The sequence below is a fragment of the Caretta caretta genome, chromosome 7 (genome assembly GCF_965140235.1).
Source record: "Caretta caretta isolate rCarCar2 chromosome 7, rCarCar1.hap1, whole genome shotgun sequence".
Taxonomy (NCBI): domain Eukaryota; kingdom Metazoa; phylum Chordata; order Testudines; family Cheloniidae; genus Caretta; species Caretta caretta.
Genome location: NC_134212.1, coordinates 73,032,021 through 73,530,712, shown reverse-complemented (window position 1 = coordinate 73,530,712; position 498,692 = coordinate 73,032,021). Strand labels below are relative to the sequence as shown.

Here is a 498,692-nt window from a genome sequence, read left to right as displayed (position 1 = left end):
ACCCACACTTTTAATTTAACAAGAAACCAAGTGGGGAGGGATTTATCTAAATATCACCCTCTTCTCCCTTTCTCTGCACGTGTCTCCTCAAAGCCTTGCACAATAGGTCATGCCGGTCAGCAGTGGCCGCAGTGCACCAGCCGCAGGGGGAGATGGACTTTGGGAGGACATGTGAGCACCAGAAGTAAAACTGCCTTTTGATTGGGAGGTTGCATTCACTAGGGGCTACATCTTGCAGCATTCGAGTCCATGGGAGGTTTCCCATTGACTTGAATGGGAGCAGGACTAAGCCCTTTCTGAGCTATGTTGTTTCTCATCTCCCACCGCCATTTGCTCCTCCATTAATTTAGGATGAGGAATTCTGCCCAGGACTCTTATGAGAACCGATAATCTTACTGAGCCTGTGTAATGGATGGCTGTAGAATAAAGTCTCCCAAATTGGGTGGGTTGTGGTGGGCGGCCACTGTGAGGTTATTGGGAGGGGGCACGAGGCCCTGATGGGAATGCGATGAGGGGCCGGGATTAATAGGGGGCTCTGTCCAGGAGAGGAAGTGGCCAGTTCTCTGAGAAGGCGCTCTCAGCTGCTGAGACCAGGCTCCCTACATGTCTTGCTCCCCTACTGGCACAGTTACTAACTGGCAGTTACCCTCCTCTGCTGAGGAGGCTGGCAGGGACTCTGCGCGCTGTGAGTATTGATGCCCCTGTCAAATAAAAGCCCCTCCTGACTCCAGTCCCTGGCCGTTCTGCATGGCCCCAATGCACAGAGCCCCATCTGCTTCCCCTGCCAGACAGAGTCTGCATAGGGGAAGTGGATGGGGCTATGCTGATGGGTCAGGGCAAGGAGGGGTCTGTGTCTGACAGGGGGCCAGAACTTACGGGTGTAGCCTTCTGCTCCCGACCCTTCACCATGACCCTTCACCACAGCACTGCTTACTTCCCCTACACAGCGGGGAGCGAGACAGGCGGGGAACCAGGTCCTGGCAGTCAAGACCACACAACCGCTGCAGACTGCAAAAGATTTCCTCATCTGCTGCATAGTGAGTACCCACCCCCATGGTTAGCAGGCACTGGTCCTGCTACCAGCCACTGTGGGTACTGGGCACCCTCTTCCCTTAGAAAGCCCTGCAAAAGCTTGTATTATTGAAGCCTCCAGTAAACCTGTGTAATAAATTCACGTTACTTTCTTTTAGCTACTGTGATAGAACTGAGGCAGTTGAGAGACTTTTCCTTACATGGTGTTCCTTTCACTTTGTCCTTTATTCCGCTCTCCGCACAAAAACATTGCGAAGTGCAAATTACACAGGCAATTTGTTAATTCCTGTTTGCTCTTATGTGATTTATACATTTCTCAATGTAAGCAGAGTCAGGATGAGCTCCACCCTGACATCTGGTGGTGAGTTGTGGCAAGTTGTGGAAAAGACCTTCAGGGGCTGATCTCATTTGCCTAGCATGAACCCATAGCTGCCCAAATGGTCACTTTGGCTGCTGTGGGATCCCCAGTTTCTCTGTTATTGGGGCAGGAAGAATAAATTGTTATTATCCTGATTATGTGAATCAAGGACAGTGGAACTGTACTTGGCCTTTTGTTATGATGGAGGGACTCGCCATCAACTAAGTAACACTCGCTAGGCAAGGGACATGGGTTCCAAAACTCAGTGAATTGAGAGAGGTTGGGGGTGGGTATGGGTTTCCTGGTGAGGGTCCTACATGTCAATTACATCTCCTCTCTCCACTGTGGAATATCAGAGCTAATTTTGATTCCATTAGGAGTCCAGTTACAGGCTGCTGAGCTGAATTCACTTTGGGCCAGTGGTGCACCAGCACTGCGGCTCCCCTACTACAAACTGAAATCATAAAAGAGCTAAAATTACTAAGAGCTGAAATCACTGAGTGTTGTGGTAAGTAGTGGCGGGGGGGGGGCCTGAAGATATATTGCGGGACAGCTGGAGTGGCTCATGGGACGGCTGGCAGAGCAGAGTGGCTGGTGGAGCCGAGCAGTTTGTGGGGTGGCTGGCAGAGCAGAGCGATTCATGGGACAGCTGGTGGAGTGGAGCGGAGCAGAGCCCCACGGAGAGGTGGGGCAATCTGCTTCGGACCACGTAAGGTGTCCCTTAACCTCCAATCTCCACCCAGGTTGGGAGGTAAAATTCTGCAGATAAACTTTCGAACTCTGGGGCTGCACTGACCAGGGACATAGACTTTTGGGACTTTGGGTGACTTTTGGGTTGCTGGACTCAAGAACCAAACGGAAAGGACACAGCCCAATTTGCTTGGGGTGGGTTTTTTGCTCATGGGGTTGTGTTATAAATCCTTTTGGTGGTGTTTCCCCAACATAATGACACATTGTTTCTCTCTGTTATTAAAAGACTTTTGCTACACTCAGACTCTGTGCTTGCGAGAGGGGAGGTATTGCCTCTTAGAGGCGCCCAGCGGGGGTGGTATATAATTGTCCCAGGTCACTGGGTGGGGGCTCAAGCCAGTTTTGCATTGTGTTATTGGAATGGAACCCCTAGATACTGAACCCGGCCCTTGTTGCTGCCAACTCTGATGGGCAGAAGGGTTACATCATCTAAGCAGTAATATATTGCTGATCTTCTTTCCTCTCTGCTGCAGAGAAGGAAAAACAATGTTTCTGCGTACCTTTTGAATTGGAAAAGTTTACTACTTGGAAGAACAAAGCTAACTGAAGTGTTAAAGATGTCAATATTTTAGGCGTCAAGGGCTGGAGAAAATTGTATGGTTCCTGTATTTGATGGGCCAGAGGTTTTAGTCACTTAAGTTTGTCTCACCTGAGCTATAGGACTTTTTTTCTCCCTTTTATATAGTGATGGGGCTGAGCCACAAAACTTGGACCAGATTTTGAATATCCTAAAATTGAGATTGGGTTTTGAGCTGGGATTTTGCTTTTGTTCCATGGCATAGAAAGGATAAGTGATATGCCCAGTTACACAGTATGTTAGCATCTCATCCAGGATTAACATGCTGACTCAAAAGTCCACATCTTACCTAGGAGGCACATTGCCATAATGGATTAGTTACTCAACTCTGAGCCTCAATTTCCCCCAGAGTTGTCTGATTTAAATAAAAAACAATTTAAATAACTGATTTTAATCTTGATTTAAAGCAGCAAGCATGAAATCTTGATTTAAATAATTGATTTTAATCTTGTTTTGCATTTGTACTTTTTAGTTATTTACCTAACGAAAAGTTTAGTCTTGTTGGTTGGTAACCATTAAAACATATTGATTTGCAACTTAAGTATAAAGAAAAGGAGTACTTGTGGCACCTTAGAGACTAACCAATTTATTTGAGCATGAGCTTTCGTGCGCTACAGCTCACTTCATCGGATGCATACTGTGGAAACTGCAGAAGACGTTATATACACAGAGACCATGAAACAATACCTCCTTCCACCCCACTCTCCTGCTGGTAATAGCTTATCTAAAGTGATCATCAAGTTGGGCCATTTCCAGCACAAATCCAGGTTTTCTTACCCTTCCCCCCCCCCCCCCCCCACAAACTCACTCTCCTGCTGGTAATAGCCCATCCAATTTTAAATCCTATTTTACATTTGGGGACAATGTATACCTTCAGATCAGCGGCAGTGCTATGGGTACTCGCATGGCCCCACAGTATGCCAACATTTTTATGGCTGACTTAGAACAACGCTTCCTCAGCTCTCGTCCCCTAATGCCCCTACTCTATTTGCGCTATATTGATGACATCTTCATCATCTGGACCCATGGAAAAGAAGCCCTTGAGGAATTCCACCATGATTTCAACAATTTCCATCCCACCATCAACCTCAGCCTGGTCCAGTCCACACAAGAAATCCGCTTCCTGGACACTACAGTGCTAATAAACAATGGTCACATAAACACCACCCTATACCGGAAACCTACTGACCGCTATTCCTACCTACATGCCTCCAGCTTTCACCGTGACCACACCACACGATCCATCATGTACAGCCAAGCTCTGCGATACAACCGCATTTGCTCCAACCCCTCAGACAGAGACAAACACCTACAAGATCTCTATCAAGCATTCTTACAACTACAATACCCACCTGCGGAAGTGAAGAATCAGATTGATAGAGCCAGAAGAGTTCCCAGAAGTCACCTACTACAGGACAGGCCTAACAAAGAAAATAACAGAACGCCACTAGCCATCACCTTCAGCCCCCAACTAAAACCCCTCCAACGCATTGTTAAGGATCTACAACCTATCCTGAAGGATGACCCAACACTCTCACAAATCTTGGGAGACAGGCCAGTCCTTGCCTACAGACAGCCCCCCAACCTGAAGCAAATACTCACCAACAACCACATACCACATAACAGAACCACTAACCCAGGAACGTATCCTTGCAACAAAGCCCGTTGCCAACTGTGCCCACATATCTATTCAGGGGACACCATCAAAGGGCCTAATAACATCAGCCACACTATCAGAGGTTCGTTCACCTGCACATCCACCAATGTGATATATGCCATCATGTGCCAGCAATGCCCCTCTGCCGTGTACATTGGTCAAACTGGACAATCTCTACGTAAAAGAATAAATGGACACAAATCAGATGTCAAGAATTATAACATTCATAAACCAGTCGGAGAACACTTCAATCTCTCTGGTCACGCAATCACAGACATGAAGGTCGCTATCTTACAACAAAAAAACTTCAAATCCAGACTCCAGCGAGAAACTGCTGAATTGGAATTCATTTGCAAATTGGATACTATTAATTTAGGCTTAAATAGAGACTGGGAGTGGCTAAGTCATTATGCAAGGTAGCCTATTTCCTCTTGTTTTTTTCTACCCCCCCCCCCCCGACTTTCTGGTTAAACTTGGATTTATGCTGGAAATGGCCCACCTTGATTATCATGCACATTGTAAGGAGAGTGGTCAGTTTGGATGAGCTATTGCCAGCAGGAGAGTGAGTTTGGGGGGGGGGGGAGGGTGAGAAAACCTGGATTTGTGCTGGAAATGGCCCAACTTGATGATCACTTTAGATAAGCTATTACCAGCAGGAGAGTGGGGTGGGGGGAGGTATTGTTTCATGGTCTCTGTGTATATAATGTCTTCTGCAGTTTCCACAGTATGCATCCGATGAAGTGAGCTGTAGCTCACGAAAGCTCCTGCTCAAATAAATTGGTTAGTCTCTAAGGTGCCACAAGTACTCCTCTTCTTCTTTTTGTGAATAGACTAACACGGCTGTTACTCTGAAACTTAAGTATAGTTTTTACACTCTATTTGAAACATATTTTGCTAACTAGGAAGATATAACATATTTATGTATTTATTTAAGCAGTTATGTAGCTTAAATATTCACGTTCTTAGTTTTTAGATTTTGTATTATGTTAGAAAATGGTTCATGATACATTTCTTATTTGCTAGATTAATTTTTTATTTATGATTTGGGTCATGCAATGTATGAATGGAAATTGGAATTCAATTAAAAAAGCACTAAAACATAAATTAATAATGTTTCATTTGTTAATTAAAACTACCTTAAAACATAAGGAAAAAAAAGATCAAACACAGTTTTGCATTTAAAACTAACTGCAAAGCAAAGGAACTATTTTATGTAGTCACTGAATTGACGTGATTGTTTCTGATCACCACGCCCTTCAGGGTTTTAGAACTGGTAGATCTCATCCTCTCAGACCTACTTTTTATTCATAGAATTAAAAAGGAAAAGAAGCTTTCCTTCTTTTCCAACTCCCAATTAGTTTCTTAACTTTAAATGAACTAGACATTGAACTGAACTTGTTGAATAAACAGAAATGAAGAAATATTCTCTCTGCACTGGCAGAAGAGACTACTGCCATCAAAAGCTGCTTTAGCACTTAAACAATCTTTGGTTCCAGGTGCTAAGCGAGTGATTGACACCAGTCCAGTGGTTTAACTTTCTTTAAAAGTTTTGCAGCAAACATGTACTGCTTAATTATTTTATTTTATTTTGGTATTTAATTTAAATGATTTTAATAGATTATAAAAATTTAGGCCTTAACACAGGTTTTCATAATTTCAAATTTAATTGGTTTATTTTTAAAAAGAAAAATGTCTTTAATTTAAATTAAAAAAATGATTTAAATAAATCTGATTTTTAATTTTTTTTTTTACATCAATTTTTATCCACCATGGTCTCCCCATATGTAAAATGGAGCTAATGATAGCTATGTAGTAGACGGGAGTTACGTGAGACATAATTGGATAATGTTTGGAAAATACTGTACAAACTTGGGAGCAGATTTTAGGACGCTAGGCTACTGGCCTGCACTCATTCTTTACCACATACTTGTATGTTTAGATCAGCTCAGTTGAATAGGCAGTTAAATACCATGTACGCGTGTTTCACAGTACACACTTTTGCTTGAAAGTTAATGCTGTTTCTTACTACATGTTGCCATGGCATGCTTTCAAAGTTCATAGATTTCATATTTCAAAACCATTCCCCCCCCCCCCCCGCCCCAACTTCTGTGAGCATATATAGGTCAGGGACTATGCATGTGTGACATTTAAAGTTTGAAGGTTCTGCTGTTTTTTGACTTGGGAAGAATTAATAATTTAGTTTTTATATTGGTGAAAATTGGTTGCTTGGCGTTTTCTTATTATTTTGCTCTTTCTCATAACTAAACACTCTAGTTGAAGCAGTTTATCATGAAATGTGACGGATTGTATGTCACTGAAGGTTTAAAATCAAGACTGGGTGCCTTTCTAATAGATATACTATAGTTTATGGACAAGTTATTGGGCTAAATTGGGCAGGAATTACTGAGTGAAATCCAATGGCTTGTATTATGCAGGAGGTCAGACTAGCTGATCACAATGGTCCCTTCTAGTCTTTAAATGAATGAAAAATGGAAGATTTTTGCCAAATTATAATAGAAATCAGCAGCAGGCAGAGACATATCATGGAAAATTTCAGTACCAAAGATAAAGGTTTTAGAAAGTGATGAAGCCGTGAAAATGGTTAACAATGGAAACTGTTCTGCAACATTAACTGAAGTGGGCACAATCAGCAAGTCCTATCATACACTCACATTTCTATTAGCCCTTCTTTGACAAATCAGTGTCATGTCACCATTATTTCAAACCTCTGTGAATTATTTCAGTTTGATTTGTCATATTGTTCATAAAAATCAGTTTGCAGCATGTTCATTAGGGCTCATGCTAGATTGTGACAGTCTGCCTGTACACTGTACTGTGACCTTTAATCTAGCTGTAAGCATCCAGGAACCGTTCCAAAAGGATTTATTACAACACATCTCCTCTATCTATAAATTGTTCAGGCAGCTCTATCTCAAACTGTTGGATTGCCCTCGGGTTTAATTCAGTGCCACATTCTGAGGCTTAAATTCCCATAGCTAGAGCTGAGGAGCCTATATGAACTATAAAGATTTGAACCACAGCTAAAAATTGTTCCCAGTACTGTATAGTCATATGCCAAAGTTAAGAATACAAAGAGGGTAGGGAACATTGGCTCACAGTGCTTACAGATTCATCCCTGGTGTATAATATAACTCCACTGAAGTGATGGTGAGATTAGCCCTTTGTCTAGAACTGGGTGAAGTATTTAGACTGAAATTTTTTCAACAAAAATGCAGATTCAGTGACTGAAATTAATGTGTGTCAATTTTTACTGAATTGTTTTGGTCGAAAAAAAACTTTTTAAAAATCAAAAAATGTTTGGTTTAGACAATTTTTAAAAACTAGACCCATCTGATTTTTCAATTAAAAACAACTTTTTGTTTCAAAATTTCCTTACATTTATTAAAAAATGTAAGACATTAAGAAACCTCAGAATTTAAATGCAACATTTTGTTTGCCCTGAAACTTTTTCTTTTCTTTTTTTTACTTTTACTGAAAACTTTGAAAAATATCATTTTTGGTTTGACACAAAGTGATTTTTTCAGAATTACTAGCAAACCAAAAAAGCTGTGATCCATCCAGCTCTATTTCTGTCTATTGCACTGTAGCTAGTTGATGGTAGGTTAATTTCTGTCCTCTGCCACAGCACAGTAGGTATAATAAAAACAGAATGAAAGAATCCGTCCAAGTGATGAGGAGAGTGAGAGAATTAGGCTGAATCATCATTAAGTGGCTCAGTCTTATCCTGAAAGCACCTTACTCACTGAACGTCTCTGCTAGAGTCTTCTAACTGATGCTGGGTGCCAAATGTTACCTTGTATATATTCTCTGCTCAATTCTGGTTGATGAGGCACATTAAGACCACAGCTGTATTAGATCTAAATTGTCAGGCATATATTTTGGTCTAATCATGAAAATCTGTCCCCTGCCCTATTTAATAGTAAAATTAATCAAAATATAACAGACTTGCAGTTATTGGCCCATCTGGTGGCAATAAGAGGGAGAGGGACAGGATGCTATCCTACAAATATCCAATGAGAGGTAGCACATGGCAGTGGCCATTTTCCAGAGTTTGCCATTATTATTTTTAAATCATTATCTCCATCCCTGACTATCGCATACCAAAAGTGTTACTTTGCAGGCACTGTGAGAAAGGCAGTTTATGTGTCACATCTAAAATAAGAGATCCAAAATTCTTGGAAAAGTCTGGGTAATTCTTCCCATCCCTGGAAAATGTTTTCTGCAGATTATCGCACTGGTGAAAGAGCAAAATATTTCTCAGCTCTGGATTCTTAAAGTAAGGGCCTGTCTATACAGAGACTTAGTGTGTGGCAAGCGGGGGTATAAATCTACAGCACACTAGCTTGCAGTGCACTAAGTGGTCTCATGGATCGTGCTGCCACACAGTTAAAGTTCCATTGTGTGCTTTGATATACAGCTGTTTAAGCTAGTGCACTGTAGATTCACACTTGACTTGCCACATGCCGCACTCTGTATAGATGAGCCTTCAATGTGCTGAGTGTTATGGTCCTTTAAGGTATTATATAGAGGTCACATCCAGTTTGTAATGCATGTTTTAAAAAGCCTTGGGTATTGTTTTTAATGATCACATGATTTTAGTGTTCATGAAAAGTGCTCGTGTCTGAGGTCCTTTCTCCACAGAAGAGGTACGGCATGGGCAGCAGTAATGCAATACTGTCAACATTATATTATACTTGGTCCCTCCAGCTCAGGGCCAAAAGAACAGGAGTACCTGTGGCACCTTAGAGACTAACAAATTTATTAGAGAATAAGCTTTCGTGGACTGTAGCCCACTTCATCGGCTGCATAGAATGGAACAAATAGTAGGAAGAGAGATATATAAAGTTGGAAGTTGCAATACTAATTTGTTAAGATGAGCTATTATCAGCAGGAGAAAAAAACTTTTGTAGTGATAATCAAGATGGCCCATTTAGACAGTTGATAAGGTGTGAGGATACTTAACTTTAGGGAAATAGATTCAATATGTGTAATGACCCAGCCACTCCCAGTCCAATTCAAGCTCAGCAGTTTCTCGTTGGAGTCTGTTTTTGAAGCTTTTCTGTTGCAAAATTGCCACCCTGAAATCTTTTACTGAGTGGCCAGAGAGGTTGAAGTGTTCTCCTACCGGTTTTTGAATGTTGTGATTCCTGATGTCAGTTTTGTGTCCACGAAAGCTTATACTCTAATAAATTTGTTAGTCTCTAAGGTGCCACAAGTACTCCTGTTCTTTTTGCGGATACAGACTAACACGGCTGCTACTCTGAAACAGCTCAGGGCCGACCTCTTGGAACTAGAGGATAGTTTACACTTCAGGCCATTCAGTCATTCACCTCCCTGCTGAGTCTGTCAACAAGAGGGGGAGGGGCAATTAGTGCCAGTTGTGATGTGGTTTGCTTGGTAAGTGCTCCTGTCTACAGAGAGCCAGGCTGAGTCCAAGTCATTGCACGGAGGCCACCAAACTATCCCTTGTTAAAACTACAGATGTCTGTCTATTAATATTTGTGCATATATGTTTGGTTACTTTCCTGCACTGAGATAGCACTTGTGAGACAACAGGACACCAGAGAATTTTCTTATGGCTTTTGGGGTGTAATCTAGTGGGATTAGTGTAATCTAGGGCAGTTGTTAAAGCCAGAAATTTCCAGATAGGAAACATGCTCTAGAAAGGAAGGATGATCCACAGGGTAGGGTGCTAATCTCAGACATGGGCGCTTCTGGTTCAGTTCCTTCCTCCACCACAGGCTTCTTGGTGTCCTTAAAAAAGTCACTTAGTCTTTCTGTGCTCCAGTTCCCTATCTATAAAATGGGAATAATAGTATTTGCCTACCTCATCTGAGGATAGATACCTTAAAGATTATGAGGCCCAAAATAGATAAAAAGTTCTAATCCCAGCTCTGACACTGACTCCCTCTGCGACCTTGGGCAGATCACTTCACCTCTCTGTCCAAGTTTCCTCATCTATAAACAGGCATACTATTGTTTATCTCACAGAGGTATTGTAAGGCTTAATTAGTTATGAAAATGCTAAATATAATTTATATTATGGGTACTGATTTCTGGAAAAGGTAAAAATTTAGATGTTTCTTTCCCCTATCCTGACACACATGAATCAGTCTTTGTCTTAATAAAGATAAATGTACAGATTAATCAGCCATGAACTATGATGTGAGAATTGAAAGGTCTCTAGAGAGAGATGAAATGGAAGGGATGGACAATGCCTGTCACTGCATAGATGGCAGACGTATACCACTGATTATTTACTGCCTCTATTTATTGGAAAAGCTGGATATCTAATTTAAACTTCAGTGAATTCCTGTTTTCTGTTTACATCTGCAATTGGAGCATCAGAATTTATTTTGTAGACAACACACTGACATTTAGAGACTGGCCTGAACCCAGGGGGAGTTTGGGTTGTAAACTGCACTTCTGTGCTTGGGTTCATTTCCACTGAGACTCCACCTTGACTTGCACTTAAATAATGGTGTTTTGTCATACCAGGTCTTAGGATGTTATGTGAATGGTGCAGCTCAGTGAATTGACAGAGATTTCCAATGGAGACTACAATATATGACTTCCTCGTTTTTCATTTGTGAGGAAAACTCTAAGGCAGAAGTCAGTAGGTAATAATGTTTTACTTGATTTCTGTATAACAGCTAAGTTGTCATATGGGTAATATTACAAATGCACCTTTTAAAAAAGTGTATGCTGAGCAAAGATTGTTGGTAAAACTGATGAAATCCTATGGTAAAAATGTATAAAGTAATTAATGTAGATGTCCTGGAGTTCTTCATCTCATTTACAGCAAATCTGAATATCCTCTGAGTTTCACTTTGACTTGTTTTGCAAAATAAAATCACTTGTAAAACTCTAAAATATTAGATTCCTTCTTTTATGGGTCAGTTTGGCATTATTCAATAACTATGCCATATCACCTTTGAGCCAGCCTTTGTATTGGACACTTCTGTGGTCCTGTTTTTAAAGAAATTCCTTGCATTCTTTAATCAATAGGGAAGTGAAGATTGCAGGTTGGTTTGAGTCAGTTTATTCATCATTCACAAAGGGAAGAGCAGATCATTGAACCTTATACTTCTGCACTTAGCACTGGGTAGAAGATACTAGGAATCAATGTTGTTATTAAAGTGCTAAGCACTGTACATGATCACATAGTAAAAGCCAAGCTTTTCTGTCCTTTCTAAAAACTGGTCACATTTCAGAATAAGCATTGCATTCAATTGATAGCATTGGAGACTGAAATGCTTCATTTATTAGAACTGGTATAGTATGTGCAAAGTATAGGCAGTGCAAGTTTCACTTGTGCTTCTCTGCCACTGTACCTGATACCTGATCACCGCTGAGAGTGAGTCTAGATCACTATCAGTGCTGCCCATTCAGTCCTTGTTCTTTTAGGCTGCCAGCTGATGCAATTTGTGATCCAAACACCTGACCACTAGGAAGTGGACCAAGTCATTTCACATATTTTAGAATTTTTCAACTTGTCTTTAGTTGAATCAGTGAGCAAGAACTGAAAGACTCCTATGCCATTAAACTAATCCCATGAGCCATCCAAAACATATACACGTGAGCATTTTCTACAGTCTCAGAGATGAGTTATGGGTAAAGAATATTCAGATGGGTAAGACAGTCCAACCACTTCTCAAAAACGTCTACCTCAAGACTGGCTACCGGGGCAAATTTGCAGCCACCTGTCCTTGCAGAGTGACCAATGACCTCTGCCACAGAACTGCATGTTGCTAAAAGTCTGTTGTAGAATTTTATATTTGGGATCCTACATTTAATCTTTAATACACTCATTGCAAAGGGTCTGCCAGTGAGAATGTCTGGCTGCTGACAGTTGCATCCTCTGCTTCATCAGCCATTACATTCCTGTGGTTACAACTGCTTTGGTGGATCACACAGAGCAAGAGAGAGCTCCACCAACTGAGGACTTTAAAGATTTGGCACCAGTATACCACTGCAGTTGAAGCCAGTGCAGAGCACCAGGGTTATGTGCAACTCATACAGTTGTCAGGATCAGACCCAAATGAAGGGTCAGATTCTGCCCTCATTACTCCCACGCAATCCTACTGAAGGAAATAGAATTGGAATGGCATGGGTGCAAATGAGGATCTAATCTTGCCCAGACTATTTTCACTTCTTCTCTTGGCCAGTGTTGGGAAGCTTGGTGGCACACAAAAGAAATGGGTTAACGTTAACCGAACCTTCTTGAACTCCAAATATAGGTTCATTTGACAGATGTGCAAAAATTTGGATCTATTTTTATTTTATTTCTTGTCCCTCAAAAAAAGAGAAGCAAATCTAAACTAAAACAGTGGAATTTTCAAAAGCACTCAAAAATGGCCTCCCTCTGCTCCCATTAAAGTTAAAATTTTCTATTGACTTCAGTGGGAACAAAATCAGGCCAATGCTGAGCTCTTCTGAAAATCTCACTTAACATGTTCCTAATCATTCAAGTGGTGATGCCAAAATTGTTATAACTTTCCTCTGACAAAGATCTCTGAGAATGACACACTCAAAAATCTTAGTGGAAATTGAAGGATGCCGTCAATAAGATTAACAATGAAAATTAAAGTTAATTTAATAATTGGATTGTGTACGTAGGATACATGTTTGCTTACAGCTGGCATGCATTTTCCTCTCAGCCAAAACTGTTGGAGTGTCAGTCCTGCTCCATTTCTGCATGTGGGAGAGAATGCCTTCTGCTTGTACTTCCCCTTTTCCCCTGAATCTCAAACTCACAGAAGTTTCATAGAGTTGGTACATTTTATTTCATCAGCTGGAAGCAACCACTGTTGCAGGTATATGTCTATTCAGCGTCCACACATGACAATTCTTACTCATGTGAGTCGTTACATTTAAGCCAGTGTGGCTACTCACATGAATAACAGTTGCAGTTTGGGTCTAAGGGTAACATGATCAGCACCTGCTGACTATTCAACTGTCCCTATTTATTTTAGGGTTAAATATTTGTTTTGTTCCCCAAAAAGTTCTCCCAATGAAATGGAGTGGAATATGTGTTCCAGTTCCCCCACCCCAAACTGTAGATTCTGAATGTTGGCCAGTATGTGGCCAAAAGGTAAAAACTAACCAAGTTTAAAGCAAACTCTAAAAATATTTTAAAAGAAATGTGGCACTGTGGCTTTAAGAGATCCACCTTAAGCAAGCTCCCCCCCCTTTTGGCCTGAGTTGACTACGTCACTGGGGATGCAGGGATCAGATAAATCTGCAGCTGGAGCAACAGGAGAGCCACAAGAGTACCAGAGGACATCTGCAGAGCTACTCTCAGGTAGAAGTGACCAGCACGACTCTATCTAAGCATTGTCAACTGTCTAGCTACACTAATTCTTTTCCTAGTAACCAGGGGCTTTTCCTTACTACTTTGCACTTACTGCATGTTGTTTCTATCTCTTGCTGATAGTTTTCTTCCCTTTCCTCTCAGAATGGAGCATGCTAATTTTATTTACTGAAGTGGCTGTCATGTTGTTTGCATTTCATGCTTGTGCCTGTTGGGGTATTTAATGAGTCTGATGTGCTAGCTGGGATTTACTTCAGACCATTTGTTCACTAATCACATAGGATCAGCTGTTTTTTTGTTTGTTTTGTTTTTTTTTCGCCCCTCTCCAAAGCACACAGGTCACCCAGTATTCAACAGAGGCTGTTAGCAGCCAGCATATCATTCCTCTCTCCCTCCCTCCCCCGCAACAAACCAAAAACTACTTTTAAGCCTCCTTCTACAATTATCATTTTATTTTTCTAATTAGTTGTATGCTAGGGGATGTGTTTGTGATACACTTGGAATAATCCATTTGTATTTGCCAAACTATCTTATTTTTAAAATTTTGAGCCAAAAATTGCTTCTGAGCTAGTCTCAAAAATGTTTTTAAACCTATATTCTACAGCTAACTAGCAAAATATATTCTATTATTTGTTAATATGACCCATCATCAGATTTTGTTCATGAAAGCAATAAGCTGATGAACTTTAATTTTAATTGTATTAACAAAAATCTGTAGTCTTTTTTTTGTCCCCTTTTTTGGGGTGCCAATCCTAGTTTAAAAGTCAATTTGTTTTAAAGCATCTCTCCAGCAGCAGCATAATTTCTATACATCCCTCTGTGAAGACCTACACTATTTAAATGGTGCAACTTCTATATTGCATGATATTCATAGGTTAAATGCTATACGTATGTGAATTAAAGCTGGATGTACATACTGAGAACCCATGATCCAAACTGAGAATACTATTTCAAACCTTTTTCTAATGCTAAAGGATGCAATAATATAAACAGACATGCTGATTATGCATACGTAGTTTCTCTGTGATACACATCTGCTCTTTTCATGTTATTTGAGGCATTAGATCTAACAAAGCTTGTAGCTCCAATTAATAAAGGATTTATGCTGGCATCAAGTAGAAATGCATTACAATGTCATAACACTAACAAAGCTGAAGTTAACAATCCCAAACTGCTGACCATTTAAGCAACAGTGCTGGACATTATTATGAGGAAAGACTTACAGTATCTAACTGCTTTCCTTCTTCTGCAAAAAACCCCCCTCAGAAATAACTCTGGAATTGGAACAGCATAGAAAAACATAAGGTGACAACTCCAGTTCTGCCCAGAGATTGGGTATGGTACACCCTAGCCAATGGAAGGACGTTGCCATATGCACAAGTAGCATATATAATTTGTAAATGAGCTGTGTATAAAGTGGGTTGCTGTGTATTTTTATAAAATATTCTTAGACATTAACATTTTTCTTTATTGGTAGACATTACCAAAAAAGAAAAAGCCTTTGGTGTTGGGCATGTAAAAGCTGTTGAGCAAGTTGTTTGAATGTTGGTCTGACTTGATCATTTTGGGATCCGACCATCAAAATAAAATTCTTTCAGTTTATCCGCCTCTGAAGGTGAAATAGTTTACAGGCCTCATATCACCAAATCATAGAGGACTACATTATGAATGATATATTCATTTGCAATCAACGGATTATACTCGTCCTACATATAAGACCAATCTTGTTATGGCTCAGGTGCCCTTGACTCTTTGTTTTGAAAACCATGGGAGTAGACGGTGCTCTAACTCAGGATTTGGTCCCATATTCTCATTTTATTAGAGTGTTTAGAGTAAATCCTAGTAAAACATTTTATAAAAGACAATTTTTTCTTAGTACTGTAGCATTTGGTAGAGTGAAGATTTTACTGCTTTCTGGTTTTGGACGGAAGGCCAGGTAGTTAGCTCTTCATGTAGCATTTCCACTTCCAGAGTCTCCCAAAATAAGGAAGTATCCAGAGGCATAGAAATTAAAACTAAGAACCATCCAAGGTGTGTTTGAATATGAAGTAAGCTTTGTGTCCTGGGTCTATTAGTGCATTGCAGTTCACATCACATCACAAATGGCCATCACAGCTGGCACAAATTGTCAAGCTTGATGGCAGTCTCAATACAGAAGTCGAGTGACTTAACTAACCACTCTCACCTATAATAGTGGGTCATCTGGGTAAGGAACAAGGCATATTGGTGGGGCCATGTGGGTAGAATCACATGGCTGCTGCCCACATGGTACACATTTGCTGGATAAGTAAGGGACCCCAGGACTGTCAGTCTGACACGTCTCATGAAATGTATGTTTGTTTTGTTTGTTTATTTTTAAAACTCCTCTGGATCTCCAAGGAGGTTCAGATTTTTATCATTGTTCTTCTGATGAAGTTTGAATCAGTTATTTTATCTGGACCAGTTTTCACTTCCCTTAATTTTGAGGCCCCGGTTATAAACACTTTAATCTTGCACATTTGATTATCTAGCATTATGTAGGCAAACATCAGCATTATAGAAGTTCAGGGGACTTTAAGGGTGTCTGAACTCCATAGGCCTAATGCTAAGCTCTATTGAGGTTCCTGAACCCCACATAGGAGCTTAGCCTGAAATACCATTCCTATAGGAGCTTAGCCTGAAATACCATTCCTACAGGATCTGATTTGAACTAACTGCAGCCGCGGGAAACATAACTAACCTTTGCTTAAACCAAAGATTTGGAATATCTGGGATTACTGTAACAGAACATCATACTTAAAATAGGCATATTAGTATATTGGATTGATTTCCCCCAAACAGATGTGTTGGTGAGTGCAACTAACCTAATCACTTGCTTTAATGATTGGATGTGTTAAATATTATTGGCACCTTATTGGCTGTAGCTCATGAAAGCTTATGCTCAAATAAATTTGTTAGTCTCTCTAAGGTGCCACGAGTACTCCTTTTCTTTTTGCGGATACAGACTAACATGGCTGCTACTCTGAAACCTGTTAAATATTATTGTCCTCATTTGACAGATTATACTGAGGCAAAGAGATATTGAAGATTTAATTTGAAGAAGGAAATTTCATTCAGTTTACCAAGGGGATTGTTATCAAAATAGTCCTTCAGAGAAGCTACTGTTTCTATCTTCTGCATATGCATAGAGCTCATTGCAGGATCAGAGCCTAAGTCAAGTGTCAACCAACCTACCTCTGATGTAAATATCTTTGAGATTCTTAATCTTATAGATCAGTGGTTTTCAAACTTGTTTCTGGCGACCCAGTTGAAGAAAATTGATGCCCGCAACCGAACGGAACTGGGGAGGAGGGACTCGGGGTGTGGGAGTGGCTTTGGGGTGGAGCAGGGGGTTGGGATGTGGGAGGAGGTCAGGGCTTGGGGTGGGGGTGAAGGCTCTGGGGTGGGGCCAGGGATGAGGGGTTTGGGATGCAGGAGGGGGCTCTGGGTTGGGGGGCTCAGGACTGGGGCAGGGGACTGGGAGACGGAGCTGGGACGTGGGCTTACCTTGCATGGCTCCTGGTCAGCAGTGCAGTAGGGCTGCTAAGCCAGGCTTCCTGCCTGTCCTCGCACCGCGGACAAATGGTCAGCAGCAGGTCTGGCTCCTAGGCCGAGGCATGCAAGTGGCTCCGCGTGGCTCTTGCCCATAGGCGCCACCCCCCAGCTCCCACTGGCCAGGAACCAGCCAATGGGAGTGTAGAGCCAGTACTTGGGGAGGGGGCAGTGCATGGAGCCCTGTGGCTCCCCGCCTAGGAGCCGGACCTGATGTTGGCCGCTTCTGGGGTGCAGCACGGTGTCGGAACAGGTAGGGACTAGCCTGCCTTAGCCAGGCAGCATTGCAGACGTGACTTTTAACGGCCTGGTCGGCAGTGCTGACCAGAGCTGCCACGACCCAGTGCCTTAGATTCCACGACCCAGTACTGGGTTGCGACCAACAGTTTGAAAACCACTGTTATAGGTGTTACAATTTTGTTATCAGTAATGTTCAGGGTACTAATTCACTGCTGCAAATAAAATATACAGGATAAGCAATGTGACAAAATTAATGTAGTCAAAGAAACCTTGTCACTTGGAATTTCTGTGACTTGATTAGTGCTTATTTCCTCAGTCTTAACTCTGCATTGATGCTAGGTTTTTGTCTTTCCATTCAGTTGATAGTAATGTACTTCCAAGCATTCAGTCGTAACTTTCCTCAAGCTCTTTCTTTATAGTACACCAATGTAGTATCCTAGCATTTACGAATTGTTTCCACTACTCTAATGAATCTGCCATTAGTTGTCAAACCATGACCTGGTTCTATTCTGAGACATTACTTTGAGGTAACCATTCTCCCCCTTGCGCACGAGATACATTAGTGTCCATGTTAGAGTATCATTGTTACCTTTACAGTTGCATCTCCTTTGTGACATGAATTCACGGCTGTTTCTATTAATTAACTGCTGGGCAACACTGGTGGGACTTGCTGAACTCTGGATAATCCTTCATTTTGATATTGGAAGAGAAAATTTCATCCTGTTCCCTGAATTTTTTTTTTAAATGTTGTTAGTCAAGTCTGTGACCTTCTCGTCTGATTAAACATAATTACTATATACGTACGTCTCTTGTTTTAAGGGGAAGTCTAAGCTGAAGAATGTGGGGGAGGAGGTCACCATTAAAGATAGTAAATGCCACCTGCTTGGGCAAACTAAAAGACTTTGAGAAAGATGCTCTTTAAAGTGCTATAAAGGCATATTAAGAAACTAAAACAAGCTGTAATTAAAAGTCATCAGAAGTTTTTTTTGACAAAAACAAGGGTGTTATGTAGAATAGTTTATTACATCATCAGGTTTCCTAAAGTGCTTTACTAAGCTCTGAGTTAATGTGATGGGGTATAAAAACCCCACACTAGGATGGAAGGGGTTCAAGAACAGTACTGGGCTCAGCTAGCCCCGCCCCTCCAACCCTGCAGAGCATGCTCCAATTCATAGGCAGGAGTTGTAGACCAACCTGGATGAGCAAGCATCTCAGAGAGGTGATTAAGAAAAAGCAGAAAGCCTACAAGGAGTGGAAGATGGGAGGGATTAACAAGGAAAACTGCCTTACTGAGGTCAGAACATCTAGGGTTAAAATGAGAGAGGCCAAAAACCATGTAGAGTTGGACCTTGCAAAGGGAATTAAAAGCAATAGTAAAACGTTCTATAGCCATATAAATAAGAAGAAAACAAAGAAAGAAGTGGGACAACTTAACACTGAGGATGGAGTGGAGGTTAAGGATAATGTAGGCATGGCCCAATATCTTAACAAATACTTTGCCTCAGTCTTTAACAAGGTTAATGATGAGCTTAGGGATAATGGTAGGACCACAAATGGGAATGAGGATATGGAGGTAGATATTACCACATCAGAGGTAGAAGCCAAACTCGAACAGCTTAATGGGACTAAATCGGGGGGCCCAGATAATCTTCATCCAAGAATATTAAAGGAACTGACACATGAAATTGCAAGCCCGTTAGCAAGAATTTTTAATGAATCTGTAAACTCAGGGGTTGTACCGTATGACTGGAGAATTGCTAACATAGTTCCTATTTTTAAGAAAGATTAAAAAAAAGCGATCCGGGTAACTACAGGCCTGTTAGTTTGACATCTGTAGTATGCAAGGTCTTGGAAAAATTTTTGAAGGAGAAAGTAGTTAAGGACATTGAGGTCAATGGTAATTGGGACAAAATACAACATGGCTTTACAAAAGGTAGATCTTGTCAAACCAACCCGATCTCCTTCTTTGAGAAGGTAACAGATTTTTTAGACAAAGGGAACACAGTAGATCTAATTTACCTCGATTTCAGAAAGGCATTTGATACGGTTCCACATGGAGAATTATTAGCTAAATTGGAAAAGATGGGGGTCAATATGAAAATTGAAAGGTGGATAAGGAACTGGTTAAAGGGGAGACTACAGCGGGAAAAGGTGAACTGTCGGGCTGGAGGGAGGTTACTAGTGGAGTTCCTCAGGGATTGGTTTTTGGGACCAATCTTATTTAATCTTTTTATTACTGACCTTGGCACAAAAGTGGGAATGTGCTAATAAAGTTTGTGGATGACACAAAGCTGGGAGGTATTGCCAATACAGAGAAGGCCTGGGATATCATTACAGGCAGATCTGGATGACCTTGTAAGCTGGAGTAATAGTAATAGGATGAAATTTAATAGTGAAAAGTGCAAGGTTATGTATTTAGGGATTAATAACAAGAATTTCTGTTATAAACTGGGGACACATCATTTAGAAGTAACAGAGGAGGAGAAGGACCTTGGAGTATTCGTCGATCAGAGGATGACTATGAGCTGCCACTGTGATGTGGCCATTAAAAAAGCTAATGCGGTCTTGGGGTGCATCAGGTGAGGTATTTCCAGTAGAGATAAGGAGGTGTTAGTACCGTTATACAAGGCACTGGTGAGACCTCATCTGGAATACTGTGTGCAGTTCTGGTGTCCCATGTTTAAGAAGGATGAATTAAAACTGGAACAGGTGCAGAAAAGGGCTACTAGGATGATCCGAGGAATGGAAAACCTGTCTTATGAAAGGAGACTCAAGGAGCTTGGCTTGTTTAGCCTAACCAAAAGAAGTCTGAGAGGAGATATGATTGCTCTCTATAAATATATCAGAGGGATAAATACCATGGAGGGAGAAGAATTATTTAAGCTCAGTACCAATGTGGACACCAGAACAAATGGATATAAACTGGCCACCAGGAAGTTTAGACTTGAAATTAGGCTAAGGTTTCTAACCATCAGAGGAGTGAAGTTCTGTCACAGCCTTCCAAGGGAAGCAGTGGGGTCAAACGACATATCTGGCTTCAAGACAAAGCTTGATAAGTTTATGGAGGAGATGGCCTAATTTTGGCAATTAATTGATCTTTGACTACTAGTGGTAGGTATGCCCAATGGCTCGTGATGGATGTTAGATGGGGTGGAATCTGAGTTATTACAGAGAATTCTTTCCTGGGTATCTGGCTGGGGAGTCTTGCCCACATGCTCAGGGTTTAGCTGATCGCCATATTTGGGGTAGGGAAGGAATTTTCCCCCAGGGCAGATTGGCAGAGGCCCTGGGGGTTTTTCGCCTTCCTCTGCAGTGTGGGGCATGGGTCACTTGCTGGAGGATTTTCTGCACCTTGAAGTCTTTAAATCACGATTTGAGGACTTCAATAGCTCAGACATAAGTTAGGGGTTTGTTACAGGAGTTGGTGGGTGAGATTCTGTGACCTGCGTTGTGCAGGAGGTCCGACTAGATGATCATAATGGTCCCTTCTGACCTTAAAGTCTATAAATTGGTGACAGGGTTGAAAAGGGAGCAACCAAGCTCTGGAGGCTGCAGAGGAGTACAGACCTATCCTAAAGGCTCTTCCCAAAAGGGGCTAGAGATGCCTCCCTGACATGCCAGGACTATGCAATGAGCCTGGTTGGGGTTGATGGTTTGGTTACCTTTTAATTTGTCTTTTGCCTTATCTGGGACCAGAAGTGGAGGGAAGTAGTGGTAGGAAGTGACCCAGGGAGGGTAACTCAGAGGGTGCCCCCACCCCCCCCCCCCAGAGGTCAAATGCTGCTGACCTTCTTAGGACCTTGGGTAAGAGCCTGGTGAGTAGTGGGCCTGGGCTCCCTTATCATTTCCCCATTGAGTGGATGCTAACCACTAGGCCTCACAGCCCACTGAGGACCCTATTACAGTTACATACTAGTGGCAATGACTTGCTGCTGGATGGTACTACACACTGCAGTAACCTATTTGTCTCTCTTTGCCCCAGATTCCCCCTATGGTCTTAGGGCCTGATTCCCCCACCGATGTGTTGAGCACCTGCATTTCCCATTGACTCCGACGGTCGCTGGGTCTTTGAAAATCAGACACCATATGATCAGCACAGAGGGTGGTGGACTTTATTTCATTTGGAGTGACACTCTTGACTGCATATAACTGACTGTCACACCACCAGTCCTCTGCTCCAGATGCATGAATATGCACAAAACTAGCACCGTCTGTGCTGCAGGACTTCACAGCAAACTTGGTGGTATGACAATAGCATGAAGAGCTCTGGATGCCATAACAGCTCACTATGTGGCACAAGGCTTAAATGGAGGAGTGGCAAGGAGAAGGGAACAAGAAAGAGGTAGGTGAGGCAGAGTTAGTGGGGAGGGAAAGGGACACAGTAAAGGGAGAGCAGGGAAATGAGCATTCTAGAATCCCTTCTCTACAAGGGTTGGTAGAGACTGCTGCTGTTGATACAGTGACTGTGTGGGAAAACATGGAAACATAGTTCACACTGCCTTTGGCATTAGATCCTGTTGTACTGAAAGGGAATGTTGGCCAGGACAGAAGAATGTGTTCCCTACATTCTACCTGAAAATGCCAAGCTATCTTGAACTTTCACATGGATATGGAGAACCACCAAAAAAATAGGCACAAGTGACCTCAGTTTAACAGTGTCTGAATAAGTGGTGTCTTTTATTTCTCAAACAGTAAACTGAACAGAGGTAGCCATTCAGGGATTTTACTCAGGTATTTTCCTGTCCCCTACTGCTTTTTAAGCCTTTTTTGTAAACATCTTTTGCTTTCCTTTATCTGATTAAATCGTACAGACTTTACAGCTGTCCTCAGAGTTCTGTTTCATAAACTGTAACATTGATTTAATGATTTTAATTCCTTTTCCACAGCAGTATCTATTGTAGTGAGTCAGTGACTCTGTGGTCCATGAGAGGATCTCTCTCATATAGTGGTCCACAGAATGGAAAATGTTGAAGAACCATAGTAGTGAGACACTAAGTTACTGTGTACTTGGTCTAGTGCTACATTAACATTACTTAGATCTCGTTCACACAAGTAGAATTGTAATAGCTAGAGATGGAAGAGACCTAGTATGTTATCTGCTTCAGGCATGGGTGCCAAGTTTGTATAATTTTTGCTGGTACCCAGAATGGGTCCAAGAAGAGCCGGGACTGACCGGGGCAATTGCCCCGGGCCGCTCACTTTGGGGGGCCCTGCGCTTCAGGGGGATGCAGGGTCTAGGGTGGCCTGAGGGGTCAGTGGGGGGCCTGGCACAGGCAGCAGCAAGTGACCCGGCCCCAGCCCGCCCCTCTCCACTGGCTTCTGGCATCGCTCAGTGGAGGGTGTGGAAGCTGGAAAGAGCTAAGGTGGGGGTAGAGGCTTGGTGGAATGGGGGCAGAGTGGGGTTGGGGCAGGGCAGGTCAGCACCAGGCCGCCCACTGCTGCTGATGCCAGGACCCCTGCTAACCCCCCAGGCTGCCCTGGACCCCATGTACCCTGAAGCATGGGGCCCCCCAAAGCTCGGAGCCTGGGGCGGTTGGCCCAGTCCATCTTATGGACGGAACGGCTCTGATTAAATATAACCTCAAACATTGGTGGAGCCATGCACCACGGGCCCATATAACTTGCCACCTATGGCTTCAGACCTCTCCACATTACATGAAACACACTGCAGCTGATCTTTCTTTGATGCTCTTCCGCTACATGTTCTGAAACTTGCCACAAATTCACAGGAGGGGAAGGAGGAGAAGACCATAAAGTCTCACTCTTCTTTGTCACTATTCTAATAAATTAGGGCTTTAAAGTATTTGATCATTTTTTCCATAATTTGACAATATTTGGTCAACTGACCAGCCCGGAGTGGAAAACAGGGTTGGATTATTCCATAATTGCCCTAATCTGTACACCTACATGAAACTTTGGTACAGACCACTGTTGGAGAAAGGATACTGGCGAAGATGGACCATAGTCTGACCCAGTATGCAGCTTTTATGATCATATATTACACACAGCAATATATTTTGGGCCCTTTGCAGCATGTTTTGGAGGTATCTATCTTGCATTTGGGTTGGAGTAAATTCTATTATTGGAGTATTATCTATTATCAGTGGTAACCCAGGGCAGCATTTGGACCTTTGGTAGGAAATACAGAGGTGTGATTTAAGCCAACTCCTTGCCAGTACACGATTGTTGTACAAGTTGCTCTTCTGACAAACTGCCAAAATAAGCCTAAACATGAATACTTTCCTTCTTTATTTCCTCCTGGCTTTAAATCTTTACCCAAGAAATACTAAATAGGGCAGTGGTGGTGTTTTGCTCTCTCTAACCTCTCTACTGCATTTAGGATTTCAGTTATAGCAATAGTGCCACTTACAGACTGACCTCCCATCAACACTTTTAACTGATTCTGGGTCATTATGTACCTTTGATTGTCTCAGGTTTATCTGAGGAAATCTGCTTTTTTGTTTTTCACCAAAACACAAATAGGGATTACTTCATCCATTGATCTGGGATGACAAGAAGGAACTATGTAGCTTCTTAGGAGGTGCAGCAAATGAAGAACATATTGTGCTTATTTGAAATTAAAGGGGAATATAGATAAACAGAATGCAGTTACTCAAGTTGGAATGCAGCCAGAATTTTGGAAATAACAACCTTATTCCTGTAGAAAGTGCTATGGGATCTCTCTTCTTCAATGAGCTGGACTAATTAAGTTCTCGATTTTTATGTTTCATTTGAAAGACAGTACCTGTGGCTGCATGGGTTCAGTAGTTTCTCCAAGGGAACACTGCCCCCTCTAACGCCATAGTCCCCTATACAGTATTACACTATATTGTCAACACTGAGTAATTAGCCCAAGTGAGAGAGTAGCTGTTTAAACTTTATGACCTTCTCATCCATAACTGATGGTGTTAACAAATGAATTGTTTTAGCATCAACAAGTGAGCCCTGCAGTGAGGTGGGGCTTAAATAAGCTGATGTCGCATTTTACAGATACTTTGGGCATGTCTACACTGCACAGTAAGCCCGAGTCTGTGGGACCTGGGCTTGTAGACAGTGTCTCCAAGCCTGTGCTGGAGTGTCCACACAGCATTGTAAACCTGAGTTTACAGTTGGTGGACCCAGGTCTCACAGCCATGCTAACATGTCCATACTGGACTATGCAAACCTTCTGACTCTGGTCTGCTGCTTGACCTGCATCCCCACTGCAAAATGACAGTGCTTGGACCCAAGTCACAGTGGGATCTACTTCCCCCAGCAGGGTCCTAGGATCTGAGTTCTGGCTGACCCATGTTAGACTGATTTGTGTGTGGATGGAAGTGGGGCATGGGCTCAAACCTGAGTCAGAACTTGGGTTTCATGTGCAGTGCAGACATACCCTTGGAGTCTAGCCATAGTAATGAATAGGCAGGTACAAACTGTGAGTCTCTCATAAATCTGATCTTCCCTTTGAAGCCATGTCCACTTTGGTGCTGTGTTGATTTTAATTACATGGGTATTGTGAGTTGGTTGTTTTGGGCAACCAACCCAAAAACAGTCCTTCAAAAACAGACTCCAACGATAAACAGCAGAACTGGAATTAATCTGCAAACTGGACACCATTAAATTAGGCTTGAATAAATACTGGGAGTGGATGAGTCACTACACTAACTAAAAACTATTTCCCCATGCTAATTTTCCCCCTACTGTTACTCACACGTTCTTGTCAACTGTTTGAAATGGGCCATCCTGATTATCACTACAAAAGTTTTTTTTTCTCCTGCTTATAAAAGCCCACCTTAATCGGCTGGTCTCATTTAGAGTTGGTATGGCAACCCGCATTTTTTCATGTTATCTATCAATCTATCTATCTACTGTATTTTCTACTGCATGCATCTGATGAAGTCGGCTTTAGCCCACAAAAGCTTATGCTCAAATAAATTTGTTAGTCTCTAAGGTGCCACAAGTACTCCTCATTCTTTCTGCTGATACAGACTAACACGGCTACCACTCTGAAACCTACACGACATAGTGGTTGAGAGGTGTAGTTTAATAATGTTTGCATAGTGTCTTAATATCTTCTGACTTGCTAGAGAGCAAAATTTTTTTTCTTTAAAATGTTCAGTTTACTAAGAAATGGAGACAAATTATCAAACCTTCCAAAAATAAACTAGAAAACACACTTGGACACAGCACTATTGTCTTTAGATACTCTTTTCTTAATTGACAATTCTTAAATGTCACCTGACAGTAACATGATCAAAATGCTTTAGCTGCAGAGATCTTTTTTAAATCAAAGGTGACTTTATGAAAAACAATAAAAAGCCACTTCTGTTGCATGATAACAGAATAAATTATATTTTTCCCTAGAAGAAGTAAAGGCTGTAGAAACAAGGGGCAAACATCTTTTCATGAATTGGTGGGTGCATGGGGCAGATATTTTTCCAGTACTGCAGCAAATTTTCCAGTTTACCAGGTCAATGCAGAGAGAGGAGCAAATGATTCCCAATTCATATACTTGGGATATAAGGAAAGGGTCAGTATAAAAAGAACTTGATTTGTAGTGCATGAAATCTCAGAATGAAGTAAATATGAATGTATGCTCTGTGGAGCAACAGTTATAAGTGGCTTTGGAAAGCAAAAGTCTTGCAGTTGTTACCAGGGTATTAATGTTCGGACTTCTAGTGAATCCTAAATTGGGTACTGGGTTTGCTGTTGGCAGTGGTTTTTTGTTTTTATTTAATATCCCCCCTAAAGTAGTTCTGAGCATGAAGACTGACTTGGGGAGCCTAGAAAGATCTGCTAACCTCCCAGGGGGCTATATTAGATCTGTGAGTCATGGAGTCCTTGCATAGTAAGTGTTTGGTTACAAGCCTTTTATGGGCCACAGCTCAGCTGGGATATCAGTATCTGTATTATAGCTCCTATCTATTCTTAGGTGGCACTTCAGCAGGACTGAGCAGGCAAGGCAAAAAAGAAGCAATTATTGTATTCTCAATATTTGTAAATGTTGTCTTTTTTTCTTTATTTTTAAAACTATTTTCTTTTATCCCTCCACCCCCACCCCTTTTCTGTAGAGCCTTTTTGGTGACCTGTGTAAAAGAGTTACAAAATGTCTTACAACGTGACTCTCAATGGACCTGGACCATGGGGTTTCCGACTGCAAGGGGGAAAGGACTTCAACATGCCCTTGACCATATCCAGAGTAAGTGAACAAAAAGCCTTCTTGCATTTGCTTAGGTTAGAAAGTAGCAGCAAAGGAGTTGCTAAATGCACGCTCTAACCTGGACAAAATTAAGAGATTGATCAGTCTGTTGAAATAGAGGCAGAAGGGACTGAAAAAAACAGAGCATTTTAGAAGAACGAAAAATAATAGCATGTTTTCTTTTAGCACATTTAAACTTCCTGATTCAAGGCATAGCTGATAATGCCAAGAAGCGACATCTTAGATGGACTGTATAAGAAAGATGAAACTGCATCTTTACTCAACAAGAGCAAAAACCTACTTTTAAATTAATGTTTCTGTCATGCTATAAAACAATTTTATTTTCCGTAATGTTGCTTCTTTTCTGTGGCCAAGGGGCCTTATTTACTTTGTAATGGGGTTTGTTGATGGAGGGAAGGAAAAAGAAGTGATCATAATAAATCAAATGAAGTTTCCAAAAAACGAGCATGTAGCTCCCTATAAATGTGTATAGTTTGGGTTTTGTCAGACTTTTTTGTTTTGACATTTTTCCCCCCCAAGGCTTTTCATCTGTAGTCCATCAAGCTTTCGGACCTGTGACTATTTCTTTTTCTTACTTGGCACAGAATAGTGTAGCCACATCAGCTAATAAGACCAATGTCAAAGATGATTTCATCTGTTTTTGAGAAGAACATGGTGGTAGGTTTGGGGATTTTGTTGCCTTTTTTTTTTTTAAATCTTAGATTTAAATAAAACTTGCTGAGGTTTGTAATGGGCTTAAAAGTACACAGAATGAAGCAGAAGGCTCAATAGTGCTGAAAATATTTTCTTAAATTGTACAGGGACCTTCTATTTGCTGATGAAAAACAGTGAATGATGTAATAATTAATTACTCAGTGCAGTTATTAAGTATAAATCAGTCCATTGCTTGCAGTTCCACCTCTTTATTTCCTCTAAGAGTAATTTTTAAAGGCAATCCAGGGGCATGCTCTAGTTATTACCCAACCTATTTTACTAGTTTCCTAAAAGGAGAGAGGTGTTACAAAACCTCTCAACACTGAATGCTTTTGAATTTGTAGATGGGAAAGATTTTCTCTCTAATCGGCAACTAAGCAGTTATTTAACAGTTCTAATTTGGCACCTGGAAATTTCGCTCCCTATATGCTTTTTGTTAAGTCAGTTTCAAGTATTATTTCAGACTATTTAGACATAGACACAGAAATGTACAGTCCAAAATGTGTTCTGATTCCTTCACAAAATTAGCTGCAGCAGGAGTTCCAGTTTTTGTGGTGGAGGCAAGAGAGGTTACTTAGTTAACTAAGTGTAAAAAGAATAACAAACTGATCTGCTCAGATAAACAGGTAGATGGCAAATAAAAGAACTGTTTTGGATGCTACATACTATCGACACTCATTTGGAAAGCTAAACTTTATCTGATCCTCCAGCATTTGAAGCTTTTAATACATTTATTATGTTGACTTTTGGAAACAAAACTGATTATCTTTGCGCCAGTCATGAGTCAAAGACTTCAGCAAGCTTTTGAAATCCTGGGAAGCTATCCATTTTAACCTTTACGCTATAAAGCTCTGTCTTATTTGATCTCTCTTGTGTATAGGTATAGTGTGTGTCTCTCTCCGTTCAAGGCTGAGTCTGCATTAATTTCAGGTTGCTAAATTTATATGCTCCTACTCTGATAGGAGGAACCCTTTCTTTATCCTCTCTGCAAAGGTGTCATTGTTCTGTACTGTTATTATAGAAGGCTGCCCTGTTGTCAGCATTACAAAAATATTGTCAGAAAAATAAAAATTACTTTTCCAGTTTTAAGCTAATTTTAGTACCGTAGATAGTGCAGGTCTCCCCTTATCCCGCACAAGGTAAGGAAGTAGACTGCTTATGGTAGATTTGCTAATATCATGTAGACATACTTGTGACATTTTAGTGCCCTTTATTGTGAGGTCCTAGTTATTTGTAGTGCCTAGAGGCAACCGATCAAGGGCCCCATTTTGCTGACTGTGTACACACACAAATGAAAAGACAGTTGTTGCCCTAAAGAACTTAAAATGTCAGGCCCGGATCACTGTGAGAGTCCCATTGACTTCAGTGGGACTGCTGAAAGCATATAATTTAAGCATGAGTGTAAATCTTTGCTGGATCAAGGCCCAAAAAACTGCTTCAGCTCCCTCTGAACGCCCTCAACTGCCAGTGATCTCAACAACTTTGAGCCCTTCATGAGGCTGACTTTCGGTTGCAGTGATAATGTCAAATACGATGTGAGACTGTTTGAAATCTTGCCCAGTGAAACATTGTTCTTAGTTGGGAATATTACTCTGGAACTGTGTTTTGTATCTAATATAAAATAACAGCGGATCATGGTCTGTTTGTGTACATGAAAATGTACACAGACTTTTCCCTTCTCAGAGAGGGGGATTGGTGGGAATAGGAATGTTTGGAAACTGTGTTATTTTTTAATTGAAACATTGTGTCCTGTACCTTTTGGTGATAATAGTTTAATAAACCCTGTTTTTTATATAAATATCCCAAAACAGATCAAGAGACCCCCCCCATTGTCAGCAATTAATTTGCAGTCATAAGCGAGGCAAGTGGTGAACTCAGTCATATAACACACACACAAATGTTTTCACAGGAATAATATTATACTTTAAAATTATGAGCCAAGTTCTGTTCTGAGGGAACACAATGCTCCATGAATCTCCAAGTGCTGTCAATGGAGATTACACATCCTTATCTGAAAACAGAATTTGACCCATAGAAGCATGTGATGGGACCGGAACCTCCAATTCTTCCCAAAGCAGCATATGCGAGTAGGTAGAGCGCTGGACTGAGACTCGGGAGTCCTGAGTTGTATTCCCAGCTCTGCTGCTGGATGACGTTGGGCGAGTTACTTCACTTGTTTTGTGCCTCCATCTCCCTTCTGTAAAATGGGAGAAACAAAAACCTTTGTTAAAGCCCTTGGAGATCTCACTGATAAAAAATACTATATAAGAGCTTTTATTATGATTTCTCTTCCTACGACTATCATTACATTTTAAATCATGGGCAATGAAGGAGAATTGCGCCTTGCCAAAAATAAATGGTCAGATGGCTGGTTTGTTTTTTAATGCGCTCTGAGGCACTATCATTTGTTCTCTTCTGGGAGGTCCAGGTGATCAAATCCGTGCCAAGTCTTCAACAGTTTGAGACACAGGAGTCCCAGTCAATCAGCTGAATGACAGGTGAAAACATATCTTGGTGTTCCTATGAAATGGAGCATTGTGCCTAATACCCTGTTCTTCATCTAAAAATAAGTGTCTCTGTGGTGTCAGCTTTGGGGTAGGGGGAGAAAGCAAGCGTGGAAGATTTAAGGTAACCCTGCAGCGTCGTACTCCTTGAACTATGGAATGGAGTATTCATTAGCAAATAAAAGAGCAACCTTTGTAGTTTCACGTTTTTTTTCCGTCCCCACCTCACAGCTCCTCACACCCTCTAGGGCTAACCTTGCCATGCAGCAGGATAGGCAAATGTCTATTCTATGTCTATGCTCTATTCTAGATTTCAGTAGATCTGAGTACCTGTCACTCCTGTTGAAATGAATGGGAGTTACAGGTGCTCAGCCAATGGCCTGATTGTGTGAGCGACTCTGGTCCTTTCTAAATTGACGAGGCCAGCAAAAATCCTAGTGCTGATGTAATCCATTTTCTTCTAAGCCTGCATGTGCTCTTCATTGACTGGTGGTGAGGAGGATGCTCTGAGACAACAATTGCATTGACACATCTAATTCTCTATTCTTCCCTGTGTAAGAAGGGGGCTGTGTAAATTTAAACCTTTTGCTGCTGGTCTGCCATGTTACCTAATAGGCTATCATCATTCCAGTGCTTAGATACCATGGTTGGTGAACGTTATATTAAAAATCTAAGATAGGTAGATTCTCTTCGTGTTCCAGTGAAATGTAGAATGCCATCAACAGTCCAGAGAGAAACAAGAAGCATGTGAATTGGCTTATATTGAAACCATAGTTTAAATTTGAGTGGAGAGATTTAATCATACTCTGAGATGACCCTAGTGATATACGTACAGTGTCATTACATATGGTTGATCAATCTACAATATGGTATTTCTAATTCATCCACCACTGTATTGGCTGGGCACTATTTATATAATATATAATTTTACTGTTGCCTTCAGTGCCAACTCAGAAGCCAAAACTCTGGGGCTGGAAAAATGGCAAAAGACATATGTGGTTTTTGGTTTTGTTTTTTTTAAATTAATACAATAGAAGGTGTAACAGGATGGTGAGCATTATGGGTGAACAGTGGGAAGAAGGAAACTGAAGAAATGGAACCTCCTCACCAATTCATATACTTACGCTGGTAATAAACAAAACACTATGGGGCTGCTTATATAAACCATTTTATATGGCACTGGAAGAACACGAAAGTTTATTTTTATCATACTTGCTAGGCTGACTTTTTTTTTTTAACCAAAATCCTTCCCTCCTTACTACCTCTTCCACCCCTACCACCACATACACAGAGGTATACACCATCCTTCATGAGGAGATATTAATGTGACAGCACTTCCCCTTTGAGGGACTATAATGTATATGAGAGAATTCCCCTGTCACTTTTGTTTAACTTGCTGTACATGGAGACTCCTCACCTTGCGTGGTGTACTAGTGATGAATGATGGGAGCCCCCCTTAGTTTTCTTCACGACTGAAGGAGGTGAAGCCTGGAACATCGTTTGAAGCAACATTCCTTCCCCACCATCAAAGTGATTTGTCATTTCATCATCTGGACAGCTGAGTGCTACTGCATGTGAACTGCCTTCAAAAGGGCAAAATGTACCTGAGTAAATTGATAACATAGAAGCTCTGTAGAGGAGCACAGAACTCACTGGAGGCATTAAATGGGGAAAGAATAGCATAAATGATGAATTTGCCATGGTGCCTTAGCATAAAAACAAAGCATCTTTTGGACAGCAGATATCTGACTTCCTGTTTAGTACACTGACTTCATGCTCTATCTCTGCCTGGTCTAGTGCAGAGATATAACCTTTGAAAGGGTAAGGGTACCATGGCCTTTTTTGGTATGGAATATGTTAATCCCATTCCAGCAGTTCCTGTACTGATTCCATGACACATCAATCTGTTCTTTTCTCCCTCTTCAAAGATGAAGCAATCAAAAATTTCCTCTACTCCTGCTCTTACTTACTCTAGCTAGACCAAGAAACTTTGCTTAAATAGTAATAAATATTTACAAAGTTTAAGAGCATTAAGCTTTGTATGCTAGGCTCTTCCCATCTCCCGCACAGATCATTCTAGCTACCACTCACTGCATAGATATCAGGATGATTTTTTATTGGCAGGTGTACCAGATTTTCCTGTTGTTTAACTGTGGCAGTAGGCAAGCAGGTTTGCGGAAGTGTGTTTGAGTAGTAGCTGTGCATATAACTTTGTAACCTTGGGTTACACTGACTAATGTCCCAAATTCATTAAAAATTGTATAATCCTATATGAAGCAGCACATCATATGTAAGTGTGCTGTGTATGCATCCCATATGTGGAGCTGATATTAGTATGACAAATGGATAGAGTGCATTTATTATACACCTTTGACCATCTCTGACCACCTCCCCGGATCTTTACTCATTGATCCATCTCTGCCAAGATTATTTCTAACCTTCTAAAGTCATATTTAAAAATCAGACTTTCAGAGAAAAGATTCCATGCTTCTCCCCCAAATGTGGAATCCTCTGCAATACCTAAACCTACAGCTCAGGAAAGATAATAGCTCGCGCTAGACCACAGAGAAGCTAAAGGTCTGATATCTAGCTATCTGCCAATATTGGAAATGGGACCTTTTTACCACTGGTAAGCAGAGATTTCTCTTTTTTTTTTCCCAATTAGACACAAGCAGCCCTTGCTTTAAGCTCTGGAAGGTCCAAGCTATTGGACTTTAATGTCATGTTACTTTCATAGCTAGAAACGCTATTTTAGGTTCTTTTCTATAGAGTTTTAAATTGGTATCTCTCTCTCCTGGCCCTCCACTGTTGAACTCTCAGTTAACAGCTAGTGGAGGAATAAGGGGCATCAGACAGTCCCAGTGCAATTTTTAAGAACACTCAAAGCACGTCTAGTTATATAACAACAACTGTATGTGTTTCTGGTTCATGCTATCGGTGGCATGTAATGTGGTGTATACAGGGTTTATCAGCATTCCTTTGGGATGACCTGCTTAACTCACAGATGACTTAGTGAGTAACAAAGCCATCCCAAACCACTAAAAACCTTTATGCCACACAATCATGTATTTATATGCTGTTTATGTATCATTATTGTGGTCAGCTGGAAACAAAGGTACCATCTAGGATCTCTCAGTACATAAGGACTCATCTTTTTCCACCTTAGCCTTCTCCAATAATTATTCATGCAATGCTGTATGTTCCTCCTCTTAGATCATTAGTTTCCCTACACTGTTCCCTTCTTTGTCTTTTTAATTGTAAGTGATTTTCAACTGCATAATGAACCTAGTATTTGAATCACTGATTTCTTCTCCCCCACCCCCACTCCCCAACCGCATGCTGCAACACCATGGTGTACAAAGGAAATCTTCTGGTTTTCTCCCTTGGGGAAAGCATCCTAAAAAAGGACACGTGCATATTATTTGGTCTTAGACTAGGGCTTTTGGAATCCATGTTGTGCTTTGAATTTCAATCCTTCCAGCATCATTGTGTAATGTACTGGTTTTGTGTGTGGTTTGCATGTGAGCAATGTTGCCCTCTGCTGACTGGCCCACAGAGAGGATATGGGACCAACTACAAAGGTTGGCTAAATGGACTCTCCTTGAGATCAGGTTGACTGTGTGTATTTGGAGCCAAAGTACAAGGTATATATTCATTGTAATTCACTTCTATGCTTGTTGCCATAAACTAGCAGTATGTAAAAGATGTAGCAACTGTGAATATACAATAGATATCTTGCATCCATCCTTTGTGTGGATCATAGTTTTGTTTTGTTTTTTATTGAACACCCAATTTCTCGGGTCTGGACATGTTTTTAATTTCAGGTGACATATTTAGTATTGTTAAAATATAGGCCAAAGCAAATGGCATTCTTTCCAGCACCTGTCACAATAGCTGAGGCCCTGGGCTAACTGATGGTTGTATGGCTGTATATAACAAAACCCTCCATAGCATAGCCCATTTTGGCACAATCATACCAGTTTATGTCCCAGCAGTCTTTCCTTTCTGTTTCAGCTGCAGAATGCAGCTATTCTATTTGTGTACTGAACGAGATGGGCTATTTATTCATTAATACCTATTCTTGCCTTCTGTTGGATCATCAATCTGTGTGTGACATCATCTGATACCACAATAAAAACATTGAAATCACAGATCCAACATTATGAAAATGTTTTTCCTGTCCAGTGAGAATTTTTCTAAAAACTTCCATTACTATATCAGATGAAAAGCCAAAATTGCAAAAAAATTCATAAACCAGCAACACACAAAATAATTCAGTTCGGGTCAATCAAAATATTTTGTTTTGCAATTTTCAAAACATTTCATTTCAATTTGTCTTTTTTAAAAACTTGTTTAAATCTGAATTTATTAACAGTTATTTTTACTCAAACTGAAACTTTCTGGTTGTTTGGGTTTTTTTTCAAAAATTTTTTGTGTCTGGAGATTAATTGAAACTGACCCCATTTCACAAACTGTTTCAGTTTTTGATAGGCATTTTGGGGCAGACAAATGGTTCATTGAAAAATTTCCAGCCAGCTGTAATTATGATCTCAATGTAGGAGATTGTAAGAAGATAAAATAGAAAGAAATAAACACTGGATTAAATCATTATACTCAAATGGAATTTTGTACAGGGATGTTGTACAGTTACTCACCAAAAATACAAACTTATTCTCATGCATTTTCCTATACCAGGCTAGTAATGCATCCAAGGCTCAGTGTTCGGTTGCAGCCTTTGACTCCCATTAAAAGATGCGCAAAGATGATGAGGAAATTGTGTGGGGGAAACCTGGCCTAACATGCTGAAAATAGACTCCTGCAAGTCTTGAGGCACTGAAAAGCTTAATTTGTGACAAAATGTTTGAGATGCCACCTTTTATATCAATTAAAGGAATAATGCTAACTGAAAATGGATGATTTGTACATAAGGAGAGGACAGCGTGTGACAAGACAATTTCTCCTTATTGGATTATAATTAAAGTCTGTATATTAAAAAGGTTACCCTAGGAAATAAGAATTAGATCTTGTACAATCTTTTAAATTCTTCAGTTAGAATTTAATGTGGAAAACCTTGGTAATCTTCAATAAAAAGCATTTAGTAAGAAACTGAATTAATGCCTATACACAGATTGTTCGTGGTATGCTATTCAATCACACTATTTGTATTTAAATACATTGAATGATGTAAAGCTCAAGTCAACACAAACACAGTGATATATTCTTCAAAATGTGTTAAAACATGGCTAGCAGATGATAAAACAAAAAAAAATGTATTCTTCATTGTCACTGTCACAACTTAACAGTCCAAATCAAACGAGAACTTCTTGCAAAACAATAATAGCAAGGTCATATATCCGCTAAACATGGCCCCAAACTCAGTCCACTGTTAGAGACAGGTATTCTTTAGGAACAGCATTCAAACATTATCCAATTTTAAGGCCCTAGAAGAGATCTTTTAGCCTTGTCATAGATTCTGAGTCTTGTGGGAAAAGGAAAAACCACTTCTGTGTTCTGTTGGGAGGTTTTTTTTCAGCAGCATAAATAGTCAGCACTTCATCTGTGTTAGTTTCTATAACTGAAAAAAAATCCCCCCCCCCCCGTCCCCAAATTCCTTCCATACATGCAACTCTAAAAAAATTTCCATCTTTGTGTCTGGGATTGAGTACCATGGAAATAAGTACCCACCAGCATATTAACTAATAGCTCTAAATGGGATCTTGAATTGTTCCATATGAAATTATTCCAGTTTTTTAATGATGGGGTAGTTGGCAGTAATTTTTTCCAGGGCAGCAATGAGATCTTGCCCTTCTTCTCCCTTCAGGAAAACCTGACAGGCCAAACGTTGCTGCTGTCATAACTGTAAATCCATCAGCAAGGATGGAGTTACCTTCTGCACCTCCCACGCACATAGCCGAGACAGGTAGCATCTGCATTAGCGGATGCCTATACTTGAATACTGTGAATAAATAGGTTTTGTTCTTTGTTCAGAATCATTCCAAACACACTGATTTGTAGCAATGGCAGCTGATGGATTAGGAAGAATTCTGCCTTTCATGATACTGGAACTACGTCATCCAGTCTGCCTTGCTAAGAGTCCAAATGCCAGTTGCTGAGCTATTTTGGCTCCCTCGCTGCTGCTGTTGGTTGGCCATCCTTGCTGTTAATACTGACCTAAGCCTTTTCTCTTAAAAGATCATCAGCTCAAGGCTGTAAATTAATTATGAGCTAACTTTTGCTCATTGATGTACAGCCAGTGTTAGTCAGAATTACTATGCAGCGTGAAGAGAAATAATAACTGTAAGGCACTATATAACTGGTACCTGGACCAGGACACAAGTACATCCCTCTAAGTCCACTATGGGGACTGACATTCTATATTTAAAGCATCCTGTAACATAGGAAGCTATTTTGAACTGGAGCTAATGCTCCATTTACTTCACACCTCTGGAATGCTTGCTTGGGACAGGGCATCCAGAACTCCCAAAATACATCTTGTAACCCCAGATTCTTGCACATCATGCCAAATCCAGAATGCTATGGTGTTAGGGTGCATTTGGGCTGCCTTCCCTTCATTCTGGGGGGTGGGGGGGAGCAGTTGAAGCTGTCCTCTAACTGAGAATGTCAGCATTCCCTTCTAGCCTAGTCACAGCTGGTTCCAGAATGATAGAGAGCAGGTGGTACTGAAGGGGATGATTTTAACCCCCTTCTTTAGAGTATTCCTTAGACTCGTCCTCCAGCATTTGTTATAATGGTACCGTGTCCTACAGAGTTGCAAAGCTGGGTCAAATCATGCATCTAAATAAAAAGTCTATCAGTCTAACGTGAAAGTTGCCTCAGTGAAGTTTTAGAACTTGCTTTTCGTTAGGGGAAAGTTCCATTTGCAGCTCCGGCCCCTCAGCACGTAGGAGTAACTGTAAGATTTTTGCTGTACAACAGGATATTTTAAATGGCCTCCTGTTGGGCGGAGAATTTAAAAATGAGAAAATCCTAAGTAGATAATCGAGCTCATCTCCTGGCTAGCACTGGATTTCTCCCTGTGCTTTATCTGACTAGCATTTCAGAGCTGAGGGAAAAGAGGCTGCTCACTTCTTAAAAGGAAACCACTTAAGACAGGGTGGGATCTGAGTTACCCAGGAAAGAATTTTCTGTAGTATCTGGCTGGTGAATCTTGCCCATATGCTCAGGGTTTAGCTGATCGCCATATTTGGGGTCGGGAAGGAATTTTCCTCCGGGGCAGATTGGAAGAGGCCCTGGAGGTTTTTCGCCTTCCTCTGTAGCATGGGGCACGGGTCACTTGCTGGAGGATTCTCTGCTCCTTGAAGTCTTTAAACCACGATTTGAGGACTTCAATAGCTCAGACATAGGTGAGAGGTTTTTCGCAGGAGTGGGTGGGTGAAATTCGGTGGCCTGCGTTGTGCAGGAGGTCAGACTCAATGATCATAATGGTCCCTTCTGACCTTAGTATCTATGAATCTATGAATCTAAAAAAAAGACAGCTAACCCAAGGGAGGATCTTTAATCAGAGCTGGCTGAACTTGGTTGGACTAAGAAACAAACTTAATGTGCTTCTTGCTGAACTTTAGTTAGAAGTTGCAAGAGACAAATACCTTTCTGCTCCCTTGTCCAGTTGCCTTTGTTACAAAAGCCTTTTTGTGAGGTGATTGTTTTGTCAGTGTTTGAATGTAGTGGCCCTCTCTGGAAGTATTAATCGGATTTCTCCAGGTCCCTTCTAGTATAAAGAATTATTTGGGATAAAGTCTCTTACCTAACTAAATGTGCTGTTCACAGGGGAGATGGAGGTAGAATATGATCATGTTTATCCTTTTTGTATTCTGATGACAATGTAGGTCTGATGTGGCTTCCATAAATTTCACTCTATGTATTCCTTTATCTTTTGTATTGGTGTGATTTAGAAAGTGAGGACTTCATATCAGACTGAAAATAGTGGCATCAAGAAGATATGTTTTCCTAAACATTAAAGAAACCATGTGAATGGTGATCTGTTTTCATTGATCGATTGTTCTAAAGTTAACATTTAATTTTTGCATACCACTTACAGAATTAAAATGTATGCCTTGTCAGTGTATTGTATTTATGGCCATAGTTAAAGCTGTGTGTTGATAGCTCAGGGTTAGAGTGAAGACATGTAGGTGGTGGGAAGGAAGTAGTTGATGTTGAGAAGGAGAACTAATGAATGGAGTTAAGAGGGGCATTCGAATGAGTCCGGTGTTTATTTCCTGATGTTTACTTTGTGTCTGGTGAAATACACAGTCTAGCCCCCTTAGCTCAAATGTAACAACTTAAGTTTGTGCAGCTTGTTTTTCTGGGTGGGAATATCTCATTTTTTAATTGTGTGTATCGATTATTGACAGCCAGCTACATGGATAGATATCAATGTTACTGTGTTTGTTTTTTTTAGGGGAACTCTGGTGTCTCCTATTGCCTCCTTTCCCACCCCAGCACCCTCCTCCTGGCCCCATGCATAGCTTCACCCCTCTCTTTCGTATACTTTCAGACCTCCACCTATAGAAAACTATTTTTCCACCTGATCCTCACCCCCATCCCTATTCCCCAGCACATGCAGACAAGGACACACACACACACACACACCGGCACTGTTCTGTTAATTTAGATGGAATGTATGAGCCCCAAGAGTTAAAGGGGTTAATATAACGCAGCCACTGTCCAATATTTAAACAGTGTTAAAGAAGGTTCAGGGTTGCGTATACAGCGACCTCACCCTGCTTACAAACACTATAAAATTCATGCCAAAAGTTAGAAAATTATTGATTGATTGACACACACACAAGGAAAAGAATCAAAACAACGTAAAGAGCATTGGAACTACAATTAATTATTCAAAATAAACTTTATCAAAACCCTATGAAAGTCCCTTTTTTGGAGTCAATGAATATTGATTAAATTCTCTCGTCAGCCAAACAGTCTTTTTGGGTGGGTAAGAAAGGATTTAGTTCTGTAGTTCAGTTCTATGTTGGAATGATAGTCACTTTCCTACTTAAGATAAAACAGACAGACCCAGAAGGGAGGGGGAAAAAAAGAGGACAGTAAAGATGAGGGAAATGCAGCTTTTTATTAATAGTCTGAGGATACGGGGAGGCTCATCAGTCAAGGACAGGTGCTTTGGTCTGGCATATAAGCTAGGACAGTTGTTGCTCTAGACCACGTCTTACCTCTCAGGTCAGGGACATCATCTAGTTGGTCTGGTCAGGTTCCTCTCCTTCACTGCTCCTCAGGTCGGGCAGAGCTGTGTGGGCCATCTCATCTCACTGTATTGGTGCTGTGCAGTACTGTTGATTTCAGGATCAGGTGAAAAGTTTTGAGAGCGAGGACAAGAGGAAGATGGGGGAGGAGGCAGCCACTACACAAACAGTGGGTTAATGGTTGTGGGTGGGTAGTGTGTATATATAAATTTTATTGGAAATATATTAAAAGGGTGATTTTCATATTCATTTATGAATCAATACAGGCCTGATCCAACCCCCAATGAAGAGACTCCCACTGACTTAAATGAACATTGGATTGGGCCCTAGATGATCATGAATAAATCTAGTGTGTCAAATGTATTTTGCTTTATATAGCTTGCACAAAGAAGCGTTCCATGTTATGGGAAGCACAGTAACATGTAAAAATATCAAGGAAGCAAAAGTTAAGCATGCTTTTGAGAGCCTTTAAATTTGGAACTGTTCTTACTCTTTCTGGTCTGGTTCTCACCCCTTTTTTCATACCTGAAACAGGAAGGCATTGGGAATTAGTAGTACACTTTCTTCAGTGCATGGGACTACTTTGTGATGACCCCATCAAATTGTGTGCAGTGCATGGGACTACTTTGTGATGACCCCATCAAATTGTGTGGAAGAACATTATGTTAGGATTTGTTATAATGTTTGTATAGTTTTGGGGAAGCAGTGGTTGTTTCTGCTTGAGAGTATTCATAGGGCAGAGCAAAAAGTGATCATTGTTCCCACGGTATTGAATACATATTTCCAATTTGATTGACAGACTGAGATGGTGGGATATCTTCCCTCCACATATCAAGGGGCTGCATTGAATGAAACCAAAACTAGAACTGAGATGCTTTATTTAGCCACTGAACAGGTGCAATGCAGGCAACTGCAGTGTGAGCTTTCATCCCCTCCACCCATAATTCCCTACAGTTAGTGTGTCCAAAAGACTTACTCCGGAAAGGGGCAGGACACTCCCTTGTACAGTATTACATTTTTACGTATAATAATACACACACACAGACACACACACAGAGTCTGAGATTATAGTGAGGAAAACCAAAGTCATAACAGAGTCTCATGTTATTTTTTGAGATTTGTGGGTATCTTCTCTCTCCACTGACCTGAACTTTTGGTTAAAATACTTAATTTTAGTTTTCTATATTTGTCTGCTTAATAAAACCCTTAAATGTTTGGGCAAATGAGGAATCTGAGGCAAAGAAACCATTTTAAAAATCATTCAGTAGAAAAACCACCTATATGTTGTGTCTGTCTCTTATTAAACAGACAGTCCAATTCGTTTTAATCTGAGGTTATTTAGGCAAGAGAAATTTCAAGAAAAGAATTACTTTTGCCAAAATGAGGCCTGATCCAGCTCTCATTGTCCTCGGCAGGAAGTTGGATTGGGGCCCCAAAATAGGCATTTTTGAACTTAAACATCTACATACATGTTTAGGCACTCAAATTTGGAGATTTTGGCCCTAGGTCTAAAACTTGTCACATGAGAAAGTTATATTAGTGGGCTATAAACCTTCACACATTAGGATACAAACCAATTTATAAATTAAGGGATAGGAAGAAACTTTCTTTGTGGCCAGGCTATTCTAAATCATCTACTCTGTTTGTGAGACGCAGGGGCAGTTCTTTGTTTTTTACCCTCCTCTGAAGCATCTGGTTCTGGCTATTATCAGAAACAGGAAACTGGAGTAGATAGACCATGGGTCTCACCAAGGTTGTCTTATCTTTAAATGCGCCAAGAATGATAAAGTTCCCTTCAGCACAATTTTTTCCATGTAAACCGCTTTTTTTTTTTTTTATACAAATCAGGGACTGGAATAGAAAGCGCTGAATTTGTAGGAATGTATCTGGGCACTTTTAGACAAAAGGCACAACAGCAGGATATGTGTTCTCTTGTGAAATTGTTACTGTTCCCTTGTCTTGACACACTTGCATACTAAAATGAAATTCAAAAGAAGTTAATTTTTTCATGCTTTCATTACTTATTTGTATCTTTCTGACTGCCTGTGGCTTTAAGGGGTTAGGGTGACCACCTTGAAAATGTGAAAGTTGAAATGTATTTGTTTGATAAATTACAACACTGAACCCTCCAAAGCCCCCAGGTTTATTATTTTAGAGGAAAGTGAGGAAATAGGAGCTCAAATAAAAGCACATCTGTTTGGAAAGACTGCAAACCATGAGAATAAATGGATGATGCAGAGGGTGATGTTGACTTTTGGTGTCTTTGGTATATTTTTGTTTTGGTTTTAGTTTCACATTTTTGGTTGGCACCCAAGAAGTGTCCCCTCTCCCCACAAAAAATGAAATGTAAATCATACAGTAACTGCATTTTATCTTGTGATTTATGTGGGTCATAGAAACTTCTCCAGCTTTGCTCTTGTATATCTAGATGAGTCAAGAGAGCCCCTTGATTTAAAATATACATCCTTCTCTCTTATGTCGGGCCACATTGTACGTTACTCTTCATTGCTACTTTCTTTTCTTTCAGTACAAGAATAAGTAAAACATTTGGCCTGCTCCAGTGGGATAGTTTTAGTTAGATAACAGTTCATCTATCCTGTCAACTGATGGGCTAGTGGATAGGGTGCTTGGCTGGGAGACTAGAGATCTGGGTGCTGATCTCAGCTCTACGACTGACCTACTCTGATCTTGAGCAAGTTGCTTCATCTCTGTGTCTCTTTCCTCATCTCCTGTTTCTTTCTTGTCTGTTTAGATTGTATGTTCTTCAGGGCAGCGATAGTCTCTCACTGCATGCGTACAATGCCTAGTACAATGGGGTCTCAATCTCAGCTGGGACTTTTAGACACTACTATAATGCAAATAATAAATAACTACTAATTTGACTCTCTTGACAGTTTCACGTGTTTTGTGAGAATTCTTCTAGTACGTTGCATGTATTCCAAATGGCTTACACCATGACTTTTCTCAATTTAATGAGACATTTAAAAAAAGTATGCCAGTGCCCCTCTGTTTATGGAGAGCTGTGTATTAACTGCACTTAAAATTTCCTGTATGAGTCTTAACCTCCATTTAGCCTTCTATAATCTCTGATTTATTGAAAATTATCCTCTCTTCCTTTCCCCCATGTCTTCAAACCCCTATGTTCACCCTTTTACAGCCAATTTAATTACAGACTGTGACAAAGTCAAAGCAGACAGCTGTAAGGGAGTAGTGGAAGGCAGGTATATCAGCCCTAGAATGGTAAAGGTCCTTTTTCATATGAGCTGAAAAGAGTTTAACTCAGGTAAGCTAGGGACCCCTGAGTCCAATTAAAGGCTGCCCCGACCTTTAACTATCCCTATTCTCCTTCCAGTGAGCAACAGGGAGGAGAGAAGGGAGAAAAGCTGCAGCAGGGAGAAAAGACTTCTCCTGGGTGGAAGGCTGCTCTCCTCTCCATAGAGGAAGCAACCAAACTAACTGCCTGTTTAAGGAAGGACTGGCCCTCAGAAACCAGCATAACAAGACAACAGCCCAGAGAGGGGGCAGGGAAAGGTATTCCCTTTTTGTATTATGAATTTGTTTCTTTGGTTTGGCTGAAGAGAACTCCTTGGGCCTACCCTTACGCCCACCTTGTAAAATACTGAAAAATAAAACCTGAGTGAGGAATAAAAATTCTCCAAAGGGGGACTGGTTTGCTCCAGCTCCCCACCACTGGAGGGGGAGGTGAAGGAGGTGCCCTACCACAAGATTGAATAATCTCTTCCACAAGAAGAGATCTTCTTTCCTTGGGCTAAAGTACATGTTGCCAAATGTATCAAAGGAGTCCATTGTGGATCCATAGGACTGGAAGGGACCTTGAAAGGTCTTCTAGTCCGGTCCCCTGGACTAATACATAGTCTAGACCATCCCAAATATCTGATAGATATTTGTCAAAACTGCTCTTAAAAATCTCAATGATGGAGATTCTACAACTTCCCTAGTCAATTTATTCAAGTGCTTAATCACCCTGACAGTTAGGAAGTTTTTCCTAATGTTCAATCTAAACCATCCTTGTTGCAATTTAAACCCATTGCTTCTTGTCCTATCCTCAGAGGTTAAAGAGAACAAATTTTCTCCCCCCTCCTTGTAACAACCTTTTATGTACTTGAAAACTGTTATCCTGTCCCGTCTCAGTCTTCTCTTCTCCAGACTAAACAAATCCAGTTTTTTCAATCTTCCCTTGTAGGTCATGTTTTCTAAATCTTTAATAATTTTTGTTGCTCTTCTTTGAACTTTCTCCATAGTTAACTTTCTCATCATAGTTAAGATTACACTGGAACTTTCACTGAAACATTCTGCCAGCCTCCTTCCATTTTCACAAGCTTTTTGAAATTTCTGACTTCTATCAAGTACTGACACACCTAGGGAGTGTGATCAAGACTAGGCAAATAACACTAACATTTGAAGTAGAATAGGCATTTAGGGAGGGGGGTGGTGTTAGCAAGCAAGTTGTCTGCTGCTGGAGACTAGATTTCAGATCCTAGCTTAGATTGTAAATGGAAATGACCTTGATAATTCTTATCCTACATCCTGATGTTCATAAAACTATCAACATTTGGCACAGTCAAAGCATACATTTTCTATTCGGAATGGAATATTTTGTGGAGGCTTAGGTTGGGATTGAGGTATGTTAATAGACATGTGGGAACCCAGGTCTGAAATAGCAGAGAGTACTGCAAGTCAGGATATGTGGCAATAATAGAACCATATGGAGGCCGTTTAAATTCTGCTTTGTTCTAGCTACTAGTAAACATCCCTTTTTAACAGCAAATTCACCTGCTATTTTATTTTAAACAAAGAAGTAGAAAAAGTGAAGAAAAAATAGCCTTCTCTTCCTGTTTACTGCTCACTCACATCATCTGCATAATGACAGAGAGTGAAGTTGATTTTTAAGCACAGCACCAAATATCATTTTAAATAGTTAAATAAAAATGAGTAACAGGGAAGGAACACTTTCACATTTTACTCAGGTAAATTGTATATCCATTGAGACTGAGACCAAATTAATCCCTTGTCTTAGGGGTTGCAAAACAATTGGCTTCAGTGAAATTGAATCTGCTTATGGTCCTCTAAGGGCCTGTCCAAAGTGCACCGAAGTCATATGAGTTAAGAACACAATACAAGTGGAACACTCCCATTGGCTTTATAGGGTTTTGGATTGGGCCCTAAATTTTCCTGACACGCCATGTCACAAAAGTCACAGCCCTCGCACAGAACTTGATATACTCTCCTCTTTTTCTTTTATCAAGGTACAAAAATATTGACTCCAGTAAGTTAGAGGATGCTGCTATTGTTGGCAAGCCTTCGATGGGGCACTCCTGGAATTTCATTGCAGGAGCTGTGACTTCTGTTTTATTTAACATCTCACTGGCTCTTGATGACAGACAAGATCTGTTTTTAGCATTGCACTGAAGGTCAGGCAAATGTTTCCCAAATAGAGAGCGGTTGAAGATATAGGGCCAAATTCATTCCTGCCATAACTCTACTGGCTCTGTGAAGGTAGCCAAAGAATAAAATTGGTCCATGGAGTTTCGTGAACGGGGAGACATCTTAACTGTTCACAGTCACTTCGGAAGAAAGGTAGGGGATGAAGAAAGTCGTATTTCATATAAAGTAAAAATTCCTTTTGTGAAAGGAGGATTACATTATCCAGGAGTAGAGGGCCATATCTTCAGCTGATTCACTCTGCGTAACACCACTGAAGAGGTTTGTACCATTGAACACAGTGGAGCTATGCTGACTTAAACCATCTGAGTATCATACTTTAGAAGCAAGAGATGGGAAGGATAGGGCTAGAACTATTAAATGCTATTTTCAACTTTATGTATCCCTTATGGATTACCTCGGGGAATATACCCTGAACTTTGCTCTTTAGGTTGACCACCCCCCCCCCCACAGATGTTCTGGGTTAACTTCACCTTTCACAAATCATTAATTTTCCCCTGACATAAGGTAAATGATAAGCTTTTAAATTGCCTATCAAGTTGGCTGGATGGATGTATCCTTTTACTTCCGCTAGTTACTGATGACCCTTAAATTCATATGCACGGTAGTAAAGTGATCTGGCAAATGACTTACAAAAGGTCATGAGTAATTCTGTAGAAATGAAAAAATTATGTAGAATTGTATACGCATTTGGAGAGGAACTACAAAGACCACTGAAAAGGCAGGATATTATGAAGGTCTATGAGTTGAGAAGATTAATTGGCTCTTCAGAGGAGTTTGTTAGAGGCAGAAATAATCTTCCTCGTTATTTGCACAGGTCAAGACCTTGATAGCCAATGATCATGTTGGTTTGGGGTTTTGTGTGTATTTTCATGTGTGGCCAAGAAGGAGGGTCATCTCCTCTTACTTTTCATGATGGTGGCATCAAGTCATAGGAGATGCTCTGTTCACTCCAGGTTCACAGTAGTAAAGAGGCAGTGCTTTCTGGACAATGACAGCTAAGTTTCTGGCTGCAAGAAATATTTATGCAGGGGAAGAATGTGAAGACCCTGGTCTCAGGCTCCTGACTCAAACCCAGGCTTGCTGGGCTTTTGGGATGCAGTCTTGGCTGTCATGCCACATGGACTTACTGAATTACCAGGGAATGCAGACTTGGGTAGGTCAGCCTCAAGGATTCCATGATGTGCTTCCTGATTGGCCACATGATCTTGACCCTGATTGGCTGGTGACCATATTTAAACTTTCTGCTTCTTTTCTGGATATGTCTGATTAACAACTTGATAGTTGCTACTCGGACCCTTCGTGACCGTGCCTTGCCACCTTGCCTGATTCTGTCTTGCCACCTCACCCTGCCTTGCTGCCTCCCCCAACCCTGCCAGCTGCCTTGCTGTAACCTTCCCCTTGAGTTGGATCTCCAGGCTATCAGATCTCTTGCATAAACGCTGACCACTTATCTGGACTGCCCTTCAACTTGTCTGACCACTGGACATTACTAAGTACTAATGATATGTGAAGTCACGTACTCTGATACTACAGTAATAGGCACAGCAGAAGGCTCTAAATAGATAAAGTGGGTCCATATGCTACCCATCTTGGTATCCCAATTCTTTGGATATGAAATGCCAGATTCAGTTTTGATTACCAGCTTATGGGAAGGCTGGACTTGGCACAAAGATACAAGGTGGATTTCTTATAAAGAGGTGTCAAGGTTCCTCCCCCACTCCGAACTCTAGGGTACAGATGTGGGGACCTGCATGAAAAAAAACCTCCTAAGCTTATCTTTACCAGCTTAGGTCAAAACTTCCCCAAGGTACAAAATATTCCCCCCGTTGTCCTCGGACTGGCCGCTACCACCACCAAACTAATACTGGTTACTGGGGAAGAGCTGTTTGGACGCGTCTTTCCCCCCAAAATACTTCCCAAAACCCTGCACCCCACTTCCTGGACAAGGTTTGGTAAAAAGCCTCACCAATTTGCCTAGGTGACTACAGACCCAGACCCTTGGATCTTAAGAACAATGAACAATCCTCCCAACACTTGCACCCCCCCTTTCCTGGGAAATGTTGGATAAAAAGCCTCACCAATTTGCATAGGTGACCACAGACCCAAACCCTTAGATCTGAGAACAATGAAAAAGCATTCAGTTTTTTACAAGAAGACTTTTAATAAAAAATAGAAGTAAATCGAAATAAAGAAATCCCCCCTGTAAAATCAGGATGGTAGATATCTTACAGGGTAATTAGATTCAAAAACATAGAGAACCCCTCTAGGCAAAACCTTAAGTTACAAAAAAGATACACAGACAGAAATAGTTATTCTATTCAGCACAATGCTTTTCTCAGCCATTTAAAGAAATCATAATCTAACACATACCTAGCTAGATTACTTACTAAAAGTTCTAAGACTCCATTCCTGTTCTGTCCCTGGCAAGAGCAGCATACAGACAGACACAGACCCTTTGTTTCTCTCCCTCCTCCCAGCTTTTGAAAGTATCTTGTCTCCTCATTGGTCATTTTGGTCAGGTGCCAGCGAGGTTACCTTTAGCTTCTTAACCCTTTACAGGTGAGAGGAGCTTTCCCCTGGCCAGGAGGGATTTAAAAGGGGTTTACCCTTCCCTTTATATTTATGACAAGAGGGTATTTATAAATCAATGTGGAATAAACACATAGCACACCTCTGGATGTTGAAAAAATAGGCTCAGTTATTCTTTATTTACAGCTCTGTATTTATTTTAGAGAATTTATTTTTACCACAATCTGTTATGTCAATGTTTTACTCTCATTCCCACCTGAAGCTCATACTGGGTGAGTTTTTAGCTAACAGGTGACCCAAATTTTCTTAGCATAAAAGTACTCATGGTGAACATAAGTAATAAACAGCTGTTGCTGTGGCTGATTCAGGATTTCTTCAAACTCCTTCAGATAGGATTCTGTCACACCCATGGCTCTACTCTTTCTGATTATTCAGGACATATGTCCTTTTTAAACCCGTGCAGAACACCACCAACAGTGTGCTTGCTCCATATCCTACATTACAATATCAAGGCAAATTTATGCACTACGATATGGTGCCTCCCAGGACACATTGTTCAAATACCTTACAGTAGCACTAAGCACAGCCCTGTACTTAAGGGCCTTTCAGCGGATCTGTGACAAACCCCACTTTGGAAAAACGTATAGCTTTTCCCAGAATGAATCTAGCGGCAAAACTTGTCATAATTCATATGGGAAATTTGGCTGCCATTTGCTGCTTGGAGTGACTTGGACTGATGCCATTTGAGGGAGAGGGGTGTGTGTAAGTGTATTATTTTTAACCAGGCAAGTTGCAAATGATCCAGTATTTTTTAAAGTGCCTAAGAGAATTAGGCTCCCAAATCCCATGTCACTGTAGTGCCCTTGAGCCCCTTTGAAAATCCAAGACTATATTTTTAAATTTTGAGTACAAACCATTGTACCATCACAGTTTAGGTTATACTGTATGGTTATAGCAAGGAAGTAATCCCAAAATAATGGGAAGAGACATGAATACCCATCTTGCTTTGTCAAATATTTTTGTGCTTCAGATTTCTCCTCAAAATATACCTTGCTAACATCAAGTCACTCCAGATTATGTATAGTATGACTTCTACCATCTAGTTATTGATACCTTCATACTGCATACTCTCAAATGCTTTGCCCGTAATTCACACCAAACTACATAGGAACTGCATCATATGGTGTGCTGTATGGCATTATGCTTGGATCTGAGATCCTGCAATGCCTTAGTAAATAGGGACTGAAGCTTTTTTCCCGAATGGAGTTGCTTTTGTATATTACATAAAGCGGAAAAAGGAAACAAACTTCGGGGGGGGGGGAGGGGGGAGTGATTGCTTCGAATACATTCTCATTTACCTTGGAAGCTTCTGTAATCTTCCTTGCTCTGTTGTAATCTGCTGTTGAATGCGCCCTCCTAATCTGCAATGCAAGTGAAACAGAATCTCTCTTGAATTTCATTGCACACATTTAGTATTTTTATGGATATCAATTACTCCATAGTTTCAAGCTGATAAAACCTGCTTGTTTAAGGGGTTTCTGAACAGAAGTTTAGGGAAGTCTCTTCCCCTGATTCTATGAACCATTCTCCTGACTTGCTGCTGGCAGCATACTTGCTAGCTAACTCATCTGTGTCTTTCTGAAAACATGCTTCTGAATATATTCCAAACTCTTTACTGCTCAGAGTTTGCCACTGCCCTTTTCTACACCCCATCCCTCCAAGTTCATCATTCTACATTGTTGGTCACTGTTTTGTTTTTGTTTTGTTTACAGCAATCCCTTGTTAGTATTTACCTTTCATACTGTACATCAACTGGTACTGGAGAGCAAGGACAGTAGAAACCCTCTCTGCAGTTCAGCTAGTGTGGGGGATTTACATTTGACATTTGTAATGTTTGTGTAACTGGTTTAATAAAAAACATACTGTACTGCTTATAGCCAAACTGGTTGTCCATATGCTTGCTCCGCTGAATCAGTGCATGATCTCGGGCAGTCTAAATCTAGGAAATAAAATGTAGGAATAAAGTTAAATGTATATTAACTTGAAATTTTTAAATTGAGTTTTGCCCTTAATATTTCATTTCTTGACACTAGGTTTTGAAGGTGATTAAATCAAAAGAGAAATAAGAAAGAAACTGGCCCAGCCTAGGTGCTCTAATGCCACAGGAATATACACAGTAGAAGTAACTAGATAGTGTGGCTGATGCAATGAGGGCCAGGTCTATATGTGGTGCCGTGTGTTTGTAGCATAGCATATAACCCAGCCAGTTCTTCCAAGAGAAATGAGTTTTCTGTGGCCTCAGCCTTAGTGTACATTTCTTCATGTTTCAAAACAATGGCAAAATATGGCAGAGCTGCCAGTTGTTAATTTGGGATTAGAATACCTGGGGTGTTGCCATACAGGACTCAGGTGTATGGGAACACTCTGCCATGGCTGTCCACCCTCCTTGACTTTAGTCAGAGATATGAGTCCCACATTTCCACATGCACTAATGTTCACCAGACAAGGTCCAACATTTCAAAAGGGGAAACTGGAGCCTTTACAATCCAGGATAACGCTAACATGTAAATCCAAGGCACACTTTCCAAATATTATTTGAGAAGGAACCGTTGATATATTGGTAGAGACTGGAGATATGGAAATTGATTCTCCACAGCCCTGCAGCTTGTGCAGTTATTTATATATGGAATTTTTGCTAAAGTAAAGTTTTAATTCTGAAGCTTACACTCAAAACAACTATACCCTTCCTACTGAGATGGGAAAAGTCAGATTTGGGGTACGGGGGAAGTCCCACAAGGAATTTATTTCCTGCACTGAGCGAATTTTTTGGCCTTCTCGAGTGTCTATATTCCTGGGAATCTTCACTCAAAACCTAGTTGATAATGTATTTTCAACCATGCTGTTTCAAAGTCCCCTAAATCCATAGCTCAGAATTACCCTATGTTTTGTCTTCTCTGGAAGGATTTAACCACTTTTGACATTTAACATTTAGTTCTCCATTTTGGTCTTTTGTGATGACTGATTATCAGATACCTGCTAGCATAAGCACAAGACCTAATTACATGCTGATATAATACAAACAGCGAATTAACTTCTTATCGCCCTTTACATAATACAGGCATGGCTCTCTATCATTTCTGAATGGCAGCCAGGAAAAGCCCAGCTTGACAGCCCAGTGCCTTTTCTCTTTGGACTATCACATTGCACATTCTTACAGGGTCATGCCTGATAAAAAGGGATAAGGAGCCTCCCAAGGGACATGACCAATATCTCATTGTCTGCAAAGCTTTGACCTCTAATTTTCTCTGGTTCCCTCACTGCAAATTCACCTAAACCAACAAGTCTTTATAAAGTGGTGAAAGTGAGGAGACGCAATATGGTTATAGCTTATACGACCAGCCAGGGGATCATAGTGGGTCCTGAAATTGATGCCTTAGTCTTTGAGGCTGTTGGCTTTGAGATCAACACTGTCAACTGAGGCATATTAGCATCTCAAAGTGGACATCAGAGCTAGTATCCTGATCTCCATCATATTTAGAATCTTGTCTTAAAACAACTTTTTTCTCTTTTGCTTAAGTCTCTTAATTTCTTCTTTCCCTTTACTGTTGGACTATAGTCATTTAACTTATTACCCATGTGGCTTCTTTATACCACTGTTTTCGATTTCTTATCTGGATATATTGTCTTGTATTTCACTCTCTAAAGCAGTGGGATTCCCTATTTATGTTTTTTAATTAATTATTTGTATTACAGAAATGCCTGGAGGCCCAACATGAGATCAGGTTGCCCGTGGGTTAGGCCCTGTACATAGACAATTTCTGCCTTAGAGAATTTACAGTACAAATATTCAAGACAAAAAATTATCCCCATTTTACATGTTAAAAACTTAAACACAGAGATTAAGTGACCTGCCCCAAGAAGTCTGTAGCAGAATAGGAAGATGAACTCAGGGCTCCTCTCAGGTCCCAAATTAATGACCTGATCACTGGCAAATCATTCCTCTCTTTCCCTTTATTAGCTCCTTTCTAATGTACATTGGAAGTCTCTTTCTAGTTCTGATTTTGGATAGCTTTCAAATAACAGCATTGCTATGATATCTGACTTACTTGCTGCTTTCTGGTACAGAGTGATGAGATCGTACATTTGTGTGGGGCAGTGGGGATTTCTGTTGAAGTTATGTTGGGTAGGATTTGACCAGATGTGTTGAGACTACCTGGAATCATGAGGGAGCTCCTTCTTGTGGAATTTGTGTTTGGGAAGTGGAGAATCTGGCAGTGCTGTGTATGAATTCCACTTAATCATGGGCTACAGTGTCAAGATGGACAGAGGGAAAGGATTTTTTTTGGAGTGCCTGTAATCAGCTGAGAGGACCAGATGGGACACTTCTTTGTATTGTTACTTAACTAATATTTAGGAAAAGCTGTGGGAGTGTCCCTAGATTTCATTATGCAGTAACATGCAAAGTCCATATGCTGCTCAAATGCGGGACGCTATTGTAATTTTACTGTCCTTGGGAGAGCTGTATAACTCATAAATAGGAGTCCAATGATAGGGTTTAAGCAGGTTGTTGATATTACTCCATTTGTGGAGCACATGTGTCTCTTTCTCAGGAATCTCCCCAGCTGCATTCTTGATTTTGTTTCTTTCCTCCCTTTGGGACATGAAGTTGTTAAATGGGTTCATGTTGACTGGTGAGAAATACAGTTCTCATGCTGCCCCTGGGCTTGCCAAATTCTCAGAATGCTGCATATCAAGGCCCTTTTGCTGAAGATTATTGAACATTTTTCCTGCAAATACGATTCATCAGACTGAGCAAATTTCCCTCTGCTATGTGTGCCTGAAAAAGAGAGTAGAGAAGAGAGAGAGGAGTTGGGAGGATTCCAGCCAATCATTCATTGGGTAACCCCCTGAAATATGGGGACTTGAGAAAATGGGACCTTGACATGGCCAAACTTGACTGATGTTTTGCAGTACCAAAACCATCAGTTTTATCCACATGTAGACCTACCGCTGTAGAAAAATATTTCGTAAATATTTCTGTGCCAAAAGATGGATGCTGTGACAGGGCAAGGCCAGATGGCTATAGAAAAGTAGTGGGAGATAGATATATTAGCTCCAGGCTAAACAAATCCCTGGTACCAGGATAACTGAAATGGCACCTGGGGCCAATTAAGAACTTTCCAGAAGGCAGGGAGAATTCTAGGTTGATTGGGACACCTGAAGCCAATCAGGGGCTGGCTGAAACTAGTTAAAAGCCTCCCAGTTAATCAGGTGGGTGTACATATCAGGAGCTGTGGGAGGAAGTTGTGCTGTTGGAGAGACTGAGTAGTACACACCATATCAGGCACAAGGAAGGAGGCCCTGAGGTAAGGGTGAAGTGGCGCTTGAGGAAGTGAGGGCTGCTGTGGGGGAAGTAGCCCAGGGAATTGTACATGTCATGTTTCTAAAAGGTCAGCTACTATAGCTGATACTATTAGGGTCCCTGGGCTGGAGCCCAGAGTAGAGGGTGGGCCCGGGCTCCCCCCTCTTTGCCCCCTGATTAATCACTGAGACTGGGAGACAACAGAGACTGTGCAAGGAAGAACAGCTTCTCCTTACCTCCCTCGCTGGCTTATGATGAAAATGGCTCAGTAGACTGTGACCCTTGTCTCTAGAGAGAGAACGGTTACGTGGAGGGTCACAGTGAGCCTCTGAGGCTAGCGAAATCCTCCGGGAAACACGGGATCCACGGAGGCAAGGACAGAGCTTTGTCACAATGAGTATAGGAAAATAACACTGCAGGTATTGTTGCTCAAATATAATGGACTGGCATGTCTGCTGTTGTTGCAGTATGATGAGTTAATCACATTAAGGCAAATAATTAAGAGTAATAATAAGCTGAACAGCACTTGTAAAGCTCTGTGCAACACTAAGTATGGGATAGTGGTTCTGCTGGTTTTGAGGCACATCTTTGATTATTACTTTTTAAATGTAAGGTTTTTAAATTGAAAATTGTAAAACTTCCACGGTTGCTTGAGACTATCAGGTGTAGCTAAGTTAGATCTCTGTCCCTTTTTGGAGTACCATTGATTCAGTTTGTATGAGACCAAAGTGCTTACATCTTGCTTTGCACTTACGGTATTTTATTCTCTCCCAAACAGCAGCATGAATTGATAAATCTGCACTCTGATGTGGAAAAGAAGACTTTGGGTGCATGTATTAATGTTGTTTCCAGAGCTGGCCAGAAAAAAACACTTCCATTCCGTGAAACATTTTGGTTTTGATTAAATGGCTTTTTTATTGAAAAAAGTTTAGGCTAACATTTGTTGACCAGCCCTAGATGTACGTGCTCAAAGCTCCAGGGTTTTCTGACTTTTTTTCCAGATAAAAGAAATCAATTAATTTTAATAAATGGTATCTTTTCCATGATGTGTTTTCACTGGTAGTAAAAGCCAATTGAGGTGATGTAAACAATCTAATGGATAAATGTAGGAGTGTAAGGTCATTTTCAAAAGTAATGTAAGCACTAAAGAAATCTAATGGAGTGCCTAGGTCACTTCTGAAAATAGGATCTGTTCACCTCTCTTATCCTCTCCCTTTGATTGCAAAAGCAGGCGTCTCAGTGTGTGACAGTTCAGTGAACACAGGGCAGACTTCTCTGCTTTTCTGAGTCTCTTTCTGATCCACCAGTTGTGCAGAGCCTTTGCTACCTGCGTATGGAGAAATTTCCCTTTTTCCTGATGGAATGTAAAACCTATTGTCAGAGGTGACTGTGTAGCATAGCAGGGAGAGAATTGTGCTCTGACTCCTTAGACAAGCAGAGGACAAATGCTGGCTAAGTAGCATTACAGTTGCTTGAAATTTGAGCAGAGCTACGAAAATAACCTAGCTCCTCCATCAACAGCATCAGTACAACTCTCCTGTTTTAACTCTTGCACATAGCAATATTTCTTTCCCACAATGAACTACAGTTATATGCAGCTAACTAAGCAAGCTGGTTAGCTGCACATGCTTTGTAGTTACAGGTGAATCTCCAAAGGTTTGGAGTTTGAATGTATCCTCTCCCATCAAAAAATGGCTCTTTATCCAAAGATTACTGGGCCTGCTTGAGCCCCTTGGTTCTGAGCTAGGATGGATATCTTGTGCATTCAGGCTCCTCTCTTTGGGATGGAATGCCACCAGAACAGCTTCTCTTGTTATATTTTGGAATATGTGAATCTAGTCCCAGTCAAAAACCTGGATTTAGTGAGGTGCCTCAAAAGTAAGTGGCATGATGACAAAGGTAAACAATGCTTTTTGGAGCCTCACAAAGAGGTCTCTTCATGTGAAGATCCATTTGTGAGGTGGGAGGTTTATTTTATCTCTAGATTAGTTTAAATCTTAGTGCTAAAGTGCTTTCTAAATGTCCTGTTTCAACACCAGGTTATGGCTTATCAGAAGTATGAAACATTCATATTAAAACCTAATTTCAATGGCTCCCTTTCCTTTTTCCTTGACCTTTATCTTGAAGAGTTGTGCTTGCAGTGTGTTTGTTCTCTCTCTTTCTCTCACCCACACTCACCCCTGCCCTCATGAGTTATTAGAGGTAGTTTAGTGGATGCTTTGTACATACTAAGCCATGGGGACAGTCAGCTGGGAATAGCTTTTTCTCCTCTCTAAAGTTCTAAGAGAGTTTGTATGTTGTGTCCTCCCTGGTGCTTACCAGACAGGAGCCATGGGTGGGGGATCTGGTTGAAGAATTTCTCAATCCTGTCAATCCAGGTTATCTTTCTTTGTACTGGCACAGAAAGAAAAAATGTTGATTGTGTAGCCTTGTCTCTTCTGGGGGAAATTCTGTCAGAGCTCACTTGGCTTTTTCCTTTGGCACATCAGAAAGTTGCTAGGTGGGGTATAATGGGTATGAGAGGTTGCATGCAAACAGAATTGCTGCATCTTTTCTGTGTCCTTTTATAATTCAAGTGGTGTATGAATGAATTAGTGGTGTAACTTAGTGACATTCCTCCTTTACCCCCAGCTTACTCACTGGACTTTTATCCTTGAATCATCAAAACCCTTGGACAGAGAAATGCTAAAATTCTTTGTCTTTACAGATCTTTAAAATATCTGATTTCAGAGTATTTTGTTTGGAAAGCCTCAAACTCTTCCTAAATCATATTAAGAATGGATACTGTACAGCATACACTAGTACAGTGAGGTCTGCTGGGCCCAAAACACATAGCATTTTGGGGAGACTTGGAGCTTAATACTGCAAGGTCCTAGAGCCCTCAACTCCCACTGAAATCATTGTGGAACAGGTGAGGGCACTCAGCATTTCACAGGAAGTGGTTAGCTACTTGCAGGATTAGGCTCATTATCTGTGTGATATGGAATTGAACTGGAATTGATAAATGATATGTAATAACCTCACACAGACAGCATTTTTACCCTGAGAAAACTGTGTATGTTGTTTGCTTGTACTTCGTCAAACAAACATTACCTGTTGTGGTAAATCAGTCCATGAGACTCAGCAAATTTTAAATGAGAAAATTCAAAGTTATTGTCAAGGCAGATTTGTAATGGATGTATTTAAAACGAAGAAGAGCTCTGTGTGACCTCAAAGGTTTAAGTGAGCTGTAGCTCATGAAAGCTTATGCTCAAATAAATTGGTTAGTCTCTAAGGTGCCACAAGTCCTCCTTTTCTTTTTGCGAATACAGACTAACACGGCTGTTACTCTGAAACCTTTCTCACAACAAAAGTTTTTCTTATCAACGATATTACCTCACCCACCTTGTCTCTGATACTTTCTGTGATAGTGTCTCTTTCTCTCTCTCTCTGTCTTTCATACTGTAGCCAAAAACAACAACAGCAACACTCTAAAAAGTGAATTGTAGCCTCAGCAATATCTACACTTCTCGTTATTCAAGACTAAGGGAACAGATAAAGCAACATCATTTTTTGGCTAGACAGTTTTCTTTAAGTTTAAATTGTTTTGCTTTTCATTTTCTTTTGTCTGCCTTTTCTGTCCAGAATAAAGACAAATTCAAGTATCACTGAGACCAGTTACCTCTCTTCTGTTTTCTGAGGTCCTGCATTCTTCTCTTTTACACAGATATACTTCTCAGTGGCTTCCCACTACATCACTGTTACAAGGGGAGGGGCACCTATACACCTGAGAGCAGAATTAAAATAGCGTTTTTAAACCACGAGATTTTTCATTTTAAATGACAGACATTTTCATTTACCACCATCTGGTGGTATATATATCTGTTGTGACATTGGTGTTTATGTGATACATCTTTAAATTTCCAGGGACCCCGCCTGCATGCAGGGTTATGTGCCATTTTGTGAGGCAAAGATGATGCAGCATATTATAGAGATGACTCATACTGTGCTTTCTCATAGGAACTTCACTTTTATTCTTTCTTGTTTCTCTTAATTATAAAATAAATCATGCAGCCTCTAAGTATGGGAAAATAGCGAGGCGACAGCAAAATCTGCATCTTTCTTCTCAGAGAGGGCATGGAGGAGCTAGCCAGTATAATACAGAGGAAGTGCTTTGCACTATCCTAAGGGATATTGGGAATATTCATGCTCCCCTGGTGCACTGGTAGCTCCAGGAGGTGCAATCCTACATGGGGCTCTCTCTGGGTTAATGTGGCTCATACACAGCCTTGAACATGAGAATAATGGCCAGTATGCTGAGGTTCTCTCTTGGGCTTCCCAAAAAGTGCTTTGGAACCTTTAGATTTCCACCTATACAGTGAAACAATGAAATCTTAGTTCTGTGGCTTTTTTGGATAATGTTGATCACTAATTTGGCTCCTGAGCCACTGAGGTCTGAGTATCACTGGTTTAATGTCTCCAGCCACAGACGCCAGCTTTCTCCTTGCCTCCGGGGGGTGGGGATGGGGATGCTCAACCCGCACTTCTCCTAAGGCCCTGCCCCACTCCATTCCTTCCCCCGCTCCACCCCAGGCCCGCCCCCACTCTGCCTCTTCCCGCCACTCCCGCCCTGCCTCTTCCCACCACATTCTGTCCCCTCCCCCAAGTGTGCCCCATCCCTGCTCGTCCTTCTCCCCTAGCGCCACCTGCATGCCTTGGAACAGCTGATTGCAGCGGACAGGAGGTGCGGGGAGAGAGCGGGAGGAGCTGGCTAATTTTTTTCCGTGGGTGCTCCAGACCTAGAGCACCCATGGAGTCAGCACCTATGTCTCCATCTGCAGGGCAGCACCTCTGAAAGTACTGCTCCTGTCATACATCTCTAACCTCCCTATTAGCAGTACACTACCACGTCAGCTGCGGGCAAGGTGTGGGAGTGAAAGCTACCCACTTACGGTTCAGAAATGAGACTGCAACCTGCTGCATCAGACTGACAGCCAGCATCATGCCGGTTATTGCAGGGGGTTCCTGGTAGATGGTGATGAAAAGAGCCTGCTGAATTAAAAGAAATATAAAGAATAGCTTGAGATTAAAATGATCTTAAAAAATGTAACACCCTGCAACTCTGCATATGTATAATAAAAATTCTAGTTAATTGACTAATAGGACAAGACCAATCATTTATATGGGAGCAAAATTTGTGTCTAGAACTTTTGAACATATTCAAAGTCAAAGCTGTTTTGAGTTGCTGAATATCAAAAGTGGCTTCAGGCCACTGAATCAGTGAGTACCAAATTAAATCTCTTCCTATTATCTGGAGTGCCCTTTTAGGACATGAGTTCAGGCCTCATTTTTGTTGAATGGGTCACTATTCAGTTCTCCACTTTAACTTAAACTGGACTTCATCTCTGCAAGATATTCTATAGCACATACCAGTAAAGAAAACAGCTAACCTGTTTTATACCAGAGAAGAGCATGTTGAACTAATTTGTCTGCCACTATTATTTATTTTTTGGGGAGGGTTTGGGAGAGGATAGGTTACCAGTAGTTATGCCATGCTAAATTCAAATGGCCAAAATCTCTTTTCCATTCCCCCACCGCATGGGGATCCCTCAACCATGCTGTGGCTATCAATTGCGTACTCCACACTGATTAACAGGAGTTCTGTGTGCTGAACATGCAGAAGAGAGATTCACAGAGCACCCTGGAGAGAAGAATTTGTACTCAAGTCCATACAGTGACAACTGCCCAGGGGACCACCTCTAAGAGATCACTTCAAAGCACCTCTGATACTTTTTAACTCAACTCTGTTTAAACTTTATTATAGGAAATAGCTATGTGAGGTCCAATAGAGTATTTTGCTGATCCCTTTAATGTTGGTTGAAGGAAGGTTTTGTTGTCTTCAAAAGCCAGACTTCTGTTTTTTTACAAACAAAACTGGCAACAAATTGAAAATATTGAAGCCATTTATCCAGCAAAGGCAGAGCAGTGACTGCACAAAGGAAATCCTTTGGGATTTGTTATTGATGCTTAGGGGAAAGTGATGAATTTCAGCCTGACAGTTTACTCCAGAGGTATTCCTCTTTCTCTCCTTCACTGACCCCTGCTGATACAGCGGTCTCTCTTTTAAACTACTGATGCCACTTTGGGGATATTAAATCTACCAGTTTTGTGGGGGATGGGGGCAAGAGGAAATGTAACATGTTTGGGAGATAAAGCTGCTTCCTCTCCTTCATCTGTGGACCCTTGCCTAAACTGTAGAAAGAAGATGTGCTGTCTGCAATCTAGAGCAGAAAACTTGGAGTCACATGGGACTGCTTCTATTCCCGGCTCTTGCACTGACATGCTGTGTGACCTTGGTGCGTCACACTTTCAGCAGCTCAATTTCCCACCTATGAAATGGGGATAATGTTTACCTACCTCACCCAAGTGTTGTGAGGCTTAGTGTATGGAAAGAATGTCTCTGCTGACTATAAAGGCATAGTCGCACAATTTTCTTCTGTGTTGTCATGCAGAAATTAAATCAAAAGACACTAAAATGCTCAGTTCTTCATGGACAAGATGTATTTTATTTTCTAGCTGTCCTCAGTATCTATCCTTCCATTCATTTTCTTTTAACAGAAACCATAATGGTTTCTGACATCAGATCACATAAATCATATTTCCAAGACCTTTGCTGCAATCCCAATTTCATAGTATTTCTGACTATAGATAGGATCTTTTTTCTTTTTTCTTTTTTTTTTTTTAATCCCAGATATTTTGGGAAGAATTGCTCCTTGAACAGGAACTGTATCTATTAGATTTCTTATTCACAGGTACCTCAGCTCATCTATAATGCTAATACTTCTTTGCTTCATAAAGCTTTATCCAACATAGTGCCAGTTAGTGCTTGGCCTCCGCCTCTGCACAAGTGGAGGAGTCTGAAAAAATCCTTTCATCTATGGAGTAATTGATATCCATAAAAATCCTTTCATCCCATTGGCCCAGCTGTCATCCTGGAGTTAGAACTGCTCTTTGCTGGCTACCCCAATAACATCCTAAATCCTGTGTGTAATTTTCTGTCTTTTGGACTGGGAATTCCTTGAGGATTCCTTGGGGAAGGGTGTATATCTCTGACTAGCTGCTTATATGGGCATTCTCATTAATATTGTAACATTAATCTCCTGTGCAATATGACTGGTCCCACCTGCAGCCCCAAAGTCTAGCCTCTTGCCTCAGGGCAAGCCACAGTCTGTATCGGGTCATGCTCCTCCACGGCCAGGTACAGTGTAAGGGGCGGGAGGGTGGGAGAGACTCAGGTCTGCCCACTACTCTGGGTCCTCTCTGGCTGCAGCCATGTCATGCCCTCCTTCTCTGCTCTCTACTGCTCGCGCTCCCTGGGCCACTTCCCCTTTGGCCATTGCACCTTCTCGGCCCTTTCTTTCAGGGGCCTCAGCCTGGCAGGTATCAGGCTGGAGCTTTCCCTCCACTCCCCTGAGCCTGCCCAGCACTGCTCTATCTAAGGTGCTCTCCCTGAGAGCCAGTCCTCCTCCCTTGCTTGTCAGGGGAGACTGATGTCTCTCTTCTGCGTTGCAGCCTTTATATAGGGCCATGCCTGGCCCTGATTGGCTGCCTTTCTGCTCTTCTCTGATTGTCTGGGTTCTGCGCAGCTGCACCAAGGGCTGCTATTAACCCTTTGTCTGCCAAAGCGGGGCAACTGCCCCACTACACTGGGTCTTATTTACCTTTTATAGAAGCGTGGACCTAGATTTGAATCCAAACTTTCAAGTTTGTTTGGGGACCATCTCTCACTGGTGGCCTCCAAACTTAAATAGAAGTGATAAATTAATACACATCCACTGTACTGTCCTAAAAATATTGGAGGGCTTGTAGAGAAGATGAATATTATAATCTTGCAGCGGACTCTGCATGGGTGGATCCCCTGTGTCTGTGTGGAGCTCCAATGACTTCAGTGGGGCACTGCATGGCTGTAGGGGGTCTACCTGAGCAGAGTCCATTGCAGGACAAGGGCCTAAATGAGGACATTTATACAAGTGACTATACAGACAAAAATTAACTCCCTTCCTGAGGCACTCACAATTTAACACCGCCTGGACCAGAATACACTGAGAGAGCCATAGAATGGTGATAACTTAAAACATTTTGACTAATATAGATGGCTGTGGTGATGGTGTTATATTGACAAAGGTTGTCAAGAAAGTTTTAATTGGATGCAGTTGGACTGGCACACTGGGATATGGGACATTGTTCTAGGCCTAGTGAGAGAGGCAGGGAAGAGGACACAGATTAATGGGAGAAGGAAATTAAGGGAAAGGTGAGGTTGGCATTATTTGTGGCATGAAGAGACAAAATGAGATAAAATAAGAAACAGGAGCAGAGATTTAGACAGTGTCAAATTTTGCAGAGTTTTAAGGGTCAGAACAAGATCCTTAAACTATATTTGGTTGGTCAGCAGGAGCCAGTGGCTGAACTCAAAGCCTGGCATTTTAAGAACCAGAGTTATAATTAAGGCTACGATTCTTTCATGGAGGTTGTGGAAGTCACGGATTCCGTGACCTCCATGACTTCTGCAGCAGCTGGTGCAGCTGACTTCAGGGCTGCTGCTGGAGTGAACCGGGGCCAGCTGGTCCGGCGGTCCTCAGGGCCAGCAGCACTGGCCGCTGCTCAGGAGACCCCAGGCAGCTGGCTTCAGGGACTGCCCAAGCAGCAGACTGTGCGGATGGTCCTATGGACCGTTTGAGCAGCATTCCTGGGGGTGGCCCCAGGGAGCGCCCGAGCAGCGATCCTGGGAGCCATCCCGGATCAAGCTGCACCAGCTGCTGTTCGGGCAGCTCATGTGACTGGTCCCAGGGACCACCCAAGCAGTAGTCCTGGGGGTGACCCAAGGGAGTGTCTGAGCAACGGTCTTGGGGGCTGCCCCGGGGCTAGCCGCACCGGCCGCTTCTCGGGCGGCCCTGGGCAGCTGGCTCCTGGGACTGCTGGAACAGTGGCCAGTGTGACTGGCTCCAGGAAGCACCCAAGCAGCAGTCCTGGGAGTGCCCTGGGGACTGCCCGAGCACAGCAGTCCCGGGATGGCTGGAGCAGCAGCCTCGGGGCACCCGGAGAATGGTCCCTGGGAGCAGCAGCTTGGGGGCAGTCAACCTCCAGCACTGGAGCAGGAGGGCCCCAGAAGTAGAGATTTAGTTAGGGGTATTTTTGGTAAAAGTCATAGACAGGACACAGGCTTTTTATTGACCTGTTCATGACTTTTACCAAAAATACCTGTGACTAAATCTTAGCCTTAGTTATAATTAAGCCCCATTGTAAAGACAGGGTCCATTTGCAGCATTAGGATCTAAGTTCAGATCTGAAACACCTGTGGAGTCTAGAGGAGATGGGAGTTTTTATTCAGGTCTCTCTCTCTACTCTAGGTGAACTCTTTTTAAAAAATCAGCAAAATTTTAATATTTTTTTTATCTGGAAAAATAGTACTTAGAACTTCTGGCTTTGTCTTCCTGATTTTTGTTTTGTTTTGTTTATTAATTTAATGAATTAACAGGAGACCGGAACTGAATTTTCAGAACAAGAGAAGGCATCAGTAGAGAAAGGGCCATGCTTTCCATTTCTTTTTGCTGGATTTTTAAAAGTAGGAACAGAATAGTCCCAAATGTACCTTGACACTTCAGTCCTGGCTCCACTTTGTATCCATCAGTATGCTGGAACTTTGCCCCACAGTGATTACTAAATGTTCTCCATGCTGGCCCTAGTTGCATATTGTTGGTTCACTTGGAAGTCTATCAGGGAAGCCAGTTAGCTTCTAATTATAGTGATTTTAAGTTTTTACTTCAAGATAAGTCTTTTATTTAAGTTATAGACCCTGACCTTTAGGATCTCATATAGTTCAGCTCCACTGAGCTATACAGTTTTCATAGCAAAGTTGCTAGTCCAGTTGTCTTTTGTTTGTAATTGGTGTTTCTTCTTTGAGTTCTTGCTCAAGTTGATTCCATTCTAGGTGTGTGTGCGCCCACATGCGCGGCCGTCGGAAATTTTTGCCTTAGCGGTATCTATAGGGTTGGCTGTGGCACCCTCTTGAGTGCCGCACTCATGCATCAGGGTATCAGGCGCTGCTGGCCCTATGCCCTCTCAGTTCTTTCTTACCGCCCGTGGTGGTTAGTCAGAGCGCCTTTTCCTTGCCTAGCAAGGGCTAGCAGTTTTCATCTCTTCTGATTTCGAGCCTTAGGGCTTGTAAATAGTTTGTTTACAGTAGTTAGTGTTTAAGTAGTTCTTAAATGAAGTTAGAGTCCCAACGGGGATCTCACCCCAGGCAGGGCATGCCACGGTTTCTGTGGTTTAAGCCCTGCTCAGACTGCAACAGGCCTATGCCTCTTAGTGACCCCATAGCACCTGCCTGAAGTGCTTGGGGGAGTCACATGTGAAGGACAAGTATTGCATTTGCAAAAACTTGCAACCCAGGTCTCAGAAAGAGTGTGACATCTGTCTGAGGTCCCTCCTTATGGAGGCTGCTCTTTGCCCAGCTTCCAAGCCTTCCCAGCTGGACTCTACCACTAGTACCTCTGCCTCGGTATGTAGCATGCCCCGGCACCGGGCTCCGCCTGGCACTGCTCTCCATCGCCAGTGCCCAAAAAGAAGGCCAAGAAGAATGTCTCCTCAGCACCGGGCAAGAAAGGCCATGGAGTATTGGGTAAAGGACCCAATTTGGGCCGCCCACCCACACCAAAGCCACATAGGCGTGCCTCCCCAATTGGGACCACTAGGGATCTGCCTCTGACTCCCAGGAGTGGTAGGGGATCCAGACTTGTGGTGGGGCCGACTCCTTCCCAGGCATTCCTGGCGTCTAGAGAGCAGAAGCCTCTACCAGTGCGGACGGTACTGCGTATGCCTCAGGAAGCAGCAAAGGCTGCCTATGAGGGCAAGCCAGCTGTCCAGACCCCCCTAAGGGCAGTTGAGTGCCGTCAATCCCCAGAGCCGAGGCAGCGCTCTCAGACTCCGTGCCGCAGATCTCCAGCTTCACAGCCCAAGTCCTCTGTGGCTCGCCCAAGATCACTGGCACTGTGATCATGGTCTCCGCCCTCTTGATGTGGATTTCCTAGGGGGAGGCGCCAGTCACCGTATCGCTGGCACTGTTCACCCTCCCTCTGGTCATCTTCTCAGAGCAGATCCCCATCCCCCGCACTGTGGGAATGATTTCCGTCACGGTACTGGTCCCCCCGGCCCAGGCACCAGTCCTCCTATTTGAAGCACCAGTCAGCCGACAAACGCAGGCATTGACAGCCCCACCGTGGTCACCAGAAGGGGATTCCTCTGGCATGGAGAGGGAGTTCAGCCCCTCACCAAGGCATCATGGCATGATTGGGCACCTGAGGCTGTGTTGACCTTTGCGATGCTGCTTTAGCAACATAGCCAGTGACCAGCGCAGTGACCCTATTGGAGTGCATGGAACACACTTGTGATGCCGATGCCACCTTTGCACCATTCGTCGGCTGCTGCCTTGGAGCAACAGTTGGTGGCACTGGGCTTGGTGTGCGACGCGCACTCAGAGATCGGGGTAGAGGAGCAGGTGCCCACCCTGAAACGCCCTTCCCCCATGGGAGATGATGCCCCAGGGCCTCCCCCGGTGGTACAGTTGTCGTCGTCATCCTCATCCCCGGACAAGGCGGTGGTGGGGTCCTTGAGTGCTAGCCCGCCGGACGATTTTAAAGAGTACCAGGCCCTGCTTCAATGGATGGCCGAGAACTTGGGCCTAGAGGTAGAGGAGATGGCCAAGCAGGAGGATACCCTGTTCAGTGTGCTCTTGGTGTCTACCCCTGCCTGTATTGCATTACCAGAGCATGATGAGATCTTGAAAATTGCTGAGGCCCTCTGGCAAACCACATCGTCCATCCCTCCCACCTCCAGGAGGGCTGAGAAAAAGTACTTCATCCCAGCGAAAGGGGTTCAAGTACTTATATACCCACCTATCTCCAGACTTGCTGGACATCTCTGCAGCCAACAGAAAGGACAAGCAGGGGCACACCAGTTCAACCCCAAAAAATAAAGAGGCCAAGAGGCTGTACCTTTTGGGGAGGAAAATTTATTCAACAGCCAGCCTTCAGTTCCGGGTGGCGAACCACCAGGCTCTCTTGGGCAGATACAATTGTAACTTATTGGACTCCCTCCGTAAGTTCAAGGAACTACCCCAGGACTTGGCTCAGGAGTTTGGCACCCTGGTGGAGGAGGGTACTGTGGCAGCAAGATGCTCCTTTCAAATGGCGTGGAACGCAGCTGACTCGGCAGTTAGGGTGGTCCCGTCGGCAGTGGTCATGAGGCACAGCTCCTGGCTTCAGACTGCTGGCCTGTCCCAAGAAATGCAGGCCTCAATTCAAGACCTCCCATTTGATGGGAATGGTCTCTTCGTGGAGCAGACGGATGCCCGGCTGCATAGTTTAAAGGACGCTTGGGCCACCCTTCGCTCCCTGCGTCTGCATATGTGGCAATCAGTGAGGGAGCAGTTCCGGCCGCTGCCGCCAAGGCCTTGGCAGTCTCAACAGGGGTCTGTGAGGAGAAGGGATAGGACCAGGGGTGCAAATAGGCCGGTATGGGCTGGTATGGCGCACCAGTAAGAAGTGGCCGCTGGTGCCAGTCCGTATGCAGCTGCAGTTAAAGCGCTGCCATGGCAGTGTTTTAACATCGCTGCTCCTTTGGCCTCCCGCCAGTCGGCGGCCCTGCCAGTAGGGACCCTACCAGCAGGACCGCTGACGGGGGGTGGTAAAAGGGGCAGCTGCCCCGAGGCCTGGAGGTTTAAAAGGCACGGCAGCGGCCAGAGCCCTGGACCCTTTTAAATCGGTGCCAGAGCCAGGCAGCGCAGGCCAGGCAGTGTGGATGGGCTGGCTGGGGGAGGCTGACCCTAACTCCACCCCTTCCGCCCGAGGCCCCGTCACTGCCACCCGAGGCCCCGGACCGGTAAGTATTCTATACTACTTTCACCCCTGGATAGGACGGCGACGACAAAAGCTCATGTCTCTTTCTCCTCCCACTCACCCACGTAGCCTGGACTGGCAAAACATCCCAGGGGCCAGAAGCCCTCATTTTGATGGTGCGCTCAAAAGCGATGCCCCAGTCAGCTCCCCGGATCCACCGTGTTCTTTCCTCGACTGTCTTTGTCCCTACCATTCAGGTTGGTCACAGGTCATCTCGGACCGTTGAGTGCTAGAGATACCCTGCAGTTACATCTTTGGCAGGATGTGCTGTCCCAGAACCATGGCAGCCTTCTACACACGAACCTGGCGGCATTGGACTTAACAGCCTGGCTACTGCATGGCTGAATGGCCCAGGCAGGCCCGTGTCCAACAGGTCTTGTTGGGTAGCACAAAGCGCTCCACCAGAGTGACCTACCTGGCCAAGTGGAAGAGGTTCACGTGCTGGACCTTAGACCAGAGTATCTGGGCCAAGCAGGCTTCTCTGCAGGTCATCTTGGACTATCTTCTGCACCTCAAGCTCCAAGGGTTGTCCTTGACGTCGATCATAGTCCACTTGGCCGCTATTTTGGCCTTCCATCTCTGCTCCAAGGGAGGTTGGTCTTTGCTCACAACAATGGTCCAGATTTTGAAAGGTCTGGAATATCTCTATCCACATATCAGGGATCCCGTCCCTCCCTGGGACCTGAACCTCGTGCTGTTGTGGCTCATGTGTCTTCCCTTCGAGCCTCTAGCTTCCTGCTCCCTTATGCTCCTGTCCTGGAAAGTTTCTTTCCTGGTTGCAATAATGGCCGCCCACAGAGTCTCTGAGATCAGGGCACTTATTTCAGAGCCGCCTATACGGTGTTCTACAAGGGCAAGATCCAGCTGCAGCCATACCCAGCCTTCCCGCCCAACGTAGTTTCACAGTTTTATACCAGTGACATATACTTACTGGTTTTCTTTCCGAAGCCTCATAAATCGGAAGAGGAGCACAGATTGCACATCCTGGACTTCAGGAAGGCGCTTTCCTTCTACATCAACAGGATTAAGCCATTTCGCAAGTCAACGCAGTTGTTTGTTGCGGTGGCGGACAGGATGAAAAGTAACCCAGTGTCTGCTCAGAGGATTGGATTATGGCCTGCATCCATTACTGCTATGACCTGGCAAAGGTGCCTCCACCAGCGACCATGACTGCCCACTCGACTAGGGCACAGGTGTCATCAGCAGCCTTCCTAGCACAGGTACCGATCCAAGAAATCTGTCGGGCCACTGCCTGGTCGTCCGTCTACAAGTTTACGTCTCATTATGCTCTTACCCAGCAAGCCCGAGACGATGCTGGCTTTGGCAGAACAGTGTTGCAAGCCACTTGGCCCTGAACTTGGAGCCCACCTCCAGGGATACTGCTTGTGAGTCACCTAGAATGGAATCAACATGAGCAAGCACTTGAAGAAGAACAAACAGTTACCTACCTTTTGTAACTGTTGCTCTTCGAGATGTGTTGCTCGTGTCCATTCCATTACCCACCCTCCTGCCCCTCTGTCGGAGTTGTCAGCAAGAAGGAACTGAGAGGGCATAGGGCTGGTGGCGCCTGATACACCGATGCATGAGCGCAGCACTCAAGAGGGCGCCACGTGCATGTGGGCTCATGAACACTAAAATAGAATGGACATGTGCAACACATTTCGAAGAACAACTGTTACGAAAGGTAGGTAACCATTTTTGGGGTGGGGGGCAGCTATGCTGGTTCTGAGTTACAGATCTAATACATTCGTTTGAATTACATTTTTATATTTATAGGTTTAGTGGGTGTTTGATTCAGTAAGTGCTGTAAGTGCTGTGCAATCCCTTAAATGGACTTTAGTCCATTTAAAGAACAGTGATTATATATGGATGGGACAAACTGATTAGAAAAAGTAAAAGTCTCTCTGAACATCATGCAGTTTTACCTCTGCTGCCTCATGACTTGGGAGAATGCAACATGATTGGCAGACTCTGCTCAGAAGAGTCAAAGGGCTAGAATAACTGGGATATTGAAGGCCAAGTGAAGAGTGCATTAGCGAAGCTGTGCAGGGCCTCAAGACTGGAACACAAAAGTCTACTGCAGAGTTGTATGGAGAAATCTTGCACAGAGCCTGACCTCGCTATCCTCGGCTCAGGACATGGCTACTAATCCCTTCACTTTTGTAAACATGCGGTAAACTTTCAAATGAAATGGAGGCTGTCAAGACTGACAGGCCACAACTTTGACCCCTTCCCCAAAGAGCAATCTTACCTTTAAAATATGGTCCTACTATAGCTTGTGGCCTCACAGATGACTGTGATGGTCATAATTAGAGGTTTGTACAGAGCAGGAATCTTTAGTATTACGAATGCCTATCATGTGGATGGGGTTGAGTTAGTTAGTGAGTCAGACATTCTCTGCTTGTGTAAATGAGTGCAGGTCCATTGAAATAAACAGTGTTTAATCCATTTACTCTAACAGAGAATTTGGTCCTTTAATTTTAAGACCGTTATAGCCCTCATCTATACCAGGGCTTATTTAAAAAGGTAAGCCTTTATTTGGGGCAGGGTGAAAGGAAGATGTGGCCCGTCAGTCCTGTTTCAGTCCTCTTTATTGAGGTGTTTAGCTCTTTTTGTCCATACTATTTAAGTTCTTGTTCCCTAGGTTTATTTAGTTCATAGGATGGGTGGGAGGGCAGGGTGGAGAGGTTTATGTGTTGAGTAGGAATTCCACAGTTAGGCTAGCTTTTTCAGTGAGAGGCTTAATGTTCAGCAGTGAATCTTTTTTCTTGATAAGCACAAACAGGTGTGCAGATCACTAGGAGTCACCTGGTTGAAGTGTGGAGGTGTCAGCAGCACAGCACAGTTAACAGTTTTTATGACAAGGGCATGCACGTTTTCTGTGGCAAGGGAGAGTGGTGTCTTACAGATGGCTAGAGGTTTTTTTAATAGCCTTTATCAGCCAAGCTCATATCTTGGTGTCTGACTGCTTGGAAAGTACTTTCCTTTCAGTGAAGAAAGAAGTTAAAGGGATCACTCAAGACACGGTGTTCAATCTGGTATTTAAAAGGAGTTCTGCTAGATTATTTGACTCTGATTGAACTGGCTGTTTGTTTGATCTCCTTTCCATTCTAATTTATTCTCCCCACCTTCTATTTTATGTCTTATTATATTTGATGACATATTTTGGGAATGTGAGAGGGGAAAGGGTCCCCTATTCAGTGAAAACAGAAAAGTACAAGAGGGAATGGATCTATATTATTAATGAAACCTTTAAATCACATGAAGGGAGCTTTAATACATCTTTGGCTATTATTTTTTCATTCAGAGTACACAGAGCTATTCTTGTAATGCCATCAAGGCTAGCTCTGATAAGGAGCTAAAAAATGTTCCCTATTCTGGTGTAAGGTTGTCAACCACAGTCTTCATGCTGGAGTTCGAGGTGATTTTTTTTTTAAAGATATGCTGTGCCCAGATCATTGATTACCTAGAACACAGGGAGTAAGGAACAGATTTTTAAAGTCATTTAGGTTCCTAAAAATGAAGAAAGGTGCCTATTGAGATTTTCAAAAGCACCTGGTGGCCTGACATTGAAATCAATGGGAGTCAGGTGCCTAGGTGCTTTTGAAATTCCCACTGGGTACACTGGTCTGCATCTTTAGGCACTTAATTACCTTTAAACAGCTGGCTCTAAGACCTTGAACTTGATTCAGTAGTCTATGGGAAGCCAGAGTAGAGAGCAGAGGACAGGTTTGATGTGCAGTTGGTAGCCTGTGTTGCTGAGGAATTGTGTTGCAGCATTCTGTAGTAGTTGGAGTTTCCTAAGGGCTGATGGCCTCATGCCTAGCAATATTACATTGCTGTAGTCCAGATGGAAGGTACAAAGGTGTGTCTAACTGAGGCCAGGATATTTTCTGCCTTGATGAGATGGCATCTCCTAGCCAACTGAAGATGGTAGAAATCTTTATTTGTGGATGCTGCTATAGGAGAGCTAAGTGTCTGTGAGGAACCCAAGAGTGTTCCTAAACTATGGATGGAATTGACCACTTGTGGGTGTGTACCTTCATCCAAAGGGCACTGCTCCACCGCTCCCATTTCAAACCAATAAAATTTATTTTGGGAAAATTCAGTGGTAAGGGAAAGAGTGACAACAAATTTATTAATATGTTCTGCACCAGGCAGAGTGGAGCTTGATCCTGATTGGGGCCTGTAGGCACTCAATAATAAATAACCATAAAATTTAAAGCAACTTCGGATGTGAAAATAAATGCACTTTCGAGCAACATGTAGAAACAAATCCAATTCTGATGTTTATTACACAATAGGTGAACTTCCTGCACTCTCTCCATGCAAGGGAGATGGTAGAACATGTCTTTCAGCAGTGAGAAATACTTTTGAATCTAACTGTGTATTTATAATGGACTAGATCTGCAGCTGGTGTAAACCAGTGTAGTTCGCTTGGGCAAAATCCAGGCTGATGTTAAAAAATATTTTAATTGCTTTAGACAACTTTTTATAAATAAACTGACAGTTATCTGAACCTGATGAGTAACATCCATCTTGGGTTAAATGAGAATTTTCAATATATACAGAAAATGCAGGGGGATCTACTCTCCCTTAATTGAGGGTGAAGTTTGTCCCTGTTTAGAGGGGCCAACACAAGTTATATGAACCACTTAAGCCCAAAATAGGGCTTAAGTGAAATAAAGACCTTGTGTTGGACCTCTGAAGAAGATGAATTTCACCCTGTTTGTCTAGCTTCCATTAGTGTCATTTTTTGCAGGGATTGAGGAGGGTGAGGAATAAACCCTTCCCATAATAACTCTGGACTGGACTTGTTCTCTGAAACCAATTCACACAAAGAATAAAGTCTGTTTTTCTTTTCTCCCTCACAGATCACCCCTGGCAGCAAAGCAGCCCAGTCACACATGAACCAGGGGGACCTTGTGGTAACCATTGATGGAGTCAACACAGATGGCATGACCCACTTAGAGGCCCAGAACAAGATCAAATCAGCCAGCTACAACCTGAGCCTTACCCTTCAAAAGTATGTTGAGATAAGTTAATACCTGCATGAGCCGCAGAATTGTTCTGGGAAAGTGACAGACCGAGGGAGTGATAAACATCAGAGTTTTGTCTGTTAGGTTTTCTTCAAGAATCTGTGAAGATCTGGACATAAGATTGAGATGAAGGGTCAAATTCTGCTCTGATTTACACCATGTACAACCTTACTGAAATCAGTGGGGTTTCACAGTGTGCTAGCCTGGGTGGAATTTATCCCATTCAATATAAAGGTATGCTAATGCTTCCTTAGCCCCCTGGGAAATTTTTAAAAGCATCCTGTTCCAAAGCAATTCTGCTTATAATTGATTTAGTTCTTTCTTATTACCTGGCTGGTGTTAAACTATTTTGTTTGTTACATCATGAATGTCTGCTGTGGAAATGATCCCCTCAAATGGAGGATTATGACTTCAGATGAAGAACAAGGTGAAAAATCCCACCAGACATTTGCTTCAGGTCCCTTGACTGATGGATACTAGTGGCCTGATCCTTCTTTCTTCTGGTAGCAGCAGGATTGTGGGTGAGGGTGGAGCCTAGCTTCATCTGAGAAAGGTGTGGTCTGAGCACAGGACTGGGAGCCAGTACAATTGTGGGGAGGAGAATCTTACTCACAGAGATGGGGAAGAAGCTTCCTTACCCTGGAGAGCACAGAATCACTCCACATGAAAGACTCCTGATTCCTCCTGGCTGGCATTGCTTCCTTGCACAGCATAAGAGATATTTCATTTTTGAGAGCCTTGTTCTAAAATTCAGAAACCTTCTTTGACAGTGTGATTAGATTTAATTAGAAAGCTTTCATAATACCTGTGTTAATATTTAAAGCTGTGTAATGATAGGAGGCAAAGTAACTGCTACTTACATTGTATTGCATGTTGGAGGGAATACTTTGTATAAAGCAGAGGAAGCAATCCTTGGGCAGGTTACAATGTGTAAATCGTAAATGTGTACAATGTGTTATGTGCTGAGAACATAACAAAGGCTCTGTTGTGCCATTTCGTAGTTGAGCCAGTTATCACCAGGAGCAGACTAACTGCTAAGGGTCACAGATCCTGGGTTGAAGTTTTCAAAGCAGTGCAGGGGATTCTAATAGATGACAAGTGGCTAAATTCCCTGAAACTTCCACTTTTTTAAGCAGATATTCCTATTAATGCATAAAATAAGTAAATGAAAAGAAAAGGCACTAGGAGAGAGTTCCTAATGTATAGAATATGTCTTAGGTTTTCATGTGGTGTCAGTTGCTCTTTACAAGGTACATTGTATCAAATGTGGACTGGAAAAGAGAGAGTTACATTTAATTGTAATATTAAAAATGAAAATAGCCTAAGGAAGTCTGAAAAAGGTTACAGTCCATTTGTCTTATTAATTTCTCTTCACTCCAAATCTCAATACATCAGGTACAGGGGCATTCAGAGTTATTTCCATCACTACATGTAATGTGGATGTGTGTCTCTAAGGTCCGTAGGAAGCTGACTCAGCCAAAGTTAATAAAGGGCCAGACCAAAGGCCTGATACAAAGCCCACTGAAATTCATGGATTTCCATTGACGTCAGTGGGCTTTGGGTCAAGCCCCAAGCCAATAAATTGATAAGACTAATTTTATTTCATCCACATCCCCCTGGGCTCCCAAACTAATGCTACCCCCTTGTAGACTAGATCCAGGAGGGTCTAGGTATTTGTACAAGTGAATTCCCACCTGGTCTTCTCCAATGCTATACATGTGCAAGCGTACAACTTCTAGCCCTTGCCCACTAAGGGTTTCATTGTGCTGCTGTAGTGGATGTGAATGGATTTCACACAGATTTGTTTTGTGCTTTTTAGAATAGGATTTTGGAGTATTCTTTGCCTTTTGTGGGAAATCCTTCCAATAAAAAAGTCTCTCTTCTACTGGATTCTCATGTTTCTTGCTGAGGGTTTAAATCTCTTGAATAGTAGTCACCTTTTTAGGCCTCAAGTTCATTCAGGAAAAGCAATGTTTCCTTTTCTTTTTCTTGGCATTATTGTGTACATGTATTTTTTTTTCCAACCATCTGCAGTACATTTTACCCTACTTTTTAATAGCCTTGAAAAGTACAATAAATATTAACCTTTTTTTAAAATGTATTTCACTAGTGTGGAAATGTAACCATATTTTGATTTCTGCGAAAGGAGTAGATGGTCTCAGATTGCTTCAAAGAGTATCCATATCACAAACCCACCAACACAGCTGGCACCTTTGTTGGAAGTCTTAGCAGAAAAAGGATAGAATAGACATCGAAACAATGCTAACTTCTTACAAAAACTGGCCGATTTAATGAATTTGTTATGAAGGACATAAATGCATCTTATTTTCATGAGTAATAAAACAATAATTTTATACAAAAACCTCAGAAAATGGTTGTTAAACATGAATGTTAGCAGTATGTGATGTCCCCACTTAGTGTTCTCCATGTATCTTGGATGTGTTTAATGCAAAACTATTAATTTGTTGAAAACAGATAGTGACTAAAGAGTCTTGTGTTCATATATGTGAGTTTGCTCTGCTGTTATTCATGTGGCCATCTTGTTCCTTGTTTGACAGGTCAAGCAGCTGCCAGTGTTTGTTAAAATATTTGTAAAATCCTGAAAACTTCAGATGTTTTAGTATAAAATAGATTTGTCTGAAAACTCTTAATAGAACTGTGATGTTCTCAAATCAATAGTACTTTATTGCTATTTGTTCTATTATTTTTTTAAAAAAATTATGTATCCATTCACAGCTAAAAAACCCCCATATCATGTGACTCAGATGACCCGTCTCTCACTGTGAGTAGTCAGAGCAAACAGTTTCAGAGTACATATAGGCTGAAATGTATTTGCATAGATTAATGTATTCATGTTAATCAAGATCAGTTTGTGAACAGGAAAGAGCTAACATTGCAGTGAGCATTTATTAATCACAAAAAATTCTAGCAGCTTCTGTATTCACAAAATTTTACCTTTTACAGATGCTCTCGCTCTGAATGATTTTTTCACTACATTTCCTTTTGTTCTGTTGCCTCTTGATGTTGGCCATCAGTGAGAGGTGGTGGCTCCTTCTGCCTTGTTAGACCCTTCAGAGAAAAAGAAATGATGAACAAAGAGTGTGAAACCAATGCAGACCTTTTATAGTAGAGTCTGGTACCTAAGCAGATTTACGGACACATATGAATTTAGTGTCAACTGGATGTCTAACATAGTGAATGCCAGTGAAAATGAGGTATGGTCTGAGGCTAAAATAGGGAAAGAATAAGATAAACATTACACCTCTACCCCGATATAACGCAGTCCCCTACCCAACCCCTCTGCTCCCTGTTCCCTACTGCTCCCCACCCCTATCCACACACCCCTCCCCCGACAGGCACTCACCAGCAGCGGCAGGAAGTGGAACAACACTGCCCCAGCCACCGTGCTCCACTTCTCGCTGTCGGTGAGTGCGGGGAGGTTGGGAGATGGATGCCCCCTGTACTCACCGGTGGTGGGAAGCGCAGTGCCGTGGCTGGGAGCTGGTAGAGTGGAGCAGACCGGGCTGAGGCCGGGCTGCTCCGCTTCCCGCGACCGGTGAATGCGGGGAGGTTGGGGAAAGGACACCCTCTGCACTCACTTGTGGTGGGAAGCAGAGCGACGCGGCCCCAACCTGCTCTGCTTTCCTTGCCCTAGCCCCAGCTGTGTCGCTGGGGGAGGGAGTGGGGTAGTTGGGGCAAGGTCCCACACTCACCTGCAGTGGGAAGCGGAGTACTGTGGCTGGGAGCTGGCAGAGTGGAGCGGGCTGGGGCCAGGTTGCTCTGCTTCTGCTGCTGCCAGTGAGTGTGGGGGGATCCCTTCCCCCAAGCCCCCTCCTCCGAGTGACACGGCTGGGGCCGGGGCTAGGGAAGCGGAGCAGGCTGCTTGTGGCCCCTCGCTAATCCTCTGGGACACTCTGGGACTGTGAGGCCCCCAAAAGTGCCCCCCCTCCTGCCTCCCACACCCAAGGGGGAGCCCCTGACCGACCCCAAGACCCTCTGCCCCTTATCCAACCCCTCAGCCCGGGCCCAGCCCCCTTAACATGTTGCTCAGAGCAGCGTGTCAGAGCTTTGTACTGCATTATATGCGAACCCGCGTTATATCGGGTCGCATTATATTGGGGTAGAGGTATATTTAGACAAATTAGATTGTCTTCAAGTTGCCAGGGCCTGATGAAATACATCCTAGAATACTCAAGGAGCTGACTGAGGAAATATCAGAGGCATTAGCAATTATCTTTGAAAACTCATGGGAGAAATTCCAGAAGACTGGAAAAGAGCAAATATAGTGCCAATCTATAAAAAGGGAAATATAAGGACAACCCAGAGAAGTACAGACAAATCAGCTTAACTTCAGTACCAGAATGATAATGGAGCAAATAATTAAGCAATTAATTTGCAAACACCTCGAAGATAATGAGGTGATAAGTAACAATCAGCATGGATTTGTCAAGAACAAATCGTGTCAAATCAACCTAATAGCTTTCTTTGATAGGGTAACAAAACTTGTGGATGGAGGAAAATGGTAGATGTGGTATATCTTGCCTTTAGTAAGGCTTTTGATATTGTCTCACATGACCTTCTCATAAACAAACTAGGGAAATACAGCCTAGATGGAGCTACTATAAGGTGCGTGCATAACTGGTTGGAAAACCATTCCTAAAGAGTAGTTATCAATGGTTCACAGTCAAACTGGAAGGGCATATCGAGTGGGGGTCCCCCAAGGATCGTTTTGGGTCCAGTTCTGTTCAGTATCTTCATCAGTTGTTTAGATAATGGTATAGAGAGTACACTTATAAAGTTTGTGGATGATACCAAGTGGGAAGAGGTTGCAAGTGCTTTGGAGCATAGGATTAAAATTCAAAATGATCTGGACAAACTGGAGAAATGGTCTGAAGTAAATAGAATGACATTCAATAAGAACTAGGGCAAAGTCCTCCACTTAGGAAGGAACAATCAGTTGCACACATACAAAATGGGAAATGACTGTCCAGGAAGTAATACTGTGGAAAGGCATCTGGGGGTCATAGTGGATCACAAGCTAAGTATGAGTCAACAGTGTAACACTTATTTTAAAAAAAAAAGCGAACTTTTATTCTGGGATGTATTAGCAGCAGTGTTGTAAGCAAGACACAAGAGGTAATTCTTCCACTCTCGTCCACACTGATTAGGCCTCAACTGGAGCATTGTATCCTCGTTCTGGGTGCTACATTTTAGGAAAGAAGCGCACAAATTGGAGAAAGTCCAGAGAAGAGCAACAAAAATAATTAAACATGACCTCTGAGGGAAGATTAAATAAACCCAATTTTTTCAGTTTGGAGAAGAGAAGACTGAGGGGGAACATAACAGTTTTCAAGTACATAAAAGGTTGTTGCAAGGAGGAGGGAGAAAAAATGTTCTCCTAAACCACTGAGGATAGGACAAGAAGCAATGGACTTAAATTGCAGCAAAGGAGATTTAGGTTGGACATTAGGAAAAAATTCCTAACTGTCAAGGTAAGTAAGCACTGGACTAAATTGCCTAGGGAGATGGTGGAATCTTTGTAATTGGAGAATTTTAAGAGCAAGTTAGACAAACACCTGTCAGGTAATACTTAGTTCTGCCTTGAGTATAGGGGACCGGATTAGAAGACCTCTTGAGATCCCTTCCAGTCCTATGATTCTATGAAGTTGGAGTCAGATACACTAACCAAGATTTCACTCGGCACAATCCAGGATTTAAGCGACCCTCATCCCATTGACTATGGAGTCTTTCAAGACTTACATATGTATTCCTGCTCCCTTAATCTGCCTGGTCATTTTCTGAAAGTTCCTACATTTCTTACAAGGTTGAAGGTTGAGCACATGGATAACCGAGGTTAATAAGGTTAGTTCAGTCTTCAGAAATCACCGTGGAAAACTTACTTGCTCAAGTACGAATCTACTCTACCTCTCTCTAATATGATTGATGGTGATGAAAAACTTGTGATATTTAGTCACCTACCAAAAAATTACTCCTCTTGAACAAATCTTACAAGTTTGGATTAATTGCACAGGTGAGTGGAAGAATAATTTGATTGTATTTCACTTCCTTCCCTACAAGCTACCCTCTCACTACAGGTTTCAGAGTAACAGCTGTGTAAGTCTGTATTTGCAAAAAGAAAAGGAGGACTTGTGGCACCGTAGAGACTAACCAATTTATTTGAGCATGAGCTTTCGTGAGCTACAGCTGTAGCTTTCGTGTAGCTGTAGCTCACGAAAGCTTATGCTCAAATAAATTGGTTAGTCTCTAAGGTGCCACAAGTACTCCTTTTCCTTTCACTACAGAAACGGATGGTTGCTTTGTCCCATCTTCTCGAAGAAGAGAAGGAACTAATCTGCCAGGTGGTGGATTCTGGTATTGGTAAATGCTGAAATAGCAGGGGTCAAGTGACTGTTCCAGCATTATCCTTTTCTACTGGCAATCACTGAAGATAACTGCACTCCATTAGCACACTCCTTTAGGGCTCAAGAAAAGTCTTACAGTTTTAAACCGACTGAATGATCATAAGAATTTCATTAAATTCTTTCCCCCTCCGATCTTAATCAGGATTTTAAAGTTTGGATAAACAAAGCCGATTAAGAGTTAGCTACTAAACTCTCCCATCAGATTTCCACAGCTGTTGGACAGTGTAATGTTTGGTTTCTACCATCCATCATTCCACTGATCCTGCAAACAGTATTATCCAAATTCACAGAAAGTACTTGTCATAAATATAAAGGGAAGGGTAAACCCCTTTAAAATCCCTCCTGGCCAGAGGAAAAATCCTCTCACCTGTAAAGGGTTAAGAAGCTAAAGGTAACCTCGCTGGCACCTGACCAAAATGACCAGTGTGGAGACAAGATACTTTCAAAAGCTGGGAGGAGGGAGAGAAACAAAGGGTCTGTGTCTGTTGGTATGCTGCTTTTGCCGGGGATAGAACAGGAATGGAGTCTTAGAACTTTTAGTAAGTAATCTAGCTAGGTACGTGTTAGATTATAATTTCTTTAAATGGCTGAGAAAAGAATTGTGCTGAATAGAATAACTATTTCTGTCTGTGTGTCTTTTTGTAACTTAAGGTTTTGCCTAGAGGGATTCTCTATGTTTTGAATCTAATTACCCTGTAAGGTATCTACCATCCTGATTTTACAGGGGTGATTCCTTTACTTCTATTTACTTCTATTTCTATTAAAAGTCTTCTTGTAAGAAAACTGAATGCTTTTTCATTGTTCTCAGATCCAAGGGTTTGGGTCTGTGGTCACCTATGCAAATTGGTGAGGATTTTTACCAAACCTTTCCCAGGAAGTGGGGTGCAAGGGTTGGGAGGATTTTGGGGGGAAAGACGTGTCCAAACTACGTTTCCCAGTAAACCCAGTTAGAGTTTGGTGGTGGCAGTGGATATTCCAAGGACAAAAGACAAAATTAATTTGTACCTTGGGGAAGTTTTAACCTAAGCTGGTAAAAGTAAGTGTAGGAGGTTTTCATGCAGGTCCCCACATCTGTACCCTAGAGTTCAGAGTGGGGGAGGAACCTTGACAGTACTGTTTGGATTCTGAGAGTTTCTTTCACAAGATGTACTCCCACCACCCTCATCAAGCTGTGGCTTTTAATAAGTGGGCTAGAGAGAGAGTGGGGTATGGAAAGAGGGTGGTCACAATGGCTTTCAGCGAAGTGTGGTGCTGATGCTCAATCACTTTTACTTGAAGGCTATTATATGACTCTACTTTCAATGCAGATGGACTGAACTTGCTTTGCTTTTCTTCAAATCTGTTTAAAGGCCCAAATGCCTTCAATCCACATTCTTTCCTGGAAGTGACTGTGGTCTCTTTGTGACTATACATTTTTGCGATGGGCACTTACACTGCCAGGTTCATAAAGGAATCCACACCTTTTCAGCTACGCCGCATCACTGGCCAGCTACATGGCAGAGGATCTCTCTATTCCTCTGATGCATCAACAATGCCTAGGATACATGACTTGATGTGATATGCGGTGGCAAATCCTATATCCCCAAAAGTGATTCTCACAGCCAAAGTAATTGCCCAGTACGCTTATTTAAGGGAGAAGGAAAAGAGATACTGACCTAGTGGAGAAAGGGGGGAAGTCTCTCTGAGCAGGAGAGAAGGCAAAGAGAGTTTCCAACCAAACCAAGAACCAAAAGGGAGAGAGCAGAAACCCCCTCAGACCTAGTAGCCAGCAAAGTAACCTGTGTTAATTGAAACGTCTGGGGACTATACCTCCACATAACCCTCTTCTAGCCATGGCTTGTTTGGAGTGAGGCTAGCATGGAAAATCTTAGTACTGTGGATTTGAAATGGAAATCCGGTTTTCTCCCAAGACTTTAAAGAAAGGTGGAAATGGGGATGCATAAAAAAATCTGATAGGTACATTAAAGGTGAGAAATCTTGGGAAATTTCTTTTTAAAAATTATTACTTAAATAGTTTATTTTTCTGTTGCCCTGTATTACAGTAAAGGTAGGGGAAGGGAGTATCTGCATATGGAATGAGAATATGGTGGGGCTAGTGCCTTTTAGGGCTTTGGCTGGAAAAGCCCTGTCCCTAGATTGAGATTATTTGGGACAGTAGTGCATGGTAGCAACACTGCTCTATAGAGAATGATCCTTGGTAGTGAAATTCCCAAACTATGTCAGGAAATTAATAGTTTTGTTTTGCTCTTCAAGCACTGTTGATCAAATGGAGCTAGCTTGCTCACTTCCTCTATCTACAATGCCAGAGAAGAGAGGAATCTCATTTTTAAGCAACGAGATATGAAATCTAGACATTTTCACTCCCAGACAATTTTTTTTAAATGGCTCTTGGCTCCAAGAGCAGTGACATTTTCTTTTATAGATCTTGGCCCTGAAGGTTTCATGAGCATTGTTTATAACATGGCACCTCAGATGGAGTATGCCGCCGCTTACTTTTATTACCACACTTACAGGCCTGGTGGTTTTTTAGTGTGGGCAAGTGGTTGTTTTTTATTTGATTATCTACGAAAATTGTGCATTCTGGAAACAGTTGTGTGGGACATCAAATCAAACTGCAAACATCAAGCCTCACACAGCGCACTCCTCTTCTCCTTTTAGATTGCCTGCCTATACCAAGGTTAATCTGAGTTCCTTTGATCTAAATACACATAAATGAAAGATTTTCTTCAGGTTAGATTAATCCAAGTTGTTGAGTGTTCAGTTATCATAAATACTGTAATAAGGTACTTGTTGTGCCGACCCTGATCAAAGCCCCATTTGCATCATTCAAGTGGATATTCATGTGCTTCCACAGATATCCCAATAATCTCTAAAGAATATTGGTATTTCCAGCCTTTCTGTTCTGCATTTCTCATGACCAGATACTTACTGTAAGAGGCAAGGTCAATGTATCTGGAGCAATGAGATAACAAAACAAAGCAGGAACACAAAACTCCAATAAAACTATGGCATACCTAATTATCATCATATTTCATAGGGATTTGTGATGTTATTGGGAAAAAGTTGGACCATTGTTTTCTTGGGGAGGCCTCTGATGATTTTCATCCATAGTCTCCTTGCCCTGTATTCCTGCATCCTAGCAGGGCTCGATGAGGTTTACTTCATGGACCTTCAACACTGCTTATAGAGACACCATTGTCCTACATACGCACTTTCCCCCCGGCACTCCTATCCAGTGAGATCAGTGGGCACAAATGATATTAACAGTGTTGCAGAATTTCCATGGGGGGAAAAAAATCGATTCACTCAACTTTTCTCTTCATAAGGGGAAAAATGCTGTTTGCCTCCTCTTGGCTGATTCCCACCCCTGACCACTGAGGGATAGAACTCTGCAAGCTGTAATGTGACCTCTTCCAGGGCCTCACACCACATGCAGCATGCCCGTCCTGCCAGCCAGAGTGCCACCTGTCCATGGCCTTTCTGATTGGTACAGGAACACTGAGTTCCCTAATTTTCCTTCCCCCATTCCCTGCACGGAAAGTTAGGCCTCAGCTTCATTTTCTGGCTCCCCATTCTCTTTAGTCTGCCATGGAGCTCACAAACACAAATGCAAATTATGTTACCAAAGTCTAAGAGGGTTGCATGGAGGCAGGGCATGTAGAGGTGGAAGGACTTGGTCATAGGGGGGACGAGATATGTGTGGGGACCTTCCAAAATAGAGTCCAGCCATGCCCCAACTTTCCTCTAATTCAGAAGGCAAAAGATTTTGCCTAGCAATTGAACTCTACTTTCTCTTGTGATAGAGAGGAGTATGTGTGTGTGTGGGGGGGAGGAGAAATAGCTTTTTACATAGTGTATAATTAACCGGTGGAACTCAGTGCTGCAGGTTATTATTGAGGCAAATGGCTTAGTACTTAATTTTTGTAAAATAAATATGATTAGATGAATGCGTTTCTCACACACCTGCACTGGGCTGAATACACAGAACTGAAGTTCAGTGCTAATTCGAATAGGCAGTGGCATGGAATGTTGTAATGGGACTGTAAAGTCCCGAGAGCACTAGTAAAAGGAAAATGTTACTGCTTCAATTTTGGTATCCTTGTGGTTTACTTGTGTTTAATTGTCATTAGTATAGTATTGAAAGTAATTATCAGGTTCTAACAAATTATTTAAAAAAAAAGCCCCACAATTTTACAATCAGGCATTTAAAGTACATGATGGTGCCTGACAGCTTCACTGACATAGAGCCACAAGCTTATTGCACTGCTGTGTGCAAAATATAGATGAAAAACATAAACATGGGAAAAATCTATTTACATTCAATACAAATTGGTTTCTTTTCCAACTCCCAATAAATGCATTGCATGAAAGTGCAGTATTATCTATCTAAGCGCTAAACAAGGACTTGGGTCTTCTCACAAGGAATCAGGTCACTGTCTTTGGGAAGGATTCACCAAATGCTCAGGTTTAGTTCTGGAAAGTGCAGTAACATGAGAGCACCTTATTCTGCTCACACAAGTTCTCAGAACACTTCGTAAAATGTCCGCCTCCTGATCTCCAACAAGTGTTGCTGGAGTTGAGCAAAGGTGATAAAACAGTTTCATTGCAGTGTACATACTGATGCATGCTCCATTTTCCAGTGCTGTGACCAGCTGTTAAATTGAATCTAGACAGATTCAGACTGGAAATAACGTACACATTTTTGACAGTGAGGGTCTTGACTAATATATGCTGGCACACCACATATATTAGTATGCATTAAGCACAAATATTATAGCACTGATATAGTCTAAACTGGCCTCTGATTTTTATATAACCCTGCGCACTTCAGCTAAGTATCCGATAACCTCTGGCATTCACTGAAGTTTTTGCTTGAGCAAATAGGGAAGCTGTCAAGATCCAGACAGATGACTATTTTACTGTAGCAATAGAAAGGGAGTTACTCTCACAGGCCTGTGCTGGAATGTCCCAAAGGAAGAGGACAAGACATATGATTGTTCTATGTCTTAGTATAAGCTGGGAAATACCGCCATGGACCAGTCCCTGGAATGTTAGTATCTAAAAAAGAGTTAAGGAAGGAACAGAACAACAAGCTAGGGAACTGGGACAAACTGATGAGTTGGATTTTAGTGATGTGTAAAGAGACGTGTAACCTGTAAAATCATTATATAAATAACACCAGCTTAAATGTGTGAGTATATAAACGCTGCACGAGACTGCTTCTATCATATAGAACCTTTCTTCTGTACTAATATCATTATTAGCTTATCACAATAACCCTGACTGACATTGGTTATTTGGTCTCTTGAATATATTTCATAATGAACCAAAGTGTGGCCAAGCAACTGAATATACAGTTTATCTACAGAATCTGGTAAATTGCTTTTCCCTACTTGAAGAATGAATTGTTTACAACCACAGAGCTAATACTTCTCACAGTTTTTTTCTTGTGTAAGCCATGAAAGTCTCCTCTGCTATCCCATAGTTTATCATCCCACACTGGCATCTGTGTATTGTAATGGAATATTAAGAGATCTGGAAAAAAAATTCATTCGTTCTGTCTTTAAGAGTCTGTGGAAAGTACATGAAAGGCCTATAAGCCCTTCAGATCAGTGAGCTGATTCTGCTGTATACCTGATTATGAGGTTTTAATAGAAAAAAAATTATGTTAGAGATAACATAATTCCAGCAGGTTCACCTTTAGCTAGTCATATGGCAAGGCGCACTCAGGAACCAAGCTTTGGTCCATGCCAGGATTCCATTTTTGTGGCTGCCCTGAAGTTGAAGAGCCTTTTTGGGACATGAATTTGAATATATTCAATATAATAAAAATATATTCAAAAATAATAAAAGTAATGATAAAAGTTAGCACTTCTCATTGTCCTAGTGCATCATAAACTTTAATCCTCATAGTTCTCTCATAGAGGTGTTAAGTAAGTAGTATTCTCCCCATTTAAGGAGGGGAGAGCAGAGGCAGATTAGTTCAAGGGCATATTTCTCACGGAGAAGTATTGGAAGGCAGGCCACAGCTCTGCTGTGAGAGATGTTAGTTTGCTCAAGGCCACAGAGGGAGTGACTATCAAAAATGATGTTCGTACTTGAGAGCTTCTGCCCTCCACTCCTGTATTCTTCAAGTAGGCTGTGCTTCTTCTTCAACAAAACAGATTAATGACAGGGCTGTATCAACAGAAATATGAATCCACTCTAATCTGACATATTAAATCTATTGAACTGAACCTGAACATCAAGAAATTTGTTCAGCAATCAGAACCCACCTCTTGGGAGCCCATCCATGGATTAAAAATAGAAGCTCAGAGTTCTACATGTTCATCAGTGACAGAACTCTGTCCTCATCTTTTCCTGGTTCTCACTGCCCTCTGACTGCCCACCACAATCTTCACACTAAGGAAGCTGGATCCCTGGAATCATTGCACTGTTCTGGAATGTGGGTGTGATTCCCAAAACCAAGACCTTGCTACCCATACTGAGAATGCTGCAGTAAATTCAGACATGGCAAGTGGGGAAGTACCTCATGTCACACCACAGCGCATCCTCTGCCACTGGTAGGGGAGCCTCTTCCAGTAATCCATGCCCAGCAAGATGATAGTTCCTAAATGAAAGGGGAAATAGGAGGTTCTTTAGGTTTCTGGCAAGGATGTAGAGGGTCTCTGAATCTTTGGATGAAAGAATCTGTAACTTTAATGTCAGACTGGAATGGGCATGTATCCTATCAGAACATATTACTTACCAGTTCATAAGATATTCATAGACATTCATAAAGTGATGATGCCCATATTTCATCCTAAATTTGATAGAATATCGCTTGTAATGATACATTGATCATTGTAGTCTTTACAGTCTATTGTAGTTCTTAAGAGTTTTATTTAAATCCTCCTAGGTATTAATATAATTTTGTTTTTATATAGAAATATGCCATAGAAGATATAATGTATATGATACATAAGAAAAATTAAATACAAATATTTTAAAAAAAGAAAAAGTTGCCTTCTCTAGAGCTGTCCACCTCAGAGTTCCGTAGAAACTTGTATTTAAACACAAAAATTATGGCCATCAACAAGTTAATAAAATTAAGGAAACTTTGGCTGAATATTGAGGGGGAAATGAGTGAACTGTTATAGGTATTAGATCTCCCATGTGATGGTCTCTCAGTGGAATTACTTCACTGAAATAATTAAGAACTGGACTGATCAAACACTGAGGAAAATATAGACTGTGTATGAAAGAATTTTCCATTGATCTGTTATGGAGCCTCTTTTGCAGGTGAAGGGAGAATATTTTCTTCATTTCAGTTTATTCAACTAGTTCAATTCACTGACTAGTTTATTCAACTTAAGAAACCAATCCAGAGTTGAAAAAGCAAGAAAGCTTGTTTTCCTCTTTCAATCTATGAATAAACACTACATCTGAGAGGATGAGATCTACTAGTTCTAAAATCTTGAAAGACATGATGACCAGAAAAAATCTGTTAAATTCACTAACTACAGATAATACTTCCTTAGTTTAATAAATCTGCTGTTGGCAGCTGGAGGACACTTACATGTGCAGGAGTAATGTCTTACAGACAAAGTTGCTGGCTTGTGAGTTCACTCTGGGGGAACATTCTCCAAATTGCACAGTATGGTTAAAATGCTGGAATTCTGGTAAAATAAAAACTTCCTATGCTAGTAATAACAAGAGTTGTGTGGTGGCTGAAGAGAACCACTTCTAGTATGGATCTAGGGAATGTTATTTTAATTTGCCTATGTTCCGTTTCACACCTACATTTCCTGTGGTAATAAATAGAAAAAAATTCATATTTTGTACCATATTTATAATGTCACTAAAATAAAAGCAAAGTTAAAATTACTAAAGAATGTTTTATAGGCAGAACAAGCTTATAATGTAAATTACACGTTGGTAGGCTATACTAAATAAAGTAAGCTTGCACCACCTGGTTCATACTTTTAGCCTAATATTAATAGCTGTTCAAATAATTACAACTACTGTGGTCTTGGGAATATGTTCCAAAGTAGTTAACTCAAAAACCAAAGCATAAAAAACAAAAATATGATGCAAATAAAACAAATGCTAATATTAAAAGAAAAAGGAAAGCAGTGGAATGCGGGCTTGGCTTGACATGAGAAATTGGACATGGCTGAGGCCTCATTTCTTGGGAGAAAGATTAGAGAGATAAATATATCAGCAGGCTGAAAACAGAATGTCTGTACAGCTAAGATAAGGGGGAACACCCAGAGAACCTTTGACAATGGGCAAGGTAACAATGGATAAGATAAGTAATGAATGTAAAGATGAGGTTAAGAGTAAATTGTACATGGACTGTGAATGGACAGAGCAAAATGTATCATGCAATGTATACTAAATGTAAATGTCTATAAAGAAAGAGGTTTGCTGTATAATTTTGGATACGTGGTATGCTAACCCCTTAGGCTTGGGTCTGATCAATTCAGCACTTTGCTGTATGCCAGATAAAGGAAACTGAGTGACAAGACTGGGGTTGTACTGAATTCTTGGGTAACCAAGTATAAGAGGTCTCAGGGGAACCCCAACAAGTTGCAGTCAACATGTATTAATAGTTACCAACTTTGCTTTAGGAAAAAATAAAAAGTACAAAAGCAAATTACAGTTAAAATCAATGATTTAAATCATGATTAAATTTTATTAAAATCACTTTAATATAAATCAGTCCACTCTGTATACTTTATTCTTCTTAGCTAGAGAACAGACTGACAATTGACTCTAGAGCTTTGGAGAGCTGTTTGCCTGTGGTGCTACCAAGTTTCTTCTGAGTGTCTGCTGTTGCGCTGTTTTGAAAGCTCAAAGAGCACATCTAGCCCCCAGACTATGCTAACAGATAAAGAATTTTCATGAACCTTGCCAGTTTCTCACGAGCAGCAAAGACGCCCTTTCCCCACTTGGATTCCCCCCCTCCCCCAATATTCAATCCAATTATACATCCAACTGTCTCTGAACTAGACCACATTGAGAGGATAACATATTTCATTGTTACGTGGCAGATTATAGCCAAGGCAGTGTTTTGTGTTATCCTTTTTGGAATAGCGAAGTTCATCAGTTAAAATTAATGGACACTTTTTCCATGGAAAAATAAATAAAATGTCAACGCTGATCACAGCAATGAATATTTATTTTCCTTAGATGCGCAATTTAATTCAGTTACTATCTGAATGGACTGGTATTTACTTATACTGCATAGAACATGTGCTTATTAGTTTCAGAGAAGAGCCAGGAAATCATGGATAACTGTGATGGCTTTAAAGGGCAATGAAATCTTCATTGCACAGAAGATCCCACTTAGGTATTAGAACAGTTCTCAGCGTGCACATCACTTTTTGATTGTTTTGGGTTTTTTTTTTCAAAATGTCATTTTAGAAGTAAAATTAAATTGTGAAGAATATTCCCTGGATGGGTTTAAAGTTAATCTGCAGGTGAGTTGTTCCACAGCATTGCATTGCATTCAGCATGAAAAGGTCATGATGGGATTACTGGTACATCTCATTTGAGTTGATGGGCTGACACAACATACTCAATTAACATGACAGTTTTATAATCTTTCAGACACATAGTTATTGATTACATTCTGAAGCAAGGAAGCTAATGTTACCTATAATGCTATTATAGATGAGATGGCCACAATGTTTTGAAGATTGAGCCTTTTCTCATTGATTGGTACTCATTAGCTCACAAAATTGACTGTTAAGTGCAAATTGCACGTCTGGTGCTAACTAACAGGAGAAGCCTATTGCAGTCCACCCCAATGATGATAACGTAGCCACAACAGGAGTGGATATTTAATAATGGTGAGAAAATACTTGTCTGCTTTTTTTCAGTTATTCAGCAAAACCTGTGCAGTGTCATTTGAATCAGATGAGGTTTCTCTTAAAATTCCAGAATGGTGTAAAGTAATTACAGAATGATATATTTGACTTCTGATCCAGTAAAAAAAAAGTAACATAATCAGTATGCGGGATGAAATGGTGCATTATTTAAATGAAAATAGGAGCCTAGGTACTTGCCAGCATAATAAACCGGAATAAATGGAGTTAAATGCTACTGGTTTAAAAAAGAAGAAGAATGGCAGAGAGTATTGATCCAGACACAGTTTTTTAACTGGTATTTCAGTAAAACTCTCTGTAAGATTCCTCCCACCCAGCTAGGTGAATAATATGTAAAAATAAGGTATCAGACATCTATAGTAGTTTAGATCAAGAGCTGGTTGACTTGTAGGATACAGCAAGCGTTATAGACAATGAGCCAAATCTCATTGTCAGTTACACTCTTGCACCCACATTGAAATCCATGACAGCTGAGTGTTTGGGAGAATCAGCACAGATAATTATTAGTATTGCACCTGTGGGGATAGAAGTTGAAATAGAGCATGAGTGAAAAGTGGGCTGCTGGTTTCAAGTTAGTGCAGTCTCTGCAAAGAGCAGCTAAGGATTGGAACAGGAGGGAGTGTTGTAAAGTAAGATGGAGGTGCATCGTTTACACAATGACTGTGTTCATGATGACGACTTTAGCTGCCACTCTTTATCTCTGTCTTTCAAGAGTACTAAAAATTCACCATGAAAATAGTTAATTATTCTTTTGTTAGAATAATACCAGTCTGTGTTTGGCTTTGTCAGAGGAATACACAATAGTTACCCTTGTTTGAACATTTAGAAGAATTGATGAAGAAAGGAATGAATGAAGATCTCATTCTGACATGTTTTCTATTTTGGAAGCAGAGAAAGAATTCAAAGGCCCTGGATTAACTGAAGTGCAGCTATAACATAATTATCCACATTAGTGAACTTTTTTTGCCCCACATACACCAAGGATAAATGCTCTAAAAGCCTCCAGAGTACATTGAAATGTCCACATTCCAAGTAGAAATTAGAATGAAACCAGCTAAATAAATATTATGTGTTAAAAGCCACAGGATATTGAAGAATGCAATTTGTTGTTGAGATGCTGGGAGCACCCTAACCACTGCTCCTGCAGTTAATGAGATACAAACAGAGGTACAGGGACAAATGGATTCCATCTTTGTTAGCCAGTGATTAGAAATTCCTTTGGAACCGCAGCATTATAGCTTCTGTGTGTGCATAGAAAGCTGTCAGTTGGATCTTACATTTTCTTGTGCCTTATGTTACCTTTTTGAAATAGGCTAGATGCTTTTAAGGTTTGGTTGTAACGCCATGATTCTGGAGGCCAGGCCCAGCTTACTTTAGATCAGAATGGGGGTTGCTATAATCTATCTCTGATGGCTTTGGCCCCAAGAGGCTATTTGCCAGTCAGGAATTGCTCGCTTGTGCCAGGACTTTCAGGAGAAACTGTGTAGGAGCCAGCTGTACTGGTTCTGTGCCTGCTGGGGATTTTTCTATACTAGGAAACTGGGGAGATCTTTCTGCTTCTCATCCCTATGATTTCTCTGAAATACTTATAAATCCTCACTCCTACTTATTACATCTGTTTCTTCACACTTTATTTGTTTGTATTACAGTAGTGCCCGGTATAGACTAGGACCCTGTACAAACCCTGTTCTAGGCTCTGTACAAACACTGAGCAAAAAGATGACCCTGACAAAAAGGGCTTATGATTTAACTTACTCCTTCTATTAGCTGTTATCACTGTGGTGGGGGTGGGGGTGCACGGCTGAGATTAATATTTTCCCCCTACATTAAACTGTGACCCTTCCATAGCTCACAATTTTTGTTCCATTGTTGTTGCATACGGCACTACCCCAACTGAACATCTTTCCATACCCTGTATACTTTAATTGGATTCCTTCTTAATATCCATTTATAATCCTAAATAATGAATGTAGAAGTAATTTCTCTAATCTTTTTTAATAATTTGGGGCCCAGTTCTGCAAGCCCCCTGTACGCTGAGCTACCAAAGATTTCAGTGGAGACTGTGTGTTTGGAGGGCATGCAGGATCAGGCTCTGAGATCCTAGACTGCTTATATTATTGTGGTTGCCCTTTGCTGTCCCACCTTAATTTCTACGATAACCTCTTCTATAGCAGTGTGACCAGAGTTCTGCACAGCATTCAAATACATCCTAGCTAGTTCATTACCCATTGCGAGAGTAATAGTCTCCATTTTATGTTTATGTCTCCCTAAATTCTTGCAGCATTGTGCTGAAGGCAGCAGAGTTTTATTCATCTTAATGTTTCTGCCAGTATTTTAAAGGAAGGATTGAGGTAAATGTCATTGTCCTCTGATCAGTAATGGTGTAAGGAAATGTCTATTTGTGGGAGGGTGCAAAGGGAAGAAAGATTCCCTATTCCCACTCCCAAAGACAGACATTTTTAATGTAGTTAAAATGTAATTCATTTCTAAATACCACTCTCTTCAAATTAAATTAGCATAGGTAATCAGAAAAGCCATGTAAAACTTCTGTAATAAAACCAGAAGCCCAATGAAACTCTCCTAATTTGGATTTAAGTTAAAAGTTGAACTTCAGATCAGATTCATGAAGATGTCCAATCATAAGCCAATGTTTCAAGTAAACCTGGACTGATGTATGGTTGACGTATCCTTTTGGCTTAGGAACTGGATAAAACATGGTGGTTAGATGCAAAGCAAAGCAATGAGAACCAAAGCAGAAGGGGTTTGTATGATAATATAGTGAAGCCACCAGGTTTTGTAACACTGTAGTAAATAAATACATGTATCAAGTGACAGTCTAGTTGGTGATTGAATGTTAAAGGTAGCTCATCCCAGACCTAATGTGATCTACGTAATTCTTTTGGGAAAATTAGATGTAGAACTGGTGTAAGTTCACATAGCTTTAGTGAAGTCAGTTCACATATGCCAATTTACACCAGTTGAGGATCTGTCCCTAAAGTTATAAAATGAAAAAAATGAACATGATTTTTTAACTGTTGGAAATGTTACTGGGATGAGGCTGTCTTTTCAGGAGTTACTTTCATTTCCAATGGAGGCAAGGAGAGGAAGTGTTTGGAAATAGTTTGGGAATAAAATAGGGCACAGAAAGGAATAAGAAGAGAGCAAGAAAGGAAACCGTGGAGCTGGAAGATAGGCCTTTCAGGAGCTTCTTGACTAGGGATACCAAGTGTAGTGTATCTTGTATGATACCCTTTGGCATTTGTCAGCTTTTGCATGTCTCCCCCCAGCCCTTCTGGGCTGTCATGCAGAGATTCCCCTCCAGTTTCTTCTTGTGGCCACTGGGTGTTGCTGTGGTGGAGGGATTTCAGGTAGTTAAGCTGTCTCTCATCCTCAGCTCCTGTTGCTAGGCCTGCTGATCCAAGCCAGCACACAGGAGCTAGGAGGAGGAAGAGGCAGCAGCTACAGTTGGTTGCGCCAGGATCTGGCTGCCAAGAAAGATGAGGCCATATAGGAGGAATAGAGATGGCAAACAAAAGAAGGGGGCAGTAAGATAGAGACAAAAGAGAGGATGAGGGATGCATAAGTAGCAGAAGAGAGGGAAATAGTTAAAGAGGGACACACAAGGCAATGGGCTGTTTGGGAAAAGGAATAGAAAGCCTAATGGGAACAAGAGCAGAGTAGTGGGGAGGCTGCTTCAGTATTTCCTGATCCATATCATCACTCAAAAATCTCCCACATTTACCCCAGCAGTTCCTCTCCTCTCAGGCTTTCCCAAGCTCCCTACAGCTTCCCATTTACCTTTTTCCCATAACATCTCCTCCCATCATGCGGGATGTTCTTGGATCCCCCAGCATTCCCTCTTGTTTCTGAAATAAGACAGAGAAAAGACATTCCAAAATGAGTCCATTTTTATACAGTTGTATTTGGCTGGCCTCTCTTTTGCGGACACAGTTTATGCATGAAAAATTTGTGCCCATATATCATGTGGGTGCAAACATTAACACTTAGAAGGATAACTGCCTGATTTGTAATCCAGCCAAATATAGCATAATACAGACAAATAATTTACAAATCAAATAGTTATCTACCCAAATGCCAATGTTTGCATTCACAATGAGCTGCAGATGCAAATTGTTAGTGCAAGTCTTGAGTTTTGTATTTTTATTGCAGGCATAGGTGATACCCACAAACTGGTACTCTTGGCCCAGCTCAAAATTTACCTCACTTATGTATGAAATAATATATAATCTATTGTGAAATATTCAAAGAGATATGGAAGGATTTGCCTTTATGATCCCTCTTAAAGTCAGTGGAGCTTTTTTAACTAAAACTCCATACAGTACTTGAGAACTTGGACAATAGTGTCACTAGCATAATACTTAAACTTTATAGTAAATCTTTAAAAAAAGACAAAGTTTCTATTTTTGGCACAGTAAGTATATAACTCTTAGTTCGCTTTAAGGCTCTACTGACCGATTATTGGTTTTAACATTTATAAAATGGACAGTAGGGATCAACAGGCCTAAAATTTGACCTGTCCCTCTTCTTTCTCTTGTTTTTTCACAAATGAAGCCATTGATATGTTTGTTTCAAAGCAAAGAATGTCAGAAGTCCAGTTCTGCTCCCTCCACTATTTTGCAGCCTGCCAGTGGTTGCATTTCAGTGGTGCGGTATCAGTGATTTGTAAAATGCTTTCTAAGCTGAAGTATTTCTATAGTGCCTATCCTCTTAATATCTCAAGCACTAAGGAAATGTAAGTTATAATAAATACCTCCTACTTATGCTGAAAGATTCCCCAACACTTTATAAGATAGTGCTCACACACAGTGAAGTCAAGGAAAAAACCTTCCGTAAGAAAACCCGTTTCAATTTCAGCCTTCCAAAAGGTTAACAAAGAAAAAGCAATGCAAACATTGTCAAAATTATGAAATATACAAGGACCATTTCCTTTTAAAGGTCAGCAGGGATCATGGTACATAGTAATGGAAAAGAGCTACTCGCTGTTAGATTGTCATCACTCTGCATATACAGTATCTTCCTCCCCTTACAAAGGACACACATTAAATGGACATATTATAGCCCTATCTTGCAACCCGTTCTTATGTGGGTAGTTTTTGTTAATACATTTGGTTCCCATGGAGTCCTTTATTCATAAAAGTATGGATTTCAGCATTGTCTTGAAGGTGAATATTTAATACTGTTTAGTAGCTGAGCTGCAGCAGCTGACATCCAGTGCACTAAACTTTACCCCAGCGGTTGGTGGTTCTATGTTAAAAGAGTGTGACTTTACATTTACACACACAGTTACAGACTTTAGACAAAAGATAAACATTTTTTTAACATAAAAATAAGATATAAAAAAAGATAAATTTTTTTAAATTTCCCTCCTTCCTTTGCAACATATTAAGCAATAAAGCTGGTCAGGGAAACTTTGGTGGAACCGTATTCTGGAATATGCCATTCCAGCCAAATCAAAACATTTTGTGAAGTTGAGTTGATTTTGCCTGAATTTGGTTTGGTAAGACAACTGGGGGGGGGGGGGAATTCCAACAATGTCATGTTTTGATTTTTCATTTTGAAATAATTTTTAATTTAGATTTTTTTTAAAATTTGTATTATAATTAGAGCTGGACAAAAAATGTTTGGACAAGAAGTTAATTTGCCAAAAAGGCAGTTTCAGTCAATGGAAAACTATTTGTGAATTTGACACAAATTTTCAGAGTAGTTTAAGCCAAAAAGCCCCATCCTTGTTTGGGTTAGATTTACAAGGGGATAAGACACCATTCACAAAATGGCAGCAAGAGCAGGTGGTGGTGCCTCACTTATAACCTTGGCCCACTTGGGATGTGGTGGCAGGACTTGAATTTAGGTCTCCCAGCTTACAGGTGACTGCCCAAACCATTGGGCTAAAGATTATAAGGAAGTCAACCACCTCTTCCTGCTCCTTCTCTGGCTGTTTTGTGAATCTAGTCTTTAAAAATGCTCAGAAGCAAAATCTCTCATGTTGAATGAAACATTTTGTGTGACCAAAATTGATGTTTTGTTGACTTTTTCAATTCACTGAAAATTTAAAAAAAAAATCATTCAGATTCAGTTCAGCCTAAACCAGTAGTTTTTACACAACTGCCAGCAAATTAAAAAAATAACTTATTCAACTAGCTTTAATTATAATACAAAACAAACAAATAAAGTCTAAAATGAAACAAAATGATTTTGTCAACATGAATCTTTTCAGTTGACCTGAAAGAGTTTGTTTGGGGGATTTTCCTTCATGGAGAATTTCAGAATTTTTGGTTTTCACTCCAATTTTGGAACAAAGCCAGATTTCAAAATCTCACAGTCATTTGCAAAACTGGACTTCTGTCCCATGCACAGCTGTAATGAACAAATAATATACCCCTGGGATCCCAAATATTTAATGGAATGTAAGTATAGACTTCAAAATTACAAATGCATTTATATTTGAAAGCATTGAGTGGCACTATGGTTATTGTTCTGTATCACTGCATGAGAGACTTATGTTTGATTATTGAGGCCAGCATTTTATTCTGTGAGCCAGCAAGGACTAAAAGCGCTGTTCACTTATGGTTACTGGAGAGAACACCTCATGTCACTCTAGTTACTCCTTAGTCCAGTGTAAGGATGGCACCAGTGGGCTATTCGGGAAATTCCCATTCACCTCCCTTCATAAAGAAAGAATTGTTTCTGCAATGCAGGGCCTGGAGGAAGCAAAGGTGGAAAAGTGCAAACAAAGCATAATATGGGGGTGGCGAGAGTGACTCTTGGTGTCACTCCCGTGGGAGCCATAAGACATATAGAAATTGTTTTAAATATTCTCAGTTCAGTTCCTCCCTCACTTTCCAGATAAGCCTTAAGTGCAAGATGTTCACCTTGCATTAGTTGAAGCAGACTCCAAACTTACCTAAAGCAAAGGAGGAGTCATTTGACAGTAGAGATGGACAAGACCTGTTAGGTGATGGGAATAAGATTGTTCTTTCACATCAAGTATTTCTTAATGCATTCATTTTTCCAGCAATACCTACGCTTTTCTGTTAGTTGTTTGCAATGTCATCAATGGCAGTTGCAATGGAAACCTGGGATCCTTATCTCAGGATTTATAAATGAAAGGGAGGAGGAATTTTGTTTTAAGATGAATTATACATAGGAGATGTGGAGGCCACCTTGTCCAACTGTGCTGCCCAGATCCCTTTTGAGGGCCTTGTGCATAGGGTTGCCAACCCTCCATGATTGTCCTGGAGTCTCCAATAATTAAAGATTAATGTCATGTGATGAAACCTCCAGGAACACGTCCAACCAAAACTGGCATCCCTCCTTGTGCAGATGACATCACCCTGACTGATCTGGGAATCCAAAAAGACTTTTTTCAAAAATATAACTTAGTCTTTCACCTTCTACACTGATCTCTCAATGATTTGTCTGTGGCCCCCACTTGAACCTGATGGCAGAAGTGAAAGCAAAGGATAAATGATCCAGAGCTACTGAACTCATGTTTTTAGTGCATCTCATGGAGAGAAAAACTGTAAACATGTGACCCATTCTTTCTGTGTGATTCTGTGATAGAACAAGTAAGAAGAAATACTATGAATAAAATAATGTTGCCATTGATGGAGTAGACTTTAGACTTTATTGTGGAAAATGAGTCACACCATCTGTTTTTTTCAAACAGCCTGAGGTCTTTTATTGAATACAAGCATGCCGGGAGAAGGAGATAGAGATGGTCACACACAGGTGCCACCCTAGTCTCTCTCTGTCCTGCCCCTATAATACCAGTCTTATATAGGTTTTCAAATCCAAGCCAAATGATACATTTCCTTATTTTTTTATCACTCAAGCATTGTTAATAAGGCCTTATAAGGAGATAAAATAAAACAGTTTCATGATTAGCACTGTGCTGATGCACTTCGTTATTATCAAGATCTGCGGTTTGCTCATGGCAGCGTTTTGTCAAGGGACTTTTGCAGGGTTGGGGGGGGTGCATATTATGGACAGCTAGGGACTTTAGGCCCTTTGGCTCTTTTCTAGCTAGAGGTTGGCCTAGTCCGTTATCTGGGTCAAATGCCACAGCCCAGCATACGCAAATGCTCTTAGCTTAAGCTAAGTCTTACAGGATGCAGGCCTGTAGGCCTCTTGCGTTACCGCTCTTGCCTATGTTGCATATAGTGCATAGATCTTGATGCAGAATGGGATAGGGTCAGGTCAACAATAATTTCCCCCACATCTTCAACACACAAGTGTACAATGGCAATTTATTCACTTTAAAAAATAGAACAAGTCATGAACGTAATTACTAGGACTTGACTATCCAATGAGGGGTTTGAGGAAGAAAGTGCCTCTGAATTTAGACATTCTCTGAAGGACAATGGCCCTCTGTGAATGCATGAGTTTTCGTTTACATTGAGGGACTTCACCTCTTCTATCCCACCTGTCCAGCTCCAACTATGCTAAATCCAGCAAGTCTTTGTGTTCTTTGATAAACGCCAGAGCTGTAGTTGTTGAGTGCAGAGTTATCTAGATGCCTTTTTTATTTTAATGTGGTGCTGGTGCCTTTGAAAGCTTGTGCAAAGTTAATGTGAAAGAAAAGCCTCAGCTGGGCAGCATTATGAATGACAAATGAAGCATTTCAGTAATGTGTGGAACAGATGATAGAGCATGTTAATGACATCCATTATGGTAAGGTGGCAACTAAAAGAGAATAAATGGTGAAAGTGATGGCGCAGTTTAACCAGTGAATCCCTTTGCTACAGTACACATGTTTTCCAGAGGAGCCTCAAAGGGATGTGTGTGTGGTTTATGGCTGCTTGCTGTATCTCTGCAATTGACATAAAATGTTTGCACTGCTCACTAAGTCTGAAACGAACATTCATAGTTCACACATGGGCACCAGATAAGATACTCAGTGGATAAGGGAGCACATAGTACTCCACGCGAGGACATAATGCTGATCTATATAATGGCAGTACAGTATTATTTTTTATTCCATCTTTGGCACACTCCAGAATTTTCTGTTATATTTTTTGACCACCAACTGTTCATTGAGCAGAAGATTTCACTGAGCTGTTCTATTCTATCCTATCTAGGTTCTTATACCACCCCTTTCTACATAGTTTCTGAACACCTTCCAGCAATTAATTAAGTGGCATAATTAATATCTGTTGAATGTGGTTCATTTTCTCTCCTATGCTCTCTTTAGGGGGAGAATGTGTGTGTGTGTGTGCAGTGCGGAGTTTTATTTTGGTAGGGCTTTGTTTTTAAATGTACGGTGCTCTATGTTTATGTTAGAGAAGGCAGGTCAAAAAAGTGTGTCTTGCAGATGGAGCAGAAGGTGGTGTGGTTGTGATGGTCCTTAATTCTTGTGTGAACTGTGCACTGTCCAAAATGAAGCCCACAGTCTCTCTCTGAGGAAGAGAGGAGGATTTGTAATATGGCATAAGAACAGCCATACTGGGTCAGACAAATGGTCCATCTAGCCCAGTGTCCTGTCCTCCGAAGTGGCCAATGCCATGTGCTTTAGAGGGAATGAACAGAACAGGTAATCATCAAGTGATCCATCCCCTGTCGCCCATTTCCAGCTTCTGGCAAACAGAGGCTAGGGACATCATCCTTGCCTATCTTGGCTAATAGTCATTGATGGACCTATCCTCCAAGAATTTATCTAGTTCTTTTTTGAACCTTGTTATAGTCTTGGCCTTCACAGCAAGTTCAGGCAAAGAGTTGACTGTGCATTGTATGAAGAAGCACTACATTAATTTAAACTGTCAGTAACAAAAATCTGTTCACGTACATAATGCTGAAGGTCAAAATTTACAAAAGTGTCCTATGATTTTGAGATGCCTCAAGTTTAGAATGTGCATCTTAAGACACAGTGGACCTGATTATCAGAAGTGCTGAGCACTTCCAGCTTAGGCTGACTTCAACTAGAATTGTGGGTGCTCAGCACCGAGACAATCAGGCTCCATATATCTAGGTCTAGGCACCCAAAAATTGAAGCTTCCCAAAATCATCTCTCATGACACTTTTGAATATTTTGGCCTGTCAGCATTGCTAAAAATTATAAGTTTAATTCAGATTTCCAAGATCTCTCTAAAGTAGGGTTGCCAACCCTCCAACATTGTCCTGGAGTCTCCAGGAATTAAACTTTCATTAAAGATCAATTTTTATGTCCAGGGATAGCTCAGTGGTTTGAGCATTGGCCTCCTAAACCCAGGGTTGTGAGTTCAATCCTTGAGGGGGCCATTTAGGGATCTGGGGCAAAAATTGGGGATTGGTCCTGCTTTGAGCAGGGGGTTGGACTAGATGACCTCCTGACGTCCCTTCCAACCCTGATATTCTATGATTCTAACCAAAATTGGCAATCCTACCCTAAAAGCAGAAGGGAAGATCTTGCCTATTGATGGAGACAGAAGGTTGGTGTTTGACAAGAGGCTAGATATGGCTTTCTACATATGGCTTTCACTCTGGATAAAGGATAATTTTTCAGTGCGATATAAAAGGTGTTCGAAAGGATCTAAAAAAATAGGAGGTGAGGTTGTTCTGACTATTAATCTTTTTTTGGAATGTTTTGATCCCCAGATCTAAACGCCCAGCTCCAGTTCCAACAGCTACACCTAAAGTTGACTCTCCCAGGCCTGTAATTCCCCATCAGAAGGTATGTAACACATTATCTCTTTAGTGCTTCTTGTTATTTGACTCTAACATAAATCACATAAACATAAATCATTATCCGGTCTAATCCTCTCCGAGCACCTGGAGCATTTCTGATTTTTTTAATTCTGTTCTCTTCTAGGCATAGGTAGCTGAGCCTATCAAAGCTTCCCAAAATATAGAGTCATTTCCCAAAGCACTTGAGGAAAAACCCAATTATCATATGGCTCAGCTCAGCTAAAAATTGACTAAACCTGACAATGTGTTGACTTGGCTAGACTAGATGACATTAGGGCATTTTACAAGCTTTATTGGTAGCTGTGCCTTCTTGTCAGGTCAGTTAATAAACGTCACACCAAAAAATAGAGGATAACTTAATGTAAAGACGAACAGTGAATGATGAGGAAAGTGGATAGCTCAGGTTTCATGGACTAAGTCCATCTCCTAGGATATAGATGTCCAAAAACCATCACCACCGCTAGCATATGCATATGCTGTCTAGTTAGACTGTGTCTGCAGTCTCTGTAGGGTGGCCAGAGACTATGAATGGCTGCAATTGTGTATCTTCCTATCCCTAGATATGAGAGGTTATTCCTCCAGGTCTGATATGCAGAGGGGACATGATAACAGTTTTCAAGTACATAAAAGGTTGTTACAAGGAGGAGAGTGAAAAATTGTTCTAGTTAATCTCTGAGGATAGGACAAGAAACAATGGGCTTAAATTGTGGCAAGTGAGGTTTAAATTGGACATTAGGAAAACTTTCTAACTGTCAGTGTGGTTAAGCACGGGAACAAATTGCCTAGCAAAGTTGTGGAATCTCCATCACTGGAGGTTTTTAAGAATGGGTTAGACAAACACCTGTCAGGAATGGTCTAGTTATTATTTAGTCCTGCCTTGAGTGCAGGGCACTGAACTAGATGACCTATTGAGGTCCCTTCCAAGTCCTACACTTCTATGATTCTATGTAGTGCATTGGCAGAGCAGTGTGGAGGAAATTTGGACTACCATTGCCCAGGCTGTATTCCTATTGATTGGATAAACAGGGAAGTGCAGTCCCTATTGTCAATCCTACCTACACTGTGAGGACTAATTTCACACATAAACACCCAATGACATAAAATAAGAAACAAGACAAACCATTTCAGATCCCAAATCAATAACAGAGTGTACATGTCAACTTCAAACATTTCTTATAAATACTGTGCATTCCAAATTCTGAGCTCAGGAGATTTGTGTCTTCCCTGCAGCAGCTGCTGACATGTTGAAACTAACATAGAAGATATCCACTTGGGGCGAAATGTTTGGCTTTTTATTTATTTATTAATTTTCTGAAAATTTGAAAGGAACCTGCTTGGCCATTTTTGAGTCAAGTCAGTGCCTTATGGGTATTTGGGCAGGGAAAGAAGAAATATTAAAATGTATCCTGCAGGGAGCTGTTCCCCTTTATATATTTTTTTCTGAAGAGTACAGAGGGCACTGAGGGAAAGGAAGAGGTGTCAAAGTGTATGTCCATTTACTTCATCCAGACAGATGATGGAAATGTCTGCCTCTTCTCATACTAGAATATTATGGGGCTCACCAGGTGAGAATGTAATTCTGTGGGACAGAAGGTTATTGGAGGGGAAATACGGAATATCACTATGAATTTTCATGGAAAAGAAGAATGTTCCATTCTTTTGTTTAGAACTGTCTCCCACTTTGCCAGCCCAGTAGGGAGTGTTTTGTTCTGTATTTCCCTGAAAGGAAATTGTCAGAGAATTTTTAGCCTCCAAAGCAGCCTGAGTGACCTTGTAAACTGTTCATCTCTTCATGTACTGGATCTTCTCCAAGGCTTCTACGTGACACACTGACTCCCAGGAGCATCTGCATGGATGTGACAGACCTGCACAGCTCCAGAGCTTGCTCATTAACGGGCAAGCTGTAGTTTCAAGAGATCACATTTTGATAACTCAGTAATTAACTATACTCCATGTCTGGCAAATGTCAATTTAAAAACCTCCTAAGTAGTCACTTATCTTACCAAAGGTGTTTCTATCTGGTAAATATGTAAGAAGGGGAGGGGGAAGGTTAAATACATATTATCAATTCTTTAAAATATTGTTGGTTTAAAAAAAGTCATAAAGATATCTTTAATATAGTTGCTGGAGTGTCAGTTCAACTTGTATTTTCTGTTTTAGCCCTTCAGAGTGTTATGGGAATTAATGGTCTGAGATTGCCAAAGCACAGACATTTAGTTTCTAGGTACATGTCACCTTAAAACTGAACATTCTATAGGTAAGGGAGTAGGTTGGATGTAGAATTATTTCTGGTGTTTGCTAGGGGTTTTTCAAAGAGCTGGGATGTGGGTCCTATCCCATTTCCAAGTGTGCTGGAGATTTCTCAGAGCTGTGGGTCAAGTTGGCTAGATCTCTTGTCTGGGAGTATGGTGTATGGTTAGTGGCAGCTAGGAGTGGAAATGTTGTTGGGGTAGTATTTCTGGCAGGACTGAGAGAGTTTTACACCTCAGAGGTGGGTCATGGTATTTGTCCAAGGTGATACTGGAAAGAAAGTGGCAGTTGGAGGTCAGCTTAGGGTGCTTGTTCAGGGATTCTGGGAGACTTGGACAGTTGGGATGGGAATGATGATGCATGTCTTAGAGCAAGGTGACTGGGGGTCAGATGTATATCCAGAGGTTGTGAGGGAGTTCAGTCTCTCTCATGTTGGGCTAGGAGGACTGCAGTAGATGCATGCCAGATCACGTGTGGTTCATGCAGAGGGAAATGGTCAATGAGTTCAGTAGCTGAAATGAGTCCTCTTTAAGCATGTATTGGGAGGGAATTATGGTGGGAGCATGAATGTCTTGAATCACTAAAGCAGAGATCTCAAATATGGTATAAAAAATCTTACTGATGTAAACTAGGATTCCATGTATGTTGAGGTCAGGTATGTTAAAGTAAATATATTGTTAAAATAAAGTTAGTTTGTTACTTTTTAAAAACCATCTTAGAATAGCCTTAGCACTGGGGGACTGGCTGGTTTGGGAGACTGTCAATGGGACACAGAGCTAGGTCTCTAGCTCCAGTTAAGGTGGGTAGTGTTAGAATCTGATGGCTACTGCAGTGGCCCATATGAAATTAGTTTGATTTCATTTCAGCTCCCAGAGAGCAAGTGGCTACATTATAAAACCGTCATTGCCAAGCTGTTCTCTCATCTGTAAGGGTAGTCTTTCTGGGTCAGGGATAATGCATGCAGCTAAGAACTCTTGCATGCGCAGACAAGTTCAGTGGCTGATATAAACCATACATGTTATTTCTGCTGACCCAGTTGTAATTTCTGCTCATTTGCAAGCATGTATTTCTTTTCAACTTCTGTCAGCAGCTGATTATATTTTAGTATAAGAACTCATATTAGGTGCAACTTCAGCCTATTGAAAGACACACTCAACATGTTTTTTTTCAGTTTGATAGGAATGCTCCCGCATCCCCAGTGAAGCCCACTGTCTCCTCATTTTCTTCAGCTAATCTGTGTTTTGAGCTGATGCTTTTTGTGTGAATGTTGTGTGATACGTGAGATCAACTGGGCTCCGTGGCTGCTGAAGGGAACAAAGGTTTGATTGGATCACAGTTTACACTTTTTGCTTACCAAACAATTCAAAACAAGATTAATCATTTGAGAGTTCAATGAAGCTGTTTGCGCAGCTCTAGGCATGAAATATTGAAAGAATAGAATGATATATCCAAGACTGAGAACATCTGTGATTAGAAGTCATTCAAAATGGAGGAAAGAGAGATGGGGAGTCTTCCAGAGAATTGAACTAAAGGTTCATAAATGCTCTTTGTTCATGCAACATTAGGGTTCATAGTTAAGCATCTACAAGTAAAGAAATATGAAATATAAGGGTCAACACATAGCCTTAACTCTGTCCTTTTGCATATAGGCATTATGATATAGTGTTTATCTATATGATCACATTCTGTACTATTTATGAAATAAGACACTATAAAATTATTAATTAATATGTCTATTACTGTAGCTCTCAAAGAGTCCCAGTCAGAATCTGAGCCTCCTTGTGTTTATGAATAGTGTATTCTACAACACTATAAACATGTATCTAAAATAACCAGCAATCATAGTTGGAGGAATGATGGTCTTGTTGAATAAGGCACAGAACAGGAGATCTGTCTTCTATTCCTGACTGTGCCACAGACTGCTTGTGTGACTTTGGACAAGTCACTTAATTTCTCTGTGCCTCAGTTCATCTGTCTGTGAAGTGGTGATAGTAACAACTAGTTTCTTAATATGGGTGTTGTAAGGCTAAATTAATTAATTCATGTTTCTAAAAACGGAAATCATTCCTGTAGACGTGCAAAGAATTGGTATAATATTCTAATTAAAGACTGTATCCCAGAGCATAGTAAGGTCAGAGTTGACATTACCTATCATACTTCCTAACTTGAGTGCTTAACAGTGCAGTCTCAATAGTGCATTAACACAGTGCCCTGTTGTGGGTCACCCTACCCAGATGCCCCTTGAGTCCCACCTTTGTACTAGAGCAAAGTTCACACCATGGAATGAATCCATGCAAGTTAATGTTCATTCAGTCAGCTCTTGTTCATCCTGGTCCATCCCTCCCCACTCCCACATACCTAACCCCACACAGTGCCCATAAAGAGACTTCTTTGGGGTGAGAATGAAGGTGGAGCAAGTTGACAAATTGGCATACTGTTTTGGTATCTCCCACTCTAGAAGCCAGCGGTGCCCATGTTGAGGTTCCCTTCCTGTCCCATAGGTGAAGGGAAGTGTTCTGTCCTTAGAGAAGTTAGACGAATATTAGAAAGTAAAAAAAAAAAAATGTTTTACTAAGAACAAAGAATGGGCTCAGCTAATGCTTCATAATAAACTCCTTTTACCCCCAAATGTTCCGTGTTCTCCTCTATATAATCATGTTTAAGCTCATCCACTGATGTGTGTTATCTCACCGTTACACTGGGAAATTAGAATCCAGCTGCCTGACTTCTCCACGTAGCAAGGGATCTCAGCAAGGTGACAGGATCTTTCTCTAGAGAAAAGGAGTACTTGTGGCACCTTAGAGACTAACCAATTTATTTGAGCATGAGCTTTCGTGAGCTACAGCTCACTTCATCTGATGAAGTGAGCTGTAGCTCACAAAAGCTCATGCTCAAATAAATTGGTTAGTCTCTAAGGTGCCACAAGTACTCCTTTTCTTTTTGCGAATACAGACTAACACGGCTGTTCCTCTGAAACCTTTCTCTAGAGAGGAAGCCAATGCCCAGTGTTAGAGCCTCCTCTTCTGGTCAACAGAAAGGTAGCATCAGACTTTTATAGATGAAAATGTTAGTTCATTTTTCCAGCCAGAGGGATAATTTGATGAGGTGGAATGGGGGGAAGATAGGGAACAAGGAAATGTTAGTCACTGCTGAGTACTTATAATTTCATTAGATATAGTGCTAAAAGATGTTCATTATTAAAAGTCTGACATTCAGATTTCAGAAGTGCAATACATTTTTCCTTCACTGGTATGTTCTTGCCACGAGATTGAAACAAACAGAACAATAATTTAATCTAAAATATACTCTTATGAATGAACCAAGTAACAGGTACTTTATCAATCATGAGAGGAAACAGCCAAATAAGCTGATCAGTGGAAAATGGTTCTTTTAGGAAATTTATACTGATGCTGAAAGTCCATATCCCCATCTTTCCGCTTTATCCCACGAATTGCCCCTTGTCTCCAAAAATTCCCACAGTCTTAACTTTAAAAACATCAAATGCTAACATGGCCCCCAGATTTCCAGTGTAAATTGTAAGACATAGTTCTGTTTTCCTATGCCAAAAATGAGCTATTACAATAAATCAATACCAATATGCAGTTAAGAAACCTAGCTAGAAAATATTTGAGGAATGTAACCAAAATTCCCCCCAAAGCTAAAGGATGGCAACCCCACCAGCCTTCATTTTCTGTCCCCTTACCCACAAATATTTCCTTTCCGATAACCTTCCCTTTATTTAATCTACAGTTTTGCCAAATATTATTAGGTTACTTTTTATTGATTAAAAATGTTGCTTTCTTCTAGAGCTCATGCTACCAGCACCTAATATTTTTCCCCCACAGTACCCTTCCCTATATCAGAGGTGAGGGGAAGGAGTCCTACATTAAATTTTCATTGATTCTAAAATGTTTTTTTCTAGTTAGCCTACAGATCTAGCTCCATCAGATGCTGTCTGTTCCTTCTGTTGTTATTGTTGTTGTACTTGTTTTACCTTGATTTTTCCATCCTGCCAGGATGTACAGCTTTCAGAAGGAGAGCATCTATGTAATTGGTAACTCATTATTTGAGAAAGGATTGTGCATTTGTCCCTCTTTAAAAATATATATATATTAGGTGAAAATCCTGTTTTTTATTTGTTTAATGATACTTGGAAACCTGTAAAAGGCAATTACCAGTGGTTATTTGCAGACTTTTTTTGAGGTCAGAACATAATGACCGAAGTGTGTGATTAATTACAAATACATTCAGAAAAAATGGACAAAATATGTAAAAAGCAGTAGTTTGAAATATGCTATTAAGATAATAATTTTCCATAGCTTCAATGGCGTCACACCAGAAAGCCAGCATAACAGTGGATAATTAGACCCTGTGCGAGTAACTAATATTCATTGACAGTGACATTGTTACCCACTCTATAAATTTCACTTTGAAGGCCAAACTCTGCTCAGGCTTACACCCTCTGCAACCCCATAGAAGTCAGTGGGGTTGCACATTTGGGATGTCTAAATATGATCCTGCAAGCCATTATAGGTATGGGGCACAGTGCCCCCAGGGGTCACTGAGGGACTTACGCTGAGTAGCAGCTCCTTCAAGACCTTTGAAAGGTTTAGCCTTGAACTCCAGTCTGGAGCAGTGTTCTTGCCTTTGCTGCTGCATGAGGTACATCCCTTTTTAGATACGCTCCCCTGGGATGTGAGTCCTGACAGGAACACAGACAGGCATTCCAATCTTATGCTTCCAAGAATGTGGTTATTAATTATGGCTTCTATGTGTCCACATGCACAGGGGTGGGGAAAATGTGCCCCCTCTACAGCACTGAATCAGGGTCAGTGTAAACTAGCTGTAAGTCAGGACTCTAAGCTTCTGGGATAAATTGCAAGTTGATATCACATATACCCTAAGAAATCCACAAATTCCCAATTCATCCAAAACCACACACAAAAACTCACTCTCCTGCTGGTAATAGCTTATCCAAAGTGACCACTCTCCCTACAATGTGCATGATAATCAAGGTGGGCCATTTCCAGCACAAATCCAGGTCTTCTCACCCCCCCCCCCCACACACAAACTCACTCTCCTGCTGGCAATAGCTCATCCAAACTGACCACTCTCCTTACAATCTAAGTATAGTAGAAGCATTTTACAAGAGGTACATGCACTTAAGATTGTAATCACTTTTTGTTCTGTGTGCCGAGCACAGTTGGGTTCTGGTCCATGCCTAGGGCTCCCAAGTGTTATGGTAGTATATATAATAATTATGCTGATTGCTCCTGGATACTCCATTATCAAGTGAGCTGCCAAAACATAACATAGAAAAAAGTCTCACAAAGACACCTTCCAAGAGGAGAGTTTGAACTATTGAGCTGCGGTATTGACCAGGCTAAAAGATGAAAGGGAATGGATTTATTGGAACTAGCTTTGGTTTAATAGCAAAACCGGGTCACAAAAAGTTGGGCATTATGAAGACAAAGACATGCTGAACACTGGTGTGGTGGATTTACGAATTAGGTTTTCCAAACACAAATTGGAAAACCATGTTCTTAAGATCTAGATGGTCTTTTATTTCAAATTAAGGAGAAAACGAAGAGACTACATAAATTTAAAATGCTCATGAGAGTTAAAACAGAGCATCTTTCTCTTGCTCTGTAAGATCCTTCATCTTTAATCTTCTTGCAGCCATTCCCTCTAGCAGAAAGAAAGACTTCTTAAAGAAAATACAAAAATCAATATCCTAGTTATGATGCACCACAGTGAGCCAATGATTTACTTTGATGGAAATATAGGCAATTTAGTTGGATCTAAAGATTCCATCCTGTCAGGTACTCTGTATGTCCTGAGAAATGCGGGCTGCCCTCAACTCCCACTGACTTATGTGGAGTTACACCTGGGGTTAATTTGCACTGAGGGGCACAAGGCAGTGATCTAGAGTTCTCAAACTTCATTGCACCACGATCCCCTTCTGACAACAAAAATTACTACACGACCCCAGGAGGGAGGACCGAAGCCTGAGCCAAAGCCCAATCCTCGCCACACCGGGTGGGGTGGCCAAAGCCAAAGCCCAAGTCCCACCGCCCTGGGTGGGGAGGCCAAAGCCGAAGCCCAAGGGCTTCAGCCCCAGCGGGGAGCCTGTAACCTGAGCCCTGCCACCCAGGTGGCGGGGCTCAGGCTTCAGGGAGCCTGTAACCTGAGCTTCAGCCCCAGGTGGTGGGGCTCAGGCTTTAGCTTCGGGCCCAGGTGGTGGATCTCGGGCTTTGGCTCTGGCCCCAAACCCCAGCACATCTAAGCCAGCCCTGGCAACCCCAGGGTCATGACCCACTTTGTGGTCCTGACCCACAGTTTGAGAACTGCTGATCTAGGTCATAGCAAGCACCAGCTTAAAACTTTTGAGTGGGAGGGAATAGGGAGAGGAGGTAGATTGTCCTTTTCATAGTTTATGTTCTAATTCTCTTATGATCTGCTGATTATTTTTTGTGTGGAATGTGTTACTGAAAATGTCATTATTTCCTGTTTTCAGTATTAACCTTATTTAATCTGTACTTTGCAGCATTAGTAGGAAACCATTTATTGACATTATATTTAACAAAACGCATAATTTCCTATTATTTTCTAGAGTGGGTTTTAGAAAGTTAAGATGTGCTTCTAATGTGAGGCACCAGCAGGAGTTCTTGCATATGTCTGATATTGGGAGGGCATCTTGAGACCCTCACAAAGACAATATTCCATAGTGTCCTAGCTAGAAAAAAACATCCAAATCACAGATGTGGAATTATACTCCTAGGGTGCAATTTCATGCTCTATGCCTGTTTAACTTCCATTCATTTAAATGGAAATTATGCACACGCATAAAAGAGAAACTATACCTGTTGGTTAATACACCTTCTTGAGTTCTTTCAGCCTACTTGCTAACCATGTTGCATGGCCTTATTAGCATGACCTGGAGCCTATGAGAACAATGCAGTATACGAACTTCATTAATTTTAGGACTGTTTGTGAGAAATTGAATGCTGTGATTTCAGAAACATTAGGTCTTACATTTCTAGCTAATAGCATAGATTTTTGTACTTGTATATTATTGCCTCAAATGGGGCTGACCTCAAACAGTTCAGATTTCCTTAATTATCATAGGAATGAATGGAAGATATAGTCTATCAAATGAGAACTAATTATATCTTCAGCTAATAACATTAAATTTTAACTTGTATGTTTCAACTAAAAAAAAATGCTTGAGTGTGTTGTCCCACCCTATTGAAAGAAGATCAACTGAATGTTCTGTTTTATCGAAAGGCTGGCTACCTTGGCCACTAATCTATTTGTCTCAAGTGTATGAATATATGCAGAAAGCGATAGATATAGACATATTCTTTTTGCATGTGTTCTATGATTGCTCTTTTTTTCTTTTCTTGGCCTGCATGTTTGCTACTACAGGACCCTGCTTTGGAAGTCAGTGGCAACAGAACAATCTTCAGTCCTCTAACTAGCACAGCGACTGGGCCTTTGGGTAGTATATTAGCCACCAATGGAACGTTTTCAGGCTACCTCAGCAAGCAGGAGATCAGCTGTTCAAATAGCTCTTCCTTCTTAAAGACTACTGCAGTTAGAACTTCCATGGCCTCTCTGTCTGTGACACCTGACATTTCACCTGCAAAGAGTGACCTAGGTTCAAAACTAAGCCCTGTGTTCACTGATGGCAGTAGTCCTAAACACGAGTTGAGCCCTGCAAGGCAGTATAACAACCCCATTGGCCTTTACTCAGCAGAGACTCTAAAGGAAATGGTTGAGATGCATAAATTAAGTCTCAAACGAAGGGCTTCAGAAGGTGGACTTCCTAGAGGGTAGGTAACATGGTGATTAATTCAGTGTTTCATTAAGTAAGTAATTAGCTGAAGAATGAAGTATAAAACCAGTTACTATATTGTGAATTTGTCTTGTAATTATGATTAATGATGTCCTGAAAAATAGTTATTAAACCTTTCCCCACCTCAAAAAGGACACATAATACTATTTCATAACAACTCTTGGTCTTTGGTATCCTGAATTGTATTACAGATTGGCTACTGGGTATCCTGGCATGAGGAGGAACACTGTGGTTAAAGTACCTATGACTAAACTAGCGTGTTGGTATTCTCCAATTTAATTTGCTGTACTTAATCTGGTTGACCTGAATATCAGCTACAGGCCTGTATGGAAGTTGCTGTAAAAGGGATCTGAAACTACACTTTCCTAAAAAGAAATTGCCTGGAGCAGCTAAGATAACAGTCTTAATCTATTGCAGTGAACTTCTATAACTCCTTCCTCAATGTAGTCACTTTCCAGTGCAAGTCGAAATTGAATTGTTATTAGTTCGACCCCTTGGTTTGAATGTCCTCCAGCTCAAATCTAAGCACTATTCCACTTGTGTGTGGAAATAAATAATCAATAGTTATTATCTACCTGGTAAGATATAGAGATGATCCCACCAAGTTTGACTTCAGAATATGAAGTTGTTCAATGCTGTACTGTATTTGCAGGGCAGGTATTTTTGCCACAAGCTTGGACTACATTACAGAAATATTGAAATAAATGAAGGCCATGGGAAAGAGTTACTTTCTAACCTTTCTACTTTTATTTATGATTTACTAATTGACAAATAAACCTCTATAAGTCAGTTACCCCAAAGCTGTCTTCATCTGAAATGAAGTCACGTTTCCCAATTTTAGGAAAAATAAGGAATTTTCAGCACCCTTATCTGAATAAATCCCATGTCTGCCTTTCTGTTTGGATAATTAAGGTCTGATTAAGGAAAAGAATATTTCAAATAACAATGCAGAAGTATAGTAACAGGTAGGTAAAGGGAAAACTTCCCTGAGGCACAATTTAGTCACCAAAGCTTTCCTTTAGCTCAATATAATATACAAAATGAGGGGCTGAGAGCAAGAGGAGAAAAATACAATAGGGGCCTGATTCTCCTTTGCCCAGTACCTTGCATAGTCACTTACATGAGAGCAAAGTGGATGTAAAATGCTATTATTCTGAGTTGATATTGTTTTACACCAGTTTGACTAAGTTTCCATTAGTGTAAATGACTACACAAGATGCAAGACAGTGAGCCTAGCGCTCACTAGCACAATCAAGCCCTAGCGCTGTAAACTCGGAAGTGCTATCTACATTTGGTTATGAGAGACTTAAATTCAAAGACATTTTTCAACAGAAACAGACCAAAAAAAGCTTTTGTTTTCATTTATATTTTTCATGAGGAAAAATGTCATTTCTCTACCTGCTTTAGCACTTACAGCTCCTCAGCAGCACATCTTACCTCCCTTGTCTTGGCCTCCTCACATCCCTTGGTAACCTCCAATTCATAGACTTTAAGGTCAGAAGGGACCTCATGATCATCTAGTCTGACCTCCTGCTTTCTTCTTGTATTTTCCTTTAGGTAAATTTTGGACAGATGAACTGCCTAAGTATTCCTACTATGTTCTATTACAAAAAAGTACACACTATAGGGCTGCATCTGCCACTCATTGACATTTGTGGCAGATGCAGCCCTTCTTGCCTCCTCAAGACATAGGAGCCTTTCCATTGATTTCAATAGGCGTTGGATCAGGCCACATAATAGAACCATTTGTGCTTAAGGAGGCAAACAAAATATGGACACTGAACCAGCTTCACAGTAATCCCCCTACCTCATAGCACTGCCTTTCTATATGTGCCACTTCTTCCCACGTATATACACAAGCACTGTCACAAAATAGTTTAAGCTCCTCTTGGTGCACATCTGTGGCCTGCTGGTAATATACTGAGACATACCATAAGTAGGCTTGGCAGAATTTGATTTTTATTTTTTTATAATTTGGATGGATAATATTGATATTTTTAAGCATTTTAATTTTTTTTTCAATTTTATATTGCAGTAAATTGGGGCAGGGGTGTCAGACAATAGTTATTTAATGACTGTAGGCATTGAGATTCAAAAATTTAAAGCCTTATAACCGTTAAAACACAAATTGTCAACATCACGTGTCAAAATATACAAAGGAAATATCCTTAAATCAAACTCTAATAAGTTCTCAAGCAGCACTTTTCTTTCTAACATTGCCGAGCTGTAAACTTGGATTATTACTAATGGAAATATTTTTTTCATCAGGGTGTGTGTGTACATCAAAATTTACTGACATTTACTAATAAAAATTGAATCTTTCCAAGTTTAAGTGTAAGACTCCCAATAACAAAGCTAAAGCTTTTATCATGGTACCCTCACCTGAGATTTCATTCTGAATTTGAATATGGTTTTGGGGTGCTTTTGTATGAGTAGCTGTAACATATTCATAAAGTATAGCCAATTCTGCCTCCTTGTTTTACATATAAACAAATGAGGCAATATGAAAAATCATGTACAGTTAATGGACCCTGCCCTGGGAAAGAAAGAGCTGTTTTGATAGCTGTTAAGCACTCAGCAAAGTACAAACAGCCTGAAATTACTCAGCTCAAGTGTCTTTGTAACGGTAGCATGCTGTGAAAATTCAGTGTTCCCGGGCCCCCATTCCCACTTGTATGTTATCCATGAAGTGAGAAGCCCTGTGGACTGCAATCTAAAAAGGAATACTAGCTTTCTTGGGATCTGCTAGAGCAGAGGTGGGCAAATTACGGCCCGTGGGCCACATCTGGCCTGCGGGACCCTCCTGCCTGGCCCCTGAGCTCCTGGCCCGGGAGGCTAGTCCCCAGCCCCTCCCCTGCAGTTCCCCCTCCCCCACAGCCTCAGCTCACTGCGCCGCCAGTGCAATGCTCTGGGTGGCAGCACAGGTGCCGAGCCGCGGCCTGACCCGGTGCTCTGTGCTGCACGACAGCGTGGCTGGCTCCAGCCGGGCGGCGCGGCTGCCTGGCCTGGTGCTCTGGGCGGTGCGGCTGTAGCACCGCCAGCCACCGGGGCTCCAGGCAGCTCGGTGTGGGGGTTGGATAGAGGGCAGGGGAGTTTGGGGTGGTGGTCAGGGGGCGGGGGTGTGGATAAGGGTTGGAATGGTCAGAGGGCGGGGAACAGGGGATCTGGGGGGCAGTCAGGAAGGAGGGCAGGGGGTTGGATGGAGCAGGGGGGGGGCAGTCAGGGGCTGGGGTTCCAGGGACTTTCAGGGAGAAGGGGTGGTTGGATGGGGCAGGGGTCCCCGGGGGGCAGTCAGGAATGAGAGGAGGGGTTGTCGAGGAGCCTGGGGGTGGTCAGGGGAAAGAGAGGGGTAGATGGGGCAGGAGTGCTGGTGGGGCCATCAGGGGACAGGGAACAGCGGGGGTTAGATGGGGCAGGAGTCCCGGGGGGGCCGTCAGGGGATGAGAAGCGGAAGGGTTGGATTGGGGGCAGGGGCCGGGCCACACCTGGCTGTTTGGGGAGGCACAGCCTCCCCTAACCAGCCCTCCATACAATTTCAGAAACCTGATGTGGCCCTCAGGCCAAAAAGTTTGCCTGCCCCTGTGCTAGAGGTTTAGTGCTTACGTTGTCCATGATTTTCTGCTTTTTTGGGTTTGAACATTCATAAAAAGCAGTACATGTGCATAAGCAAAACAGGCTTTGCAAGGTCATCTCTGACTCTGATTGGTACCAGTCTATAAGTGATACTGTATAAGAACCTACATAGGCAGGTAGATCCCAGGTGTATTTTATATTTAAATGTTTGGGATTTTTTTTAACTTGTACCCTGTGAAACATCTAAACAGATCCAGTGATGTGCTGGAATGAGTATCCATACATGAGAATGGACTCTTGGGAGCCCCTTGTTAAAATTCTGCGCAAAGGAAGATTGGAATGATTTCTGTGTCTCTTACTGAGTTCCCAGTCCCTTACTCCTCTTATGCACTTCTGGAATTAAGGGCTTATCACAGGGCAAGGGTGAACATTTTTTGCAGGAGTGCGTATTACATTATCAGCAGCAGATCTTAATGGAGTAAAGGTTCTGCAATGGGGAACATTAACACAGATTGAGAATGAGTCATCGTTTCTCATGTATGGATACTCATTCCAGCCTGTGTTATTCTGCACGTCTTTGGCTAGGGCAGTAAATACCGGTCCCGCATGTTTCTGTGTGTCGGGGGGTAGGATTACCAGTTGGTTACTCTGTGGCATCTTTGAGTGAGCAGGTTGAATATTTTGGTACCTGCCCATATTTAGAAATAAATTAAAATGATGTGTGGGACTGAGCTGGAAAAAATTGTATCATCTCAACCCAGCATATCAAGAGAGGCTAAGCTTTGCTGTAGCTGGAGGGAGCTGTGATAATCTGTTTAGGTCTGAAAAATCTTTGCGGAGATTTGAGGCTATTGACCACTTCTCAGAAGACTCGTGTGCACAGTATTTTTTCTGTCTATGAAACATATAATTTACATGTGCATGTTCTTCATACTCCACCATCAAAGAATTGGTTGCTCTCTCTTTTAAGAAGCATTTTACAAACTTCAGTTCTACCTTAAAAATATTGTTTTCTATGCACAAACATGGTTGAGAGGATTAGAATAGCCATCAGAGTTCACTTCAGAAAATGATACTATTACACCATGTTTCACGGTAAGCGGTTGCTCAGCTGTCTTGCACATACCTAAAATGGATATAGAATCCCTGATCTGCTTACAGGCTACAACTTGTTCCTAATATATCTCTACTGAATCCTGTAAAAGCTAGATATATTTGGCTCATTGCATGGTTTACAGAGCTGGCAGAATATTCTCGAACCTGAGAATCTGAGGGGCAGACACTGAAAAAAAGGCATTTTGTGACTGTATGTCCAGACAAATGCAACAGCACAGAGCCCCATGCCACAGCTTTGGCTCGCTGCACTGGTTTTTGTTAATTAAAAATAAACTTGGGTGACAGAGCTGCAGAAAAGCCTTATGTAAAGAAGCAGCTACTTCAAAGAGTCACTGAGATGACAGCAGGGGGAACCAAACCAAACTTGTGGGCCAGTCTAGTCGTAATGCTGCTCAGCACTGCTATGTGGGAGACCCAGATTCACTCCCAAGGCTGGAAATGTTGCAGAAGCAACTGGGAAGATGGTGATGCGCAGATCTATCAAAAGTGTCTTATATAGCCAATTAAAAAATAATGCTGTTGACTATCTCTGCATGGAATCTTGTCCACTTTTTCCTTAGTCACAGACATGATCTCCTATTCATGATCCAGAGGGATGGGGCAAGAAGGAGGGCAAAGGTGCGTGTTCTCAACTCTTGGAGAAAGACGATGTGAAAATGAGCATCAAATCCCATCAGTACCACTCTCTGCATCCATTAGCATAGGTCATTGGGGAATGATATAAGGAGCTTCCCCTTACCAGGGGTCTGAGCTCCTTGCCTCTGTCATGCTCCCAGCTTCTGCCTGCCTGAGACCTGAATTCTGATCCCTTGGGTTGTGCTGTTTTTCAATTGATGGGCAGGCTACAACCAGTTATTGTTAATGCAGTGGAGAAAGATGCTACATGAATATTGTTTTCTCCTGCATTATGTCCTGTTACTGACCTCAAAAAGTTAATGCTACAAAGTTAATGCGCTCAGGCCTTGTAACAGAGTGGCTTGCTGCTCCTAAAGGACTGGAGGGCTTTGGGCTAGCCAACCGTGATTACCAAAAGGGCACGCTTCGTTTGGTTCATGTAATTTCTTATGAAGGGCAGCGGATGGCTGCAGGGAAGTGCGAGGCTCAGGAAATAAAAAAGGCTTCTGCAAGGATGACCCTGATGCCGGGGGGGTTGGAGCCAAAGCAGAAATCTTTGGCTCTAGACTTGAGCCCAAGGCTACAGCTAAGCAGGGCCTGGGAGTGGCTTGCAAGGACAGGAAAGGCCTCAGTCAAGAAGGTCTGGGAGTCTGGTAAATTGGAGACTGTTAGGGACTGATCAGGCTCTAGCACAGTGGTGGGCAAACTACAGCCCGCAGGCCAGATCCAACCCCTCAGGGCTTTGAATCGGCCCACAGGATTGCCAACCCCGTGGCGCCACGGGCTCCGCTCCGGGAGGCAGCCAGCACCACATCCCACACTCCCTCCCACATCGCAACCCCCTGCCCCAGCCCTACATTAATGACCCTGGATGCAATTTTCCCATCCCAGATGTGGCCCTCGGTCCAAAAAGTTTGCCCACCCCTGCTCTAGCAAAAAGACCTAGGACGTGGGGTTTCACTACTTAAAGTAGGAAAAGCCTGGGAGTGACCTGACAAGAGGGTAAAAATGATGAACTGTATTTTGGGACACCACTGTAAAACCAATATAAGTGAGATCAGATTCAGGTCAGTAATGTGTTAAGTAGAGGGGCTTTTCCCTTCAAATATCTGTTGATAGTTTCTTTGGATATTCTTCAGCAGATCCTGCTCACTGGATTGGCTATATGGGGCCAGGCTGAAGGGACTGGCATTACATACATGAATATTTGGTGTCTGGGGAGGAGGATATAATCTCTCCCACTCATGTTATTTCAAAAGGAGTATACAGCCTGCAAAAAGTTTTGCTTCCTTGCTTCCGTAACCCTCAATAATAATACTTCCAGTGATGCATAGTAATAAAAATGTTGTCAAGGATCAGCCAGAACGCCTTGGTACCTTAGTAAGTATCTGTGGATAAACTGTAATCCCTACATTTTTCCTCTCTCTTAATCCATTGTGGTTTTTTTAGGCATACAGTTTCTTTCTATTCCTATTTGTAGATGGTTTGATAAAGCTTTATAAACCCTTGTTAATACATATTGCCCTTGACACTCTAAAACTATTGTTCCTTTTGTTTATTTGTTCTTTCTCTCTTCCCTAGGTCATAGCCAACACTGCTGCCAAGTTAGTATCAAATAGTGTGTATGTGTTATGCTGTATGTTTGGGGATTTGTTTTCTGGGGTGGCATGAGCCCATATGTTCTTGCTGTGTCTATTTGCAAGGTGAAAGCATTGAAAAAGACCAGACTGGTGCGGCAGGCATCATACATGGCTACTATATCCAGAGGTGGTTCTAATCTAACAATATTTCTGAAACTCTCCTGCTTGTTTAGACTTTTATGTTGATATCCGAACTTTGCAAATATAACTTGGCTTGGAACTTGCTCAACTCTTGAAGAGCTTTTCAGATCTTTTTAATTCCCTGGAGTCATACATGCATTTCTTCTTAATTCTTCCAATAGTCTTCATGCCCCTGAGATTTTGTGGGCTTTGGGTACAGGCTTTTTATTATATAATTACCAATGTGTTTTTAGCTTCAGGAGGTAGATCCAAATCTTGAAGTCCAATTCCAGCCAAATTCCCATTGACTTCAACATTTAGCTCTTAGGTTTTAAGTATCTAAGAAGTGCTTTTCTTCAGCGGGAATGCTGTCTGAATAAGGAGTTAGTATGGTCTTGAGGATCACACCCATCAGTTTTTGGGCAGGGAAATTCCCCCAACTCCCCTTCAACTTTGACCTTCAATTCTGAGGAGAGAGCAGAAAGATCCCTTCTGAATTCCTGCTTGACCTCTCTGGATTGGAACTTGCTCTTGCCCATGCAACATTCTGGAAGTCCAGAAACTGATGGGAACTCAAGATTGAGCTAAATTCAGCGGCGAAGTAAATGACGAAGAAAGTTAAATGTCAAGTTTAACTGATAAGAGGATGGTGGAAATGACAGAGTAGTTCAACTTGAATTGGCGTTTAGAGGATGAGCAACATAAGTGTAATTTACACTGATTTGGCAGCGTGTGATGACCACGTTAAGCCATTGATGTAGCTTGAAACAAATGGATACAACTTCCATTGAAGTCAGAGGAGCCTTTGCCCGCTTACACTAGGACTGAATATTTCCCTGGAGTTGTAGGGCCAATGTATCAGAAATCAAAGTATGGGTCTCTATTTTATCTAACACTCTTCTGTTACATTTCCTGCATACTTCCAGAGGTCTGCTACCAAGCTGTATTAATTTTGCACACCTGCTGAATGCCTGTCAGTATTATCTTTTGCAGAGACCCCAGATGTGTAGCTCTTCATCTCTTGCTCCTGCTAGAATTGGCTCCTCATCTCTGCCAAAGGGTCCTGCAGTGAGCATCCTGTATTGACATTAACATTTCCTCCCCTCCCAACAAGACACTGCAGTAGAAACTCTGCAGTGGAAAGAGACCTTTTCTGGTTCTTTCTGTGGAAATGCCTATTGATTTCAATTGAAGTTTTGCCTTGCTAAGAACTGTAGTTTTGACCCCATCCTGTTAAGAGAGCAGTGAAATTGCTTCAATTCCACATTCCAACATGGAAATCAGTAATTTTTGTGCGAGCCTAAGCATCCCTGAGCCTCTAGCTCTTTTTTGGATTGATTTGTTGAAGCCAATTGCCTAGGACTATATTTTCATACACATAGCAGCTTCAGTTTAGGTACACTGATGCCTTCACTGAGTCTTCCCTTCTCCTATTAATGGAAAAAAGGGAGAGCACTGAATTAATGATCTCCAGGGTCTATGAATTCCATACTGCTCCCCGTGGCTTGATACGCTGTGGGGATAAGAGAAGCCACCTCTATAACAAAGCATGGGGATTTTCAGGAGCCAATAGTAGGCATAATGTGCAGTCTCTCTTTCTTGGTGAGTCACTCTACAACAGGGGCGGGCAAACTTTTTGGCCTGAGGGCCACATTGGGTTTCCAGAATTGTATGGAGGGCTGGTTAGGGGAGGCTGTGCCTCCCCAAACAGCCAGGCATGGCCCAGCCCCCGCCCCCATCCAACCCCCCCGCTTCTCACCCCCTGATGGCCCCTCCAAGACTCCTGCCCCATCCACTCCCTCCAACCGCTCCTGGACCACCCACCCCTGACTGCCCCCCGCCGCCCCATCCGACCCCTCCTCTCATTCCTGACGGCCCCCCTGGGACCCCTGCCCCATCCAACCACCCCTTCTCCCTGTCCCCTGACCGCCTCCAGAACCCCTGCCCCTGACTGCCCCCTGCCACCCCATCCAACCCCTCCTCTCCTTCCTGACTGCCCCCCTGGGACCCCTGCCCCATTCAACCCCCCTGTTCACTGACCTCTCACTGCCCCGACCCCTATCCATATCCCCACCCTCTGACCTCCACCCCTCCCTGCCCACTTACCGCACTGCCTGGAGCCCCGGTGGCTGGCGGTGCTGCAGCTGTGCTGCCCAGAGCACCAGGCCAGGCAGCCGCACCGCCTGGCTGGAGCCAGCCACGCCACCGCGCAGCACAGAGCACCGGGTCAGGCCGCGGCTCTGCACCTGCGCTGCCAAGCAGAGCATTGCGCCAACGGTGTGGTGAACTGAGGCTGCAGGGGAGGAGGAACCGCAGGGGAGGGGCCGGGGGCTAGCCTCCTGGGCCAGGAGCTCAGGGGCCGGGTAGGAGGGTCCCATGGGCTGTAGTTTGCCCACCTCTGCTCTACAAGATGGTATCAATAGAATAATGTTATCGTGGTTATTAAACATGTTCATTAAGAGACATTTTAAATGGTGAAAATGTTCAAATAAATGCATGTTTTTTATTTTTACCGAATGCATAATGAAGCTTCTTAATTCCTTCAAAATGTCAATGCATGTATTTCAGGACTGTGTTTGCAATAAGGTATGTGTGCATCTATACGCGCCTGTCCCTGCTGCATGTTACTATCAGTGCTCTTCTCAAATATTCCTGCAACAATGCACAACTATATCTCTCCTGTTGGCCTCAGTAAAGGCATCTCACCAAACAAAAGGCTATTACAGGAGTTGGAATCCATTGCCTGGGAGAGCAGATCACCTATGATAATCGGTGCAAGTCTCAAGTCAGTTGTCTGCTGGGAGTCTTCACAACTTGTGGGAAGAGTTTTTCACCCCCTTGATTTTCTTCTCTCTCCTTTAATGACTGAGGGGCATCTTCTATTAACAAACACTCTAAAAGCCCCCATACTGTTGCCCCATCCTTCTGACCTGCCATGAAAATTGGAGATTCCTTTTCTTCATTGTTGCTCAGTAAACTGGAAGAGTTACTGCTGAGCACTGTGAAGCAATCCCTACCATTCAGGGATGAGCATATAGTGTCTGAAGCACCCAAAACACTTTCTTTTCTTGGTGGGCTGAGGGAGGAGGTGACGGTGACAGATGAGAATTTAACACTGGTGTCCCATATGGTAGCCAAGAGCAGTTAATTAAATGACTGAAGAGCCGATTTAAAATGTTACTTGGAAAAACTTAAGCTAAACTCTAGGAGTATAACACTGTCTACCAAGTATCAGGGCGTAGCCGTGTTAGTCTGTATCCACAAAAACAACAAGGAGTCTGGTGGCACCTTAAAGACTAACAGATTTATTTGAACATATGCTTTCGTGGGTAAAATACCACTTCTTCAGATGCAACTGAAGAAGTGTTTTTTTACCCATGAAAGCTTATGCCCAAATAAATCCTTTAGTCTTTAAGGTGCCACTGGACTCCTTGTTATTACTCTGTACCAAGATGCTGAGAGACATGGCCTAATGATCTAAGTTTAGGATTGACAGTGAGGAACCCTGGCGTTCAAATCCTAGCTCTGACACTGATTCCCTCCATGATTTTGGGTGTGTCACTTAAACTGCCTGTGCCCCATTTTCCCTAATAAAAATCCTTATGGAGGTTACAATAGGCAACTATCTCAGGATAATGAGTCCAATTGTCATATGGTCTGTGATGTAGACAGATTTAGGACTGACCTTGCAAGAAATTTATCCTGGAGTGGTTACATATTTTGGTAACCTCCACATTTCCTCACAGAGGTGCTCTAAGGATTAAATTATTAATATCTGCGAAGGGCTGTGAAGATGAAAAGCATGAGTACTAAATATCACCGAGATGAATTGTCCATATAGAAAAAAAATGTAATTCTGCATAAAAGAGAAGCAGATGTTTATTTCAACTCATTAAACTTTCTCGTACCTTTTGAAGATCTTTCTAAAAAAATTGAAGGAATACATGGGGACTTCTTTGGGTGTGTAGACATATATCTACCTACATATGTATATATAACAGCTATATTTGTCATAATTTTTATTTTGTGGCTCCAACTGTCTCAAGTTTAGAAAATGATCAGCCAACACAAATACCTCATTCTATAGTCTAGCCCCTGACCACTTTCCTTGTTATGTTATCCATTACGTTGTGTGTTCTTTCTCTCCAGCAGTCTGAACAGATGCTTTTTGTGGTGAGATGTTTTAGGCACATGCATGCATTCCTCTGCTGCTGCTTTTTTCTTTTTATAATTATCACCTGTTTGTCCTTATTATCTTTTCTTTCTCCCCTTGTCTCTTCTCCAAACCTCACTCTCACATAACCCCAGCACTGAGTATGTGGAACGCTTCAACCCTAATGTCCTGAAGGACTCTGCCCTGTCTACACACAAGCCCATTGAGGTGAAAGGCCCAGGTGGCAAGGCCACTATAATTCATGCCCAGTATAACACCCCGATCAGCATGTATTCCCAGGATGCTATCATGGATGCCATCGCTGGCCAGGCACAGGCCCAAGGTGGTGAACTTGCTGGGTAAGGTTTTTTCTTGTGTAAAATGGCACCTCTCTGCATGATAGATGAATCCTTCCTCTCATCCTTTTTTCTCCCTTGCTTATTTGTTTGGATTTGGGGGGGAAGGAGGAAGTAGCTTTATGCACTGCCCTGAAAAATACAGATTGGTGTTTTCTTTAAATATATGAGGTGGAATTAACATCCTTTGAAAGATAAAAGGAGGAGGGGTGTTTAAAGTAGAAAAATTCCTTTTTCAGTATTCTTCCTAGATTTGGAAGCTCTAATGACTTGGAGAAATACAACATGGTTATATAGAGAGGTTTCTGTCTGTAAAACTAAATGATTCTTCCTTGGTAGCAGGAGACATTCTGAGGTGAGGGATGAGCTGTAGTCATAAAAAAACAAACCCAAAAAATCCTGCCACTAGCTATTTCCAAATACCCCCATTAATTGGGTGGCTTTTTCACGTCAGGCCAGATTATGCTACTGTTACTCACACTAGGTAAATGAGACTACTCACAGACTAAGGCACTGTTCACTAAGAGTAATGGTGGTGGAATCAGGCCAGTTTATGTATGGTACTTGAAGCAAAAAAGGAAAGGCATTTTGACTCTCTCAATCTGTTCCATGGTTACCCTTGGTGACAGATGCTTTGTCAGGTAAGTTAAGTCCCAGTTTTGACCTATGAAAAAATTGTTAGAAATTACTGGGGGCATATCTTGCCCTTAGCCTGTCCATTCATTTCCCTCTGATATGGTTGTGGGTTCCACACATGGAATGGAAACTGAATATACTTTACTTTTCAGTATTGAGAAACTGGAAAGTATGCAAACTTGATACGGAAAGAAATTTTTTAAGCTTCTAAAATGGTATTACAAAAATGGAGACTAAAAATATTATTAGTAAGAAAATTGGTAGCACTTTTTAAAAGGTGATGTGCAAACTGTTAAGTTAATCTCCGTGGTTTGAATATTGCTCCCAGCTACTTGGGTGTAAATCCAGAGTAATTCCACTGACTTCAGTAAAGTTCTCCTGGTTTTACATTGGTATAAGTGACAGCAGATCATGGGTTTTGTTTAATTTTTTTATTATATCCGTCATCAAGCTCAGAGAAACAGATTGCTGCTAAAACATAAGGGCTGAGGTTACTCAAGTAGAATATTGCTATCAGCATGTTAATAAAGAGCAACTTGGTACGTTTCACCTGGAGAAAAGGCTTGTGGAATTGGAAATATGGATAGTTATTGTCTTAGTTATGCCTATTATAACAACCATACTTTCAGTCTAATAACTGCATTGATTACATAGCACAACAGGCATGGAAAATGGAGGAGCATTTGTCATTGGTATAAAAAGAATGTAAGATGCATATTTATTATTGGTTATTGTTTGATGTTTTTCAAAATGAAGCCCTAGGTTATGTTATCCCTCTTGGGGATTTATATTTAACAACTGCTGTTTAACTGAAACCTCTAACTTAGGATAAACAGGAGCTTGTATATTTCACAGATGAGAAGATATTTAAGCTAAAAATGATGTTTCTGCAATACTGTATGCATCACTAAAAAGTAATAATTTCTCCCAACTGCTGATTTAAACCAGAGTGGGGTGATTATGACTCCTCTCTTTTGTTGTCTTTAGCAGACAGATAGCGGTTTGTGTATAAAGAAAGTCGGGAAGACAGACAAGATACTCTGTTGATCCAAATACACATTTTTCACTTTTGCAGTGCTGCACAGTATAACCAGTGATGAGCTGCCAAAATCTTAACAACGGGTTCCCTCCTCACCCCATGAGGGGGTTGTTGCTCACCCCCACCCCCAGGGACTCGTGCCCCATCTAACCCCCCTGCGTTCCTTGATGCCCCCCCTTCCACAGGACCTCTGCCCCATCTACCCCCTCCCATGTCCCCTGACTGCCCCCAGAACTGGGCAGGAGGGTCTTGTGGGCCACCGTAGTGGGTGCCCACCCCACCCCTAAGAGCCAGAGGCACCTGCCGTGGGGCGAGGTGGGGAGTCCCAGAGGTGCTTACCTGGGGCAGCTCCCTGGAAGCATCCTGCAGGTCCCTCTGGCTCCTAGGGGTCGGGGAGCGTAGCTGGGGGGGATCAGCGGGAGCGGCCGCTCCCCCACTGATCACATCAAAAGTGGTGCTCCAGGGCTGGAGTACCCAAGAGGAAAATTTGTTGGGTGCAGAGCACCCACTGGCAGCTCCCCTCCCTGCGCCCGGTCCCTGCTCACCTCACCTCGGCTCTGCCTCCGCCCCTGAATACATCGCCCCACTCTGCTTCTCCGCCCCTTCCCCCGGCTTCCCACCAATCAACTGTTCAGCGGGAAGCCGGGGAGGGCTGAGAAGCAGGCGGCAGCTTCCTGCTCAGGCCGAGGGTGATGGAAGTGAGCTGGGGAGCACAGCGGTTAGCCTGTGGGCCCTCCCTGGGTTACCTGCTGCAGCGTGAGCGGTCCTCTTTGGGCCCCCCCTTCCCAGCTCACCTCCGCCTCCCTGGGCCTGAGTGGGAAGCTGCGGCCTCCTTCTCAGCCTGCCCCAGCTTCCCGCACGAACAGCTGATTCTCAGGAAGCCTGGGGGGGCGGAGAAGCAGAGCAGGGCGACGCGTTCAGGGGTGGCGGAGCGGAGGTGAGCTGGGGCCGGGGGTGGGACACGGGGTGGGGGGCTGGGACGGGGAGCTCTGCACCCACCAAATTTTCCACTTCGGTGCTCCAGCCCTGAAGCACCCATGGAATCAGCGCCTAAGGCACCACTTTTGGCCTGTTAAATTTAGAAGCCCTTTTAGAATCGGTTGTCCCTCGCAGAACAACTGGTTCTAAAAGGGCTTCTAAATTTAACAACCAGTTCTAGCGAACCGATGCGAATCGGCTCCAGCTCACCACTGAGTATAACTGCTTTTCAGCAATGAGAAGGTTCATGATGGTGTGTGACAACCAGTAAAGCAAATATATGAACAGTCTCTCTAAAAACACTGAAATTTAATCCAATATGAAGAGTCTAAAATGCATGTATGTTATTCAAAAATGTTATACAACTAGATTAAATATGGTGTAATCAAGGACCCTGGGTGCTGTTTCAGAATCCTTAGCTCTGTTAATAGCACTTAATAATTCTGTTTTCATCTAATTTATGTTTCTATCAACCTCAGAATTCTAAATTATCCTATGAGGGAAATGCAATTTTTTCCTGAAAATTGTTCTTATTTCAGACTGAACTCAAAATAATGTAAAAGAAAATAACTTCTTAGATTTGTCCTGTAAAAAAATTGAATTCCAGATTGAGCTAGATTTTTTTAATAAATCTCTTTTGCCATTTTTAGGGAAAATGTAATATAACAACATTTTCTAGTTTAAGAAATGTTGTTTCTAGCGATGACTCAAAACCAGCTGTAAATTGCCAATAGTCAGTTGACAAGCTCTTGGTCTTTAATATAATGTACATGTAGTTCACCCTGATACTGTGAAAAAAACTCCTAAAACATATTCTCCATGGGCCTGATCCTGCAGTCCTCATTCATGCAGTTTCAAGTCTTGACTCAGCAAGGACTACAAGGTACAGCCTAATATATGCTGTAATTACCGTATATACTCATTCATAAACCGAATCTTTTTGGTAAAAAAGTGACACATCAAAGAGCAGGTGTCGGCTTATAATCATAAAATTTGATGATTTTAAACTCTATGAAATCATTTAATTGAATATCTAATACACTGTCGTTTGTTTACCTGGAGCGTCTGCAGGCATGGAGCCCCTCAGTTCCCTGTGGCTGCGGTTCACCGTTCCCAGCCAATGGGAGCTGCGGGAAGTGGCGCGCAGTGACTATAATTTTGAAAGTGTAATTTTGAAAGTGATTGTAATTTGAAAGTGGATACATATTTGTTCAGTTATTGTTCAGTCAGGGTAAGCTGCTGGCGGGTTGGGACGTTTTGTTTACTTGGGGCGTCTGTAGGCACAGAGCCCCGCAGCTCCCAGTGGCCGTGGTTTGCTGTTTCCAACCAGTGAGCTTATTCAAAGTGCTAACATTTTTATGTATCTCTTTGTGCTCCCTTTTATTGATCATTTCTTTTCTTCTCTCTTTATTCAATTCTTTTCTTCACTAATTTCTGATACTAACATTACTCTGTTGTGCACATCCCAATGCTCCATAATGATGGATCCCACACAATGCCTTTTGTTGGGTTTTGACCACATGACTCACAGTGAATCTCCATTGGCGTAAGTAGATCCATATTTCCAACTAGTAAAACACAATGAAAGTACAGTGTATGTGTGTTCTTTTAAAAAGGTTCACTTCTTTCATACATCTGGATTTTAGAGGCATTTTATTGTATATGCAAAGTCATACAATACAAATCATATAACTTAAACTGCCATTTAAACGGTCTCATAATTATAAAGTTTCACTGTTGAGCATGTGAAGTCCTGGTAATTTCATAGAAGACACTTAAATGAGATCTGTCAAATGCAGTTCAGAACAAAGAATTTGCCATATTGGATCAGACCACTGGTCCAGCATGCTCCTCCTATATGAGGCCAGTCCCTGATGCTTCTCAGAAAGGAGAGACTGCCCCTTCCAGAAAATCCCAGATAAAATGAGGGAATTCCACTAAGTGCAGAGGGAGATGGGAATTCAATGTATTTTCTAATGGGAGGGGAAAAGGGTGTCGTTTATTTAAATATTCCTTAGTGTTAGAGAATTCTGACATGGTCAGTCTGAATAATGATAGAGGGCCCAAATGATGAACACTAGAATAAAAGTAAATATAACTGTTTAACTGGAAACAAAAGGAAATAAACATCTAGATAAAAACCAGGAGTCAGCCCTTCTGTTGTTTTACATAAGACATAGCACCAGTGAAGTCAGTGGAGCCATGCCAGTTGACATCAAAAGAAGCTTTGTTCCAATTTTTTTTCATTTTATATATGAAATTTTAAATTTTAGAAATTAAATAGTTACTGACATTTATTTTTATGTATCAGGCAGTTTTAGTGAGCTGTTACTTTTTGGAAATATGCCCATGAAATAATCTTCCTCTGTAACCTCAAGTAGAAAGCTGATCTGGAAGCTACACAATATGAACTAGCACTGAAGCCTTTCCTTCATCTTTGGAGAGTGATTTCTGAGGGCTTGTCTACACAGCACGGCAAAGTGCTCTATGGGGGTGTGATTTATAAAGCATTCTAACATGCTGTGCTCTAACTGCCCTGTAGAGACCTTTCTGGCATGCTCTAAAGGTACCTAGTTTGTGTTAACATGGTCCTCTTTCAATCCTATGTTAACACGAACTAGGTACCTTTTAAGTTACATCGACACTACAAGCTAGACATGATTATTCCCCTACTTTTGTGCACGTACATGCACGAGCTCACATCCATTAGTGTAGCTGGGGTAGTAGGGGCGGCAGCAGCAGCCAAGGCACAGTTTAGCTATAAGACTATAACAGGGTTTAAAAGAGAACTGGATACATTCATGGAGGTTAAGTCCATTAATGGCTATTAGCCAGGACGGGTAAGGAATGGTGTCCCTAGCCTCTGTTTGTCAGAGGATGGAGATGGATGGCAGGAGTGAGATCACTAGATCATTACCTGTTAGGTTCACTCCCTCTGGGGTACCTGGCATTGGCCACTGTCGGTAGACAGGATACTGGGCTGGATGGACCTTTGGTCTGACCCAGTATGGCCATTCTTATGTCGAGTACAAATCTACCTGAAACCAGTGGGTACATACTCTGTGTGGCTAAGCTGTGCCTTCACTGCCATTACCTGTGCTCCCACAGCTACACTGCTGTTTATACTTGTGCTAGCTCTATGATACAGAGTGCGAGTATGTGGACACAATGTATTGCATTGAATTGTAGACATATCGTATTGTAGATGTAGCCTTAGGGTATGTCTGCGCTGCAATTAGACACCTGTGGCTGGCCCGTACCAGCTGACTCGGGCTAAGGGTCTGTTTAATTGTGGTGTAGATGTTCAGCTGCAGCCTGAGCTCTGGGACCCTCCCACCTTGATGGTCCTAGATCTCTGGCTCCAACCTGAGCCCAAACGTCTACACAGCAATTAAACAGTCCTGCAAGCCCAAGTCAGCTGGCACAGGCCAGCTGTGGGTTTTTAATTGTGGTAGACATATTGTTAGAGCACTCCAGCAAAGTCTACTCGGGACAGTTGGGTGCTTTACAAATTACACCCCTGTAGACTGCTTTGCCATGCTGTGTAGACAAGCCTGCAGTCTAATATTAATCTGGATCAGAGTAGTGCTTCTATCCTGTGCGTTCTCAGACTCGACTCTTTAAATATGCTTTGCTCAGTGCTACAGCCTGTTGGCACACCTTTCTTTTTATGACCTTCCGAACTTCTTACTTAGTGAATGATAGATTCTCCCCAGTAGATTATATGCTATGCTTTTAAATTTAGGCATTAAAGCAAACCTTCTACTCTTCTCTCTGATCAGATCATCTCAAAAGTAAAAGCCTGGCCAGTGATTGGATTATATTCATTTGATCATATCATTGGCTTGATCCTTCAGGGTGCTGCGTGTGCCTTCTGTGATATGTAGACTATTCTGAACTCCAGCTTACTATAGTGGAGTTGAGGCTATTCGTCACCTTGGTTGTTCAAGCCTGAACTAAGCATTTTGCTGCTAAATATGAAAATAACTATATAAGTAGTAGTCTTACTGGTAGCCAAATTCTCCTTTAGTCCTCCTTTAGATTCAGTTCTCTGCAGAGAATTTGGCCCCATATATGTAAAAGAGTAAGAAGATGCAGACTTCAGATCTCAAGAGTGTAGGTTCAGCTTGAGAAATAATACAATAGGCAATTTCTGCTATATGAAGTCCTTGAAGCACTGTGTACACGTGTGTAGCAATGAATAATAATAAAAATATAAACTCAGTGCCTGGGGCCAATTTCTGATATAATCATTTCTGTCAATGGTGTTAAAGCTGGGGTAAGTAAGGTCATCAGGTCCATGTTGTTTGAAGTAAGAAAATCATTCAAACATACCAAATCAATTTATTTATACTGGAATTATTCAAACCCGCATGCCAGGACATCAAGGTAGCAGAGTGAGAATGCCCTGTCTGTGTGTCCTTTTTTATCATTCCTGTCATTGTATTATAACTCATAACATACCAAGAACCAAGAGTTGGTGCCCATAAGATCACGTACTCATGTGTTTCATGTACATTTCAGTCAAACCTCTTTTACGAGTCATTAAGGATTTTTGGCCAAATTTGCTGCAGATGTAAGCAGACATAATTTCAGTGACTTCAGCAGAGTTGCACCCAGCTAAGACCGGCACTTGAAATTAACCCTTTGAGTGTATAAACTGAATTAAGCAACAATAACAGACTCTAGATTTTCTTTATAACAAACAAAAATGGATGGCTATTTTACAATTCCTTATAAGTCTTTGATAATTTCTGTAATTGCTTTTGTTATTAATTGGAATCAAAATGCCATCCATTCAGTATTTATATGGATCAAATACACTCCTTCATAGAAATTCAACTGTATTTTTACATCAAGGGTCAAATCCTGAAGCCCTTACTTAGCTTTTACTCAACCTTTTGTTACCTGAGTAAGAACTGAGTTAAAATTAAGTAGATTTTAGTATATGGCCCACTTGTTGAGCTATAGTTTATAATAAATAGAAAGTCACAGACTCTTTACTCCTTATTCAAAGAGGTTTGATTGTCTATAGAGCTTATATTGGTGCAAATTAATTTTGCTGTGAATGCATGACCCACCTAATGATGGGAACAAAGGTATAATTTTCTATTCAATCATAGCAAAATGCCCTGAATTATTTGGGCAGATTTTTTTGTGTGCACACACACGCTAGGAAAACAAACTTTAAAATGAAGAAAGGGCATAGTAGTAACCCCCCACCCCCCATTATCAAGTTTTCTGAAAGAGTCAGGTGCCCCATCTAAGCTTTTGGAAAGACCATAACCAGCCACAGTGTTGCTCTGGATTATACACTGCCATTCCTACTGGTTCATATATCCCAATACTTATTTGTGGTATAATTATGATTCAAACAAAGATAAAGGCCTATTGCATTAAAGGCATAATTGGAAATGTTCCAATATGTTTTGCTCAACTAGATAACCTAGTTTGACTTAGAGTGAGGCACTTCATTCAGTGAGGGAAGGTTAATTTACCAGAATCCATTTCCTGTCTTTATTGTCTGCCATAAAGATATGAATATACCCTGATACATATTTCTATTCTGAAATCTCAGACTCAATCTCTACAGCTGCACAGCCACATGTGAGCTATTGGGCATTTTTATATTTATAGTTTTAATCAAATTTTTTTCTGTAAGTCCATCATAATACAAGAACAAAGCAGTGTAAGTAGAGGATTTAACAAAATGAACTTGTCTATCTGTCCATGACCCAAATGCTAGTACTGTCACAGTAACACATAGCTGATCGTTGAAGTCAGCAGTACCATCCATCCACTGGGTTTTATTATCCAGTGTCCATCATTCTGCAGCAGTGAAATTTGCCATCAAACACAGCAGTGTTTTAATCTCCTGCAGGATCAAAATGTAAGTCTGGGGATATAAAGTTAATCAGTTGTTAGCCAGTAATAGGCAGCCAGTCATCCATTACAGTAAAAAAAGCAAAAGATGCTGCTTACTCAATAGAAAAATGAACGTATGAAGTGTAGTTGGAAACATGAAAATTTTACCACCGAATTGGAAACCTTTACTAAATCATTTGCTGTGAGGGACAAAATGTTATTTATATTTTTTATTTTCATGCTTCTCATGGAGAGTAGTTTGAGGGGTGAGACATGAAAATTGAATGACTGTAATGTAGGCTTCATTTCTTTCCTTTCTATTCACGTTACAAAATTTCTTCATTAGCCCTCATACTAAGGATGTTTCTGATACAAGGCTTAATTCACTAGTGCCACAAGTAGGAAGTTTGGGCAACTGCCTGGGCTTTAGAGGAAGGTTTTATAGCAGGTGGCTGCTCTGATTCCTTGCCCTTTATGGCAGGGAGCTCATTGGACAATATGGCCCTTAATTTTTAAAATAGCTATTTCTCAATTTTCATGACATCGAGCATGCCACTTCCAAAGCTCTGTAAGGCATGGATCATACAGTTACAATGTAAATCACTCACTTCAGAAATAATGTTGTATTTAGAGGAGTCCTGGACCCAAGGTATGACATGACTGCACACATCACCATCAATATATGTATCTGCAGCTCTATTAATATTTAATTTAACTGCACACTATGCAAAAGTTATTTTGATGGGAAAAAACTATTAAATGACCATGTCTACTTCCAGCTTGCGTCATAAATCAAATTAGAGGTTAACTCAATTGGTGTTGTAGGGTGTCTCATGAACTTTTGTAGTTTGGGCTCTAGGTATGCAAAACTGAATGGTTCTTCCTATACAGTCTGTGCAAGGTCATCAGAGGGATCATAAACATTAGGTATAGTTTAATAGTGAAGGTTTGAAATATGAAATAACTAGAGAAGTGTCTGAGCTTTGAGTTCGAATCCAGATTTTCTAATGTTCTGAAGTGTTTGGATTCAACATTTTGGTACCAGCCTAACTCTGGAAAGAATTAAAAAAACTGTACTAAATTAACTTTTTAATATCAAAATATATTTTCTCCTTTTCGGTGTAACCTTAAAATAGTCCAGTTCCACAACTGCAATAATATACTCTAGGGTCAGTTAATTAGCTCCACAACATGAGGCATTCACTATGCACAATTATAGGGGTAACAATACTCAAGTGGTCCAGTAATCTTGACTTGCTGACCATCCTTTATTGCTTTATATTGATATATTACTGCCATAATTTTGTGGCTGTGTTGGCTTAGGGGTCATGGACAGACCAGTAAACATATTGGTTTGAATAATAATAATATGCAATGTTAAAGACAAAGTGAACTGAAATGTTCTCGATTCACATGTTTTTGATCTACTGTAATTTGTTTATTTCTTAGGCAAGTGGTTTTTTTCAAAAACAATGTTTTTGGTTTTTGTTGTTGGTTGTTTTGGAATAGAAACTGCAACATGAGGTAGGGTAGGGGGGCAAACCCAGTATGTGCTGTTTTATAATGCGCCCTTTTCTGCATTGCAGTAGCCTTCCTGTTAAAGATCCTCACATTGACAGTGCCTCTCCAGTGTATCAGGCTGTGCTTAAAACTCAGAACAAGTCTGAGGATGAGCTTGATGACTGGACTCGCCGTTCTGCCAATCTGCAGTCCAAGTCTTTCCGCATCCTCGCCCAGATGACGGGAACGGAGTACAGTAAGTCAAACAATGAAGCCCCAAATTTGTTTTAAGATTAATTTTATTTTTCTTTCCTCTTTTATACACTAGCTGTTGAGTCTAAAAGATGACTCCTTTCCTTCAGTAAAGCTCCCCAATGTGGGTTAAACTCACAAAGCTCTAAATCTAGTTCAAAGGGGATTAGCAAACCTAAATGCTAACTGTCACATTGTTTCCTATAAAGGAAATATTTGATCAGCCATGAGTACTATTCTTATTTTATTGTGGTGAGTGCTAATAATAGTCATTAACTAAACAAGATCCTAGAATGTCTTGGGCTAGTGTAGGTTCCCCACCCCCCAACAATCTAATGCAGGGGTTCTCAAATTTCATTGCACCACGACCACCTTCTGACAACAAAAATTACTACATGACCCCAGGAGGGGGACCAAAGCCTCAGCCACACCCCCCCCGCCGAGTGCAGCTGCCCCAGGTGGGGGGCGGGGAGGGCAAAGTCCAAGCCCTCTGGCAGGGGGGTCCAAAGTCAAAGTCCAAGGGCTTCAGCTCCAGGCAGGGGGCCTGTACTCTCTGCCCTGCAAGCCCGGGCTGAAGCCCTCGGGCTTCCACTTCGGCCCCAGGCGGTGGGGCTTGGGCTTTAGCCCTGGATCTCAGCAAGTATAACGCCAGCCCCAGCAATCCCATTAAAATGGGGTCCTGACCCACAGTCTGAGAACTGCTGATCTAATGTAATTAGTATAATCAAGTAGGAATTCTCACTTCTCAGGGGGCTAGGTTTACAAAACTGCTAATTCATTTGAAAGGCAATGATCATCTTAGCATCTGTTGTAATATACTTTTACACAGTGGGCACACTGAAATCAGAAAATGGAAACTCATTTGCACCGTACCTATGATTTTCTAGCAGCCATGTTACCTAGACACTAGACCCTGACCCAAGTCCACAGATGACACAGGAGGTTGAGGTTCTGTGTTTATTGCCCATGCAATTCTTTTTTCTGACCATCGGACACCAACTTCACATCTTATTCCTAATTTAGATAGCAGGGAGTTTGGGGGATTTCATGACTACTCTCATTCCATCATTGGGAGACAGGCACCATTTACCCAGTGTTTCCCCCGCATGACCTCTACGTGTGAAGCTGCCACTTTTCCAGGCTCTTCCCAAGGAGCAGAAAGCCCGCTCTGGGTCCTTGTGCACAACCAAGACAAACTATGAATCAGCTGCTGGTAGGTGGCTGAGAAAGTAGTACAACTGCAACCTCTTACCACTGCCCCACTTTCTAACCCTATAAATTCCACGGAAGCCAGAGTTGCTCTTGCTCGCTTTATATCTCTGTGTGACCTAATGGTGGAAAGCTGCCATGCTTATCCCCTTAGATGTCATTTTCTTTTATGCTTTTCTGGTAACTTGGGGTTGGATTGTGGGCCTCATCTAGTAGGTTTTTTTAACAGAATCATTTTCTCTTCTGCAGTGCAAGACCCGGATGAAGAAGCCCTGAGGAGATCAAGGTAGGCAACTAGCAGCAGGCATTATGGCCTTCTTCTTACTGATAACCACTACCTAATGCTCTAAAATGGCTTTAATATGAAAATACAAAACTAGATTTTTTTTCTTAAATATTCTAACACATTTACTCAACAATCACTAAAATGAAAATGCTGTTGGCTTAGAAATCTGCAAGAAGTGCTCGATTGAAAGGGTAACAATGTGACAGTTAGGTGTAATACAGTACAAAATCCTGGAACGAGTACTCAGTCTTGCAAGCTCTTTGCACATGGAATTCCCATTGACTTCAGTGGGAGTGCTGTTGGTGCTGGGCTCATAGGATCAGGCCCTATGTGACTGCATTCAATTCTGTAACTAGATGAAAATATATGATATTGTGGTAGTGTTGAAATTTAATGTGCAATTTATTTGGATGATCCTGTGATTGGCACTTGATTCAGCTGACATGATATAGTAATGTAGTTGTTTCCAATTACAGACATGGAATAATCATCACCTGAATATATTTTATGTGAAACAGAAAAAAATTATATTTTTTTTAGATAATACACAGTATGAGGATACAGGACTGCTTTTGCTACTGGAGAAAAGTACATATCCATTTTCAAATGTTCTGCCAGTAAGGATTTTACACATTCCTAGACTCATAAAGGCCTAAACTGTAAGGCTATTACGAACAGTTATGATCATCTGGTCTGACTTCTGCATAACACAAGCCATAGATTTTACCCAGAGATTTCTGCATCTAGTTCAGCAACTTGTGAATGAACTAGAGTGTATGGGGTTCTAGCCTGATGTATTCTATTTACATATTCCACATCCGTATCTTGCCAAAAATGTTTTAAACAGATTGTTTGGTTTGTGATCTGTCTGGTATTTTGCCCACCCAGTGTTTAACTTGTGTTATTACGAAATGGTTTATATGCAAGGTTTTGGACTTTTGATTCTTCTGCACCTAATGTAGGGTTACAAATGATGAGTCGATGAGCAAAACAGGAATGTTTTTACTTACAATATGAAAATACAAATCCAAGGGATATATTTTCAACCGGATGTATTTCCTATCCGGGATCCACAACAGTTCATTGAAATTTGCATAGCTAGATACCTCCATATCAGTCTGAGACTGTGCCACCCTTGCACTAAATTCTGTCTTCAAATGTGCAAACACAATTCCTGTGGATTTCATTGTAAGTCTCGATTCAGCAAGTATGTACTGAAGTTCTGTTAACTTCAGTGGAACTTAAAACAAATCCTGCAGTATCCAAACAAACACTATGTACAGGAAGGACCTTCACTAGTACTAAATTCTGTCTGCTGATTCAGGGGCCTGGCTCCCATACATCTGTTTGTGGGCAGAATTTAGCCAGCCCTTCATGAGCTTTAGCTGTGGTCCATAAATAGAAGATGCATATTGAAAGGCCTGGGTGTTGAAAAAAACACTTGGAATTGGATAGATTTTAAAAGAATAATTGGTTAATAACACATAAGTGTTTGTACTGTAAATTGCACTTCTTATTTGATGTAATTTAAAGTACATGATATTATCCTTTGTGTATTTTATGTTGTCAGCATTGTGCACTTCTGATGTATCATTTTCCATTATCTTTTTTTAATAAGGAAGTGTTAATGACACTGAATATAAGTCACTGGGGAATGTTATACAAAGACTTTTAAAGGTGTGCTTGTCCTTCTAACCAATGCTGAAGGGAATGTTATTTGGACAGTTACGCACACATTCTTCCTATCCCCATCCCCCACCTCCACCCCCATGCTTCTCTCTGCTTTTATATGCAGAGAACAACCTGTGTCCAAAGATCTAGTTTTGGAAGGCATGGAAGGAGGGAGTGACATATCTATAGCATGCTGCCGTCTTCTTCCGCCCTCTTACCCAATACAGCAGAAACCCCTCCACAGAGTCCTAGTTTCAAAAGGTCAGAAGGTATAAACGGGTGTGCATTATGCTAAGCTCCACCCCCAGGCTCCCAGCAGCATAAATTACTGTAGACAGAGCCTGCAAAATTATACATTGTTACTCTTCCATGGTTTGAAATCCACAGTGGGGGTTTCTGGGGCAGCCAAAGGAGGGGATCTCCTGGAGGTACAAATCCTGCAGGAGTTCTTGCTGTTTTTTAGAGATCCATTGGTTTGAGCTCTATATCAGACTGTCAGATGCCATCCCTTATGGAAAAGTTTCATGTACACGCAAGTTAAACTGTCAGAATTCTCATGTAATGGAGAATTTTGGTCCAAAGTCATGCCTGCCAAGAGTGCTCTCTTCTCTCTTGTGCTTTTCCTCTGTTCTCTGTGTATCAACTTTGTTCAGTGTGAACAATAATAAGGATTGACTCAAACTTAGTGGCAGCTCCATGTCTACTTTTTTCTTTTAGACATTTTCAAAGAAGGAAAACACAAGTAACTTTCCTATATGGGGGACCTCTTTTTAATACAAGTGTTCATCCCTAGACTTGGTGCCTATTGTCATACATACTGGCATGTACTTTGAACAGAGCCCATAATATGCAGGAATTTTCTGATGGCAAAATGCCTGTTTCACTTCATATTAATAAGTGTGTTTTATGGCTCTTTTGTTCAAGTTATACTGGCAGCCACACAGGCACATGTGGTAGTAGATGAAAGGCACTTTTTGAGGTACTTTTGATGTAAGATTACCATTTGTTATGAAACCTTTCCTTTACATTGGGATTGTAATGAATGTTTTGTTGAAAATTTGATAAGTAATTTGTCTATCGCCAGTAAAACAGACATCTCTTGAACTAATACCTTTCCGTACATGGAGATGGAGGGATATATCTTCAAAACATTGAGAGATTTCTTAAACTTCATGATTCCTATTAAATCCAGTTGAACTTACATAGCTACCACCCTGTACATTGCTTTGAAAAAATACCTCTCAAAGTTGCAGCATCACAGCTAGAGGTATTCTGAATCATTTTATTTTTATAAGCATAAAGTAGCATTTGAGAAATCATACATCAACAGTCCCTTAGAAGTGTTATTTGTATCATATTATGCTGTTAGAAACTGAAAAATTAAAAAAGTTAAAGTACTTGTCACCATTTACAGTACTCTGTTGTTTTTTTTGTTTGTTTGTTTTTTGTGCTTTGTAAAGCTTGGAAAGTGAAACTACCCTGGTCTGTTTATTTTCTGTTTCTCTAATCAGTTTCACTCTCTGGCTCTCCTGCATTAATACAGTGGTTTTGTGTTTGGATATCAGCCATTCAGGAGAAATGAACTTGTCTGCTTTGAAACAAACACATGCACAAATCAAGTGAACATTTTAATTTCCATTAGGGTTTGTAAAGTTCTCTTCTCTGCTCCTCCACCCCCCCTTGTTTATATTTTTAACTTAAAAAACCTGGGGCCTAAACCAGAGTACAGTATCCAGAAAAGGTCCAATCCTGAAAGAAGTAGAACACCACCTGTGAGGTGCTGAGTGCCCTTCTGTCCTATTGAAGTTGATGGAAGTTGAGAATGCTTAGATATTGGAAGGAGGTGATCAGCACTGTACAGATTCTGCCTCTGTGTTGTTCTGTTTTTAACTCAAATGACTGGAGATACTTATTTAAATACCACATTTGAAGGATTTCAGGTTCTCGTTGCCTAATCTCTAACAAAAGCAAAAAAGCTATGAGGAAACATCGCTCAAATTTGCAGCTTTTGGTCCTTATGAGAAAAGATATAGGCTGACCTAGATATTACAGGATAGGAAATGTTTGCAATGATTTTGTCTTGTACAATGTTGACTTTCACTTCCTGCTCAGCTGGAAAAAAAGCTGAGAGTCTGCTGGCAGGAAAACAGTAGAATTATGCTGAGAATTTCTAGCAAAAGCAGCCCTGTCAAACAAAACCAAAACCAAGGAATACAAATTTGTGTTACATTACAGCTCAAAATTACAAATCTAAAAAGCTTTCCAAATTTCTCTGGAAAAGGATCACCCAGCCTAGTTTGCCTTTATTTTGGGAGGTAACATAAATCCAAATAAATTGCCATTGCCCTAGTTATAAAGCAGGGGAGTGGTGGCTACATTCCCTAACCCCTTTCTTTCTTCCTTCTTCTCTCTCTCTGTCTTTTTCTTTCTCTCTCTCTTTCTCCATGCCACAGGGAAAGGTTTGAAACGGAACGTAACAGCCCACGCTTTGCCAAATTGCGCAACTGGCATCACGGCCTATCGGCGCAAATCCTTAATGTTAAAAGTTAAAAACCCATGTGTAACAAATAAATGTGGAAGATATAAAATTACACTAAAGAATTAACTGCTTTACTGAGTTAGAACCTAGGGGTATCATATATATACACAGTACAGACATAAGATAGGGGGTTTTCTCTGAGTGCCTGCCTTTATTGTTTTCTGTTGCTAGCCCAATATTTCGCCACTATCACACACCCAAAAAAAAAAAAACCCAACAAAAAAAATCAGACCTACAAATGATCATCATTGTAAAGGGGATTTTTTTTTTGCCTTCTGATAAATTATAACTTTAAAGTATTGATGGGGGAAAGATGTAGCCATTATACTTTATTTAAATACAGAGAGAAACAAGACAGAAATGATTGTCAGTTTTTCTTGGGGGTTGAGGGGAGATATACTTTTCCAGGAAGTGTTTGTTACTGCTGTAAGAAAGTCAAACTGGAGCTAGATAGTTGGGAAGGAAAACATACTAAGCCGAGCCGAAAGGTTCTAAATACGTAGTCCTTTTAATTTATTTCAATATTTAAAAAATGTTTCAGATAAGACCCTAGATGTGATAAGTTTATTTTTCTTGGATGTGCTATATTGTTAAGAGTCACTGCTGGCAACATTGCTTATAGTTTTCCCTTTGAAACCAGAATTTGTCTTGGGGAGAAAGATAGAGGTAGAATGTGGCAGCTGTTAGACTGTGAAGAAAAGGGGACTATGTGACACTTTGTTAGAGATGGTTTAGAAGTAAAAAGAATATATGAGACAATTCATGTACTGAGTTTTTAAAAGCATGTTGTAAGTTTCAGGCAAAGTGCTGCTCATTCTGTATTGCTCTTGTTTTGATCCCTCACTTTTTTCTGTATATAGCAGCATGCTTTATCTGAAATAAAAGGATTTTAAAAACTAAAGTAATGCTGTGCCTGTTTTACACAAGTACTTTACTCTGGAAAATAAAATAAACCTTGGAAGTATATGAGAAGGAGAGGAAATTTTCTTTCCACAATAGAGAACGTTGTCAATAAGATTTTCTCAATTAAACATAATTCTTACAGGTCTCAAAATGATCTGAATTAGAAGGCTCGGTGTAGCCTATAAAAGGACAAGAATAGAACTGAACACATAAATTCTAAGTAACAAAAGAAAACAAGGTATTTTTGTGGATTTTGGAGAGGGAATTATAATAATTGCACAAATTCCTTTTGTAGTCTGCATTCTCTGAGGTGTTGCTAATATTGACTTAGTACATACCTGCTGTGTTGACATGTGGGTCATTGCTGGGGGTTAGAATGAGGTAGCTTTGTTTCAACAAGTATATTGCAAACATTGCTACAATAATTTTATTTTAAAATATATAATCTGAAATCAGGCAGGTCTAACAGAGAGGTCCAAAAATAAATACCCTTATTCTCTGCTAATAGGATATCAAGAAAGCTCCCATTGCTCTTTCATATATAGTTAATGCTCTAATGGTCATATAAAAAGAATGTAGTCTAAATTAAAGTGTGTTCATGGTTTCCGTGGAGATAACTGGTGTTACTGTAACAATTCACACCATGAGTCATCAGCAGGGATTGAAGTAAGGACCATCAGCACTAAGCACAGGTCTCTACCACTTGAACTAAAGATTTTCTCTGTTGGGGCATTATCCAAAGCCTACTGGAGTTTGTCCATTGACATCTGTGAGCTTTGGAGCAGGCCTTTTAGCTGGTAGCAATAGTTGTGGATCAAACACTAAGTCAGTGAGTTACATTAAAATTCTTCTTGTACTTTTTGCTAGTTCCCAGCCTTCTAGTTCTAATATCTGACTCTTCATAACAGGGCTGAATTCACTAAAACTTCTATCTGTCTTCTGTGCTGTAGAAGCACATGTAATGCTGCCTCAGTTGGAGAGGTTTGCATGGGCTTCCACAACATGGAATACTGTTTCAAAAATTGAGCTGTATTAAAATTCCTTAGGAAGAGTGTTTAGAGAGTGTGGGCAGTGGTTGCTTTTGAAAATGCCATAACTATTTTTTTTAATAATCACCATGGCAATCCAATTACAAATTAAGCCATATTATAAATATTTATTAATAATTTTAATTTATGGAAATGCCAAGGGCCAGATTCTGATCTCATTCACATCTGTGTAAATCCAGAGTAACTCCACTAAAGTTAATGCAGTTATTCTGGATTTTCCCAGGGTGTCACTGAGAGCAGAATCTGGTTCAAATAAGTGAAAGTCTATTTCACATAGAAGATTTATAGAGAGTTTAAAATATCAATATATAATTTAGTGTATTCATTTTTTAAAAAATGATAAATATTTCAAAGCTAAAATATTTTGTCTAGTTTAAGATTGAAGTAAATCACTTCTGAATTATTAAAACCAGAGTGTAAATGTTAATAGGAATTGTATGCACTTACTATCAAAACACTGTAATGTATGTAGTTTTATTAGTAGTGGCGGGTGCCACTAATAATGACAGAAATAATCCCCAGAATTTAAGTGCTTTTTATCTAAACATAATTCTCAGTCTTTGTAGGTTTTTGAATAATCAGAAAAATGAGACGTATAATGTATCGTAACAGTAACTGAAAGAAGGGATTGGTCTCCCCTAGTTCTTCCTAAATGCACATCCGAACTGCTTAATTACCAGAGCCAGATTCAGGGGAGGCAACACATGCAACCAGCTAGTGAGTCGGGTAGAGGAGGGGCACTAGAAATAGTTGTCCTCCTCTTCCCTGGAAAACATGCAGAAAACATAAACTAAATAATCTCTAAATTTATCAGCATTTAATTCTTTAATTGTTTGTATAGGGCTCATGTAAAATTTTGTAGAAAAATGTAACTCTTCTAAGGTTTGAAATGCAATCCTAGAAATCAGAGACAATAAAGACCTATTACTGAAGATAATCCATCCCCCATTACTAATGCAAAATTATTTCATATAGCACATATTCTAATGTTTTGTTCAGTCCCATTTTAACAGACTCAAATGATGGATCATATTCATGAAACCATTTGAAAACCAAATACAATTATTTCTGTTTTTTTTTTCTTTTAACAATTCATTTTAAAAAGAAAATTCCTTAAAAAAAATCTGCACTTCAATTAATGTTTAGATTGTGTCACAAACCATCAAAAGCCAGAAAAGTCAAGCTAAAGCAGTTTTATGTCATTAACAGATCTTCCACTTTTTCCTTGTGATTGAGAATTAGGTTTCCACTGTGAAGTGGAGAAGTTAGGCCAGGAGTTGTCTTCTTACTCAGTCCCACTGCTCAAGAAAGTAATGGACAGAGAACTGATGAGAATTTGCAGGGGGCATCAGAAAGTGACTAGCCTTGTGATTAAGGCCAGCTCTAGCCTGGATGGGCTCCATCACTAATTTATACAGATTTTCTTAGTTCATAGTACCTTGCTACTGCTTTGCCAGAGCTGTCCTCTAATCTTTTTCAACCATAATACCATATTCAAGAGCCTTTTGTTTTGTCCTAAAATAGCAAGTTAAGGAGAGAGAGTATGGAGACGTATAACATTTGAGTTCATTTTTCAGCACCCTGTGAAAAGGTCTAACTCTTGGGAGTGACATTTGTGGTTGGCAGGTGTATCTGTCTGTCTTTAGGGTATAATCTGAAACATGATTGTTTTGTTCAGTGGAGGAATGTTGGTGACAGTGCAGCAGGCTAGCTTCAAAGGGTTGTTTTGTAAAGAGCCCACAACCCAAATAAGAAGACAAAGTGTAGCATGTGGGCAACGATATCATCCCAGCAATCTTGCCCAAAAAAGCCCAATGTTTATAACATTTAATGAAGATAAAGCCAAGGTGGTGCTACTAGGAAATCAAAACGAAAGGCCTTCCAGGTAAATCTGCTTGTCTGGTTATGACACAGGGAAATGCTCATTTTCTGCTGTGTTCTAAGCCTGTTTGATCCCAACTAATCTGTTTCCTAAATACCCTTGTTTTGCCCTTCAGTACCCTTCAAATGCTCTCTCTCTCTCTTACCCTCTTCCAGTGACTAGACTTGCATCAGGATAACTGACTGCATGCAGTGCATGCTGGTACGTGGCAAGTGTGTGTTTGTGAGAAACCAGGCTTAAGAACCTGACCTCTCATGCTTCCTGCATGAATGGATGGCGAGAGAGGAGATGCTCTGGGGCTACTTTACTTACTTGCCCCTTCTCATACCCTGCCTATGTGGGAAGGATTTTAAGCTTTTGCTATACAGTGAATCAGTGAAGAGGTCACTTTCTCCAAAATATGGTTTCTCATGCATTGTGTGTGAGACAAGTTGAGATTGTATTTGTTCAGTAAGAAGGGATGGGTATGTAGGGACCATTTTAGCACTGCTGGAAATTCAAATACTTCTATATTAGAACTGCTTCTGAATTCTTCATGCAAAGATAGCAGACGTGAGACATTATAGCGTACTCAAACTTTGGTTCCTACAAGAGAGTGATTTGATTTTGAAGCTTCTTTGATACAGTTTCTTCTGCCAGACTCATTGACTGGGACCTGTCAGTGTGGTTTCAGCAACTTCGTGGGTGTCTTGCACACAATTTTGCTTGTAAATGTGAAAAGCTAGAATTTGATGTGTTAACAACCACTACTAACTCTATGAATGTATTGAATATCTGGCTGTGGTGCCCTCATTGGTCAGGCACTCAGGACCTCCCCTTCTCAATGTTCTATCACGATCTCCAGCCCCATATTTGAAAATGAATATACCCAAACCCTACTCTCAGTTGTAAGAACCTGTGTCCCGTTTAAGCTGGTAAGAGCCTTCTGACACACCCAAATCAAGACAAACACCTTGGTCCTCTTTCCTCATTTGCTAAAATCTCCAGTTGTTAGCACCCTCTGACCCTGCCCAATTGCCAAATCTTCCCATCCATGAATATGCTATGTAGACTACTGAAATCCTTAGGTGGACCCATGTCTTATTTCACAGGGGGTCTCACAAAAAGAAAGCCAGGTGTGTAACTAACTCCATCATGCAGGGCACCTAAGTAGAATCGGGAAATAATGAGAATTTTATCAGTTTTATCTTGTTCCACCCCCTCCCTGCCCCCCTTGACACACATAAGAGTTTCAATGACTTAAGGATAGTGAATAACCTTGATAGTTTCTGGTTAATGTGGAAACCTGGTTGATGTCAGAGAAGGCAACTTGACGAAAGCTGGTGGCAAAGTGGCGCCACAAACTGTTAGTCTGGTAGTTTTGTGGGAACAATGAATTTATGGCCACTTGTTTCCATGCCACCCCTTCTGGAGAGATGGCCTGATCCAGGACGGTGATGATGATTATTTGTAATCTGTCTAATTAATATTCATTTAAAATGAGGAGTCCATACAAGGTTAACAAAAAGAGTGAACCCATCCTCAAATCAGTCTGTAGAGGGGAGCACATGTAAGCCAACAAACCTCGTCATAGCTCTAGGTCCACCATTAGCGTCTGTGGACTGAACTGCATTGGGAAAGAAAAGACTTTTCTTCACCTGTCTTTGTCTTCTACATTCTCCTGTTTATCACTGACCCTTCCTGCATGGACTGTAGTTTTACTTTAATTTTCATTTGTCTCTTAAGTGCAAGTTGCATGTATATGTCCTTCCACTGATGTTGATCTCACTGTAGCAATACTGCATTTCTCTATGGATTGTCTGAATCCTTGTGTTGCCCTCAGTATGGTAAGGGAGAATTAGCTCTTGAATGTACTAAGTGTTACATCAAGCATGTCTAATCCAGAGGTTTTCAAACTGTGCTCTGTGGAGGTTCAGTGGTTCACAGAGCATTGGTTAGTAGTGCATGGCTGATCATATAGTACTGGCTCCTCTTCATTACTCCCAGCTGCTGAATTGCATTAAAGACAGCTAAAAATTTACTAAATATTTTCCAGGTAATTGCTGTAGTTGCTACAGGAATATCATGCAATTATAAATGGAAGGGAGGAAAAGTAAGAGAATTCACGAGACAATCTCTATATTAACTGTGATCTGTGTTATGAAAAACCCCTGTTCTAATCCATACCATTCGGTTTTTGGCTTAGAAATTGGGGGAATTGAAAATTATCTGAGGCAGAGCATGAAATTTAGGGCAATAGTGAGCAGAGAGGGTAGAAAGTACTTTAGAACTTTTTTATTCATGCCCATTTATTTTTAAAGAATTATCACTCATCACTAAGACTTATTGGAACTGATTCTTTTCCCTCTTACACTGGTGTAAATCAGGAGTCAATGGAGTCATGGTGGTGAGAGGGGAATTAGATCCAATTATGCGGTCTCTAGATTTGAACATTGGCTCTCATTTATCTGCAGCTGTCACAGATGTAAAACTAAGGCCCTGATCCTGCAATTGGATCAACAGTAGCAGATCTCTGTGGCTTACCCAAGGCTGGAAGTAACCATGCAAGCAGATCCAATTGTAGGATTGGGACCTTATACTTCTTCTATATCAGATGGGTGGATAAAGAGGAGAGCTATCTGAAGTGAATTTATTTGCTTCTCTGAAATGCATTCTGCGCATATTTCAAACTCCTCCTCTTATTCATAATTTTGTAAGCATAACTGCTTACTAAAGTAACCTGATAAAATATACTGAATTAGTGCTCAAAACCTGCCTGATAGCAAATGCATTCAAATATAAGTTAGGACACATATACTTGCATGCAGAATATGTATACATAAATCTTGGAAAGGAATTTAAGGCTGTATCTTACACTTATTATGCAATCACATACAACAATTCTAGACCTGTTACATGGCTGTTTCCTAACACTACAGCATATTTATGAATGGCACCAAAAACACACACAACAATTGCTTTTATTTATTTCAGTACTGACTGTTGAGCAAATACAGAATTGATTGCTATGTTCTTCACCTAATGTATAGTAATTTTTTCCTCTTCTGTGTTGGCTCAGTCTGTGCTAACCAGGATGCCTTCTAAGAGAGCAATATTTCCCTAAGGTAGACTTGCAAGCAGACTTACTAGCAGGATAAACTGCAGTCAGTTTTAGAGTAGGTTGCTCCACTTTCTTAACTGCAGTGGCTGAGAAAGAGACACTGACTTTCCTCCTCTCCCCCTTTTTCTGATCACTAAAGTCATAAACTAAACCAGCATGTTAATCACTGTAACTTTCAGCCTTTTGTCCTCTTCTGTTAACTGTTTCTTCCTTCATGTTTTGTGCCGTCTTTGTTGTCAAGTTAATGAATAATTACAGTTACAATAATACAACTTCAAGAAATATAGGGATAAACATTCACACTTCTTTGTGGTTTTGTGCTCATGGTGTCATGGAACAATCCCTACTCAAACATAGGAACAACCACATTAGATCAGAATACAGGTCCAGTCTAGTCCAGTATCCTGTCCCTGATCTTGCCCAGTTCCAGATACTTTGGAGGAAAGTACAAGAAACCCTGTGGTAGGCAATGATGAAATAACTTGCCCACAGGGAAAGTTTCTTTCTAACCTCCATTAAATATTCACAGACAATTCTCCTTGTATTGTTACTTCTGACAAGGAAATCTAACTTGAAGACAAATACATTTATGATAAAAAAATAAGAAAACAGTAAAGGATAAATGAACTATATAAAGGAAAAACATCGGAAATTTATTAAGGACCAGATTTTCAGCAAACATCTAGCATATTTTGGTTTTCCATTTATTGACATGGGATTTATGTATGTAATGCCCATAAACATCCCAGGTATAAATGGGAAGATAGAACCTTTAATTGCTAGAAATGTAGAACCTGGTAATCTATAAATTGTACTTTTCAGTTGTTTTATCTTCAAACCAGGCACCTCAGCCTGTGCTCTGGCAGGTAGAACAGAAGACTATTTAATGGTCATAGAGCAGAATACTGATAAAGGGCTAGCTATAGCCCTCTCATCTTCTTGCCCCTTTCGCATACTCTGTGTTTAGGGTCCAATCTCACAAGTGTTGCTGAGTATCCTCAATCCCCACTGACTTCAAAGATGGGGGACATTTTAAGATACTAGAGTGGGATTCAGAACAGCTTGATTCAGTTCCTAGCCTTGCCACAGACTTTCTGTGTGACAACAAGCAAATTACTCAGGGCCTAATTTTCAGAGGTGCTGAGAACCAACATGTCCAGTTGGAGTGTACGGGAGATTCAGGTACTCAGCATCTCTGAAAATTGGGTCCTTAATCTCTTTCCACTTCAATTCTTCCGCTGTTATACAGCAGTAATACTTCCCTACTGCACAGGAATGCTGTGAGGATAAATTCCGTAATGTTTATGTAGCACTCAGATATTACGTTGATAGCACCCTGAAAGTACCTACAGAGAGAAAACATGAAGGCCTCCTAGGAAGCCTTCAGCACCTTGCATAATCAGGCCTTTACTACGGATAAGGTGCCCTATCTGTGAGCCTGTGACAATGAGGGAAAGAGCTCTTCAGCTGAATTTAAAATGCCTGGATATGAAGAAATATCCACTGAATCACATACCATATTGAATTAAACGGTGCTGAGATATTTAAAGGAACATTTTCAGTTTTAAAATAATGTTTTTAAGAAGGAATGTCTTCACTCAAGTTGCTTATACTACTTTAGATTATCACAAATGAAAGACTTAAAAAAAATCCTAATTCATTTTTCACCATTTACTGTATCGGGCTTGTGGAACTTTTGCACTTCTTTCAACTTGAACAATGTGGACTAATCAGTTTCCCTTTCACTGATAGTGTCTCACACTCCAGCACAGAGTTCCAATTGTAAACACTGCAGGGGAAAGTTTAAATCCAAACTTTTTTTGTTTTTGAAAGAACTGTTCACTGGATTTTTTTTTTTTAAATCTGTAATAAGCCCACTCTTGCTCCCATTGAAGCCAGTGGAAGCCAAGGGCTTGTCTGGAATTACAGGGCTGCAGCGGCACTGTTGTAGCACTTCAATGAAGATGCTACCCACACCAATGAGAGAACGCAGGTAATCACCTTCTCTGAGAGGCAGTAGCTTGAAGCCCTCATGTCAACGTAGTGCTGTCTACACCAGGAGTTAAGTCAGTATATTTGCGTCACTCAGGCGCATAGGTGATGCGCAGGGAGGAATTTGGGGGGGTCAAGTGCCCCCCCCAGATTTCTGCTTGGCCTGCTGAGGGAGAGGGAAGGGGCTCTGTCCTTTTCCTGCTGTCTCTACCCCCCGGCATGCTCGGCCCCTGCCCATGGCAGCTGGGCCTTGGCAGGGAGCGGAAGGGGTGGGACCAGCCACTTCCCATGCCACTGCTCTGGGTTGCTGCTCTGTGCAGCACGGCAGCTGCCTGAGAGAAAGCCCAGCTGGGGAGGCGGTGAAGAGCCACCCCTGGCCTATGCCCAGCTGCCGGAGACCAGGGCCGAGTGAGCCAGAGCACTCACTCCCCTGGCATGTTTCCGGCTCGCTCAGCCCCTGTCCCCAGCAGCCGAGCCCGAGTAGGGGACAGCTCATCGCCCCCACCACCTCCTCAGCCGGGCTCTCTCTCTCAGGCAGCTGTTGCGCTGCACAGAGCAGTGAGCTGGAGTGGTCATCTTCAGCTGTGTGACAAGTGGCTCCATCCTGCTCCCCACCCAGGCTCAGTTGCCAGAGAGAGCAGCCGAACATTCTGGGCGAGAGGCATAGCAGGAGAAGGACAGAGGCCCTCCACCGCCTGCAGGTAACTTTTGGGGTGGGGAAAGCGCGGTGGCCCCAGGCTGGGCGCAGGCTGAGGAGGGGTCACACATATGGGGAGGCATGAGTGGTCTATGCTAAGGGGTGTAGATTTTCCACATCCCTGAGTGATGTAGTTATACCAACTTAAGTTACTAGTGTAGACCAAGCCTCATCATACAGTTCAAAGTGCAGGAAGGCAAAATTAGAGGAACTCCTCTAATACAGCAGCACAGATGGATTCTGAGTTAGGGAGCTGAGCCCAGAAAAAAGATAGCAAAGCAGGAATGAGAACTGCAGAATAGCTCTGACCCACAATTTTTTTCTTTATTCCAAAATTTATTTCTTTTATTTTCTAATCAGTCCTCTCTGTAGCTGCATGATTTTAGAGGAAGAGTAAGGAATTAGATGGGTTTCAGAATAGCAGCCATGTTAGTCTGTATCTGCAAAAAGAAAAGGAGTACTGTTAGTCTCTAAGGTGCCACAAGTACTCCTTTTCTTGGTAAGGAATTAGTTTTGTTAATTCTGGAGAAAGTCTAGGATTCTCTTTTTAGGAGTGAGTGGAAAATGTGATAGCTCTGAGTTCTCATGTGCTTAACTTGAGTGCTGGTTTAACAATGTTTTACATTTGGTTTCTAAGTGAAAACAACAGTAAAATATACTGTTTGTTGTTCAGATTCTCTAAAATCCTTATTAAAGCTCTCTAAAGTTCAGAGCCTTTTGGCTTTCAACAGAAACAAGTGTGTTTTGTAAATGTGTATGGCAAATGTGTATTGCATTTTGTTACCTAATTTATTAAAATTCTTAAGCTTGATAGTTCAGTGGGTGGTTTTTAAAAGTCTTAATTCCATTCCCTCAGTCTGTCTGCATGATCATTTCATGCACTGTATTATCAAACATCCCCTAATTTCAACTATATACTGCACTGTGTAACTGAGACTAACAGTAGAATGGACAAATATATGTTCTCTGATGCACATATAAAGCTCCTACTGAAATCTGTGGGAGTTGCCACCATTTTGTTATAGGGGACATTATACAAGGCCCTACTATCTAAAGCTGGTTCACCTGTGTGGGAGACAACAGGGACTGAAGAAAGCCCAGGTTTGAATCTCTCCCTGATACCCCAAAACTACTCTCCACGTCTATAATCATATTTGTGTGATCAGCCTGTATAATCACAATACAAAAATAGTTTAAATCTCATTGGGTCAAATTCTTCCGTGATGTAGTTCCACTGACTTTACTGAGCTTGCAGTAGGGATGAATTTGACCCATTAAATACAATAAGTGCAGTGGTTTTAGAAAGCAAATTAAGTTCAGCATTCCCATAGTGGAAAGGCTTAGGGTTTGGTCCGTTTCATCTTCAAAACCCTCTGTCAATACTCTGTACCAATAGCTAAGTCCAAATTCCAGTTCAGCTGATTCAACTACAGGAGTTGTTCTCACTCACAGAGAGGAGAATAATCCCTGATGAAAATGTGCTTTGTGCATTTGAGTTTGTCTTCTCCCTTTTCTCTCTGCTCTGAATGAGTTTTTTTCTCCCTGCTTTGTTCTGTGGAATTGTGTTTATTATAATTGTTCCATACCTCTCTCTCCTTTAACATCAGAACGCCCCTGCCACCATTATTAAGCAGTGCCCTACACTTGCACAGTTAGTGAAAGAGTTCGGGTGAAGTGCTGACCCCAGTGAAGTCATTGGGAGTATTGCCATTAGCTTCAGTTCAGCCGGGATTTCGCCCACCTCTGCTGTAGCAGGAGAGGGTGAATGAAGTTAACCATAACTGCAGTGGCCTAATGCTACTAGAAGCCTTATCCCAATTGCTTGTCTTTTGGTCTGGACTGTTTATTTTTTTTCATAACCCATTTTGCTGTACTGGAAATAAACCATGCTTCAGATTTTTCAGGCTATGAGTTTGTTTTTTAATATTCTTGCATGACTTTGGTTCTTGGTATATTATTTTAACGCTTCTTTTCTTTCCAGAGACTAAATCTCTAACATATCCCCAACTTTTTTCAGCCTGGCTACTTGATATATTACATTCTGGTGAACTCACGACTCGGTCATCTATAGAGCTAGTGATTGGTTTGTCATCACTCTAGAGAGGTGAACTGATCCAGCTTGGGGATTCAGTTTTAAGCCAGTATCTTCCATTCTGAGCAGCATGACATCCTTATTAAAGGCAGACAAACTTGTTCTGCTTAATTTCTGACATAGTGGGTTTTGAACATTTCCCTTGGACTCATACACTTTTGGGTTTGCCTTTCACTTAGGAAATATGGTGAGAAGGAGGAAAAGGAGAGACAACACAAATACAATGAGTCAGAATTAATGTAATGTAAATTAGAGTAGTTCATATGACTTCAGTGGCACTCCACTGAGTTGCACCTGTTAAGGGTCTAATTTAGTATATTTATATGTAACATACATGCACAGCAGTGACTAATACTAGCCCACCTTATGAAGAGAAGGGAATGGCTCTTCTATCCCTACTATGCTACCCACCTTCCCTTTAGCAAAATAAAAAACAGAACCAACAACAACAACAAACACACACACACATACCACTTCCTAGAGGGGAAACTTTCACTAGCACACTTCCCCCTCAGAAAATGAAAATTCAACAGCTGCTATCAGGGATTGCTGTTGTCCAAAGGGATGCAGTCAGAGCTGGCTCACTGTGGCTATAAGAGGCATCTTACTTTATCTTTCTACATAATACCTTTGAAAGCAAACGGCTTTTTAATTAGTATTGTATTATTAAATAACATGTATCCACATTAGGAACAGTCAAACAGTATATAATCAATGGTAATAAGTATAATCTACAGAAATACTCTGTGAAACTTTTTAAATACCATAAGCAAAGTAGAAAAATGACTTGGCCTAACAAATTAGTACATTTAAAATTTACATTGCATCTTTTTTTACTCTTAGGTGTCAGAATAAGCCTCCCTATTCGAGATAGCATTTAAGCATATACTTAGGTCTCATTTAAATCTGTGTAAATAGTAGGCATGGATGTAAGCCTATTCTTAAGTGCTTTCCTGAATCAGGTCCTAAAAGATTTTAATTAGTTGAGAAATTATGTTTCAGAATTATAAGATGGAGTATTAAAGTCTTAAGGCCCCAGTCCTTCTAACAGTTATACATATATTAACTGTACTCATATAAATAGTCTCATTGACTGTGCTGAAACTAGTCTGAAGCTTATAGTTAAGCACATGTATAAGTGTTTGCAGGACCAAGGCCTAATTCTGTACCACTGAAATCTGTGGGTGTCTTGCCATTGACTTCAATGGGAATCCTTCATTTGACTTAAATTGATGTTAGACTGGGGCCTTAGTGTCTTGTCCTTCAGCTCCTGTGTGGTTCACATTAAAGTAAATGGGAGTCTTATATGTATTACAAGTTCAAAATGGCGCCTCATAAAGGCACTTGCCAGCTCACCCCTCCAAGTGGCTCTCTTTGCCTCCGTCTGTCTCTTTCCCCAGCATGAGGACCATGGAGGGGAAAGCAGGGCTGGAGATGCCCCAGATGCCTTCCCTTCCTTCGTTGCCCCCCAAAATGAACTTGATACTTTTGGGGGAAGGAGGAGAGTAAATGCTTGGTAGGGAGGGGAGAAGAGGAACCTGACAAGGGTCTCTGTTGCATGTAGCCTCACTATGTTGCTCAGCTCCAGTTGAGCTCCACACTGCGGAGGCACAATCCTAGGCTTTGTCCCTTAGGGCCCAACTGGGCAGGATGAATTGCCTCTTACACATTTTTAAGTGAGCCCAGACATGTAATGCAGCCCATCTCGTAGGAGTCCCTGTAAGCCATTAAAAAACAACAGCTTCACATTGAGCACATACTGGTAGTGCACATCTTTTCTAAGACTGGTAACCGCTTCAGAACATTGGATACCCAGGGACAAACCAACTCTCACTGTGATTGTCTTCACAAACTGGAGTTGGCACATGAGTATGTTCTACTGGGATACTAAAGGGTTATTTTTTAAACAGGGCCATTACTGAAGCCAAAGCTTCCCCCAAATACACAGATCGGTTGATTTTTAGTGTGTCGCTGAGCCTCCATTTTACTTTAACAATGAAATAGAGTTGCCTACAATTAACAAAGAGAAAGCTTGTAAAAAAAATCACACATCTGGGTTCCAGCACATTTTCTATCTAATTCTTAAAAAGAAAAAAAAAATTGATTCTAGGGTATTTCTCACAACAACAATAGTCATAAACATCGAGAACATAACTCTAAAAGGCTTTTGACAACCAAACATCTGTCCTCACTCTGCCTTCTTTTGCTGCTGTTCTTCCTTCTCCCCCCACCACTGGTACCTGCACTTGCTTTATTCACACTGTATCCCCTCCTTTCACAGTGGCAAGGAAAATGTTGCTGCAGCAGCTGAAAACAGGTAACGTTTGTCATGTATTCTTTTTTCCTCGGACTTTCCACAGAAAGTTTTTACTACAAATGCATCCGATGTAGTCACTCTTTGAACAGATGCATTATAGTGGTATTTCAGCTGAGATGATTTGCTAGAGGTGTGCATTTTAATGCAGATATTTGAAAGATTCCTGGCCAGGTGGCAGACTACATTGGAAATGTGCAAAATATACCACATTACCTTTAATTCTAGAAAACAGAAAAATAAGCAGCATTTGATCCATGTTTCTGAAGTTCAATATTATAGTTATTCAGCAGAGGCGAACAGTCCAGAAGTTCAAGGACCATTTCCACTTTTAATCAGATTCCAGTGTTGTGGTCTGAGCTGCTCCTCAGTTTTTTTAAATCTAAATTAGTTGAATTTCTTGACATTTTAAAAGCAATTCTAACTCTGATTCTTGAGTTGTATTGATCATGGATTAAAAAGATATGAATCCATACTATATATAGTATTTTCTTGCATTTATATAGTGCTTTTCCTCTCAAAAGATTCCAATGCACTTACAAAATTCATAATCTATCTACGTGTATATCTGTGTTATATACATTTATGTAGATGTAGATAAAAATAATTTCAGCACCAAACACGAAATGCAGCTATTTCTAGGATGAAGCACTGCCATTATTTATCAGAGCATAGCAACTCTTCATAAGTTCAGAGCATAGAAATAAAGATTTAAGACAGTGACTTCCTCTGATATCTTAATTACTCCACATGGAACAAGGTTTTATGTCAGCTTTTAAAATAACCATATTTGAACAAGTATTACAGAGAGTTATAATAAGAGTAAGTGCGAGGATTGTCACCACTAACAACATGACCAACCGTGACTGGCATTCCCAGTAAGGAAAAAAAATTCAACAGTTGACTGGATCATACCAATAAGATGGAACAGAAGGGGAAGGAGTTGATATATGAAATAATTAGCAACCACATTTACAGGGAATGAAGGGTAGTAGCTAACACTATTGCTTGTGTAGGACTGACCACAAGATTATACTGTTGCTTCATTGAAACTTAACTGCAAATCTCTCTTTGTTGGACTACCTTGAACAATTTCAGACGTCTGTGGTTTTGGTGTCACACTATATCTACTGAGTCACTTATGGTTGGTTGTGTTATAACATGTCTTCACCTCCAGTGTCTCATTTCTGCTAGGTCTTGTTTTGATACAATGATGTCAATAATGTGGTCTCCAGTTTTAGCTGAAGGATAAAGAAGACTGTAATGAACCTGTAGATCTCTATCCTGGTTCTCAGAACGACTCCTGACCATAGTCTTTAATACGGCATTGAAGATTGGTATGATTTCACATGTGACTCTGCAGTGATATCAAAGGGGACTTAAGGGATAAAATAAGAGGACATTGGAGATTTGCTGATGTAAATCTCTTCCCAAATAAGATGTCAGTCAGAAAACTGAAGCCTTCTTCATCAAACCAAGAGCTAACCTGGCTTTTTTTAGTGCTGAGGTTCAGCAATTTCTCACTCTTTTTCCTTAAGGCCTTTCCCAGTGCATTGACATTCTAAGTCCTACGTCAGAGGGGTAGACATGAATGTTCTGAAATGATGTCTCATTCGTTAGATTACATGGTAGGCGTTTGGATCTCAGAAAACTAAGTGGAACAAATACAACACTTCTCACTTAAAAGCACTGGCTACTTTTTTGGCTGGAACTCTTCTTCACTCTCAAAGACCTAATATTCATTTAAGGAACTGGTAATGTGGTTAAAAATATATCTCATGCACATACACCCTTCTAATCTTTGTTACCCAGCCCTACAGGTTCTCATCATGTGGCACAGTATGTGACCTCAAGTGTTTGGCATCCTCCTAAGTCACGCACCATGGATGCCAACATTGACAAAGCTAAGCCAGTGGCCTCCAAGGGTTCCGTGAGGTTTGGAACGGGTTCAAGTCAAAGGGAAGCCAGTTACATCAGGACTGGCCAGAAAGCCCCTCTGACTTCATCCAATAATCAAAGGTACACTGCAACATGTAACTCCATAACTGATCTGGCTTGTGGCTTTGGTATGGTTTTGTAATAACATTCTCTAACTCTTTCATATGAAAAATCCCATTGCCTAAAAGTCAAATATCTAAGTACTATAAATTTCACCAGCTTTTAGTTCATATGCTTCCTGTTGTAAGTGACTTTCTGAATGGCTTCCTCTACCACCAGGCAGGTGACAGTCACATAGGAACCATCTCCACAGAAACAGCAACCCATTCTATTGAATGGATGCTCAGTTGGCATTTGAATTGAGCTCTTCTTTCTACTAATGCAAGTCCAAAACACATCCATGTTGTATTCTACTATAAATGCAATCTCCAGCAATTCCATTATTAACATATGCTACAATAGAAGAGATTAGTTCTTTGACTGCACATTTTGATTTATCTTCCCTACCAGAGATTTCTTTGGAGCACCTGAAACAAAAACAACTTTGTGCACTGCTTAAAAGAGACTAACTACTGCTTTAATAACCTGCTCTTTAGTTACTATTGCAAGACTCTTAGACCTGGAATTTCATAGGGCTAGGACTCTTCTCAGGTAAAGGAGTGTAATCTGTACTTATTTTTAGGTGTGTGTTTGTGCGTGTGTTTTAAATATGGTTGTTAATCATTATCATCTGCTTAACCTCTGCTGAACTGTGTTCCTTCTCACGTGTGAACATCAAAATGGTAACAGAATATACGTACATGCGTGTGTATATTCATCCATATAACTTTACCATGCTGAACATTTCATTTTATAGTTTATTAAGGATATTGAGCTATTTAAGAACTTACATTTCCTTTGATTATCCCCTTAAAATATAAAATACTGTAAAGACTGATGGAATGGGGTGGTTGGTTAAAAGTGAACTGGAGAAGAACCAGTAAGGAAATAACAGTAAATCACTTTAGGTACTTAATCATAAAATTATTATTCATGCTCTGATATACAGTAGCTATTTCATTTTATAAACTATGACTTCATCCCTAGTCAATCAGCAGACACCTGAAGAACTGCTAGGAACCTCCTGGCTCTGCCACTGATTCTCATGGTGGTCTTTGGTTACTCTGAATTCTGCCCCAAATTGCACCCATTCAGTGGGTTGAACATATTAACTGAGGGCAGAATTCCCTTTGGATTTGTTTACCTATTTCTAAAAAGAAGAGTTCTAAGAGTTAATGTATATAAAGAGCTTTCAAGCTGCAGACATTGTATACGTGCTGAGTATTATTATTTCTACCCAAAAAAGAAAGACTTGCTAAATCGCTACATATTTCTACAGCTTGCTCTTTTGTGTGTATGAAATGTTCCTCCTGCAAAAGGTGAAATCCTGGCTCTGGCGAAGTCAATGGCAAACCACCCATTGCCTTTAGTAGGGACAGTATTTCCAGTCTAAGGTTTTGTAGGGGTTAATCCAAAAACTGATTGTTCAACACAACTACAAGCATTCATAAAACAGGGAACAACCAATTTCTGCTGTCATTACACTGTGGTAAAGCTGGAGTGATTCCAGTAAAGACAGTGAAGTTACTCTGGATTCTACTGGTAGAAGTAAACAAAGTATTAGGTCCAAAGTGCAGAAGTTAAAGGTAGCAAGATCACATTTCTGACTTAACTATTTATATATGCTTTGTGTAACTATTTTCTTATTCTCTGGAATAATGAATGCATATCCTAGTGATCTGCAGTTGCAGGAGAGGGATTCAAGCCTATGTGACTTTTAGATTTCTAGTGCCTAAGTAAAGAAACCTTCAAAACATGTAACATTATTGTTTGATGTCCTTATAATGTATTTTAATGTGCTTGCATTCAGTTTTATTATATCTACTATAACATGCCCATCCGCCTCAAACCTGCCCACACACAAGTACATGTCCACATAAGTTCTTAGTGTTCCTTTGTTTGATTAATTATTGGGTATGTATTTCAGCTCACATTTAAAAGATTCACTACAAAAATTGAATAACCATACCACAGGCTTATTAGCCATGGAGTGAAGCCTGTGGCAAAATTCCCATTGGCTGTAGTGGGAACAGGATTTCACCCATGGTTTTTTGTCTTGCTCATTTATGTTTCCTCTTAAGAAAAAACATACAGTAAATCTCATTTTATTTGAGGCATGGTTTCAGTCCATGCAAATTTGCCAAACCTAAGGTATAAGAGTAAAATTTAGAGTATCTCCACTTTGGTGTGATATCCATTCCAAAAAGAGGAAATGCAGCTACCACACTGCTTGCATAGACAGTCAAATACATTGTGTTTTCTTTTATCTGTAAACATGGTATTGCATTCATAACTCTGAAGCCAGGGCATTGTACAGCTACAGTGTTATATGCTTTAAATAATACATAATGTATTGGGATAGTGGCTGAGGCAAATGAATCCACAGCATGTTAAAATATGGCATCAAGAACAATGAGGATTAGATCTGAGTTTTGCATATGTATATGAAGGTTGGAAAATTTCTGTGGAAAAATTTGAAAACCTAAATTGTCGATGTGGTGGATATTTTCACTAGCTTATTCATTCTGTAGCTAATGGTAGATACAACATATAAAGAGAAAGAGATGGGGGTTGTTTCCTTTTCCTGTTTCTTTGTTTTGAATTCTGTTTGTTTCCTTTTCAAATGGGATAGTTCCAAATGACTTAGGTGTGTTTATTTCATTTACTGACAGCTGGCTAGTAAATTCACTATTTGCCTTCCGTTTTTTACATGTGTCATTAAAACATTTCAGTCCAGGACTTGGAGAGTTCCTCCTCAATGTAGCATATGCTATTCATGCTGGGCTATGGTCTAATCGATAGGCGATGGCCTGGGACTCTGGAGACTCAGGTTCAGTTCCCAGATGAGCCACAAACTTCCTTTGTAGCCTTGTACAAATCAGTTAATCTACACTGTGTTTCAATTTCCCATCTGTAAAATAGGATAGCACTTCCTCACCTCACAGAGTTGTTGTGAGGATAAAATCCATTAACAACTGAGAGGTGTTCAGGTATCATTGTGCTGAGGGACATAGAAGTGCCTAAATAAAGTGTTACAATCAATATTTTGTACTCAAAAAGACTAGATGTAGTTTTGGTTTCAATAAGCCTATTTTGTCATCAGATAAGGGAAGATAGGTTGCTCTGGTCTGCTCCTGCTCCACTTGTGTGACAAAGGGAGCAGAAACTAACTTCATCTCCCAAGCAGGCTTAGGAATGGTATAGCAAACTCATATGCTGCCCCATCCCTTCTTTCAGCCCTGCTGTTGGGGGTGGTGCGGGGCATGTCAGGGATATGGCTTGCTACTCGAACTTTTAGTGGGATGAAGAGTGCTGAGCAGAGAATGACTGAGCCATAATTAGCTCTCTAGCACTGTACCACCCTGCACATTGCACTGAGGAGATTACACCCCGATAGTTCCTGCTCAGTAACATCCAGAACAGCAGTAACTTGTAGCAATTCTGTTTATTCAGGCCTATGATGATATTGTACAACTGGTTTCCTTTCATCAATCTAATTTTTTTAATGCTTCCACCTAATGTAATCTCTGATCCGGAAGTTAACATTATGCATAAGTGAGTGAAATTTACCCTTGCACTGAGGGTTCTTGCAGTCCTCTTCACAACCACCTAAGTCTCACGTTCTGGAAGTTTTTTTGCCATTAACTTCAGTGGGACCAGGATTGGGCAGTAAGGCCTTATGTGCTGTGGGATGAATTTCACCCAAATGAGAACATTATTGAACTCAGGATTAAACCTAATTTTAGTCCTAACGCAGCTACAGAAAAAGCTTAACAAATGTGCTTTTGACCTGCCATATCTGTGCTTTCCCCCCCAGTACTACAGCTTGTCACTCTGTTCGCAGCTTTTGGGGCCAAACACTGTAGGTTTTGTGCCTTTACACAGTAAACATACACCTTTTTAAGATGCTTCTTGTTTTATTTAATTTAACTCTAATTAGTACCCCTGTTGAGCATGCGCCAGTGTCTACCAGCTCTGCCTCTGTTCCTGTACCAGTTGCTTCAGCCAATCCGCCTGCTACTGCTATTCAAAACACGTCCAATCAGATGACACCACCATCAGCCACTCCTATCTCTGTAGTACAAGATTCCTTCTCGTCCTCTTTCCAAAGGTAATGCTTTTTTGCATTGTCTTTTTGCAGATGTCTCCCTGTTTGGTGTTTAGAAGTGCTGTGAGTGTGTGTGTGTGTGTGTACATGGGAGTGGGGGGCGGAACTTTATCCAAGTTTGCAGAATATCGGGAAAATATGTTGCCTAGTTTTATGTATTCTGAAGTTGTTTGTTGTTGGAGTGTTGAATTTTTGTTTGGAAGGAAATTGCAAGATGCAAACTGATCTCAGACAAAATTAATCAAATATACTTGCAAGTGAGGAATATAATTTACATTTTCAAAAAAGAAAATCTGATGTTAAAAATAGAACTGTTTTGTCGCCAGTAGTGAGGACACCAAAGTTTCATAATTAAAATAGCGAGTGAAAATCCTTTACATTGCATTACAGCAGTGTTAAAATTATCAAGAAATAAACAGGTTAATAAATTAGGCAAGCTACTACAAAGATCCATCTGGATTTTAATATACCTAAACAGTGACAATGCCCTTTAGAAGTTCAAAGAAGAAAATGCAAAATGCAGTTTAACCCTTTGGGTGATAACACACTGTGTATAGTAGGATTTTTGATATTTACTGTAGTGTGACAGATCTCAGTATTATGGGATGTGCCATATACAGGATGTCAGTAGATCCATTCATTTGGTGGTTGACTTCTCTATAAAGGCACTAAGTTGATTCATTTCTATTTAACTGTTTTTTCTAATAAGATTTTACTATACAATTAATACAAGATTTAAAAAGGAACAAAGATATTAATTCAGAGTCTATTCTCACTTCACTGAGTATTCATAATTGCTGTATAATATTGAGAATTATACATGTATATCTAGGGTGAACAGACTCCTCAGACTGTGGGAAAAATGGGTGAAGTTTATGATGTTGCCATTTACATAATAATTGTCAAAAGAATAAGAATGAATTTACGTTTTATCTTTTTTCTTTTCTCTTTTACAGTTTTTGCTCCTAAAAGCTTTGAAAATCATTTACCTTGCACATTTTAGCCCACTTTAAGTGGCCAGGAACAAAAAGTCTCCCCTTCAATAATATGAACTACTCTCAAAAAATAGAGGCTCAAAATGTAACCTACAGTATCTTAAAATTGCATAATTTGGTAGGAAATGTTCTTTCTGTTCTAAAGCTTTTTTTTTTTTACCTGATATTCTCTCACCAAGACACTTGAAAAATATTTATGAATACTGACTTTTTTTAGCTACTAATATCTCAAATTTCTTTCAAAATACTTTTTGTTTGACTCTGTATTTTTGTTCTGATGCCATAGAGCCAGACATCCAGCCAGCAAAGGGAGACCAAGCAAAGTACTACACTCTATTTTCCTAATTATATTGATAACATCATTGCTTGAGAAGCATTTCACGTACAATAATTGTTTAAATAATTTTAGCCCTCAGTATATCTTTACTTAAACTGCTGCACGAAGACAATGAAGTATATAACACATTCTTGAAAAAGCAAATCCCTACTCCATATAGGTAAGAATATAAACAACCTTTTGGGATTGATCACAACAAAAATGACCATAAGACCCTTGTCCTCTTTACTCTGGCATTAGCTGAATATTGAAATGTTTGTCTTGACTTCTGATTCAAATATATTGGTCCTTACAGGGTAAAAATGTATGCCTTCAAACAAAATACTTGTCTGAACTACCACCTTTCTGAGCTATGCAGAGAGTCCTGTTTTAATATTTTTTCTGTAACTTATGTGTTTTGTCTTCTGTAGGAATGTGCTTGGTTGTGCTATACTGTGGGTCTGCAGATGTATTCCATAGAAAATACATGTGTTGCTGGTAACTATAGAGTGGTTGTCTTATACTTGAACTCATACATGGCTCAGTTCTGAGATGTCATTCTTGTTCTCCTTGTAACATTCTTTTGTACATGCTTTCATGCTTTTACTGTGTCCTCTGCAGAGTGCTTGCAGGCCCCAGCTCTCTGTCACAGCCTAAACCTTTCCCTGGGTCCAAGAACATGTCACTAGCAGCTTCCACTGTTTCGTCTGCTATCTCTGCTCAGTCTAGGTATTTTTGCAAACATCTCTCATTTTTCTTTTTAGTTAGATTGTCTTCACTCTTCATTATTCACTCCAGTTTGAGGTTCCTAACTTCTTAAAAGATTGGCTTGGGAGAGAACATTGAGAAGTAAAATTTACTCCATGGAGCAGCCTGTTTGTTTTAATGTTATCTGAATTAAAACCAAGCTAAAAGAAAACCTTGATCTTTCAAGTATTAGGTTTAAAGTATATGACTAAAATATGTTCTCAGAGCTCATACAGCTAGTTGTATGTCAGATTCAAATTTGTTTGTTTGTGTGGTGTTTGTCTAATTAAGAGAGGTGGCAACCCCAAACTGTGTTTTACTTGGTGAAAAATTTGGATCATAATGTGACCAGCTGACCCCGTTTTTAAAGGTTCATCAGACCTACTTTTATTGTATTTTAAACAATGATTAACTAATGACAGATCACTGGTGGGAGAAGGGTTAGAAATAGTTATCATTAGAAACAAAGAATACTACCATAATGCTTTCTGCCAGGCTTTCCTAGTTGCTTTGGAGCATTTACATTTAATCAGGCTGAACAGTAGAGAAGGCAATGGATTTTAAGATTTATTATTTGAGCACAATTAGATGATGATGATGATGATGAGAGAGACTGAGTCAGTCAGTAATGTAGTTGAGATAATAATTATCCAAGTGTGCTTTATCTCAACATAAAACAGACAGAAATCACCTCAGGGCATTGTTTGCAGTGAAAAGAGCACACAGGTTTGAAGGCTAAATCTGGGGAAATTTTATATATAAAAATCTTATATTATAGAAAACATAAGTGACCCACAAGCATATCTCAAACCTTTCAATATGTTGTCATTTCTCTAGCAACAATGCAGAATTGAAAGAGCTCTGGGATGGAAAATCATTATTGGTTCTGGAATGTAAATATGTGCACTAAGCACTCCATCTGTTTCTATAGTTCCCATATTAAGCAAGCTAAAACAAACTAGGCCAAATTCATTCTTGGTGTAATTCCACTGACTTCAGTGGAAATACACCAGAGATGAATTTGTCTCATTGGGCACTACAATTGACTTCAAATTTTCCCCATTAACTTCTAAAAATAGAGTAAGGTCCTAGGTCAAATCTGCAACCAAGGGCATTGCAAATAAATAAATATATAAGTAAATAAAAGCAACCAGAGCTGTAAGAACTCATGTGGAGAAGTGAAGAACTAATTGATGTGTTAATCTGGTACATACATTTTCACTTTATGTAAAGTTAATGGGTCACTGGATTAATTCTATATATATATATATAAAGTACAGCAAAATAATTGCTAGGGGAATTCACTGAGAAGCCAGATGTTGCCAGGAGAGGAAAATCTTGCCATAAGACCTTCAATATCTTGGAAGGGGTCCTCTTATTGACATTGCACCACTTCACTAAACAGTTTTACATGTATTCAGATAAGTGTTGATTTTTAGCTTTCTGTGTGTATGACCAAGATTTTTAAAAGTGACCAGTGATTTTGGGTGCCTCCATTACTTTTGGATGTCCAACTTGAGACATCTTAGAGGCCTTTTTTTCAAAGGGTTGGTGCTCAGTGTTTTCCAAAAGAATTCTTTTACTGCATTTGCATCCAACTCTGTGTTTGGTTATACTTGTAAATGGTGCTGGGGCTATCTTGTTCGCTTGAATGCTGATTTTAACTAGAATTTATTTGTTTGAGAATGGGGTCTGGGATCATTGAGATTGATCAAAAAAAATTTAATTACCAAAGAAGATCTCTTACTTGCTTGGGGAAAAAAATACTTCATATAGTTAGGCATCAAAAGCTATTTCTTTTGAGGACGTGGTCCTAGCTGCCATGTAAGCTCATGGGAAGTATTTCTCTCTGTTTGTAATTAACCCTTATCCATAGATCAGAACAAAAATTGTAAACAAATGTAAGTCCTGGCACTTACTCTTGCAAGCCAGGAAATCTGCATCAAAATTTTGTCAGTCTGCATTCCAAGCCTTCCAGATTGCTACTATGGGGATCTTTTTTAAAATGGTTGCAAAAGGGATTTGCATGCGTGATTCTTCTTGGCTCTAATGGGAGTTACGGATGTAAAATCACTTGGACATGGATAAATGAAGAGACTCCTAAATGTGCGAGTCCACTCAGCTTCCCATCGTAAGGCAAAGAAAGCAGAAACAGATTAGAATAGTGATTGTATGGAACAATAGATGCACAGAAGCTGCTTGTAGCAAGTAGCAAATAGCAGCTTAGAAGCAATTGCTCATTGTTAGTCCACAGCAGAGGTAATTGGAGTGGAAACTGCGCATTGGCTCCAAAGAATTCTCCTTTGAGTTTATTTTTACATTTATTGTGCACAATATCTCAGGCCCTCTCTAAATCATTCCAGGGTAGGGAATCAATACAATATACAGCAAAACTACCAGTGCATTTTTCCTTTTGTAGACTACTCGCCTGGAGAGTTAGGGATTCATTTTTCTCCATATCCTGAGCATGGATTTAACTCCAGGAGTACTAGGTAGTTGTGAGGCTACATCCATATGTAGCATTCTGAAAGTTTGTTCCATCTAATTGTTTTAGATACTTTGGACCATGTTCATCCCATTAAAGTTACTGGTTTTACACCAGGGATTACACCAGTCCCACTATTCTATACTTTTTATTCCATTCAAAGAATTGGTCTGTTTCCAAATATTTGTGGTCTTAGTGCCTGATCCTGCCAACATTTAACCATGTAGTAACTTTCTAAAGTTTCATAATGCAAATTTCAGGCTATTCCGAGGAGCATTTATTTTATTAACATAGCTGATTATTAAGATTGTTTGTTCATAAACCGAAGCTGTCTCCTTTATACTCAGCTTCTCCCTGCTGTCTGATTTGTTCAGCGATGCCACAATCCAGTGCTTCTGACATTGACATTTAACTGCCAGAGAAGTCATTATGTTGTCACAACTGCTGGGCTGTGAGGCATCACTCAGCAGCGAGAGAGAGGTAGGATATAAAACTTCTGTTTGTGTGTACAGTCACTGATAAATCCATCAGAATGAGAGGGAAAGAAATCCAGAAAAAATGTGATGGCTTCAGAAAGACTTTGTCACAACAATATTTTATAGCAGGTCAGTGATTTCTTAAAACTACCCACACAGACTGACCTCACAGTCCTGTCTCAGGCACCGTATCTACTGAAGTATGGATAAGACAGGGAAGGGTGGATTGATCCAGGTAGGAGTTACAGAACAACCCAGTTCCCAAGGTTCTCTGTTAATTGTTTCTTCCAAGTGAGGGATTCATTCATTGAAAAGCAATGCAAGTCTAGTCTGTTGTCTATAAAATCCCAGAGCTGAATTCTGCAATCAGACTTAGTTGGATGGGCAAGTTGCTCTTCATGAATAAAACTAAGGGAGCGTCACCTGAATCTAAAATCCTGAGACACAAAAGTTATCTGATGTGTGTTTTCTTGACTGTGGTCCAAATTCTTCTCTCATTTACACCCATGTAACTGCATTAGGCTTAGCCTGGTATAATTGAGGGCAAATCTGGTGACTGTGTGTACACACAATCCTGGTAAGGTTACTTACTTCCATGGTATATTAACTGCTCATGAGGCCAACTATAGATTCCGTACAAACTGGTGCCAGCTCTTTTCCTCCAAGAAAATAATGAGGGATCTCATCTAAATGGAAATGAACAACATTGTGGGAAGGGAGAAAAATAAAACCACAAATACTTTTTATGTTTCTTTTTCTGGGCTCAGTTTGTAACGTTGTCACCAGTTTGTTTTTATTGCCTAACCTTAAGTAAGAAATGCATGTCTACTGGTTGACTTGGGCTAAAAGACAGATTTGTTGTGCATTGTTGATTTCTATTTCTAGGTTACTGATGTAGGGAAGAGAAAGAAGACACCAAGCTTTAAAACTATCAGTTCTCCAGTTTAAGGAATTGGTTAAAATCACTTCAGAATTTGTTTTTATGATTATGAAACTGCCTGCCTTAGTCAATAAGGATCTCTAACGGACTCTGAACAGGATGAGATGCTGTTAATTACCTGTGTCCATTCTAAATGTCTAGTCACTGGATGACAGCACTCTATCCCTTATATAAGATCCTTGGAATAGTCGCACTGCAGACAATTATCTTTTTTAACTTCAATTTTTCCTATGAATGCTTTATTATTTTGCCATCTTCCTGGTTTATTTTTAAGTAACAATCAGTCCAATAAAGTTATGCTCCTAAACAGTATCATGCTCTGGAGTGAAAGCACAGGGTAAATCAGAAAGCTGTAAATTCTTGGGCTCAATTAGCATTACACAATTTGCTGAGAAACTCCCAAATCAAAATGTAATAGTTTCTCTTGAAATGTCATTGACTAACTGTAGCTTTTTCTTTCTTTTTACATTTTGTCACATTAATGCTAGACATGTGTACAAGTATACAGTGATAGGCTGCTTGTTATCATTATGTTATTATTTTGTTATTTCAGTTTTTAATTTATCCACATTTGCTTGTCCGATAGTGTTTTGGAATCAACTTCACTGTCAGTATTGTCGCTCTCAACAAACCAAACCAAAGCATCAGGGGCCTCTCACACTTTTGCAAACCAGCAATAAGTCCATTGACGTCTGATGGAGTTACAATTACTGGTGTATGAGAGAGGAGAATCAGGCCCACTTTGTGTACATGTTAACTTGTGTCAGAGATTAAAATATTAAAGGATGACACATTGTCTTTAACTTGGGTCTCTGAGTTTTGGCAGTGTACCAGCATACGTTGTAATGAGAACACGCTGATCTAAGACCCCCTCCTTTCTCAGTGTATGGGTTCAGGTACAATAGTGGTAGTTTTTAGCTTTTGTTTGTTTGTTTTTGTTGGTTTCCGATTTTGGTATTTAAATACAACAGTGGTAGTGTGTTAAATTCCTTGGGTCTGATCCTGCCATCTTTACTTAGACAAAACTCTCATTGACTTGTGTGCAGGAGGGTTTTTAAAGTGTAGTGTTTAAAAAAAATCAGACTAATAAACACTAAATTATAAAAGAAAAATATCCTCCTAGAAGACTATGATGGCAGCAGTGTTAGCTCTTCTACATTACTTCCTATCTTGTACATATGCACTAACAGGGTTTTAAAATAGGGGATTATCTAAATAATAGTTGTTTAAGAACTTTTGAAAAACTGAACTTTAAATTTATAGATTGTCATGTAAAAATTCCTGAAATTAGGATTTTCAGGAAGAATGAAAGTGGGTTTTCACATAATGGCTCTTTAGCTGATTGTGTGTATATACTTTTTAAAAGATAGATTATCAAGAAACTGCAACTACTCCTTTGTGTAGATCCCTGAAATAAGACTAACGTTTTGTAAATCCCAGCAAGGATGTTTTTCAGTTTGAAATATGATAATTGAATTTTTCTGTCATTAATATCTATGTAACAGTTACTCTGACGGACAGGTAACTGTCAGATGTCTTTCACTTTCCATGGTACTTTCCATAATCTTTAGTTGCACAATTAACTTTTTGAGTAATATATTCTGGTTCAAAATGAATTATATCCATTTGTGCTCTGAAAATGATAGGTAACCACTCTCAAAACTACAAATTACATGCTAATTACATAAGATTTTAATATAATAATATGTAGCAACAACTAATTAGTAATTAAAGATCTAGACACCATTTTGATCACATTAATTGCATCGCTAATTCAACCTTTAACTATAAACTTATTAGTGTGTTTTATTTGATCCTTTTTCCATTTCCCTTCTATTCACATCCCTTTTCATTTAGACTTAGGAATCACTCTTAATCCTTGTTCCTCCAAATAGATATGCACAGGTACTCATGTGCAGCCCCACTGAATTCTACATAGGCAAAAATGTCTGCTGGTGCATGTAGCAGTTTGAAGGTTGGGAACTTAATCAGTAAATGAGAGCAAGCAAGTTTGCCTTGAGCACGTATAAACTCCCTTACTACTTAACTACTTCTTTCTGCTTCTCAGTAGCATCCTGGACCATGATACCCCCCTCACCCTATCTAAAAAACAACTGAACATTGAAAAGAATAATTATTTAAATTAGCATATTCAGAATTACAGCTTGCCACAATCAATTATCTGAGCCCAAGACAGGGGACCCAAAGAGGGCTACACTAAGAAGTTGGATATGTTAGTGCCCTGAAATCTTAATTTGCACTCAAAATGGAACAGCAAGAGGTGACAAGTTTCTAAGTCCTCATATTGTTATCAGCAGGCAAGGGATACACTCCCAGGTTAGATCTCCCATAGATGTACAAGGTGCAGTAATGCAGCAGGTCTGGAGACCGAAGAGCTAACTGGGACCTCAGATGAACTGTATAAAATTAAAAGGAGTACTCGTGGCACCTTAGAGACTAACCAATTTATTTGAGCATGAGCTTTCGTGAGCTACAGCTCACTTCATCGGATGCATCCGATGAAGTGAGCTGTAGCTCACGAAAGCTCATGCTCAAATAAATTGGTTAGTCTCTAAGGTGCCACGAGTACTCCTTTTCTTTTTGCGAATACAGACTAACACGGCTGTTATTCTGAAACCTGTATAAAATTAGTTTCCTTATAGTTACAGGTAAAGAGGACTCTGAAGGGGTAGAGCTCCATACCAGTGGTCAGAGGGCTGAATTGTAGCTGGAGTTGGATTCTTTCTCTTTACATAGAAACCTTCTTGTTTCTTTTGTTATAAACTGTCCATTCAGGAGCATACCAAAGATTTTTTTAAATGGGTGCCTATAATTGGATTCCTAAATCCACATTTTGGCACCGAGATAAGTAGCCTGATCTTTCAAAATACTGAACATCCAGCAGCTCTCATTTAAAAACAAGGCAATCTATTTAGGTGCTAAAATATGGACCTAGTAAACCAACTTTAGACACTCATCTTTAAAAATCTTTGCTCTAAACCTTCAGGGAAAAAAGAAGTTGCTGGCAGTAATATCTTTGCTGCTGCTGTTGTGGGACGATCTAGTCCATTCCACCGGTTTAATCGAATTTTTCACCTTAAATCTGGAACAGGCCTAGTTTCTCTTAGAAGAGCCTTCTCCTCAACTTCATGCATAAAATTACTCAGCTACAATGGGAGGGAGATTTCTCCATGTTGCCTAATCCAGGCCAATGGATTTTCCCTGGATACTTAAAACAAGTCTCCCAAGACATGTGTGGCAGCATGGAACTTCTTAATCAATGTTCCTAACTAATGAAATCTGATCTAAGAGAGATAGGTCAGTTTCTTTAACGATTTCCCTTCAGTTAAAACACACTGTGTTCCCCAAGAAATAGTTTCAGGGAAAGGGATTACAGGATTATTTTTGGAGCCTGTCATTAATAATTGATTAATCATATTTTCCCCTTATTTTAAAGCCTGTAATGTTAACCTGACTCTTTCACAGCCTATCTCACAAGGTTTAAAGGATAGCTAACTAAATACCTAGTTCAATAACATTGTAAAGACATAGGGTGAAATCTTGGCCCCATGGAAGACAGTTGTAGAACTCCTATTGATTATAACCGATTTAGGATTTCACCCGTAATATATAGCTTGACTTTGACATGAATCCGATGGACAAATCTGTTGTCATTCATTTTTTAACATTTTATAAAAATACATCCATCATTTCACAAGATCAAATCTTCCATAGACTTTTAAGTGTTATCTCTGCAGGCTGATCCCTTTATTTTTATCCTTTACAGTTCCACCAACTGAAAAATGCAGTCTGGGTTGAAAATAACCAGGGAAAAGTTTGGTGTAGTAGCTTGATGCTGTGGTTTCATTTACATTGCCACTTGTCTTTATTATGGGACAGCTGTTTGCCTCACCACAATTATGGTGGAGCTGAGCTCCCAAGTTAAGAAGTGATGTTTCAATTCAAGGTTCACATTACTAAGATTTTGTGCAACTTAGGAGTATCCAGATTTGTGGACACTGAAACAAAGCAAATGTACCTTTTTTCTTTGTGTTAGTATTTAGTGAATGTCAAAGCAAACTGTCTCTAATTGCAAAACTAAAATCCTACAACTAAAGAATTAACACCAATGTATAAAGCTAGTGATTTTTTGGGGCATTTTAGTCGATGAATCAAATTGTCCTCACCTTATTAAGACTGTAGTGTGGTTTCTAGTCTGAATAAGATGAGCAGGTTTTGGCTCAATAACAGTAAAACATTGTTTTTGTAACCCAGATGAAAAGTAGTGCATGTCATGTACTTTAACATGCCTCAACATACTGCTTATTGAATATAGTATATACTTCCTTTTCATAAGGAACTCATTGAAGGATAAGATGCCCTAATTATCCTGCTATATTTGGTTCTCAATTTCAAATGACATTTTCTTTTGCATAAAAACACAAACTTTTGTCTTATTTTAGCTTCAACCGGCATTCTTCCACCTCCATCAGCTACCAGTCAAAAAAGAGGTATAAAATATTATCTTTTGCAGCTACTACACATTAAAAGTATTTAACACACCACTTTAATGCTACTAGTAGACTTCTCGTGAACTATTAACCTAAAAGTGATCTTATTAAAAATGTCTCCTCTCTCCTTTTCCTGATGACTAATAGTTTTCAAACATAGTATTTAATTCATTTCCTCTCACATGTTATTGTCTGTTACAGATCCATTCGGTTAAGATTGGGCACTTTCAGTGCCTTTCAGAGATGTTATCATTTTACTGTTCCATTAAACCATCTTCAGTCCTCAGGATATCTTTTGTCACCTGCTTAACCACTATTTACTTTCTGCGGCAGAAATTACAGCTGGTAAATCTTTCCAAAGCTGATTTAGCTTCACTGAAACCCTTAATGATGTAGCTCAATGCTTTATTTCTCTCTTACAGGAGTCTTTTCCTCTCCATCACTAAATCTAATCTGCATCCTCACTTTGGTTGTCTTCATAAACAGTTCCATAGTTGGTTATTGAACTCAGTGGTGCTGTTGTTTTTCGTTTGTTTGGAGACAATTTTTTTATTTACTCCAAGTGATTTTCTCTTTAGCAGACACCAGTTTCCTAGAAGTACAAGGAAATCTAGGGCAGAGTTTTAAAGTGCTATAGATATTGAGAAATACATGAGTAACAAAGCAGTTATTTTTCTGCATGATGGTCTAAACATGAGTAACCTGACTCAGATTTCCTAATGCATTTTGCAAATTTAGAGTCCTAAAAAGGGTCTTTACTACTGAACCCAGGTGTATGAGACGAGAACATACTCAGCAATGGCAGATACACTCGAATTTCAGATATGGTTTTATAATAAATGTAATTTATAATATCCTACCGTACACAGCAAGTGTTGATCAGATTCTTTAAAAGTAAGTATGTTGCACTGTTTCTTGTGTAACTGTTTTCCCTTTGAATAATAAGGCTTAAAGTAATGAAAGATCTTCAGATTGGCTAAAACATGCACTATTGCCTTTTGAAATCATCACATAAGGCCAAATCTACGACTGAGTTGTTTCCAGTAACCTTAGGATGCCACTGAAACAGAGTCCCATAAGCTCTTACATTTCAAAAAAATTGGTGTCAGTATTGGATTAAATGGACACTGTCTGTAAGGTATTTAGGTTGGGATTTTTAGTCATTCTGTCTAGAATACAAAAAAGAGCAATGATTCTGTGTGAGTTCTCACTATTCTCCAACTGAAGTTCAGTGCAGCTGGCAGCTATATGCATAAGACACTTAAGAGGGGACAGCAACAGGAAATAACTGTAAATGCAAACAATTTCATGAATTTTGATTCTGTGTCATTGAGAGCAGCTTTCATAGTTACAGAATTGTGGCACAATATAGCAGAGTCCACTCAAACTCATGAGAATAGTTTGTCAAAATCAGTGCCTCATAATCTCCATGGCACAATGGAACCAAATTCAGGCCATGTTTACACTTAAGTTATATTGGCATAGCTAGGAAGGTGTAAACGCAGTAATATCGGGGGGGGGGGGGAGAGGGAGTCTTATTTCTTATTTTATTCAGAGAACTGGTATAAGCTAGATGGGCAAAAGCTGTCTTTTTTCCAGTATAAGTTGTGTCTCCAATAGGAGGGTTTGCGAGGATATCTGTTCCCTTTTACTGTCAAAACCTTTCTAGTGTAGACAAGACCTCAATGGTCAGAACCCCTAAATCCTGCAGCACATGTGGATAAGAGTCTGAACGAGGCCTTGGGGGATCCTCCCCATGTGAGGCTCAATGAAATAGTGGGACTGAAGGAAAAAAGGAGTTTGTAAAGCAAGCATGGTGTTGAGGAAAGCAAGTGAACTGTTTAGCCCCAGCAAGGGTTTAATTTACTCTTCCTGTATGGATTACGGTGCTTGCTGCAGAGAGGTGCTTGCTGCAGAGCATAAACTTCAACATCTGCTGACTTCTGCCTGTTCTCCTCTTGCGCTTCTTCTTTTCCTTTGTTTTCCTCTTCACCCCTTCCCAAGGCAAGTTTTCTGTCTAATCTAATCCCTGACTCTCTGGTAGTTGTAGAATTGGGGCTTGAATAAACTGGAGAGTCTGCAGCCTATTTCCTCTTCCACAGTACATAGAGGAGCAAGGGCTCTTTACCTGCGTGGAGGCTGCTTGCTCAGCAGAGGGGAAGGAGAGCTAGAGCTAGGTGATTGGAGTACCATGTACATGGCCAAGTCATCTGATAGAGCATCTGGAAGAACAATGTGAGGAGTGGGGAGGGCAGCAGCCCTTGTTTGTAAACACTGTTCAGCAGGCATAGTCTGGGGTAGAGCAGGGAAATCATCTCCAGATGACCAGATTGCTTGAGTAGATAAAGCTGAAGATTTGCAAGCAGACAGCTGTAGATCCTTCTGGTACAACTGTAGCTCTTGGGACTCCTTCTGAGGTCTCAGGAACATCCCTGAACTCTTGCACCTAAACCAGAGAAGTCACCCTATGTTAGAGTGAGCTCTAGGAGCTGCAAAATCAAAGAACCACTGCAGTTGTCTGAGAGCTGTTATTCTGTGAAACAATTGAAGACAAGCCACTGAAACCAGCCACAAGCTCTGCCCTTCCCCTGGAGACACTTGTCTGCAACTGCACTGTGAGCGGGGAAGGAGGAAATGTAGCTGGTTTCATCTGTTCCTCTCACTGATTCCCATGGCTCAGATATCTCTCCCCCAGCATCCTGTTTCCCTTTAAAAGCACCTAATAAAATAAATCTCCAAAACCTACACTTGTGCAACATTCAAGACCACAAAAAAGTATGGGTGTGTATGTACTTATGTGTGTGCACACTAATCCACATGTTAACAACTGATTTAAATATTAACATTAGAGGTTGGGTGCGTGTACAAAATTAAGGTATTTTGTGAATGTATCTGAATTTGTGCACCCAGACAGCTGCATCCACACTTTTGACAATCTGGTCTTATAGCATAAGTAGGGTAATATATTTGCCATGAAAAATGTTCTTCAGTGAAATGTGTCTACTTTTGCGGTCATCAAACATTTTATGTTTCTTAAAAACAGCATGATCAAGGAGATGGATTGAGCATAGGCCTGGGAACCAGAAATTCTTATTCCCACTTATTTCACTGGCTGTCCTAATAAAAATTGATCTTATATCCCAGTGTACTGGTAGGACCTTGCAATATTTAATTAATGTATGCCTCACAAGACCTCTCTGAGGTAAGTGGATGTTGCTTCAAGTCCAGTGCTCAGTCCTCCAGACTAAATTGCATTCAACTCATTTAATTAAAGTAAAAAGGTTGCAAGTGTGAAGATCAGTAAATCCAAGCTGCAAATAATGCTGTGGTTTACTATTATCAAACTGAGGCCTTGGCTACACTACTGGGGTAAGTTGACCTAAGTTACGCTACTCCAGTTACGTAGCTGGAGTCGATATAGCTTAGGTTGACTTACTGCGGTGTCTACACTACACTGCGTCAATGGGAGATGCTCTCCTGTCAACTTACCTTACTCCTCTCATTCCAGTGGAGTAACAGAGTTGACCAGAGAGCGCTCTGTGGTCAATTTAGCAGGTCTTCACTAGCCCCGCTAAATCGACCCCCGCTGCATCAATCACAGCAGCATCAATCCCTGGTAAGTGTAGACATACCCTCAGGTTCATCACCTGTACCGTAAGAAAGTGCTGGAGACACAAGTGCTGGAACAATTTTTATAGAGGTGCTGAGAGCCATTGAACCAAACTGTAAACCCTGTATGTGATGGAAGCCACTTCAAGCCAGGGGTGTGGCAGCACCTATGTGTGGAGATAAACTCCTCAGGGGTGACTTTCCGCATTGAAATCCCTCACTGCTGCTATTTGGAATCCTTCAAAGAGTTTCTCAATCCAGGAGCATAGGGGAGAGATCATGTAATTGCAAATCAGAGGCTTTTGGAACCCTCCGAACTTAAACATTACAAAAATAAATGAATAGATTATAACCTCATCCTAGACCTGGAAAGGGGCTAGTTTCAGAGATGAGATATATTTTTCTCCCTGCTTTCTAAAGGCCAAGTGCTTGGTCCCACTGAAAAGACGTGGGTTACCAGTTCTCATAGCACTAGTATAAATCACTGAATTGTGTTTGATTTTGCTCCCATTGAAATCAGTAGCAAAACTCCCACTGATTTCAATGAGACCAGGAGAAGCCTCTTTGTAGGCACTAGGCAAATGGACCAAGAATCTCATTTTCAGATGCCTAGCCCTGACATCTGAAATGATCAACCCCTGCTAAATGGGATCTTCCTGCAGTTGGTCACGCTCAAAACTAGAGATTGATTAGGTCCTCTATTTGGCTAGTTTTCCCAACCAAAGGGATTGATTCTGTAAAGGTGCCAATGTTAAAGATACACTGACAGCAGGCTCTTTTTCCTCATTAAATTTGTTTTTAAAGCAGTCATTAAAATGCCAGTGATAGGGGCTGCACTGGCTGCCTTCATCACCTATAGTGACCAAAAAGGCTAATGAATCTCACATTCTTCTCTCTGTGCTATTAAGGAAGCATCCCTTGGGGTTGTATGGAAGCTGACAAATCTCTTGATTTCTTAATCTGCGGCTCTTGATGTCTGGAAATTGCTCACAGCTTTGCTTTGCTTTTAGAGGTACGGGCCAGTCCTATACATCAACACCGGTTTTCCAGGGTACCGCTCCTTCCTCAGGCTACAGTGAAAGTCCAGTTCCTGCTCCAAAACCAAGAGTTGTCACTACTGCTAGCATAAGGCCCTCTGTCTACCAGCCAGGTAAGGTGATTTCAAAAAGGTGAAAGCGTCCATACTAATGTCCAGTAGCTTTTTATGCAGAAAATGCAAGGCCTTTTTACACATAAAGGACCAAATTCTGTTGGCCATGTTAGAAATTAGCTAATTTGTTCTGCCTAATTTCAAACCCACCCTAATATTGTGACTTCTGAATTATGTTGGGTTTTAATTCGGCTTAGAAGACACTGTCAGAGGAAAGGGACTTAGGAAAGGAGAAAGGAGGGGGTTAACAAGAAACCAGAGTGATCTAAATTTCCCAGTGCGAGGCATCTGAAATGCATCTGCAAACCACAAGCTGTGTACCCAGTAAGCAACAAGGGAACTTATGTGCACTTGAATATTGATAATAAGGTTTAAGAATGCTAGACCCTCTGTGCACCTAAATGTGTTAGTGAAACAAATGAGAGAGGGCTTAAGGTATGACAGTCTATTAAATTGAGTGAGTATATTTGCAAAATAGGTAAGGCCATAAATCGAGCGTCTCAAACTTACTTCCACGTGTAAGGAATGATGTATTCTTGAAAAGCACTTTGTTTGCAATGTTTTGCTTCCCATTCCCTGCAAATGCAATTATTGAGGGGGTATATTTGATTATAAACTTATTTAGAAAATGTGTTAACTCTTGTTTAAATTTCCTTTGTATTAATGTGTTACAAGTGGAGCAAATCAACCACAAACCTCCAAAACCAACTATGACCAAATATGTGTAACCCAGATTGCACAAATTAAACCATAAGGACATAAAAATCTAAACATACTTACCAATAAAAAAATTCTATCCCTATCCATCCCAGTAACATGCTTAATTCAGTTAACAAATAAACGTACTGTACTCTTGGCAAGAGCGCTTCAAGGATGATTTACATCTTGCAGTCCAAGTAAATAAGAAAAACCTGCCAAATCTGCCTATAAATCCCAAGAGTCCAGTGTCCTCATCCATTCTAAAGTTCTGAGAGAGAAGAGAAGGTATCTTAAATTAAGAGGGAAGAGAGGCAAAAAGCTCTCATGGGGAGGTATAGATGTGACATAACCCAGCTAATATCTGACATATTTTAGGCTATTTAAAGGAACTGTTTCATCACTGGTCTCAACATCATTAACAATAAAGCTTTAAACTTCTACTAATTTTGTTTTTAGTTACATATGCCAGTCCGTATTCTCTCACCACTCAATAGGAATAAATTCTATTGAAGTCAGTGGGAGTTACTGCTGTCCTGCAAAGGAGAACAAGGACCCCATTCATTTTTTTAAAGGAAGAGTGAATCTATTCCCATAATACAGATGAGAGCACAGAGAAGAGGATACCTAAAACATCTCTGGGATATCTGATGATACACTGGGTGCTCAGTTAGAGTCCTGATGGACCTAATCCTGCAAACCCTGAGTACTCAGGACTCTCATTAAAGTAAATGAGTTTCAGAAGCCATTGCAGGCAGGATTTGGGCCCTAAATTAGGTGTACAGTTGGGCAGAGGGATGCCTTTATTTTCCATTGCCCTGGGCACTTCTTTTGCAATTCTGCAGATAGCTGTCTTTGTGCATCATTGCCCCTAATTGCAGACTTAAAATGTGCGCTTTAAAAATCAAGCCCTGCATGGGTCTCTGGACACAATGTACTTATTTCAAATCTTCATATTGTCTATGTATATTATTCCATGGGTACCACAGGAGCATAGTGTTCCCCAAAGGGCAGGAGGAATTCAGAGCCAACATTCAGAACATTCATGCTATCTATTAGAGAGAAAAAGAGGAAAATGCAAATTGTGGTAACCCCGGCAGAAAGCACCCTCCACTGGTAGGAGCTTGAGAACAATCACAAGGAGATATTTTAATATCTTATGAATCAAAACCTCCCCCTCCCCAAGGTTTCAGATGCAGGAGAGACTGTATTTTACATATGTGTTAGAAAATAATAGCGTTTAGACCAAAGGCAATTTATTGTAGTCACTCTACAACATATTGCTGCTACTTAATGTGGTAGCAACTGGAGACTACATTTCTGGATATAAATTGACACTACAGGCAGGAGACCTGGACTGTTCAACAAGGAATTTATTGCTTAGAATGGGGGTTGTGAAAACAGCTCTGTGGTGTTTATGGAAGTGATGGATCGACAGCACTGATTTAAAGCCAGCTGTCACATAGTGCCATTAGGCATAGTGGAAACTTCCCCTCAAAACTTTGCCAGTGCATACCTAGCCTGCAGTATGTATTGCTATTCCATTTCTGAGCAATATGGACAGCTATTCAAGGACCAGACTTGAGATCACTTAATCCATTTCTCTCATGTCATCTAAATGCAACCTGAGCTTCATTCTTCAGAGGTAAAAGTCTTCTAATTTACAGAGCCACACTCCCATTGTGGCGACTTGGTTCTCTGGCTTCATTTTCTACAGTCCACTGCATGCAATGGTGAGACAGTGGAGACTGTTACCAGAATTTGCAGCTCACTGAGGCATTGGGAGATCCCAGTCCCTTGAGGAAGATTAGGTGTTTGGAGGGAGTTATTTGTTCATTCATGCCTATCAGCCACTTGCAGCCTTTTAGCTGGTACCACAGTATTCCAAATCTCACCCTTGTCATAAGTTTCTTCTGCAGAAAAAAAGAAGCAACAAACCAGTGTGCGAAAATATTTCACCTCCTCAGCTGCAGTGGTTGAGATTCTAGAATAAAGAAAACTAAAGATAATTGGCATTGTGAGGGCAGTCAGGATGCCAGGGCAGTCCGTAAATAGGCAACCCAGGATTGTGACGGTCACATTGAGACATCTGTCCACTTTGCTTCTAGGAATTTATATTACTGTAGAGCCAAAAGTCAGGACAGATCTTTTTTCCTGTGTGGAATGAACTTCTGATCTTAGTCCAGTTCTTAGAATAAAGATATATATGCTGCCAAAACCATCAGCACAATTGGTTCTAATTAGCAGCTATAGACTGAATAGGTATCCCATCTGAACTAATCTTTGTCCTGTAGAAGTAGTCTAACTAGCTCAAAAAAGGATTACATCGGTGGCAATGTGAGGAAGCTTGCAGCTGACAGTACTAAGGCTGTACCAAGGATAAATATGAGTTCATTTCTCTGAGTTGTCAGTCTGACACCTTTCCAAAGTGTGAGATTCACTTTTAAAATATCTAACTATTAATTGTGTCTGTTCATACCGTAAGGCATTTTCTAGTTTTTGTAATTTATTTATTCAGATTCCTAGTACTCTAAACAAAAGTGTGCCCATCCCAACCTCTGGGTGCCTTTGGGAGTCTATTTAATTATGTATATGTTAAGGCACTGATTCATCAAGGTTCCATAAAAACCGGTCTAACTTCAAGCATGTGACTAATGCCTTTGAAGTCAATGGGACTATTCATGTACTTAAAGTTAGGCTTGTGCTTTTACACTTTGCTGAACTGGGGCCTAAGAGACTATTATCAGCAATTACCCTCAGATCAAAATACCCATCAGTGTTACAATATATATAATCTCTCCCTAGAAAACCCAAACCAAGAAGGTTTCTACAAGCCTGCCACCCGCATGGTTGTGGAAAATGACGGAGGCTATTTTTCAGAAAGAAAGCATGGGATGAGATCCTCAGCTGGTGTAAATTAATTACAATGGAACTACACCAATTTAAATCATCTGAGGATCCGGCTCGTGTGGGCCATTACTAATAAGAGGCTGTACTTCAAACCAGAGGGGTGGCCACTAATCCATGCTAATCTCTCAAAGCACTGTTACACTGTTACTGTTTGCCTTGTTTGGTGCCTCTGGGAAAAGCATACTTTGCACATCTCCTGGTGTTGAACAGAAATCATTTTTTCAAATATCATCACCCCTTTGACAAGAAGGATTGTTGTTCTCTATGAATGCCACTAGGTGGCAGGAAATACCTAGCTTTCTCTCTTTCAACTGTGATTTTTTAGACTAGGACAGTGCTTGGGTGTACAGAGCGATTTATAGGGCAATCTTTTATTCCACAAAGCAGTGAGATAATTGAGAACAGTAAAAGATAAAGGAGATCTTTCCTTTTAACTCCTTTGATCAAATAGAATGACTCACATGTGTAAAATTACTCATGTGTAAGTGTTTTCAGGATCGAGGCCTAAGGCTGTAAACTCTCCAGGGCAGGAGCTGTATCTTCCTGTGTGTAAGTGTGAGGACAGTGTCAAGTAAGTTCTTTGGAGCGGCCATTCTCATTTACCAGATATTTGTACTGTACCTAGAACAATGGGGCTCTGACCTGCATGAGGCCTCCAGGTGCTAGCACAATGTAAATGATTACTACTACTAATAATAAATTGTGTTTGCTACCAGAAAACTACTATGACAACTATCAATAATGATGCATCAGATCAAAAAAGCCTCATGTGGTAATTGCATTTGTTAGTTTCTTTCTGGTGGTATTTTAAATTCAGAACAAGTGCATAGGTCAGTGCACAGATCACTATAGGGTCTAAGAGAGTAAAAGTATCGGAACCTAAATAAATGGAACTAGGCCCTGCTATTTTGGAAGCTAGTCTTTTTTTTTTTTCCCCCATCAGAAAATTGTTTGTTGGGCCTAACTGTGACCCTGAATGTGAGTAGGAGGGTGAGAATTGGCTAAGTCCTGTGGAGGCAAGGACTCAACTTCTCGTAATAGTGGTTATATGAGTAGTTTCCCCATTTCCCTACATCAGAGAAAATAACAAAGCTTATCCTTTCTTTTGTGTTATTGGAGAGGCAAGGGTGTTTAAAAGTTGAGTGACTGAATCATTATAAGCGTTTTTTTAACAGGATATGGGTTAGTTGGGTCAGTCTGTTGGCACATTTTGTGAATTTTACACTTTATATGTTCAATCTAGTACTTCTTGTAATGGCACCGAGAGTTGGAGATCTGAAGGCTAGTGAAATAAATAAAAATCAAAGGTGAATTTGTATGTGTAGAGCTACAAATGTCAGAGTAACATTCTAGGTGAGCCAGGAAGATGTTTGAAAACTATTTATAAGGTCAATATACTATTCCTTCCTTATCAGAATGGCTGGAATCCCAAGGTTGGTGAAATCATTCCTAGCAGATAGTGACAACACTCTGCTAAAAGTAAAAACAATTATAATAATCCCAATTTGTTATATGGGGGGAAATATTTTGTACTGAATCCTGGCTTTCAAGATGAAATGATGAATGACTGAAAAGTTATAATTATCTTGCGAGAACTAAAAGCAGGTTATGGATACTCATGACTGTCATTTTGCACCAGTTCTCCAGCCAGTGTATTACAGTGATTGTGACATGATTCACCATATTGCTTTATTTTTTAATGGCAAGTGGGTGGGATGGAAAATCCAGAGTGAGAGACCCTTCCTCATTTCAGTTCATTTTACAGAAAAGACCCTGGGAAGAGTTGAACCCAGGTCCTAGAGGTTAAAAGGAGAGCATTATAACTATTACTGATCACCACCTCCCTACTCCTATACTTAGCCCACTCAGGGTATTTTTAATTGACTGTAGTTCTTGTTTGAAGAAGCAGTTATGCCACAGTTATACACACGTGCCGTCTGTTGAGATAAAGAAAGCTGCTAAAATGCAGGGATCCTAGTGCAACTTAAGAGAGATGATGAAAAAGCACATGCAGCATCCTTGTCTGCAAAGAGGCAACTGGCTAAATACTCCCGGGTTAAAACACACTGAGTTAGTATCTCTGAGCCTAGAAGGATACTAATGTTGATAATTTTAGCTAGTGTCAACCTAAGAGTGGTACTTATACTGCTCACTGGGGCTCCCATTTGCTCTCTGACTGAAAAAAAGTTTACTATAGGATGTTGCTATTGAAGCTTAGTGTCTGACTATCTGTGAAACTTGAGATGATATTATTATCAGGTCTTCTGTGGTATACATTGGTCTGTTATGCTTTACATGAACAAACTGACTTTTGGGGAAAAAAATCATCCATAAAACTGAGTGAGCGAGAAATCACTGTCTTTAATTATAGAGCCCCATAGGTGGGAGCCATTTGAACTCATCAATTAGAGATTAAATATTGCTTTCTAATTCTAACTGTCTTAATACCATAATAGGTAAATAGTTACAGCCCCAGGGCTTTAAGAGATTGAATATAAACTCCTTGTGCTGAGATCTTTAAACATTGTTTACAATTCCAAGATGAAAAAAAGAAGCCGAAAGCTAAGGTGGGATGCATGATTATGAAACAGTGAAATGGCTGATGCTGTAGTATAGGAAAGTTTTTTAGAGAAAATGTCTTACAGTACTGTTTGAACTCAGTAAAAAGAAAAAACAGATATCGTTAGTGTGATTTTAGTAGAATGATGTACATACAATTCAAGCACCTGTAATTCCCAATAACCAATGAGTGTCATTCTCTTACACATGGGAGGGTGTGAGCAGAGGGAGTAGTGTTAAGCACTAAATAATCTTCTCAAAACTTTATTTTCTGTAGAGATCTGTGTTATAGTCCAAATTTCTTCCTGCCTCAATTAAGGTACTGTCCCACCCCCTACTCTGCACTGACTTGGGGTGTTCTGTATTCCTCTGAGTGCCTTGAGCCCACCCACTCTCCCCAACATCATCATCTTATAAACAAGGTGGCCTAGAGTATAGAGCACTGGACTGGGACTCAGCAGGCCTCTGTTCCTTTCCCAGCTCTGCACTGGCCTACTGAGTGACCTTGGGCAAGTCACTTCACTGCTCCGTGCCTCAGCTTCCCTATCTGTAAGATGGGTATAACAATACTGTTTTCCTTTGTAAAGCTCTTTGAGAACCAGTGATGAAAAGCTTTGTATAAGAGCTAATTATTATTATTATTATTATTTTATTTTAGCACATTCTCAAAGCCCCATGCCATGTCATGGCCAATATCTTCCTGAGGAACAGAGCTTACTTTGGAGCTACTGCTGCTTGGTTACTCTTAAATTTCACTTCTTCAAAAGTAGAGCTTGCCACCGCTGCAGAAATCTCAGCCCTGCTAGAGTGGAGAGGCTAGGATTTTTGTCATGCTTGCAGGCATTTCTAGAAAATCTTTAGCCAGTCTTATTTAAAACAAACACACACAAACCAGAACTTTGAGGAAATCTGCATAGCCACTACTAGCACAGCAGCTGACTCCACTTAAGGATACTGATTCCACAGTTACAGCTGTAAGTGAGGAGAGACTGAGACGAGGAGGACCTGGGATGTGGGGGCAGGAGGTAGACAGTGACTGTGACTGTGTCAAGGAGCTGAGGGTGGATGCAGGAGCTGGGAAGACTAGGACTGGGATAGGCTGGAGGGGCCAAGGGCAGAAGGGCTGAGCCTTTGCAGGTGGAGACGGGAAGAATGGACTCTGGCAGCTAGAGTACATTCTCCTCAGAACCTGTCATAGAATCCAGGATTCCTGAGTGGCACCATTCCTTTGCAGTCAGCAAATAGTTGTGAAATCCACTAGTAAAATGTTTGCCTTTTCCTGCTCTAGTGGCTGGCCTTCGAATGGGATGACAGCTTACTACAGCTATAAGTTATTCTGTTAACTCAAGAAGCAGAGTTCTGTACTGTGGTTCTAACCCTGCTGATGAATCACATGGCAGTCTGTATAACTGCACATCATGGAATTTCTGGGGTTTTTAGTTTGCTTTTTTAAAAACCCAAGAAATGACATGCAAAAAACTACATTAGAAAAATAATCAGATTGCAAAAACAAGCATGCAAAAATTAGGAAATGCCAGTAGTAAGGTTGCCTGTTCAATAAAATATTTTATTGAGCTGCTGTTACAAGGATCAGTGTGGCCTGTGTTAGCTATATTCATTGGTTTCTCATGTTCTAACTTAATTTACCTGGGGGTGGTATGCCTTAAATTACCAGAGGGTCAAAGAAAAGAAGGGAGGAAAACATTGATCTAGATGGCATTGTTAAAGAAAACTACTTGCACTGATATTGTCAATAAACAAAAGAGAGACTGGGAGCAGGTGAGTCTAGTTTGTTTAAGGTCTTTATTTTTGTGGGGAGAAGGGTCATTGTTGATGACTATTTTACTCCTACTATAGAGGCTATTGAAGCATCAAAGTCTGTCTGTCAGAACACAGTATCAAGAATCTGCACAATGGTGACATTCTCCAAAAGCAGTTGAGTTTCAGTGAAGAATGGGGAGAGATCGGGAAGCCAACATGCAATGCCCACAGCTGGTCTGTCAATGAGTAATAGAGGGTTTAATTGCTGCCAGTGGATCAGATCTAAATAATTCATTAGAAGAATAAGCTGACTTGGAGAAGAACCAGAAACAAGTAAGAGGAGGGGCCATTTCAGAAAGCTAGGAGGGCTCCAAAGCTTTTAATAGTAGGGGATGTAAAGTAGGAGCCAGGAAGCAGCATGACTAAGAAGGTGAAATACTTTCCATTCCAGACAGTGAGCCCCCTGCAGCCTCTTCTCTTAAAGGTACACACTACACTGTATTAGAGCTGCAGGCCTTGCTTGTCGCAGGATGGAGAATTTGCCCTGACAAGTTCTTTTGAAAATTCAAGATTTTGTTGAAGCAAAAAATATATAAATAAATAAAATCTAATCTCTAACCAAATTACTAAGGAACATTCTACGGTGTTTTAACACTTTCAGAAAGAAAGAAAGATAGATAGATAGATATTACATGTTTATCTGACTTTAGCACTGAGTTCTGCAGGGTTAAAATACAAAAGTCTTTGCATTTTATCTTTGGTGGGGAAATTTACCAAAAAAATTGTGCCAGTAATTGCTGGGAGCACCAGCATAGGGCTCTGGCAGCTTCTGGCATTTTTACTGCTGTTTTAGTGAAACCCAACTCACCCTTTGCTAGAGCCCCACTTACTCTTTCTTTCATTTCTGTTCTCTACCTCACTCCCTAACATCCCTGCTCTATTAATGTTCCTAAGTCAGATAGGGGAAATCAGGATGGGCTCTTCACATCCTCACAGAGCATGCCCTTTCTGAGGCTCTGGCTACACTACGCAGCTTTTAGTGACACAGCTGTGTCGCTACAGCCATGCCGCTAAAAGGTGCACAGTTAGCCGCTGTTTGTCAGCTCTCCTGCCAATAAAAAACTTCCACCCCCAACGAGTGACATTAGCTTTGTCAGCAGGAGAGCGCTCCCACCGACAGCATTGTTCACACCGGTGCCTGTAGTCGGCAAAACTTTTGTCTTTGGGGTGTGTGTGTGTGTGTTTTTTAATACCTCTGAAAGACAAAAGTTTTGTTGCTCAGTTGCCAGTGTAGACATAGCCTAACTTGACACTTCCCTGTTGGTGAAAAACAAGAGCTTTGTCAGTAGAGGAAGCTCCCTGAAGAGAGGGGCTGATAGCGTGGCTCCTGAGACAGCTTCAGGGACAAGTCCCTCTCCATCTCTTCCTGACCCCTTGCCATCTTTATGGGAAGTTTGTCAGACTTGGATTGCTTGTCTTGAGGAGAAGCATGTCCTCTAGAGCAGCGTTTCTCAAATGCGGCCACCATGGCCGCATGCAGCCACCGGGGGGGAAGTAGCTCTCCCTGTTGCTTCTGGATGCACTGCCTTGGTGTTGGTTGCTGGGGCCACCAGCAGGGATTGGGCCTTGCCCCCCTCTGGAGTCGCCTGGGGCACAATGCTGTAGGAACAGGCAACCAGCAGGTTTCCCACTTTCCATGGGGCGGTGGGGTTCAGGCTTTGGGCTTCTGGATACAGGGCTTCAGGCTCCGTCCCTGGGTCCTGTCCTCCAGCTGCAAGGCCTTGGGCTCTGGCAGCGGGGTTTCAGACTCCAGTACGCCTGCTGCCTTCCCAGCCCCCCACCCCTATCTCCCCTGACCATCATTGCCTTTCCCAGCTCTCCCTCCAGGACTTAATTTGTCCCCAGGCTTGCCAGGGCTGAGTAAGTCTGCTGTGAAAAGTGATACTTGTATGTTTGTAAATATCACTTTTCACAACAGACTTACTAGCTCGCAATAAATAAATGACAATGCTTTGGACATGTATATGTGCATAGTTGTTTGGTTTTCCTAAAACTAATTAAATATTTTAGGAAAAAGTGTGAGAGCGGCCACCAGCAAGTTTTGTCCTGAGAACTCCTGCCATAAGAGTTAGAGGTCATTACTGGGAGGGGCAGCATGGGGGCCATGCAAAAACTAATTTCACCCCGCTGATACTCACTCCTTCTTGTTAACTGTTTGAAATGGGGCACCTTGATTACATTGGCCTCATTAGCACTACAAAAGTGATTTCCACCCCTTCTTGTCAACTGTGGAGAATAGCCCACTTCCACCTTAATTGAATTGGCTCATTAGCACTGATCCCCCACTTGGTAAGGCAACTCCCATCTTTTCATATGCTGTGTATTTATACCTCTCTACTGTATTTTCCACTCCATGCATCTGATGAAGTGGATTTTAGCCCACGAAAACTTATGCCCAAATAAATGTGTTAGTCTCTCAGGTGCCACAAGGACTTCTCGTTGTTTTTGCTGATACAGACTAACATGGCTACCGCTCTGAGATCTTTTTCTCTATTCCTCAAGTATGACTTTCCCCTGCTTCCTCCAAACAGGAAATGCTGTATGCTTCCAATAATTGCTCACTCCCCTCTAAAGATGGCTGTGAATTCCACAGACTCCTCTGCTGTTCAGTTTTTCTTCCTTAGCTTGTCAGGAGTCTGTGCTGAGCCCAGTTGGTGAACCAGAAAGCACTGAAAACAGAAAACACTGTAGCTCAGTCGTTCTCAGCCAAGGGTCCAGGGCTCCCTGTGGGGCTTCAAGCAGGTTTCAGGGGGTCCGCCATAGCTGGCATTAGATTGGCTAGGGCCCAGGGCAGAAAGCCGAAGTCCCGCCAGGCGGGACTGCAGCCTGTGGCCCCGAGCCCTGCCACCTGGGGCTAAAGCCGAAGCCTGAGCAACTGAGCTTCGTTTTGCCCCCTATGGTGTGGGGGCCCGGGCAATTGCCCTTCTTGATACCCCCTAACATCAGCCCTGGCTTTTATATGCAGAAAACAGTTGTTGTGGTGCAGCTGGGCTGTGGAATTTTTATAGCATGTTGGGGGAGGGGCTCAGCAAGAAAAAGGTTTGAGAACCCCTGCTGTAGCTGACAGAGCTGGAGCGTTCTGTTGTATATTCTTCATTTAGCATTTTGTTATGGTGAAAATGACGTAGGTTTTCTGCAAAATTAACAGAACATTGTTGATATCTGATCCTATATAGGAAGTTATAATCTGTTGTAGCAAGTTTGGTATAAATCTGTGCAGTCGTTAGTCTGTAACACGGATCCAAAAAAAGGTGAGACTTGTTGAGTTAAATTTCTTGAGTGATTTTTTTTTTTTTTTAACATTCATGTGTTATCCCAGGAGGACTTGTCAATTCAATAAGTACCTTCCAAAATTCACATACACTTCAATTAGTATTTTGGTGTGGTGTTTTTTTAAAACAGCAATCAGTTTGACCTACACAAACTTGCTAACAGTGTGCCCATAATACATGTCATGTGAGTTAAGATGATCCTAGCACTTGCCAAATGTAAAATCATAACTAACTAATTTCCCCTCAAACTTTGCCTTCATATTGAGGCCATGTTTGTAGGAAATTGGTTGAGTTGTTTAAAAGTTATGAGTATTTTAAGTCAGCAAAACATTTTTGAAAATTGTGTATGTGATGGGGGGCCCTATTATCAGGCCAAGCTGCCTCCATTGGCCTCATGCGGAGTTGGTACACTCCGCCACCCAGTTGTTGGGATTCCCTGTTAGATCAGGTAATTGCAGTACAGAGGGCTCCAGACCCCTGCTAGGGCCGAGAAAAAAAACAGTCAGTAGCCCCTGAGTCTCCAGGCTGGGGCAGACAACAACACTTGGAGTTCTGGCCCTCTGGGTAGGATGCAGCAATGGTCAGCCTGTAGCCCCCAGACAGGGCTAGGCAAACAAATAGTCTGTGGCCCACAAGCCTCCTGGCTGGGGCAGGTAGTAGCAATTGGGGTTCTGGCCATCTGGGTGGGATAGAACAGCAATTAGTCTATAGCCCCCAGGCGGGGCAGGGCAAACACTTAGCCTATAGCCTCTGAGCCTCCTGCGGCAGGCAGTTACAATTGGGGCTCTGGCCCTGTGGGCGGGGCAGACCAAATAAACAGTCTATAGCCCCTAAGCCTCCTGGCTGGGCAGACAGTAGCATTTGGGGAATCAGCCCCTTGGGCAGAGGAGAACAGCAACCAATCTGTAGCCCCTGAATGGGGCAGAACAAATAAACAGGCTTTGGTCCCTGAGCCCCCAGACTGGGCCAGAAAGCAAACAGCAACCACACCTAGTGGTCTGTGGTAAGGGAACCCAGCCCCTCCCGTTCCACCACATTCCGACCCAGGGCCCTATGAAGCTGGGGACTTCCATACTAAGGATTTAGGCATCAGCTTCTACTACATCCCCTGGGTCACTTCCTACCACAAGTTGCATCCTGGGCACCTCCTCATCTGGTGGCGGCCTGGTGTCTCTAGCAGTCTCTGCAATCAGTGAGTTGCCTGCAGCATAGTCCGTGTTCTCGGGCTCTACCGCCTGGAGCATCACAGGCGCCTCTGCAGGAACCTGTAGTACACATCCTTCCCCTGCCTCAGCCAACCCCTACTGAGCTGGGCTGCCTCTTTTTAACTGGCTTTTCCACCTGCAGCGTGTGCAGCAGGGGAAAGGGGACGTTGCTTCCTGGACCCACAGTGATTGGTCCTTCCCTGTTGGCCCAGTGCACGACTGGTACACCTCGTCACAGTGTACCTAACTAATTCACAGATACACACTATGTCTCCCTTTCAGGGCCAAATCCTGGTCCTACTGAAGCCATCATGAACTTTTTTATTTACTTTATTGGGAGGAGGGACTGGACCCTGTGTGTGCACCTGTAGACTTTTTTTTTTAACATGAACATGTTCATACAGTTAAAATTATGGTAAAGCAACACCTTTTAAAAAAATAAAAGCAAGCAAAGGCACTATTCCTCAAAGAGGATGCTATGCAGTGTTTCAAACTTCATCCAATATTTTCTGCAGCAGCCAAATAGTATGCCTGGAATCCTTAAAAAACAGGAAGTGATCTGTTTCACAGTTCCTGATCTCAAACAGATGAGGAATTTTGCTCACATCAACCCAAAAGAAAAATTCACCTTTAGGCAGACATCAAGCATAAGAATGTTGAGCCCAAAATAGGACTATTTGGAAAAAGTTATCAGAGTATGTTATCAGGGTGCTAATATGGGTCATTCTACTTACAGTTAATAATTTTCCCTCAGTAGTTAGCATCAAGCCATAAGATAATAATTATCTTCTACAGCTCATTCAAAACATCTTTTACACAATTTTGTACATGTAGTTCCACAAGTATCAACACAAATGCACATCTATGTAAACATCTCAAAGTAACCACAATGCAGTCTGTAATTTCTTCAATGATAACAATAAATTAAAATGTTACTAATTTAATTCACTTAACATAAATATTTTAAAAAGGCTTGAAAAGAGGGTATTTTTTATCAAGGCTCTGGAGGTCTGCACTGTATTCTTCTTCTTGATCGCTGGCTTTCCTTGTTTTCCTACTCTCTTGGGTTTTTTCCCTTTAGGCTGTTCCAGAATACATCAATAAATTTTTTGTTTCCTTTTTTCCTTTCCAAAGTAAAGAATATATTTGACCTTTCTACACTGTGACTGGGAGATGTGGCAGTTTCTCAGGTGAAATCTTCAGTTTTACCTAGATTTCTGAGACTTAAGTCTATAGTTTTAAAAAGAGAACAAGATAATGGGAGGGCTTTCCAGTGAGTACAGACTCTAGATCCTGATGATTATTTGTATTAAGTCTCCACCCAAGATTAGTCCATTGTGCTAGACACTATACAAACAGATATAACAGTCAGTCAATACCTTGAAGAATTTACAATCTAAATAGACAAAACAAAGGATGGGAGAAAGAAAGTATCATTTTCCCCATTTTACAGACCAGACCTGAGACACAGATTATGATTTACAGGAAATCCATGGCAGAGTCACAGGAAATCCACGGCAGAGTCAGGAACTGAATTGAGATCCTGAGTCCTGGTCCAGTACCTTGATCATAGGGACATTCTTCCTCTAGTTGCTGTTGATTTTGCCTTGCTGGCCATGTGATCTGAGTATCATGATAAATGGAAGTGGAGTCAGAGTGCCTGTGTTCCCTGGAGGGGCTTTTACTGAGGTTGACACTAGGTGAACAGGGAACAGTTGTAGTTAGGCTGGAAGCAACTCAAGCCACATGGACAGAGCAGTGCACAAGGTTTAATAAAGTTCCACTTGTTCAATTTAACCTGCATTCAGTTTCACTTTTTGAAAATTAAACAATCTGTATTTGTTTCCCCAGCATTGTTTTTGTCGTTCTCTTTCAGCCTCTGTGTTCTGTAAGTGTGGCTATTTTCTTCACTCATCCAGGTGTAAAACTTCTACAAATTACAAATAAGAGTGAGAATCTGTGGAAAAATTCACATCTTCAGCAATCTCATGATACCAATACTTAAGCAGAAACTATTAAAATCATGAGGAGTTCTGCCTAAAAGCTGATGGCTTGATCTGGCCATTTGAATCTAACGTGCCACTGTATTCTGAATCTAGGTTACTCCAGGTCAGAGGGCAATAATCACAACCAATATACATGCACTCCCATTAACTAAAAACTAACACTGCAATGTCCTTGTAAGTGATCTTAATAAATTCAGTGAAAACCAGTTGATAATGGTTTCTATGATTTATTTGGATATAAATCAAGGATTGTGGTGATATCCTGGAACTCACTCCAACTCTGATCTGTGCTAAAGGGACAGACTACAATTAGAGTCATCTAAGTGTTATGTTTATTTATGGAATGCAGTACATTTTGCTAAATGTTATTGTTTGCAATCTCAAAAGAAAAGATCTTAAAGCATTCTTTGATTTTCTTTTGGATGTTTATAACAGCACCAGCACCAGTGCATTCTTATACACCAGGGAAGGCTGATCCTTCATGCCGCCCTCCTTGGGTAACAGATGACTCCTTTTCCCAGAAATTTGCACCTGGAAAAACCACCACCTCCGTGACCAAACATACCCTACCACGGGGTGCTCCGGCACCATCTCCTGCCTCAACTTCAGCCTACTCGTCTCCTTCAATATCAGCCTCTTCTCAGACTCCTGCTGTAGCCAGGGGAACAATTCAAAGGGCTGAGCGTTTCCCAGCCAGCAACCGAACTCCTCTTTGCGGACACTGTAACAGCATAATTCGGTAAGGTCATGAGACTCTTAGGAGAGGGATGGAGGCAGAAGAGAAAGTATCACAGAGCAACTGATTATTGCATTTTATTATACAATCTCAGAGCATGAGACACAGTTAAATAATCCAGAGGGGATGCCTGTTGTCTGCTTGATTCATTTAAGATTTCCAGAACTCATCTTTGCCATCGTGTGGTTCACTTTTTATCATGGCCAAGTTATACAAGGTCATTGTTTTGGGCACCTTTCCTACCAAAAGCACTGCCTTTTTCTTACAAATTTCTGGTCCCCAAGGTATCTCCAGAAATAAAATTGGAAGGACACTATGTAAAACTATATTGGGTTGGGGGAGTGAGATATCAGTTTGGAGACAAATGTAATTGCTGCTTTTGTGTCTGGAGAAAGATAATGCACACACTCTGTTACCAGTGATTCACTGCATGCTTCTCTTTTCTCCTCCCCCAGTTCACTCTACTGGACTGGTGCCCATTGTTACCCTGTTGATTGCTGCCTGACTTAATTGTAATCCGTGCATTTTTAATGACAGTTTCATCCACTAAAAAGGAACTGGTTCAGTGGTGTAGGGCTACTGATTATCATTCTCCTGTCTTCCCAGAAAGGAATACTCCAGTAATACAAACAATATTCTAATCACTACATCTAAGGGAGCAGGGTGGATTGACCGAGGAATGTCATCTAGTTCTGCTGTGACTGTCTGCATGGGGGATGGGAGAGCAGGGGATGACTTCACTTGAGTGAGGATACCTGAGCCTGTAACCTGAGCTGGGAGGGGATTGGACCCAGGTGACACCTTTGCCTGGGAAACTGGACAAAGGCAGGGGAAGGAGCCAGGGGGAGGAGGAGTGAGACTGCGGGACTTGACAGGTTTCAGAGTAGCAGCCGTGTTAGTCTGTATTCGCAAAAAGAAAAGGAGTACTTGTGGCACCTTAGAGACTAACCAATTTATTTGAGCATGAGCTTTCATGAGCTACAGCTCACTTCATCGAATGCATAAGTTTCAGTTTTGGGCTGGCTGCGAAAACGCAGGGAACCACAAGTCTAGGGTCTAAGCTCCTTGCCCCCCAGAGGGACCTGGCTGAGGGGTCCTGGTTGTACTTACAAGCCCTGCTTGGAACTGTGTTCCTGTCGTCTAATAAACCTTCTGTGTTACTGGCTGGCTGAGAGTCACGGTGAATAGCAGGAAGTAAGGGTGCAGGGCCCTGACTCCCCCACACTCTCTGACAACTAACAGTAAATCACCAAGATGTTTTAATGTGGCTATAGTATAACTAAAGGATAATCAAACAGCAAGTTGCCATTTTGACAATCTGATGTAACATAGTGAATGCAACTTTCATTCAAATGCACAAGAAAACATGAGACTTTCAAAGCTATTGTAAAGTATATATGTATTACACCTTTCACCAACTCTGGAAAGTCTCCTGCTTTGTCATGTTTTCAAATGGTAATTCTCTACTCTGTGTCATACTCATTAGAATGAGGAAACTTCCCATTTGATTCCTCCACCCCTTGTTTTATATTTAACACTTCTGAACTTTTGATGATTTGTGGGTTTTTTTGTTTGTTTTTTAAAGAATGCATTTTCAGTGCCCTACTCTACACAAGCAGTTTACAGCTGCTGATGGGAAATATTAGCAACATGGGAGTTCTCACAAACACTATTTACAGTTATGGAGATTTGGAAACCATAGCACTATTTCCAACAGATGTTTTGAAAATTCAGTTAATATATTAACCTATAAAAATGATTATAACTAATCCCTGAAATTTTCCTTTAAAAAACCTTGAAAAGAGACCTCTTGTCAGCAGGTTATAGTGTCTTATTTTAAAATACATCCTCATTAGTATTGTTCATCAGTGCCATTAGATACTTCTGCAATATAAATATAATAATGATGTTCCACAGGGGTCCTTTCCTGGTAGCCATGGGTCGTTCCTGGCACCCAGAGGAGTTCAATTGTGCTTACTGCAAGACATCTTTAGCGGATGTGTGCTTTGTGGAGGAGCAGAACAGTGTGTACTGTGAGCGCTGTTATGAGCAGTTCTTTGCACCAACCTGTGCCAGATGCAACACCAAGATCATGGGGGTAAGTCAGAACAGCATGGCCTCACATCTAAGTCCTCACTCCATTGAAATCAGAAATGGAATACTTTTGATTATAGGCAACTAATTAAGTATTAAATTCTTCTGCTTTCTTCAACAGTAATTTCCTAGCCTATTAATTATTCCAGAATAAGACACATATAGGCTTACTTAGAACTATGTTTCTATACTGGCTGGAGATTTGGACATGACTGTATTATACTTATCAGTCTATATGGAGGAAGTTTGTAATATGAATAATTTTTTTAAATTGTTTTTTGGTTTATTTTTCTCTCTTTCCTGCTCTTGCTTTGGTGACCTCCTAAAATGAAAATGTATTGCTCTTGTGCACCTGTTGCTAAAGTTAGGCAAAATGTGGGCTGATGCTATACAGTCTTCTTCAGATAAGGCTTAATCCAGAAACTCCACCGACTTCAGAGTCAGTGGACTTTGATCAGGTCCACACAGCTATCAGTGCATCCATGTGCGAATAGCAAGACTCTTGCTCTAGAGAAATCATGATGATTAGATTTTTAAAATAAGATACAGGCATCTGAACCCCAGAAAGGCGAGAGAAGAGCCCACTTTTGTTTGTCTTATACACTCCTACTAGGCTTCATGCCTAGATACTGTGGTGACTGACACTCTATAAATACCTGAACAAGCTGATGAGGTGGTTGGAGCAGCAGATGATGATGATAATCTTAGCAATGGATTTGTGTACACAGTTGAGAAGGAAGATGAGACATGCAGGGATGCCTAGGTTAGATATTAGGAAAAACTATTTCACTAGGAGTGTGGTGAAGCACTGGAATGGGTTACATAGGGCAGTGGTGGAATCTCCATCCTCAGAGGATTTTAAGGCCCAGCTTGACAAACCGTGGCTGGGATGATTTAGTTGGGGTTGGTTGAACTAGATGACCTCCTGAGGTCTCTTCCAACCCTAATCTTCTATGATTCTATGCCAAAGATGTGACCAAGCATCTCTCACAATTCTTCCAGACTGGCAAATGAAGAGTACAATATTAGTTATCACTACTCTGCATCCACTCCTGACATCAGTCTCAGTGTTGGGGAAGTCAGTGCTTTGCTCCCTGCTAGGAAGCGCATCATCAAACACTTGAGGTGAAGTCCTGGCTCTAAACAAGCCCTGCATAGTGGCGCTTTCGGGGGAATGTTAAAACAAAGCCACTGAAATACTTACTTATCTAATTAATGGAAGAACAAGTCAGCTCTCCTCTGTGGATTTCTATCAGTAACATAGCAAAGCTGCCAGCTGCCTCTGTTTACATTTGTAAGATTTCTCAATCTGTCTTTTACTTCTTAGTACTGAGAGGTTTATAAATGGATCCAAGCCTATTTGTCAGCTATAATTGTTTTGCAAACAGTAACAGAAGTTATTAAATCTCACTGGTGATTCTGTAATGAGATGTATGGCAAATATAAATGAGGCTGTGTTGTCTAGCAAGTTGGTGCAATGGACTGAAACCCTGGCAACTACTTTCATTCCCTTGTGCCTCAGTCAGTAGAGATTAAAAAACAAGTAAACTGTAAGAAACTCGCTTAGAATCATATACCCCATAAAACAGGAAATAAAATACATCAAATCAGTGACTCTCAACCTATCCAGTCTATTGTACCCCTTTCGGGAGTCTGATTTGTTTTGGGTACCCCCAAATTTCACCTCACTTTAAACCTACTTGCTTACAAAATCAGACATAAAAATATAGAAGTGTTCCAGGACACTATGACTGAAAAATTGCTTACTTTCTCATTTTTAACATATAATTTTGAAATATATCAATTAGAATATAAATATTGTCCTTACGTTTCAGTGTATAGTCTATGTATAAACCTTGTCTTTATGAAATTTTAGTTTGTACTGACTTTGCTAGTGCTTTTTATGTAGTTTGTTGCAAAACCAGGCAAATATCTAGATGAGCTGACATACCCCCTGGAAGACCTCTGCATACCCCCAGAGGTAAACGTACCCCTGGTTGAGAACAACTGCATTAAATAGGTCACAAATCACGCAGTCTGTTGGGTAACTACTTTGGCCTAGATCCTCAGCTGGTGTAAATCAGTGTAGCTCCACTGAAGTTAATCAAGCTAAATCCCGTGTCTCTCTGTCATGTGCCCACACTTGTGTGTACACACAAAACAGGAGAGAGATTAAAACTTTCTTTTGTGCAGGGTCTCCCAGTGAGGAGGGAGCCATGGGTTGTGTTGATGCAGTCAACTGGCTGAATTGAGCTATTGTTTGCTAGATGTTTGGTGGTTTTGTTTTGACAATAAATCATATTAGGAGGTTTCCAATGCTCTGAATGGAGGCAGAGCTTTCCCACAGGAGTAAACATTTGCTACTGAGTTTTGTATTTCCTCATTTTAAAAATCCCTTGAGTTGTTGAGTTTTATCTTGAGCAAAAGAATTGGCTGATTTTAAAATGAGTAGCCCAGGGTATCCCAGCTTTGTATTTGTTTTCCTGTATGTGGGTTTAGTGTATGTGGTATTTTTCTGTTTTTGTTTTTCAGGAAGTGATGCATGCTTTACGGCAGACTTGGCACACAACTTGCTTTGTCTGTGCTGCCTGTAAGAAACCGTTTGGGAATAGCCTCTTCCACATGGAGGATGGGGAGCCCTACTGTGAGAAAGGTATAACACACAATAGAGCCACCATATCTTGCTGGATAGTACTGCTCAATACTAGTGTCCTTCATGTTATCTGGCAGAACCACAGAAACAAGTACTCCTGTTCTTTTTTTACAGAAACAGGGCAATTGCCAAGCAAAATCAGGCTGATAGCCGATCTAGTCTGGTAGCTTGTCTTTAGCGTCAAGCTATATGAGTGTTCCCTAGTCTGTGTTTTCCCACAGCTTCCCTTGCCTCCTTGTGATTAGGCAGGCTGTTTGTGGGTTTTAAAGCAGACAGTCCTGCTTTTGTAGTGTTTGTCCCGCATCTGGTACAGAGACAAAACTGGACATGGTTTTGTCCATTATCAGATGAGGAACACTGTAATGGAGAGCGTGCCACTCCACTTCTGTCAATGTGACCTCATGTGCACTGGGGCAGGGCGGTGTGCTCCTCAAAATGGCACCCTCTTTGTGGCATGACCTTGCACACACAGGTGCTGACTTTTGATTTTACGCGGTACGTGCTCCACTCTGAGGCCCTGCTCCTGCTTGGCTTCTTTTCCCAAGGCCCCCACCCTTGCTCTGCCTCTTCCTGCCCCCGCTCTGTCCCTTCCCCCAAAGGTCCCCCCGCTGCTCCCTTCTCTCCGCCCCACCTTCCCCAAGCACCTCCTGCCAGCTGCTTGCTGACCTGTGACCAGCCCTGAGGGCCTGTTGAACAGCTGATTGCTCACCAGCCCTGGGGCCGGAACCACTGCAGAACACCCCCTATTTTTTTTTCCGTGGGTATTTGAGCCCCAGCATACCCATGGAATTGGCACCTATCCTTGCATACACGACACTTGCGGGGGAGGGCCCACACTATTCCCAGAAGTGCCGGAATGCCCGGTATTCCAGGAATGGGCAAGTGGCCACCCTACAAGTTGTGATGGACAGGCAGATGGACAGGCAGATGCGCCCTTCCCACTGCATAGCTTCTCCCAGCACATTTCTGCCTCCTTTCTCTCCCTTATCTATTATTGTCTCTGTGGTTTATCTTTTTTCAGATTAGGGTGTTTTTTTTATTTCGTCCCCTAGTGGTTCCCCCTTGCCAGGTAGCTATATGTTCCCGGCTTTGGGAGGGACTTCCATTAGGAGCTCCATAATGCCAGTCCAGGATGGCTACTGCCTAAATCACTTGTGTCATGACCTGAATGTGACCTAAAAGGGGAAGCATGCCCCCAAACTTGGTGATACTCCTCTGCCCATGACTGGCCAATACTAGTAAAGGCAAAGCTCTCCTGCGATAAGCAACAAGGGGCAAGTGAAACTCTTCTATCCTCTGGCTGCTCATACTGCCTGAATTCTGCAACTGGTAATCAGCTTCCAAGCGCAGCTGTTTCTTGACAGCTGAGAAGGGATGGGCCCAGACTGTTGGATACTACGGTAAAGGAGAGCATATGGATAAATAAATGGAGCTAGCAAGGTGAATGAGCTATGAGGCAGGATCAAGGCTAGACTAAATTGTGAAGTGGTCCTTCCCTCCTTGTGCCCTGTCTCTGCTCCCTCTTGCATTCCTGGCCTCATCTCTCTCTGGTAGTGAGAAATAGAAACCTGAAGAGTCAAAGAGTACCTCCAAGCTCCTGGATTTAAGGGGGGGATAAATCTAAAATGGCTTAGATTGGGGGCCCTAAAACGTACTCTCTTAAAATCGGAGCTTTCCACCACAACCCCAATAACCTGAATAATTTTTGACTCTCTTGTACCTTTTTTATTTCTGCTGTATCTTTTCTGAGATACAATAACTCCAGATTGACATCAATATTCAAAGTTAGAATATATTAACCAATGGATACAGTGTTGTTATATTTTCTATTTAATGCAAAAATTATGGTAGTCCAACATTAAACTGAGAATATAAATATACAGCAGGCAGGGAAATCGAAGTGGTGCTTACACAGTGCTCATCACGTCATCGCCCTGGTCCTCGTATAGTATGTTGTATAAATTCATTTTGTGCTTATGATTTTTCTGTAGTGTGTGTGATTATAAATCAGTCTATCGATGGCTAATTTCCAAATCCTGTGGGAAACATAACTTTGAATTTCCTGAATTGTGTGTGTTTATGTTCACAGCCATAATACTGCATTAAGTGGGTTTTTGCAGTGAATTTCTGTGTTTAAAGAAGTAAAGGAAGGGGGCGGGAGGAGCTGCTCAAAAATTTCACCCTTGGAGAATTTGAGTGGGATGTAGAAAAGAATTCTACATAAAAATAATCCCAAGAATCACTACTAGGCACATCTCTGTTTCTTTTGGGTGTAATATGCTTGTGTTCAGTGTTCATTCTAAGTTTGCTTTTGTTTTATTTTAGATTACATTGCTTTGTTCAGCACAAAATGCCATGGCTGTGATTTTCCTGTTGAAGCAGGAGATAAATTCATTGAAGCCCTTGGACACACTTGGCATGATACCTGCTTTATTTGTGCTGTAGGTATCTATAGAATAATAATGTAGATTTTAATGTAATCTTATTAGAACTTGTGACATAATACTGTAAGAATTCAGTTTAGTGGTGGTGGTGGGAAGCGGTTGATTGGTTTTAATTGCAGATGGGGGTTGTTTTCCTTTCCCTCCTCTCCCCACACCCACCCCCGTTTTCATCAGAATAGCTAAATTTGATCTATACTGCTAATGCTCAGAAACGCTAAGAAAACACTTGTGCTTTTTGGAAGAGTCTACAGAAACTGTGTGGGAGAGCAGTGCTTGGTGTTCTCTTTAACTAAATTTGCACAAAGTGGTAAATCAGGATTTAAAATAGACCTCAGGCAATGATATTATCACCAAATTGAATAGTGTGAAATATAGTGACCAAATGTTCTGTTTATACAGTTGTGCAATTTGCATTTCTACACAGAAAGGAGTCAGTTCAGAAAAAACAAAAAGTAATTAGTAAAGATGTTAGCATTCTGTCTGCTCCTGTGCATGTGTATACGTAGGTAAAATCTATATAATAATCAGCACTTATCACCCCTGACTGTCTCACCTGCACTCATCCACTAACCCATTTCCCCTAGAACTATCAATAATATTCCAAGTCTCTCATCAGCTACAAATAGTACACTGACATGGTCAGAAAGAACAGTTGACAGCCTCACTGATTCATTTGGGGCCGTACACCTCTCTAATGAACTTTAGGAAGTATAGAATGGATTGTTCATGTCAAATGTTAAATTAACCTACTGGCTGCTGTTTTTTCCATGAGACATTTTCTTCATTAATATAATATGCTCCTTTCCTGAAATTGGGAATGTCTGAAGTTGATACATGCATTTGTGTTAGTACACAGACTATTGCTTGCGCAATCCAGTAGCTATTTTCTCTTGATTCAACATCAGTTTTGTCATAAAAACGTATTTAATTGCTTATAAAAGACACTTTCTCTGAATATTTCCTATTCTGGTGCATTTGCATTTTTAGGTAGCCTCTCACCCATTTATTTTAGTTGGCAGGACCCAAGTGTTTGTAGAGGTGATACTATCTGTTGTTCTGTTAATGTAATTTTCACAGTTGTCCCATCCCAGTTTATCCTAATTGTTTTACTGGCATATAAAGCCAAACAGAAAAATCCATGTCAGTCTATCTTTGCATTTCTAACGTGCTCATCCCAATGTTATTAATGTGCATTGCTTTCCATCTAGCTGCAGTACACATTACTGTAGTTAGCACCAGTGGTGAGCTGGAGCTGGTTTGCTAGAACTGGTTGTTAAATTTAGAAGCCCTTTTAGAACCGGTTGTTCCACGAGGGACAACCGGTTCTAAAAGGGCTTCTAAATTTAACCAGCCAAAAGTGGCACCTTAGGCGCCAACTCCATGGGTGCTCCGGGGCTGGAGCACCCAAGGGGAAAATTTGGTGGGTGCAAGCACCCACCGGCAGATCCCTGCCCCACCCCCGGCCCCAGCTCACCTCCGCTCCGCCTCCTCCCCTGAACGTGCCGCCCCGCTCTGCTTCTCCGCCCTCCCAGGTTTCCCGTGAATCAGCTGTTCGCGTGGGAAGCTGGGGCAGGCTGAGAAGGAGGCTGCAGCTTCCTGCTCAGGCCCAGGGAGGCGGAGATAAGCTGGAGTTGGGGGGTGCGAGGAGGGCCACCCGCGCCGCAGCAGGTAACCTGGTGGGGGGCAGTGGAACCGCTCCCCGCCCCAGCTCACCTCCGCCACCCTCGGCCTGAGCGGGAAGCCACCTCCTGCTTCTCAGCCCTCCCAGGCTTCCCGCTGAACAGCTGATTCATGGGAAGCCGGGCGGCGGGGGGTGGAGAAGCAGAGCGGGGCGGAGAAGGCGGAGGTGAGCTGGGGCGGGGAGCTGCCGGTGGGTGCTCCAGCCCTGGATGTGATCAGTGGGGGAGCGGCTGCTCCCGCTGCTCCCCCCCCAGCTATGTTCCCCCGCCCCTTGGAGCCTGAGAGACCTGCCGGATGCTTCCTGGGAGCTGCCCCAGGTAAGCACCTCTGGGACTCCCCACCTCACCCCCTGGCAGGTGCCTCTGGCTCTTAGGGGTGGGCATCCACTACAGTAGCCCACGAGACCCTCCTGCCCAGTTCTGGGGGTAGTCAGGGGACGGGGGAGGGGGGTGGATGGGGCAGGAGTCCTGGGGGGTGGAGGTGGGCAACGACCCCTTCGTGGGGTGAGGAGGGAACCCGTTGTTAAGATTTTGGCAGCTCATCACTGGTTAGCACTTCCAGTCTACACTGGCAATGCTAAAGCGCTGCCGTGGCTTGTGGCTTGTGTGGTCGCGGCACAGTGTTGGCGCTCTCTCCCAGTGCTCTAAAATAACCACCTCAGCGAGGAGCGTAGCTCCCAGCTTTACAGCGCCGCAACTTGCTGCGCTCGGGGGGTGTTTTTTCACCCTCCTGAGTGAGAAAGTTGCAGCGCTGTTAATTGCCAAAGTAGACAAGCCCACATCACCTAACATTGATCGCTGCCAAAGTCCTTAAGTGGTCCTAGTGAAATTTATCGGACTCTCATGGAGTATGGGAGGTGCTACGCATTGTGAGTCAGCGTATCAGAATCTAGTCCTCAAAGACGAAGGAGCAACAAGACCGTTACTAATAGCTACATTTCTCTTTGTGATTCCTGATTGTGTTTAATCTTTAATTTTAGGTGTGCCATGTGAATTTGGAAGGTCAGCCATTTTACTCCAAGAAGGATAAGCCACTGTGCAAGAAACATGCTCATGCCATCAATGTCTAAAAGAAGACCTGGAAGTCAATGGCACTGGGAGAAAATTGGCAACTAACTGAGAAATTGCAAAAAGGATAACCCCAACTGACATTTCTCATTGAGGGAAGGGGAGGAAGGCTAGGAAGCTACTGAACCCTTCTGAAGTATAATTTTAATCACTTTTATATTTGCAGAACACCTTTTTGCATGGTCCATACAGAAAGCTGAATGAACACTCAACGGCAAATTGGTCAATCCGAGTCAAATATTACTGCAAAACAATATTAGAACAAAAATTAAAGGGATTAAAATTAATTTTAAAAAATGTTTTATGTAAAAATAAGTAATAGAAATACCCAGACCAGCCTTAGAGCTGAGACCATACACTAGTGTTTAAAAACAATTGAAAAATCATTCTTGAAATTTGTTACAAGAAAATATTAAGTGCCAGAATATTAATTGTAAAAGAATTTATAGAATCTTAGCTTTCAAATTAAGATATGTAGATCAGAATTTCCTCACCAAAAAGGAAGTTTTATTCCATTATTTATGTCATGGTGCTACCTCCAAGCATCAATTTTTTTGACTTTTGAATGAACGAGAGACATCCCATAGGTCAGGGGTTCTCAACCTTTTCCTTTCTGAGGCCTCCCTGACCCCAATATGCTATAAAAGCTCCACGGCCCATCTGGGCCACAACAACAGTTTTTCTGCATATAAAAGCCAGGGCCGGCATTAGGGAGTAGCAAGCAGGGCAGTTGCCTGAGGCCACACGCCACAGGGGGCTCCATGAAGCTAAGTTGCTCGAGCTTCAGCTTCAGCCCAGAGTGGCGGGGCTTGGAGCAGCGAGGCTTCGGCTTTCTGCCCTGGGCCCCAGTGAGTCTATTGCCATCCCTGCTTGGCAGACCCCCGAAACCTGCTCGTGGCCCCCCAAGGGGCCTCACACCCTGGTTGAGAACTGCTGCCATAGGCTTTCCCAAACAAGAAGTTTGTCTTGAATCCTAATAGAACTACCATGCTAAGAAGGAGACAGTGAGTGACCGAAAGTTTGGGAATCAGAATAAAAATTCGATGATGCTAAGTCCTTCCACCCACGCCCAACAGCATTGAGACAAAATTTTCAGTTAAACCTTGATCAGTGCATGTGGCCTTGTGCACGCACAGTGGATTATTTCATTTTCTAATCAGAGTGGAAAAAGGGAACTGGCTTTCTCTAATTTTCTCTTATATGGAATGGGCAAGGGGTGGTTGGAAAGGATCCAGGTTGTGTTTCTAGTCAAAGCTGATTCATCTTTCCATTTGTCCTGTGAATGGAAAACATCTAGTTACTACTTTTTTAACACTGCAGACCCAGCCTCCATTTAGCACAGCTAGGAAGGGTAGGAGTGGAAAATAGCCTGGGAAGGTTCTCGACTCAATCCCAAATCCTTGGAAAAGGGGCACCCTTTTTTCTTCCTATTAATGTTAGTGAAAACTGATAAAACACTTCATAGAGCAGCACGAAATCACAGACACATGCTCTTATTACTGTGATTATTTTCTGTCAACGCAACACATCCCGAGTGTGGTTGTGGTTGCTGCTGTGAGAAGATACATAGGCTCTTACACATAAGATAGGGTTAATATATCACCTGTTCTAATATTTTAAAATCATCTGACACGTTCTTGCAAGTATTTTTAAAAACTTATATATTCTTGTGAAAGGCAGCAACGATTTATAGAACTGACATTAGCTTTGGATTTTAAAATTTAAATATCAGCGATAGTTTTGTATGTGAGACCGTAGTTTATTGCTGTTCAGTAGTGAAAGATAATCATACTTAAGGACAGAAATTTCCATCACTCTTCAAGTTTTCAGCTATTTATTTTTGAGCGAGCATTCTGATTCTATAGTGATTGACAGCATACCGTATTGACAATGTTAAGTCAATATTTCTCAGACTCCAGCTACCCAAGGATGTAATGTATGGGCCCTATTTTAATGCCACCAGCACCCCAGTGTGTCTTGAATTTTTGCACAGTCTAAATATAAAAGTGGATCATTTGGTGGCTGTCTTTTCCCTCCTAAAATTCTATGCCCATTTTACGAAACATGCCATATTTTCTTAGAGGATGAAGAGCATATCCAGTTGGTGGTAGGAGGGTCAAAATAAAAGGAACTTTTATCTCTAGTATGCAAGTTTCTAGTATGCTAACTACCCTCATATATCCTGAAAAAAAATAGTGCCTAAGTTAAAACTGTTCTCTGTCAGCCCCGAGTTGTATGACCTGTATTTATGCCACAGAGAATCTTGTTTTCACAGATCTTAGCATTTTCACAAGGGTCAGATTTTTACATAGATGAAGTGTATTCTTAAACAGTTTTGCCAGCATATTAGGTGCAAATATTTTTTTTCTGTAGTAGGCAATTCTTTTTCCATTTATTGGCTTGATCTTCAGCTGGTGTAAATCAGCATAACACCACTGACTACTCCTGCCAAGGATCTGGCTCATTGCATTCTCCAACAGGATAAGATACAATTAATTGAAAAAACACACCTCATTTTATGTTCATATTCGATTTTTGTTCCCAAGACACTGATGCAGTGTTCTTGTGTCTACCAGTGTTGCTTTTCAAAAATTGCAAGCCCTTTCAAGACTTTAGTGCCATTTGACAAATGATAGTGTTTATCACTCTTTATTACTTAGCAGTAGAATTAGTAGCAGGATCTACGGTACACTATGGGTAGACAACATTGCAGCAGCTCTGTCGGGTGGTTTTTGTGTATTGCCTGCTGGCAGGGATTAGCGGCTAGGATGATGTCTACGCTACAAACACTACAGCAGCGCAGCTGCAGCTACACTGCTGTAATGCTGTAGTGTAGACATTTACTTTAGCAATGGAAGGGGGGTTTCCATCACTGTAGTAAATCCACCCTTTTGAGAGGGTCAACAGAAGAAGCTTCCGTTTATCTAGCTGCAGCTACAGTAAAGGTTAGGTTGACCTAATGTCACACAGGGCGTAAAATTTTTCACAGCCCTGAGTGATATAGCTAGGTCAACCTATTTTAGTTAGAGACCAGCCTAAGCAGTAGCAAACAATACATTTCCTATTTTGACCTACATTGCTTTCTAATATGATCCAAAAATAAGGAATCCAGTTACCCACCCTTGAAATCAATATTTAGACACCTTTTTGGACAAACCTCAGCCAGAAGCTGGTGCACGGTAGTGTACTATTTTGAATCTCTTTTATGTAAAATACTATGTAATCAACTTGAGTAATCAACACTCCTAGGACAAATAAGATACATATGCATAACTTTGAATAGGACCCTTACATTATATATCACTACTGTAACTGCTGCAGAAAAACATAATTTTCAGGTTGAATAATGTGTATTATTGTTTATGTCTTGTAACAATTACCTGGGATTAAGTCATAAGACTTCCTAAAGTAATTTTTCATTCTAATTCACATGAGAAATTTTGCCTAGAAGACAAAAATACTGTACCTCTGAATGGCCAAATGATAAAACTCTACAAGAATTATGGTTTTTTATCAAAAGATTTGCAAAAGAACCCATCTTAAATCTAATTAAAAATAGTCTTTAATCTCTATGCAGCTGAAAGTTCAAAAAATAAGCTTAAGACTGGTTATATTGTTTTTTCTTTTTCTATTTAATTGTAGCATAGAAAGTAAATTGAACACTTCAAAAGAAAACTTCACTGTAACTGTTGAAAAATTCTCTCAACTTCTTAAAATAATGGTTAGTTTTTTGGTTCATCAGATTCACACAGACAGAAAGAAATTCAACCAAAATAAGAAAAATCATTTAAGTTTGGTCCTTCAGTGGTCAGTGACATGGGTGAAATGTTTTATTTAAGGTTATTTCTTTTTATATTTAATAATGTGAATGTCTACAGCACTAAACACACTTATTAGTGTCTAATGCTGGACAGTACAATGTTTATTTGCAATACTTGTCTCCTAGTAGTAGACATTAATTTGTTTAGTATTTATAAATGGTTACATTTGCAACTGAGTGATTTAATGCCTGCAGCGATCATGCTAGGAGTCTAGCTTTTATAATATACTGAAATGTTGACTTTACACCACAAGTGCCCTTGGTTTTAGATTTTTTTAAAGTCTCTAGTTATTAGTTCAGAAACAGATTGTAGTGTGGATTTTGAGGTGTGAGTGAACATATCTTGCATGGATTATCTGTGCCAATATTCTAGCAATAAAAGGGATGTGCAAATACATTTAGAGCTTTATGTTTTGGATATATTTATTAATATGGTTTTTCAGCAGTTGACAGCTTTCAGCCAAGAAATGCTAGTTAGGAGACATAAGTAAATTTATATTTTCTATGTCAGAGCCTTAAGATTTAAAAAAATTGATTGGTTCAGCCTTCCATTGCTGCATAGCAATACTGAACATGCTGGTAAGTAAATTGCAGTGTGTAAACAAACAAATGTGAGTATATTCAAAAGATGTAGTGCCTAGAAGTTGTAACTGGGCAAGACTTGTAAATTTACAGGCCTTATTGTGTCAGCAGATGTTACTTAAAATAACCTGATAAGCAAGAGGCAAATTTTGTCCTCAGTTACAAAGGTCAGAACTGATTTACATTGGTGTAATTGAGGGCAAAGTTTGGCCCCAACTAGGCGGGTTTTTATTCTTTTGTTTCTAACCAGAAATGGTTTTTTAGACTATTCAAAAAAGATCTAACCCATCTGATTTAACTCTACTGCCATGACAGACTGGCAAATAATAAATAAATCTTCAGATAATATTGTGGTTTATTAAAACAGGCTTTTTTTGCACATTATTAACCCCCTCCCCTCAAAATGCACAGTTTTAAAATGACATAGCTATAGCTAATCATTAAACTTGATAAAAACATATATATAAAACAGTAAAGGGACAGACCGCTTTAAATGCCATTAATGAGTTCCACATCAGGAAGTGAAGCTCCGTACACTTTCATTTTATTTTACAGACATAACTGTTTACAACTTATGTGTGGAAAAAAATTAGAGCTAGTTAAACTGAAATTAAAATTTACTGGAAAATGAGTCTACAGAATGAGCAGAAGTTACACAATTTACCTTTATATCAGAATCACTATCTAATTATTTTTATCTTGACCTTTTCCCGTTTGCATTAATTGATTCTTAATGGAAGAGAAATTGTGCTTTGTCTGCACTAAAGATGCTCTATAGTTTCAAATCTGGGGTTTTTCTTTGTAAATCATAAAGTCTTTAACTCAACCAGAGACACTGGTGACTAACTAAGAAAGAAAAAGAGGAGCTGTGAAAAAATTGCCTCCAGCCACCCTTGGATACACAATGAAATGCTTTGTTCTCCTGGCCAAATCAGAGAGCTATGGCTGAGACTGAGATTAGAGATAGGCTGAAATTCCCTGCTTTAAGCCTATAAAGCATGTCTTTAGACATCTATAAAGGTGAAGTCCTCACTTCTCTGAGGAAGAACTGAGAGAAAACATTAGCTACACTAACAAACTTGTTGCATTACAGACTAAATTGTAAAGAATTCTAACATTATTTCCCCCAACTTTTTGTAGTAACAAATGTCACATGTACAGCTCAATCCTTAAGACCGCCTTGCTATTTTGTTGACAGAGGGACTCCTCATCTTTCTCTGGCATGTGTTTAGCCCCGTAAAAGGAGTGTGTGTCCAATGAGCTGCAAGGATCTCAGGACACCTGCATAGGACAGGATTCTGTGTATGGAGCTATAATACATGTAACAGCAGGAGCTGTGTTATCAGCCCATGTTCCACAAAATCTTCCTCTGATGGATTTTCCAGGTGTACTGCTCTAATTGGACATTTGTCTGGACCCAAGTAAAGCATGCCACAAAGATTGGCTGCTTCCCAACTCTTCATTACATGAACCTCAGGGCCCTGGAGCCTCTGTGAAGTGGTGGGGCCTCCATGCTGTGAGGGACCAGGGAAGCATGCAGGAAAGCCATTGCTATACCCTCATTACTCTTTTGGGGTCTTCTCTGGGATATTTTGCTTTCCTCTATACTGTGTTGCAGAGGAAAGAATTCAGAGTAGCAGCCGTGTTAGTCTGTATCCGCAAAAAGAAAAGGAGTACTTGTGGCACCTTAGAGCTCACGAAAGCTTATGCTCAAATATGTTTGTTAGTCTCTAAGATGCCACAAGTCCTCCTTTTCTTTTTTTAGAGGAAAGGAATGTGGCCCTCAATCCTTCCTCTAACAGAACGCCTCTTAATATCCATAGTAGTTTTGCCCAAGTAATGACTTTCAGATTGGCCTGCAGACTTTTTTAGGTAGTAATGACAACCAGAAATAAAAAATGCCTTCATAAGAGAAAAGATTCTTCCAAATTTCCACAGATTTTAATTTTCAGGAAGGAATTGATTCATCTGCAGAAAAAAGAATAATAATTAATTTGAAATTAAATATCTGACTTATAATTCTACCTTATTTTTCCCCACCAAGAAAAGCATTTTCCAGTTTAATCACCGGTACTTAAAAAAGCTACTCACTTTCAAAATTCAGATTCTTTTTCATTAATGGAAACAAAGTATGGAATCATTTTTTCTTTTACTAAGTGCCATGCTTTTATGGAAGCCATTGGGGAAAAAAACAATTGAATTACTTTAGCTAAACTGATAACTACTTTTTTAAGGAGCTGGGGGTAGAAAGGAGGGGTCAGTTTGAACAAAGGGGATGGTTCATCGAAGGATGTATGTGGAATGAATATTGCCTGTTATAAAAAGTCCACACAACTGTGGTTGTGGCAGTGTATTAAATAGCTTATTCTGGATTTTTAAGACTCAAGAAAGTTGTTGGTTTCTTTTTTTTAAAAAGGGTAGAGTGGGGGGAAAGCACACAAAATGCAATATCTGTTACTTCCAAGGCAGTTGAAAAAATTACAGTTCAGAAGAGCAAAGAGTTGGTATAAGGGGAAAAGATTATTTAGTGGGCTTCAACAATATTATTGTCTGAACATATGTTAATTGGAAAATTAATATTCTTTATGATTAAGATTTAGTTTAGTTTAAACTAAAAGGGTGTAATTTGTTTAAAGTAAGTGTGCACATGCATATATATGTAAGGTAGGCATATGTGTACTACAAGGGAAATATTCAGAATTGAGGCATGGACTCCTTTATGGGGGATGCAGTTTATGCATGCAAAATTTGAGCATGCATTTTTGCACTCAGAATTAATTACATGTGGAAATCTGAGTACACAAACTTTTAACTACCTGATTTGTACCCGTGGTCAGGTAGGTAGAGATTTGTGGTTTATGATGTAGTGACTTTTTATACATTTGTGGCTGCAACATAATTGTAGGAGCAAAAGGAGGGGCATACTTTTAAAGATTTGGCTCTATATGTAAAATATTACCTTAGGAATAAAAAAAGTTTTCTTATAATAACAAAAGGCAGGGATATTATTTCAGTCATTATTTTCACAAGGCATTTTTTCTATTCTCAGGAAGTATTTTACTGTGTAAACTTCATCAGTGAGCACAAGGTCCTATCTGGCATGCCATACTCTGGGGAAACTTCCATTGTATTCAGTGGAAAATTTTTATGAGTGAGGAGTGCAGGTTCAAGTCCCCTGAAAAAGCAGAGATACCTAGTGGTCTGAGCATGGAACTGGAAGGCAGAGTCTCCCTTAGTTATATAATCTTGGCTCTGCCCTCACTGTGTGGCCTTAGATCACTTAATCTCATTGTGTGTATTTTCCTATCTGTAAAATGGGGATAACACTACTTACTTTGCACACTATTAATAAAAAGTGTTAGCAAGTGAATGATAGAAAAGAACTCTGAAGCGGAAAAGTTGCTATGCAAGTGCTGAATAATAATATTTACTCATATGAGAGTACCCCAGAATGATTTAGCTAAAAAACAAACAATTTTGCCTCTTGTATTTCCTAAAAATGTAGTTATATTTGTTACATTTTAATACTCATTAAAATATATCTTAACAGAGAAGACCCTTACACCAGGCTGTCCAACTTGTTCTGATTAAAAATGTGAGGAATCCCTTAAAAGGAAACTGAAATTATCTTTAATAAACAAATACAAACAATTATGTATGATCCTAAATAGTTCAGAAAATACATGAGCTTATATGAAAATATTTTTAAACAAAATATTTTAAAATAGTTTCCTCATTTATCTGCCAGCACCTGAGTTCAGGTTTGGCTTGCAACAGCTAATACCATCTGATGTACCCATTGCAGAATAACAAATTAAGGTTCCTGCACTTTAAATGTGATATTATTAGCTCCTTCAGGAGACACACGCAAGCCTGAACCAAAGTCTTGGCAGGTTAAAACAAACAAACACCCATGGATTCCATTAAGCTCGATTCAGCTACTCTGACCAGTACTGTTCAGTGTAAGGGCAGAAAATTCACACTATTACTGATTTTGGAATTTAAACAGATATTCTATCTCTTAGTTTGATAAAAAACATTTCAGTTTATTTTCAGTAGTGTCAATATTGTCTAATAATATAACACATAAGGGGCAAAGAGTATGTACAGTGATTCTCCATTGCCTTGCATGTATAATATGCCTAGTGAAGTGCCAGTGTTCCAAAGAAACACAGCCACTTAGGCCAGTTCTATACTGTGAACTATGCTAAGTTCCAGGAACTTAAAACTGAACACCTGCCATCAGAGAAGGCATCCTGGGGAAACAGTCAAATAAAAATATAAATACGAGAGACTTAAAATGCAAAAGAAAATCGCTTTTTGAGATGATAGTTAGCCATCTATTTTGGCCTTTCCTTTTTCATCACAGGATAACACACTGTAAATGAATTAATGGTGAAAGGTTCAGTAAAAGCCTTTAGTAAGGAAATAGGAGCAGTGTATCAGGATATCCCTTTTCCGCACCAGAGTACCCAATACTTTCAATTTTATACACAACGGAAGTAATTAATTGTAACAGAAAGAAGCACAGCTGTGTTTCCTGATGGCCATACATGCAACAGCCACTATTGTTTAAGGTTCTGAGAATGTGTGTTGAAAATTGCTCAACTGCCTTGAGATTTTTGTTGTTCTCTGAATTTAATTTCTAGTATAAGCTTTTGAATTTGTTATGGAATGGTTAATACTATTGTTAACATTGTTAATACTATTCTCTTAAGGCCAAATCCTTCATCCTTTAATCAGGCAAAACTTCTTTAAACTTCAGTGGAAGTTTTACCTCAGTAAGAATTAAAAGCCAAATCCTGAGAGGTGCTGAGAACCTGTCAACTCTCGTGGAAGGCAATGGAAATTGCAAATACTCACCATCAGTCGGGATTTACTCCCAAATAAGGATTGCAGGATTTGGCTCTTAGTCGTGTGTCTTTTGAACTTGTTCAGATTTCATTTCCATGTGTGTGCAGGTGAATGTGTTGGATTGAAAGCCTGAGAGAATAAAGGTTATATTTTTTTGCCTTCAATAATTTTTTATTATGCATTTCAAACACACAACATGACTACTGTATTTCTCCTAAAAATTACTTGGCAGAACCGAAAGCATCGTCACTTTTCTTTTTTTTAATGCAGTTGAGCTGTACCATTTTGTTTGTACTATTTTTGGTAATATTATAGAGTGCATGTTGTAGAATGAATGACTGCAGATGATTTCCCAGCACTAGAGAGGGCAATTTGTGAAGAATTATAAATCTCTTGGAAAATGCGAAGGATTTGCATGCACTATGTACTGTACTTCTACATGTATGAACAAAGAGATGGTCAGATCACTTAGGTGCATATATAACTGTAGTAATACATTTGTGGTTAACGATATGTTTACAATGATAAAGATCAAATAACATTTAAGGGCTTGAGTCATTAAAAATTCTGTGCTGCACCTGGACTCTGATCTGTTTCATTCCAACAAGCATGTAACAAATTGCATTCATGAAGTTTACATCTTTTCAATCTGGTAAGCCTCTATCTTCTTAAATCTTTCTACACTAGGTAACTCACCTATTGCTCACCATGGCTGTCAGCAACAGGTCACGCAGAACCAGAGTTAAAAACAATGTTACTGCTAGAGCAGTTGAGGACACAGCCATTTTCAGCATATATATCATGACAAGAGACCACACTTTTTGTAACGGTGCTGAAAAATTGTTCTGGCCCTTGCACAGTAGCAATTAAACCATTTTTAACGTTGGTTCAGGGAGACCTGTTACTGACATAGTCAGCAACAAGTGACTTCCTTGGTATAAAAGAGGCTTACAGGAATGAAGGTTTACTATTGTTAGCAACAGTGGATGGGGCATTAACATGTTTTGCTGATGGACTCAAGGAGTATGCAACCTTCTACAAGAGACTTACAGGTACCGTAACAAGAGGTGAAGTGAATGTGCAATCAGAAACAGATCTTAGGCAGTTAAAAGTTTACTCATTCTGGGTCAAATTTTGCTCTGGTTTTTACTGACTGTAAACGCCAAACAATTCCCATTAAGTTCAAGGAAGTTACTTTGGATTTAACACAATGCTGTATGGTTAACTACATGCTCATTATCATTATAATGTGTAGTTTTTGAAGTATGATCTGTATAACAGTGGGTGAGGCCAGGATTATACAGATAACCGTTTCTCTAAATTTGGATTTACTATATCTCAATCTTTGAATTTTATTAGCTCACTTGATAGACAAGCATATTTTCCTTGAAAATTGTGCCTTCATGTTACATTTATAAAAAGATGTAATTTCCAAGACAATATATTCACAAAAGAAACAACTTTGGGCCAACTTATGTAGCAATACTACACATAGCAAAAAAATAGTCCTAAGCATAGCTGCACTCACTACACACAGCGACAAACCCCTTACCTATTTTTTTCATCAGGAGAAGGAGCTATCTTAATTAAAACAGACTTGTAGAGCATCTCCTTAATAAAGTGGTAATAATTCAGAAGATCACCTATTTTAAAATTAGTGCTAGAGTTCAGCTGTAAAGAGTTTATTCTCCCCTCAGTGCATACAAAGAACCTATAATAATGCAAATGCATTTTATTACTGAAGAGAGAACATACCACTAATTCTGTGAACCTGAAACTAATATGTTGGTATCAGATGAATACTTGAGAGAAGCCTTAGTACCAGCTGGGTTCATAAATGATGTTCCTTACCTAAAAGTCATTTGATGCATGATGTATGTGGTGGTAGAGAACAGAGCTAAACAGGGCTAGATGGTGCCAATTAGGCATAGCCCACAGCAAAGGACATCATGGAGCTACACTCACTAAGGGATAGTACTGGGAGATTTTCTGCTACAAGGAGGCAGAATGCCTCCCAGAGCCCCTTGGCACACATGGGCAATGCTCTCACCACTCTACTTTTTTGTGGGGTACAGCTTACTCCACTACATGGCCAGCAAGCTCTGCTGGTGCGTATCTGGGCAAAAAGCCATGCTTTTGTCTCCCTCCATTCTCTTTGAGGCATCATTTGCCACCCCACAATAATGGAGAGGGAGTATTCTCTCCATTCCTTATGTCTTCTGTGCATGGCCCAGGAAGAATCTGGTTCATGTAAACACACCTGGTAGCGAAGCAATGCAAAGGTATCTTTCCCTTTCATTCTCCCTATGCAAAGCACACCAGGCTGTTATGACTTATGACATGTTTCTTCCTAACCTACGCCACCTGTGTTGCACTTTTCGTTCCACTGCAGACTTGTCTGGAATGAAGCTTGGCTAGTGCTGTTTCAGAGACCCCTTACCATATGAATAAGCTTGCTTTATTTTTAGTCATGCTTCAAGAGTAGTAACCTTTGAAAAGCACCTTTACTCATGAATTTCAGCCCGGTTTCTTGAATTAATTATACTGCTCTCATAATAATATTTATTCTAATCATTGGTAGTTCTAATTAGTGGACAAATGCAATTAATTTATAATTGAGCTGTTGTGCTTTCACATAAAACAATTCAGAAAAAGACAGGTTACTAGACAGGGCCAATTTAATGTCATTTTTGAAGTTGAAGAAAAAACACCTGAGTGTGGGATAATATTAATGTGGAACATGGGGTATTTATTTTGGTAACAATATATGTTTGCAATTATAAAGATCAAATAACATGGAAGGGCTTGATTAATTAAAAATTCTGTGCTTCATCTGTACAGCACTCTGATCTGTTTCACTTCAACAAACATGCAACAAAATTACCTCTTTAAAGTTTACATCTCTTCAGGCTACTAAGCCTTCATATTCTTAAACCTTTCTATGCTAGTTGGCATGCTTGTTGGCAACAGGTCGCCCTGAACCAGTTTCAGAGTGTCTGGAGTGTGTACCACACTGCATATTTTGGAAGTATGAAGGGAAGAAGGATATACAGATATACTCTGCTCATACAGGTTTCAGAGTAGCAGCCGTGTTAGTCTGTATTCCCAAAAAGAAAAGGAGTACTAGTGGCACCTTAGAGACTAACCAATTTATTTGAGCATAAGCTTTTGTGAGCTACAGCTCACTTCATCGGATGTATTCAGTGGAATCACTGTATTTTCCACTGAATGCATCCGATAAAGTGAGTTGTAGCTCACGAAAGCTTATGCTCAAATAAATTGGTTAGTCTCTAAGGTGCCACTAGTACTCCTTTTCTTTCTGCTCATACAGTTGACCTTATCTCTCAATATATATATCTTTTTCTTGAAGGTTTTTTCATATTTAAGATTTTCAGGGCCCAAAGCAATTCCAAGAACTAACAAACAATTCCTGGAGAGGAAATGACAGAGAAAACACCTGGAAGTGTATCTAGTCTATAAATGTATATATATATAAAAAAAACATTTTCTACACAGCTCCCTTAATCTCTGCAACATGACTATCCACCTTGAGCTGGTCCTACTGTACTTCACCTGGGGTCCCTACATCCCCAAGTGTAGGGTGCCCATATGTTCCTGCTCTCGGAGCCTGCCTCAGTGTTTCTGAGACTCTGTTATCAAAATAAATACCCATTTTATTAAAGAGTGGGGTTTCCCAGTTTTTGCACACTCCTACAGTCTTGAGTCACTGGCCAGGTGAGTTTATGTTATTGATAACTGGAGGGCTGCATGCATATATGCCTCGTTGACCAGATACTACTCATGGTGCTCACAACCAAGTGCCTGGTGTAAATAGATACAATATAAGAATGGCCATACTGGGTCAGACCAAAGGTCCATCCAGCCCAGTATCCTGTCTACCGACAGTGGCCAATGCTAGGTGCCTTCGAGGGAGTGAACCTAACAGGTAATGATCTAGTGATCTCTCTCCTGCCATCCATCTTCACCCTCTGACAAACAGAGGCTAGGGACACCATTCCTTACCCATCCTGGCTAATAGCCATTAATGGACTTAACCTCCATGAATTTATCCAGTTCTCTTTTAAACCCTGTTATAGTCCTAGCCTTCACAACCTCCTCAGGCAAGGAGTTTCACAGGTTGACTGTGCGCTGAGTGAAGAAGAACTTCCTTTTATTTGTTTTAAACCTGCTACCCATTAATTTCATTTGGTGGCCCCTAGTTCTTATATTATGGGAACAAGTAAATAACTTTTCCTTATTCACTTTCTCCACACCACTCATGATTTTCTATACCTCTATCATATCCCTTAGTCTCCTCTTTTCCAAGCTGAAAAGTCCTAGCCTCTTTAATCTCTCCTCATATGGGACCCGTTCCAAACCCCTAATAATTTTAGGTGCCCGTTTCTGAACCTTTTCTAATGCCAGTATATCTTTTTTGAGATGAGAGGACCACATCTGTATGCAGTGTTCAAGATGTGGGCATACCATGGATTGCTATGAACTTTTGTCTACGTGCAAACCCTCTTTTTAAACATACTACTTTGGACCTATAAATAATGGGCCAGATTCTCACATCACTTATGTAGGTTTTACACAATTGTACCTCCATTAACTTCAATGGCATTATTTCTGATTGACATCTTTGTGAAATCAGAGCCATGCTTATTGAATCTTTCCAATCATTTGCTTTCCATCTGATTTTTTTTTTACTCATAAACATCACAAACCCAGCCATTTGAGTAACTTTCTGTGCAAAGGTGTCTGACATTGATTTAGACCCAGATTTACCTCCATCTCATGCAGCCCTGACATTATTCTAATGCTATTTTCTTATAGTGTGTTCCATTTTATTATTATATTTAATATTTATGAAAGATGCCACATTACCTGAACCCTCTATTTATCCAGAGAATAAGTACAATGTGCGCAATGGCAACACAAACTTAATCCACAACACAACATGTGCTTCAGTCCTGACTGGGAGGGACCACTTCAGGCATATTCAGTGCAAGACTATTCCAATGAGCGCCCTAAAAGATCCCCTTTCCAGTTGCAGTTTTTGTGATGTATAAATCTGCTCAACAAAGAACTGGATGAAAACCAGATATACAGTTCACATACAGCATCAAACAGATGTTCAATGTTAGCAGCTTTTGGTCATTAGGAACCTATATTGGATTTGAATCAACCTATGCACGAAAGGCTCAGTATCACATTATCTCACAGCTTATTACTTTACAAAAGTATTGTTAAGCCTGCTGCCTTAAAGTTAGCTCTAGCAGTTGTGCTTTGGGTTGTGAGAACACATGCCTGTCACATTTTTCTCTGCTGTCTGTTTTGTTGTTATGAGCAGATAGGCAGAGTGGAGGAACTGCATGCATATATCAATAATTTCAAAGAAAAAGTGTACCTGGGTTTCTGGGTTCTATACTGCCCAGTGTAGAAGCTGTGATTTTGTCTGTGCTGTAGGCTGTTCTCATTTTGGGTGCTGACAAATTTTTCTGGCACATGGACAAAAGGCAGGATGTTTCTGAAAATCTAAGAAAATAAGGTTTGCATTTCTATTGTGTCTCACACCACAGTATTTAGTCACCTAGACACATTTTTAAAAGTGTGCATTTGTGTTCATGTAAAAAAAAAAAAAAAGGCTGCAAAGGCATTAGGTTTGAAATGATACCTTCCTCTTTGCTTTCTAGAGTAGGTTAACGTGATACAAGTACTCACCTCACAGTTCTGACTCAATCAGGGTCTAAAATATACATGAATTGTGCTGTAAAGCCTGAACTATTATCTCAGATCCACAGGTAGTAGTTATAAGCTGGAGTGCAGAATGTATATAATTCTAATACCAACAAATGGAATAGAGCTACACTGTGAAGTGGACACCACACCATGCATGCTAGTGTTTCCCACATAGTGTTTGTGTAAGACCGTCTGCCACCCATAAGTGTCTTCACCACACTTTCCAATCAGCTGCTTGCTGGAAAGAGTTTGTCTGGGTAGGCATCCATCCTGCCAGCAGCAAATGCTGTGTCCTAAGCAGTGCTCGGTTCAGTTGTAAAGGGAAACTGAGTAGGTCTGTGCAATTTTAGTTTTCCTTTGCAGTAGGCTACGCATATAAAGCTCTTGACATAAATAGAAACTGAATACTTCTAATCACCTTTCTTCTGCAACGTTAAGGTGTAAATCCTATCTCTACTCTGCAAGTGCACAAGGCCCTGCCCACAGTGGAACTGGTGTAGTTCTGGGGTGTGTGGCATAGAATGCTTGGAGTCCAAGTGGGCAGTGTGCCCCTCTACATGTCACACAGTGCAACACCACCAAGGCTCCTTCTGAGTGGCTGTACCAGTGGTTGGGAAGCACTGATTGAAGACAGACAGCATCTTGCTAATAATGAGGAGCTGAGAAACTCAATGCAAAGAATGGCCTTTGGCAAATTCACCAGTAAGCAAAGCATCTCACTTGGGAGGTGAAAGGGGTAAGGTGTCTTAGTTGGAGAATTATCTGGACAAACATAAAAGTTGTTCTCCTTCATCCTGTACATAAAGGTTACAACCATATCCTGCCACTTCTCTTGTAACCTTTCCAAAATTCAAACTTTCCTTCTCCCACAGCTAAAACCCTTGTCCAGGCTTCCATCTTGCTACTATAACCACCTCCTCTTGGCCACTCTGACATGCACGTTGCTCCCTTTGAATCCATCCAAAGCACAGCTGCTAACATAACCTTCAGAGCTCTTTGAAACCTTGGATTGACTCCGTTTTCCGCTGCATCAAGTCCAAACTTATTCTCCTCCTTCAAAACCACTGATAATTCTTTCTAATGCTGCTTTCACCTCCCAACATATCACTACCTCTGCTCTGCTAAGGATGTTGGCCTCACACAGCCATTTGGCCACTTCCCCTTGCTGGAACACCCTCCTATACTGATCTGGAAGGCCACCTGCCTCTCTTCTTTGGAGGCAGCATAGGAGATCATCCTAATGGGTGTTGGTTTGGGCAGTTATGGAGAGTTGAAGTGATATATTTAAAACAGTGCATGTCTTTGCTGGGGCCTGGAGCACCCTGCAATACCAACAGGCCCTGCTAGTAACCGTGGGAGTGAGTGGGTGGTGGCGGGGGTGGCAGAGTATTTGGGGCAACACAGAGGGTCTTTATGAGGGAGCAAGGGTAGTTTGTGCTGCTGGTTGAGGGAGCAGAAAGACCCAGGATCCTGTCAGTTCATCTCAAGGAACTCCCTGGGGTAACCCCTTGGCAATCATTATCTTGGCGATCTCCAAGCACTGGACTTCGGGGGATGGGGAGTTGGTGATCTCCCAGAGCTCAGGTTGTGCGTGGGCCAAGAGGGGGGTAATCTCGAGCACCCGGGGTGCGGGGAGGGACGGTTGCCGGTCTCCCAGCTCTCGGGATTCCGGTCTCCGGGCGGGGGAGTTTACTGGTCTTCGCACCGAGGGGGCGGGGCGGCGCGGCGCGGCGGTTGGCGGTCTCCGAACGCTGGGGGCGGAGGAGGGGGGGCACTGGCGAGCTCCTCCGAGCGCTTGCGTGTCAGGGGGCGGGCGGGAGGGAAGCCTTCGGGAATCTCCGCCGAGCAGCGCTCGGCTCCCCGTGGGAGGCACTGGTAGTAGTTGGAGGTTGGCGGCGCGTGAGGGCGGTGGTGTCCCAGGGGTGCGAGTCCCGAGCGAGCCAGCCTGGCCGCGGCGGTTGCGCGCTCCGCCTCCTCCTCCCCTCCGTGGTGCTGGTTGCAGTGATTGGAGTCCTGCTCCCCCTCCCGCACACAGAGGGCTCTGGCCGGGCGTCGGGATTGCGCCGTGTCCCCTCTCCTCGCGCCCCCGCCTTCACCCCCACCGTCTAGCCGAGCCGCGTGAGGCCAGGAGCTGCTCGTAGTGTGACACGGGGAGCGACCCCCAGCGAAGAGAATGACGGACCCCTGCGACGGGTGAGTGGGGAGTCCCGGGGGGCCGCGAGGCCCAGTGCGCCTTCGCGGGGCTGGCTTCTCCCGCGGAGCTCCCGCAGCCTCTGGCTGCCGGGGAAATGGCCCCCCCGGGGTGCACCGATGGGGGCACGTTGTGGTGCGCCGGGCCGGCGGAGGGATGCGCGCGCTGGTCGCTAGCTATCGCCGGGGCCCCCGTCCCACCGGGGGTGCGCTGAGGGGCTGGGCCCTACTCGCGTTCACGGCCGTAGCCACCTCTGCCGCCGGAGCCCTGGGTGCCGCGGCCACCCTGCGCGTCGTGCCCCCTTCTGCTGCGGGAACAGCCCCCTTGGCAGCGCTCGTTCTCGCTGCTTTCACCCTGGGCCGGGCGCTGCCTGAGCGAGCTAACGTGGCGCGCGACAGTAACGTTATTTCCAACGCTCCTTTGCTCCCTGCTCCCGGGGTGCTGGCGCCGCTCGGCAAAGCAGGCCCCAGTGCTGCAAGTGTGCGCATTGTGGGTGGGCCCTTGCAGTGACGCAGAGGGCCCATGCAAGTCAGTGGGTCTCTGCATGGGCACAGGGGTCGGCCAGTGCGAGGCCACTTGCGAGATTGGAGCTTTACGTGTTTCTCTGCTACAGTGGCTTCTCCTCCCCCCATTTTGGTGATGTAATTTCAGGCTGGGTGCTATACAATCTATACTGGTGCAAGAGGAGTCTCATAATCACTGGCACTACTTAGGTTAGTAAGGGCTTTCAGGAAGGGCCTTTAATTTCTCCCCGTGGGAGGTGTTTTTAAACAAAAGTTATGTTGCATCGTTTCTTTTAAACCCATAATTCAACAATTAAACATTAAAACATCTAATAGTTTCTGTACTTCAGGAAAATGGTCTGTTAGGTTTTAGGATGCATATCTGTGTAACTGACTACAAAATCGAGAAGAAACGGTTTGGCTAAACAATAACACTTCAGAATCCTTAAAATGGGCGGTATTTAGACTACATTTTGTACCAAGAAACAATATTGCAGAATCTAAATCCAACAGTTTCCCTTGTTCTGCAAGTGAGAGGTTGATCAGATTTTTCACCTTCTGCAAAAAATTAATATGAAAAGATGTTTTGAGAATACATATTTAAGGTGATAATTTTTCAGTGATAACCCAAGAAAAAAACTTACATGACAAGGACTATCATTGGATATAACACTGCACGACAGTGCTGCATGTCCAGAGATTTATTAATACAGTTAATATCAAAGTATGCGCTTATAATTCTGTGATTAAAACTTGGTGGAAATATGTTTACCTTTTTTTTTCATCAGGGTAACATTTTTGACATAGTTGCTTAACAGATGCATATTTTATATTACAAATATTTAAGATCTACCAATAGGGGTTGAGTTTTTGTTTAGCAACTGTGAAGTACTGCACTAAAAGCAAGAACCTGCACCTGTGGGTGTAGATCTTAGTAGGTGCTATTTGACATTCATTTAACATAGAAGATTAATGTATTTGGTAAAGCTAGGGTCTTATGACTTTCAAAAGGAAAACTTACTTCCCTTTCTGTTTATAAATCATGACACCAAAATATATTTTTAATTTTTAGATTGATTTTTCACTGATAAAATATAATCAAGTATTTTAAACTCTAACTACAAGGTAATTTTAAATGATTTTGCAATAAAAGCGCCTATATCAAACCAACTTCTAACCTCCTTGACATTGTGTCGGCAGATATAGCTACATGAACCACAAAAATACTGAATGCAGTAAAAACCTTTAAGGGGGACACGTGTGCTTGTTCCTTGGTTCCGGTATAATCTGGAATCAGGAGTATAAAAATGTATATACTCGAATGTATTCTCTTGATTCTTCTTTTTCCTCCTGTTGGTATGGATATGGAACCAACTGTTTTTAAAAATTATCTGTTAGGTTTAGGCTTTGTGATGGTTAGTTTTCATAGGGTTTTTTTGGGTACTTACTGCAAATGTTCTGTCATGTTTGTTCTGAGTTGTGTTGAGATTTTGTTTTGGCCATGGCAGATGAGAAGAGGTGTGTGGTTGTTTTTTTTTTGTTTTTTTTTTTTTTAATTACCCCAGTATAATGTCCACCATAGATGAATGTTGTTACTGCTTAAAAGTGTTTGGGAGTGGATGTGAAGAGGCTTTTGAATGATCAGGAGACTAGAGCCTGCGTACTTGAGTTTTTGAGATGAGCTATTTTGTAGCATGTTTTGAAGAATATTATTTTGGGTTTAGGTTTAATATAAAAAACCCTTTGCAGTTATAGTTCTAATTTTTTTTGTGAATCAAGGTAAAGGCTGTGCAGGTGTGTAATGTTAAAATATGTTCGGTGAAGGATTTGTTAAGCATGCATATTAACTTCTATTTAAAAAAATAAAATATTGAGAAACTTTGTGTAGACTACATTAACACAAAAAAAAGTGGTTTAAAAAAAGTGTTATTGATATTGCCCCATGGTAGATTAGTGAACTTCAGTTTTACCCTTTGTATCTCTTCGCTTGATAGCTGAAAAATTCCATGGCTTTTTAAGCTGCAGAAGGCCAGAGATGTTGGCTCCACAGCAAGAGCAGTGGTGCAGTTCTCCTGCATGAAAGGGGGAGAAGGCAGAATCCAAGGGTTTGTGCATCCACTGCATGCACCAGTCCTATTTCTGTCAAGAGAAACAGACCCTACTTCACCAACCTCCTTGAAAAAATCCATCCTCAACCCCCCTTCTCTTCATGGTTGGCATCTTCGATGAACGAAACAGTCTGTTTTCCCAATAGCAGATAACCAACTATGAATCAATCCAACTGTAGGGCTGTATACAGTACCTTTATGGTATGACTCACTGAAAGGGACTGATAGAGCAGGTTTTTAAAAAAAATAAAAAAATAAAAAATTAAATCTTCCAGGCATTCTTGTGTGAAGCTGCAGCTAGGGAGTTCTCCCTTACTGTTGATTTCTGGGAATGCCCCCCACCATCTTCCAATCCCATGAGGCTCTTTTTTGGGAAGGAGGAACTCAATCATCAAGCCAGTGGGCCTTCCTGTCTTCATCTGACCTCTGAAAATAAACAGTAGTGCGGAAGAACTCAGTAACGTCAAGCCAAATCTCTTGACATTTTTTTTAGTGGCGCAGATGGGTAGCCCACTCCATGGTAGAATATTTGGAGGTTGAGAGGATGCTCAGGGCCTCACTTCCTCCAGTAAAAAGAAAAGGAGTACTTATGGCACCTTAGAGACTAACAAATTTATTTGAGCATAAGCTTTCGTGAGCTACAGCTCACTTCATTGGATGCATTCCGTTGAAGTCAGCTGTAGCTCACGAAAGCTTATACTCAAATAAATTTGTTAGTCTCTAAGGTGCCACAAGTCCTCCTTTTCTTTTTGCAAATACAGACTAGCACGGCTGCTACTCTGAAACTTCCTCTAGTGTTATTCCTAAAAGGCAGGATACTGTGTATGGCAAAGAGAGTTGTTTAATTTGCAGAGCGTTGCGAGGCAGAGTACTTGCTCCTCTAGCTGCAGATCTTCTATGGGCTGATAACTTGGAGGTTTTTTTTGTTTTGATTTTAAGCAGATTATCCCCATAAAATCTTGATGCTTTGTTTCATCTTCAGTTACCTTACTAACTAACATCTGCACTACTGCCTGGTGACATCAGGTTTCTGTGTTTCCTCTACAATGTCGTTGTGATTCGGAAATGAAAGAAATGATTTTCTCCCACTTTTTTTTTCTTCCTGGTGTTTTGCTTAGAAGCTAAGGTAAAGTCTTCAAAGCTGTTAATGTTCCCAGAAGTGATTAAAATAATTTGAGTTTGAACATGTAAGTCACACTATTTCTGGAAAATATATTTAATTAAAAACGTAACATAAAAATTGAGACGTACTGAATCTGATATATATGAACCGTATTTAAAAAATGAAAAATAATATTGGGGTGATAAATGCATAATTCTTGGTGAAGATAAGGAAATTAATTGAAAAACTAAATTGAGTCAGTTAATTTCCAGTGGGGGAAAAAGTAGACTGTATTCAGGAACGTGAAGCAATAGCATGGTGTTTCATGGCAGTTCTGTTTAGGAACAGTACACCATTTTTAGTAAATGGCTAAATATGTTATATATTCCTATTAAGGACCCAGTACAGCAATAATTATTTAATATTTTATGCTTCCTCTTCATCAGCCTTAAGTTAAACAAAAACAATAGTTGGCCTACCATAGACGAGGAACAAAACTGAGGAGCTGGTTGCCAGCCTGACAGAATGTGGATATCTCATGCAAACAAGCTTTCCAACATCTTACTGGGTTTATCTTTCTTTCTTATTGGGGCCACACAGTTTGAAAGATTAACTCTAATAATGGAGCTGGACCTCTGGTGATTGAAAAAAAGAGACTCTGATTTAAAACAGGAAAACTTTTATCTTCATGTGGCAGGGTGATACTTAGATTCCTTTTCTCCTGACTTTTGTGAGAGGCTCCCTCCTTGTTGATACTGAGGTACTAAGAGATTACTTCCTCCCTCTCCCTCTCCCTCTTGTCTCTTGAACTACACAGCTTGATAAACTGAAATGCAAAAGACTGGCATGTATTGAGGTTCACTGGACTATAGACTATTGTTGGGAATTTGTATAGTTCATAGTGGTTAATGTGAGAAGATTGGGGATCTTATTAATTGCTACAGTTGGTCTGGGCAGAGTTCAGTTTTTATTTTTTTATAATTCTGACCAATAATATTATTTTTTTTTTTAGCATTTTTATTTGTATCTATTTAATGTTTCACAGTTATGGGAAATTATGTCAGGATCAGACTGTCATAATTATTTTATCACAGTAGATGTTGAGATTGAAAAAGTTAAAGCTTTATAACAGTTAATACAAATTTTCAACATCAGATGTCAAAATACACAAAATAAATATCCTTAAATCAAACTCTAATAATTTCTCAAGCAACATTTTTTCTTTCTTTGCCTATCTATAAATTGATGATTATTGATGGACATTATTTTTGGTGGTATGTATGTGGAAATCAACGTTTATGGACATTTACCAATAAAAATGTAATCTTTCCAAGCCTAACCATAGTTGTTAGAGGCACCAGCCCTGATCCCCAAACATTGTGGGGGACACGATTCCAATCTCTACAATTTGAAATCTTACAAATGTATATAGCTTGTGTTAATATGCATGTATTCAGTGGTATTTGTGTGATTTTAAAAAAATAACAAAATGGATAAATAACAAAATGAATACTTATTTGAATATCATTGAGGGGAAACATTTGGTCAGATAAGAACCACTAAAAACAATTAAAAATCCTAGAAAGGAATAATTTATAGAATGCATTTCAACACTACACAGCTGCATCCTCTGATACTCTTTCCTGTATAAGACTAGCAAAAAGTCTTTCCTATTGTGGAGAGGGAAGTAATACCCTTTAAATGCAATTGTAATATACCACCATCTGATTCAAACTCTGCTGTGGAAAGAAAAGAAAACCTTCTTAATGTTATTCTTCACCTCCACAGTACTGTAACCTGTCATTTATGCAGTACAGAATATGCCTAATTTCAGGTAACTATCTGACTGTCTCTTTAGTAGTAAATATGGGAAATTAAGTAGAGGCCATTTTTAAATTTCTCAATACAAACTCAAATAATTGTTTTCGGTGTAATAATCCCTAGATGTCATTAAAACATTTAATAATCCTTGCTAAAGCTTCACTAGAAAGCACTGGTATAGAAGATAAAGGTAGTTCCAGCCGTTATTAATATATCTACTCCCACAGCTCATCACTTTTTTGAAAGTGTAATAACTATTATATTGTGACTGATAAAATGCAAGCATTATTTTAGCAAGAGAGTGGTAGAAAAACAAATGACGCTATAAAATGTAGCAAAGTACAAACACAAATAACATATAGCAGTGTTGGCTTTTTTCTCTCTTGACATGTATTGCATGTCAGAGCTGAAAGAATTTTATTTCTCATATTACACCCATAACCTGTGTGGTCCTGAATCATGAACCACATTTTTTCTTGTGGAAAGTAACTAGTTCAGGCTCTCTTCAAAGGCTATGAGTTCTGCTGTTCAAGGGTCTGATCCAAAACCTATTGAAGACCGTGAACAGACTCATTGATTTCAGTGGGTTTTGGGTTAGACCCTAACTACCTCTGCTCTTGTGACAAAGGTGGAACATGATGCCTTCAGGGGTTAATATTTGTTAGAGTGAGTACTTTATATTTTCCCATGCCCCTTTTCTCTTCCCTGTTACACTCCTAAGCCTTTAATTTGGGATAATCTCACAATTTAGTACTTACATGGCTGCCAGTAGGACTTTGCAAACTGACCGCTGTCTTTGTTGTTTTCACTCTTCTGGGAACTCAGAATATGCAGGTGCTGCAGAGATGCAGGCACTGTCCTGTGCTGCTGTGTGTATGGGGCAAGAAATATCTGAGGTAGAAAGCACTTCTCATTGCTTCCTAGTGATCCTGCCTACTGATGGGAAAGAATAGAGGTTTCAAAAGGAGATGTGAAAAACTTTCTTAAAGCAGTAGGGACCTTTAGGTTAGAGAGACGGAAGTAAATGTGAAAATATTTAACTGAAACAAGGAGAGTGATAGAAATGAATGGTTGGGGTTTGAAAATACCTTTTTCATCCCTTTCTGTGTATCTCAGTTCACTCAAGGCAGGGTGGATTTGATTTAAATCACTAGTCAGGAAGACTCAATTTAATCATGGATTTATACATAAAAGTGCATTCTTGTTGGTTGTTACCAACCTGAAGATCCTGCATGTTCAGACATGTTTTTTTCATCATGCCTGTCTTACCCACAGGTAAAGGGACTTCATTAAAATATTCCCAAACTGGGTCTCTCTTATGGCCTGCTGCCATTATAGGTTTTCCCTTCTCGTGAGAGAATGGTATGGTAGATCTCAAATCAATGAAGGCTACAGTCAGAAAGACCTCAAGACTTCTGGAATATGCTGCTCAGACAGTTTCACTTTTGTTTCTACTGCCTGTCCCTCCCTTCTCTCATTTATCACCAGACTTCTTCTCCTTGTCCAGATCTATTCCGCCCTCCCCCCCAACAATCTTCTATTCATTGAACTTTTTGAAACTTTGCACTTTTAGAGAGAGGTAAGGGATTGACGCTGAGTACATAAATGTGCAGAGGGACAATATGGTTGAGGTCTGTTATTTCTCCCTTCTATATTATTATTTATTTAGTTAGTTAAAAAATATTTTTTCTGTTAACAAGCATGTTATCTCTGGAGACACAAATCCACAGTTTGAGAACTGCAAAACTAAGAGCTTGTGTACACTGGGAAGTTTTGTTGCCAAAACCTGGCTTTTTGGTGACAAAACCACGATAGCATACACGCTGCAAGCGTACATGCTGCACAGTCACTTAAAAAAACAACAACAAAAAAACCCAAACAAACGCTAGTTTTGGCAACAAAAACCTTCCACCCCTGCGAGAGACTTCTGTCTTTTTCCCCTCCCATTATTGTCAACAAACAGCCTGTGTAGACACCACAATTTTTTAAAAAAAATTTATTGACCTCTAGAAAGTATCCCACAATTCCCCTGCTGCCACTGTGGTCAGCGGGTTGAACTCCGCTGCCCTGTAGCCAACCCCCCCCCCCCTTACAAGCCCCGGAACTTTTAAATCTCATTTCCTGTTTGCTGGCTTCCCAGAGGAGCTTCCCAGGTGAGCATGGCTGGCTATCGCCTCAAACGCGCTTCCGCTTGGACCACCGCTGAGTTGTTGGATCTGATCAGTACATGGGGAGAGGAGTCTGTTCAGTCGCAGCTGCGAGTGACCTGTAGGAATCAGGACACATATGGGCAGATTTCTCGAGGCTTGTGTGAAAAGGGCTATGATCGGGACATGCAGCAGTGCAGAGCGAAGATAAAGGAGTTGAGGCAGGCGTACCATATGGCGTGGGAGGCAAACTATCACTCTAGTGGTGCACCTAAGACCTGCCACTTCTGTAAGGAGCTGAATGCTGTCCTTGGTGGTGACCCCACCTCCATTTGCCGATTACCCCATGGATACTTCTCAGGCTGCTGAAAGAGGGGGTAACCCTGAGGCTGAAATTGTGGATGAAGAAGTCAAGCTAGAAGAGGTGTGGTCGCCCAGTGGGGCATGCAGCCAGGAACTTTCCTCCACTCCAGAAGTGCTCAACGGGGAGCAGGAAGCAGAAGAGACTCCAGGTAAGTTGCTGTGGCTTGTGTAGGGAATCGAAAAGTGGGAGGCAGGTAGTGTGTAGCTAATCTGCATGGCCAAGCATGGTGTCGATGGACCAGGGAATCCCCCAGAGAGAGACTCTGAAAAGTTTCCAAGAGGTAATTATTCATCCTCTGCTGCAGATTCCAAGGGATTGCAGCCTTGTTAGGTTCCCCATTGTAGGAAACTGTACCATGCCATTTAGCAGTCACTGGAGCTGGGACCAAAGCGGCACATAGCTGAGCTGCGTATAGACGGGGGTGAAAGCCGCAAGCATTCAAAAGCTGAGCCCTGGTTTCCCTAGTCACTCTCATCAGTAAGATGTCAGCCAGCAGGTTGGTCGCTTGTGAAAAATTGTGGGATAATTTTAGAATGAGTTCCCTGAGAACATGCCCTGCAAGCCGAGACCTTTCTGTCTGTATGCACAACTGCCTTCCCCCCACTCCTGGAACTCACCATGATTGGGGTGCTTGCGGGGCTGTGTGCCTGCCTAGAGTCTCAGAGAGAAAGTGATTTCTACTAGCAAAATGCCCTATTTGCTGGAATGTTCAGCACAGACCTTGAGGAACACACCATGCACCCCTGCTGACCGGCTGCGACAGATAAGAAGAAATCCTAGGCTCAGCAAAGAGGAGATGTTCCGCAAGGTGCTGCAGCGTGATGAGAGACAGAGCAGGGCATGTCTGGGAAGCTGAAAGGCAAGACAGAAAAGAGAGTGTTGCTTTTGCTAGGCAAGTGACAGAGCAGATGCTAAAAGTTATGGAGGATCAGATGGAGATGCTCAAGTTCATGGTACAGCTGCAGTCTGAGCAGACCTGAGTTTGAGCGCGTCTGCAGCAGGTGCACAATTCTTTGCAAATCCCACCCCCCTCTATGCCCACACATTCCTTTTCACTCCACAGCACTCCTGAGTTTTCCCCATCACTCCACCCCCTTTCGCAGCTTGTACAATGAAGCTGGAGCTACACAGTTATAAGGTTTTACCCTTTTAAACAATAAATAAAGGCTAAGGTATTTAATGGTGCAGCATTTTTATTCTGTGTTCTACAAAAGCGTATAGCCATCACTTCACTCTCAGGTACAGGCCTCTAAAACATTGTGTTGCACGGATCTTGGGCCCCAACATTGTACATGGATGCAATGGGGAAGCAACTCCAAAGCAGACATGTTACTGCCCCTCATTGTCAAAGTGGTTCCTGAAAGCCTCTCTGATGTTAATAGCAGCCCTCTGGGCCCACAGCCCTAGCATCTGGCTGTTCAAACTGTGCAGCCAAGCGCTCTGCCTTTGTGCTCCACACCTGAGCAAACATTTCACCCTTAGATTCACACAGATTAGCACAGCATGCGGCTATGACCATGGGAATATTATTCTTGGTAAGATCTAGCCTGCCATTTAAACACTTCCAGGGAGCTTTCCAACGGCCAGAGGCACATTTGACTACTATGCTACACCTGCTCAGCCTGTTGTTAAAACGCTCCTTGCTGATGTCCAGGTGCCCTGTGTAAGGTTTCATGAGCCAGGGCTGTAAGGGGTAAGCGGGTCTCCCAGGGTTACTGTGGGCATTGCCACGTCCCCCACTATGGTCTTGAAAGAAAGTCCCTGCCTGCAGCGTTCTGTACAGGCCACTGTCCTGAAGATGCATGTGTCATGCATCTTTCCAGACCAACATGCACTGATGTCTGTGAAATGCCCCCGGTGATCCACAAGAGCCTGCAACACCATGTAGAAGTATCCCTTCCTATTGATGTATTCAGAGGCAAGGTTGTCTAGCACTAAAATTAGAATGTGTGTTCCATCAATGGCCCCGCCACAGTTAGAGAAACCCATCTCTGCAAAGCCATCCACTATGTCATGCACATATCCCAGAGTCATGGTCCTATGCAGCAGGATGCAATTTATTGCCCTGCATACTTGGAGTAATACAGCCCCAACAGTGGACTTTCCTACTCCAAATTGGCAGGTCGGGGGCCAGCTCAGCACATAGCTCCATGAAGGTTGCTTTAAGCATCCTAAAGTTCTGTACCTGCTGGTCGTCATCCCACCTACATGAAACCACACCTACATGACAAAGTGATCCCACCAATCTGTGTTTGTTTCCCTAGCCCAAAAGCGACACTGTTACGGTATGCAGCTGCTCTGTGAACGCACAAAGCACTGATAAGTTGCTGCCATCCATATCACACTCGGGTGCCTGCGATTCATCCTCTGCTAAATTTGTGAGTAACTCTGAGTAACTGTGCTGCCATACGTGATGTCCTCATGACAGCCCTCATGACAGCTAACAGCACATAGGAGAGAAGTGCGGGAATCCATCCTCTCTCACTGCAGATGCTGGTGTGCACTGCAAAAGAATGACAGTTGGAAAAATGGTGTGAAAGAACGTCGGAGACCTTTGGAGGGGTGGGACACAAAGGGGTGTATGATGGTACACTTGGCACATCTCAGGATGCGCCGCGCTCCGTTTCTGCATTCTCACAACTCCTAGCGACGGATGGTGTCGCCTGGCACTGTGGGATACAGACCCGCAGTCCATTGCTCTAGCTGTCGACAAAGGCGCCATGAATGTGGACGCGATCTGTTGACCAAGGGAGCAAATGTAGACACTCTTTTGGCGACTTCGCTTTTGTCGATTTTTCCCTTGTCAACATTAGTTTCATCAACAAATCTTCCCAGTGTAGACAAGCCCTAAGCATCTCTAATGGTATCTTCTAGACTGAGCACTGAGTTCCATTGGGTAGATAGAAAGATTAACCTAAATAATCCTTACAGAAGCCCCTGGAATCCCATAAGATTGGGTCCCGAATCCATGAATTATTGGAACTCATTTCCAAAACTTTTCTTAAACATTTACATGAATATACTGTCTCATACTATAGAATTAGTATTTATAATCCATATCCCATGATGAGATAGCTTTAAGCTATAATGTATCTTAATTAAAACTATCTTTAGATTGGTTTTTTCCTCAAAAAGCATTTTATCAAAAAAATCTGATTTAAATACAAAAAATCTTCAATTTTTTTTAATTTTAAAAAAATCATTGATTTTTATCCACTCTGCTCAAAGGTACCCCTTTTCTCCTTTTAATGGGAAGTGCAGGTCCTTTGATACTCCTTGGATGGGAACTCAAAAACCTAGCTGTATCCCCACAGAACCAGGCATTGGCCTAAGGATTTGAGGATTAATTCTAATCAGTTTGGGAGACTGCTTAGCTGCAGCTGGGAGTTAATTAGGGTGTAGTCAGCCTAGTTAGGCTAAACAAAGTAAAAGACTGGTGTGTGATGCTCAGACTTCCTCTGTATTAGGGAAATTTAGCAAAAACCCTCCCAAACGGTTTGATTAGGTACACAGGTAGAAACCCTGCTTATAGGTAAGGCTCTATTGGTTACCTGCATTCTTACCATTATGTTAGTTAAACTTTTAAAATCTTGTTTATGAAGTTCTCGTCTGCTGGAGACAAAACAGAAATGTATGTGAATGAATAAGAATGGAAAAAGATTCTTGTTAGTTTTACTTTTATGTGTTAGCATTTGTTGTGAGTTTAGTGTTAATGTACTTTATTTTAAAATTGTGTATATATTGGTTCAGTAAAACGTAAATTGTTCAATAAAGCAAAATTTTCCAATAAAAAATGTACCAAAAAAATAAGATTTTTTTTACAATTTTTTAACGGTTTTACTTATTTCAAAGGTCACATTTATGTTTTCTCTGAGGAGGTATAATTGTCGTGGTGCCTTAAAAAAAATTGCTGAAAGCTCCCAAGCCTTGTTTACACTCGGGTTTTCCTCTGATGGAGCTGAACAAGTGATAGTACTGGTGAGAATTTTTTTCTAAAATCACCTAATGGGGGCTGGGCCTGAGAGTAGATGAGCCTTGTTTAGAGACAACTACACCAGTTTAAAAATTCTGTTTGAATGATTCAGAATTATTTTGTGTACACTATTAAATCTATTTAGGATCAGTGTATCATAGAATATATCAGGGCTGGAGGGGACCTCAGGAGGTCATCTAGTCCAACCCCCTGCTCAAGGCAGGACCAATCCCCAATTTTTGCCCCAGAACCCTAAATGGCCCCCTTAAGGATTGAACTCACAACCCTGGGTTTAGCAGGCCAATGCCCAAACCACTGAACTATCCCTCACTTCTAGTGTAGCTTGAATAGATTGTTTGCTGAATTAAGTTAATCAATATAAACCACAGGCTTAAATTAATCTGAAAGTATCAACGCTTGGGTTTGCATCAATTCAACTAAAAACACATCTTTAGTTAAACCAGTGAAAGTTTGTGTGTAGAGAAGGCCACAGATTAAGATATAGTGCTACCCAGAAGCAAGGGCAGGGAGCTCTGATGAAATATAGGAGCAGTCCCTTATAGTTTGTGTTTGAATTTACTGCTCTTAAAACTGCATGGAAGGAATGCAGTTAGAGACTTGCCAATTCAGGTTGAACCACGAAACCTGAAATAAATCCCTACCCAGACAGGACAGTTTTTGCTTAGACCTGAGCCTCTCTGTTGAACTGTCTGATTTTGTTTTGCCCCTGGCGGTGCTACACCCTCCCACATCTCTTAAAATGTGCTACTTTTTCAAATATAAAGATGTTTTTAATTTAGAGAATTATTTTGATATAATGAACTAAAACAAGGGGAGAAACTAACTAAGGGAGGTCAAAAACAGATGGAAAAAGAAAATCTGAAAATGTCTAGTAAAAAGAAAATAGAAATAATGGAATCTAAATACTGAAGTTATACATCTGCTCAGCGGATGTGCATTCCTTATCCAGAGGTTCTGCTACAGAAATAGTATTTGAAACTTTGAGAAGAAGATGGCTTATTAATGATACAGAGTATATGTTATTTACAGTGATGATGTATATTACACCTCTACCCCGATATAACACAAATTTGGATATAACGCAGTAAAACGGTGCTTGGGGGTGCGGGGCTGCACCCTCTGGCGGCTCAGCGTGTCTGGCTCTGACACGCTGCTATGAGCGGCGTGTTAGGGTGCCGGGCTGGGGCCAAAGGGTTGGATAAGGGCAGAGGGTCTCGGGGGGGGGGGGGGCGGTCAGGGAGCAGGGGGGGTTGGATGGTTCAGAGGTTCTGGGGGCGGGGCAGTCAGGGGACGGGGAATGAGGACTTTGGATAGGGCATGGGAGTCCCGGGGGGCCTGTCCCGGGGGCGGGGTTGTGGATAGGGGGCGGGGCAGTCAGGGGATAGGGATCAGGGGGGTTGGGTAAGGATTGGGATCCTGGGGGTGATTAGGGACAGGGCTGTCTCTGGAGGGGGCGGTCAGGGGACAAGGAGCACGGGGGGGTTAGGTGGGGGTGGGGTCTTGGGAGGGGTGGTTGGGGCAGGGAGTCTCTGGAGGGCGTAGTTGGGGACAAGGAGCGGGGGGTTGGATGGGTCGGGGGTTCTGAGGGGTAAGTCAGGGGGTGGGAAGTGACTATGAATAACGGAAATGCTCGAGGCCGGAGTAAGGTGATACAATGCTGTTTCACCTATAACGCGGTAAGATTTTTTGGCTCCCGAGGACCGTGTTATATCGGGATAGAGGTGTACTTAAAATCTGTGTGGAGGAGGGGAATTAAGGTGAGATCTGAATTCCCCTCAGTCATTCACAGCTGGCTGACCTTCTCCTCCCAGTTATTTTAATAGAATTATATAATTCTGTTACTTAATTCCCCATGGGTTTCTTTTAAAATCTTGTGATAATTTAAATTCAAAAATTGGGAGATGTAATTTCCTGCTTGCCTTTCACTATAGACTTTATCTTTCTGAGGAACTCATTGTTTATCCCAGAGATAAGAGAAAGATAAGAGAGAACATCATCAACACATGACCAAAGACAATCCCTGCTTCAAAGAATTTAGACATCATTTTGAAATGTGAGGTTACAGATTCTTGGAATGTATTGGAGACAATTTTTTATTTCAGAAAGTGAAGAAAGCTACTAGGGGGCAGGCTGTTCTAGATTTTATTTTGACAAATAGGGAGGAACTAGTTGAGAATTTGAAAGTTGAAGGTCACGGGTGAAAGTGATCATGAAATGGTAGAGTTCATGATTCTAAGGAATGGTAGGAGGGAGAACAGCACAATAAAGACAATGGATTTCAAGAAGGCAGACTTAAGCAAACTCACGGAGTTGGTAGGTAAAATCCCATGGGAAGCAACTCTACGGGGAAAAACAATTGAAGACGGTTGGCAGTTTTTCCAGGAGACATTATTAAGGGCACGAGCAAACTATCCTACTGTGTAGGAAAGAGAGGAAGTATGGCAAGAAGGCACCCTGGCTTAACCAGGAGATTTTAAATGATCTAAAACTCAAAAAAGAGTCCTAAAAAAAGTGGAAACTTGGTCAAATTACAAAGGATAGATATAAACAAATAACACAAGTGTGTACGGACAAAATTAGAAAAGCCAAGGCACAAAACAAAAGGACAGAGTAGGGCTGTTACTCAATGAGTGGGGGAAAGACAATAACAGAAAATGTGGAAATGGCAGAGGTGCTTAATGACTTCTTTGTTTTGGTTTTCATCAAGAAGGTTGGTGGTGATTGGACGTCTAACTTAGTGAACACCAATGAAAATGAGGTAGGATCAGTCTAAAATAGGGAAAGAACACGTCAAAAATTACTTAAACGAGGTAGATGTCTTCAACTCACCAGGGCCTGATGAAATGCATCCTAGAATACTCAAGGAGCTGACTGAGGAGATATCTGAGTCATTAGCGATTCTCTTTTTGAAAAGTCATGGAAGGTAGGAGACATTCCTGAAAACTGGAAAAGGACAAATATGGTGCCCATCTATAAAAATGGAAATAAGGACAACTCGGGGAATTACAGACAAGTCAGCTTAACTTCTGTACCTGGAAAGATAATGAAGCAAATAATTAAGCAATCAATTTGCAAACACCTAGAAGATAATAGGGTGATAAGTAACAGTCAGCATGGATTTGTCAAGAACAAATCGTGTCAAACCAACTTGATAGCTTTCTTTGACAGGGTAACAAGCCTTGTAGATGGGGGGAAGTGGTAGATGTGGTGTATCTTGACTTTAGTAAGGCTTTTGATACGGTCTCGCATGACCTTCTCATAAACAAACTAGGGATATACAACCTAGATGGAGCTACTATAAGGTGGGTGCATAACTGGTTGGAAAATCGTTGTCAGTGGATCACAGTCATGCTGGAAGGGCATAACGAGTGGGGTCCTGCAGGGATCGGTTCTGGGTCCGGTTCTGTTCAATATCTTCATCAGTGATTTAGATAATGGCACAGAGAGTACACTTATAAAGTTTGCGTATGATACCAAGCTGGGAGGGGTTTCAAGTGGAGGATAGGATTAAAATTCAAAATGATCTGGAGAAATGGTTTGGAGTAAATAGGATAAAATTCAATAAGGACAAATGCAAAGTACTTCACTTAGGAAGGAACAATCATTTACACACACATACAATGTGAAATGACTGCCTAGGTAGGAGTACTGCAGTAAGGGATCTGGGGGTCATAGTGGATCACAAACTAAATACGAGTCAACAGTGTAATGCTGTTGCAAAAAAAGCAAACATCATTCTGAGATGTATTAGCAGGAGTATTGTAAGCAAGACATGAGATGTCATTCTTCCGCTCTACTCTGATTAGGCCTCAACTGGAGTATTGTGTCCAGGCCTGGGCGCCACATTTCAGGAAAGATGTGGACAAATTGGAGAAAGTCCAGAGAAGAGCGACAAAAATTATTAAAGGTCTAGAAAACATGGTTTATGAGGGAAGATTGAAAAAACTGGGTTTGGTTAGTCTGGAGAAGAGAAGACTGAGAGGGGACATAACAGTTTTCAAGTACATAAAAGGTTGTTGCAAGGAAGAGGGAGAAAAATTGTTGTTGTTAACCTCTGAGGATAGGAAAAGAAGCAATGGGCTTAAATTGAGCAAGGGCGGTTTAGGTTGGACATTAGGGAAAACTTCCTAATTGTCAGAGTGGTTAAGCACTGGAATAAATTCCACAGAGAGGCTGTGGAATCTCCATCATTGAGGATATTTAAGAGCAGGTTGGACAAACTCCTGTCAGGGATGGTCTAGATAATACTTAGTCCTGCCTTGAGTGCAGGGGACTGGACTAGATGACCTCTCGAGGTGCCTTCCAGTTCTATGATTCTGTGAGTATTCTACAGGTAACTGAATAAATGGCCTTGTTTTCAGAGGCACTGAGCACCTTCAGGTGCCATGAAAGCTAACAAAAGTTTAATAAATCAATGATTGCCAAAAGACAGAGGACGCAGTCAGGGAGGAAATATGTTTTCAAAGTATTCTCAAACACTGGGAAATAAATTCATTCTTAAGATATCAGAAATTACCCCATATTGTGAATAGTTTCAAAATGACGTGTTGTTGAATCTTTTTATTTAATATTTATTAAATATTTTCAAAGCAAATAGTCAAAGGGAATGCATACTGAAATTGAATGTAAGTTATATTTGGTTAATTTTGCTTTGAAATTGTATGCTGTTACTCCTCTAATCCAGAAGGATCTCCGGGTGCTTTTCAAATGAATAGGTACGGGTTAAAAAACTTACCTGACACTAGGAGAGGTTAAAAATGTGTGTGCTACCATATACATGTGATGTAAGGAATGAACCAGTTGTGTATTGTATCTCTTTTCCAAGCTGAAAAGTCCCAGTCTTATTGATCTCTCCTCATGTGGAAGCTGTTCCATACCACTAATAATTTTTGTGGGCCTTTTCTGAACCTTTTCCAATTCCAGCATATCTTTCTAGAGATGGGGCGACCACATCTGCAAACAGTATTCAAGATGTGGGTGTACCAGGGATTTATATAGAAGCAGTATGATATTTTCTGTCTTATTATCTATCGCTTTCTTAATGATTCCCAACATTCTGTTTGCTTTTTTACTGTCCCTGCGCACTGAGTGGAAGTTTTCAGAAGTTTAAGTGGATGTTTCCACAATGCCTCCAAGATCTCTTTCTTGAGTGGTAACAGCTAATTTAGACCCCATCATTTTTTATGTATAGTTGTATGATCAGTTTAGACGATATTGTATGGTCAGTGTAGACATGACCTATGACATTAGCTGGAGAAGAAAAAAACTGGTGTTTATTGAAGGCTTCAGAGACGTGCTGCATGTACTGGTATCTTTGGGACTCAGCTATGCAATAAGGTCTGCAGCTGTCTGCTACACAGCTTCAGAGAAGATGAAGTAAGTGGCAGAGAAGATCCTGGGATATAACAGTGTCTCAGAGGTGAGGGATGTTATGATTGGAAGGATTCAGTAAGCCTGGAACATGAAGAGTTCCTCCAATGATAAGCATAATTCAGTGAAGATAAGTTTTGACTGGCAGTGTGATTACTTGATCTAAGGGATGAGTTGGAGTAAAAATTGGAAAAAACTGAATGGTTGCTGATGAAGAGGTTGATAGAGAGATGGTTTTTTAAGTGTGTGATTAAACTTGTTTGCTCCAAAAAGAGAAGATTAGAAATGAGCGACTCAAGTGAGGTGCAAAAATAAAAAATAGGTGATTTTTCAACATTCCTGCTGGGGTAGTATAGGCTGATTAAACTTTTTTTTTTATTGTAGACCTTGCAGATGACTTCTGCTTACCAGTATTGAGATGCTATGTCAAAAGGTAGTATGATTGCATCTCTGTTGTGACTTGTCTTTGGCTGACTTTGAGGACAGAGGTTGACAAAATATCTTTAAACTTGCCTGGATTTGGGAACAGAAGACTATCGTGGCTAGATTAAAGGATTTTACAGTTATCCAAAACGTTCTGCAGTTGAAGATGGGATGCTTACTGTATTACGCAAAATTGGGGGGATTGGTATCTAAAGAAAGTAGGTATTTGGAGAAGAAATGTCACTTACCTTCCTCCCGCCGCGCGCCCTCCCCCCCAAATCAAAAGAATTGGAACAGTTACGATGTAGAGGATTGACTTTTATTGCAGCTGGACATACGGAATTAAATGCAAGCTTAACAATATAATTGTGAGAGGAGTAATCTAAAAATACAATGCTGAAATGTGTGGCAAGGTCAGAGGAACAATGATAAAGCCACATGTTTGCATGTGTATGTAACCTCTTACAGACCCCTCAATAATAATGGAAAACAGATTTTCTGTGAAGTGCTTGTTACAAATGTACTTGCAGTGAATTCCTGAGAATGCTGCTGGATCTGCAGAACAACAGCTTTTTGCATAGAATCATAATTTCAGAGGGATGTTAGTTTGATATTGTCCAGTATTGCCTCTTGGAGAGGAGGAAAACATTTGAACTTTGTGGTATTGTGTTTGCCAGTGTACACAAGCACTGTTGGGATTTGGTGTTAACTTTTTTCTCACCATTACAATATAAGCCAGTTAAAATATCTTTAAAAGGAACATTTTGATTTGATATTTTAATGTATGAAATAAATGTATATATCTAAGTGGATTTTACTGTCCATTAATGTCCTGATCCTACACACACTTATGCACATGAGTAACTTTATGCATGTGAGTACTCCCACTGAATTCATTTATAGGTCAGTGGGGCTAATTGTGCATATTGTTTACAGCATCAGCGCCTAAAATTGTACTCATTTAAGCTTTTTATAACTATAAAACTCATGAATCTTTGCCCCTCAAACTGAGGAATGTTCAAAGGGACTCTAAGATAAAATCACATCTGTCTGACAGTTGTTTAGCTGTTAGCATAAGAAAGCCCCTAAGATTACTGTAACTGAAGGAAATTAGAGAAAATACTGTTTCAGTTTTTAAATTTAGTGTTTTAGAGCACTCTGTGTATAACAATGTAACTGTTCCATGGTGCAGCTAGTCATTCAGTTTCCCCTATGTTTTCATACAGCAGGTGGATAGAAAACCAAAACATAACTTTTTTTTAAAGGGAATATACAAAGGTAAAATAGCAACAAATTGGCAAGGGTTTTACTATACACAAGGGCTTTTGATCATGTATAGTATCGGACACCACTTTTAATTCATTTGTTGCAATTAATTTTAAGTTGACGTCACTGTGCAAAATGTGGAAATACGCAAGTCAGCTACCAGATTGAGGCAATTCAACCTAACAAATTGATAGTACTTCTGGAGTAAAATCTGCAAAAAGCACTCCATAGTGAGCCTATTTATTGTGCTTCTCCAGCATCACCATCTTTGTAATCCTGCTTCTGAGAGCTAGAGACCATGCTGTACTCGTATTGCAGTAATTTAGTGTAATCGTTGCTGGCATTAAATGTGTATTGTCACTGAAGCAGCAAAAGGCATTCTTGAATGTTTCATGAAGCGTTACAGCCATATTTACTTACTGCTGCTCTGAAAAAAGAAGGGCATTAGCAGAAAAGTTTCTGTAAATTGTGTGTATATTGTTTTATTTATAGGACAAGAGGTCTCTGACCTAGTTGAAGCCTCTACATGCTTTTTGTATAGCTCTGCCAATGTTTTATTGTTTTCTTTAATTACTAAAGTTAATGCCTTGTGAAAGATGTTCTAGTGAGAGCCATGGAGACTATTTTGCTTATACAAAGAGCAAGTATATCACAAGGAAGTGGTGTGCACTGCTCCAGCAAAGAACCTTAACTCTAGGCTCAGGCTTAACATCTAGGAATCAGAGTAGTGGAGGTTCTTTGTTAACTTAATCTTTGGCCTTTGCCAAAGCTATAAGAAGGATACCAATGGTAGTATTGTGATGTGAACACCTCCTAAAAAAAGAGAACTGAGACCACCAACTCACTTTACGGAAGCCATTGAACAGGTGTCAGGAAGTCATTACCATCTGTAACTGGATTGCTTGGTGGAATGCAATTACTGAGGTAAAATTCCTGATTCACTCTGTATTTTTTTTTTTTTTTAGATTAAATGTTTTGAAATTGGCAAGTAGTTAATAATAAGGTGTTTGCTTCTGGAATTTTGTTTAAAGATATATATAAAATATTTTTACAGTGTAGTCGGAAGAAGGTGGTTACTGCAGGTTCTGTACTTATTAGACTGGTGGTATGGATTAACATTACATATATGCATTACAGTATGCATGGTAACGTGTGGTGCATTAATGTCAATCAGTCTTCATAAATTTTAATCTAATGAAGTGAATATGCAATTAGTATTTTTTAAAGAAAAAATAATGTATTTTTAGATACTTATCTGTTTTCTGAGGTTGATATTAATATATGGACACAGATTACTACAGAAAATATGGTGCCAGTAGATAAATTTTGTCCTCTCCTTGAATATTATGTACAGTTTTGGTCACCTAATGTAAAAAAAAAAGCAGAAATAGATGAATTCCAAAAAAGAGGAATATGTAAAAGCTATAAGAAGGATTCTGTAAGAGGAGAGACTTAAAAAGTCTATAGTTATGCAATTTGGAAATATGAAAAGGAGATAATAGTGTATTAAATAATGAATGATGTGGACAAGGTCAGTCAAATTATTCTGTATACCTTCTTCCATAAAAGAGCAAGGGGTTACTGAAACACTATTAAAAGATAACATTTGCAGTGTATACCAGAAAGAAATTCTATGCACATATAACTAGGCTTGGAAGGATTAGGTTTGTATCGGTAAATTATGATTTCACCGTGTACACACAAGTTGACAAAAAGATATTTCCATTGATGATGATAGAAATTTATAGAAAGGCAAAATAAGAATCTGCTCTAGAAATTATTTAAGTTTAAGTATATTTGTTTTTTATGTTTTGATGTATGATGTTGACAGTTTTTTAACAATTGTAAAGGTTTAACTTTTTAAATCTTTGCATCTACTGTCATTAAATAGTTGTCTTCCCCTCCCAAAATTTTCCACAACTTTGAAAATTTAAATGAAAAAAAAAAGCTTAAAACCTACAATTTTGTGCAACTGTGAACATTTAAATAGACAAAAAATTTAAATGCTTAAAAATGAACATGATATTATCTGTCAAAATTATCAAAAAATAAAAATTGAATTTTGCCAAACCTACATTTTATCAGCTGTGGAATTCATTGCTTTAGGTTACTGAGGCACATACAGCATCTTATTAAGAGTTTTTTAAAAAGTCTGATATTTATTGGAATAATAGTATTTTGCAAAGGTGTATTTATCTATTGTGGGTTCTTGAGTGGGCCCCATTACTGTAGTATATGAGGACTTGCAGTCTTCAGTGTATATATCCTCACAAGACTTGTCTTGTCCTATAAAAGATGTTTTCCTCATTAGCTCTTTGGGGGGCAAGGATCATCTTTTGGGGTGTGTGTGTGTGTACAAACTTGGGTCACTGGCACTGTGGTAATACAAATAAATTAATAGATAGGGAACTGGTGCACAGAGAGACTAAGGCAGGGTTTCTCAGGACAAAATTTTTGATGGTCTGAGAATGCGGCCACCAACTCACACTTTTTCCTAAAGTACTTAATTAACTGTAGGAAAACCAAATAAATATGCATATATACATGTCCAAATCATTGTCATTTATTTATTGCTAGCTAGTAAGCTAGCCTTTGTGGAAAAGTGTTACTTACAAATATACAGACTCACTCAGCCCTGACAAGCCTGGGGACAAATTAAGCCCTGGAGAGAGGGGAGGCAGTGCAGGTCAGGGGAGATGGCGGTGGGGGACTGGGGGAAGCAGCGTGGGGCTGGAGCCTAAAGCCCTGCTGCCAAGCCTGAAGCCTCATGACTGGAGGACAGAACCCAGGGATGGACCCTGAAGCCATATGGCTGGAGCCTGGGGCTTGCTGCCACACAGTCTGAGCCCCGTGGGGTTGGAGCCTGAAGCTTGGTATCCGGAGCCTGCTGCCCCACCACCCCAGGGTTGAAGCCCACAGCCTGAGCCCCACTGCCCCATGGAAAGTGGGGAACTTGCTGGCTGTCTGTTCCTACAGCGTTGTGCCCCGGATGTCTCCAGACAGGGGCAAGGCCCAATCCCTGCTGGTGGCCCCAGCAACCAACACCAAGGCAGTGTATCCAGGTGCAACAGGAAGGAGGAGGGAGAGCTACTTTTCCCCCTTCCCCCAGTCACATCCCAGGAGGCTGTGGCCACAAGAAAAGCCTCTGGTGGCCGCATTTGAGAAATGTTGCGCTAAGCATTTGTCTATGCTGCTGAGCCAGGTCAGCTGACTCGGGCTCCAAATGCTCAGATTGTGGAGTTACAAAATTGCAGAGTAGATGTTTAGGCTGTGAGATGGGGGTGGGGAGAGTCCCAGAGTCTGGGCTACCACTGTAACTCAGGGTCACGCAGGAGCAGGGAATTGAAACTGAGGTTCCTGCATCCCAGGCTAGTGTCTTAAGCGCTGGATCACCCGTATTCTCCTAACCTAGGTTTTTTTTATGTAGTAAATAAATAACATGACAGACATGGTACTGGACTAGATAAACACTGATCTGTACCAGTATGGTAGTTTGATAATTTTATTTCAGTCAGCCTTATTATCTAAAAATGCAAAATTGTTCTAAATGTATTGTAAGAAAAGATTTTTTCCAGCAATTATTTTTGAAATAAGTGTTTTTTGTTTTTTTTAAATTATTCTTCCTTCTACCATCAGAATGATCACTGGCCGATACTTTTTAAATCTTAAAGTCTCAAAGTGTAGAATAGTGTTTGCTTAATTAACTGAAACTTGTGTTCAGTATGGTAAAGATATTAGCCCTCTTCTATGTGGATGAATTTCAACCAAATTTATTTTGAATTATGACATTCCAAAAAATCTTGTTGCATAAAATCAGTTTTGGGTAACAGCCATCAGTGGAAAAAAAACTGTATTGACAAAGCTTTTAGTTTGTGTAATTTTTATAAGACTGATATAAATCTAAGCTGTCCTTTAATTTTTATTTTTCTATGGATATTTTTTGTGCATGTGTGTAATCAAGGGTTGAAACTGAGAGTACTTAAAACACTGGTACAATAAATAAACTGTGTGCTTAGTGCTTGAAAAATTGGTTAGATTTATAACTATATCATTTTCTTAACTTGAGTAAATGACATGGTTTTGATATGGTTAATGGATTTGTAACTTGATTTCATAATCATTGGGGTCTGAAATCCACGTTAGTCAATGTAAGAGAAACATTGTCTCTTGTATTTATTGCGTGTTTCTAAGTAATTTCTATTGTCTTCATTTCTAAGATTAGTAAAAGTTAAATGGGTTATAACTCAGTGTGAAGGTGAATCAAAGCAGTGAGACCTCCATAGCTGTAATAAAACTTTTTTTTAACCAGTGGCTTTTATTTTGCAAGCAGACATATTAATAGTAAATAGTTAGCTATACAGCTATAAATGACATATCCAAATATAATGTAGACTCAATTCCTGTGAATCTTTAAATAAAAAAAAGCTTTTCATTCTTTTTTCAGAAGAACATAGAGATAGATATGCTCCCTGCTATGCAGTGCTGCGATGCCATTTTAAGAGGTTAAATTACTTTCTAAATGTTGCTGTGAAGGAGGAGGCAAGTGAAGAGATCATGTTACTCATTCTGCATTCCAGAGCCTACCACTACACTTGAGGGCTGGAGACATGCTGGCGAGGCTAGAATACGCAATTGCCAGTCCTCTTTAGCCCTGCACCCACTTAGAGGAGAGACACCAAAAGAGATTTTCTTTAAAAGGGGCCTGAAAAGGGGGAAACAGTGTTTTTTTCCCCAGATATTTTTAGGCACAGTTACTTGACATTATGACTCTTCCAACCTCTGTAGATGTAACAAAGGCACAACTTTTTGTAATTTGTTTGAGACGTTTTACCTTATTTGGATTTTAAGTTACATTGGCTGATGGCTTTTTACTCCAATTAACTTAAGAGGGCCTCCTTACTATTTGGGAAGGAAATTGCCCTTGAAATAAATTTTTTTAGATGCCAGAAAATATCTCTCATCAGTTGCTGTGGTATTTAATTTTGTGTTTTAGTTCTAAAAATACTAGGTTTTGTCAGAAACATTGTTTTGCTTAGAATAACATGATATGTTTTGAGGAGAGTTATAAAGTTCATTAATTCAAATGTGTTTGTTTATTTCCCTCTCCTATGTTCCTTTTATAATTCACTATAATACACTTTTATAATTAGGTAAATTTACTTAAATTATTAGAATTTGGTACTCCTTTTGGGAGTTTCTTATTGACATAGAGCATTTGTGTATGTATATGTGAATGATATTGTGCTACTTTATGTGCTTTCCTGACTCCTATCACAAATAACAATTAGAAATATAACAGACTTGAAAATACATTATTTTTAAATATTCTATCATTATTTAATATTTGCATCACAGTAAGATCTCTAGAGGTTCCCATCAATGATTGGGCCTGCTAGGAATTAACTACATGCCCATATGTCAAAAAGACTGTGTCCCAAAAATCTATATGCAAGAATATATAGATACGATTTCTTATATGTGTGCTTGAGAAGTTTCACGTTTACTTGGGAACACTGTACTGTATGGAAATAGGAAGGCCCAACTTAGGCCCCAATTCTGGAACTCTTAAATACAAGCATAAATTTACCATCATAAGTAATCCAGTTGACTTAAATTGGACTGTTTACATGAGTAAGAATTTGCAGGGTCATGGTCTTATGGGGAAATCATTAATTTGAAACCTAGTCAATTAAAAAAAAAAGTTAAAAGTAATTCTGGGTAATACATATGCTTCTGAGTCACCCTGCCAATCACATTTTCCTATCTTTTAAACTGGCTTTCTCTACCTGGCTGTTGTATGAGAGACCCACGAAACCAAGATATATTATAGCTCCTGCCCTGCATCAGGGTTTGCTGTCATGCACCCCTGTAGTTGTATGGTGTCCCATTGAACCTAGCAGGACTCTGCACAGTAGTCCTTTTTAATAGTTCTCATTACTGGGCTGTAGCCTAAATGAAAGAATGTATACAAAGCACAGTAAAATCCACAACATGAACCAATTGAGAAAATAGAGAACTATTTTTCTGATCATTCATTTATAGTTCTATTAATTATTTATATACTAGGCACAACTTTTAGGCAGTGGGATTTTTTTAAAGTTCATGGTATATGATTTACTTGTAGCAAAAGAGGTGAAATTACTTTATCCCAGTGTTGAGTAGCAATTCACTCTACAGTTGTTACTTCAGTTAGTCAGAGGGGATTACCTGATAAATACTTTCTCCTGAGAACTGCTTTATCCAGAAGTTGCTAGTGCTTAATCCATAAAATGCTCCCATTCCAGTGGACCAAACTGATTCACTGATACTAATCCACTCAATCAAGTCTTTACTCTTCTTCGTCTTCCTATCTCCTCCCCTCCAACAAAGCATCATTGCACATTATGTCATCCAGAATAACCAAAAAGCTAGTATGGACAAGTGAAAATTTAATTTCTTACTGTGCACTGCATCAGTCTCAAATCAGAACTTAAATTTCCTAGCTATATTGAGTGATCAGCATGTCTGATCTACAAATGAAAACTGGTTTTCTACTTCAGTTTCTTTGTAAAGACCTCTGAATAGTAGAAGAAATGCGTGACTTGCTCACCTTGTCTGCAAGTTGACTATATTCCTTCTCTTGTCTCTGCACAGCCAGTTGTGCTCCATACTGCATTTCAAAAAGTGCCCAAGGCTGGTTATGTGTGTTTATTCTGAAATGTAGAAGCCACTCAGTGATATTTAAAAGGAAACTAAGGTGGATACCATATAGGTATCTTGATGCATCAAGTGTTTTTCAGTGCAGTTCAAATCAGTGACTACTTCAGTATAGGACCAGAGCTTGGGGAAAAAAAAAAACTCACGTCATCTACTAGTGCGAACTAAGAACTAACCTAACAAGCCAAACCAGACTGGACTGATACTGGAACTTTATCTCCTCTTGGCTGGTCTCTTTTTTTTGTTGGGTACCCAGAACCACTTGGACTCAAAGCCTATGGTCTCCCACTGGCTGAACTCTACAACTGCATTAATTCCAGGACACCTACCAAAACGCCAAAAAACTACAGTGGTCTGGATCATGTCTCTAGCCATGTCCTCCACAGTGCTCTGTCTACAGAAAAGAGTTTCCCAAACTTTTGAAAGCTGAGTCCCCCCCTTCAGGAAAATGAAACTAATCGCTTCCCCCAGAAATCCTACCATATTTGAAGACCTACACAATTTATACATCTTTGGCCCACCTATTCCTCCCCCCGCTCCTTCTCCCTCCCAGAGAACACTTGCATAGATATTCACATAGGGTAAACAAGTAAAATATTAAATGTAAGTGGATTTAGGTTTTGAATCTAGAATATCTGGAGTCTTCCTAAGTGCAATAACTCTGCTTTTGAGGTTTTTTGTTTCTCTGTCAAGTTACAGCTTTAGTTTTTAAAATGGTATGGAAAGTAAAATCTGCTGGATTTCAACATTTAAAATGAGATTTTTGTGTTTGGTTTTTTTTGGTATGTGGTTGAGTGAAAATATTCCTCCTTTAAGTGCATTGTTGAGCAGTGAAATAGCTAACAAAGTTGACATTAAAACATTACCCAGAGGACCGGTCTACACTAGGAAATTAGGTCCGTATAACTACGTGGCTCAGGGGTGTGAAAAAGACACAAAATTTTTGACAGGAGAATTCTTCTGCCATCCTAGCTACATCTCGGGAAGGTGATTAACTACGCCCATGGTCCTGTCGGCTTAGGTAGTGTCTCCGCTGAAGTGCCAAAGTGGCACTGCTGCACTTTTTAAACTCTAGACATGCCCATAGAAATGAATGTGGTAGCTGACACCTTGGAGCTATTATTCATACTGTCTGCAAAGGCATCTCAACATTGGCTACTCGCTTTACGTTTTGATGGTTTGTTTTTTTTCAACCATAACAGATGATTTAAAAATGATAGCAGAGATTCTAGAGAATAACTTCAGAGGTTTACCTCCCAGGGTGGATTGATTTAAAGCACTGATTTTTAATCATGATTTCAGTGAGCACACAGGAATTCCTGATTTTAATATTACTATATTTGTACGTTATTTTCCTCAAGAAAGGTTGAGTGTCAGTGGTTGGTAACCATTAAAACATGTTTATTTGCAACTAATTATAGCCTTTACACTAAATTTGGTGATTCTTTTTGGTATTCAGGAGGATACACTATTTCTATATACATTTATTTAGGCAATTAAATATCTTAACTTAAATTTATGCAGATTCTTAATTTTTATTATGTTAAAAAATGATTAATGAGATTTTATTTACAAAGTGATTAATTCTTTTACTTGTGATTTGTGTCAACTTGTATTTGGACAGAAATTTAAATTAAACTAAAATTCAGAAAAACAGCATTTTAATTTTTCTATTAATTACAATTGCCTAAAATATGTTGGCTACATAAGAACAAAAGCTTAGCAAAATTTGTCAGAATATGTTTTGCATTTAAAACTGATTTATTAAACAAAGGAAGGTTATCTCTAGTTAGTAAATTGAACTGATTATGTCTGGTCACTATGCCCTTCAAAATTTTATAACTAGAAGATCTCATCCTCTCACACACTGTTGTTGTTCATAGATTAGAAGAGGAAAAACAAGCTTTCCAGCTTTTTTTTTTTTTTCAAATCCCAATTTATTTCTTACCTTTGAATGAACTAGTCATTCAACTGAACTAGTTGAATAAACTGAAATGAAGAAAATATTCTCTCTGCACTTACAAAAGAGAGACTATTGCTGTCAAAAGCTGATTTAGCACTTAAGCAAACTCCAGGTGCTTAGCCAGTGCCTTCCATCAGTTAAGCATTTTGACTTTTATTTAAAACTTGGCCACAAATATGTATTGCTTACTATTGTTCTTTGTATTGAAAGGAATTAATAGATTATAATACGTTTGGGACTTGACTTAGGTTGTCAGTTGCAAACTTAAATTTTAAAAGCTTTATTTTTTATAATAAAATCCGCTTTTAATTTTAATAAATAATTGATTTTTATCCACTCTGCTGCCTGTACACCTCTTCTCCTCTAGTTAGTGTTTTGTGCCTCTCCAGTGGAGCATGCTGGTGTAGGAGATCCTGTGTCTGGAACAGAGAGTCGCTATCAATACTTTGAGGCCAGATTGAGACCACTTTTTCTTTTAAAGGTAGTGGACATACCCGTCAGTTTGTATCCATTTCTGAAACATGAAGCTCTCCTTAAGACAGGGCACTCATAACTAGGGATATGTTGGAATCTTGATGGACTCTAATGTGACCTGAGCTCTAGTTTCCTTAAGGTCCATATCAGGATGCTAAGAGCTGAGAGTTCTTTTCCCGCCACTAACCCCATTTTTGCTGCACTGTCGCATGTCCTGGTTCTTTAAAGCTGTTCTTGCAGAGACCCCCTGTCAGGAGAGCAGTAGAACAATTCACTACTACAGGCCATCCTCAAATTTCCTTCTAGTCATTTGGTGTCCAGTGAGAGCTGTTGGGGATGTTGCTTAGCACCTTTGAAAATCGGACCATTTATTTAGATGTCTAAATCTGGATGTATGAACCTACCTCTAATTAGGGGTGCCAACTTTTCATTTGCAGAAAACCAAATACCCTTCCCGTGCCTCGAGGCCCCGTCCTCTGCTCACTCCACCCCCCCCCTCCGTCTCTCGCTCTCCCCCACCCTTGCTCGTTTGCTCATTTTCACTGCCCTGGGGCAGGGGGGCGGGGTATGGGAGGGGGTGAGGACTCTGTCTCAGGGTGTGGGCTTCCAGGTGAGGCTGGAGATGAGGGGTTTGGGGTGAAGGAGGGGGCTCTAGGCTGGGGCAGGAGGTTGGGGTGTGGGAGGAGCTCTGAGCTGGGGGTGCGGGCTCCGAATGGGGCCAGAAATGAGAGGTTCATGGTGTGAGTAGGCTGGAGCAAGAGATTAGGGTGTGGGAGGGGTGCAGGCTCTGGAGTGGGGCTGGATATGGGTTTGGGGTGCAGGAGGGGGTTCTGGGCTGGGGCCAGGGGGTTTGGAGTGCAGGAGGGGGCTCAGAGCTGGGCAGGGGGTTAGTGCATGGGAGGGGGTTCGGGGTGCAGGCTCTCGGCAGCGCTTACCTCAGGTGGCTCCCAGAAGCTGTGACATCTCCCTCTGGCTCCAAGGCGCAGGGGCGGCCAGGTGGCTCTGTGTGCTGCCTTTGCCTACAGGCGCTGCCCACACAGCTCCCATTGGCCCCGGTTCCCGGCTAATGAGAGCTGCAGAGCTCAGGACGGGGGCAGACCATGGTGCTCCTGTGGCTGCTTTTGCTCCTAGTAGCTAGAGGGAAATGCTGGCAACTTCCTGGGAGCCGGTTAGGTGCCCTGCCTCCCCCGCTGTGGGCGGCCAACCAGACTTTTAACTGCCCGGTCGGCAGTGCTGACTGGAGCTGCCAGGATCCCTTTCCGACTGGGCATTCTGATCTAAAACCGGGCGCCTAACAACCCTCCTTTTAGCCTCCTTTTTTTATTTTAAATCGTTAGTCCTGCATTCACAATGTCACTTTTAACAAACTGATTTTTTTCTCTTACATTTTCTTGTACTATATAATTCTAAGTTACATAGTAAAAGAAATTTCAGTATTTGAACTGGAAAAGAAAACAATATGAAAAATGTTGAATTTTGTATAGAGTGCAATGGAACAATGAAGAGACTTTTTAAAAAATGTTAAAGTTCTTCTGTCAGTGCTAGAATTAGCAGTGGTTCGTTCACAAACTTGGGAAACAATTTAACTGGAAAGTAGCAACTCTTAATGTATTTTGTGTAACTCAGAAGTGATATGATTTTTCTGTAAAAGTGTAAGTCCTTCAGTGGAACTTAAAATAGCAAAAAATGTTTAACTTCTAGCTAAATAAACTGCAAGTGAAAATTTTCCTCCATTTTGGGAGATAAAATTTGAAACAATTATATGAGGAACTAGTTAGCAGTGAGCAATTATTTCTAAAAGTGCATATGAAATAATTTAAAACTAATAGGAAGATTTTTGAAGGTGATAGATCTATGCATGCTGGGTTTTTTTAATCTAAGAAAAGAGGGAATTATAGCACTCCCTTCATAATAGTGAATTGTACCAGGTTCTGAATGGGTGTTCTGGATGTCTCCAAGTGCTGTATGAATAATTTATTACAGAAGGGATTATTGATTCAGTTGGAGTTTCTTGGATCTGTTACCCAAGATAAATGTATTGAATATTTTCACTCAACCTCATACCAAAAAAAACCAAAACCAAAAATCTTATTTTAAATGTTGAAATCCAGCAGATTTTACTTTCCATACCATTTTAAAAACTAAAGCTGTAACTTGGAAGAGAAACAAAAAACCTCAAAAGCAGAGTTATTGCACTTAAGAAGACTCCAGATATTCTAGATTCAAAACCTAAATCCACTTACATTTAATATTTTACTTGTTTACCCTATTTTCTAAATATCAAAGCTATTTTTATTTAAACCAAGTCTTCTTTCAGCCCATCTTCTCCTCTTTATATCATCCTACAATTAAGACAATACTGAAAATGCCATAGTTTCCATACTCTAAGTATAAATACATGATTGTAACTTTAAAGGAACTTTATAGCACTTTGCCAGGTAAGGTGTACACCATGGTAACATCTGGGAATAGAGAAAATATTTCTTTGTTATTTCAGTTTGTGTACTTCGTGTGTTTAACAGCACTGTGTGCATATTTTATTATATTCCATTAATTTCCCCGTTCTTTCCCTTTCACCCCCCACCAAGAGAGGAGGAAACTTTTTAAATTATGAAACTTTAAAGCCACAAAAAATTTTCAGGGGGTACTCTGGAAGTTAAGTACTTAAAACTACTTTTTAGCTTTATTTAAAAAAAAATAATGTAGTGGACCATACATTGTCACTTTAACTTTACAATCAAGCAGAAATAAAGCTGAGCCGTGAGATAGGAAGTTCTTCCTCACATGCCACTGTAGCATTATTAATTAAAAGAACCAGGAAGATAGCATTCAAGTACATGTACTTATAGAATTTTTTCCTGATTTAATTTGTTATGAAAACTAGTTAATAAGCCTTTCCTTCTTGATAAAGGGAGTAGGCCAAATTTAAGTGAAATATAAAGTTAGCTTATTTGAATTTTGGTTATCTTTTTCTTTTGCCATGTAAATCTGGGTTTTAACTGTCTGGGAAATAGATGTATTGTTGCAGAGGGTAAAAGAAATAAAAATGTGAGAAGTGCCTTTCCTCCCCCTCTCGTCATTTGTGTCATCCATCCTTAAAAATTTGCTGCTGCACACACTGATATAAAAACTGTAATTAGAATTTGCAGTCAGTAATGTTTACACTGTGTCAGATGAAGGAGGTGACCTGACCCATTCAGCAGATAACACACTGGCATAGTGATGGAAACCTTTGTTTCCAGTGGTGGCTGGATTCTTCACAAACTACCCAAGCTTCACAATTGTTTCTGGTGGCTTGGAAAGCACTTGCATCAGCCTTTGTAAGACAGCTCAGTATGCTGACAGCGCTGTATGAATAACTAATAGAGTCTGGCACAAAGAACTGATCCCAAAAATGAAATATCTGGCAACTCTTAAATATTAAGAAAATAGAGATGAGATAAAAAAGCATATCTGAATTGGGAATGGCCAAATCCTTTTTGAACTCCGCAGAAATAATCCTTTATAAATCATCAGTTATTTCCAGTTTTTGGATTAGGTTAGAGTTCACGTGATTAGAGTAAAGTATGTAAATTACTTTCTGTTTCCAACACAGTGGGAGCCCTTAACATTCAAGAAAAAATAAAAACAGTGTCAGCTAGCTAGTGAGTGACTTAAAATTATTTAGTTGGAACAAGTCTTTCATTCTTTCTAGAAATGTTGTGGGCATTTTTGTAAAATAATGGCGTGGAGAAATGTGGGGCTACTAGAATATTAGAGGAAAGTAATTTTAGTACTGTTGTTCCACAACAGTAAAGTTGTTCTTTGCAATTACTTTTCTATGTATCATATAATAGGCCATTTACTATTCAGGATGCCATTGCTTTGTTTGGAGCACTTACATATAAAATGTGGAGGTTGGACTGCAGAGTTTCGCCACAAATGTGCTCACTCTGTGTAAACCAGAAATTAGGTTCCACTGGCCCAGTTGTGTCCTTTGTGTAGCAGTGAGGAGTTGTTGAAGCCAGTTCTGTCCTGAGAGTCTTTCTTTTTTTCTTTCTCCAAAATTTTCTGCTCCTTCAGTTGTGAAGAGCCTTTCCTTATACACTGAGAATTTTCTTTTTCAGTCTAAGGTCTTGGTGGAAGAAATCTTTGGTCTTCCTCTTGTCCATTGTCTGGGCTCAGAGTAGCTCTCCCAACCTCCTGCCCACAACCCATCTACTCAGGGAATCTGGTCTGACAGGAGAGAGGAAGTCAGTTCATCCTTTTAGCACTTTGCACATAGTAGGTTTAATGCTTCTAGCTTTCCGAGAGCATCTTCTCAATCAACCTGTTGTCATATGCTCAGGTGAAAATTTTCAAAGGCACATAATGGGAATTAGCATCCAACTGCCATTGCTTTTTCAGTGTCTGAAAAATCTCTCCACCAGTTAATGTAGTTAATCTTTGCTGTATTAATAAGTAAGGAGAAATCAGAAGCAAGTTTCTGGCTTGTGAAGAATTTCTGTTGAACTGGGCAGAAAAAGAACCTATTACTGAAATTTATATTACTGTAAAAGCCATACACTGAGTTCAGGTTTCAGAGTAGCAGCCATGTTAGTCTGTATCAGCAAAAAGAACAAGTACTTGTGGCACCTTAGAGACTAACAAATTTATTTGGGCATAAGGTTTCGTGGGCTAAAACCCACTTCATCAGATGCATGCAGTGGAAAATACAGTAGGAAGATACATATATATATATATATACACACACACACAGAGAGAACATGAAAAAATGAGGGCTGCCATACCAACTCTAAGAGACTAATCAGTTAAGGTGGGCTATTATCAGCAGGAGAAAAAAAACTTTTGTCATGATAATCAGGACGGCCCATTTCAAACAGTTGACAAGAAGGTGTGAGTAACAGTAGGGGAAAAATTAGCATGGGGAAATAGTTTTTAGTTTGTGTAATGATCCATCCACTCCCAATCTTTATTCAAGCCTAATTTAATGATGTCCAGTTTGCAAATTAATTCCAGTTTTGCAGTTTCTCATTGGAGTCTCAAAAAGAAAAGGCGTACTTGTGGCACCTTAGAGACTAACAAATTTATTTGAGCATAAGCTTTTGTGAGCTACAGCTCACTTCATCGAATGCATTCGATGTAGCTCACGAAAGCTTATGCTCAAATAAATTTGTTAGTCTCTAAGCTGCCACAAGTACTCCTTTTCTTTTTGCGAATACAGACTAACACAGCTGCTACTCTGAAACCTGTCACTGGAGTCTGTTTTTGAAGTTTTTTTGTTGAAGAATTGCCACTTTTAGGTGTGTAATTGAGTGTCCAGAGAGGTTGAAGTGTTCTCTGACTGGTTTTTCAATGTTATAATTCTTGACATCTGATCATGTCCATTTATTCTTTTACAAAGAGACTGTCCGGTTTGGCCAATGTACATGGCAGAGGGACATTGCTGACACATGATGGCATATATCACATTGATAGGTGTGCAGGTGGACGAGCCCCTGATGGTGTGGCTGATGTGATTAGGTCCTATGATGGTGTCCCTTGAACAGATATGTGGACAGAGTTGACAATGGGCTTTGTTGCAAGGCTAGGTTCCCGTGTTAGTGTTGTGTGGTGTGTGGTTGCTGGTGAGTACCACACAACAAAAACACTAACCAGGGAACCAATCCTTGCAACAAAGCCCATTGCCAAATCTGTCCACATATCTGTTCAAGGGACACCATCATAGGACCTAATCACATCAGCCACACCATCAGGGGCTCGTTCACCTGCGCATCTACCAATCTAATATATGTCATCATGTGTCAGCAATGCCCCTCTGCCATGTACGTTGGCCAAACCGGACAGTCTCTACGCAAAAGAATAAATGGACACAAATCCGACATCAAGAACTGTAACATGCCTTTCACAGGAATCTGACAAGTAGCTGTCTACCTTTTGTCCCAAACCATTCTTCAGCAGGAGAACTTGACACTCCCTGTATGTTATCAAGGCCCTGAAATCCTTGCCTCCACAGGGACCCAAGGAAAGTTGGCTGGCTTTCCGTTCTGTGATAGTGAAGTGGATATGATATGCTTATACATCAAGATGGCCTACTTGATACAGGATCACTCTTAACTTTAGGGTTAACTGTCAAAGCATGGCAGCAGTTTGCCCCAGGGAACGGACAGTGAGAAGTGTCAGTCATCTGAAAAATGGTACACATGTTCGCTTTTCACTACTAAGTAAATGCAGGTGAGCCCTTAAAAGTTGCATTTTGTCACAGAGTATGCCAGGAATGATGATCTTAGTTTTTTGCCCCATTCTGTCTAAATGTTTGAGTACTAATATATAAAAAATATACAATATACTATTTTGTGCGGACTAAAGGAGAAAATAAGTTTTATCTGACCAGTAAGTTTGAATATCTGAAGACTGCAAGCTTTATCTGGACAGCTATGTGTTGTTTCTTCCTGTGTATATTGAATTGTTTGCTATCTGATCTGTAGTTTATCAGTAGTTTGGGAATAGGTTGTTCTGCAGAAAACAATGTTAAATCCTAGTAGTGGATTAGTCTGTCAGAATCACTTGTGGAGGTGCAGCATTTCTGTAGAATTTTTTTTTAAACTGGTAAGACCAAATTTGTTCTCTGAGTGATTGTGCACAGTCAATATATGTGTACCCAGTGCCCTCAAGAGACTTTTGCCAGAAGTAGACTTTTGCCAGAAGTACCACTAGATGTCACGTGTACTCCTGCTGTCCTCATGCACCAAGCTGGGGGCATTAAAAGGGTGTCTGCCCTCTCTCTCTCTCAGTTCCTTCTGACTGCCCATGGCAAGAGTTGGAGCTCTCTCTCACTCTTCAGCCTTGGTTAGCCAGATTTTCAAAAAATATATAGTTTAGTTTTAGTGGTAGTATAAGCTAGTGTAGTTAGTTTAGTTTCTATAATTTCAAGAAACTGGGTATTTAGGTTGAAAATATCCCCAGGGTTTAAGCACTGTGTCATGTGTAGGACATTATTATTCCTTTCACAAATAAATTAAGCAGCTTTTATGCCTTTCTTATTGAGGGACATGTGAGGAACAAATGTCCCTATTGAGGGACATGTGAGGAACAAGAGCTAAGAAACAGAGGGATTTCTGCCTTCAAGTCTATCCTATGGAGGTGGCAATGTGTTCCTCTTCGGTACCAGACCCTGATCATGAGAGTACTGATTCTGCATCAGTGAGGAGTGCCCCACTGGTTGCTCCAGATTCTAAGAACAAATCTGGAGAAAAAACACTATTCTTCATCATCTCTGGTAGCTTCCTCAAAGCACTCATCTGTCTCGGAGAGGTGATCAATATCCCACTCTTCACTTCATAAGAAAGGTTTTAGAAAGTCATCTGGTGCAGAGTCAAGGTCTAGTCTCAGGCACGGAGACTCACTTGTGTTGTCTGAGGCGACAGTGATGACTTACTCTTCCTTGACCATCAACACCAGCGTCTTCACTATTACTAGGTTCCTCTTCTCTGGTACCGTTGGCACTGCCAGCACAGACAATTTAATGCTTACCTCCAATTTCGGTGCGATTGACTCTGCAAGCCTTCCTTGCAGCAAAGGACCTCTAGTGCCTTCCGTGCCTGGACTCTCCACTGTTACATTGTCCACAGTCTGCATTGTTGGCACCGTTTGTCATTATTGGCATGGTTCCATTTCTTTCCCTGACTTAATTGTTTCTGTCCCCAGTAATAGCTTCACTGGATCTGAATTACTCTTTGGTGCTTTGACTGCCTCTTGCACTTAAATTGGTCCCTTTAGGTGCTGCTGCTCTTTTGGTGCTATTAGGTCAACAGAAGGCATCTCTAATACCAAGACTTAAAAGGCTCTCATGTGACTCACCGTTCACTACTGGTCTACAGTAACAGAGAAAACAGTTTAAATCCCAATTGTACTACAGAACTTCTCAGCAGAAGATGCTTGACACTGCCAAAAGACGGTCTGAGCTTTGCCTCTCTTCCCTTTCCAGCAACCCCTTTCACAAGACTGTATTGCTTGAGGAAATGAGTCTCTTGGAATTGGCAGTAATAGAGGCAGTTTCCTGCCTGCACAGAGGGAAAAGGTTTCTATTCCCATTATTCCTGTTTCCCTAGAAAACTGGTGGACTTCATCCCATTCTACACCTCAGAAAACTAAAGTGATTGCTTCCATTATCCCTTTCCTAGAGATTTGATATGTCACCTTCTATCTGCAGGATTCTTATTTCCACATGGCAAGATATCCTGGCCACAGGAAGGATTTTCAATTCATAGAAGGCTATAACCACTACCAGTACACGTTGGTTCCCTTGGGATTATCATCAGCCCTGCGAGCATTCACCAAATGCACATTCATAGTACCAGCACATTTTGCTGTGATGGCATCCAGATATTTCTTCACCTGGATGATTGGCTAGTTCAGGGAAAATCGAGTACCCAAGTCCAAAACAGCATCCTTGTCATTAGACAGCTCTTCTCTTTTCTGGGCCTGAAATGAAATATGAACAAATTAAAGTCAAAACTGACCCAACAAATAACCGTTATAGGAGCAGACATCAGTGCCACAATTGCTTACCTCCCTGCAGACTCATCAGTCCATGGTGTGTCTATCCCAAAGCCTCAAATCCAACCAAAGGGCAACAGTTCATTCCTGTCTGCAACTACAGGATCACATGGCATTGTGTGCGTATGTGACTCCACATGCAACCGAAATAACCTCTGCTGTTTGCCGGCCTGGCTCCAGTCGGTATATTGACTGAGTCGGCATTGACTGGGTGTGCTGATTTGTTTACTTGCAAGAATGCTTCAGTCCCTGGGCTGGAGGTTGGACTCTGTGAATGTATGCAAAAAGGTTCCCTTTCTTTTTCAGAACCAAATATGTCTCTTGTAACAAACATCCATCAAAGGATTGGGAGTCAATCTGAGTCAGCTTTAGGCTCAAGCTCTTTGGTCCCCTCAGGAAGTTTTGCTTCACGTAAATGTGTTGGAGCTCTGAGTTATTATTTTCCGGGCCTGCGAGATGGTTCCTCATGGTGGGCATGAACAAGTGGTTCACGTTCTCACAGACAAAATCACTGCTGTGTTTTATCTTAACGTTCAAGTGTAAGATTGTTTCAGCTGTGACAAGAAGCGTCCCACCTGGAAAATCTCTGTATTAGAAACAGTGGCTTTCTAAAAGCCTTTCACCTTCCGAGGATGAGGAACACCATTGCAGATTCCCTGAGTGGCCACTAGCATGAGCAGGTCAATTAGGAAGGATGTTCTCCTCCAGATATTCATCAGTGGTAGTATTCCACTTATATGCAGCCAGTCTGAACAACAAATGCAGGAGGTTTTGCTCCACAGCTGGTCACAGGCCAGATTTTGCAACAAATGCTTTTCTTTTTCCCTGGTCAAACCATCTGCTCTATGCGTTCCCTTCTGTCCCTCTAATTCCAAGACTGCTCAGGAAACTGAAAAAAGAGAAGGTAATCGTAATCCTTATGGTGCCAACATAGTACTGGTTCATGACTCTTCATCAACTTTTCATCCAGTCTCCCATAATTTTACACCTAGTTGAGGATCTCTCCTGTCTCAAAACCATGGTGAGTCTTTGTATCCCAGCCTCTAAGCTTTCCATCTCACCTCATGGATAAGCAGCGGGCAGGATTCCACTAGAACCACATATAGAGCAAAATTGAAAAGGTTTCAGCCAGATTAAGAACCTTATCAGTTATCACCAAATCACATGGAGTTTAGACACATACTGGACTAATTGTATCTGAAATTCTCATGCCTTTCTGTTACTTCAGTGAGAGTCTACTTGGCTTCCATCTCTGCAGTACATGTACCTGTGGATGACTTTTCTATCTTTTTTCAATGCATGGTTTCCAGATTTCTAAAGAGCATCGATAATGTCTCCCTCCTGTGTGTGATTGTGGTACCTTCCTGGGATCTAAATCTTGTCCTGTTGAGGTTAATGGGTTACCCTTTGAACTTTAGGCAACACCTTCTCTTCTACTACTGTCTACAAAGACAGCATTCTTAGTCACAGTCACTTCTGCAAGGAGCATTTTGCAGCTTCAGGCTTTTCTAGCAGACCCTCCTTCTACAGTCTTCCATAGAAACAAAGTTTCTCTCAGACTGCCACCTAAGTTTATGTTAAAGGTAGTGTCAGCTTTCCACCTGACTCAAGCCATCTGCCTTCAAGTATTTTTCCCAAAATCACTCTTCCAAAGCAGAAGAAAAATTCCACACCTTAGATGTTCGCAGCGCTTTGGCATTTTATCTGTACCACACAGTCTTTCAGATCCTCTCCCAGACGCTATGTAGCTTGTGCTGAGAGAATCCATGGTCAATCAGTAACAACTCAGTGTATTTCACACTGGATTTCTGACCATAGTAAGCTGTGCTATGACCTTGCTAAAGTCTCTACTTCACTAAGGATAACAGCTGACTCCACCAGGCCTCAGTCCCCTTCTTCTGACTTTCTGAGCAGCATTCCTGTAGTGGGTATCTGCAAAGCAGCAGTGTTGTCATCTGTACATAACTTTTTCAGACATTATGCCATTACTCAAGCACACTGAGCTGACACTAACTTCAGTAAGTAGGAGTTAGTCTTTTTTCAAATAATCCAAAATCCCACCACCTATAAGGAAACTGCTGGTGAGCCACCTACAGTGGAATGTATATGTATATGCACAGTCACTCAAAGGAACAAAGATAATTACTTACCTGTACACTATTTGTAATTCTTCAAGATATGTTTTGCACATGTAATTCCTCGACCATCCCACCACTTCAGGCATTAAATACATAGTGGTACAGAGGAATGGAGAGGGGGGAGGGGTGCATGCACCACCTAGTGGTACTGCTAGCAAAAGTCTCCGTGTTGAGTGTATTGGGCCTACAGAGGAATATATATGTTCACAACACATCTGGAAAAACAGTTACTGTTCAGGTAGGTAACTGTTTTTTCTTTCCCATTTGTATATTCTCCTAAATCAGAGGTTCTCCAACTGGGGGGTGGGGGCAAGCCCCCTGGGGTGTGTGTGGGAGTGCACAGAATGCATTCTGGGGGGCATGACAAGCTTTGGAGGAAAAAAAAACTTACTGCACACGTTTTACCCAGGCAATGAATAACTGGCAAAGATGATTCCTCCAGATGCATCTGGTCCTCAGATGGTGCCGTGCATCTGACTGTAAATGGCGCTGTGCATTTTGATAGATTTCTGTTAAGCTCACATAGCATTATACAAAATCATTGCAATCTGTATGTTAATCTGTTTGCTACAGTGTGGTGTCCACATTTAATTGTCAGTATCAACTGCAATAGCAGTTTTGCTTTTGCTCTTATAACAGTGGATCGTTGGCTCTGTTTGAATAATGCCTTACTGTTTTTTAGAGAGAGTTGCATGTTGATTTTTTTTTATCAGTATATGTACTTGTGTGGTGGGGGTGGGGGGAACGCGTGCGCGTAAAGTACTACAGACACAAAGAAAGGGGGCGGGATCAAATAAGTTTGAGAATCTCTGTCCTAAATCAGTCCATGCAAACCCATGGATGCTCAAAGGTTTCTTCTTGAAGGGCTATTAGGCACTCTCTGTCTTAGCTATCAAATTGTGATATTCTAGGGAAAGAAGGATTTTTTTTTCCCCATAGACTATAGTATTGAAGGGAGGAAAGTGAGCTGCCTAAATTGCAAAGATTATTTTAAAAACAGTGTTCCATACAAACTTCATGGACCATGCTTAAAACTGAACAATGTGGATAATTTTGCTGATTCCTTTTTCCTTGTATTACTTTCCTCTGTTCACCATGGTACTTGCTTGACAGTGTTTAATAGAATCCAGATGTTTTTCAGCGGGGAATGGGACAGAAGGTAGCTGTGTGTTTTGAATTCCTTTTGTATTTTTCCCTGGTTACAACATGAGCTTGTTCAGTTACTGAATTAGGGAAAAAACACCCACATTTGATTTTTGTTTTTTTCATTTGAATTTTTGACAAGAAATTGAGTAGAAAGTGGTGATAATTGCATAGTTAAGCTATATCAGTACTTAAGACATATTTGTTACTATTTAATCCTCTAATTACTCTTTCTGAAGATATAAACCACATGATCCAGTAAGAAAAATGTATGCCTCAAAACTGTACTGATAATTAAAGTTTCTTTTCTATAAGTTTTTTTTTTAAAGTAACGATGTCATTATTAATTAGCAAGACATCATGGAGGAGAAAGGAAATGTTGTTATGATTACTCAATCTTGGTAGTCTAGAAGCCCTCCATCAATGTACTTCTCTTTGAAAAATGGATCTCTACACCCATGTAGATCTCTACTGAAATCAAAAAGAAAAGGAGTACTTGTGGCACCTTAGAGACTAACCAATTTATTTGAGCATAAGCCTTCGTGAGCTACAGCTCACTTCATCGGATGCATACTGTGGAAAATACAGATGTTTTTCTACACACAAACCATGAAAAAATGTGTTTGTCACTACAAAAGGTTTTCTCTCCCCCCCCACCCCACTTTCCTGCTGGTAATAGCTTATCTAAAGTGATCACTCTCCTTACAATGTGGCTCCATGCACGCCCAGGGATTCAACTAGCTCTGGGTCCCCTGATAAAAATGGGGCCTATTAGTTTGTATAGTTTTCTATTCATATGGGTCCCTTCTGGCCTTAAAAATCTATGAACATCTGTTTTCTACAACAGTCCATAACCGTTGGTTGAACCACAGTATATCCTTTAGAAAGACATCTATCTACTGAAGACCTGAAGCAATGGAGGGTTCACCACAACCCTTGGTAAATTGTTCCAATGACTAATTACCCTTTATTGTTAAGTGTGCACTATATTTTGGGTTCTGAGTTTATATAGCTTCAGCTTTCAGCATTGGATCTTATTATACGTTTGTCTGCTAGATTGAATAGATTGTATAAAATCTTCTCTCCATGTAGGTACTTAAAGACCATAATCAAGTCATCTCTTAACTTTCTCTTGTTTCGCTAAATAGCTTGAGCTTCTTAAGTCTCTCATGGTAAGGAGACTTTTCAGACAACAAATGGTTTTTGTGGCTCTTTTCTGAACTCTCTCCAATTTTTCAACATCCTCTCCTCCTGTCCCCCCAGTGTGGACACCATAACTGGCAGTAGTATTCCAGTAGTGGTCCGTTCAATGTTGGTAATAGTGTTTTTACCACTTGATATTTCCCTGTTAATGCATCCAAAAATTGTGTTTATCCCTCTTACCCACAATATTTCAATGGGAGCTTTTTTGGTTATCCACCGTGACCTGTTATATGTTTTCAGAATTGCTGCTTTCCAGGATTCAGTCCCTGATCCTATAAGAATATCTACATTCTTTGTTCCTAGACGTATGACCTTGCATTTGATCATATTAACACGTATGTTGGATGTTTGCATCCAGTTTATCGAGTGATACAGCTTAGTCTATATAAGTGACCTGTCCCAATCGTTTACCACTTTACCAGTTTGTCATCTGCCAATTTTACTATCCTAGATTTTGTAATCTTTTTCCTGATCATTGATAAAGATAACAGTGAAAAAAATAGATCATTGCAAGATCCCACTGAAAAACCCACCCTCGTTTGATGATTTTCTGTTAATAACTACATTTTTGAAACCTTTCAACCAGTTTTTAATCCCTATGATAAACATTACATTGCTTTTCTATAATTCTGATTTTAAATCAATATATCATGTGGTATGAAGTCAAACTATTAGGGTAAACACACATTTAAACGTCTCACCCAGCAGTTAAGCAGCATATGTCGCTCCATGGTGCCCTAATACAGTCCAGGGAATTTGCCTTGAGGATTTGGAGGCTTAGCCTTTAATCAGTTTAGTTCCACAATGGATCTTTCCAAGGATCCATGGAAGACACTTTATGCATAGGGATAAATTAAAGCTGTTTCCCTATCCATGAAGATATAGGTGGGAATGACCAGACACAAAATACTCTTTACCTGTGAACATGCATAAATTATACAGATTGCCCAAAGAATTTTATATCTTATAGGGTAATCTATCCTTGACAATGCTGTGAGTTTTTGATATCCCCTTACTGAGATGGTCTGTCTCTCAAGGATCTGTTGTTGGAAACCAGAGGTGAATCTAAAAGAAATTGTGGTTTGATGACCAAAGGGATTACAGTCAATATTGAACAAAATGGTGATTCTATTTACCTCTGAGTCCCCTTCCAACTGCAATACGCAACACGACAATTTAACATTTCTTCCACACCCAGCGGGTTCTCTGAGTCTCAAGGGTTGCAACTACTCCTCACCCCAGAAAGATTCTTGTCTTTCCGTAACATGACATACTAGTTTGTGCATCTTCAGCATGGATTAAACTCAGTATTTCTCCATCTAAATCCAGGAGCCTCAATTGCTTGAGTCAAGAGACTTGGGTCCGTTAGCTCAAAGGGAGCAGCAGAAAGCCAGTAAATCTTTTAAAATATCTGTGGTCCATACTTGGACACAGCTTAAATTCTCCCTACTGCGACCCGGCTAACAATGGCAAACAACCCATGGTTTTTTGTGCCTTTTTTCTCGCCTCCCAATTTTATCAGATCATTTGCCCAAGGTTACCTTATTTTCAATTTTTTTCAGTTTCTTTGTGAGTGTACAATAAAACTAAACACTTAGAGAAAGAAAGACTCTTTATTCCAGTCATCGGGGCTTTTGGGGGGGAAGGTACGGGGAAACTAATTAAACAGAGAGGATGGTATGGTAAGGCACAGTGCAGATAACCTTGCACGTTACTGAGGCTTATTACTGAAACTTGTTTTCAAAGTCTCCCGGAGACGCAGAGCTCCTTGACTAATGTGCTATCCTGGAGGCATTCATTATCTCGCTGAACATGCCATCCTGCGTCATCTTTTTCTGCTGTCTAATCTGTGAAAGCCTCTCTCCTGGTGTGGAGGATGTGTTGAAGGAGAAGCTTTCCTGTGTAAGGCAAGCAGAGCACAAGGCAACAATTGTCAGTGCATACCCTGGTTCCAGGGTAAGGTTGCTATTTTGAACAAAACACTCTCCTTATTACATTCAAGTACAAGCCAAAACATAATCATAATCCCTAGCTGTTCAATGAGCCTTTTTGCTGTTCCACCATTGTGAGTCTGGACCTGTGGAATGGGCGACAGGCCTTGTGCCGCAACTTGTGGCAAACCCATGTTGGGAGCACAGGTGAGCAAGTGGTCAATGTCCCCTCCCCCTAGCAACATGGATGTTGTTTTAAGACCAGGGACCAGTGTAAAGCCTCCTGAATTGCCATCTTGGGAATGCCAGCTCCGGCAGGGGATGACACAGGAAGCCCACCCCTCCTTCCCTGATGCTACCGGTAATAGACGCCGATCCCTGCCAACCCAAGCAATGGCACGTTAAGAAAAGTGTGGCTGAGGGACCTGGAATTAACCGTGGGGGGTAGATCCCATGCTCTATTTGTGGTGTGAGCACTTATAATGAAAACTTCCCCAGTTCACTCTAGGTGACCCTATGTGATATCAGTCTCCTGAAGGTAACAGAGATGGCAAGGGAATAGATGTGGCAAGTGGGCAAGCGTCTGGATAGAGACCTGGTCCTTATGCTGGTATGCTGTGTACTGCAATGGTGCCAACAGAGTTAATACTGGAGTGGTGTGGGAAACTCTCCTACCGTGGTGGAAGAAATAAGGCAGCCCTCCCCAGAAATCTTCTGCAAAGGATTGCAGAGTACTACCTCCATGAAGGTTTCCTAGAGATCTCGATGGAGGATTCCCAGGCCATCCCTATGCACGTAAACAGACTTTTCTGTGGAGCAGGCCACCAGGAAGCAAAACACTTCCTCACTTCACCCTCACCCCACTGCACCTAATTTTTTGTTCAGATTAAATATAAAATGTAAGAGCATGTAACCCGTATCGTTTGATTGGAATTGTATACTCAACAGAGATGCCTTCCCCAACATCATGCTTGGCCGCCATTCACTCCTGCGACTTGCTAGGCCCTGGGGTTAAAAACAGCTCCTGGCCCTTGAGGAGAAAGGATCCACCGCTCACTTGTCTCCCCATTCTCCTCCTCCTCCTCCTCTTTCTTGTCCTGAACGTCCTCCTCGTTGTGGCCTGAGGTGGCCCGGGACTCAGACTCCTAGGAGGTGTCCATGCTGTGTTTGGGGGTAGTGGTGGGGTCACCGCTGAGAATCATATGCAGCTCATTGTAAAAGTCACATATCTGTGGGCAGAACCAGAACAACTATTCATCTCCCTTGTCTTCTGGTACACCTGCTGAAGTTCTTTGATTTTCATGCGGCACCCCATTGCGTGTCCCTGGTGTAACCCTTTTTCGACCATGCCCTGTGTGATCTTTGCGTAGATGTGTACGGCTGGATAAGAGCTGTGCCTGCACAGACTCTTCTCCTCACAGACCAATAAGATTAGCTACCACCTGTGTACTCGAAGCTGGAGCACATCGATGGCATTGAGTCTCTATGATCAGCTGGGCTTGCGAGCTCTCCCCATTGATCAGACAGGAAATGGGAATTCAAAATTTCCCGGGGCTGTAACAGGAGAGGAGCAGTTTCCTGTGCACCTGGCTGCTGCACAGCAGAGTTGAAAACAATCTCCAGAGTGGTCACAATAGAGCATTGTGGGACACCTCCTGGAGGCCATTTCACAATGCTGCATTTTCAGTTCTTCTTTGTCGACTCATCAACGTTGAGTTAAGAGCTGTGCCTCTCGCCGCGGTGGAGTAATTAAGTCGATGCTACAGGCAAGTTAGGTCTGCGGAAGGGACTTGGTAGTGTAGACACATACATTGTTAGGTCGATTAAAAGCGGCTTCTGTCAAGATTGTAGTGTTGTAGACCGGCTCAGATGTCGTACATTTTCTAGAGGCTGCTGTTTTGTGCTCCAGAATCCAAGATTTCTTTTGCTGGGAGAAAGTCACTTGCCCATAAGATTGTGAAGATAACTTCAAAATATAAGGCAACTAAACCAGTACAATTGTGTGTCTGCGTATGCGGGCAGCCTAAACAATAGCTGAGGTGTGAAATGCTGCTATTTATCTCAGTCAAGTGTTGACTCTGAAGCTCAGTGATTTTAAACATCTACTGTTCACAACATGCAAGAAATGGGGATGAGTGTATTACGAAGATCTGCAGTCAAGTGTCCTTTGCATTTGTTTGTGGGCAGAATTTAGGAGAAAATCACTGTTCTCACTCCCCCATCCTCCTGCATTTGAGCCTTGTCTGGGCAACTAGCTGGTAAAAGCTCTACAAGAAGATTATTGTAGTGGTTCAGAACTTGGTATACCTGCTCTCTCAGCTGAGATTCAGTGAACAAAAATTCCAGCTCCTGCTTTTATTGGCCGATTGACCTCTGGGTACCTTCTTTGATACCCAGCCACCTTCCATTCTCTGTTCAGAGGAACAGATTGCTGCACTTTCATCACAGTCTTAACAAATTCACTCTCCAGGTGCCACTGGAGGGTGTCACTAAGTATGAGTGACAATGTATTTACTGGAGCTTAGTTTCCTGGGTCAGAAAGTTCTCGCGATCTGCTTCACTCCCTTCTGCAGAACTGACTTAGTCTCTAAGGTGCCACAGGTACTCCTTTTCTTTTTGCAAATACAGGCTAACACGGCTGCTACTCTGAAACTTCTCAAAAACAGTTGTTTCAGCAGTTCACTACTTCTCTGAACCTATAAAATAACTCTATTTATGGAGGGATAATTCCATAAACCTCTGAAAAGGAATTCTGTTTAAGAATATAATGAAACAACATTGGTTGGTTCCAAATATTTTGACCAAAAGACAGGAGAAGCTGCACATCAACCTTTCAAGCTCAATACAGCATTGGTTCCACTTCTGACTTCACTTCATGATCTGTCACGAGACACAATGACAACTGGTGTCATTTCTATCAGTAAGCAGGGAGAGATACAATATATTAGCTAGAGAAGCTGTGACTTTAGTGGAATAGATGGAGGGATATCTCATTCACTTCCAGGTACTGTAACTGGCAGGCTCACAGTTAAATTAGAGTGTGAGAGTGAGATGGCAGCTTTGCCGTTTGGATTCTCCCTTATTAATTTTACAGTAGTATATTTCCCTTGAAACTATCCCTATTTTTAATCTTCATTTTTCTTAGGAATCAGGCCATCTACCTTCTCTCATTCTGCCCTAATCAGGGTATTTAGAATCCTATATTTTTTTTATGGAAGATTGGGTCCAGATATTTTTATAGAGGATCTAAGTTTAGGAAATCTGATTTTATTATTCATCTTGTTTCAATGATCACTAATAGTTCTCGGGTTCCTATATCACTAAAGGATGCATACATTGTGGGTAACTAGGCCTGGTCATAGAGAGTTGGCATGCATTGAGCTAGGAGGATTGCACAGTGTCAGATGAATTCAAGTTTGTCGCAGTAGAGGGGATCTCATGCTGCCACCTGAACTTCTGTCCACAGGTTTGCCAGGCATGTGAATCTGTTGACTTCAGAGACTGCACTCCAGCAACAGACATTCTGACTGAAATTCCTTTTTTTTTTTTATTTAAAGAACACATTTCTGTGTTGGGCACTCCCACACAGAGTGCAATCACTTCAGAATACAGGAAGCTTGAATAGAAATATGTATTTTGTCTTTAGAGCCAATTCGACATGATGGTAACCTCAATCAATTCCTGTGGAAACCAGTTGGAGTTGGTGGGGCTCAGAACCTTGCTCAATGAGGCCCAAAGTTTCAAGAAAACTAGGTCATTCTCTGAAGTTAGGTTTTGCTGGTATCATATTTGATCAGGCAGAGGAACCAATAGAAAAGCAGAGTTTTTGAACTCCCATGCAGGTGGTCATGTTATTTTCTCCACAATGGCTTAGGTTTCTGTTAAGAGATCAAAATAGTCTTCTTGGAGTCCAGATAATCTTTCAGTAGGAAATGTTATGCTGCTAAATATAACAAGTTTAAAAGTTTGCTGAAGGTAGAGAGCTCTTAACCCAATTTCATATGTCATTCCAGTTTCCTTAGACCTCCTCCTGTCTTGAGGGTGTTCAAAGCCATCAGTGGCAGCTGTGAAGGCTTACTTAACTGCTCTTTCTGCCTGTTGTATCCTGTGAAAGCAACCATGGTGTCCATCCATCCTCTGAAACAGTTTTTTTAAAAGAACTTGAAAATGTGTATATCATCACTCTAATTTGGTGTCATCCAAATTCAAGAGGGTCCTTTTTAACCTTTGGGTGTTGCTCGCTCAGTATTGCCAGTGTTCACTATTTTATTGTGAGTGATGGGATTTTGGAGGGATCTGGAGCCCATCTTGTAATATTCTGACAATTTCCAGCCCCATCGTACAGTTCAGTCCTACCAGTAGCTCAACTGGAAGCCGACAGAATCTCTCCGTTCCGCTTGTAGCATTCTCACAGGAGCGGGTGGGGAAGGAAGGAGCAAAGAGCCCAGCAGCTGAGTGTGGCCTAGTCCCTCTTCCTCACTCCCATCCTGTGAGAAACAGACAGGATTGAACTTCTGATCCTCTCCTCTCTTGCACCCAGCCTGGGAAGGGGTGTGAGTGTGGGTGTGTGTGGGTGTTCGTTGCAGAGCAATTCCCCCTCCAGCCTGGGAATGGGGAGATGAGAGGAGAAGCCACTGCACACTCCCCCTTCTCTCCCAGCTGCCTGGGAGAGGGGGGTGAAAAACCCCAGGAGGAGCAGAGATGAGGCTGGGTGGACTGGATTGTGGGGGGGTTGTACTAATAGTTGGGGCCCCTGGGTTCTAGGGAGGGGGAGAAGCTACAAGGGCTGCAGAACAATTACTTTTAGCTATTTGGACAATTGAGTTTTAAAATAAAATAAATTGTTGTAATTACTGGTTAATATATAATATATGTAGTTATCAAAATTATAAAAGGATTATTTAAATTTTTTGAAATATTTTGAATGTGATTGAATTCATTATTTTAAAAATATTTAGGGACTATAGATATAACTATTTTACTGAAATATAGAAAAATCAGAAGGATGGTTGATGTAAAGAGATTCTATGCTTCAAAGATATTCTTACAAGTAAAGATCTTTGCAGCTTACATAAATCTTCACTGAAAAATAATTGGACAACCTGGTACATGGAGAGAGTGCTTTGTGTTTCCTGGTTTGTTCGTTGCTAATTTTTCAGCATTTTAAAGACCTTGTACAGTATATTTATAAATATGTGTGAATAAGGTTTTCCCATCAGATTTTAATGTTATCACACAGTAGAGCTCTTTGCTGAGTGTTTTATATCTGTGTATAAGAACTTGACATAAGTACTTTCCTTTTTTCCCAACAGCATGGATGCCTTCCCTCCATTCCATCTCTCGATTTTTGAAGGGATACTTTTGGGGGGACATCCATCAAAGTATCACACACATTGCCAGGAGAGTAGAGTGAAAAAGTCAAAAGACAGACTAAAAACATGTCTTGATGTAATATTGTTCATTGTAGTAGCTCTCAACGAAGTTCTCATTTTGGTGGTGGTTGCTGTGTTTAAAGGGCCTCAGAATTGCAGGCCCTGTCAGTCAAACCCATATTAAATGCTACAGAGACAGAAGGGGTTCTTAGGCATCAATCTGCATACCTGACCAAAATATTATCTGACTTTCATCTATCAGTTATCATTGCCAATGATTTTCCCTAAGCCCCATAGCTGTCCTGTGAAGGAGAGGTTGTACACCTTGGATGTCTGAAGAGCAAATATCTACTACTTAGGCCTAAACTGTTTAAGAAATCAAAGATATTGTTTGTGGTCTCCAAAAAATAATTTAAATGTCAAATCATCTCTACTCAATGGTTGTCTACATGGATAAGACAGTGCTTCAGTTATGTTACGAACTGACTGTGGGACTGAACGTCACAGGGCCCATACAGCTAGAGGTATGGTAGTCTCAGTAGCCTGTGTCTGTAGTATGACTATATCTGAAAGCTGTAGGGTTGCTACATGAAAATCAGTTTACACATTCAGGAATCACTCGTCTCTTGACACTGTTTGAAGAGCTTTTTATCAGAATGTTTCGGTCACTGTAGAAATAGCAGTATTTCTCTGTCAACATTTTAGGTCAGCTAAGGAAATTATTAGTGGAAATTAGTATGTTGTCCGTGTTAGAAAATAAATATTTTAGGAGGAAAAAAAGCATGCGCAAAAAAGTTAAATGTTTGTTTCACTTTATTAAACCTTTGCCTTGCTTAAATATTAAGGATAAAGTTAATCTTAACAGTTGAACAAGTTCTGCTTTAAGCAGTTGTCCAATAAAGTCAGTAAGGATCCTCTGTCTTTCAAGAGCCTGTATTCTTGGATCTTGTAACAGTTGGAATGTAAAGGACTGTAATTTTCAAAAAGATAGTTTAGGAAATGCAGCAAAAATATTGAAGTATCTTCCTAGAACTGTGGAAAAGATAAATAAAAAACATTTGTGTCAACATTGCTTCCCTGAATTGTTGATAAGTACATGCCATCCATTTCTGTTTGTGAGTCAAAACCACTGACTTTGGTTTAAAGTATTTTCTTCGATTTTCTTCCTTAATTCAGCTGTAACTGAATGTAGGTACTACTTTATCAGAACCCTGGAATAAAGGTTGAGTGGATGGCATGATTAACAGAAGTAGTAGTACATTCCAATCTTGGAGATTAAGAAAAAGTCAGAAATATAAAAAAATTTAAATGAAAAGTAAGCTTAATTTCAACAATGAATTAAACAAGACTAAGCAAAGCTCACAGATACCCACATGGGAAAATATAGGGTTTATTTCCAGAATAAAAGGACATAGTACTTATACACCAATTTGTGAATTCAGCTAGATCGAGACTGTGTGTGTAACTACTTGAGAAAAAAGTAGAAATCAACAGCATCTTAAGCTGAGACAAGACACCTCCTGACCAGATCTGATAAAAGGCCAGATCATTAAAGATGAGAAGTGTTGGAAGAGCCTGACAGTTCAGCTGAACTTCATGCAGTCTATTGTTGTATCCTAGTAGTTAATCAAAATAACTTGTGACCATTTATCATAAGCTCATAGTAACAGCCATGATAAAAATATTCCTTCTGTGCAAATGAACCCTTTGATTTCAATGAGATACTCGTTCAGCTAAGCCATTCAGCCTTAATTCTGGTTATTAATGACCTTTTTTTAAAGTGGTGAAGTGGGGATCTAATGTTTTTAATATTGTATGGAAATTGCATGGCAGACTTAAGATTGGTTGGGTTCCAAAGCTGTACATTTCCATACCTTAATGTGTTTGGATTTCTTAAGTTTTTGAACATAACTCTGAATTTCCTTGGGTAGTAAGGAATGTTAGTTATCCCAATGTCTTTGGGATAACTAACACATTACTGAATTTTTATCCATATGTTATTGATATATTCCCCATTTTAACTCCAGTTTTAGATTTTTATCTAGGAATTTACTTATGTAACTTTTGAGAAGTAATTTGACTAGTAATTTTGCAATGCAATGGTAAACTGATGATTTATTATACGATTTCCAGCTGTTTACCATTTAGTAATGAAGCAGAGTCTAGTTTGCCATTTTCATCCAATTCTGAGCAAACAAGTAAATTTGGACTTTGTAATGCTGCTGGCAACCTTATCAGATGTTGAATAAAATCTTGTTTAGATGAAATTTGAGGTTATTTAAATAGTTTTGCCAAAAAAGTCACATGGTAATTGTATGGAAAAAGCTGTCAGTTTTATGATATTAGACTTATAGCAGTTTTGTGGCATTTCTTTTGCTTTTCCCATGTAGTGTTTTGTAATGTAACTGCTCAGGGCTTGGCTACACTTGCGAGTTAGAGCGCATTAAAGCAGCCCTGGGCGCACTAGCTCACTACCCTTTCACATTGGCAAGGCACATAGAGCACTCTGACTCCACAGCTAGAGCGCTCTTGGTACTCCACCTTGATGAGAAGATTAATGCTGGCTGCGTCTTGGCTGAAACGCGTGGGTGTCAGTGTGAACGAGGTGTTGCATTACTGCGCTCTGATCAGCCTCGGCAAATGTCCCATAATTCCCTTAAGTCAAGTGGCCACTCTTGTCATTGTTTTTGAATCGCTGCAGGAATGCGGATATGCCCTTTGAAAGCTCCGTTTCTGACAGCCAGCATGCTTATCTGCGCCGAGACAAAGCAAGCCATTAGTGTGGAATGCTGTTGTTGTGAGTGGGGGCGGGGGTCTGCTGCTGTCTGAACTTACAAGACAGCATGCTGACAAGCTCTCAGCCCCCCAAAAACCCACTCTCTCCCCCCACATACACACAACATACTCCCTGTCACACTCCACCCCACCCATTTGAAAAGCACGTTACAGTCACTTGCATGATGGGATAGCTGCCCATAATGCACTGTTCCCAGTGCCGCTGCAAATGTGGCCACACCAGTGCGCTTGAAGCTGTCAGTGTGGACAGTGTGCAGCGCTTTCCCTACTGCGCTCTCCAAAGGCTGGTTTAACTCAAAGTGCTCTACATCTGCAAGTGTAGCCATGCCCTCAGTTAATGTGAACTTAGACCTTCATTCTGTTCTTAGTTTGTTATGCTCGATAATGCACTTTTGATTTCATTAGATTTTGTTGAAGGTTCACTGAATTATCCAGTTGCTGAATGAAGTAAGCTCTTTCAGTAAATCCTTTTGATTTATAGTCTTAAGATATTTTATTTGATTTCAACTAATTTAGTTTTTAATGGGTCACCCTCCTCCCTCACTTTCTTTTGTTTTGGTATTTAAGTTCCGTACACTGACTTCTTTATACCTTCACTTTGTAATGAATAACTGCCTTGATGGTTACAAAGTGGAAGAGAATGGAAGTATGAAAATAACTTTATTTTTATTTTGATAGTTATTGTTTTGCATTTAAAAGGATGATGCCAAATTCTTGGTATGTCCAAAATTTCACCCAACTTTTCTTTACCTTTATCAATTTGATATGTGACATTTAAGTTTGGTTCCTTCTGTGTTACAGCGCCAGTGAGATCTTTAGCTTCTAGGGTTTTCTTTCCCCCCAATTTATTAATGAAAGTTTACCAGAGTCTCCACGCAAATGTACAGGCAGCATAAAACAGCAGTTAACAAAACACAAAATTGACAATCGGTGGAGAATCTTTCTCTTGCCTGCAAATGACTACCCGCATAAAATTCATGCTTATCCATGCTCTGTTTGTGTTATCTGAGCACGGTTGGTAGTCTTCTAGCACCTCAGGAAAAACAAGTAACCATTATTAATTATTAGAATTCTTAGAATTCATACTTAAAATGGAAATAAAACTCATATTCATATCAATTCAGATGATTTTTATAACTGAAATTTAATATAAGTCACTCAGTGGCACTTAGAAGCTGATTGGGAAAGGAAGGAAATAAAACCTGGTGTGTAATACAGGCAGCATACTCACAGTAATAAACAATTAAGCTTAAGTGCTGGGTTGTTCTCCAGTGAGCCAGGAGGTTTTGCAGAAGGTTGTCTAAAAAAGTGGGATTTTGGAACAGGGCTTGTGGTTTGGTGAGTAATGGGAGGAGGGAGAGTTGTCTAAGGCAGAAGAATAATTTGGTTTTAATTGAGTTGAAGATTCATTTGAGTGAACTGCAAGGCTGCTATATGGTGGTTAGGGGATTGTTGGGCATATGATCCAGAAAATGTGAGTAAAGAATTTTACAAAAATTAATGATGATAGCTGCTTCAAGAGGTTGGGAATATTACCAAGAGTACAGTACTCAGAAACAGCACTAACTTTGTTCAAAATCACTGTTATTTTTTCCCTTTAACAGTGACCTGTTTTAAAGCTATGGCATGAACTAGATTATTGGATAAATGGGACGTGACATCTAAGATTTATGGCTGTTGCAGTAGGATAGCCAGGAAATCACAGAATCTCCTTTCTGTTTACAGTAGCATGCTGTGGAGCGCTACAGCGGTATAGCTATTGAAGATGTTTCAGAAATAGGGAAAGGAGACTTGAGTTCACTTTGTAGGTTTTGTAATCTTGTTAAGAAAACAAAGGTTTGCTAAATGTAGAGCAACAGTCAGTTTTTCTTCATTTTGACCATGGAATATTTAAGAGTCCAGTGTCCGCCTGTCTGCTCAACAGAGACAGTTGTTTTTATGAACTCATGCTATCTGATATTCAGGACAGTTTCAGGTTGCCCATTATATACAAATGTATTATTTATTGTCAAGACTATTAAACCTCACCCTGATAAAAACAATGCTTATAAATGGATGTGGGGATGGAGTTTTTTTTACCTTCTTGTAATGTGAGAGGTCATTGTGGTGTTAGGGGAGAAAGAGGGAAGAAAACCAGACAATAGAAGCTTTGCCTTTCTAAGAAAGCCACGTGCTTTGGTACATCCCTATTCCGGTATTGCAAAGCTCAACCATTCAAAAATGAATCAGGCTCCAAAAATCATGAGATTGGCTTAAGTATCATCTCTTTAAAAAGGATAAATATGAGGATCTTTTTATTTGCCTTCTGTTATTTGATCCTTTAGAAGACACGCGTGTCATGTTTTCAAGCCTTTCTCCGTAACCATGAGTGCTAGACATTTTAAATGAAAGCTGAGATTCTCGTGTTTCCAGAAGTAGGGACAAGACTTGTAATAAAATTGCCAGAGTTGGCGACACTGCTATTGAGGACAGCATTTGTGCACATGGTTAAAGTTAGCATGTGCTTAAATGTTTTTTGAATAAGGGTTATTTCCTGAATCCCTGCCCTGTTGATGAAACTGAATATTTGGTTATTTGAATCCAATATATTTTAGTGAGTGAACTCTCTTGATACATTTATATAGCTAAGATGATGGGTTTGAGCCTGCTTTTGGTTCACTTGGTCTCCTCTAACTGGTGAAGCTCGTTTACACAGAAAATTACTGCTCGGCAACCGATTGTGTGAATCTACAGTGGATCAGCTTGCTGTGGAGTAATGTCTCATGTGGACACTTTACTACAGTGCAATGAGAGTTCTGGAGTGCAACTTAGCATGCTACATAGCAGTACGCAAAGCCACACTCTGGGGCCATCCCTGCACTATAGCAGCGTCCATGCTGCGTAAGAAGCTGGTGCTGTCGATTCACATCCTGGCTTGCAGCATGGTAACTTGCTATGTTGACAAGCCCCCGGACAGGTGCCAGTAAACTTCTTCCAGCTCTTATGCATAGAGCCCTGCAAATCTGCAGATAGCCGCATCATACCTGCAAATAGCCACAGACCATGTTTGTGGCTCATGGATTGGATGCAGATACAAATTTTGTATCTGCATAGGGCTTTACATATACACTCTGTCAGCTCCTCTACTTGCTTTACAATCTCTGAAGCAGTCATGTCAGTGCTCATCTCCAATAAACCTGTTGTTTCTCAGAGTCTGGTTTTCTGAAGGAAAACACATTAAAATTAGTGTGTAATTGCACATTGAAAGCTCAGAGAAAAAATAATTGCCCCAAGTTAAAAAAGTCTGTCTGTCTGTCTGTCTGTCTGTCTGTCTCTCTCTCTCTCTCTCTCTCTCTCTCTCTCAAAAGACTGTCTGATTCCTTAAAGTGGAAGAAAAAATTATTCTTTACAAATCAGTTAAGTCATTAATATTTTTCTTTGTAAGTGTATAATTTGAATAGAATACAAATAAATTCCAAATGCTTTTGGGGTATCCTTAATATGTTTTTACTATTATATCAAGGCTTTAAAAGTGTAGAATATTTGAAATATGGCAGCTCTAGAGGTTTTCTGTGGAAAGCAATAGACAGCAACAAGAAATAGACAACAGTTAATCTCCATAATTGCAGATATATCTGCAATAATCAGTTCATGTTATGTATTGTAAACCATTACAGTAATTTCTCTATTACTGACAAAGTATTGCTGCAGACTCAAAGGCAGATCCTCTTCCTGTCTTACAGATTAATAGAAATATGCATTGCTGTAATATCATATTGGAATTGATGAAGTGGAAATACAGATGAAGACAGTCTGAAGAAGATTTTACATAAAATATAGTTTCATCCAACTCCCCAACTGAGGTAAGGTGAAACCAAAAAATCCCTAACCCACCTAAGAGTTGTAAGAGTAATAAGTGCATTGTTAAACCTTGATTTTTTTATTTTTTTTTCCTTTTTAAATAAGGAACATAAACATTTTCACACAAACCATAAAATGTAATTTTGGATTTGGAGTACTACAAACACTTTCTTTCTGTGCCTCTGTTCCAACTCTGAAAAATTACCCAAATTCAAAAATATTAACCCACATACACAGTTTTCCTTCCTTGGAAAACAAGAATTGCATTATCACATCAGACCAAAAATCCATCTAGTCTGGTATGATATCTCTGATGGTGATCAGTACCAGATGCCTCAGTAGACAGTATATAGCATCTATAACACTGTAGGATACCGTGTGTGTGGGGCAAGTTTCTTCCTAACCCGTGGCATAATTGTTGATTTGCATGACATTTTATAAGACTTATAAATGTTTCTCCTAGCTGGTGTTACTATAGTTATTCTTACTAGCCACATCTAATCTTTTTTTAATCCTACTAAGTTTTTTTCCTCAGTAACACCTCGAGTCATTGAGTTCCACAGGTTAATTATGCATGCTGTAAATAGGTTTTTTTTTTTCTTTACTCAGTTTCAGATATGGTGCTTTTTAATCGCGTTGGGTTTTTAAAACTGTATTTTGAGGGGGTAAGCGGAAGCACCCATGTGATCACCTCTGTTCTATTACTTTACATACCTCTATCCTTTCACCTCGTATGCATCTCCTCAATAAACTACATAGTCCTAATTTTCTTATTTTCTCACTGTATGGCACTCTTTACAAGCCTGTAGTCGTTTCTGTTGCTCTGAATAGCCATTTTTCTGCTTCTGTTATGTAATTTGTGAGATGGCGTGACCAATGTTGACACAGATTTGATTCAAAGTAAGGGAGGACTAAGAATTTATTTGTTGGCACTGTAACATTTTAAGTTTCTTTCTTCGTACAATCTAACTTTGTTTATTTTTTTTTACCACTGCTGGACTTGAGTAGATGTTTTCATTGAACTGATCACAGTGATGAGTAGGCCTTCTTTCTGAATAAGTAGAATTAATTAGAGCATTATTTGTATTTATTTTCATGGAACTTCATCTGAACTTATCACCTAAAAATCGGCTGACTGTGATAGATACATGTATACCATAGTCACTACATTATAAACCAATATTATGCATATGTTTTTGTAAATATGAAAGTTTATTAGTCTTGGTGCAAAATGTTCTTGGTCATGTTTACCACTATTGATAATATAAACTAATGATATTTTGTTTGCCCCCCCCACACCCCCAACAACAACAAAAGCTGATGTGAGTAGTTTCTTTTGTTGAAAGGATAAATTTGTCCATGTTACAGAGCTGAGGTGAGAAGAAATACATATGAAAAACATAGTTCTGTATTTAATATTTCCTGCCCTTTAGTTTTTCTCACTAAGACAACTTATGCTGCTTTCATTGGAGCATTTTGTAGACAGCTGGCAGCTGCACCAGCCTAGCAGCAGGTACCAGCCATTCTGATGGCTCTATTGATGCCTGACAGTGAGGCTCAGAATGGGCAACTTACCACTGCCTCATGGACAAAAATCTTTGAGATAGAGTTCCAATCTGTTGTTGGCTAGAAAGTTGAGACCTAAAATAATTCAGTTATTTTACATAACATAGAAATAGAGCCAAGAATGGGAATCTAATAAAATGATACTTCAATGAAGAATTGTAAGCGATTTATCCCTTTTTTTTATTTTGAGCAATAGTTCAGGGGAAAATAGCCTGAGCTGAGCTATCCCTCCCGCACACTACACAATTAAGTTTGCCTATGTTACATCACTTTACAGCCACTGCAGTAATTACTGTGGTTTTTCATGTCCACACGACCCTCCTTCTATCGGTGGTGCACGGTCTCACCAGAAATGCTTGCACCGACTTAAGAGGGGCAGTCTTGGGGGGCTGAGAGTCCGGGTTCTGAGCTTGGCAGCTGCCCAGGCTCTCAGCTCCCCGCTCCCTGCAGGGACCAGGAGCCGGGCTCTAGTAGGGAACTGAGAGCCTGTGTGGCAGCTGGGCTCCAGCTGGTTAGCTCTGTGGGGAGCTGAGAACCAGGGTGGCAGCTGAACTCAAAACTGGAGTCCCCCATCCGCCATGAGGTGACAGCCCGCACTGTGAGCCCAGTGTGGGGTTCACCGCACAGAGCCTACCAGCTTTTCTTGTCAATTTCACAGCTGCCTCAGGCTCAGAGCAGCACCAGGGCTCACAGCTGAAGTTGTCAAATTGACAAGAAAGGCTGGTAGGCTCCATGCTGCGAAATTGAGCCTGGGCTGTTACCCTGGAGTAGGGGACGGAGGCTCGAGCTGTGAGCCTGGTTGACAGCTAGGGGGCCAGCTGTGAGCCTGGTTCTGGGCTCAGTTTCCTAGTAGGGAGCCTATCACCCTTTCTTTTCAATTTCATGGCTGCAGCTATGAGTCCCCTGCTGCAGAGCGGAGCTGTGAAATTGACAAGATGATAGCCAACAGCTAATGTAAGTATAACGCAGTGTGTGAACGGATACTGCATTGCCCTAACTAGTCCAATATAAGCGCTATGCCTCTCATGGAGATGAAGTTATTCTGTCAGTGTCGGGGGGCACTTACATCGGTGGGAGCAAGGCTGTCGTGTAGTCACTGACATAATTAGGTCAGTATAAGATGTCTTACATCAACCTAACTCTAATGTGTGGACAAACCCCTAGACTCAATTCTGAAGCTCCCTCCTTCCTATGAGGATATTGCCCGGGCATCACTGAATGTGAAACATCCATGTGGACACTACTCGAAGAAGAGGTTACTGACCTTGTGCAGTAACTGTGGTTCTTAGAGATGTATCTTCCTATGCGTGCTCCAGTACCCTCTCTCCTTCCCCTCTTCTTTGGGCTCTTCATTGCTGGACGATGAGATAGAGAAGGACCTGAGGGTGGTTTGCCCATGCAGCTCTGTATACCCTTACGGTGGGGCGTGAGGTTGTGTAAAGTTTGTGCACAGGCCAAATGGACACTGCTAATGGAAAATTTCTAATTAAAGTCTCAAGATGAGAAGCTGCAGAAATGTGGTATTTGTTTTCTTAAGACTAGAGAGAGAGAGAGATATTGAACTGTTGTCACTACTCTTCCTCGAGTGATGGATCAGTCTGTGCCACATGGATTTTGGAGAAGACTTTGCCCACACTCCATTCGATTTGTTTCCTTTCAGAGACGAAGTGAAGTAGTTAGAGTGGAGTTTTTTGATATCCATTTGTCTCTACCTTAAAAATATTCTCTGTGTTCTTACAACTCTATTTTAAAGCTAAGAATGGAACGTTCTCTGTTTCGCTATAACATCCACCTATCAAATATTGTACCTTCTAAGAACCAAAGGGAAAGTGCTCATTGGTCTCTAGATTTGTGCAGGAGCAGTTAACATTACTAGTAAATACTTAGCGCAATAACGCGGCAGTATGGTTCATATGTGGCCTTGAGCCAAAGAATTTACAATCTAAATTAGCAAACAGAGAACTTGAAGAAAAAGGAAAGGGCTAGGGAAAGAAAGGCGTTAATATTGTTGTATAACATGGGAAATGAATTTTAAAGTGTCATGAGATTTGTCTGTATGATTCCCTTTTCTTGGGACATGTATGTAAACTCAAAATCTTTTAAATAGCAGTGCTTTTGAGGGCGACACCATGAACCCTTATTCGTGCTGGAATCGGAGGGTATAAAAGGAGATTGTTCCCAAGGATTATTTTGTTCTTTCTTTTGTCCCCTCACACTCTTTCTAATGGGAGAAGCGCATGGGGTCACTTGATCAAATCTGTTTCTTAGTGCCCAGTACAGTTGATATCATCAAGCTCTTTGACTCTCTCACAAAAAGTGGGCTCCTCAGGCTCAGCATAATTGTACTGAAGATCTGCATTGCTTCCAGGTCAAAGTTAGGTGATGAAGTCAGTGCTAATACATACTCTGTGCTGAATCTTGCCTAGTGTTCCTAACTGTGTCAGTGGGAGACTGTATAAACAAAAAGACGAAAAGATGACTGACGTTACCCAGGTACAGACTGGACTGATGGACAGATATGTCTTCTCAGTTCACTGAACTGAGTTGCCTTTTACACTGCTTTGCCGTGAGAGCACCCACTCCTGATCTGCTCTCATACAGCCTTCAGCATCTAAGTTACTCCGAGTTATATTGTATGAGTGCTGTAGCCCCCTAGTCATGAATTACGTTGCAATGCAACACCAGCAAACTCCTAGTCCCAGACTTTCCACCAGAAATGTGCATTTTGTACTGACTAGCACCTGTGTTCCCTCTGAGCTGTGCAGTCGGGCGGCCACTTAGGAGTGATTCAAGGGCCGTGCACTTGATTAGCATAGCCGTGCACATCCGACAGTTTGTGTTTAGGTGTCCCTCACTCTCTCACATTCCTCCCCCCCCCCCCCCCCGCTTTGCAGCCATGTTGCTCCTGCAGCTGCTCCCGAGAAACTCCTGTTGGCTGTGCAGAGTGGGGTCGGGGGGGCAGGGAGGTGCTGATTTCAGGGTGTTCCCCTGGCACTGTGCCCCATCTCCACAGAGCAGGAGTGCGGGGACGGGGCTCAGGACTCTAGCAGGAGAGCACTGCTGTGGTCTGAGGTCTGAACCAGCCTTCCAGGTGAGTGAGTGCCTTAGAGAGACAGCACATGGTCTTTCAGAGACTTCCCCAGGAGACAGCTCACACAGTCTATCTCTTTATCTCGTGCTCTCTCTCTGTCTTTCTGTCTCTCCCCCTGCCCATGTACCCCATCTCTGCAGAGCGAAGGAGGGGGAACATGGTTCAGGAGGAGAGCTTTCAGTGAGTGCCATAAAGAGGCAGCGCATGGACCTCCCAGAAACTTATCCAGCAGCCAGCACACACACTGTCTGTCTGTCTGTCTCTGTCTCTCTCTCTCACGCTCTGTGTGTGTCTCTCTCACACACACCCCCACTCTGTCACACACACAGTCTGTGTCTCTTACACACACACACTTGTCTCTCATGCTCTATTTCACAGACACATTGTCTCACGCTCTGTTTCTCTCACTCTCACACACAGAGAGTCTTTGACACTCATGTCCCAACACATACTTGTATTATTGTTGTTGTTACTACTTAGTCTTTCTGCAATCATAGAATCATAGAATATCAGGGTTGGAAGGGACCTCAGGAGGTCATCTACTCCAACCCCCTGCTCAAAGCAGGACCAATCCCCAACTAAATCATCCCAGCCAGGCCTTTGTCAACCCTGACCTTAAAAACTTCCAAGGAAGGAGATTCCACCACCTCCCTAGGTAACGCATTCCAGTGTTTCACCACCCTCCTAGTGAAAAAGTTTTTCCTAATATCCAGCCTAAACCTCCCCCACTGCAACTTGAGACCATTACTCCTTGTTCTGTCATCAGCTACCACTGAGAACAGTCTAGATCCATCCTCTTTGGAACCCCCTTTCAGGTCGTTGAAAGTAGCTATCAAATCCCCCCTCATTCTTCTCTTCCGCAGACTAAACAATCCCAGTTCCCTCAGCCACTTCTCATAACTCATGTGTTCCAGTCCCCTAATCGTTTTTGTTGCCCTCTGCTGGACGTTTTCCAATTTTTCCACATCCTTCTTGTAGTGTGGGGCCCAAAAGTGGACACAGTACTCCAGATGAGGCCTCACCGGTGTCGAACAGAGGGGAACGATCCGTCCCTCAATCTGCTGGCAATGCCCCTACTTATACAACCCAAAATGCCATTGGCCTTCTTGGCAACAAGGGCACACTGTTGACTCATATCCAGCTTCTGGTCCACTGTAACCCCTTGGTCCTTTTCTGCAGAACTGCTACCTAGCCATTCGGTCCCTAGTCTGTAGCGGTGCATTGGATTCTTCCGTCCTAAGTGCAGGACTCTGCACTTGTCCTTGTTGAACCTCATCAGATTTCTTTTGGCCCAATCCTCTAATTTGTCTAGGTCCCTCTGTATCCTATCCCTACCCTCCAGTGTATCTACCTCTCCTCCCAGTTTAGTGCCATCTGCAAACTTGCTGAGGGTGCAATCCACACCATCCTCCAGATCATTAATGAAGATATTGAACAGAACCGTCCCCAGGACTGACCCTTGGGACACTCCGCTTGATACCGGCTGCCAACTAGACATGGAGCCATTGATCACTACCTGTTGAGCCTGACAATCTAACCAACTTTCTATCCACCTTATAGTCCATTCATCCAGCCCATACTTCTTTAACTTGCTGGCAAGAGTACTGTGGGAGACCGTATCAAAAGCTTTTCTAAAGTCAAGGAATAACACGTCCACTGCTTTCCCCTCATCCACAGAGCCAGTTATCTCGTCATAGAAGGCAATTAGATTAGTCAGGCATGACTTGCCCTTGGTGAATCCATGCTGACTGTTCCTGATCACTTTCCTCTCCTCTAAGTGCTTCAGAATTGATTCCTTGAGGACCTGCTCCATGATTTTTCCAGGGACTGAGGTGAGGCTGACTGGCCTGTAGTTCCCAGGATCCTCCTTCTTCCCTTTTTTAAAGATGGGCACTACATTAGCCTTTTTCCAGTCGTCCGGGGCTTCCCCCGATCTCCATGAGTTTTCAAAGATAATGGCCAATGGCTCTGCAATCACATCCACCAACTCCTTTAGCACTCTCGGATGCAGCAGATCCGGCCCCAGGGACTTGTGCTCGTCCAGCTTTTCTAAATAGTCCTGAACCGCTTCTTTCTCCACAGAGGGCTGGTCATCTCCTCCCCATGCTGTGCTGCCCAGTGCAGTAGTGTGGGTGCTGACCTTGTTCGTGAAGACAGAGGCAAAAAAAGCATTGAATACATTAGCTTTTTCCACATCCTCTGTCACGAGGTTGCCTCCCTCATTCAGTAAGGGGCCCACACTTTCCTTGACTTTCTTCTTGTTGCTCACCTACCTGAAGAAACCCTTCTTGTTACTCTTAACATCTCTTGCTAGCTGCAACTCCAGGTGTGATTTGGCCTTCCTGATTTCACTCCTGCATGCCCAAGCAATATTTTTATACTCTTCCCTGGTCATTTGTCCAATCTTTCACTTCTTGTAAGCTTCTTTTTTGTGTTTAAGATCAGCAAGGATTTCACTGTTAAGCCAAGCTGGTCACCTGCCATATTTACTATTCTTTCTACACATTGGGATGATTTGTCCCTGAAACCTCAATAAGGATTCTTTAAAATACAGCCAGCTCTCCTGGACTCCTTTTCCTCTCATGTTATTCTCCCAGGGGATCCTGCCCATCGGTTCCCTGAGGGAGTCAAAGTCTGCTTTTCTGAATCCAGGGTCCGTATTCTGCTGCTCTCCTTTCTTCCCTGTGTCAGGATCCAGAACTCGACCATCTCATGGTCACTACCTCCCAGGTTCCCATCCACTTTTGCTTCCCCTACTTGTTCTTCACGGTTTGTGAGCAGTGGGTCAAGAAGAGCACTGCCCCAGTTGGTTCCTCCAACACGTGCACCAGAAAATTGTCACCTACGCTTTCCAAAAACTTCCTGGATTGTCTGTGCACCGCTGTATTGCTCTCCCAGGAGATATCAGGGTGATTGAAGTCTCCAGTGAGAACCAGGTCCTGTGATCTAGTAACTTCCGTGAGTTGCCGGAAGAAAGCCTCATCCACCTCATCCCCCTGGACTGGTGGTCTATAGCAGACTCCCACCACGACATCACCCTTGTTGCTCACACAATCCAGAGACTCTCAAGTTTTTCTGCAGTTTCATACTTGAGCTCTGAGCAGTCATACTGTTCCCTCACATACAATGCAACTCCCCCACCTTTTCTGCCCTGCCTGTCCTTCTTGAACAGTTTATATCTATCTGTGACCGTACTCTAGTCATGTGAGTTATCCCACAAAGTCTCTGTTATTCCAGTCACATCATAATTCCTTGACTGTGCCAGGACTTCCAGTTCTCCCTGCTTGTTTCCCAGGCTTCTTGCATTTGTGTATAGGCACTTGAGATAACTCGCTGATCGTCCCTCTTTCTCAGTATGAGGCAGGAGCCCTCTCCTCTCGCGTGCTCCTGCTTGTGCTTCCTCCCAGTATCCCACTTCCCCGCTTACCTCAGGGCTTTGGTCTCCTTCCCCCAGTGAACCTAGTTTAAAGCCCTCCTCACTAGGTTAGCCTTCCTGCTTGCGAAGATGCTCTTCCCTCTCTTCGTTAGGTGGAGCCCGCCTCTGCCTAGCACTCCTCCTTCTTGGAACACCATCCCATGGTCAAAGAATCCAAAGCCTTCTCTCCGACACCACCTGCGTAGCCATTCGTTGACTTCCACGATTCAACGGTCTCTACCTAGGCCTTTTCCTTCCACAGGGAGGATGGACGAGAACACCCTTGCACCTCAAACTCCTTTATCCTTCTTCCCAGAGCCACGTAGTCTCCAGTGATCCGTTCAAGGTCATTCTTGGTGGTATCGTTGGTGCCCACGTAGAGAAGCAGGAAGGGGTAGCGATCCGAGGGCTTGATGAGTCTCGGCAGTCTCTCTGTCACATCGTGAATCCTAGCTCCTGGCAAGCAGCAGACTTCTCGGTTTTCCTGGTCGGGGTGGCAGATAGATGACTCAGTGCCCCTGAGGAGAGTGTCCCCGACCACCACCACCCACCTCCTTCTCTTGGGAGCGGTGGTCGTGGAACCCCCAACCCTAGGTCAGTGCATCTCATGCCTTCCAATCGGCGGAGTCTCCTTCTGTTCCCTTCCCTCAGATGTATCATCTAGTCCACTCTCCGCATTAGTACCTGTGGAGAGAACATGAAAACAGTTACTTACCTGTATTTGCGTTGCTGGTACATGGATGTTCCCCTTCCTTCTTCTGGAGGTCACATGCTGCCAAATTTCTTCACCGTCCCCCGTCCCCGCAGTGCAGCCGGCTCTGAATCTTCAGAACGTTGGGTCCATAGAAGCATATCCCGACGTCTGTCCAGGAAATCTTCAGTTTCTCTTTTGCAACGCAGGGTCGATACCTGTTGCTCCAGACCTTGAACCTTCTCTTCCAATATGGAGTCCAGCTTGCACTTTGTACAGACAAAGTCGCTTCTGTCCTGTGGAAGAAAGACAAACGTGGCACATCCAGTGAAGGTCACAAAGAGCTGAACACTCCCTATCCATATTATCTTCCTTCTATGAGCTTCCTCAGGAGTTGTAGTAACTACTCAGAGAAGCTGGCAAGATGTAAGCCTCAGTGGGCTCTCCCCAGGCAAACTCCCTCTGTTAGCCTCTCTGCTGTTGGCCGCTCAGCTGGTTTGCAGCTGACTGGTTTTTTATAACAGTCAGGCCCACTCAAGGCTCACCTGGAACAAAGCACTCCCAATTCATGCTTTTCAAACCACCAATCAAGCACATGGTCAAACTGTTCCCACAGCAGACGCTCAGATACTCACCAACACAGCCTTCTTAATGCAGCCCTTAGCGTACCTCCTCTTAGGCAGGTCCCAGACAAACTCCCTCTGTTAGCCTCCCTGCTGTTCGTTGCTCAGCTGGTTCACAGATATATATGCGCACATATTCTCTGTAATTTTATTCTTTCAAAGTGTGTTGTTTTAGTTTTTTGATTGGTCTATGCATTTCATAATTTTTATTTCTCTCTTACACTTAAATTTAATTTTTTGAGTTGTGAGTTCTAAAATGCCTAACCTGTCCTGGCTGGAATAATTATCCCTATTGGTAACTTCAAAATATATACATATAATATATTTAGGTTTTTTGTTTCTACTGGTGGCGCACATCTGCACATTATCTTGGGGCACATAACAAAGTTTATTCTGCACATGGGTGGAAAAAATTAGAGGGAACATTGCCCAGCATCCTCCTGGACAATACAAGCTCATATAAGGTCTGTCACTTTATTAATAGAAAATGATATGCACAAATCCTGTTATCCCAAATGAAGTTTCCCAAACACAATGGTTTAATCCAAACACATTGGTTAGATAAAACAACAACAAAAATTAACAACTATGGAAAGATAGATTTTATGTGACTACAAGTAATGAGGCATAAAAGTCAGGATTGGTTACAAGGAAATAAAAGGATAAAATGCAACTAACACCTAACTTAACAAGCTGAGTGAGTACAAAGCAAAGGTGTTTGTTCCAGCAGTCTTAAGGCTGAACATCTTCCAGTCAGGATTCTCTCCCTCCCCTCCTCCCCTGTCCAATGCTGCTTCCTTTGTTCTTCAGGGTAATGCCTTGGATAGAGAGAGCAGGGAGAGATGATTTGGGGCATCTGCTGTCTCCTCTTATAGCCATTTCTCCTGAACAAGAATCATCTCCCACAGTTGTTCAGGAGACAGTAAGTCTGTGTGACCAGGTCCCTTAAATTGCTTCTTTGTCAAAATATAGATCTTTTGCCCACAACCTCTCTCCTGCTGAAGTGTGGCCATTTAATCAGGTGATGGTCCGTTTGACCTGGCTGAGGCATTGGCTAGCCTTTTGTCTGAGGAACTTGTTTGTGACTGCCCTCCAGAACATGTTGGAACATGTCCCGGGTAATCCTATATCTTCCGTACAGTGGAATCCTATATCTTTACATATAGCGTTGCCACACACATTTTACCAGGACAATAATAATCAGCAAATCCTGAGCTTTGAAAAGATATATTACACAGTGTGCTTTGTACAGAATTTTTCATAGTCTTGTAGAAGGGGTGAATGTAGAAGTACAGACTGTCACAGTGATGTTATATTGAAAGATTTCCTAAATCTCAATTTGTGCTGACAAAGGCAGAAAGACACAGTATTAATCAAGTCAAACATGAGCAGTGCATTGGTATGTGGAGGCTTTTGTACTGGAGTTGGTGTATGATTAGTTGCTGGTGACATTCAAACAATCACTACCATGAAGCTGTTAATTTTTTCTTCTTTGGTGCTCTACTGAGGACCATTCTTCTAGTTTTGGTTCCCCAGACCTTCCGTTGGGAGATTCAGCATCCAGCTCAGAGCCCACGGGGAGTACTATCTACACCAAGACACAGCGATCTTTGGTTTCTCCACAACGTACAGCCCAAAGGTGTTTGAAGGGTGCTGTGACAGGGGGCCCTGTTTATCGAACAGGGCTGCCCCCATTGGCCCGATGTGGGGTTGGTACACCCTATCACACCATCATCTGGACTCCCTGTGGGATCAAATTGTTAAAATAAAATGGCCTAACGACCCCTGGCAGGGTTGAGCAAATTATCAATCCACAGCCCCTGGGCGGGTTAGAACAAGCAGTCTGTAGCCTCCAAGCCTCCTGGCTGGGGCAGACAGTAACAACTGGGGTTTCTGACCCTCTGGGCCTGGCAGAACAGTCAGTCAGTCTGTAGAACCTGGGTGGGGCAGAGTAAACAAGCAGTCTATGGGGCAAGCAACAGCAGTTGGGGTCCTGACCCTCTCGGCAGGTCAGGACAAACAATTGGTAGTCCCCGGGCAGTTCAGGGCAAACAGGCAGTCTGTGGCATCTGAGTCTCCTTGCTGGGGCAAGCAACAGTAATTGGGCATCCTGACTGCATAGGCAGGACATAACAAAGAGCCTATGGCCCCTGAGCCTCCTGGGTAGGGCAGGCAAACAAACAGTAGCCACGGCTAGTAGCAAGTGGGGTGGGATAGGGGAAATTCTCTTCCACTAGGTTCCAACCCAGGTCCCTATGAAGCCAGGAAATTCCCTGTTAAGGGTTTAAGCATTGGCTTCTACTACATTCTCTGGGTCACTTCCTACCACAAGTTGCATCTCAGGCCTCTCTCCAGCTGGCAGCGGCTCAGTGTCCCCGTCAACCTCTGCAGTCGCCTGGTCGTCCACAGCGTAGTCCGGGACCACAGTTCCCATCACTTGGAGGGTCTCTGGTGTTCTACAGGAGCTTGCAACACACATCCTTCCTCTTTCTTAGGCAGCCCAGACTGAGCTAGGATTCCTCCTTTTATCTGTCCATTTCACCTAGAGCATGCACAGCAGAGATGAGGGGGCATGGCCTGTTAGGCCCACAGTGATTGGTATGTCCCCATTGGCCAGCTGCGGGGTTGGTACACCCCATCACAGGTACCATATACTTCATATAGTTGCTCATGTGTGGGATCATCTTAACTTACTGATTTTATCATCTGCCATGTACTACATTCCTCATAGTTTTATCCTCAGCACAGAGAGTGAAATCTAAACTCCCTAATGGTTGATTCCACATAAAAAGTGTTCCATGGAAATAAATGATCCCATGTCCTTTCACAAAATTCCCGACTAAGACAGTGTCTGGTATACTGAGGCTTCGGCTACACTAGAGAGCTTACAGCGGCACAGCTGCACCAATGCTTTCTAATTTAGCCGCTTTAACCTGACAGGAGAGAGCTCTTCCGTCAGCTTAACTACTCCAGCCCCATGAGCAGTAGTAGCTTTGTTGGCAGGAGAAGTTTTCCTGCTGACATAGTGCTGTCCACACCAGCGCTTATGTCGGTGTAACTTATGTCTCTCAGGGGTGGTTTATTCACCCCCCTGAGCGACGTAATTTATGCTGACATAAGCTGTAGTGTAGACATATTCTAAATCTGTGTTCTTCCCTCCACCTGTCTCACTCTCAGGGAATCCAGACTGACATTTCTTACACAGTAGTAGAGATTTAAAAAGCCCTTAATTGCTACCTGAATATGACTAAACAAATTAGTAAATCTTCTAATTGTTTTGTTTTATTGGGATAAATCTGTGGGTCAGTCCCTCAGCACAAAGGTGTCTAAATTACGCTATGAATATGTATTTATGATTTTGTGGGTGTATAATCAGTTCTTTACTAATTCCAGTGCAAATTCAACAATATGCTTTTAAATCTTTTTTCCATCTTGGAGGTATACAAGGCTGCTTCTTGAAACAAGAAGACTTTTAGCTGCTGAAAGTTGGATATGAAGAAGGGAGAATTGAGAGTTTGGTCCACCTGAGAGGAGGTAGTTGCACGAATTACTGTAAGAGAATCATGGAGCGAACAACCAGGGTTTTGATAGTGGGGATGGACAGGAAGCAGCATGATTTTAGACTGTTGAGAGCCTTAATATGAAGAGAGGAAAGGAAGGAGTCGGATAATCACAAGGATGCAATCTTGAGTGATTGAGGATATAAAGGAGTTGCTAATGGTGAAGAGGTTTAGAAGGCAGGATAAATTCATTTTTTGCTATGTTTAGTTCAAGGTAGTTGTGGGATGTCAGTGAGAGGAGAGCCAAGGCAAGAAGTCTTTTAAGCCCCGATGGAGGATGGGGAGATGTTGTTAGTGGAGAGTTGCATCTGAATTATTGACGTAGAAATGACAGACAGAGAGCAGGTGAGGTCATTGAAGGGCAAGTGTGTGAAGACAGAACAGCAGGAAAAAGACTGTCATGTAATATTGGACTATCAACTGTCACAGGCTACAGAGAACTGAAGGACAATAAGTGAAATACTCCATCCTCCTGTGGCTTGGGTGATAGTCTTGGTGATGTGACCATGCCAGTGCACATAAATCAGGATGCTAAGGCAAAAATCTCTGACAACTGTGCACGTAGGCACGCGCACACCTAGAATGGAATGGACATGAGCAACACATCTCTAAGACCAACAGTTACAAAAAGGTAGGTAACAGTTTTTGTACACTTTAGCTTGTCATGTGCTGTAGTAGTGATGGTTATCAATTTTTGATATTGAGAATATCAAAATAGTTTACAAGTTACATAACAGACAGCGGTCCCATCTAATTATAAGATATTTTTGGTGGCAGCTGGAATTTTATTTTGCATCCTAGCTTGCCTCTTCATTCTGCCTGTGCTTATTGAAGCCTAATAAACCTACTTGTATGTACCAAAGGGTACAAAAGAATAGTTGTGAGGCTGTACATAAGGTACCAACAGTATCCAAATACACATGATGAAAATGTATGATTTTTTTTTTTTTCAGGCCAGGGGAGTTATTAGTATTTCTGGGAAAATCAGTTTAATTGTAGTTAAAATTTCATTCATTAAACTTCTGCTTGTATAAAGATAACTTGTTGATTTAAACACCTATTGAGTTTATGGAAAAAATATTTTATCTGTAATTATTTCATTAACACTTCGTGTTCAGATATAACTTTTTTCTTTGTAGCTTTTGTTGACTAAGAGGGGAGCTCCTAGTTTTTCCTTTATTCTTCCTGTTTGCTCTCAAAGGCTACTTTGGGCTATCAGTGCTTCTAGCCAAGAAATATTGGAGGCAACTCAGTCCAGAGACCATCCAATTCTGTTTTGTCAGCAGGTCATAAAAAGTCACTTAAGAGAGACTGTAAGTTAGTTCCTTCTCTGGAGGCTGAACATGGTGTTTCCACAGGACTCTCAGTTTATGCTGGCCTGGGGAGCAACAGATCAAGCTTAGGCCTCTAATTCTGATAGTGCCTGCTTATAGTGAGGCAGAGTGGCCTCCCTCTGGACTTGGGAGGGACCAAACCCAGCCCACTCTTCTCGGGGGAAGTGCCAGGGCAGGGCAGGAAGTATAAAGGGAGGGTCCTGTAGCTCAGTTGAGGCCACAACAGAGAAGGAAGTGGACATCTCTTCTAGGGAGCTGAACCTTTTGTGGGACCCTGGACCAGCAGCCGTGCAGACCAGTGCCCTACTGAGCAAAGAGACTGAGGACCCTGAAGAGTGGCTGAAGTAGCTGCTGCGAGGTGGCAAAACAGAACCCCATCTCAACGGAGCAATGCTAACTAAGTGGGGTAGAAAGTAGCCCAGGAGAACCAGACATTGGGCAGATTGTGGTGCTGGGAAGCAAGGCAGCAGATTTTGGTTTCCCTGCCAACCCAGTGGCGGTACTGCCTGCCACTAACATGGTCCTGGGCTGAGACCCAGTGTACGAGGGTGGGCCCAGGTTCCCCTACTGTCTTTGCCACTCCCCCTATCTGGGGATTGGCAACACACTTATCCCAGGCCTGAAGGCCTGTGGCTTGATTGTTTGTTGCCCCAGCCGGGAGGCTGTGGGCTTTAGATTGTTGATTGCTGTCTGCCTTAGCCAGGAGACTCTAAGCTAAAGACTGGTTACTGCTCTGCTTCACCCTGGGGCCAAAACTCTCAACTGTTGACTGTTGTTTGCTCCAGCCAAGAGGCTGTGAGCTATGGACTGCTTCTTGGTCGGCCCCAGCCAGAAGGGCCTGAGACCAAACACTATTGCCTGATGCAGTGAGGCGGAGTTGCCTCCCTCCCGACTTGAGATCAAGAGACCACTACACTGCTCCTCTCCCAACTTGGCAGAATTTCGCACTGTGATCAGATGAATCAACCTAAGATTTTGCAAAAAGAAAAGGAGTACTTGTGGCACCTTAGAGACTAACCAATTTATTTGAGCATAAGCTTTCGTGAGCTACAGCTCACTTCATCGGATGCATACGATGAAGTGAGCTGTAGCTCACGAAAGCTTATGCTCAAATAAATTGGTTAGTCTCTAAGGTGCCACAAGTACTCCTTTTCTTTTTGCGAATACAGACTAACACGGCTGTTACTCTGAAACCTAAGATTTTGGTTTTACTTCTGCGAATAGCATTTGCTTGACGCATATGCAGAAAAGTAATCAGATTTCTGTCTGCACCATTGAAAGTGGGACGTGCTGAATAACACCAAATTAAATGATTGTTAATTTTACTAGGCATAGATCACAGGGATGAGACCATCTTGTTTACAAAATGTTGGGTTTGAAAAATTAACTTGAACCAAATCACACTAGGTTCAGCAATGATGAACAGTATCTATGTTTATTCTGATTGTTTTAAACTGTCAATAACAAGTTACTTGCCTGTTGCTCTTTATGAATAAGGCTGTTTTTGTCACGGATATTTTTAGTGTAAGTCAGGGACAGGTCACGGGCAATAATGAAAAATTCACGGAAGCCTGTGACCTGTCCTTGACTTTTTACTAAAAGTACCCATGACAAAATCTGTAGCCTCAGCAGCTGTGGAGGGGTGGGCTGGGAGCTCCAAGGTCCCCCTCCGCTGGCAGCTCAAATCTGCGGGGGTCTTCCTTGCTGCCTGTGGCAGCTGGGAGCTCCAGGGGTCCCCTTACCACCTGTTTTGGATGAGAGCCAGGGATGGTGGTCTCCCCCTGCTGACCGCAGGAGTGGGGAGCAGTGGACCCCCCCTGCGGACTGCGGTGACTGGGAGCAGCGGGGATTTGCGCTGATGCCAGGTCCTGCCTGACGCCTGTGTGGGTTTGGAGCTGCAGGGTTCTCCATGCCTACCGCGGCCCCTGCAGCCCGTGGTGGCCAAAAGCGGCGGGGCTCCCCTCTGCCACCCGCGCTGGCTGAAGTCACGGAGGTCTTTGGAAGTCACAGATTCCGTGACTAAATCGCAGCCTTATTTATGAAGTAACCTTGCCATGCCCTTCTTAATGGTAGGCCCTGTGTTAATATTATTGCTAGAATTTGGAAAAGGGCCCTTGGCATCATTCGTTGAACACTGGAGGAAGAGCAAATAAATAAGCAGGAAAGAGACTCCCACATTGAACCTGTTGGCACAGGTGTTTGCCAGCTGTTTTTTTTTTTTTTAGACAAAATAACTCTTGTGCTGTTTACTATGTTTAAAATTTATGTTGCTCAAAGTATTTGAGAGTTCTTAGGGTTTTTTTTTTTTTTTTTTTTGCAGAGGGCAAATGGATTAGGACTCTGTAGGAGAGGTAGGCAAACTACGGCCTGCAGGCCACATCCGGCCCACGGGATCGTCCTGCCTGGCCATTGAGCTCCCGACCTGGGAGGCTAGCCTCCGGGCCCTCCCCTGCTGTCCCCTCTCCCCTGGAGTGGTGCCGCTGTGTGGGCAGGGCTCTGGCCTGCCACTCCTGCCTAGCAGAGCGGCAGCATGTCTAGCTCTGGCCAGGCGGCGTGGCTGCCAGACATGCTGCTCTGAGCGGTATGATAAGGGGGCCAAGGCTGGGGGGTTGGATAAGGGGCTGGGGGTCCTGGGGGCAGTCAGGGGACAGGGAGCAGGGGGCGGTTGGATGGGGAGGAGGTTCGGGGGGGATGGTCAAGGGATGGGGAACAGGAGGGGTTGGATAGGCGAGGGGTCTCGGGGGGCTTGTCGAGGCAGGGGTGTGGTTAGGGGGCGGGGGACTGGGAGCAGGGGGGTTGGTTACAGGGTGGGGTCCTGGGGGGCGGTTAAGGGCGGGGAGTGCTGGGAGGGGGCAGTCAGGGGACAAGGAGCGGGGGAGGGGGGTTGGATGAGTCGGGGGTTTTGAGGGGGGCAGTCAGGGGGCGCAAAGTGGGAGGGAGTGATAGGGGGTGCGGGCCAGGCTGTTTGGGGAGGCACAGCCTTTCCTACCCGGCCCTCCATACAGTTTTGCAATCCCAATGTGGCCCTCAGGCCAAAAAGTTTGCCCAACCCTGCTCTATAGGGTATCTCCCCCCACCAGTCTGCCTCTAGACATCGGTTCTGTTCCTGGATTGAGTGTGATATGCCCTTTGGTTTGAAAGTATATTTCTATAACACAACACTAAATAAAATCGTGCCAGGTGGGTGAGCATGGAGAATGAGGTTCTGTAACAATAATATCAAGTTGACTCTCTCAGCCTTTTTGGCAATTACCAATATATGCAAACAAGTATTTTTGAGCATGGTCAGATTTAGTTAATTGTTAAGATTTTAATTTTTAACAACCTTGAATAGGAAAAGGTTATTTAAGTCTGTGTATGTTCCGGGGAGGGGAATTGTGAAAATAAAATCCTTCTTTTGTTTTCTTTTAGGGGGTGTAAGGTGTTCTGGAGGGGGAGATTGCTCTCGGAGGGGGAAGGCAGTATTCTTATGCTAATCCAGGCTCTGGATAAGGAGCAGAGCAGCCATGCAAACAATGGAAGTGGAGCCAGAAAGTCTGCGATGTAGTCTAGCACGCCTTGAAAAGCATGTCAGACAGGGCGCCTGGGGCTGCTTAGGGGGAAGGGCCCAAGGAAAGGGGAGAGCTTTACTCCAAGTTATTTTATAGAACTGGCAGCTGGCCAGAAGAGAAGAAAAACCTTACTACATAGAAAACAAGAATTAAGATGGGGGCTGAGATGAGAGGGATAAAGAGTGACTGTAGTCTTATTTTCCAGCATTTATATTAAAACCATTGATTTGGCTGTGTTTTGCTGCTGTTAAATATTTTTTTCTTCATTCACGCCAAACTTGAAATTTGTTTTTTTTTAAATAGTAACTATAGTTATTTTAAAAGGCACATCCTCTAGAAATTATGTAGATTTTAACACAATTGCCCCTTCTTAGTCACAAGTTAACTTATACTACCCTCATGTGGGCAAAATATTAATATAAAAAAATTGTTTGCAGCTGAAATGCCAGTTTTGATTTAGCTACATGACTTTTGAAAAAAATTTAAGACTATCCATATTAGTTTTCTTAATCAAGCTCAACATGTAAAGAGATGTATTTTGTTTCCCTGTATTCATTATGAAGTGACATACATGGACAAATGACAGTCAAACAGAGTATTCATTTAAGAGATGATCTTTTGTCATTTTTCTGAAATGCTCCTCTTGAAATATTGGATTTATGTAATACTGTCTACTTTGAAAGCAAAAATACTTATCTGAATGTTTTGTTGTATGGTTGGTTGTGTTTCGAGACTGTTTTATTGCTGTAACAGTAATAGACTGATATCAGTTCATCTAAATACAGGAAACTCTGACCATGTAATTTTTAATTTTTGCAGTGACTATTGTACAAAACCTTTTTTCTTTCTGTGATCAAATGCTTTAAGCAAGCTAAAGCACTCACTAGGTGTGCTGTATGAAGCTGAAAGCAACGCTGTGTTCACTTCATTAATTTGAATATCTTCTGTATTCTTGCTAAAATAAAATGTATAGTTTTTAAGTTCCCTGTCCTGACTTCAGTGGGACTACTTATGTATATAAAGGTATGTAAGCCTGTGCAGGGTCAAGGCTTTAGTTCTCTTTCTCAGTGTATGTTGGTATGCCTGTTGCTCAGATCAAAACTGTGTGAAAAATCTAGGAGACAATGTGATGTGGCCAAATTATGATGATGCACATTTACCAAAACAGCAATGACATCTGAATGAAATTTATTTATATTTAAATAGTTTCTCATTTTCTTTTTTTATTGTCTATGAATGCAAGCTTAATAAAAGCGGGTGAATGGCATTCTGTTACATTAACTAATATTTGTTCTGGTTTAGTTTGCACAATTTTAATTGCATTTTCCGTTTGGATTTCTGTTAAATTTGGAGATATGCCTGTATTTTGTTCACATTCACATCTACTGAGTCATTTGACATTAGGAAACCAGCAAAAAAACTGGTTGTTAAGCATGTTGTAGAGATGATAGTTTATGTACTGGCTGGTCATACTATTCCTTACTAGTTTATGCTAGGACGAATTATTGTCAGTTATGCTAGCAAGGAGCATGGATGTCAGCTCACCTATTATCCCAGCTAGTGAGAGATACTGCCCTTAATGGCAGCCAATAATAGAGTTAAAAGAAGGAAAATCATGGGTCAAGATGAATAAAAGTTGTATAGTAAATGAGGGTTATTACTCAAATTAGAAAATGTGTGATGTCTGTAGCACAATAGGATATGCATAAATATCTCATGGCACTGGGAAAACATTTTGCTGAATTTCAGTACTGTAATATTTTGGCAGAAATTCTATAGCAATTATTTAATTGGAATCCCTGAATAATAGTCATATGGGCATGCCGGAATGAAGAGAGTGGCGTTCCCAACTAACGGAATTGTGCAGGACACAGTATAAAGCAGCTACGCTGTAATTTCTTCATTAGTAGTAACTTTAGATATGAAACAATCAGATCTGTCGTAATTAAATTATTTTTTAAGAAACTGTTGTAAGTGGGGGGAAACATAACCTCTTCATTTGTGAAATGCTTTCTTGGGTGGAACAAAATCCCATTCATTAATTGCTGTTAAAATATGCAACATACTGTTGGGTACCTCCCTCCAGTTATTTAAAAATAAGAAATCTTCAGACTTTTCCATTGATTATAAACTCTGCTGTTTCAGGAATCAGAATTGTCAGACGCTTATTCTTCTGTATGAGCAGAAATGCTACTGCAGTACCTGGAAGTGAATGTGTGTTGTCCGTGACTCTTAAAAGTGAGCTACCAGTGTTTATAACCATCCCACAAATAAGACTTCAGCATTTCTTTTCCTGTCTTCTGGCTGACAGTATAATATGAAGAGAGACAAGGTAATATATTTTATTGGACCAACTTCTGCCTGTGAAAGAGACAAGCTACACAGAGATCTGAAGAAGCTTCTCTCTTCCACCAATGGAAGTTGGTTCAATAAAAGACATTACCTCATCCATCTTGTTTCTTTAATATCCTGAGACCAACACTGCTACAACACACTGCAAATGCAATATGTAAACAGATACACATTGAATCTATCATTTTAAATGTTATAGGAGTTTGCATTGACAAAGTATTAATATGTCTGTCTTGGCTCTTAAAAACCTAAACCTATACTAATATTAAGAGTATTAAATTGAAGTAGCAAAACCAGTTCTAATCCGAATTATTCGGATTAGGTCATGTTAACAAACGGAGATTCATTCTGAGCAGGTATAAATTGGCATAGTTCCCATTGACTTCATTGGACAAAAGTTTGTTTACACCAGGTGAGAATCTGGCCCATAGATTTTAGTTTCTTCAGATTTTTAAATTATAGTGATGATTTATTGAGGTTCATTTACTGATACCAGAAAGCAGTGGGTCTCAGCCATGTACCCCTGTAGGTACGCAGAGGTCTTCCAGAGGGTACATCAACTCATCTAGATATTTGCCTAGTTTTACAACAGGCTACATAAAAAGCACTAGCAAAGTCAGTACAAACTAAAATTTCATACATACAATGCCTTGTTTATACAGCTCTGTATACTATACACTGAAATGTAGGTACAATATTTATATTCCAGTTGATTGATTTTATAATTATATGGTAAAAATGAGAAAGTAAGCAATTTTTCAGTAATAGTATCCTGTGACACTTCCGTATTTTTATGTCTGATTTTGTAAGCAAGTAGTTTTTAGTGAGGTGTAGCTTGGGGGTACACAAGACAAATCAGACTCCTGAAATGGGTACAGTAGTCTGGAACGGTTGAGAGCCACTGCTATAAAGTGACAATCCACTTAAAAATCTCTCTTGCCTGAATATTTTTATCTGTTACTGTTATTTCGTACATTTGACAGCACTTAAATGAAGTTAGCGTCACTGTTTTACTACGGTGTGTCTTTTCTTGTTTGTCCACATTTTTCCAAGAGAGACAGTACTCTAGCTGAGGCCTTACTAGTATTGAGTAGGACAGGACAGTTACTTCCCATTTCTTGCATATCACACCCAGAAAGATATTACCTTTTTCACAACTTCATGACACTTGGCTCATGTTCAATCTATGATGCACTATAACCCCCAGATTCTTTTCTGCAGTACTAGTGCCTAGACAGTTATTCCCCATTTTGTAGCTGTGCGTTTGATTTTTTTTCCTTCCTACATGTAGTACTTTGCACTGGATTGAATTTCATTTTGTTGACTTCAGAAAAATTCTCCGATTTGTCAAGGTCCTTTGAATTGCAGTCCCTCCCAGCTTGGTGTTAACCACAAATTTTATAAGCATGCTCTTCAGATATGCCATTATCCAATTCATTAATAAAAATATTGAATAGTACTGGATCCAGGACAGACCCCATCCTTTCAGCTGGATAGCTAACCGTTGATAACTATACTCTGAATACGTTTTTTCAGCCAGATTTGCACTCGTCTTGTAGTAATTTAATCTAAACCACGTTTCTGTAGTTGGCTTATGAGAATGTCTTGTGGGACTGTCTAAAGCCATAATAAAATCAAAGTATATCACATCTGCTGCTTCCTCCCGTCCAGTAGGCTTGTAACCCAGTCAAAGATGGAAATTAGGTTGATTTGGCATGATTTGTTCTTGACAAATCCGTGTTTGCTTTTCATGATAATGCTATTAATTCTCTAGGTGCTTACAAATTGATTGTTTAATAATATATTCCAGTATCTTTCCAGGAGTCAGAGTTAGGCTGACTGATCTATAATTTCTTGGGTCCTCCTTTTCCCTGTTTTAAAATAGAAATACTATGCTTGCCCTTCACCCTTCTGTCATGAGTTCTCAAAGATAATCACTGATGGTTCTGAGATAGCTTCAGCTCATTCCTTAAGTACTCTAGGGTGAATTTTGTCAGGCCCTGGTAACTTGAGTATATGTAACGTACCTAAATATTCTTTAACTTGTTCTTTCCCCATTTAGCTTGTCTTCCTTCCCCGTGGTTTTTAATATTAATGGTGTTAAATGTCTGGTCATAGTTAACCTTTGGGGCGAAGACTGAAGCAAAATAGGCATTCAGTACCTCAGCCTTCTTGTCCTTTATTAGGTCTCCTTACCCACTAAGTGATGGAGCTACACTTTGCTTTGTCTTTCTCTTGCTTCTAATGTTTTTACAGAACCTCTCCTTATTGCCTTTTACGTCCTTGCAAGGTGTAGCTAGTTTTGTGCCTTAGCTTTTCTGATTTTGTCCCTATTTGCTTGTGCTCACCTTTAGCAATTTGTCCATGTTTCCACTTCTTGTACAGTTTCTTCTGGGTTTTTAGGTCATCAAAATGCTCCTCGTGCAGCCTTATTGATTTTCATGCATCCTATCTTTCCTTAGGATTGGCAAGTTTGTTGTTGTGCCTTCGATATTGTCTCTTTGAGACACTACCAACACTCTTGAACGCTTTTCCCTTAGATTTTCTTCCCATGGAACCTTACTTACCAAGTTCATCTGCTTCTTTGAAATCTGTTGTTCTTGTTCTGTTGCTCTCATTCCTTCCTTTCCTTAAAACTCAAGTTGCCTTCCACCTTTTGGTTTGCAACTAATTCCTCCCGGTTAGTCAAATTAAGTCTATAATGGCTGTCACCTGGGTTATTTGCTGGAGGAAAAACAAAGAATACTTGAAAACTTTGTGTAATGGTGAACTTCTTGCTTTGTTGAGTTTAAGATTTTTTTAAAAATCATAAGTTGTGGCCAGACCAACATTCATGAATCCATTTCGTGTCGTAACAGATTAGAAGATAGAAAATCAGTTGTTGGGTTGTATGTCATTATCAAAATCAGATATTTTCTGGAGAAATTCCATCTTGGACTAACCATATATTGATTAATTAATATTGACTGAGGCAGTGCACTTTATCAGGGACCTATAAAAGAGAAGAAAAAACTGGATTATGTTGTTTTTGGCACCATTTTCAGTGATGTCTCCCTCCCTCATTTACTTTCCAATTTTTATGTGCAATTATGAAATGACTAATTCAGGCTTAAATCTTCTAAACACACATTCTATACATATATTAAAAAGTGTGTATGTGTGCGTGTGTATCACTCCCCACCAGTGGGGTCTGATGAACACAGAAAATAATACACGGCCATGGGACAATATTCTTCTCCATCTCTCCTGTGGCACATGCACGGACTGTGCAGTGAAAGTCTAAAAGAAGGCAAGCCACGGTGATTTTGAATGGGTTGTGGCACTACTGGATTCACTGACCATGCACAGGCTGTATGCTGCACTCTAACTGTGCCACATAGACCCTGCTGGACTGTGGTAACGTACTCCAGGCACTTAGAGTGCATCAAGAGTCCACACAGTGCAGTTAGAGCTTAATATACAGCTTGTGGCTTGGGCAGTGAATCCAGTGCCCAAAACCCTGCTGACAATGGCTGTGGCTTGCCTTCCATCAACCCCCCAGTGCACAGTCTGAAGGGGAGGAGAAGCTGTGTGGGGAGAAGGGGCAGGAGGAGGAGAGAGTGAATGTGACAGAGGAGGGAGAAGAGGCAGAGGATCATCCTAGGAAGAAGGTCCAGGCCCGAGGCAGCATAGGAGGGCAGATTTCCGAGGTCTGACTCACCTCTTTTCCCTATTTGCGAGTCAGGGGCACATTGAGGGAGGGAGGGGTCCAGGGATCCCAGGATTTGCCAGTTGGCTATAAAGAGGTAGGGGAGGGGACAGCGGGGGAGAGGTCTCGGTTTCTCTGGGGGGAGTGGAGGTTAGCAGAGAGAGGCTCAGGAAACCTCCATAATTCCTCCCTTATTTTTTTTTTCCATTAACATCCCTGAAAGTCTTACTGCAAGGTTGGCATCTTTGCCTTTAGATGTAAAATTTTGTTGTTGTTTTTTTAAATAGAGAACATGAAATATTCAGGTTATGTCTACCTTATTTTTCTGGGGCTTTTTGTAGGGATCAAACATAGCCAACTCACGTATTTTTAAAGGTATTGAACTGTGTCTACACTAGATGCAAGGTTGTGTTTAAGGTTACATGAACACTTTCTCAAGCATACCCTATTTTCCTAATCTGGAAAAATACTCTGTAGACAAATGGAGAACAGGTAGTCTTGACACCTATTTTAAATCAAAGACATGATGTACACTTAGGAAGACAAGCTCAAATGAGGGATAAGGAAACTCTCAAGACTCATCTGTGACCTATCTTGACCTCAGGAAGACCAGATTTAACATTAACATTTAAAAAAAATTGGAATTAAGTGGTAACAAATTTAAGATCTTGTGTATATATCAGAGACAAACAAAAATAGATCTCACATACCCCTTGAATTTTATTAACATGTCACTTTTGAGATAAATCTTTTAAGTGGCAACGTGCTTGCAACACATCAGAATAGTTTCAGCAGTTATGGAATAATTACACAGCTTGCTTTTAAATATTTTGTTGCATACAGATTTATTTTAAAAAAATTAAGATAGGAATGATCCAGCTATAAAGTATTGTTTTTAGTGCTATAGTAAGAACAAAAATATATAAATATTTTGGGAAAGGAGGTTAAGAATGGTTTTTAAAATTTCATAAGGATAATATCTCACTTCCATGAAAACAGCACCCCAAAATTAGAAACTGGTACTGAACTTCCAATGTTATAATTTTCCATGCTGGGCAAATTCAGAGAAAATAAGTCAAAAGTAACGTACAGTGAAGTTTTTACAGAGGTGGATGATTATTGCCTGTTTGCATGGGGGATGACATTTTTAAATTATTAGCATATATAAACTGTTTTTGGTGTAGGGATAAAATTAATCATATATTAGATGAAACCGCACACTGAAGCCTCTTTTAATTCTACGTTAGAGATCCATTTTGAAGTAAAGATTTGTGCCAATTATGCAGTAAGTGAACTTGCTCAAAGTGTCACCCACCTGCCTCAGTGAGTGGGGAAACTTGATGAGGCTAATGGCAAAGAGAGACAAGCCCAGAAGTGAGGGAGGGGAACACTCTGTGAGGGGCACCATTGTAGCTGCTGCTCCTCTGCTCTGGGAGGCTCTGTCACAAGTTGGAAGGGAGGAGTGCTGACTGGTCAACATCCCCCAGCTCCTGGAGCACGGACCATGTGGTGTGGAACCACTGTTGGGTCCGTTCCTGCAGTGAGAACTACATAGGAGACATATGAAGCTCCGTTGACACTAATTGATCACTAAAATGACTGTTTTCTCAATTGTAGTTTATTTAAGATACTTATTTAAGGTGGAATACTAGTAGATGTGGTGTGGCATGTTTTTACAAAATATGGTAATCTTTATGACACTTGACTTCAGCAATCTCCTGTGAAATTTTTCCTGAGAAGTGGAGTGAGACCACATTTTTTGTGTGTGCAAATTACAGCACCGTTGGGATAGCAGAGTGCAGGATAGTAAGACCCTACTGTGCGTATTATACCTTGCAAACCTCCATAAAGAAATAACACTTCAAAAAATAATTAAACAGTACGTACCAGGTTACCCTACTTACTAGAACTTGAGAAGAAGTCATGACTCTTTTTACCCTTTTGCATTAAATAGAAACTTAGCTGACTCATTCATTTAAGTATTTTATTAAGAGTTGAAATTTCTAGACTTTTCCTTCTTTCTCCTGAAAATTTAACAACACAGAAAGTGACCAGATTCATGTTTAATACTGCTATATTGATGTTTCATAATTACAAAGTTGCTTTTTTATGGATTCCCAGACATACCAATGTTAATTTTAAAATGATTTCAAAGAATGAATATTTTTGTTTTTATATTGCTTAAAACTTACACTAAAGATAGTAATTAAAGTGTTTTATAGTTTTTCAGAATATTTGCATAGTGTATTATGTAAAGAGTATACACCAACATTTCTCAGAGTAGCAGCCATGTTAGTCTGTATCCGCAAAAGAAAAGGAGGCCTTGTGGCACCTTAGAGACTAACAAATTTATTTGAGCATAAGCTTTCATGAGCTACAGCTCACTTCATCGGATGCATTCAGTGGAAAATACAGTGGGGAGATTTGTATACACAGAGAACATGAAACAATGGGTGTTACCATACCCACTGTAACGAGAGTGATCAGGTAAGGTGAGCTATTACCAGCAGGAGAGTGCATGGGGCGGAGGGGGGAGTGGGGACCTTTTGTAGCGATAATCAAGGTGGGCCATTTCCAGCAGTTGACAAGAACATCTGAGGAACAGTGGGGTGTAGGTGGGGAATAAACATGGGGAAATAGTTTTACTTTGTGTAATGACCCATCCACTCCCAGTCTTTATTCAAGCCTAAGTTAATTGTATCCAGTTTGCAAATTAATTCCAATTCAGCAGTCTCTCATTGGAGTCTGTTTTTGAAGTTTTTTTGTTGAAGAATTGCCACTTTTAGGTCTGTAATCGAGTGACCAAAGAGATTGAAGTGTTTTCCGACTGGTTTTTGAATGTTATAATTCTTGACATCTGATCGTGTCCATTTATTCTTTTACAAAGAGACTGTCCGGTTTGGTCAATGTACATGGCAGAGAGGCATTGCTGGCACATGATGGCATATATCACCTTGGTAGATGTGCAGGTGAACGAGCCTCTGATAGTGTGGCTGATGTGATTAGGCCCTATGATGGTGTCCCCTGAATACATATGTGGACACAGTTGGCAACGGGTTTTGTTGCAAGAATAGGTTCCTGGGTTAGTGGTTCTGTTGTGTGGTGTGTGGTTGCTGGTGAGTATTTGCTTCAGTTTGGGGGGCTGTCTGTAAGCAAGGACTGGCCTGTCTCCCAAGATCTGTGAGAGTGATGGGTCGTCCTTCAGGATAGGTTGTAGATCCTTGATGATGCATTGGAGAGGTTTTAGTTGGGGGCTGAAGGTGACGGCTAGTGGCGTTCTGTTATTTTCTTTGTTGGGCCTGTCCCGTAGTAGGTAACTTCTGGGTACTCTTCTGGCTCTGTCAAACTGTTTCTTCACTTCAGCAGGTGGGTATTGTAGTTGTAAGAACGCTTGATAGAGATCTTTGTCTCTGTCTGAGGGGTTGGAGCAAATGCGGTTGTATTGTAGAGCTTGGCTGTAGACAATAGATCATGTGGTGTGGTCTGGATGAAAGCTGGAGGCATGTAGGTAGGCATAGCGGTCAGTAGGTTTCTGGTATAGGGTGGTGTTTATGTGACCATCTCTTATTAGCACCGTAGTGTCCAGGAAGTGGACCTCTTGTGTGGACTGGTCCAGGCTGAGGTTGATGGTGGGATGGAAATTGAGTACCTCTCCAACTCATCATCAAGGATCTACAACCTATCCTGAAGGACAACCCATCACTCTCACAGATCTTGGGAGACAGGCCAGCCTTGCTTACAGACAGCGCCCCAACCTGAAGCAAATACTCACCAGCAACCACACAACCCCCCGCTGTTCCTCAGACGTTCTTGTCAACTGCTGGAAATGGCCCACCTTGATTATCACTACAAAATGTTCCCCCCACCCCCGCTCTCCTGCTGGTAATAGCTCACCTTACCTGATCACTCTCGTTACAGTGTGTATGGTAACACCCATTGTTTCATGTTCTCTGTGTATACAAATCTCCCCACTATATTTTCCACTGAATGCATCCGATGAAGTGAGCTGTAGCTCATGAAAGCTTATGCTCAAATAAATTTGTTAGTCTCTAAGGTGCCACAAGTCCTCCTTTTCTTTTTACCAACATTTCTGTTGTTACTTTTAAAATATGGAAGTGTGTCCTGTGAAGCCTTATTAATAATAGCAAAAATATCATTGCATGGTATGTTGCAGTTAGGGACTTCCCCAGTGTTTTATGGCTTTGTGGCTCATTAGCCACAAATATATTCTTCCTTTGCAGGAATTCTGTCAGTTTCTTGTGATGAAGCCTCTTTGTTACTTCATAAGAAGTCACAGATGTGTGAAAAGTAGGCCACAGGTCGAAGGCTGCATGCCCCCTACCCCTACAAATTGAAAGTGACAGACACCTCCCTGCTCTGCCACTAATTTGCCTCCATGTTAAATGCCTCTGAAGCACTAATTAAAATGAAAACTTCTTGAGTCCTACCAACAGACTGATTGAGTTATTTATGGTGGAAGTGGTCACCAACGGTAATTGCAGCACATCCTTGAACAAATAGAAATTTTTGCACTCAAGAATAGCGCCAGGCTGACAGGGGTCATAGAGTTCAAGCCCACTGAAACAAGAGGCCAAAGAAAGGCAAAATCAGTGTTCTGTTCATCTTAATACAAAATCTCCTTTGTCTTGGTTAACTGCTTAGGTGTCCGAGTTGCTTTTTAGTCCTTTGAGACCTAATTATGCTTCCTTTAACTAATCACCATAAAAACTTCATTAGGGAATAATGTGACTACTACTGCTGAATTTTAATTTAACCATGATACTTGTCTACTGTGGTCCTGAAAAGGTGACTTTTAAATTTGACAGTCTTGCCTATTTCTTTTCAATGAATGAACAGATTATAATTTTTTAAAACTTTTTAGCCAAGTGCACATCCATGTAACAGCCATGATTTTTCAGTGGAGGCTTACTGTCCGCACAAAACTGCTCATTGGAAGCCAGGAAGATACTAATGTTCTAAGATGGGGTTAGAGAGCATATTAATAATTGATTTCACTGGTGTTGCATGCTGGAATGCAGCATCTTTTTCAAAAAGAGGGCACAGATACTACATTAGATGTTTCTTAGAGCCTGAATGTAAAATTAAACTCACTAAATATATTTTTAAGATTAACTTTTTAAGTAGTCTTGTACAGTACGCCTAACTTGTTATAGTAGTAAAAATAAATGGTTAAGTTGACTTCCTTGCCATGAAATTATATTTTTCATTGACATGCTGGCCGCTCTTTATGCTTTTTCTCAAGTGTGATGGCAGAATGTACTGTGATTTTGTTGCAGTAGAGACCTGGAAAATTATAGATAAAAGTTCTTGCTCACAGTTTAGTAATATAATAGGAATAAATTATAATAGGTGTCAATATAACCATTTTAAAACACGATTTACACACTAATGTATTCAACAGCATGATACCAATATGTGAGCCTGAATTACAGTCATCTGTTGTGGGCTAATAATCTTGATATGCATTTGAACCACATGTTGTATTCCCAAGTATTTTGTCATGTAGCTTGAATAGTAAATCTTATGATCATTAAAACTAGCATTTATGTTGGGGCTAATGCATCTTAATGAATGTATTCAGTAGGCTAGTTGTATTGTGTCCACTGAAAACATTTTCTGCCTTTTTTTTTCATCTTTCAGAAGGCTTGGAGGAATTTTAAACATTTGCTTAACACCTTAATTTCACTTTCTTTCAGGAGACAAGTTGGAATATTTATTAAATCATCACTACTGTCAGCCACCAAATCTCATTAGGCTTCACTGAACAAACCAAGTTTAAAATTTGTCAAGCAGCAGGACCAGTTGCTAAGGGTGACAGTGCACGGGAAGGATTAAAAGTGAACCATGACTCAACTGAAACTATACGTCAGATTACTAGGAGCCTATCTGTTCATCAGTCTTCATATTCAAGGTAAATTCATATTCATTTAAATAATCTCATTTTTTTTTTAATAATCTTTCATTTGGAGTGGCTGTAAATTCCAGTGGTTTTATGATATGGGTCCTGTTCAAATATCTGAATGTACAGTACTGTTCTTTTACGAGAGTAAAGATTGTGTGGCTAATCAGTTGCATGTTTGTGTTAGAAGATTGTGAGGGAGTAAATTTAGTAATGAGTGTTTAAATTGATTTAAATGTTAAGTCTTTTCTATCTCTCTTTCTCAGTGTGCATGAGTGAGTCTCACTAATTGTGATTGATATCATGTCTGCATAAAAGGGATGACTTTATTTATATTTCCTTACGCAAATGTGGATAACTTGTATTTTCTTTTTGGATCTGATATCATGGGCATGTATAGATGTTACTGTGGACAAGTGATCAGTCAGCCTCAAACTGTCCAAAGAAGTACGCAGAATTGCTGATGACTATCCACGGTACAAATTATGAAAGTGTGAAAATCATGTTCTGAACATATGCAGTAGTTTTCTGCTAAGTTAATTACATATGCGCATCACTACTTACCCTGAGAGCTCCAAATTAGCACTTCTAAGTGTTTTGGGAAACTAGGGTGTGTTGGTAAATAGGAGTACTTGTGGCACCTTAAAGACTAACCAATTTATTTGAGCATAAGCTTTCGTGAGCTACAGCTTGCGAATACAGACTAACACGGCTGTTACTCTGAAGCCTTGGTAAATAGGATCTTCTTGTTGCTTTCCTTGTGGAAAAAGCTCCCTAGCCTAAGGGAATATGTAAACGACTGGGAACCAGGAGGGCTGCTTGTACTCTATTTGCAGCACTTCACAACCCTTACTTTGAGTGATCTGTTACTACAGCCTTGATGGCTGAAATCTGGAAGTTGCAGTTTAGCATAGAAATACTTATTGAGTGGTAGTTCATGGCCTTGTTGAAGCAGGGGAACTGCTTTTCATTTGCGCAAGCTGTAAGCCTTTGGAAATTAAGTACTGTGCATGTACATCAGTGTTTCTGTTACGTTTCAGAGCACATGTAAGAGAAGATGTGCTATATGTCCATCCAGAAATGGGCAAGGAGAAATCTTCTATTGAGAGGAGGAGACCTATACCATCAGTTTCTTCAAAATTTGAGCTTTCATTCAAAACCAAAAACCTGGAAAATTGTAGTTTTATGAAAAAAGAAAAGGAGAACTTGTGGCACCTTAGAGACTAACAGATTTATTTGAGCATAAGCTTTCGTGAGCTACAGCTCACTTCATTGGATGCATTCAGTGGAAAATGCAGGTTGCAGAGGAGTTCACAAACATACACAGGGCATACCCGAGTAGAGTTCTTTCCTAAGTCTACAGACTGCTCCAGTACCACTGCATTGATTATAGCTTTTCCAAACAGCTGTGCAGTTAACAGGACTCTAGACAGTTTGACTGCTATTATTTAGTGCATATATGTAAACAGGTTAGCAGCTTCTTGCCAGACGCACATCAATCACTACTTGATGTCATATGGATGGCTCAGTTTTATTTTTAGATGTCACTTGAGCTGCTTATTCTTCATGAGTAAGAGCCCTCCGAAGATGGAATTAGATGTAAAGGGAAAATTATTTTGTAGTTCTCCATGTGATGGGTCTTCTCTGTAACTTGAAGTCTTCAAATCATGATTTGAGGACTTCAGTAACTGAGCCAGAGGTTAGGGGGTCTATTACAGGAGTGGGAGGGTGAGGTTCTGTGGCCTGCAATGTGCAGAAAGTCAAAGTAGATGACTGGTGCCTGTGCCCTGGATGCCCCTGTGCCGTCCGACCTGAGGGCATCAAGGGCAGAGAGGTCTCTGCTGTCCCTCACTTTCTTCTGAATTCCTTTGGTGGTGAGAGAGCTCCCCCTGTCTGATTCTCTGCACACATTATGACTTTGCTACTCTTTTATATAGTTAGGTTAATATAGGTTTTTCAGGGTTTTTTTTAATAGTGGTAGGCGTGACACGCACCCCAAGTTCTTCGCAGTTATATTGTTGTGATCTGATTAAGATATAATTATGATGTATTTTATGCAAGATAAGTCGTGCAGGGTGTCGTTGGAGAGGTTGTGATTTGCTGAATGTGATTGTCCTATTTGTATGTGTGTATCTTCTTTGTATCTGAGGTTATGAATATTGACTATGTATCTGTATTTCAGGTATAGTTGCACCTGGGTGGTGCCCACTGGACAGGATGCTTTCAATCTGGATGGTGGGTGGGGAAGGGCCTGTTCAGGGCAGTGGGTCATTGGGAAAAAAACAGAGGGCCTTTGGGGGGAGGCTTGTCTCCTACCTGGGGAGTCTTCCTGAGAGCGCTACAGAAAGCCTCCAAGTGATGGCTGCTGTGACTCTGCAGGAACATGTGATGAGACCACATGTCTCTGGACTCCCATCTTGGGATGTCAGTGTTTTTCCATGGACCAGGCTGGGAACCAAGTTTTGGGAACAAAAGGTTCCCACCATATGCAAAGGCTGTCTGGGGCAGGGAGTGACATCATCTGGTGTTCTTCACTCCCCACCCAGGAAGACTCCTGGAAACACCTGAGCAGCGAAGACTGAACTGGGGGAAGTGCTGAACCCAGGCTAAAGGGATTTTTAGCCTGTGAATAAAACAGCTGGCTTTGCAGCTTGGAACCCCCAAGTGCAGCTTGCCCCTTAAGAATCTACAGCCTGCTTGTATAATCTTTTAGGTTGAGAATCTGATATTCATATTAAATCTATTTAGTTTATTAAGTTTAGTTTGCATTTTTGTTTATTTGCTAGGTAATCTGCTTTGATCTGTTTGCTTTCACTTACAATCACTTAAAATCTGTCCTTTGTAGTTAATAAACTTGTTTTTGCTTTATCTAAACAAGTGAGCTGAAGCCCAACAGTCTCCGAGGAGAGACTTTAACAAGGGTAAAGGATCTCCTGCGAGATCTTTACCCTCTGTATTGACAGCGCAGAAGGCAGGTGTCTCAGGCTGTCATAACACCTCAACCGCGGCTTCTGCAGAGGCAGGAACCTGACCTCCCGTGCCGGGAAGGCTTCTGCGGCACCGAGCACTTGAGTGCTAAAAATAGCCACGGTGCGGACCACGTGCTCTGATCAGATGCCGACAAGAACATCAGCACCGACCCCCTCTGGGCTAAAAATAGCTGCTGTGCAGGTTGCGTGCTCTGCTCCGCTGCCGACAAGAACTTTGGCACCAACCCCCTCCAGGCTAAAAATAGCTGTGGTGCTGACTGCGCGCTCTGCCTCGGTGCTGGGAAGAACGTTGGCATCAAACCTGCCTCCAGCACCAGCAGTGGACCCCCTGCAGGGCTCCTCCACACGCCCTGAGGCACCAGTGAGGCTTTCAATTGACAATGCGCTAGAGCACAGTTCAAGCTAAGCACAGCCCAGGGAGCAGGAGCAACAGTTTCTCACTCAAGATGACCTCAGTACCACCTGAGCCTAACTCCCTGCTCCTGGATACACAGGGCTCATTTTTTGAACAGCCGCTCTCCGCACCTGAACTGGCTACCTTTACTGATAGCGAACCTGATGTACCAGAAGGCGGAGTTCTCCCCACCTGCTTCTCCTCCTCCACCGGAATCTTTTCCGCCTCAAGTCACGGCTCACAACCACCAGTCTTAGTTTCCCTACTGTACCCCTCCGTAGACAGCACTGGGTTCTCCTACCTTATGCCTTGGCCTCAGTGGTACCCTTGGCCACATCCTCCTACCACTCACCCTCAGACCTCTTCTACCGAACCACTACCTCCTTCTGTGCCTCTATCTCCAGCTCCATCCACTTCTAGGGTGCCTGAACCCCTCCTGAGAACATGAGCTGTGGACCATATCCTAACTTACTGACCCTTGGCTCTCCATCGGCTCCAGACGGAACCCTCTTCCCTCCGCCTCCACAGAACATGGACGACTGTAAACAATTTCAAGAACTTTTCAAGAGGGTGACACTCAGTCAAGACATCCCCTTAGAAGAGGTTCAGGAAACACAACATAGGCTCCTCAGAATCCTTCAACCCTCTGTGCCCTCAAAGATCGCGCTCCCCATAAATGAGGCACTCTTGGAGCCAGCTGACACACTCTGGCAAACTCCAGCTTCTTTATTACCAACTTGCAAAAGGCTGAACGTAAATACTATGTTCCCACTAAGGATGCTGACTTCCTATTTTCTCATCCACAACCGAACTCTCTTGTCATAGATGTAGTTGCACAACGGACAAAACAGCCGCAATACAAGGACCTTAAACGCCTTGACGTCTTCAGTCGCAAGGTTTTACACGTCCTCCACTCTACAATAAACTTTTCGAATTTGCCTCCTACATTCCAGAGGATATGAGATCAGACTTTAAATCAATCCTGGTTGAGGGCCAATTAATTTCCAGAACGGCCCTACAAGCAGCTCTGCTACTGCAACTACTGTGGTTAAATGCAGATCTTCATGGCTCTCTGCATCTGGCATCCCTAAAGATCTGAAGACCAAAGTGGAGGACCTCCCCTTTGATAAGGATAAACTTTTCTCCAAAAAACCTGATGAACTCCTCCACACCATGAAAGATTCTAGAGCAACACTGCGCACCCTGGCATTCACCCATCTTTTCCCAGGAGACAACAATACCAACCCTACCAAAGACCACACACACAACAGCATTATAAGCCTCAACCCAAATCATACGCCATAACTAGGAGTCGCACTACACCCCCTTAGCACAGACAAAATCAAGCTCAAGCAGCCACCTCCCACCCACTGGGGAATAAACAACAATTTTGAAATATTGGTCAAGGGTCTGCAGGACACCCCCTTGAATCCACCGCCTGCTTGCCCGTTTGGCCACAGCCCCAGAGTTTCCAACATGCCTGGCAGTGGATTACACAGGACCGCTGGGTCTTTGAAAGAGTTCAGTCCGGTTACTCTATCCCCTTTATATCCTACCGTTCCCCCTTTCCTGTCCCTTTTCAGGGACCCCTCTCACGAGCACTTACTTCGCGTAGAAGTGGCTTACCTTCTACAACTAGGCACAGTGGAAACTGCCAACACAAGATCAAGGGAAAGGGTTCTACTCCTATTACTTTCTGATTCAGAAAAAGACCGGGGGATGGAGGCCTATACTGGACCTATGCCGACTGAATAAATTCATGAGGATACAAAAATTCAAGATGATCACACTGGGCACAGTAATTCCTGCACTGGATCAAGGGGACAGGTTCACAGCCCCCTACCTAGAGAACGCTTATTTTCATATACCAATTCATCCAGCTCACAGACACTTCCTATGATTCACAATCGGTCACGACCATTTTCAATACAGAGTTCTTCCTTTTGGACTCTCCACAGCACTGAGTCTTTTCCAAGACTCTAGCCATGGTCGTGGTTCACCTCCACAGACATGGAATCACGCTTTTTCCCTACCTGGACGATTGCCTCATCAAGGGCAACTTCTATGGCGAGACACTTCAAGCTACCCATTTCGCCATCTCCCTCTTTCACAGCCTAGGCCTCCAAATAAACTTCCAGAAATCCACCCTGACACCTACACAACAGATGGAGTTAATTGGAGCTCATCTGGACTCAATCTGAAGCAGAGCCTCACTCCCAAATCACTGATTCCTCACTATCACAGCTGATATGCACACTCTCTGTTGGTCCCAGGACACAGGCAAGAATCTGCCTACAGCTCCTTGGTTACATGGCAACCACCAATTTTGTGGTCCAGCATGCCAGGCTATAAATAAGATGTCTTCAGGGCTGGCTCAACTCCAACTTCAAAGCCAACAGACACACCTTAGGGATGCTGCTAACTCCTCCTCCCAGTGTTCTAGCTTCCCTACACTGGTGGACAAGACCAGAAAACTTCTGCATGGGTGTTCCCTTCCAGCAACTATCCCCAACGCTCATGCTCACCACAGACATTTCCCTAATCGGCTGGGGAGTGCATCTAGGAGGACACAGGGCACAAGGCCAATGGTCCACATCAGAGACGCGCCTACACATAAATCTCTTAGAGCTCAGAGCAGTGCGACGAGCATGCCTTCACTTTCTTCCTCTCATAAAGAACAAATCTTTTCAGGTCTTAACAGACAACATAGCATGTATGGTTTACATCAACAGACTAGGGAGAGCCCGATCACATTCCCTATGCGTGGAAGCCATCTGACTATGGAATTGGTGCACACAACATCAAATACAAATCATTGCCTCATAACTACCTGGCTGCCACAATACTACTGCCGATGCACTCAGCAGGCACTTCTTGACAGAACGCAAATGGGAACTGCACCCCGCAGTATTTCAACAGCTCTTCTCCCTCTGGGGCAACCCATCAATAGACCTCTTTGCCACAACCCAGAATTGAAAATATTGCCTGTTTTGCTCCAGAGTGGGACTCAGGACTGCATCCCTAGGAGATGTGTTCCTCATCCCATGGAACAACTCTCTTCTGTATGCCTTCCCACCAATCCCTCTGCTACACAGGGTTCTTCGGAAGATCATAGACAATAATGCGCGGGTCATACTTATTGCCCCGGCTTGGTCCAAACAGTCGTAGTATCCTTACCTAATCCGCATGTCCTCCCATCATCCATGGACTCTCCCACCATAAAACGATTTCTCACAGGCCTACAAAATCTCTACCCTGAAATTTACCCAATGGCAACTACATGGAATCTTAACCTCGTTCTTCACGGTCTCATGAAACCCCTCCACTCGAGCCCTTGGCTACCTTGTCTCTTCTTCATATGTCCATGAAGGTAGCTTTCTTAATTGCAATAACATCAGCAAGGAGAGTTGGTGAAATAAGCGCCCTGATGGCCTATCCTCCCTACACAACCTTCTCCAAAGACAGAGTCACTCTGAGACCACATCCTAAATTTCTCCCTAAGGTGGTATCCACCTTCTACCTTAACCAACCAATATACGTACCTATTTTCTATCTAAACCTCACGAGACTCTGAAAGAGGCAATCCTGCATACTCTCGATGTCAGGCGAGCAATTGCCTTTTATTTAGACAGGACTAAGCCACTCCGTAAGTCCCCACGACTCTTTGTCTCCATTACCGAAAGATCGAAAGGTGCGGCTATCTCTAAGCAACGTCTGTCCAAGTGGATCTCTAACTGCATCAGATGCTGTTACAGTACTCACTATATTCAACCACCCGAAGGCATTAGAACTCATTCCACTCGAGCTATGTCGACATCCATTGCCTTTCTACATAACGTACCCTTTCCTGACATCTCTAAAGCGGCTACATGGTCCTCTGAACACGTTTGCCAAACTCTCTGCTATCACGCAAGATACCACGACAGACACCATAGTAGGCCATATAGTACTGTCTACAGTAGTCACTGCCGCATCTTCAAAGTCCCACCGAGCATGGTGGGTACTGCTACACATTCACCTAGAGTGGAGCACCCACAGGGACAGCATTCGAAGAAGAAGAAGAAGAGAAAGTTATTCACCTTGCAGTAACTGAAGTTGTTCGAGATGTGTCCCCCTGTGGGTGTTCCACTCCCCACCCTCCTCCCCTCTACTTTGGAGTACTAGTATTCTATACCCTAGTGCTCTGTTCCCCCTCGCCCCCAGCCTGGCCCCATGGGCTCCCTCTCCCCCGCTCACTCACATGTCACTTCACATGGAGATAAAGTGTCTCTCCTGGCCCCGAGGAGCCCTGCCCCTGCCAGAGACTGAAGGGTGCGGGCAGGGAGGGTCAGAGAGACTCAGCTTCGCTCCACCAGTGATGGTTTGCACTGCTCCGGGCTCCTTGGGGGCGGGATGGGGGGTGGAGCCGGAGCCCTCAGCCAACCGGCTGAGGAGTGAATGGGTGGAGGGGAGGGGCCAGCAGGGCGGGATCTGGGAGAAGCCTGCTGGCCCAGTGCTGGGGAGGGGACAGAGAAAAGGAGTCTGCGCTGCAGCCAAGTGAAGTCCCGCCACAGCCACCGAGGGGAAGCCCTGAGCCCCTTGCGGCGGCGCCCCCCTGACTAGACTAGGGAATCCAGGAGTTGCCACTATAAAAATAAACCCATGGGTTCTTGCGGGGAGGAGAGTCTTTTGACCACTGCAGATTTCAGCTTACAGTGCTGTTTAAAGCAAGGAAACCCCAAAGAGGAAGTTGTTGATGTGATTGTTAAAGACGGACATCCTTTTTTGCACATTAACTATTTCCTATATGGCTTAACTAGAATAGTTTTATTACCAAAGAAGTAGAACCCTAGTTCCACAATTTCACAGTGCAGAGACTGAAGATTTTAGAAAAGGTGCTGTCGTATTTTGTCACTCATTCTCCCATTGTTATAAAAATGTGCCCTCTGCTGAAATTTTGCACAGAAGAACATCATTCACTTTTTATTCGCCTCTTAAAAAATTAAGTTTGGCTATTTAAATTTTAAAACAAAATTTAAAAAATAAGTTGAAAGTTTAACTCTTACCTGCTGATCCTTGCTCCAAAAGAACAGGGCAGCTATCCATATGACTGTCTTCAGAGATCACATGCCTGGTACTTGAGATGTCACTGGAAGGGGGATGTTATGCTAAATTTGTCAGACTTCAGAAAGCAGTGAAATAATTAACACTTTTTTACACTCCAAGAAGCTGAAGATGTTTTTAAAAGGGAACGTGCTGACATATAAGCATGTTACCTAGAGCAAAATCCACATAACAGTGTATGTTAAATCATTGCTGTCCTCAACCTTGGTATTAGGTAGAAAACTGGTAGATTTCAGTTTTGTTGTAGCAGATGCTTTTCAGAATCTGTGTTTCAACATACAAAAATAATCTTTAAATGAAAGTAACTTCATAAAAAATTCAGTCAGCTGTTGTTCACAGGGAAGGTCCAGAGACTCATTACAATGGGTCTGACTTCTTCTTGCAGTTCTTTGAAGGCAGAAACCAAACCTGTCAATCAAGATCGGCAGGGTGTGACCTCTCTGAAGACCCAGTCAGCCAGTAGGAACTGGCCTGTGAAACTGTAGGAAGGTTTTCCTGACCATTATTCCTGTTCAGAGCAACAGGAGAGAAAAAATTAAAAACAACCAGAAAAGGATCCTTTTTATTCTTAGTGGTTAGATTATTAGATTCTAAGCGTTTGTCTATAATTGACCAGCATAGTTATGTCAGAATAATGATTCTACCATAGTTATACTGGTAAAACTCCCTGTGTGGATACACTGTTCTGAAATAAAGATGATTTCGCCAAACCAGCTGTTTAAACTGTGTAAGCCCGAATCTTTTATAAACTATAATTTAAGACTGATGTGCTGACATAGTTTCTGCTGCTTCTTCTTTGACTATCGGGAATAAAGGGTATCCTGAAAGTTTCTTAGGCATTTTGTGTTGAGTTCCCCTCTACACAACATCTTGCCTTGTCAATTTTTTCTGTCTTGTAATCAGATCAGACACAACTGTTTAGCAGGTCTTTAGTATGGTGTCATTGATTCCATTCAAAGACATATTTGATGCTAAAGTTCCTTTGGATCAGAAATAGTTATTTCTGTGCCAGACCACTCTCTTGTTAGGTGACTCGTTCTTCCTTGCCAGAAAGTTCACATTTGCATACTTCCCAAAGCCCAGGTCCCAGAATACACATTACTAAACTGTGATATTTTTCTCTCAGTTAGGATGCATACAGCCAAGCTTTGAACTTCCCATATCTCTATAGACTGTAAAATAAATAAATGGGAAGTCATGCTGAATTACGAACTTTATGAAATCATAAATATGGAATGAAGTTGTTTTGTATGAGCTGTTACATTAAACATGCCATTTAAAAAAGTCAAATTGTTTACCAGCTATACATTGGTAAGCAACTCTTTGCAAAGAGATGTACCTTTAAAGGAGTATTTTGGAGGTCTTCTGGACCCTCCATAGTAGCTATTAAAACTCAAGCTCAGTTCTAAGCCTGATTTACAACTAATTTTTCTTCTCCACCTCCTAACTTCACCAAAATCAAACTATTCCACTTCTCATTTTGCATGCCACATTTTTCCCATAGTAAAATTTCTCTGGAAGGTTTTGGGGGGAGGGTGGGTGGGTTACAAATTGCTTTCGAGATACAGTCTTCCAGAATTCTCACTTCTGGGTCTTACCTAACTGGCAGAACTACCATAGCTGTTAAAGAATGTTGTCCCCTAAGGCTGCGGTAGCAGGATAGGGCAGAAGCAAGGTCCCCTATCGTGGTGTGGTACTCAGTGTTCACACAGTATAAATGCTGCCGTCTGATCAGTCCAGTCATTTCCTTCTTGGTAGTGGAGAGTGAAAGAACCCCCTTTCACGGAGCTTCTTCATTACTCCAGCACTTCTTGTAGTAATGCCTTTACGGGAGGAAAACTGACTGCGCAACAGCTTCAACCCACTTACATGTGGCAGAACTGTGTTGATTACAGACAGATGCAGGGTGAATTTGATTTAAATCACTAGTCAGGAAGACTCTATTTAATCATGGATTTCTGCATAAAAGTGCTTTCTTGTTGGTTGTTTTAACCTTAATAGGTATTCTTCACAACTCAGAGGTAGATATAGGTTTAATTTTTAGAAGGTACACGCTATACATTTTAAAGTGATTTATTTTGAAAACTTTTCATGTTAGTTTTACTGCTGTATCAAAAAATGAATGATTGTTTGGTTATTTTATTTACCAAAGGTAATTGAAGCAGGTATTTACGAAGTCATTGGGAGGTGAACTATCTCCAATTCAACAGGTTAATCATTAATATTTGGAGGATTTTCTTGCCCTGCTGTATTAGGAGAACATCACCAGACAGACATTTAAATTGTTTTATTTAACTAAAACAACAATGTTAGGTATTCTGGATTTTTTTCTTCAACAGCAAACATATAATATTTTAACAAAATAAGCATATGAATTTTTGAATTTATTTAAACATTCAAGTTTTTTAAAATCAGGTTTGTTTTTGTTAAAATTGTTTTTAACTAAAATAGTTAAATGAAATATTTTAGTTCTGTTCCACCCCCAACAATCTTCTATTCATTGAACTTTTTGAAATTTTGCACTTTTAGAGAGCGGTAAGGGATTGACTCTGTGTACACAAATTTGCAGAGGGACAATAGGGTTGAAGTTTATTATTTCTCACCTCTATATATTTATTTATTTATTTTAAAACCTTGTTGCTGTTAACAAGCATGTTATCTCTGGAGACACAAATCCACAGTCTGAGAACTGCAAAACTAAGCATCTCTGATGATCTCTTCTAGACTGAGCACTGAGTCCCATTGGGTAGTGTGACATAGTTCCTCCTCTGTCTCGGTGGGTCCTGCACTTATTGGCAGATTTGCTTGCCTCAGGCAGCCCTCCGTTTGGCCACTCTTGCTAGTGGCTCAAATCTGCTGTCCACTCAGCTAATCTCATCACTGGCCAGCATGGGGGAAAAGGAGAACAATTCCCGCAGTCTCTGTGTCCCACCCTCTGGTGTTTCTCACAGACCAGGTCAACTCCTCCTGTGTCCAATCAGGAGTTGGGGGGATGGAAGGGGAACCCGGGCCCACCCTCTATACCAAGTTCCAGCCCAGGGCCCTGTGGATAGCAGCTGTCCACAATGTTCCCTATATCAGCTGCGTGACACCTACAACTCCCTGGGCTACTTCCCCATTGCCTTCCCCCCAGCACCTTCTTTATCCTCACTGCAGGATCTTCCTCCTGAAGCCTGGTCATGCTTGAACTCTTCACTCCTCCAGCAGCACGCCTTCTCACTCCCTGCTCCTGGTGCGCCCCCCTACTAACTGATGGGAGGTCCTCTTTAAACCAGGTGTCCTGATTAGCCTGCCTGCCATAATTGAATCTAGAAAGTTCTTAATTGGCTCCAGGTGTCTTGATTAGCTTGCCTGTCTTAATTGGTTCTGGCAGGTTCCTGATAGCTCTAGGGCAGCCCCTGCTCTGGTCACTCAGGGAACAGAAAACTGTTCATCCAGTGGCCAATATATTTGCCTTCTACCAGACTCCTGTATCCCACTGGTCTGGGTCTGTCACAGTAGATAGAAAGATTAACCTAAATAATCTATACAGAAGCCCCTGGAACCCCATAAAATTGGGTCCCTAATCCATGAACTATTGGAACTCATTAACAAAACTTTTCTTAAACATTACGTGAATATAGTGTCTCATACTATGGAATCAGAATTTATAATCCATATTCCATGATGAGAAATCTTTGAGCTATAATGTATCTTAATTAACACTGTCTTTATGTAGGTTTTTTCCTCAAAAAGCATTTTATAAAAAAAAATTGGATTTAAATAAAAAAAATCCAATTTTTTTAAAATCGTTGATTTTTATCCACCCAGGTTTTCAAATGATACCTCACAACGCATAACTTGTACAAAATTTATCATATGATACAATGTGTGACAACAGGATTTGGTGGTGATGGGGACTTCAACTACACAGACATCTTTTGGGAAAATAATACAGCAGGGCACAGATTATCCAACAAGTTCTTGGAATGCATTGGTGCATTTTTTTTAATTTCAGAAGGTGGGGAAGGCAACTGAGGAGAGGCTCTTCTATTTTGATTTTGACAAATAGGGAGGAACTGGTTGAGAATTTGAAAATGGAAGGCAGCTTAGATGAAAGTGATCATGAAATGATAAGAGTTCATGATTGTAAGGAATGGTAGGATGGACAACTGCACAATAAAGACAATGGATTTCAAGAAGGCAGACTTTAGCAAACTCAGGGAGTTGGTAGGTAAGATCCCATGGGGAGCAAGTCTACGGTGACAAAAAGGTTCAAGAGAGTTGGCAGTTTTTCAAAGAGACATTATTAAGTGCACAAGAGCAAACTATTTCAGTGCATAGGGAAGGTAGGAAGTATGGCAAGAGAGCACACTGGCTTAACCAGTAGATCTTCAATGATCTGAAACTCAAAAAGGAGTCCTACAAAAAGTGGAAACTATATTCATCCTTTGTAATTTGACCTAAACAACCACAAACATGTCGGGACAAAATTAGAAAGGCCAAGGCACAAAACAAGATTAAACTAGCGAGAGAGATAAAAGGCAACAAGAAAACATTCTGCAGATACGTTAGAAGCATAAGGAAGACCAAGAACAGGGTAAGCCTGTTACTGAACGAGAGAGGGAAAGACAATAACAGAAATGTGGAAATGGCAGAAATGCTAAATGACTTTATTTCAGTTCTTACCAAATAGTTTAGTGGCGATTGGATGTCTAACATAGTGAACACCAGTGAAAATGAAGTAGTATCTGAGGCTCAAATAGGTAAAGAACAAGTTAAAAATTACTTAGATAAGATAGATGTCTTTAAGTCACCAGGGCCAGATTAAATACATCCTAGAATACTCAAGGAGCTGAGTGAGGAGATATTTGAGCCATTAGTGATTATTTTTGAGAAGTCATGGAAGATGGGAGAGCTTCCAGAGGACTGGAACAGAGCAAATATAGTGCCAGTCTGTAAGAAGGGGAATAAGGACAACCTGGGAAATTAGAAACCAGTCAGCTTAACTTCAGTACCCGGAAAGATAATGGAGCAAATTATCAAGGTATCAGTTTGTAAACATCTGGAAGATAAGGTGATAAGTAAGAGTCAGCATGGATTTGTCAAGAACAAATTGTGTCAAACCAACTTAATAGCTTTCTTTGGCAGAGTAACAAGCCTTGTGGATGGGGGGAAGTGGTAGATGTGGTATATCTTGACTATAGTAATGCTTTTGATGCTGTCTCATATGACCTCATAAACAAACTAGGGAAATAAAACCTAGATGGAGCTACTGTAAGGTGGGTGCATAACTAGTTGGAAAACCGTTCTCAGAGAGTTATCAGTGGGTTCACAGTCAAGCTGGAAGGGCAGATCGAGTGGGGTCCCACAGGGATTGGGCCTGGGTCTGGTTCCGTTCAAGAACTTCATCAATGATTTAGATAATGTCATAAAGAGTACTCTGATAAAGTTTGTGGACAATACCAAGCTGGAAGAGGTTGCAAGTGTGTTGGAGGATAGGATTAAAATTCAAAATGATCTGGAGAAATGGTCTGAAGTAAATAGGAGGCAGATTAATAAGGACAAATGCAAAGCACTCCAGTTAGGAAGGAACTATCAGTTGCACATATACAAAATGGGAAATGACTACCTAGGAAGCAATATTGCGGAAAGGAATCTGGAGGTTTTAGTGGATCACAAGTTAAAGTATGAGTCAACAGTATAACACTGTTGCAAGAAAAAGTGAACATCATTCTGGGATGTTTTAGCAGGATTGTTGTAAGCAAGACATGAGAAGTAATTTTTCTCCTCTGCTCTATTCTGAGAAGGCCTCAACTGGAGTACTGTGGACAAATTGAAGAAGTCTAGAGGAGAGCAACAAAAATGATTAAAGGTCTAGAAAACATGACTTATGAGGAAAGATTGAAAAAATTACCTTTGTTTAGTCTGGAGAAGAGAAGACGAGGTGAGGGGGCGGAGGAGAGCATAACAGTTTTCAAGGACATAAAAGATTGTTTCAAGGAGGAGCAAGAAAAATTATTGTTGTTAACCTCTGAGGATAAGACAAGAAGCAGTGGGCTTAAATTGTAGCAAGGAAGGTTCTTCTTTGAGTGCTTGTTCACGTCCATTCCACATTAGGTGTGTGCACGCCGCATGCACGACTCGTGTCTGTTGCGTGAGGGACGGGCATCAAACTGAACGGTGTAGGATTTGCAAGGCGTTTAAGCCAAGAACAAGGAAAGAAAGAGACTTTCGTTTAAATAGCTGTTGATGGAGGCCGCATTGCAGCCACCGGGCCCGGAGTGCCCAACGCTGGCTCAGGCTTCCTCGGTGCATAGTGCCCCGGAGCCGTTGAGAGACCCAGCACCGGCTAAGCACCGTAAACTGTCGGCCACAGACCGCCAGACTAGGCCCTGGCACCGCTTGGTCCTCCCCGGTGAGGCCCCCAGCGCAGCCGAAAGGAAGGCGCAGTTGTTCCCCGCACAGGGGGCCAATGCCTCCCAAGACCCTGAGCGCCGATAAGAGTGGGAAGGCCGCAGTACTGGCTCTGATACCGGCAGTCCCAGCAGCACAAGTGCCACCGAGCATCAGTGCGGACGATGGGCTCGAGGGCATAACGGATCAGCCCTCCATGCCTGGCACCTTTGAGGCTGCAAAGGGCCTCATCGAGCTGTCAGCAGCGAGCCCCCTCTCTTTTGGGGAGAACCCTCCAGCACCCATGCCTCGCGTGCTGTTGAGGGGTAAGCCAGCAATGGTGTGCCACTCGAGGACACCGTTCCGGCACCGCTTCTGAAGTTGGTCCCGGTCGAGCTCCGACTCCGCGGACTCACAGTTGCCAGTGGCCCAGAAGGAGGTCATGGCACCGGGAGTGGGTCGGCGTGAGGAAGCACCGGAAAGGGCACACTGCTCTCCGGCACCACCCAGAGACCAGCACCGGGCGGCGTCAAGATGGCCTTCTCCAGAGGACTCCCACAGACGGTCCTGGTCCAGGGAACGCCAGCACCGGTCCAGATCCCAGTCCCGGGGATACCGGTACTGCTCCTGCTCCCGCTCAGCCAGGAGCCGCTCATTCTCCCGCCAGTGCAGATCGTTGGCACCGCCGTGGCCTTTGCAATTGGCATCACTGCAGTCCGGCGCCAACTCTAGCTGCTATAGCTACCCGCACCGGGCCCCGGACAGCAGGGACCCTCAGGTAGGCTGGAAACCACAATGGGGGCTGCCAGGCTTTTGGCCCTTCTGGACCCCCTGGGCCTATCAGGAGTGCCAAGGGGCCCCGTCCAGGGCAAGTTACTCGGTGTAGCAGTCCCGGTCCCCACACCGATGCCAGACGGTGCCAGAGGCTACAGTATCCAGGCCTCCAGCATCCCCCCAGGATAAACCAGAGAGACTGGCACCGAGTCCGGTTCTGTCCCATGGACTCCCTGCCCGGCCCAAGCCGGGGGCCCCTTCCACGGGATAAGGGGAGCAGGAGGACCAACCAGAGGGGGTCGAGCAGCAGCTAACCCCTTAGTCATCCCCAGATGAGGCAGTGGCGGGTATAGAGGTGTCCAGCCCTCCACCGATAGACCATAGAGCCCACCAGGAGTTGTTGCGCAGGGTTGCCCAGAACTTGGGGTTGCAGGCCGAGGAGACGATTGAGCAGGAGGACTCCATGGTGGACATTTTGAGCCCCGAAGGTCCATCCAGAATAGCGTTCCCACTCATTAAGACCATTCAGTCCAACTATAAGACCATATGGCAGACCCCGGCCTCCAGCGCTCCAATGGCCAAAGGAGTGAAGCGTAAATATTTTGCCCCATCTAAGGGCTATGTGTTCCTGTTCTGCCACCCGAGTCCATGCTCCCTAGTGGTCTCAGCGGTAAACGAAAGAGAGTGTCATGGACAGCAGGCCACCGCCCCTAAGGCTAAGGAGGTGAAATGCCTGGACCTTTTTGGCAGAAAGGTGTACTCATCCGGGGGGCCTTCAGTTGAGGATTGCGAACCATCAGGCCACCCTCAACAGGCACAATTTCAGCTCCTGGTCGGCAGTGGGGAAGTTTAAGGACAACCTCCCTCAAGGCTCCCAACAGCAGTTCACAGCCCTGATGGACAAGGGCAAGACAGTAGCCAAGACCTCTCTCCGGGCCTCCCTGGATTCGGCAGACATGGCGGCTAGAACAGTCACGTTAGGGGTGGTCATGAGGTGCTCGGTGTGGCTCCAGGAGTCAGGCCTGCTGCCCAAGGTCCAGAATACACTCCAAGACCTCCCCTTCAAAGGATCCGGGCTCTTCTCGGACCAGACAGACACAAGGCTGCACAGCCTCAAGGACTCATGAGCTATGCTTAAGTCGCTGGGTATGCACACCCCGGCGACCCAGAGGAAGCCCTTTAAGCTGCAGCCTCCCCCTCAATGCCAGTACCAGCCTCTCCATAGCCTTACTGAAGGCGAGGCAGGGATAACAGGCGATGGCTCAACAACAACAGTAACAGTAATGCGCCGGGCCAGAACCAAGGCTAGCACAAACCCCAGCCGGGCACTAAGCCACGGTTTTGAAGGTGTGCTCGAAGACCGCGTACCAGACCAGACACTGGATCTGTCCCTTTGTTTCCTGAACCGCCTGTCCCGTTTCTCCCATGCGTGGTCCACCATTACGTCAGACCGTTGGGTCTTACGCACGGTGCCGAGGAATTTGGAGTGTGGGAGGGGGCTCCAGGCTGAGCCTGGGGCGGGGGTTGGGGTGCAAGCTCTGGGAGGGAGTTTGGGTTTAGGAGGGGGCTCCGCGATGGGGCAGGGAGTTGGGGTGCAGAGGGGGCTCGGGGTTCAGGAGGAGGTATGGGGTACTGGCTCTGGGAGAGAGCTCAGGGCTTGGACAGGGGGTTGGTGTGTAGGAGAGGGTTTTGGGTGCAGGAGGGGATACGAGGTGATTGCTCCGGGAGGCTCAGGGCTGGGGCAGTGGGTTGGGCGATGCATATCTCAGGCGGCAGCACAGCGGGGTAAGGCAGGCTCCCTGCCTGCCCCAGCCCGTGCCACTCCAGGAAGCTGCCGACACATCCCTGTGGCTCCTGGGATGGGGGGGGGGCAGGTGTGGCTCTGAGCGCTGCCCCTCCCTGCAGGTACTGCTGCCGCAGCTCCCATTGGCCGCAATTCCCCGTTCCTGGCCAATGTGAACTGTGGGGGTGGTGCCTACAGGCAGGAAAAGCGCGCAGAGACCTCCCACCCTTTCCTCCCATATGCAGAGACATGCCAGCCGCTTCTGGAAGTGGCACGGGGTGACGGCAGGCAGGGAGCATGCCTTAGCCCCCCTGTCCCATCGGACTTTTAGCGGACGGAGACTGCAATAGACTGCCAGAGGCTCGGTGATCGACTGACTGATCATGATCTACCAGTTGGTGACCCACTGCCCTCAGTGTTTCAAGGCCTAGCAGATCACAGGATAGTGCACTGAAAAGGTTAGGTATCACTTAGTATTCAGCAACAAACTCTTTTTTAGTTCTGTAAGACTAAAAGGAGGAGTTACGTAGTCTGTTCTCTAAATTGATCAGAGCTATGTAGTGCCTCTTAAGTACTTTGTTTCCACATTCATTAGATCAGCAGCAATCTGGTACTGAAATGACATTTCAGATTTGTTGAGAAGGGAACTACAGCAGAGATAAATAGAAGGGAAAGAGATTGGAGGCGTCAGTGCTGAATAAATTCAGGATACTTGCCACATAAATCATGGGATGTGGTGTACACTTAAGTCTAACATGCTGCATAGCACACTGAGCCTTGAGCATAGCAATCATTTATGTTTACATGCACCTTTCTTAGAAATATTTCAGATAAAAATATGACTAACATAAGAACATTGGTGAGACTAGTTGAATATTAATATTATTATAATGTAAAACATGGGAAGTTTTGCTGTAACTTTTTGCCATTGTTTTCGGGGTATTTTTTTGTATTTGTAACGTTTAAACTAGACACATTTTCTTTAATTATTTGAAAGGAAATAGTTGCAGCTGGAAAATACACTCAGTATGCTGTACTAATCTGGTGGTGAAGTCTGCAAGTCTATGTGATGAGAGAAATGAGATCAAGTTTCACAGCCACATCTGAGATGAAATACTTGTGAAAAGTGTAAGGGCTAATCTAACACACCTTTTTAAGAGGATGAAATATAATGTTAGAACAATGTCCTTATTACTATAAAGTTAGTTCTTGGTGGATTTGACAACCCTATCAATCTGTGAAATAGGCCATTTTAGCTGACTTTTGTGTTCGACTGACATTTGAAGACAAAATAAATGTGCACGGTATAGTAAAAGCCATACTGCTTTTTGAGAAGACATATTTCTGTCCACTGAGTTGTAACTGGATTTTTCTAAAAATGCCATTATGACATTCCAAGATGCACTCCAGACCAGTGAGGGGGTGTGTCGCTCTTGCCCTGCAACCTTGCTTTGCTGCTGTAACTGCTCACTTGGACCCCTCACAAACAGCCAGGCAGCATGTGGGTCACACCCTGAATGTCTGTGTATAGTTGCAGCGTGCCAGCACACTCCCGTCATATTCTGGTTTCCACCAACCCTGGTTACCACTTGCAGGATGACCCCAACACACTTCCAAAAGGAATTAAAATCAGAAATGGTTACAAGAGAAATACAGAAAAAATGTTTCCTAGTACTGAAACTTAAACTAGAATTGGTTCAAGATGAAGTCCTTTAACACATGTTTCCAGTAACATTGCTGACCAAATTCTCAGGCCAGGATCTGCTCCCAAAGTCCGAAGGCTGTGGCTTTTGTCATCTTAGGTGAAAGAGAGAGATGGACAGGGAGAGGTACCTTGGACTGTTCTTGTCTCTCAGATTTATAGTTCAGTCCATCTTTGAAATGCATTTTCCTGAGTTTCAGAGTAATAGCTGTGTTAATCTGTATTCGCAAAAAGAAAAGGAGTACTTGTGGCACCTTAGAGACTAACGAATTTATTTGAGCATGAGCTTTCGTGAGCTACAGCTCACGAAAGCTCATGCTCAAATAAATTGGTTAGTCTCTAAGGTGCCACAAGTATTCCTTTTCATTTTCCTGAGTGTTACCCTTAGATAAAGTTCATCCCCCTTGGGAGACAAGGAGTCTGGTGGTGAGGGGTTCCATGTTGCTGTTTGCTAAAATGCAGCTCAATCTGTTCCTTCTCTGCTTCTTTGCAAAAGAATGGCTACTTGACAGGTGATTGCCCATCAGCTTTGATGACACCTAAGCAGAGGCGTCAGCTTGTCCTTTGAGAAACAGGTTTACCTACTCCCCAGACTTCTCTGGTAAACACACTTCAGTCGTGATTTACATATAATGTTGCTACCTACATTTCACCATGATATTTTTGACCAGCAAGTTGTTAGCGTTCAAATGATACCTTACAAAGCACATGCTGTACAAAGATTATTATCGTGTTAATACAGGGGTTCATTCAGTCACAGTCATATATGCTGGACTCCCTTTCTAGCATCTTAAGCTTCCAACACAAGACTGTTGCAAACTCCCACAGCTCAAATTTGAGGTTCACTGGATCAGGATGTGATGTCTGCAAACCTCAGTTCACCCTTTGAGGACATGTGAGCCATGGACATTAGTAGAGGGTGAGAGATTCATAGATTATAAAGCCAGACGGCACCACTGTGATCATCTAGTCTTCTCTCCTGTATAACACACAGTACTGGATTTACCATGGTGCCATAGCGCCAGGCCCAAACTCAGAAGGGGGCCCATAACACTCACTTCCTCCCCTCTCTCAGTGCTGCAGAAACGGAGCCTCAGAGCAGCAGGGATCCAGCGTGGGAGCTGAGAACCTACGGGGCCCTGGGAATTGTAGTGCCTTGGCCAGTTCCCTGCCTATAGTGCTGGCCTTGGAGCAGGGAAGGAACTAAATTTCCCAACATTCCCTTAGCTGCTATCAACAGGAAAGGGAGCGGGAGGGAGTGGGGAAGCTGAGACCCTATGCACCGCAGCTTGCTGTGAATGGAGAGCTGGCTGCTAGAAGGCGGGGGCAACAAGTATACCGAAGGAGTAGAAGGCTTTGGCCCAGATATCACCCTCAGAAGACTTTCCCAGATTGGGTTAGGGATACTGGTGTGACCTCGCCTGGCAGTCCCCAAAGAAGGAACTGGGTGGACTAAATGGACAGTGCACCTCTCTATCTGAAGCCTAGCAAGGGAGGTATGTGGATCCCTCCAGAAGTTAAAATGAAAAGTAAGGGAGGGGAGGCTTTGCTAGAGGACCTGGGCAGCTTCAGATACAGTACAGGAGGATTTCCACTTCCAAGCCATGAAAGTAGAAATTGGCTTTTCCTTTCCAGATTTATCTAATATTCAGAAAGGGAATCTAGCTCCAGCCTTCCAGATTTGAACACCCTCAAAATTCAGGAGTGCTCAAGCTCAGTTTGGGCAGCTGTTACTTCATTTCTCCCAAATCAAATATGCTGATGCACTGTAATTTGCTGTAGAAACAGTAGAATAAAATTGAGCAACAAATGCTGGGGTCTTCCCAGTGCTAACGAGGACTGGAATTGCTATTTTCAACAGCCATTACCAGTTTTTTTTTTGTTTTGTTTTTTTTTAGTTTTGTTTGTTTAAAAGGAAGACTAATATTGCATCGGCAAATTCCCCATAGAAACGAAGAGTGGAACAAAAGAATAATAAAGGCACCTCAACTTTTCCTCATTTATGTAGGACAGTCTTATAGTATGGATCCAGATATCCTCCAATCACATAAACTGAAAATTGTTCCACTTTACTGCAGTTCTGTAACCATGCGGGAACCAGTCCTGTCTGCGTTCTGTGCACATCCAAAATTTCTTACTGAATTCAGAAGTGCCTTGCTTTTGTGACCATACTACCTGATATTTTCAGCCCTTGTAAGCAAAGTAGGTTTACATTTAGTAATTGGGCAGGAGGCTTCTCAGAAAAGGTTAGGTGCTGTAGGAGGTGTTGCTTATTCACTAGGTAATGTGAGACCTTCCTATTACAATCGTAAACCAGGGCAGCATAGAATGCACTTTGCTTCTAGAATGAGGTCCTTTTGCTTCTATACACAGCCCATTAAAGACAATGAAAAGACTCCCACTCACTTCAAGAGGCTTTGGACAGAACTGGTTATACACAGGGTAACTCCACTGTCTTCACAGGGTCCTGGTCCCACGGGGGGGCGGGCGGGTGGGTGGGCGGCATGTGAGCTTGTTGCAGAGTTGTTGCTCAATGATGGGAACCTCCTGGCGCCCCAGCCTTCAAAATCATGCAGGCTGCACTTTCTGCATGACTGTGCTAGCTGAGGGGTGCATGGGAATTGGTGGCCTCTGCTGCAGGTGATGGGCATCTCAGGTACTTAAAGCCGTGGCCTAGAGGAGGGAAGTGCATAACTGCAGAGTCTGCAGCTGCCTAGAGCCAGCGCTGAGGATTTAGAGTTCCTAGTGCCACAGTTGCAAGGTTCAAGCATGCTCAGCCTTGGAATTGCCACCCCTCCCTTGCTAGCAGCTGCAGCTAGCTAAGGCTGGCCTCTGGCAATTGGCCACATGGCTATAGCCAGAGAAGCTGCAGGTGGCTCTGTGACTACTGGGGGGCTATTAAGCTAGAGCAGATAAAGAAACTGGAGTTAATCTCAAGAAACAGAGGTCACCAGTAGGAAAGGAATGTCAAGGGGAGCAAGGAAAGAGGAAGCAGGTTAGGCTTGCAGTGGGAGGATAGCCCCAGCTGGTTGGGGAGCATGTCCAAAGTAGAAAGGAAGCAAGTATGGGGAGAGGTAGTGGTGATCAGGGAGCAGAGGGAGAAAGTCTGGTGTCTTCAGATTCCCAAGAGCTAAGTCCTCATTTGGGGAAATGGTGTTTGCAAGTGGCTTGCTCAAATGGCAGGATGGGTGCTGAGGGAGGGATTTGTCAGAACTGATCAGGTATCTGCTAGCTTTGGAACTTTGAGCTGAGACTAGGGCCACATACGGTGACTGGTGACATAGGGTGGTAATGGAGACATGGCTATAGAAGGTCTGAATGAGGAAGGAGATAAATCTGTGGGGAGTTTCCCTGATCACTATGAAAGTTCTGCTCACTGTGGACACTGGTATACCCATATGGGTGTACAGCTCAATGAGAAAAACTGGGGGCTGAGGGAGCTGCGTATGGCAATGCATATAGTCATGTAGAGGTGTGGGATCAAAATGAAAAATGTCTCAGATTCAGTACCGGATATACTATGGCACCGCCACACCAGACCCACACTCGGAGCCCACAATGACCACATAGGGGCCCAGAAATATGTTTGCGGAAGGGGTTGGAATGGGGGCAGGGAAGGGGAGGGAAGAGGCGGGGTAGGAGCGGGGCCTCTTGGAAGGGGTGGAGTGGGGGCGGGGCCAGGACAGCGGGTCTGGGGTGGTCAGTGGTGCAGCCCTCGGGCCAAGGTACTAGTCCTCATGTGGCCCTCGTGGTCATTTGAGTTTGAGACCCTTGATCTAGTTGCAAAAGAAGAGCATATATGGAAAAAATCTTTTTATGTTTTTACACAGGGCAAAATCTAGACAGCATGCTCCATGGCACGGGAATGAAGACAAATCCTGACCAGAAGAAACAGGCAAATGGGATAACATTGGCTCCAGAGGACACCTTACCTTTTCTACAGTGCTACTGTTCAGGACATTGTCCGGATGATGCTATTAATAACACATGCATGTAAGTAGTTTGCACAAGATGTAGAAGTTTGGCAAAGTTTGGTTATCTCTCTCTAATACTACTGTTAGGGTTTGTCAAGCTATTTGATTAGATTTATTTGTTTCTATAGAATCTTTTCCCTAAAAGGATACAAAACTGCTCTCAGGATAGTGTGTGCGTGTGTGATTTTTCCCACCACAGAAATGGAACCATTTTGGGAGTGATAACAAGCAGTCCTTTTGTCCCAACAACACTGTCTTTAGGGCAAAATTATAAAAAACTTATCCAATTGAAGCTACAGTAGGTAATACATGGTCAAAATGTAAATCTCTCTATAATGTTTCATGTGAATTTTCTTGTATATTGATACAACTAGTGCTCAAAATGTCATACTACCCCCTGTTATATAATCACTAAATTCAAGTTTTTTCATATTACTTATGCATCAGTAGCAGTGATAGGGATAGATTGGAAAGAGAAAATCCCAAGGAGAGCTGCTGAATCAAAGGTTTAGAAGAGTTTGTGAGGAAGAACAGAGATAGCCTTTAAACTTCAATAGGTTTAAGTTCCATTAAGATAGTTTTTTGCATTAATTACACATCTGGTGAACTGAAGAAAATGTTTTGGTAAACAGAATATAAAGTACAAATATTGAATGTTAATGTTGGGTAATAATGGCTGTGATTCTTGTCGAATAAAGTGATGTTGGAAGATCTCAGGCTTTAGTTCCTTTTTTCAGGTCCGCTTGGCCTTTATGCTGAACAGCAGCAGCCCTAATTTGCGGTACTGGCATGACAGTGAAGGAAGTGGCTGTAACAGAGGTGTTGCTCCTCTCCTGATTTTACCCTTGCCCTACAACCCAACCATGTTCCTTCCATCCACTAACCCAATCATGTAACCTAACCATGTTCCTTCCATCCACAACCCAACCATATTCCATCCATCCATTTCCCCAAAGTGGAGGTGCTGAATGGGGAGTCTGGCACAAAGTGACAGAGCTGCTTTCTCCCGCTTTCTGCTAGTGTAGAGCTCCTGTTAGAGGGAGAATTCTCCACTAGCTATTTCCAGCCAGCTTAAGGTCACTTTGCTCTGCTTATACACACGGCATAATCGCCTAGAGAATCAGCCCAGTGCTCCCCCCAGCTATTAAAATATATCTCAAATTGCACTGAAGAAGCCTGGTGGTGACAGGCCACAAGAGCAAAGCTTAAGTAGTTGTTCATGTCACCAGAGCCCCAAGATGGAATTGTAGCTTACTCAGGTTTTTGTGGTGGTTTTGAGTAATAATTTTAAAATTGTTTGCAGTTTCCCATCTTTCTTTTCTTCTCCTTTATTTCAGTCTTCCTTACGCCATCTATGTTTCTTCTCCTTAACACCCTCTCCCCGACCAACAGAGACATTCAAGGTCCTTCTCTCACTCCCTTTTCCCCTGATACTTGGAATTTTGTAATCATTTTACATTACACTTCAGAGATATATAACAATGTATATTTTTCTAATATTACTTTTTTATACAGTTTGTCCCTTCATTTTGACACAGATATTAAAATGTGCATATACCCATTTTTATAAATGTATCACAGGCTTCCCATATTTTAGAAAGTCACCATATACTAAGAATCCAGCCAGGAATATTGTGGTCAAGAGAATCTAGGTAATCTTTACTCTTCCACAGCCTTTCTTTGTCCCATTGAGCAAGTCATCTAGCTTCTCTGAGACTCACTGTCCTTACTGCTAAAATTGAAAGAATAATCCTCATCTGTATCGTATAGGAATTGTAATGTTAAAATCATTGTTTGTAAAATGCTTTGAGGACCTTGCGCAGAAGCTGCAAAGTATTATTAATCATCACTGTGTTATTAAATGTATTAAGATATAAATAGTAGGGGAAATGTCCTTACAGCTACAGCCTCTTGTATGTGAAACAATTTATCAAGATTTCTGAGGGAATTTCATATCTTTAGAACAAATGATATACAACTTTCAGGTTTATAACTTTTAAATGTAGAAGATACTAAACTAGAGGTAAGGATTATGATTTTGGTTTTAAATTCCTTTATACTATCAGAAATTTTGTTGCTTTTTATCGCCCTCTGGTGTTGGTTTTTAATATCCTTATAGCATTTTTCCTTCATTGGTCTATAACCAGTGCATATGGAACTATTACCGTATACTATTGCTACTACTGGAAAATTAACAGCGTTTATGCATTCTGTTTGAGCAGTATGTTTATGGTAAAATACTCAAAAATATACAGTTTCTACCTTCTATCTCCATTGTGCACATGGAAGTCTATAAAAAGGTATTTTTGTTAAAGCATAAACTATTGAGATCCAAAGCTATTAATGCAGTAGATGCACTTAAATTGCAAGTGGTTTTTAAAAGTTAACAGTTTTTTTTTTTCTGCCTGTAGAGACCTGTGTTGAGGGAGTTATATTCCCTGTACTGCTTAAAAGCCAGGTCACATAGCAGTGCTATGCATAGAGCTCCCATTTACAGGTTATGTTAGTGATTTTTATCAGCTTCTCCATGGACAGATAATGCTGAATTTGGGTCTTTGTAGGTAAATAAATGGGTGAGGTAGATAACGTAGCTCAAAGTCCACCCTGTACAGTAAGGATCACAGGAGGCTTGATTTTTGGTCTCAAATCCTATGCTTCAGCCACACTTCAGTTCAGAATACCTAACCATCATGCACTCATGGCCCAATATGACTATTTAGATTACAACAAATTTAATTCCTTAATTGACCACCCATCAGAGGAATATCTTGACCAGTTTAAGGCCATTGCACAAGATGGTTAGCTCTTGGCGAAGACATTGCTCCAGGCCTCCTTGGACACTTCCGATACTGCAGCATAGTCTCTATGCACTGCAGTGGTCATTAGAACAGCTTCTTGGCTGCAGCTGTCAGGCTTCCCTTTAGAGGTTCAGAAAACCGTAGAAGACCTCCACTTTGATGGTTGCAAGCTCTCTGCAGACTTGACTGATAGATCTCTCCACACTCGGACTCGAGCCACACTGCAGTCCCTAGTAATTTATACCCATGTAAATAAGAGGGGATTTAGTAGATCTCAGATGGCGTGAAGCACATACCCAACCCCATATTCAGTGTATCATGGACCGTCTGAACTCCAGTCTAAGAGACCAAGATACTAAAAAAAAAAAAAAAAAAAAAAATCTAAAAAAAATTCTCTGGCTACATTTAATGAGCCGTCCACATCCTCCAAGCGATAGTTTTGCTGGCTTGGTCAAGAGTATCAACCATCCAGTCGACAAGGTTTTACAGCTACAATATCTTACCATTCTCTGTCCTTTCAGATGCCACCTCCCATTTTCAGGCTGCCTGGGAGAATATAACATCTGGTCTGACAAATAGGTTTTAGAAACCATAACATCTGGTTACACTATTCATTTCAAATCTATCCCTCCTACCCTTTCCCCCCTCCCTGTCCCTCTTCGGGGACCCCTTCACAATCAATTGGTTGTGCAAGAGATGGCCTCACATCTACATTTAGGAGCAATAGATTTAGTTCCTGTACAACACAGGGAAAGGGGATTCTATTCAGAGTACTCCCTGATTCCCAAAAAGAATGGAGGGTGGAGGTCAATTTTAAACTCCAGGCTTCTAAACAGATATGTAAAACAGCAGAAATTCAGGATGGTGACCCTTGCAGCAATCATTCTCTCATTAGAGTTAGGAGACTGATTTTGCAACTCTTGACCTACAAGATGCATATTTTCATGTCACTCTTCACCCTTCACACAAGAGGTTTCTTGACCAATACAGGATGTGCTGTTTTGGCCCATATCCAGCCCCAAGGATAGTCTCAAAGATTTTGTCAGTACTTGCTACGTTATTTGGTTATAATCCTTTTCCCATACCTCGATGAGTGGTTGATCAGGGCACATCATATCAGGAAGCGTAGGCATCATTAAAGATAACGTGTTCTGTTCCAGGGCCGGGACCTTCAAATCAACCTCAAAAAGTCTGCTTTGACTCCACTACGGGGTCTAGACTTCATAGGAGCTCCTCTCTGTGCAGTGACAGGCAGAGCATATCTCCCTTATGACAGATTTCCCACACTTGTGAATCTCATCTCAAAGATTCATGGTAGTCCCCAAGTAACAGTAAGAGATTGTCCTCAATTGCTGGGATGGATATCAGCTTGAATCTTTGTAGTGCAGCATGCCAGATCACATCTCCAAGGTCAAAGGGATGGCTTTGAACGGTTTACAAACCAAGCAAGCAGAGCCTAGGCAGATTACTCTCTGTTCCCCAGTGGGTCCTAGAGTCATCCAGTTGGTGGAAGGACCTGACCAAAACCTGTGCAGGTATTCTGTTCTTTCAGAATCACCCTATCACAGTGATAATATCAGATGCTTTGCTTTGGGTTGGGGGCACAGCTGGGACTCACAAGGTGCAAGGCAAATGAGCAATGCAAGAACAGTTTCTCCACATCAATCTTTTGGAATTGAGTGGTCAAAAATGCTTGCCTATACTTTTTACCTCCAATCAGATTGAAGTAAGTAAAAATAATGACAATGTGGCATGCATCTATTATATCAACAGTCGGAGGAGAGTGTTCCCCATCTCTCTGGGCTGAAGCAATAAAACTCTGGAATTGGTGCATATCCAACAACATAGTCCATCTCCGCTTCTTACCTTCCAGGTATTCAGAACACCATGGCAGATGACCTTAGCAGACATTTGTTTCTGAATTACAAATTGGAACTGAACTGCTGAGTCTTTCACATGATATTCTTAGCTTGTGGGCTCCCAGAGGTTGATCTGTTTGCTACGGCATCCAATGCAAAATGTATCAGTATTGCTCCAGAGCGGATCTCAGTCCCCTATCCTTAGGGGATGCATTTCTCATCTCATGGACAAAGGGACTTCTCTGTGCAAATCCACTAACACCATTACTGTTCAAGTTTCCCAACCAGATCATGTCAGAGTCATATTGATTATACCTACATGGCCAAGATAAGTCTGGTATCGCTATCTAATCAGAATTGCCCGTCATTCTGAGTGGAGGCTTCTGGTCAGTCCTTGCCTACTGACTCAGGATGCAGGTTGGACATTTCACCCCAACCTACGGAATCTGAGGCTCCAAGCATGGACCTCAGTGCTTCTCGGGAATAGAGATCCTGTTCCTCAGAAGTACAGGGTTTTTTTATTAAATAGTATAAAAGAATTCACAATAAATTCTTATTTCCTGCAGTGGACATGATATTATCTTTGCTTGAAGTCAGCAGACTTCACCGATTCGCTCTCTTCCTGGTGTATTGGATTACCTGTTGGAATTGAAAACATCAGATCTTTCTCTATAAATTCCATTAGGGTTCACTTAGCAGCAGTAACAGCTTTTCCCAGGCCCGTAGAGAATTTTTCACTCTTTGCTCAAGCTGTCATGGTAAGATTCTTAGTGATTTGTCAAATATCTCCCCAGAAATCAGAAATCCTACTCCTAGCTGGGACCTGAACCTAGTCCTTAACTTAATATGAAACATCCCTTTGAGCCACTAGTTACGTGTTCTTTATAAGATTTATCAGTGAAGACAGCCTTTCTGGTAGTTATCACTTCTGCGAGTGATGGTCCTAGTGTGTATTCCCCACATGGGATATGCATGAGCACCATGCATTTGAGCCTGGAATTTTTTTGCAAGCAGTGTCCGTTAGCCTCCACATGCACCGTAGCTCTACTAATGCTCTAAACAAAAGGCATGAAAGGTTGCATGGATGTTGCTTCTCCAATTCCTTCTTACCACCACATGGCCTGAGTCAAAATCTTTGGTGTCCTCAGCTTCTTTTTACTGCACCATTGCTGTAAAATATTGTATATAGTTAGTTTTTACTACTCTTTATAGTATAGTCTAGCACAGGATGATTAGTGTTTTTCCCCATTTCTTCCCTACGCTGGGACTCCACCCCCCACCCCCAAAGAAGTCTGGGATTATGTCCAGGCTCCCCAGGTTCAAAAACTGCTTCCTGCCCTTGCTTCTTTTTGGTGAGTGACCCTTAACATCAGTGCTGCCTCTGCTTCCTGGATGAGGCTATTTCTGCCACATGCATTATCTTAGTGGATGAGTGCAGATTGGGGGCTTAAACTTTCCTCCAAACTGCAAAGGATGCAGCAGATACTGTGTCTGTGGCATTGACTATGACCATTGTTATGAGGAGAGACTCATGGTTGCAGTTCTTCAGTTTATCTAGAGATTTGCAGAGTACCTTCCAAGATCTGCCCTTTGATGCTGTCAGTCTATTCTTTGAGAAGGTGGATGAGTCTCGCCACTCCCTCAAAGACTTGAGGACTACACTTTTTCTCTGAGCGTTTATATTTCTGCCCCTAAGAGAAAATACCATAGATGGGTTATAGGGCAACACTGCCTTCTGATGGTCCTTGCTTGGGGGTTGGTTGGTAGGATAACATTGCCTAGTGGTCAGAGTTTAGGCCTGTGACTTGTAAGGGTGTTGTTGGTAGGGGAGTCCAGGCCCTCCACTCCACTGGGCTCCTATTCAGGACCCTTCGAGGTTTATCAGTGATATGAGAGCCAGAGGCTGCTCTCTGTGGGCCACTTCCTATTACCACCTGCAATTGTCCCAAAGTTGTTATCTGGGCTAAGGCAGTGCGAAGGGTGTCCTCTCACCACAAGGCACCTTCTGGTGGTTGTGTGTAGCGTGGTAGCTCTCTTCCTCTCTTGGGCAGTAACTGCCGCCTCCTGTGGTATGGCCCACCCTCCTGGGCCTGATCAGTCCTAGGGCTTTCCCTTGCTGGAGGTAGTCCAAGGGGGAATTAACAAAACTCAGAATCCATATGAAAGGGAAAGCGGAAAAACTTCCCTCTCAGGTTCTCTGTAGCAGGTCCTCCCTTCCCTCAGAGAGGAACCTTTTGGCAGGGGAGAGATTCTGTCTTTCGCTCAGCTCTTCTCTGCATGAGCTGCAGGTTGCAGGTCTGCTGTCTTTCCTGGTCTGCCACCAAATAAGCTGCTCCGCTGCCTTTTAACTCCTCCTTCAGTTGGAGCATTTCTTACAGATGTAGTGGGGTGGGACTGGCTGTGCCCAGAGCAGTGCCTTAACCCTTTTTGCCCAGTGTGTGGTTTGTCTACCCCATTACATTCATCCTCAGCGTTTTTACCACCAATGTCCTCAGGAGTCACCAAGCAAGAGACAGAAGGCTTATAGACCCAATATCCTAGCCTCTGCAACATCTAGTGCCACACTATACTCTTGACCCCAGGCAGAGTTTTTCTTTTGACAGGACTGTCGAGACCCATGTTTCTTTACTGATGTCACATCATTCCTCTCCTCTGATTTTTGGAGGCCACCGTATCCAATTTGCCAAAAACTGGAGGAGCCTAATTACAGATAAATATGTATTAGAGAATATTCATGGCAGCTAGCAGAATGAGTTTCTGGTAACTCTGATCCACAAACCACCTTCTGGTTCCTTTTCAGGGACAGCTCACAAAGAGATTCTGGGGCTTATCTTAACTACTGCGCTAAATCGGCGCCACTGCCATTGATGTAGCGGCATCAATTTAGCAGGTCTGGTAAAGATGCACTAATTCAATGGGAGAGTGCTCTCCCATTGACTTCAGTACTCCACCTCAATGAGAGGCGGAAGTTGTGTTGACAGGAGAGTGTCTTCCCGTCGACATTTACACGCTTTAAGTTGATGTAAGTTACATGGTCTTAAATTACATAATTTAAATAACTAGGGTAACTTAGATCAGTTTACAGCATTAGTGAAGACAAGGCTTTTGTGACAAGAGGTGAACTCCCTTGTCCTCATGGGAGTCAGGGAAATGGTTCCACCTCAACATCAAGGAAAGGGATTCTATCCCCCTTCCTTCTTGATCCCCAAGAAGAATGGGGGATGGAGGCCAATTCTCAATCTGCGATAGCTTAACAAGTACATTTGAAAACCAGAATTCAACATGATATCCTTGGCATCAATAATTCCCTTGTTCCTGGAGGGTACGGAGTTTGCAGCTCTCAACATGAATGAATCATATTTTTACATAGACATCCTCCCACAGGAGATTGCTCAGGTTCCTCTTCAGTCAGGACCATTACCAATTCAGAGTCCTCCCCTGTGGTCTTTACGTTTTATTTTCTGTAGTGGCAGCTTGGAAGCCTGTAAATTCCTCTCTTCTCATCCCGTACCTTGAAGACTGACTTCTGATGAGCAGTTCCTATGAGGACATTCAGCAGGTACCCAGTGTTCTGCTCAGCCTTCTGCCTTCCCTTGTTGTCTGCGTCAATCATGAAAAATCCACATTGACTCCCATGAGGTATATACATTTTATAGGGTTATCATTGGACTTGACCGCAAGAGCATATCTACCTTGGTGAGGGTTCGGTCTGTGAGCGATGTCATACGTTAGGTCACTATCAGACCCAGGATGTCAGTCAGAGCTTGTCTTTCCCTCAGCCACATGGCCTCATTCATATACAGGATGCGATTCACCAGGCTTCATCTTCGCCGCCAACAAGCCTGATTTCTGTCCATGTACTAACCAAAGAAGGGCAACATAAACAAGTGGGGGGAGCGAGATCTCTCCCTCTGTGCGTAGAGGCAGTCACCCTCGGGAATTGGTACATCAGCCATCACACAATCCTATCAGCAGCATATTTACCAGGGATGCAAAATTTCCTAATGGACTGCCTGAGCAGACGTTTTTCTGTGAATCATGAACTGGGAGATTGATAATTCAGTTCTCAACGACATATTTCCCCAATGGGGAATGCCGGCCTGGGACCTTTTTGCCTCATGGGTGAACAGGAAGCTCCAGAGCCGTCCTGGGCAAGGGCTTGATGGGAGATGCCCTGTTGGCAACATGGAAGCGTTGTCTGGAGTATGTCTTCCTTCCCACTACATGGATACTAAAAGTTCTGTGGAAGATGCATCAAGACAGAGCTTAGTCATCCTTGTTGTGCCTAACTGGCTGAGATGGTTCTGGTTTATGAACTCAGTTCAACCACATTGCCGGACCTTCTAACACAGCATAGGGGCAGGTTCAAGCACCTGAATCTGGGACCCGTTGCAGCTCAGAGCCTGGTATTTGGATGGGCATCAGAAATAGAGCTCTCATGTTCCAAAAGGGTGTAATGCATCCTTAACCAAACCAGAAGAGACTCTACAAGGAGCTGTTACTCAGCAAAATGGAAGCATTTTTCCTCATGAGCGCATCAATGGAACTTGTCTCCAGAATCCACCTGGATCCTTGTTGTCTTAGAGTGTTTACTTACCTTTAAGTCTTTGGGTCCAATGATCAGTTCTCTGTGAGTGCCATTAGCAATGATCAGCACTTTCCATCCTCTGTGGATAACCACTCAATCTTCACTCATCCTGTCACAGCTCAAATTTCTGAAGGGGATTCTCAGCCATTTACACCAGTGGTGAAGTTTGCATCTCAGTGGGAGCTTAGTTTTGTTCTAGTCTCTCTCATTGACCCTACCTCCCATCCTGAGCCACTAGCCACATTTTTGGTAGTTCATCTCTCCATGAAAGTGGCCTTTCTAATAGCTATAATGTCAGCCACAAGAGTCAGTGAACTGGGAGTAGTCACGGTGGATCTGTCATATACTACCTTCTGTAAAGAAAAGGTCTTGTTACGCCCCACTCCAGGTTCATCCCTAAAATAGTTTCAGTTCTTTATGAGTCACGTACTCCACTTATCTGTATTTTTTTTCAAAACTGCATGCCAAGGATGGAGAGAGACAGCTGTGGTTTAGACATCTGAAGGACTTTGTCCTTTTATCTGATAAGAACAAAAGACATCAGAAGGACACCTAAACTATTTATTTTCTTAGCAGAATGATCAAGGGAATCTGCACAGAGACTTTCAAAATGAATTTCAGGTTGTATAACCCTTTGTTACCAACTAGCTCGTGTTTTCCCTCTGATGGGTGGAAAGAGTTCATTCTACCAAAGGGCAAACTACTTTGGCTGCATCTCTGAGAGACGTACCCTTCCTAGAGATATGTACGGCAGTTACTTGGAGCTCTTTACATACCTTCATGAGTCATTACTCTCTGGTCAAGTCGTTCACTGTGGATGCAGCTGTGAGGGCAACAGTACTACAGTCAGCTGTCGCTTCTGCATCCTCGCACCCACCTCTTGTCTGACTAGCGCTTGTTATTCTCCCATGTGTGGAATACACATAGGGACCATCAGTCGAAGAAGAAATGGAGGTTACTTACCTGTAACTGAAGGTTCTTTGAGATGTGTGGTCTCCATCTGTATTCTAATACCTGCCCTCCTTCCCCTCTGCTGCAGATTGTTTGGACTGTAGTAGGAATGAGCAACTAGAGAGGCATTGGCCCGCACCACCTTTTATGCCCTTGTTTCACAGCACGAGGAGAGCTACAGTGCATATACAGGCCAATGGACACTGCTGGTAAAAAATTATGGACTCAAGGCCATGATGTGCATGCATATTGTATGTGTGGAATACAGATACGGACCGTACATCTCTAAGAACCTCCAGTGCCAGGTAAGTAACCTCAGTTTCTACCCAAAGGGTTGGAGAATTGGGGGCTTTAATGGCTGACCCGCTTTTTACAGTATTCACAATAGAAAGAGTGTCGCTACTGGCCCATCAAAGTTTTTTACCTAAGGTGTCCTCAGAATTTTATATTAATCAAATCATTAATCTCCTGCTTCTCTTCCCCCCTCCCCACCCCACCCCAAAAAAACCCCCACATTGGTCTAGTCAAAAAACCATATTCCATACCCTAGATATCAAGAGGACATTAGCATTTACCTAGATAGGATGAAACCAATTAGAAGATCTCCTAGACTATTTGTATCTATTGTGGACAGAAATAGGGGTTTGGTAATTTCTAAACAGAGGTTATCAAAGTGGATTTTCAGTTTTATTAAGATTTGTTACAACACATCTTATGTTCAGCCCCCTTCGAGAGTGATAGCCCATTCACAAAAGTAGTGTTTGCATCTTTGTTAAGGATATGCCAGTTGTAGACCTCTGTAGATCGGAAGCTTTGTCCTCTGTTTATACTTTTTCAAATCATTATCCCTTGGTGCAGCAAGATCAGAGGCAGATGTAGGCTCTTCTGTATTGAACTCTGCTCTGAACCTTCTGCTTCCTAAGGGGGGAACTGCTCAGGAGTCACCTGAAATGGAGAACCCACAGGAACACTACTTGAAGAAGGAGAAGCGGTTACTTACCTTGTGCAAAAAGAAAAGGAGTACTTGTGGCACCTTAGAGACTAACCAATTTATTTGAGCATGAGCTTTCGTGAGCTACAGCTCACTTCATCAGATGTATACCGTGGAAACTGCAGCAGACTTTATATACACACAGAGAATATGAAACAATACCTCCTCCCACCCCACTGTCCTGCTGGTAATAGCTTATCTAAAGTGATCAACAGGTGGGCCATTTCCAGCACAAAGCCAGGTTTTCTCACCCTCCACCCCCCCCACACAAATTCACTCTCCTGCTGGTGCTAGCCCATCCAAAGTGACAACTCTTTACATAATCAAGTCGGGCTATTTCCTGCATAGATCCAGGTTTTCTTTTTTTTGTGTGTGTATGGGGGTGGGGGGGATGTGAGAAAACCTGGATCTATGCAGGAAATAGCCCGACTTGATTATGTAAAGAGTTGTCACTTTGGATGGGCTAGCACCAGCAGGAGAGTGAATTTGTGTGGGGGGGTGGAGGGTGAGAAAACCTGGCTTTGTGCTGGAAATGGCCCACCTGTTGATCACTTTAGATAAGCTATTACCAGCAGGACAGTGGGGTGGGAGGAGGTATTGTTTCATATTCTCTGTGTGTATATAAAGTCTGCTGCAGTTTCCACGGTATACATCTGATGAAGTGAGCTGTAGCTCACGAAAGCTCATGCTCAAATAAATTGGTTAGTCTCTAAGGTGCCACAAGTACTCCTTTTCTTTTTGCGAATACAGACTAACACGGCTGTTCCTCTGAAACTTACCTTGTGCAGTAACTAGAGTTCTTCAAGCTGTGTCCCCCTGTGGTGCTCCACCACACACCTTACTTCCCCTCTGGGACACACATCTCAAAGAGCTTCAGTTACTGCACATGGTGAGTAACCTCTCCATCTTTCGGGCTAAGTCATTTCTGGCAGAGTAATTTAACATTATGCCAAGAAAAGAGTAAACCCAATCTTTCCCTACAATAAGGGGCTCTCAAATACTCTCCAGCATGTCACTGTTCTATGGTAGACATACTAAGAAAATCTTAATAGTTATATCTCAGAATGCTAAAGATTTCAGGTTAGTAGGTAATCTGAAAAATCTGATCCTTTTTTAAAAAGAACACATCATCTTGGAAAATAATGGATTAATTTTCTCTGTTGAAGGTTAGGAGCCTTTTACTAGCTTCTAAACTTGAGGTTTATATTGAAAAAATATGTATCTTGACCAGTGTCTTCATATTGGTACCCTCTGATTTTAGTTCAGACAAGAAAAAACAACTCTGTACCTCATTTCCTTTAGTCTCACCCACACTGTCTGGTGATTAGTTTATAATAGGACAAGAAACATTGTAGGGTGCACATACCTAATTTTCATAAGTAGGTTGATTGCCAGTTAATTTTGCACAGCAATTGGTGAATTGAAATGATGTGTTTTTCCAGAACTAACGGGCATTGCTTTGCCATTGTTGAAGAAGATGAACATGGAGAACCCATGCTTGCTTCAGGTTGCATGAAGTATGAAGGTTCAGATTTTCAGTGCAAGGTACAAACAAGTTCATTTATTTTTAAAATTGTCCATAAAGGGAACATGATGGAGATTATGCAGGATAGCTGTGAGCAGTTAAATCTATGCAGATCACAACCACTTCAGTAAGGACTTTGCATATTGCCCTTTACTATAGTGGATGATGCTATGCTGTTGACAAATCAAGACCCCAGTCCTGCAGTTGACTGCAAACACGCATCCTATCTGTTTCAGGATTGGCAGCAAAGTAAGTACATGAAACACACATTCAAAGGGGGGCAGAAGAGAAGAGGGCTGAGCTGAAAATTTTGTTTTGTCTATGGGGGTGAAAAAGGGAACAGTCTGTGGGCCAATATTTTCAAAGGTGACTACTATCTTTGGGAGCCTCTATTTCTAGGTGTCCAATTTGAGACACCTTTAAAGGGGCTTGATTTTTCCAAAAGTTGTGAGCAACCATATTCTGAAAATAAGGACTCTTTAAAGAGTCTTGGAATGGACACACAAACTCATTAGTCTCTTGAGTGGTGGTGGTAATATATAATTTAAATATAAATTTTGAAAAGCTAACTTCTTCCATGTTAATGTTGTACTGGGTCTGAAGAAAATTCCTTTGACACTCAACTGTTACGCTGAAATATGTGATATTTATATTAAATTTCATATTGTGCAGCTAATTACTGGATACAATATATCTACGTGTGTGTGATATGCAGGGCTGAACATGGGCATGCACCAGGGCTTAACAGGACTTCCCTGCAGTTGCAACTCAGGGCTTCTGTTATCCATACCAGGTCTGTGTACTTGAACTGAGAACTGGGTGACTCTTTCCCTTATGCTGTCGATGACTGCTCTCCCCTGGAGGAGGAAGCTACCTGATTTGAATGCAAAGTGGGGACAAGAGTCAGACCTTGGAGGGAATGTGGAGTTGGATATTGGGAACGAGTTGGGCTGGGCAATTCGACTGGGTCTAGGAGCCAGCGATGGGCACTCTAACTGGTTGGCAAGAAGGCTGGGACTGCGACTGGGAGGGGAAACGGGGTATGTGGGGTGGGGGAGGGGGAATGGGAGGCCTTAGATGAGGAGGAGTCAGGGATTAGCCAAATTAAAGTTGCACAGACAACCTTATTTCTGGCATTTTCTAATTTTTGAATGCTTGACTTATCTTCCATAATGCTTTAACATAGTTTTTGGCTGAGTGTGTGTGTGTAAATATGAATATCTAAAGAGCAGTGGTAGTTGTGCCCAATAATCTACCAATGAGACGTCTACACATGTGTCCAGTCTCCCTTATACTATAAACAGATTGCAAGCAATGGAATTGTTGCATGCAAATTAGCTATAGAGGAAGGATGGCAATTGGTTATGTTACCTCTCATATCATAGTGGCCCGACTAAATTGTTAACTGAGCTGTTGACTAACCATGTCTGTGTCTTATATAATCACAACAATCAGATAAAATAATCATTAATAATTTAGCTAAATTACAACCTAATTTCTTAAACATAGGCCATGCACAAGATTTCAGTTAGACTTTTCAAACTTTCAAATTATTATTCCATTATCAACACCAGATGGGACAAAGGAAAAACTGACAAGTGCTAAATGTATTAAAAACCCATTTTAAGATCAATTTTAACTTGTTAATTATCAGAAATTAATTCTGTAATCAGAGTATATGCCATAAATTTGGGAGAGGATACATGATATATTTTTCATACATAACCAAGAGCAGGGGTCTCAAACTCCCAGCCCGCAGGTCATCTGCGGCCCAAGAACCTCCCCAAAGTGGCCTGCGAGGCTCCAGCAATTTTGGGACCGGGTCTCTCCCTTGGTCCTGCCTGCTGCCCCTGGGTGCTCTTCCCTCCCACCCCACCCCATCCCCCGTCTGGTCTGCCGGGTGATTTACAATGGCCAGGTGCCCCTCCCACCACCGGCAGTGCAGCAGAGCTGAGTGGCTTCTGCCTGCTCACTCCTTGTGTCTGCCAGCCCCTCCCTGCAGCCCCGGGGTGGGGCTGTGCTGTGCCTCCATGCGCTGCCCCTGCCTCGAGTACCCCTGCGGCCAATGGGAAGCTGCGGGGGCAGTGCCTCGGGGCAGCAGTGCACAGAGGCCCCCCAATCCACCACGCCTTGGAGCCCCAGGTAAGCACTGCACCCCCTCCCAGAGCCTGAACCCCCATCCCCTCCCCACATAGCCCCATTGCCCTCAAACTCCCTCCCAGAGCCTGCACTCCCTCCCCTTTCCCACACCCCCCCCCCCACCTCCAAACTCCCTTCCATAGCCTACACCCCTCCTCCCTCCCAGAGCCTGTACCCCCACCTGCTCCTCCTGCACCCCCACGCCCTGTCCCAGCCCAGAGCCCCAGGTAAGCACTGCACCCCCTGACCCCCTCCCAGAGCCTGCACCCTCATCCCCTCCCCACATAGCCCCATAGACCTCAAACTCCCTCCCAGAACCTGCACTCCCTCCCCCTTCCCACACACCCCCTCCCACCTCCAAACTCCCTTCCATAGCCTACACCCCTCCACCCTCCCAGAGCCTGTACCCCTACCTGCTCCTCCTGCACCCCACTCCCTGTCCCAGCCCAAAGCTTGCACCCAAACTCCATCCCAGAGCTTGCACCCCAATCCCCTACCCCAGACCTCCTCCTCCACCCAGAGCCTTAGGCGGGGGGGGTGGAGTTTTGGGGGGCAGGTTCTGGGCGCCATAAGTGACATTATTGGCTCTCTGGGAGGATTTGAGGACTGGCACTGGCCCTAAAGTAAATTGAGTTTGAGACCCCTGACCAAGAGGATTGAATCCCTGTTTTATGTTCAAAACAGAACTCAGTCTTAACTATGTAATCTCCACAGTACTGTACATCTATACCATCTATAATATCATTCTTGTTTGGCCATTTCAAAACTTTTGAGTTATTTTCTCTTGTTCTCCATTTATAGGATTCCCCAAAAGCACAGCTACGTCGGACAATTGAATGCTGTCGAACTGATTTCTGCAATCGGGATCTACAGCCCACACTACCCCCACTTGGTAGTACAGGTAAACTGCTGTTTTATCAGTTTATACAGACTAATCTGGAATGGGTTTATTCTTCTTGACGAATTGATGTAATATTAGGAGAAAGTGTAGGACTGGAGTATTGCCCTTGCCTCTGTTTCTTTTCTCATTACGTCCTTTGGTCTGAAGGCCTGTGCTAAATCCTACACTTGCCACCTCCATCTTCCCCTTGACCTGACCTTCACACTGCATTTTCTTCTTTCAAACTTCTCCATTTAAGATGTTCCTCTGCCCAGTAATCATCATTTTAATTTTAGCGACTTCTGCATTACCTCTTTTCTATGTCTCATTCTCTTTCATTCATACCTATTCCAGAATTTTCAGAGCATCTGCTGCCTCCTCATACCTGCGTGCCTTACTCTGACTATGTGGTCACTGTCCTTTTGTTCCACACTTTGCTTCCCTGGTGCATTGTTTTATCGTGTCATCAGTCTGCAGCCTAGCTTTTTCCATAACTTCCGCTGCTACTTTTGCCGTGCTGACTGTCTCTGAAAGAAGTCTCAGGACCACATCCAACTGTCCCTACTGTAAATTTTCTTTCTCCTGCTCTGCTCCTAACAACTATTATATCTTTGTTCATTTTTTCAGTGCCAGAAATTCCTTTCCATCTTAGACCCTTTGCTCAAACTCTTACCTCCCTAGGTCTTCCTAATTTTTTGAAGCCAAAATTGACAGGATTCATCAAAAGGTCTCTTACTCCATAATCACTTTGTTTTTGGATTGTCTGCCTTTGCAACTGTGTTCACCTCCTAGTTCTCTCAGCTTTCATCGACCTCTGGAACCCCAACTTTTACTTATTTCAATATTTAATAACTATCCTAAACTTTGTATAATAGTGCCTTTATACAAGGAGCCTCATTTGTGGCTCAAACTCATTGCCACTTCACAGATATCTCTGTACCTTAGCTGGCTGCTATGTTTTTGTTTTGTTTTGTACTTTTAGATTTTGACAAAGAAAAACTTTCCTTCCAAAAAACCCCTCAGCTCCAGTCTTTTCTGCCATATGATCAGCAATAGCATGGGGATTCAGGTGGAACATAGGGCCCTGCAGTGACAGTGGAGTGTGCTCCGATCCCTTCTGTAGGAAGCATTTCTGACCCATTTTTCCCCTGGAATTTTCACTCTCCTGAGGGAGAAAGGGGAGAACCTACAAAATCTAGCTAGTGAAGTAGTGTGTTACTAAATGGAACAGCAATTATTTTTGGTTTACGTATCCACCTTTATAAAAGCACATAGCCTGTGCTACAGGAACAGAAAAGGAATTATATATATTAAAAAAGTCAACAAGACTATGATTGTAAATGGACCTCACAGTCCTTTAAAATATATCACATTCCTGCCTTTCCCTTGTCTCCAGCTTTATTTAACTCCCTTACTTTCATTTGAAATAGCTTGGAAAAACAGGTGAGTCTTAGAGTCCCATGAAGATCATATGATCTGTAAAGTTTCTGATCTCTCGCATTTCACCTTAGACATTAGATCCTGTTTACATTTTCTATTTTAGTGAATTTATAGTTATTAAAGGTACCAGATTAGACATTTCTGGAAACTGTATTCTTGTGTTTATTCACAGACAGCAACTGGAAGTTTTGCCCACTATGCTGTCAGGGGAAAGGAAACTGAACTAGACAGATGTGAATGTAGTTAAATTTCAGTTAAATATTGGTTTCTCTAATAAGATAGCCCTGAAGGATTGTGACGGGTGCTCTTGAGGTATGGGCATGGTACTACTAGGACTTGTTCTGAGACTACCAAGCTGTGATATGTAGACCACCCAACAGCCATCAGGTGGGAACATTTGATAGCTATCAATCGGGACTAGATTTAAATAAATAACCTAGAGATGGAAGTCTCTATATCCCATTGTCAATTTTGTGAGTCAGCCAGTCTCACAGGAGAGACTGGATATATTGGCGAGATTCTGGAATTACCTTCCACTGTTTATAAGAAGTGCCACAAGAACTTCAAATTCTATCTCGACAACCACTGAAGATAGATAGAAGTACTTTAGTCTCATGTCTCCTCTGAAATTTGCCTACTCTAACAGTACATGAAATCCTTTACAGCAAGTTCAGCAGTGCTAAGGAAGAGTAATTTACCCATTGCATGGGATGTTGGACAGTCAGATGTGCAAAGTTGTTGATAGAAGAATACGTGAAGTTACCAGTGAGGTTTTGCGTTGGTATGAGTGTGTTTTTAAGCTGGAGTATATATAAGGGGGGAGGGATAGCTCAGTGATTTGAGCATTGGCCTGCTAAACCCAGAGTTGTGAGTTCAATCCTTGAGGGGGCCCTTTGGGATCTGGGGCAAAAACTGGGGATTGGTCCTGCTTTGAGCAGGGGGTTGGACTAGATGACCTCCTGAGGTCCCTTCCAACCCTGGTATTCTATGATACTTTTGGTATCTGTTGGAAATGAAAGCCTTCAGGAGCATTGGAGTGAGTTACCACCGGCATTGTAGGCAATATTAAGATAGCAAGGAACTTTATATAAGTATGTATAAAAAATGTGTGGCAAACCCTCAGTATTGTCAGTGTTGCTCCAGAGAATAAAATCTGATGCTTTGCAATTCTTTACCCCTGCTGCCCCTTTTGGAAGGATCCCTGATATTGCTGAGTGTAGCTGTAGCTCCAAATGAAAAATAATATTTTATGGGGAAGAGGTTTACAAAATTGGCAGTTACAAAATACATAATCTATGAGAAAGTGACTGATAAATAGAATATTTTATTTATACTAGAATCTGATTACTGGCAACTTTTTAGGAAATAAGTATTGTAACTGTTTTATTTTTTTAAACAGATGGACTTTTTGATGGGAGCGTTCGTTGGATGACAGTGCTGATTTCTATGGCAGTCTGCATCATTGTTATGATCATCTTATTTAGCTGCTTTTGTTACAAGTAAGGAGAAGTACTTCCTTCTGCACTAGTATTTTTTCCTGTATGATGATATACAAAATGACTTATTCTAGAGATGTGTTGAGAGAGAGAGAGAGAGATATTTTTAAATAGCTCCAAGAGGAAACTAGTTAAATGTAACTTTACATCTCTATGGACAGTGGTTTATAGTGTTAGGTAAAAATGTGGACATTAACATGTTGTATGGAATTTCATAGAATTTCATGTCTTATTCCAGCAGTGTGTGAAAACTGTACAGGTTTTCAGAACAAGGTATGATTTTGGCACTATAAAATTCCATAAACAAGAATATGTTAACGCTTTTGCACAGTTGGATATTAGGCCACTGCTATTTTTATTTGTGTGCTACTTCTGAGTTTTATCTCCTGCATTATTCTGTCCTAGGAACATATTAAAGCTTCAAATAAGCCACAGAAATAACTTTCTACAGTTATTCTGCTTTTTTTAAAAAATAGGAGCTATATTTGTCCTGCATAGTCTGAACTGAACACAAAACGTTCTGCATTTTTGTCACTTGTTATTCTCTGTTTTCACACTGCCCAGGGATGCATGGTTGACCCTAATATTCTTTAACTCTAAACCATACATTTAAAACAATAATGTAGTGGAAACATTCCAGTATTTATATCTCACACATATCATACATTGAGCTGGTGCAGGAAGGTTTTGTTAATATTTTCATGGATATTTGGTATTAGGTTTCTGTCAAATCTGGATGGGAGTATGAAATCTTATTGAGAGTAAAGAGTAGGTATGAGTGATGGTAAAATGACTAAGTTTTCATAGAACAGCCACAACCAGAAGAAAACATGTCTTATATTTATGGTATTCTTTGTCATCTGGAGTCCCACAGGACTTCACAAACTTATCAAATTATATTGTTTCTATAAAATTCCATGCAAAATATGACCTATAAATGTGTATATTGAAAGAAGCTGTTAGGAGTCCTGCACCACTCAGTGCTCAAAATTATGTGGGGTAGGTTTTTCTGCTGCTCTTTGGCAAATAGTGTAGCATGATGGAATACGATTTGTGAAGTTGTACGTATGATATTTGAAGGCAATACATACGATCTGTTGATGCATGTATTGGATGGTGCAGTGCTCGTACCAGAAGTACAAAGGGAAAGTTAAGTTGGCTGGATGCATTATGTGTGTAAAGCTGCATTTTAACTGTGCATTTCCCAGTTTTTTCCCCCCAGAACACAAACATTTTGAAGGATTGTGGGGGAGGGGAGGAAAGTGTGGGGAGATCTTAACTGAGCATTTTCTGTTTTTCTGACTGTTATTTTGGATTTTGAAGCCCTATGTTCTGAGAGCATGTAAGGAGTGGAAAGTCTGGTTGTGGGGCAGTAATGGTTAACTTTAACTTTACAAAGCTGTTTGTACATGAATTTTTAAAGTAGATTTCACCCTGCCTGTTTTTCTCTAGAGAAGTTGCTCAGGATGTGCTCTAGCACCACAATGGTGGATGTGATCTTGGAACCTGAATAAAAATTAGAGCTTATAGTGTTTCCTCTGTGCTGTTGGCCTAGAAATTCTCTTGTGGATAAATTAGGGATTTTAATAATACTGTGGTAATAGGACCTAATGGAGTCTGGGTTGCAAGTCGCTTCACTCAGTTTCTCTGTTGTTTTGCCTATTTGGAAGTTAGCGAAATAGACAAAATCTTAAGTACTTAGGACACTTTCCTTTCAATTATGAGTTCTAGGAGTGGAAGCAGCAAAGAGCAGAATAGAACAGAACAAGAACAGACTGTAATCCTCATATTCAATGTGCGTGCTTCCAGGAACAATATTTATTGTGTGCCAGCTGGAGTTTAGTTCATTAGCCAAGTTGTCATAATTGAAGGCATTGACATAGCAGAGCAGTTTAATATAAAAACTTATGGCTTCATTATAATTGCATATAAAATAAATCTCTGCTTTCCTGTTTGCAATTTTTATTATATTTGTTTTGTTGTAAAGAAAAAAAGAAAAATAGGAGAAAAGTGATAGGTATTTTTAAACAGTTATTACAAAACAGTCATTTGCAGATCTCAGCTCGGACATCACTGACCAAAAGATATCTCAACCATTACTCAGATGAACTGAGTTCACCTGTATTCTGTAATCCTATTGGCAAAAATACTGCAAAATATTGATAGAAAGTCCTAATTTGCTCTAACTGAAGTTGATATAGCCCAGATGGAAATGTTGGCTTGAAAATGTTATATGACCACTTGATAAATTGTAAATCAGTATGTCTACATGAGTCTCAAGTGTCTTTTGTACACAATTTAAATATTCTTCAATCTGTCATCTAAAAATGACATGACCATGTAATAAATATTGCTTGTTTTTAAAAACATGCATTTAGCTTTTTTCTTTTTATCGGTCAAAATGTTTAATAAACTGTAACGTTATATTTAAAAGTATTAATGTGTAGTTTTTTTTCTTTTGCAGACATTACTGTAGATGGGTAGCAAAGAGACGTTGTTATAATCGTGATCTGGAGCAAGATGAAGCATTTATTCCAGCTGGGGAGTCATTAAAGGATCTTATTGACCAGTCACAGAGTTCTGGCAGTGGATCAGGACTACCTTTGTTGGTAAGCCAAGTCTTAGATTTTCTTTACTGCTCTCCTGAATGCCAAAATGGTAAAACTACATTTCAGCATATTTTTATTCTTGAAGTATATTAAAAATCCACATTCACACATTCTTACAATTAAGAAACACATATACAAATATACATTTTAAATCCCCTATACAATTACCTATTATAATTATAATACATGACGAAGATAAAGAAAATAAATCAGAGTCCATTTCACTTTTTCATTCTTGTGTGGAGTAGTGAAGAATATACAGCTAAGAAACTATTTTTAATGTTTTAAACAAGTTGTCTTGCATAGATAAGATTGACATTTGTATCACTAATGCACTCAAAGAAATGCCCACAACTACATTGTACTCTGTTAAGTTTGTGGTTTATAAATTAATCATTCAAAACTTACATCTTTGACTAATTCAATATACCAGTCCTCCATCCCATTTTTCTGTGATGCCTGTAACCTTTGTTTTATCAGTGACTCTGATGTATCTTTGTTCTGATACCTCTTTGTAAATCCATGTGTCATCACCTACCAAATTCATGGTCCATTTTGGTCAATTTCATGGTCATAGGAACTAAAAAATTATAAATTTAATAATTTCAGCTACTTAAATCTGAAATTTCATGATGTTGTAATTCTAGGGGTCCTGACACAAAAAGGAGTTGGGGATGAGGTTGCAAGGTTATTGTTGGGGGTGTTGCGGTACTGCTACCCTTCCTTCTATGCTGCTGCTGGTGGCGGCGCTGCCCTCAGACCTGGGGACCTGGAAAGCAACGGCTTCTGGCCAGGACCCCAGCTCTGAAGGCAGACGTGCTGCCAGCAGCAGCACAGAAGTAAGGCTGGCATGATATGATATTGCCACCCTTACTTCTGCACTGCTGCTGGTGGGGCACTGCCTTCAGAGCTGGTCGCCCGGCCAGCAGCCACCGATCTCTGGCGGCCCAGCTCTGAAGGCAGCACAGAAGTAGGGGTGGCAATAAAGTGGCCCCCCGCCCCCTAAAATAACCTTGCAACCCCCCCCCCGAAACTTACTTTTGGGTCAGGACCCCCAATTTGAGAAATGCTGGTCTCACCTGTGAAATCTGTATAATATAGGGTAAAAGCACACAAAAGATCAAATTTCACGATCCATGACAAGTTTTTCATGGTCGTGAATTTGGTAGGGCCCTAGTCATCACTACAGTGACGATTTCACTCAACTTCACCTCTGAAGACCTTGGTCTTTGCTTTTTACCCACTCTATATTGCAGATATCCCAGCTTTCCAGTAGAAAGCTCCTGCCTGTTTTCTCCCATATACAAAAACACATAACATCACCCCATTCACAAATCCCAGTAGCTCCTCATTCGTTTTAGGATCCAACTCTAGAATTGCCCTCAGGTTTTTTTAAAAGTCTCCATGCACTTAAAGCAGCTTACTTCATAGATCTTCTCTTTCCATGAGTATGTGTCCATGTAGGTTGCATGTGCCCCGTGCATGTGAGGTTAGATGATTTTTTTTTAATAGCCATGTCCATCCAGGCTGCACATGCACCATGTGCTGTCTCATGTTCCCTGCAAGGGTATAAAGGGCAGAGTTGCTCCAGCCCTCCATCACTTCCCTCTTACCACCCATTGCAGCAAGACAGAACCCTGTCAACCCGCTTTTTTTTTTTTGGTGATCTTCAAACTAATCATCTTGTCTATTTGTATGAAGAAGTCTATCTTCACTCTCATCTTAATTTCTTTTATAATTTGAACGTTCCTAAAAACAAAACAAAAAGAACAGACCTACATCCCCTCCTGTACAGTGCGGCAAGATGCCTCATGCCAACCGCCATGGCAAACTCTAAACTCACAGGGTTTAAATCCTGCCCAACCTGCAATGGACTCATTGCCTTGGTTGATGAGCATAACAGCTGCCTTTCCTGTCTCAAGGAGAGTCCCATCACTGATTAGTATTTAGTGTGCCTGTCCTTCTCAAGGACTCAAAAGTAGAAGAACGCATGGCTGAAACTACACCTACTCAACCAATTAATGAGCATCACCTCAGATCCAGACAAGACATTCTTCTCCAAAGAAGACATCTTCAGTGGGTGCCGTCCAAGGAAGCCAGCAGCAAAAGAAAAAACCCATGAAAATGGACACCTGTTGAAACCTTTGGCACCAGCTGCTGCTACACCAGAACCAACAACTGTTTTGGCACTTGTAGCAACATGCTTGGCACCATTACCTCACAACAGCTCACCAACACAAGAGCATGACCAAAAGGCAGGGCCAAGTGGAGATCAAACACTGAGAAGTATTGCTCAGGGAGATGTGATGAGACATCAGTCCTCCGTGGACAACATCTAAGTCCTCTGCTAAGGGAGTAGCACAGAGTAAACTTGGCACCTGCTTCGATTTCAGGACTAAGACCTGTCCTTACAGAGCAGTCAGGATCCTCTCTGGGGACATCATTAGTGCCAACATAGCACCAGCGTTGAGACATTACCCCATGGCACTCCCATTTGAAGAGTATTTCTCTTCTTCTACATTCCCAGATTTCTCCTTCATGTTGAGCAGCAATGCCTCTTCTCTACTTCCTGAGAGTAAACCTAGAGCTGCTACCAGAGATCCATCTTGCTGGGCACAACACCACAAAAGAGACATGGGTGGCGTTGGGCTAACCAGCTATGAATTGGCCAGTACCCTTATCCCATGCCACCTTAGCCTTACTGGCCCTATTGGGACCATCTTCTCAGAATATCTTCCTCTTCCTCCCCCCTCCCCAGTAGGTTTAGGAAGAGGAGGAATTGGATTCATCACTGCCCAGACCACAGGTACTAGAACCTTACCGAGGAGCTGTACAATACCAGAACCCTCAATCTCTTCCCAAAGGATAGTCATCCTCACCTGATGAGGCAGTCATACCAGCTCCTGCCTTGACAGTTGATGACTTTAAAGCTTTTCAGCATCTGCAAGCTCCTTTGGTGGAGACCCTGGATATCAAAATGACAGTCATACAAGAGAAATCCTGTCAACTCTTTGACATTTTGACCGCATCAGATCTGGCAAGAATTGTTCTCCCCATAAATGAGGGCGTGCGATAGCCAGCCAAGGGTCTCTGGCAAACCCTGGCTACCATCCAGTCCATGTCAGAACAGGTGAACTGTGGGACTATCAGGTGCCTCTAAAAATTCAAATACTTTTACTCCCATCAAAACCCAGTATCATTGGTAGTTGCAGTAGTTCAGGAAAAATCAAATGAACAAAAGGCACACCCAAGAACAAGGATATTCAAGTACAAAGCCTACTCATCCACTTTAGTGTAACTCCATGTGGCAAACTACCGGACTCTCACCAGATACGATTTCCTGACTTGGGAAAGGGTTGGTTCCCTTCCTGGTGAAAGTACTGCAGGCTCTGGAGCATATATAGATCTCAAAGAAGGCCAGATGTTTACTAGTACAGCCCTAAAGGCAGCCTTGGATCCCTCCTTAAGGTTGATGACCATGGCTGTAATCATGAGGCTGTTAGCATCTGCCATGGGGAAGTTGAGGACAACATACAAGACCTCTCTTTCAGTGGTATGAAACTCTTCAACAAAAGAACTCAGGAAGCACTGTGTTCCTTGAAGGATTCAGGGGGCCTACTCAGCACAGTAGGCTTACCCATATTCTCAGGGCAGACAGCCAGAGTACCTATCATGGAAATGATTGTGATACTCAAGGAGACTCCAGTCATCTGCCTCCTCTGTCACAGGGTCTGTCCCATCATCCAAACAGTAGATTTGATGGGAATGTCAGGAGCCACATAGGAACAGATCAGGAGACAGTCTTCATCTTGGATGTAGTAGCCCTTGGCTAGGCCATTTATTTTCACACTTTCTGCCCACCCACTCTCCTTCCCTGTCCCTCTCCAGGGATCTTTCATACAAAAGCGTATTACAAAGAGAAATGACCTCGTTCCTTCACTGAAGGGTTGGTCTATACTACCATGGTAAATTGATCTAGGTTACATTACTTCAGTTACGTAGCTAGATCCATTCACCGCAGTGTCTACACTGCGCTGTGTTGACGGGAGATGCTCTCCCACCGACTTCCTTTTTGTTTCTCGGGGAGATTGAGTACACAAATGGATGGGAGAGTGCTCTCCCACTGATTTATCATGTCTTCACCAGACGCACTAAACCTACGCTGCTAAATCGGCATTGCTGAGATCGACACAGCTAGTAGTGTAGATATGCCTAAGACCCATAGAGGATCCTCAAGATTACAGGGAAAGGGGATTCTAGCCATGATATTTCATTATCCCAAGGAAGAAGGGTCTTCATCCTATTTTAAATCTGAAGAGACTGAACAGCTATACACACCACCTCAGATTCAGGATGGTATCTCTTGCCTCTGTTGTTCCATTTCTTCAGGCTCAAGCATGGTTTGTGGCTTTCAAATTGCAAGGTGTGTACCTCCATATATCTATCCACCCAGCCTGCAGGAAGTACTCAAAGTTCAAAGTGGGACTATATCATTACCTGTACAAGATAAAGTTGCTCGGGCTCTCCACAGCCCTGTCCCACCTGAGAATGTAAGGCTTTCATGTCTCTCCCTGCCTGGATCACTGGCTGATCAGAGGCAGATCACAGCAGGAGTCCGTGAATATGACACTGCCTGATAAACTTTACCTGTTGCCCCTCCAACTTTCTAGAACCTGCAAGACTAGAACCTGGCACCTTGGGGTTCCAGATCACCAACATTTCAACATTGCCACTAGAAGCTCAGGCCGGGTTTCTGCTGGAGAATCCTGTGAATCTAGACACTGCAGGAAGTACTGTCCAGTGGGTCCTGAGTGGCTGCCCCAAAAGTCCACTGATTGGCCAGTGTTGGTATATATACCAGAAAGCAGTCACAGGGAGCTGTCTGAGTAACCTTGCATTGTTTCCTCATTGTTTCCACTCAGATCTTGCCTTGCTGTGAACCCCAGACTCTGGCTCCTGACCCTGGCTTAATCCCGACTCTACTACTTGCCTCCTGTCTACAACTCAGTGCCTGGCTATGACTTCTGGCATCCGAGCCCGGCTCAGCCCCAACTCCACTATTCATCTCCTGACTGCAGCTTGGTAACTGACCTGTGCGCACAGGCCACCCATGGCCCTGACTGTTTTTAGACCCTTTTTGCCCTCCATACTGCATCCAACCCCTCGAAAGGTGAATGGGCTGGGCCACCCTCTGACCAGAGGTTCCCTGAGGATCCGGGACCTGCAGGGCCAAGTCACCTGTCTGCAAGTAGAGAATCTCACACTACAGACCCAAACTACGTAGTTTATAACCAAGGCACAGACCTTGCATGAGCAGTTGGCACAGTCACTAAGCCCAGGTGAAGCAGCTTGCTGCCAAAGCACAGAAGTTATGCAAGCAGCTAGCAAGCAACTATACTCAGCTGTTCCTGCTCTACCTCCAAACTAATCCCCCAGACTAGTCAGCCTTCTCATTGGCAAAGTGTTTGATTGGGCTTCCCCCCGTTGGAGCAGAACAGACCAGTGCTCTCCAACTGGGATGCCTTCGTGCAAGCCTTCTTGACCATTGTTGATGACCAATATCATGTCTGCTCTGCAGATACTGCCCCCCGGAAGGTTTGTCAAAGGCAAGAGCTGGCCATCACCTACACCACTTACTTCCAATGGCTTTCTGCTGATGTTGAGTGGAATGAGGCAGTCCGGTTTATACCAGTTCCAGTGAGGACTCAGTGAAGTGGTAAAAGAAGATCTAGTCCATTTTAAAAACCCCACCTGCCTAGAGGCCTTTATTGACCTTGCCTTGTGTATCTGCTCTCGGCTGTGCAAGCGGAAGGAGGAAAGAAGGGGCTGCCTGATGCCCCCACGTCTATCTGGTGTGCAAAAGCCTATAGAACTGAGTCCTGAACTCATACAAGTCGATCTGGGTCACTGATTCATGAACCGCAGAGGAGAAAGAATGTTAATGTCTGTTTTTACTGTGGGGTGCCAGGCCACACCCTTGCCTACTGTCCTGCTTGGGAAATGGACCAGCCCAGGCCCAGTAGGGGGATACAGCCTCAGCATCACCAGAGCTCTGTGCTCTGGAATCACCCTGAAAACCTTGAGTAGAACCTGACCCAGGAACCATGACATTTCCCTGCATTTCCAGTTGCCACTGTAACTGGGGAGCTTGGGATTGGTGAGATGGATTCCCCTGCAACTGACACTTTGGGCCTGCTGCCAACTTTATAGATCTTAAGGCACCCCAAACACTCCAGATCCCTTCCCAGCCAAAATCTACCCCAGACCTAGTGGAGATGATTTATGGACTGCTTCTGTCATGAGGACTAGTGATCCAAAAGACCGTCCCCTTACAGGCATTAGTGGAGTAGCACTGGAAAATAATATGTTTAGATGTGATCCGCTCTCCATTCTTTTCAATAATTCTTGGCATTCTTTTGTTGGGGCAACATGACCCTTGTATTTCCCCGTGGTGGAGGAACATAAGCTTCTCCTCCAAATATTGCCAGAAAGCTTGCCTCCATCAAATTCACCAGCCCCCGGAATACCCAAGCCCTGGGCCCCAGCACCGGATAAGACTCTTGGAAGTGAGACCCTGGGCAGCGGGGGCTAACCAGAAGGGAGCAGATCTAGACCAGACCCCCGACAAATACTAAGACTACCTGGATGTGTTTGAAAGGAAAAACACAGATTCACAGCCCCACAATGGGGACTATGAGTGTCCAATAGACATACAACTCAGGGCAGAGGTGTCCTACAGTTGCATATACACCATTTCTGAACCAGAGCTCGAGGCACGACACAGGTATAGCCAGGAAAATCTTTCAAAGGGCTTCATTCAGCAACCCATCTCTCCAGCAGGAGCACCAGTTCTCCTTATGCGAAAAAAACATGGGTCACTGTCATAGAAGTCAGGAATGGCCAAACCGCAGCTCATGAGCCGCATTTGGCTTTTTTACAGTTAAAGTATGACTTGCAGAGCCCCCTCCCCACTCCTCCCATTTTCCGCCTACAAGACTGGTGGGGAGGGGGGAAGCTTGGGGCTTTTGCCCTGCTGTGGGTTGGTGGGGCTTGGGGCTTCCTCCCAGCAGGGAGGGGTTTCTTTGGGCTTCAGCCCCTCGGCGCATGCCTACCAGGTCTTGGGGCTTTAGCAGGAATGGTGCTGAAGCCCCGGCAGGTGCCTCCCACATGGCTGAAGCCCTGGGAGGCTCACCCTGACTCTTGAACTTCTGAAGGTTGTCCTGTGTGGCTCTGAAGGTCAGTAAGTTTGACCACCTGAATAGAATTATAGGCTAAGAAGGGACCACAAGGGTCATCTAGTCTAACCCCCTGCAAAGTTGCAGGATTTGTTGTATCTAAACCATCCAAGACAGCTAGTTCTTCTTTGAGTGATTGCTCATGTCCATTCCATTGTTGGTGTGTGTGCTCACCACATGCACTGGTGCCGGAAGATTTTCCCCCAGTGGTATCCGTAGAGGACCAGCTCTGGCGCCCTTTGTAGTGGCGCACATATGCGCTGGTATAAGGGGCGCCGCTGGCTTCCCCTCCCGCAGTTCCTTCTTACCGCCAGTGACCGTTCTGGAACATCTCCTTGCCTCAGGAAACTTTCCTTCTCAACTGTGCCTAGTTGTGAATCTCTTGTATATAGTTCTTAGGAAGTTTGTATAGTTTATTACTTCCCTTAGTGCATAAGTTAGAAATAGTCCCCTACGGGATTTAGCCAAATGCCCCGATCCCCAGGTTTCAAGCCTTTTGACTGCTGCAAAAAACGTACGCCAGTCAGTGATCCCCAGCAAAGCTGTCTGAAGTGTTTGGGGGAGAGACATGTGAGCGACAAGTGCCACATCTGTAAAAGTTTCAAGCCACAACCAAAAAGGAGTGGGGCATTTGACTTAGAGCACTCCTTATGGAGCCTGCCCTCGCACCCACCTCGGAGCTAGCTATATTGGACTCCGCTCCAAGCACCACAGCATCGGTGTGGAGTGCACAGCCGGCACCGGCCTCCAACCAGCACTAATCCCCATCCCCAGTACTGGTTAAAAAGCAAAGAAAGGCCGGAAGAGGGCCTTCTCCTACATCCCATAAAGGGAAGGAGAGAGCCGGGGGAGAGCAAAGACTTGATGGAAGCAGCTCCTCCCCTTCAGACAGTGGCCAGTCTCCAGCATCTCTTGGGCTGTCAAGCCCCCTTCGAGACCCACCCACAACCCCGGGAAGTGATAGAGGCACTCAGCACCTGGTGGTGCCATCCACACCAAGGCCTTTCAGGCCACTAAGGTCATATTGTCTCTGCTGATGTTGCTCACATCAGTTAGCGAGGTTGCCCCATTCAAGGGGTAAACCCCACTCTGGGACCTCTCCAGCAGTCCCCCATCAGTGCGGCACCGCTCCCCGATGCAGGGGGTGCCCTGCCAGCGCTCACCTAAGCAACGCTGCCAGCTCCCGGGTTTGGGTCAGCTTACCTGTCAGAGTTCCCAGCATCGTTCCTTGGACTCTAGGCAGCGTTCCCTGGGATCCTGGCACCGATCTCCGGCTGTCTGGCGCAGACCTGTGGAGGTGCGTCGCCAGTCCCCGGAGCGGCCAAATCAATCTTCAAACTTGCGGCACCACTCTGGAGAGTCAAGATGCTGGTCCCCGGAGTTCTGTCACTGGTCTCTAATTTGCCTCTACAGATCCCCACGGGTACTTCGATGATCTCCTGAGCCAAGATGTCGATCCTCTTGCTCCCAGTCCACAGAGCTGCATTGCTCTCAAAGCATGAGGCATCGATCGCTGGGGTACTGTTACCATTCTGCAGAATGCTGCGTGGCTCAATCTAGAGGAACAAGCCTGCTCTAGTCAGGTACAGCAGGTTCTCTTGGAGAAGCAGAAAGCCCTCCACCAGAGCAACTTACCTGGCAAAGCGGAAGCATTTCTCCTGCTGAGCATCAGAACGGAATATCTCCCTGGCCCAGTCATCTGTGCAGTCCATCCTGGATTACCGGCTTTACTTAACGCACCAAGGACTCACCTTCTCTTCTATCAAGGTGCACCTGGCTGCCCTATCAGCCTTGCATCCAGGGTAGATCGGTGTTCTCGCATGAGATGTCGATCAAGTTCTTGGAAGGCCTTAGAAGATTCTTTCTGCCGATCCAGGATCCGGTTCCCCAGTGGGACCTCAGTCTGGTCCTCTCCAGGCTCATGGGTCTACCCTTTGAGCCAGTGGATTCTTGTTCCCTTTCCCACTTGTCATGGAAGATGGCATTCCTTGTAGTTATTACCTCGGCAAGACGTGTCTCCAAAATTAAAGCCCTCACTTTGGAGCCCTGGTACACTGTATTCTACAACAACATGGTCCAGGTCCAGCTGCGGCCCCATCCGGTCTTCCTGCCAAAGGTGGTGTCACACTTCCATGTGAACCAGGATAATTTCCTCCTGGTGTTCTGTCAGAAGCCTCACACAACCAATGAGGAGAGGCGGCTGCACACTCTGGATGTCAGGCGTGTCCTGGCGTTCTACCTGGAGCGCACGAAGCCCTTATGCAGGTCAACCCAGCTCTTTATCACAATAGCTGACAGGATGAAGGCCTTTCCGGTGTCCTCTCAGAGGATTTCGACTTGAATCACCACCTGCATCTATACTTGTCAGTTAGCACAGGCTGTGCTTCCACCAATACTGAAGGCTCACTTGACTAGGGCTCAGGCATCTTTGCCTGCCTTCCTGACATATGTCCCTATCCAGGACATCTGCAGGGCCACAATGTGGTCTTCGGTACACACGTTCACGATGCATTATGCCATCACCCAGCAAACCAGAGATGATGCTGGATTTGGCAGAACTGTGTTGCAATTGACACGTCCATGAATTCCTACCTGCCACCAGTGGTACTGCTTGGGAGTCACCTACAATGGAATGGACATGAGCAAGCTCTCGAAGAAGAAAAGAGAGTTACCTGTTTCCGTAGCTGGTGTTCTTCGAGCTGTGTTGCTTATGTCCATTCCAGGACCCGCCCTCCTTCCCCTCTGTCGGAGTTTCGACAAGAAGGAATTGAGGGAGTGGGGAGTCGGCGGTGCCCCTTATACCGCGGCATACGCGGGCCACTCCAGAGGGTGCCAGAGCCAGGCGCCTATGGATACCACTGAGGGGAAAACTTCCAGCACCAGTGCATGTGGCAAGCACACACACCTACAATGGAATCAACATGAGCAACACATCTCAAAGAACGAGTTACAAAAGGTAAACATCTTTTACTTACCCTACAGTAACTGTGGTGGTTCTTCGAGTGATTGCTCATGTGCATTCCAATACGTGTGTGCGCACGCTGTGTGCATGATCACCGGAAGCTTTTCCCTAGCGGTACCCGTTGGGTCGGCTGTGGAGACCCCTAAAGTGGCGCCTTCATGGCGGTGTATATATGTACCTGCTGACCCGCCGCCTGTTTAGTTCCTTCTTACCGCCTGTGATGGTCGTTGGAACAGCTTAGTCTTTTGCTTTGCAAGTGCCTTACCTAGTGGTTCCCGTGTTTCTAGTGTAAATGGTTGTTAGTTAGCTGTTAATAGTTAATAGTAGATTAGATTAGTTTAGCTTACTTCGGGGCATGCCCGTTCTACTCTCCCCGGCGCCGGGGCATGCCTCGGTCGCAGGGCTTTAAAGCATGCGAGCGGTGTGCAAAACCTGTGTCAACAAGTGATCCGCATGCCACCTGTCTCATTTGCCTCGGGGAGGGCCATCAGACAGATAAGTGCCCTATTTGCAGGAGCTTCAGACCCAGGACTAAGAGGGAGCGGGACTGTTGCCTGAAGCTCCTCTTGATGGAGTCTGTCCTTCGGCCACAGCCTGAGCTGACCAGCACCCTCGGTGCGCAGCGCACCAGCCTTGGTGCGGGATGTCCCAGCACTGAGGAAGGACTCCGCCAGGGAGCACCGGCACTGCTCACCGGCCTGCAAGGCCAGTGCCTCGCGGCAGCACCATTCACAGTCTCCAGTGCTGCATAAGAAAAAGAAACCAGACAGGGGACGTTCCCCTGTCAGGAAGCCGAGGCAGGATTTCAGTGGGGTGAGTCCTCCGGTGGGACACCCTCGGTCTGGTCCCCAAGAACCGGCACCGTTGAGTCCGGCGAGAACAGACTCTCCTACCCGTGACAATTTGGAGGAAGAGCTTGACCTCCCCTCCACTCCGGACACATTTGAGGCAGCTCGAGACCTCACTGATAGGATGGCGCAGTATCTGGCCCTTCAGGCGCGGGACCCGGTCTCGCAAACTTAGGCACTGCCAGTAGCACCGGCAATGGCACTGACTGTGGCATCGTGCCCGGCACCGCGGGCAATTATGACACCAGTCACGACACCGATGCCGATGGCGGCACTGATGGCAGCGCTGCCATTGATTCATCATCAGGGGAAGCCCATGATGTTGTGGTGCCGATCTCTGTCTGCCCAGTACTGCTCCCCGGCACAGTCGGGCTCCACTCCCCCGTGGTTAGGTACTGAATACTCGTCAGAGTCAGACGCAAAATCGTCTGTGTCCCTACGCAGCCACTCCAACTCGCGGCACCAATCCCGGCACCGAAGGTTGGCGGAACAACCTGCACCAGTTGCCACCTGGCCACCCCAGTAGCAGGGCCCAGTGCAATGGCCTTTTTGGACCCCCTGGGCCTACCACCAGGCTCCAGGTCAGGGATCTAGGCCAGTATCGGTGGTATCCGCCCCCTGTGCCCCTCCATCAGCAATGTCAATGGCACGCCACACACCTAGGACCCCTGAGGATTCCTTACGAGACAGGGCTGTTGAGCGGCTGCAGTCAAGCATGGCTCCTCCTCCACTGACGTCAGTGGCACCTGAACCTCCGGTCACAGGGTGCTCCAAGGTACCTGACCTGGCCTCCAGAGAACCTGAGGAGCAGGAAGACCCTGTCCCGGGAACCTCTTCCTCCTCTTTGCCAGATGAGGCGGTGGTGGGCACCTCCACCACTCTACCACCAATGGATGCTAAAGGCCACCAGGACCTGCTTAGGAGGGTAGCAGTTAACCTCAACTTCCAGGCAGAGGAGGTTATGGAGGACTCAGATCCGATGGTGGACATCCTCACCCCCAAGGGTCCTTCCAGAGTAGCTTTGCCCCTCATAAGGACAATTCAGAACACCACGAAGGTGCTCTGGCAAATCTCGGCCTCTATACCACCAACAGCTAACGGGGTTGAGAGATGCTACTTTGTGTCACAAAAGGGCTATGGGCACCTGTTTACCCACCCCCAACCAGGGATTCTTGTGCTTGATGCAGCAAACCACAAGGAGCGGCAGGGTCAACCACGCCCCACACCTAAGTTACGTAACTCCAAGGAGCTGGATCTCTTTGGCCATAAAGTCTATTCGATTGAGGGACTCCAGCTTTGGGTAGCGAATCAGCAGGTGGTGCTTAGCCAATACGCTTTCAATTCCTGGAGCTCGTTGGCTAAATTCCAGGAGTTAATCCTGGCTGATTCTCGCAGGGAGTTCGGTGCGCTCCTTGAGGAGGGTAGAGTGATCTCTAGGACTGTCCTCCAGACAGCCCTGGACGCAGCGGACTCTGCGGCTAGAACTATGGCCACCGCCATCGCTATGAGGCGCAGTGCGTGGCTTCAGGTTTCAGGGATCCCACCCGAGTTCCAAAATACAATTCAGGACCTCCCCTTTGACTGTGAGGGACTGTTTGCTCAAAATACAGACACACGCCTGCATAGCCTGAAGGACTCGCAGGCAACTCTGAAGTCTCTGGGGCTACACACCCCAGCGCCTCAGAGAAAGCCCTTTAGACCTCAGCCCCCCGACCCATTTCTACCCAGAGTCCCCTAGGCGGGATCCATCTAGGAGGAGGGGCAGAAATAACAGGAGGCGCCCACCACAATCCTCCTTGGGCCAAGGCCAGGGTTCAACCAAACAGCCCCCCGGCCCCAAGCCTGACTCTACCGCTTCTACCGTGCTTGGTCTCCGATCACGTCAGACCACTGGACCCTCACCACAGTGGGGGTGGGATATTCTGTCCAATTCTATTCCCTCCCACCCCCCTTCCCCTCCCTCTTCAAGTATCCCTCTCATGAGCAACTGCTTTTACAATCACTCCTAGCTCTAGGGCCAATAGAGGAGATTCCTTAGGAATTCAGGGGCAAGGAGTTCTACTCCTGCTATTTCCTCATCCCCAAGGGCAGGCTTTGGCCTATCCTGGACCTACAAGACCTCAACACATACATAAAAAAGGTGAAGTTTCGCATGGTCTCTCTGGCCGCCATCATTCCCTCCCTGGATGTGGGAGACTGGTATGCTGCCCTCGACTTGAAGGACGCATATTTTCACATTGCTGCTATTCCAGCCCACAGGCACTTTCTCAGATTCGTGGTCAGTGGCCAGCACTACCAGTTCAGGGTGCTCCCCCCTGGGTGTTCACCAAGTGTATGGCGGTAGTGGTGGCCTTCCTCCGCAGGAGCCAGGTGCAGGTGTTCCCATATTTGGACGATTGGCTCATCAAGGCCGAGTCCCAGGCTCAGGTGGTGGAGCATGTATCCCTGGCACGGGCTGCATTTCACAGATTGGGACTTGTATTGAACGAGCCCAAATCCACATTGATCCCCACACAAACAATAGAGTTCATCGATGCTCTCTTGGACTCCACGCGCACAAGGGCATTCCTTCCGGAACTACTTTTCAAAGTGCTTACGGACATTATCCAGACCCTCCTCCGCTTCCCCACAACTACCGGCAGGAATTGTATGAGACTACTGGGGCATATGGCGGCCTGTATGTACGGCTCATAGCCTCTGGCTCCTCCAGAAGTGGTTAGCGCAGGTGCACAGACTGGGCAGGGACCCATTGGACTCAATCGTGAGCGTCCCACCTCAAATTCTCCACTCTCTCCAATGGTGGCTGCAACCATAGCTGGTTTGTGCAGGAGTACCCTTCGCAAAACTCCAACCCACGCTTTCCCTTGTCACAGATGCCTCGGCGCTCGGTTGGGACACGCATCTGGGCAATATCAGAACCCAGGGCCTCTGGTCCCATGCAGAGCTATCGCTGAACATCAACGTGAGGGAGCTGAGGGCGGTTCATCTGTCATGCCAAGCGTTTCTGGCCCATCTGCAGGGCATGTGCGTATCAGTGCTCATGGACAATACTGCAGCGATGTTCTGTATAAACAAACAGGGTACTGCTTGTTCCTCTCCCCTCTGTCGAGAGGGAGAGGACTTTTGTATCGCCCACTCCATGCACCTGCAGGCGTTGCACCTTCTGGGGGTGCAGAAGGAACTGGCAGACTGCCTCAGTTGCTCATTCCATGGACATGAGCGGTCACTCAGACCGGACATCACTCACTCAATTTTCCAGAGGTGGGGCTCTCCCCACATGGACCTGTTCACAACGTGGAGCAACAGGAAGTGCAAGAGATTCTGCTCCTTCCTGAACCACAGCCCAGGCTCCACTGTGGACACCTTTCACCGTTCCCGCCGTTCCACCTCATACACAGGGTGCTCCTCAAGACTCGTCAGGACAGGGCTTCCTTAATTCTCATAGCCCCAGCGTGGCTCCGCCAGCACTGGTTCACCATGTTACTGAACCTCTCCGTGGAAAGACCAGTAGTGCTCCCTCTCTGTCCAACCCTAATCTCACAGGACCATGACTATCTACAGCACTCCAGTCTGGAGTCACTCCACCTCATGGTGTGGAGGCTCAACCCTCTTGAGCTTCAGTGCTCGCACTTGGTTAGGGAGGTCCTGCTGTGGAGTAGGAAACCCTCCACTCAAGCCAGGTACCTGGCTAAGTGGAAGTGTTTCTCCATTTGGCCTTGACAAAGGGGAACTGAGCTGTAAACAGCCCCAATTCCCCTTATTTTGGACTATGTTTTAGATCTCAAGCACCAAGGGTTAGCAATATCTTCCCTAAGGGTACACCTCGCGGCCATTTCGGCCTTCCACCCAGGAATGGCAGGGGGTTCAGTGTTTGGTAATCCCATGGTGAGCAGGTTTCTTAAGGACCTTGACAGACTTAATCGGCCCATCCCCCACATGGACCTCAACTTTGTCCTGTCCTCACTCATGGGGTCCCCCTTTGAGCCCATAGCTAACTGTCCTCTCTCCTACCTTTCCTGGAAGGTGGTTTTCCAGGTGGCTATAACCTCCGCTAGGAGGATATCCAAACTCAGGGCACTGACCTCCGAACCTCCATATACGGTATTTTATAAAGACAAGGTGCAGCTATGCCCCCATCCTGTGTTCCTGCCTAAGGTTTTCTCCCAGTTTCATGTGAATCAGGACATATTTTTACCTGTGTTCTTCCCTAAACCCCATGTCACTCACAGGGAGCGCATGTTCCATTCCTTGGACGTTAGATGGGTCCTAGCATTTTACATTGAATGCACAAAGCCATTTCATAAGTCACCACAGCTCTTTACTGCTATTGCGGAAAGAATGAGGGGGCTCCCGATCTCATGACCGTGCATCTCGTCATGGATCACGTCCTGCATCAGGACTTGCTATGACCTAGCTAAAGTTCCAGCCCCGCCGATTACAGCGCACTCTACCAGAGCGCAGGCGCTTATCCAGGACATTTGCAAGGCGGCAACCTGGTCTTCAGTCCACACTTTAACGTCCTACTATGCCATTATCCAGCAGGCAAGGGATGATGCTGGGTTTGGTAGGGCAGTCCTGCACTCGGCAGTTAGGTGAACTCCTACCCTCCCCCGGGGTAACTGCGTGGAAGTCACCTATTGGAATGCACATGAGCAATCACTCGAAGAAGAACAAAGGGTTACTTACCTCTCGTAAGTGTTGTTCTTCGAGATGTGTTGCTCATGTCCATTCCAAATCCCGCCCACGTCCCTACTGCTGGAATATTCCGGCAAGAAGGAACTGAGCAGGCGGCGGGTCAGCAGGGACATATATACACTGCCATGAAGGCACCACTCTAGGGGTCTCTACAGCCGACCTGACGGGTACCGCTAGGGGAAAATTTCCGGCGATCGTGCACATGGCGCGCACACACACCTCTTGGAATTGACATGAGCAACACATCTCGAAGAACAACAGTTAACGAGAGGTAGGTAACCATTTTTTCTTCAATATGTGGTCAGTGTGGTTCCCATGATTCCATCCCTGCTTTTCAGAGTTCTCTGCTTCCATGGACTTGAATTGCAAGGGATTTGAGGAAGCATCACAGTCACTCCCCCTTTATTCCCTTGGATGAGAGCACAAGGAGAGGCACAGGCACATGTGCAATCCTGACGGATTCTGTTACTAAAATAAAATATCCAATCTCACATGTGTGGGGTGCGTGCACACCTGCAGTGGGATCTTGAAGAGCCATAGTTACTTGTAAGGAAGGTTACTGTGCTTTCTCCTTTTATCAATCTAGTATTAGTCTCCTCTCTGTTACTGCTACAAAGTCAGGCCATTAGGTTGGTACAAGAGCTGTTTTCTTTGTGTTTTTCAACCTCATCAGTTCTCTGTCTAATTTATTATTTATTAGTATTTATTAGTATCTGAAGACACCCATTTCTTCCTTTGCCTGTGTGTATACTACTTAATTTCTGAACTATGCTATTTATCTCTAAATGTTTAATTCCATATACTTTTTTGAACTGCATTTAGTATGAAAGACATTATACAAACACACACACACAAATATGTAAAAGAGACTGCATTTAGTATGAAAGACATTATACAAACACACACACACAAATATGTAAAAGAGTCAGTCTTTTTCTTCCACGTAATGAACAAGAACTAGAAAGCATGAGAAGAGGGATTCTTTTGTAGAAAACCTGCTGAGGCCAGTAAAATATAAAGAAGTGTTCTGTCCTCCAGCAGGCCTTCAGATAAAATACCTTAGACTTGGATAATACCATTCCAGTTGTAAGATTTTTCTCTTCAGCTTTATTCATGATATTTAATAAAATAGGCTGGCACACTGTACATTGGCATACTTTACATTGGTCATGAACAACTGTAATAACTGCATAAACATGCTGATTCAACAGTGAATTGAGGCATGCATTTTAGCATAATTATCGTAGTAGCTCAGCAAAAAGGCTTATCCAGTGAGACAAGTGGCTATAATCCTATACAAATTAGAAGAATTTAGTTCAATCTAATTTAAACAAAAATCAAATGTATTTTCTTCTCTGAGTATTTTAGTTATTGATTTTTATACACATCCACTCTCCCAATCGAGGCAGCAATGGTTAGTTAGAGGGAGGAGTAGCTGGAAAGAATCTAGAATACACTTTTGAAATGGGACCATTGTTAAGGCAAGCAAAGTTTTAAGACTGACAGTCATCTTGACAATGTGCCTTCAATCACTTGCTGATTTTTTTTTTCTTGTTTAGGTTCAGCGCACTATTGCCAAACAGATTCAGATGGTGCGGCAAGTTGGGAAAGGGCGATATGGTGAGGTGTGGATGGGTAAATGGCGAGGTGAAAAAGTGGCAGTCAAAGTATTCTTTACCACTGAGGAAGCCAGTTGGTTCCGAGAAACTGAGATTTACCAGACTGTTTTAATGCGTCATGAAAACATACTGGGTTAGTAAGCAGTTTGTAATTTGAATGGGTAGTGGAGGACTTGTATTTCAAAGAATTGTAGTTGTTTCATGAAGAGTGTGGCGAAGTTCCTTTATGAAATCACTGGAGGAATGTAGCATAGCATATAATAATAAAATGCTGTAATTATATGCAGACTAGGGATCTTACTTATTTTAATGTTACAAATAACAGATCCTGACTTTTCTTCTTTTTGCTTGAGGACCAGCATTGTGACATCACATAAGGTTGAAACCTAAACTGTAACACTCCTGGTCCCCAAACAAGAAGTGATGGGTGTGTAAGGGGCTGTTGAGTGTTACTTTAAAATGAGACTTCAGCTTTTTCATTTCCTGAAAAGTCTTCCAGCTAATGAATTATGTTATTTTTATGTAACACTAAATGCTAACTTTCTTTATGCATTTGCCAGGTTTTATAGCAGCTGATATTAAAGGCACAGGTTCCTGGACACAACTTTACTTGATTACAGATTACCATGAAAATGGATCCTTGTATGACTTCCTGAAATGTGCCACACTTGACAACAGGGCTTTGCTCAAACTGGCTTATTCTGCTGCATGTGGTCTGTGCCATCTACACACAGAAATTTATGGGACACAAGGCAAGCCTGCTATTGCACACAGGGACCTGAAGAGTAAAAATATCTTGATAAAGAAAAATGGAAGCTGCTGTATTGCTGACCTGGGCCTTGCAGTCAAATTTAACAGGTAGATGATCAAAGCCTATTAACAGTTGGTATCTTTTGCATGTATTTTGAAAGGCATCAAAGATCAAGTTGAAATGAGTGTTAATTCACTGATTGGTTGTTTCACAGTTGAACAGTAAAACTGTATGGTGGGTATTTATTGTTTTGAGAGTCAAATGCTCTTCTTTACTTTGGATATGGGGTGAATATTGAGGTGGAAGAACAGATGGTCTCAAAGGTTGTTAGGATGGAGAACTAAGAGTTCAAACCCCTACAAAATTTCACATCACTTGTTCCCCTCTTCACAAGAAGGAGAGAAAAGGAAACAAATCCACTGCCCAGAATCCAAAACGTCATCTTTCCCTTGAGCATCTCTATAATGCTTTCATGTATTTTCAGTAGAAGATCTGTGACTCATTGCAAATTTGAGCAACATAAAATGAATTGAATAGTAAAATAAATTATCTACGAAATTACTGTTTTGACTGTAATTATTTTTAAAATATGAAAAATTCTACAAAAACAATTGCTAATGAGTGAAGCAGCCACAAAATTTCACTTTCCCACACTAGTGCCAAAGAAACTGCAAACCCTTGTCCAAGAATTTGGGTTCAGATATGGTAATTTCTAGTATGGTTTTTAGTGGGTGTCTGGATAGTATGGTGGTAGAACATTATAAATGCGGGTAATTTTGTAGAAATAGGTTGTTTTTTGTTGGTTTTTTGCAAAGCTCATTGTAACATGTTCAGCATGCTCAAAATGCTCCTATTAGAAATAAGGGTATTTTAGGTCTAATATAGGGGTAAAAACTGTACATGTAAAGCTTATAGTGGAATGCATGGGCTACTAGTGTCTTGAAGTGGATATCAAATCCTAGAACACAAGACAACTTCAGCATGAGTAATGATGTGTAGAATTGTGGATATTAGGAATGCATTTTGAGTCTTGAACATTTGGAATAGTCTGCTTCTGTCTGCTTAGTCGTGTGAAGTTTTTTTTTGCAAAGCAGTCACATAAACCTTCATCTTGGGTATTTTATAATCATTTTTACTTAATCTGTCTAAAAGAAGCATAATATAGTATAAGCTGTAATATTGGAAGGAGGATTTGAGAAAGAGATCATTGATTTAATTATAGTTCATAACTTTACTTCATACTATAATAATAGCATCTTTCTGCATGACATCAGTTCATTTGCACTGCTCCACAGTTCATTTAACCTGTATTATTTACATCTAGTGATACGAATGAAGTTGATGTCCCTTTGAATACTAGAGTGGGAACAAAACGTTACATGGCCCCAGAAGTCCTAGATGAAAGCCTAAATAAAAATCATTTCCAGCCATATATCATGGCTGACATCTACAGTTTTGGCTTGATCATTTGGGAAATGGCTCGGTGTTGTGTCACAGGAGGTAAGCTTTTAAATATTGTGTTTCAAAATTTATTTACAAAAGTAAGTTTTCAAAAGAATTTACCCAATACCTCTAATCCAAGGACTAAATCTTCTGAAGAGGATGAAAAATACTTGAGACCTACTGCTTGCCCTGTGTCTCAAGGGCAGGCACCCTTCATTTTAAAAGAACAAAACAGATGTGTGATTCACTTAATTGTAACACTGTCAATCAACTGTTGTCTTAATACATTTTTTATAACGTAACTTACTATATCTCTCTTGCTTTTTTTGTACCTTCATTCTATGCCTGGTTTCACTCTATTCTTCCTCCTCTTTCCTTTGATAGATGAATGTGTATCTTTTTTCCTGCATTGTTTTCAATATCTATTTCCCCTTTTTTTTTGGTCTTATTCCTGTGCCTCCTTACCTATCTCTTTCCCTACATTGTGTTCCCTATCTGCATCCCATATTTTCTGTCTTCTATGTCTTCACAAATTTTCAGTCTCTCTTTTCAAAAATTTGTAAATTCTTCTTCAAGTGATGACCTTGTGGGTGCTCCACTTTAGGTGTTTGATTACAAGTGCAGAGGCGTTCAGAGATTTGTGGTAGCAGTTGGGTCGCACATGTGCAGTCCCCATCTCACTCTGCCTTAAGCGGTTAACTGGTGCTTTGTGCCAAACCCCACCCCCTCTCTTTTCTACCACCTTTGGCTTGAGTCAGAGCATTCAGCAGTGCCTCATAGCTTAGTATTTTACCCCTTTTCCATTAGTTCTACTTTGACTAGCTAATTTGCCTTCCCACTTTTTCCCCCGGTTTCTTTTTTTTTTTCAAAAAAAAAAAAAAAAATTATTTCTTTCCCTTAGTAGAAGCTGGTATTTCGTTTCACTGTTAAGAGTAGTGTTAGTTCCCCCCTCATGGAGAAGGGGGAAATACACCCCTCAAGGGCATGCCCGGTTCACTGGGCTTTAAATGCTGCCTCACCTGCAGGCTTTCAGTATCTATTTCAGATGGACACTCTCAGTATGGTTGCTTTTAGGTGAAGCACACGTATCTTAAAAGTGCCTATATTGTCACAAACTGACAGTCCGGATCAGGAAAGCCACAGACTTGCAACTTAGACTGCTGCTAATGAAGAAGTCTCTCCACCCGGCGTCAGAGACCAACAGACTCCACAGCCAAGATGGTGGGACTCTCCGGTACCATGAGAGCAAAAAGACTCGAAAACATCTAGCTCCAAGCCAGTCACCAAGGGGAAACAGAAACCTCATGCCTCGGCACCGGTGGAGCCATCCCAACACTCAGCACCAGGCACATCAAAGCAACTGCAGCCTATGCTGCCACCTCCTGTCAGTATAGCGCAACTGATGAGTGCACCCTTACAGACAAAAGCTCCACATCAGCCAGTATCCACCATTACCTCACCAATGGCACCGGGGCTGTTGGCACCAGAACAATTCTTCCTTCTCAGAGACCTTATTGTATCCTCAACACCCGACTCTCCCATTCTTTGTGCCAAGTTCTAATGTGTTTAGACTTCAGACATTTCCAGTATCTCTAGAGGAGAGTTGCAGATTCCCTTGACATCTCCCTTGAGGAAGTGCAGGAGACACGACATAAGCTCATTGTCATCCTGCAAACATCAGAATCATCCAAAATCGCTTTACCCATGAATGATGCAATCATGGAACCTGTCAAGCACAACTGGCAGACCGCTGCAACAGTCGCTCCAACCTGCAAGAGGTCTGACAGGAAATATTATGTCCCTGCAACGGGAAGAGAGTTTCTTCTTTGAGTGATTGCTCATGTGCATTCCAATAGGTGTGCACATGCGCCGTGTGCACGATCATCAGAAGGTTTTTCCCCTAGTGGTATCCATTGGGTCGGCTGCAGTGGCGCCTTTATGGCTATGTATATAGGTCCCTGCCAATCCGCCACCTGCTCAGTTCCTTCTTACCACCAGTGACAGTTGTTGGAGCAGCTCAGTCTCTTGCATTCGCAAGTGCCTACCTAGTGGTTCCCATTTCTTAGTTGTATAGTTGTTAGGTCGTTTTATATTAGTTGTAGATTAGCTGGACTTACTTCGGGGGGCTTCGCCCTTGTCCTAGTTTCCCCAGGCACCAGGGAATGCCTCGGTCGCAGAGGTTTAAGGTGTGCGAGAGGTGAACGAAACCTGTGCCCACAGGCAATCTTCACGCTGCCTGTCTCAAGTGTTTAGAAGAAGGACATCAGACAGATAAGTGCCCAATTTGCAGGAACTTCAGACCCAGAACTAAGAGAGAGCGGGACTCATTTGAAGCTTCTCCTGATGGAGTTGGCCAGCAGCCGGAAGTGGCACCGGCATCCTTGGTGCTCAGAGCCCGAGCCTCAGTGTGGGATGTTCCGGTACAGAAGAAAGATTCCTCCAAGGAGCCCCGGCGCCGCTCCCCAACCTATAAGGCCAGTGCCACCAGGTGGCATCGTTTGCAGTCCCCGGTGCCGCATAAGAAAAGAGGGCGGACAGGGGGTCATTCTCCCTTCAAGAAGCCACGAGGGGCCTCCAGTGGAGTTCATTCTCAGGCAGGACACCCACCGGCTGGGCCTCAAGACCCAGCGCTGTTGACTCCGGCCCCAACAGGAGGCCCGTTGAGTCCGGTGCTGATGAACTCCCCAACTCGGGAGGATTTGGAGGAAGAGCTCCATCTTCCCTCCACGCCAGACACCTTTGAGGCAGCATGAGACCTCATTGCCATGACAGTGCAGTCCCCAGCCTTGCAGGTGCGGGACCCGGCACTGCAAGCCCAGGCACCGTCAGTGGCATCAGTGGTGGCACTGGCTGCAAATTCTAGCCCAGCACTGCATGTGACTCCGGCACCATTTGCGGCACCATTGACGGCACTGCCTCTGGTTCAACATCGTGGCAAGCCTGTGATGTTACGGCGCCACTCACCATCTCTCTGGTACCGCTCTCTGGCACCATCCGGCTCTGCGCACCCTCTTCCCCCCATCCCCCAGTGGTTGGGCACAGACTACTCGTCTGAGTCAAATGCTAAGTCTTCTAAAAGGAGTACTTGTGGCACCTTAGAGACTAACAAATTTATTTGAGCATAAGCTTTCATGAGCTACAGCTCACTTCATCGGATGCATGCAAGCTTATGCTCAAATAAAGTTGTTAGTCTCTAATGTGCCACAAGTACTCCTTTTCTTTTTGCGGATACAGACTAACACAGCTGCTACTCTGAAAGCTAAGTCTTCTGTCTCTCAACGCAGCCACTATGAGTCCCGGCACCGCAAACCAGTGGAATCATTGGCACCGGCAGTCGCCTGGCCACCCCAGTGGCAGGACCCAGTTCAGTGGCCCTTTTGGACCCCTTGGGCCTACCACCAGGGTCAGGGCTCCAGGCCGGCATCAGTGGCATCTGCACCCTGTGCCGGCCCCTCAGCGTCGTCACTGACTCACTACACCACCAGGGCTCCTGAGGACGCCGTACAAGACAGGGACTCTGTCTCTGTCTGCTCTAGCGCAGTGCCCGATCCAGCACCATTAGTGAGACTAGAGCCACCTCAAGTCACAGTAGGCTCCAAGGTACCTGAGCCGACCTCCAGAGAGCTGGAAGGGCAGGAAGACCCTGTCCCACAGGCCTCCTCTTCCTCGCCAGACAAGGCAGTGGCGGGCACCACCACCCTGACAGCGATGGACACCAAGGGTCACCAGGACTTCCCTTAAGGAAGGGATAAGGCCCTAAATCTTAATATCCAGGCAGAGGAGGTCATGGAGGAGTCTGACCCGATGGTGGATATCCTTACCCCTGAAGGTCCTTTTAGGGTGGCCTTGCCCCTCATAAGAACGATCCAAAACACCACTAAGGTGCTTTGGCAGATTCTAGCCTCTATACTACTGCTAAAGGGGTGTAAAGACGATATTTTGTGCTGCAGAAAGGGTATGAACGCCTTTTCACCCACCCCCAACCGGGGACTCTGGTGGTTGATGCGGCAAACCACAAAGAGCGGCAAGGACAGCTGGGTCCTACGCCTAAGTCATGGGATGCTAAGAAGCTGGACCTTTTCGGCCAAATTGTCTTCTCAACTGGGGGCCTCCAGCTTTGAGTGACTAACCAGCAAGCAGTACTCAGCCGCTATGCTTTCAACTCTTGGAGCTCATTGGCAAAGTTCCAGCAGTTACTCCCGGCTGACTCACACAAGGAGTTTAGCACGCTCCTTGAGGAGAGCAGGGTGGCCTCTAGAACGTCCCTCCAGGCCGTGCTGGAGGCGGTGGACTTGGTGGCTTGGACAATGGCCACTGCCATCAGAATGAGGCACAGTGCATGGCTCCAGGTCTCGGGGATACCACCTGCAGTCCAGAATACTATACAGGACCTTCCCTTTGACACTGCGGGCCTGTTCGCCCAAAATACGGACTTTCACCTGCATAGCCTTAAGGACTTGTGGGCGACTTTGAAGTCTTTGGTGATCCACACCCCAGCACCTCAAAGATGGCCTTTTATGCCTCAGCCCCCATCCCACGTCTACACTGGGCCTCTAGGCGAGACTCGTCAAGGAGATGGGGCAGAAGTAATAGGAGGCGCCCATCACGGTCCTCCTCAGGCCAAGACCAGAGTTCAGCGAAACAGCCCCCTGGCCCGAAGCCAAACTTTTGAAGATGTCCCCGAGGATGGAGCATTGGTTTCAGGCTCATATCTTCTCCCCCCTCTCCCCCTTGGTGAATTGACTCTCCCGCTTCTACCCTGATTGGTCCCAGATCATGTCAGATCATTGGGTGCTCAACACGATAGAAGCGGGATATTCTATCCAATTCTGTTCCCTCCACCGTCCCCGTCCCTCTTCAGGGACCCTTCTCATGAGCAACTCCTCTTGCAGGAGGTGCAATTGCTCCTTGCTCTAGGGGAGGTTCCTCAGGAGTTATGGGGCAAGGGGTTCTACTCCTGCTATTTCCTCATGTCCAAGGCCAAAGGTGAGCTCCAGCCTATCCTGGACCTGTGAGATCTCAACACATTCTTAAGGAAGGTGAAGTTTCGCATGATCTCTCTGGCCACCATCATTCCTTCCCTGGATCCGGGGGACTGGTACGCCGCCCTTGACTTGAAAGATGCGTACTTCCATATATCTATTATCCCGGCCCAGAGACAATTCCTGAGATTCGTGGTCAGTGGCCAGCGCTGTCAGTTCAGGGTGCTCATGTTCGGGCTCTCGGTGGCCCCCTGGGAATTCACCAAGTTATGGCGGTCGTGGCAGCCTTCCTCCGCAAATGTCAGGTGCAAGTATTCCCGTACCTAGACGACTGGCTTATCAAGGCCAAGTCCCAAGCACGGGCCGCAGAGCATTGTCCCTGGCCCGGGCCACATTCCACAGGCTGGGCCTCATATTGAATGTGCCCAAATCCACACTGGCCTTGACGCAGAGAATAGAATTCATAGGGGCTCTCTTGGACTCCATGCAGGTCAGGGCATTCCTGCCAGAGCTGCTCTTCCAAGCACTCACAGACATTGTCAAGAATCTTTGCCAGTTTCCCACAACCATGGCCAGAAATTGCATGAAACTACTGGGGCATATGGCAGCCTGCACATACATGGTCCAGCACACCAGGTTACACCTTTGGCCCCTCCAGGCGTGATTGGCACGGGTACACAGGCCAGGCAGGGACCCACTGGGCATGATAGTTACACTTTCCCCTCGAATCCTCGAGTCTCTCTACTGGTGGCTGCAACCACAAGTTGTTTGTGCAGGAGTACCCTTTGCCAAACGCCATTCTACATTATTCCTAGTCACAGACACCTCGGTTGGGGAGAGCACCTGGGCAATATCAGGACCCAAGGCCTATGGTCCCACACAGAACTGTCGCTACATATCAATGTAAGGGAGCTGAGGTCGGTTTGTCTGGCATGCCAAGTGTTCCAGGCACGCCTGCAGGGCACGTGTGTTGGTGCTGAGGGACAACACTGCGGCAATGTTTTATATAAACAAACAGGGTGGTGCTCGCTCCTCTCCCCTGTGCCAGGAAGCCCTCGAGCTGTGGGATTTTGCATTGTCCATTCGATACACCTAGAGGCATCGCACCTTCCGGGGGTGTAAAACGAGCTAGCTGACTGCCTCAGCCGTCCGTTTCACGGCCACAAATGGTCTCTCAGGCTGGAGATTGCGCACTGGTTTTTCCAGAAGTGGGGCTCTCCCCACATAGACCTGTTCTCAGTGCAGAGCAACAGGAAGCGCCAGCGGTTCTGCTCTTTCCTGAACCACAGCCCAGGCCCCATCGTGGACACCTTTCACCTGTCATGGATGGGTCGCCTGCTGTATGTGTTTCCGCCCTTCCCTCTCATACACAGAGTCCTCCTCAAGACTCGCCGGGACAGGGCTTCCTTGATCCTCATAGCGCCAGCGTGGCCCTGAGAGGTTCACCATGCTCTTGAACCTCTCAGTGGACAGACCAGTGGCGCTTCCTGTCTATTCAACCGTAATCACACAGGACCACGGCCATCTGCAACACCCCAGTCTGGAGTCCCTCCACCTTATGGTGTGGAAACTCCATGGCTGAACCCTCTTGAGCTTCAGTGTTCGGACCCACTGAGGGAGGTCCTGCTGGGAAGTAGGAAACCCTCCACTGGTACCATGTACATGGCAAAGTGGAAGTGTTTTTCCATTTGGTCTCAGCAAAGGGAACCAAACTGCAGCTAGCTCCAATTCCCCTTATTTTGCACTATCTGTTATACCTTTAGCAGCACGGGTTAGCAATATCCTCTCTCAGGGTACACCTTGCTGCCATCTCGGCCTTTCACCCAGGGGCAGCAGGTGGGTCAGTGTTCTTTATTGCAATCGCAGAAAGGATGAGGGGGCTCCTGATCTCGTCCCAGCACATTTCATCATGGATCACATCCTGTATCAGGACTTGCTATGACCTGGCTAAAATTCCAGCCCCTCCGCTTACGGTGCACTCCACCAGAGCGCAGGCGTCGTCCGCAGCATTCCTGGCGCAGGTCCTTATCCAGGACATTTGGAAGGCAGTAACGTGGTCTTCCATCCACACCTTCATGTCACACTACGCCATTACCCAGCAGATGAGGGATGATGCAGCCATTGGCAGGGCAGTCCTGCACTTAACAACCAGGTGAACTCCGACCCCTCTCCCCCGGAGAACTGCTTGGAAATCACCTATTGGAATGCATATGAGCAATCACTCAAAGAAGAAAAAATGGTTACCTTCCTGTCTTAACTGTTCTTCGAGATGTGTTGCTCATATCCATTCCAAATCCTGCCCACCTCCCCTCTGTTGGAGTATTCCGGCAAGAAGGAACTGACCAGGCGGCGGGTCGACAGGGACCTCTATACACTGCCATAAAGGTGCCACTGTAGGGGTCTCCACAGCTGACCTGATGGGTACCACTAGGGGAAAAACCTTCTGACGATTGTGAACGCGGCACGCACACCACCTGTTGGAATTGACATGAGCAACACATCTCAAAGAACAACAGTTACGAGAGGTAGGTAACCGCTTTTTCTTTTTTCACATCCCACACCAAACTCCCTGGAGTGGATACTGTTAATGAAAGGGGCAAACAATCATAAGTCATTAGCAAAATACGACCACACAAATTATGGCACACTATTAGATTTTATTGAATTTCTCCCTGGTGGGGGAAGCAATTTCTGAGGGCCAGCTGATCACCAGGATGGCACTGCAAGCTGCCCTAGGCTCTGCAGATAGAGCAGTACGATCCGCAGCCACCACGATGGTAATGAGAAGGGCATCCTAGTTGCATCTCTCTGGCTTCCCCAAAGAAGTGTAAGCAACAGTGGAGGACCTGCCATTCAAGGGTGACTCCGAAGTCACTGGGTATCTATACTCCTAGGACAAAGAGAAGACAAGAAAGGTGGTATAACCCACAGAACTTCCGGTCCACTCAATTTGCACAGACACACAGGCAATACGAGCCACAAGCCCGGAAACAATGGCCCCCAAGGAGACTATAACCGTCAGATCAGTCTACCACATCTCATCGACATTGGTTGAGGGCCTGAGACCCCCACAGCTTTCAACACTGGAAACTCCTACCATCTCCCAGCCATTTGGAAATGGTTTAACTCCCTATTCTTCTTCCAGTGATAGTTCATGTCCATTCCAAGCAGGTGTGTGCATGCCATGTGCACGCCAGCCAGAAGATTTTTCCCTTAGCAGTGTCTGTAGGGTTGGCCTGGGCACCCTCATGAGTGGCACCTTCACGGCACCCAATATCGGGCCCCCCCAACCCCCTCAGTTCCTTCTTACCGCCCATGACAGCTAGCTGGAACTTTGCTCGCTCTTACAGCAAGCACCTTAGCAGTGTCTTTCCTCTTACTATACATAGTTCAATAATTATTCTCTATAGTTATACTTTTTCATATAGTTAGTAGTGGTTTGTTAGATAGTTCGTTTCCCCTTCGGGGGTATGTCCGGGTCTCCGGGGTTTAAACTCTGTGAGTCCTGTGAAAAGTTTATGCCCAAGAGTGATCCTCACTTGTCTTGTCTGCAGTGCCTTGGTGAGACTCACCAAAAGGACAAGTGTCGCATTTGCAAGGGTTTCCGCCCAAGAACCCTTAAGGACAGAGAGCAGAGACTAAAACTCCTGCTCATGGAGGCGGCTCTGAGACCGCATTCCTACCCGAGACCCAACGACCCAGCTCCGAGCACGTTCTCTTTGGTGCGCAGCACTCCAGTGCCAACGGTGCGTGAAACGGGCCCGGCTAAGGACACTAAAGCCCACCGGCACCGCCGCTACTCAGGCCATAGGGCATCAGCCTCAGTTCGGCACTGTTCTCCATCTCCAGTGCCGGTAAAGAAGAAGAGGTCGGTGAAGGGACCGATCACCCCCCTTGAAACCACACTCCTCCGATAGGGAGCGCAGGCTGCACTCACTGGAATTGCGTAGGGCCTTAGCCTTCTACACAGAGAGAACTAAGTCATTCTGGAAGTTGGTCCAACTCTTTGTAGCCGTGGCAGACAGAATGAAGGGCCTCCCGGTATCCTCTCAACGCATATCGTCATGGATAACATCCTGCATTAGGGAGTGCTATACTGTGGCAAAGGATAACCGCTCCACGGATAACCGCTCACTCTACCAGGGCCCAGGCCTCCTCTGCGGCATTCCTGGCACAAGTACCTATTCAGGAAATTTGCAGGGCAGCCCCATGGTCCTCGATACATACATTTACGTCGCACTATGCAATTACACAACAGTCCAGGGATGATGCGGCTTTTGGGCGAGCTGTGTTCTTTTCTGTGGATAACTCTGACCCCACCTCCTGAGCTCTAGCTTGTGAATCACCTGCTTGGAATGGATATGAACAATCCCTCAAAGAAGAAAAAATGGTTACTCGCTTTCTCATAACTGTTCTTCGAGATGTGGAGTTCATGTCCATTCCAATACGCACCCTCCTACCCCTCTGTCGGAATAGTTGGCAAGAAGGAACTGAGGGGTTGGGGGGTCGGCGGGGCCCAATATTGGGCGCCGTGAAGGCACCACTCCAGGGGGCGCCCAGGCCAACCCTACGGACGCTGCTAGGGGAAAAATCTTCTGACTGGCATGCACACAGCGCGCACACACCTGCTTGGAATGGACATGAACAACACCTCTTGAAGAACAACAGTTACGAGAAAGTGAGTAACCTTTTTTTACCCAGTCTGGCAACCTATCACTACAGACAGATGGGTGCTGGAGATAATTGAAGTTGGATACTCCATACCCACCCATTCTTCCCGTCCTTCTTCCCTCTCATGAAGATCTATTGCATCAGGAGGTAACCCAGCTCATCTGGCTACGAGCAGTATAACTGGTACCAACAAAATACAAAGAGATGGGTTTCTGCTCTAATTACTATCTCACACACACAAAAAACCACAGGAGGATGGAGACCCATTTTCGATCTCCGATGGCTCAACAAATTTGTCAGAATCAACACTTCAAGATGGTGACGCTGGCTACCATTATCCCAGAGTAGAAAGAGGGCCTGGCTCTCGACCCTCGATGTCCAAGAAGCATACTTTCACATAATGATTCACCTATGACATCAGAAGTTTCTCTGATTCACTCTCAGACCAGATCACTTCCAATACTAGGTCCTGTCCTTTGGTCTTCCCATTGCTCCCCGAGTTTTCTCAAAGGTACTCGCGGTAGTTGCTGCGCACCTCTGCAAGAGAGGAATCGTGATATTTCCATATCTGGATGATTGCCTACCATAAGAAGCAAATTGACCAGCATCAATGGAGGCTACTCAACAACGAGTAGGCCTCTTTACGCAATTAGGTCTCCAAAAAAAAACAAAAGTCAACCCTCACACCAGTATCGGAACTGGAATTCATTGGGGCTTACCTCAGAACTCCCGAGGCAACACATCTTTACCAAGGCAGCACTTCCTAACTCTAATGAATCTGATTGCCACATCACTCAACAGCTTCCAGGTAACAGCCAGGACTTGTTTGCAATTACTGGGTCACGTGGCCGCATCGACTTTCGTCGCTCAACACACGAGGTTACATATGCGAACCCTACAAGCTTAGCTCCGTACAACTTGTTGCCCACCAAGGCACAGTATAAACAAACAATGCCAAGCAAAGTAAACGACTCTATCTTGGTGGACGCAACTGCACAACGTATGCCTGACAGTGCCTTTCACCCAAGCCCCTTCTACATTGACTATTACAGTGGATGCGTCCGTCATAGCTTGGGGAGCACATTTGAACTCACATTCTGCTCAGGGTTGTTGGTCCCCAACAGAAGCTTGGCGTCACATAAATCTGCTAGAACTCAGAGGTGTTCGCAATGCATGTACCACCTTCCTACTCATGATCAGAAACGAGACCATACAAATTCTCATGGACAATTTGTCATGCATGTTCTACATAGACAAAGGGGGGTTCACGTTCACACTCCCTGTGTGCAGAGGCCAGGCGACTTTGGCACTGGTGCATCCAGGACAACATCCATATTATAGCAGCGTACCGGCCCAGATGTCAAAACACTACGGCAGATGCACTCAGCAAGAACTTTTCTCAGGACCACGAGTGGGAACTCGACACCAGGGTTCTCCACAACATAGTCAAACAATGGGGATTCCCCACAGTAGACCTCTTTGCAATGGAGCACAGCACTAAGTGCCCATTGTTTTGCTCCAGGGCAGGCATGGACCATCACTCCTTAGGAGACGCGTTTCTTATCAAATGGAGGAGCTCCCCACCTATATTCCTCCTTCCCCCATTCCCTTTATGGCACTAGTGCCTCACAAGATCAAAGCAGACAAGTCCACTGTAATACTGATACCCCCTGCATGGCCTCATCAAACATCGTTCTCTACATTCTCAGATTGTCAGTGTGCAGACCTCTAACCCTTCCTCTCCTACCTCGTCTCCAGTCCCAGGACTCAGGACAAACTCTGCATTTGAACCTGGAGACACTCAGCCTGAAAGGGTGATTGCTCCATGGCTCCAGGGACCTGAAATGAAATGCTCCAAAGAAGTACAGAACATTTTATTAAATAGTCGCTGACCGACTACCCACCACACATACCTACACAAATGGAGACACTTTGATTCCTGGTGTCACACAAAGCAGACCACATCAGTATCTGCCCCTTTACCTTTGATTCTGGATTACCTGCTTGAACTTGAGATCAGACCTATCTGTTAGCTCAATCAGGGTACATCTCTCAGTCATAGCAGCTTTCCACCATAAGATACCACCAAATGTTTTCTGAAAGGCCTCAACACTTCGACACCGCCATGGGACCTCAACTTAGTTCTCCAAAACATCAGCAGATACCCAATTCGAGCCACTAGCCACTTGCTCACTTCTCCACCTGTCAATGAAGGTGGCCTTTCTAGTTGCCATTACATCTGCACGATGAGTGGGGGAACTAGGGGCACTCATGGCTGATCCATCCTACACAGCATTTCCAAAGACAGAATCACTCTCAGACCGCATCCCAAGTTCTTACCTAAGGTCGCCTCCTCATTCCACCTCAACTGACCCATCTGCTTATCAGCGTTCTATCCTAAGCCACATAAGGATAGGCGAGAATCCACACTTCACACCCTCAGTGTTCGCAGGGCCCTGGCTTTTTACACAGATCAAACAAGGTCATTCCGTAAATCCCCGAAATTATTCGTTTGTCATGGAATGATCAAAAGGAGATGCCATATCCAAACAGAGGCTCTCCAAATGGATTTCATAATGCATCAAACTGTGTTACCAGCCACAGAACTTGCAACCCCCTATGGGGATTTGCATGCGTTTCACCAGGGCAATGTCGACTTGAATAGCTTTTCTGAACAGTGTTCCCACTGTGGACCTATGTAGACCTGTGACATGGGCCTCTACCCATACATTTATGCAGCACTATGCATTAGAGCAGCATGTAACATCTGATGCATTATTTAGACTCACCGAATTGTCCTCTGCCACAACGTCAACTCCAAAGCCCCTCCCTTCCACTGGAGGGTACTGCTCTGAAGTTACCTAAAGTGGAGCACCCACAGGGACATCTCTTGAAGGAGAGGGTTACTCACTTTGTGCAGTAACTGAGGTTCTTCGAGATGTGTGTCCCCATGGGTGCTCCACTACCCTCCCTCTGCCCCTCTACTTCAGAGTTTCACACTCATGCTCTGCAGTAGACAAGGAACAGAGGGGAGGTTGCTCTCACAGCGCCAATTAGCTGCTTGATGCAGCGCGAGACAGGGACTGCGCATGTGCGACCCAACCAGGCACTGCTATCACAAATCTCCGATTACAAGCACAGGGGCACTCAAACACTTAAAATGCAGCACCCACTGCGGGACACATCTCGAAGAACCTCAGTTATTGCACAAGGTGAGTAACCCTCTCATCCTAATTTAGATTGCATCTTCTTGGGACAGTGATCTATCTCTATATGTTCAGTGAAGTACACTTCTTGGATGTGGTAAACTAGGTGAAATAGGAAGATTACAGGCAGTCTCAGAATAAAGTGGAAGATATACATGTATGAACTCATCTGTTGTAGGGAGTAGCTCTATAGTATGTAATAGGGCCAAACATTCAGTGGGACTACAGGTAATTAAGTCAGCATTCGGTCCAAAATGTCCACCATCAACTATAAATTTTCAGCAAGTGATATTATGTACAATTCTGTGTTAACATAAGAACATAAGAATGGCCATACTGGGTCAGACCAAAGGTCCATCCAGCCCAGTATCCTGTCTACCAACAGTGGCCAATGCCAGGTGCCCCAGAGGGAGTGAACCTAACAGGTAATGATCTAGTGTTCTCTCTCCTGCCATCCATCTCCACCCTCTGACAAACAGAGGCTAGGGACACCACTCCTTACACATCCATCTAATAGCCATTAATGTTACCTTTAGTTTTCAACCACTGATGAGTTTAAGTTGCTGACAAGAGAATTTTGTGTTGTTTTATGCTTCATCAGTTAGTTACGAGTTTAGATAGCAGATCTAAGGATTTAGTTTGTTCATATATATATAACCCTGATCTTTTACACACATTTCAGGTATTGTTGAAGAGTACCAGCTGCCATATTATGACATGGTGCCGAATGATCCATCTTATGAAGATATGAGAGAGGTGGTGTGCGTCAAGCGCCTACGCCCAGTGGTATCTAACAGATGGAATAGCGATGAAGTAAGTACGTCGAAAGGGAGAAATGGGAGGAGTTCAGCTTTAACCCCAATATGTAATAAGGGTATTTTAGTCTTTCCCAAAAGTTTTCTGAAACTGAAGTAGAGTAGGCAACAAAATTAGACATTCTAATGTTTTGAGATATCTCTGACCACAATAAAAATACTAATGTGTGAGAACAACTAGTAGAGCTTTTACCTGCCTGATCTTTTTATGTACCCATCTGAATGGGAAGGAGAACTACCTCACCAGCAACCAACTGCATGGTCACATTCTCACCCCAAACCCGTCTAGAGCTAGGCCTTAGTATTTTCTTGTGTTTTTGAATGGAGCTACAATTTAACATGACATTGTAATGCAATTTATCACACTCAACCTCAGATACCTTTTTCTGTCATACTGGATATATCAGACACTTTCAACACTGGAATATGAGGTGATACTAATGTGTTTGTAGACCTAAGGAGAGGATGGTGTAGATCATTAGCGGCCCCATTACTTTTTCATGGAGAGATTTCATTGGTAGTACTGCACAGTTCTTGAGGCCCTGGTCTACACTGGTGGAGGGAATCGATCTAAGTTATGCAACTTCAGCTACATGAATAATGTAGCTGAAGTCGACGTACTTAGATCGACTTACCATGGTGAGTCGACTGCTGCTGCTCCCCCGTCGACTCTGCCTGTGCTTCTCACAGCGTTGGAGTACAGGAGTCGATGGGAGAGTGCTTGGGTGTCAATTTATCGCGTCTAGACTAGACACGATAAATCGATCCCTGCTGGATCGATTGCTGCCTGCCGATCCGGCGGGTAGTGAAAACATACCCCAGGTGTCCTCTGCATGTTCCCACTTATTGGATGCACTGACCGTTCAGCCTGACCAATAGAACTCGAGCTAGAAGTGTTTGTTAGCATGCTCATGTGCCTCCCTCATCTCTCAGCGGGGTCAGGGTTGGGGCTGCCGTCCTGCCCCACAGGGTCGGGGGTCCTGCATATGCAGCAAACGATAAATAAGTTGAGAACTACTGAGGTAGATCTATATACAGCTCTGATTACTTATATATTCTATCTTACTTCTTATTAGTGCTGTCAAGCGATTAAAAGAAGTCATCATGATTAATCACACGATTAAAAAAATTAAATGCCATTAATTGTGCTGTTAAACAGTGATAGAATACCATTTATTTAAATATTTTTGGATGTTTTCTACATTTTCAAATATATCGATTTCAATTACAGCACGGAATACAAAGTGTACCGTGCAAACTTTGTATTTATTTTTTATTATAAATGTTTACACTGTAAAAAACAAAAGAAATAGTATTTTTCAATTCACCTAATACAAGTACTGAAGTGCAATCTCTTTATCATGAAAGTTAAACTTACAAATGTAGAATTATGTACAAAAAAAACCTGCATTCAAAAACAAAACAGTGTAAAACTTTAGAGCCTACACGTCCACTCAGTTCTACTTCTTGTTCAGCCAATCGCTTAGACAAACAAGTTTGTTTACATTTGCAGAAGATAATGCTGCCTGCTTCTTGTTTACAATGTCTCCTGAAAGTGAGAACAAGTATTTGCATGGTACTGTTGTAGCCGGCGTCACAAGATATTTACATGCCAGATGCGCTAAAGATTTTATATATCCCTTGATGCTTCAGTCACCATTCCAGAGGACATGCGTCCATGCTGATGACGGGTTCTGCTCGATAACAGTCCAAAGCAGTGCAAACCAATGCATTTTCATTTTCATCATCTGAGTCAGATGCCACCAACAGAAGGTTGATTTTCTTTTTTGGTGGTTCAGGTTCTGTAGTTTCCGCATCGGAGTGTTGCTCTTTTACGACTTCTGAAAGCATGCTCCACACCTCGTCCCTCTCAGATTTTGGAAGACACTTCAGATTCTTAAACCTTGGCTTGAGTGCTGTAGCTATCTAGAAATTTCGCATTGGTATCTTCTTTGCATTTTGTCAAATTTGCTGTGAAAGTGTTCTTAAAACGAACAACATGTGCTGGGCCATCATCTGAAACTGCTATAATATGAAATATATGGCAGAATGCGGATAGAACAGAACAGGAGACATACAATTCTCCCCCAAGAAGTTCAGTCACAAATTTACTTAACGCATTATTTTTTAACGACCGTCTTCAGCATGGAAGCACGTCCTCTGGAACAATGGCTGACGCATGACGAGGCATATGAATCTTCAGCGCATCTGGCACGTAAATATCTTGCTACGCCAGCTACAACAGTGCCATGAGAACACCTGTTCTCACTTTCAGGTGTCATAATTAAGAAGTGGGCAGCATTATCTCCCGTAAATGTAAAGAACGTTGTTTTTCTTAGCGATTGGCTAAACAAGAAGTAGAAGTCGGTGGACTTGCAGGCTCTAAAGTTTTACATGGTTTTTGAGTGCCGTGATGTAACAAAAAAACCTACATTTGTAAGTTACACTATCATGATAAAGCGATTGCACTACAGTACTTGTATGAGGTGAATTGAAAAATACTATTTCTTTTGTTTATCCCTTTTACAGTGCAAATATTTGTAATAAAAAATAATATAAAGTGAGCATTACACTTTGTATTCTGTGTTGTAATTGAAATGGATATATTTGAAAATGTAGAAAAACATCCAAAATATTTAATAAATTCCAATTGATATTCTATTGTTTAACAGCATGACAAATCAAAAATGTTTTAATCGCGATTTTTTTAGTTAATTGCATGAATTAACTGCGATTAATCAACAGCCCTACTTATTATATCTTAAAAGAGTTGGTCTCTGTCACCAGTCAAGGTTCATCTTGCAGCAATTTCAGTTTACTATGTCCCTGTGGATAGTAAATTAGTTTTTACTCATGATATGAAGATTCTTGAAAGGTCTTAATAATCTATATCCACCAGTTAGATATCCTATACCATCTTTGAATTTAAACATAGTGCTTACACAGTTAATGAAACATTCATTTGAACTGTGAGAATCTGTACACTGTTCTCTTTATCTATTAAGACAGTCATCTTGATAGCTGTCTCTTCTGCAAGGTGCATAAGTGAATTACAAGTGATAATGCGTACCCACCATTTACTGTCTTTGATAAGGATAAAGGAATTCTCTGTACACACCCAAGATTCTTATATTTTACTATAAATCTGTTACCAGCTTTTTTCCCCGAACCTCACACTCAAGATGAGGAGGCTGGATTTCATGTGCTAGAAGTTAGAAGGGCTTTAGTTTTAATTTAATTAGAACTAAGCATTTTCAACAGTCTCCCAATTTCTTTATTTCTTATGAAAAGAGGAATAACGGGAGAGTGGTCACTGAACAAACTCTTTCAAGATGAGTTAGGCCAGGGGTCCCGAATGCAGTGCTCGCGAGCTCAATGCACCCGCCGGGGCAGTTGTGTGCACCCACAGGACACCGCGCTGCCAAAATGCTGCCACCGAGCGCTGTCGCCGGAGAACTGCCCGCCGAAATGCCACAGAGAAGCATTGCCGTTTCTCAGTGGCATTTAGGCGGCGATGCTTCTTGCTGCTGCCACGTCTCGGCGGCATTTCGGTGGTGGGGTGTCTGGTGCCTGCCACAGTCTTCTGGGAATAGGAATATGCTATTCCCACAGAAAGGTTGGGAACCACTGCGTTAGGCTATGTATTGACGTTTATAAGCTGATGAATTCCTGTCTTCCTGAAGGAATTAGAGCTCGTTGTACTAGATTAGAAGCAGTTTCTGTGGTATTTGCTCGACATATTCCTTAATAGAATCATAAAGAGTAACAATGTGGCGTACAATCCACACTTTTACTAGGAACTACTCATTATAGATTTAAAACCTAGATCAGATGCAAAATTTGGCAGTGCAGTTCTCGTTTTATTGGGATTCCATGTTCCCACCATCCTGGGTTAGAATTACCGCAGTTAAACTGTCCTGTAGGTGGGAATATGCAGATAGTCGAAGAAGAAAAGAAGGTTACTTACTTGTAACTGGAGTTGTTCGGCATGGACTCTCCATATTCACACAGTCTGCACACCTTTCCTCTCTGCCTTGGAGTCCTACTCTCAGAGGACCTGAAGTCATGGGAGGAGGACCTCAGGGAGCTGGCCACCATACCCGTTTTATATCCTTGCCATGGAAGGTTTAATGTTCACTGGTGGGAGCGCTGAGGGACAGGCATGAGCGCTCCAGAGAACACTGCTGGCTAGCGTTCTACTGTTCAGGCTGTGCTGGTCGGAGCATCCCATGAGTGGGAATATGCATAGTCCATCTCCAAAGAACTCCAGATACAAGTAAGTAACCTTCATTTTCCTTTTTACTCAGAGAGATCTCAAATAGAGTATTATTTGGTTTTGCATTGTTCCTGTTATCATTGTGTACCTGAGATCATTAGGAGAATTAGTTTCAGAGTAGCAGCCATGTTAGTCTGTATCCGCAAAAAGAAAAGGAGTACTTGTGGCACTTTAGAGGCTAACAAATTTTTTTGAGTATAAGCTTTCGTGATGTTTGACTATGTAGACTCCCTCCTCAGGCCCTAGTCTACCAGCACTCCTAGCTATCTTCGAGACACCACTGATTTCCTGAGGAAACTACAATCCATCAGTGATCTTCCTGAAAACACCACCCTAGCCACTATGTATGTAGAAGCCCTCTACACCAACATTCCACACAAAGATGGACTACAAGTTGTCAGGAACAGTATCCCCAATAATGTCACGGCAAACCTGGTGGCTGAAGTTTGTGACTTTGTCCTCACCGATAACTATTTCACATTTGGGGACAATGTATACCTTCAAATCAGGAGCACTGCCATGGGTACCCGCAGGGCCCCACAGTATGCCAACATTTTTATGGCTGACTTAGAACAACGCTTCCTCAGCTGTCGTCCCCTAACGCCCCTACTCTACTTGCGCTACATTGATCTGCATCATCTGAGGCCATGGAAAAGAAGCCCTTGAGGAATTCCACCATCAGCCTCAGCCTGGACCAGTCCACACAAGAGATCCACTTCCTGGACACTACGGTGCTAATAAGCAATGGTTACATAAACACCACCCTATACCAGAAACCTACTGACTGCTATACTTACCTACATGCCTCCAGCTTTCATCCAGACCACACCACACGATCCATTGTCTACAGCCAAGCTCTATGATACAGCCGCATTTGCTCCAACCCGTCAGACAGAGACAAACACCTACAAGATCTCTATCAAGCGTTTTTACGACTATAATACCCACCTGCTGAAGTGAAGAAACAGATTGACAGAGCCAGAAGAGTACCCAGAAGTTACCTACTACAGGACAGGCCCAACAAGGAAAATAACAGAACACCACTAGCCATCACCTTCAGCCCCCAGCTAAAACCTCTCCAGCCCATCATCAAGGATCTACAACCTATCCTGAAGGACGACCCATCACTCTCACAGATCTTGGGAGACAGGCCAGTCCTTGCTTACAGACAGCCCCCCAACCTGAAACAAATACTCACCAGCAACCACACACCACACAACAAAACCACTAACCCAGGAACCTATCCTTGCAACAAAGCCCGTTGCCAACTGTGTCCACATATCTATTCAGGGGATACCATCATAGGGCCTAATCACATCAGCCACACTATCAGAGGCTCGTTCACCTGCACATCTACCAATGTGATATATGCCATCATGTGCCAGCAATGCTCCTCTGCAATGTACATTGGCCAAACCGGACAGTCTCTACGTAAAAGAATAAATGAACACAAATCAGACATCAAGAATTATTCAAAAAACAGTCGGAGAACGCTTCAGTCTCTCTGGTCACCCGATTACAGACCTAAAAGTTGCAATTCTTCTACAAAAAAACTTCAAAAACAGACTCCAACGAGAGCCCCCCCCCCCCCCCCCCGGTTCCTCACACATTCTTGTCAACTGCTGGAAATGGCCCACCTTGATTATCACTACAGAAGGGTTTTTTTTCTCTCCTACTGGTAATAGCTCACTTTACCTGATCACTCTCGTTACAGTGTGTATGGTAACACCCATTGTTTCATGTTCTCTGTGTATATAAAATCTCCCCAGTGTATTTTCCACTGCATGCATCCAATGAAGTGAGCTGTAGCTCACAAAAGCATATGCTCAAATAAATTTGTTATTCTCTAAGGTGCCACAAGTACTCCTTTTCTTTTTTAGGAGAATTAGTGATATTCTAGGGTCAGTATCCCAGAAGAAGGTGAAATAATAATGGGATTAAAATGCCCATTTATTAAGGGTCACAGTAGCTCATGCTACATAATTTCCAATGTTTAGTATGAAAGTAGTGCTAGTTCAGATATGCTGCTATATATTGAAGCCCTGAACACTGGCAGGCAAGTCACGTGGGACTGAAGCCCCGAGACCACCACCCCTCCCCTCTGGGCAGAAGCCAGAGAAGATGGAGGGGGGCGCACCTGGGCTTACGTGCCCCCCCCAGATTTTTGCCATGATTTGCTGGCCCTGCTTGGGCATATGGTGTCATCGGGTCCCCTCTCTGCACAGCAGCTGCTGGAGCCGGCAAGCTGGGAGCTGGAGGCATGGGGAGAGGCAGTGACAAACAGCTGGGAGCTGCAGAGAGAGCTGCGGCTTTTTCTGCTGTCTCTCCTCATGGAGCTAAAGCAGTGGCCCTTTCCTACAGCTCCCAGCTGTTTGCTGTTTCCTCTCCACATGGAGCTAGTACCTAGGATCTGCTGGAATGTGCCACTGAAGGTAGGAAGGAGGGCATGCCGCATGACTCAAGCTGTTGGGAGCAGGGGAACCTTTATTGTGGACACACACACACACACACCCCCCATACTCTCAGCAGGCACCAGTCATTTCTGGCAGAAGCCTCTAGCCCCACCACGCTGCTGCAGTGCAGAAGTCCTTCACACACACCCCTCCAGTTTTGGTGGGCTCCTTCAGCCACACTTTAACTGTAAAAGAGCCGCATGCAGCTCACGAGGCGCAGTTTGGCCATCCCTGTTACATTAATTTGCTGTTTAAGAGGCACACAAATTTGTGTTCAAAATTCTGCATTTATTTTCAAAGTGCTTGAAATTGAGTAAACCTTTTAAGGTAGGGTTCCAAAGACTGTTGGCAGTCTTCAAATGTTTACTATTTGAAGACTGTCACACATTTTCCCAAATTGGTGTGAATTACCTTACACTGTGATCAAGATTAAAAAATGCATATATTTTATTGTCAATTCAGCATTACTATGTAATAAACATTCTCCCAAGAGGTGCAAGGTTTTTTATCATTCTATGTAATTATGGATTAAACCGGAATATATGGTCTTTAAATGGATATTATTGATGTTGGAAGATAAGTAATATAATCTACCTGCTTCAAATAACAGCTATATGCATGCTATATTACTACTTTTCCCACCCTGTCAGAGATTGTTCATTTCTTTTGGAAATGCCCTAATTTCTCCCAGTTCACTTGTCACCCAATCAGACCTTTTGTCATGCCAACCTTCCCTCTGGTGAGAAACATCGGATACACCGTATGACACCTCATTACTCTGCTATAGGATGTTAGCCTGACCCACTGAAACTTTATAGTCCTCTTCCATTTTTGAATTCAGGCAGTAAATTGAAATTGAAAAGAATCCTGAGCTCTTAAAAACAAAAGAAAGAGCACCAGTTTGTTGTTGCATTGTAACTAAGGTACACTTTCTAAATCAGATCAGTGTTGGAGATATCAATGTTACTTTATTCAGGTGAAATAATTGACAAAGGATATTGTAAATAAATCAACAGAATATTGAAAAAAAATTAAGCTTTTTGGCCTACGTGCTTCACCAGAGTCCTTCTTAAAACTTGTACCATTTCAACTGTCAGTCATTATTGTTTACAATGGTATCCTTTTGTTTTTTAATTTCCAGTGTTTAAGAGCAGTGTTGAAGTTAATGTCTGAATGCTGGGCCCACAATCCTGCCTCTAGACTTACAGCTTTGAGGATCAAGAAGACACTTGCCAAGATGGTTGAATCACAAGATGTAAAGATCTGACAGAATAATATAGTACTGAGGAGCAGAGTTGGACTCCTAGAACTTTTCACCCTGATAAGGGTGGGAACTAAGTGGGAAGAAGAAGCAACTGAGATTCAGTCCACTTCCTCATCTTACTTTTACAGGCTGCTAATATTAAATCTTTCAGTACTTTGTAGAATATAATGCTGAAAGTCTCTGTACACTACATGCTACATATATGGACAGCCTTGTTTTAAATATGCGTATCATTTTTGTTTTAAGCTGCATTGAGACTTCAGTCACACTTAGTGAGTCTCCAGTGAAACTCTGGGTACTAAATTGCATGTTCAGAGTACAGTGCTTTCTGTGAAAGCCTTAAGAAGCTAAATGGATTCAACAGAGATGGAGAAATATAAGCTTTTTGCCTTCTACCTGATAAAAACCTAGTTGGTTCATACCAAGTCTTTTTGAAATAGCCTGTAGGTTAGGAATCTGTTTGAGATACTACTCAGTTTAACAGTTCCTATGCCTTTTATGGGTCTTTTATGTGTGTGCCAGGATTCTTTGACTGCCATTTGGGATAGATCATTTAAATTCACAGAAAGACTTATGGTCAGGGCCCCGTATGTTCCCTGATTCCACAGTTACAGGATTTGCCACAGAATTCATCCCTCGACACAGAATTGTGCTCCAGAATCTCAATTTTCATGTTGAAATAATTACGTTTCTGTGCTGTTTAGGTTGCAAAGAGAACCTCAGAAATGTGAACAGTGTAAACCAATATCCATCTGAGGGCTTGTCTACACGGTGCAGCAATGCATACACTAGAGGGGTGTGATTTCTAAAGTATACTGACTGATCCATGTAGACCCTGCTGGCACACACTATAAGTTCCCCTAGGGTGCTTCATATACATGCTGCTTGTTAACATGCACTAGGAAACTTTTTAGTGCATGCCAGCAGGGTTGTTGCAGGCCAGTAAGTGTGCAGCACATAAGTGCACTTCATAGAAATCACACTTCTCTAGTGTGCATTGCCTTGCTGTGGAGACAAGCCCTGAGTCTGCGAAGAGCCTGAAACAGTGACTGAGAGGTGTGATCTGCCTCAGTCATCTCACTTGGGGCCCAGTATGCTCCATGATTGTGTGGTTGTGGAATTTGGCTTTTTTCGAGGCACCACAGAAGTCAGCATTTTTGTTGTAGACTGCACCATTTTGCAGCAACCAGACCTTTGGCTTTCTGTTTTGCCTCTCTGCCCTGCTGGGACCTGTCTGCAGCTGCTTCATGCTTTACGTCTTTCCCCATGAGAGGGAATTAAATGGATTGCATTGCATGCTCCTTTCACTATTCTATAGAACCAGACAGGAGGGGAGGTCTGAGAGCCAGAGCTGGAGTCCAGTTTGCAGATAGGGCCCACTCACAGAAGTGCAGGCTGGGCAGCTAGGAAACTGAGAGAATACAGTGTCATCCAAGACCTGGGGAACTGAGATGAACCACTGAAGCTGACTGACATGCATGAGGCAGGCAAGGGAGATTCTGAGCTAGATCACCTTAACAGCATCGTTACTGCTGAAGATCTTAGAGCTGGGCCATCTAGAGGACACAATGAAAAAACATAATCAAATACTGTCATTCCTGAAAATCGTCACTGACGAATGGTAAATCAGTGAGTATTTTCAACTGAATCGGATGTGTGTTGTTGGGTATGGGAGAAATGGGATTGAAAGGTGTTTTAATGGAGGTACAATAAATTAACATTGCTGCAGGATTTGGTCAAGGGTTTCTGTATAATACGCAGTGCTGTGCGTATGATTCTGTACTGCAGTGACTGGCTAGTTATATGAAAGCCATTTGGCTTGCACAGGAAATCAAATTTCTGCTGTTTTTTTGGTTGATCAAGACAGGTTTGTATAAAAGGCCAAAAAAACTAAAATGGTTAGTGTAAAGTTGGGCCATTAGTTATATACCATTAATTTTGTCACTATCAGTTTGAAGTCAGAAAAAGCAACATAACTCAAGTTTAAACTCCAATGCTGTGAATCTTGCTGAAGATTAAAAACACAATATTGGAACAGTTCAGTTAAACCTAATTTAAGTGCCTCTAACCTTGTACTGTAACCTTGTTCTAGATAATTTTAAAAAGGGAAGGTATTTATATAGTGTGTAATGTGCTCTATTTTAAAACACCTGGTCATAGGTAAATGTGCACACACATGCTATAGCTCAGATTTGGAGGGGGAAAAATTTTTGGAAAAATGTTGACATTCGTCAGACATAGTGATTTCATATTAAGATTTTTGATAAATTATCTGTCGTCTTAAAATGGGTACATGGAGACTGCTTTGAAATTGTGTTAAAATGTCCTTTGAAAATACAATAGAAAATGTAACTTAATGAAGTTCCAATATGCATTTGTGAACAACTGCAAATAACTATCTAACACTGGGTTTTTTCACTTCTGTTCCATAGTTTGCAAAAAGTAAGTGGTCAGGCAAAAGACTGCAGAATTTTTTATTTTCTGTTGTGATGTACAGACGTTATTTAACAATGCTACATATTTTATAGAAAACTAGTTATTTCAGGGGACATTTCTTTTTTAAAATAAAGTCATTACTTTTGTTCATTAAAGCCTTTAAGTATTAATATGTATTCTGGTTGAACAATTCCTGGGTGTGTCAAATATAATTTTAACTTATTTGAAGACAGCAGTAGACAATAGTGTGCCACAATTCTTATGAAAAAAAGGGCTTTAAAAAATTTTTCCGTCCATTGTCAAGAAAGATATAAGATGAGGCTCAAGTTGTTAAGCATGTTTTTGTGCATTAGTTTGCCCAGTGCTCCTGGGGGAGTTCTGTGCCAAAAAATTAAAAATTCTGCACACACTATTTTAAAACTGTGCAAAATTCTGCATATTTTATTTGTTAATATAACGCAATATAATCACGCTGGTTTCAATTATTTTGGTAATTTATTTAAACTACAATACAATGGATGGAGAATGGGAGTGGGGAGCATTGGAGGAAATCCCCAAGCCCGCAATGTCTAGTAGTAATGTAGCTAGTATTGACCCTTTACTTCTAATTATTAATCAACAAATATATGCAGCCATATGCTCAGTGTTACATCACAGGCAACTGAAGAGCAAGTGAGGGCTCACACTCACAATTTATATTGGCTACTGGCCATCTCCAGGAAGGTCAGTAGAAACAGTTCATAGAGCCCATTTTCATAGGAAAATTTTTCAGTCAAAAAATTTAGACCAGTTCTAATCACTAAAGCACCATAAACATTTATAAGGCCATACTGTCCTTTACAATAAGGCTTCTTTACACCACTTTGGGAATATAAAGGAGCCGTAAATTTTTTACACCTGTTTTATACTCCTGGGGAATTTACTAAGAACAATGGGAACAATTCACTAAGCAGGCAGGCTGCTACTTTCTACTCTGCCTGTGGGAACAGAGCCTGCCCCACACCTGTCTTCTCAGAAACACCTCAAAGCCCTGCCCCTTCACACTGAGCATTCCGCAATAGCGAACGAGAGGGACAGAGTGTATCTTTCTCTCTCACACATGACTGCCCAGCCCTCCCACCCCAGCTGTGATTTACATCTCTATCGGCTGCTCTGGGCACTCAAACTAGCGTGCCTGCATTTCTGGGGAGGGGCATGTGACTGCTCTTGCGGCTTCCCTTTACTTCCCCGTCAGAAGTCATTTTTCTGTAGGGAAGCAAAGAAATCTGCGGGGACCATGAATTCTGCGCATGCGCAGTGACGTAGAATTCCCCCAAAAGTAGCACAGGTAGTTGAAAAATATTTGGCATGAGTAATGAAATCAATAATTTAGAATAAGTTGCTTCCACCCACCCACCACCCTGGGTTTTTAACAATAAAAAGGGAAATGTTTATGCACATGTCCCATAGGCTTGCTCTTTCAGAACTTGGAGGTTTTTTTTAACTTAATCCAATAAAGTGCCATGTGAATTATACATCTTTATTAGCTACAATTTGTTTGCTGACGTTTAATCTTGACATGATTTTTCTGAAGTCTTTAAGGAAAACAGTTGGTGGTAGTCTAAATAAAGCGACAGAAATGTAAAAATGAAACACCATTTTTAATTATTCATTGATTTCCCTCCCATCCCAAATATTTATTGCTTAAGTTTTTGCAAGGCAAAATGTTGGTGATACTGAGGGTATGTCTACATTGCAATTAGACACCTGTGGCTGGCCCATGCCAGATGACTCAGGCTCCTGGGGCTCAGGCTAAGGGGCTGTTTAATTGCACTATAGATGTTTGAGTTCGGGCTGCAGTCTGAGCTCAGGGACCCTCCCACCTCGCAGAGTCCTAGAGCCCAGGTGCCAGCCTGAGCCTGAATGTCTACACTGCAGTTAAACAACCCCTTAGCCTGAGTCAGCTGGCATGGACCAGCCATGGGTTTTTAATTGTAGTTTAGACATACTCTGAATAAATACCTTAACACTTTAAAAGGCTTTACAGAAAACACTTTTACATAAAGTAAATCCACTGAGCTGGGTTTTCTGTTGGGTTTGGGGGAGGAGGAAGGAAGAGGTGGAGGGGGACTTACACCTAAATTCTAAAAAGTGGTTGCCTAGTTGGGCTCCAAAATCTGTTTTAGGCACCTCAATAAAAGGCCTTATAGTCTCAAATCCTGAGTATTTCATTGGCTCAATTGAGAGCTGGTAGGTGCTCAGTACTTCTGAAAATCAGTAAATTAAGGCCCTAATTCAGTAAAGCACTTAAGCACGTGCTTAAGTCCTATGTGAAGTAACTTGCAAAATCGGGGCCTAAATATGAGTTTAGGCTCATAGCTTTAGATACCCATTTCTTAAAATCTTGACATTAATCTTAGCAAATGTATTAAATAAAAATATTTTTGTACTTAATGCAGACTTAAGTCAAGTTGTGTTGCCTTATAAGGATTCCAAAGCCTTTTAAAGGAGTATCAGACTCCTTCATCCGAAGTGAGTGATCATCTCATTTTGTTGGTCAAACTTACTTCAGTAATTATTTATCAACCAGTATTTAAAAAAAGAGAGAGAGAGAGGATGCCTGGCAAATATCTTTTAAATGTAATGTGTAGAGTATGCCTTGTGAACATGGTCTGTGCCTTGGAACCAATTAAGCAGTTGCATATGGAGATTTGTATTGTCTCGCATGTTCTACCTTGCTTTAGTTGGATGGAAAGTAACTTGCATCTTTGAGATAATTGAGGCCATTGTATTCAGTGAGAGTAAGGAAACATTTACATTCCTGATTAACTTGTAAATTCCTAAAGGAATATGATGTTTCTAGGAATGAATGCAGGCTTTCGTTTTGGGTTTTACTGTTTGCTTATCTTAGAATTTTTCTTTGAGAATGAGTATCTTGAAAACCCAAATTAGATAAGTGATATACAACTTCTGTAGGCCTCTAATCAGCTTTCAAGGTAGATATTTTTGAAAGTACGAGACTTTAAAATCTTGGAAAACTGTCAGTTTCATTTGTATGTACCATATTTTCCTTAATTATTTCCTTTACATTTTTAAATTATATTATCTTTAAGTGTTGATATTAAAATGCAGAATGAATCTTTAACTGTTACCTCCTCAGTAAGCCTAGAATCAAATTTTAGGACGTCATCTAAATGACCACTGAATGTGCTATAAAATTAATTCTTTGGATACAAATCAGCTATATTGTCTTCACATACTATATTTTAAATTAAATTAACAGACTAAAACCATTTGAAGAGTAAAAATGTCACAAGTTTAAAATTAAAAACCTTTTTTGGTTACTGTAATAATGTTTAAAGGGAAGTAATATTTATCTTTTATTTTGGTTAGATAGGAAATGATTTAGCAGTTCTCCATTGTTGTGACAGTGCTTCTGTAAGAAGTCAGAGGACACAATCCTGCTTCCACTGGGTGTACCCCCCATGTAGGGGTGATATAATGTTATATAATACAGAGCTTTATGGAGTTCACAGTATAGTAGCCATGGTTTAATAGTTATCACAAAGTTGGAGTAAATACTATTTTACTTAATTTGTTCAACAAATCTCATGTAATTGTTGCCTTGTTCTATATTATCCTTGAATGCAATTAAGTCCACATACTGTAGTAATGTTTGTGCTCTGACCTACCCATGCCCAACATGAAATGTATTATATTGTATACAAAAATAACATTGTAGTTCACTTAGAGAAGATGTAAATAAAAATGAGAGAAGGGCAAAACAAGCAGAATGATTACATTCTTGTGTTTGTTATATGCCAAAAGTGTAGAATAATCTTTTAAAATGTAACACACTAATGTACCTTGTACAGCATCTGATTTAAAAGGTGCCTTAAGTTTACCATGAATGCTTTTTTCTGTACACAGATTATGTCCAATGTATCATTTTTAAGTAAATAACCTTATTTTAGTACATATTAGTAATGTGTTTTGTATTACTATAAGACTTCATGAGTATGTACTACCTTGGAAACTGTTAATGCATAACCAAGTACTTCTCTGCTTTTAAAATACTGTATTTGGTTCAGTCTTTAAATCATTGGATAAGTTAACAATTAACAGCTTTAATCATCTTCCTTAGTGATGCTCAAAGTTGTTTGGTGGACTATCGTCAATCATCCAGTGCCTTAAATGTGGGCACAATACTAAAATCAGTATTCTTCTTCTTAAATTTTCTCCTTGGTTCGTATTGGAAGAAGAACAAAGCCAGCTTTTAATAAACTGCTTTGCTTGATTATTTGTGTTTGGGGATAGACCTTTTATGTATATGTTGCCTATAAAGGTAAAGATCTATTTGACTTTGAATTCACACAAACTCTTATTGCCAGTACAAATAACTAGGGCTGTCAATTAATCACAGTTAACTTATGCGATTAACTCAAAAAAATTAACTGTTATTACAAAAATTAATCGCGATTAATCACACTGTTAAACAATAAGATGCCAATTGAAATTTATTAAATATTTGTGGATGTTTTTCTATATTTTCAAATATATTGATTTCTATTACAACACAGAATACAAAGTGTACAGTGCTCACTTTATATTATTTTTATTACAAATATTTGCACTGTAAAAATGATAAAAGCAATAGTATTTTTCAGTTCACGTCATACAAATACTGTACTGCAATCTCTATTGTGAAAGTGTAACTTACAAATGTAGATTTTTTTTGATACATGACTGCACTCAAAAACAAAACAATGTAAAACTTTTGCGCCTACAAGTCCACTCAGTCGTACTTCTTGTTCAGCTGATCACTAAGACAGATAAGTTTGTTTACATTTACAGGAGATAATGCTGCCTGCTTCTTATTTACAATGTCTCCTGAAAGTGAGAACAGGCATTTGCATGGCACTGTTGTAGCTGTTGTTGCAAAGTATTTACGTGCCAGATATGCTAAACATTCATATGCCCCGTCATGCTTCAGACACCATTCCAGAGGACATTCTTCCATGCTGATGTTGTTTGTTAAAAAAATAGTGCATTAATTAGATTTGTGACTGAACTCCTTGGGGGAGAATTGTACGTCCCCATCTCTGTTTTACCCGCATTCTGCCATATATTTCATGTTACAGTAGTCTCAGATGATGACCCAGTACATGTTGTTTGATTTAGGAACACTCACACTGCAGATTTGACAAAATGCAAAGGTACCAATGTGAGATTTCTAAAAATAGCTACAGCACTTGACCGAAGGTTTAAGCATCTGTAGTGCCTTCCAAAATCTGAGCGGGACAAGGTGTTGAGCATGCTTTTAGAAGTCTTAAAAGAGTAACACTCAGATGCGGAAACTACAGAACCCAAACCACCAAAACAGAAAATCGACCTGCTGGTGGCATCTGACTCAGATGATGAAAATGAAACTGCATCAGTCCGCTCTGCTTTGCATCATTATCGAGCAGAACCTGTCATCAGCGTGGATGCATCTCCTCTGGAATGGTGGTTGAAGTATGAAGGGACATATGAATCTTTTGCGCATCTGGTATGTAAATATCTTGCGACACCGGCTACAACAGTGCCAAGCAAACACCTGTTCTTACTTTCAGGTGACATTGTAAACAAGAAGCTGGCACCATTCTCTCCTGCAAATGTAACCAAACGTGTTTGTCTGAGCGATTGGCTGAAGTAGGACTGAGTGGACTTGTAGGCTCTAAAGTTTTATATTGTTTTATTTTTGAATGTAGTTATTTTTTTGTACATAATTCTACATTTGTAAGTTCAACTTCCATGATAAAGAGAGGTTTCAGAGTAGCAGCCGTGTTAGTCTGTATTCGCAAAAAGAAAAGAAGTACTTGTGGCACCTTAGAGACTAACAAATTGAGTAGCTTACAAAAGCTTATGCTCAAATAAATTTGTTAGTCTCTAAGGTGCCACATGTACTCCTTTTCTTTATGATAGAGAATGCACTACAGTACTTATATTAGGTGAATTGAAAATACTGTTGCTTTTGTTTTTTACAGTGCAAATATTTGTAATCAAAAATAAATATAAAGTGAGCACTGTACACTTTGTATTCTGTGTTGTAATTGAAATCAATATATTTGAAAATGTAAAAAACATTCAAAAATATTTAAATAAATGGTATTCTATTGTTTAAGAGCACGATTCATCTCGATTAATTTTTGTAATTGTTTGACAGCCCTACAAATAATATTAATTAGAAAGCCAATTATAATTTTTTTATTTTTACTTGAGTGAAGTTTATAGTAGTAAACTCTTGTCCTATGGGTTCCAAAAGTGGCCAGTGGGATATAATACTTAAAACTGAGTCCGTCTGGACATTTTCATCAGTCCAAGGAGCAGCAGTTTATATCTCAAATAGAATTGTCCTTTTTAACAGCTAATATTTATGGTACCTTGAAATATAGAATCATAGAAATGTAGTGCTGGAAAGTGCCTAGATATGTTGCCAATATCTTTGGTTTTTAATGAGCTGTAGCTATTGTACTGTGGTTGATACTTAATCTGTTCTGTTTTACCACATGGCATTAATGTTGGCTAGGGTGAGATTGTGTTTTGTTTGTGAATAGTATTGAAAGGCAGGATGAAGAGGCTGTGTTTCAGTGAAATTTTTGATGAATTATTTTAATTTTGTTTTGATTAATCAGTTGTAACTTCTCCCCCATGGTATTTGGCCTTTTGGCCACATATTGGTATTATATTTTAAAGTTTTGAGACTCCTTTTGGCAAAATGTTGGCATAACTGATATAACCTAAAGAATATTAATTTATCCCCTTACTAATATTATCCCTTGCCAATAATAGTTATAGAACTCTTATATTTTTGGTATAAGTTTTTTGGCCACCCTTAGAACTTAAATATAATTAAACTTTTTACTGTCAGCAAAAATTTGCTTTAATACTTAAGAATTTTAAAAAGCATGTCAGGCACTGTGAAGCTTGGCAATCATAGACAATAATGTCTCTGAAAAATTTATTGTACATGTGGACAAATACACTTTGAATAACTCATGTAAAATTGTGACTCAACTGAAGTCATTGTCGAAGCTCCCATTGACTTCAATGAGGCCGGGATTTTACCTGGTTTCTCTAAGCCATATCACTGCTGGAGATGATGAGTGGGATAGAAAGGAGACTTGAATCTACTTCATTAAAAGTGTCTGGGTCACCTGATTTTATGGTCTAACTAAAAGATACCAGCCCTGTCACTGATGCTTTTGTCTCCCTTTGCACTTTCACACCCCATCTTGGTTTTCTTGTACTCTTTCCTCCCCCCAGCTCAAAATATTCAAGCAGTATTGTGCACAAAAATGAGATTACGTTACTTGTCAAAGGTGCAGAATAAATGATGTATTTTCAGTCTTCAGTGTATTGGAGACCGCAGAACAGAGAGATGTTTACAATCCCACCAGTGAGTTAATTTATAAACAGTTAAAACTACTAACTTTCTGGTTTGCCGTATTCCAAGAAACATGCAGAGGCAATGGTGCAAAGGAATGCTTTCATGTGATTATTCTACATGTTACGAACTGGTACATCCAATCTTCACTGCAAAGGGCACAGTCAGCTATAAAATTAAGGTTTGAAGAGCAATACATGTTTTTAGTAATTCTTTAGTTTAATGCTCACAACTAGAGCTGGTCAAAATTTTTCCAATGGAACAGTTTACCATCGGAAAATGCTGATTTGACTAAATCTGTGTTTTGAGGGGGATGTATCCATTTTGTCAGAATTTTTTAAACATTTTGTTTTTATAAGTTTGAAATGTTGCACTTCAATTTCATCATTTTGATTTATATATTATATTTATAATGTAAAAGCCAAAACATTTTGACTTTATCAAAATGAAGTAGTATATGTAAAAATCAGAGATTTGACTTTTCATCCCAATTCAGGATGAAACCAAATTTTGAAATCTCAGAATTTCCCTCAACTCTAACTTACCTTTTGCATTCCATTCTAATGAGCTAATGACAATAGATTAGTCAGTTTAACTTTTTGTTGTGTACCATTAGCAGAGTGCTGGAACTTTTCGGTTGCAAACGCTGCAGAAGCATGATTTTAAATTTAAAAAAAATGTTTTGTTGACATTTTATTACTGTCAATATATCACTTAATCTGTTTTTTCCTTTAAAACAGAAATTTGGGCCTATATCAGTTTGATAGCATCACATTAAAATTAGCTTTACAATTCAGTTAGATCATGACCAAGTGCCTAGAAAACTGAGACAGCAGGGCCTATCTAAGGCTGTAAAGATTTACTTGTGTGTGTAACTTGAAGCACAGGAGGCATCCCATTGCATTAACTGGGACTCTTCACATTCTTAAAGTTAAGTATATGCTTAAGCACTTTGCTGAATTGGGTTCGGTGGTTCACAAACTATCACTAGGTCACTAGTGGTCTGCAGAGAGCAGGCAGGCTAGATGTTTTGGGATTGTCATCTACAGATGTTAAACTGCATCAAAAATAGCTAAAGCAATATTCTTTATTAATATGGCTTTTCAGCCTAATTAATTGCTAGAGCTGCCACTGGGAGGTTATTCAGTGGGGAGGGAGGAGGTGGCCCTGCTATCATGTCTATGAGGGGAGATAGAGCATGAGACATTTATCACACAGAAGAAACTTAATAAAATTCCATTTCTCTGAATTCTATGTGATGCTTTAAGTAATCAAAAACCAAATATGTCTAGAAAGGAACGTGCTGGTAAATCTAAGAGTGCTATGTTAAACACACGCAACAGAATTTACATGCACACAAATCACAGATCAGGCAGTAATTGATGGTCCACTGTATCTGTGGAAAAATGTTGACTAATGAACAATGGCACACTTCAAGTTTTAAATATTAGAAATCCACCCATGGTTGTTCCAGGTGGGCTACGTTTCACTATAGAGCCCTGCAGCAGTTCAAACCACACTCTCTCCTCCTTCTTCAGCTCTGCCATAGCAAAAGTGGTCTCAGAGCTTCCAATTGACTCCTGAGTACTTGACAGAGTCATTCTGTTCCCATGGCTAAAAACCAGCTGGCCTAGTGCAGGTCCTGCACTAAACTTCACATTGATGACAAACATGTAGACACCATTTTGAGGTGCTTTGAAGTAGCCCTGTTCGGGGAAATAGCTGTTACCATAATTAAGGTATGTTTCATTAAATCTCAATGCTTTTATTTCATCCCATTCTTCAGAGAATCCAACGTAGAATGCCACTGATGAATCTAGAACAACACAGGGAGAGGAACAGTTTTTACAATACAGCAACTCTTTCTGTGCTAGCTCCCCACAGGTAGGTAGTGGAATAAAGCTTGTAATTATGATTGCCACATATATATTTGTGTTAACTTACCTTATTAAATGTAAATATTTAAAATAAGATTGTGCTCACAATGGGAATCAAAATGACTCAACAGTATTATATCTATGTCTGCTTCCTTTGGGTCTTAGGAATCATCTCCGTTTGATTTAATGAGGCACCATGTTCTAGTGGGTAGAGCACTGGACTAGTGGGTCACAAGACCTAGGTTCTATTCTTGGCTCTGCTGTGAAACTTTCGGCAAGTCACTTTACCTCTCTGCACCTCTGCTTCCACTCCTACTCTTTGTCTCTGTTTCAACTGTGTGCTCATTGTGTGTTTATACAATGCCTGGCACAGTAAGGCCCCAATCTTGGTTGAGGCTTCCAGGTGTTACTGTAAAACAAATAACTAGTTTTTTGCTACCATCAGCATTGCTGAGCCGATCTAGCTACAAGAGCAAGAGAAATGCTGGTCTCCCCCATGAAATCTGTTAATCTGTATGGTATAGAGTAGAAGTACATAAAAAGACCAGAGTTCATGGGGGAGATCAGGAACAGTCAGCATGGATTCACCAAGGGCAAGTCATGCCTGACCAACCTGATTGCCTTCTATAATGAGATAACTGACTCTGTGGACATGGGGAAAGCGGTGGACATAATATATCTTGACTTTAGCAAAGCTTTTGATACAGTCTCCCACAGTATTCTTGCCAGCAAGTTTAAAAAGTATGGATTGGATGAATGGACTATAAGGTGGATAGAAAGCTGGCTAGATCATCAGGTAGTGATCAACGGCTTGATGTCTAGTTGGCACCCAGCATCAAGCGGAGTGCCCCAGGGGTTGGTCCTGGGGCTGGTTTTGTTCAACATCTTCATTAATGATCTGGATGATGGGATGGATGTCATCCACGAACTTGCGGAGAGTGCAACTAAGCTTGGGTGAGAGGTAGATATGCTGGAGGGTAGGGATAGGGTCCAGAGTGACCTAGAGAAATTGGAGGATTGGGCTAAAAGAAATCTGATGAGGTTCAACAAGGACAAGTGCAGAGTCCTGCACTTAAGATGGAAGAATCCCATGTGTTGCTACAGGCTGGGGACCAACTGGCTAAGTGGCAGTTCTAAAGAAAAGGACCTGGGGATTACAGTGGACGAGAAGCTGGATATGTGCCCTTGTTGCCAAGAAAGCTAACAGCGTATTGGGTTGCATTAGTAGGAGCATTGCCAGCAGATCGACGGAAGTGATTATTCCCCTCTATTTGGCACTGGTGAGGCCACATCTGGAGTATTGTGTCCAGTTTTGGACCCCCCACTGCAGAAAGGATGTGGACAAATTGGAGAGTCCAGCAGAGGGCAATGAAAATGATTGGGGACTGGGGCACATGACTTATGAGGAGCGGCTGAGGGAACTCGACTTATTTAATCTGCAGAAGAGAAGAGTGGGGGGGATTTGATAGCAGCCTTCAACTACCTGAGCGGAGGTTCCAAAGAGGATGGAGCTAGGCTGTTCAGTGGTGGCAGATGACAAAACAAGAAGCAATGGTCTCAAGTCGCAGTGGGGGAGGCCTAGATTGGATATGAGGAAAAGCTATTTCACTAGGAGGGTGGTGAAGCACTGGAATGCGTTACCTAGGGAGATGGTGGAATCTCCGTCCTTAGAGGTTTTTAAGGCCCGGCTTGACAAAGCCCTGGCTGAGATGATTTAGTTGGGATTGGCCCTGCTTTGAGCAGGGGGTTGGACTAGATGACTTCCTGAGGTCTCTTCCAACCCTAATCTTCTGTGATTCTATATACATGCAATAGGTGTTTCCATAATTCTAGATAAAATAATGCCAAACCATATATCTTAAAGCAGTGCCTTATTTTAAGTCTTTTCTTGTAAAAGATTATCAAATTAAAGCAGGGAGTTTGTATTACCTTTGTATATGGCAGTGGTGAGACCATTTCTGGAATACAGTCTCCAGTTCTGGTGTCCACACTTTAAAAAGGATGTTTTAAAAAATTGAAAAATATTCAGAAAAGACACAAGAATAATCTGAGGTCTGGAAAACGTGCTTTGCGGTAAAAGACTTCAGAAGCACAATCTCTGTAGTTTATCAAAAAGAAGTTTAAGAAATGACTTGAAGATGGTCTGACTACATAAACAGGGAAAAGATTTCTGATGGTGATCTTTAGTTTAGCAGATAAAGGAATAACAAGATTAAATAGATGGAAGCCGAATTCAGACTGGAAATAAGGTACACATTTTTAACAGTGAGGGTAATTAATCATTAGAATAATTTACCTAGGGATCTGACGGACTCTCCATCAAGATTTGGATGTCTTTTTAAAAGATATACTCTAGCTCAATCAAAAGTTTCTGGTCTTGATTCAGGCACTACTGGGCAAAATTCTATGGTCTATGCTATGCAAAAGGTTAGACTAAATTATCAGAAATGGTCCCTTCTGGGCTCAGTCTATGAATCTATAAAGAAATTCTTCTTACCAGCAGAGGGCACTGCAGTGAGGCATGATAGAAAGGAACTTACAGAATCAGTGCCAAAAGCAGTCAGTAAACAACACATTTTAAGTGACAAGAATCTTAGGTCCCATTCAGAGCTTGTCTACATGGGGAGAAACAGGGAAGTTTTGGTGAATCAACTAGAGGTATGAAATTAAAACACATAAAGTACAGCATATTAAACATATGCTTCCTTTGGACCCAAGCTTTTCCACTTTGCTTACTCAAGTTACCCAATTAAGTTAATGTGCCTGTTCCTGTTAGCAAGATGAACAGGATTTGGCCCTTTCTGTTCCTCCCAAACTCAAATAATGATGGAGACTGAGCCAATGCTTGGAGACCCAGCAGCCTCATCCTGACTCAGAACAAAAAAAAATTTAAGTAATCATCAGCAATTGCAAGCAAAACATGGAGCTTTTAAAATGTTAAGGGCCAGTTACCCAGCTGTTGTAAATCTGTAACTCCACTGACTTTATACCAGCCACTTCATACCAGCCACTGACTTTATACCAGCCAAGGAGCCAAATGCAATGTCAAATCTTGGATTGTATTGAGACACTGACCAGCTCCCACACTATATATACCATGCACCTGAAGTGTGCTGTGAGGCTCAGAAACAAGCTACAGCATGGGGAGGGGGAGAACGTACCTTTTTCCAAAAGCTCAGCCACTAGTTTATTTCTTCCATTTATAGTTTGCATGTGTTCTCTGTTCTCAGCAGTCTGTTTCTTGTCTCTCCTTTTTTGCTTCTCATGACCTTTTTGCTGCCTCCTCATCTTTTTGGTCATCATTGACTGAATCTTTGTAATGTCCAGACTTATGTTTGAGGCAACTAATTCTTCAGTCCTTCCAAATAGTTTTTGAAAAATCTGTAGATGGTCCTCAAAACTCTGTTTGGTGATTGCTAAATCTGCCCTCAGAATCTCCACTGAAATGCTGAGAGGTTCCACTAGATTTACTACAGTATGATTGCAGCAGTTATTGTTATCGTCCCTCCATGACTGATGCCTCTTAATGTCCATACTTAGATGTTTGATCTCTTTTTTTAGAGTCATGATATCATTATATGCTGGATTATCCACACTGTCATCCCTGGAAGCCTCATGGTTAGGCTCCATATGTTCTACATTGCTGTGTGGGCTCCTGACTTCCTCCAGAGTGTGTTTTGTTTGCTTTTTATGTTCGGGATGTTCAGGGACATTCTGAATATCATGGTTACTCTCACGACCCATCTCCAGGAAATTAAATCTTTTTGTAAGGGATTCTAAAGTCACATTTTGCTCTTTGAGTTTATCTGAGGTGTGTCTGAGAGCTTCTTGCAGTTGAGCTACTGATGATATTAAGGTGTTAGGGTTTTCTTCAGACAAGACCTCCATAATTTCTGCTCCCAACAAGGCCTCTAGTGCTGTTTCATGTCGCATTGCATCTTCCAAAAGAGAATTGAAAGAACTATTGAGATACTTGATGTGGCCGTGAATTTCCTCATCTTTCTTCTTCAGGAAGCCAATATCTTCTGACAAAATCTTAATCTGTGATTTAAGATGAGACATGCTGTCCATCAGTTGTCTGCTTTGGTCTTGTTGATAACCAAGAGACTGATGGATAGAATGAATAGCCGTGGACAGCTCTTCAATTTCACTCCTCAAGAGATCCTTGGAAGACGTCTCTAGGTGTTGCACTTCCTTTAAGTTTAGCTGGATATTCTCTAGGGAATGGGTGATATTCTTTTGATCTTCTTCCAGTATGTCAATGTCAGAAGATATTTTCTCACAATTGCACTCTCTCATGTACTTCAATAGATCCCAGTGGCTTTCTTGAAGATTTGAGAGGGTATAGTTCAGCTCCAATATCTGTCTTTGCAGAGATTCTTTGTTCTCTTCAATAATAAGTGATTTCTCCATTAAGGCTACTCTAAACTCCTCTGATTCATGCTTTGACTTGGCTTTTAAATCCTTAACCCATTTATCTAAAACAGTAATATCCTCAAAGGCCACATCTGACTCCATGTACAGTTCTTTAAGTTGCTTTGCATGCCCTATCAGGGTCTCATTGAGTTGCTTGATGGATAGCCAGGTAGCTTCATCTTTGTTGCCACAATATAAAGAGAGTCCTGTTAAGTTTCTGTTCAAAGTCTCAAGTTCATCTTCAAGGTTTTCTTTTTCTTGTTTCATGTCTGTCATGCTACTATTCAAAGCTAATAAATGGGACTGCTGTATCTTATGATACCTCTTGAGCTTCATATCAGTATCTGCCTTGATCATGGTGAGATTATAGTGAATGATAGTCTGCTGCATGTGTAGATGATTGCCTATTTCGCTTTTCAGCTGGTCCACTCTCACTACATTTTCTTGAACTTTTGATTCAAACTTAGTTCCTAGCTCCTGGAATTCCTTCTTGGGCACGGTGCTTTCTTGGAATTTCTCTATGCTTTTTTTATTGGCCTCCACATCCTTGGACAAGTTTCTTACCATGCTGGAGAGGTTCTGTAAGCTTTTATTGAAGCTTGCCCACATTGGGTTAAAATGTTCCCTCAGGAAACTCTCCACATGGGGAAACAACATTTGCTGAAGGAGCCTTTCAGGCAGTTCTGTAACACAGAATTAAATCGTACAACACACAATCTAAGAAAAATATTCCTATAAAACTAAAAGGAAAAATTTAAATGACATTTTGGGAAAATAAACCTTTCCAGGCTGGGACCAGATTTGGACAAGTACCTCCAGGTCACTGGCTAAGTGTTTTTCTGTGGTGACTGCCACAATATCCCCCCAAAATCTAAACTTTCCTTTAAAAGAGAATTAAGCTTGTAATACTTATGTCTAAGGCTGTGAGTCTGTCACAGAGGTCAAGGATTCTGTGACTTTCTCAGACCTCCACGACTTTTGCAGTGGCTAGTGCAGCTGACTGGAAGCAGCTCAGGCAGCCCCATGGCCAGCTGCACTGACCACTGCAGGGGCAGTCTTGGGCCACTGTGTCCCCCCCTTCCCCCCGCAGCAGCAGGATTTTGGGAGTAGGAGGGGGCTCAGGGCTGGGGCAGGAGCTTGGGGTGAGAGATGGGGTGAGGGTTATGCATGGCACTTATGTCGGAGGGCTCCCTGAAAGTGGCACCATGTCCCACTTGGGGTGGGGGCAGTGTGCGGATCCCCCTGGCTGTGCCTCCACCTAGGAGTAGAGGGACATGTCAGCGCTTCCGGGGAACCATGTGGACCTGGGTAGGGAGGTTGCTTGCCCTACCAATCCTGACCCCCCAATACCAAGTGGGAGTCCCTGACCACCCTCCCCCTCAGAGCATTCGCAGCACCCCTGGCTAACCCCTACCCGAGAGCACCCTAGTTTTAGTTAGGGGTATATAGTACAAGTCATGGACAGGTCACGGACCGTGAATTTTTGTTTACTGCCCATGACTTTTACTAAAAATACCCGTGACTAAAACATAGCCTTACTTATGGTTGGAAAAATAATCTTCTCATTTAAACTGAGCATAAGTCAATACAGTGTTGTCTTTCTGAGCCTGCAGCCACTTTGAAACAATAGCTCTGAGAAGTGTGAAGTGCCCCTGTTCATCTAAGAAGCATGTTAACTCTGAATTTATGATGATAATTTCTCAACTGGCCATTTTAGCAATGCCCCCACAAGTTACTATGTGTATCCCACAATTCCATAATGCCTTCCCCTCTGATACTTACCATGCAACTATATCAAATACAAAATTGTACAACACACTGAAATCTGAAAATTTAGGGACAGAATAACCTAAAATGACTTTAATAACAAACACAAAGGGATACTCAAACTTAAATATTACACTGGGCCTAGGCAGCATCTGCAAAGTTACCTATAACGGTATGTGATATCTTCTCTGTACTTGATGGTAACCAACTCAAACACTGATCCTTTCTCATTAAGGAACCAGGATCTCAGAACCCATGGTTCACTAGTAGGCCAAATTCAGCAGTGAAAAGTATGTATGGAGTACAGGCTGGTTTGGAGAATTCAGACACTCACTCTTATGTAACTTCCACCAATCTTGAATTCAGTATAATGTGTGTGCAATGGCTGTGCAAAAACTTACACAGTAAAGGGAGGAAGGTGAAGGGCACAACGGGAAAAGAAATTAACAAGTAAATGTAAGGAGCCTGCTTTCTCTTACACAGTGAATTGCTTTTCCTGATACTCATTCTTCAGCCATTGTGGCATGTAAATTACATTAAGTTATGCCAAATAAATTCAATTTAAACTATGCTATGGTTTACACCCACTTTACACCCCAATTTGTCACAGGGTAATTTGACTCAGCGACTTCCAGGGGAATTGCTCTCATTTACCCCATATCTGGATTTGGCTCACTCTAAGCAAGTCCATTTTTTAATCAGAGGTGTGATTGCAGCATATGTAGATATACCTTTATATATAGATATATAGTATACCTTTTTAGTGACCTTTGATCTAACTAGCACAAGTACCATTAGCAATGAAACTGTGGACAAACCTGCCGGGGACATTGGGTCTGTACTCAAGCATCTAGTCTGTGCCGCCAAAACTTCAGTGCTATAGTTTGAGATAGTTCAATCAAAGCTAACACAAGTATGTCTCCACATGCTGCAATCATATCTCTGGAGTGCAGATACACCCTAAAAATTGAAGTAAAGCCCTACAGAATACCAGGTTCTAGTTTCTAGATTTTCTTTCTGGTATATATGAATCTACAATGCCAGCTTGAACACTGATGTATCTGTGCCAATCCTCTCACCAGATTTACTCAGGTTCAGTTTTAACGTCATGGTGGTAATGTTGTTTTCAAGTAGATTCTGTAAATCTCCGGCTGACTGATGAATATCATTCTGAAGATCTTCCAGAAGTCCCTTATGATGCTGAATAGTTTTCATAATTTCTTTTGCCTGCAGTGATGTCAACACTAATTGCAAAATGAAAGAAAGTGATCAGCCACACAATATCCAGCAATCAACAGTGTGAAAAGTGCACCCCAACCGGGTGCAGGCTCTGTACCAACTCCTGTATTCCTTACTCACTGAGTAAAGATTTAATTCATCCTTGAGTCTTCCAGTGACTCTATAAACAAAAGGCTTTTGGGGACATGACATATAAGCTCACGTAAACGTGTAGTCCCAGTTATTTCAATGGGCGTATTATAATGACAGCCCTCCGCCACACCATAAGCATCTCTTGCAGAATAAGAGCTTTCAAGTCAGTTGCCTAAGGTTACAGCTACACTGCAACTGGACGATGTGATTCCCAGCTCAGGAAGATGTATATGGTCAAGCTAGCACACTAAAATAACAGTATGGCCACAGCTTCACAGGCAGCAGCTCAATCTAGGTGCCCATGCTATCACAGCCATCCTGCTATTTTAACATACTAGTTCAAGCAGGGATAGCGTATGTATGTCTATCCAAGCTGGGAATCACACCACCTAACTGCAGTGCCAGATGTACCCTAAAAGGAAAGCAAAGTTGGTCTACCTACAAATCACACATAATTGGAGAGCTGGTTGGGAATTTTTTGACAAAAAACAGTTTTTAATTGGGAATGTTTCTCAGGTCCAAGATAGAATTTCTGGTCAAAACTGGAGGGCGGGGGGAAGAGAATAGAAGAGCTGCTTGGCCAGGATTTGAACCTGGGTCTTCCACATCCTATCTTAGAACCCTAACCATCAGGCTACTGGCTATTCAAGGATGGGGGTGGGGAGGTTTTTTCCCAAAAAATATCAAAAGGTCTTTGTTTCATCCCACTGCAGAACAGGAACTTTTTTTAAATCGTGAAAATTTTCATGGGAGGGGAGAAAATATTTTCAATCCAGCTCTATTTGACTTCACCTTCATTAAAAATATTTTATACTCTCAACTCTCCTTGCAGCAGCTATTTATGCAAGCTGAGCTCAGTGTTGGAGAGAGGACAGTGCCTTCCAAGGCTGTAACATTGCCCTAAAGCTAGCTGTTAGGAGATATTTAATAGCACTTAAAAACTGCACCATTTCTCAGAGGCACAAGGAACCAGTACATGTGGTCAGACTGACAGGACAGAGTACTGAGGTAGGGCTCTACAGCACTAAGTCCATAGTAATGCCAACAGAGCCTTGGGCAGGTCTATTTTATTAATGACTAAAATACCATTTTGATGGGTTGTTTTTCTGATAAGTATTCTGAGCGATAGGTTTCCACTTCTTGACAATGGTAGAATTCACCTTGGAGGATGAGCAATTTCATGTTAAAATCCCCAAAACAGTGAAAGAATTAACTGTTTGTATTAGTTGGTAATCTCATCTCATTTGATACAAAGTTGTAGAATGGTTACTTTAATTTCCCTGGGTATTCTTGTATTACAAGTCAGTCTAGGGCAGCCAGAGACCAAAAAGACAGTTAGCACTTCAGGGCAGGTATGTAGGAGGGATAGCTCAGTGGTTTGAGCATTGGCCTGCTAAACCCAGGGTTGTGAGTTCAATCCTTGAGGGGGCCATTTGGGATCTGGGGCAAAAATTGGGGATTGGTCCTGTTTTGAGCAGGGGGTTGGACTAGATGACCTCCTGAGGTCCCTTCCATCCCTGATATTCTATTATTTGTACAGTGCCAAAGTCTATGGGAGCTGCCTGGTGTTCAGTACATTTTAAAAAAGCAGGCTACTTATTTAGGTGCCTACCTATTGGCAAAGGAGTCTAACGGGGTACCCAATTTTGAAAATCTGGGTCACTTTGACACAGGATCCTGCCAAGCTTGAGACAAACTTACAGGCTCACAAAAAGGGATTCCCTTACACTGAAGGGTCGGGGAGCATCTTATACTGAACAAACGATCTCTTCTTCCATGATCATTTGTAGAAATGTTATACAGGGTTAACACAAACAAGATGTATACACTTAAAGAATTCTCACCAACTGAAGGGGAAAGGCTTTCCCAAAGCAAGCAAATTCACTATATAGACAGCTATTGTCCATACAGAGCATGTATACAGCTGCTGAAAAGTCCTTCCTCTCATTGTATACATCTGTTTTTATGAGATTAAAGAGATGAAGTGAAGCAGTGAGTTAAGTTCAGGAACATACTTTTGCTTGAGAATGCTTCTCCATCTTCCAGTCCTTCTGTATGATTAGCTGGCAGTGGAACAAAATTGGGATCTGCAATTGAGATTTGATAAATTGCATATTAATGGCACAGTCTGTTTTCCCCCTTCTGTAAGTTGTTTCACACAAGTCAACTACTCAAAACAGAAAGGATCTCTTTTCATTTTATACATATAGAAGCTGACCTTCAGCTGGTGTAAATTATGACAGCACTGTTAAAGGCAATGAAGCTATGTCAATTTACATGTTAAGGATCTGCCCCTTGTTGTCTGTGTTAATTAAATTCCACCTCTACCATGAAGCATTCCAGATATTAAACTATTCTGTCTACCCACTTGCCCAGTTACTGCACTCATCTTTGTAATATCACACGTCAGTCTGTATTGCTTTTTAATTGCTTGTACATTTAAATCCCATCCCAACCACACCCATATGAATAAAGACTCCAAGGTCAGACCTTTGGATTACAAGTTCCTCAGGGCAGTGAATCTTTTCCTGGACTGGAACAGTTACCTATTTTACAGTGCCACAAGCTTATAGCATTGCTTAAATAATAATAAAATCTCAGTGGATCTATTCTATTCATGATTTATTGACCTTTAAGAAATGAGCTAGGAAGGACAGTACACGGTTAACATTTAGTTCAAAAGCTTAGGTTGAAAATTGGACCTGCCTTATACATTTTAACAGTTTTGGAGGGAATGTCTGTGTGTTCTACATATATTTAAAATTTTTAAATCCCTACAAATTACTAGTGTTTTTTGGCTTCCACCAAATCTCTGCAAATTCCTTTTTATGACTACAGTTAACTAAAAATCCCTGCACAGTGTTGTTATCAGCTGTGACAGACCCAGACCAGTGGGGTACAGGAGTCTGGTAAAAGGCAAATATACTGGCTACTGATGAATAGTTTTCTGTTGCCTGAGTGACCAGAGCAGGGGTTCCCCTAGAGGAACCAGGAACCTGCTAGAACCAATTAAGACAGGCAAGCTAATTAAGACACCTGAAGCCAATTAAGAACTTACTAGAATCAATTATGCCAGGCAGGCTAATCAGGAAACCTGGTTTAAAAAGGACCTCCTATCAGTTAGTTGGGGAAGGGGACATGAAAGGAGCAGGGAGTGAGAAGGCATGCTGCTGGAGGACTGAGGAGTACAAGTGTGATCAGGCTTCAGGAGGAAGATCCTGCAGTGAGGATAAAGAAGGTGCTGGGGGAAGGCCATGGGGAAGTAGCCCAGGGAGTTGTAGCTGTCATGCAGCTGATACAGGAGACATTGTAGACAGCTGCTATCCACAGGGCCCTGGGCTGGAACCCGGTGTAGAGGGCGGACCCGGGTTCCCCCCACCCCCGCAACTCCTGATCGGACACAGGAGGAGTTGACCTGGTCTGTGAGAAACACCAGAAGGGAAGGTCTTATTTGGAAAGGGATCTGGCCTGTCCCCAACCCACTAGGTGGGACACAGAGACTGCAGGGATTGTTTTCCGTTTCCCCCATGCTGGCCAGTGATGAGGTTAGCTGAGTGAACGGCAGGTTTGAGCCTCTAGCAGAAATGGCCAAACTGAGAGCTGCCGTGAATCTCTGAGGCAAGCAAATCTGCCAAAAAAAAAAAAAAAGCAGGATCCACCAAGGCAGAGGAGGAACTTTGTCACACTGGTGCCAGGAGTGGGATCTGGTGCACCACGTGGCGGAAGAAGGAGGGTGTTTAGAAAAAAAAAAAAGGCATCCGCAGCTGTCTGAAAAGACCTACCCCAAGAAAAGAAACCCTTCGAACAGGTGAGGGCGTCTCCCGCTTTAACGCCAGACCAGAAGAATGAGGTGTCTGAGATGATCTTCTGGAACCAAGATGTGTTCTCGACAAAACTGGGTCGAACAACTGAGACATATCACCACATCATCACGAACCCTGGGGCCAGAATAACAATGAGGCCCTACCAGGTGCCAGCAGCCAAAAGAGAGGAAATAAAAGCAGAAGTAAAAAAAATGCTGGAGTTGGGGATCAGTGAAGAATCCCAGTCAGTGGTCCAGCCCAATCATGTTAGTGCCCAAACCTGATGGCACCACAAGGTTTTGCAATGACTTCCAGCGACTAAACGAAGTATCCCAGTTCAATGCGTACCCCATACTTTGCATAGATAAACTAGTAGACTGTATGGGCAATGCCCGGTACTTGACTACCCTAGACTTGACAAAGGGGTACTGGCAGATTCCCCTTGCTGAAGAAGCAAAAGAAAAGACTGCGTTCTCCACACCAGAAAGTCTTTTCCAATATACTGTCCTTCCTTTTGGACTACATGGGGCCCCAGCTACCTTCCAGCACCTCAAGGACAAGCTATTACGCCCCCAGAATCATTATGCTGCTGCCTACCTGGATGATGTGTTTCAGAGTAACAGCCGTGTTAGTCTGTATTCACAAAAAGAAAAGGAGTACTTGTGGCACCTTAGAGACTAACCAATTTATTTGAGCATAAGCTTTCGTGAGCTACAGCTCACTTCATCGGATGCATACTGTGGAAATATGCATCCGATGAAGTGAGCTGTAGCTCACAAAAGCTTATGCTCAAATAAATTGGTTAGTCTCTAAGGTGCCACTGGATGATGTGGTCATTCATACCCCAGACTGGGAAACCCACCTAGAGAAGGTGGAAGCAGTCCTCGATACCTTCAGGAGAGCTGGCCTTACAGCAAACCCTGCCAAGCGTGCCGTAGGGTTTACAGGGGCCAAATATTTTGGCTACATTGTGGGAAAAGGTCTGGTAAAACCCAACTGAATAAGTTAGAGGCCATCCAAAATTGGCCCCGACCAAGTCGCAAGAAACAAGTCTGGGCATTCCTAGGTGTGGTGGAGTATTACCGACTATTTATCCCACACTTTCCCACAAGGGCAAGCCCTCTGACAGACCTAGTGAAGGCCCGTGGACCTGATCTGGTGAGATGGTCTGACGCAGCAGAGAGAGCATTCACAGACCTACGGACTGCCCTCTGCAGTAACCCCATACTGATAGCCCCAGATTTCACCAAGGAATTTATCCTGCAGATGGATGCATCAGAAGTAGGGTTGCGGGCTGTCCTACCACAGATGGTCAGGGAGGAAGAACACTCAATTCTCTACCTCAGTAGGAAACTCCTTCCAAGGGAACAAAAATATGCAGTGGTGGAGAGAGAGTGCCTTGCTGTAAAATGGGCCATGGAAACGTTGCGCTACTACCTACTTGGGGGCAGATTTGTCCTCGTGACCGACCATGCCCCTCTTCAATGGATGCAGCGGAATAAGGAGAAGCACGCAAGGGTGACCAGGTGGTTCTTATCCCTCCAACCTTTCCAGTTCCATGTGCAACACGGAGCAGGGAGCCATCACAGCAACGCTGATGGTTTGTCACATGTGCACTGTCTGGCATCCCAAGCTTCCCAACCCCTTGGTGTTGAGCAGGGGGGAGGGATATCTGACAGACCCAGACCAGTGGGATACAGGAGTCTGGTAGAAGGCAAATATACTGGCCACTGGATGAATAGTTTTCTGTTCCCTGAGTGACTAGAGCAGGGGCTGCCCTAGAGGAGTCAAGAACCTGCTAGAACCAATTAAGACAGACAAGCTAATTAAGACACCTGGAGCCAATTAAGAACTTACTAGAATCAATTATGCCAGGCAGGCTAATCAGGACACCTGGTTTAAAAAGGACCTCCCATCAGTTAGTTGCAGGGGTGCGCAAGGAGCAGGGAGTGAGAAGGCGTGCTGCTGGAGGAGTGAAGAGTTCAAGCGTGACCAGGCTTCAGGAGGAAGATCCTGCAGTGAGGATAAAGAAGGTGCTGGGGGAAGACCATGGGGAAGTAGCCCAGGGAGTTGTAGCTGTCATGCAGCTGATACAGGAGACATTGTAGACAGCTGCTATCCACAGGGCCCTGGGCTGGAACCCGGTGTAGAGGGTGGGCCCGGGTTCCCCCCACCCCCACAACTCCTGATCGGACACAGGAGGAGTTGACCTGGTCTGTGAGAAGCACCAGAAGGGAAGGTCTAATTTGGAAAGGGATCTGGCCTGTCCCCAACCCACTAGGTGGGACACAGAGACTGCAGGGATTGTTCTCTGTTTCCCCCATGCTGGCCAGTGATGCGGTTAGCTGAGTAAATGGCAGGTTTGAGCCTCTAGCAGAAGTGGCCAGACTGAGGGCTGCCATGAACCTCTGAGGCAAGCATATCCGCCAAAAAAAACAAAAAACGCAGGACCCACCAAGGCAGAGGAGGAACTTTGTCACGTAGCCATAATACTGTTGTGCAAATGGGAAATTAAAGAGAGGGTAGCTGTGTTTAATCTCTTCTCTGTAACGCTCATTTACCAAACAAAATGCACTACATTTGATGGTATTTCTTCTAACAGTATAAATGAAAGAATGGCCAGTAGTATTATATGTTTCAAAATCTGCAGTGCTTTACAGAGGGCTAGATCTGCCCTCCAAAAAAAAAAAAAATGCCAACTCCACAAAGGGAAAAAGAAACTCCATTTTAAATTACAGAATAGATGGACAAGTGAGTGAGATAAGGATTCACCTTCCTTGACTTGTTCTCACTGTGGCCTCCTTAATTACAAAGAGAAGTTGTCTAATAATAATAATAATATTGTAGTTTGGGCTTCTTGCTCCTTTTCTGAGCATGATCAACAAGCATTTTTGTATGCAGTGTTGTTGTAGCCATCTTGGTCCCAGGATATTAGCGACTAGGTGGGTGAGGTAATATTACCTAATCCACAATGCATTACTATGTCAACCAGGCAGCTGTCAGTTTCCCCTATTTTGTGGAGGGCAGCGAGTATAGGATCCACTAATTTTGTTTGGAATTGAATACATCATGATCTCTCTAGTAACTGATCTGCTGCTGTAAACTGACCTAGTCACCAGCCTTCACTTGGAATTTAGTCCTGGCAGGGTAGACTGCTGTAGGCTCAACTGAGGTAGAAATGTGGCAAACAGACCTTTCATCATGTGTGATGAGCATGACAGCAGGCTTCTAGATGACTGTTTGCAGCCATTTGGCTACTAATAATGTCAAACTAGCAGCAGATTAGGGGAATAGAAGTCCTGAGAAGATGAGCCATGTTAGTGGCCTCACATCTTAGACGTGTAACAGTCTTTTAAAAAAAAATATAGAAATCTAAAACAGAATGAAAGCCTTAACAGAAGGTCTAATGCAGAAAATAAAGTCCTGTTGCTCAGCTTAGATCTCTTGTTCCTAAGGGTATGTCTACACTATGAAATTAGGTCGATTTTATAGAAGTCGATTTTTAGAAACCAATTTTAAACAGTCGATTGTGTATGTCCACACTAAGCGCATAAGGTCTGCAGAGTGTCCTCACTACCGTGGCTAGCATCGACTTACAGAGGGGTGCACTGTGGGTAGCTATCCCACAGTTCCCGCAGTCTCCGCTGCCCATTGGAATTCTGGGTTAAGTTCCCAATGCCTGGTGGGGCAAAAACATTGTCGCAGGTGGTTTTGGGTAAATGTCGTCAGGCCCCCTTCCCTCCCTCCTTGAAAGCAATGGCAGACAATCGTTTCACACCTTTTTTCCTTGGTTACCTAAGGAGACGCCATACCACAGCAAGCACGGAGCCCGCTCAGCTCACCGTCACCGTACATCTCCTGGGTGCTGCTGGCAGATGTGGTACTGCATTGCTTCACAGCAGCAGCTCCTTCCCTTCGCAGCAGACAGTGCAGTAGGACTGATAGCCGTCGTATGTCTCCTGGGTGCTCCTGGCAGACCTCGATGAGGTTGATCAGGGGTGCCTGGACAAACATCGCTATTCTATGTGCACCAAATGGGAGCCAGAGACTCCAGGTCATTCTCTTCTTTAAGTTTCATCTCATGGAGATTCAGTCCTGCCTGCAATATCATGCACACTGGAGGCTTCTGCCTCAGGCTGCTCTCCCAGCCAGCAGCACTGCGTGGTCGCACCTACCCCAGCCTACCCTTGCTCCCATGGCTCATGAAGCCTGGACAGTAGTAAGCGGGAGACATTTATGGCGGGGTGGGAGGTTAAGGCAAATAGCCTGGCATCTGATTTTGAGCACCCAGACACCAGGGCGATTAGAAGAGCACAGCAAGGTGCATTGCATATCAGAGAGGCTTTGAAAACCAGTTTCATGACTGGCCAGGCTTCAGTGTGACAGTTGTGTGTGTTTCTCCTTGATGCAAACCCGCCCCCTTTGTTGATTTTAATTCCCTGTAAGCCAACCACCCTCCCCCCTTTGAAATAAAGTAACTATTGTTTTGAAACCATGCATTCTTTCTTTATTAATTTAAAAAAGAGAGATATTGGACAAAGTAGCCCAGGTGGGGTGGGAGAGGAGGGAAGGACAAGGCCACATTGCTTATTGTAGCCACACTAAAAATCAAACTGTTTGAATGACAGCCTTCTATTGCTTGGGCCATCCTCTGCAGTAGAGTAGCTGGGTGCTCGGAGCCTCCCCCTCCGCATTCTTGGGCGTCTGGGTGAGGAGGCTATGGAACATGGGGAGGAGGGTAGGCAGTTATACAGTCGATGCAGCGGGGGTCTGTGCTCTTGTTGGCTTTCCTGAAGCTCCAACAGATGCTTCATGTCCGTTTGCTCCCCCATTAGCCTCAGCATCGCGTCCTGCCTCCACTCTTTGCGCTCACTTAATTCTTTCCTGGCCTCTGCCACTGAATGCCTCCATGCATCAAGCTGTGCCCTGTCAGTGTGGGAGGACTGCATGAGCTCGGAAAACATGTCATCGCAAGTGCGTTTTTTTCACTTTCTAATCTGTGATAACCTGAGGAACAGAGATGATACTGGGAGCATAGAAACATTCTACGCTCTACCATTCTGAGGGGACTGCATGGTCATCTGTGCTGCTGAGTGCTGGTGAGTTCGCCACGCTGACCAAACAGGAAATGAAATTCAAAAGTTTCTGGAGCTTTTCCTGCGTACCTGGCTAGTGCATCAGAGTTCAAAGTGCTGTCCAGAGCTGTCACAATGGAGCACTCTGGGATAACTCCTGGAGGCCAATACCATCAATTTGTGTCTGAACTACCCCAAATTCGACCCAGCAAGGTCGATTTTTGCGCTACTCCCCTTGTTGGGGAGCACAGAAGTCGATTTTAAGAGCCCTTCAGGTCGGCAGAACAGGGTTGGTTGCGTGGACACAGTCATTTTTAAATCGGCCTAACATGGCTAAATTCGACCTAACCCCATAGTGTAGACCAGGTCTTATTATTTAAAAAAGAGAAGTTCTCCCTGCCCCTCCAAAACCCACCATGATTGGTGTCTAGTCTTAATTCTCACATTCACTTTTGAACTTTCCTTACCACGGTGTTCACAGTTCTCGCCAATATAACCAGGGCAGCATTTCCAGTGCAAAGAGTTTAAAACCTTCTGCTTCACACGATATACTGGCTTCAAATTTGCCCTATACCTGGAAAATGAAAAACATGACACTAGGGACCTGATCCTCAACTGGTATAAATCTCCACCAGCTGAGAATATGGTCCTATATTGTACTAGATGGCTAGTACAAAAAATTAAGAAATCAAATAACAACAACATGCATCCATGCTGCTCAACAGAGCATTCTGACAGTAGTGAGAGTGCTCTTTTCCACCTCCATGAACTGTGATTTGATTTTCATATTTTTTTTTAAGTAAACCCCTCGCCACAGGCCTCTTGCAAAAAAGAAGTATCATTGTGATAGTTATAAAGGAGTCCAGTGTTAGCAACTGAATGTTAGTTTCCGTAGTGTCTTGCAAATGTAAAGCCAGTCACACTCAGAGGTGGAGATTACCATTTGTTAATTCGCAGAGCTCCAACAACTTGTTCCACTCTGTACAGTAGAACCTCAGAGTTAGGAATAGGGTGACCAGACAGCAAGTGTGAAAAATCGGGACAGGAGGTGGGGGAGAATAGGAGCCTATATAAGAAAAAGACCCAAAAATTGGGACTGTCCCATAAAATAGGGACATCTGGTCACCCTAGTTAGGAACACCTCAGGAATGAAGGTTGTTCATAACTCTCAAATGTTCATAACTGTGAACAAAACATTATGGCTGTTCTTTCAAAAGTTTACAACTGAACATTGATTTAATACAGCTTTGAAACTTTACTATGCAGAAGAAAAATGCTGCTTTCCCTTAATTTTTTTTAGTAGTTTACATTTAACACAATACTTTATTTGCCTTTCTTCCTCCCCCCCCCCCCCGCCCATATCTGCTACTGCCTGATTGTGTACTACAAATGAGGTGTGTGGTTGACTGGTCAGTTTGTAACTCTGGTGTTTGTAACTCTGAAGTTCTACTGTAATTGCTTCCACAAGTGTTGGAGTTAGACTAAATTCCAGAAGTGTTGTGGTCTCCTATATGGTGGCCTTAACGGGACCCACAATTGCAGTTTTTGTTATTGGTGTATCTATCAGAAACACCACTGAAGGGTTATACGTTCAGGTCCAAATTTCACTCAAAATCAAAATGCCAACTGGAATATCTTGTGACTTTTAAAAACAAATCATAATAGAAACTAATTTAAACAGACGTTCTACTGCCGTTTGCAGCACAACGCTAGTACCAGAGAAAATTTAAAACTGGCTTAAAACAGGCTATAAACAAACACAAAATTGGACAGTCTACTTTCATTGTTCAGAGCAATGGACAAATTAATGCATGAATAACTTACAAATAAGATTTTTTTTAAAATGTAATAAATTAATAACATGGGTGAGAATGTGTGGGTGAATATTAAGTGTATTATTTTTAACCAGAAAGTCTCTCTTTCAGCCAGTGTTTCCCCAAACACTGTCAAATGTACCAGTATTGGTACCTCAAGCTCTTGCCACTGTTCCTTGCACAGACATCATCTTCTCAGGAAATAGTACCCAATGCAATCTTAGGATCTAAACCTGCAGACACTTACACTGTGCTTAATTTTATGCATTGTGAGTAGTCTTATTGAAGACAATGGAGACATATTGCATAGAAATACGCATGTGTAAGAGTTTGCCATTAAGGATCAGGGTCTTAATGATCTCTGACTTCAGCCTTTCTTATCTGTGACTTCAGCCTTTCTTTGAATGTGTTTAAGCACAGATCAGTTCAGAATGCCTCAGTTCAGTTAGTGACTCCCTTAGTAGAGGACTCTTTCCTCAATTAATGATGCCTAAGCTATATCCAGATTACACACAAGCACATATGATTTAGGAGTACAAGTCCCAATTGGGTTTGAATGGGACTTGTGCTTCTACGGGTATGTCTTCTCTGCAAAACAAAGTACATTCTTAACCTGTGTTAGCTAACACAAGTTGAAATAGTAGTGAACACAAAGCAACTTGGCTTTTAATTTCAGTTAACAGCTTGTGTGAAAGCCTATAGAGGAGCCTGCGGTTGAATTTGAGCTGCTAGCCTGAGTTAAATGCTGAGTTGCCAAGTCTTCACTGTTACTTTAACACACATTGGCAAACCCAAGTTAAGAACACACTTTCTTTTGCAGTGAATACGTACGTTAAGTCACTTAAGAACTTTTGAAAATCTCACCCTGAATACGTAAAAGAAGAAGGTTTAGCTGCCTCCACTGGTTTTACTGAAGCCAACAAAGAAGCAGATAATGGGAACATTAAAAAAAATATTCCTTGGGTTCTCTAATTTTGAGGTATATAAAAAGGCAGGATGTTGGGGCTGCTTGTTTTATTTTACTGTAACACATTCTCCTAACCCATCAAGTTGACCCTTTCACCCTTCTCTTTGATCCTTCCACTGGCTTCCAACCCTTTGCTATCACATCAAACAAACTGCTTTTTTCATTTTCAAGACCCTTCATGGTCAAACCCCACCCTACCTATCAACTGTTGATGCTCACTGCCAGTTGGCCTATGATGCAAGCCCCCACTGCCAACTTTTTCAATTTTCAAACAAACACCTTCATGCTTTCTCCTGTGCAGCCCCTCATGCTTGGGAGGCACTCTCTGTAAACACTGGCAAAGCTACCTCATTGCCCTCCATTCAAACCCCTCCTCAAAACTCTCATTTCTGTGACTAGTACAAAAAACTTGACAATGAGGAGGCTTCTGGTGTGCAGAGACTGGCCAATATTGCCTCACTGTTTACTTGAGCTCTGCCATCTGTCTATACCCAACTGTTGCCTCTTGGCTGATACTTGTAAGTTCCTTGGGACAGCCCATCTCTTTGTTTTGTGTTTGTACAGTGCCTAACACAGCATGGTCCTGGACACTACCATAATACAAATAATAATACCACTAAGGATACTTACATGATTTTCTGGCAGTCTGGGGCTCCATTTGAACAAGGCTGCTGTGATTTAATCACATATTTCTCTTTCTTGCAGGCAGCTGTGTATGTCACCAGCTGGGACTTCATGAAGGAACACCAATGCCTGGGAGAGGAAAGCACAGGGAAGGAACTTGAAAGGAAAGATTTTAAAAATCCCTGTTGATAACAGCAATGCAAAGGAAGTGTGCCATTCAGAGGGGCCTCCTTTTCAAGCTGAAAGATGACAAGGGCCGGCTCTAGGCATCAGCAGAACAAGCAGGTGCTTGGGGCGGCACATTTCTAGGGGCAACATTCCGGCGCCGGCCCTGCCGCCCCTAGAAATGTGTCCCTGCCGCCCCAGCTCTGCCTCTGCCTGCTCGCCTGAGCGCCCCGCAGCCGCCGCTCTGCTTCTCCCCCCTCCCTCCCAGGCTTGCTGCGCACGAAACAGCTGTTTGGCGCGGCAAGCCTGAGGCTGGAGGGAGGAGAAGCCGGGTGGTGGCGCACGCCAGGGAGGGAGCGGAGGTGAGCTGGGGTGGGGAGTGGTTCCTCTACCCCCTCCCCTCCGCTTGCTCCCCTGAACGCGCTGCCTCTCCCTCGCCTGAGAGAGAGGGAGGGGGAAGAAGCGGAGCAGGCGGAGCGGAGGTGAGCTACGGCGAGGGGGAGCCGCAGGAAGCAGTGGGGGAAATGCTGCACGCCTAGGGGAGGGACAAAAAAAAAAAAGCTGCTTGGCCAAAATTTTTTTTGCTTGGGGCGGCAAAAATCCTAGAGCCGGCCCTGCCAGGGAAAATGGAAATTTCTGCCAAAGCTTTTCTTTGTACTTAATTTGCTTTGGTCTGGGATGGTAATGTGTATTAGTGTTCAATACAAAGAAGGAGTCTCTGAATTTTGGGACATTATCATGACCTTGAGCCATGTTTCCAACCCTCTCAATTTTGGTTTCAGTTTGCAGGCTCAAAGCTTTACCTGCAAGTATTTTATTGGCTGACTGAGGTCATTTAGACCTCAAATAACTTGACTGGCATGTTGAATCAGGTCGTTAGGCATCTAAATGGTATCAATTTTGGATATACAAGGGGAGACTGCTTCTGAAAATCTAAGGCCCTAGATAACTATAAACTCCACTAATAGACTGTTCCTAGACCATTATTTTGTTTAATGTTTGTCTTGTTTGATATTAATTACAGCAGGCTTGAAAAAATCCTCTCCCCAAGGGAAAATCATCTTAGAAAAGTGAGTACAGTATCATTTATTTTTTCAGTCTCATGGTCATTCTAAGGGTGGGCAAGTAGATTATGTTTCTGGACATCTACATTCTTATGATAATTTTACACAGCATGTCTCTATTTCCAAGGCTTTATAATCCACCCTGGACAGTTGCTCTGAACTGAAAATTTCATAGGTGAGGCCAATAACTAAATGTAACAACAAAAATGGAGGGGGCAGGGAAAAGGTCAAAGCGGGAAGGAAGAGGAATCAGTTTACACATGAACTTGAATAAGAAATTGAACTAACAACATCATCCTGGGAAAATCAGCTTGTAATTAGTGTTAAAATGGAAGCATGTTCAACATCCTAGTTCAGATAGCATTTATGCAAGAAGGTTCAGCAATTATTCAAACGGTAAGGGAACCAAGCAACAACACCACCAATTCAGTAATGAACAGAAATGGCACCATGTCAGTTTAGCGCTTGTAAAAAGGAGCAAGAGAGATAAGTGGGTCCCAAATGGCAAGGAAACTGGGCTCCCTGCCTAGCATTCTAGCTGTAATAATTTCCAGAGGAAGAGTCTATTGAACCAGCCGTAACATTTTACAGACCATATATCTATAGACAGTCTAGTGCCTTTTGTTTAATTAACACAGGTCTCCATCAATGTGGCTATTTCACATATCCAATGCCAGTTTTTCACCAAAAATAACACAAGAATATTACATGCAGTGTTAACTCCACAAGAACTGACTCACAAAGGCTAGGCTCTCTAAGCGTCCATTAACCAAACAGGCTGGAAAGTTGAGGAACTAAGAGGCTACTGTCTCAACAACCTAATGAACAGTGTCCCCCTAGGGAAGTATTTAAATCTGACTTTTCAATCTAAGATACAGTGTTTTGCAGATGCATTGTGGTACTCTGTCTCATGAAACTCGGCATTTATGACACAGGAATCACTTGGCGAAATTCTATGGGCCTGTGTTACCCAGGAGTTCTACATGATCCCAATGGTCCCATCTGGTCTTAAGATCTATGAAGTAACCTGTCTCCCAGTGGGCAGGTTACTTGAATTCTGCCTTTTGAACCATAAGAGTTGCAAATGAAACTTGACATGCTCAGGGGCAGAACTGTAACAATTCCTTTGAAACAGAGCCTCATCCATTGTTATTCACAGCATCACCTTCTGGAGATTAAGGTTGTTAGAAGATCAGTTTCAAACAGATTTGTGGTTTTCATCATTTCCTAGTGGATGAGTATTCCCATCAGAAAAAAACACCTCTACAAGTGACATTAATTAGCAATCTTGGGCCAAGTACCAAATGAGCCATGGAGCCTGAATTACCCTGTACTTTTAGAAGTGACTACTGTCATGCTGTCTGGAGTGACTCATAAGCAAGAATACCAACCTCAGGACAGACTGTTAAGAAGCAGGGCACAAACTCTAAACTGATTGTGAGTTGTATACTTAGAGTTCACCAATCAAGTAACAAGTGTAAACTGCTAAGCCACTATACAGCCTCAACATGGATTCACGGACAGTCTCCTGGGCATTCCAGTCTTCCTTGCCACCTAGGCAAGCTTGACTCTGTGAAAGATGGTCACTTTACACCAAAGATCACAAAATATTCAGGTTACTTTCAGTCCCAAAGGACCAATAACTTACCCAGGTCAATTTGCACTCTAGAACTCACACCAAAGACAACACTTGTAGCTAATCCTATAGTAAACTAAGGATTAGCTCTGAAAAAGAAATAAGAGTATTTACCAGGTTAAAGCAGGTAACATACATACAAATGAGTTACAATATTCGGTTCCAAAAAATAACAGAAACTTCTATAATAAGCAAACTTTGTGTCCTTTAGGGCTAACCCAAGCTAAACTGTTAGAGACTCCTCACCCCTCAGAGTCCAGGCAGCAAAGGAATCATAATTTCTCTTTTAACAAGCCTTTTTATTCCCTTCCCCCAGAATTCAAACCGATGGGATAAGTGCCTCTGCACTTAACCTCTTCATGGGTGGATGGAGGGGAGCAATCAACAAAGTCTTTGTTCCACAATGGCCCATTTGGATTCAATAGTCTTTCCTGATGAGCAGGAGATAACACCTTCTGTAGGAATGCCCCATTTTGCATTAGGTGAAGTTTTTTTTTTCCTTTTTGGTGAGTTACATAGGCCATGTCTGCACTACAGAGTTTGTTGACAAAAGTGATGCCACTTTAATTAAAGCACTTTAATTAACATGCTGTTGCATGTCCACACTATGCTCCTTGTGTCGGCAGCGCACATGCACACGAGCAGCTCTTGCATTGACAAAGAGAGCAGTGCACTGTGGGTAGATACCTCACTGTGCAACTGGCTGCAGGGTGCTTTGGGAAGGGTTTTCTATGCCTCATGGGGCAGGTACAGCATCACATGATGCAGGTTTCTCAATCCCATTGTTCCATGGGCATCCTACTAGATTGCCAGCTGCTTTTCTATTGAAGTATGGGGGAGGGGAGAGGTGGAGAGTGTGTGTGGGGAGAGTGAGAAACAAAGTGTGTGTTGGGAAGTGTGTGAGAGACTGTGTGGGGAGAGTGTGTATATGTGAGAGAGACAGTGTGTGTTGGGGAAGTGTGTGGTGTGTGTTGGGGGACAGTGTGTTGGCATGCTGTCTCTCTAAGTTCAGACAGCAGCCTGAGCATCCAATCCTGCGGGAGGGGGGCAACAACCCCCCCAACCCCTGGCTCTGCACGGCAGAGCAGTCTCTCCCCTCCCTGCCCCTGCAGCAGCAGCTTGCTCTGCCTGCCTGCCGATTCCATATTAATGGTTCTATGATTCCGAGTTCTCCCATAGCTGCTCAGCTGCCAGGAGCAGCATCCTCAGCAGCTCTGTGAGCATTCCAGGCTGAGGAATGTCAAATCTTCCTGGAGCTTTGAAAGGAAAGGGGTGCATGGCTGCAGGGCAATTGAGTTCAAAACAGTGAGCAGAGTGGTCACGGTGGGTACTGTGGAATATTGAAGGAGGCCAGTTATGGTGACATAGCAAACAGCAACGTCTCCACTGACGCTTTGTCACTTTAACTTTGCTGCAAAAAGCTTTATGCCTCTCATCGAGGCAGTTTTATTTTTTCAGCAAAACACCAGAGTTTTGCCACCAAAAGTAGCTTTGTAGTGTGTGCACCTCCACTATTTTGTCAGCAAAAAATGCCTTTTGCCGACAAAACCGTGTAGTGTAGACAAGACCATAGTTTCAGAACAAACATTTTACAGCTATAGAGCAATTTTTTAAAAGGGCTCCAGAGGTGATCCCAGCAATTACAGGCCAGTAAGCCTGACTTCAGTACCAGGCAAACTGGTTGAAATGATAGTAAAGAACAAAATTGTCAAGACACATAGATGAACGTAATTTGTTGGGGAAGAGTCAACATGGTTTTTTTAAAGGGAAATCATGCCTCACCAATCTACTAGAATTCTTTGAGGAGGTCAACAAGCATGTGGACAAGGGGGATCCAGTGGATACAGTGCACTTAGATTTTCGAAAGCCTTTGACAAGGTCCCTCACCAAAGGCTGTTAAGCAAAGTAAGCTGTCATGGGATAAGAGGGAAAGTCCTCTCATGGATCAGTAACTGATTAAAAGATAGGAAACCAAGGGTAGAAATAAATGGTCAGTTTTCAGAATGGAGAGAGGTAAATAATGGTGTCCCCCAGGGGTCTGTACTGGGACCAGTCCTATTCAATATATTCATAAATGATCTGGAAAAGAGTGAAGTGGCAAAATTTGCAGATGATACAAAACTACTCAAGAAGTTAAGTCCCAAGCAGACTGCAAAGAGCTACAACAGGATCTCACAAAACTGGGTGGGCAACAAAATGGCAGATGAAATTCAATGCTGATAAATGCAAAGGTAATGCACATTGGAAAACATAATCCCAACTATACATTTAAAATGATGGGGTCTAAATTAGCTGTTACCACTCAAGAAAGAGATCGTGGAATCATTATAGGTAGTTCGCTGAAAACATCCACACAATGTGCAACAGCAGTCAAAAAAGCGAACAGAATGTTGGGAATCATTAAGAAGGGGATAGATAATAAGACAGAAAATATCATATTTTGTCTATATAAATCCATGGTACACCCACATCTTGAATACTGTATGCAGATGTGGTCGCCCCATCTCAAAAAAGATATATTGGTATTGGAAAAGGTTTAGAAAAGGGCAACAAAAATTATTAGGGGTGTGGAATGGCTTCCATATGAGGAGCAATTAATAAGAGTGGGACTTTTCAGCTTGTAAAAGAAACAACTAAGGGGGGATAGGATGAGGTCTATAAAATCATGACTGGTGAGAAGAAAGTAAATAAGGAAGTGTTATGTACTCCTCATAACACAAGAACTAGGGATCACCAAATGAAATTAGTAGGCAGCAGGTTTAAAACAAACAACAGGAAGTATTTTTTCACACAGCGCACAGTGAACCTGCAGAAATCCTTGCCAGAGGATGTTGTGAAGGCTAAGACTATAACAGGGTTCAAAAAAGAACTAGATAAGTTCATGGAGGATAGGTCCATCAATGGCTGTTATTCAGGATGGGCAGGGATGATGTCTCTAGCCTCTGTTTGCCAGAAGCTGGGAATGGGCGACGGGATGGATCACTCGATGATTACCTGTTCTGTTCATTCCCTCTGGGGCAGCTGGCATTGGCCACTGTTGGAAGACAGGATACTGGGCTAGATGAACCTTTGGTCTGACCCAGTATGGCCGAACAGACAAAGGGAGAAGGTCTGCCCTTTTTATAGAGTCACATTTTTTATCTTAATCTGCAGTTTAACCCTGTTTTACAATCTTCTGGGATTTGGTGTTTAATTTATTATCTTGCGGCATCTGATATGCCACAAAGTAGCACTGTTCACTGCCATATTATATGCCTGTCAAGGTTCCTTCCCCACTCTGAACTCTAGGGTACAGATGTGGGGACCTGCATGAAAACCCCCAAGCTTACTTTTACCAGCTTAGATTAAAACTTCCCCAAGGTACAAACTATTTTACCTTTTGCCCTTGGACTTTATTGCTGCCACCACCAAGTGTCTAACAAATATATAACAGGGAAAGAGCCCACTTGGAAATGTCTTTCCCCCCAAAATCCTACCCAAACCCTACACCCCCTTTCCTGGGGAAGGCTTGATAAAAATCCTCACCAATTTGCATTGGTGAACACAGATCCAAACCCTTGGATCTTAAGAACAATGAAAAAAGCAATCGGGTTCTTAAAAGAAGAATTTTAATTGAAGAAAAAGTAAAAGAATCACCTCTGTAAAATCAGGATGGTAAATACCTTACAGGGTAATCAGACTCAAAACATAGAGAATCCCTCTAGGCAAAACCTTAAGTTACAAAAAGACACAAAAACAGGAATATACATTCCATTCAGCACAGCTTATTTTATCAGCCATTTAAACAAAACAGAATCTAACGCATATCTAACTAGATTACTTACTAAGTTCTAAGACTCCATTCCTTTTCTGTTCCCGGCAAAAGCATCACACAGACAGAGAACCTTTGTTTCTCCCCCCCTCCAGCTTTGAAAGTATCTTGTCTCCTCATTGGTCATTTTGGTCAGGTGCCAGCAAGGTTATCCTAGCTTCTTAACCCTTTACAGGTGAAAGGGTTTTTCCTCTGGCCAGGAGGGATTTTAAAGGTGTTTACCCTTCCCTTTATATTTATGACAATGCCTGATCCCGCAAACAGTTTTAATAGAGTAATAGAATCCAAGGCCTGAAGGGGCCATTGTGATCATGTAGTCTGACCTCCAGTATAACACAGGTCATAGAACTTCCCCAAAATAATTCCTAGAACAGATATTTAAGAAGAATATCCAATCTTGATTTAAAAATTGTCCATGATGGAGAATCCACCATGACCCTAGTAAATTGTTCCAATGGTTAATTACTCTCTCAGTTAAAAATATATGCCTTATTTCCAGTCTGAATTTGTCTAGCTTCAACTTCCAGCCATTGGATCATGTTATACCTTTGTCTGAAGAACCCATTACAAATATTTGTTCTCCATATAGGTACTTAGGCTGTAATCAAGTCATTCCTTACCATTGTCTCTGTTAAGCTAAATAGATTGAGCTCTTTGAGTGTATCTCTATAAGGCATTTTTTCTAATCCTTTAATCAATGTTGTGGCTCTTTTCTGAGCTCTATCCAATTTATCAACATTATTCTTGAACTGTGGACACTAGAAATGGACACTGTATTCCAGCAGCAGTCGCAACAGTACCAAATACAGAGAACAGAAGTAATACAGCCTCTCTACTCCTACTTGAGGTTCCACTGTTCATGCATCCAAGGATCACATTAGCCTTTTTGGCCACAGCATTGCAGTGGGAGCTCATGTTCTGCTGACTATCCACTAGGACCCCCAAATCTTTTTCAGAGTCATTGCTTTCCAGGATAGAGTCCCCCACTGTGTAAGTATGATCAACCTTTTTGTTCCTAGGTATATACATTTACGTTTAGCCGTATTAAAACATATTGTTTGCTTGCACCCAACTAACCAAGCTATCCAGATCACTCTGTAGCAGTGATTTGTCCCCTTCATTATTTACCACTCCCCCAATTTTTTGTGTCGTCTGCAAACGTTATCGGTGATGATTTTGTTCTCTTCAGATCATTAATAATTTGTTTTAAATTAGTAAAAATTAGCATAGGGCAGGAACTGATCCCTTCGGGACCCATCTAAAAACATACCTGTTTGATAATGATTCCTCATTTACAATTACTTTTTGAGACCAGGTTTTAATCCATTTAATGTGTGCCATGTTAATTTTATATCATTCTAGTTTGTTAATCAAAATGTCATGCAATACCAAGTCAAATGCCTTACAGAAGTCTAACTGTATTACATCAACACTATTACTTTTATCAACCAAACTTTTAATGTAATAAAAAAATCGAGTTAGTTTGAGAGGATCTATTTTCCATAAACCCATGTTGATTAGCTTTAATTACATTAGCCTCCTTTAATTCTTTGTTAATCGAGTCCCATATTAGGTGCTCCATTATCTTGCCCAGGATTGATGTCAGACTGATAGGTCTATAATTACTCACATCAGTCCGTTGACCTTTTTCAAATATTGGCACAACATTAGCTTTCTTCCCATCTTCTGGAACTTCCCTGGTGTTCCAGTACTTATTGAAAGTCAACATTAATGGTTCAGCAAGCTCCTCACCCAGCTTTTTAAAAACTTTTGGATGCAAGTTATCCAGACCCGCTGATTTTAAAATGTCTGACTTTAGGAGCTGCTGTTTAACATCCTCCTGAGATACTAGTGGAATGATATGACTACATTATCTGTCTTTTTCCCATATACAGAACAGAAAAATTTATTGAATATTTCTGCATTAGGTACTGATAATTCTACCATTACCAATGCCATTGTTAGGATTCTTTTTGTTCCTAATATACTTTTAAAAAGTTGTTCTTGTTGTCCTTAACTCTGCTGGCTGGAGTTTTCTCCTTGTGTCCCTTTGCTTCCCTTATCAATTTTCTATAATTCTAAGCTTCTGATTTTATATTTATTACTATCAACTTCCCCTTTGTTCCATCTGTTATATATTAATTTTTTATTTTTTATAGCTGCCTTTACTTCCCCTCTAAACTTGGTCAGTTTTTTAACCAATATGGCCTTTCTTGATGATGGGATTGCAGCTTTTAAGGCATCTAGTAAATAGTTCTTAAACAATTCTCAGTTATCACTCACATTTTTCAAATTAAATTCCTCCTCCTAGCTGATCTTGCTCATAATTGTTTTCAGCTTTGTGAAATTGGCCCTTTTAATGCACCAAGTATATATATCACTGGTCCTGACTTTATTCTGTTCAAACTTTATAAATGTGATCAAGTCATGATCACTTGTATCTAAGTTACCATTATTTTTTAGTTTTGTGATGAGTTCTTCTTTATATGTTAAGACAAGGACTAATAGAGAATTCCCGTGTTGGATGCAACATTTCGCTCATGTGAGTAAGAGTGTATAGGATAGAGCCATGGAACTATGGCACTATAGCTTATCTTAAGCCCGGAAAGGTGCTACTGTTCCCTTCATACAATGTGGTGTTTTGATATAAAACTACTTTCCCATAAGAAACCAGCTAGTTACTAAAAACAAAAATAAAATAAAGCCCTGTACAATGCGGTAAATGTCAGATGTGTTGTTTGGAAAGGTCAGGAGACTCTTACACTCCATTATTTCAATGGGGCTTGCATTAAATGAGTACATTGTTTGTCTAGGGAATAAGGCTGTGTCTGATAAAGAACAGCAGAACTAAAAAGAAGTATATTTTTTAATGGGAACACAGGAACTAAAGCTTTGATTAGTGTCATACATGGGAAAAGTTTGCCTCAGAGACTCAACTGCAGAAACAATGGGGAACCATGTCAAGCACTAAAGCAAAGACTGACGTCACCTGCCAGGAGAGCAGCTTAGCAATTAGTAGGAGGGAAGGAAGCCAGCACAGGAGTGGAAATGGTATGGGGAACACAGCTGAATGAAAAAGATTTAGACTTCACTGTTAGGAAGGTTCACCAAACCACACTCTTTGGGTTTGTCAGGGTATGCAGAGTATTTTTTGTTCCCTGAGTTTGACACTCTTAGAAAGAAATGTGATTGCTTTTGAGACTTCCGCTATCCCTGACGCTAAACAAAATTCTTTTCTTGGAAATCAACATATTCCAGTGGCCCCTGGAATTTGAGGAATCCTGCAGTACTCTGAAAGCTGAGTGGAGATTCAGGGTATGTCTACATAGCAAAAAAAAAAAAAACCCACGGCTGGCCCGTGCCAGCTGACTTGGGCTCGCGGGGATTGGGCTGCGGGGCTGTTTCACAATATTGCCAACCTCAACCGTTCAAAAATCATGAGACTCAAAAAAAATAAATAAAAAAATCATGATTGGTCTAACAATCACGAGGTTCTTATAAAAGAAATCATGATTTTTGTATTCGACCTTCTGATTTTTGATCTCCCCCTGTCTATTCCCTTGTATGTGTGATTAACACAGTACTGTTTACTCTTGCGTATTTATGGAAAGGAAGAGGATTTTGGCTCCTGCAGGAGCTCTCTCAATAATGCAAAGAGCTCTTATTTTTATGCAATTGTGGAGCAGGGCCTGCAGGTATCGCCAGTATCTCTTGCCCTCCCAGACCATGGCAGTCACTTGTTCCCATCGCTGCCAAAGTTTGTGCAGCTCCATGCAGGACATTTTTCACCAATGTGAAAAAGTCACTAGTCTCCCCTAAATGGTCCCCTGCCACTGTTTGGGGCAGAGGGGGAGACAACCACATGAGGAACATTAAAGATTTGCTCGCGGATGAGGAACGTCACGCATGGAGCTGCACAAAACTTTACTTCCCCCCAAAAGTCAATGAATGCCCCATATTTTTTGTGGCCCAGCTATTGCCTCATATCCTGCTGCCCTCCTGCAGGAAGCCCTCACTCAGGATTGGGGGATGCACAGGAAGATGATGGAATCTTAACTCTACCTTACTCCTGGTCAGAAGCAGCAGCAGTGGGAAATGAGAAGGAGGTGCTGGTGGAAGCTGAGCCATTTGGGCAGCACTGCTCCAAGCAGCTGATGAGAGAGGCAATACACAATCATGGCAGAGGAGGTGTATTGAAGTGGCTCCCCAAAACAATGTGCATCCCATGGCAGTGGGAAGAGGTGGGTCCTGGGGCTGACAAAGATTTTTAACTAAAATTAAGCCTCACTCATCTTGGTAAAAAATCCTGACATTTGAGTGTTCTATCGCAAGATCATGAGTGAGGCTTAATTTTAGTTAAAAATTTCATCTCTCATGATCAATTCATGAGAGTTGGCATGTCTGGTTTCATTGCTGTGTAGATTCAGCTGGAGCCCATGCTCTAGGGCCCTGTGTGGTGGGAGGGAGACTTAGAGGACCTAGGACTTGTCTACAGCTTCACCTCTGTAGCACTTCAGAGAAGATACTACGTTTTCCAACAAGAGGGCTTCTCTTGTCAGCCCTGAGAGACAGTAGCTAGGTCAATGGGAGAATTCTCCTGTCAACCTAGCACTCTCGGTCAGTTTAACTGCATCACTCAGGGTGTGGACTTTCAGATCCCTAAGTGACACAAGCTATACTGATGCAATTTGAAAGTGTAGACCATGCCATAGAAATGTCTGCTTTTCACTGGACTACACCATAGAACAAATCCTGAAGTCTTTATCCTGTCCTTACTCACTGAAGGCCAGATTCTCAGCTGGCATCAATCAGGGTAGTTCAGCTGAAGTCAACAGAGCGACGCCAATTTACTCCAGCTGAGGATCATCATTTGGCTCAAATAGCTTTGACTGATAAAGGATGATATAAAAACTGAAAGAGGCTTGAAATCAGTGGGAACTGGGCACCTAACTACCTTTGAGGATTTGGACCTTACTGCTGAAATCAGAGCTGAAAGCCTGGGCTGGGTCCTGTGTGCTTTGCAAGTCAGAATTGGGAGAGGCTTTCCCGCTCAGAGACTCACTACATTCTTCTGACCTAACAATGCAACTTTGCTCAACTGCCAACTCTAACTAGTATTGGATCCATTCTGTGTGAAGTCTGCCAGGTTCAGGCAGGGATGTGCAATCATGTGGAAACCTGCATTTAAAATAGGACTCTTTTGCTCTAGTGCTTTTGTTCTTTCCCAGTGAAAACAATCCACACCCCATGAGTCATCATCATCTGTGCTGATTTGTTTACCCCTCCCAGATACTGCTCCAAAACAACAAGTTCCTTATGAGTTGTTAATCTAAAACAATGCATGCACGGGGTGGCGCGAGGGGAGTAACTGACTGCACATATATTTATTCAAAAGTGTCCAGATTCAGTAGGTATTCCAGTTATCAGCCTGAAACCCTCATAAACAGATCACAAAACAGACCTGGTGAGCAGACAGTTCCAAATCACCTGCGCTGCAGATTCTGCAGTGGTCCTCTATGAGCTATTAGACCAGCACAGAAGAGCCAGAGCTCAGTGCACTACTGCCTTGACTCCTGCTGGTTGCTCCCCTCCTTCAGCAAGGCCAAAACCACCCCCTTTACCAGGGGCTGGGAGAAGGCCTATATGGGTAGATATGTAGCAGCAGTGAACACCCCACTATACCAGAGGTATGTTTAAACCCACTTTAAACTGTTCAAGTGAAGTAAAGGAGAATTGGGGTCAGTAATAGGTAAGGCCTGCTGCTTATTTTGAACAGTTACCAGCATTAAAGCTGGATGAATAGGGATTAAAATACTTGCAAATAGTTTGACAGCTGCTAAATAGAATTTCTCTTTGACTGCATTCACACCCTTCTGTTCACTTCTCCATTCTTTGGAGTTAACCTTGATTTAGGCATTTCCTGACTTTCGAGCGCTTACCAGTGGAACCTGAAGGTTGCATGAGTGTCACATTTTGTATTTAATCACCATATCTTTTCTTGTTGTCCTGTTCCATAAAGTTTACAACTCATCTTTCAACAGAGGGTCATTTTTCAAGTTGGTATTGAAGTGCAGTATAGGCAGATGAGCAAGCAGTTTAGCCTTTTATTGCAATTATTTTGCCTAGCTCTTTTCAACAGTTTCCTTTCAGGGTATGGTTTGTATTAAGAAAAATCCCCAGGTTTCATTAGGATCAAGGATAAAAGTTTATTTCTGATATTAAAGGAGCAACTTAGAGGTCTATAAGGGCCTGAGCCAAAACTCACAGAAGACGATGGGAGTCTTTCCATTGACTTCACTGGCTATGGATTAGGCCCTAAATGTTCCCAGAATAGCTCTCAAAGTGAGCCAAATTGTTTCCTTATTCAGCTTGTTTATGGGATCACAAAAACTTTGTGTTCTACATCTACATTTTTTTTTCTGGGCTTCCTGTGAAACTGTGTCTAGGTTTATTCATTGGATAGACTAATTTTATGGCTGGTCTAACGCCATCTGCTTTTCATTCCCTCCTGAACAGTTTCCCTTTGATTCAAGTCACTGCCTGACAAATGGGCAGGAATAAGACAGACTTCCTGTTGATGGAATAAGTGGGAAAGGCTTCTCTGCAGCGTGGTGGAAAGCAATGTTTGGTTCACGTCTGCAGGCGAAGGCATTGCCTTCTGCACTCACCAGCAACCCAGTGCCACAAATAGTTGGATATTTTAGTTGTTTTTCATGTTTTACAGTCTGTGCTGAACCCAAGCATTGGGCCAAATTAATGCCTGGTGTAACTTTACTGACAGAGTTACACCACGAATAAATGTGACCCATTATCTGTTATTACTCCATTAGATACCGCTTCTCAGGTACTTTCTCAGTTCTGCTTGTTGAATGTATTCTCAAAACATATGTGCCCATCTTTTAGTTTACTTTAATCCAAGTGTCCTGCCTTTTCCACATAACCATTAGTCTCTTACTTCAGCAGCAAATCTAGGTGTCTCTCGGGCTCCGCATCCTGCAAACATTTAGGTTTGTCTTTATTAGGAAAAAAAGTGTTTTCTTCACTCATGTGAACTCACTTGAGCTAAAACCCTAGTGAAGACAAGGTGGTTTGTAGTTTTGACACAAGTTAACAGATCAAGGTAAACACTTGGTTCCCCTGTAGTCTTTAATTTGACCTGCTAACACATGTGAAAAATGGAGGTTACTTATCTGTGACTGGAATTTCTTTGAGATGCGGTCTCCATCCGTGGGAATGCATGTGAGCCATGCGCCCAAGATTAGGAATTCTAACAAGCATTGTCTGTTGGCCTACACGTGCTCAGTAGTTCTTCTTGTTCTAGGCTGAGGGCTTAAGAAGCAGCATGGGCCGACACTTCTCCAGTTCCTCTTCTTACCGCGAATCCAGTAAGATGCAAACTGAGGGGAAGGAGGGCAAGTAGTGGGTTACAAATAGGGACCACACATCTCAAAGGACTTCCAGTTATAGGTAAATAACCTCCATTTCTTCTTCACATGCCGATTCCTATGTGTATTCCACATGTGGGTAACTGACAAGCAGTATTCAGAGTGGAGAGGGGTGTGAGGATGCTGGCAGCAAAGATTCGTCTGCAGCAGAGGCCTGAATGTACGGATATGCACTAATTGGCAGAATGTGATGATGCACCCAGAAATCCGTTTAGAGATTCTCTCACAGGATAATGCTTGTCTTCTCTACTCTTCTGCTATGGCAAGAAATAGCCCTGGTGATGTTCTGATAGGTGTGGTCCTTTACAGGTAGAACAAGGTGTGACTCAGGGTGCAAGGGGTAGTCCTCACTGGACATGCCAAGGTCTGGCTGCAAAAGGGAAAGCAGATACTCCCAAGACTGGTGGGTAACACTGAAGTTAAACTTTCCAACCAGTCATAAACTGTGCTTCTGATCCCCACCCCCCCACTAGTTATCAAGAAACAACAACAAAAAAAAAAAAAAGAAATCACACAGCCCCCTTTATTGCATTCCAGTTCTCTGGCTCCCAGTCAGCACATAGGTCCAGTACAGTGAAAAGTTATTTTAAAACTCTGCTCACATATGTTCTTCTGATCCCAAAGGGCCACCCACATTACCAGGTCGATATAAGTTTGAATCTTACCCAAAATACCACATTGCCAGCCAATCCTTTAGTATCTAAAACTAAAGGTTTATTATAAAGAATGAAGAAAGAACAAGAAGAGAGTTGTTAAATGATAAAGCAATCACATACATATAAAGATTCAAAGTCTATGTATCAGGTTCTTAGCAGTATTGGTGAGTTTGCTAACTTGAAAGTCCCTCTGGAATACATCCACAGCTTGGATGGGTCATTCAGTCCTTTGTTCAGAGTTTCAGTTTGTAGCAAAGTTCCCCCAGAGGTAAGAGGCAGGACTGAAGACAAAATGAAGATGATGCAGTTGCCTTTTATATTCCTTTTGCCATGTGGCTTGTACTTCCTTTGTTCCAAACACAAGCTGTCCAGCACATGGCGTGGAAAAACCTTACAGTTCTGTCCATAGGCATGCCCCTACATGGCTTGCTGGCTCAAAAGTAGTCCTTGTTCCTTTTATTGGGTTCATTGTACAGTTGATGTCCCTTGATGGGCCATCAAGCAGGCCTAATGCTGATGCCAATCTGTCTGGGACTGTCACCCAGAAACACAGCACAAGTTTGGAAATAGTTATACCCTACATATATGTAACTCATAATACAAAGGTGATACAAACATATGAATAAGATTATCATACTTGCCAAATTATAACATTTTTTGCAGCTATCTTACACGGCATACTAGGCACAGCTCATTTCAATTTTACAATATTCATAATATCCTAAAGTCTCCCCCAGATTCCATACAGCATCACACAAGGCATATCTGACATTGAGGGAATGAATGCTTTTCTTTTTGGCAGAAGCATGGGGTTTTGTGAAGAAAGCTTATGTGGATCGTTTGGTTGATATGTAATTAATTCAGAAATAACCTTGGGGAGGGACTGAGGATGGAGTCAAAGAGAGAACTTTTCCTTGTGAAATATAGTATATGGTGGGTCTGCTATGAGGGCGGCCATCTTGCTTACTCTTGTGGAGGAAGTAATAGCTATTAATAATACAACTTTAATGGATACGTGGGACATGGAACATGTTGCTAATGATGCAAATGATGGTCTGGTGAGTACTGATAGGACAAGATTGAGATCCCTTTGAGGTATAGATTTGTCCACTGCAGAAAAGTCCTAAGTCTTTCATGAATCTCACTGTTGTGGGGTGAGTGAAAATGGAATGTCTGTCTACCTGGAGGAAGGAAGGCATTGATGGCTGCGAGATGGACCTGCAGTGAGCTAATGGAAAGACCCAAGTTTTTTAATGACGACAGGAAATAATCTAAAACACTGGGATATCTGGAGAAGGCTGATTATGCTGAGCGCAGGAACAGGAATGTCGCCACTAAGCTAAGTAGCAGGTCCTATTTGAGTCTTTCCTACTTTAAGTAACAATAGTTTGAACAGGGGGCCAAACAAGCATTCTGGTTCTGATGCCCATCCAAACACCAGGCCATGAGGTGGAATGAGTGTGGGTTGGGATGTCTGATTTTGCCCCCTTCCTATGTTAGGAGATCGGGGAATGGGGAGATCCTGACAGGAAGATGGACTGACATTCTCAGAAGCTCCGGGAACCAAAATTGGGCCAGTTAGGTGCTAAGAGAATGACTTAGATCTGCCACGACAGGGCCATTCTCAAGACTTGTAGTACTAGAGGAATGGGAGGAAAGGCATAACTGAATTGGTTTGTCCATGACAACAGGAGAGCATCATCCCGAGAGATGGGACCCATAGCTCCTCCGGACCAATACAGAGGAAGTTTTCTGTTGTTTGGAACACAGAGATCCCATTGAGGAGTTCCCCACTGAGCAAATATATTGCTCAGGACAGAGCTTTGCACCTCCCACTACTACAGTCTGTAGACTGGTGTCTGATGACTAAACATTTAGTTGCGTGCTAACGAGTTTTGAGCACCTGAAAGGTATGCAGCTTGGATAGTGATGCAGTTTCTGATGCACCAGTTCCAAAGCCTGACTGCTTCCAGAGAAGGGAGAAGAGATCTTGCTCCACCCTGATTGTTTATGTAAATCAATATGTACGGTGATACTGTCTGACATTACTTGCATATGGAGTGAATGTATAAGTGGAAGAAAAGCCCTGCATGCCATCAGGACTGCACTCAGTTTCAATAGATTGATGTGCAGTGTGGCTTCCTATGGGTACCTTCTATGGCATGGTAGTTCAGGTCAGCACCCCAACCCAAAAGGAGTCTATTATGATGGTGGCACTGGGCGTGGGAATGTTGAAGGGGATGCCCACTCTCACTTGTTCCAGATTCCATCAGCAGATTAGAGAGGTAATGACTCTGGTGGGAATGGTCGCTCTCGTGTTGATATGATCCTTGTCTGCCGAGTAGACCAACCTGAGCCAGACCTGTAGGCGTCCTAGATCAAGGCTGGCGAATGTTGTCACATAAGTGCACGTGGTCTAGAAGAGAAAGGCACATCTTCATTGTAGTCTTTGGTCTGTGAGTAATCTGTAATATCAGATTGCTCATTACCTGAATTCTTTACTTGGGGAGGAAAGCTCTTGCTGAAATGGAGTCCAGTGTCACTCCAATAAAGGTTATAGTCTGTGTGCGTGTTAAAACTAACTGACTTTGTTAACACAGACACCCAGCACTGCTAGAAGATGGAACAGGAACAAAATCACTGACCTGACTTCTTGGCTGGAGCGACCTACTAGGAGCCAGTCATTGAAAGACAGGGAAACGGTAGAATCCTGACATCTCATTTAGGCTGCCACAACACAGGAAACGTTTGTGAATACTTTGAGAGCTGCTGCTACTCCACAGGAAAGGACTGTGAACTGGAAGTGTTCTTGATCCACTAGAAACAGAAGGAACTTTCTGTGGGAAAGATATTCTGAGCATCCTTCGTGTCATGAAACACATCCCCTCCTGTGTGAAGGGGATTATCTGTGCTAATGTAACCATCCTGAATTTTGATTTTCAAATAAAGTTGTGAAAAAGTCCAGAACAGGTCTCCACCCTCTGTTTTTTGGGAGGACTAAGAAATAAGGGGAATAGAACCCTCTCCCTTGATGCTGAGGTGACACTTGTTCTGTTGCCTCTCACTGGAGGAGGGAGCCTTCCTTCTGTTAAAAATCACCTCGTGAGAGTGGTCCCTGAAGGGGCACCGGGAAGGGGATTTGTTGGACAGAGGGAGAGAAACTCTATGGAGTATCCTTGATGGATAATTTCTAAGACCTAACTGTCTGTCGTGACAGAGTCTCAATTGTGGGTGAAAAATGAGAGACTGGCCACAAAGAAAATGGGGGTTGAGATGGGTGGCATCAATAGCAGTGGGTGTATCCTGACCAAGACATCAAAAGTGGCCCTTAGTGGCTGGCTGGAAATGGTTAGAAGTTGTGGTAGCAGAAGGTGCTGAAAATTGAAGCCTCTGAACCATCTGATGTTTACATGGAGGCGTGACTGGATACTGGTGGTAGAACATCTGTGTAGGGGGTGGACTTGGCTTATACTCCTGCCTTTAGTGCTTCCTCCTCACGGTCAGAGTATACAGTCCCAGGGTGTGTACAGTCAACCTCAGGTCTTTCAACGAGTGTAGGGTTTCATCTGTTTTCTTGTTATATAAATTCAACTTGTTGAAAGGTAGGTCCTGTATGGTGTTCTGAACCAACTTGGGGAGTCTCAAAGAGTGAAGTCCGGACACCCCTCAGAACTATGTCAGTGACCAAGACTTGGGATGCCATGTCTGCTGCAACTCTTGCAGCTGGAAGGGATGTCTTTGACATTAACTATGAAAGACTGAAATTGGTCTCTGTCCTCAGAGGGAAGCTTGTCTTTAAAGTCAGCCAGCCTGGAATAATTGTTAAAATCATATTTCACTAACAAGGCCTGATAGTTAGCAATAAAGAATTGCAGGCCTGTAAAGGAACAGACCTTTCTTCCCAAGAGGTCCAACCTCTTCGAGCTTCTGTCAGCCAGGGTGGTCTTGGGATGTTGTGATCTTGCTCTCTCCGTGGCTGTCTGTACCACCAGCAAATCAGGCAGTGGGTGGGAGAAAAGAAATTCAGTTCTTTTGGCGGGGATGAAATAGCATCCCTCCGTCCTCTTAGGTGTGGGGGTGAGTAAGGCTGGGGTGTGCCAGTCCACTCTGACTGGCTCCATGATGGCCTGATTAAGCAGGAGTGCCACCTTGCTTGGACCTCTACGCTGCAGAATATCCAAGTGCCAGTATTGAGTCCTGGACCTTCTCCATTGGTATGTAGAGATCACTGGCCATTTTCTGCAGTAGCTTCTGGTACTGCCTATGGTCATCCAGCAGAGGTGGTGAGGATGGAGTGATGGCTTTTTCCGGAGATGAGGACGAGGTTCCCATTGGTACCTATGGATCCAGAACAATATCCTCTTCTTCATACTCTGATGGATCCAGTGGCTGCCAAGTAAGAGAGTGTGGTATGACTCAGGGATGGATTTGGGGGGTCTATCATGGGGCTTCCACAGGCTCCATTAAGGCCATAAGAAGGGATCAACCAATTGGGAGGGGGAAATCTACTGGTTGGGGGTGGCAGGGCATCAGGTATCAGCAGTCACCGGGGAAGTCATATCTGGGTGGATGGCATCCAGATCTCCTCTGTCTGTCAGGGCAGGGCTCAGCTCCCTACCAGGAGATAACTGAACAGCTGGTGTGCCTAACTCCTTCAAGCCCAAGAACTGCTCTGTTTCTATTGGGGGCCAACAGTACTAGAGGGTGGAGAGGGGATGGTTCCTGTATCACCTAAGCAGTTTCATACTCCAGCATGGCAATGTCCTTTAGGAAGACTGGCTTGGAAAGGAGAAGAGACTGAGGGTAAGGGAAGAAGATATGTGTGTGTGTGTCTGTATGTCTCAGTATTCGAGGCATTTTGACGGTTGGGAACATTGGTTCCCATGTGTCCTGAGAGGCTGTAGTTGGGTGGTCCTCTGAAAGATAGGCCAGCCCCAGCAAAGAATCAGGTCCAGCACTCCAGGATGTAGTCGGTGGTTGTCAATCCTTGTGCTTCAGAGCCGGTACCACTGACTGAAGCAATGTATCCTATTTTTTTGCAAAAAGAAAAGGAGTACTTGTGGCACCTTGGAGACTAACCAATTTATTTGAGCATGAGCTTTCGTGAGCTACAGCTCACTTCATCGGATGCATACCGTGGAAACTGCAGCAGACTTTATATACACACAGAGAATATGAAACAATACCTCCTCCCACCCCACTGTCCTGCTGGTAATAGCTTATCTAAAGTGATCATCAAGTTGGGCCATTTCCAGCACAAATCCAGGTTTTCTCACCCTCCACCCCCCCACACACAAATTCACTCTCCTGCTGGTAATAGCCCATCCAAAGTGACAACTCTCTACACAATGTGCATGATAATCAAGTTGGGCCATTTCCTGCACAAATCCAGGTTCTCTCACCTCCTCAGCCCCCTCCAAAAAACACACACACAAACTCACTATCCTGCTGGTAATAGCTCATCCAAAGTGACCACTCTCCCTACAATGTGCATGATAATCAAGGTGGGCCATTTCCAGCACAAAAAACCCACTATCAGAGGCTCGTTCACCTGCACATCCACCAATGTGATATATGCCATCATGTGCCAGCAATGCCCCTCTGCCATTTACATTGGTCAAACTGGACAGTCTCTACGTAAAAGAATAAATGGACACAAATCAGATGTCAAGAATTATAACATTCATAAACCAGTCGGAGAACACTTCAATCTGTCTGGTCACGCAATCACAGACATGAAGGTCGCTATCTTAAAACAAAAAAACTTCAAATCCAGACTCCAGCGAGAAACTGCTGAATTGGAATTCATTTGCAAATTGGATACTATTAATGTAGGCTTAAATAGAGACTGGGAGTGGCTAAGTCATTATGCAAGGTAGCCTATTTCCCCTTGTTTTTTCCTAAACCCCCCCCCCGGACGTTCTGGTTAAACTTGGATTTAAACTTGGAGAGTGGTCAGTTCAGATGAGCTATTGCCAGCAGGAGAGTGAGTTTGTGTGTGTATGGGGGTGGGGGGAGTGAGAAAACCTGGATTTGTGCTGGAAATGGCCCGACTTGATTATCATGCACATTGTAGGGAGAGTGGTCACTTTGGATGAACTATTACCAGTAGGATAGTGAGTTTGTGTGTGTGTTTTTTGGAGGGGGGTGAGGGGGTGAGAGAACCTGGATTTGTGCAGGAAATGACCCACCTTGATTATCATGCACATTGTGTAGAGAGTTGTCACTTTGGATGGGCTATTACCAGCAGGAGAGTGAATTTGTGTGTGGGGGGGTGGAGGGTGAGAAAACCTGGATTTGTGCTGGAAATGGCCCAACTTCATGCTCTCGGAGAAGGAGCAAGGGCAGAAGACACAGTTCTTGAACCCTGGGACTCTGGGCATAGGCCTAGACTGTGGGGAGAGAGTTCCAGTAGGGGGAAAAAAACAAGCTATATGGACTATACTATAAAACTCTAACTATATTAATATACAATTATAAAATTATTTACAATACTACTTACAGGCTACCAAAAGAGAAAAGCTGGAGAAATCTGTTGACTCAGTGATTTCAATTGAAGCCATGCAGTGGTAAGAAGGAACTGGTGGGGCGTTGGCCTGCACTGCCTCTGATGCCCTTGGTCTGGAGCACGAGGAGAACTACTGCCCATGTGTGACCAGCGAATGCTGCCTGTTCGAATTTTCGGACTCAGACACATGGCTCACACCCACGTGTGGAATATACCTAGGGAAGACCAGCACTGGAAGAACTACAAACTACATGAGGATTTTATCTCTGATTAGTTACTATGAGTTAGCTAACATGAGTTCAGACCATGTTTTTTTTCTACTGGAGAGACACAATTTGGTTATGTCTTCATGACCAAAAAAGGTAGGTTTTTTTATAGCATTAGCAATCCTGCAGTGCAATCCTAGTGCAGACAGCACAGGCCGTTTTTACTGCAGTATAGCTAGGCAAAGACACCACTCTATACCACGCCCCTGTTTGACCTTGTCCAGCTACACTGCAGTAAAAACTATAGACTTCTCTCCACCAGAACTTTACTGTACAGCAGTGAATGTACATTTGTTATGACACTGTAAAAACACATTTTCTTATGGCAGTGGAAACATAGCCTTACACACCCAGGCAACATGTAGGCCCCAATCCTGCAATGCTGCTGAGTTCAGTGAGATTACTCGCATGTGTAAAATTACCAAAGCATAAGTGATTGCAGGATTGGGGGGGTCTTAGACTCATTACCACAGAGTCTGATATCCTTTCTCAAGAAAAATTCCCATTTAAGTCAGTGAGAGTTTTGCCTGAACAAAGCCTGCAGAACTGAACTCTGAATTGCCTTTTCCATTTATTTTATTACCCCTCTGTGTGCACAGGTTTTAGCTGAGTTGCCCATTCACACCTGTTTCTTAATTATTATAGTCTCACCAGAGTCCATTTCTTTAATTATTTTGCAAATTCCAGTGTTCTCTACCTGAGCAGAATAGGGAATTTGTCAGACTCTTAACATTTTTCTTTTCCCACAAGAGCACAAAAGAAGGCAGCCGCATAATTGTTGCCGCTATCGGTGTTCATGTGAAAAATAGGGGTTTGCTTCCTGCCTGGATCTCCACCGACTTAAATTGAGTTACTCCTGGTTTACACCAGTGTGAAAGGGGAATCAAACCTAATACCAAAAAAAAAAAAAAAAAAATTCATGTAGTATTCTGTCTTTGGTCTCTGTGCAAAACCCACATTGACATGAATTAGATATCTGTGAGCAGAATACAGGTAGAATATTGCATTAAATTAATCCAAGCAAGGAGAAATCATGTCAGTTTATGTAACCCATATTTTTTTCATCTCCCAGCGTTGCAGAAAGTAGAGTGCTGTGAATGTCTAAAGATGATGCACAGTGTCTTAGTGGGAACAGGGCTTGCCATGATAAACACTGATTTTTCTTATAAGCAGTAATTAGCATGCAAATACCGTGTGCTCTTTTACCATATTAATTAATCTTCCTGCCCTTTGGGCATGTAACTGAAAGGTTAGCAGAAGGACAGAATGCTCATTGAAGGAGGTAAGTAATGATGTATGAATCATGATGTTAGTGACTATGTCCTATGGAATGTCTTAACCACTAATCTGTAGTTAGAGCTGTTTGTGAACCAGCCCCATTTGAAAGGTTTGGCCAATTGAATAATTGAATTTAGAAGCTTTACTGTAAACAGGGTTCAGGAGAGAAGGCAAATTAGGCTACATTTTATTTTGAGAAGAACCCGTCTTTTATTGCAACAGTGTTCTACATGAGATTTTTCTCTTTTCACAAAGTGTCCACAATCATCATTTCCCAATTCACATTATCCTCACTGCAAAGCAAGTGATCCAGCCACTTCAAAGGCTAAATAATTTGGATTTTATCTTTAGAAGTAATGGTACAAATTCATCTCTGGAGTAACGCCACTGCTTGAGTCTCAGGGCTTGTCTGTATTTCACAACAGCAATCGGTGGCTGGCAATCAGCGTAGCTGCACGGATGCTGAAGTGCAGATGAGGGCAAGCTGGGGTTTGCACTGATCGAGCAATCAAGGCTCTCTCGCACACCTCATGCACACTGAAGCTTGCCTGTGTCTGCATTTTGGAGTGAGCACCAGTGCAGCTACACTGATTGTTAGAGCCCTACCAAATTCATGGTCCATTCTGGTCAATTTCACAGTCGTAGGATTTTAAAAGTTGTAAATTTCATTATTTCAGCTATTTAAATCTGAAATTTCAGTGTGGTGTTATTGCAGGAGTCCTACCCTGAAAAGGAGTTGGTGGGGCTTGCAAGGTTATTGGAGGGGGGGCTGTGGTATTGCTACCCTTACTTCTGTGCCGCTGCTGGCAGCGGCGCTGCCTTCAGAGCTGGGCACTTGGAGAGCAGCAACTGCTGGCCAGGATCCCAGCTCTGAAGGCAGAGCCGCTGCCAGCAGCAGTGTAGGAGTAAGGATGGCATAGTATAGTATTACCACCCTTACTTCTGCGCTGCTACCTGCAGAGCTGAGCCCTCAGCCAGCAGCCACCACTCTCCGACCACCCAGCTCTGAAGGCAGCAGTACAGAAGTAAGGATGACATGGTATGGTGTTTAGAGTAGCAGCCGTGTTAGTCCGTATTCGCAAAAAGAAAAGGAGTACTTGTGGCACCTTAGAGACTAACAAATTTATTTGAGCATAAGCTTTCGTGAGCTACAGCTCATTTCATTGGATGGTTTGCCTCCCATGCCTTGTGGTAGGCATTCTGCAGCTCCTTCACATTAACCCTGCACTGCAGTGTGTCCCGGTCGTGGCCCCTTTCTGTCATGCATCGTGAAATCTGTCCATAGGTATCATAACTCCTACGGCTGGAGCACAGCTGGGACTGGACAGCTTCCTCTAACCAAATGCTGATGAGGTCCAGCAGCTCAGCATTGGTCCAAGCAGGGGATCACCAGGTGCATGGGCCACCTGGAAAGATGCACTGAGACCACTGCCCGCGTCACTGAGCAAACAGGAAGGGGACTTTCAAAATTCCAAAGGAATCTACGGGGTGGGGATACTGTTGGTCACCTGAGGGCAGGGCAGTGGAGATCAAACCAATGACCAGAGAGGCGAGAACAGGCATTGTGGGACACCTCCCGGAGGCCAATCGCAGCGCTGTAATCAATCACTGTCTACACTGACACCACAGCGCTGTACGCCTCTTGTCGGGGTGGTTTTTTTTACAGTGCTACAACTGCACAGTTTCTGCTCACTCAGTGGCTTGGCACTGTGTACACCTCGGGAGTTACAGCCACAGAAAGCTGCTTTACTGTGCAGAAACTTGCCAGTGTAGACAGGGCCTAAGCTATTGCTAAGCAGACAGTGGCTGCTCCATTTGTTTGCGCAATCACTGCACTGCCAGCATCTGAGCACTTGAGCATCATATAATACCTAATTGTATTTCATCCAAGGTAATTTTATTTCAAGCAGATGTTGTCTATGTTCAATGTGAACTCTCCACATATGAGAAGCTGGGAGTTTTCAATGATCAGCCAATTCCTTAAAAAGTCCCTGTTTTACTTTTATAGCAATAAACTAGTCAACATGAAACAGGGCTTGATTAAATTGATGGGTGTTTTCCTGTAAAAGAAGACAAGGCAAATAAACTATTGAGCTAGAGCATTGTTCTGACTTCCCCTTGAAAAAGAATGATGGGGATTTTGTTTTGTTTTTATCTCCATCTCCTTCCAACACTTTGGAGAGTCGCTGCACCCTTATTTTGTCACTCAAACAGAATTATCAGAATGTGGAGCTGCTGGCTTTTGACCTTCCCCACAGCAGACTTAGGAGCAGTGTTAAAGGAAGGATAGGGTGTGTGCTATTGTGAGATAATGACACACCTGGAGTGATTTTGGGAAGGCTTCATATAATCAAGAAAAACTTATATCTAGGCCCTGATGTGTGTTACTGTAATTATCAAATAATGGGGGGGGGGGGTTCCAAGTTTTTGCTTTTGCTATATTTTAAGAATTGCTGTTTTTATTTTAGTGAACCCATTTTCACAATATAGAAAACTGCAACAGATTAAGATTCTCTGTGTGTGAGCTATAAGGCCAAACCATTCTCCTGTGCCTGGCTGAAGATTCGATAATTCCAGCACAGCAGCCAGATCTTACCTCTAATCGCACCAATTATAACTTCTATAGCTGGCTCATAGAACATTAACTTAAATGCTTGGATTGTTTTTGAATCAAAATGAGAACAGATCACTCACTAAGACTAAATGGAATCTGAGTGGGCAGGTTTACTTCTCTGAGTTTTAGCCCCATGAAGACCAATGGAACTTAAGCTATAATTCTGCTCAATCGTTTGAACATTCAGGCATTGGATGTATAGGCTAGTGATTTTAAACCATGACTGATTTGAGGAATAATCTCTTAGTAAGCATTGCATGGTAGCTCTACCCAGTGAAAATATGCTGAAGCTACATGCTATGTGGATGTTCATTATAAAGGCACAGCATTTGCTCTTCAGCTGGATCTTTGAAAGTAAGAGAAGTTCTCGGCAAGGATCTAGAAATCCTATTGGGGCAAAGAAATCCACTTTTCTTTTCAAATGCTGCATCACAGTGTCCCTGGCCTTGTATAGATGTGGGGTGAAGAGCATAATAATAGTGTTTTCCCTGCCTGTTTGGATGGTCCCGCTAAAAGGACAGTGCAAGCACCCCTATTCCTCCTGCACTCCACTGCACATCACACAGCACAATCCTTTCTTGAGCTCTCCAAGGAATGATGCAACTCGGCACCATGCCCTGTATAGGGCTGTGACTATACGCTGCAATCTAGCTCTTTATTGGACACTGCTCCAAATTAGGCAAAGACTCTTCCAAGGTGGCTTGTTTGTTTAAGCTGAACTTTAACAGTCCAGTCCTGTAGTGGTTAATAATGTGAAAGCACTGCTATCCTATTTGCTAGATGTGTTGGCCTTTTCATTAGGCACTAATCTGAGCCTGCCAATTGGCTACAAACAAGAGTAGCTAACACCTGGGTGCTGACATACCGCAACTTTAAAAGCCCCTCTTTGACTTTGGCTCCAATGCTGGGCTACTTCTGGAGCTTCCTTGTACCTCGTCACACCCTCAGGCTGCCCTCTAAGAGACCATCTCCAGAAGCAAGAAGGCTGATTAAAATGCAGACTTTTCCTCACCAGCCCTATATTAGGCCATCTGCTGTACAGTTAGAGTGAGTAGTACAAACATTCCTATGATCTATTATGGGAAAATAACCAATGATGGGGTTTTTTGTTGTTAGATATATGTGCAATCTAGAATGTGTTTTTTCTATCCTCCTCTCAAAGTCACATCTAACTTGGTGAAGGCTGGGGAGGAGAGACTCAATGGACTGCTCAATTTAACTCTCTTATGCCCCTGACCTCTCCCTTTATTCTGCTGGGAAAATGGGCAAGTATGATCCACTGAAGTCAGCTATCTAGGAGATATTTGGGTCTCACGACCAAGAAGGGCTCTCTGTGGTTGACCAGTTCATAGAGAGCAGAGCTGCTCAAAATATTTCAATATAAATGATTTTCTTGAAAAAATGGCCTTTTTTTTTTTGGCTTGTTCAAATGTTTTTGTGGAAACACTGCTTACCTTGAATTTTTTTTTAAATATTTTATACAACATTTTTCATGTTTTCCTTTTCATTTTTTCCTGACCTCTTTTTTTTCTCCTGTTTCCTTGTTTTCCTCTTCCCCTTCCCAGTAATTTTGGAAAACTAATTTACTTTTTCACAATGACTGGGAGGAGAGAAGGAAAGAAAAAAATGTATATATATATATATATATATATAGTTTTTAAAATAAAAAAAAAGGAAAACAATTAAAATCTATTAAAATGGGTTCAAAATGAAAATAACTTTAGAATATTGACATTTTTCATAAAATAGTTGACCATCTCACAGAGATAGCATTCCTGGCCATAGGCAACACCTACAGCAGGGGGTTCTCAAACTGGGGGTTGTGACGTTTCAGGGGGTCAAATGTTATTACTTGGGGGTTGCAAGCTGTCAGCCTCCACCTCAAATCCTGCTTCACCTTCAGCATTTATAAGAGGGTGAAATATAAAAAAAAATGTGTTTTTAATTTATAAGTGGGGGGGTCACACTCAGAAGCTTGTTGTGTGAAAGGGGTCACCAATACAAAAGTCTGAGAATCACAGATGTACAGAATTGTTCAGTCAGTTTTTTGTGTTCATACGGTCACTAATCCTACATCACAAGTTACTTGCACATAGAAAATGACTTATAGGCCAAGAGGATAAAAACTGCAGGCTTTCCAAAGTGCATTGATGAATTATATGTGCACCCATTGAAATGATAACCTATTACCATCCACTTCTTACTATTCTGCAGCTTTGTTTACCCATTGGTTATCCACAAAAGAGTCTGGTCACAAGCACCTGATCTAAATGCTGAGCACTAACTTTTATGACTTCTATTCTTCTTGAACTCTTTCTGTTAGAATAGTCTTGTTATTTTGAGGGCATTTCAATGCTGAGGTGACACATCCATGCATCTGATGAGCTGTAATGAAACACCTCATCTTAGGTGTGGAGCCATCACCAGGCATCTGTTCTCTCTGTCTGGTTATCTTAGGCTTTTTTAACATACCAGTCACTGTGATATCTAGTTAAATTCAAACAGATGCTGTGAACAAAATAATGCTCTATTTGTTTTAAGGGGACTTCTGGCTTATTTTACAATGCTTGCTGCCTGTTAAACATGCATGGAAAATAGCAGGGTGTGGGAAATAATCATCATTTTTTGTAGGATTGAGAGGATATAATAGGTAGAGATACTACAGAGTTATCTTCTGTTTCTTTAGCAGGATTCTGAAATGGCAGTGTGCTCTCATTTCAAGGGTAAACCTAAGTCTGATGGACAAGAGCTTGTTTTACCTCACTCACTGTAGCTACTTGTGCGGTGTTTTATCTCCATCTTACCACTTATTCACCCCCAATGCTTCATCCTATTCATATTCTGGTGGATGTAGAAGCCCAACTTTTCAAAGTCAAATATGGTCAACGGGTCACAGACATTTACAAATGCTTAACTTGTTGCCTGCAATTTGTGAGCAAGCTTAACTGGATACCTGAGCAAAATTTCTATGAGCACTTTGGCTATCTGCACGTGTATGGTACATGTATGCCTGTGCAGAGTCCTTACTTTGATAATCTGGACCAGAATCTACAACTTGGAGTGTGAACCTCATGAACGGAGAACAGCATAAACAACTACTGTCTCCCTCCACTGCCTGCTTTGGAAATGGTCTTCTCCAAGCAAAGCATAAATCTCTTCATGTATCTGAGGTGTCTCCTTCCCCAGAGTCCATGTATTAGAGATGCCATCAGCCTATAAACATCACTGCACTCCCTGTATTCTGTTGGAGAGCAGGACTGGCAATATGACTCAACTCACCCTAAAACCTCATTCTTCAAGGTCCCCTGAGAAGGAAGTGTTGTACTTCCCAAAATGAAGCTGGAAATGAGGAATGGATGGTGCTACACAAGTGGTTACACAGGTAGAAAAGGAAGAATCCCATTATGCCAATAATTTTATAGTGGCAGATCTTTCTGGCTGTAAAGCTCCTGTTAAACGTCAGTCCTTATCAAGAAGCCTGAAGTGTTTTTGAAATATGATTTCACTACTGTCCAGCTTTATGGTCCAGTGGGTAGTGCCTTGCAGTATCACATGAAAAAAAAAGGGTAACCTTTTTGGCTTGCTTCCCTATGCTAGAATGGGTCTGTGAGTGTTTTAAAGGCATTATGCTTAATATTTAGGATAGGGTGTCTCATTATTCAACAGTACCTCTTCTGGACAATAAAGGACTGACACCAACAGGCTCAAAAGAAAGACTGAAAAATAATGACTGTGACAGACAGTGGAGAGGACTTAACTATGCATCTAGGTAAGGCTTTGAAACAAGTCAATCTCCGATTTTGTTTTAGTGTCAGAGGGAAGCATAGTATTAACAAGGTTTTATTTTTGTTTGCTTGGTGTGTAGATTGATTTTTGCTATTTTCCTTTCCGCAAAGGCATTCAAAGAAATTAATAAAAAATCTTGTCAGTACATCCTAAAGCATGAAGCTGTGAATAGCACTCACTGTGCTGCTGACCCAGATTGGGCTCTGCAGTATCAGTCAGTGATTCAAAAACGGAAGTCTAGGTAGGAGATTGAATGAATCTTTTATCGCAGAGACCTACTTACATGTCCTCGAAAATTTTGAAAAATATTCTGCTTGAACACAGTTCTGCCAGAACACACACTTCTCACACACAGATTGGCTTTCTTTCCCCTGTATATGATCACAAACAATATTTACCTATGGATCGTTGTTGTTTTTGGTTCATGTCCTCTTGATACTTATTTATTATCCAATGTCCTAATTCTCTCTTTCTGGTGACATCCCAATCATTCTGCTCCCCTCTGTCCATTCTCAAGGCCATAAATTATAGCCCCTCATTGATAACTTGGGATGGGATCACACCTGATCATATGCTGCAGAACCGTTCATTCAGATTCTGAAACAGTACTTGGTTTCATCACATTCACACCGCTTATTATTCAGCCTGGCCCTGATTCAGCAAGATACTTACATACATTCTTAAAGTTGAGGCATGTGCTTATGTACCTTACTAAATGGGGGCCTATCCACAAACATTTATGTGGACATATTTTTGTTCACACCAATGCCTGGAGAATGGCTGTTTGTACCAATACATGTATCCACATGTGAACAGAAATAGACATTGTTCGTTATTCTCTATTCATTCATTATTATTTCCTGTCTTCTTCTTAAAATGTGTTGCCCAGTCAGGGAGTAGAAACAATACCATGTGATTCTCGTGACCAATCACATGCCACAGACAATGAACAGTGCATAATCAAAATGAACATTTTTCACCCACATTCTAGACTGAAATCTGTCTGTACACACTATTCAGTCAGTACTTCCATACAACAAGTAAATGCACATGCATAAATCAGGATTGGATTGAGAAGAGAAAAAATGGATACATTAATGAGTTTATTTAATTCAGTCAACTCTACCTCACTACTATTGCTTGTCTGTATTACAGTAGCAGCTTGAGGCCCAAACCAATATTGGGACATCATTGTGCTAAGTGCTCTATATGCACATGATAAGCACACTCAGCCTTCCTATTCTGGAATGAGGAACAGAGCCTAAGTCTTCCATGGTTTCATCCTCTACAGACTACTTATTTTGCTTTTCATTTGGCAGCTGTAACATCTAAACCCCACCTGTTCAGACATGGTATAAACCTGAGATTCTGATCCATCCTTTATAGGAGACTCTCTCTTTCAAGCAGGAGCCCAGGGCCATTATAGGCAGGAGAAAATATCCTACTTACCCATTTCTGGACTGTGGGGTTCCAGCTTCTGAATCATCTCTCTCTTCTTGATGTGATGGTATGGTGCTTGAAAGATGGTCTGGGGTCTCCTCCTTGAGCTTCTCCATCTCCCAATCCTCCTGTGATATGGGGGACCGTTGAAGATATGTAGATCTCCCATAAACTGATGGCTTTGAGCTGTGGAAAGAGCCATCTTCGTATCCATTTCTTGAATGTGTGACCAGCTCCACCAGTTCTACTGAGACACAGAGGAGCAAAAGCTTCACTATCATTATGGCTTTTCCTAACCAGTCACACCTGCCTCTCATTCTCCTCCCTGAAGCTCAGACTGAATTCCTTCTGGAATGCCCTTGTAATATTTTTAAGTTAAGACTTGGAAGAGGGAAAAAAAGGTTTTGTAACAAAGAGCGGAAAAAGCTTTCAACCCTCCCAGTGACTGTGGAAATGTCAGAGGCCATCAAACAATGTGAGGCTGGGTTCCTGTGTGGAACTCAAAAGACTGAGAGAGGGGAGAAAAGAAGTGGGGGAAGGGTCATAGTTTATTCAAGGAACTTCTGATTTTGGCTGCCTTCTAATCTTGTCTGTGAACAGGAATTTAGTCTTTATCAGCTGCCTTCTCTCTGGGGCACAGGAAAAGGATGTTAGCTTTAAAGGAAAGGAAAAGAAAGAAATGAAAATATTGAGCGATGTAGCAGATTTCCAGTGTGGTGTTCCCAAGCCCAAGAATATGTCACAAACCAACCTGCTATAGCATCTGCTCACATATTACGGCTATGATTTAAAGGATGGAAGGCACTGGTTATAATTTTTAGCATAGTTATAGTACATATTACAAGCTATTACTGTGCCCACCTCTGGGTTGGATGGTATTCTCAGAATGCAATGATAAGAGAGCCTGGGTAAATAGATATTAAGGGATTTGTAGAGATTTCTTTCCATAGTTTGGATGGGATTTTCAAAAATATTCACTGTTAGTCTATCCCTCCCCCCCTTGAAGTCCACAGGCATTTTACATCAGAGTTATGCCAATGTTAAACACTTCTGAAAATCCCAGTTTGGGTACCCTCTCTTTCCACTTCCTTTGTGTGTGGAACCTATATGATGAGTTGCCATTAGTAAAGTATCAATATTTGCCAACAGCTACCACACAGTAGAAACTGAGATCCTGACACATTTCACCCTACTTAGAAAAGGAAACATCTGTGGCATCTTGAATATCACTGTATCGTAACTATTGGCAAATGTTGATTTTAATGGTAATCACTATGCGGTTTCTATTGTTACTCTATAGGATGCCTCTCTTGCCTCACTGTCTTGCAGTATGTAACACTCTCATGTGTTTGAGGATAGCGTTTTTAGGAAAGACTCTTCATAAATTAAGAGACTAGTGCTCTGGTGTATATTTGGATGCATAATTGTTAGGTCATGCACTGAATTCATACGCAGTGTGAATGGAGGATACACATGCAAGAATGCTGCATGTCCTTCAGACTGTGGAGTGTGAACGTGTTCAAACTATTCCAAAGCACCTTAAAGGTAGGGAGCGTAGAGTCCTAATTCTACCCCCAGCCTTTCTGATGGCATTAGAAGGTTTCACCATTGAAATTAGTGGAGTTGCAACCCTTAGGGCTGAATTTGGGCCTCTCTCTCTTTTTGACTTCCTGCCTTTCTATTTGACAACAGTAACCAGATGAAGGAGGAAATACCAGTTTCTGCCTAATGTCAGAGTCTACAGTAGACTTGAGCGCTGTCCAGCCAACAGCAACTGAGCAACCAAGAGGTAAGTGGTGCAAAACAGACTTGAGAAAATATATCTCCAGGGAGAGAATGTGTGCCCATTATAGTCACCTCTCCAGAGACATGAAACCACAAGATAAGGCTCTGGCTCTGCAAATCTAAAAGTAATGAGCATCTTCCTTCTGTTTCCTTCCTGTCTTTCTGTTGTATTTCATGTTTGAGTGCATCCCATTATGATACACCTTACTCTCAATGTGTGACTATTTAATGAGAGATGATCCAGATACAAATGTACTTGTATTACAAGTAACTGTCAGTGTTCAAATTACTTTGTACACCTTTAACCTGTTCAATATGTTTGTGTGTCAGCTGAATCCCTTCACTGACAAAAAACTGAACCAAACATGAAGAGTCTTAAAAACAAAGCTGCTATAATAACATGGGTTCTAAAGGAGAAATTTTGGGCTACAGATAATAATTACTGTTCCAATCAATACATACTTCCAAACCCCATTAAGCTCATCTTTCATCACATATCTTTCCATTCAGTCTTGTCTCATCTATTCAGTCCTTATCCTCAATCAGATTAGACATATCACATGTAGAGTATATGGCAGTATTTCTGTGTCCTATGACTGTTTTTGGAGTGTCTAGGCCTCACCTCTCTTTTGGGTATTAGAATTTATTTTATGCAGCTTTTAAGATATGCTGCTTAGAAATGAAGCAGCCAAAATATACAGATTACACATCCATTTGCACATTAATAATGAAACACATTTTTTTAATATGAATGAAAAGTGCTAAAATATTGACTATCCTGGAGACTGCATCTTCTATCTATGGGCCTAGTACAGCAAGAACAGCTGCAATGTATAAAGGGTATGTATAAATTATTAAAAGGTGCACCCTTACTAAACAAAACTTAATACTAACCCTGTCTTAGTACTACTGTCCTGATTTTTGGGCCTCTAGATAACATACTCACCTGCTACTCTCTATTTCCAGCAACTAACCCATTGGTTAACTGGGCTGTCAATTCTATTTTCTCCCTACTCTAGAGGAGCAGGTAGGAGCCCCCATTTTGGAACATCATACTTGCAAACTTTGCCTACACTGACATTTCAGAAGCAGCCCAGTGGAACCATGTATAGGGGCTGAAGAGTAGTTCAGTCTCCATACCTATTCATTCCTTGGGTTTGCTGATCAGTCTGCCACAAGGACAGCCATTGTGAAGGTGGCTTTTATGATAAGAACACCTGTCCACCAAGGGCTGGACTGATACCAACTAATTTCACAAAGGCCATCTAACATCCATTGAATGGCTCTTGGTCACTACCCAACTGAGCCAGACTGAACTGTCATCCTACCTGAAATGTTAGCTTTAACCACATTTATAGAATGTGTGTATCACTGGTGGGGGGAGAGAGAGAAGGGTATGTGATAAAAATCTGATTTAAAATGCATTTTGAAAAATGATTTGGAAATAGGTTTTACTCCACAAATGTATTTCAGGGCAATGTTCTGAAGCACATCAGCAAGCAACTTGATAACTAGCACATGTGGAATCTTTAGGTGAGTTTCAGGACTATTTTTCAGGGGTTCCTGGTACCTCTCAGATGAGCCTCTCCACCATGGTTTTACTGCAATGGCATCTCCATTTCAGGAATTGACTTTCAGTTGGTGATCAATGTTTGCTCTTCCCTGTTTGGTCCTGATCATTAGCAACAATTCCTGTGCTCTTACCACCTAAAATGCTTCAATCAATATAGAATTTCAGGTTAGGAGCAACTATCACATACAGCTACACCAGACTTAACTATACAACCATTCATTCTGCACATAGCTTTCATAATTTTTCTTAGCATGCTTGTTAGTTACTACATCTATTTGTGTTTATCCAAGATCTTCCTTCCTCCCAGACTACCTTGCACCTGTAGTGAGGACATAATGTTCCATAATCATAATCAGAAGTACTTGATTAGTTCTTCAGCATTGGGTGTAACCTAGAACAGTGGTTTGGAATCCCCTTGGAACTGGGTAAGATCTATGATGAAACATCTCACTTTGGCCACTTTTTTTACTCCTCGGACTGGGAAACCATCACTACAGGCCAATATGAGGTGTGTGTCTCACCACCCACAGAGGCAAACCTCTGCCTAAGAGGTTGTCTGCATGGGAAAATTGATCAGAGTAGCTATTGTGGAATAAGCTGTTCCATATTACCTCCCTCAATTCTGTAGATAAAAAGTCACTTTATTCCAGAATAATGAGTGTGCTTACGAAGTGCACTTATTATTCCACAATAAAGTATCTACATGGGGCACTATTCTGGGCTTTGTAACTATTTTGGGCTTTTCCCTGTGTAGAAAAGTTCTTAAATTAATTTTTCTTACTACACTTTCCCCTTCTTTGCCTTGTGCAAGGAAACGGATTTTCAAAATACTTGTGTTAATTAATCCATTTAAGTCTCAAACTCAGTATATAATTGTGGTTATAAACATGAATGGTTTAAACATTAAAAAAAGGGAGAGCCTTTAAAAAAAACTCAGAAACCGGGAATGGTTTTAAAGAGCATTTGTTGCTACAGAAACCTATGTTCTGGCTTTAGATGTCTGCACGTAGACTGAATAATTGAAGAGAATTTTATGTTCATCAGGAGGGATGGAGCATTAACAGAATAAATATTCATTGGATATTGATTTCCAAGCCTGGAAAACACTGCCTTGTTCTTTCTGTCTTATGATCAAGCACGCATGCGTGCACACACTCCAGATGCAATGACTGCTAGAAATGGGTAAACTGTTAACCTGTGCAGGTGGGCACCTACAGAGAACAACATGAGGAGTGCAACTTCTTTACTGCTCAGAGTGGGGACATAATCTTCCAGCAAGTCTTGCAGCACAGGAAACCATGAAATTGCAAATTCCTTAAGCTGCATTCTCACTTTGGTTTTATTGCTGAATTTCTCGTACAAATTTTGGAGGAAAGGTAGCATGAAGATCAATGAATGTTGCACTAACAATATTTTACTACTTGCAGGTATGCCCTATATAGTGCATAGTAGCTGGACCATTTATTATTTATTGCATGGGGAAAAAGAACTGATTTATTAATTAACTATGCAAAAAGCACATCAAATTTTAAACTGATTGTTAAGAGGTCCAATAGGATTCTTTCCCATGTAGATATGACCATTGTGCAGCTCTGTCCCACTTTTTCTCTAAGGTCTCTAGAATTGACTGCATCAGAGACAGGATCTCAGCTTATGCAGATCAATGGTATGATCCACTATGACAAAACCTATACTCTATTTATAAAAAGCCGCCTGGCCAAATGACATTTGTCAGCCACAAATGCCTGTGATTCTTTTTCCATGACCATCCTTCAAACAAAATGTCACACACCATTGAACTATTTAGACACATCGTGACAAAAGAGATTTCACAGTAAAATACCACCCCATTGTTGGGTCTCTGTCACTCAATGCACCTTTGAACTGCAGAAGAGCCAGCCAGAAATGAAGATTATTTACTGTAACTGGAGGTTCTTTGAGATGTGTGGTCCCTATCAGTATTCCACAAGTGGGTAGGCATGCGTACCATGTGCATGAGTCTGGAAATTCTTCCAAGCAGTGTCCGTTGACCGATACATGTACAGTATCTTCCCTCATGCTTCAGTCCAGGGGTATAAGGGGCGGAGTGGGTTGGTGCCTCTCCAGTTCCTCATCTTACTGAGATGCAATAGGGTCCAAAGCAGAAGGGAAGGTGGGCAGGTAGTGGAATACAGATAGGGACCTCCAAGAGCTTCCAGTTACAGTAAGTAATCGTCATTTCTTCTTTAAGTGCTGGTCCCCATGTGTATTCCACATGTGGGTGACTCTCAAGCAGTGTTCAGTCTGGAGAAGAGTGTGAGGAAGTTGGCAGCAGTGATGCTTTTTATTGCTGTTCCCACTGCTGCATCTGAAACAGCTGCTTGAGTCAGGGTGTAGTGTGTTGTAAATGTGCAGACAGAGGTCAAGTTGCCGCTTTGCAAATGTCCTGCAATGGGACGTCCAATCAGGATGCCGTGGAGACTGCTTGTGCTCATAAGGAGTGGGCTGTAACACCTCCAGGAGGGGGAAGCTTTGCTCTTTTGTAGCATTCTAATATGCATCCCAAGACCCACTTAAAAATTCTCTCTGTGGCTTGTCTCCGTGACCCAGCTGTTGTGGCGACAAAGAGTCTCGGAGATTTGCTACTGGGTTTTCTTCTGTGCAGATAGAACACCAGGGCATGTCTGATATCGACGGAGTACAGAATCTTGTCTTCAGGGGAAGTGTGAGGCTTCAGAAAAAATACAGGTAAGTGAATTGAATGGTTGATATGGAATTCTGAAACAAGCTTGGGGAGGAATGTGGGGGGTAACCGAAGGCCTTCTCCAGTGGAATACTGTGTAAAAATCATCTGCCATCATGGCAGCTAGCTCACTGACTCTTCTGGCTGACATGATGGCCACTAAGAAAGGCACTTTCATGGAGAGGTAGGTCATGGCACATGTTGCCATAGGTTCAAAGGACGGGCAGGTGTTTGTGATTATGGTTCCATTGAGGTGCAGGTTTGATGATTGTTGGGAAGGTCTTGATCGAGCCTTCATAAATTGCACCACAGCATAAAGGTAGAACACCGCTCCACTGGAGGAAGGAATGTGCCAATCGCTGGTGTGATCGGGGTCCCATGGGGGTGTGGGCACACTGAGGTTACTCAGTTAGGGCAAACTGCAAAGAATAGGGTAGACAATCCCAAAAGCTGATGGATATTCCAACACTTAGATTTACCAAGCCAGCACAAAACACTTCTATAATACCTTGCTGGTTTGCACAGAAGCCAAAACACAGTTCCCTTATAGCAACCCAGTCTTGGGTTTCTACCCGGACATGCAAGTCAAATATGATGAGGATTACTGAAAATCTTATTCATCATATAAGAAAGTTGGACAAATTACCTCCCAAGTTAATGGATATTTCAGATCTTACCCAAATACACGCTTACAGCCAATTCTTATTAACTTATTCTTATTAAGCTAAAATTTATTAAAAAAGAAAAGAGAGTATTGGTTAAAAGATAGGTATACACCAGGCATGAGAACAGTTCTGAGATCAGTTTCATAGTAGAGATAGTGAGCTTTGGAATTGCAGAGTTCTTAGAATTAGTCCATAGGTTATAGTCTAGTGTTAATATCCAGGGTGATCCAGGTGGAACTGGAGATCTGAGTCGTACAACTTAAGCTTCCCCTGCATAAAGCATCAAGCAGATCTGAGATAAAGGGATCAGGTCCCAAGAGTCTTTTATATAGTTTTCTAACAGCCTCTTGACCATACAGTCCTAGGTGAACAATAGGCTTTTGAGGTAACCTTCTGTTTCCCAGACATCACAGGTAATTGACTACATGGATTAACATAAGGTCATTTATCCATTAAGCAGTTTATCACAAACTTTAAAAAGACATGTAGACAATGACAGTATTTCACCCAAGGTTCATCTAAATGTTAATAATCTCTTTTGATCTCTGAATCAATAGCTATAGTAATAGACAGGAACTGTCTCTTTATATGGCTAACATCTAACAAGATATAAGTAAACACATACAATTAGTATCACCTCTAGTTCTCTAACAATACAGGTTTGCATTTCAAAGTTCTAGCCTATCTAACATGGAATGACTCTAATTACCATTTACATACTTTTCTAACATGTCTCTTAAGACTGAGTCTGGGTCAATTAGCCTGAGAGCTGCTTAACCCTTTTTGGCCATGTGTCACAGCTGGTATGTGTACTTGCAGTGAATTAAGATCTAGACCTGATGTCTTCAAGGCGCAGAGGTAGTCGAAGTTAACCCGAATGCCCACTGCGTTGAGGCAATGTTGGTGGTGTTGCACCCGAGCTGAAAAGCAGCAACATTTAGCCTGGTAGCAGGCTCTCATAGAATCTTTCCTACTTTGAGAATTCCTGGACAGGGGCAGAGCATGAGCGTTCTATCTTCAATACCCATCCAAATACCAGGCCATGAGGTAGAGCAGAGGTGGGCAAACTACGGGCCACACCCAGCCTGCGGGACTGTCCTGCCTGGCCCTTGAGCTCCTGGCTGGGGAGGCTAGCCCCCAACCCATCCCCTGCTGTCCTCCCTCCCCCACAGCCTCAGCTCGCCATGCCGCCAGCGCTCTGGGCAGCAGGGCTGCGAGCTGGCTCCGGCTGGGCAGCGCAGCTGGCAGTCCTGCTGTTCTGAGCAGCATGGTAAGGGGGCAGAAAGCGGGGGGGGGGGTTGGATAAGGGGCAGGAGGTTCAGGGGCGCAGTCAGGGGACAGGGAGCAGGGAGTGGTTGGATAGGCGTGGGAGTCACAGGGGGCCTGTCGGTGTGTGCATAGGGGTCAGGGGACAGGGAGCAGGGGGCAGTTGGATAGTCGTCAGAGTCCCGGGGAGCCTGTCAGGGGGTGTGGATAGGGGTTGGGACAGTCAGGGGACAGGGAGCAGGGGCTGTTTGATGTGTCGGGCATTCTGAGGGGGGCATTTAGGGGGCAGGAAGTGTGAGGGGGTGGATAGGGGGTGGGGGCCAGGCTGTTTGGGGAGGAACCTCCATACAGTTTTGGAACCCCGATGTGGCCCTCAGGCCAAAAAGTTTGCCCACCCCTGAGGTAGAGTGAGTCCAGGTTTGGGTTCTTGAGTTTCCCGCTGTCTCAGGTTAAGAGATCTGGAAATGGGCAGCTCCTGGTGGGCAGGCATGCGGACATCCTTTGGAGGTCCGTGAACCAAAACTTTCTGGACCAGGAGGGTGCTAGGAGGATGATGGTGGCTCTGTCCATGTAACCTGTGGTATGAGGGGAATAGGGGAAATACATAGCTGAGGCTGTCTGTCCAGGGGAGTAGGAGAGCATCGCCTGGGTAGTCTCTGTCTATGGGTCCCCTGGAGCAATACATGGGAAGCTATCTGTTTGTCTGGGATGAAAAGAGGTCCCATCGGGGAGTATCCCACTGAGCAAAGATGTTGGGTCGAACTGTGTCGTGTGTTTCGTGGTCTATGGAGAAGCTTCTGCTCAGTCTGTCTGCCAGGGAGTTCCAAATGCCTAGAAGGTATATGGCCTGTATGGTGGTCTGATTCCTGATATACCAATTCCACAGTCTGACTAGATATTTATAGACTCTGATCATGTCATTCCTTAACTTTCTCTTTGTTAAACTAAATAGATGTAGCTCCTTGAATATATCATTATGAGGCATGTTTTCCAACTCTTTAATCACTGCTATGGCTCTTTTCTGAACCCTCTCCAATTTGTCAACATCCTTCTTGAATTGTGGACACTAGGAATGGACATAGTGTTCCAGGGGCAGTTGTACCAGTGCCAAATACAGAAGTAATATAACCTCTCTACTCCTACTCGAGGTGATCCATAATCTGGGCAAAGGATCACATTAGCCCATTTGGCCACAGGATCACACTGAGACTCCACGTTCAGCTGATTATCCAACATGGCCACCACATCTTTTTCAGTCATTGCTTCCCACAATACAGTAAGCAAATTGTTTTGTTGCTTGTGCCCAGATTACCAAGCAATCCAGTTCACTTTGTGTCGGTGACCTGTCCTTTTCATTATTTACCACTGACCCAATTTTTGTCATCTGAAAATTTATCAGTGATTAATTTGTTTTCTTCCAAGTCATTGATAAAATGTTAAATAGCATAGGGCTAAGAACCAGTCTCTGCGGGGTCCCCATTGGAGAAACACCCGCTCAAAGATGATTCCCCATTTGCAGTTACATTTTGGGACCTGTCAGTTTTCAATACATTTAATGTGTGCCATGATGACTGTGTATCATGCAAGTTTTTTAATCAGATGTTGTGCAGTCCAAAATCAAATGCCTTGCAGAAACCTAAGTATATCGCATCAACATTATTAGGTTGAGGAGTTTTTAGGTGTACAGGTCACCTATTAGATGCTGTCTTGAGGCCAGAACTTCTCTGAAAGGATTTTTGAGTAAAACACCACCAAAGTGAGCTGTTTACAATCTATAGATGTAAATATCAGTTGGAAAAAATTAACCAGTTAAACGATTAAAATTATATAGTTAACCAAGGTAGCTCCGGTGGGCCTGGCATGGCAGGAGCTGGGGCCGGGGCTGGGGCCTGCTCCAGGTCAGCCGGGGATACTCCGGCGCAGCCGAGGCCCAGGTACTGCCGGTCGGTGCGGTGTAGCTGGGGCTGGGGCCGCTTCGGCGTGGCTGGGGCTGTGGTCCCTCTGACCAGCGAGCCCAATGCGGCCAGGGCTGCTCTGGCTGGTGTGGCTGGAGTCCCTCACCCGTGCAGGGCTGCTAGGGTTAAAGGTTAAGGTTGGTTAACTGGTAAACCTAATGCTTACTGGTTAACCTTTTACAACCCTATTACAATTTTGGGGATGGTCCAACAGAATTTAAATGTCTCTGCTGAGTTCCCTCTGAAAGTCATCTGGAGAGCAGAGTGCAGGAAAAGAAATATCCTCTTAAAGCAAGGGCCAGCTGAAAACTGGTGACTACTGAATTTCATTATCAATTCCAGTGTGGGTCGATAGTTCATTTATTTATTTTGATTTTTAACAATATGAAATTAATACAGGGCCTGCCAATTATTTAAAATTACAAAATCAAAACACACTTCTCATCAGGGTTACCATATTTTAGGTTCCCAAAAAGAGGACGCTGGGGAGGTGGGGCACTGAGGCAGAAGTGGAAGGGGTACAGTTTGGGGTACTAGAGGGGGTATTTGGGGGTGCTGGAGGTGTGTGTGTGTGTGTGTGTACTGGGGAGGTACAGGAGGGGTGTGTGTGTGTGTGCTGGGAGGAGTAATTGGGGGTGCAGAAGGAGATACGTGTGTGTGTGTGTATGTACACGTACTGGGAGGTGTACCCGGGGGGGTGCTGGAGGTGTTTGTGTACTGGGAGGGGTACTTGGGGGGTGCTGGAGGGCACACCTGGGTGTGTGTCTGCAGGAGGGGGTTGTGTGTACTGGGAGGGGCTACCTGGGGGTGTGTACTGGGAGTGTGTACTGGGAGGGGCTGGGGGTGTGCCAGAGGGGTGTGTGTGTACCTGGGGGGGCAGAACCTGGAGGTGCTGGAGGGGATATCTGGGGGGGCATGAGAGGGGGGTGTACTGGGAAGGAAGGGTACCTGGGGAGAGCTGGAGGGGATAACTGCACTGGGGGTACTCACTGGAGGGGGGGGGTAGTGTCACTCCCTGTGATGCTGGCAGGGCGGCTTGCACAAGCCCAGGACCCAGCATCAGCCATCAGTTAGTGCAAGATCCCCTCTCAGGCTGCAGGGGAATGGCCCAATCAGCTAAGGATGCAAGGGAGGGACCAATCAGGAAGCGGATCCCTGGGGGTTCTTTCTGAGCTGCTGAATCTGCCCTGCAAAAACCCCAGACTGACTTTTTTTCAAAAATCCTCTTGGATGGAGAGCAGACTACCAAAAAAAGAGGTCATGTCAAGGAAAACCTGGATGTATAGTAACCCTATTCTCATTCAGCCTCCCCTGTCTACAAAGCAGCAGCTCTTCATGAAAAACATTAGCACCCCAACACACCCTCCACTAAGACTCCTCAAAGGCCTGCTGGAAAAATGGTCCCTGCAACATTCCCTAGAGATTGGCAAATGAGGCTATTTGAGACTGGAGTAACAGCAATCCACAGGGCTGCTCTGCTTCTCCCTCCCCTCCCCACAAAGCACTCGGCCATCAGCCTCCTCTCTACTTACTATACCTAGCAAGAAGAAAAGGAGTACTTGTGGCACCTTAGAGACTAACAAATTTATTTGAGCATAAGCTTTTGTGAGCCACAGCTCACTTCATTGGATGCATTCAGTGGAAAATACAATGGGGAGATTTATATACACAGAGAACATGAAACAATGGGTGTTACCATACACACTGTAACAAGAGTGATCAAGTAAGGTGAGCTATTACCAGCAGGAGCGGGTGGGGGGGAACCTTTTGTAGTGATAATCAAGGTGGGCCATTTCCAGCAGTTGACAAGAACGTCTGAGGAACAGTGGGGGGTGGGAGGGAATAAACATGGGGAAATAGTTTTACTTTGTGTAATGACCCATCCACTCCCAGTCTTTATTCAAGCCTCAATTAATTGTATCCAGTTTGCAAATTAATTCCAATTCAGCAGTCTCTCATTGGAGTCTGTTTTTGAAGTTTTTTTTGTTGAAGAATTGCTACTTTTAGGTCTGTAATCGAGTGACCAAAGAGATTGAAGTGTTCTCCGACTGGTTTTTGAATGTTATAATTCTTGATGTCTGATTTGTGTCCATTTATTCTTTTACGAAGAGACTGTCCGGTTTGGCCAATATACATGGCAGAGGGGCATTGCTGGCACATGATGGCATATATCACATTGGTAGATGTGCAGGTGAACGAGCCTCTGATAGTGTGGCTGATGTGATTATGCCCTATGATGGTGTTTCCTGAATAGATATGTGGACACACTTGGCAACAGGCTTTGTTGCAAGGATAGGTTCCTGCGTTAGTGGTTCTGTTGTGTGGTGTGTGGTTGCTGGTGAGTATTTGCTTCAGGTTGCAAACTGGATACAATTAACTTAGGCTTGAATAAGACTGGGAGTGGATGGGTTATTACACAAAGTAAAATTATTTCTCCATTTTTATTCCTCCCCACCCCCACCCCCGGTTCCTTAGACGTTCTTGTCAACTGCTGGAAATGGCCCACCTTGATTATCACTACAAAAGGTTTCTTCCCCTCCCACACCCTCCCCGCTTTCCTGTTAAAGTGGGACAATTCTCTCTAATAACATACATACAACACTCATGTTAATACACCCCAGAACAATACTAGCCTTTTTTTGAAACTGCATCATGCTGTTGGTTCATGCTCAGTTTGTGATCCACTATAACCCCAGATCCTTTTCTGCAGTATTTCTGGATAGCCAGTTATTCCCCATTTGTAGTTGTGCATTTGATTTTTTTTCTTTGTAAGTCAAGTACTTTGCACTTGTCTATTGAATTTAATCTTTTTGAATTCAGACCAATTCTTCAATTTGTTAAGGCCATTTTGAATTCTAACCCCATCCTCCAAAGAGCCAGCAACCCCTCCCAGCTTGGTATCATCTGCAAATTGTATAAGCATACTCTCCACTTGACATATATTACTTTATGAAGTACAGTGATTCCCTTGACCTCCCATCCTTTGCTTTCCTAACAACTGCAGGCCTTACTGAACTGAAGTGATTTTTTCCAGAAGTGCAGACCCTGCATGTTGAGGGGATTGGACACATGCAAATAACTTTGGGCTATGATCAGTCAAAGGAGATTTTGAAAGTTTGAAGAAGAGTCTATATTCACTTTGATCTCTGGCATTGGTGTCCACATCAATCAAAGCTTCAATAAGATCTGTGTCATTAATATATACATTTCCACCCTTACTATATCTCTGCAAGCTGGAGTCCGTGGTTTTGGACAGTCTTCCTTTGAGTCTCTTGGTTATTTTTTCTCTTTTTTTATTGAACAATAATTTGACTATTCATAAATTCACAATCTGTCAGAGGTTTGAATCCTATGAATGCATATGGAAATTGTATTTCATATATCATAGGGAAAGATTAAAAGTGCCTGTGTATTGTTTTTCAGATCAATATTCTTTTCAACCTCTTCCCTGTGAAAAGGGAAAAAACAATGCAGCAGTCTAGCTGTAAGAGAGAATTATCTGTGTTGTTTGTCTGTGATTTTGTGTCTGTCAAGATTTAGCTGTAGAGTCCCTCTACAGTCATTCTATATCTAAACCTTCCACATTGAGACTATGGTATGAGTGACTTATAGACCATTACAACTCATAAGATTGCAGTGTATTCTTTCCTTAACATAGCTAGGCCTCTCAATTTAGCATTCACTCTGTCTGATTTTAAAAAGCCGATGTAGCCAGCAGCACTAAATATTCAGGGAATAATATTTTATAACATTTTATTTCCTGTGTAACATAATAGCAGAATAATAAATATGATTTGGCACTCAGCTTCCATGAGAGCAGCTACTCAACACTTTTGATTGGGCTAGAAAATGGTATAAGAGTTGCTGTCAAAACTAGTTTCTTTGAATTATGATTTGTCAGTGAGACAATAGCTAACGTGGGTCACTCAGCACATAGAGCCCGATTCAGCAAAGCACTTAAACGTGTACCTAGCTTTAAGCACATGAGTAGCCCCATTTCAACTCAGTGGGATTACTCACACACTTAAAATTAAGCACATGCTTTAGGGTTTTGCTGAACTGAGCCTTAATTTTGGAGGGGCTTCCTATGTAGCCTAAAAGTTTTCCACGATCCAATGTCAGATCAAAGGTTTGATTTCCCCAACAGTCCTCACTACGCACACATTTGATATAGGTAATGATGCCTGTGTAAAAATGTTGTATCATTCTGCAGCAGCTGAGCAGAGCTGTGTATACAGCAACACAAAGAGGTGAGTAGAAAACGTGTACGTCCACCCGCTACCCAACAAGGGTGGCTGTGAGTTTTCAGAAGTGAATAATTGTAAGCTGATGTGCAGCCAAACATAAATCACATAGCATGCCTTGTGGGGCTAACTTCAAACTCCACAAATACAACCAGTGGACATTCATCTGCTTTTTAACTGGGAATTAAGCTTTTGTAAATGGATTTTGTTTTCTCTTTCCACTGGTGATGGCTACATAGGGATGTTTGTGGTACCCCTTTATTAGGGATGAGTTCTGGTAACTGCTAGCAAAAGACACCTTACCTTGTTTGTTTTGTTAGGAATACCAGCTATATCTATTTTTCAGCTTTGAGGAGCCTGCACTAGTTCCCATTTGCTCTCTCCACCATATCCTCAGAGATTTATGCTTTTAAAACACCAATTCCCTCGAGCTTGGTTGCTAAAAACCTCCCTCTCCAAATGAGAGCATCTGCAGAGTGTCCTTGAGTGAGAGCACTGCAGCGGATCTTAAAAGCTTTAATAATCTGGACATATTCCAAAAAGTCCCTCAACCTACCACCTCCTTTTCCCTCCCATCTTTCTTCTTATCCAAAACCTTGCCATGAAGATCTGTGTCATTAATATTTCAGCATCAGCTATTCACAGGCATTGGCTACACTGCAGTGCATCTCATCAATAAGAGCTGGTAAAGGCTGTGTAGTTTACCACACTGCCTTCATCCAGCAGAGGAATAAGAGCAAAAGATAGCGAGATATTAAGACACAGAGAGACACTGAACAGCCACAGAAGGGTAAGATTGCGTAGTGAGGTCAGTGTGCACTGAGGTGCTTTTCACCATCATCCTTGAATCAGATCCTGCAGCTAGTACCAAAGCAAGCAATCAAAAATGGATGTCTTTAAGAAAGGTTTCTCCATTGCTAAAGAAGGTGTGGTGGCTGCAGCAGAAAAGACCAAACAGGGAGTGACTGAGGCTGCAGAGAAGACCAAAGAGGGTGTGATGTATGTAGGTAAGAGACAACTATTTTTAATATACAATTGAGCCTGAAATGTAACATAAATTATCTTCCAGAAAGCAAGAAGTACTGGATAGTGATTAAAACATGGGACTGAAAGGCAGGAGATCTGCATCCCATCTCCACCTCTGCCACAGTCTCACTGTGTAATCTTGGGGTGTCCAAACCTTCCATGCCTCAGTTTCCCCATCTGTAAAACAGAGATACTTACCTACTTCCCAGGGTGGGGGGAGGGAGGCAGGCAGGATTGCTACATATGAATTAATGCAATGTTCAGAAAGCACTTTGAGATCCTCTGATGGAAGGTGCATATTACAATTATTATTCCCTCTTTGCTTTCAGGGTAGGTCACTTACTCTCCAAACATTTGGCTACTGGCAATCTCTCTTTCACCTCCAAAGGTGCAGTGACTGAGGTTATTAAGGGCATACAGAGTGATTCTGTTTATTAAGTTAGGCTAGTACAAATCACCTGTTTCCCCACTCTCATGTCATTTTATTCTGAGATCCTCCTCCTTATGCTCTATAACCCTTTACATTCTCCATGCAAAAATCCTTTACTTGGTTTGCAAAGAGACAGTTATCAGTGCTGATTTGGGCATAACCTTTCATGGGTAAAAACCCCACTTCTTCAGATGCCTGGAGTGAAAATTACAGATGCAGGCATAAGTATATATTGGCACATGAAAAGAAGGGACTTACCTTACCTTACCTCACTTGTAAGGTAACTCCCTTCTCTTCAAGTGCCAATATATACTTGTGCCTGCATCTGTAATTTTCACTCCAGGCATCTGAAGAAGTGGGTTTTTTACCCACGAAAGCTTATGCCTAAATAAATCTGTTAGTCTTTAAGGTGCCACCGCACTCCTCATTATTTTTGTGGATACAGACTAACACGACTACCCCTCTGATACTAGTTATCAGTGTTGTCCAATGGCTAGGTGCTGGATCATGACACAAGTTGTGCCCTTCCTGGAAACATCCATTGTATAATGAATTCTCTCCATTTCCATAAACCCTACAGTAATCATTTCAAAGCTGCCTTTGAAACCTGGTATCTGCACTGTCTGATGGAGGTGCATGTATGATACTGGTGGACAAAACCAGTGGGTTGGTATAACACTCTGTGTGTAGTCTAACATTCTTACATTATCCCATTATCCTCAGAAGGGAGGATTGCTATTGTATGTGCTGGCTGTGGGTAAGCTGTAATTTTTAAATAGAAAAGGCTCTTGATTCCATTATCACTGCCTTATACATAGAGTATCTCCACTTTAAAAACCTTACTGTAGTTACAGAGCTGCATTTTCAAAATTCAGTGGAATCAGAAACCACATTTGTAGCAAATCTTCATCCCCAGATTTAGACAATTACTGATGTAGTACAGAAAGAACAGGAGTACTTGTGGCACCTTAGAGGCTAACCAATTTATTTGAGCATAAGCTTTCATGAGCTACAGCCCTGCCATTATCTAGCAATATATAACCAATTCACATTTTAATCTGAAGCTGAACCACAAGCAAAAGTTTAACATTACAGGATCTCTAAAAATAAGTAAGTAAAAATGACAAATACAACATGACACCCAGCTGTCAAATGTGGGGATTGCTATTGTACCCAATTCCTTCTTTCTAGGTGATCAGAGCAAGGTCAGACCAGAATACTTAGCATTTTTATAAATATTTTCCCAAATATCATACCAGGCCTTGGATTTGCTTTTCATTTTTTGCACAGTCATGAGACAAAGTGCGGAATGTTCTGCCATCATCTTATGTATTTAACCATTTCAAAAACTTTTTGAAAGTCTTCTTTTAAACCTAAAAAGCTGAATGAAGAGTCCATTAGAGCCTGACTTTGAGGAGCATGGATAATTTTTTAACTATATCAGGCAAATAAACATTTTTGTCAGTAGAGCATCACACAATGCATTATAAAATGCTCTCCATCTTTTTTATGATGCATTGTGTGATGCTTTGCTCATTAAGGGCCTGATCCTCCATGGTGGTGAGTGCATACTGCATGCCAGAGCATGATTAGCCTTTTTCAGGGTACCCAGGATTTCACAGAATGGGGATGCTAAAATCCAGATAATTAAGATCTCTCAGAATTTGGTTTAAATGAGCAAAAGAGGTGGATGCCAGTTATGTGCATGTGTACCACCCATTATCATTGCAGTGGCCAGAACCTGTTTGCTGCCCTACGCTCCCTAGCTATATGCCCATGAAAGGCTAATCAAAATGCCCAATTACATTAAAATGCTCGGTCAGTACTTTTCCCTCTTTCCATAACCTACTACAGTTAGGTTGCTGTTAAGACACTGCATGAAGGAATTTGAACTCTGACTCTGAATCTGCTGTGTAGTTGGAACCACTCAGAGATGTGAAAGTCTTTTCTGGATGTCAGAAAAAGGATAGTAGTGGGTGGGGTGGATGTCTTGTTTTGAGTCAACTTCTTACATAACTCTGCTAATGAATCAAAAGCCAGCATTTCATTGCACTGATGGGATCTCTGAGTCCTCCTGAGGATTGCAGTTGACCAGACATCAGTACCAGTATTGATGAGTCACTGCAGCTTGAGATAAAATGGCTAGTTCTGTGACATCTACTGCAGCATACGGCTTCCTGAAGCCTGTAGGGTCATCATAGTTCTGCTGGTATCTTCACTCTGATCTCTGGGCCAGAAAGTTTCAATTCACAACCCATATCAATGCCTGGGGGTGGGGGTTCCACTACCCTGTGCTAACACTGCAATGCAGTTTGAGGTTGTGGGGTCTGCATTGGTAAGAGATGCTGCCATTACAGTCAGTCATTCAAATGGGGTCCTCTCTGCCTATGGATGTGGTTACCCAGGTGGGAAAGAAAGATCTCATGGCACTTTGTTCATGGCACTGGGTTTCTTTTCAAATTCCCTCACTCAATAAAAACAAGTTCTCCTGTCCATGCTACTGCTGTCACTGAGACCATAATAGTTGCAGTGGATTCCTGCAGTTGCTGCATTATCAGCAGCAACACTGGGACAAATTCTTAGTTGGTGTAAATAGGTATAAACTCCAGTGAAGTCAATGGAACTATATCAATTTACACTAGCAGAGAATCTGATGCAATATTGGGTTGTAAGGCACACAGGACAACAAGCAATAGAGAAAGATCACAATCATAAACACAAAATTATATTCAGTATTACGTAAATACTAGAAATACTAGATAATCCAATCCAGTAGCTCTCAATAAAGAATGCAGTTCTGGCATGCCCAAAATATCTGGTCTCATGCATCAGTCACAAGATACCCAACGCATTGACCTTTACAGATGAAAAGACCAGATCTAATACCTCGTACAGGAGCTGTACACCCCCTGTCATGTGTTATTCCTGTCTGAATACATGCCGTCCTTAGTGCACAATGCTTCACTATCACTACAGTGTACCTATTTAAAATACAAAACTTCTTATTGGGGTCTCATTTCCCAATGGTAGATTTTCTATACAGTATTCATTTCTTATTCCTTTTTGGCAGGGAAGGTATGAACGTGTGACTGTATGCACACAAGCTGCAAGCAAAGGTTCAAAAGTAACTGCAACTTGACAGCTTCAATGGAATGCTTTTCAGTTCAACAGATACCCTTGCCAGCAAGTGACATGTGCTGGAAGATTAGATTTCATAGAGTGCATTATGAGAGCTGAAGTCTGAGTCATTGGGTGTGGTCTTGAGTGCATTGAAAAAAAAATGAAAAGAACCTAACAAGCTGTGTACAAGCTGCAGTGCCGAGGGGCTTTTTTGCTGCTGTTGCTTCTGCTTCGGTCTTTAATTGCATTCAGATATTTTTGTTTTCCCAGGTTCCCTCTTCTTAGGAATTATTTTCTATTAGAAAAAAGAAGAAAAACCATAGCTATTTGTGAAGAGTCCTGGCAAAAAACAAATGTAATGATTGAGATAAGAGTAACTCATTACAATTCTTGTTTTTGTTTGTTTGTTCATTGAAGTAATGCAAAGATAACGAATACATGAATTCAGCTAATTAAACCAGCTGATTTCCGGATATTTAAGAACTTACATTTTTATAAGCATTAAAGCAGAGCTATGTTTGAATGGCTGTCACTGGTGCATTGTAGGACAAATAAGCATGAAGCAGTGCTCTTTTGGAATGGTACAGCTTGATGCATTGGGTATTTGTAGGAATAATGAACATTAAAGCAAGACTATATTAGAATAGAACTTGGTGCACTGGGCACATACCAGCGCCTCATTAATTATTGTGAGCGTTTATGCAATGCAGACCTGTTCTGCTCACTGTTGTTTGATGTTACATGATTATAGAGAGTATTACAACCACAGTGCCATATTCTCTGGCTTTCGGATACTGGCATATCATGCATAGTCCCATTAATCCATTCTGCTACATTAATCAAAAATTTATTCTCCTCTACATGACTGTACAGTCATTTAAGGGTGAAGTAGAATGTTAGGTTGTTAAGTAGTAAGGCATCTTCCTTATATTCGAGTCTAGATGACCTTAACAAACATTACAAAAATGATCTGTTGTTTGTATGTAGTGCTATAACCGTGTCAGTCCCAGGATATTAGAGAGACAAGGTAGGAGAGGTAATATCTTATATTAGACCAACTTCTGTTGGTGAGACGAGCTTTTGAGCTACACAGAGCTCTGTTATGTTTAACAGTACATTACAAATGTCAATCAGACAGGAGAGAACTGGGCTGGGTTAGTTGTTATCACAGCAGTACACTTGTTCTGCCTTCCTTCTAGGCTTGTCATGAGTGCTGGGCATCGTCTGCAATTCATTTTCCCCACCTCACCCACCCACAATTATTGAATCAGTGCTGCTGTAGCTAATGATCTGGGTGCTTCTGCATCACTATTTACAGTGTTTTGTAATTTGGCCATAAAAACTGTCCATTTTTATGACATGAGTGTGAAAAAGTAAAGAGAAGATTTGTGGATTTAAATGATTTTTAATAAGATGAAAAACGGTTTTTAGGGAAAATTCATTATTAAAGTCAATGGAGTTACAATAGGGATGGTTTTTAACATGAAACCGAATCTAGCTATTGCAGAGGCTTCCAGCCACTAGGGCAGTGGGTTTCAACCTGTGGTCTGCGGACCCCTGAGGGTCTGCAGGCTACGTCTAAGATTTCCAAAGGGGTCTGCACCTTCATTTGAAATTTTGAAAAAAGGTTGAAAATCTCAGCACTAGGGGATGTCTACACTGCAGCTGGGAGCGTGCTGCCCAGCCCAGGCAGGCAGACACATGCCAGCTCTGCTCAAGCTAGTGCACTAAAAATAGCAGTGTGGACATTGCTGCATAGACGGCAGATGGGGTTCGCACCCCAAACGCATAACTAGGGGCTGGGCAGGCTTGTACACAGCCCTGCCATGTTGCAACGGCCACACTACTATTTTTAGTGCACGAGGTTGAGCAGAGGTAGCGCGTTTGCTTACCCAGGCTAAGAGGCACGCTCCAAGCTGCAGTGTAAACATACTGTAAGTGATCATAGAATATCAGGGTTGAAAGGGACCTCAGGAGGTCATCTAGTCCAACCCCCTGCTCAAAGCAGGACCAATCCCCAACTAAATCATCCCAACCAGGGCTTTGTCAAGCCTGACCTTAAAAATATCTAAGGAAGGAGATTCCACCACCTCCCTAGGTAATGCATTCCAGTGCTTCACCACCCTCCTAGTGAAAAAGTTTTTCCTAATACCCAACCTAAACCTCCCCCACTGCAATTTGAGACCATTACTCCTTGTTCTGTCATCAGCTACCACTGAGAACAGTCTAGATCCATCCTCTTTGGAACCCCCTTTCAGGTAGTTGAAAGCAGCTATCAAATCCCCCCTCATTCTTCTCTTCTGCAGGCTAAACAATCCCAGTTCCCTCAGCCTCTCCTCATAAGTCATGTGTTCCAGTCTCCTAGTGATCTGAGGTACTGAGCATGCTGCAGTACACCAATACAATGAGGTCTGTTGAGCAAGTAGTTTCAGGCTTAAAGGAAAACCACAATTATTTGTTGTTGTTCCTTAGGAGCCAGTCCCCTCAACTCCCATTGACTTCAATACCTCACAGCATTGGGCTGCTAAATACATTATATATTCTTTACTGTGAAAATAAATAAATATTTTTTAGAAATACCTGCGCTGTCATCATCACCATGACAGTGACTGGCAACCTGTATCTCTCTGAGCCCAATCCTGTACTCCTTACATATTAAAAACTTCCACTGACTGTATGAAATCAGGGCCTTAACAAGTGCTGAGCCTGGACCTCCTGCTGGGAAGTAGGGGAAGAGACAGGAAATGTAGCTCAGTGTTTGAAAGCATGAAAAAAGCAAACTTCTGGCATTTCTTTATGGTAAGTTCTTTTTTGGTTTCTTTTGCATAATTAGTTAATCTAACATGGGTTTAACTGCACTGTTAAATCAACCAGTTTTTCATTGTAAAGATATTACTGAAATGTGTAAAAAGTGCAGGTTAATTGTCCAGGCACCTCCAAATAATACATATGCCAGTAAAACTAATTGGAGCTATCCAACTTCCAACGGAAAAGCTCCCATGGACTTCAGTGAGAGTAGGATTTGGCCCTTATTGAGAACTACTCAAGGACCCTGCAGCTTAGGACCACGCCCTATCAGAACTCAAGTGGTCTGCATGCAGAAACCAGAGAGGTCTTCCCATAGGGGATGATGTTGATGGAGCCTATGTTTCCTTTTCCAGGTACGAAAACCAAGGAGGGGGTTGTGCACGGCGTGAGTTCAGGTGAGAGTACGGTCCCTACAGATTTGTGTAAATCGATAGCTCACTGTTGTAAAAATGGATAAGAATATAATTCCGACTGACATGAAGCAAGAGGAGTTTTCTTTTACACTTTAGAAGCCCAAGTACCATGGTTCCCAGAATGATTCTTTGGTGATGGAAATGCTCTGCATGCTGGGACTCCTAAACCAAGTAACACAGGAAAGGCCTCACAGAGGCTTCAATATTCTGCTCAGCATGTCTGAGAGTAAGAGTGTTCTGCTGCTGGATGGGTCAAGGAGGCTTGTCATTGGGCAGTGTTGTAGGCTGGGGCAATTTTCCGTGCTGGAAGCAGACCGGAAGGGTTTCATCAGTAGATCTAGTCAGAAAAATTCCGACAAAACATTTTTCAACAGACTTTGCAGAATCACTGAAATCAAAATATTCTGTGAAGACAGTTTGATTTTGATAACGTTAATTTGGAAACCTGCTTGGTTTTCTCCCAGCTCACCCACCCAACTCCTTGGCAGCCTGCCTGGCAGGCTGTCTTAGAGTTTATGACCCCACCACATCCAGGGTCCCTGGCTCCATGGCTGCTGACCAGATGGACTGCACTCTTGCTTTCAGTGCAAATTTTGAAATTTTTGGTTTTCATTCTAATTTGGAACAGAACCAAATTTTGAGAAATCTTCTGTGAAACAGAATCACCTTTCTTCAGCCAGCTCTGTTAATCCTCTAGAAGGGGCTTATAGGGAGGATTTAGCTAGATGGAAAGGGGTTACAGAAGGGCAGTCCAGTTTGACAGTCTACAATGGGCAAGATGACGTTTTTTTCTATTTTTGTGCTACTGCTTCTTGGAGTAGGTTTGTTTTGTGATCTGCCCCTTCTCTAAAGGTTGCCAGGTTGCAATACCCACCTATTCTTGAGGTAAGCAGCATGTGTGAGAATTAGCCCCAATGCACTTTAAAATTAAACGGTTTGGATGTATCCTACGTACAGAAAGTCCAAATAACAGATAGCACGGGGCAAAATATTGCTGTGTTACCCTGCTATGCTGTTATCCAGTTAAACAAAGACTGATTTTGAACTTAATTCACGGACTCTACTTTTTCTTGAACCTTTAGTTGCTGAGAAAACCAAAGAGCAGGCCAATGTGGTGGGTGAAGCTGTTGTGGCCAGCGTGAACACAGTGGCAAAACAGACTGTAGAAGGAGCAGAGAACATTGTAACCACTACTGGGATTGTAAAAAAGGTATGTTCGTTTTTTCAGAAATCTACAGGAAATAAGAGGCTTGTTTTGCATTATACTTCCTCGAACACCTGGGTAGGTTTCTGAGGCTCAGTTTATTATTTACAGTTGAGATCACCTATGTATTTACTCGGACAACCCTGCTGTGATATCAGATATAATGCTATATTTAATGTGATGATTTAATAGAGGTATAGTGAGTTAATACCACCTCATATTTTGCTATGTAATACAGGTTAGTACAGGCACAGTGTTCATCTGCGCATTGCTTATATTCTAGGCACCATGACCAAGATTTTCAAAACTGACTAGTGACGTTGGCTGCCTCAACTTTTGGATACTCAACTTGGGATACTTTAAAGGGGCCTGATTGTCACAAAGTGCTAAGCACCCACCCTCTAAAAATTGGGCCCCTTTAAAGCGTCCTCAGTTGGAGCTCCAAAAATTGAGGCAGCCAAAGTCATCAGTCACTGAAAATCTTCATCTATATGCTTAGAGACTCAGGTGATCAATACTTAGCCATATCATTCTCCAGCATAGCGTATCTATTTTCTCATAAAACTATCTATATTTCTTTAGAGAGAAAGCTGAGGACTAAAGTTCTGATCATAGGATTGGGAGCCAGGAACTTCTGAGTTCTAACCCCAGGTTGTGATATCTGTTCCTGTTACAGCTTAATGCAAATCAGACAAGCTCTCTGCATTAATTTCCCCCCTTTTTTTTAAAGTAGACGTAATAATAATATTTTCCAATGTCACAAGGGTGTTCTGAGAATGAGTCAGTTCATATTTGTAAAAAATACAGGCCTTGGAACCAAATGTTCACTATACTCCAAACTGCTACAGGTTTTAGAATCATGAAAGGCCCTAAAGTTTGTTGTGTGTTGATTAAAGATTCCATAAAGTCAGAGTTCAGATTAAAATCTGAACCACCCCAAAGGGTGTTGGTATTCAGATCTAGAGATTATTTTAGCCAGCTATAGAGATAAGAATTAGCTACAATATTTATACCCAGATCTGGACCCAGATATCAAGCTTCTACAGAATTTGGAGGAGGCATCCTTGGATCTAAGGCTTTGGTTCAGACCCTTTCCTGGTATTGAAGTTTATGTTTTAAAACTTTATTTTCATTGTTTTTTTAAAAAAATATAAAGACACCATGAAGCAAAACGTATGTAAATACATGCACAAGATAGAAATACCACATAAATAACAAAATTCAACATTCATTATTTGTAAAACTTGGAAAAAAACAAAAACAACGAAAGAAAAAACCTGAACCTCTAGCGGTGATGTAGGGCATCAGTTATTAAAGCAACTAAATAAGTGAGAACATAACTTATGAGGATTGGGGAATAATATATAATGCAAAAATGTCTGCAGTAGTTTCATGTGTGAGTAGACATCCTCATATTTTTTCCAAGCATTTCTATTAGACAGAGATTTTTTTTTCCATGAATGCAGTAGTGTTTGAGGAAGGAACTGCAGATTTCCATTTTCTCAGAATAACTCTTTCAGCCACTAAAATAGTTATTTCAATCTATTTCTTAATGTTAACTGTTAATACCAGCTCAACCCTAAAATACACAAGCTTGGAGAAGGAAAAATAGCAACACTTACAAGTTGTTGAGAGCACTGAATCGTCGGCGATCCCTTGAGGTCGAGGATGATCTTTCACAGGTTTTATTTTTCATGGGTCCTTCGGTGACTGAGAAATCCGATTCTTGAGCTACAGGCTCGTTGGCAGACATTACAGGTGGTGTTGGAAGACAGGGTTAGACCGCAATTGCTGTGTGACAGTTGTCTTTCCTTTCTTTTCTGGCGTTTTCTGCGACCAGGGCAAGCCGATTTTCCTTAAAAGTAGACATTCCCTCTCTGACAAGTCTTCACCAATTGTCCCTATCCTGGGCTGCTGTCTCCCAGTGTGTGGTGTTGATGCCACATCTCCTGATGTTTATCTTGAGGGTGTCTTTAAAGCATTTCTTTTGGCCTCCCCATTTCCTTTCTCCTTTGGTGAGTTGGGCATATAGTTGTTGTTTTGGTAAGCGTACATTAGGCGTGCGCACACAGTGCCCGCTCCACCTCAGCTGGTGCTGGATAATCAGGGCCTTGACACTGAAGATGTTGGCCTCTGTGAGGACACCGACGTTAGCGCGATGATCCTCCCACTTTGTTGAGGATCTTCTGAAGAAAGTGCTGGTGCTGGCGTTCCAGGTTTTTCAGGTGTTTTCTGTAGGTAACCCAAGTCTCTCAGCCATAGAGGAGAGTTGGGGTTACCACCACTTTATAAACTAACAGTCTAGTGTGTGTTCTGATGTTGTGGTTGTTGAACACCCGGCGAGACAGTCTGCCAAAGGCAAGGCGGGCACAGCAAATTCTGTGCTGAATCTCAACATCTGTGACTGCCCTCTGTGAGAGATGGCTGCCAAGACAGGCAAAGTATTATACATTTTCCAGTTCTTCTTTGTCGATATAGATCTTCCTTCCTCTGATGATTAACCAGGGACTGGTTGGTGGAGAACTTTTGTTTTGCCAATGTTCAGAACTAGCCCTAGGCTTTTATAAGCTTCAAAGAAGCAATTAAGGGCTGTTTGAAGAGCCTCCTTTTGAGTGTGCAACAACAGCAAAATCATCTGCATACTGAAGTTTGGTTATTGTGGTTGATATTACTTTAGTTCTGGCATGGAGATGAGAAATGTTGAAGAAGTTGCTGTCAATCCGATATTGGATGCCAATGCCCTGTGGTAGACATTCTTGGGTTAATATTTTCATAGCTACTAAGAAAATGGGGAAAAGAGTGGGGCCCAGTACTCAACCTTGTTTTATGCCAGTTTGGATGACAAAGGTCTCAGAGATAGAACCACTGCACAAGATGGAGGCAGTCATCTGGTCATGGAAGAGTCTTACAATGGTGACAAATTTGCTTGGGCAGCCAAACTTTGACATAATTTTCCACAGAGCCTCACGGTTGACAGAGTCAAAGGCTTTGGTCAGATCGATAAAGGACGTATATAGCTCCTGGTGGTGTTCCTGACATTTTTCCTGGATCTGCCTGGCTGCAAAAATCATGTCGGTTGCGTCTCATGATGGTCTGAAGCCACACTGGGACTCTGAAAGTACTTCCTCTGCAAGAGGGAGCAGGCGATTCAATAAGATTCTAGCAAGAATCTTCCCAGCACTGGAGAGGAGGGCAATGCCTCGATAGTTGCCAGAGATGGCCCTGTCTCCCTTTTTGAAAATGGTGATGATCTTAGCATTAGGTAAATCAGCAGGAATTTCTTCAGTGTGCCAGATTTTTGAAGAGCAGCGAGTGAAGCTTGTTAGTCAGTGTTCCCCCCCCCACACACACACTTTCAGTACTTCAGCTGGTATGCCATCAGGACCTGGTGCTTTATTGTTCTTCACTGGTCTCATTGCTTTGCAGACCTCCTCAGGTGTTGATGAGTTGGCAAGAGTTTCCTAGATTGGGTGCTGAGGGATGGAGTCGATGGTATCGACAGTTACAGTTGATTCTCGATTTAGAAGCTTTTGGTAGTGTTCCTTCCAGTGCTCTTGGATGGATTCAATATCTTTAAAAAGGGTACTACCATCTTTGGATCTCAGAGGTGTAAGGCCACATGAGCTTGGTCCGTACATGGTCTTTGTTTCACACAAAAAGCTTTGCATATCATGTCTGTCAGCGAATGTTTGGATTTCTTTTGCTTTGTCCTTCCATCATTTATTTTTGATTTCTCGGATCCTCCTTTGAACTTCAGCTTTGAGCTGATGGCAAGAGCTCTGCTTCTGACTGGATAGTGGTTGGTTTTGCCAGTCGCAGAAAGCTTTTCTCTTCTGGTCCAAAAGGACTGTAATCTCAGTGTTGTTGCTGTCAAACTAGTCCTGATGGCAGCAGGTAGCAAGGCCAACGGATTCCTTGCAAACCTCATGGATGATCTGTTTTAGGACTTCCCAGTCTTCTGCGACACTTGTGCTGTCATTTTCAGATGTGCAGATAGCCAGTTTTTCACTGAGGAGATTGGAAGTTCTCTTGGTGCACTGAGTATTGAAGTCTTTGGATGTTGTATTGCCATCTGTATGATTTGGATTGCTTTCTATGTTTTGGTGCAATCCTGATGGATGTGACTGACCTCACCAGGTGGTGGTCAGTCCAGCAATTGTCGGCTCCTCTCATGATACAGGTGACTTGGACATCTCTTAGATCCTGTGTTCTTACAATGACATAGTCTAGGAGGTGCCACTGTTTTGAGAGGGAGTGTTGCCAAATTGTTTTGTACTTGTTGCTTTGTCTGAAGATTGTGTTTGTGATCACAAGGTCGTGCTCTGCACATTTCTGAGTAGAAAGATTCCACTGGAATTGGTCTTGTCCAAATTCATTGATATCGCTGAGTCAGTCTTTTTCATCTCTCTGCTCTCCTTTACTTAGTCTCCGCTAAGTAACGGTCAATAAATCTGTTACTTCTTTGTATTATTCAGGAGCTTTTCTAAATACAAAGTAAAAAAAAAAAAGGCATTATTTTTGGTGTGCAGGTCATGTTTAATGCAAAGCTTTTGTGAATGAGGCCTATCGATATTGTACATTACTCATCACTCCATTGGGTGGATTTCAGTGGTTTTTTTTAGAAAGTTGACCTCCTCTAAGTAACCTTGTCTGAGAGCAGGGATGAACTTTTCATCTGCATGACTCTGCACAAAGCTTGCTGCATTGCAGACTCTCACCATGTGATCAAAAGCAAGCAAGAATACACACACACACACATACATACTTGTTAAATGTCCCTCAGGGGTTGGAAGAATTTCCCAGTAGCTAATATTTTACTGTTGTTCTCCCCTCCCCATTTCATCCATTTTTCTTGTCAGGTGTGATATGGTCTAGTTGTCAGTTCGAGGCTCTGTGATTTTAAAATGGTCTTGTTCTTCTTTTATGTCACTTCACAAATTATTCTGGTAATTTTCAATTCTTTGCAACCACTCTGCATTTAACTTACTGTTGGATCCCATAATTATTTTATCTGTTTGAGCTAACACATCTGTATTCTACTGATTCATTAGACATTTCCTTTCTTAAAGCTTGCACATTTTGAAAAAGGAATAGGAAGGAGAATCAGAAATACTTCACCTAAATGGGCCAAAATCTGCTCCCCAAAACAACTCTCATTGTCATTAATGGGGTTCCACTGGGAGAATTAAGAGCAGAATATCTGTTTGCTAAGTGTATTCAGTTAGGGTGAAATTCAACCATCATAAAAGCATATAAGAATCTATAGAAGGCCTCTGATGTGGTGGAACTACTGTCTGCATCAGGGGCATGTTATGGGGAAGGACATGGAACTTAAAGATATCACAATTAGACTGAATGCACAACTGGAACCGGTTCCCCTTTGTATATGTGCTTCATGATAGACTAAGGATTTATCTCATGCTATTTCTCAATATGGCATGGAAAATTAAGATTGTACTAAAAGTAAAATAAGCTTTAACTGGGAGAGATTGCACATATGTAGTATTTTCTTTGTCTCATTCTTATTAAATGTCTGGTTTAATAAATTATAGATTCATAGATACTAAGGTCAGAAGGGACCACCATGATCATCTAGTCTGACCTCCTGCACAACGCAGGCCACAGAATTTCACCCACCCACTCTTGCGAAAAACCTCTCACCTATGTCTGAGCTACTGAAGTCCTCAAATCGTGGTTTAAAGACTTCAAGGAGCAGAGAATCCTCCAGGAAGTGACCCGTGCCTCATGCTACAGAGGAAGGTGAAAAACCTCCAGGGCCCCTTCCAATCTGCCCTGGAGGAAAATTCCTTCCTGACCCCAAATATGGCGATCAGCTTAAACCCTGAGCATATGGGCATGATTCACCAGCCAGATACTACAGAAAATTCTTCCCTGGGTAACTCAGATCCCACCCCATCTAACATCCCATCACAGGCCATTAGGCCTATTTACCATGAATATTTAATTACCAAAATCATGTTATCCCATCATACCATCTCCTTCATAAACTTATCAAGTTTAATCTTAAAGCCAGATAGATCTTTTGCCCCCACTGCTTCCCTTGGAAGGCTATTCCAAAACTTCACTCCTTTGATGGTTAGAAACCTTCGTCTAATTTCAAGTCTAAACTTCCTGGTGGCCAATTTATATCCATTTGTTCTTGTGTCCACACTGGTACTGAGCTTAAATAATTCCTCTCCCTCTCCGGTATTTATCCCTCTGATATATTTATAGAGAGCAATCATATCTCCCCTCAACCTTCTTTTAGTTAGGCTAAACAAGCCAAGCTCCTTGAGTCTCCTTTCATAAGACAAGTTTTCCATTCCTCGGATCATCCTAGTAGCCCTTCTCTGTACCTGTTCCAGTTTGAATTCATCCTTCTAAAACATGGGACACCAGAACTGCACACATTATTCCAGGTGAGGTCTCACCAGTTATACTTGTATAACGGTATTAAAACCTCCTTATCTCCACTGGAAATACCTCTCCTGATGCATCCCAAGACCGCATTAGCTTTTTTCACGGCCATATCACATTGGCGGCTCATAGTCATCCTATGATCGACCAATACTCCGAGGCCTTCTCCTCCTCTGTTACTTCTAAATGATGCGTCCCCAGCTTATAACTAAAATTCTTGTTATTAATCCCTAAATGCATAACCTTACACCAGTTTACAAGGTCATCCAGATCCTCCTGTATGATATCCCGGTCCTTCTCTAAGTTGGCAATACCTCCCAGCTTTGTATCATCCGCAAACTTTATTGGAACACTCCCACACCCAAAAAATGGGAGTGGGCAAATTAATGTCTTATCATCCCATAAACCGCATAAGATGTACACGATGTGCAACGTGGCTGAGTGAGTGTTTCTGGTGAAACTTTAATTTTGCACGTTAAATGGTAATACTCTGAGAAATCACATGAGAAAAGATTGCATCATAGGAACCCATTTGGCAGTCCTTATTCATAAGAGCAGTCCCACTGAAGCCAATGGGAGTTTGTCTGGCTGCAGAGTGAGTGAAAACTGAGTAAGCACATCAAGAGTTGATCCTATAAAAGTAAACTGCATATTAAAAGGTAGAAAAGCCATGCACTGTAATCTGTGCACAGTATGCAGGTGTTTTCTGCTAATGTCTGGCTCTGATTGCTCTTTTCGTCAGAAATGTCGGCATCATTTAGGGCGCATTCAGCCTGAACCATTCCAACTGAATAAGTCTGCAGAATTTATCAACATATCTAACCTCTAAAATCATGAGCGGAGGAGTTCTCTCCAAGAAGTATCACCTGTGCTTCAGAATCTGAAGACATTAACTCCATAGTGTGCTGAGTCTCTGCCTACCCCCTGGCAAGCTGGTGTACCCTTATCATTTATTAACCTTGTAGCAGACCAGGTCACCAATGTACCTCTTCAGGTTCACAGCTTTAAACAAAAATAAAACAAAACAATCCTGCTTTCCACTGAATTTGCTGCCTTTCCAGCTACAGAAAGCAATGCATCATCAATTATCAGTCGATGAAGTGAGCTGTAGCTCACGAAAGTTTATGCTCAAATAAATTGGTTAGTCTCTAAGGTGCCACAAGTCCTCCTTTTCTTTTTGTGAATACAGACTAACACGGCTGCTACTCTGAAACCTATCAATTATTATTAAGGCTCAGGAAGGTGTCTGGTATTATGGAGGGGATAGTGTCACCATTTAAAATTTTTAAACTAGTATGGCATTAAAAACCCAATTTTTCTCCAATTCCAACAAATCCCATTTTGTATGAGTGATCTCTAGCCAGAGGAGAATTTAGGGAAAATGTTGATGTCTGAAAAGAGGTGTTTAAAATGGTAATTTAAAATAAAGGTATCAATTTTAAGACTTAGTCACTTTCTCAGGCAGAGTTCCATTTCAGAGGGATTTCAAATGGTCAGCACCTCTCAGGATTGGGCCCATAGTGGAATGAACCATAAAGACAGCAGGAAATTCTTATTGTATCTGAATCATACTACAGAGACTTTAGCCCCTTTGCTGTCTAAAGGACATTTGACATACAAATATCAAAATGACATGGGTATGCCCCTAATGCTTGAATGTACATTCTGAGATTTTAAGAATATTCAGTAGGTACCTGAAAATTTTCACTACCTGAAAATCCATGTCCCCTGAATTACACCTGCTATGGTCCCTGGGGAGTTAAAAACCAGGTCTTCTCCCTAGCTGAAGTGAATTGACCAAAGAGATTTGATTCAAAAGCCAGCAAGTGTTCCACCTACCAATCAAAGCCATTATAAGGTAGCATAAACCTTTTGTGCCTTTATTACTTTACTTATAACCTGTAGTCCAGCACAGATCCCACCACTCTATGGCACAAGCATTACTATAAAGAACTTTGCTACATCAAAGTCTAAACACAAAATAAATAACATTAAACTCACCTGTAAAATAAATGCCACGTATAAAAATGTCAAATTTTAAAATGGAACAGACGACCTCCATTAAAATGAATGTAAGCATTTTTTTTTTACTTCTCTGGAGAAATAGGGAAACACAAAGAGAAAATCTTTGGACTTTATTATTTGCCAGTTGAGCCAAACTGATGATTCAATTAATGGAAAAACCTCCTGGTAATGCATGAGAAAATCTGTCACTTTACCAGTCACAATGAAATGTAAATGATATGGACAAGAGTAAATTAATCATTTTCAACATTTTCTGTACGCCCTTAAGCAAGGTCTGCAAGAGATGTATATTCTCCCTTTAAACATCCCCTGGCGAATATGCCTAAAAGATAGAGAGGTTTCATTAACTCTTCTGTGGAGTCTCCTCAATGTTGTGGAATCCCTCTTTTTGGGAGGCCCCAGAGCCTCTCTGCATCTTGACACCATTGGAGCTGCATTGCCAGGGAGCCAGAGATGTAGACATGAAAGGCCTATTGAGGGTATTGGAGCCAATCTAGAGCTGCAACGCCTTCATTCAATTAGCCCTGTTCTCTGGGAGATCCTCTCTCTCACTCTCTTGAGAGCAAAGGAGTACTTGTGGCACCTTAGAGACTAACAAATTTAAGTCTCTAAAGTGCCACAAGTACTCCTTTTCTTTTTGCCAATACAGACTAACACGACTGCTACTCTGAAATCTCTCTTGAGAGAGAATATAACAGTAAAACATATATACAAAGCCCATATTGTATGGGGGAAAGGACAGTCTTATGGCCAAAAAGCAGAGGACTAAGAGTTGGGAGATTTTGGTTCTTTTCCCAGGTCAGCCACAGACTTGCTCTATGATCTTGTACAAGTCTGTGTGCCTCAATTTTCCCATTTTTTATGTCACAGGAGTGAGATTTACTTTGTTAATATTTATAAAGGGCTCTGAAATCCTGAGAGGAAAGTTGCATATTAGTACAAAGTATATGACAATTTAAAATACATTAAAAACCCCCTGTGCTTAACATTTAAGATACAGTGTGCCATACAAATATTAGTTAATTAATCACTGTAACACTATTGTGCAGTAGGGATATATTATTATCCTGATTTTAACACAGCGTGAAATCCTGGCTGCATTGAAATCAATGGCAAAATTCTCATTGACTTTAATAGAGGCAGGATTTTACCCTATACATCTTCCCCAATGTCACACAGCAAATGTGTGGTACAGCTGGGATTGGTACCCACCAGTTGCTAGCTCTTTGTTCTGTATGCAGACCTCTGTAGATCATATTGCCTACTTTTAAAAAAGCCTTAAATTAGGTTTATCAGCTAGCAGCCTTAACTCCCAGCCAACAAATGCCAGATTGCAGACTGCAGCCCTGTCTTGTACAATATTCTCTATCCTGGACAGGCAAACTGGAGGGAAGTAAGTGGGGAAAAAGACGGTGAGGTGAAAACCTTAACACAACCTGTCACTTCTTTATCTTGTAATTGTGTTGGTTCCTGCCATGTTGGTTTAGAAAAATTCTCAAGACACTTGTTTCCTGTCCCTTCTAGAAACAGATTGATGAGGCAGTTACATTATTCTTTAATGGAGTCTTAGCTAAAAGCACATTTTAGAGGACCAGTAACTAGTAAAATGGATGAATATGGATTCTTACATCCACTGTCACGCTCAGACACTGTTTCCTGTGAATGACCCCAAAGCAGGAATTCCTTTTTTTTAAAAAAAAAAAAACCATTATCTGTAGAGTCAAAAAAGCTGCAACCCTCTTCATGAGAAGAGCAGAGCAGTCCTCTACAAGAGAGGTTTCTTACTGCAGTAAGTTGCCCTTTCTGCTTGTTCACACACACACACAAATGGCCTCTGTTTGTTTCTCTGACAGTAGGCGGGAGGTTTAACTCCCAGGCTGTCTCCAGAGCCATTATTTCACCTCCACAAACCAGCATGGATTCTGTAAACCCATTGAAGGCCACACATGGGGAGACTGGACTACTGCTGAACCAATTGCAACTGATTTTGTGTAATAAAAAGAAAAGTAACAATCTGTATGAATTAAGTAAGGCACATGAGGCAACTAAAAAATAGGCAAGAAAGAAAGAAAATACTGGTCCTAAACAAGTTTAAAATAATATGAAACACTTTGAAAATACAGTTTCAGGCTATTTATACTTTTTGTACATTGTTCAGTTATAAAATGTACTGCTGTTTATTTTTTATATGGTGCCAAAGGCATGCCAATTACTTTACAAACACAGATCCCAATGCTGCAATCAGATCTGCCTGTGTGCATCCAATTGCAGGGTTGGCGTCATAAGTTTGGCCTCTATCTGACACTTTACAAATACTGAGGGTCAGATCCTCAGCTGATGCTCATGCTTTTTACGTTGCAAAATGTTATAGTAAGTTACGGACATATCCCTGGCAGGTGTCAGAGGACTTAATGACTTCAATACTTAGCACTTTACATATAAGCTCTAATTAAGTTTCAGAACAAGAATGCCCCTGTGTGTGACACAGTTTAGTACTATAATCCTCATTTTTACAGATGAGCAGAGAGATTAAATGAATAGCCCAAGGCTATAGTGGGAATCATTATTGGAGCTGAGACTAGTGGTTAGGAGTTCCTAATTTTTAGTCCTGTACGTGGACCACACTTCTTTCATAATGGGCTGATTATTTATGGCAACTCTGATTTTACTGTGAGATTTCCATCTGAACTCACCAGGATAGCAGCATAACCAATGGAGGAGAAACAGGCTGAAGGGCTGCTACTTCTCAATTCTATTCTATACTGGTTTTTATACTGTGCTCATCACCACGGTATCTGAGCGCTTTCCAGTAGTGCATTAAGCAATGTGACTCCTCGACTGTCACAGGTTGTTTGTTCCTTATCCTCTCCCCAGAGGGCATGGTCATAAATATAAAGGGAAGGGTAACCACCTTTCTATATACCGTGCTATAAAATCCCTCCTGGCCAGAGGCAAAACCCTTTCACCTCTAAAGGGTTAAGAAGCTAAGATAACCTCACTGGCACCTGACCCAAAATGACCAATGAGGGGACAAGATACTTTCAAATCTGGAGGGGGGGGGACAAAGGGTTCTGTCTGTCTGTGTGATGCTTTTGCCGGGAACAGATCAGAAAGGCAAGCCTTCCAGCTCCTATTAAGTTAGTAAGTAATCTAGCTAGAAAATGCATTAGGTTTTCTTTTGTTTAATGGCTGGTAAAATAAGCTGTGCTGGATGGAATGTACATTCCTGTTTTTGTGTCTTTTTGCAACTTAAGGTTTTTCCTAGAGGGATTCTCTATGTTTTGAATCTGATTACTCTGTAAGGTATTTACCATCCTGATTTTACAGAGGTGATTCTTTTACCTTTTCTTTAATTAAAATTCTTCTTTTAAGAACCTGAGTGATTAGAGCACTCACCTGGGACATAGGAGACCTGGGATCCAATCCCCCTGCTCCTCTGACTTTAATGGTTTATCCAAAGTGCAAGTACAAGCTTCACCAGGAGAGACTGAGGGGAGCCCCACATCAGACTATCCTATAGCCCAATGATTAGAACGCTCACTTGAGAGGTGGGAGAGCCCTGTTCAAACCCCTCCTCCTGCTCAGGAGAAGGGAGAACTTGAACTGGGGGTCTCGCACATCTCATGTGAGAACCTAGATGCTGAGCTAAAAGTTACAAGGGAGTTGCTGCTTCCTCCCTGCACCTGGCTGTTTTATATGAACTTGCTTGAGGGGCCTGATCCAATCACGCCTACTGAATTGAGCCCCACATGTAACTTAGGCAGAGGAATGCGTATCTTCCCCTGGTTTGTGAACTGCTCTGAGTGTAGTGTCCAGCTGCCTAGAGTGAAGGAGAAGTGTGTGTGCTCAGAGGCAGAAACATAGGTGCCAAATGAGTTGAGGAACCTGCAGGGTTCAGTGTTTGACATATTCCTTTACCTCTCACCTCCATAAATAGGTGCTACTCGCACACTGCAGGGACAATGCTACCCACTAAAAGAATGAGCATAAAGGAGGAGTGAGCCTCATAACAAATATATAGCTTGATTTTCCATTTCCTCACTGAAGTCTTGCACCAACTTTGAAATGGATTCTGGCAGTAAAATGAGAATTGATAATATTTAATCCTTTGTCAAATAGATACATAGATGTGAATTTCTTCATATGAAGCCACTTGAGCATTTTGGGAGCTATCAGATGAACATTATCCTCCTTATGGAATGAGTGGCTAGTGTGAGGTAGATAATCTGGGGAAAATCAGTGTAGAATCTCCCTTCCTGCAAGAGAAAATGAAATTCATCTGTACCTGCTATGTTTCCCACGTTCAAAGAGCCAATGTTCCATTTTAGATTAAAGAAAACTACTTAACAAAAAAAGACAGTCTCCAAGAAGGAGAAAGTAGGGTGTCTCTCATTCTGTAAGAACTTCCAGTTCAAATCCTTTCACAGCCCTGCTCCCCAACAGACAGACAGACTTAAAACACTTCAAGGTGCTGTGACAGACCCAGACCAGTGGGGTACAGGAGTCTGGTAAAAGGCAAATATACTGGCCACTGGATGAATAGTTTTCTGTTCCCTGCGTGACCAGAGCAGGGGCCGCAGTAGAGCAATCAGGAACCTGCTAGAACCAATTAAGACAGGCAAGCTAATTAAGACACCTGTAGCCAATTAAGAACATACTAGAATCGGTTATGGCAGGCAGACTAATCAGGACACCTGGTTTAAAAAGGAAATCCCATTAGTTAGTAGGGGGATGGGGGAGGGCATGCAAGGAGCAGGGAGTGAGAAGGCGTGCTGCTGGAGGACTGAGGAGTACAAGTGTGATCAGACTTCAGGAGGAAGATCCTGCAGTGAGGATAAAGAAGGTGCTTGGGGGAGGCCATAGGGAAGTAGCCCAGGGAGTTGTAGCTGTCATGCAGCTGATACAGGGGATACTGTAGACAGCTGCTATCCACAGGGCCCTGGACTGGAAGCCAGTGTAGAGGGTGGGCCTGGGTTCCCCCATCCCCTGATTGGACACAGGAGGAGCTGACCTGGTCTGTAAGCAACACGAGAAGGGAAGGTCTTATTTGGAAAGGGATCTGGCCTGTCCCCGACCCACTAGGTGGGACAATAGACACTGCAGATTGTTCTCCGTTTCCCCCATGCTGGCCAGTGATGAGGTTAGCTGAGTGAATGGCAGGTTTGAGCCTTTAGTAGAAGAGGCCAAACTGAGGGTTGCCGTGAACCTCTGAGGTGAGCAAATCCGCCAAAAAGTGCAAGACCCACCAAGGCAGAGGAGGAACTTTGTCACAGTGCAAATACAGAAAACTGAATCAGAGCTGTATATACCATAGGGCAAACCTGTTGTTTTCTCCACATATGAAATATTTGACTCCATTTTGCAAAGTCTGTTTGAATAGCCTCTTTAAAATTAACTGGCCAATACACCATGCTGCAATAAGGGTAATTGTATTGTGTATATCCTGCAGGATGAGTTATCTCACCCAGAGCACCCTACAGAACCAGCTGATGCAGAAGAGCCCCCAGCAGAAGCCATAAAAGCCAGTGGAGAGGTAAAGTCCAGACACAAACCAACTAACCCTAGAATCCTTAGCTGGTCCAGGGTTTTTCTCACCATCTATCATATGTATATTTTATGTACCTTTTTGTTCTCATGAAAATGAAAGACTAACATAGTCTTTAGCTAAGCATAGGTAAGCAAGTCATGTGCAAGGCTCTTTAAAAAAGTCTCCTAATGCACTTTTAAGCTTTACCTGCACCACCGTAGGAATTATATTTCTGGATCTTCCCCACACCCACCATTCTATCAGTGCACCTCCATGCTGCTGCACAAAGGACCCTATACCCTATAGTCCTGGGTCTCTCTGGCTCAATGCTGCATGATTCAGTGGTTTTATGACAAACTTAAATGGAGATTAGGCTAAGAATCACCAAACTAAATTTCACTAGGAAGTTGAGCTAGAATAGGAATGTGTATGATTCTTAAAGGGGAAAGGATAACTCATTAACCTTCTGTATCACCTATAGTCCCTATCGTCTTATGTCCTATTTTTAATGTGAGGATCAACTTTGGTAATCTGTGTTTTCCTGTTATATACAGTCTGTTTGAAATTAGTCCATTTTCTTGTCTTGTTTCTCTTGTAGGGTGAAAATGAAGCCAATTAATCAATTTCAGGACTACTAGTGTGAACGTGAGAATTCCAGGAGTACACACTGAAACGTTAGTAGACACCATAGTAGGGAAATCCTCCTTCCCATAGGCTAACTACTTTCAGCACTATATCCTTTCACTTGCCTCGCTAACATATCATACAATATATGTATGTCAGACTCTTGATTCTATGTATATGGCAACTGTTCACTGTGGTCTGTCTCTCTCTAAGTATCTCTATATCCTTTGTGGCTTTTTACCTTCCCATCTTTGAGTCTTCTGACTGTCTGGTTTGTTAGCAAATAACATGTTGTGGTTAAAATCACTGGCCAATGTCTTATCTCCATTTGCATCAGCACTTGGAATCCCTAGCTATGATAATGATTTTTTTTAAACTACAAAATAAAAGTGTTTGAACTACTTTTTTCTTTGTCTTGTCAGTCCCTTTTATATGTAAAAGTTCTTCTAAGCGTTAATGTCTTGAGTTGAGTTTCAAAGCTGAAAACCTTTCCAGAAGTGCGCACGTGGTGCTCTAAGAATTAACTGTCAAAAGGAGAAATAATCCAGTACTCTGCTCCACATGTCACCAATGAAATGAGGGGGGAGGGTCTGAAATCCTTAGAAGTACCCCGGACATGGGCAAGGGTGCAAGGACTGAAATCATTAAGGGGAAAATCCCTTCAAATGGGAAAGGAGAAGAGCCCTTGAGATCCTCAGCAGGAATCACAGCTTGAAATGTGGATCAGTGTGGTCTGAAATGTTCAGGGAGAAATTCTTCTGGGAATGGAGGATGGGGAGTGTTGAAAATTTCAGAGGCATTTCCTTCCAGAATAATACACAAATAATTAATAATACTGGTCTCTTAGATAGAGCTTTTCATCTGTAGATCTCAAAGCACTTTACAAAGGTGGTCAGTAACAGACGGTCTCAAATCCTCAGAGAGGGTAAATGTTTCTGAAACTCACTCTAATAAGCACAAAATACAACATAAAAGTAACTACAGATAAGCACAGCACATGGATGCAGTAGGCATTCTTTTATAGGTATGAAACCTCCATGCATCCAGTCAAATAATATTTGGATACTTGATTTCTACTGGAATGATGCTGGAATACATGCTAACTCTGGAAATGTGAGCTATTTACTCTACATAGCCCACAGGCTCTTTTTGAGCTGTTACTATTTAACAGTACAGCACTGCATTTGTCTTATTTTTTGAACCAATAACTGAGCCTTTGGAGTCATTCTGGTCTCGCCCTTCTTTGTGGCTGAACTATGGTTGCCATTATCACCACCTTCACTAGCTCCAAAGACTGTAATGGCCTAATATTACACCAGAGCACTTGCTACATTAATGAAGAATGGCACAACCTCTTCCTTATGGGTAATGATGCAGATAGGTGGGGATTTTCCCTTGTGAATATACCCTTGCTATAGCTCAATGTAAGACCAACTTGGAGGAGAGAGGGTTCAGACAGAAATAGCAAAAAGCATGTTGAACCTACTTCTGTATTCAAACCCTTTGTTATTTATTCCACCACCAACATAACCTGAACATTTTAGCTTGATCTAATAGGTTTGTCTGTATATAATGGACAGATAGAATAAAATTAAGTAACTGATATCCACCAACCCACTGGATTAAAAACTGCTCTGCTGTTGTCATAAATAGGCAGGATTATTGTAAACTGAGTCGTCTGATGATAAATGTCCAAGGAGTGTCATAAACACATTAAGGAGAACTACTAGTGAAATGAGAACACATAGGCAAGTATGTGTTACAACAGAAAGTCAGTCATTGGATAGCAAATGCTATTGAATGAAAATGGTAAAAGGAGGAGAGAGTCCTTTTGTCTTCATACGCACAGGATGACTGCAAATTCTTGATCGTCAAAGTAGATTCCCAGGTGGGATTATGTTAGAAAGCCAATATTGTAAACAAGGGAGAATCAAAACTCTTATTATGTGCCTCACCCTAGTATATATTATGTGTCATCTGAAATGGTGTTTTCCATTCAATTACATCCTGAGCACTCTCAAACCCCAATGAAGTCAGTGGGCGCTGTAGGTACTCAAACCATTTGAAAAATCAGGCTATTAATCTCTGCCAAAACTCGTACAGATGATGATTGCTGAAAGTATTAAAGAATAACTAAAAAAGCATAGGTACTGCCTCCATGGGTGCTCAGGGGCTCAAGCACTCACAGAGGAAAATAGGGGGTGCTCAGCACCCATGGGGCTGGCCTGGGCTGCTGCTCTGATGGCCCTGGGGCTGGCTGCCAATCAGCTTTTCAGCCACCGGCCCTGCACCCACATCAGCTCTTCAGCAGATCAGCTGTTGAATGGGGCTGCCCCGCCACTCACTCTTCTCTGCCCCTGTCAAGGTTCCTCCCCCACTCTGAACTCTAGGGTACAGATGTGGGGACCTGCATGAAAAACCTCCTAAGCTTATCTTTACCAGCTTAGGTCAAAACTTCCCCAAGGTACAAAATATTCCACCCTTTGTCCTTGGATTGGCCGCTACCACCACCAAACTAATACTGGTTACTGGGGAAGAGCTGTTTGGACACGTCTTTCCCCCCAAAATACTTCCCAAAACCTTGCACCCCACTTCCTGGACAAGGTTTGGTAAAAAGCCTCACCAATTTGCCTAGGTGACTACAGACCCAGACCCTTGGATCTTAAGAACAATGAACAATCCTCCCAACACTTGCACCCCCCCTTTCCTGGGAAATGTTGGATAAAAAGCCTCACCAATTTGCATAGGTGACCACAGACCCAAACCCTTGGATCTGAGAACAATGAAAAAGCATTCAGTTTTCTTACAAGAAGACTTTTAATAAAAATAGAAGTAAATAGAAATAAAGAAATCCCCCCTGTAAAATCAGGATGGTAGATACCTTACAGGGTAATTAGATTCAAAACATAGAGAACCCCTCTAGGCAAAACCTTAAGTTATAAAAAAGATACAGACAGAAATAGTTATTCTATTCAGCACAGTTCTTTCTCAGCCATTTAAAGAAATCATAATCTAACACGTACCTAGCTAGATTACTTACTAAAAGTTCTAAGACTCCATTCCTGGTCTATCCCCGGCAGAAACCCAGCATATAGACAGACCCACAGACCCTTTGTTTCTCTCCCTCCTCCCAGCTTTTGAAAGTACCTTGTCTCCTCATTGGTCATTTTGGTCAGGTGCCAGCGAGGTTACCTTTAGCTTCTTAACCCTTTACATGTGAGGGGAGCTTTCCCCTGGCCAGGAGGGATTTCAAAGGGGTTTACCCTTCCCTTTATATTTATGACAGCCCCCTCCTCCCCTCACTGCCCTTAAGGCAGGAGAGGGCAGAAAGGAGCAAACGGTGGGCAGGAGGCGGTCAGGGGAGGGGTCTTGATGGAGAGGGTGGAGTGGGGGCAGGAAGAGGTGGAATGTGGGTGGGACCTCAGGTGAGCGGGTGGAGACAGTGTGGGGCACCCACCAGCAAACCCCAAAGTCAGCACCTATGCTAAAAAGTGAAAACAAAAATAGTTCTCAGTCTCTCTCATATAATAAAAACACATGTACAAGGCTTTGCCCTCCAGAACCCACGAAGTTCCCAGAGGTTATAAAACATGGGATGTATGTAGATAGAAATAAAAGCATACTTCAAGAGGAACAGGGAGAGGGACCTTCAGGTACTTGCTGAGGGAGAGATTGGTGCCTTCCTTCAGGGCCTGCAAGGTAGAGGGCCTTCCTTTTGCCTGGGCTGCCCACAAGTCCTCGTCCAGTCTGTGTACCCCCTGCAGGTGTGTTTTGAATCCTTTTTTATCCAAGCTTCTCTTTAACTCCTTGGAAGGTGACTTTAGATGATGCTTCGTGCAGCAGGCATTCTTTTGCCCTGTGTCGTTTGGGCTTTTCTGTTGCTGGATTTGGGAGGAGGGTTGGTGAGAATCCATTCTGCTGCCTGCAGACTGTTGCATTCTAACCAAAATGGTTTGGGTCCTGATTTCCCTCTGTTCCTGGAAGGTGATGTTTGGAAGTTTTTCATGGAGCATGAAACAAAGTCAGAGTCAGTATTGGTAAATGTCCCCAAAGCATGACTTCAGCCTACCCTGCATCAGCCAGATCCAGCCTCTTAATTGCTTTGGTATTGATTTAAAGTAAAATCGGTGTTACTCATCGGTGTCACTCTGCATATGGTGTGCGTGTGTCAATTCTCCAAGGGCAGAAGTGAGATGGAGTGTACATGAGAATTTATGAGTGATATCGAAGCAGTCCACAATGGTGGAAATCATGGCCTTGTGGTCAGACAGAAAGCAAAGTGGGGGATTCTTTCTCCCTCCGTCCTTGGCAATACGCCCTCTGTTTCATTCCATTGGAAGGCACTTCCACACCTGCTGGGTCAAGCCTGCTGCCTGGGACTGCGGGTGCTACAAGTGGCCAGCAGTGGGCCAGAAGGAGGAGGACCATGCAGGAGCTTTTGGAGACAGGGGCAAGGAGGAACAAGGAGCACGTTGCTTTCAAAAGAGCCAAGGAGGAAAGGGACACGGTCCACGAAGAGAGACTGCTCCAGGGGTTCCAGGAAGACGAGAGAAAGAGGAGGGAGCAGGACCGATTGCTCAGGGGGGGAATGCCGGATGTGGGGGCCAGCAGGGTGGTTCATCCAGCTTGTGTCACAGCGCCAGCCCCCATGCGTGTGCCAGCAGGTCCATGTAACTGTGACAGTGGAAGGGTGTTCCTGGTCCTGGTTCCCAATGGCTGGAGCCTGGAGTTTGTGGCAGGGCCAGTGAGCAAAATTACTGATGGGGTTTCTGTTCCCAACTATTGACAGTTGTGTGCCTCAGAGAAAGATCCTCCAACCCCTCACTCCAAGAGATGTACCCTTGTCTCCAAAACCAGTGAGGTGGCAGAGCGCATACTGGTTTATGCCATATACTACACATTTTCTGGCCAGCCTTGAACTCTCCAATTCCCTGATGACTGTTCTTCTGATACTTCATGGCTTTTATATTTTTGTTCTAGCGATTATTCAGATCAGCCCAATCGGCCAGGTCCCGCTTCCACATGGTGCCTCACTTTTCACCTCTCTGAAATGGGGATAACCCTAACTGACAATTAGACGGTGTCTGATCTCAGATCTTGCTTCCTAAATCCCTCCTTGCCCAACACTGGCCTCTTTCCCATTTCTCCAAACTGCCATGCCTATGTTAGTCCCTGTCTCATCCTCCTACTGCAAAGTCTCATACACAGTCGCCTTCCAGCAAGCTGAAGCTGCCCCTGGCTCTGGAGCTGGAATCTCATGTCCTGAGAGCTTCCCTTGCATGGTGTATTCACCGTGGGCATAAGAAAGGACAACAGCCATATGCAGGTAGAATGTCAACCTCCACCTCTGTTCCAGCAGCAGGATGGCCTCCGGTCCTTGCTCCCTCGGACACCTGGAGCTACTGAGAGATGGGGTTGGCAGAGTATGAGAACCGCCCATGAGGTTAAGAAATGGCGCGGAGAGCCCCTTCCCTCCATGGGACGTTACGTTGTCCCTCCGTAAGCAGTCCGTCCTTTCTGCAGGCTGTGCTTTGGTTCCTGGATTCTGCCCAGAAGCACAGCTACCATTCCTAGCAGCTTGGCTGTTCCATGCCCTGCTGTGCACCAGGCCCTCTGCAGAGAGCTGCTCTGCGCAAGGACTGCAGAGCAAGCTAGCAGGTGTAGCCCCAGGTTCTGTAACTCTGACCCATTGTCTCCCTCCGCTGGCAGGCTCTGAGCAAGGCCTGCCCAGAGAACATGGATGACGAGTGCTAGATCCTGCTGACAGCACCCCCGAGCACAGATAAACTCCAGCACATCTTGGAGGTGAGCAGAATGGGGAGGGGCAGCAGGGGGTGGGGTTTATCTTAGCCCTGGGGACTCCTAGAAAGAAGAGACTGGAAAATCCATGTTTCTATTAGATCCTTCCGAGTATGCATTTGTGATATAAACTCACTGGATGACCTTGGGGCTAACTCATTTCCCCATTATGGCATCAGTCTTCTCCACTGTCACATCTACCCTGGGGAAGAAGGACATAAGCCCTGACAATCACCTTCACCTGTGGGTGTCTGGCCCTGGGAGCCTAAACCAACTGGACTATCTGCCCCATCACCCAAACTGCCCTGTCTTTCCCTTCTAGGGCCTTGTCCTTAGTGCTCAGCCTGGCCCCTGCCTGGCTTGTCCCTGACCTTTAAAGGGATCTCCAAGCCCCTGCCATGCCTGCTCCCCTTGGGGTCTCTCTCCTGGCTGAGCACAGGCTGCCCTTATATCTCTCAGCAGGCCTGGGTCCTAGTCACATGCTGCTTCTTGTCACGAGACCCCCCCCCACACACACACGCTTACTCCCTTCACCCTAAGGAGCTGCATAACCTGGGCTAGGTGCAGTTGAGCTCCAAACCCTTTCCTGGCCATCTCACCCTGTGACAGGTTGAAACTGGAAACCGGGGGACTAACAGTAACTGTTTGCTCTCAAAGGTGCTGAAGACACAATGGAAGAGGAAATCCTTTGGCCTGGATTTAAATTATTCCAACTGAAAGTGAATGAGAGAAAATAGGTCTAGAGTTATCTTCCTAGCAGCAGAAAATGTATAGACTGATAGATGTTAAGGTCAGAAAGGACCATTATGTACATCTAGTCGCACCTCCTGTATAACTCAGGTTCTGTTCCTTCAGCCAACCATAACATGTGACTGAGAGAGAGCATGTTTTTTTGGAATGACATCCACATGCATTAGAACCAGCTGGCGAAGAGAAAATCTTTCTTCTGCAGTGACGTAGGTTTAAAGGACATGGAGGAAAAGACATGGAGGCTGTGACTAAAGTTAGAGCAATGAGGCCAGGATAACCGGGGCTAGGTCCCAGGACTGGCTATTAGAAGACCTGCTGTTTTCTATTCCTGGCTTTGGGACCATGAGCACTGGTTGCCTTGGTTTCCCCAACTATCAAATAGAGCGAATCAAGGTTTTGTTTGTTCTCCCCATTTTACAGGGTGGGAAACCAAGACACAGTTGGGAACCAGTCTACACTACAGGTCTGTAGTGCATTTGTAAGCTGCTGATCCCCACATATTGTTCAGAGCCTATGGACAACACAGCTCCTAAACCTGTGTTTGTTCTGTGCTTATCCCCTGTGTACCAGTAGGGCTGGACGGCCTTTTCTCACTGTGCTGTGGGGAGCAGGTCCTGGGTACTAAGGGTCTGGAGAAGCTCTCAAGGACTAATTTTTTATCAGTGAATTGGGAGAAAACATACAATCACTGCTGATAAGATTGGTGGGTGAGAATACTGGCAGAGTGGTAATTACTGATGAGGAGAGGGCAGTGATACAGAGCGATGTGGCTCGTTCGGCAAGCTGAGCCCATTCAAAGAAAACAAGTTTGACCAGAGCCAAAGGCGAGGTCCTATACCTAGCAAAAAGACATGCCAGCCACACCTACAGAATGGGGAAGTGTATCCAGGAAAGCAGTGACTCTGAAAAGGATTTAGGGGCTATCGTGGAGAAGCCACTCAAAGTGAGCTCCCAGTGTGATGCTGTGGTGAACAGGGCTAAAGCCATCATTAGACGTATGAGCAGAGCCGTGAGTAGGATAGGGAGGTGACACAGCATCAGTGTGACGGATATTGGAATACTGCCTCCAGTTCTGGTGTCTTCATTTGAAAAAGATGTTGAGAAATTGGAGCTGGGGCAGCAAAGAGCCACCAAATGTTCTGAGGGCTGGAGAAAAATGCCTTCGAGGGAGCGATTGAAAGAGCTCAACCTGTTTAGCTGATCAAAAGCAGATTGAAAGGTGACTTCACTGAAGTGTTGAAATGCCTTAATGGAGAGAAACTATTGGGTATTAAAGGGTTCTTTAATCTAGCAGAGAAAGGCATAACAAGACCCAATGGCTGGAAGGTGAAAAGAGACACATTCATAAAACAAATAAGGCACAAATATTCAACAACGAGGCTGATTCACCACAGGAACAAGCTACCAAGAGAAGTGGTGGATTCTCCATCTCCTGATGTCATTTAATGAAGACTAGCTGCCTTTCTGGAATGTGTTTGCCCAAAGAGTAGCTATTGTGGTATACAGGAGGCCTGTGATATGCAGGGGGTCAGATTAGATGCTCTAATGGTCTCTTCTGGCCATAAAGTCTACTAATTTCTGAAAAAATGAGTGTAGCATTGGGAGCAGCCTCCGATGTTTTACTGTCTAGCCTGCTTGCTTCCTAGAATGAACTTGAGTGGGGTGATCCACAGAGAGTAGCTCAAACCTCCAAAGTGTCTGGCCAGCGGCAGGACATTAGCACTGCAGGGGGTGGGGTGTGGCAGTGACATTACAAAGGCCTTTTGCAGGACCTCAGCCTATTGGTCAAAGGCGGTGGGGAGGTGGTGACCTCACAGAGAGATGATGATCTCAGCCAGGCAGGACAGGGGCACAGGGCCAGGGAAACCTCGCAGACCCCTGTGGCGTTGCTTCAGCAAGTCTCCTTCTCGAGGCCTCTCTTTGAGGACTGAGAGAGTATTAGGGTTCACGTACGTGAGCGCAAGGAGGAAACTCTTTTGAGTTTTCTCCTTCCTTTTACTGATTTTACTAGAAAACAGACGTTCCTGTTTAGAAGGTAAGAGCCCCTGAGAGGTTTGGAACCTGTTCAGTCTGATCCATCTAGTGTAAGGTTCAATAAGGATAAGTGCAGGGTCCTGCACTTAGGACGGAAGAACCCAATGCACAGCTACAGACTAGGGACCGAATGGCTAGGCAGCAGTTCTGCGGAAAAGGACCTAGGGGTGACAGTGGACGAGAAGCTGGATATGAGTCAGCAGTGTGCCCTTGTTGCCAAGAAGGCCAATGGCATTTTGGGATGTATAAGTAGGGGCATAGCGAGCAGATCGAGGGACGTGATCGTTCCCCTCTATTCGACATTAGTGAGGCCTCATCTGGAGTACTGTGTCCAGTTTTGGGCCCCACACTTCAAGAAGGATGTGGATAAATTGGAGAGAGTCCAGCGAAGGGCAACAAAAATGATTAGGGGTCTGGAACACATGAGTTATGAGGAGAGGCTGAGGGAGCTGGGATTGTTTAGCCTGCAGAAGAGAAGAATGAGGGGGGATTTGATAGCTGCTTTCAACTACCTGAAAGGGGGTTCCAAAGAGGATGGCTCTAGACTGTTCTCAATGGTATCAGATGACAGAACGAGGAGTAATGGTCTCAAGCTGCAGTGGGGGAGGTTTAGATTGGATATTAGGAAAAACTTTTTCACTAAGAGGGTGGTGAAACACTGGAATGCGTTACCTAGGGAGGTGGTAGAATCTCCTTCCTTAGAGGTTTTTAAGGTCAGGCTTGACAAAGCCCTGGCTGGGATGATTTAACTGGGAATTGGTCCTGCTTCGAGCAGGGGGTTGGACTAGATGACCTTCTGGGGTCCCTTCCAACCCTTATATTCTATGATTCTATCTAGTGCCAGCTGAATTCTAGGCATGGAAAACACTAGCATACGGTGTTAGAATTTTTTTCCCCACCTAGGATTTTTGTCCCTCAGAATCACTGGGGACATTAGGGTTTGTCCTTTTTATTTGACCTTTTCCTCCATCCCTCCCTCCTTTCTCTTCATCTCTTACTTCTTTTGTCCTTTCCCCTGGTCCCCTCCCAGGTGTGTGTGTATCCTTTCTCAGCCTGAGCCTCTCCCTCTTTCAAGTAGGGGTAACAATCTGCCCCTACCTACCTCACGGTGTGTGGAGGATGGGGATCCATTGGAGAGCGTTACTAAGAGCAGTGCGTAATATGAGGTGTCCTATCACGTTTACTCAGATCAGATTATGACACAATAGAATAGCTGAAATATTCTATTTTATGTGTATTTTATTATTTTGAAAATTAAGAGCAGCAACTACTAAGCTCAGACTGAAGCATCTTATCTAATTTTCGAGACCTAAGGGTCTCCTCTTTGTGTGCAATGAGACAATTTAACAGGAGATGCTTTTGTTTTGCAACAAAATATTTTTGCAAAGAATTTTCATCCCACTTGTTATGATTTCAAGAAACAAACTGGTTTAGTCTGAATGGGATTTTCTGACAGAAACAGTTTCAATGAAATTTCCCTGCCATCTCGATTCCTGGGCTCTATCCCTGCCTCTGGGGGGTTTGTTATCTGTTAGAACAGGAATCAGGACTGATGACTTCTCTTTCTGGCTCTGCCACCGCCTTGCTGTGTAGGCCTTGGGTAGGTCACTTCCCCTCTCTGTACCTCAGGCTCCCCATCTGTCCAATGGGAACAGGGACAATTCTTGAACTCTGAGCAGTGAGCCTGGGTGAGATAAGGGGCGTTAAAGCCCTCAAGTGAAGGAGAAAGGGGAGTTTCAAGGTGTTGAGCACTGAGGAATTCTAAACTTTGCTAAAATGTCTAGTCTGCGGAAACAAGAAATGGTCAGGGCCAAATTTTAACCATTGTCTTTTTTAAAGCCCATTCAGGGATGTGAGTCCCACTCTTTTAGGTACCTGGGGCTTTTTGCCAGTAGGAGAGAAGAGATTCCTGCCTCCATTTTTGTGGCCTTAACAAACCAGGAGCTCTGCCCCAGTTCTCGTCTGAGATCCCCGAAAAAAAACATCTTCCCATCCATTAACAAGACAGTACCTATCTTGAAAAGGGGAACAAAAAGAACCCGGGGACTTACAGACTAGCTAGCCTCACTTCCCTACCTGGAAAGATACTGGAACACATTATTAAATGATCAGTTTGTCAGCACCTACAGGATAATTTGGTTCTTAGGACTAGTGAGCATGGATTTGTCAAGAACAAATCATTCCAAACCAATCCTATTTCCTTCTTTGACAGGGTTACGGGCCTAGTGGAGGTGGGTAAACAGTAGATGTGATCTAACTTGGTGGTAATACGGCTTTTGACACAGTCCCCTAGGACATTCTCACAAGCAAACTAGGGAAATGTGGTCTAGATGCAATTAGTATAATGTGGGTGCACAGCTGGTTGAAAGCCCATACTCCAAGAGTCCTCCTCCACATTTGGCTGTCCAACTGAGAGGGTGTACCTAGGGGGTCCAGCAGGGATCAGTCCGGGGTCCAGTTCTATTCAATATTTTCATTAATGATTTGGAAAATGGAGTGGAGAGTATGCTTCTAAAATTTGCAGATGACACCAAGCACTTTGGAGCACAGGATTGGAGTTCAAAACACCTTAACAAATTGGAGAATTGGTGTTCTTGAGCCAAGCGCCATGGCTGGGCCCCTCTTTATAGACGGGGCTGAAGTGAAACCCCAGAGCCAAACACTCCTCCTCCTGGGCAGCGCACTCTGTCCTTTAATGGTCAGAGCAGCTTTTGCTGGGGGATTCTCCCAGCACTTCCCAATAGTGGGAAAGTATTAAATCCCCATTTGACTGCTGGGGATAGAGCCATAGAGGGGGGAGCAACTTGCCCAACATACCACAGGTCAATAGGAAAACCAACAATGGAACCCAGGAGTCCTGACTCCCAATCCCCTGGTCCAGTCACTACAGCAGAGCACACTCCCTCTCAAAGGCAGGGGGACCGGACATGAGGGCCTGGTTGTAATTGCCAGCTGTGGGAGGGAGTGTGCAGCAGTGGTTAGTCAAGGGGCCTGGAAATAAGGACTGCTGGGTCCCATCCATGGCTCGTACACTTGGTGTGACCCTGAGCCAGTAGCTTCTGCTTCCCCAGGCCTGTTTCTCATCAGTAGGGTTGGGGTCACAGTCCCTACAGCCCAGGGGAGTTGGGACGCTCCAGGAAGGTATGTAAATTGCCGGGATGTCAGGAGCTGGGAGGCGCTGTCACCCCTGCACTAGGGCAGCGTTCTGCACCCCCTGCTGCTGGCTGAGTTTCTCAATAAGACAGACTCTTGTTTTCACAGCCAGTCGATTGCTCAGTGGCATCACTCTGCCTGCTGGCTGGTTAGGGTAACTCCTCAGGTCACCATCCTCTCCAGCCTGCTTTGGGCTTGGAGAGTGAGGAGGAGGGCGAGACAGCTGGTGACCCTGAACATCCACCATCCATTGCTCTATCACCTAGAGCAAGTGAGTGGCATTAGGGTTCCTCTGTGGCGTCCCCTGTCTGTCTGGGGAGAGACAGAAAGAGGGGGAGAGAATCTCTCCCAAAGGAGATTGGATTTGCAAACCGCCCCTAGGAGCCCCTTGCTCTCAGACCAGAGAGGGGTTTCTCCAAAGCTGTCTCCAGTGTGTTTGAAAAGGGCCCAGCAATGGGGCTCCCAGCCCTTCCCTTGTGGGAAACTGTTCCCCAGGCTGAGAGTCTCTGAGCTGGGCCAGACCCTGTGAGCTGCTGATCATGGAAATCAATGGGAAACAAGGGGGGCCTGGGCTTGCTATGCCTAGGGACTTTGACGTGGGGTGTAACGATGCTGGTTCTGGTGGGACCCAACTGAGAGTGCCAATTCAGGACAAATTGCTTAAAGCAGGGCAGTTATAGCCCAAGGCTGGGGTTTCTATGCACACCCAGGCAAACCAAACCAGCCAGACAGAGAGGACTTTGGTTTTACCCCACGGGCTAACCACAAGTCACACAAGCAATTCCCATAGACACTCCAGTTTCCCAGTATCACCACCAGTGCCACTCGTTATGGGAACAAATGGTTATGAAAACCAATACTCCAGTAAAAGAAAAAAGGTTCTCCCGATCCCAAAGGACCAAGCCCCAGACCCACATCAATATACAAATCAGATCTTACCCACAAATCATGCTGTTGCTAATTCTTTAGAATCTAAAATCTAAAGGTTTATTCATAAAAGGAAAAAAAAAACAGATGAGAGCTAGAATCAGTTAAATGGAATCAATTACATACAGTAATGGCAAAGTTCTTGGTTCAGGCTTGCAGCAGTGATAGAATAAACTGCAGGTTCAAATCAAGTCTCTGCAGTACATCCACAGCTGGGATGGGTCTTCCAGTCCTTGGTTCAAGGATTCAGTGTCGCAAAGTTCCTCCAGAGTTACGAAGCAGGACTGAAGACAAGATGGAGGAGCTGCAGCAGCTTTTTATATTCTCTTGCCATGTGGTCTTTCTTTCTTTGTTCCAGAGACAAGCATTCCATCACATGGCCTGGAAAAACCTCAGAGTTCTGTCCATAGGCATATCCCTGCATGCCTTGCTGAGTCACAAAGTTGCAAAGACTACCCTGAAAATTTTTCTCTTCAGGAATCTTTCTAAGCACCAAGTCACCTTTACCTTGCTCCATAGAAGCATTGCTCTGCTGATCCACTACTAACTCCGGAGTTTCACTTACATCCAGAATCACCTTTGGCCCATCAGGCGGATTCCTACACAATCCCCTTTCAGGCAAACTGCTATATTTCATAGTCAAAAGGTCAGAAGCACACAAGTTCAGGAATCTTTTCCTCCTTGCTGCAAGTTTTCAAACTGCCAGTAGGTAACACAATCAAATCATCTTTAGGTTTTCCTTATGTCCCAGCTAGGGTATCATGCTGATCGGACAGAGTTGCTACACCCTTTCCCAGGAACACATTAGCAACAGGCAAAACACAAGCACCAGAATTGTCCGGTCTCTGGGATTTTGCTAGGACACTAACTGGATGCAACCTCGTTACAGTGCCAGTCTCCCTAGCAGACACAAACTTAGGACCATTCCCTTTCTGGGCTTTAGCTGTATCCAGAACCAACTCTGGGACCACTGATAAATTGTCAAGTAGCATAAACTGAGAAGCACTTTCTGTCTGCTTCACAGACAAAGAAGAGCTGGAGAAGCATTCCCCTTTAACTGACACACAGCTTGGGATCTCATTTCCCTTGTCCCAGCACACAGGGCTGTTCACAGACAACTGCTTGGAGATTGGGGTAGCTCCCTCCATAGGCAAGTCAATACCCCTAACGGACACAGGCACATTTCCTTGACTGTCACGATTCTCCACATAGGTAACAGGTAAGGTATAGGGACACATCTTTCCACTATCCTTGCCTTCCCAGACTGCTGACTAGACAAAGCCATCAGCTCACAAGGCTGCCTAGGCTCATCCAAACTTTCCCTGCCTTCCTTGTCCTCCTTTCCCTTGTCCCAGCACGCAGGGCTGGTTACAGACAAATTCCAGGAGACTGGGGCAGCTTCCTTACCAGGTAAACTGCTGTTCTCCACACTACACTGAGCTACTTCCAGCAAATCACAGTCACCTTTTTCAGGTTTACTTTTATAAACTGTATTAGCCAACAATTCACCACCCATCAAAAATCTACCCTGTCCTTCCTCAGCTAGGGCTTTAACCTGACCATCCACTTTAATCTACTCCTGAGAAACTTTTTCCTGACCAATGAGTTCTTTCTGTACTTGATCTAATTCCAGATTCACTTCTGAGATATTAGACAGACATTCATAAACTTCATTCACAAACAGCTATTTGCCACCTTTCCCAGGTTAGAGTCACCCTCTCCCTGGCCATAGCAAAACTGGTTAAACACAGACAACTGTTCAGAGTAATACAACATGCCAACATTGTTATAAACTGGACTTTCAAGATGATACAGTTTCTGCTGTTCTTCCATTGTTTTTTTGACTTGGAGCTTCTGGCAGTTTCTTGTTGCATCTGGTGAACCCACTCCTCAGCAGCCAGCAGTTCCATATGCCCCCTACAAGCACCTTTCTCTCTTTCAGCAGCTTCCTTCTGTCTTTCAGCAGCTTTTTTTTTCCAGCTGAACCAAGGCTTGCTTCTCTCTCATTCAAATTTTGGCCAGTTTTTGATTGTGTTCAAACTGCAGGCTCTCTCTCAGGGCTTGCAGTTTCACTGCTTCTGCTGATGCTTTCTGGCTCATGGTCACTGACCTTTAACCCAACAAAACTCTCAATACCAAAATTCCACTTTGGATAGCATGGGGTTCTGATCCAAAGCTTAATTGACCTGGTTCTGTGGATCCTGGCACGATTACGCCACTGTAACGATGCGGCCTCTGGTAGGACTCTTACTGAGAGTATCAATTCAGAACTAATCGCTTGGAGAAGGGCAGTCACAGTCCAAGGCTGGGTGTCCTTTACTATTAAGGCACGCCAAATCAGCCAAACAGAGAGGACTTCAATTTTATCCCACTGGCTAACCAGAAGTCATACAAGCAATTCCCTCAGATACTCCAGTTCCCTTGTATCACCACCAGCACCACTCCTTATGGAGATGAATGGTTATGAAAACCAATACCCCAGCAAAAGAAAAAGGTTCTCCCAAACCCAAAGGACCAAGCCCCAGACCCAGGTCAATAGACAAGTCAGATTTTACCCACAAATCATGCTGTTGCCAATCCTTTAGTCTAAAATCTA

The 498,692-nt window shown here is 42.3% G+C and overlaps 4 protein-coding genes and 1 long non-coding RNA gene across 22 annotated transcripts; 3 read left to right on the top strand and 2 right to left on the bottom strand.

The window, feature by feature from the left end:
• Window positions 1–13,620: 13,620 nt before the first annotated feature.
• LDB3 (LIM domain binding 3) lies at window positions 13,621–205,475 on the top strand. 15 transcript variants are annotated; one of them, XM_048856763.2, is made up of 20 exons: window positions 26,344–26,457; window positions 26,572–26,699; window positions 70,302–70,453; window positions 97,351–97,426; window positions 114,434–114,456; window positions 118,921–119,124; window positions 123,306–123,320; window positions 129,226–129,395; window positions 130,850–130,886; window positions 149,093–149,128; window positions 150,938–151,144; window positions 155,103–155,273; window positions 157,203–157,310; window positions 165,693–165,740; window positions 170,360–170,499; window positions 185,404–185,707; window positions 187,622–187,802; window positions 190,331–190,451; window positions 192,777–192,892; window positions 195,555–205,475. In XM_048856763.2, the coding sequence occupies exons 2-20, from the start codon at window positions 26,607–26,609 to the stop codon at window positions 195,642–195,644; spliced, it is 2,292 nt and encodes a 763-aa protein (XP_048712720.1). In that variant the 5' UTR covers window positions 26,344–26,457; window positions 26,572–26,606; the 3' UTR covers window positions 195,645–205,475. The 15 variants fall into 15 exon arrangements, with proteins under 15 accessions (XP_048712715.1, XP_048712720.1, XP_048712726.1 ...); XM_048856758.2 differs by lacking the exons at window positions 26,344–26,457; window positions 114,434–114,456; window positions 118,921–119,124 and adding exons at window positions 13,621–13,699; window positions 107,119–107,525; XM_048856769.2 differs by lacking the exon at window positions 118,921–119,124.
• LOC125639512 (uncharacterized) lies at window positions 185,563–212,457 on the bottom strand. 2 transcript variants are annotated; one of them, XR_007357509.2, is made up of 3 exons: window positions 210,623–212,457; window positions 210,309–210,436; window positions 185,563–185,689 (listed from the first exon to the last, which is right to left on the bottom strand). It is a non-coding gene; the product is annotated as an uncharacterized LOC125639512 (long non-coding RNA). The 2 variants fall into 2 exon arrangements; XR_012669352.1 differs by lacking the exon at window positions 185,563–185,689 and adding an exon at window positions 201,796–202,012.
• Window positions 212,458–212,694: 237 nt separating this feature from the next.
• On the top strand, window positions 212,695–389,798 carry BMPR1A (bone morphogenetic protein receptor type 1A). Of its 3 annotated transcripts, XM_048856776.2 has the most exons (15): window positions 212,695–212,833; window positions 267,906–268,025; window positions 280,848–280,943; window positions 281,399–281,600; window positions 297,612–297,826; window positions 320,766–320,928; window positions 333,539–333,641; window positions 336,562–336,661; window positions 339,480–339,579; window positions 342,041–342,185; window positions 359,485–359,677; window positions 360,105–360,402; window positions 361,620–361,795; window positions 375,280–375,410; window positions 383,283–389,798. In XM_048856776.2, the coding sequence occupies exons 5-15, from the start codon at window positions 297,760–297,762 to the stop codon at window positions 383,406–383,408; spliced, it is 1,602 nt and encodes a 533-aa protein (XP_048712733.2). In that variant the 5' UTR covers window positions 212,695–212,833; window positions 267,906–268,025; window positions 280,848–280,943; window positions 281,399–281,600; window positions 297,612–297,759; the 3' UTR covers window positions 383,409–389,798. The 3 variants fall into 3 exon arrangements, with proteins under 3 accessions (XP_048712733.2, XP_048712731.2, XP_048712734.2); XM_048856774.2 differs by lacking the exons at window positions 280,848–280,943; window positions 281,399–281,600; XM_048856777.2 differs by lacking the exons at window positions 212,695–212,833; window positions 267,906–268,025; window positions 280,848–280,943 and having other exon boundaries at window positions 281,365–281,600.
• A 2,982-nt stretch (window positions 389,799–392,780) lies between these two features.
• Window positions 392,781–446,116, bottom strand: MMRN2 (multimerin 2). Its single transcript, XM_048858863.2, has 7 exons — window positions 445,639–446,116; window positions 414,967–415,089; window positions 412,023–412,129; window positions 404,693–404,764; window positions 402,386–402,550; window positions 398,285–400,222; window positions 392,781–395,062 (listed from the first exon to the last, which is right to left on the bottom strand). The coding sequence occupies exons 1-7, from the start codon at window positions 445,944–445,946 to the stop codon at window positions 394,680–394,682; spliced, it is 3,096 nt and encodes a 1,031-aa protein (XP_048714820.2). The 5' UTR covers window positions 445,947–446,116; the 3' UTR covers window positions 392,781–394,679.
• Window positions 446,117–460,440: 14,324 nt separating this feature from the next.
• Window positions 460,441–483,836, top strand: SNCG (synuclein gamma). Its single transcript, XM_048858963.2, has 5 exons — window positions 460,441–460,846; window positions 467,577–467,618; window positions 468,719–468,846; window positions 482,732–482,815; window positions 483,408–483,836. The coding sequence occupies exons 1-5, from the start codon at window positions 460,726–460,728 to the stop codon at window positions 483,426–483,428; spliced, it is 396 nt and encodes a 131-aa protein (XP_048714920.1). The 5' UTR covers window positions 460,441–460,725; the 3' UTR covers window positions 483,429–483,836.
• Window positions 483,837–498,692: the final 14,856 nt, after the last annotated feature.

What these genes read in the sequence shown, in the direction of transcription:
- LDB3 (XM_048856758.2), top strand. Translation starts at nt 26,607, where the DNA reads ATGTCTTACAACGTGACTCTCAATGGACCTGGACCATGGGGTTTCCGA. An exon ending in CTGAGCCTTACCCTTCAAAA is followed by an intron (nt 70,454 to 97,350) that starts GTATGTTGAGAT and finishes TTTGATCCCCAG; the next exon opens with ATCTAAACGCCCAGCTCCAG. An exon ending in CACTGTAACAGCATAATTCG is followed by an intron (nt 185,708 to 187,621) that starts GTAAGGTCATGA and finishes GATGTTCCACAG; the next exon opens with GGGTCCTTTCCTGGTAGCCA.
- SNCG (XM_048858963.2), top strand. Translation starts at nt 460,726, where the DNA reads ATGGATGTCTTTAAGAAAGGTTTCTCCATTGCTAAAGAAGGTGTGGTG. An exon ending in TGTGCACGGCGTGAGTTCAG is followed by an intron (nt 467,619 to 468,718) that starts GTGAGAGTACGG and finishes TTGAACCTTTAG; the next exon opens with TTGCTGAGAAAACCAAAGAG. An exon ending in CCATAAAAGCCAGTGGAGAG is followed by an intron (nt 482,816 to 483,407) that starts GTAAAGTCCAGA and finishes TTTCTCTTGTAG; the next exon opens with GGTGAAAATGAAGCCAATTA.
- MMRN2 (XM_048858863.2), bottom strand. Translation starts at nt 445,946, where the DNA reads ATGAGAGGCAGGTGTGACTGGTTAGGAAAAGCCATAATGATAGTGAAG. An exon ending in AGAAGCATTCTCAAGCAAAA is followed by an intron (nt 402,551 to 404,692) that starts GTATGTTCCTGA and finishes TTTTGCAATTAG; the next exon opens with TGTTGACATCACTGCAGGCA. An exon ending in ACTGAACCTGAGTAAATCTG is followed by an intron (nt 400,223 to 402,385) that starts GTGAGAGGATTG and finishes TCTGTGTTACAG; the next exon opens with AACTGCCTGAAAGGCTCCTT.
- BMPR1A (XM_048856774.2), top strand. Translation starts at nt 297,760, where the DNA reads ATGACTCAACTGAAACTATACGTCAGATTACTAGGAGCCTATCTGTTC. An exon ending in GCTATTAATAACACATGCAT is followed by an intron (nt 320,929 to 333,538) that starts GTAAGTAGTTTG and finishes GTGTTTTTCCAG; the next exon opens with AACTAACGGGCATTGCTTTG. An exon ending in GCGTCATGAAAACATACTGG is followed by an intron (nt 359,678 to 360,104) that starts GTTAGTAAGCAG and finishes TGCATTTGCCAG; the next exon opens with GTTTTATAGCAGCTGATATT.